The sequence below is a fragment of the Erythrolamprus reginae genome, chromosome 8, assembly GCF_031021105.1.
Source record: "Erythrolamprus reginae isolate rEryReg1 chromosome 8, rEryReg1.hap1, whole genome shotgun sequence".
NCBI lineage: Eukaryota > Metazoa > Chordata > Lepidosauria > Squamata > Dipsadidae > Erythrolamprus > Erythrolamprus reginae.
This window is the reverse complement of record NC_091957.1, coordinates 25273979-25836640: the sequence shown is the minus strand read 5'-3', so window position 1 is coordinate 25836640 and position 562662 is coordinate 25273979. Positions and strand designations below refer to the sequence as shown.

At 48.2% G+C, this 562662-nt stretch overlaps 19 protein-coding genes across 51 annotated transcripts; 14 read left to right on the top strand and 5 right to left on the bottom strand.

The window, feature by feature from the left end:
• Positions 1–581: 581 nt before the first annotated feature.
• On the top strand, positions 582–24112 carry RAP1GAP (RAP1 GTPase activating protein). The gene is made up of 22 exons (XM_070759386.1): positions 582–707; positions 1075–1110; positions 2247–2294; positions 3523–3561; positions 3777–3953; positions 8022–8125; positions 8229–8307; positions 8882–8935; positions 9044–9127; positions 10614–10714; positions 12859–12988; positions 13090–13245; positions 13377–13449; positions 14294–14380; positions 14970–15115; positions 19335–19444; positions 19834–19947; positions 20049–20169; positions 20578–20671; positions 20859–20962; positions 21094–21138; positions 22707–24112. Exons 1-21 carry the CDS (start codon positions 645–647, stop codon positions 21100–21102), a joined length of 1929 nt encoding a protein of 642 aa, XP_070615487.1. The 5' UTR covers positions 582–644; the 3' UTR covers positions 21103–21138; positions 22707–24112.
• Positions 24113–39425: 15313 nt separating this feature from the next.
• ALPL (alkaline phosphatase, biomineralization associated) lies at positions 39426–73037 on the bottom strand. Its single transcript, XM_070759385.1, has 12 exons — positions 72954–73037; positions 63791–63903; positions 63330–63449; positions 60649–60764; positions 57099–57273; positions 52439–52614; positions 47421–47564; positions 46727–46796; positions 46046–46180; positions 45753–45944; positions 43955–44074; positions 39426–41963 (listed from the first exon to the last, which is right to left on the bottom strand). Exons 2-12 carry the CDS (start codon positions 63852–63854, stop codon positions 41695–41697), a joined length of 1581 nt encoding a protein of 526 aa, XP_070615486.1. The 5' UTR covers positions 63855–63903; positions 72954–73037; the 3' UTR covers positions 39426–41694.
• A 9516-nt stretch (positions 73038–82553) lies between these two features.
• Positions 82554–115604, top strand: ECE1 (endothelin converting enzyme 1). Of its 4 annotated transcripts, none has more exons than XM_070759381.1 (18): positions 82554–82657; positions 94614–94697; positions 98527–98668; positions 98770–98973; positions 103934–104061; positions 104728–104874; positions 105411–105476; positions 105696–105887; positions 106770–106912; positions 107047–107161; positions 107597–107707; positions 108859–109035; positions 109139–109242; positions 110508–110618; positions 111489–111556; positions 111670–111860; positions 111947–112042; positions 112897–115604. In XM_070759381.1, exons 1-18 carry the CDS (start codon positions 82655–82657, stop codon positions 113071–113073), a joined length of 2259 nt encoding a protein of 752 aa, XP_070615482.1. In that variant the 5' UTR covers positions 82554–82654; the 3' UTR covers positions 113074–115604. The 4 variants fall into 4 exon arrangements, with proteins under 4 accessions (XP_070615482.1, XP_070615485.1, XP_070615483.1 ...); XM_070759382.1 differs by lacking the exon at positions 82554–82657 and adding an exon at positions 82840–82859; XM_070759383.1 differs by lacking the exon at positions 82554–82657 and adding an exon at positions 89907–90050.
• A 2721-nt stretch (positions 115605–118325) lies between these two features.
• Positions 118326–222401, top strand: EIF4G3 (eukaryotic translation initiation factor 4 gamma 3). 9 transcript variants are annotated; one of them, XM_070759375.1, is made up of 36 exons: positions 118326–118582; positions 142355–142430; positions 146543–146671; positions 149679–149783; positions 154018–154113; positions 158341–158373; positions 168325–168504; positions 168814–168928; positions 169626–169729; positions 174075–174197; positions 176784–176907; positions 178865–179719; positions 181111–181202; positions 181784–182012; positions 184950–185083; positions 185222–185341; positions 186262–186372; positions 197907–198077; positions 198829–199026; positions 200877–201023; positions 202443–202679; positions 203334–203438; positions 203706–203838; positions 211858–211952; positions 212909–213002; positions 213113–213224; positions 213857–214086; positions 214968–215083; positions 215428–215600; positions 215732–215857; positions 216355–216436; positions 216744–216842; positions 217410–217556; positions 219148–219229; positions 219854–220000; positions 221203–222401. In XM_070759375.1, exons 1-36 carry the CDS (start codon positions 118551–118553, stop codon positions 221382–221384), a joined length of 5334 nt encoding a protein of 1777 aa, XP_070615476.1. In that variant the 5' UTR covers positions 118326–118550; the 3' UTR covers positions 221385–222401. The 9 variants fall into 9 exon arrangements, with proteins under 9 accessions (XP_070615476.1, XP_070615477.1, XP_070615479.1 ...); XM_070759371.1 differs by having other exon boundaries at positions 118466–118582; positions 149682–149783; XM_070759372.1 differs by having other exon boundaries at positions 118466–118582; positions 176787–176907.
• Positions 222402–224195: 1794 nt separating this feature from the next.
• On the top strand, positions 224196–234545 carry HP1BP3 (heterochromatin protein 1 binding protein 3). Of its 4 annotated transcripts, XM_070759367.1 has the most exons (13): positions 224244–224373; positions 226903–227072; positions 227468–227567; positions 228482–228632; positions 229019–229178; positions 229268–229411; positions 229764–229844; positions 230075–230229; positions 230329–230419; positions 230550–230709; positions 231031–231142; positions 233141–233281; positions 233433–234545. In XM_070759367.1, exons 2-13 carry the CDS (start codon positions 226986–226988, stop codon positions 233770–233772), a joined length of 1722 nt encoding a protein of 573 aa, XP_070615468.1. In that variant the 5' UTR covers positions 224244–224373; positions 226903–226985; the 3' UTR covers positions 233773–234545. The 4 variants fall into 4 exon arrangements, with proteins under 4 accessions (XP_070615469.1, XP_070615471.1, XP_070615468.1 ...); XM_070759368.1 differs by lacking the exon at positions 226903–227072 and having other exon boundaries at positions 224196–224373; XM_070759370.1 differs by lacking the exon at positions 226903–227072 and having other exon boundaries at positions 224198–224373; positions 227472–227567.
• Positions 234546–234671: 126 nt separating this feature from the next.
• Positions 234672–240928, top strand: SH2D5 (SH2 domain containing 5). Its single transcript, XM_070758276.1, has 9 exons — positions 234672–234820; positions 234907–234987; positions 235085–235159; positions 235263–235409; positions 235756–236007; positions 236798–236978; positions 237854–237950; positions 239292–239451; positions 240083–240928. Exons 1-9 carry the CDS (start codon positions 234752–234754, stop codon positions 240326–240328), a joined length of 1308 nt encoding a protein of 435 aa, XP_070614377.1. The 5' UTR covers positions 234672–234751; the 3' UTR covers positions 240329–240928.
• A 173-nt stretch (positions 240929–241101) lies between these two features.
• Positions 241102–251769, top strand: DDOST (dolichyl-diphosphooligosaccharide--protein glycosyltransferase non-catalytic subunit). Its single transcript, XM_070759365.1, has 11 exons — positions 241102–241424; positions 241537–241647; positions 243105–243191; positions 243885–243988; positions 244601–244695; positions 245211–245304; positions 249095–249243; positions 249918–250065; positions 250158–250278; positions 251032–251138; positions 251350–251769. Exons 1-11 carry the CDS (start codon positions 241277–241279, stop codon positions 251497–251499), a joined length of 1314 nt encoding a protein of 437 aa, XP_070615466.1. The 5' UTR covers positions 241102–241276; the 3' UTR covers positions 251500–251769.
• Positions 251770–263096: 11327 nt separating this feature from the next.
• On the top strand, positions 263097–273270 carry DDI2 (DNA damage inducible 1 homolog 2). Of its 5 annotated transcripts, none has more exons than XM_070759440.1 (10): positions 263097–263300; positions 265553–265682; positions 266293–266577; positions 266721–266847; positions 266960–267087; positions 267293–267421; positions 267522–267625; positions 268301–268490; positions 270584–270646; positions 271520–273270. In XM_070759440.1, exons 1-9 carry the CDS (start codon positions 263163–263165, stop codon positions 270607–270609), a joined length of 1257 nt encoding a protein of 418 aa, XP_070615541.1. In that variant the 5' UTR covers positions 263097–263162; the 3' UTR covers positions 270610–270646; positions 271520–273270. The 5 variants fall into 5 exon arrangements, with proteins under 5 accessions (XP_070615541.1, XP_070615540.1, XP_070615543.1 ...); XM_070759442.1 differs by having other exon boundaries at positions 263102–263300; positions 271604–273270; XM_070759439.1 differs by lacking the exons at positions 270584–270646; positions 271520–273270 and adding an exon at positions 269300–269537 and having other exon boundaries at positions 263101–263300.
• Positions 273271–276509: 3239 nt separating this feature from the next.
• Positions 276510–312788, top strand: PLEKHM2 (pleckstrin homology and RUN domain containing M2). 7 transcript variants are annotated; one of them, XM_070759430.1, is made up of 20 exons: positions 276512–276816; positions 286063–286169; positions 286852–286961; positions 287748–287847; positions 288985–289072; positions 289861–290047; positions 293092–293151; positions 294801–295026; positions 296216–296914; positions 299642–299711; positions 299885–299975; positions 300554–300618; positions 300833–300921; positions 303763–303895; positions 304077–304267; positions 309120–309185; positions 309282–309441; positions 309562–309741; positions 310885–311001; positions 311642–312788. In XM_070759430.1, exons 1-20 carry the CDS (start codon positions 276754–276756, stop codon positions 311777–311779), a joined length of 2940 nt encoding a protein of 979 aa, XP_070615531.1. In that variant the 5' UTR covers positions 276512–276753; the 3' UTR covers positions 311780–312788. The 7 variants fall into 7 exon arrangements, with proteins under 7 accessions (XP_070615536.1, XP_070615535.1, XP_070615537.1 ...); XM_070759429.1 differs by having other exon boundaries at positions 276513–276816; positions 294798–295026; XM_070759435.1 differs by lacking the exon at positions 310885–311001 and having other exon boundaries at positions 276510–276816.
• Positions 312789–315094: 2306 nt separating this feature from the next.
• On the top strand, positions 315095–320228 carry SLC25A34 (solute carrier family 25 member 34). The gene is made up of 5 exons (XM_070759364.1): positions 315095–316060; positions 316895–316960; positions 318525–318677; positions 318873–319007; positions 319125–320228. The coding sequence occupies exons 1-5, from the start codon at positions 315656–315658 to the stop codon at positions 319299–319301; spliced, it is 936 nt and encodes a 311-aa protein (XP_070615465.1). The 5' UTR covers positions 315095–315655; the 3' UTR covers positions 319302–320228.
• A 3840-nt stretch (positions 320229–324068) lies between these two features.
• Positions 324069–333400, top strand: TMEM82 (transmembrane protein 82). 2 transcript variants are annotated; one of them, XM_070759446.1, is made up of 6 exons: positions 324069–324178; positions 324268–324340; positions 325584–325758; positions 327965–328373; positions 329335–329522; positions 331967–333400. In XM_070759446.1, exons 1-6 carry the CDS (start codon positions 324109–324111, stop codon positions 332021–332023), a joined length of 972 nt encoding a protein of 323 aa, XP_070615547.1. In that variant the 5' UTR covers positions 324069–324108; the 3' UTR covers positions 332024–333400. The 2 variants fall into 2 exon arrangements, with proteins under 2 accessions (XP_070615547.1, XP_070615548.1); XM_070759447.1 differs by lacking the exons at positions 324069–324178; positions 324268–324340 and adding an exon at positions 324360–324711.
• A 6954-nt stretch (positions 333401–340354) lies between these two features.
• FBLIM1 (filamin binding LIM protein 1) lies at positions 340355–353105 on the top strand. 2 transcript variants are annotated; one of them, XM_070759445.1, is made up of 8 exons: positions 340355–340681; positions 342379–342555; positions 342677–342801; positions 344970–345057; positions 348915–349084; positions 349885–350063; positions 350216–350333; positions 351494–353105. In XM_070759445.1, exons 2-8 carry the CDS (start codon positions 342387–342389, stop codon positions 351620–351622), a joined length of 978 nt encoding a protein of 325 aa, XP_070615546.1. In that variant the 5' UTR covers positions 340355–340681; positions 342379–342386; the 3' UTR covers positions 351623–353105. The 2 variants fall into 2 exon arrangements, with proteins under 2 accessions (XP_070615546.1, XP_070615545.1); XM_070759444.1 differs by having other exon boundaries at positions 340662–340704.
• A 3438-nt stretch (positions 353106–356543) lies between these two features.
• Positions 356544–418132, top strand: SPEN (spen family transcriptional repressor). Its single transcript, XM_070759361.1, is given in 16 exon segments — positions 356544–356709; positions 366808–367125; positions 370367–370843; positions 392529–392689; positions 393318–393518; positions 394588–394739; positions 400920–400944; positions 400947–401044; positions 402492–402605; positions 403417–403530; positions 404600–404700; positions 405967–413812; positions 414267–414659; positions 414821–415015; positions 416226–416384; positions 416872–418132. Coding segments are annotated over 16 exon segments (10569 nt in total). The 5' UTR covers positions 356544–356626; the 3' UTR covers positions 417004–418132.
• A 251-nt stretch (positions 418133–418383) lies between these two features.
• Positions 418384–439616, bottom strand: ZBTB17 (zinc finger and BTB domain containing 17). Of its 2 annotated transcripts, XM_070759363.1 has the most exons (15): positions 439458–439616; positions 438865–439071; positions 434454–434627; positions 432882–433031; positions 431614–431733; positions 426424–426698; positions 423433–423575; positions 422947–423247; positions 422748–422835; positions 422514–422630; positions 420832–420952; positions 420095–420225; positions 419757–419972; positions 419154–419243; positions 418384–418929 (listed from the first exon to the last, which is right to left on the bottom strand). In XM_070759363.1, the coding sequence occupies exons 1-15, from the start codon at positions 439462–439464 to the stop codon at positions 418667–418669; spliced, it is 2403 nt and encodes an 800-aa protein (XP_070615464.1). In that variant the 5' UTR covers positions 439465–439616; the 3' UTR covers positions 418384–418666. The 2 variants fall into 2 exon arrangements, with proteins under 2 accessions (XP_070615464.1, XP_070615463.1); XM_070759362.1 differs by lacking the exon at positions 431614–431733 and having other exon boundaries at positions 439458–439550.
• Positions 439617–441928: 2312 nt separating this feature from the next.
• On the bottom strand, positions 441929–444769 carry HSPB7 (heat shock protein family B (small) member 7). The gene is made up of 3 exons (XM_070758275.1): positions 444435–444769; positions 443538–443671; positions 441929–442787 (listed from the first exon to the last, which is right to left on the bottom strand). Exons 1-3 carry the CDS (start codon positions 444511–444513, stop codon positions 442602–442604), a joined length of 399 nt encoding a protein of 132 aa, XP_070614376.1. The 5' UTR covers positions 444514–444769; the 3' UTR covers positions 441929–442601.
• A 1739-nt stretch (positions 444770–446508) lies between these two features.
• On the top strand, positions 446509–463604 carry LOC139171280 (chloride channel protein ClC-Kb-like). 3 transcript variants are annotated; one of them, XM_070759353.1, is made up of 20 exons: positions 446509–446621; positions 447689–448007; positions 449224–449352; positions 449824–449952; positions 451051–451190; positions 452558–452635; positions 452807–452885; positions 452996–453121; positions 454515–454599; positions 454711–454812; positions 456470–456554; positions 456738–456911; positions 457946–458015; positions 458121–458231; positions 459325–459538; positions 459721–459854; positions 461349–461449; positions 461580–461663; positions 462765–462851; positions 463371–463604. In XM_070759353.1, the coding sequence occupies exons 2-20, from the start codon at positions 447857–447859 to the stop codon at positions 463416–463418; spliced, it is 2127 nt and encodes a 708-aa protein (XP_070615454.1). In that variant the 5' UTR covers positions 446509–446621; positions 447689–447856; the 3' UTR covers positions 463419–463604. The 3 variants fall into 3 exon arrangements, with proteins under 3 accessions (XP_070615454.1, XP_070615455.1, XP_070615456.1); XM_070759354.1 differs by having other exon boundaries at positions 446527–446621; positions 447705–448007; XM_070759355.1 differs by lacking the exons at positions 446509–446621; positions 447689–448007; positions 449224–449352; positions 449824–449952 and having other exon boundaries at positions 451153–451190; positions 452581–452635.
• Positions 463605–465159: 1555 nt separating this feature from the next.
• FAM131C (family with sequence similarity 131 member C) lies at positions 465160–475170 on the bottom strand. The gene is made up of 6 exons (XM_070759360.1): positions 474349–475170; positions 470919–471013; positions 469663–469738; positions 468134–468316; positions 466933–467043; positions 465160–465460 (listed from the first exon to the last, which is right to left on the bottom strand). The coding sequence occupies exons 1-6, from the start codon at positions 474368–474370 to the stop codon at positions 465186–465188; spliced, it is 762 nt and encodes a 253-aa protein (XP_070615461.1). The 5' UTR covers positions 474371–475170; the 3' UTR covers positions 465160–465185.
• Positions 475171–475319: 149 nt separating this feature from the next.
• LOC139171281 (tropomyosin-like) lies at positions 475320–478607 on the top strand. Of its 4 annotated transcripts, none has more exons than XR_011559730.1 (6): positions 475320–475382; positions 475719–475764; positions 476453–476512; positions 477166–477684; positions 477974–478187; positions 478315–478607. XR_011559730.1 is itself a non-coding variant. In XM_070759359.1 (6 exons), the coding sequence occupies exons 1-5, from the start codon at positions 475372–475374 to the stop codon at positions 477989–477991; spliced, it is 654 nt and encodes a 217-aa protein (XP_070615460.1). In that variant the 5' UTR covers positions 475320–475371; the 3' UTR covers positions 477992–478017; positions 478315–478607. The 4 variants fall into 4 exon arrangements, 3 of the variants coding, with proteins under 3 accessions (XP_070615460.1, XP_070615458.1, XP_070615457.1); XM_070759359.1 differs by having other exon boundaries at positions 477974–478017; XM_070759357.1 differs by having other exon boundaries at positions 477943–478017; positions 478315–478370.
• A 22308-nt stretch (positions 478608–500915) lies between these two features.
• EPHA2 (EPH receptor A2) lies at positions 500916–538768 on the bottom strand. Its single transcript, XM_070759448.1, is given in 21 exon segments — positions 500916–502155; positions 503374–503529; positions 504607–504800; positions 506343–506492; positions 507945–508154; positions 508356–508417; positions 508547–508729; positions 509253–509328; positions 509330–509379; positions 509673–509728; positions 510836–510931; positions 511348–511511; positions 511619–511743; positions 512651–512678; positions 512680–512964; positions 512966–512985; positions 514112–514267; positions 522726–523386; positions 524375–524442; positions 538527–538662; positions 538664–538768. Coding segments are annotated over 21 exon segments (3087 nt in total). The 3' UTR covers positions 500916–502049.
• Positions 538769–562662: the final 23894 nt, after the last annotated feature.

Below are 562662 nucleotides of genomic sequence, written 5' to 3'. Positions count from 1 at the left end.
AGGGTGCCATCCCAACCCCGGTAAATCCAGGCCTGTTGGAGTTGAGGAAGTTTTAGGAGACAGACCGGCAGGCAAGAAAAACCTCAGAGGAGCGATGGAGGGCCAAGTTAAAAGTTTTGTTTCTCTCTTAATTCAGCGGCCAAATGCCAGCGTTATAGGTGGGGGGCTCTCATGTTGATTTAACAACATTGAACCTTTCTCCTTGTATGGGGACAATGACGTGGTTGCTCCCCTTCCATCCATCTTCATCCTCGTCCTTCCCGTTTCCTGGATGGATTCAGTCCTGGCTGAGCCCCCTTCTTTGCCCCCTCCCTGCCAATCATTCATCTCCGTTCAGGGGCGGCCGGTTGCCATGGTGACCTTCTTCCCACCCCCCTATCCCAAAGCAGGACCTGCCTTCCCAGCCCAGCCACCTGGTTGGCGCCCAATGGCTGCAAACGGGCAGATGCCAGGCGTGTGTGTGAGCGGGGCGCTGCTGCCGGGCGCTTGGCCCCTCCTTCCCTCTTCCCTCCACTCGGAAGCAAGCCCGATCATCGACCGACCTGCGGGAGGTGCTGCGTTCCCCTCCTCCCTCCCCTCCTCCCGTAGCGCGTGGGGGAAGAAGGATGTGATCTTACCCACCTTGTGTCGGGAGAGGAGAGCCAATGGCGGATCCCCTTCCCAAGCCCCCCCAGCGGAGGGGGGCCGGTGAGGATCCGGGTTGGAGTGTGAGTAGCCGCCGGCTGCAAAGGTGGAGGGCTTGGAGCCCCTTTTTGGGGGGGATGGAGGGCGAGGGGAGAAAAGCAGGCGGGCAAGGGACCATCATCTATTCTGGGATGGAGACCCTGCGGGGGTCTCACCCTCCCGCCAATGCTCTTGCGCTCTGCCCGCCCCCCTTGGCTTGAGCTGACCTGCGAGACTCCTTTTTACCGTTGGGCCTTTTGTGCCTCTTTTTTGGGGGTGGGGGTGGGGGTGGAGAAGAAGGAAGACCTTTGCGCCAACTGGGATGAGGGGCAGCTTCCAGTTCAGGCCTCTGGACCCTCGGACCCTCCCCACTCCGCAGCCTGTACCTTCTCTCTCTTTCTCTCTCTGCAGAACACTGAATTGTTTGCGATGATCGAAAAGATGCAGGTAAGGGTCTCTGGCCAGCCTGAACCTTTATTGGAGGGGAGGGGGTGTTTTGGGGAGCTGGCTGGGCCAGGGATGGGGTGTCCGAGAGCGAGGGTGTCGACCCTTTCTGAGAGTGAGCATGGCTCTTTGCTTTGGGGGGCACTCCAAAGCAAAGGGGGATGAGCAGGGGATGGGAGGGGGTTCACCATGGGCATCAGGGAGGGGTGTGTGAGAAATGCACTTTTTGCATGCTCAGAGATGCCTTCTCCCCTTGAGCCCATAATCCACAGCCTCCCCTTTCTTTTCTTCTGGGACTCTTCCGGTGGGTGGGATTGCAGTGTGCCCGTAAAACTCAGAAAATACCGTTGCCCCTCAGGATGGGGAGCGGTGGGGGGAGGCTTTCTTTCTTTCTTTCTTTCCATCCTTCCTTACTTCCACCCTTCTTTCTTTTTCTTTCTTTTCTTCCTTCTTTTTTTCTTTCTTCCCTTCCTTCGTTCCTTCCTTCTTTCTTTTTCTTTCTTTCTTTCTTTCTTTCAGTTACTTTCCTTCCCTCCTTCCTTCCTTCCTTACTTCCATCCTTCTTTCTTTTTCTTTCTTTCCTTCCTTCTTTCTTTTTTCTTTTTTCTTTCTTCTCTTCCTTCAGTCCTTCCTTCCTTCCTTCTTTCTTTTTTCTTTCCTCCCTTCCTTCCTTTGTTCCTTCCTTTCTTTGTTCCTTCCCTCCCTCTTTCTTTCTTTCTTTCTTTCTTTCTTTCTTTCTTTCTTTCTTTCTTTCTTTCTTTCTTTGAATTTCCACACCGCCCTTCTCCAGAGCACCCAGGATAAAATCAATGCAAAACACAAATTATAAATTAAAAGAGAGCCGGGCTTTGCAGGGTGCCAACAACTCAGTCGGGGCCCGGGGCCACATCTGGGGGCCCTGCATGGCCCCAGAGGCTGTGCCTTAGCTCCGGAGCAGCAGCTGGATCCGTGCTCTTCCCTTTCCCACCCTCACCCCCCCAGTACCCAAGCACTGGTGCCAGTCCGACCTGTGCCAAGCAGGATCTCCGCTATCCCTACCCTCTGGCCAAGCTCAGGCGCGACGGCTGGCGGGCGGCCCAGGCGCGGCTGTTGACTCTGGGGCTGGTCTCTCTCTCTCTCTTCCTTCCCCCCCCCCACAGGCAAACCGGATGGACGAGCAGCGCTGTGCCTTCCCCCCGCCCCTCAAGGTAGGTAGCTCGGTCCCTGAAGGCAGAAACACCACCGGTTGAGCTCCGTCCAACAGTATCATCGCAAAGCCATCTTGGCAGAGTCTGGCCAGGCCGAAAGTAACATCTCTGCTTCCTCCCCTTTTACACTTCATGAAATAACTAGGGGGGAGAGGTGTCAGTGGATCTAGGTGGATCTCAGCCACCTACCTGGCCCTGCTCCAGGTGGCATTTCTTCCACCACCACCCCGTCATTCTTTCCCACCCACCATTAGTCTCCTCCTGTCCAGTCCGTGGGGTCGGTGGGAAGGCCACAGCCCCACGGATCTTCTCCCCAACTTTCCCCACCGTGGTAGGACCGATTGTGGGGAGGCGACCAGCTGGCTTAGCGTGTGTGTGCATGTACCCCGCTTGTGCGTTCATACACACACACACACAAACACACTTGTGTGTTTGTCAGGGTGTCTTGGAAAACAGGGAAATCAGGGAATTATCGGGGAAATCTGCAGTTCGGGAAATATCAGGGAATTTCTGAAAAAAACGGAATAAATCAGGGGGGAAAACCCAAACTGTTAAAATGTTTATTTTTAAAAAATAATTTTTATTAATTTTTTAAAAAGAAACAAAAACAACAGAACAAGAAAAAGAAAAGCAATGTGTGGCAAAAGCAGCAAATGTGAAAAAGATATTTACAATTACATTTCCGTATCTTCGGTTTCTCCATTTTTCTTTCAATTTACAGTCATTCCGTTTCCTTTTTCCCCCCATTAATCCATTTATAGAATTCACCCCACACAGTATAGTGTTCTTTATCCTATATTTATTCTGTAACTCTAAAGTAAGTTTACCCCGTTTTGCACATTCCAGTGTTTTCCTAATTATTAAATCCTCTGAGGGTACGTTTTCTTTCTTCCAGTTTTGAGCAAAAACCAGTCGAGCCACAGTTAATATATGTATTATTAAATAATAATTAACCTTTTCGTGTTGACCTGTTTAAAAGTCATGGGAAAATCATGTTAAGAACAAAACAAAACACGGATTGCGCTGCCTGGCAGAGTCAAGCAAAAATGAGCATAACTGTGCCAACAACTCGCTTCCTCGGCTACCGATATTTCTCCATGGCTTAGCCGTTTGGTGTGACATCAGCTACGACCGCGTCATCTAACTAGATCACAAGTTGCAGGGAAATGTCAGGGGATTTCAAAATGCCTTTCCCCCACCCCCGGACACCCTGGTTTGTGTTTTGCAGACGGAAGAGGATTACATCCCGTATCCCAGCGTCCACGAGGTAAGGAAGAGTAAGTCTTTATCAGATGAAGACTCCATGGTTAGGAGCAGTCTACCTCCCTTTTTTGGGGGGGTGTAGAGTGGGCTTGTTGGGTGGGCAGCCCACTCCCCCAAAAAGTAGGCAGGTAAGGTAGGACGTTTTTCCTACCTGCCTGCCCCAAGTTCAAATCCTTCTCCTTTTCTTCTAATCCAAATATCCCCCCCCCCCTTCGGCAGGTTTTGGGCCGAGAGGCTCCCTTCCCCCTCATTTTGCTCCCTCAATTTGGGGGCTACTGGATCGAGGGAACCAACCATGACCTGACGGAGATGCCCGAAGTCCAATCCCCCGGCGTTAAAGTCAAGTTGGAGTGCAATCACCTGGCCAGGGTTTATCGGAAGCACTTTCTAGGCAAGGTCAGTGTCTGGGGACGGAGGGAGGGGGCTTGGGAAAGGGGAACAACACCCCCCCTCCTAAACCCACTGGGACCCCCACCGTGAATCTGCCCCCTTCCTCCTCCTCTGGAGGGGATGTTTTGGAGCATCACAATAGGATCGTTTCCAGGTTTCCCACTCTTCTGGGGAAAGGGGGGGGGGCTGCCTTCCGAAGTCGGGGTGCAGAGAGGATGTCGGGGGTCTGTTCTACTCCAGGCCAGACTTGGGCCTCCCTCCCTCCCTCTCGCTCTGCCTGGGCCTGCCGACTTTGGGGGAGGAATGCAAAGAACGCAGGACAAGTCAGAGCCGACCTGGAGGATGAGTTGTTCCTGTCTGTCCTTCCTTTGGGCAGAGGGCTCCACGGGGGATCCCCCTCCCCACCCCCCAATTGCAGGGCTGACTCCCTTTTCCCTCCCTCCACCCCCACCACCCCAGGATTGGGGCCCTGCTCGGTGTTTGATGCTGTTAGATAGAATAAGAACAGGAACAGAACAGAATATTTTTTTAAAATAATATTTATTAAATTTCTACATATAAAACCAGTCAAAACAAACAAAACATACAAAGAGGGGGGGAAAGAAAAAAGAATGAAAAATGGACAGACAAATGGGCTTAAAACATATATGTTGTCAACCATATCGTTGACTATCACTGTCGAGCAACCTGATGTAAGTTATTTATGTCTAGGGTGTAGGATTGTGTATTTATTTTCTTTAGTTCTGAATAGTATAATTGTATTCATTTTAGATATTTCTGAGGAAGGTACGTGTTCGTTTTTAGGGGGTTTAGAATATTTATTTAACAGAATAGGGTGGAATGGAATGGAATGGAATAGACTAGAATAGAATAGAATGTAGAGTGGACTGGAATGGAATAGAATAGAATAGAATTTAGGATAGAATGTAAGATAGAATGGAATGGAATAGGAGAGGAGAGGAGAGGATGTAGGATAGAATATGGAATGGAATGGAATAGAATAGAATAGAATTCTGTATTGACCAAGTGTAAATTGGACACAAGGAATTTGTCTTTGGTGCAGATGCTCTCAGTGTACATAAAAGAAAAGATACATTCGAGTCGTAAGATACAACGCTTAATGATTGTCATAGGGTTCAAATAAGCAATCAGGAAACAATCAATATTAATATAAATCGTAAGCAAGCAACAAGTTACAGTCATGCAATCATAAATGGGAGGAAATGGGTGATAGGAACGATGAGAAAAACTAATAGTAATAGTAATGCAGCCTTAGAAACATAGAAACATAGAAACATAGAAGTCTGACGGCAGAAAAAGACCCCATGGTCCATCTAGTCTGCCCTTATACTATTTTCTGTATTTTATCTTAGGATGGATATATGTTTATCCCAGGCATGTTTAAATTCAGTTACTGTGGATTTATCTACCACGTCTGCTGGAAGTTTGTTCCAAGGATCTACAGTACTACTCTTTCAGTAAAATAATATTTTCTCATGTTGCTTTTGATCTTTCCCCCAACTAACCTCAGATTGTGTCCCTTTGTTCTTGTGTTCACTTTCCTATTAAAAACACTTCCCTCCTGGACCTTATTTAACCCTTTAATATATTTAAATGTTTCGATCATGTCCCCCCTTTTCCTTCTGTCCTCCAGACTATACAGATTGAGTTCATTAAGTCTTTCCTGATACGTTTTATACTTAAGACCTTCCACCATTCTTGTAGCCCGTCTTTGGACCCGTTCAATTTTGTCAATATCTTTTTGTAGGTGAGGTCTCCAGAACTGAACACAGTATTCCAAATGTGGTCTCACCAGCATTCTATATAGCGGGATCATAATCTCCCTCTTCCTGCTTGTTATACCTCTAGCTATGCAGCCAAGCATCCTACTTGCTTTCCCTACTGCCTGACTGCACTGTTCACCCATTTTGAGACTGTCAGAAATCACTACGCCTAAATCCTTTTCTTTTGAAGTATTTGCTAACACAGAACTGCCAATACAGTAGTCAGATTGAGGATTCCTTTTCCCCAAGTGCATTATTTTACATTTGGAAACATTAAACTACAGTTTCCATTGCTTTGACCATTTATCTAGTAAAGCTAAATCATTTACCATATTGCCGACGCCTCCAGGAATATCAACCCTATTGCACACTTTAGAGTCATCGGCAAATAGGCAAACCTTCCCTACCAGACCTTCCCCTATGTCACTCACAAACATATTAAAAAGAATAGGACCCAGAACAGACCCTTGTGGCACACCGCTTGTAACCTGACTCTGCTCAGAATACTCGCCATTCACAACAACCCTCTGGTGTCTATGCTTCAGCCAGCTGCAAATCCATTGAACTATCCAGGGATTAAGTCCAATCTTCACTAATTTATCTATCAGCTCTTTATGTGGAACCGTATCAAAGGCTTTGCTGAAGTCCAGGTAGGCAATATCCACGGCACCACCTTCATCCAACACCTTTGTGACATAGTCAAAGAAATCAATGAGATTAGTCTGACATGATTTGCCTTCAGTAAAGCCATGCTGATTTGGGTCCAATAATTTATTGTTTTTTAGGTGCTGATTTATCCTCTTTTTCAGTAGAGTCTCCATCATTTTAACGACAACTGATGTCAAGCTAACTGGCCTGTAGTTACCAGCTTCTTCTCTACTGCCCTTCTTGTGGATAGGCACAACACTTGCCATTCTCCAATCCTCAGGAACATCTCCTGTTAACAAGGATTGGTTAAACAAATCAGTCAGGGGGGTCAGCCTTAGTGAATAGTTTAACAGTGTTAAGAGAATTATTTGCTTAGCAGAGTGATGGCATTTGGGAAAAGACTGTTCTTGTGTCTAGTTGTCTTGATGTGCAGTGCTCTATAGTGTCGTTTTGAGGGTAGGAGTTGAAACAGTTGATGTCCAGGATGTGAGGGGTCAGTGAATATTTTCACCGCCCTCTTTTTGACTCGTGCAGTATACAGGCCCTCAATGGAAGGCAGGTTGGCAGCAATGGTTTTTTCTGCAGTTCTGATTCTCCTCTGAAGTCTGTGTTGGTCTTGTTCGGTTGCAGAACCAAACCAGACAGTTCTAGAGGTGCGGATGACAGACTCAATGGTTCCTTTGTAGAACTTTTTCAGCAGCTCCTTGGGCTGTTGGAGCTTCCTGAGTTGGCGCAGAAAGAACATTCTTTGTTGTGCTTTTTGGATGATGTTTTTGATGTTAGGTGACCATTTTAGGTCTCGAGATGTGGTGGCTCCGTTCCTCTGGAATCAACTCCCCCCAGAGATTTGCACTGCCCCCACCATCCTGGCCTTCCGAAAGGCCTTAAAAACATGGTTGTGCCAGCATGGCCTGGGGCCGTTGAGTGATAACATTCTGATCTGGTCAATAGTATGAATGATAAATGACTGTATGTTCTTAATATTGGGGTTTTAACTTTTGTATTTGATTTGACAGTTGTACGCCGCCATGAGTCTGTCAGGGGAGAGGCAGCTTATAAATCTAAACAAACAAACAGGAGTTGTGCTACAGTTTTCGGGTGACCCCCCCCCCCCAGTGGGAAATTATTCCAAGGCCGTGCACGGCTCAACTGCTTCTCTCCCAGCTCTGCCACCTGTGTGCCTTCTGGGTGGGGCAGCCCTGATGGTCAGGGAGGGACTGTACTTTGCCCCAGCTATTTGGCCTGCCGGGTGGGGCAGGGTAGCGTGACCCCCTTCTGCCCTGGCCTTCGAAGGAAGGCAGCACCTGGGGGAGGAGGGGCAGAGAGACCCCAACTCAAGCCCCTTCCTCAGAAAGGAAGCTGGAGGAGGCCTGTGCAGAGGGATGAAAGCAGGAAGGGTGAATTGTGGGGAGAAGTTGTGGAGGGTTGTCCCTTCGCTCTTTCCAGCAGGGGTGGATATGGCCCGGACTCGTGGGACTGAGGACAGGAGGTTTTCTGGGCAGAAGGTCTCATTCAAAGACATTGTAAAACTAGAATTTTTGTCAGATTCCTTGCTTTCTGCAACCCTCATGTCACCGAGCCTCCAAGATTAGGAGCAGTAAAGCTTGGTAACCTCCCCTTCTGGCTTGTCTTCCCGGTTAAGGAACATTTCAACTACTACTCGGTGGACGCGGCCCTGGGACATCTGGTTTTCTCACTCAAGTACGATGTGATCGGGGACCAGGAGCATCTGCGCCTACTCCTGCGGTAAGTTGGGGTGTACCTCCCGGATTGGGGCTGGGGCCCCTTTCTTTCCCCCTCCACTACTCCTAGCCGCTCAGCCCTGACTCTCCTCTTCCGCCCACCACAGCACCAAGAGCCGGTCCTATCACGATGTTATCCCCATTTCCTGCCTGACTGAGTTCCCCAACGTGGTCCAGATGGCCAAGGCAAGTTGGTGGGTCTGGGGTCTGGGCCTGGCCTGGTCTGGTTTGGGTTTGGGTTTGGGGCCTGGGGTCTGGTCTGGGTCTGGAGTTTGGGTTTAGGTCTGAGATCTGGTCTGAGGTCTGGGTCTGGCCTGGAGTCTGCGACTGAATCTGGAGTTAGGGGTCTGGGATCTGGTCTGGTCTGGTCTGGAGTTTGGTCTGGGTCTGGGGCCTGGGTCTGGTCTGAGGTCTTGGGTCAGGTCTGAGTCTGGAGTCTGGAGTCTAGGCTCTGGGGTCTCAGGTCTGATCTGGGGTCAGGTCTGGGTCTGGAGTCGAGGGCCTGGGGTCTAGAGCCTAAGGTCTAGGTCTGGTCTGAGGCCTGGGCTCTGCATCTGGGGGAGTTCACAACCAACTTAGCCACAGATTTGGTGATTCCCCTTGGCAGCTGACCCAACTACGTTTGCTGGAGATGATGCGAGAACACCGCAGGGAGGGCGCAAGGACAGAGGGACGCGTGCTAGTCTTCCCCCTGTGTAAAAGAGGGAGGGGGTGTTTCAGGTGTGTATTCATGTGGCTACTTCCCTCCTTGGCCCCGCAGCTGGTCTGTGAAGATGTGAACGTGGACCGTTTCTATCCCGTCCTGTATCCCAAGGTAAAAGCGTGAATTGAGTGGGAAGGAGGAGGGGGCGGGTGTCCTGATGGCACTACCCCACCCCCGTTCCCTAATGACACTCCCCTTCTTTACCCACCCACCCCCCAGGCCTCCCGTCTGATCGTCACCTTTGACGAACATGTTATCAGCAATAACTTCAAATTTGGAGTGATCTACCAAAAACTTGGCCAGGTGAGTTCTGCACCTCGCGTCCATAGGGGGCAAGTGAGGCTGCGGGAGGCCTTGGTTGTGGGGGGAAGGTGTTGGGGAGAGGAGCCTTGGGTCAGGGTGGGGGTGGGAATAGAGAAGGGTGTGGCCAGGCACAATGCAGAGACCCCATTCCTCTTTCAGGAAGAGATTGGACTGCCATTTTGTCAGAAATGATGTAGGGCTGTGATGGCGAACCTGTTTTTGTTCGCGTGCCAAAAGGGTGTGTGTGGGTGTGCTAGCATGCGTGCATGTGACCACACCCCTTCCCTCCCCCCCATGCATGTGCTTGAAGTCTGGTACATGAAAAAATGGGCGAACTGGAAGTTTGGAAAAATGGACTTCCGGTTTGCCCGCTGTGCTGTTTTTTGCACTCCGGGCTTTCAGGGAAGCTTCTCTGAACCCTCCGGAGTGCAAAAAACAGCACAATGGGGCAAACCAGTAGTGCGATTTCCAAACTTCCGGTTTGCCCATGGTGCTGTTTTATGCACCCTGGAGGGTTCAGAGAAGCTTCCCTGAGGCATCCAGAGGGCGAAACCGCCTTCCCCCAAAATCAGCAGGCCGAAAACCAGCTGCCCAGCACACGCATGCACACTGGAGCTGACAAAAGGCAACGTCTCGCGTGCCGTCCAACATGGCTCCGTGTGTCACCATCACAGGTGTAGGATCTCCTGCTTGAGCAGGGGGTTGGACTAGATGACCTCCAGGGTCCCTTCCAACTTTTTAAATTTTGAGGTCCCTATGGTTTTCTCTGCCCTTGCAGCTAGGCCAGTGATGGCGAACCTTTTTTCCCTAGGGTGTCAAAAGAGTGTGCACGTGTGCTATCTTGCATGCCCAAGTGCCCACACCCATAATTCAATGCCTGGAGAGGGCAAAAACAGCTTCCTCCCAGCCCCGGAGGCCCTCTGGAGGCTGGAAATAGGCCCAGTAGGCTGGTGTTTCGCACTACCTAAACTCCAAAGACTTCCCTGGAGCCCTCCCCCATCCCCCTGGAGGCTCTCTGGAGACCACAATCACCCTCCCAGAGCCTCTCTGCAAGCCAAACATCAGCTGGCTGGCACACACATGCATGTTGGAGCTGAGCTAGAGAAACGGCTCACGTGCCATCAGAAACGGCTCACGTGCCAAAGGTTCACCATCACTGAGCTAGGCCATTGCAGGGAAATGCTTGCCAAGAGATGCCCACATCCTCCTCCCTCCCCTTGTTTCACCCAAAAGGCTTCAGCTGCTTGTGCCAGGGAGGCAGTGCCACCTGCAGCCACAGCTGGGGAGGGTATCCTCCCCCCAGTCCTCCCCCCTGATTCAGTCAGCCTGGGCTAGACAGGGACGCCTTGTGTTGCCACTTGGGAGATCCGGCAGGATGCTTGCTGTGGCCAGTGGCAGCCTTTGCGCCTCTGCCAGACCTCCTCCTGTGTCCTCCCCCGCGGCTGCCTCGGCAACCCTCCCCCCCCACCGTCTCCTTTCCCTGCAGACGTCGGAAGAGGAGCTCTTCAGCACCACGGAGGAAAGTCCAGCTTTTCAGGAATTCCTGGAGTTCTTGGGCGAGAAGGTGCAGCTGCAGGACTTTAAGGGGTAAGTGTGGCAGAGGGGGTAATCTGTGTGTGTGTGTGTATAGCTGCCCCCTTCCCACCCAGCAAATCTCCCAAGGCAGCTGGTCTTGGCCTAAGGCAGAGGTCTACAAACGTAGCCACTTTAAGACTTGTGGACTTCAATGTCCGGATATACAGAGCTACGCAGTAGGACTTGACAAGATAACCAGAATTTATAGTGTGGCAATTTAGAAAAACAGTGCAGAGAAATAACAAAGACACTTTTGTAGAAAAACGGTAGTAAACAGTATTACTCTTCAGTGCAAGTAAAATATCTTCTGTCTTAGTCTTCTATTTACAGGAACAAACTTTATCTATATGAAGTAAAGCTTACTTACACCTAGATACTAAACCAATACAGGTTTCTCCTTATCAACACTACAGCCGTAACTCAATATGTAACTCACGCTCAAACTGCCCCTGCCAGCCAACTAACAATATCACCATCAACAACAGTTAATAATCATTGTAAAGTCGCTTTGCATTTTATAATGCTCTGGCCCAATCATATTGCAGTTTACATCCTATCACTCAGCATTCAACATGCTTTACAACCTTCTTTTACCTTATATGGTAACATAATGGAATATCACCTAGGATTGAACTAATCCTTGACATTCAACTCCCAAGAATCCCTTCGGCTACGAAAGCCACCTCTTGGAATTGCTGAAGCTCCTCCTCCTCCAGGTATCTTAAACCAGTAGGGGGTTGCTAGCGGTACGGTAGAGGATGGCGCACCGGTAGCGCATGGTGCACTGCGCGGGTAGCTTTGGTTCTCTTGCATGCACGCGTGCGCATCCCAGCGTATTTTTGCTTTGGGCACATGCACAGAAGCAAAACCTTGCAAAGGGATGCGCGTGAGAGAGATTTTGGCAATATTTTGCTTCTGCACATACGCAGAAGCAAAAAGAAATTGCCGAAATATCACACACATGCGCATCCCCTTGCAAGATTTCAGCGCAATTTTGCTTCCTTCACATGTGCAGAGGCGAAAACATGCTGGGAAACAGTTCACTCAAGAGAACAGTTCACTCAAGAGAACTGAATCTGCACTGGTAGCAGCAGTAATAGCAATCCACCTGGGTCTTAAACCCCTTTTTCTGGAGGGACAGAAATTTTTTTTGGGGGGGGGGCAGTGTAAATTTTTTTTTCCTCCATACAAACTTTTTCAATACATTTCAAAATACCTTCATATTACAATAAAAACAGTATTGAATTAGTAGAACAAATATAATTGCTCCCCAAAAGTTATTACAGTAGTCCCTCACCTATCGCTGGTGTTACGTTCCAGACCTGGCCGCGATAGGTGAAATCCGCGATGGGGAATTTATCGACTGATAGTACTTATTTAAGTATTTATATTGTAATTGTTTGGTAAGTTTTCATTGTTTTAAGTGTTTATAAACCCTTCCCACACAGTATTTATTTTAGATACAGTATTTAAATACAGTATTTACAATTTTAGATATATAATTTTTTTGGAAAAACCTGCCGATCGAGTTCGGCGGGCTGTTTAAATCTGCCGATCGACTTCCTCAGAAACCCGCGATGAAGTGAAGCCGCAGTAGGTGAAGCGTGGTATAGCGAGGGACTACTGTAGTTCTAAATTAATTACTTCTAGTATTCATCAATTCTCCCAACCTTGACCTCTGATTTTGTCATCTGGATATCTATTCTTCTTCTAATAGAATTCAACATTAATTTCCTTTTAACCTTATTAGATTAATATCATGATCCTCTTGCAAATTCAGGTATGCCATCAGGCCTACTCCTCCTTCTGAAACAATCTCCAAAACCCTTACATTATCAACTACAAAGAAAAGCAGATTATGAATGAAGAAAAAAGCCAGACTCTACTACTATTAAACCTAAAAGAAGTCAACACAACAAAGAACATACAAAAAAACCCCAGAGATATTATTAAATCCTCAATTCTTAGACATTTAACAGATGTCAGGGACAGAAAACGTTGATGGCTTTCTGGGTTGCATCCTTCCAAGCATCTAAACCAGGGGTCCCCAAACTCGGCAACTTTAAGACTTGTGGACTTCAACTCTCAGAATTCTCCAAAATTGCTGAGTTTGAAGACCTCCGGTATAAAGGCCTCTTTCTCTGGGGCCTGCGCAGGTTCCGGGGCGGCCTGGACGTGACCCATGGCCAGACAGGGACCGAGTCCGTCTACTACAACTTCCGAAACAAAGAGATCATGTTCCACATCTCCACCAAGCTTCCCTACACCGAAGGGGACGCGCAGCAGGTAGGAGGACCAGGAGACGGAGGGGGGCACACCTTTCCTCGCCTCCACACTCCAGATAACCGGTGAGGCTGACCTCCTCACCATGCCCTTCCCCTCACCAGCTCCAGCGGAAGCGCCACATTGGCAACGACATTGTGGCCATCGTCTTCCAGGACGAGAACACCCCCTTTGTGCCGGATATGATCGCTTCCAACTTTCTACACGCCTATGTGGTGGTACAGGCCGAGAACGCCTGCTCGGACAAGACTCTCTACAAGGTGACTGAGGAAGATTGCAGGGGGGCAGAGAGGGAGGGAGGAGGGAGCTACTCCAATGGGCTGCTGAGTCCAACTGTGAGGGGGTATCCCCCCTTAGTGCCAATGCCAGAGGCGCGTCCTATCCTTTGCAGGTCTCGGTCACTGCCCGGGACGACGTCCCTTTCTTCGGCCCCCCCGCTGCCCAACCCAGCCGTTTTCCAGAAGGTGAGCACATTTCCTCTCAAGGACATCCAAGGTGGGGGGGCTGCAGCACCCTACACGATCCCTCCCTCCCTCCCCACCCCCCACCCCCAGCAGGGAAAATGCTGCGTCTCCGCGCAACGAAAGAGTCTGGGTGGGCAGGCAATGCTCAGTTGGGTCTGGGGCAGGCAGAAGTTGCTGTTACCGATGCTACCGATGCGCCACGCGCACAGCTTCGAGTCTGGTCCATGTGTGTGTATGCGTCCCAGCAAAAAATTTGCTTCTGCACATGTTCAGGAAGCAAAATCTTGCGAGGGGATGCACATGAGAGAGATTTCGGCGATATTTTCGAATAGCGAATTCTCCACAATCTTGTCCGCGCTCTTCTCGTGAAATTTTGCTTCCTGCCCGTACGCAGAAGCAAAAACACGCTGGGATGCCTGTATGTGTGCACGCAAGAGAAGTGAAGCTGCACACGCAGCACAACTTTTACTACCGGTGCAGCATTCTCATCCGTACCGGTAGGAACCCGCTACTGGCAGTGATGAGCCCCACCCGGTACGAATGCAATCGGCCATCCGTTAGGACTTTTTAATGGGTTTCGGAGACCCAGCTGGCCGCCCGCATGCCTGACATGTGTGCACGCGCCTTCATGCGAGATTTCACTTCTGTGCCTGCACATGAAGCAAAATCCCACGTGAGGACACTTGCGCGGGCGAGATTTTGGCAATTTTTTGGCCTTTTTTTTGCTATGCGCAGCAAACCCGTTGCTAAAGGATCTGAAGTCTCCACCTCACCCAAGGTTATTCGCCCAGGCAAACCGACCCTTGCAAAATGCCCCCCAGACACCCCCCTGTTCTCCCTGCAGGGGCCGGACTTCCAGACGTTCCTCTTGACCAAGCTGATCAACGCCGAATACGCCTGCTACAAAGCGGAGAAGTTTGCCAAACTGGAAGTGAGTTTCCGGGAAATTGGGTTTAAGGAGGGGGGATAGAGGAGCTTCGCTAGCTGGCTCTTCTGCAAGTGGAGGGAGGGGTTTTTGTGGCCCAGTACCTCTTCTGTGGCCCCTACCCTGCTTCCCAGTTTGCTGACCCTCCCGCAGCCTCTGCAACCGGGGTTCTGCCAGGCCAAAGCTGTCATTTTGAGTTGGAGACTTCGGCCTTCCACAAGTAGATTAGTATTGTGGGAATTGGGGAGGGGGGTGTGCATGAGAGGGAAAAAGACTTGTTCAAGGTCATCTTTTGTTCAGCACCAGATGGAAGTATAGGGGAGGATCGTGGACGTTAGGAGAACCAGGATGGTCCACGTGATGAACTTGTGGGTGTGGGGATGACAGATGAACTTTAACCTGAGTGGAGAACTGTCGGATACGTAGTCAACCTGATACTAACTTTTCCTACAGTTAGTATTGGGTGGATTACAGTTCGTATCCAACGTGACTGTTAACAAATTGGAACTTGGAAGAAGGCCAAAGTTCAGACTTATTTCGATATATTTCTCGGATGTTACTTGGGATGCTGACAGGTTCCCCTTCTTGTGGACAGGAGCGCACGCGGGCCGCCCTGCTGGAGACCCTCTACGAGGGAGCTGCACCTCCAACAGCCAGTCCATGATGGGCCTGGGGGCCGAGGACGGACAAGATGGAGAACGGCGGGGGAGGCAGCAGCAGCTTCTTCGAATCGTTTTCAAGGTGAGGGTGTGTGGCGCACGGCCGGAGATGCCGAGGGGTCGTCTTGTGGGTTCGTGCCTCGATCTCCCCCCCCCCCCATTCTCGGCAGCCACTCCCCCGGCCTCCCTCCCCGCGGGTGAGTCCTGGGGCTGCAGCCCCTCCGTTTGTGGATGCAGGCTGGGAGCTTCCTGGCTATCCCCGCTCTGTCGAGCCAGACAGGTCCGCCACCTAAGTCCCCCACTTCAAGGGGCGGGGGGAAGCCCTGGGGAGGGGCCTAGGGTGACTCAGGGTGGGCCCGGCCTTCCCTTCCAGCGGGTGATTCGCAGCCGCAGCCAGTCGATGGACGCCATGGGTCTCAGCGGCAAGAGGCAGAACACCGTCACCACCAGCCACAGCGGACAGCTTTGGGCACCACAGCCCTGACATCGCCAAAGCCATGGGCCTAGTGAGTGCCCCCCCACTCCCTGCCTCCCCACCATCGCGTGCCCCTAAGAGCCCGCTTCCCCCAATCCCCTTCACAGCCCTCCCAATCCTTCAGCGCCTCTTGGGATGACCTTAGTTTTTGTTCGGGCCCCTCCCCGAACGGAGATGCGTTGGATATTGGCAGGGTGGGCAGGGGAGGATGTGCGTTCAGGGCAGGCGGTGATTGCTGCTCCCGCCGCTCCCGCCGCTCCCGGTCCGCTGTGTGCGCAGCTCCATATCTCTGGCCTGCACGAACGCGTCCCCTCATGGGATTTTGTTTCTGCGACATGCACAGAAGCAAACAATTGGCAAAATCTCTGTCACGCACACGCGTTCATGCACATCCCTTCACAAAATTTTGCTTTCTGCGCATGCACAAAAGCAAAATCTAGCTCGGACGCGCATGCGTGCACACTGGAGACATGGAACTTGATGCCACATCTCATTTTCACTGCAAGTACGATGGGCGTCGATCGTACCAGTGGGAACCTGGTTCAGGGGCAGACCCACATCTCCCCCTGCCCGTGGTACTCTCCTTGGGTTGCAGTGTCCCAGAGTGGCCACTGGGTGGCAGCCTTGGCCCCATCATAGGAGGTTTGACTGAAGGGCAGAGAGTTGAAGGGAAGGGGGGTGGTCTTGTGGGCTGTGGGGTGGTCCTGTGGGCTCTGCCCGCCCTCCCCTACCTCCTCCCTCCAGGCTGGAGATTTGCTGGGGTGGAGAGCAGCCAGTGGATGCCAGGGAACGACCTAGGGATGCTGTTAACAAGAGGGGGCAAGCGAGTGTTGGCAGAGTCCCTGAAATTCAGACACCCCCATCTTGGGCATCGCTTCCACTGCCTGACCTCAGGCAAACATCTCCCAGCTTCCCGCCCCCTCCTCCAAACCCCCCATCCCATCCCAGGCACAGCCCCAGCAGCTTTCTCTGCCTTCTCATGCCCCCTCCATGCCCACCGGCTTGGTCCTTTCAGGGGAGGCCGGGCCCTTGGTGGTTAATGACTGAGCGCCATTTTGTTCGCATGACTTCTTTTTCTTTCTCTCTCTCTCTCTCTCTCTCTCTTTGTCCGTCCCCTCTTCTTCCCCCCCCCCCCGTCCTCTTCACACCTCCCCCTTTTTCATGCTCTGCCCGCTTGCCAGTCATTGCTTGTGCCTGGAAAAACATCAAGTAGGTACGGACGTCGAGGCAGCGCGATAGGCATAGGAACCATTGAAGAGGTGGCTGGAATTTTCTTCATTCTTCTCTCTCTCTCCTTCCCCCCCCCCCTTTCTCATCTCTCTTTTCTCTCTCTTTTTCTGTCTATAATCTATCTATCTTTCATCTCTCTCTCTCTCTATTTATCTATATCTCATCTCTATCTATCATCTATCTAGTATCTATCTACTACCTATCTCAATCTCTTTCTATGTCTCTTCTCACTCCCTGTTTCTTTCTTTCTCTCCCTCTTTCCTTTCTCTCTTTTTCTCTCTCTCTTTTCTCTCCCCCTCTCCCACCATTTATCTACCTACCTACTCACCCACCCACCCATCTTTCTTTCTTTCTTTCTTTCTTCTCTTTACTGTTTTTCTTCCTTTCTTTCTTTTCTTTCTTCTTTCTCTCCCCTGTCTGTCTGTCTGTCTGTCTCTCTCTCTCTCTCTCTCTCTCTCTCTCTATCTATCTATCTATCTATCTATCTATCTATCCTATCTATCTATCTCAATCTCTTCTTTCTTTTTCTCTCTTTCTGTCTCCTCCTTTCTCTTTTCCCCTTTCTCTTTCTTTGTCTCCTGACTCTCTTTTCCTCTCTTCTTTCACTTTTTCTCCTCCCCCCCTTTCTTCCTTCCCTTCCCCCTACCCCATTGCATACCCCCCCTACCCCTCTCACCTTCCCCTGGGGAGGTGGGGGCATCTTTCCTAAGCTTGGGAAATTGCTGGGAAGGCCTTTCCTTCTGCCAGCTTGCTTTGCCTGGATGATTACAACCCTTTGCATTTGAAAGGACTTGTTTGTGCTTTTAGCCTTTCTTCCCCCCCCCGCCCTCCCCCAGCAGTCCTCCAGGGGTCTTGGACCCTCCTCCGCCTGGTGGGAAGGCTTCCTCCCTCCCCTGCCCTCAGCACCACCTTTAAGCTAGGAAAGAGGTGCAGACTCAGCCTTTGCTACTGACCCCTTTTAAGGCAGACCTCAGATGCATGCCATAACTGGGGGAGGGGTTTGTGGTCTGTTAGAAGGTGGGGGGGCGAATACTTGAAGTGCCCCCCTTCCCCGCCCAGCAAGCTGAGTCTCCCATCCTTTTCAGATCAGCGGTCTTTAAACTTGGCAACTTTAAGACTTGTGGACTTCAAACTCCCAGAATTCTCCAGCCAGCCACATAGGGTAACTTCATCATAGATGGTGGGTATGCGGTAAGCGTAATTTATCTTGACTTCAGCAAAAGTGAAACCAAGAGCTGGCTGGGGAATTCTGGGAGTTGAAGTCCGCAAGTCTTAAAAGTTGCCAAGTTTGAAGACCCTCTGTTTCAGATGGTTTCAAGGGCCCCCCTCTGCAATAGGCAGCTTTGCGCTCTCAGCGGGAAAATAAAGATTGAGGACAAACTCTCCCCGGGAGCTGCAGAACGTCTTGCAACACGCATGTTCAGAGTTCAAAGCACCCTTTTTTTTTTCTTTTCTTTTGCATGAAACCGGCAAGTCTTTGTAGTAAAAGTGGAGGAGTTTGCCGGCCAGGGGTAGATTCCCATTCCCACTGCTACCGGCGCACCATGCATTCAGCTTTGCTTCTCCTGCGCGCCTGCACACAAATCCCAGCATGCATTTGCTTCTGCGCACAGGCAGGAAGCAAAATCTCGCAAAGGGCTATGCCCAAGAGATTTCGGCGGGAGGGGGGGGGTTTGCTTCCACGCATAAAATCTCACTTATGTCCCCCTCGTGAGATTTTGATTCCTGCCCATGCGCAGAAGCAAATACATGCTGGGACACGCAGGAGAAGCAAAGCTGTGCGCACAGTATAATTTCTCCTAGCGGTGGGGCATCCTTCTCCGTACCGATAGCAACCCGCTACTGCTTGGGGACGGGAGACTCATCCCCATTAGAGAGGGGGTCTTCCTTGGCTCACACCTCCATTTTTCTAACCCCCCCCCCCCCCCCGCACCGCACCTTCCACCTGCTTCTCCTTCTACTCTCTGCCCATCCCAGAAAAAGCATTAAAACCTTGGCATGATGCAGAGGGATTATTGGAGGGGAGGGGAGGTACGGTTTACGCCATTTCTGTTGTCCCCGTTTTGCAGACGCTGTTCTAGGGCAGGGGTAGGCAAAGTTGGCTCTGCTATGACTTGTGGACTTCAACTCCCAGAATTCCTGAGCTAGCATGATTGTCTCAGGAACTCTGGGAGTTGAAGTCCACAAGTCATAGAAGAGTCCAACTTTGTCTACCCCTGTTCTAGGGCATTATAAAAGCACTTTTAGGTTGGCCTGAAAAAGATTTGATTGCCCCTTTGAGAGTCTGGCTAACCCCCATAGTTATTCAAGTGCAGTTCTCAAGGGAGAGGGGTGTCTACGAAAGATTATTTGGAATACTGGAATAAACATGGTTAAGCTGATGGGTGGTTAGCAGAGCTTCCTGTTGTCGAGAAGGGGGGAATGGTCTTTCTAATTAACCCCTCCCCGCCCTCAGCTTGCTCACTTGCTCTAGAGCAGGCTTTTCCCAAGGCGGAGACCCCCTCCTCCCCAAATTTCTCTGGAGTGCTTCCCTTGCAATCTTTCTGCTTAATGACAAAACCCTCTCGCTCCCTGCTTCTCCTCCTGTCTCTTGCAGTCCTTGATCGTACCTGGGAAGAGTCCGACGCGGAAAAAATCAGGGCCATTCGGTTCCCGCCGAAGCAGCGCCATCGGCATCGAAAACATCCAGGAAGTGCAGGAGAAAAGGTGAGGCGGGGGCTGCAGGCGGGTTGTCCCCCTCTCCCCCCCCCCCCCCGATTTCTTGAGCCATCGTCAGAGGCCACAATTGTGCATCATGCTGAGTGCACTAAATCACAATAGAGAGGTTCCTCAAAAGTCACGGAAGCCAGCGAAGGATTGCCATTTTGGGAGCTCCCTCCAAGGCCGTCGCAGCTGCTGGTGTGCCTGGTGGGCGCACAAGTCCCTGTCAGCGCAAGATTTGGATTTTACCTAAATCTACCATTCCAGTAGCGGCCCATCACTGGCGGAAGCCCAATCAAACCCATTGCCTTTGTGCCAAGTGACCTTGGGGAAGGGTCTGCTAGCCTTCCTCTTCCCCAGCCTTGATTGGGAAACCCTGGCTATGTGTCCCACAGGGAGAGCCCGACGGACAGTGCCAAGACGCCAGACGGCAGCCATGCCAGCCAGGAGCCCCGGTCCGACACTTCCTCCAACCAGAGCTCGCCAGAAATGCCCACTACCAAGAACAGGTGGGCGGTGGGAAAAGATTCCCTGGCATCTGCTGGCTGAATCCGGCTTTGGTTCCGATGCCCAGTGACCCCTTCAAACCGTTTCTCCCACCCCCTTGCAGAACGGATCCGGTGATGGCAAAGCCGGAAGCCGGGCACGAATCGTCCCGCTCCTCCTCCAGCGCCAGCAGCTTTGGCAGCATGGTGGAGGACGCCGAAGGCTGCCGGGATGACACAAGCAGGGTGAGGTGGCACCCAGGGGAGGGTGGGGGTTGAAGGGAGAGGGGCTGGGGGCACAGAAGCCAGGAGGGAATGTGGCTTTCAAAGATTCTCCTGTTGGCTTCTGGCGTCCTTGAAAGTAGACGAATAAAAGCGGTAATAAACCACAGTTTATGCCCCAGGGAATAGTGGCTTGTTGTTCAGCTGAGTGAAAACTTCCTTAAGCAATAGGGAAGGGAGGCCATCAACTCCAGCCCCCCCTTTTCGACTTGACTCTGATTCTCAGTTGCGACCCCCTCGAAGGGCTTCCCGATTCCAAGGCCGGCCCTGCCCTTAAACGTTGTGGACTAGGAACTTGGTGGAAGGATGTTGGAGGATTCTTGTCCGTTTTGCACGGGTGTCCTCCAAACCGGCCTCTGCTTTCTGTCCCAGGAGAGCCACGCACATTCCCACAAACGCGATTCCTTCATGTACAGCACATGGCTGGATGACAGCGCCAGCACCCTCAGTGGGGGCAGCTCTTCAGGTACCCACCCCCTGCCCACTCCTTGCTGCATCCCACAAGGCTGCTCTGGCCTTCCCTCTCTCTTCCCCCAACACACAGACCAATGGGATGGACCCTCACCCCCTGGTGTCTAACGTGGAGCCCCTTTGCTCCCAAGGCAGGGATGGCTGGTTTTGATCCCAAATTGCCTCGTTGCTTCCCCTTCCAGGCCCCTCACGCTCCCCCCAGCTGGACCCCAGGAAGCCCACGGACCCCTCTTGCCCAGAGATCCAGATCCAGCTCGAACATTCGGACCAGCAGTCCCCACACCTGGTGAGGGGTTGGGGGGGCTTCGCAAGGACTGGACAAGGGAGGGTCCTTTTCTTTGGAGGGATTCTGTATTGGTTCATGCGTCATCTCGATGGGAACCGGTTTTTAATCCTCCTTTTGTCTTTCTCCCGCAGAGCTGCTAACCTCCCTCTCGTCTCGTGGATGTGCCTCTTGAGCAGGTCAGACCTGGGGCCCCCCTGGTATTTTCCCTGCCCTCCCCATCCTCAGCATGCCAGTAGCAGCAAGAGTGGCAAGCTCTGCCTGACACACACACACACACACACACACACACACGTTCCTTCCTGTCTCTGCTGCTTCCCCACTGCTCTGTAGTCCCCTCTACCTTTCATTCCCCCTCCTCTGGCCAACCCTCCAAAGACCCAGTAGGGGGGCCATCTCTCTCACACACACACACCAGTAGCAGGTTCCTACCGGTACGGTTGACGTCATCATACTGGTAGCAAAAATGGAACTGCGCATGCAACTGTCTCTGGCCTGTGTGCCGTGCGCATCGAAGCAAGTTTTCACTTATGTGCATGTGCGACAAAGATTTTGGCAATTTTTTGCTTCTTTTTATTTTTATTTATTTTGTGCAATACACAATGAAGGTTATAGAGGATATACTCGTAGTAAAATATATCAGAGAGAAGAAATATAGGAATAAAATATAGGAATAAAGATATAGGATTTAGGAATAAGATGTAGGAATTAAATATATCAATGAAAGAATAGAGAAAGGATATAGGAATAGAAGAAAAGATATAGGAGATATAGGAGACAATAGGACAGAGGAGGGAAGGCACACTAGTGCACTTATGCACGCCTCTTACTGACCTCTTAGGAATCTAGAGAGGTCAACCGTGGACAGTCTAAGGGTAAAACGTTGCGGTTAGAGGATGACACTACGGAGTCAGGTAATGAGTTCCACTCTTCGACAACTCGATTACTAAAGTTGTGTTTTTTACAGTCAAGTTTGGAGCAGTTAATATTAAGTTTGAATCTGTTGTGTGCTCTTGTGTTGTTGTGGTTGAAGCTGAAGTAGCCGTTGACAGGTAGGACGTTGCAGCATATAATCTTGTCGGCAATACTTAGATCATGTTTAAGGCGTCGTAGTTCTAAGCTTTCTACACCCAGGATTGTAAGTCTAGTTTTGTAGGGTATTCTGTTTCAAGTGGAGGAGTGAAGGGCTCTTCTTGTGAAGTATCTTTGGACATTTTTGAGGATGTTAATGTCTGAGATGCAGTATGGATTCCAATCAGAAGAGCTGTATTCAAGGATGGGTCTGGTGAAAGTTTTATAAGCTCTGGTAAGTAGTGTGAGATTGCGATGTTGTTGCAGTGGGCTTTGGCACTTAGGTCATTGAATATTAGTATTCCAAGGTCTTTAACCGAGTCTGATAATTTGTTTATTCAGTTTGTATTTGTATTTCTGATTTTTTTTGCCGATGTGTAGGACAGAGCATTTGCTGGTTGAGATTTGGAGTTGCCATATGTTAGACCAATCAGAGACAAAGTCTAGGTCTTTTTGGAGAATAGTTGTGTTATCGGTGGTGTTGAAGAGTTTTACACTGTCAGCGAAGAGAACACAGTTGCCAGTGGGAGCGGCAACCCCGCCTGACACCCCCTCCCCCAATTCCTTCTGTCTCTGCTGGTTCCCTGCTCCATGGTACCCTCTAGCTTTCATCCCCCCTCCTCCATCCTGGGTCTGGAGGGGGACAGGTTGACACTTCTTTTGCCATCCCCAACAGCTCCCGGCAAAGAAGCACAAGCTGAGGAAACGGCGGAGACAGCCAATGTTCGTCTCGGCACAAGACGACACTCCGACCAGCAAACTTTCCATTTTAAGCAGCTGCTTCTTTTTCCTCTCTGGCCACATCCGGCGGCTTCCTTCCATCCATTGCGGTGCAAGGCAGGCCGGGAATGGCATTGCCCTGGGCCTTGATTTCTCTCATCGCCCCCTCCACTTCCATGAGCTGTGCTCAAAGCTGCCCCCTCCCCAGTTCCACCCCTAACCCAAACCCTCCAACCTGTGGAGTCAAACAGTGGACAATCACAGAGAGAGGCGGAGAAGGCCAGCATGTTTCCCACCGTCCCGGTCCGTCTGGGTAGGCCGTCTGGACTAGCTACAGTGGGGGGACAGGGGCTTTGGACTCTTCCCTGGCTTTCCTATTGCAGTGGCTGGCAGCCACACCATTTTCAGGAGCCACTTTGGAAAACGACAGCTAGACAAACTGGAGAAGGCAGACTCATGGATGGATATGTTTAAGCCTGCATCATCTCTCTCCATTTCCGTTTTTCCAACTGGCCTCGACCCCAGTGCTGCTTCTGCAACTCACTCCTGCCTGGCTGGCACACTCCTTCCTGCCCTGGGTTCTGGTTACGTTCCCTTTCCGGTTTGCTCTCCACGGTGGCCGCGTTCCCACTTATCCTAGGGCATGTTGGCAGTCTGGGTTTCCTGCCCAGATGTTCCCAGTCTCTCCCTTCCTTGATGTTCATCCCAAGAAACCTTGACAATCTCAGCACTGGTCAGCTAGGGTGTGGAGGAGGGGCTTGGCTGAATCCCAGGCAGCTGGGCGACCTTCACCCCATTTTAAGCAGCCAAAGGAACCAGGAGACCCCATTTGACGCTCTGGCTAGGCTCTAAGCTGCAGGGACCTCCCCTCTGTGCTGTAGTAGGGATGCCCCCATGCTGGGCAGGATTTAGGCATTGGGGGCACTTGTGGGCAATGCGCCCTACTGACTCCACAGGTGTCTGGATCAGGGAAAATGCCCCCCTCCCAATTCCCAGACACTCACGTTTGATTTTAAACATCCTTCTGATGGTGTGAAAAAGATTCCACAGTGTCTGGGTCTCTCTCTTATGTCTGTTGCATAAATCCATCCTTTCTTTCTTCCCTTTTGGGTTGTTTTGGTTGCTTAATTTTATTTTTATTTTATTCTTTTTTAAAAAAAAAGATGCACAAAATCCATGAACTTACAAAATTCAAACATTGTATTTAATTTAAACTCCAAGACTGTATTTGTGTTTCCAGTGACCTGTGTATAAAATATAATATAATATATATATTATCTATTTACTCGCTATTGTAAGAAGAATCTATTTGTAAAATGCTTTTTAAAGATATACAGGCTGGAAAATAAAACGAGAAACCTCCATGTAGATTTTTCCTTGTTTCGATCCAATTCTAATGTTCATCTGGGGAAGGGAGAAGAAGGGGAGTAAGAAGGCAAAAACCCAATAGCATTTTAGAGCAGTCTTCAAACGTGGCAACTTTTAAGACTTGTGGACTTCAACGACCAGAATTATCCAGCCATCATAGCTCTTTTAGAGGCTTGGAAGGATGCAATTCAAAAAAACACCAAGTCTTCCTGTCCCTCCAGAAAAGAGGTTTAAGATGCCTGAAGGAGGAGAAGATTTGGCAACTCTGTCTTTGAAGCCTAGGGGATTGTGGGAATCAAAGTCCACCTCTCTTATTTAATGGCGGTTTATTGACTAAGCTAGGGGTAGGCAAAGTTGGCTCTTCTGTGACACATGGACTTCAACTTCCAGAATTCCTGAGCTAGCATGATTGGCTCAGGAATTCTGGGAATTGAAGTCCACAAGTCATAGAAGAGCCAACTTTGCCTACCCCTGGACTAAGCCATTGTTAACAGGGCTGTTGGCTACTATGGTGAGTGACATCTGAAATGCTGAGCCATTTTTGGGGTACATGCTGGTGTGTGTGCATAGGGGGGGTGAGCCCCCATGGAATCAGAGCTTACTGCCTTTTGCAAACAAGCTACCTTTCCAGGTAGTTCTTGAGTTAAAATGGGTTCCCTTAGCGACTGTTCGAAGTCAGAATGGCACTGAATAAAAGTGACTTGGGACCACTTTTCAGACTTGGGACGTACATTGTCCCAGGGTCCTGCTATTTCCTCTTTGATTGATCTTCTAAAAAGGTAGGCAAAGTTGGCTCTTCTATGACATATGGACTTCAACTCCCAGAATTCCTGATCTACCATGATTGACTCAGGAATTCTGGGAGCTGAAGTCCACAAGTCATAGAAGAGCCAACTTTGCCTACCCTTGTTCTAACATAACAAAGTATGTGACTCATTTAACCAGAGTCTACAGGGAGGGACGGCATACAAATCTAATAAATAATAATAATAATAATAATAACGACAGGGATTCTCATAAACCTGGGCAAGAAAAGGGCGCAAAACGAAGCAAAACCCAAATGTGGTTTTCTGCTCTGTGTGTGTGTGTCCCCCCCCCCCCCCCCAATTTGCTGGTAGGGGGAATGTCCAAGATACATCACTATTGAATAGAAACTCAGATGACACCACAGGGGAAAAGGGAGAGGGAAATAAAAATGTTATTAGATAAAACATACGTTAATGATGAAATATGTGTGGCTATTAAAATGGAAAAAGAATTGGAGATGTATGTAAATAGAGAATCGTCAGTGCTCGAATGCCATTCTAAGACTAGGCTGAGTTGAAAATAAGTAGACACAACAATGAAAGGAGGGGATGGAGAGTGGAGCAGAAAGATATGAAGGGAGGGGAGAAGAGAGGATAGGAGAGAGAGGGGAAAGAAGGGAAAAGGAGAGGAAGAAAGGGAGGGGAAATAAGAGTGGGAAAGAGGGTTGGAAGGGAAGAAGAGGAGGAGTGGGGGAAGGGAAAGCAGAGGAGGGAAGGAAAGAAAGGGAAGAGGAGGAAAGGGAGGGGAAATAAGAGCGGGAGAGAGTTGGAAAAGAAGAAGAGGGAAAGGAGAGAAGGAAAGAAGAAAGCGGAAAAGGAGAGAAGGGAGAGAAAAAGGGGAAAGATTGTTGTGGAATAAAGAGGATATTGAATGGTTAAAGAGCAACACTGATTATAAGTTTAAATTTAAATTTAGGAAAGACAAGGTCTACAAAAAAAAAAAATTGTAATCATCGTAGTTGACCTTGTACTATTCCGAATCATTTTTTTGTTCTGATTTCAAAAATGTATGCAGTATAGTTTTTCCGTAGCAGGTAGTTTCCATGGGGCAGCATCATTATTATGAGGTATAAGAAATATACTGGTATATGTAATCTACATATCAGAAATAACCTAATAACAAAAATGCTTCTATACCAGACACTTTATGCGATAGAGCAAGAGTAAGCATATTTTTGGAATCAGCACATCAAACTCCATAAAACAGACATATTACATTTGCTGATTATTTTTTTGGTGTTGACCAGTGTTATTAATGGTTAAGAGACTATATGTTTGTATGCTTGTGTGAGAAATTAAAAAAAATAACATTTTTGGGGGGGGGGGGACATCATTCCCCTGAGCCAATGAGGGGAGAAACGAAGGAGAAAGTGGCCGACTGCGCCTCAAATCCTGGCACCCCCAAAGCAGAGAGAGACCTTCCAGAGGCTGGCTTGCTCTCCCCACATCAGCCCAGCGGGGATTAAATGGGGCTCTGTTTTCCTAGACCCCCAAAATCCACAGTGATTGGAAGAGACCTCGAGAGGTCTTCTAGCCCAACCCTCTGGTCAGGCAGGAACAGGGAGTCCACAAGTCACAACTGCAATTGAGGCCCCAACCTTGACGTTGTTAAGGGAGACATTCACTAAGTGAACTTTGTTTCTGTTTTACCACCTGTCCTGTCCCCCTCTTAAGTGAGTCACTGCACTAATTTTTTTCCTTAAAAGCATACATCACAACACATATACCTTCAATGAATAACAATGTTTATAAAATCTTATATTAAAAATAGTAAAGTATCCTAAATCGCATTTAAAATCAGATTATTCAGTCTGTCAAAAAAAGCTAAAATATGTCAATGGCTTATTTTAATTTAATAAATGACAGATTTTTCTTCACTTTTCAATTCTAACAATCCTGTTCTTAAACCTTTTCCAACCTATTCTAGTTTAATTTTATGTATATGTTACGTATTTATCTAATGCTGCCTCCTTTTCTCTTTTTGCTTACCGGCTTTTCTATATCATATTTCTCATTTCTTTCTCTCTCGCACATTAAACTTACATTAACTATTTTATTCTCAAATAGGTCGTAACTCGAGGACAACCTATATCGTGCCCGAGGCTAATTAGGGTAAATACAGTATGAGGAAAGGAAAAAAATAATAATGGAAGGCGGAGAAACCTCAAAATTTGTAGGCACGGGAGCCGTAAATCTCCCCGGCGGATCTTGCGGGATGTTTTGGGTTTATAGGGTTAGGCGGGTTCCTCCCTCAGGGCCCACATCAAAAAGCGGCCTTTGGGCTGAATAGCGAAGAAAAAAGGGCGCGAAAAAGGGGAGGCCGCGCGCAGGCGGATCCAAGCGCCGCGGGAAAAGCGCTTGGGAGCGTGGCGGGTCCCCCCCCCCCTGTTCTCGGCGCCGTTTTGGCTGCAGAATGGGCAGCCGGGCGCTTGCTTCTCGGCTTATATTCTGCCCCCGCCGGCTAATCCTGTCGCTCTTGTCCGAACGGCCGGTGCGCAACGCTTGAGAGAACGGAGAAGGGAGCCTCTGAGGTCGGCCGGGGAAAGCCCGGCGGGTCCTCGCGGTGTTTGGGTGATGGCGGGGAAGGCCGAGCCTCTTGCAAAATGTCCCCTCCCCCTCAAGGTGCGGGGGAATTGCGCCGGTCTCCCGGCGGCCCGCGTTTTCCCTCAGGCGCGCCAGGCGAGGCTGGTTTCCCTCATGGAGTCCCGGGATACGGCGAGGAGCAGTCCGGTATAGCGACGGCTTAATCCGGGCGTGTTGGCGAAAGGGGGGGGGGCTTTGTCGGCCTTTTTCCCCCCTCAGTGAAGCTTCCTTCGGGCGCTCCTCTCAGCGGGTGCAAGGTAGGTTGCGGCCTGAGGGCAGCGCCTGAGGCGGGAGGCCACGCTGCCTGAGGCATCCTCTCCTGGCCTAGCTGGGCCTCCTTGTGCCAGGCCAAAAAAAATATTTGACTTTAGGACTTTAATTCCTTACAGGTAGTCCTCGAGTTACAATGGTTCACTTATGACCATTCAAAGTCACAACGGCACTTGGGGGGGGGGCTTCATACTTATGACCATTGGGCCCATCCCTGCGGTCACGTGATCCAAATTTGTGAGGCTTGGCCGATGACTTGTATTTATCACGGTTGCAGGATTGCCCCTAAGATGGTCCAGAGTCTTTTCAAGAAGGGTGGCATAGAAATCTAATAAATAAATAATAAATAAATGGGGGGGGGGGGTGCTTATGTGATTCCCCTTTGGACGGCCATCTGCTGGGCAAAGTCAAGGTGGGGGAGTCATATTTGCTTAACGACTATCGCTCAGGGCTAGGCAAAGCTGGCTCTGCTCTGATTTGTGGACTTCAACTCCCAGAATTCCTGAGCCAATCATGCTAATTCAGGAATTCTGGGAGTTGAAGTCCACATGCCACAGAAGAGCCAACTTTGCCTACCCCTGGTCTTGCTGACTTTTAACAGCTGCAGTGACTCACTTAAGAGGGGGGCAGGACAGGTGGTAAAATGGAAACAAAGTTCACTTAGTGAATGTCTCGCTTAACAACGTCAAGGTTGGGGCCTCAATTGCAGTTGTGACTTGTGGACTCCCTGTTCCTGCCTGACCAGAGGATTGGGCTAGAAGACCTCTGGAGGTCTCTTCCAATCACTGTGGATTTTGGGGGGTCTAGGAAAACAGAGCCCCATTTAATCCCCGCTGGGCTGATGTGGGGAGAGCAAGCCAGCCTCTGGAAGGTCTCTCTCTGCTTTGGGGGTGCCAGGATTTGAGGCGCAGTCGGCCACTTTCTCCTTCATTTCTCCCCTCATTGGCTCAGGGGAATGATGTCTCTCCCCCCCCCCAAAATGTTATTTTTTTTAATTTCTCACACAAGCATACAAACATATAGTCTCTTAACCATTAATAACATTGGTCAACACCAAAAAAATAATCAGCAAATGTAATATGTCTGTTTTATGGAGTTTGATGTGCTGATTCCAAAAATATGCTTACTCTTGCTCTATCGCATAAAGTGTCTGGTATAGAAGCATTTTTGTTATTAGGTTATTTCTGATATGTAGATTACATATACCAGTATATTTCTTATACCTCATAATAATGATGCTGCCCCATGGAAACTACCTGCTACGAAAAAACTATATACATTTTTGAAATCAGAACAAAAAAATGATTCGGAATAGTACAAGGTCAACTACGATGATTACAATTTTTTTTTTGTAGACCTTGTCTTTCCTAAATTTAAATTTAAACTTATAATCAGTGTTGCTCTTTAACCATTCAATATCCTCTTTATTCCACAACAATCTTTCCCCTTTTTCTCTCCCTTCTCTCCTTTTCCGCTTTCTTCTTTCCTTCTCTCCTTTCCCTCTTCTTCTTTTCCAACTCTCTCCCGCTCTTATTTCCCCTCCCTTTCTTCCTCTTCCCTTTCTTTCCTTCCCTCCTCTGCTTTCCCTTCCCCCACTCCTCCTCTTCTTCCCTTCCAACCCTCTTTCCCACTCTTATTTCCCCTCCCTTTCTTCCTCTCCTTTTCCCTTCTTTCCCCTCTCTCTCCTATCCTCTCTTCTCCCCTCCCTTCATATCTTTCTGCTCCACTCTCCATCCCCTCCTTTCATTGTTGTGTCTACTTATTTTCAACTCAGCCTAGTCTTAGAATGGCATTCGAGCACTGGCGATTCTCTATTTACATACATCTCCAATTCTTTTTCCATTTTAATAGCCACACATATTTCATCATTAACGTATGTTTTGTCTAATAACATTTTTATTCCCCTCTCCCTTTTCCCCTGTGGTGTCATCTGAGTTTCTATTCAATAGTGATGTATCTTGGACATTCCCCCTACCAGCAAATTGGTGGGGGGACCAACACACAGAGCAGAAAACCACATTTGGGGTACGCAGGCTAGAGAGAATGCGAAGCTGTCTTTGCTGCTAGCCACAACTGTTTATATTCCAAAGGAAAAATTCCAATCTGGATGAAAAAAGAGTTTCTCTTGGAGAATTAACCACTGCGTAGCCGGTCACTATTATGGGTCTCTTCCAGGGCTTCAATAAGGTGGCCTTCTGCCCTTCTGCTAAAGGGGGGGGGGCTTCCCTAGGGACCCTGCAGCTGCGGCCCCCAGCCCCACCCCTGAAAGTGATTCCAATGGCTTTGATCCTGGCTTTATCTTTGATACTCAAATTCACACGTGTCCTTTTTGCTTGCCCATCTTTTCAGAACATAAAACTCAGTAAACATAAAACTCAGGAAGAACATAAAACTCAGTAAGGGGCGTGCATAAGTGCACCTTTGTGCTACCGTTCCTGTCCCAATGTCTTTTTATCTTTTCTATCTCTACTTTATACTTATATTATGTTAAACATACTACAATACAACACTATATTTATATGACTAAATAAATAAATATTATTCTCTTCCAATTCCACAACCTTTGGTTCCCAAGTTCTTAAGTTTCCTATAGTACTGCCCATGGTCTAATGCAAAATTACTGAATGTTGACTTAATGGCTTTTAAAAGGTTTTTTTTCCTGGCCTGAAGTTGAAAGAAAATGGAGACTTTTGGTTCTGGGATTAGGGATGCAGGAATGTACCGAGTTTTTTTCCCATATTCTTCATCTTCCTGCTCTTTGGTCTTCTTAATGGAATCTTTGGCTTCCGACCACATCAAATTTTTATCCATCAAATATAACTTTTTATCCTGTGATGATCCTTAAGTGCTAATGATACGCTCAAATTAATCCAGCTTGTCTCTACATTTCTTGTTTCATCGCAAGACATATTTGATTATTATTACTGGTAATCCTTGACTTGCAGCTGTTCGTTTAGTGACTGTTTGAAGTTACCACGGCACTGAAAAAAGGGACTTCTAGCCACTTTACACACTTATGACCTCTGCAGCATCCCCATGGCCATGTGATCAAAATTCAGATGCTTTGCAACTGACTTGTATTTCCAACGGTCATAGTGTTCCGGGGTTATGTAATCCGTTTTGCAACCTTCTAACAATAGAAAAATAATTAGGGATGCCAGATTCACTTAATGACTGTGTGGCTAATCTAACAACTGTAGTGATTCACTTAGCAGCTACGACAAGAAAAGTCGTAAAATGGGGCAAAGCTCACTTCACAATTGCTTGGGTTCAATTGTGGTTGTAAGTCGTAGGTTATATATATGTAACATTTTTGCTGATAATGAAAATAAAGGGAGACTAGTATAGATCTATTTCAAGCTATTTAGCTCTCATCAGCTAGCCATACTTTTACCAGGATTTGAATCTGGGCAGTCTAGACAGGTGTGTGTGTTTTCTGTCGAATCACCCTGGTATCCCCAAATATGGAAGGGAGCATACTGCTTCCTTTTTTCCACTCTGCCCCTCTGGAGCCATTCAAGGCACTTAATTTTTATAGCTGACAAGCTATATTCTATATGTGTAACATATTTTTGCTGATAATGAAAAGGAAGGAAGATCTATTTCAAGTTATTTTGCTCTCATCAGCTAGGTATATCCTTACCAGGATTTGAACCGAGCAAAATAGCTTGAAATAGATCTATGCTAGTCTCCCTTCACTTGGCACGTATGTTCCGCTTGATTTCTAGGTGCTCGCTAAGAAAGGATTTTTCAAAACGATCTGATTTTTCATCAGATTATTAGTATTTCTTATACAATATTATATTAACATGCTTTGATGCTAAGGAGTGAGACATTTTACTCCCCCTCCCCACCTGAAAAGAACTCTGTCCCAAATACAAGTTGCCTTATATTAATATGTTCTGATGCTAACCCTTCGCTAAACCATGCATGAGCATGACTCATCTGGCCTGCGGGCTGGGAGTTTAGACATTCTACTTCTCCTCCCCACCTGAAAAGAACTCTTCCAGCTGCCAGTTGTCTTATATTAACATGGAGAATTATACATTCTATTTAAATTTTCAAGCTTTAGGTGTCAATGTATGAAGCCCAGTTGTAACTACTCATTAATTTTCAAGTTTAACTCTTAATTTATCAAGCCCAATCACATAGTTTCATAGTGAAACACGGGTATCCAGCTGCTTATTATTGTTGTTGTTATCATCATCATCATCATCATTATTTCTTTTGGGTGGCTTTGACGCAGTTGTCCCCTGTATGAAGAAAGGGCTTCCCTGTTTCATCAACGCTTGCTGTGTTTGGACAATTCTTGCTATCTTCGGAAACGGAATCTCTCCAGTGAAGTCTTTTTATTGAAGGTCCCTATTGGGTAGTCAGCTCCGACTGAAAAGCCTTTTGATGGCTCTGTGGTCCTTCCCAGGGTGAAGAAGTCAGGAAACTTTTCCAGACTTGGTTTCTGCAAAAAGCGAGGGTTTACGTCTGTTCCAGACCCTTCCTTTTTCCATCTGGGGTGATATCACAGGTCATTCCAGGACGAGAGTTCACACCTGGCCAATTCCCACTGGAGAGATGCGGAGCCTTGCAAGCCGGCCAAAAAAAATCTTCCAGTGAACTTTGGCACAGTCATTCCACTTTGTGGCAGCAGAGCTGGGCCTGTCCTGCACATCCCTAATCACAGAACAAAAAGTCTCAATTTTCTTTCCAGAAAAAGACCTTTTAAAAGCGGCTAGTCAACCTCCAGTAATCTAGCATCAGACCATGGCAGCACTACAAGAAACTTAAGAACTTGGGACCCAGCAATGGATCTCTTGGCGATAGATCCACACTTGCTCCCTTCAGAACTTTCCTTGTTCCCCATCTTTAGTGGGAACTTCCACCATCAGATTCCCGGTCTTTATTTACCCATTTGATTTATTATTTCTGGCCAAATTCATTCCCACAGACCTCTTCTTGTCTGATTGGCCATAACACTACGTAGAAAGCGAGCCAACTTTGAGATGACATCACCTTTGGGGATAGGAGCAATCCAAGAGTAGGGACGTTAGAAGTGGGAGAGAGGAGGGAGATCCTTCGTATATTTGTTTGGGGGACAATCTAGCAGAGAGAGCATGGGGCCAACATCCTCGGAATATCTTAAAATGGGGTGCACAATTCTGTCTATCCCTACACCTTCCTCTTTGGGGCTTGAGGAAGGAAGCGAAGCCCCTCATAATATCCACTGATTAATTTAAAAAATTAAAGAAAGGATGGGGAAGCAAGTCGGGATAAGTGGAAGGCAGGGTGGGAATCGCTTCCTAATCTTGTTTAGACAGGAGGCCTTCATGGCTCGAATGCTGTCTTTCCGGGGGCCATTTTCAATAACAACAGGGGTGTTGTTATTTTCTGATAAAAGGGGATGTGAAGCACACGGGGTGGGGGGGGACAAAAGGCCATTGTGCTGAGCCTGCTCTCTCTCCCAGCAGATTGCCTCTGCACACTCTCCAGCCAAATTCCCTCATTACTACCCTCCGAACTTGATCCGCATAAAGTTTGTGGAAACAAAATCCCAAACGGAAAGGGCGAAGCGGGGAGGGGGCCTGCCAGAGTCTTCCAGGCCACCCTGGGAACCATCAGAGGGAAAATGGATCCAGCATCAAGAGTTCTCCGACTTGCCCACAGCTGGGATGGGGAGAACTTTTTCGTCATCTTAAAAAAGCTGTAAACAATTTGTTCGTAACATTATCTTTTTCCCCCCTCCCTTTTTGCCTTTCCTTTCTTTTTTTTGCCAAAGGGGTTTGCGGTGCGAGTGATGCAAGGAGACTTCCAACAAGCGACCACCCTGTGTGCCACCCCCTCCCCCCCCCCATTTAAGAAGTGTTTCGTGCTTTCTGCATTCAGCAATGAACTTCCGTCCGACAACATCCCCTTCCCCGCCTCGGTTGCCAGTTGGGATTAAGTGCTTTCCCCTTTAATCTACCTGCCGCTGAGCAAATTGCTGTTTACCTGGAGGTGAGGAGCCCACCCAGTTAGAAATGCCAAGGAACTAGCCAGTTCTCACTTTGTTCTGCCTTGGTGGGAAGCTCAGCATTTATGCTTTGGGAACAAGCAGCAGCGAAAATAGCACCAAGAAGAGATGAACGTCCTGCCTCAGCCCCATCCCTCCCCTGCAGGATCCAGTTCCCCCATCCCTCTTTTTCAAGGGGAGGGACCCCTGAGACACAGGGATGGTAATATAAGGTCTACCCTTAAGCTCTGGCCAGATTCAGGTATTCCATCTTGAAAGCTGTCTATAAATGTGTAACCATCACCATACTTGAGGCAGGAAATTCTCCAAGTTAATAATAATGTGCGCGGGGCGAAGAAATAAACTAATATTTCAAGGCACGCTCTGTCAGTCTCATGGATGGCAGCCCTTCCAGAGGGATCAGATCCAAATCAGTGGTTGCTTTGGTTTGTAAAAGGGCCTGATATTTAATTTTAAAGTGTAGCATTTTCTCATTCTGCGGTTTGAAGGAAGAAGAGAGACGGTGGATGTGAGATGATCCATTCTGGGCTTGAAAGTCAGGGAGATTCATCTGGTCCTATGGGGGAACCCCACCCACGCTTGACTGTAAACTGGTTTCCCTATGTCCCTTGCCAAGTGGTTTGGGGTTATTCTCTTTCTTTTTTAGAAACTTGGTTTTTCTGGGAAAGGCCTTGCAGTAACTGCAATATTGTGAATTGTTGCAGGAGCTGCCAGGAAAGAAGACTGCACAGTGACCTTGAGGGTCAGCAATCACAGAGAGAGAGAGAGAGAGAGAGAGAGAAGAACGGAAGGAGAAAGCTTACAGTAGCCATTCATTTCACCCAAGGGAAGTTGGATTCGGGTTCATCTCCTGCCCTCAGCCCTGCCCTTCCTTCAGCTCCCACTGTGATGGACAACCCACCGGCTTTTTTTTTATTCCTGGTCAACAAATCTGGTGAGCAGAAATGGATAGTTTAACTAAAGAAATAAAAAATATAGATGAGCAAGAGTACATTAGCTGTTGGAGTAGGTTTTATCATTGGATGGAAAAAAAGGGGGGGGGGAAGGAAAATCAGAGAGTTTAATAAATATTAGATAATATGGGAAGTAAATGTCAGAGAATCAGTCACAAAAGGAAAACCAAAAGACATACCAGAATAAGATCTTTGCCAAAACTCAATGTATATATGTAAATACAATTTATGTAATAGTAAATAAGCACCATTAGATTTGTACTACAAGCATGTCACAGTGTCCAACTTTTATTTTAATGTTTTTTTTCTTTTTTTGTGTGAGTTTAATTGTTCGCATTTTGTGTCTTTAAATAAAGTTTACTTTTATTTAAAAAAGGAAGAAAAAATCTGGTGAGCCCCAAAATGTTTTTCCCCAAGAGGCTTCTTGTTTATTTTTTCTTTTGAAAACGTTTCGCTTCTCATCCAAGAAGCTTCTTCAACTCTGACTGGATGGTGGGGAATGGAAAGATTGATACTCCTTGCAGACAGCTGGTCATTGGCATCCTTTTAGAGAGACCTCAAGGCCACCTGGAGGTTTATCTGTGTCCCCAGGGGCCTGAGTAGTGCAAATGGTTCCTGTAGTTGCAATTTTTCCTGATAGGATAATAGGTATTGAAAGAAAACCGCCTGTGTTTCCTTCCTTCCTTCCTTCCTTCCTTCCTTCCTTCCTTCCTTCCTTCCTTCCTTTCTTTCCTTCCACACTCTGAACCCAAATCTGCACCTCCTGATTAAACTTGTCAAGATGAAGGTAGACCCAAAACCCCAGGACCCAATGTGTGTGCTGCTGCTGGCATTGGAAGAGAGCTTGTGCTTGGCTCTGTGAAGAGAAGTGCTTTTCAGGGCACTTCCCCGTCACCTGTCCAGTTGCTATTCTTAGTGCCCAGGCAGCCTGACCTGGTGGCTCAGGGAGGACAGAAGCTTCCTGTGTCCAGGTTTGCCATCCCTCCAGGGTGACCTGTTTGATTGGTTTTGGAAGGGGCACCAGCCTCTCTCCAGGCAACAGGCTAGGTGCCAGCGTTGGCATGGTCCCTTGGCTGCCACCTGGGATAGCGCCTCTGTTTCCTTTCTTATCTGGCCATCAAATTCCTTCTCTCACCCGAAGCTTGCCCAGTTTTGACAGGAGCCTTTTGGCCCCTTCTCACCTTCTTGGGCACCTGCCCTCTGCAGATAAATATTTATCCAAACCCTCCTGCTGAACAAACCTTTCCCCACTCTGGCTGCCAACCCAGCTGGCCAGGCCTTCTGGTGGTCAGCCAGTGGTCCAGCTAGCCTCTCCCTCCAAGCCATGCATTGTTTCCTCAGGTGCCATCTGCCAGGAAAGGCTCAGTTTAACCCCAGTTCTAACAAAAGGAGGTTGACCCCCCCCCCCCCCCAAAAAAAAAGGGTTTCTGCAGAGGAATGAAGTTTCAAAAATATATCTCAGTAGGGGGTTGGTGGCCTGGCATTCAACTGGGCAGACGGTGAAACCGATCAACTCTGGCCTGTCCCTTTGTCCACAGGGCTAGTTGATTTGTCTGGGTCAGGAGACCTGGTAGAAACTGACTGATAACCACAAGGCGTTTGAGGCCGGAAAGGGAGAACCCATCGTCCCCGGTGGCCTGCTTGTGGGGCCTGGCAAGAATTGGAGCCAGCAGCAACCCAGTGCTTTCCTTATAGCCGCCGCTGCTTCAAAGGACATCTGCCCATCCGGAGTGGACCAAGAAGGGTGCCCTTTCTTCTTTGCCCTCCTGCCTTTTAGTGCCAACCAGGAGGCAGGAGGGGATGTGCAAGCAGTGGCTTCTATTGAGGCTTTCCACCCTCCCACAGCTGCCTGAATAGAGGGGCCCAAGTGGCATCAGAGGACACAGAAGTAGCTCTTGTGTGGCTTGAGGTTTGCTCCAGCATCCGTGTCCGGCTGCATGGCCTGGAATTAAGGCATGCGGAGACATGTGTTTCTCCCAGAATCTGACTTGCTGGGGGCATCTTGTGTGTGTGTGTGGGGGGGGGGAAACATCAACCAGCAATTTTATTTCAGGACCGTAATTGCAAAGGGGTCTGGAAGTGATCAAGAAGCGCCAAAGGATTTTTCCTGATCGTAGGTAACAATCGCAAACCGGATTCAAGCAGAAGATCGTCAAGGTATGACCCTTCCTAACCAATCTAGATATAGATTAATAATTTTGGAAAGGACCTTGTAGGTCATGTAGTCCAACCACCGTTCTAGCAAGAGACCCTACACCGTTTCTGACAGATGGCAATCCAGTCTCTTCTTGAAAACTTCCAGTGATGAAGCTCCTACAACTTCCAAAGGCAACTTCTGTTCCATTGGTTGATTGTCCTCACTGACAGAAAATGTCTCCTTATTTCCATTTGAATCTTTCCTTGATCAGTTTCCATCCATTATTCCTTGTCTGGCCTTCAGGCACTTTGGAAAATAGCTTGACCCCCTCCTCTCAGTGGCAGTCCATCAAATATTGGAAGATATTTGAGGGGCTGGTCCTTCTCTTCACTAGACTGGCCATGCCCAGTTCCTGCAACTGTTCTTCATATGTTTTAGCCTCCAGCCCCCTCATCATCTTTTTCGCTCTTCTCTCTTTCTAGAATCTCAACATCTGTTTTTATAGTGTGGTGACCAAATCTGGATTCATTACTCTAGATGTAATCTTGCTAAGGCTTTACAGAGTGGTATTAGTACCTCCCTTGATCTTGATTGTATCCCTCTGTTAATGCAATTTAGGATTGCGTTGGCTTTTTTAGCTGCTGCCATACACTGTATTTAATTGGTTGTCCACTAAGACTCCCCCCAAGGCTTCATGAGCTGCCCTTGTCAACATTTGTCTGGGGCTTCAGGAGAGATGGATGAGGCCACCTATTGCCAGAGCTGGGGAGGGTCAGCGGCATTCCCTTCTGCCCAGAAGTTTCCCCAGGGGCTCCCGTGCCAGGGCTGCTGAGGTTCTTCCTCCAACTCTTAATTTTCCACTGAGGCTCTTGGCCAGTAAGCGGTCGCGATGTTCCTCCTGGCCAGGAGCCTAAGCAAACTTTAGCAGGAGAAAATTGTGCTTGGTTGTGGCTAATTTAAACACAGAGCAAAAAGGAGGGGGCAGGGCGCTGCTCACGGGCGGTGGGGATGAGGGGGGGGCAGTATCTGGCATTTCCTCTCTGAGATCTGAGTCCCCCTCCTTTAACCACCAGCCCAAGGGAAGGAGAGCAGGCAGATGTTTTCAAGGCAATTCCATTAAGAAGCCTTGCTGTTCTTCTTCTCTTTTGAAATGTGACCCTAATGTGTGATTCTGAACCCCGACTGACCCAGGGAGCCCCTCTTGTCCGGGGGGGGGGGAGCTTTGCTGAGCTGAGGAGGCCCCCATGCAGATACCTGCATCTATTCCCTTGCCCTCTGTTGGCTGCTGCCCTCTGCCTTGCTCTGCCCCACCATCAGGTTTTTATTTGAGGAGCTCCTGTTCTGTTATTTGTCATTTTTCGGTTCCTGACACCTTTTGACTAGCATTCTGTGCCTGGTTGCGCTTGTGGGATGTGCAAGGCAAAACCACTGACCATAAATATAGGAATAAATGTATTTATTAAGGGGACAGATCAGGCACTCCTCTGTTTAGCCCAGCGTTGTTGACTCTGCTTGGAAACATCTCTGCAGCACCTCAGACGAGGGGAGGGGTTTTTTTTCCCCCTCCACCCCTTGTCCTCAGTAATAGAGGCTCTGGGGCCAGCAAGGCGATGTGCAAGGCAATGTGCCCCCTCCTTCCTTCCCTTCCTCCGTCTGTCAGCCCAAGTGTCAAACTGTCCCAGATCTGAGTGGACAGATATGACTTGCAAGCCACCAGCCTCTCATGGCAAATTTCTGTATCTCCCCTCTGCACACATTCCACAATTAAAGAAGCCCGAAGCCCGACCGTTTTTGTTTTTTAACCCTCTGCAAATGCGCAAAGTCTTCTGCACAAAAGGTGAAAAAACACACCTGCGATTGGAACCCCTTGGCAACCAATCAGCCCCCCCACCTCCAGGAGGATAGCACAGCAGCCATGGGGGGCCTTTCTGTTTCCCCTTCTCATTGGATAGGTTTGGGCTAATTATTCCCCTGCTCCTCCTTTGAACAGGGTGGCCAGCAAACCGGGAAATCAGGGAATTTGTGAAAAAAACCGGAATAAATCAGGGGGGGAAAACAAACTGTATTAAAATGTTTGAAAGTCAGGGAAAAATCATGTTAAAAAACCTCCGGATCGCGCTGCCTGGCAGAGTCAAGCAAAAATGAGTATAACTGGGGCAACAACATGCTTCTTCAGCTACCGATACTTCTCCACGGCTTAGCTGTTTGGTATGTCATCTATGATTACCCCTTAACTAGAAAGCAAGTTACAGAGAAATGTCAGGGAAATACAGAGAATTTCAAAATGCTTTCCGCCCTGGACACACCCTGTTTGATACATGTGAATGGGGCGGGAAGGAAGGGCCCCCGATTCAACATCTGGAACTAGATGGTCCAACCGAACCAAGAGAAAAGCCCACTCCAAAACTTTGGAAGAATCCTCCTTTGTGAAACATCTTCAGCAGATGGTTTTCCCATCACTTTCTTGACCAGCTGTTCCCCAAATCAGATCTGTGGTTCTGGAATACCCGCTGTGCCCTAGAAAGTGCCCACATCCTTCAAAAACAGCCAGTTCTTCAGCTGGTCCAAAATAATTTTATTTTAAATTCCTCCTTCCCCTGAATGTCATTTTTTAAAAAAATTATGCAAACAAAGGGGGAAAATCAATTTAGAGGAGTTTTTTTTTTTTTTAAGTGAGAGCAACTCCTACCGATCTCTCTCTCTCTCCCAAGATGTACAGTGCCCATGGTTCCTGCCAGTCAGTCTGGGTGCAGCCTTTGGCAGAGAAACCTTCCGTGTTCCCTCAAAGATGAAGACGCTGCTTGTCTTGACGCTTCCTCTGTCTGGAAGGGACAAATCTCCCTGTGGTCTTAAGACTTTGCCCTGCCAAAGTGGCAGGGAGAGGTCCTTGTTGAGGACAAAGAGGCTGCCCCCCAACTCCGTATCCTAAACTCCTTCCCTGCCCAACAGTCAGGAAGCTGGAGAAGAAGACTTGAAGAAGCCAAGCTGCACCCAACCAACAATGACAGAGAGCCCAGCCTGGTGCTCTGAGGCCACAACAACCCTCTGGAGAAGTTCAAAGTTGGTTACGGAGAACCAGCCTTTTACACGGACGGCTTCAAAAGGTGGATCCTTGCCCCCACCCATCATGGGTTCCAGCTGGAGAGAGGAAGAGAGAGATTTTTCCACGGGCGTCTTGCGGAGTTGACTTCCAGTGGTGTTTAAAGACCAGTTGAGGGATAATGGATACCCTTTGAGTGCCCCAAACCGACAGCTCATGAGAAGCAAAAGTAAAGACAAGGAGTTGCTCAAGGCATAAAGAGCCAGTCTGAACTCCAGGTGGACATTCACTGCCAAGCCGCATCTGACTTCAATCTCGCCCTCTACTTCTCCTTTCCTTCCCCCACTCAGCCTTCTGCACCTGGAGGGACATGATTTTTTAAATAGGCTATTTCCACCACCACCACGATTTACACCACAGCCCTTGTAAGCAGCCCCCATTCAAACATATACACCCCCAGTGACAGGCTACCAAAATTTTTACTACCACACTGTGGGCGGCTTATAAATTTCGTTTCAACATCTTTCAGTGCAAATTGGGTGCTGTAGGATGGAGCTCCAAATTTTGCTACCGGTACTGCGTTCCTGATCGTACCCGTAGGAGCCCATCACTGCTCACCCCCAGGATGGAGTCTGCAGTCGTTTCTGTACACCTCTCAAACAGAGGTCTTCAAATTTGGCAACTTTTAAGACTTGTGGATTTCAATTCCCAGAATTCTTTCTGAGAGAATTTGAAGTCTTAAAATTGCCAAGTTTAGGGATCCCTATCTCAAACTAAGCCAAATTTTTGCCCTTAACCAGGGTTTGCTGAATAAGCTACATACAAGTAACCAGATTTGTACATCGTGCTAATCTGCAAGCCAAGACATTTGCAAACCATAGTGTGTAATATGAGCCAGCGTTCACGTGGGGGTACTACCCACCCTGGCTTATTACCATGACACCCACTGCTGCCACCTCATTGCTTTTGATTCCTTCCCCTGTGGCAGAGTGTTCTTTTTATTCCTTTGCTTAAGTCACAATTCTTAGCGTGGGCCAGGGGGAGATTAAAAGGACGACATGTTTTAAAGCCTTCAGAATGGCTACAAAGGGCCATGCTGTCCCAGCTGTTGGCAGCAGAAAAACCTGACTTGATAGGGGTGAAGCACAGAATCTTCTTTTCGTGGGTTTTGGTGAATGTATGGACTTCGTGCTCTGGATCACCCCTGCCTGGGATGTCCTCTGACTTTCTTCCTTGGGAGGGAGGAGCGGTGAGAGAACACTTGGAAGCTGCTAGGAAATTCTTTGGGGCTCAAATTAAGACGCGGCCGATGTGGACAGATGTGATTGTCTCTTGAGTTCCACCACTTACACGAAAGTGGGTCAGGGCAGGAAACCAGGAGCCCATTTCCAGGCTCGTATTTCTGTGTTGAATTGACTTTGGAAGAGTTTTAGGGACACATGGAACCTTTCCAGGCCCGGAGATGCCTAAAGTCTGTCAAGGTCAGCCAGGCACGCATGCTCCTTCCTGCTCCAATGGGATAAACCCTTTTCTTCCTTTAAGAGGGGTGAAGGGTGGGAGGGGAATATCCCTGCTTCTCCAGATGCTCCGATTGGCATCGATCCTGATGCCACGGATCGTTCTGTTCCAGAGCAGAGCAGTTCCTTGGGGAGTAAGCCGAGTCGTCCAATGTGGTTTCCCCTCCGTGGAGCCAGAAACCCCTTGAGGGAAGTTTTGAGGCTGGAAATCTCCCCCCCCCCCCCCAAAACAGGCCTCAATCCGAAGAGTCTGAGGAGCTGAGCCTTTAGAACAAAACTTGGAGCAGGAGGACGGAGAAAATGGCTGAAATCAGAGAGACAGATCCAGCACGGCTGCCTGGCGTGCCTGAACGGCAGTGCTCCCGGTTCTCGCCAATGCAGGCTGCGTAGGCCATCGCGTGGGGGATGTAGTTCTGCTCATGGACCCCGTGGAGAAGGTGAGCCATGGGGCCCTTGGCGAAGACGGCCACGTCCTCTCCTCCGTGGGTTTCCATGCGCAGCGGGACAGCTGACTGAGCCTGGTAGTTGGCATCGGCTGCGGAGGGAGAGAGAGAGAAGGTGAATGCCCCACAGAGGGAGTTTGAGAGCAAGACGAGAAAAGGCAGGATACAGAGACGGTGCCCGTTGACATTTGGAGATCAATGAAGGAAGAAGAGATGCCCTGGTATCAGTAGCGGGTTGTACTTGGTACAGCTGGGATCGGGCTTCCGGTAGCGGAATTGAGATGCGCAGGTATCCCCATGCCCCTGGTACACACCTGTGTAAGATTTGGCTTTGTGCATGCCCAGCAAGTGCTGATTTTTGGCTTTGTTTTTTTGCTTCTGCGCATGAACAGAAGCAAAGAAATTGTGTGCGCGCCAGTGTCCTCGTATGAGGTTTCGCTTGCTGTGCATGTGCAGAAGCCAAATCTTGTGCCAATGGGTGCACGTGCGCCTGCAACCACAACAATCCTGGAGAGTGCACCAGTAGCAGCCAGTAAATGCAACCCCCCAACTGCCTGGTATACCCTCGGAGGGACGAGCACCATGGGTGATCCAGGGGTCCTAAAACAGGGAGATATCCAGCCTGGACTGGCCAAAGAGCCATTTCCTAGCAGGAATTCTGGGAGTTGAAATTCTCCACAGCTTAAAGTGGCCAAAGTTGGAGACTCCTGTGCTAGATCAGTGTTTCCCAACCTTTTTTGAGCCGCGGCACATTATTCACATTTACAAAATCCTGGGGAACATTGAGCGGGGGGGGGGGGGGGAAGTTTGGACAAAAAAAATCTCTCTCTTCCTCCCTTTCGTTCTATTTCTCTCTGTCTCCCTCTCTCTCTCTCTCTTCCTTCCTCTTTCTTTCCCTCTCTCTCTCCATCCCTCTTTGTTTCTCCCTTCCTCTCTTTTTTGCTCTCTTTTCTCTCCCTCCTTCCCTCCCTCTATGTCTTTCCCTCACCCTCCTTCCCCCCTCTTTCTCTCTCTCTTGCTTTCTCTCTCTCTTGCTGTCTTTCTCTCTTTCTACCCCCCCTCTCTCTTTCTTGCTTCCTCTTTCTCTCTTTTTTGCTTTCTCTTTCTCTCCCCCCTCTCTCTCCCTGTCTCTTTTTCTCTCTCCCTCTCTTGCTATCTCTTTCTCTCTTGCTATCTCTTCTCTTTCTCTCTTTTTCTTTCTCTCCCTCTCTCTTTCTTTCCCTCTCTTGCTATCTCTTTCTCTCTCTTTCTCTCTCTCTCTTTTTCTCTTTTTTGCTTTCTCTCTCCCCCCCTCTCTCCCTCTCTCTTTCTCTCTCCCTCTCTTGCTATCTCTTTCTCTCTTGCTATCTCTCTCTTTCTCTTTTTTGCTTTCTCTCTCTTTCTCTCTCTCCCTCTCTTGCTATCTCTTTCTCTCTCTTGCTATCTCTTTCTTTCTCTCTCTCTTTCTCGTACACCATGCCGCAGCAGCGGCATTGGGCAGTAGCCGTGGGGCGGCGGCAGGGTGCTCAGCTGTGAGGCGGAGCTCCGGAACGGAGGCACTGACGGCGGCGTCTGGACGTGTTGCTAGACGCTGTACATGCTGGCGTTGCACTGGGCATGGGCGTGGAGCCTCCATCCTGGCCCAGCCAGCAGGCAAGTGCCAGCCACGCAATGCTAGCATATACGGCATACAGCAACATGTCCAGCCACCGCCATTGGTGCCTCTGTCCTGGAATTCTGGCTCACAGCCGACCACCCTGCCGCTGCCCAGCGGCTACTGCCCAGTGCCACTGCTGCTGCCGCGCTGCCACTGCCCTCCCGCCGGGCCCCAAAGCTCACCTGCTGCCGCCGCCAGGGAACCTCCAGCCGGGTGGGGCGCTGCAGCTGCCGGAAAACTTGGAAGGCACAAAGAAGGAAGCTCAGCTTCCGGTCTCACAACTTTTTGCTCTTCGCACTCTCAGCAAAAAGTTGCGAGATCAGAAGCTGAGCTTCCTTCTTCGTGGCACACCTGACCACTGTGCTAGATGACCCTTTGGAAATTAACAGGTTTTTGCTGAATCCCATTTGCTGGAAGGAAGATGGGGAACCATTGATTGGTACTCACTGAAATTGACCGTAGAGATATTCTCTCTCCCTCCATCTACCATTTTGTACCCGGGTCCGTTTCCGTAGAGGATGGATGTGAATGGCTTCTTGTCGATGTCGCTCTGCATTGGGGCCAGCGCTAGAGAAAGAGCAATCCATCTTTACCAAGGCTTCTCCCATAACCTCTTTGGGGGTCTGTCTCTAGATCAGTGTTTCTCAACCTTAGCAGTGGATGTCCACACATCTTCAAACTGCCAAGGTTGAGAAACACTGCTCTAGATGGACAAGAAAGGCTCAATCCCAGTGTTAAATGGAACCAGAATTTATTTCACAGCCCCTTTCGCCTAGGGCGAGGGAGACCCAGTGTTAGGGGACCAGCTGGCACAAAGTGGATGTGACCCACAAGTTGGGCTGTCCTCCAGGGAACCATGCCCTCTGCTGTTGAAGGGGCATTTCAATGACTTGAGAATTCAAGCATTCACAGTGTTACGGGCATCAGTGGATGGAGACGCCCAGTGATTGGCTGCCAAAATTTTTACTGCCACACTGGAGGCATGGCTTATTTTGTGGGTGTGTCTTGATGGTCATGTGACCGGGTAGGAGTAGCTTGCCAGTTATGTGACCAGGTGGGAGTGGCTTGATAATCATGTGACTGGGGTGGCTTAAAGGTCATGTAACTGGATGGGAGTGGCTTACCATCCAAGATAAATTTTCAAATTGGAGCTTGGACTCTTTTTCAGTTGATTAAGTCACATTATTTGAATAGCCACAAAAAGGACAAATGATAGACAGCGTTTTTTGTTGAGGAGCACAGCCACTTTTTAAGGTTTTGTACTGAACCCACAAGGTTCAGTATGGTAACAGATTAGCCAAGTACAGTAATACCTCGTCTTACAAACCCCTCGTCATACAATCTTTTTGAGATACAAACCTGGGGTTTAAGATTTCTTTGCCTCTTCTTCCAAACTATTTTCACCTTACAAACCCAAGCCGCCGCCAATGGGATGCCCCGCCTCCGGACTTCTGTTGCCAGCGAAGCACCCATTTTTGCGCTGCTGGGATCCCCTGAGGCTCCCCTCCATGGGAAACACCACCTCTGGACTTCTGTGCTTTTGCGATGCTGCAGGGGAATCCCGGCAGGGGAATCCCAGCAGTGCAAAAACGGGCGCTTCGCTGGCAACGGAAGTCCGGAGGTGGGGTTTCAAGGACTTCCGTGTTTTTGCGATGCTGCAATTTCGCTGAGGCTCCCCTCACTAGGAAACCCCACCTCCGGACTTCCGTTGCCAGCAAAGCACCCGTTTTTGCGCTGCTGGGATTCCCCTGCAGCATCACAAAAACACGAAAATCCAGAGGTGGGGTTTCCCATGGAGGGGAGCCTCTGGGGAATCCCAGCAGTGCAAAAACGGGCGCTTCGGCTGGCAAAAGGGGTGAGTTTTCGGCTTGCACGCATTAATCACTTTTCCATTGATTCCTATGGGAAACATTGTTTTGTCATACAAACTTTTCACCTTACAAACCTCGTCCCGTAACCAATTAAGTTTGTAAGATGAGGTATCACTGTAACTCAATTTTCTTTAATTGCTATAAAAGTTCAGTTCTAGATCATGATTAAAATGATTAAAGCATTTGTGGATTAAAACATACTATTTAATTATTGCCTATTTTAAAAGTAATTAAGGATCATACTAAGGTACTAGAGAACGAAGGACAATAAAATAACTATTAAGTATTCAATAAATAGTGCATAAACTTACTACCCCCACTACGTCCCCCACCCACCATGGGGGCAGCAGCCCATTACTAGAGACATCACTTGCCAAAAATGGAGTTGCCACGGGGCGTGTAGCCCCCAAATGTGAACACGTGGGAGTGGTCCGCAGTCACCACCGTCAGGGTGTCTTCAGACGAGGTCAGGACACCAGCCTTGCCAATGGCCCGGTCCATCTCCACTGCCTCGTGCAGGGCCATCTTAGCCTTTCCCTCGTGATGCCCGTGGTCAATCCTGCCGCCTTCAGAGAAAGGGGAGGGTGAATTCCCAGATTGGTTCCCTCCCCCCAGCCCACTGTGTTCCCCCCCTCCCCCGCCCAGCAGCCCCCTTCCTGTGGCTCACCCTCAACCAGGAGGAAGAACCCACGTGGGTTCTTCTGGAGCATTTGGATCGCCACTGTCACCATTTCAGTCAAGGAAGGGTCAGTTTGGTGATTCCTGTTTAGTTCATACATCATGTCGATGGGCTCAAAGAGACCTGGAGAGAAGAGGGAGAGGACTTGGCATGAGCTGCCCTCAACATGCCACCCCGGCAGCTGAGGAGGGGGATTCCACCAGGGCTGCGATGGTGAACCTATGGCACGCGTGCCGAAAGTGACATGCAGAGATATCTCTCTGGGCATGCCAGTCATTGCCCATTGCTCTTCCAGATTCCAGTATGCGTGGGAGCACCAGGAACCAGAAAAGCAACTCCCTGGTGCATATGCGCATGCTGGGAAGGGGAAATTCCAGTTTCCGGCACATAGGCACTCCAGCCAGCTGGTCTGCGTGCGCATCAGAAACCAGAAGAGGTAACCGGCGTGCATGCCAGAAACTGGAAAATTGGGGAGAGAAAAAAGCCAAAAGCAAGATAGCACCCGCATTTTGACATCACCAGCAGGTCACTACTGGTTTGAGTGAACTGTCCGAACTGGGAAGAACCCACCTCTGCTCTGGAGGCCTCAAAGAATCTCGAGGGGCCTCTGATAAAGTGGGGGCAGAACCCAGGGAGCCGTCCGGAGCTCCCCGTATCTGCCAAACTCACCCAAAAGATAGTCGACTTTTGCAGGGTCCAGCTCCATGAGCCCCGTCCGGTTCCATAGATAGAGGGCATTCTGGGAGAAGAGGAGAGGAAGGGGGCACAGACTAAGGATTTTGGCAGCCGGATCCCTGCCCCCTCCCCTTCCAAGGACAGCCAGGTAGCTCAGAAAGGGGGCTATGGCTCAGAAGTGCCCGGCCGAAGAGAAGCTCCCCTGAGATTACTCTGGCCATCTGTTGTTGGGAGAGCCCAGGAGGAGGAATGTGGGCTCCTTGATGCTCTCGCAGACATTTCATTAACCAAACTAGGTAACATCATCAGTGGAAGGAGGAGGAGGTGAAGGAAAAGGACTAGGGTTCTTGGTGCTCTCTGAAACATTTCATGCAAATGTTTCATTACCCAAACTCGGAAACTCCATCGGTGCTAGAAGGGAATGGGGTGGTGGTGATGGTGATGGAGGAGGAGGAAAAGGACTGTGGGATCTTTGGTGCTCTCTGAACCTTCTCGCAGACGTTTCATTACCCAAACTAGGTAACATTATCAGTGGGAGGAGGAGGAGGACAGATAACCTCCCTGTCACGCGAATTTTCTCCCGGATGGATCTCTGTTGCCCAGGAGGGCAAGACGCCGCCTCTCTTCCCAGCCCTACATCCATCATGATCAACAACCGCTTTGCCGAGCTGGCCGGATGCGTTCTCACCTTGTCTTTGGGCTTGGCGTCCTTCCACTCCTGGACCAGATTCCTATTGTCCAGCCGGGTCCCTCTGTACTTCTCCTCATCAGGGTACTCCACATCGCTTGCGTTCTTGGGGAACATGTATTTCCGGCCTCCTCCCATGATGACCTGAGTGACAGAGAAGAGGATAGCTGGTGCCAAAGTGCCTGGGCCAGTTAAGGCAGCTGCCTCCTCACCAGTAGTCAGTTGCTACCAGTTTATTCCTGTTTGGGTGAACCTGTAACAGCAGCGGTGGAAGGCTCCGCCCAGACATCATCACATGCGCAGAAGTACCCCGCACACGTTCACAGTTCCGAAGTGGTAGTGAAGGTAAGTGAAACCCACTGCGGCTCCCCACATCAAGCCTGCAGGCCAGAGAGAGACTGGGAGGCAGACCATGGTGGAAGGGAGAGATGGCGGCCAGAAATACAGGCTCCGAGATGCAGAGACTTCCGCATGACGGCACAGCAAGGCCTCCATCACCTCTGACGCTGGGCCGTCCAGCTCTCTTACCCAGCCAGGGATTTGGCAGAAGCTGTGGGAAAGAGGCCAAGAGCATTTTGAGGCAACCTGAACGCTTCCCAAGGGCTGGGTTGGCGCCTTTAGGCTCCTTCCCCAAACGAAGAGGATTTTAATTCAACTGGGCAAGCATCTGAGACCGCCTTGATGGAAAACATATTTATTTGACCACAGTCCCTTTCTGCTGCCGTTCCAGCCTCCTCGTTGGATTTAGAGTCTTAGAAGGTGAATCACGAAACTGCAGCAGCAGCAGCGAAATAATCATAATAATTACACACCGAGAGATCTATATTAAATAGAATTGGCCGCCTAACGTATAATTATTTCCAGCCTAGGAACAAAGTTAAAATTATATATTTAAAAAATGCCCCTATTAAGCTACTTAAATGACAGATTTAGCTCTCCTTTTCTCCGGAGGATTTGTTTTCAAACGGAAAGACGCACCTATTTATTTACCCCAGAAAAATGCGGTGCCCGGTTCCAGGAGCTGACGTTGGCACTGAAGCAGGCGCGTTCATTGGCCGGCCGGCCTCAACCCACAGGGCAGCTGCACTGTGGACTCAAGGAGCACCTGGTGCCAAGGGCTCCGTGGAGGATGGTCGCATCTTCTGGAAGCAGCTGGGATGGCCAGATGTGCACCATGGTTGAGCCAGGCCTTGGGAAGGGAAAGTAACTGTTTCAGGGTCACCTTCCCATGCCAGCCAAGGGTTTCCTAACCAGTGCAAGAAGTGAGATTTCTGCATATGAGAAGCCAAGTAAGGCCACAGATTCTGGGAATGGCCCGCGACCAGGAATCAGCTCTGGAATAATCTATCTATATATACAGTGCTCAAAAAAATAAAGGGAACACTTAAACAACACAATGTAACTCCAAGCAAATCAAACTTCTGTGAAATGAAACTGTCCACACTGATTGACAATCAATTTCACATGTTGTCAGCACATTCAACTTTGTATAGAACAAAGTATTCAATGAGAATATTTCATTCATTCAGACCTAGGATGTGTTATTTGAGTGTTCTCTTTTATTTTTTTGAGCAGTGTATATATATATATATATATATTAAAGCCAAATGCCACTCACTCCTCATGAAATCTCCAGAACTGAAAAACCTACAAACTTAAAACTTGGCATGTATGCTCCTCTTGGCTTCTAGGTGCTTGCTAAGAAAGGATTTTTCAAAATGACCATTTCTTATACAGTATTATATTATCACACTCTGATGCTAACAAGTTAGACATTCTACTTCCCATCCCCACCTGAAACGAATTCTGTTCCAATTGCCAGTTTGCCTTATATTAACACACTCTGATACTAAGGAGTTACACATTCTACATAAATTTTCAAACTCTGAGAGTCAATCACATAATTTCGTAGTGAAGCACAGGTATCCAGCTATTAGTCCAGGATAATTCCTCCTGAGAATTTCTGCTCCGTGTCCAGTGAGCTTCTGTAACCTGAGTGCCTTTCACCCCATCTTCTTCCCTGTCCCCCTTTCTGTCCTCCTGAGGATTGACAGACCGACCAGCCCTCAATCTGTTTTCTACTCATATATTTAATTAAGTTAAGTCTTTTATCATTCTTTTATTTTAGTTTTATGGGGATTTTACTTTTTTTTTACTATTTAACATTTGACATTATTGTAATTGTATGGTATTTTTATTGTTATAAACCGCCCTGAGTCCCATTGGATTGGGCGGCATATAAGTCAAATAAATTAAAATTAAATTAAATTAAATTACTCCTGATAGTTGGTCGTTTTATGGAATCCAGATGCTGTTTGGGGCCTGCCAGCTGCAGGGATCAGCCATTTTCCTCTCCCGGGGGAGGGGAAGGCTGGACCTAAAGCAACCTTTCTTGAAATGAGGGAAGCCGTTTGGAAAGGAAAGGCCACACGGCTCCTATTGAGATCCACATATGGCACAAAGCACCACTCGGCTCCTTTTGCAACGTGCCGCCTGTTCTGGCAAAGCAAGGAAGAAGTGTTGTCAGCAGAGGGTGCTGCGTCAATTTTTGAACCGGGGTGGCACTCCTGGGAAAGTAGATCGGTTGAGTTCGGGCTGAGATGTCCCTGTCGTGTTCTGGCTTTTAATGGCCTGGATCAAAGATCAACCGGCCTCCCACACTGCTGTTCTGGCCCTGCGGTCCGCTTCAGCACCCATGCATACCCCTTGGCACAGCACCCCAGCCACCACCTGCATTTCAAACCAGGTGCAAAGAGACTCCTCTTTCCACTGAACCCAGCCCCGGTGCACTTCTTTGGGAGTCGGCGCCCACCCAGTTCTGAAGAATACTTCTGGAAGGTTATCGTCAGGCATCATAGAAAGAATTCCTTGCCAGCTTAGAGACTGGAAAAAACCGGAGGCTTCAAAATCCCTATTAAAAAAAGTCTTTTGAACTTCAAGATGATAGCCGGAGATCTCCGGAGTAGAATTAGCACACAAATGCACTCAAACAAGGAGATATTGTTCCGATTGTCTACTTTGGCTGAACTAATAGATTTTGTTTCAGGCACATTCGAAACTCATTAATGTTACAACGGCTGCCCAGTCACGAAAGTTTATTTTTATAATGGTTTTATGCAATCGTTCAGGTTCCAAAGGGTGTGTCCTATTATGAGCTGGAATTAATTTATGCAGTGGATTAAGGCTGCAGTCCTTAAGGTTTTTATACGGTTTCATTTGTTTAGACGCTAAACCAGAGGTCTTCAAACTTGACAACTTTCAGACTTGTAGACTTCAAACTCCCAAAATTCTTCAGCCAGCAAAGCTGCAATCCCCTTCTGTGGCTCCCATCCCCTATTCAGGGGTCCCCAAATTTGGCAACTTTAAGACTTGTGGACTTCAACTTCAGCATAGCTGGCTGGAGAATTCTGGGAGCTGAAGTCCACAAGTCTTAAAGTTGCCAAGTTTGGGGGACCCTGCTCTAAACTTTAGAGGATGCTGCCCTTCAAGGATGACCAAAGGTGATTTGATGATTTCTTGGTGAAGTTCATATTTCTCACACTTCCTTCTTCCCTTTTCTCTGAGCTGGGACCTGTGCTTGAGTCAAAATTATCTGGGCAAAGAGGTGCTCTTGAATCAAAAGGAAGCAAATCTGAGCTGCCATCACAGCCTCATGATTTAAACCAGTAGCAGGATCAAAGGCGAAGAATTACTCATGCCGAGAGATTCAGAAATGTCGTAAACCCAGAGGGGAAATTTTCCAGGAACACCCGTGTTATTACTTCATTGCCAGAAACAAGCCATTAATAAGCAATTTTGCAACTTGTAATTGAGAGTGTTTATCCTTAAAAAAAAAAAAAGAACACCAAACCACACAAAAGCCGAGCTTTTGTTAATGTGGGTGGTTTTCCTCGTGCTCATATATCAACTTTGGATTTATAATAGAGTTTGAGTGTTGAAAAGCACAGAGTCAGACTGGACGACGCAGAGCAAAGAAAGGAGAACAGACCAACAGGAAGACTGTGCTGTCCCCCAGTGAGGTGGGGGATTAGGCTTTTTGGCCGTGGGAACTATCCGTGGCCACCACAATGACTCAGCCCCCTTCATTCTGGCTCTGGGGCAGCCGTTTGCTTCTTTGCTTCACCCTTTTTCCTTCCTCAGCAGCCAGCCTTTAGTGGCCAATGGAAGGGCATTTAACTTCCAAGGAATTTAAAGAGTTCCACTTCAGTATCAGACACTGGGAAGGGGACCAACAGGTTTAGTTCTGAAGACACATTGGCTTGGGCTCAAGGAAGCGAGCCAAGCTTGTTGGATGGGAAGTGCCCTTCAGCCAACTCAAGTCCTCCTTGTGGGTCATCAAAAAGCAGGTGCCTCTCCCTGAAAGCCTCTTGTCCCACACTTTCTTCCCACCTACCAGGCCCGGCTTGCCTCATGGAGGAACTCGACAGGACCTCCTGCCATCTTGGTCCGAGCCTCACTGGAGACACCAGCAGGAAGTGAGCTCTGTCAAAATCCTGGCCCAGAAAGGCTCACTTGGCCATCCTCCAAGAGGCAATGATGCATATCCGCCCTTAGAAGACCAATGGGTACCTTCTTTGCGGAAACGGCTCGACTGGTGAAAGTAGACAGACGGAGACCAACCAAGACTGGGGTTCTGGAAAGAAGAGTGGTCCTCCCAGTGAGAGAGGCAGAGAAGAATGAAAATCCATCTTAGGAGATCACAGTCGTTGGGTGGAGGCAGCATTTCACTCAGTGGGTTCTTTTGTTTGACCAAGCAGATCAAACAAGTGAGAGAAGAAGCCTCCAATCCCATTCCCAGCTCCTGGGATCAAAATGCAGCAAAACAAACCCAGGCCCGGATCCTGAAGGGGCTTCTTGGCCTGTTCACCAATGTCTTCTTGCTGAAGAAGGAGGGTCTTCACCAAAGGAGCCCTCCCAAGGAAGAGAAAAGGCATTCTGGACCTACCCACAGTCTTCAGCTGCCCGATTGCAGTTCCCCTCCCTTAATCGGCTTCGCTAGCTTCTCCCACTGGACTCACCTCGATGTCTGGGATGTTTTCAAACAGCTGGTGGGCGATGTCTTTGCACCCCTGCTGAAGTGCTTCTGGGGGCATCTCGTTGTCCGAATACCAGTCCCGGTCGGCCGAGTGCGCATAAGCAGCACTCGGTGTGGCGTGGTTGACACGGGTGGTGGTGACAATGCCCACAGATTTGCCTGCAGTTGGAGGAAGAAAAGGCACATTAATCCATGCCCCCCACAGAGAGTATTGGGGTCTCCAGGGCTCAAAGGGACCCCTGGAAGGATGCCAGATATGGGCAGGGCTCCTGGGTAGCAGTACCAACCTTTTTCTTGGCTGCTCAGCTAAACCAACTCCTTCTCTGCCAGGGGTTTGGCCTTTCCCAAAGTTTTATCAGCTTGGCTGAACTATTTTGCTTTTTAAAAAATGTTTAGCTAAACTTTACATTGCTGGTGATCTCTCTCGGTACACTCCGCACCCACGGAAAGAACAATGGGGCTCTGTGCTCTATTTAACCTCCCCTACGCTCTCCCACCCACCCCCGCCTGTGAAAGCTAGATGAGGGGGATGAACCCAATATTTATTGTGGTTACTGATTTTGAGTCTCCATGAAATGAAACTCTTGAAGAGGACAGCTGTGCCCCATCTGTGCAGTGGGAAGTGTCAGGTTCTAACCTTTGAATGCCAGTTAGTTAATAAGTCCCCGTTGGGCATTTAACTAGAGATTTAATGTTTATCTCACCTCTGAAATGTGGCTGTTTAGAGTGCACAGAGTTTAAAAAGTTGGTTTTTTAAAAAAAAGGCATTGGGCGAAATATTTCTGACTGTGTTTTTACCAGCTTTTCTTTTCTGCTTTTTGTAGTCTTGAGGAATTTCCTTGGATTGGGCATTCAATATCTCTGGCTTATTCAGCAGGCACGGTTCTGAGCCTTTGCTGTTGTTTCATTCCAACATTTGGAGGTGCTAAACTTTCTCCAGGGCATAACTTCTATTTTCTGCAAAACTTCAATGCTTAGTTTGGGAAAACGCCGCTTTCCTGATTTCATTTTATCAAACATCTCCAGAGCATTCAACCGGTTTGCACCGGTTCGTGCGAATCGATAGCGGCGACCTGCGGGTGGGCCCACTGGGGTTCATGCCTTCTTATTTAGCCATGTTTTGGAGCCACGCACATTAATGCAAGTAACACGCATGAGCAAACCGCGTGCACGCAAGGCCGTGCACACCCACATTTATGAACTGATAGGGAAATTATTTGAATACCACTTATAATAATAATAACAACAGAGTTAGAAAGAACCTTGGAGGTCTTCTAGTCCAGCCCCCTGCTTAGATAGGAAACCGTACACTACTTCAGACAGATGGTTACCCAACATCTGCTTAAAATCTTCTAGTGTTGGAGCATTCACAACTTCTGGAGGCAAGCTGTTCTACTGGTTAATTGTTCCAACTGTCAGGAAATTTCTCCTTAGTTCTAAGTTGCTTTTCTCCTTGTTCTACCCTCAGGTGCTTTGGAGAATAGTTTGACTCCTTCTTCTTTGTGGCAACCCCTGAGATATTGGAAGACTGCTATCATGTCTCCCCTGGTCCTTCTTTTCATTAAACTAGCCATGCCCAGTTCTTGCAACCATTCTTCATAGGTTTCAGCCTCTAGTCCCCTACTCATCTTTGTCGCTCTTTTCTGCACTTTTTCTAGAGTCTCAACATCCTTTTTACATCATAGCAACCAAAACGGAATGCAGTATTCCAAGTGAGGCCTTAATTAATCTAATTTATTATTAATCTAATTTATACACCACCCAACTCCTCAAGGACTCTAGGCAGCTTACAACAAATAAAAGCAACATGTAAGAGAACAATTAAAAATAATAATTACAAAACCCTAGTAAAAGCCATACATATCTCTCAATATCTCTCATGGGCGGATTTAGATGGTATCTCATTCAGTCAGCGGCCCCAGGCCTGCTGGAAAAGTCAGGTCTTTACAGCTTTCAGAATTTGGGATAATTTGGGATTCACTTGGCCAGAAAAGGGACACCCTGAAAGGTCGCCACTACCACCATTTTTACAGCTTCTGCAATCACAATCGTCCTTTCCTGCCAGACACCTGCTTGGCTTCCTCTTGCAAAGCCGAGTCCTTTAATTTCAGAGTTAGAGGGTGGTTAACCACAGGAACAGGCTGAGAACAAAGAGCTGCAGGGCAGGAAGCTGTGTGGGGATGAGGCGAGCGTGCCGAAGCACCTGCTCCTCCCCCTCTCCCCTTGCGGGCAGGGATTTTCACCACCTTCCCCAACGTGGCTGTTGAGTTCAACCTCAGCCGTTCCTGTCCTGGGCCGCCAACCGGGGACAGATTCATCGTGCAGCTCAAACACCACCATGCAAGGATACAGGATCATGTCCCACACGTCGCTCCCTCCTCCCAGTTCCCAAGTTCAATGCCATCCTCCTCACCCCTCCGGAGGAAGGTCAAGTTGTCTAGCTTTCCTTCCGGTTTCTGGACCAATTCTAGTGTTGGTTTCTAAATGAGCCTTTACGAGAAACCCTGCAAAGTTAGGCACCGCTGGGGTAACTCCGAGGACAGACGAGGCTGCCCACAGACCGGGTGACTCTCTTCCACTGTCTACATGCTCCGCAGGCTTCCTTCGCCAACTTAGTGCCTTCCAACCGATTGGATTCTGGTTCGCCTATGCCAGTGACGGCGAATCTATGGCACGGGTGCCACAGATGGCACGTGGAGCCATATCTGCTGGCACGCAAACTGTTGCCCTAGCTCAACTCCAACATGCATGTGATGCTGACCAGCTGATTTTTGGCTCTCGCAGAGGCTCTGGGAGAGCGTTTTTGGCTTCCAGAGAGCCTCCTGAGGGATGGGGGAGGGCGTTTTTACCCTGCCTCGGCTCTAGGCAAACCTTTGGTGCCTGGGGAGGGTGAAACAAGAGCCTACTGGGCCCACGTTCCCAAGTTGGGAAACAGGCCAATTCCAGCCTTAGAAGGCCTCCAGGGGGTAGGGGAAGCTATTTTCTCCCTCCCTAGGCACCGAATTATAGGTGTAGGCACTCGCACATGCGCGATAGTGTGCCTCCACGCTCCTTCGGCACCCGAGGAAGAAAAGGTTCACCCTCACTGGCCTATGCCACACTTCACTACAAGAGAGCTGACAGAGGGAGGCAGATGTGGCACTGAAATTGTGGGTGCAGACTTGGCTGCAGGCCCCCCTGGGATATCTTGAAGCAGGCAGCTGCTTCTGAGCCCCCCCCCCCTTTTTCTAACAAGTTTGGGCCTTATAGTGCCAAAGGCATTGGGGCAGTTCAGGCACCCCCCCTTTTCCCCAAACCAACTTCCACTGTCTTTCTTGCAGCTCTTTGTCATCTCTGGATCTCTAGCTCCAAAGCACGGGATGTATACATGAGACCCTTTGCGCAATGCTCCTCCGTGCCTTAGCCTTATTTGCCACTTCTTGGTGATTTCAAAATTTGCATGGGCAAAAACAGCTGCTGAAGGTGGTTTACAGTAACCTTTAAGGAAGAGCTGAAACCACTAGGCTTTGTCAACAGCACGTTTTACAGGCCCGTGAGAAGCAACTTGGGTCAGGAATACAAACATGCCACTGCCTGATTTCCCCATCCTGTTTCCTGGTCAGCTGGCAGTGCCACCTCACCTTGAGACCAGCCATTTCAACAGCTAATTGTTTATCAGACACCTTTTTGGCTGCCAGCCAACTGGGAGCCATCCGAGCATACCTGCCTTCCAACTCTGAAGCTTTCGTAAGACCTTAAGTTCCACCCTTCCCAAGATCGCCATTCTCCCATCACAGATATTCCCTCAGGAGGGACCTCGTGTGGAATCCAGACCGCCCATTCCACCATGCATGTGCCTCCCGCTGGCCAACTGATTTTCGGGTCTCTGCTGTGCATGCATGGGGGTGGGACACATGACGGAGACACACGCATGTGCAGGGGGGGAGCGGTGTGTGTGACATGCATGCATTGCATTATGGGTTATAAATGCAGGGAGGCATACTAGGCCCAAAAGGGGGCATGGGGTTGGGTGACCCTCCCCCCACGGTCCATTTTTGTTCCCAGGAGGCTGCAGAGAGCCCTACTAGGCCCAAAATGGGGTGAGGGGGAGTGCAGGCGTGGTTAATGTGTATTAATGTGTACATGTGTGGGGGCAGTGGGAATGTGTGTGGGGTTTGCATACACATGCGCGGTGGCGATGGGAACATGGAGATGTAGCACACGCAGAGGCGTGTGTGCGTGAGTGTGTGTGTCACATGCACATTGTATTATGGGTTATAAGTGCAAGGATGCCTACTAGGCCCAAAACAGGCTGAGGGTGGGAGTGCGGCCCCCTTCAGACCATTTTTGCTTCCAGGAGGCTGCAGGGAGGCCTACTAGGCCCAAAACAAGACACCGCGGTATATATTGAGGTTGTGTCCCCAGCACGGGGCACACCAGAGGGAGGGTTACGCACAGGGGTGGGCTACTGCCCGGACGGGAGGGAACGCAGTGGGGTAGCGAAAATGGAGTTCCATCCCAGAGCACCCAATTTGCACTAAGCCATGCTCGCAGTGTGGTAGTAAACATTTTGGTAGCCTTTCAGTACTTTACGCACGCATTATAGGTGTGGGCTCGCACGTGACAACAAAAAGGTTAGCCCTCACTGACCGAGATTGCCTCACCTGCTGCTTTTGCCCACTTGAGTATGGAGGTCACTTCATTGCCAGCCGTCGTGTTGCATTGGGACCGCGTCACGGCCGCGCTGACCCCTAGGGTGCCTTCATTGGCCTTCACGCCGCATAAGTAAGCGGTGGCAGTGCCCGCGCTGTCCGGCACCTGTGCATTGGTGTTGTAGGTCTGCCAGAAAGAAAGAATTGTAAAATGGTGATGAGTGAGTCACTTGTAGGAACTGCTCCTTCCCACAACGGCGGTGGGGTATGGCTCCGGACGCCAGCTCTGTTGGATACCAACTGGGTCTTAAGGGGTCTGGGCCTGTCCCCTCCTCGGGCAAACAGTCGTCCACAATTTTAATTTCTTCGATTGGGTCCAGCTCTTTTTCTTTTTTAAGGTTTTTATTCACAAATAGAAAAACAATATAATTCAAAATGAGCAATAAACTGGATAAATTAACAAAAGAACTTAAAAATAAAGATGAATCATCTTACTATGACACTTGGAAACAATTCTACACATGGGTTGACAATAGGAGAAATAATAGCTGTAAATATTGAGCATTATGTTACTAGATTTTAGAATTCTTATAAAATTAAGATAGAGTTGATTATAACTTTAATTGTCATTATTATGCTTAGATATATAAATATAACCTAACCTCTGTTGTTATAGACCGTAAAAACATACAAAGAAAGAACTGATCCTGGATTACAGTTCGGGTGGGGGGAGGGTTAGGGTTATGTTTTGTCATTTTGTGTTGTTTTGTTGTTTAAGACATAACTATAAACAAAAGATGTAAACACATAAATTATGTAATGTCTTTTAAAAATATTTATATGTTCAATAAAAATTATATTTAAAAAAAACAAAATAAGATGAGCAATAAACAACGATTACAAACATATAATTAGAAGAAAGAAAAGAAAGGGGGGAGAAAAAAGGGAAAAACATGGCAAGAAAAAAGAAAGAGAAACAGGGAAAGAGACAGAAAGAGAAAAGATAGGGAAAAGAAAGAAAGGAAAACGGTTACATAGCACATCTACCTAGCACATCATTATCATTTTGTTTGCATTCCTGGTGAATCAAAAAGCAAACTCTATATATCTCCTTATTGCTTTGTGTAGTCCGTATATCAATTATTTACATTTTCATTATGTTATTTATAGTTATCAATTATATCCATATATTATTTAATTAATTATTGGTTATTTCTTCTGGTTTCAAGCCATTTATAAAGATTTTCCCAAATTGTGTAAAAGTCTTTCTCTTGTTTATTTTGTAGTTCAAATGTGAGCCTGGACATTTCAGCACAGACCGTAAGTTTATTTATAATCATATTGTCTATTGGGAGATTATTATCCTTCCATATGTGTGCATAGGCTAATCTCGCTGCAGTTATTATATGGATATCAGGTAGTATTTTGATTTTGCATATTGCCTCTAAGAAGCCCTGGCAGATAGGTCTCTGGTTTCAATTCTAAATCACATTGTGATATTTCTTTTATCCATCCTTTGATGGGATGGGTCCAGCTCTTTTCATTGCCCATTTAAGCTGGCTGCAAATGCTTGCAAGCAGATGGCCTAGCTATGAACATGCCTGAACTCTGCCTAGGACCCAGCGTTCCAGAATTTTAACGAACGATTGATATCCATATCCTCTGAAGTCCTTTTCGTGGGACTTTTTGTGAGGACTGAGAGGCCTGAAGTTGGCAAAGCAAGGCAGCGGTTGCAAAACGTTCCCCCTTTGAGCAATGAAGCATGGCTTGTCCATTGTGATAACCTCAGATTTTAACTTGTCTGCAAAGAAGGGGAGTTAGAAAGAAAGCCAAAAATGGGGGGGGGGGGGATATTTGACTGGGGGAAGGAGAATGTTTCTACCTCTGCTCTCTTGGGGCTCCCTCCTGGTAAGCTTTACCGTTCACATAATCCCATTCCCCAAAAAGTTGATTTTGACCCACCAAGGGAGCTTCCCAGAGATCAGCCGGAGGTGGCCTGGCTGTTGTCACTTAGGCAATAAAAAACCCAAAACTATGTATACAGACTGGTGAAATCAGGCTTCATAGCAGTAACTGTGAGAGGGATCTCGGAGTCTTAGTAGACAACTAGTTAAATATGAGCTAGCAGTGTGCGGCGGCAGCCAAAAAGTCAACGCAATCCTAAATTGCATTAACCGAGGGATAAAATCAAGGGAAGTACTAAAACCACCCTCTAAAGCCTTAATAAGACCACACCTAGAATACTGCATCCAGTTTTGGTCACCACACTATGAAAAAAGATGTTTAGACTCTAGAAAGTGTGCAGAGAAGAGCAACAAAGATGATTAGGAGACTGGGGGTTAAAATAGATGAATGGTGGTTCCCAGAACTGGGCATGGCTAATCTAATGAAGAGAAAGACCAGGAAGACAGGATAGCAGTCATCCAATGTTTGAGGGGCTGGCCCAGAGAGGAGGGGGTCAAGCTATTTTCCAAATCACCCAATGGCTGGACAAGGAATAATGGATGGAAACTGACCAAGGAGAAATTCAACCTGGAAGTAAGGAGAAATTTTCTGACAGTGAGAGCAATCAACCTACAGAACAGAAGTTGCCTTCAGAAATTGTGGGAGCTTCATCACTGGAGGCTTTCAAGAAGAAACGACTGCCATCTGTTCAGGAATGGTGATGGTTAACCTTCTTGGCACTAAGTGCCAAAACTGGAGCATGCCGGAGTGCCAGAACCCAGAAGAGAGCGGTTGGACATTGTGTATGTGTGCCAGACCAGCTGACAACGGCGCACGTGTCCACAAAGAGGGCTTTACGTGCCACTTCTGGCACACCTGCCATAGGTTCGCTATCACAGGTGTAGGGTCTCCTACTTGGGCGGGGAGTTGGACTAGATGACCTCCGAGGTCATTTCTACCTCTGTTAATCTGTTAAGCCTGCAGCCCCAGGACTGGCTTCCCAGCCCTTCTCTCTCATCGTCTGAGGACCCCCCCATCTGCCCATTTTAGGAGGGGCAAAAGTTTGGAGAAGGCTTGTAGAGGCAGGCTCTCATGGAACCAGGATGTAAGGTTTGGTCCTTTAATCTATACCAGCCAATCTTAAAGCATGTGATGGCAGAACAACAGGTTCCACAGTGGATTCCTGGGCGCTGACCTTGTATTCAGTCTGTGACAGATCGGCACCCGCCCTCTTTGTCTACCAAGGTAGCTTTTGTGTTTCGTGGGAGGCAGCCTTGCTTCCTTCAGGCTGCAGAGATTTGGCATCTTGTGTCGTGCGCTCCACGGGATATTTGCCTTTCTTCTGGTCCCCAAACCAATCACGTGTCTCTCTCTCTCTCTCTCTGTATGTGTAGTTGTTTTCCACTTAGGGAAGTTAACTGCCTACGTCGTGGCATGAGCTAACCTTGGGGTTCCCTCTGCCGTCTCAGCCTCTCCCTCTGGGATGGGGTCAGTATGCGTCACCTGGAGCCTTGCCAACTTTTGGGGAGGTTTTCCACGGGTGGGGCTTGCAACTCTTTTCCTCTTTCGGCTTCCCTTCCTCCTCCACCCAGCCTGAAGAAAGACGGGGCCTCCTTACCTTAGACAGCGCCACAAATGGGAAGCGGTCCATTTCCAAGATGGTTTCCTCCCCCGTTCTCTGCTCCAGCTGGCCCTTCAGGATACGAGCGGCCGTCACGGTGGAGATGCCCATCCCTGGTGCAGAAGAGCCTTGGTGAGTAGCTGACCCTTGACTGCAGGGCGGCGGGGGGAGCAGCTTTGCCCACCAGTGGAGAGATTCCCCACGATGCCCCTAGACCTGCCTCAGTTTCCCCATCCACCCACGCCAAACATGGCGGCCCAAAGGCCAGCTGAGAAACACAGCAGTGGACGTTCCTCGGGAACTTTTGTGCCTCCCAAAATGTCCTCCATGCCAGTCTGCGTGGAAGGGGGGTGGCATTCGCCTGAGGGGCATTTCCACCAGCTGTGTCCCTCAGCCCAGCCCACCTCAAAGGGTTTATCATTTATTATTTATTTATTTATTGGACTTCTATGCCACCCAATCCCGTGGGTTATCGTTGTGGGGGGGAGGGAAGAGGAGGAGGAACTACGCTCATTGCCTCAAGTTGTTTATATAAAAATAATAAAAAGAGAATTTTTTAAAAAAAATGTTGAGGAAAGTTTTTCTTGGGGGACCCTTCTCTCTTCATGGTGGGCTTCCCCCCTCCCCCGTATTTTTTTAAAAATAATCTTTATTATTTACATTTTTAAAAAACATAAAAAAACAAAGACAAGGCACACCTTACAAAACACACCAGCACATAAACATATATAATCTTTCATATTTACAGCTGTACAGTATATCAAATCTTAGACAGTCACCGATTTACACAAATGTCAACCATCCTGTTGACCTTATTTATTACGGCCTACTTGTATCAGCCTAGTAGTTGTTGTTATTATTATTATTATTATTATTATTATTATTATTATTATTAATTAGATTTGTATGCCGCCCCTCTCCGAAGACTTATTATATTAATATGCACATTAATGTGATGTACACTTTGTTTTCCATTTCTTTGTCTATACTATTTTATGTAATTATCGATTACATAAATCTACCGTATATACTTGAGTATAAGCCGAGTTTTTCAGCCCCCAAAATGGGCTGAAAAACCCGACCTCGGCTTATACTCGGGTCACCACAAGAGGGCGCCGAATCACCACAAGAGGGCGCCCCGCCAGCAAGCTAAAGGGGGGGGGGGGGACGGGGACGGCATGAACTCTCTCCAGGCTTTAGAAGCCTCCAGCCGGAGAGAGAAGCAGATTTGTTAGAGATCCACTTGGTACGGCAGCAGGGTTAGGAAGAGGAGGACAGCTCTTTCCTTTCCTCCTTCTCCCCCGCGGCTGTGGGCTATTCTGGCTCTCCTCCTCCTCATTTCCCTGCTGCCGTCCCAAGTGGATCTCTTTAGCAAATCTGCTTCCCTGCACAACACATGGGGCAATAAAGGGAGACGAGGAGGAGGGAGGATCAGGGGTGGGAGATCCAGCCAACGAGCCAGCCAGCAAGCTAAAGGGGGGGGGGGAGGGCATGAACTCTCCAGGCTTCTAAAAACTCAAGTTTAAAGACCCATGGGTTAGGGTTAAAAATGCAAGAGTCTTCAAACCTGGAAAGATTAAGGCTTGTGGACTTCAACTCCCACTCCTGAGGTAGCATGGCTGGTGCAGGAATTCTCGGAGTTGAAGTCCACTAGTCTTAAAACTGTCAAGTTTAAAGACCCCTGGGTTAGGTTTAGAAATAGGTTTTAGCTTGGTTGCTGATTGAGCTACTTTTTTTACTTTTTAATTTATTGTTATTACCAGATTGCTTTTGTTTACCCTCTTTTAAATTTACAGAGCTAATTTACTGGTTTTCTTTAAAATAAATATTCTAAAACATTTAATCTACTGATGTCTCAATTAATGTAATTTTATTGGTTTCCATTTTTATAAGTTACCAGTAGGCACTGCATTTTCTAACCTCGGCTTATACTCGGGTCAATACGTTTTCCCAGGGTTTTGTGGCAAAAACTTGTGCCTCGGCTTATACTCGGATCGGCTTATACTGGAGTATATACGGTATATATAATTAGATTTAAATATATATATATATATATGTATAAATATATAATAAATGTGTTCCTTCACACATCTTCCACTCCCCACACTCCAATGGGCGATCACCCTTCTCGGGCTGGCCTGTGACCAAGTAGAGGCAGAATCAAGGGTGGGATTCAGCCAGTTTGGACTGGCTCAGGTGAACCGGATGTTAATTTTACATCTGGTTCAAAGAACCGATCGTTGCAAGGACTGGCTGATGCTGCCCACCCCTCTCATCCCAGGAGTCTCCACGCGACCTGTTTTGAATGCCGGGTTAGTCCAGGGCCTGCAAGAAAAAACAGGCCTACTGGACACAGCCTACTGAAACTACTGGAAGTCCAGAAAGGAGCCTGGGGGAAGTCATTTTTGCCTTCCTGGAAGCTTCCAGAGCCTGGGAAGGTTAAAATGCCCCCCCTCCCCCACCATGGTGCAGGAGGCTGAGTAAGCCGCGTCCCCATAGCAACCGGGGAAAAGAACCAGTTGCTAATTTTTTCAATCCTGTCCCTAGGCAGAGTCTGCCATCTTGTAGCAGCGGAGACTGAGTAGACCATATCCCCATAGCAGCCGGGGAAGAGAACTGGTTGCTAAATTTTTTTCACTCCCACCCCTGGGCAGACTCCGCCATCTTGCAGCACCCACCGTCTCCAAGGAAGAGGATGACGTTCTTGGCCACGTTGGTGTTCAGCTTTTGAAGGGTCAGGGCTCTCTGCAGCGTCTCCTGGGCCTGGAGCCGCCAGAACTGAGGATCTTTCTCCTTTTCTGCAATGGGGAGGAGGAAGCGGGTAATAACCAGCATGTTTCAGTGAGGGTTTTTTGTTTCCGCGCATGCCGAAACACAGGCGCACCTGCGGCTCCATGCGTGATTTTGCTGCCTCCTCAGGTAGCAAAATCCCACTGGCCCCGCAAGAACTTACAAGCCGTGGTGGCAAGCGCAATTTAGCGTTCCAGCTCGTGGCCCACTGCTGGTAATAGCAGACCCATACCTGTGCCCCCACCCAACACACACTCTCACACACACCCTTGATGGACAGGGCTTCTGCTGGGCAGCCTCCATCCTTCCCCAGGCCCTGCCGAGCACCCCAGCCAGTCTCCTCCCTTACCTGGGACCATAAAGGAGAGGGCAGCCTGAGCCAAGAAGGGGAACAGCAGCAGAAGGGGCTTCATCGTGAGGTCAGGGAACCGGTTTCCCCAGCACAGAAAAATTCTCTGGGTCCTGCAAGGAAGTACAGGGACAACCCAGTCAGCCGCAGAGATTGGGACGATCCCTTAAGTGTGAGCCTGCCGTGTGCAGCGACAGCCAAAAAAGGCAGTGCAATCCTTGATTGTTTAAACAGTCATAGAATCAAAATCACGGCAAGTATTAGTCCCGTTTTAGAAATCCTTAGTAAATGCCTGGAGCAAATGACCTCCAAACAGATTCCGCTCAAATTGGAATTATTTCTTCTGGGCACATTTAAACAAAAATTAGCGAAAGCAGAGAGATACCTAATTCTGCACATATAAACAGCGGCCAGACTAACCTTTGCTCAAATTGGGAAATGGATACAACCCCATCAACATTAAATTTAATTAATATCAAAAATTGCAGAAATGAATAAGATGACCTTAGAGCTTCTAGAAAAAGACAGAATTTTACAAAACCCTGGGACAGGTGGTATGATTGGCTGAGCCCAAAAAAAATTATCAAAAATTGTAAAACAGTTTCAACACAAATTATAAATTAAAAATGATTGATAACGATAACAAATTGGTTAATTATTCTGCACTATTCAGAAGAAGAATGAGTGGATATAAACATAGGTAATCTTACAAATCCTATAGTCAACAATCTGAAATGAATAGTCATCATTGCCAAAACCAATCTTTGTTAGTGAAAAGATTTAATGATTTAACCAATGAATTTTAAAAGGAAAATATGTATCTTGGAAAGGTATACGAGGTTATAGGCTGTAGAAAATAATAGCCAACAGGGTGGTTGATGTTTGTGTTAATTGTTTTGTACTCAAGCTTTGATAGGTACATGTGGTATTTTCTGTGCGTGTAGGTATTGTATTGTATTTGTTTGTCTTTTTATGTAAATATTTTTTTTAAAAAAGAAATCCTTAGTAAAGGCCACGCCTGGAATATTGCTTTCAGTTTTGGTCACTGCATTACAAAATACATGTTGAGAGTTTAGAAAAAAGATATTGATAAAATTGAACGGATCCAAAGATGGGCTACAAAAATGGTAGAAGGTCTTAAGCATAAAATTTACCAGGAAAGACTTCGTGAACTCAATCTGTGTAGTCTGGAGGACAGAAGGGAAAGTGGGGACAAGATCGAAACATTTAAATATGTTCAAGGGTTAAATAAGATTCAGGAGGGAAGTGTTTCTAATAGGAAAGTGAACACAAGAACAAGGGGGCACAATCTTAGGTTAGTTTGGGGAAAGATCAGAAGCAACGTGAAAAAATATTGTGCTGAAAGAGTAGTAGATGCTTGGAACAAACTTCCAGCAGACGTGGTTAGTAAATCCACAGTAACTGAATTTAAACATGCCTGGGATAAACATATATCCATCCTAAGATAAAATACAGGAAACAATATAAGGGCAGACTATATGGATCATGAGGTCTGTTTCTATATTTCTAAAAAGTGCAAAGAAGAAAGAGCAACTAAGATGATTAAAGGCCCCGAGACTAAAACGTACAAAGAACACTTGCAGGATTTGGATATGGCCAGTCTAGAAAAAAAGAAGTAGCGGGGGACATGATAGTAGCATTAATATTTGAAAGGCTGCCAGAAAGAAGAGGACTTCAATCCGAATTGCAAGACAAGAAGCGATGGATGGAAACTAGTCCAGGAGAGAAGCAACCTGGAATTGAGGAGAACCATCCTAACAGGGAGCGCAATTAGCCAGTGGAACAGCTTGCCACTAGAAGTTTATTTATTTATTTATTATTTAGATTTGCATGCCGCCCCTCTCCGCAGTTTCAGAGGCTTCATCACTGGATGTTTTGAACAAAAGACTGGACAGGCACCTATCTGAAATGGGATAGAGCAATGATGGCGAACCTATGGCACGGCTGCCATAGGTGCCACTCAGAGCCATATCTGCTGGCACGCGAGCCGCTGCCCTAACTCAGCTCCAACGTGCATGTGTGTGCTGGCCAGCTGGTTTTTGGCTCACACAGAGGCTCTGGGAGGGTGTTTTTGGTTTCCAGACAGCCTCCAGGGGGATGGGGGAGGGTGTTTTTACCCTCCCCTGGCTCCAGGGAAGCCTTTGGAACCTGAGGAGGGCGAAGTACAAGCCTACTGGGCCCACTAGGCTATTTCCGGCCTCCAGCGGGGCTCTGGGGGGATGGGAGAAGGTGTTTTCGTCCTCCCCAGGCATGGAAGTATGGGTGTGGTCACGCATGTGCAATAGCACACGAGCATGCTCTTTTGGCACCCGAGGAAAAAAAGGTTCGCCATCACTGAGATAGAGTGTCCTGCTTGAGCAAAGGGTTTGATTAGGGGACCTCCAAGTCACTTCCAACTCTACTCTGATTGATAGCAATAGCCGTGGGATCGCAAGGGAAGCATAGAGAAGTCTGGTCTTCAGTGGACCACCCTCTTGTTAGAACATAAGAACCTAAGAAGAGCCAGGCTGAATCAGGCCAAAGCCCATCGAGTCCAGCATTCTGTGTCACACAGTGGCCCACCAATTGTCCATGGGGATCTTGAGCAGAAAGAGAAGGCAAGACCCTCCCTTTCCCCTGATCCCCAACAAATGGTATTCAAGGGAATCCTGTCTGCCTCAACCAACATAGAGGTGGCATTTGGGCACCCCTTTCAATAACCACCGATACACTTGGCATCCATGAATCTGTCTAATCCTGCCTTGAAGCTATCCAGGCTGACAGCTGTCACGACCTCTTCTGGAAGTGAATTCCATAAACCAACGACCCTCTGGGTGAAGAAATATTTCCCTTGATTTGTCCTCACTTTCTTACCTATGAGCTTTAGGGAGGGCCCCCTTGTCCTAGTATTGTGTGATAGAGAAAATAATTTTTCTCTATCCACCTTTTCTATCCCATGCATGATTTTATACACTTTGAACAAGTCACCCCTTAAATGCCGTCTTTCAAGGCTGAAGAGACCAAGCTGCAGGAGAAGAAAAGCACCATCTGCCTGCCTCTGCTGCTTCAACACCCCACCCCACCCAACACCCCACTCTAGATATAGCACTAGCATTCCTTTGCAGGAGAAGATTGCAGGCCTTAGTGGCCGGCTGCCCCTCTCCTGCCCTGGGCTATCCTGCGGTTTCAGCTCTGCTTCCTCTGGTGTTGCCTCACGGGGAGCACTTCCTTGAAGGGTGGGCTGGGCGTGTGTGTCAGGTGCTGCAACAGCCACCTCCAGGGGAGCAATCTTGCTTTGGCCTCCAGGAAGAGGACAGCCATCGTGCAAGCTTGCAAGCATGGAGCTGAATAAAGGGTGGAGGAGGAACGGAGAGTTGGGTGGCTTTAGATCAGGGGTGAAATTCAGCAGGCTCTGACGAACCCGTAGCGGAGATTTTGAGTCGTTTGGAAAACCGGCAAATACCACTTGTGGCTGGCTCCAGAGTGGAGTGGGAATGGTGATTTTGAAATATCCTTTCCCAGGAGTGGGGTGTGTGTGTGGAGATTTGGTAGTATCCTTCCCTCACATGTGGAGAGGGAATGGAGAGTTTGCAGTATCCTTCCCCCAAGATTGGGAAGGGAATGGAGATTTTGAAGTATCCTTCTCCCTAGTGTGGAGAGAGAATGGAGATTTTGCAGTATCCTTCCACCAGGAGTGGAGTGGGAATGGAGATTTTGAAGTAGCCTTCCCCTGGAGAAGGGAGGTTACAACGCCTTGGTCTCTTCAGCCTTGAAAAATGGTGTTTAAGGGGTGACTTGATCGAAGTGTATAAAATCATGCATGGGATAGAAAAGGTGGATAGATAAAAAGTCTTTTCTCTATCACACAATACTAGGACAAGGGGGCCCTCCCTAAAGCTCATAGGTAAGAAAGTGAGGACAAATCAAGGGAAATATTTCTTCACCCAGAGGGTCGTTGGTTTATGGAATTCACTTCCAGAAGAGGTCGTGACAGCTGTCAGCCTGGATAGCTTCAAGGCAGGATTAGACAGATTCATGGATGCCAAGCATATAGATGATTATTGAAACGGATGTCCAAGTGCCTTCTCTTTCTGCTCAAGATCCCCATGGACAATTGGTGGGCCACTCTGTGACACAGAATGCTGGACTCGATGGGCTTTGGCCTGATTCAGCATGGCTCTTCTTATGGAGGAATAGAGATTTTGAAGTATCCTTCCACAAGGAATGGAGTGGGAATGGAGATTTTGAAGTATCCTTCCCGTGCCACGCCCACAGAACTGATAGAGAAAACAAATTGAATTTCACCCTTGATTTAGAGCCTTCAGGCCTCCTCTCCTCCTCACCCCTAGAGGGGATGGGAGTTTTGAAGTTATCTTTGGAGCCCATCGAGGGACTGATCTGGACGAGCTGAGAAGCCCATCCAAGCAATTGCTGTTTATATTGGGGAAATGCCAGGAAGTTCAAAGTTGTAATCTGGAATGGAAATCTCAAAAAAAAAAAAAACCCCACCACAAAAAAACCACAGCTTGGTCAACTGCCTCCATATCTTCATTGCCAAGATGGCTGCATGCAGTGAAAGCTACCAAAATTTTGACTACCACACTGTGGGCATGGCTTATGCAGGACGCCCTGCATTTTCTTTCAACATTTTTCAGTGCAAATTGGGTGCTCTGGAGTGGAGCTCCATTTTCGCTACCCCACTGCGTTCCCCCAGTCCACCCCGGCTGCATGGTTTGTCCAGCTCAAAGGAGGCTTAAATTCCCTCTTAGTCCGAGATTCTGAGTCCTACGAGATTGGGTGGCATATCAGTCAAATAAATTACATTCAGAGAGGGGGGGGGGGGAAATGGACGCTCTTCCGGCAAAGCAAAGAAACCCAAGTTGGCATCTTGGCGTATATGTTTGGACTCTATAAAACTCACACAAGACTTGGCAGAACCAAAACAAGGCATTGCCGGTGATGAGTTTTTCCAGGTGACATCAGGCAAGGAAGGTGCCTCCAAACTGGACAAAGAGGCTAAGAGTGGTCTGGATGGCCTTGGTGGGAGGGACTGGCACGGTCTTTGTGATTTTGGCCATCAAGGCCCACCCACCTCATTTTGGCTGATGCACAGTTGAGGATACGAGGATGCTTCCTCCTTCACAACCCCTTTTTATCCCCCCAACTCCCATCTCCTTTTAATGCATCCCGGTGGCAGTGATGGGGTCCTACGGGAATGGTCAGGAACGCAGTTCCGGTAGTAAAATTTGGAGCTCCACCCCAAAGCACCCAATTTGCACTGAAAGATGTTGAAACAAAATGTATAAGCCACGCCCACAGTGTGGTAGTCAAAAGTTTTGGTAGCCCTTGACTGCCCGGTGGCCACACCAATTTTTCCCACCGAGTGAGAATCAGCCCCTTGCCTGTCTCAGCCCATTTCCCTGCAAAATCCTCTTCAGGGCGGCCCAGCTCCAACGCTGCCACCTCCATGTGGGGCAAAGCGGCTTTCTCTCCCCCCACACCTCCCAGTAAGCCTCTCTTTGCTGCCACTAATTCTCAGGGATTATTCCCCTGAGCGCCGTTGAATCCATCAAATGCGCTTAAGAGAAGCCTGGAGCCTTTGGCAGGGAGGCAGGCCTGAAGCCAATTCCCTTCCTCTCCCCCCGCTGCTCCGTTTTTCCCGCGCCCCAGCAAAGAAAGAGCCGGATGGAGGCATTTCCCAGACCGCTTGGCACCTGGGCTGGCCGGAGCAGCTGCTGCCTCTGCCCGTATACATCACCCTGCCCTGGGAAGCTTCCGAAAGCAGGGGAGGGGGGCGGTTGAGCCAGCCACCCTAAGCAGGGGAGGGGGCTTCGTCTGCAAGACAGATATGGAGATTTTGGAAAGCGAGACTGCCGCCGTCCTGCCTGGCAGGGTCTCTTTTGCCCTGGTTGCCCAGAGGACAGGAGCCAGTCTGGGCAACCCATTTCGGCCACACAATGACCTTCGGGCGTTCCCAATTCAGAAGTCTCCTGCCAGGGAAAAGCATCTAAGAAGTAGAAGGACATCCTACGCCAGTGATGGTGAATCTATGGCATGGGAGCCACAGGTGGCATGCAAAGCCATATCTGCTGGCACGTGAGCTGTTGCCCTAGCTCAGCTCCAACATGCATATGTATGCCGGCCAGCTGACTTTTGACTCACACAAAGGCTCTGGAGGGCATTTTTGGCTTCCAGAGAGCTTCCGGGAGGACAGGGGAGGGCGTTTTTACCCTCTCCCGGCTCCAGGGAAGCCTTTGGAGCCTGGGGAGGGTGAAGCAAGAGCCTACCGGGCCCTCCAGAAGTTGGGAAACGCCATTTCCAGCCTGCAGAGGGTCTCTGGAGGGGTGGGGGGAAGCTGTTTTTGCTCTCCCCAAGCATTGAATTATGGGTGTGGGCTCTTTTGGCACCGGAGGAAAAAAAGGTTTGCCATCGCTGTCTACACATTCCAGGGCCTTGCAACACAGCAGCCCGTCTGCAAAGCAGCCAGCCGAGGAAACCTCACGGCCCACATGCGGGCCCCCCCCATTGAAGAACCACCATTGGCCATGCTTTGGCACCTCTGCTGCCCTGTTGCCTTGCTTCCAGCTGTGCGAGAGGCACTCTGGGCAGGGCTGGTCCAGTAGGTGATGAGGAGCCGCTTTGAGAAAGTCCCTGCCATTGTTATAGGGACAGAGTGAACTTAGGCTGCGTGGCACCTGCCCTGAGGAGGGAGGTATTCTTTGAGTCGGGGAAGCAGGAATTGAAAGCCAAGTAGAAAGAGCAAAGGACGACAAAAAAGACTTCCGAACTGTAGAGGAAGTGCCAAGGAGGGCAACCAGGATGATAAGGGGACTGGAAACTAAAACATACGAAGAGCAGTTGCAGAAACCTGGCATGGCCAGTCTGGTGAAGGGAAGGACCAGGGAAGACATGATAGTAGCCTTCCAATATTAGAGGGGCTGCCACAGAGAGGAAGGGGTCAAGCTATTTTCCAAAGCACCTGAAGGCCAGACAAGGAATAATAATGGATGGACACTGATCAAGGAGCAATTCAACCTGGAAATGAGGAATTTTCTGTCAGCGAGGACAATCAACCGATGGAAGAGAAGTTGCCTTTGGAAGTTGTGGGAGCTTCATCCCTGGAGGCTTTCAAGAAGGGACCTGACTGCCACCTGTCAGAAATGATGTAGGGTCTCTAGCTTCAGTTGGGGTTGGACTAGATGACCTACAAGGTCCCTTCCAGCTCTGTTAATCCGAATCCACCTAAAACGATCAAAGGCCGGGAGGCTAAAACATACGAAGAACGGTTGCAGGAACTGGGCCTGGCTAGCCTAGGGAAGAGAAGGACCAGGGGAGACAGGATAGCAGTCTTCCGATACTTAAGGGGCTCCCACAGAGAAGAGGGGGGTCAGGCTGTTTTCCAAAGCACCCGAAGGCCAGGCAAGGAATCATGGATGGAAGCTGACCACCAAAGAGAGATTCAACCTGGAAATAAGGAGGAACTTTCTGACGGTAAGAGCAATCAACCAGTGGAAGAGTTTGCCTGTGGAGGTTGTGAGAGCTCCAACACATGAGATTTTCAAGGGGAGATTGGACTGCCATTTGTCCGAAATGGTGTAGGGACTCCCACTTGAGTGGGGGAGGGGCTTGACTAGACCTACAAAGTCCCTTCCAACTCTAATAAATAAAAGAAGAGGAAAAGTGGGGGGGGGGGAACAGCCAGACGAATGCGGGTTTCATGGGCCACTTTTTTTGAGCTCTCTCTGCTCCATCTCTCCTATAATCCCAGGGAGGGTCCTTTTCTCTAACTGGGAGGAGGGGGAAGGAACGGCGGTTCTTGCTGCTCTGGGGATGCGGCTGTGCCGGCAGAGCTCCCATCCCACAAATGAAGCACAACAGGTTGGCCTGCGGTTGTGTATTGGGGGGAAACCCCCCTTTCCCATATCCTGCTTTGCCGCAACAGGTGCGGTCCGGGGACTTGCCTGTCTTGTGAATGAGTGGCATTTTTGGCAAGGCTGCGTAATCATTTTGGGCAAACGCAGCTGAATGCCGCGGAACCACTGCGCCCCTTTTAACCTCTCCCTGAATGCCGTGGAACCACTGCGCCCCTTTTAACCTCTCCCTGCCTGCCTCCGTCACTGCCATCCTCCCCCCCCCCCCAGGTTAAAGCACTACATCTGCCCCACGCCTCCCTGTTCGCTATGTTCTCTCTGGCCCCCTGGCATGCAATTCAGGACTCCAGGCCCTCCTTCGCTGGGACACTCAATTTAATCCCCCCCTTGCCACCGTTGGCTTCTGGGGGGAGGTTGGCCTAGGCCATTTGTGGAGGACAAAGCGGTCGCTGCCGGGCAGCTTTGGCAAAATTGTCCACCGTTGCCTGGGAGCCTCACTCTGACTTGCCTGGCACTGATTCTGGAGGCCAGCCATGGGCAGCTCTGCCCCAAAGCAGCCCCCCATCAGCCCCACCCCCTGCCTTGGGGCTTCTCTGGAGATAGCTGGGAGGGGAAAAGGGGGTGTCCCCCCGGAGCCTCGTTTCTCTGAACCCAAAAACTGAGCCCACCGCCCTGCCAAGGGGAGCCCCCCCTCAAATCTGACTAGGAGGCTGTGGGATGGGATGAGGGTGGGGCGGCTAACCAGCCCCGTTGCTTTTCAGTCTCCTTTCCTTCTCCTGCACACCCCAAAAGTAGCAATCGTCTTCCTTGGTGAGAATGGTCACATGGGAGGTCGGACCTAGCCAGGCTATGGGCGCCTGGCATCTTTGGTACTGCTGAGCCCGTGTGGGTTTGTGTGTGTGTGTGCTTGTGTGTGTGTGAGAGAGAGAGAGAAAGAAAGAGGAGAGAGAGAGAGAAAGGAGAGAGAGATTAAGAGGAGAGTGTGAGAGAGAGAAAGGAGAGAGAGAGAGAAAGAGAGGAGAGAGAGTGAGAGAGAAAGGAGACAGAGAGAAAGAGAAGCGGCAAAATGCGCCCCCCCCCTCCTCTAGACGCGTGCGATCCTGTTCCCCGCGGGCGCCTTTCCTCGGAGCCCGCCAGACCGACCCGCTTCGCCCTTCTCTGCCCATCCTCGAAGGGGCACCCCCGTAATGCCAGTTCTCCCGGCCCCATCATTCGAGTCCTGCGATGCTCGTAGTGGGGGGTGGGAGAGAGGGAGGGAGGGCGACCGCGTGCCCCCCCCCCTTCTGCCTCACCTGCCTCTGCGCGTCTCCCGCCTGCACTCCGGCCCCGTCGGTCTCCCGGGCACGCCGCGGTACCCGGCGGGGCTTTTTAAGCGAGAGGGAGGCGGGGAAGGGGAGGGGAGGGCAGGCTCCCCCGGAGTCCCCCCCCCCCCCCCACTCCCCGCTTTGGCTCCCGGAGCCCGGAAAAAGCAAGACTGCCCCCCTGCCGGCAGTTGCACCACACCTCTTCCTCACCCCCGACGGCCACGAAAAGTCTACGATTCTGTTGCCCTAAAGCAGGCGGCGCGGTCGCGGCAGCGTTAGCGCGCCTGAGTCTCCTTCGAAGATCGCCTTCCCTGGTGGGCTCCTGGGGAGGGGGGCGCCCTGAGTAGGTGGGCGCAACCTCTGATGGAATCGTCCAGTTTTCCCGGAGATCCTTCCCCAAAATTCGGTTGGACCGAATTTTTTACCTGTTAAAGGAAGGAGGTTTTTTAAAAATTCCCGCAACAAACGCGAGGAATTCCTGTCCGAAAAAGTGGGTTGGGGGGGCAAAGCTGGGCATATCCCTCCCACCCTCATGGCTGCTTCTCGGACCAGGGATCCTTTTCCCGCCCCCTAAAAAAAAAATCCAGCAAGAGGGGGGGAAGGAAAAACTGGCCCCTCCCGCCCCCCCCCCCCTCAATGGCTTTCGATGACGCGCACGGCCCGTGGTGAAATAACGGGCAGCTTCCGCGGCGCAAAAGTGGCCGGTTGCAGCGCTGCGCTCCGGCCAGCAGGGGGCAGCCTTGGCCAATGAACAAACGGGTCGGACTCCGGAGGGACTGGGTTTTTTCTTTTCTTTTGAAAAAAAGATAGACTTTATTAAACAATTAAAATAAATAAAACTAACCAACATGTTTGACAGTTGAGGTTTTTAGGCTTACATTTCAGCAGTTTACCGTTCTTCCTTCTTTATATATTTTATATCAATTATGTATATTTTACTTAATATATTGGTATATACTTATACTATATTGGTTACATAGTTGTCTTATTACTTAAGCCTAGACTAAATTTATACATGATAAAAAGGAAAAAGGAAGAAAAAATGAAAAGAAAGGGAAGGGAAGAAGAAAAAAAGGGAGCAAGAGGAAAGAAAGAAAGAGGGAAGAGTGCTATTTCAGTTGACTCACACATTTGACTGAAGTGTTCCTAAGCACATTTATGCAATTAGTAAGTACTTGATTTGCAAATACAGTACAGTTATAAGGTACATTTATTTATAATTACATACATACATACATACATACATACATACATACATACATACATGTGTGTGTGTTTTTACCCTAGCATATATATACTGTTCTAGTCTCCTTTGTACATACATACAGACATACATACATACATACATACACACACACACACACACACACACACACACACCGAGAGGCAAAAAAGGAGCTGTGATGTTCCTTCAATATACCAGGGTGATTCGACACAAAATGTAACCCTTCCCTGGTACAGAGCTGAAGGGATTGGATACTGTAGCCTAGACCTAGAGGATAATTCTCTGCCTTACAAGGCAAAGGTTGCAGGTTCAAGTCCCAGTGGGTATGGCTAGCTGATGAGGCCAAAATAAGGCCGAAATAGATCTATCCTAGTCTCCCTTAATTTTCAAATTCAGCTTAAACATGTGACACATACAGATAGAATTGTCGGCTATCAATAAAATTAACTGCCTTGGAAATGGCCCTGGGTTGGGCCGAGAGGCAAAAAAGGAGCTGTGATGTTCCTTCAATATACCAGGGTGATTCGACACAAAATGTAACCCTTCCCTGGTACAGAGCTGAAGGGATTGGATACTGTAGCCTAGAGGATAATTCTCTGCCTTACAAGGCAAAGGTTGCAGGTTCAAGTCCCAGTGGGTATGGCTAGCTGATGAGGCCAAAATAAGGCCGAAATAGATCTATCCTAGTCTCCCTTAATTTTCAAATTCAGCTTAAACATGTGACATATATATATATATATATATGTAGATTGTTCTGAGTTCGGGTTTTGCCCTGTGTAATGTTTTGCATGTCTATGCGACGTTTCGGTAAAATCACATTTACCATCATCAGGCTGGAGTTCCAATCTCTGTGTTTTTGCAAATGAATATTAGCAACTGACATTCCTTCTTAGCATGTAGTGTGGGGGTGGAGATTTGCTTTGAATGTAGCAAATAGATTGGGTGACTATCAATCTAAAGAAAAACCAGGATATAATAATCCTTCCAGCTGATAAAGGAAACTCCACTATAGTAATGAACACAGCAGAATACAAAGAAAAAATGACAAATCTTCTAAAAAATCCGGCCTACAAACTCCTAAGCACAGATCCTACCACCTACCTAGAAAAAACCACCAAATCTAAAATCAAGGCCTCTCCCATCAGCGAAGAAATCCAGCAAAAAATCATCCCCAGAGAAAAATCTTCCATATGTCCAAAACTCTATGGCCTTCCAAAAATACACAAAGAAGGAATACCTCTCAGGCCAATAGTCAGTTCTATAGGCTCCCCTCTACAAAACCTTGCCAAATTTTTAGCCAAATACCTTCAACCATATACAGAAACTATTACCTCATATGTTCAAAATTCATCCCACTTTATACAAATAATTAAAAAACAAAACCTACAACCCGATGACCTACTTGTAAGTTTCGATGTCGTGTCCCTGTTCACACAAATACCTATTACAGAAGCCTTGACAGCTATCCAAGACAAACACAAACCCCCCAAATATATCCTAGACCTTACCAACCACTGCCTGACCAATACATACTTCATCTATAATGAACAAAGATATAAACAAATAGAGGGAGCCCCCATGGGATCACCTCTATCACCTGTCATAGCCAACCTCTATATGGAATATTTCGAAAATAATGCTTTAGAGCAAGCCAAATACAAACCCAAACTTTGGCTGAGATATGTTGATGATACCTTTGTAATTTGGCCACATGGTAAAGAAAAACTAGACAATTTCCTCACTCATCTCAACAGCCTACACCCCAAAATACAGTTTACTATGGAAACAGAAATCAATGATCAACTTCCCTTTCTAGATGTACTGGTCTATAAAAAACCCAATGGCAGCCTAGGACATACTATCTACCAAAAGAAAACCCATACCAACCGTTATCTAAATGCACACTCACACCACCACCCCGCACAAATCACCTCAGTGGCCAAAACTCTCATCACCAGAACCAAACGCTTAGCTGACCATGAGCACTTAAAAACTGAATTGAACAAACTCAAAGATGTACTAATTTCTAATGGATTCAAAGAGAAAACAATAACAAACCTAATCAATAAAGAGACACCCCCCCAAAAACAAGATCAAGAACAGGACAATGGCACCACCATCCTTCCTTACATCAAAGGCACCACGGATAAAATTAGTAAAATTCTACAAAAACATAACATCAAAACCTCATTTTGCACTAACCAAAAAATATCTAATATCCTAAGGAGCCCCAAAGATAAAATCCAATTAGAATACCAAGGTATCTATGAAATCCCTTGCAAAACATGTGCAGCCACATACATTGGACAAACTAACCGAAGAGTGAGCCAGCGCATGGCAGAACATATGAATGCAGTCAAGAAACAGGAGAAGACCTCCTCCCTTGTCCAGCACATTAAAAGAACAGGGCACGAAATTGACTTTGAAAAAACTAAATTACTCCACAAAACAGAGAATTTATATAAAAGAATCTCTCTAGAAGCTATTGAAATTGAAAAAAGATCTTTTTGTTTAAATAAACGGGATGATACCTCACGTCTGCCAGAGATTTGGAAACCAGCCTTAAACAAAATAAAAACTTCATTATAATCAATATGTCAATCCTTTAATTATTATGATTTTAGAATTTTATATTTGGAAATCAGACTTAAACAAAACACTTCATAATCTTCATACCATTCCTTCTATAACCATGATTACACCAACCAATCAGATCACGGTAGCATAGTCACCCAATCTATTTGCTACATTCAAAGCAAATCTCCACCCCCACACTACATGCTAAGAAGGAATGTCAGTTGCTAATATTCATTTGCAAAAACACAGAGATTGGAACTCCAGCCTGATGATGGTAAATGTGATTTTACCGAAACGTCGCATAGACATGCAAAACATTACACAGGGCAAAACCCGAACTCAGAACAATCTACATACATATACCCGTGAAAATTTACGAAAACAAATATATATATATATATATATATATATATATATATATATATATATATATATATATATACAGGTGTGTGTGTGTGTGTATGTGTATGTGTATATATATATATATGGCCAAAATAGATCTATACTATTTCCTGTATCTTAGGACGGATATAACTTGTTGCTTGTATCCTAAGATTTTTATTAATACAGTATTGATTGTTTCTTCATTGCTTATTTGACCCCTATGACAAACATTAAGTGTTGTACTTCATGATTCTTGACAAATGTATCTTTTTCTGTTATGTAAGCTGAGAGCATGTGCAGCAAGACAAATTCCTTGTGTGTCCAATCACACTTGGCCAATAAAATTCTTTTCTATTCTGTTCCATTCTATTCTATATATGTTTATCCCAGGCATGTTTAAATTCACTGACTGTGGATTTACCAATCACGTCTGCTGGAAGTTTGTTCCAAGCATCTACTATTCATATACTGTATATATATGAATGAATATATGCAGAGGTGGAATTCTTTGTCATGTGATCTGCTGGTTATCAATATGGCATTCGTTAGTTACTATGTATATCGTATTTTGAATAAGGTTTATTTCTATCGGCTGGTGGCATGGTCTGTTTATTTCGTATATGGGACTGGGGTTTTTTCATTGCGTCGTCCCGGAGCGGAGTGGCAAGCGGCCGCCGGGCGGTGCCCTTCGCTTGCCAAGGATCTCAGCCTTGGGGGGGGGAGCAAATGGCAAAGGAGGCGCTAATCCTCCAGGGCGGGAAGTGTGCCAGCTTTGGGCGTCTGCTTTTTGACCGTAGAAGCCTCCTCGGAACCGGTGGAGCGCCTTTTTTTTCTTTTGCCCTACATCCTTGGGAAGGTGCCAGGCGTTTCTGTGCCCAGGGCTGTAGGGCACAGCCTCCCTGGCCGCTGCCCCACACCCGGCAGACTTTGACCCTGGAGCTAAAGCCGCGCTCCAGGCATGCGCACGCTCCCCCCCCCCCGCCCCAATCCGGAAGGGAGAAAATGCCAGCCCGAGGCTGCACAGCTGTAAAAACAAAGAGCGAGCTAAACATTAGCCCGGTGAGAAAACAACAGCTGTGTCCTTTCAACACACACACACACAAAGCATACGCTGAACCAAGAAATGCTCCCTCCGCAACGGCAACGCCTGCTTTCTAAGGACAGATCGGAGGTGTGGGTCCCGTTAGTGGGGGAGACGGGGACTGCTTGCCTGCATCCCCCCTCCCCTCTATCCAGCCAGGGCGGGCAAAGGCACCGGGTTTAGCAGGCAAGCCGAAGGAAGGACGTTTTCCTGTCTGCCGGGCGTGGAGAAAGGTTTATGGGGCGCTTTGGATAATTATGATTTGATTTGATTTATTCGACTTCTATAGCGCCCAATCCCGGCGGTTTACAACAATAAAAAGAACAATACAATAAGAAGTCCTAAGCCTAAAACGTATCAGGAAAGACTAAATGAACTGGAGGACAGAAGGGAAAGGGGGGACTCGATCGAAGTATTTAAATAGGTTACAGGGTTAAATAAGGTTCAGGAGGGAAGTGTTTTTAATAGGAAAGTGAACCCAAGAACAAGGGGGCACAATCTCAGGTTAGTTGGGGGAAAGATCAGAAGCCACGTGAGGAAATATTATTTGACTGAAAGAGTCGTAGATGCTTGGAACAAACTTCCAGCAGACGTGGTTGGGAAATCCACAGTAACTGAATTTAAACATGCCTGGGATAAACATAGATCCATCCTAAAATGAAATACAGGAAATAGTATAAGGGCAGACTTAGAGGGACCAGGAGGTCTTTTTCTGTGTCAATCTTCTATCTTTCTAAGTCGAACCACGATAATAATTAAAACCTCATAACCTTAGCAACCCGTTAAAAAAAACCCAAATCAATCTAACAAGGCACATACCAAAGAAACATGAATTAGGGCCCGTCTGGTGTTAAGTTCACGGCCCCCAGGCCCGTCGACAAAGCCAGATTTTCACAGTTTGTGTGAACGAACCGCTGTAAGGTTCTTGGGCTTGAGGTTCCTGCGGGTTCGTCTTGGCCAGCCCCAGGGAGACCCAGGCTCGTCTCGGTACTCACCTTGCCAGCTCACCTTCCTTTCTCTGGGTTTGAACACCTGAATCCTGAAATTGGGGCAGATGTGCGGGGGCGTGGAAAGTGGGGCGCTTTGGATAGCCTTTATTATTGTGCCATTAGGTCAAAACTGGCTGGAGTTGGGCCAGTGTCCAGAAATGGGGTGGGTCCGAAAGGGCAGATCCATGGGAGGGCACTGTTTTTTTAAAAACAATAAATATTTTGATTGCTTTACATCATACATTTCTTTTCTATGTTGGACAGTGTGCTCTCTAGGTGTCCCCAGATGTTAACATACAAACATTGTCATATATAAACAAATGCAGTAACATATAAACAAATATGCGTTAACCTCCATCATATTATGACAATTATCTTCCATTATGGTATCGATTATATAACTCAAAGAAAAATTAACCCATCTGTTTTTCTTCCTCGTATACATCCTATTTCACCCAATTTTACTTGACAATCCATCTTTTTCCTTCTCTTCCCTGTTCACTTTACTGTTGGGGGGGGAGGGGGAGATGCTCTGCTTAATGCTCTGCTGAAATTTGACAGCCGGACTGCACCGCCCATCATCCTTGACTGCATCTGAAATGGGGGGAAAGGGGGGACTCTGATTCAGAAAGTGTTGTTTGGGTACACCAATGCCTTCTTGGCAGCCAAACAGCTCAGCCCATTTTGAGCACCCCAGAAAGAATAGAATAGAATTAGAATTCTTTATCGGCCAAGTGTGATAGGACACACAAGGAATTTGTCTTTGGTGCATAGGCTCTCAATGCACATAAAAGAAAAGATACATTTGTCAAGAATCATGCCGCACAACACTTCATGATTGCCATAGGGGTCAAATAAGCAATCAGGAAACAATCAATATTAATAAAAATCATAAGGATACAAGCAACAAGGTAGTTATAAGTGGGAGGAGATGGGTGACAGGAACGATGAGAAAAAACTAATAGTAATAGTAACGCAGCCTTAGTGAATAGTTTGACAGTGCTGAGAGAATTATTTGCTTAGCAGAGTGATGGCATTCAGGAAAACACTGTTCTTGTTGTCTTGGTGTGCAATGCTCTATAGCAGTGGTCCCCAAACTACGGCCCGCGGGCCACATGCGGCCCACTGAGGGCATTTATCCGGCCCGCCAGTGAGTGACAAGAGCACAGGGAAAAGAGAGAGAGAAAGAAAGAAAAGGGAAAGAGAGGGAGGGAAGGAGAAGTGGAGAGGAATGAAGGAGGGAAGGAAGGGAGGAAAGAAGGAGAAATGGAGGGAACAAGGAAGAAAGGAAGGAAGGAAGGAAGAATGAAATGAATGGAGGGACAGAGGAAGGAAGGACTGTTTTGGGGTGTGTGTGTAAATTTTTTTTAAATTTTTCTCTCAACATACATTCAAACAACACAGTGTACCATCTAATTTTCCATGAATAAAATGTGGTATTTTCTAAGTAACTAATACCAATCATCAAAAATGTTGCAAAAGTTTTTTTTTCTAATTTTGTCATCCAGTTACATTCATTTTCTTTTAATTAAATTTCCTCCTTAATGTTCCTTCAAAAGGTGCAACACCAATTATATTTCTAACTTATTAACCATTATGCCAAAGTGCTTCCTTCTTTCTTTATACATTTTTCATAAGCCAAGAAAACCTTGTATAGCCAATCAGATGTTAACAAAAGAAAATTAAAAACAAAACATAAACATATATGAATTTCAGACCTTCTCCCCCCTTTAAATAGTACGTTCCCATTTTGTTTTTTACTTTAAAACAAGGTATGTGCAGTGTGCATAGGGATTTGTTCATAGTTTTTTTTATAGTCCGGCCCTCCAACAGTCCGAGGGACAGTGAACTGGCCCCCTGTGTAAAAAGTTTGGGGACCCCTGCTCTATAGCGTCATTTTGAGGGTAGGAGTTGAAACAAATTATTAAAGGATCTCAGATGATGCCCCCCTCCCCAGAAGAGGAAGTGATCTGGGCTGAATGGAGGAGTTTAGCTGCATGCAAGGAGACAGGAGGGTCCCCACGCCAGGCTGCCAGGGAAGGCTTTAGGTCTGTTCCCAGAGTCCCCCTTAAGATCGGTGTGTGTGTGGGGGGAGGGGGAATCTCTTTCCCAAAGTGGCCGGACAGCCAAGGGTTTTCCCCGGGCCGCCGCCGTGCCCGTCACAGGATGGGAGGCGGCTTTGCACAACTTCCTTCCAGGAGAGGAAGGTAACAATGCCAAACGGTTTCAGGAAAAGGTTAGGAAATATCAGAAGTGAAAGGCAGAGCCGCTCAGTCTGGAAGGCATGAAAATGGTTCGGGTGGATTTCTGGGCGGCCCTGAGTGGCTCGCTTCCCTGCCGCTTTATCCTGGGATCCACCCAGACCTGCTGGGGGACGGGGTGCGGGGAGCTCCCCACCCCCACCCCTCGACAGGACTTGATTCAGCCTGTCGCCAAACCATTCATGTATCGAGTTGCAGTGTGAATACCACAACTTAAATAATTATTTATTGGCCAAGCTTGGTTGGACACACAAGGAATTTGTCTTTGTTGCATAGAAACATAGAAGATTGACGGCAGAAAAAGACCTCCTGGTCCATGTAGTCTGCCCTTCTACCTTCTACTGTGTTTTATCTTAGGATGGATCGATGTTTATCCCAGGCAAGTTTCAATTCAGTTCCTGAGGATTGACCAACTCCGTCTGCTGGAAATATGCACGTCTGAATATGCTCTGTGTACATAAAATGAAAGATCCATTTGTTAAGAATCATGGGACACAACGCTTAATGACAGTCCGGATACAAATAAATCTAATCGTATTAGAATTATGCGACCTGGGCGTTTGTGCCTCCCTTTTAACATAACTTTGCAAAGCACGGGATGAAAATAGAGCCCTTCTGTTTGATTGAACTGGATAGATCCAGTCTTACAGTCAAGCATTACGATTTGGTATACGCGCATACACGCACTCCAAACCAGCCCCACTCAAGGGTTGGATCGGGGCTGAGAAGCGCATCGCATTCCGGGCTGTTTCCACGGGGTTAAACAAACCCGGATAGCCGCTCCATCCTGCTGCCCCATATAGCCTCTTGGAGTGGGGTCCGGAGAGACTTCCGATTTCGGGGAAGGGGGTGTCCGGCGGTCCGTTCCCCCCCCCCCGCGCAGGACCAGGCAAGTGGGCGCGGCGTGACTATTTAAGCGCACCTGGGCAAGAGAAATCGTCTACTGTAAACTCCTCCTACCCCCCCCCCCCCCACCGGAGAAGTCCCGCCCCGCTGCCTGGGATTGGCCGGGCAAAACCAGGTGTGTCCAGTTGCCCGGCTGCGATTGGGCAGCGCCCGTGCCGCTCCGTTACTTCGGCGGCGTCCTCGCGAGGGGTGGCGAGCGCAGCTGCCGCCCCGCAGGCTGACCCGGGGCGGCGGAGGAAGGAGCCCTTTCTGCGGAGACGGCGGCCATGGTGAGCCGGAAAAAGGGCGAGGTCGCGGGGCCTGATTGCACGGGACGCTTCCCCCCCCCTCCCCAGCCCTCCTCCTGATCCCTCTTCACGCGGCTAGTCCTCAGCGAGTTTGGCGCGAGAATGCGAGTCCGTCTGCTTTTCTCCATCCGGCGGTGGCAGGATCCTACCCGGGGCTCCTTCCCGCCCTCCTTCGCCCAACATGGTGCGTTCTGAGGCGGCTGAGGGACCGCGTAGAGCCAGGGCGGAGCCGCACATGCCCGCCGTCCCTTCGGCTCTCGGGGCCCCTGAGGCGCTGGCCGGGCTTCTGGCCTCGCGGTTTGCCGGCGTGGGCGGGCGGGCTGAGGAGTTTCGGCGCATGGCCCCAGCTTCACTTCCAGGCCGGGGCAGCTGACGCGCTTATTTAGTCCGCTCGGGCTGGAGACGGTGCCCGCCGCTCGCTTCAGTCCCAACTTCTTGGCCGACGCTCTGCCGACCGATCCTTGACCCGGAGCCTGTCGCCGGTGGCTCAGAGAAGCCGGTCCTTCTCCGAGCGGGCAAGTGGAGCTCGTATTCGGAGCGCTGCTTCTCTTCTCAACAGAACTCGGGTCTTTCTTCCTACACGGAATCTTCGAGGCTGGATCCCCTTAGGGGAGCTCCCTCCTCTCGGCTCTTCACCTCAGCTCTGGTCAGAGGTATAGGCAAGGTTTCCCTCCAAAAACTCTCGCTGGCCCCTGGTTGGAGGCGCCGCCGGGCCCCCTCATTGGCCCTTCATCGGCAGCCCAATGTTTAACGGGGTTGTATCGGGGCGAAAGGAGGCGACGAACCCCGCCCCCTGCACAGCCGCCTCCATCTTCCAGTGTCATCTGAGGGAACGGAATAAAAGCCCCCCTTCCCTCTCTCTGGAGCACGGGTCTCCAACCTTGGCAACTTTATTTTTTTTAGGTTTATTTATTGGTTTTTACACAAATACAAAAGACTAAAACAAATACTGTATTGTTCACTTTTGTCATTTACAGATCATAAGCCATTCTATTACATTCCTTATTAACATATCTGTATATAATATATATTATTCAAAGATATAGAACAAGTGTGGTAAGCAAAATAGATTAGTAGTAGTTAATTACACTTATAAGTGTATAGATAGATCAGAGTAGCCTTGAAAAATAGATAAAGAAATTAATATGCCGAAAGCTATTACTGCTTATCCATTTGTGTTTACGTTCTCTTACTCGTTACCTGAATTATGTGTATGTACTTATTTAATCAATGCAACTACATTGTGTCATATTACCCTTTTTCTTTCCTCCATCCATTTATACCAATTTTTGCTGGCTGAGGAATTCTGGAAGTTGAAGTCCACAAGTCTTCAGGTTGCCAAGGTTGGAGACCTTTGTTCTGGGGGGTCACCAGCAACCTCGTCTGGCTTTGTGGGTGCAGAGAGAGGTGGAGGGGGGGACAGCTGAGGACAAAGTTTGAGGCGTCTGCGAGCTGGGGCAGCTCCTCCAGAGCCACCTGTGCCCCACCAACCGCTCTTTGTCTCGTCTCCAACCTCTTGCCAGAGCTCCCTTCCAAAGAGGCTGCTATGGTTTTCAGCTCCAAGGCCTTGCAAGCGAGACCCACCATCCTGGAGCGCCTGGCCAGAGCGGACTTCTTGAGAGAGCGGGGGTGACCGGAGGCACCCACTCCCTTGTTCCTCCCTCTTCTCTTAAGAGGCGGCAGGCAGCTTCTGTGACCTTTGTCCCCCCCCCCCGCCCCTGCTCTGTCCACAGGGAAGAATAGCAATAGCTCTTAAACTTATATACCGCTTCATAGTGCTTTTACAGCCCTCTCTAAGTTGTTTACAGAATCAGCACATTTGCCCCTGACAATCTGGGTCCTCATTTGACCCATCTCAGAAGGATGGAAGGCTGAGTCAACCTTGAGCCGGTGGTGAGATTTGAACTGCTGAACTCTTATCTAGCGGTTAGCAGAAGGAGCCTGCAGTGCTGCACTCTAAACACTGCGCCAGCGTGGCTCTAAGAAGGGGTGTCCTGGCCTCCCTTTCCCCTGAGGCCTTTAGATGAGTTGTGTGGGAAAAGCTAGAATTTTTTCCTCTCGATTGCTGATGCAGCCGTCTCTCCATCTCCTCCTCTTCCCCTGGTGCCAGGAAAGGTTGGGGGGTGGAGGGTGGGATGGAGACCGGGAAGGCAATAAAACAGCAGCTGCTCAGCAGCAGCTTTCCAGCCTCCCTTCTGCTGGGAGAGGCAGGCCCAGGGTGGCTTGGCCTCTTCCGGCCCCAAAAGCCTTTACTTTGAAGAACTTGACGGAGTAAGGCCGCCCAGTCTTAGAGCAGGCAGAGCTACTTAGAAAGAGGTGGGTAAAGCTTCTTTTTGGGCCTTTGAGCAATGGTGAATCGGGCCTTTTAAAATATATATATATATATTTATTAAGTTCCTACATATAAAAAACAATGTAAACAAACAAAACATACAAAGAAAAAAAGAAAGAAAAATGAAAGAAGGTAGACAGACAAATCAACTTACACTCACAGACAAATATATACTCATTTGTTATATAAAAGACATATTTTGTCAAACATATTGTTGACTATCACTATCAAGTGACCTAGTATTAACTATTTGTATCTAATGTGTGGAATTGTGTGTTTGTTTTCTTTAGTTCTGTATATTGTGTTCATTTTGGGTATATCTGAGGAAGGTATGAATTCGTTTTTAGGGGTTTTATGTTACATCGATTTATGGTGCAGTGTTTCTATATTATTTATTTATTTATTATTTATTTATTTATTTATTAGACTTGTATGCTTCTCTTTTCAAAGCAACTCCTTTTTTGCTGCTTCAGGGCAGGAAGTGCTCTCTACAATTTAAACTGCTGCCCTCAGCACTTCTGAACCTTGGACGGTCAGTGGTTAGAGTACTGCAAGCTACTTCTGCTGATCACTAGCTGCCAGCCATTTGGCAGATCGAATCTCAGCAGGCTCAAGGTTGACTCAGCCCTCCGTCCTTCCGAGGTCGGTAAAATGAAGACCCAGATTGTTGCGGGCAAGAGGCTGACTCTCTGTAAAAACACTTAGAAAGGGCTGTAAGGCACTGTGAAGCGGCATATAAGTCTAAATGCAATTGCTATTGCTAAAAGGGAGGGAGGGAAGGAGGGAGGGAGGGAGGGAAGGAAGGAGACAAATAGAGGGAGGGAAGGACAAAATGGAGGAAGGAAGGAATAAATTGAGAAAAATAGAGAGGGAAAGAGGGATAAAATGAAGGGATTGAAAGATAAATGGAGAGAGTAGAGAGGGAGGGGAGGACAAAATGGAGGAAGGAAGGAAGGAATAAATGGAGACAAGTAGAGAGGGAGGAAAGGATACCTGCAGCAGTTGGGCTGCCAGCAGTTGGGCAGATCGAATCTCAGCAGGCTCAAGGTTGACTCAGCCTTCCTTCCTTCCGAGGTGGGTAAAATGACCAAAATTGTTGGGGGCGGTGTGCTTACTCTGAAAACTGCTTAGAGAAGTCTGTAAAAGCACTATGAAGTGGTATATAAGTCTAAGTGCTACTGCTATTGCTACTCTGTCCGCCTGGCCCCTATGTCTCTTCTCCTTCTCCTTTTGCTGGGTTGTATTCGGGGCTTGTGAGGTTGTCCAGCTGGTGCTCTGGCCCTTTTCCAACCGGACATCTGCTGGTCCTTGCATTGCTGAGGCCATGGGTCACTCCTGGGAGGGCCAGCGATGATGCCTGCTGTGGCCGAGCGGCTTGTGCTGCTTTTTTTTGGCTTTGCCAGGTTGCCAAGAGCGTTTCCTTTGGCTCTGCCTCTCCCGCTCAGCCCCAGGAAGGGGAACCGGTCCAGATGGAAGGCAGCCCTGCTGGCGGCCGCAGTGGGAACTGCGCAGCCTGTTCTCTTCCAGGCCCCAGTGAGAAATCCAAACAGGAAGGGATTCAGGAACAGAAACCGCCTCTGGGCTCCTTCGTTGCCCAGTTTCCCTCGTGTCGCTTGTTCTCGGAGTATGACACTTGGGGCTGCTAAAAAGAGATCAGGTGGATTTCTGGCTCATCGTCCTAGACATGTGGAAGGATGCAAGCAACAGTCCCTTTAAGCAGGACCCCTACAAGCGACCTCCTCATCTAGGGGGAGCCAAGGCCCTAGCTTTGGCCAGGTAGGAAGCAGGATGGTCTTTTGGTCCATTTACCATTTTGCAGGGTGGAGGAGGGTTAAGGGTTAAAGAGAGGTGAGATGCTGAACAGATTCCTGTTGGTATCCCAAATGTGCTGGACTTTCTGGTTTTTCCTTTGAAGGCGTTTCACTTCTTGTCCAAGAAGTTTCTTCCGCTCTGAGTGGATGGTGGGGAAAAGGAAGGATTGACACCCCTTGCAGACAGCTGGTCATTTGCATCCTTTTATAGAGTCCTTGAGGCCACTTGGGAGGTTTGTCTGTGTCCCCACCTGAGTAGTGCAAAGGGTTCTTGTAGTTGCAATTTTTCCCAGTAGGGAACGGAAGGATGTATATCCCTTTGCAGACAGAATTTATATTCCTTGCTGACAGAAATCTGGTGAGCATTTTCTTGGGTATTGAAAGAAAGCCGCCTGTGGCTGCTTTCCATTTTGTGTGTGTGTGTGTGTGTATGTGCTCACACACATATGTGCTCTGAACCCAAGTCTGCACTTCTCAATTAGGTGCTTTTTCAGGAAGCAACTGGACTGTTCTTGTTTTTCTTTCCTTTGAAGATGTTTCTCTTCTCCTCCGAGCAGCTTCTTCAGCTCTTGACTGGATAGGTGGGGAATGGAGTTCTGGTGGACCAGACGAGAGGGGGCAGATTGCCCGGGAATGTCCCGGTTGGCATGGAATGTTTCTTGGCAAGAAATGGGGCCAGTCTCCTGTGAGCTGGGAAGATCTTCTAACTCAGGGGTAGGCAAAGTTGGCTCTTCTACGACTTGTGGACTTCAACTCCCGGAATTCCTGAGCCACTCATGCTACCTTAGGAATTGTGGGAATTGAAGTCCAAATGTCAACTTTGCCTACCCTTGTTCTAACTGAATTTCTGGATGGTGCTGAGGGATTGCGATAGAGAGGGAAAGGGTGGGAATTTGCAGGCAATGCTCGAGACATGTCTAAATCAAGTGGCTGAGGCTTCTGGACAGCGGAGTCCTAACTGGCTTGGCTTTTAGGCTCCCCGAGAACGGAGTCTTCCCCCAAACCCCACTCCCAAGCTTGGCACCAAAGCCGCTTTCTTTTAAAAGAGAAAGCGAATGGTTTGTCCTCCCTGGAGAAACTTTGGGCTGAGTTTTTGTAAGCATAATATCAACCTTTATGTCATTATCAGCAGGAGATCTTAGTTATGCTTGAAAATGTAAGTGGAAGGGCACTTATGGAAAAAGGAACCCCTGCAGGCTGACAGAGGAGATCCTCTGCCTTCTAGAAGGTGTGCGTTTCTGTGTGTTGTGTTTGTGTGTGTGTGTGTGTGTCTTGTGTGTGTGGTTGGCCCCAGTTTTTGTGAGGCTCCGTGGGAGGAGGAGTGAACCCTCTTTGAGGCTGCTGGTTGTGCACCAAAGTTTTTGGAGAGGTCCCAATTGGGCAAACCTGTTGCCAGTGTATCAGGGTTCCACGTAACATCCAAATTTATATCAGAATCCAAGTCAAGGTATTCCTCAAAATTCCAGTTTATTTCCAGAGCCATCCTGGCACCTCCACCGGGGAGCCCTGGATCTGGGCTTCCCACCTAGTTGAAAATTCACATGCTTTGCCCTCCACCCACAAACTTGTCACGTTGCCCACTCAGGTCGTGCCGGCGTGGCAACTCCTCCTTCTGCTTCCGCCCAGGTGGTGGACATATGATGGCCTTGAACTTCTCAAAAGAATGGTTTGCGGCTGCATCTGCTCCCTCATGAAAACCACCCCTCCCGAGTTCCCATAAACATCAGGCCTTCTGCGGAGAGTGTGGCAAGGCGTTGATTTATCACCGGCTTGACAGGGTGTTGGCTTTGTGCTACTTCTGAACTAGACTGGGGTGGGAGGGTGGGAAGAGTTGAAGTGTTTCGTTTCTCGCTGTGATTTTGTGTCTCGCTTGTGCATTGCTCATTTTCTAGAAGACAGGCAGGAATACTGAGGGCTGCTTCCTCTAGCTCAGTGTTTCCCAACCTTGGCAACTTGAAGATATTTGGACTTCAACTCCCAGAAGGCTGGGGAATTCTGGGAGTTTAAGTCCAGATATCTTCAAGTTGCCAAGGTTAGGAAACACTGCTCTAACTAGCCTCCCCTTGGCCCAGGCCTCCTTTGTGAGCAGCTGGTGGTTTTGGCGAGGGAGAACTATGTTATGGGGGGGGGGGGGAAGAGAGGCTGCCACCCACACATTGCTTGCTTGTGGCTTGGGGTCAGAAGCTTCCTTCCCCTTGGTTGGGGGTGGTGGTGGGGGGAATGTGTTTCTCTTTCATTTTAATCTCTTTTAACAATACTCTGCTCCAGCCAGTAGCTACCAATGATAGATGGATGAATGTTTGTTTTTAATACTGGGGTTTTAAATTTTGTATTTTGCTTTTATTCCTGTACGCCCTCCCTGAGTCCGGGGTGGGTGGGGGGCAAAGCCTATAAATTGAAGAAAATTAAATTAAACCGGAGAAATTTAGAAGGAGCAGTTGAGCCAGTTGTCTAGCAGTTGTGTGTGTGTGTGGGGGGGGGGGGAGAACATAGTGGGAAAACGTGGCCCAAATAGTCAGCTGAGCTGAAAGGGGGCTTTGGCCCCCCAGACAGTGCTGAGAAGCGAATGGTCCTTTTTGCCTTCTACGTCATTCTTTGTCAAGTAGACCAGTTGTCCACTTGACTGATTTTTGCAGCCTTATTTGAAAAGAAACCCTCACAAAAACAACATATATGATAGGAAAAAATGTGCTCTTTCTAATGAAATAAAAATGAAAATGATTGACAATAAGAAAACAGAGAGCTCTGTTTCATCACCTTCAATCATCTTCATTAGAAAGAGGAAGGTTTTTTTTCTACCGCTCTCTGTTTTCTCACCTTCAATCATCTTCCTTTTTATCTCATTAGAAAGAGGACTTTTTCCCCTAACATATTTTTACGATGGTTTCTTTTCAAATAAGGCTTCAATTTCACCTGGTCCACTTGACAAACAATGACCCTTCTCACTCCCCCACTTTTGCCTCATTTGCTCTGCTCCTCCAGGCTTGGCTGGCTGGCCCGGCCTTCCCTGCGTGGGACGGTCCTTAAGCTCCACCAGGCTGCCCTGTGACTCGCTCTCCCTTTAGAGGCTCCCGTTCTCAGATGGGGTGGGCGGTGCGGGTTACATAAATCCCAGCACGTGTGTCCCACCAGTTTTTAGCCAAAGGAGAAGAAGACGGCTTCGAAGGGGGGGGACACGTCTCAGCGGCTTGGCAGAGGGGGGGGGACATCCCAGCTTCGGCAGCTTTTTGCGGTGAGCCTCTCTGGGGTGGGCTGGGATAACTCTGCAGCTCCAGAAGCTGGAAGGAGAATTGGGGGTGGGGTGGGGGGAGAGAGAAGGAGGCACAGATTTTCCCTGGTGGCCCAATTGCCGTTTATTCCAAGGGAATTTATTTACATTTCTTTCTCTGTCTGTCTCTGTCTCTGTAGGGTATAATTGGTACAGGGGGTCCTGCTTGAGCTTGGGGTTGGACTAGATGACCTACAAGGTCCCTTCCAACTCTGTTATACTGTATTTTGTGTGTGTGTGTGTGTGATGGGAAGGCCAGTTGCTCCATGGTGGGGCCCTTCCTTGACACTGTTTGGACTGCGGGTCAGATGATCTTCTGGCTCGGACAACATTCTTTGCTTGTTTACCCTGTAAGAGGATCCAGGGGCTGGGCTGGCAGGGGAACGAGCAAAGAGTGTGTGCTTGTCTGTCTGAATAAGGTCAGGGGGCAAAGAGGCATCTCCTCCTCCTCCCCCCTCTTCCTCTCCTTCTCCCCTTCTCCTCCTCCTCCTCTTTCTCCTCCCCCTCCTCTTCCCCTTCTTCTCTTCCTCCCCTTCTCCTCCTCCTCTTCCTCCCCTTCTCCTCCTCTCCCACTTCCCCTTCCTCCTCTTCCTCTTCTCCTCCTCTTCCTCCTTCTCTTCCTCCTGTTCCTCTTCTTCTTCTCCTCCTGTTCCTCCTGTTCCTCATCTCCCTCTCCCTCCTCTTCTTCCCCTTCTCCTCTTCCTCCTGTTCCTCTTCTCCTCCCCTTCCTCCTTCTCTTCCTCCTGTTCCTCTTCTCCTCCTCCTCTCCCTCTCCCTCCTCTTCTTCTTCTCCTCCTCTTCCTCCCCTCCCCCTCCTCCTCCTGTTCTCTTTCTCCTCCTCCAGCACAAAGCACCCCCTCCCCTTGAATTGAAGGAATACTTGCTTGCCCCCCCCCACCCCTTGGAGGTTTGGCCTGGCATCCAGCCAGGAGGTGAGTATCTCCCTTGGGCAAAGCAAAAGTACCCTCCAGACCCTCTTCGCTTCCTTCCTCTTCCAAAAGAAGGTGGCATTCCATGGGGATGCCACTCTTTCCGCCTTGATTCTGTCAGAGCGAATTTGACAGTTGGCTACCCCCTCCCCCCAGCTTAGTTTTTTTCCACCACAGCAACTTCGCAGGTAGAGAAATTGTGGTGGGTGGGAGGGGAAAAAAGGCTTGAGCCCCCCTTGTCTTTTGCAAGAAGAATTAATTAATAAAATTAATTAACTAATAGACATTAATAGAATTCTTTATTGGCCAAGTGTTATTGGACACACATGGAATTTGTCCTTGGTGCATATGCTCTCGGTGTACATAAGAGAAAATAGATTTGTCAAGAATCATGAGGTACAACACTTAATGATTGTCATCGGGGTCCAATAAGCAATGAAGAAACAATATTAATGAAAATCTTAAGGATACAAGGAACAAATTACAATTATACATAAGTGGGAGAAAATGGGTGATAGGAGTGATGAGAAAAAACTAGTAGTAATAGTAGGGCAGACTTCGTAAATAGTTTGACAGTGTTGAGGAAATTATTTCTTTACCAGAATGAGGGCGTTTGGTGAAAAAACTGTTCTTGTGTCTAGTTGTCTTGGTGTGCAATGCTGTGTTCTGTAGCAACCTTTTGAGGCTAGGAGTTGAAACAGTTAATGTCCAGGATGCGAGGGTGCAATGGAAGGCAGGTTGGCAGCAATTGTTTTTTCTTCAGTTCTGATTCTCCTCTGAAGTCTGTGTAGGTCTTGTTGGGCTGCAGAACCGAACCAGGCAGTTATAGAGGTGCAGATGACAGACTCAATGGTTCCTCTATAGCAGTGTTTTTCAACCAGTGTGCCGTGACACACTAGTGTGCCGCGAGACATGGTCAGGTGTGCCGCGAAGCTGAGCAAGAGAGAGAAAGAGAGAGAGTGAAAGAAAGAAAGCAAGAGAGAGAGAGAAAGAAAACAAGAGAGAGAGAGGAGAAAGCAAGAGAGAGAGAAAGAAAGCAAGAGAGAGAGAAAGAAAGCAAGAGAGAGAGAAAGAGAGGGAGGGAAGGAGGGAGAGAGAAAGTGAGCAAAAAAGAGAGGAAGGAAGGAAGAGAGAAAGAAAGAGGGATGGAGAGAGGAAGGAAGGGAGAGAAAGAGGGAGAGAAATAGTGAAAGGGAGGAAGAGAGAGAGAGAGAATTTTTTTGTCCAAACTTTTTTTATCCCCCCCCATTGCCCCCCCGCTCAACGTGCCCCATGATTTTGTATATGTAAAAAATGTGCCGCAGCTCAAAAAAGGTTGAAAATCACTGCTCTATAGAACTGTATCAGCAGCTCCTTCGGCAGTTGGAGCTTCCTGAGTTGGGCGCAGAAAGAACATTCTTTGTGGTGTTTTTTTGATGACGTTTTTGAGGTTAGGTGACCATTTTAGAGATATGATAGAACCTAGAAATTTGATACTGTGTTGGCTAGTCTTGTGAGAAGAGCTGGGGCGGAGGAGGAGGAGGAGGCTGTGGGCTGTGGGTTGTGAAGCTGGCCAGCTCAGCCGAAAGTGGTAGATCAGGGACTGGGAAGCCTTGTCAGTAAACAAGCTTTTGTGGGCTCTTCCTGGGAAGAGCCGGCAGGCAGGGGGGCTGTTTTTGCAACCCGGCAGAGCTAAACTGGACCCCTGCTGATGCCGGGAAACTTCTGGCCAGCGTTGGGGCAAGGAGGCCCTGCTTTCCCAGCAACGGGGGGGGGGGGGGGGCGAGGAGAGCACCCTGAGGGCATGCAGCTGGTCTTACTCTGCAGGAAGCAGAAGGAAGCCTCAGCCTGAAGGTCTGCCTCTAGCCAGCCGGGAGGATTTCAGCCTGCGATTCACCCAAGACTGGTTTATGCTTCAGCTCTGAGCTGATTGGGATTTAGTGAATGAGCAGATCAGGGTCTTGGTGTGCCTGGTTTGGTCCCTTCCAAGACAGGCCAATAGCCTCTCTCTGGATCCCACTGGGAGGTACACTGCCCCTCAGCTAGGAGGCTCCACCAAACATCTCGTCTTGTCTGGGCTTCTTCAGAAACCCAAACATAGAAACATAGAAGATTGACAGCACAAAAAGACCTCCTGGTCCATCCCTTGTACTATTTCCTGTGTTTTATCTTAGGGTGGATCTATGTTTATCCCAAGATATTTAAATTCAGTTCCTGTGGATTGACCAACCACATCTGCTGGAAATTTGTTCCAAGCATCTACTACTCTTTCAGTCAAATTATATTTTCTCACGTTACTTCTGATCTTTCCCCCAACTCACTTCAGATTGTGCCCCCTGGTTCTTGTGTTCACTTTCCTATTAAAAACACTTCCCTCCTGAACCTTATTTAGCCCTTTCACATATTTAAATGTTTCGATCATATCCCCCCCTTCCCTTCTGTCCCCCAGACTATACAGATTGAGTTCATGAAGTCTTTCCTGATAAGTTTTATGCTTAAGACCTTCCACCATTCTTGTAGCCCGTCTTTGGACCCCTTCAATTTGATCAATCTCTTTTTGTAGGTGAGGTCTCCAGAACTGAACACAGTATCCCAAATGGGGTCTCACCAGCGAGATCACCATCTCCCTCTTCCTGCTTGTTATACCTCTAGCTATGCAGATAACCAGGGATTGTTGAATGGATACTGACGTTGCTGGCCCCCTTGGCATGGTACCTTCCCAGAACATGGGGAGGGTCTGGTTTGGCACTCGGGGCTGGGCTGAGAGTGTCACACACGCACCCCGCCCAAGCCCAAGCCCTGGTGTCTCCTGATTTCCAGCCTTGGAGCCTTTTACCAGCCCAGGCGCCATCAGCACTGGAACAGGAAGCCGAGCGGGAGAGATAAGCCCGCCAGACGCTATGCCAGGAGCCAGGGGAATGGAGGGTGCGGGCTTCCCTGGGGGTGCTCGGCCACTTCTCTTGGATCCCCAGGGAGTATATTGGGTCAGTGGGACAGCCTTCAGGCAAATCCTGAGTCTAACATGCACTGTGGGGCTGGGAAGGTGCGGTGGGGCAGGGCTGGCTCAAGGCTGGGCACGGCCGAGTCTCCTCCGGTTCTGCTCAAGCATTGGGCAGCAGCCACGTGCCCGCCAGGTTGGCGCCGAGAGGCAGGCAGGATTTCCAGACAACGGGCATCTCCGGTGGGTGGGGTGGGGGCTGCCGGGCAGGGGAGGAGGGGCAGTTTTTGTGGGGCTGGAACTTTCCAGGAAGTGCCTCTCCGCGAGGAATGCGACTTTGCAAATCTGCCTGCCTGGATGGGCTTCCTGTTTTTTGGGAGCGCTCTTCTTGCCAGGCCCCTTCTTGCCCAAGGGCCATCCCTCTCCAGCAGCAGGAGGAGGAGGGAGGGAGGTCTGAGCTCGCGTGTGCCGAAGGGAGCGAGAAGCGTGGGACAGACGGAGGACTCTGAGGTTAAGAGGGAATTGCACACGGGGACCCCTTCCCCTGCTGCCACCTTTATGGGAGGGCTGGCTGCTTTGTGGTCCAAGTATGTGTGCCGGGTGAGGGGGTAGGTGGGGCAGAAGAGGCAGGTGTGGGGCACAGGTGTGCTGAGAACCTCTGTCTTGCCCTTTGCTTTTCAGATGTCCACCTACAAGCGAGCTACCCTGGATGAAGAGGAGCTTGTGGACTCCCTGGAGGGAGAGATCTACCCCAATGGGGTGCAGGTGAGGAGAGGCAGAGTAGGAGGGAGGGTAGCACCCAACCCCCCACCTCGACCCAATTCCGTCCCACCTCCTTAAAGACCCCTGAAATCCCCCCAGCTTTGTCTAACCCACTGTAGGTCTGCTGAGAGACATGGGAAGACTGGCTCAACTCTGCCCTAGTTCCTCTGCTCAAGATAGCAATAGCATTTAGACTTATATACCGCTTCATACTGCATTTTGCAGCCCTCTCTAAACGGTTTGCCCCCAACAATCTGGGTCCTCATTTGACTCACCTCGGAAGGAGTCAGCCTTGAGCCGGTGGTGAGATCTGAACTGCTGAACTACACCTAGTGGATTAGCTGAAGTAGCCTGCAGTATTGCACTCTAACCACTGCGCCACCCTGGCCTTCCGCCATATCTCAGAATCCATGAGGGGAGGCTAGAATTCCCCTAGACCAAAGGTAGGCTAAGTTGGCTCTTCTATGACTTCTAGACTTCAACTACCAAGATTCCTCAGCCAATCATGCTAGCTCAGGCATTCTGGGAGTTGAAGTCCACATGTCCTAGAACAGTGATTTTCAACCTTTTTTGAGCTGCGGCACATTTTTTACATTTACAAAATCCTGGGGCACACCACCAACCAAAATGACACAACATGACACTCTAAGACACTCTCCTCTCTTTTTCCATCCCTGTCTCCTCCACCCCTTGTGTGTGTGTGTATATATATACACTCTTGAACCATTTCCAAAACCAAGTGAGGGCTGGGGTTTTTTTCCTCTCTTATTCTTTGGGTGCTTTTTATCATATGCTTTAAATCAAGAGTCACTTCTCTCTCTCTTTTGTTTCTCTCTCTTTCCTCTCATTTTCTGCCTCAATCATTTTCTCATTTCTCTTTTTTCCTCCCCTTTTTGCTCATTTCTCTCTCTCCCCCCCTTCTTCCCCTTTTCTCTCTTGCCTTCTTTCTCTTGCTCTCTTTTTCTTTCTCTCTCTCTCTCTCTCTCTCTTTCTCTCAGCAAAAATTTGCAAAACTGGAATCTGAGCTTCCTTCTTCACGGCACACCTGACCATGTCTCGCGGCACACTGGTTGAAAAACACTGTCCTAGAAGAGCAAACGTTGCCTATCCCTTCCCCCTACCAGAAAGCGGGAGGTGGGAAATGAGGCCCTCTTTCTCATGGGCTTGTTTCTCTTCATGCCTGAGGAGCAGACTGTTTACAGGACCATCTCCTGCCACATATCTCCCAGAGACCTATTAGATCACAGAGTTGGCCTCCTCCAGTACCGTAGGCTAAGCAATGCAGGTTGGTGGGCCCACGGGGGAGGGCCTTCTCTGTGGTTGCCCCAGCCCTATAGAACCAACTACCCCCCCCCCCCATGTCTGTATTGTTTCCCCCCTGCTGGCCTTCCAAAAGGCCTGGGGACCATGAATTGTACATCTAATCATAGCCGAACTGTGAGTGATTGGTATCTATGTGTGTCTGGATAGTTTGTCAAGGGTTTATTATTTATATTTGAGTTTTTGAAATTGTATACTGCTCAAGAAAATAAAGGGGACACTTAAACAACACAATATAATGCCAAGTAAATCAGACTTCTATAAAATCAAAGTGTCCATTTAGGAAGCAACACTGATTGACAATCGATTTCACGTGCTGTTGTGCACATTCGACTTTGTACAGAACAGAGTATTCAATGACAATATTTCATTCATTCAGATCTAGGATGGGTTCTTTGAGTTTTCCCTTCATTATTATAATTTTTTTGAGCAGTGTATTATTATTGTTGCAAGCTGCCCTGAATCCCATGGGATTGGGCAGCATACAAGTCAAAGAAATAAATAAAGTGATTGGCCTTGCTGGTCTCTGAAATCCCCACCCCCTGAATCTTTGCCTGCCTGGGCCCTGGGCTGACCCCTGCCTCTGGTGGGGGGGAGAAGTGGCACAACTAGAGAGAGGATCGGCTGAGGAGGTGTCCTCGTATGCCCAGGGCATTCCTCCCCTGTCCTTTCTCGCTCCTCGATCCTTTCCCACCCTGTCAAACATGGCACTGTTTTGGGGGGGCAGCAAAACACAAGGTAGGATTCCTCCCCTGAGCGCAGCCCAGAAGAAGCAGACGAGGTGGAGAGTCCTCACTTGCACTGTGAAGCGCTCATGTGTTTGTGTGTGTGTGTGTGTCCCCCTGAGCCCTCCCAGACCTTGTGTTTCCCTGCTGCCCGACCCCTGGCCTTCCCCTCCCAGCACCCTGGCCCTCCCCCTTCCCCATTGAGGAAAGGCGGTCAACTCCTCCTCCTCTACGGACAGAGGAGCTCTGGCCAAAGCAGAGCAGGAGTGGACGTGCAAGCCCCCCAACCACCCTCCTGCCCTCCCTCCTTGTGCCAGGAAATGGGGGCTGGCTCCAGGGAAACCGCCCTCTGGCTCCCCGGCCATGGAGGAGGAGGAGGGAGCCCACCATTACTGCTGGGGGAGTACCAGGGCCAGTAATGGGTTGCAACCGGTATGGCTGGGATCGGGGTTCTGGCAGCAGAATTTGAGATGCGTATGTATCTCTGCAACCCCAATGTGTGCACATGTGCACCCACGTGAGACTTGACCCTCTGATCCACAGGGATTGGACTTCCACTCCCATCATCCCCAGCCACACTAGTATCGACCTGCAAGCTATGCTGGCTGGAGAATTCTGGGAGTTGAAGCCCACAAGTCTTGAAGATGCAAATTTTGGGGGCGGACCCCCATTTTAGAGGCTTGGAAGGATGCAATCCAAAAAACCATCAAGAGTCTTTTTGTCCCTGGGGGGGGAGAGGTTTAAAATGTCTGGAGAAGAAGCTTCATCAACTGGAAGAGGTGGTAATCTCCAGGATCATCTCCTCAGCCTGTAGGGCAGAAGTGTTCAAACTTGGCAACTTTTAAGACTTGTGGACTGCAACTCCCAGAAATTTCCAGCCAGCTGTGCTGGAGAGTTTCTGGGAGTTTATTTATTTATTAGACTTTTATGCCACCCAATACCTGTTGGTACACAGGGGGGCTTACAACAAAATAAAATACAATAAAATAACAGTAAGAAGTCAATAAATACCAATTTATAAAACCCCTTATAAAACCATTAAAAAACCCCATTATAATACCCACCACATAATCCTATCCAACCCCAGGCATACTAATTAACATATTTCGGCCGTGACAGATGTAATATTCACGGTCCCCAGGCCTGCTGACAAAGCCAGGTCTTTGCAGCTTTCTGGAAGGCCGGTAGGATGGGAGCAGTACAGACATGGGGGGGGGGCAGAGTTGGTTCCATAAAACTGGGGCAGCCACAGAGAAGGCCCTCCCCCGATTGCTTAGTTGATGGGAGAAGACCAACCCGGTTGGATCTTACTGGTCTCTGAGAGGTACATAGCAGGAGACGGTCCCGTAAGTAGTCTGATCCTAAACCATGTAGGGCTTTCTAGGTAATAACTAACCCCTTGAATTGTGACCGGAAACTAATCAGTAGCCAGTGCAGCACGCAGAGTGTTGGTATTATATGGAGGTACTTCAGTACACCCATGACGGCTCACGCAGCTGCATTCTGGGCTATCTCCGAACACTCTTCAAGGGTAGCCCCATATAGAGCGTGCTGCAGTAACCAAGACAGCAGGTGATGAGGGCCTGAGTGACTGTCGCAAAGCCTCCTGGTCCCAATAGGAGTTGGTCGACAAGTCTTAAAACTGTCCATGTTTGGAGACACCTTCTCTGGAAGCTGCAGCCGGCAAGGAGACACGGAGGACTTCTTTTGCGCCCTGTGGCGGCGGCAGTGGCAGCTACTTGTCCGCCTCGTAGGGCCTGAGTCTCCCTTCCTTCCTTTTCTCCCAGGTGAACTTCCGCGGGCCGGGCCATCAAAAGGGCAGCTGGGAGCAGCGGACGCGGCCCGAGAAGCGCCTCCTGATCCTGGCGGTTTTCCTCTTCTTGGGCCTGTTGGCCTGTCTGGCGGTCCTGCTCTTCCAGTACCAGACGCGTGAGTTGGCTGGCCGTCCCGCCTGGCCTGTCCCCCTTTGGGTGGGTCTCCCCTACTTCCCAGCCCCCCACCTGTGGTGACGGCAGCCTCCTCCCCCCCAGGGCCCTGCCTGACCCAGGCCTGCATCGCGGTGACCAGCTCCATCCTGAGCTCCCTGGACCAAGCGGTGGATCCCTGTGAGGACTTCTTCAGCTACGCTTGCGGCGGCTGGATCAAGAGCAACCCCATTCCAGATGGTCACTCCCGCTGGGGGACCTTCAACAAGCTTTGGGAACACAACCAGGCAGCCCTCAAGAGACTCCTGGGTGGGTTGGAGGGGGCAGGCAGGGGGTGGCAGTTGGGGATGTGTGGGTCCCATTGGGAGGGGCTCGCAAAGGGACCGAGATGCTTTCTGGGGATTGAAAGAGGGGAGCCTCCGCCCCCAGTCTTGGGCTAAAGGGAGGGGCAAGAGATTGCCAGATTACTCCTCCTTGGAGGCTGGGCAGGGGGGGGGGGGTCTTTCTCCCTGTGGGGGTGGGTAGGTTCTTGCAGGGCAGATGCTTTGGACAGATGCTCCTGAAAAATTCTGTGTATGTATGTATGTATGTATGTGTTTCTCCCTCTCTTTCTCTTTCCCTCTTTCTCCTTTCTTTCCCTCTTTTTCTCCCAGTCTCTATCTCTCTTTCTCTCTCCCTCCCTTTCTCTCTCTCTTTCTCCCTCTCTCTTTCTCTCCCTTTCCCTCCCTCCCTTTCTCTTTCTTTCCCTCTTTCTCTCTCTCTTTCCTTCTCCCTCTCTATCCCTTTCTCTCTTTTTCTCTCTCTCTTTCTCTCCCTTTCTCTCTATCTCTCTCCGTTTCTCTCTCTCCCCCTCTCTCTTTCTCTCTTTGTCTCTCATCCTCTCTATCTCTCCCTCTCTCTTTCTCTCTCCTCCTCTCCTTCTCTTTCTCTCTCCCTTTCTCTCTCTCTCTGTTTCCCTTTTCTGCTGCTTTTTGGTGCCCAACAGGCTTCATTTTTTCCACGACTGGGCCTCTTGCAATTTCTCAGGAATGATCCCCCCCTCCCAAAAATGCATTCATGTCCTGAGTGGGGGGAAGGGAATTTCCCTGATTAAATATTCCTCTTTGGGCAGTGAAGAGGGGCACAGTCTGGAGAGGAGGGGGTTTCCATAGCTACAGACCCTTATCTCCCTTTAAACCTGTGGCTGCCCTGTCCGTCTGCCTTTTAAATCTGAAGAGCTCCCCTTTTCCCCAGACAGATGTTTCTCTTTGGCTGTGACTCCCAGGGAAATGCTTGGTCCCCTCTTCCCCCTTCAAGCTTCTTTGGAGGGGAGGTGTCTCTTCTGTGCCCCATAGGAGGGGGCGAGGTGGGAGGCCTCTCTGGAGAGGAGGGACTGTTCTCCCTAACTGAGCCCCAAACACATCTCAGATGTTGGAGCCATGGGGTGAAGAGAGGGGTCAGGAAGGAGCCCCATGCAAATTTTATGATGGGCTAGAAAATTAATATGTATAGAAAGTTAAGTTAGAATGATTAAAGGGAAGAACATGGAGAATTAAAGGTGGCAGACCCAGATGACAAAATTAGATGATAGGGAGGAGGCAGTATTAGAACAGCAACATATACCTAGAATAAAGAAGTTAGTATACCTAGAATAAAGATATATTTATTCTAGGCATATACCAGTATTTACCTAGAATAAAGAAGTTAGTACAGTAATACCTCGTCTTACGAACTTAATTGGTTCCAGGACGAGGTTCATAAGATGAAAAATTCATAAGATGAAACAATGTTTCCCATAGGAATCAATGGAAAAGCCAATAATGCGTGCAAGCCCATTAGGTAAACACAAAACATGAAGGCTTTAAAAAAAAAAGCGATGGGGGCAGACGAAGCTGAGGCGAACTGAGTGGGGGGAGGGACAGCGAGAGGTAGCAACAGGTGGCAGTCCCAACGAAGCAAAGCGAAAAGAGCCTCTCTTGAGCTCCATGGGTCTTTCCCTCCTGTTTTTGCCCACCCCATTTGCCCACCCTGTTCTGCTCATTTTCCCCACACCTTTCTCCTCTCTTGAGCTCCATGAGTCCCTCCCGTTTTTGCCTACCCTGTTCTGCTCATTTTCCCCACACCTTTCTCCTCTCTTGAGCTCCATGAGTCCCTCCCGTTTTTGCCCACCCTGTTCTGCTCATTTTCCCCACACCTTTCTCCTCTCTTGAGCTCCATGAGTCCCTCCCGTTTTTGCCCACCCTGTTCTGCTCATTTTCTCCACACCTTTCTCCTCTCTTGAGCTCCATGAGTCCCTCCCGTTTTTGCCTACCCTGTTCTGCTCATTTTCCCCACACCTTTCTCCTCTCTTGAGCTCCATGAGTCCCTCCCGTTTTTGCCCACCCTGTTCTGCTCATTTTCCCCACACCTTTCTCCTCTCTTGAGCTCCATGAGTCCCTCCCGTTTTTGCCCACCCTGTTCTGCTCATTTTCTCCACACCTTTCTCCTCTCTTGAGCTCCATGAGTCCCTCCCGTTTTTGCCTACCCTGTTCTGCTCATTTTCCCCACACCTTTCTCCTCTCTTGAGCTCCATGAGTCCCTCCCGTTTTTGCCCACCCTGTTCTGCTCATTTTCCCCACACCTTTCTCCTCTCTTGAGCTCCATGAGTCCCTCCCGTTTTTGCCCACCCTGTTCTGCTCATTTTCCCCACACCTTTCTCCTCTCTTGAGCTCCATGAGTCCCTCCCGTTTTTGCCCACCCTGTTCTGCTCATTTTCCCCACACCTTTCTCCTCTCTTGAGCTCCATGAGTCCCTCCCGTTTTTGCCCACCCTGTTCTGCTCATTTTCCTCACACCCTTCTCCTCTCTTGAGCTCCATGAGTCCCTCCCGTTTTTGCCCACCCTGTTCTGCTCATTTTCCCCACACCTTTCTCCTCTCTTGAGCTCCATGGGTCCCTCCCGTTTTTGCCCACCCTGTTCTGCTCATTTTCCCCACACCTTTCTCCTCTCTTGAGCTCCATGAGTCCCTCCTGTTTTTGCCCACCCCGTCCTGCTCATTTCCCCCACACCTTTCTCCTCTCTTGAGCTCCATGAGTCCCTCCTGTTTTTGCCCACCCCATCCTGCTCATTTTCCCCACACCTTTCTCCTCTCTTGAGCTCCATGAGTCCCTCCCGTTTTTGCCCACCCTGTTCTGCTCATTTTCCCCCACACCTTTCTCCTCTCTTGAGCTCCATGAGTCCCTCCTGTTTTTGCCCACCTCGTCCTGCTCATTTTCCCCACACCTTTCTCCTCTCTTGAGCTCCATGAGTCCCTCCTGTTTTTGCCCACCCCGTCCTGCTCATTTTCCCCACACCTTTCTCCTCTCTTGAGCTCCATGAGTCTTTTCCCCATGCAGATTGGGAGGGGGGAGTTTGTCACTGGGATTCAAAGCAGAATGGCAAAAATGAAGGGATTCGAGGAGCCTCAGGGAAATCCCAGCGGCTGCTCGGGTTCGTAAGGTGAAAATTGTTCAGAATAAGAGGCAAAAAAATCTTAAACACTGGGTTCGTATCATGAAAAGTTTGTATGAAGAGGGGTAAGATGAGGTATCACTGTATATGTAGAATAAAGGCATATTTATTCTAGGTCAGTGGTTCTCAACCTGGGGGTCGGGACCCATTTGGAGGTCGAATGACCGTTTCACAGGGGTCACCTAAGATCACAGGAAAAGAAAAATTTCCCACGGTTAGGAACTAAAGCTTCTCTGGCGCCTTGGAATATATTTTTACAATCTGACCAATCAGGCGTTTACATTGGGGGTGTCCCTCTGACCTTCCTGCCAATTCTCTATTGGGAGAATTGGTGCTAGGCTTATGGTTGGGGGTCACCATAACATGAGGAACTGCATTAAGGGTTCACGGCATTAGAAAAGTTGGGAACCACTACCAGTACAGTGGTAGTGGTACCTCTACCTAAGAATGCCTCTACTTATGAACTTTTCTAGATAAGAACTGGGTGTTCAAGATTTTTTTGCCTCTTCTCAAGAACCATTTTCTACTTACAAACCCAAGCCTCCGAAACTGTAACTGGAAAAGGCAGGGAGAAGCCTCCCTGGGGCCCCTCTAGGAATCTCCTGGGAGGAAACAGGGTCTCTATCCTCCCCGTGGTTTTCCCAGTCGCATGCATTATTCGTTTTTACATTGATTCCTATGGGAAAAACTGCTGCTGCTTACAAACTTTTCTACTTAAGAACCTGGTCACAGAACGAATTAAGTTTGTAAGTAGAGGTACCACTGTATATACCTGGAATAAAGAAGTTACTTGTATAGATATGACATAGAAAATATATAGACGTACGGGAATGTTATCAGTCTGCTAAATACAAGGTGAATTATGATTAGAATCAGTCAGGGAAAGGTTAAGAGGGAGAAAAAGGAAGGGAGGACAGAAGGAGTGGAGGGAAGTAGGAAGAGGGAGAGAAGGAGAAAAGGTAGGAGAAGGAGATTGTTGGAGGGAAGTGCAAAGAAATGAAAAACATACAAATGCTAGTATAAATATGTGCAAAAATAGGATATTGATTTATGATAGATTAGATAGAAATGTACAAGTTAGGTATGTTTTGATATGGCTTATGCAGTGAAGGGTTTCTGGCTTCCGCTGCTACTGATGTGCTACCTGTGCACCTATGCGCTCCCGAGCGAGATTTTGCTTCTCGTGCACACGAGAGTCGGGAATGTGGAGCTGCATAGGAGAGGGAATAAATCTCTGCCAGCGCTTAGAGAAAAGAAACCCTCCCTTCGCTCTGGGCATCGACTGTCCTCCTCCTCTTCTTCCTCCTCCTCTTCTTCTTCCTCCTCCTTTTCTTCCTCCTCCTTCTTCCTTCCTCCTTCTCTTCCCACCCAAATTCTGAGTTTTTATTTCTCTCCTAATGGGTTTGCACGCATCATTTGCTTTTACATTGATTCCTATGGGAAAAATTGCTTCTTCTTACAAACTTTTCTACTTAAGAACCTGGTCACGGAATGGATTAAGTTCTTAAGTAGATGTAAATCAAACTTCTGTGAAATCAAACTGTCCATTTAGGAAGCCACACTGATTGACAATCAATTTCACATGCTGTTGTGCAAATGGAATAGTTGTGCAAATGAAATATTCAATGAGAATATTTCATTCATTCAGATCTAGGATGTGTTATTTAAGTGTTCCCTTTATTTTTTGAGCCGTATATATTAAAAAAGAATAAAAGGAGCCCCGCGGGTCCCTTTTGATCTGGTGGGGGAAGGGCCATAGGGTGCAGGAGGCTGAAGTCTTCGCTGGCCTCTTCTCTCTGCAGAGAATACGACGGCCACCTCGTCACTGGGCGAAGCCGAACGCAAAGTGCAGCGTTATTACCAGTCCTGCATGAACGAGAGCCGGATAGAGGAGCTGCAGGCCAAGCCGCTGGTGGATCAGGTCCAGAAGGTAGCCGGATGGGTCTTGGGAGCAAAGGCCTTGCTTGGCAGAGGCATCCAACTTTTTCTCAAAGCGCTCCGGGGCCAACCCCTGGTGGGAATGAATAGAGGCTCCGGGGCCCTCCGCTCAGCATTTTGGATGCCTCGGACTGCAGCTCCCAGAACTCCCAACCGGAGTTGGGTCCAGTTCAGAGTGATGGGAAGTGTAGTCAGAAGTCAGTACTAAATCAAATGGTTATCTCCAGAGCACAAAATACCATATTTTTCGGACTGTAAGACACACCTAATTTTGGGGGGAGGAAATTTTTTAAAAAAAATCTGCCTACCAGCATGCACCTGGTTAGGGTCCTTAGCAAACAGGTTGGAACGGGTATATCAGCCTTGTGAAGCTCCATTTCGGAGGCTGCTTTTTCAGCCTTGCAAAGCTCCATTTGAGAGGCTGGTGGGGCTACATTCAGTGTATGAGACACACCCAGATTTTCACCCTCTTTCAGGAGGGAAAAAAGGTGCGTCTTATACTTCAAAAAAATGCGGTAACTTTGCAATTGATTCTGTTTTAAGATTTTCAGTCCGGGTGACAAGAAAGACAGGCTGGGAGGGGGGGGGCTTGGGCCCCTTTGGCTCTCCTGCTTGTGACCCCAAGGGGGGGTCTCTTTTTCTTGCCACCCACCCCCAGCTTGGAGGTTGGAATATCAGCGCCCCCCCAGGAGAGGACAGCTTCAACAAGATGCTGCTAGCTCTGATGGCTCAGTACCACCTGACCCCTTTCTTCTCCATCTCTGTCAGCGTTGACTCCAAGAATTCCAGCAGCAACATCATCCAGGTAAGGCAAGGGATGGCGAACCCCATTTTTGGATCGCGTGCCAAAAGGGTGTGTGGGTGTATACCCACACCCATTCCCTCTCTCTCACACACACACCCCCACACCCCCACACTACCCCTGTACCTGTGCACAACCAACCCCCCCCCCCCCCCCCGTCTCCAAGCATGCATACAGGCCTCACTGAAGCCTGGGATGTCAAAAAACAGCCCAACAGGCAAAATGAAAGTTTGGAAAAATGGACTTCCGGTTTGCTTGTTGTGCTGTTTTTTGCCTTCTGGGGCTTCCGGGAAGCTTCCCTGAAGCCTCCAGAGGGTGAAACAGCCTTCCCAAAGGCCAAAAATGAACTGGCTAGTGTACACAAGTGCGTTGGAGCAGACATAGAGCAACACTTTGCGTGCCCTCCGATATGGCTCCGCGTGCCACCTGTGGCACTTGTGCCATAGGTTCACCATCATGGAAGTAGGAGATTCCCTCCCCCTCCCTGAATTGACTGCCCACTCGGTCACCCCTTTTCTCGCTGCTATTTTCTCTTCCAGATTGACCAGTCCGGTCTAGGATTGCCCTCCAGGGAATACTACCTCAACAAAACCCAGAATGAAAAAGTGAGTGGTCCTCCTCCTACAGCCAAGGCCGTCTGAGCGGCACAGGCTCCCTCCTTCCAGACTCTGCCCATCACCTTGTCAGGGTGGCATGGCCTAGTTCTTTGGCCTTCCACACCCATGAAAGAACCCAAGGCATCGTCGGCACAGCTGTCCTGATCAAACGCAGGGCCTTTCCCGGTTGAGCTGAGGATGCCACATCCCTTTCCTTGGTCCCTGCAGGTGCTGACAGGATACCTGAACTTCATGGTCCAGCTTGGCATGCTGGTCAGCGGGGAGGAGGAGGCCACGATCCGGCCGCAGATGCAGGAAATCCTGGACTTTGAGACCACCTTGGCCAATGTCACCACCCCCCAGGAGAAGCTCCGAGATGAGGAAGCAATTTACTATAAAATTCCTGCTGGGGAGCTCAAGGTGAGGTAGACTGTGGCCAGATGGGAATTTTGGGGCTCTGCTGTCCACTCTGCATCTGATTGGTCCTGCATCCCAGCATCATTCCTTTGGGTGGAAAAATGTGCCAAGCAGCCCTTCAGATGAGGATTGCTGTGGAATGTCGGCCGCCAGCCCCTCCAGCAGCCAAATCAGAGGAGGAGGCGGTGTGGGAGGCAGGTCAGCATCAGGGCAACCTGAGACCTCAGAGGGGGAAGAGGGAAGGGAGCTGGCAAGAGAGAGACAGACGCAGAGCCTGGGCCATCCATTAAACCTCAGAGGGAGAGTCAACAGCCCCCAGGTCTGGAGGTGGCTGATGAAGAAGAAGAGGAACAGCTGGGTCCTGTGCCTGATTCACGGATGCACAGAAAACAGAGGAGAGCAGTGGAAATCTATGGGCCGGTCCTTGGGATGGAAGAGCCACTGCTGCCTAGCAAAGCCCCACCCTTAGCTCTGGAGATAAAAGGCAGAGGGGGTGGAGGTGAATAGATGTGGCAGACAACTATTCATCTCCCAGCCAGACAGACTTCTTAGCCTGTGGTGAGAGAGAAACTTTTTGCCAGGGTTGCTGGCGCATCTGATAAAGGAATCTTTGAGTTGACTTCAGAGAGTTTGTCGTATTTGGGGAGCTGGGTCAGATCAAGGATGCAGGTGGATCCCAGGCCTCCTGGGTACGTTTCCTCCCATCCAAGAGGAGGCTTAAAAAGAAACAGAAGCCTAATCCCTCAGCCCAGCTCTACTCTTGGGGGACCCAGTCTGCGTCAACAGGTCCTCTGGCAGCTGCATGTTCCCAAGTGGCGACTGGGTGAGGAAGGCAGGAAGGTAGAGAACTGACCCTCCACTCCTCCTTTCTTTCTGCCTTGGAAGGACTTCGCCCCAGCCATCGACTGGATGCCCTTGCTCAAGGAAGTTTTCAACCCGGTGGAGATCAACGAATCGGAGCCGGTAGTGGTCTATGCCAAGGAGTATCTCCAGCGCGTCTCCCTGCTCATTCAGAACACAGACAAGAGGTGAGGGAGGGGCAGAAACTCTGGTGTGGGGAGGGGCACTGAACCAGAGGACCTTGCATGGTCCTGGCCAGAGCAGAAGAAAGCCTTCCCTCCCCTCCCCCCCTTCCTGAGCTCTTCTCTTTTGCCTGTGCCAGGGTGTTGCGTAACTACATGATTTGGCACCTGGTGAGGAAAGGAGCGAGTTTCTTGGACCAGCGGTTCCAAGACGCGGAGGAGAAGTTCTTGGAAGTGATGTATGGATCGAAGAAGGTGCGTGCCGGGGAGAGGAGGACGCAGGACGGAGTGGTTGGGGTTGCGGGGAGGCAGTCCCGTTAGATGGGAGACCCATTAGATGGGAGAGAAAAGCTCTCCCTTGCCTCCTCCCCCTGCTTCTTGGGATTGGCTGCCCTGGAGCGCCCTCTGCTGCCAGCTCCCAACCCTGCAACGCCACACCTACCTGACTCTTGGCTACCCTGGATCGGAAGGCTTTTCCCACTATAGCTGATGCCTGCAGCCATGTGGGCATGTTTTGGGCCACCGGCCAGCCATCCTTTCCTCCACTACCTGAACCCAAAACAGCAACTCCGACCCAAGGAAGGACTTGGCACAGGGCCAATTGACAGGGCCATCTCTTAAGTGGGCATCCAGAAGCCGGGGCTGGTGCCAGTGACCTCTTCCCCCCACCACACACTTTTCCCCTTGCAGACCTGCGTGTTCCGTTGGAAACACTGCATCAGTGACACCGATAACAGCCTGGGGTTCGTCTTGGGCGCCATGTTTGTGAGGGCCACCTTTGCCGAAGACAGCCGGGCCGTCGTAAGCATGTATTTTCTTCTCCTCCCCCCAAGCATGACTTGAGCCATGGCAGCTGTCCCTCTATTGTGGGGTCCTTTGAAGGAGGGGTGGGTTCTCACCTAGGGGGAGAGAGGAGACTCCCTCCTTCCTAGAACATCCATACTCCTTCGGAAACTCTTCTGCCTTCTGCCCTTCCTGTGTAGGGTCAGCTAGCTTCACTCCCCCTACAGCAAATGTCCTCAAACTTGGCCACTTTAAGACTTTTTTAAAAAAATGAATATTTTTATTAATTTTTACAATATCAATAACAAAATAACATACACACAACACACAACATATAACAATGTACTCAGTATTCATACCCCTCCACCAAAATGGGGGTGTATTTTGTATATACCATTTTAACTTCAGAGCAATATTTATTTATTTAATTAATTGGACTTGCATGCCACCCCTCTCCGTGCACTCAGGGCGGCTCACAACAGTAAATATATCTATTTACATCTTATAAGTGATTCCAATTTATTCTTTATAGCTTGGTCTCGAATTCTACTGACCACATATCCTCTTACCTTGCCCATCGTCCCATCAGTTCCTGTAAATTGATTTCCTTAGCCGAATTCATCCTCTTATCCATAATCTCAATGTGATCCACCATGTACCAATACCAATTTTGTATTGTCCATTTTGTTGCATCCTTCCAGCCTAGGACTATAACCGCTTGAGTGCTTTCTATCACTGCTTCTTTTATTTCTCTAAATTCTCCCATCTAATACTGCCATTTCCTTTGGCCACTTTAAGACTTCTGGATTTCAATTCCCAGAATTGTCCAGCCAGCTTTTGGTTTCACTTTGATGAAGTCAAGATATATTACACTTACTGCATACCCACCATCTATGATGAAAGTAACTTTATATGGCTGACTGGAGAATTCTGGGAGTTGAAGTCCACAAGTCTTCAAGTTGCTAAGTTTGGGGATGGACCCCTGTTTTAGAGGCTTGGAAAGATGCAATCCAAAAAAACCATCAAGAGTGTTTCTGTTTCTCTGGGGGAAAAAGCAGTTTAAGATGCTAGCAGGGGTCTTCAAACCTGGCCACTTTAAGATTTATGGACTTCAACTCCCAGAATTCTCCAGCTACCATAGCCAATTTTGAAGATCTCTGCCCCTACAGGCTGAGGAAATGATCCTGGAGATTAAAAGGGCGCTGGAGGAAAGCTTGGCCACTCTTGGGTGGATGGATGAGGAGACCCGGCGGTCAGCCAGAGAGAAGGCCGACGCCATCTACGACATGATCGGCTACCCAAAGTTCATCCTGGACCCCAAAGAGCTGGACAAAGTCTTCCACAACGTGAGTGTGAATGCCTGCTGTGTCGGGGGCCGGGCCCTGTCTCCGTGAGAATCCTCTCGGGGGTGGGGGCCATCTGGATCTGATGAGGGTCTCCTCTTGGCAGTACGACCCCGTGCCTGACCTGTACTACGAGAACGTCATGCAGTTCTTCAACTTCTCCGCCCGGGTGGCTGCTGACCAGCTTCGCAAGCCTCCGAACCGTGACCAGTGAGTAGCAGTCGGACGAGAACTGTCCTCTTGGGTCGGATCAGTCGATCGGAATAGCAATAGCATTAACGAGCCGAGGTGGCGCAGTGGGTAGAGTGCAGTACTGCAGGCCACTAAAGCTGACTGCTAGATCTGCAGGTCAATGGTTCAAATCTCATCACCGGCTCAAGGTTGACTCAGCCTTCCATCCTTCCAAGGTGGATAAAATGAGGACCTGGATTGTGGGAGCAACAAGCTGGCTCTGTTAAAAAGTGCTATTGCTAACATGTTATAAGCTGCCCTGAGTCTAAGGAGAAGGGCGGCATGAATAAAAAAATCGAATAGATGGATAGATAGATAGATAGATAGATAGATAGCACTTAGACTTATATAACCCTTCACAGTGCTTTACAGCCCTCTCTAAGCGGTTTACAGAGAGTAAGTATTATTATTATTATTATTATTATTATTATTATTATTATTATTATTATTATTAATTTATTAGATTTGTATGCCGCCCCTCTCCGAAGACTCGTATATTGCCAAGATTTGATCTGCCAAAGTGCTGCCACTCTAACCACTGCACCCCTGAGGCTCTTGCATAGAGTTGGAAGGGACCTTGGAGGTCTTCTATTCCAATCCCCCCGCTCGCTCAAGCAGGAAGCCTTATCCCATCTGAGACAGGTGGCTGTCCAGCCTCTTCTTAAAAACCTCCAATGATGAAGTAGCCCCCACCAGTTCCATTGGCTAATTGTCCTCTGTGTGAGGGACTTTCTCCTTCATTCCCAGTGGCTTCTCTCCTTCCTTAGTTTCCATCCATCATTGCTTGTCCTGCCCTCTGGGGCCCTGGAGAATAATGTGTCCCCCTCTTCTGGATGGCAGCCCCTCAAATACTGAAATACTGCTATGGCGTCACCCCTAATTCTTCTTTTCTTGAGACTAGGCAGACCAGGGGTAGGCAAAATTGGCTCTTCTATGATATGTTGGCTTCAACTCCCAGATTTCCTGAGCTAGCATGTTTGGCTCAGGAATTCTGGGAGTTGTAGTCCATAAGTCATAGAAGAGCCAACTTTACTACCTCTGAGCCAGACCCAAAACCTGCAGCCGTTCTTGGTATGGTTTAGTCTCCAGGCTTTCAGTCATCTTATTTGCTCTTCTCTGCACTTTTTAAAAAAATACAAAGATCCAGGAATTGCGGAGGGAGGGAGGGGGCTTAAGGTGAGAGGTGAGCTGTGCAGTCTGGCCCTTGATTCTGATGACTTCTCTTGGTTTTTTGCTTTGCCCAGGTGGAGCATGACCCCCCCAACCGTGAATGCTTATTACTCCCCCACCAAGAACGAGGTCATCTTCCCTGCGGGAATTCTGCAGTCTCCGTTCTACACAAGGAATTACCCCAAGTACGAAGGCCTCTCCCTCCTGTCTCATGACATCCGGGGGTGGGGGGTGGGGGGTTGGAGGTTGGGGGAAGATGGTGCCATTTGGGCAATGATGTTCTGACATAGCTCCCCAAACACGAGAAAACCTCTGGAGTTAAATATTCCTTTGTTAGGAGCGCCAGCAGCCCGTCAAAAAGTCTCTCGCTCACAGCCAGCTAACGAATCCATCAGCCAGGAGATGAATAGCCTGCTATGGCTATTCATCTCCGCCCCATGCCTTTTATCTCCAGAGCTAAGGGTGGGGCATCACTAGCAGCAGTGGCTCTTCCATCCCAAGGACCGGCCCATAGATTTCCACTGCTCTCCACTCCTCTGCCTTCTGCGCATCTATGCGACAGGCATTGGACCCAGCTGTTCCTCTTCTTCCTCATCAGCCTGGGGGTTGTTGACTCTCCCTCTGAGGTTTGATGGATGACCCAGTCTCCGCCTCTGTCTCTCTCTCTTTCTGATAGCTCCATTCCCTCTTCCCCCTTGGAGCTCTCAGGTTGCCTTGAAGCTGACCCTGACTCCCACGCCGCCTCCTCCTCTGATTCGGCTGCTGGGGAGGCCGGCGCGCGACAGGCCAGAGCAGGTTATGAGAAATAGTATTAAACTGAATCTGAGGTTGCAAACAACACAAAAGAAAATTCCTTCTCTCTCCTTTACCCCCAAATCCCGGACATCCCCTGGTTATCCGCAAATATCCAGTTAGGTGCTTTCTCCCCCTCCTACACATGCCAATCTTTCCCTCCTGCTACCCCATGCTAATATCTCTCAGTCAGCTCCTGATAGGTGGGATGCAGCCAGGATACTGTCCCATCATCCCCTTCTGTCTTGTGACTTTTTTTACAGGGCTGTCAATTTTGGGGGGATTGGCGTGGTGGTGGGCCACGAACTGACACACGCCTTTGACGATCAAGGTGAGCTCTTTTGGTGGGAAGTGGCCACCGCTTTCCCTTTTAATGGATAAATAGGACCAGGGTAGCAAATCGGACTGGTCTTTCTTGGTGTTTCTCCTCCCCGGGCCTGGCAGGACGTGAATACGACAAGGACGGCAACCTCCGTCCCTGGTGGAGGAACTCCTCGGTTGAGGCCTTCAAGCAACACACTCAGTGCCTGGTGGAGCAATACGGCAACTACTCCATCAATGGAGAAGCCGTGAATGGCAAGCACACTCTTGGGGAGAATATTGCGGACAACGGGGGGCTGAAGGCTGCCTACCGGGTGAGTTGAGGGGTGCACCCTTTGCTGGGTGTTCTAGCCGGGCTCTGCAGGTAAGGCTCATTCTGCTCTTTTTTTCTCGCCCATAGGCCTATCGGAACTGGGTGAAGAAGAATGGGGAGGAGGCATCCCTGCCCTCCCTGGGCCTCACCAATGACCAGCTTTTCTTCATTGCCTTTGCCCAGGTGGGAGCTCTGGGCCCTTCTCTCCCCATCCTCCCCTTCCCCTTACAACTCCCTCAAAGGTCTCTCTCAGCCCCCCCCCCCTCGCTCTTTGCAAGGCTCTTGGAGCAAATCCACTGACTCAAAAATCCCTTATTTCATGGTAAAAATCACACTCTTTATCAATAAAAGCACACACATCAAAAAGCAGATTTAAATGGCAAGGAAAAGGGAGTTATTTCTCTGTCCGGAATGAAGGGCCAAGTTCAGCCTAAATGGTATTCCTTAGATAACAAAGTCTGTTTATCATTCAAGAATATACATCAGCTCACCAAAGTCCCAGGCAAAAATCATCCAGCAGAGAATGTCTTTTACTGAGGCAGAAATCATGGTTTTGAAGCCTTTTTCAAGCACCCCCCCCACTCTAAAACCTCTTCCATTGAACGGCATTGAAACCCCACACCCAATTACCCCAACATCCTTTGCTTTTTTACTGCCTGGAAGTGACATCACACCCCAAAAGCGGTAAGGCTGTAAGCTAATACCTTTTACTATGCAACTCCTCTTGCCTTCTCAGCAATCTTCCATATTGAGGATCTATCCACGGAGTATCCACTCTAATGCCTTCCTCATCCTCTGACTGGGACCACTCCCCCATTGTCATATCAGCCCCCTCTAGTGGTTCCTTGGGTTCCCTCAGGTCATTTCCCCCTTCACTCTCACTCTGCATCACCCTACTGACCCAGGATATCCAGAGGGGCCTGGCTCATCTCCCTCAGAATCTGACATGACCTGTGATGGACAAGGAGCACTGACAACACCCCCCACTCCTTAGTATGCACTGCTGAGCCCTCTCTCTTACCCCTCACGTCTCCTAGGTCTGGTGTTCCGTCCGTACGCCGGAGAGCTCCCACGAAGGACTCGTCACTGATCCGCACAGCCCTTCCCGCTTCCGAGTCATTGGCACGGTCTCCAATTCCAGGGCCTTTTCCAAGCACTTCCAGTGCAGGCCCGGTTCACCTATGAATCCCCTGCAGAAATGTGAAGTTTGGTGAGTTTTCTCCCACCCACAGGAAACCAAAACCCACGCAGGACTGTCCAGTTCTCTGCTCGCTCCATGTTAAGGACAAAAAAAGGAGGCTGCCCCTTTCAGGGGGCCCTGACCTCCCCCACCTCCACCGCGCTCTTAGCTGCAAAGGGACTCCGGAAATCCCCTTTGCACGGCACCCACTCGCCACGGAAAACCTTTCCGCCACCTCTCCCATGGACCGAGAGAGTTCATTGGTGCACTGATCCTTCGTTTCCGAACACCTGAGCCAGCTTTAAATGTCTTTTGCCACTTTTCCAAAGGGAAGAAACTCTACGTTGCGTTAAAATCACACTGGCCTCGCCACAGATACCCAGGACACACGTAGCCTTTTTTTTGTAAAATAAGGAAATTATTTTTACAACTTTGCAGAACACTGGAATTTGGGGGGGGGGGGGGAGGGAGGAGGGGAACGTATGGAATTTAAAAAATGTTACGATTATCTTTTGTCTGTCTCTCTCTCTCTCGCTTCCAAATGAGCAGATTTCAGGAAACACATTTTTGGGGGGCTAGGAGATGCGTATGTAAGTTGGCCTCCCCTTGAAGGGGGAAATGGGGCTGGATTTGCGAGATGCCCTCCTGGCTTTGGGTCCAGGATCTGCCAGGGTCCCTGCCAGACAAGTGGTTTCGGGCATGGGGTTGTTCTCGGAGGCCTAGACGGCTAATCTCTCCATTCATCTTTCACGAGCTGCTCCTTTCCAAATTAAAGAGAAGGGACAAAGGCAGAGCTCTGGAGTTGAGAAGCAGGACCCCCACACTGGCTTCCCCTCCCTCCATCCAAAACATGGGCCCTCAGCCCCAGGGTTGTCTGAGATGAATTGAGAGAGGGCAGTGAAGGGCTACCAAAATTTTTACCACCACACTGTGGGCGTGGCTTATGCATTTTCTTTCAACATCTTTCAGTGCAAATTGGGTGCTCTGGGGTGGAGCTCTATTTTCACTACCCCACTGTGTTTTCCCCCACCCCCCGGTCCGGGCAGTAGAGGGGAGAAGGGCTCTGGGGTTCTGGCAGTGAACGGCTGCCTGTTGCCATTGCTTCCAGTGCACTTCCGGAGGGCAGCGTGCGTGCAGGCGGTGGGTGGGCACACAGTGGGAAATTCGCCCTCTGTGCATGCCCAGGAAGCCAAATCTCACGCCAGGATGCTAGGCAATTTATGCCGATTTTGGCAATTTTTGGCAATTTCTTTGCTTTTGCACATGTGCGGAAGCAAAAAAAACGGTGAAAATCACCGAAATCTCATGCAGGGGAGTGTCCTCGCGCAAAATTTGGCTTCCTGGGCATGTGCAGGAGCCAAATCTCACACGGGGAGTTGCGCGTGCCTGCCAGTCACACACAGCTGCACACACATCCTCGGTTTTACTACCATTCTGTAGAGTGGACCACATCTGCAGCAGCCCATCACTGGGTCGTGGGCACAGGAAAACGTTGCTGAGCCATTTCTCTCCCCTCCTGGTCTGCTTGGAGTGGGGTTACCCTGAATGGATTTTCTGCTCCTGGCTTTGGAGGGAGTGGGGCTAATGAACCCTCTTCCTGCCTTAATGCCAGCAACGCTTTCCTGCACCAGCCCTCCTTTTGCCAAAGCTGACAAGCTTCGATCTATGCAGAACCTGGCAATGGGACTTTCCCAGGCTGCCTTTTGGGTGGGGTGGGGGTGGGAGTGATTTATTCAGCACCTCTGAAAGGGGGCACGGGGAGGACCCCAGAGATCATCTCTGATCAGCTTTCCCGAAGCAGTTGCCTTCCGGATAGGTTGGGTCCAGTGGTGAAATCCATTTTTTTTTTACTACCAGTTCTGTGGGTGTGGCTTGGGCATGTCAGGGGGAAAGATACTGCAAACTCCCCATTCCCTCCCCGCTCTGGGACCAGCCAGAGGTGGTATTTGCCGGTTCTGCAAACTATTCAAAATTTCAGCTACTGGTTTTCTAGAACCTGCCGAATTTCACCCTTGGGTAGCTCCGTCATGAAGTCCAACCACTTTGGAGAAGGTTGGTTTTGGATGGCTGTGAAATGAGTCTGTTTCCTACTCCACCTCCCGGGGGTTGCCGGAGTGGGAAAGCTGATGAGTTTAGGGTTCCTCCGGTACAAATGTGGGCTTTTCCACCGTGTTTCCCTCTGCACGAAGCCAAATTGTATCCGGATGTGGAATCTGCTTTTGGTAATCAGATCCCTGGGAAGACCGCCAATGGCTTCCAGATGTGCCCCTGTGGTTTTAAGGGATGGAATTTGTGATGGTGAGGGTGGGGGGTGTTTGCCAAACAGCTCTTCTGCCCCGTCGGCAGCAGGAGAGTAAAGGAATGCCCCCCTTCCCGCCCCCATAAATTCTCTGGGGTGCAGTGAATTGAGCCATCTTTGAGAAAAGGGGAAAAAACATTTGCAAAGAATCTCTGCTACCCAAACTCTCGATGGATCTGCTCAACCAATTATTTTTTATTTTGTTAAACTCTCACTGCCTTTCGAAAAGGACTGTCAAATTTGGAAATAAACGCCTTTTTATCCCACTTTTGTGCCTTTTCCTGACCTCTTCAGATGCTTCTCTTGGTCGCTTCTGATTTCTTGTCTCCTTCAGTCCAACGCAAGGGTCCAGAGGCCCCATTCAAAGACAGCTGGTTTCATTCAGGTCAGGACAGAAGATTTATTTATTATTTGTTTAATTTGATTTATATGCCGCCAAATCCTACAGGGCTCAGGGCGGCTCACAGCAATAAAACAGCACAGTAGAAAGCCAAATTCAAACATTATTAACAATTAAAAAAAACACTTAAACTAATCAATACAATCATACCCTCACACATACCAATCAGATGTCTTGGCCGGGATTAAGATGTTAATTCTCATGGGCCCTAAGCCTACTGGCAGAGCTAGGTCTTTAAAGCTTTTCGGAAGGCCAGTAGGGTGGGGGCAGTATGGACCTCCAGGGGTAGTTGGTGCCAAAGAGCCTGGGCCGCCACAGAGAAGGCCCTCCCTCTGCGGGCCCGCTGACTGGCACTGGTTTGTTGACGGGACCCGGAGAAGGCCAACCCTGTGGGATCTAATTGGTCTCTGTGAGGTATGTGGCAAGAGACAAGACCATAAATAGTCCGATCTTAAGCCAGGTAGGGCTTTATAGGTGATAACCTTCCCCCTAGGCCCTAGGATTGATGTGACTTACTCAACTGAAAAAGAGTCCAAGCACCTATTTGAAAACTTATCTTGGTTGGTAAGCCACTCCCACCCAGTCACATGACCTTTACGCCCCCCCAGGCACATGATTGTCAAGCCACTCCTACCTGGTCACATGACTGGCAAGACACACCTACAAAATAAGCCACACCCATAGCGTGGCAGTAAAAATTTTGGCAGCCCATCACTGCTGGAGACCAATTGGTAGCCAATGCAGCATGCAGAGTGTTGGTGTTATGTGGGTGTACCTTCAGGATTAAATCCTGAATTCCCCTTCAAGACAGCCTGCGCTTGGCAAGGGAAGTGAAGGAAGGGCTCTGTAGTTCTTTATTGAGAACTTCACTCTCCTTGGGGGTGGGGAGCGGCCGGCTGTGCCTTCAGGTCCAGAGGAGGAAGAGTTGCTGCCACCAGGAAGAGCTGCTGCCCTTCCTCTCTCTCCCCAGTGGACGATGACGTCTGCAAGACAACTTGAGATGAAGCTGAGTGGGCAGTGGTGGCCCTGGTAACACGCACGACTTCCAAGTCTGGCCCAACTGAAGCCTGCAGGTCGATACCAGCGTGGCTGGGGATTATGAAGTCCAATCCCTGTGGAGCGGAGGTTTTTCAAACTTGGCAACTTTTTAAGATTTGTGGACTTCAACTCCCAGAATTCTCCAGCCAGCATAAGCTCACTGGAGAATTCTGGGAGTTGAAGTCCACAAGTCTTAAAAGTGGTCAAGTTTGGGGACGCCTGGTGTGGAGGATTGAAAAGACAGGCGGGGGGGGGGAGGTGTCAGAAAACTACCAGGCTTTCTTTCTCTCTCTTTCCTTCCCTTCCTTTCTCTTCCTTCCTTCCCTTTTCTTTCTTTCCTTCCTTCCTCCCTGTCTGATCTGTCTGTATATTCTATTGCTCCAACACACTTTTATATAGCGAAACAGGTGGTTTGGGTGAATTTGAGCAGCTTTAAGCCTTGTTTTCTGTTCTGCAAAGGAGAAGGGGTGCAAGAAAGGGCATGCCTCCTATCCATGAGCAGAGCGAGGAGCCCCTCGCTTAGAAGTGACCCAAGGCTGCTTGGCACGTTCATGATGCAAATCCAGCCCAGAAACGGTCTCAGGGACCCCACGGAAATGACTTTTCTGTGTTCCTCTAAGGGAAATAAAATTATAAAAGAAACGGCGTGGAAGTGGGCTCCCCTGAGCCACACCAGTGCGTGCGTGCGTTCATTCATTCATTTATGCATTCATTCTCTCTCACACACACACGCAAAGAGAGAAACTTGAATCCTTGTGCTGGCGCTCCCATATGTCGAGGCGTGAGGGTTCCGCGTTTTACCGCTTCATATTCTCACGCTCTTCATTAAACCTTTTAGCGGAGCGTATAGGAATCCTGCCGAAAGGACGAGCGGTTTCCCCGAAGCCGCTCGGGTGGGGGGGGGGAGGCACAGCGGCCGAACGTTTCCGAGCTCGCCCGAACGCCCGCCTTCCGAGCCGAGCCGTTTAGCGCAGGCGCCCGGCCACCCTTCCGAAGCCCGGCGCCGAACGTCTCCGGAGCCGTCCGAACGCCCGAGCGTCCGACGTCGCCGCCGCCGCCGCCTGCCGCCGTCGTCGTCCTGCCGGACTGCTGGAGGCGGCCGCCAGCGCCATGTTGGATATTCCGCTCCGTCCGTGAGGAGAATCCGCCGGCATCGCTCACCCGACCGCCGCTAGACGCCGCGGAGCCCCTTCGCCCGGCCGCAAGGAGCCGAGAGCCGCCGGCGGAGGCGGCCCCATGAGCGGCGGCGAGGCCTGACCGGCCCCCGCTCGCCCCGGCCTGAGGAGGAGCAGGCGGGAGAGGAGGAGGAGGAGAGGAGGAGGAGGCCGGCCGCGTTGTCACGGAGACCGGCCGGGGGTGCTGGCCCGCCGGGCTGCCCCCGCCCCCGCCCCGCCGCTCCCCGCCCCCCGCCGCCGCCCCGCCGCCGCCCCCGGCCTGGTGGTGGCTCCGCTTGGCCATGAGTTTACCGCAGAAGGCGGCCCTCAAGCCCGGCGCGGCGGCGGCAGCGGGGGGAGCGGCGGCGGCGGCGGGAACGGCGCCCTCCCCAGGGAGCGGCGTGGGAGCCGGCCCGGGCGGTCCGCCGCCGGCCCCGCCGCCTCTCCCTCCGGCGGCAGTCACGGCTGGAGCAGCCCCTTCCCCGTCTCACCCGGCGGCGGCGGCCAGCGGGGCGCCTCCTGCCGCCTCTCCCGTTCCGCCTTCGGCAGCAGCAGCCGTGGCAGTAGCCGGGACCCCTCCTGCTGCCTCCCCTGCGGGGCCGCCGCCTCACCCCGCCGGCATGAGGGCTCTGCAGGCCCCGCCGCCCCAACAGTATCCTTGGCCACCCGGTCCGGAGGGTTGGGAGGAAGGAAGAAAGAAAGGAAGCAGGAATGAAAGTAGGAGATGGAAGGAAGGAAGATCAAAGGGAGGGAGGGAGGGAATGGAAGGAAGGAATAGGAGGGGGTGGAAGGAATGGAATGAAGGAAGGAATAGAAGCAGGGGGTAGAATGAAGGAATGGAAGGAAAAGGGTCCCCAGGGGAGCCAGCTGTTTCCTTCCCGGCGAAGCCGGCCGCGCAAAGGCTGCTTGGCTGCAGGAGGAGGGGCTGGACTAGAAGACCCCCCGAGGTCCCTTTCCAGCGGGAATCGGAACTTTGGCTCCTCTCCGGAATAGGGCGATGCAGCGACCCTGGCTGGCCCCAAAGGGTGTGACGACTTTTCTGCCCTTTCCCTTTTTCCTGGAACGGACCCGGTTTCCCCATACCGCCCTCCCGCTTTCTGTTTCGCTTTGCAGAGGTGGGAGGGGTGGGTGGAAAGCTCGGTGCCTGCAATTCTCCGAAGGGGAAGAGAGAATTGGGGGCGGGAGGCTTTTAGCCTCTTGATGTTTGAAGTGGCCGCTATTAACCCACCCTGGATTGGGTACCGGGGAGGATCTGCGGGAGAGGAGGTGGGGTGTTTCGTGCTGGGTTCACAACCGGAAGTGGTGCCGGTGATGGTGGGAAAGAAATTGCATCCGATTTTGTGTGGGAGGTTCTGTTCCAGCTAATCCTGAAGATGACCCTGCCTTGTTCTGACCGGTATTTTCTTTTGCAAAAAATCCTATATTGAGTTGAAGCTGACATCTGAGGACAAGATAGTCAACTTTTTGTTTACTCTGTAGGACCCTCTTGCTGGCAAATCCTCTATTTTCTGAATAGACAGGCGTGCTTTTGATACCTAGACCTATTTTTATATATTATCTTTTGGGGGGGGACTGGACATTATGTTTAATACTTGTTATAAAAGGGGAGCGGGAAATTGCCAAATCTCACATAGCTAAGGGAAAATAGATCTTCAGCGTTTCTTAAGGGGAGGGGTTATTTCTGGTGAGAAGGAGCGAGGGGGGAGTAATCTGGAAAAGTGTCAGCCAAAATGGTCACCCTTTGGGGGGGAATAACATTATTTGTGGATGGCGTGTTGACTGCTTGGCTAGGAGTGTATGAGGTTAGGATCTCTGAATGTTTGTCAGAAAGGAAGATATGGGATTGGGAGTAGCGTTGAAATGCAGTCAGTCCATCATGGTCTGTTGTATGTGGGGTGCAGTGAAGACGCGGAAGGGGAAGGATTGTGGTTTAGTTTTGGGAATGTTCTGTGAATTCAGGTTGGTGCCTGAGGATGATTGCCAGAAGTCCGTTTTGTTTTTGCTTTGTCAGCCAGGTTGCTGCACAATTCATAATAAAATAGTCTTTCTCTTGTTTGTATGTGGCCCACTGTAATAGGGGTGAGTTACTTGAATGCAACATTTCTTTTAAAGCCTTTTTTGTGGCTTTTCTACTTCTGAGTAAGGAAGGCATGACAAGATGTTTTCCTGCTTGGATGAAATATAAGAGGACTCCCTTGGTTTATATTCATGGAACAGCTCAGTCTTTGGTTTAGTACAGATTGAACTTGTATCTTTTAATTTCTCCAGAATTTTTTTCCTACAAAAGGACTGTGTAAGTTGGCACCCATTTTTTAAAGCATGGCTACCATAAATAAAATTAGTTTAGGATAGCTTGCAATGAATGACAGTGGACACATAAGGGCTGTGGATTTTTTTTATTTTCAAGCTGGATTTTTTCTGTTTCACTCTCTTGGATTTTATGAAAATGCATTCTAAAGCTAGAAAGAAATTTCTTTTATGCTCCAGAACTTAGTTGGCTTCTGGGATCTTTGGTCTGTGAGTAGAAAGTGACTTCACAGCATTGCGTATTTTTGTAATAAGGATTAAATGTATACTTTCCAGCATCAGTGAATGTGTGGTAAGTATGGCTTGGTAAGATAGCAAATATTCACACATGGGCATTGTAGGAAATGAGCAGTGTTAGCATGTGACGGTGAAAATCAGGAGTTCAATAGTAGCTTTTCTGACATGTATTTTACCAAAAGGCATAATCTTCTGTGAGCTTCAACAGGTGAAGATACTTGTAATTGATAAGGTCCTGTCTCATGAATAATCTGCATGGTCAATCTGTCTCCCACTCCATTTCTCTCTCTCCCCAATTTAAATTCTTCATCAGTCAAGCTACCCAAGGCTCCCCTCAAATGAACCATCCCTGACAAAGAACATTTCCCTTTGAATAACATGCATTTTATATTTGCTTGCTTGCTTGCTTGCTTGCTTGATTTTTATAGCTGCCCATCTCAGCAAATGACCCTAGGTGGCTCCCATGTTATATTTATTTATTTTAATTTCATTCATTCATTTATATATATGAGATGGGCAGCTGTGGAAACCATATATATCATCTCAGCAAGTGACTCTGGACAGCTTAAGAGTTTTTGGGAAAGGTTGCTTCCAGATGTCTTGATTTTTTTACCCTTGCTTAGCATAGATTTTGTAGTTCCATTGTGCTTTTCTTGCAGAGGGAGTAACTGGGTTTGTAGAAGTACAGCGATGTCTTTCTTGTTAAAAATCTTCATTTTTCCAGTTAAGAACAAGAAGCCTGGAATTGCTGCTAAAAACATTAACACAGTATTGTAACCTAGATTTTTTCTGCATTTGCCTTTTGGATACGAGGGGTGAATCTGATAAAGACGCCAACAAAGGAGAAAAAAGCAGAGTTTGAACTTTGCAGCACCAACCTGTATATTAAAGGCGCTGCTGCTTTGCGCTGCAGTGAATGCAATTGAGGTTTCCTCCCTGTCCGCTGTGAAGACTCTGGACTGGTCAAGTTGACTCTTTGGCCAAGGCAAGGACTAGCTAAAGGTGTAACCCCTCCATGTGAAGACCTGCGTTGTGACAGTTCATTGAATGTGCCCTACTTCCGAATTCCACTGAAATCAGTTTCCGTCAAACTTTCTGATTAATGAATTTGCGAAGGTTCTCTTTGTACGACAGGCTTCACTGAATCAGGCAGGTCCTACGTTTTGTGAAGAGGCTCAACCCAGTTAGCAGTGAGGGATATATTGGGAGAGGGCTGGGGGATGGGTGTCGCTGAGTTGATTCCCTGTGGCCATTGAGCGCAAGAAAGAGACTTGTATTCATTTGAGACAGGAGATTGATGTTCCCTCTTCCAACACTTCTGGAGTAGAGAGCACTTGAGTGACTCTACAAAAATTCCTTTCTCTAGTCCATTTTTCCTTTCCAGGTGCTTTCTATGGACAAGGGAAGACAGGAAGAAGTACAGGAAGTGGCGGGGTGGAGGTGGCAGGGAAATGGAGGGTGGGTAAGCTTTTCCCCCAGTGTGGTTCGCTGTGGCACACAATTCGGAGGCAAAAGGCGCTTTCCTTTTTTGGGGCAGCTGGAAGGCCAGCAAAGATGCCTGCTCCCCACTTGGCTGGTGCAGTAATGTGCTGCTGGCACCCAGTGGCCAGCGTTTAGCAGAGTGTCTCGGCCTACCCACCCTGCAGGTTTCGCTTCTGCGTTCTCAGGAGAGGCAGCTGCGTGAAGTTGGTTTGAAATTCAGAAAGCTTTTCGCTTTCTTGTGGTGTTATAATAATATTGGAAATGTGATAACGTTGCAGGCGCAGGGCACTCCTCCCCCCTTCTACGAACTGCAGCAGAGCCGTCCTTCAGGAGATTCTGAGGATGCATGTTTCTCTTTCCACTGCAATGATGGTGGGTACAGGTGATCCGGCTTTTTGGGGGGGGGGGGGTTGAATGAAAATGTACATACAGCAACGGGGAAGAAATGCAGGGGACAGACAACCAGGATGTGAAAGCAATGAAAACCGAAGTGAGCGACCGCAGCCAAGACCCCAGGCCTTTCCAGAAGGAGAGAACGCGAGCCACTGCGGGAGCGAACAGGCTGTGTGAGACAGGTGAAAGCTGCTTTGGGTGCATCCTTTCATGGAGGATGAAGGGCTAGTTATGATGCTGCCGGTAGCTGTCTTGTTGATTGCTGACATTAGCAGGATAAACACACAGTTTTGGAGAAAGGCCGATTCGGATCCTTTGGGGGATTTAGAGGTAGCCCAAGTCCAGAAGACCTCTGATTATGCAGGTGTGAATTGTGGGATGTGAATCCAGAAGACCTCTGATTATGCAGATGTGATTTGCGCAGTATCAAGTTGGGAGATGTTTCTGTATAAAGAAATAGCACACTAAGAGACTTGCACAGTTGCTTCCTTTAGGACAGTAGTGCATTTTTTTAGTGGCAAATGCAAACAGCGGGACTAGACTGCCTCCGTCCATCTTTATCGGGTTATGCAGGTTACGGGTTCATTTTCATGCCACCTTAATACAGGGGGGTCATGGCTTATAACCCTTTTATGATGAATGAGCTGGGAGCTGGAGCTGCTACCTTTTCACCTGGCCCTAGGAAGCAAGCTCGCTGGCTGCCTGCCTGGATGGATGACTTTCACCCGGGGATAAAAGGAGAAGGGAGGCTTCTCCGTACCCCGTCAACTATCCTCGAGATCCTTTTGGATAAAGTCCGTTCAGGATGCAGCAAGAAGGACAGTTGTGTGAAGAAAGAGACCAGCTCCCCTTGCAGAGACTGAGCCAGCCACATTATGCGATTGTTACAGAGGTGGGATTCAGACGGTTTGGGCGAACTGGTAGTGGCGAGTTGACGCAATCCCATTCTATATTGCTGTGTTTTTGATGACACACGCATGTACAGATGGCATGTGTGAGTGAATTGCCATGTTTGACATTGCACATGTGTGGATGGCATGAGCGCAGCAAGCATGCGCACCCACATTTCTGGTCCTGAGCGAATCAGTTGTTACAGTATGTGAAGCCCACCTCTGGATTGTTTCTGTTTCCAATAACAATATTAGTATTATTTATATAGTTGAAAACTGTTTTTCTCCGGATGAGATGCTGATGCCTTGCTTCAAGGCAGTTTGAGATTGTGGGCAGCCAGCACTAGGCCTTAGTGGTGGCATCTTTAATGGCTTTTTCCAGAAAATCCAGATTGAAAAACACTCTTTTACTCTTTACTGATGACCATTGGGATTTTGTTTAGATATTTTATTTCATTGTAATTCACTTGATAAAAGTTTCCTAATAAAGAAACCATCATATATTGTTAAAAAAACAATTCTTGCTTGAGGAATTTTTGAGAGTTTCCAGTTTGGATTAAAACCGAACAGTTTGACTTTTGATGTTTTCTCTCTCTTTTTATTTTTATTTTCATCAGTCATTAAGTATGCAGCCTGATCATTTGAGTGAATGAAAGTGCTTCAGTTTCTCAGGATTCAGACAAGGCCTTCTGGATTGTGGCGCCAGCTATTTGGAACTTTATGCTGGTTTACTTTTATTTGTGGGGTCATTTGCAATTAACGTGAGTTAACTTTGAACAGTCACTAAATAAACTGTCAAGGATTATCTTCTTTGCTGGTAATTTTGCTGGAAAGTTTGAGTTCATTGAGTTCAGACAAATGATAGCTAAAGTAAATATTGTGGTTTTTCTCCCAGAAGCAAAATGCCAGTTTCTTTCATGGATCTTTTTGGCCAGTGGTGAGGAAGCATATCATTAGAATTGAATTGAATTGAATTTTATTGGCTGTGTGATTGGACATACAAGGAATTCATCTTTGGTGCATATGTTCTCATTGTATATAAAAGAAAAAATACGTTTGTCAAGAGTCATAAGATACAACGCTTAATGATAGTCCGGGATAAGCAATCAAATCATATTAGGAACCAGTCAGTATAAATCGTAAGAATGCAAACAACAAGTTACAGTCATACATTCATTTGTGGGAGGAGATGGATGGTGGGAACAATGAGAAGATTAATAGTAGTGCAGACTTAGGAAATAGTTTGACAGTGGTGAGGGAATTATTTGCTTAGCAGAGTGATGGCATTTGGGGGGGAAATGTTTTTGTGTCCAGGTCTCTTGGTGTCCAGTGCTCTATAGCGTCGTTTTGAGGGCAGTAGTTGAAACAATTTATGTCTAGAATGCGAGGGGTCTAAATATTTTCACAGCCCTCTTTTTGACTCGTGCAGTATACAGGCCCTCAATGGAAGGCAGGTTGGCAGCAATTGTTTTTTTTTGTAGTTCTGATTATCCTCTGACATCTGTGTCGGTCTTGTTGGGTTGCAGAACCAAACCAGACAGTTATAGAGGTGCAGATGATAGACTCAGTTATCCCTCTGTAGAACTGTTTCAGCAGCTCCTTGGGAAGTTTGAACTTCCTGAGTTGGTGCAGAAAGAACATTCTTCGTTGTGCTTTTTTGATGATATTTTTGATGCTAGGTGTCCATTTTATATCTTATGATATGGTCGAACCTAGAAACCTGAAGGTCTCTACTGTTGATACTGTGTTGTCTAGAATTGTAAGAGGTGGTAGAATGGGAGAGTTTCTGCTAAAGTCTACCACCATATCTGCGGTTTTGTGTTCAGTTCATTAAGAAGTTCTTTGTGATAACTTTGTGCGGCTTAATGAGGTAAGAGGAACCTGGTTACTTGGCTGGTTTAGTTGCATGGATGGTTTAGGTTAGTAGACTTGAATTCTGGCTTCCTTTTCTGCGAAAGTGAAGTAGGTGGTGGTGCACCCATACCGCTTGATGGAAGAATCCTTTGATTGCACATCAGCCAGCGTATTGTTCAAGGGGACCTTTAGTGACAATCCAAATGCATTCTGGTTAGAGTCCTGCTGCATGCAATAACCACCTTCATTTTAACCTCAGCTGGAGGAGCCACTTCCAGGCTATTGCAGACTTAATGGAGCCATTCACTTCACCTTTTAAGAATGAACTTGATAGGTGAAATTTTGCAGGAGTTCTAAGCCTGTAGCCAGTGTTTTCATAGCAACATTTCCACAACAGAGACAGTTTTCCATTGATAGGTGTGGTATGTTTAATATCTTCTTCCTTCAGTTGTAAATGAGAAGCAACTTCTTTTAATTTGAAGCTGGTGTTTCCTGAGACAGTTCTTAACCCTATTTGTACTTTGACTTGATGCACTGTGTTGCTGACCTTTAGGGGGGAAAAGATTATTGCTCTTTTTAAATTCTCAGGTTATGCTCCTCTTCGACTAAATGTTCTTTGTTTTTTTAAATTTCTGACTTCATTTTGCAGAATTAGCTTTTGCTAACATTTATTTCTTGATGTCAAACCACCTTAAATGACCACCTGTGCTTCATTTTCAATGGTTTAAGAACTGGACCAGAAATGAAAACCTCTTGCGAAATTTCCTGCTGCTGCTGATCAAATTAGATTTTCAAGAATATAATCCAATACATATATATATTTGTTTATATTAGTGTTATTGGTGTTTTGTTTTGTTTTTTGGCCATTAGTGAAGGACATTCTCTGAAATAGCTTTTCACCTACTAGAGAATTTTAAGTGGATTAATCCGATTGCAGCAAACTAGTTTTAAAAGGCATAAATATTGATAGTATGAGAACGGGCTTGTGCGAGAGACCTTTTGCATTTTCCTTGAATAATTCCTTTATGCCACAAAGAATTGTTGCAAATGGACGGAAGGACATTTGCTGGCTGTTTAGTTTCCCGTGGTCTGTGTATGCAGGACAGTTGAGTGATGCTGACTGTTCATTCAAAGGGCACCACTTGTCCGATGACCCAGACTGAGTTTTAATTGACAGTCAAAAAAAAAAAAAAGCCAGAGTAAAACTGGTCCAAGGTGTAAAGCAAGATCCATTAGCCAGAGTGGGGTTGGGTTTCTAACCAGCCGCTTGCCATATCTGGCACTTTCTGGCTGTGAGATGCTGCCTTTCTCACATTTCCCGGTGGGACCTGAGCAGGGCACGTTCCTTTCAGCCGAGCTTACAGCTAGACAATGGCTGTGTTTCTGGTTCTGGGGTGGGCAGTGTGTGGCTCTTGCAGAGGTCTTTTCCTGCCTCGCTGCTTGGCAGCCAAGGAGACATCCCCTAAAGAGCCACCAGTTGGTCCTTTCCTCTCCCTCGGTTCCTTTTGGCTCTGCTCCGCCATTCAGAAGGCTGGCAGTGGCCGGACGAACAAAGGGCTCATTCAGGCCTGGCCTTTTGTTAATGCTCCCGGCTTCTCTTCCCGGTTCCTAGTCCAATTGTTCCTCCTCAAGCAGTTCCAGGGGCTCTTGGGAAGCAACGTTCCCTGGCCAGAGGGAAAGTTCTGTCCCGGTCGTAAGGGAGGGCCCTGGCTTCAAGTAACTGGTTGGTAAAGGTCTGCCGGTCTGTGTTCGCTGGCTACAGCGGCCTCCTTTATCTTGTGCAATTAAACTTGCGCCTTCCAGAGCTGTTTGCAGCCATGCCCAGGCAACATTGACCCCCCCCAATCCCAGTCCACGATTCCCATCAACTCTCACGTGTCATAGTTGCCAGTACATTTCGAAGATAGAAACATAGAAGACCTCATGGTCCATCTAGTCTGCCCTTATACTATTTTCTGTATTTTGTCTTAGGATGGATCTATGTTTATCCCAGGCATGTTTAAATTCAGTGACTGTGGATTGACCAACCACGTTGCTGGAAGTTTGTTCCAAGCATCTACTACTCTTTCAGTCAAATAATATTTTCTCATGTTACTTCTGATCTTTCTCCCAACTAACCTCAGATTGTGCCCCCTTGTTCTTGGGTTCACTTTCCTATTAAAAACACTTCCCTTCTGAACCTTATTTAACCCTTTAACATATTTAAATGTTTCAATCATGTCCCCCCTTTCCCTTCTGTTCTCCAGACTATACATACTGAGTTCATGAAGTCTTTCCTGATAAGTTTTATGCTTAAGACCTTCTGCCATTTTTGTAGCCTGTCTTTGGACCCGTTCAATTTTATCAATCTCTTTTTGTAGGTGAGGTCTCCAGAACTGAGCACAGTATTCCACATGTGCTCTCACCAGCGCTCTATTCAGCGGGTGATCACAATCTCCCTCTTCCTGCTTATTATACCTGATGATGCTGGATTCGACCAGGCTGGTGGTCCTGGAGCTCATGTTAGCGTTGAGGCCATTTTCTTCTGAGTTGAAGGAGGCAGGTCACTTTGTTGGGCAAAGCTGTCCTGGAATGGTGTTTATTTGGAAGTGGTCCACTGCTGGCCCTTTAGACAATCTCAGATTGGGCTGCAGCTAGGTTAATTTCCTATGGAGCATTTGCACTGTTATCAATCTGAGCAGCTTACCTTTTCAAATTCTCCCTTGTTTTCTGAGTGATGAGCTTCTGGTGTGCTCAGCAAGGGTGCGAGACAACTCAAGAGTAAATCTTGGTGGCCTCATCCTTCTGTTGAATTCCTGTCGTTACTGTTCTCGTTATTCTCCCACCCTTACTCTTGCAGGGGCCTAGAACATTGTACAAAAGAACGCTTCAAAACTCTCCAGTGAACGATTGACATATTTTTAGAGTATAAGACGCACCTTAGTTTTGGGGAAAGAAAACAGGGAAAAAATAATTAGCCTACCAGGTATTCATCTGGCTAGTCCTTATTCTGGTCAGCTTCAATGCATTAGTTTGCCGGTTTTGAGCATGCATACTTGTGTTTTATCCTCTGGTTGGGGATAAAAAAACAGTTTCTAAAAAAATTCTCTTTTCAGAGAGAGAAACAGTGGGAAAAGCAGGCAAAGGGAAAATTGGTTTGCTAGCAAAGCACAGAAGATTGCTTTGGGCTGAAATAGGACTTCTAAAGCCCAGAAAACCAGCTGATTGTCAGAGGGAGTAGCAGTGAAAAAAGCAAACAACGAAAAGATCGCTTAGCTAGCAAAGCAGGGAAGGTTGCTTCACTCGATAGCACCGTGTTAGGGCTGAACAAAAGCTTAGTAAAAGCTACATTTGGAGTATAAGACACATTCAAATTTTCAGCCTCTTTTAGGGAGGGGAAAGGTGTGTTTTACACTCTGAAAAATATGGTACCTGGAAAGTGAACTGTCCCAATCAATCAATGAAAGGATGGCTAATCAATAAGTACAATCTGAATGCAAGTCAGTCTGGCCTGATATTTTAGTGCCGTCCATAGGGGCAAAGCCCTGATCCTTGGCAGGCACTGCTGCCTTCAAACCCTGAAGCTGAGCAGGACGGAGGGATGGCGACTTTCCCACTAAGGTGGCAGATCTTGAGATCGTGGCCTTCTTCCTGGCACCTTCAAGGCTGCCTCTTCTGGACATCAGAAAATGGAGCTTTGAAGACCTTCCAAAGCAAAGCCGGAGGTGATGGGCTCCTCTGCCACGCGGGCTTCCAGCCTGCTGTGTCCACGGATGCTTGCCACTAAAGCACTCATGGCAAACCTTTTGGTTCGCATGCCAAATGGGTGTTAGTACGTTTGCACGTGCCCACAACCATTCCCTCCTCCCCCATGCATCATATCCCCCCATGCTACCACCGCACATGCACACAACCCCCGCATGTGCACAGGCCTCACCGAAACTTGGGACGGTGAACAAATGGCAAACCGGAATTTCAGAAAAACGGACTTCAGGTTTGCCCATTGTGCTGGTTTTATTTCTTTCTTTCTTTCTTTATTTATTAAATTTGTATGCCGCCCCTCTCCGTAGACTCGGGGCGGTTCACAGCAATAGTAAACACAATATAAAATACAAATCTAATATTTAAAAACTAAAAAACCCATAATTAAAAAACACACACAACATACCATACACAAATTATATAGGCCTGGGGAAGATGTCTCAATTCCCCCATGCCTGACGGCAGAGGTGGGTCTTAAGAAGTTTACGAAAGGCATGGAGGGTAGGAGCAAACCTAATCTCCGGGGGGAGTTGGTTCTAGAGTGTCGGGGCCATCACAGAGAAGGCTCTTCCCCTGGGTCCCACCAACTGACATTGTTTAGTCGACGGGACCCGGAGAAGGCCAACTCTGTGGGACCTAACTGGTCGCTGGGATTCGTGCGGCAGAAGGCGGTCCCGGAGATATTCTGGTTCGATGCCATGACCAACACTTTGAATTGTGACCAGAAACTGATCGGCAACCAATGCAGACTGTGGAGTGTTGGTGAAACATGGACATACCTAGGGAAGCCCATGATTGCTCTCGCAGCTGCATTCTGCACGATCTGAAGTTTCCAAACATTTTTCAAAGGTAGCCCCATGTAGAGAGCATTACAGTAGTCAAGCCTCGAGGTGATGAGGGCATGAGTGACTTTGAGCAGTGACTGCCGGTCCAGATAGGGCCGCAACTGGTGCACCAGGCGAACCTGGGCAAACGCCCCCCTCGCCACAGCTGAAAGATGGTTCTCTAATGTAAGCTGTGGATTGAGGAGGATGCCCAAGTTGCGGACCCTCTCTGAGAGGGTCAGTAGTCCCCCCCCCCCCCCCCGGGTAATGGATGGACAGATGGAATTATCCTTGGGAGGCAGAACCTACAGGCTGGGTCCAGGGAAGGCTTCTTGAGGAGGGGGCGCACAAGTGCCTCCTTGTAAGGAGCCAGAAAGGACCCCCTCCCCAGAGAAGTGTTGACAATCTCCTGGACCCAGCTCCGTGTCACCTCCCTGCTGGCCGAAACCAGCCAGGAGGGACACGGATCCAGTAAACAGGTGGCTGAACTCACAGCTCCAATAGCCTTGTCCACTTCATCAGGTGTCACCAGATCAAACTCTTCCCAGACAGGTGGACAAGTACGGGCCCCAGTCACCTCAACTGACTTTTTGTCAGCCAACTGTTATTCAATCGGAGTCGAGGTCCACCCAGATCTGAGTAACTTTATTAGTGAAAAATGTGTTAAAGTCCTCGGCACTACTCTGCAAGGGCTCCCCAACTCCCCCTGGTTAAAAAGGGAGCGGGTCACCCTAAAGAGTGGCCGGGTGAGATTCCGCTGATGCAATCAAGCCGGCATGATACGCGCATCTTGCCGCCTTGAGCGCCACTTTGTAAGTCTTAATATGAGCTCTTACAAGTGTTCGATCGGATTTGGACTTACTCTTCCTCCATCGCTTCTTTTGGCACTCCGAAGCCTTCAGGGAAGCTTCCCTGAAGTCTCAGGAGGGTGAAATGGCCTTTCCCAAAGCCGAAAACCAGCTGGCTAGCGTGTACAAGCATGCTGGAGCTGCCATAGGGTAAAGCCTCACGTGCTCTCTGATATGGCTCCATGTGCCACCTGTGGCACGTGCCATAGGTTCGCCGTCACAGCACTAAAGCATCAAAGTATGGACCAAGCGCTGAGCACAACTCCCAGCTTGTGGGGTAAACAGTTTTTCTATTAAAAAATAAAAAGGAGTTACTGGCAAACCTTGACTTATTGAAACACACACACCCTTCTTGTTACTAAGTGAAACATTTGTGAAGTGAATTTTGCCTGATTTGACAACTTCTCTCACCACAATTGTTAAGTGAATTGCTTACAGTTGTTAAGTTAGTCATGTAGGATGTTAAGTGAATCTGACTTCCCGCATTGAACTTTGCTGGTTAGTGTTAAGATATCCATGAACAGGGAGAGCCGTGTTAACAAGGTCAGCCAATGAGAGCTAACCACTTCTGAGTCTGTGCAGAGAATCGAAACTGGAATTTAAGCATAAGGCTGGGCGTGGCTCCAGTCTCCGCTCTGTACTCTGCCCTTAGTCTGAACTTTGCTGAAATGAAGTTAATGCTTGCTTGTATTTACTTGAAGAAATAATCTGCTAATGGTACTGGAGATTCGTTTGTTATAAAGAAGTTATTAAATCCAGCTGAATCAGTCATCTGTGTGTGCTTCTGCTTTTGATTTTTATACAATGAACTTTAATAGTTAGAAGTTGCCTGGCCCCGGGACACTGTGACCGTCAGGAGGCTTCAGTGGTCGTACGTGTGAAAAACAGTGCTAAGTCACATTTTTTCAGTGCCATTGTAACTTTTAACGGTCATTAAATGAACTGTTGTAAGTAAAGGACTACCTGTTCATTTGGTGGAACTAAATCATTATTAACTTAATCTGGTGTCTTCCTCCCTCCCTCTTTCCCTTCCCTTTCAAATTCTTCCCTTTTCTTCTTCCTTCCCTTCCCTTCTTCCTTCCCTTCCCTTTTTCCTTCCCTTTCCCTCTTCCTTTTCTTTCCCTTCTTTCCCTTCCTTTCTGTTCCCTTCTTCCTTTCCTTTCCATTGCTTTCCTTCCCTTCTTCCTTCCCTTCCCTTCCCTTTCCTTCCCTTCTTCTTTCCTTTCCATTACTTTCCTTCCTTCCCTTCCCTTCTTCCTTTCCGTTGCTTTCTTTCCCTTCCCTTCTTCCTTTCCTTTCATTCTTCCTTTGCTTTCCTTTAAAAAAAAACTTTAGACAGCTTCTTTATTTATTCCCTCACAGCTCTTTTATTAAATTCACTCGTGCAATGCAATTAGCTAAAAACAATTCAGCTCCTTCTGGCTTTTAGAAATGGATCCTAAGAGTTTAACTTCATTCATTATTATTTTTGTAAATCAGGCCAAGGGGCGAAGTTTGTCCCCTGGCATCAGAGATGACAGCACATGCTATCTTGACCCTTCTTTCCAATTTTGACGGTCCCCTTGGTGGAAGTCAATTAATTATCCCCAGGAAGGGCTTTGTCGGATAGATGTTGTGATGGATGAGGAAGCCGCACAACGAACGGCAGGATAGTTTCTCCAGGTGACATTCAGGGAACATAGGCAGTCCTCAACTTACAACAGTTTGCTTAGTGACTGTTTGAAGTGACAACAGCACTGGAAAAGGTGACCTTATTTTATTTCTCCGTACTGAAGGAGCGGGTCCAGCAGTCACATGGGTTGCTCATGTCCAATCCGGTGGAACTGAGCCTAGTATTAAAAAAGCTTGCCGGATCCGCCCCTTCCCCAGAATTCGCTCAGTTCGCATATCCTGCGGTTGTATTGTGAATGCTCGTTCAACATTCTAACACCTTCCCTTCGACCTTTCCTTCAAAAAAGTAGTAAGATTTATTGTCTTTATTCATTTACTTGCACTATTTGCGCCAGCCGTTTTTAAAAGGAAAAAAATAAAAAGCGGCTAGGCTTTTTTACTTGGGAGAAGTTGCGGTTTCGTTTTCCCCCGGCGGTTTTGCCGGTTACGATTCCTGCGGCCGCTTGTGGATTCTTCTAATCCCTTGGCCTGGAGGTCCTGGTGCAAGTATTTATTATTGGATTATTGCTTAATTATTGTATAAAACTATATTTAAGGGCTTATAAAATACCTCCTGCGGAGTGGGACGCCTTTAGTCTCCTGGACTTAGTCGATCGCTTTTCCCCTTAAGAAATTCTACGAAGCGATTTTTTGGCGCGAAGGCCTTCGCGCCCTTTCTTTAAATATCTAGGCCTCTCGTGTTGGCCTTCTGCCAGCCGCGTAGGCCTCAGTCCACCGCGTGGATCCGGGAGCGGGCCTTGGGGGTCCCAGGCTAAATTCTCCACCGGCCTAGCCTCCAACCAGAGTGCCTTGGTTTTACTTAATTGCAAAGTTTAGGGAGGCTGGCCCCGCTGGATTTGGGGGCACGAACTCTGGGTTTGCCCAGATTGTCCTCACGTTTCAGCAGCTTCGAGGCCTCGAAGCAGGATCCATTCCTCTTGGGAAGTCCTTGAAATCTTCTCCTTATAATTTAATTATTGGCTCAGCCTTGTCTTCTGTTAATTGTCAGACTATGGCTACCTTTCCCAAGAGAGGCACAACTAAAGGTCCCAGAGAGGCCAGGCCTACAGGCGATGAGATTACTAGTATCCCCCAGGCCTCTTCCTCCTCTTCTCCAGGGGCCCGCCCCTCGACCAAGGTCACCAGGGCCGAGAAGAGAAGGGACCTAGCCCTACAAAAGATTCATGATAAATCAGCAAAACGTTTGAAAGTGCAGGCCCAAGTAATCAGTAGTCAAGACCCACCAGAGGCCTCTAGCCTGCCTCCTTCTGGGGTCCCTGTGTTATCTCTGGATGAGCCAAACCTAGACAGACCCCAACCTAACCTATGGGGCATAGGTCCAGAGGAACCAGATATTATGGAAGATTCCCCCCAGCCAGGATCCTCCCAGGCCTTTAGGGATTCTTCTGCCATTTCTGCTGATATTTCCAGTTTACCTCCTGAGTTCCAATCTATTTTTGCTGTGTTGTCCAAAGCCATTGATGCCAAACTCTCCTCCATCAATGAGCTTCCTTTACCTCTTCCTCCTTCTCGTTCCTCCCGCCCCTTGGGTTCTTCCCCAGCGGTCAGAGCTCCTATTCAGGATGACTCAGAGTCCTCACAAGATGAATATGAGGATGTAGAGGAGGATGAAGACCCTTTCCAGGGCTTATCTGAAGACGAGGAATCCCAAATAAAGGTCCCTCCTCCCATTACTATTTTCCCTTCTCAACTATTCAAATCTCTTCTCCTCAAAGCTAGAATTTCTACGGGATTAGCGGCCCAGGAGAAACAAGCCTCCACTTCCACTGATCCCCCGGAGGAGAATTTACCTTACTTCACAGAGGAACAGGAGGATAACGAGGTAATCCCTATGCCTAAATTATTTAAAGATGCCTTACTTAAACAGTGGGATTTTCCAGCCTCTGGCCTTAATCCCTCTACCAAGGACAGAAAGTTGTATAAACTCTCCTCTTCCTATGAAGAGCTTCTATCTTTTCCCAAACCAGATGAACCTGTCAAAATTCTTCACTCGGCAGCGGCTGTGCCAGGCGAGGCGGAGGAAGTCCTCCGTCCAGAGGACAAGCGCATCGAGCAAATGCTCAAAAGAGGCTTCTCCGCTGATTCCTGGGCCATTAAAAGTTCTGCAGCAGCCTCCTTCTTCTCCAGAGCCATGCTGCTGTGGCTTCGCCAACTTCAACAGCACATTCCTCCAGATGACTTGAGAGGTCAACAAGACTTCAACAAGGTCTTTGCAGCTGCCCAGTACGTGGCTGATGCCACCTTACAATCTACTAGATTTTCTGCTAAGTCTATTGCAGCCTCTACAACGGCAAGAAGACTCCTATGGATTCGCCCTTGGCAAGCGGGAGTTCGCCAAAAGTGGCAGTTATCCCAGGGCCCCTTAAAGCGCGACCTTCTCTTCGGTGATCTTCTGGATCCTCTCCTCACGGAGACCACAGACAAGAAGAAGGTTTTGGGCCCAACCACAAAAAAGGTTACTAAAACGCAGTCCTTTCGTCGCCCAGGGCGCCAGCAAGATCAAGCGGCTTCCTATCAGAGATCTCCAGGTCAGTATTCCCCCCGCTTTCGTTCCCAAGGTAGGAACTCCAGGGGTAGGGGTTTTCGTTTCCAAAGGGGAGCTGCCTCTAACAGGGCTTCAAAAAAACCTAGATGGTAACCTTTCCTCCATTCCCATAGGGGGTCGCCTAGCTCATTTCGCTGCAAATTGGCGTCTCACCTCCAAGGACCCTTGGGTCATTGACACTGTTCAATCAGGCCTTCTTTTAGAATTTATTTCTCCTCCCCCTAAACGTTTTATTTCCTGCCCTTCGCCCAGGTCATCCTCAGATTGTAACCGTATGGAGGAGGCCATTTCTCATCTATTGTCCATTAGAGCCATTCAGCCGGTCCCTTCCGGTCAGAAGGGCCTAGGTTTTTACTCCATCCTATTTATGGTTCCAAAGTCCTCCGGAGGTTGGAGAGCCATTTTGGATTTAAAGAAACTAAACCTATTCATCAAATATAGGAAGTTTAAAATGCACTCCTTGTCTTCTATTTTGGCCGCCATTCACTCGGGAGATTTCATGGTCTCCTTAGACCTCACTGAGGCCTACCTTCACATTCCTATAGCCAAATGCCACAGAAAATTTTTACGTTTTTCCTTTCAAGGCAGGCATTTCCAGTATAGGGCGATGCCATTTGGCCTTTCCTCGGCCCCTCGGGTCTTCACAAAGCTCTTGGGGTCCTTGGCGGCCTATATCCGGGCGTCTCCCATCCACATTTTATGTTATCTTGATGATATTTTAATTCATGGGAACTCCCTAGAGAGAGTGAAATCAGACCTTTCTGTCACCATGTCAGTCCTTCAGGACCATGGGTTTTCCATCAACTTTGAAAAAAGTCACCTCCAACCTTCCACTTCCATTCCTCACCTGGGAGCCATTATTGATTCAAAATCTTCCCAGGTTTTTCTCTCTCCCGAGAGAAAACTCAGTATAGTGGAGTTAATTTCTAACATTTTATCTAATCCTTCAGTATCCATAGTTACTCTATCTTCTCTTTTGGGGAAGATGGTGTCATGCATAGGCATCATTCCCTGGGCTCGCCTTCATGCTAGGGAACTCCAGTGGCTTCTGTTGCCTTTTCAGAGATCGGGGCACAGCAACTCAAATCGACGCATTGTCATCCCACTGAGTGTTCGCAGATCCTTCAAGTGGTGGAAGTCTCCGGCCATGGACAGAGGATCCCCGTTCAGGTGCCCGGATCAATTTGTCATCACCACAGATGCCAGTCTATCGGGATGGGGCGCCCACGCCCAGGGGATGATAGCCCAGGGCACGTGGTCCCCGGAGGAAGCTTCCAGGCCAATAAATTGGCTAGAGTTAAGAGCCGTCTCCCTGGCTCTGAAGCATTTCTCTCCTCGCATCCCCAACCGGCACGTTCTCATTCTCACCGACAACATTGCCACAAAAAGCCATATCTGCAGGCAAGGGGGCACGAGATCCAAGGCTCTCATGAGGGAGGCCCTCAAGCTGGGCCTTTGGGCGGAAAAACATCTCCAGTCGCTCCTAGCCGATCACATCTCGGGCAGTCTCAACATCCAGGCGGATTGGCTATCCCGAGCAACGATAGACCCAGGAGAGTGGAACCTCCATCAAGACCTGTTCCATCAAATCACCCTCAGATTCGGCCTACCAGTCCTGGATCTCTTCGCGACCAATGCGAACGCCCAACTCCCTCGCTTCTATTCCAGATTTCCATCCCCGGGAGCGGAAGCGATCAATGCCCTCCGGAGTCCATGGCCTCCAGGCCTACTCTATGCATTTCCTCCGATTCCAATCCTCCCGGACGTGATTCACAAGGTCCTCACCGAGAGGGCCCGAGTAATCTTAATCGCCCCTCATTGGCCCCGCCGGCCCTGGTTCGCAGATCTCCAACAGCTGTCCGTCCAGGACCCTTGGCGACTCCCCGTTTCGGGGGATATGCTGCGGCAGGGGGCCTCTTTCCATCCAGACCCGGAGTGGTTCCACCTCACCGCCTGGCTGTTATCAGGAGAGATTTAGAGCTGCGTGGGCATGACCCTGAGTCAGTGGAGGTCATTCTAAAGGCCAGAAGGGGCTCGACCAACCGAATCTACGACCACACGTGGTCCAAGTTTCACCAGTGGTGTCTTCAGGAAGGTCTCTCCCCTCTGTGCATCCCCATACACAGAATTATTTCCTTCCTTATGCAAGGTTTCCATAAAGGACTCTCTACCAGCACCCTCCGGCGTCATCTGGCAGCCATTTCATCTGTCCTAGGGGGCCCCCGCAGACAGCCTCTCCGATCCTTCCCTGAAATTCAGGAATTCCTCAAGGGCATAGCCAACCTCAGACCTTCCAAGGTCCACAGGTATCCATCCTGGGATTTGCCACGGGTTCTCCACTCCCTCACGCAGGCACCATACGAACCCCTAAAATCGGCGTCCCTCAGGTACCTATCCTTTAAGGTAGCTTTTCTGGTGGCTATTACCTCTGCCCGACGCATTTCGGAGCTGGCTGCCCTTTCAATCAGGCAGGACCTTTGCCAATTCCATCAGGACAAGGTAGTCTTGCGACTGGACCCCACCTTCTTACCCAAGGTCAGTTCCATGTTCCACAGATCTCAGGATATTGTCCTACCTTCCTTCTGCCTCCAACGAGACCATCCCTTGGCAATTAGATGGCACACCCTGGATCTCACCAGAGCGCTGAGAATATATATCCAACGCACAGGACCCTTTCGGAGGTCAGAAGCACTTTTTGTAGCCTATCATCCCAGAGTCATGGGGGCCAAAGTGTCTTCAACAGTAATAGGCCGTTGGATCAGAGGGACTATATCTAAGGCCTATGAGTCGGCCTCCCTCTCAGTTCCAAGGAACATCACTGCGCATTCCACCAGGAGCGCAGCCACCTCGGCCGCTTGGGCGACTCAAGCCCCGTTGGAGGAGGTCTGCAAAGCAGCCACTTGGGCCTCGCCAAATTCCTTCATCAGGCACTACAAAATTGACTCTTACGCTTCAGCGGACGCTGCCTTCGGCAGAAGGGTACTCCAATCCGTTATCTCACACGATAGCAAGCTAATCCCACCCTAGGGACCTTCTATTGGGTATGTCCCATGTGACTGCTGGACCCGCTCCTTCAGTACGGAGAATAGGCGTTGATTGCTTACCTGAACGCCTCTTCTCGTACGGTGAGCGGGTACAGCAGTCACTTCCCGCCCTTGTATGTGTCTTCTTTACCTTTCTATCTCTTTCTTCCTCTAACAATGAGAGTTGAACACTACAGAGCTTCACAACTGAGCCTAGTCTATGGATTCGCGAATTCTGGGGAAGGGGCGGATCCGGCAAGCTTTTTTAATACTAGGCTCAGTTCCACCGGATTGGACATGAGCAACCCATGTGACTGCTGTACCCGCTCACCGTACGAGAAGAGGCGTTCAGGTAAGCAATCAACGCCTATTTTCAGGTCTGCCACTTCTGCAGCATCTGAATGGACATGCGGTTTACATTTGGACACTTGACAGTTGAGTCACATTTCTGACGGTTGGGGGGGGGGGGCGGTGGCCCCAGATCACACAATTCCCTTTTGCAACCTTCTTGAGAAGCCAAATCTGTGGAGGAAGCCAGATTTTCACCGTGCAGCCAGCTTATTCATTTTAACAGCTGCTGCAATTCGCTTAGCGAACACGGCAAGAAAAGCCGTTAACATGGGTCCAAATTCAACTGGGGAAAACATCTCTCTTAGCGACAGAAATTTTGGGGGGCTCCGTTGTCGTAAGCTGAGGACTGCCTATATAGGAAGAATATTAAAAAGAGAGAGAAAGAAAACGTCATTTTTGTTTACCTCGAGTTTTCTCACCCCTGAGCTCATGAAGCTTACGTATTCGTATCATATGTCTGCATTTCAAAATGCAGAACACACGTGTTTTGCTGTGTCACCGGCCTCTTTTCAGTGCTGTGACCTGTCACATGATGGACTTTTTATTTTTAAAACCCTATGCCTGTTTGTTAGCTCAGATTTCCATTCCGAAGTCGGAACTGCAGTTTAGTCCGAAGCTTGTGGCTGATAATGGGGTTTTCAAAATCAGCATTATTTGGGGGAAACAAACCTCACATTGATCGGGGGAAGCTAACGAGCTGAGGCTGAGGTTCCGGGTTCTACAGGAAGTGGGTCTTTCGACGCATACATCCAAATCCTCTGTGGGCAATGTGCGTTAGGTGAGTTTTCCAAAGCTGTTGCTCTCTCTCCTTCCCCCCCATCTGTGTTTACATTTTAAAAGTGGAACGCCTGTGTTTAGTGCCCATCGAAAACCTGCAGTTGGGTTTTTCTTTTCTTTTGTTTTTTGTTAGGGCTACAAATTGGAGTAAGAACAGAGTAATTCTCTGCTTTGCTTGTTGGGTGGTATTGTAACATTGCTCTCTGCTCTCTTCTTGAGTTGTGTCAGTAACAGCTGTCCCGGCGCTGAATCTTTTGGGGAAGGCTGTCGGCGAACAATGATAAAAAGGCCAAATCTGAGAAACTTGCGTTTTACTGAATAGAATAGAATTTTTTATTGGCCAAGTGTGATTGGACACACGAGGAATCTGTCTTTGGTGCAGATGCTGTCAGTGTACATAAAATAAAATATGCATTTGTCAAGAATCATGAGGTACAACACTTCATGATTGTCATAGGGGTCAAACAAGCAATCACGAAACAATATTAATAAAAATCTAAAGGATACAAGCAATAAGTTAGTTATAAGTGGGAGGAGATGGGTGATAGGAATGATGCGAAAAACTAATAGTAATAATAATACAGCCTTAGTGAATAGTTTGACAATGCTGAGGGAATTATTTGTTTAGCAGAGTGCTGGTGTTTGGGAAAAAACTGTTCTTGTGTCTAGTTGTCTTGGTGTGCAGTGCTCTGTAGCGACATTTTGAGGGTAGGAGTTGAAGCAGTTCATGTCCAGGATGCGAGGGGTCAGTAAATATTTTCATGGCCCTCTTTTTGACTCGTGCAGTATCCAGGTCCTCAATGGAAGGCAGGTTGGCAGCAATTGTTTATTCTGCAGTTCTGATTTCTGAACAAGGTGATGCTTGGATCCCTTCCTGGGTTGGCAATCGCCTTCTTGAGTCTTCCTCTCTGGATCTTGGAAACCTAGTTTATTAATCCAGGTTTGGCCTGTGGAGGTGCCGCCACAAGGGAGGTTTGTAGATGGACCTGATTCGCATGGCGCTTTAGAAAGCTTTTAGTGTACAGGTGATCCTCAATGACCACAAAAATTATATTGCTAAGTGAGAAATTCGTTAAGCGAGTTTGGTCTCTTCCATTTTATGGCTTTCCTTTGCGGTTAATTCTGGTGGTTCAGCAAAACTGGTTTCTTCGCTTGTCAGAAGGCCGCAAATGGAGATTGCATGACTCCCCGGGGACCTTGCGCTCGTCATAAATCCCGAGTCATTTGTCAAGCATCCGAATGTAAATCACATGACCCTGAGGTGGCTGCGACAGCCATAAGTGTGAAAAATGATTGCAAGTCACATTGTTTCAGTGCTGTGGTCCCTTCAGACGGTCACTTAGTGAACTGTTGCTGAGAATTTTAATCCCCATAACTCGAGGAGGTATGGGAAAGAGAATACCACAAACTTTGTTGTGGGTTAATTTTGTGGTGTCCCTGGCCATTTGTTCTTCTTCTGAGACAGAGCAGTCATCTGCAGCTGTGGGAAACATTTGTCTTCCGCTTGGTTTCTATTATGAACCTTGGTGACGCAACGGTTAGAGTGCAGTACTGCAGGCTACTTCTGTTGACTGCTGGATGCCTGCAATTTGGTAGTTTGAACCCTGCCCACTGTCAGCAGTTCGATCCTGATTGGCTCAAGATTGATTCAGCTTTCCATCCTTCCAAGGTGGGTCAAATGAGGACCCAGATTGTTGGGGGGCAAGAGGCTGACTCGGTAAGTCGCTTAGAGAGGGCTGTGAAGGACTGAAGCGGTATATAAGTCTAAGTCCCGGGGGGCACAGTCATTAAAATGCAGTATTGCAGGCTAATTCTGCCCACTGCCAACAATTTGATCCTAACTGGTTTAAGGTTGACTCCGCCTTCAGTCTTTCCAAGGTTGGTCAAATGAGGACCCAGATTGTTGGGGGGCAAGAGGATGGCTCTGTAAGCCACTTACGAGAGGGCTGTAAAGCATTGTGAAACGGTATATAAGTGTGTGCTACTGCCCTTCCTTCCTCTCCCTCCCTCCCTTTTTTGTGGTTAGAATGCAGTATTGCAGGCTAACCCTGCCCACTGTCAGCAGTTTGATCCTGATTGGCTCAAGATTCACTCACCCATCCTTCCAAGGTGGGTCAAATGGGGACCCAGATTGTTGAGGGCAAGAGACTGACTCTGTAAGCCGCTTAGAGAGGGCTGTAAAGGACTGTGAAGCTGTATATAAGTCTTAAGTGCTATTCGTATTAACAGCCATGGGGGCACAGTCGTTAGAATGCAGTATTGCAGGCTAATTCTGCCCACTGCCAGCAATTAGATCCTGACTGGTTCAGGGTTGACTCAGCCTTCCATCCTTCCGAGGTCGGTAAAATGAGGACCCAGATTGTTGGGTCAACTACTGTCAACTACTTAGAGAGGGTTGCAAAGCACTGTGAAGCGCTATACAAGTCTTAAGTGCTATTTCAATTTCTATTATGCTTTTAGCCAGGGATCCCCAAACTTGGCAACTTTACAATTTGTGGACTTCAACTCCCAGAATTCTCCAGCCAGCATAGCTACCCAAAGCAATTTAAAAATGCTGGCTGGAGAATTCTGGGAGTTGAAGTCCACAAGTCTTAAAGTTGCCAAGTCTGGAGACCTCTGCTTTTATCTTTGAGGCTTCTCCCAAGTCCATAAGCTGAAAGGACAACTTTTGATATTCGGATAGAAAACCTTGGTGCTTTTGAAAAAGATTGAATGTACCTTCCCTCATGTAGTGTTTTTTTCCTGGCTCACTGCTTACCTAGAGCCCGATCAAAGAACAGTGTGTTGCTGTATAGCCTCTTGTGTCATTCCCAAAAATGTGTAGCCTGCAGAATCTCCTCTGAAACCCTGGTTAGTGAATCCCAAGCATCTTTGAAAAAGGAGATTAGCATCTTACCAAGCAAGCAGAGAAAATTCCCTACAATTTGATAGTTGATTCTTTCCTGAAACCGCAATTTGGGGAGGGGGTATTTTTCTAAGACTTTGAAAAAAAAAATTCCTCCTGCACTTACCTGCATTTCAGAGGGCCTACTCTGGATTGTGACAGTACTTTTAATAGTTTATCTGGGGCAGAGGATTTAAATGGCATCTTATTAAATTAATTCTAGTTCCCAGAACTGTGAGGAGCCCAAAAGGACAGTTAGTGAAAAACACCAATGAGGAAATGCACGTTCCGTTTCCATGCCCTTGGCAGAACATGTTAGGCGAGTGGAATGGAAGTGACTGTGCAACCTCACAAATACATGCTAGTTTTCCTCTTCCCGTGGGTTGTGGTTTTCTTGTTATCCTGTTATACTCTGCTGCCTTGCAATAACCATTGTTCTGGCTCTTGTGTGAATGTCCCAGTTCAAGGCATTTTGATTTAAGAGGCCGACTTCATTAGAAGAAAAGGAGTTCGTTTGTGGAAAATATACTTTCCTTTCAATTTTGTGGGTTGTTATTCCCCCCCTTTTTTTTTCTTCCTTAACTTCTTGTTTTGCAGAATCCCCCGGGGTCCTGTACAGCAGCCCCTGGAGGATCGGATCTTCACTCCCACCGTCTCGGCTGTGTACAGCACGGTAAGGAGAACATGCAAGCAGCTTTTGCCATGAGCTTTTTTGGGTGTGTGGGTGGGATGCTCTTATGAGAGACAGGAGCCTCATCTTCCTTCTGCAGAGAATGGGCAGTAATAGTTTTAGTAATAGGACTCCTCCTGGACGATTCCCTTCATGTAAAACTGCGAATCAGAAAATACGCTTGTAAACATTTTGCAAAACCTAACCCTAACGACAACAGGAGAGTAATTCAAAATTGGGCTCCTGTCTGTAGATGAAGTGATTTGAAACATCCTCTTCACCCAGCTTTCTGACCTACAATCTTTAGAGAGCAATGCTTGGTTCAAACAACCTCTTTTCAGCTCCCTCTCGTGTTGGATGTGTTGCAGAATTGGATTCTTTGGGATCGAATAAGAATCATCTATGAAAAAGATACAGTCAGTTTGGGGGATCAGTCCAGGTTGGAAGAAGATCAGTGGGAGGCTACCTAGGAAAGGAAGAGCCAGAGGAGAAAGGATTCCCTAACTTCGTCTTTGAACCCAGAGTCCTCTTGGGACAGGCTTCCAAGCATGGGAAAAATCCTCCAGTTACGGCGAGTTCCTGCTTGCAGGAAGAGTCCGTTCCCACCTAGAAGACAAATAGGAAGGCTGTTCCAGCCACGATCCTTTTTCTGCGAGAGATGTGGGTCAGGAGACCAATCCATTTTGCTATGAGCCATTGCAGAGCCTGGGGAAACGCTGCATTTTAAAGAAGTATATCAGCATCAGGGTAAACAAGCTGGCTGGGTAGGAATAAGTGTGATTGGCATCATTTGTTTTTCAATTACAGTATTTTTCAGAGTATAAGATGCACCTTAGTTTTGGGGGAGGAAAACAAGGGGGGAAAATACTACTTCTGCCTCCCAGCAAACATGATATACACCAGTGATGGCAAACTTTTTTTTCCTCGGGTGCCGAAAGAGCATGGGTGTGGGCTATTGCTCATGCGCGAGTGCCCATACCCCTAATTCAATGCCCGGGGAGGGTGAAAACAGCTTCTCCCATTCCCCCTGGGAGGCTCTCTGGAGTCCAGGAACAGCCTGTTTCCCAACTTCTGGTGGACCCAATAGGCTTGTGTTTCGCCCTCCCTAGGTTCCAAAGGCTTCCTTGGAGCCGGGGGAGGGTAAAAATGCCCTCCCCCACCCCCCTGGAGGCTCTCTGGAAGTCAAAAACGCCCTCCCAAGGCATTTTGCGAGCCACAAATAACTGGCTGGCACACACATGCATGTTGGAGCTGAGCTAGAGCAACAGCTTGTGTGCCAGCAGATATGGCTCCGTGTACCACCTGTGGCACCCGTACCATAGGTTCGCCATCACTGATATACACTATTTGCTGTGTATTTCTGTGCGTGTCTGCCTGGCCCATAGAAATAACAAAGAATTGAAGAAATGTACATTATGGCAGTATATTAATGCCAGAAAGTTTTCTTAAATGTAGTCACACTAACTCTTCCCAATTATTTAAATAGACCTACTCCAAATATGTCTAAGTCAGGGTTTAACTCAGCTGTAATAGGATACTGTTATATTTCAGATTATTCTTGTGCAGATGCTGTTAAAATTGATGTGGCTTTCTTAAAATATACATCATTCTCTGCTATCTAAAAGAAGATACAATAGCACTGAGCCTCTTCAGATCAAGTATTTATTTTAAAAAGCTTCTTCATTTTGTTAAGTTATCTAGAACAATAATAAAGCAATCTTTAAAAAAATAAGTCTAATTATTTGAACATTCTACAGATATTTGTTATTGACTTACCTCCTTGCATCTACTTTCAACAGCTGATTATCACAAGAAAATAAAATTCTGCCTCTCCCTCCCAGCAATTTGCCTCCTTGCAGTTTTAGTTTCACTTTCATTTTAGCTGGTGGCCTGCCTGCAGCCTCAATCAGCTGCTGGTCAGGATGCCAATAATCATTTGCTTGTGCTAATCAGGCTCTGCACTGTTTGCTGTAAGGAGATCAATTACTGGGCGGCAGAGACCAAAGGATGGGGGTGGCTGGGTGGGGCTACATTCGGTGTAGACGCACCCAGGTTTTCACCCTCTTTGTCAGTAAAAAGGTGTGTCTTATACTCTGAAAAATACGGTAATACAGTGGTACCTCAAGATACGAACCCCTCGTCTTACGAACAACCCGAGATACGAACCCGGGGTTCAGAAAAATTTTGCCTCTTCTTACGAACTGTTTTCGTTTTACGAACGCCAAACCCGAACTTCCGGGAGGCTGCTGGGAAGCCCCCCGGCTGTTTTAAAAGGTGACAGCCGGGGGCGGGGCTTCCCAGCGGCCTCCCGAACGGCGAACCCGGAAGTTCGGCAAAAGTTCGGGTTCGGGAGGCCGCTGGGAAGTCGCTGTCACCTTTTAAAACAGCTGGGGGGCTTCCCAAAGCCGAACGCCAAACCCGAACTTCCGGGTTTGGCGTTGGGAGGTCCGCCGCCCGGCTGTCACCTTTTAAAACAGCCGGGAGGCTTCTCGGCGGCCTCCCGAACGCCGAACCCGGAAGTTTGGGTTTGGCATTCGGTGTTTGGGAGGCCGCTGAGAAGCCCCCGGGCTGTTTTAAAAGGTGACAGCCGGGCGGCAGCATTTTTTTGTGGGGGTTTTTTTGTTGTTGCACGGATTAATTGACTTTACATTGTTTCCTATGGGAAACAATGTTTCGTTTTACGAACCTTTCGTCTTACGAACCTCCCCGGGAACCAATTAGGTTCGTAAGACGAGGTATGACTGTACTTTCCCTAGAGTAGAATAGGTGAAACTGCTGATGGGAAAGTGTGTGGAATTTTTTTTAAAAAATCAGTAGAACTTTCCTCGTGTCTTTGTGTCCAGAAGGTTGTTTGAAAGTTCACCTTGAGACTCACCTTCCCATTTATTTGCAGGGAAGGGTGGAATTGTCTTGTAGGTAGTACTCATTGGTTTGCCGTTTTCACTATTAGCCAGTATTTCCCAAATGGAAGACTTACTTTATTAGAAAAGTGAATTAAACATAATAGCATTTAACCTTAAAATTAAACTAAATTAACTAAGCATTTAAATTAAACATTTAAAAGGCCCTTTGCTCTCTTCCTTGCAGAGACAAAGTAAATGATCAACGTTGATAATTTTGAGAACAGAATGCAGCCCGGAACTGCATCCTGTTAGGGGAAGGTGTTGCATAGAAATGAGAAGGGGCAGGGGAGAAATGACACACATAATGTGTATACTATTCCCTTCCTGTTCACATGTGGTACAAACCAATATCTCCAGAGACTGCCCTGCCTCCCACTGGGATAGCCTAAAAGGCGGAGCCAGACCAGGGCTGTTGGGGAAGATGGGCTGTGGTGGGGGCTCCCGATAATTGTGCGGCCTCTCCCAGGAAGGGCAGCTCCTTCGAGCTCAACACCCCCACCCCCCCCAGGCTGCCAAGGGAAGAAAGAGCCAGCTTTCTACCACCGAAGGATTGATCAAAGAAGATGGTAATCTGGCTCTTGCCACTTTTGAGCCCCGCTTTGCTTTGCTGCCTTTGAAGCCAAGATGTTCATTAGATGGCAGACAGGTTGAGGTCCCCCGTCTTTGGTATCTTAAGCCTTGGGTTTTGATCACGGATCAACTCCGTGTTAGCCAAGATTGGTGCCGGGAGTCCCTTTCTCTGGGTTTTTCTTTCGAGGGTTTGTCCATTTACTCACTTTTTTGCAGGCGTGGCCCACCCAGGCTTCCGAGAGGGGCTCGACCTTCCTCTCCCACTCACGTGGATTGGCCTCGTCCAAACCCACGTGGTCCAGGGGGTCCTGGGTGGCTTCTCTTCCTTTGTGAAGAAGAGACCAAGTGGCATCAAAAGGGACGGGGAGGATCCCTCCAAGCCTTTTCTGTCTACAGGAGAGATTCTTTAGTTTTCCTCTGTCGGGTGAAAGCAATCCATTAAGGATGTGGATCCTCTTTTCCTTCCTAGGATCAAAAACGGGACCCCGGGAATCTCTGGAGTCAGATCCACTAACATAAATCAGCGGGGTGGTTTTTCCAGCTCCGGTGAGCACAAGCGATGGGTGTGCCCATGGCCAGAGGTGCTTGCTCTGTGGAGACCAACTCCCGCTGTGGTTTTACTAACAGCTTATCTCCTCGCAGGTTACGCAGGTGGCAAGGCAGCCAGGCCCTCCTGCCCCCTCCCATTACTCTGCTCATGAAATAAACAAGGGGCATCCAGCCCTTGCCGCCACACCCCCAGGACATGCCTCCTCCCCTGGTCTCACTCAGGTAAGATCGGCGGCGGCTTCTCGTTCGGGGATCTGAGTTTGCCTCCTCAAAGTTGGAGGGAATGTCAGGCTGGGCGCAGGAGGAATCCAGGGCGATGCTCTTCTCGAATGGCCAGGGTCGGATGCAAGGAAAGACACCCCACCCACCCACCCACCCATGGACCATGTCTGGATGGCTCAGGGCTCACACTCATCGCCACCCACCCACCCAAAAAACCCATGATTCATTCGAGGTTTCCTTTGGGCTAACAGATGGTGGTTTGATCCCCTCTCTCTATGCCCCTCGTTTCCTTTTCTTGTCAGATGCCATTCTCCCCCCCGCAAAGAACAACATAGAGAGGAATGGTTGCAGCGGTAGCGCCTTGAAAAGCAGCCGCCGCAGCCATGACAGCAGCTTACAGTAAACCGAGGCCTGCTGGAAACCAGAGACTGAGCAGGCACGGCTGCTGGTTCAGGATGGCTCGTCTTGGAACACAGATCCCCCCTCGGATGGGTTTAGCAGCTCTGGTCTGTTGAGCTGGAGTTTGGGCCCCGAGGATTCAGCGGATGTCACGCAGGCACAAGATGGCCTTCATCTCCCACCGTGGCCATGGCTCACGGGGGATGCCTTTTTGGGGGGGGGGGGGGGCGCAGGAAGGATGCTTAACTTCTTAATCCAGCAGCGGTGGGCCACTAGGACAGATTAATAAATGGACATTTTTTAAAAAAGAAAGAAGGTAGTTTAGTCTTGTGCCACTTAAAGTGAGCAGTGGAAGCTCCTGAGACCGTCCCGGACTGGCCGCTGTGTCAAACTAGAGTCCCTCCTTGACTGTGTTTGCCACCACCCCCTCTCTTGGGGCAGCTCCTGATGTCCTTCAAGAAAGCCCCCCCCCCCTTCCCCACATGTAGCTCCTGGGAAAATTGCATGACCCTCTCTTGAGCTGCTTTCTTGAGGGGGGGCGTTCCCCATTAATTTCGTTTCTCCTGACATTCATCTGAACCAAGTGGCTGGTTGGAAAGAGGAGTCAATTTGCTTGGCTCCTGCCCTTCCACTGAATTTTAATCTGAGGTGGAGGGGCGCCCTCTCCCCCTATGCAGCCTGCCCCGTTCGTCTGTAAGGGGCGCTCCTTGTTCCTTGATCCAAATAATGGTTAATCTTGCCTTCCTCTCCTCTCCTCTACTCCTTCCCTTCATGTGTTAGGCCTCTGAAGTTCCTGCTCGCCCTACATTTGTGGGGGTCAGCTCAAGAGTGGGACATTGGGTCACATTGCTTTCATTCTAGGATACTTTCCTAAATGTGCCAGAGAAATTTACAGGTAGTCCTCGAGTTACAAACACAGTTGAGCCCCAAAATTACATTGCTACCATGTTTCCCTGAAAATAAGGCCCTGTCTTATATTTTTTTGAACCCTGAAACCAGCACTTGGCCATACTGCCATGCTCTCAAAACCCCGATTGGGCTTATCAGAGGATGTCTTACTTTGGGGGAAACGGGGTGAGTGAGACGTCTGTTAAGTGAATCGCTGCAGTTCACAAGTTCAATTAACCCGCTTGTTAAATGAGCCTGGCTTCCCTGTCGACTTGGCTTTGTCAGAAGGGGATCATGTGACCTGAGAGCAGGGTACGGCAACGGTCATAATCCATGAAGCGGTTTGCCCAGCCTCTGAACGTTGATCCCATGACCATGGGGGTGGGGGAGGCTGAAAAAAGTAGAAAATGTGAAAGAAAACGTTCCTCTTTGAGTCACATTTTGCAACACCGTTGTAACTTGGAATGGTTGCTAAATGAATGGTTGTAAGTCGAGGACTACCTGTACATGCTTTTATTGGCATTAAAAGTCAGTGCTGTGCCTGTTCGGTTGCAGATGCTTTGGCGAGCCGATTCCAGGAAGGTGTCTGAGCCCCTGGTCTCAGTCAACTGATGGGGGTCTCTTCCCCCTTTTGCCTTTTCTCTGGGGAGGGTGTTTGATATGCTCTGTCCAAAAGATGGCCTGTCTCAACGTGTTTAATTGCCCCTTTCCTACTACACCCACATGCAGCCACGGCTCGAGAACAAGCGGATGGCTTCTTGGAGAAAAGGGTTTGTGTGCTGCCAATAGGGGCTTTAGGAAATGGCCCTTGCCCCCAGCAGTTTAGAGTAGAAGAGGGTTATTGGGGATCCCAAGGAAAGCCGGTGGATAAATACCTGTGCCCCCTCCCCCCCGGCCGTGGTTTGATGTTTGTTAATGTATGCACAAAGTAACGGTTGAATAACAAGGACATGCACATGGAAACATTTATGAGAACAGTTATGAATAATTTTTCAGCCCCACGCACCAATTTGAGTTAAAGTTTACTTTAAGAAACAGCACAATCTGATGAACAGTCCAGGTCATACACGGAATAGCCAGAATAACAATCCAAAGAATTTCCAAATAGAAAGTCTTCTTTCCAGTTGTTTGTGTCAGTGAACAAAGATACCAAGGCATAAACACAGCTTAGATACAACAGAGAATAGAATGTCATAGAAAGCATATCAGAGAGAGAGCGCTATGATCTCTAGCTCCCTCTTATGGCAACCTGTAACATAACCAATCGGAAATAGCATAGAGTTAAAACTACATACATCAACACAGTTAAACTTACAGGCATCCGTTGTTGGTTTATATATTGCCACCAACCCAACTGATTGGACCAGAGTCCTAACAATGTTAACTAGAAAGTTGCCAGCTCTGTGCTGGGATCATTCCCAGGCTGAGGAGGAGAAGAAGGACCATCCTGGAAAGCTGAATTTGCTCTTTGTGCTTAATAGTTGGAGAGATGGAGAAGGAGAGCCCCTTTCTCAGGGCCTGCAGCACCCCCACCCCCGAGATCCTGCAAAGCAATTGGAGAGAGGAAGATGCACCTCCCCTGTTGCCCATTTTCCTTCTGCCCCTCTTGCTCTCTTTCCCTCTCTCTCTCTGTCTCTCTGCCCCCTGTCGCTTTCCTCCTCTCTCATTTACTCACTCACTCTCTCTCTCACTCTGTCACTCTCTTTCACTCTCGCTCCAGCAGCCAGGAGGGAGGAGGGACAGAAGCTTTCCACCCCACCCAAGAGCCAGCAGTCTTTTTGAAGATCCAAGGGAACTGGTGCAAAGGATTCTGGGATGTGGGATGGTGAGTCACAAGAGGAAAAAAGAAAAAAAAAGATCCAGTGATGCTCACTGGACCAAGCCTGGTCTCGGATTTTGTCGTGTCGACACGCACGGCCCCCTCCTGCAGATCCGTGTGTGGGCCAGGGGACTCTGCGCAGAGGTTCGTGCAGGCCGTGTAACTTTGGCTATGGAGGACAGGTCGGCCTTTGGGGCTGGGAGGTATCCGTGGAATTTTGGCTGTGTTACTGCTCAGCCTTGGGAAGCTTAAGATCCAAGGTGCTCCCATGAAATTCTGAGCAGGGTGGTGATGTTTCTTTCCTCCGCAGAAGGAAGCTGCTTGTTGCGTTTCCCTGGCCTTGGCAGTAACTGTCGAGGCGGGAACGGTTTGTTCTTTAGGCCCGGTGGGTTCTCCATTGCTCCTGCTGGCCTCGGTTCTGAGCTCCCCAAATGGGGAACTTAGAAGGTGAAGAATCGTTTAGCTGCACCTTTGGGGACTGGGCAGGGAAAGGAGTTGATGGTGCAAACCAGACCTCATTTGCTGCCCAGAAAGGAAGATAAGAAAATCAGCCACCTGGTCTAAGAAATGGCTTAGAAGAATTCAGTCGTACCGGTCTTCTACGCACACCCAAGGGCCCCGTTCTTTGCAGCCTTTTTTCCATTTTTGGGAGATCTCCGAGGAAGGGGAGAAGGAAAAATCTCCTCCTCGTTGTTCGTCCCATTTCCGCAGTTCCAGAAAATACAGCGGACTTCCTCCGTCCCTGTTTGGGCTTGTGGTCCAGTTGGTGGCATGAATGTGTTGGCAGACGGAAAGCTGCTTTTCTCGGTTGTCACGATCCGTGGGTTGGGGATGCCTGCTTGTTTTCAAGTCTGTTTCCAAATCTAGAAACCCTGGGAAGGGATGGTCCCATCTCGAGCCGTTTTGGGTTTCATCTGCCTTTTCAAAGCTGCCACGGGACTTTGCGTATAAAGTAACAGGAAAAACGCTTGCATCATTTGAGGAGGGAAGGTCTGGCGGCTAATCGGGAACTGGAAGGACCAGCAAAGGAGGTGCTTGGTAACTGGGGATTTCAAGCTTCTGGATAAATAAGCCCACCCTCCAAATCTTCTTTGGCCTGGCTTTCCACAGAAATCTGGCACCTTATTTGCATGCTTGTCAGGCTCTGTACTTTTGTCTGTGTTCCCTCATTAAAGAAAAAAAAGAGCCATTGAGATGTAAGCTTCACTAATTACTTTAAATCAGAGTTAGGGGGAAGTGCAGTCATGTCCCCCCCGCCCTCCCATCCATCCGTGCCCCCCTAATATAACTAGTGCTTCCATCATTTGCTTGCAATCATATTTTATCTAAAATGTTGTAGTCTCAGCAGGCTTCCATGGGTAAAAAGTGGGATCAAAGCCCAGAGTTAATTTGTCCTGCTAGGCTTAAGACAAGCCCAATTCAGATTCTTCTCCACTCCTTCCACCCTCAATTGGTGGAGATTTTTCAGGGAGTCCTGACCAAAGTTCAGGAACCTCTGTCTAAATGGGTTAATTTAACACAAGTAATCCTCTTCAGCCTCCTCAAAATATTTTGCTTGTAATTTAGAAATCCCCAGCTTGATTTCGTTCATAATGTGGTTGAAAAGGGTTAAATGTCTCCTCCAAAAGAGAGAAAGATTTCTCCAGGGGAGCCTGAGTCCCATCCTCCTGGGATTCCCAGCCCTTGGGAAGCATTCAGAGGGCTGTAGGTTCACCTTCCGGTATCTGCTGCAGTATTCTCATGTCCCCGGGATTCTCCAAAAAGTCACATTTGTCGAGATTTGGTTCGGCTTTTATCACTGAAGGATATAGAAAAAGGTTTTCCTTTCCATAAATAGCTATTGGAGCTCTTGATAGGGAGAAAGGAGAGGCTTCCAGGAACTTTAGTGCCATGGCATTGTCCCAGAGAGGGGGCGATGGCTGGTCTTTGAGCGAGCCGTTTTGGCAGCAGCTCGGCCCAACTGTGCGAAACCTTTGCAAATTGAGCCATTTCAGTGGCGAGGATCACTGAAAGATGCCAGGCACGGTTTGGGAACTTCCTGCATTCATGGACAGCGTAATTTAATCCCAAGAGAGGTGAATGGGGGCTTCAGGCCTGAACTCTTGAGGGGATGATTTGGTGGCCCTGCTTGTGAGTCAGTCAAGATATTGTGAGGAGGATGAGCCACAGTGCCGCAGTGGTTAGAATGAGGTACTGCAGGATAACTCTGCCCACTGTCAGGAGTTCGATCCTCAATGGCTCAAGGTTGACTCAGCCTTCAGTCCTTCCGAGGTTAGTAAAATGAGGATCTAGATTGTTGGGGGCCAGAGGCTCACTCTGTCAACTACTTAGAGAGGGCTGTGAAACACTATGAAAGCAGTATAGGTCTTACTGCTATTGTGGGGCCTAATTGGCAGGGCCTCCTGGCACCTAGAGTGTGGGCATTTCCATTACGTTGGTGCTGTTGAGATTTGGAAACGAAAGAGCTGCCTGTGACTCAGCATTTTGTAACACACACACACACACACAGACAGAGTGATGCAACAGAGTTATGTCTGTTGTTTATTTCCAGCCCAGCTAGGAGTGTGGAGATCTTGTTGCACAGTAGGCCTAGTGGGTATCAACCAGTTTGGCAAGCCGATAAAAATAGTTCTTGCTCTTTGGCTGACTTGAGCGGACAGACTAAGAGAGAGGGCCAGAGGAGGGCTCCGTGGCGAGAAAATTCCTGGGAAGCTGAAGCATGGGGGGGGGGGTTTCCTTTCGTGAGCTCCCAACACTCAGGTGCTACAAGTTTCTTTTTTTTGCAACCCTGACTTCCTGTCCTGTTGCTGTTTTTGATGAGCGCTTTGCAAACGAGGAGAGTCAAATTGAGGAACGTTTCAAAGAGCCTGCAACCTTCAGGGTTGCTGCTCCAGGGTATGAGCAAGCCAGGGTTAGCTGCTTCGGCCTGCTGCCTGCTTTTGAGACCTGACCAGAGAAGAGCAGACTAAGAGAGATTGAGGGTTTTCTTCCTGCCTTCTTCCCTTGAGTAGCACAGGGCTCTGCTTTAGTTGACCCCCTAGTTTAAACGGAGGATTTCCTGCCCACTCCTGATGGCACAGCTAAATTGGCTTCTGCTTTCAGGGGAAAGAGACGCCAACTCAGTCAAATTGGTCCCTGCCTCTAGATGTATCTTACCGCTTGTTGGTATAGTCAAGGCAAAGCAGGATCAGATGGGCATTTGGGTTTATTGAGTAGTCTACAAAGAATGGTATGATGGTTAATTGCTTCGTGGGTAGAATGCAGCGAAGGACTGCTGTCTTTGAGGTGACTGGTGTATCGTCCGAGGCCATTGCAGGTGCGCAGGCACCCAGTGGGTGCGCATATGTCAGGTGGTGTGAAATTTGGCTTCTGCGCATGCGTAGCAAGGAAAATCTTGTGTGATTTTGGCAATTTTTGCCAATATTTTTGCTTCTGCGCATGCACAGAAGCAAAAAAACCAGTGACAATCACTGAAATCTCGCGAGCCTCTTCACACAAGATTTCACTTGCTGTGCATGTGCAAAAGCCAAATCTCGCATGGGTGCGCACGTCGGGAAACCGCAGCTGCAAGCGCATCCCGAAAATCGCTATCGGAGCGTGGCAACTGATCGTTCCGGTAGCAGCCCATCACTAGCAGGATGACTCAGGATAAGAGACGCTGCCTCATCCTCAGGTGTGACAGAATTTGAGTCTCTGCAGATATGAAACATGTAGGCACATTTTACCCATCATCGGTTCTTGCTCTCGTTGACCTAGGTTCTCCTGGAAGAGTTGACTCTCGGTTCCGTTTGTCTGCTTGATGTGCTTGTGGGGTGGGGAAACGACTGTCCTCTTGCCCCACCTAAGATTCCTCTCCTCTTTATGTCGAATGTGGCGTCAGGACGTGTGGCTTTAAACGGGGAGGCAGGCCAGAAAGCCAACCCAGGGACGATAAGGCAAAAAGGGGCCAGCGAGTCATCTCCGTCTGCCTGGAAGACTCTGCGGGAAGAGCAGTTTTCAGGAAACTCAGCCCGCCCAGGGTGGGGTTGGAATTCAGGGATTGCAAGACCCCCTTCCTTTACTGCTTTCAGACGGAACCATCTCTGTCCTTTCGTTGCCCAGACTCTCTTGGAACCGGGGAGAGAGGCCTGGGCATTCGGGAAGCGGATAGGTGCCCGTCAAAGAGACCTCGTGGGGAGGGGTGGAAGGAAATATCGGCGCCATCCCTTTGCCAATGTTTCTTTTCTCTTTTCTGCGGCAGGCTCCATACCCCGCGGGACAGAACGCAGCGCCTACCACTCTGGTCTACCCCCAGGCCCCTCAGGCGATGAGCACGCAGCCTCAGACCCGCTCTCCGGTAAGAAGACAGCCCTTCTCGGCTCAGCATGGCGTGTCAGTCCAACGGAGGCCCGGCCTCTTCTCTCCCCCACTAGCAGCGGAGTCCCTGCTTCACGGTTCTTTGGGAGGAGGGGGAAGAGGACCCAAGACTGAGCTCCTCGGAGCAAGCTCCTCTTCTCCAGGCTCCGTGCACTTCTGCCCCCGTCTCTTGTGATAAGTGTTGTCACGCTGCAGTGTAAATGCAACACCCTCTTCCCCCCCCCCCACCTCCTACTCCCCGCTTCCCCCGGATGAATTCTTGCTCGGCACCTTTAGGATTTTTGCAAACTGGTGTGGTGCTTGGTGCCATCGCCCTGCCCCACGTCCTGGTGACCCTTGGCCATTTTGCACCTGTTCAAAAACGGCGGCTAGCTTGTTGTGATACAGATGGAAGCTTGTCCGTCCTCTGCCCTTCCCCGTCACCACCTCACCTACCTACCTACCCACCTGTGGGGCTGTGAGACGGAGGAGTGGAGAAGCTCTGTGCCCTTTTGCTTCCGGCTGCCTGCTCTGGCTTTGAGGGAGGGGAACCCTGCAGCTAGTGCTTCCTTAAGCCAGCCCCTCCTGCACTGACCCCCCCCCCCAAGTTTTGAGAACAATTTTGGAGGACTTGTTAGAAGCGAGTAAAGGAAGGTTCAGTGCCTAGAGGAAAGAAAGGGGTGAACCTGCCTCAGGAGCGCCTCTCTAAATTAGTTCTCTTGACAGCCCGGCAGAGCAGTGCCCATCCCTTCTCTTGGCCCCTGGAAGCGGAGGAAAGTTTTGGAACAGAGTCCGGTTTACAGGTCCTTGGCGGGAAGAGGCTGGATAAAATACTACCTTGTAAGCAATATGACAAACTGTACTCCTTCGTGCAGACAGTCGGTCCGTGCCCATGGCACTGCTTCCATTCTGTCGCCCTCCCCACTCCCTTTTTTGGTTTTTTTTTTTACTTTAAATATCCTCCCTCATTGTTGACTGATCTACAGAAAAGCCCTGATCTTTTTTTTTTTTGGGGGGGGGGGGTTTAAAAAAACATCAGCTCGGGTTGGCTGCCCTGACGCATGGCAGGCTCAGGCCCATTACTCTCAGGCAGGGAGACCTGGATGGAGACAGGACTGCCAACTCAAACTAGTTGCCCCGAAGGAAAAGCCCAAAAGCCTGACGGCGTTTTTTTTCCCTAACCCTGACTGGGTGGGGAGGGGGTCCTGGACTTTGGATCGCACCGATTGAGGCAAATTGGCAACCTACTCTCGGATCGACAGCCCCTCAAAACGCAGATCCCGGGAGAAGATAACAGGGTAGAAGCTGCCTCTGAAAAGTTGTCAGCCATTTTTCTGTGGTCGTGAACAATTCCCTCCCCCTTAAAATACTACCCTGTGTGCAATTATTCTCCCCATCTGTTGCCTCTCATTTGCCACCCCATGACTAAAACTGCTCACGTAACATTTCATTCTCCCCTTTCCCTGTGCAAGTCCAAAACAAATGCAATTTTGGCTGCTATCCGATCCCTCTTGCATTCTGTTCTGGGTTTGGTTGCATTGGTTTCTCACCCATCCCACCTGCCCAAAATCCCACCCCGTCCCTGGGTGGTGCTCGGGTGGGCGGCAGAGATAGGACTCTACCAGAAGGTCAGGTGCTACGCTCCGGTAGCGATTTTCGGGATTCACACACGGCTGCGTGTTCCTGACGTGCGCACGCTTGCAAGAGATTTGGCTTCTGTGCATGAGCAGCAAGCGAAATCTCGTGTGAAGATGCTTGCGTGAATGAGATTTTGGCAGGTTTAGCTGATTTTTTGCTTCTGGCGAAAATCAACAAAATCTCACTTACTCACATGCTGAGAAGCCAACTCTCGCGCCAATTGGCACGTCCGTGACGGCCTGGGGGTCGCACTGGTAGTGCCGAAGACAGCAGTCCTTCGCTGGCGTGCGGGGCCACAACAGGTGGCCTTGTGTCCATTGCCCTGCAGGGTTAAACGAAGGGCAGCAGCACGACTTCTTTCCAAGGGCTGCCCATGTACCCCCATTTCTTTCGGCCTTCGAGACGTGTGGGCAGCTGTGATGCCTCCCGACTACATTGTCTCGCCACATGTGCCAGCTCCCATGAGGCAGAAGGGGAGGACTGACCTGCCAGTTTGTATGAGCCACGGTGGAGCGAGTGATTAGAGTGACTTCTGCTGACTGCTGGCTGCCTGCAGTTCAGCAGTTCAAATCTACCAGGCTCCAGGTTGACTCAGCCTTCCATCCTTCTGAGGTGGGTCAAATGAGGACCCAGATGGTTGCAGGGCAAGAGGCTGACTCTGCAAACCGCTTCTTAGAGAGGGCTGTAAAAGCCCTGTGAAGCGGTAATATAAGTCTTAAGTGCTATTGCTATTTTATGGCAATTTGACCGGAGTTGCCAAACCACTCAGCTGGGGCAGTGAAAAGTAGTTCCCAATTGTGGGGCTTTCCTTAAGCTTTGGAATCCCCTTCCCAACCACACTCTATCCAGTAGGCGACACTGGGAGCCCAGTTGTTTCTCCCACCCCATCCCACCCCATGCCCAGGAAATGAACCTTTGAAATCTCTCTGAGCCACCCTTGACTACAGTTTGTTCTGTTGCTTACAGCTCCCTCTGGAGGAAGATGTGTGCAGTAGCTGACAGCAGCTGGCAGGACAATAGGCTAGGTTGTTTCTTTCCCCTAAAGTTGTTTTGAGCGCTCTTTGCGTAGCTTAACATCTTCAAGGTTTCCCAGAAGGCTTTGCAAAGGGGGCCGGGTGGCGGGATGGGGCACGTTTCTGCCCTGCGTTTCACTGGAAGAGCAGCTGAGGCCCTTCCTGGCGGATGTGGCCGGGTCTGAGGGCTGGAGAAGGCTTGTTTTGCATGGGGGGGGGGGGCAGGGGGGGGGCAAGAGTCCTGTTTGCTGAATGGAAGGCTGGCCCTCATCTCCTCCAGCCCTGGGGGCTTCAGAGCGCCCCCGCCAGGAAGAGACATTGGATCACAAAAGGGGCTTGTTGCCCTTGTTGCCTGTCTTGTCCTCTCTTTTTTTCAACACACTCACCTTCGGTCTCCTGGATAGGATTTTTTTTCCCCGGCAGGGGCAAATAAAATGATTGTTGCCGTTTTTGTTCGCATTTCCACAAGCCAGAGAGGGAATAGGAGGAGACCTCTTTTTCTCCTGAGATTGTCCTGTCTGCAGTTACTGTGAATTTATTTCAAATACAGTGGTACCTCTAACTACAAACGCCTCTACTTACGAACTTTTCTAGATAAGAACCAGGTGTTCAAGATTTTTTTGCCTCTTCTCAAGAACAATTTTTCACTTAGAAACCCCAGCCTCCCAAACTGTAACTGGAAAAGGAAGGGAGAAGCCCCCATGGGGCCTCTCTAGGAATCTCCTGGAAGGAAACAGGGCTGGAAAAGGCAGGGAGAAGCCCCTCTAGGAATCTCCTGGGAGGAAACAGGGCCTCCACCCTCCCTGTGGTTTCCCCAGTTGCACGCATTATTTGCTTTTACATTGATTCCTATGGGAAAAATTGCTTCTTCTTACAAACTTTTCTATTTAAGAACCTGGTCACGGAACAAATTAAGTTCGTAAATAAGTACCACTGTATTCCCTAGTCCGCAACAGGGCAGAACGGTGAAAAAGAGTGCAAAAAAAATAAAATAAAAACGGGGTGGGTGAGGACGGAGAAGGAAATCATGACCGTCAATCCCCACCCCCATCCCACGGCTCTCCCTGGTGCTTTCTGCTGAGATGGTGCTGGAGAGGATGCCTGTGGCTCCTGATGAAAGCTGGTCACTCTTTGGATGGACGGCCGCTGACCGAGAGTCCGGACTGTTAAATCTGAATCTCGGGGCAGGGCATGGCAGGCCTTTTCTTGCCTCCTTTCTCCTTCCTCCACGTTCAGCTCCCAGCTGCTGCTTAGCCTGACTGCCCCCATGCACTAGTGGGGTGGGCTTTCCCAGGGCTGCAACTCCCTGTCCTGGCCACAGGTTCACCCACCGGGTGCGTGTGTGGTGGGAGGGGGTGTCCGCTGGGGTCATCCGTGCCCCTCCCTCCTATGTGTGCTGCAGCTGTGCTTCTGTTGTAGTGCTCTTTTATTTCCTCATCTCATTTATCCATACCCCCACCCCACCCCCCACCCTTGGGTTTCATTTGCATACAGTGTGACGTTTTGGCCTTTTTGTGGTGTTTCTGACTCTGTGCCTTCCCTTTTTTTGTGTGTTTTTGTTTCTCCCGCTTCTTCAGTTTGCAGCCGGGCCTCGACCTACCCACCACCAGGTACGGTACCCTTCTTGACCCCCCCACCCTCCCTCCCTCTTTCTCCCTCTGCTGCAGATTGCTTGGGGGAGGGGGAGGGGGGTCATTTTGGCTGGCTGGCCCTCCTGCTAATTCTCAAGGGTGCTCTTTGAGAAGCGCCTTAACCTCAGTCTCTGCGCCTCCCCTTTCTAAAAGCTACTAATTCTGTTGTTTTCCTGGACAACCCCCTAATGGCCCTCTTCCACATGTCCTAAAGAGAGGGTGGTCTCAGTAATCTTTGGTGCTTACTAGAACCTTTGAGAGGATGGTGGAGGTCTCAGTCTGTGGAGTGGGAAGACTTGACCCCCTACCCCAACCTATGTTTCCTACCGTGTTTCCCCAAAATAATAAGCCCTCCCTGGAAATATTTCACCGCATGCACAGCCAGTCATAGAAACATAGAAGATTGACGGCAGAAAAAGACCTCCTGGTCCATCTAGTCTGCCCTTATACTATTTCCTGTATTTTATCTTAGGATGGATCTATGTTTATCCCAGACATGTTTACATTCAGTTGCTGTGGATTCCCGCCATTTCCTTCAGAAATCATGTAAGACGACAGGAGGAGCCTCATCTTGCTCCATGTGCCCCAAAATAATAAGACCTCCCCAAAAATAAGGCCAAGCGTTTATTTCGGGATTCAAAAAAATATAACACAGGGTCTTCTTTTTGGGGAATCGCAGTAGCAAGCTGCTCTTCTGTTCCTTCCCATTGTGTAAGTTCAGGATACAGATTGGGGTGGGTGGTGGGTAGGGTGGGTGGTGGGTGGGGAGATGATTGTGTCTAGTAGAGAAGAGCTCGGTGCTGCTGAATTGCAGTCAGGCAAGCAGGGCCCTAGTCTCACGGAACAGAGACCGGCAAACCTGATAGCTGAAATGTCACCTGAGGTTGGTGTCCTGGCCTGACCCGAGCATCTGTGAGACTCAATGCAAGTACTGGTGAAGATTGTGAGATCCGGCACAGTTTAACTTGGGTCACCAGTTTCCACTTAACCCTTAATATTGGGGTGCCACCCAGGATTGCTGCTTGGCTGGATTCCTTGTCTGGAAGAGAGAGAGAGTTCAGAGAAGTTTCTCCATTTTTATATCCTCTCTGTGACCCCCACTTCTGTGTCATGGAAGACTAGGAAAGTACCACTCGGGCTGTTGCACGTTGAGGCTATCTTGGTTGAGCCCCCCCATCCGCCATTCCTCAGCAGTGGGCGGAGAGTCACAGATCTGGATCAATAGGGCCTCCTGACCCTCTGAGGGCTCCATGACAGGACCATAAAGATGGGATGCGTCTTGCACATCTGCTTATGCGCTTGATGAATATTGTGTAGAGGTTACCATACAAAACAGTAGTTCAGCACCTTTTGATCTTCATGGACATGATGAAATAAAAACACAGAAGTAATTAAAGGCAGCCTGATCCCGGAACTGGATGTTAGTGGAAAATGGAACACAAGTTGAAGTTTAGAGCCCTGTTATGTCTTTCCCACTCTGTGTGAAAGAGGGGGGGGGACTGTGGGGGCTAGAGGCCTGCCAAGTGCTGATTAATGTGCTGGCCATAATAGAAGATGCCCGGTGCTGTTGTCAAGATCTCCAGACCGCAGCCAGTCCCTGTGAGTCCAAAAGTGGTGATGTCAGGGTTCCAAATAGCATCTCTAATTAAATCAGAGTGTGAGGCAAAGTATTCTGCAAAGTTCCAATTTATTAGCAGAGCTATGGTGGCACATCTGGGGGAAACCTGAATCTGAAGTCCCAAGGGTTTCTCCACCCAGTTGAAAGTTCAAGCCATTGGCTTCCCACCCCCAAATTCATCACATTGACCACATTGATCTGCCAACTTGGCAGCAACTCCCATCTCCTTCCATGAAAAGACAAAGGATGACTTCAGGCAACTACTCTCAAATTCCAACAGCTAAGGATACATTCTAAAATAGCATAAGGTGTGGCAGGCCAAAGACCTCAACTGAAATGGCTTGGGCCTGACAGCCGGCCTCCCCTCAGGAAAAGACCGTGTCTTACAAGAAAAGAAAGAGAATAACATAGGGAATTAACCCATCATTCTTAACCACCACTCCCTGTTAGGGGAAGGTTTGCCTATTTGCCAATGACTGTGCAATAGGGCTGATATTACTGGAGGCGTCTGTAATATGGCAAATTATTTAGCTTTACTAGAGAAGTGGTCAAAGCAATGGAAACTGCAGTTTAATGTTCCCAAATGTAAAATAATGCACTTGGGCAAAAGGAATCCTCAATCTGAGTATTGTGTTGGCAGTTCTGTGCTAGCAAAAACTTCAGAAGAGAAGGATTTAGGGGTAGTGATTTCTGACAGTCTCAAAATGGGTGAACAGTGCAGTCATGCGGTAGGGAAAGCAAGTAGAATGCTTGGCTGCATAGCTAGAGGTATAATAAGCAGGAAGAGGAAGATTGTGATCCCGCTATATAGAGCGCTGGTGAGACCACATTTGGAATACTGTGTTCAGTTCTGGAGACCTCACCTACAAAAAGATATTGACAAAATTGAACGGGTCCAAAGTTGGGCTACAAAAATGGTGGAAGGTCTTAACATAAAACTTTATCAGGAAAGACTTCATGAATTCAATCTGTATAGTCCGAAGGACAGAAGGGAAAGCGGGGACATGATCGAAATATTTAAATATGTTAAAGGGTTAAATAAGTTTCAGGAGAGAAGTGTTTTTAATAGGAAAGTGAACACCAGAACAAGGGCAGAGTCTGAGGTTAGTTGGGGGAAAGATTAGAAGTAATGTGAGAAAATATTATTCTACTGAAAGAGTAGTAGATGCTTGGAACAAACTTCCAGCAGACGTGGTTGGTAAATCCACAGTAACTGAATTTAAACATGCCTGGGATAAACATATATCCATCCTAAGATAAAATACAGGAAATAATATAAGGGCAGACTAGATCAGACCTGGGCAAGGGGCAGCCTGCGGGCCGCATCTGGCCAGCCTGCTGTCTGTGACCGGTCCGCGGAGATTGGGGTCCGCTCCAGTGCGAGGATGAAAGAGCTCACCGCGTCTGCCAGGACTCCTCCGGTTCCTGCTTTCCTCATGATTCATCAGGAAAGCAGAAACCGGAGGATTCCTGGCAGACATGGTGAGCTCTTTCATCCTCACACTGGAGCGGACCCCGACCTCCTACCGAGAGCGGCCAAGCACAAAAACCACGCAAACACTCAAGCGCAGTGACTGTGGTGCACCGTGTTGCCATAAAGCAAACAATTAGGGGTCTGTAGAGTGGGTCTGTGTGTTTAGGTCAGGCCAGGGTCTGGGTCCTTACAGTATTGGGTAGAACTGAGTTAATTATATTAGTCCGGCCCTCTAAAACCATCCCAATTTCTCATGCGGCCCCATGGCAAAATTAATTGCCCACCCCTGGACTAGATGGACCATGAGGTCTTTTTCTTCCATCAATCTTCTATGTTTCTATGTTTCTCCTGGGCGAGGGGAGGATGGACTCTAGTTTGTCTGGGTATTTCCCAAGAAATTATTTAACTAGCTTGTTCGCTTTTACATTCCAAACATTCCATCTTTTCTCCCAAGTACCCTTTCTAATGGATTAGATCAGCGGTCCCCAAACTACGGCCCGGGGAGGCAATTTATCCAGCCCGCGGCAGCACATGAGATTTTACATGGAGCTGGGTGTTGGAGTTGGGGGCGGGGAGCGACGAAAGTGTGAGGCCGGCTAAAGTTTTTCTTTTTTTGAATGGCGAAGGTTTTTCTTATTCTGAATGTTGTGCGTGCGTGCGCACTCCCCATCCCCTTGTTGGCTGGCAGGGTGATGGGGGCGTACAGGCCACAACCGAGAGGCTCGGCACCCGCCCATCCATGATGGGCGGGGGCGCCCGCGGCTCTCTTTCCTTCTCCCACCGGTGGCCGTCACTGCAGGTTCCTTGGGTGGAAGTTGCCTCTCCCTCTGGGCAGCCCAGCCAGGCAACCGTAGAAAGTGCAGAGATTATTGCACTTTCTACAGCCGCCTGGCTGGGCTGCCCGGAGGGAAGTGGCAGATCCCGCCCGAGGAACTCGCAGCGACTGCTGCCAGCTTGGCTGGAGGCGACAGCAGTGGGTCAAAGAAAGAGCCACGGCCGCCCCGCCTGCTGTGAATGTGCTGGTGCCGAGCCTCACCGCTCCACGCCAGGCGGGCTGGCTGGTGGATGGGGGTGGGGAGACCACAACCGAGATGCTCGGCACACGTCCATCTGCAGCGGGGGGGGGAGCGGCTGTGGCCGCGGCTCCCTTTCCTTCTCTGACTTATATCTACCGCCGGTGACTGTCACTGCAGGTTCCTCGGTGGGAGCTACCACTCCCCTCTGGGCAGCCCAGCCAGGCAACCGTAGAAAGTGCAGAGATTATTGCACTTTCTACGGCCACCTGGCTGGGCTGCCTGGTGGGAAGTGGCAGATCCCACCCAAGGAACTCGCGGCGACTGCTGCCGGCTTGGCTGGAGGCGACGGCGGTGGGTGAGAGAAAGAGCCACGGCCGCCCACCGCAAATGCTGGTGGCAAGATTCCCTGCTCCATGCAAGGCGGGCTGGCAGGGGAATGGGGGTGGAGAGGCCACAACCGAGATGCTCAACACCCGCCCATCCGCAGTGGGGTGGGAGCAGCCGTGGCTCCCTTTCCTTCTCCCACCTATATCTACCACCGGTGGCCGTCACTGCAGGTTCCTCGGGTGGGAGCTGCCACTCCCCTCTGGGCAGCCCATCCAGGCGGCCGTAGAAAGTGCAGAGATTATTGCACTTTCTACGGCCGCCTGGATGGGCTGCCCGGAGGCAAGTGGCAACTCCCGCCTGAGAAACCTGCAGCGCCGGCTGCCGACTTGGCGGGAGGCGCCGGCGGTAGACATAGGCAGTGGGAGAAGGGAGACGTGGCTGCCCCCGCCCCTGCCCGTTGCGGATGTGCCGGTGCCATGCCTTCCTGCCCCCCCGGCCAGAGAAAGAGAGTGTGAGAGAGAGAGATCAACAGACAGAGAGCGAAATAGAAAGAAAGGAGAGAGAAAGTGAGAAAAAGAGCAAGAGAGGGGGGAGAGAAATAGAGATAGCAAGAGAGAGAACAAGAGAGAGAAGGAAAGCAAGAGAGAAAGAGTGAGAGAGAAAAATCAAGTGAGAGGGAAAGAAAGAAAGAGTGAAAGAAAGAAAGAGAGAGAGGGACAGAGAGAGAGAGAAAGAAAGAAAGGGAGAGAGGGGGAGAGGGAGAAATAGTGAGTGAGAGAGATAAAAAATCAAGTGAGAGGGACAGAGAGAAAGAAAGAGAGAAAAAAGATAGTGAGAGAGAGAGAGAAAACAAGAGAAAGACAGAGAGAAAGCAAGCAAGAGAGAGAGAGACGGAGAGAGAGAGAAAGAAAGGGAAATATAGGGAGAGAGGGAGAGGGAGAGATAGAATGAGTGACAGAGAGGAAGAAATCAATAGAGAGAGAGAAAGAAAGAATGCAAGAGAGAGAAAGAGGGACAGAAAAAGAAAGAGAGAGAGAGAGAAAGAAAGAGGGAGAGATATAGAGAGAGAGAGAAAGGAAGAGAGAGAGAGAAAGAGAATGAGTGAGAGAAAGAAAGAAAGAGAAAGGGACAGAGAGAGAGAGAAAGAAAGGAATAGAGAGGGAGAGAGAAAGGAAGAGGGAGAGATACAAAGAGAGTGAGAGAGAGAGAAAGTGAGTGAGAGAGAGAAAGTGAGTGAGAGAGAGAGAGAGAAAGGAGAGGAAGGAAGAGAGAGAAAGAAAGAGAAAACTCGGCAAGGAGTTGGGGACTTGCTCCACTTCACCTCCTCCTCCTCCTCCCTCAAGGCGGCCGCATTAAGAAAACCGCAGGGTTTTTTTTATAGTCCGGCCCTCCAACAGTCTGAGGGACAGTGCACTGGCCCCCTGTGTAAAAAGTTTGGGGACCCCTGGATTAGATATTGTAATTGATCTCTAAAAATTCTGGAGTCTAAAAATTTCTTCACCTCATAGTGTGTCTCGCCTTGTATTATTGCTACAAGGGGAGGTGGTTGTTGGGTTTGTGGTCTTATATTTGACCCAGTCACTGGTTTTAATAAGCTACAATGAAATACTTGGTGAATTTTCCCCAATATTCTAATCAATGCAAGCTCACCATGACTGGGTTGATAATTTTAACTAGCAGGAATGGACCTCAAAATTTTGGCCCCAGCTTTTTGCTAGGTATTCTCAATCGGATGTATTTAGTGGACAAGAAAACTATCTCCCACTCGGAAAGGGGGCTGGAACAATAGGTGCTTGTCTTTTTGCTTTTTATAGGTTTCCACCACTTCAGCTAGTGCTTTCTTGGTGTTCTCTCATCCTTTTTTCAGCGTTTCAGGGACATTGAGGTGGGAGCCTCCGTAGATAGCTCAGGCATGGGAATAAACTCCCTACCGCTGGCAATCTGAAAAGGAATTAGTAAAGTGCTGCTATAAACAGCATTCTTGTATGCCACTTCTGCAAAAGGCAACAGCTCTGACCAATTGTCTTGCTGGTAATCTACATAACAACAGATGTTTTGTTCCACCATTGCGTTCGCACATTCTGCTGCTCCATTTGTACTCAGATAGAAAGCCCAACTGAGCCCTTGTGTGGATCCAACTGCTCGTAGGAACTCCCTCCAGAACTTGGCAGTGAATTCCATGCCTCGGTCATAGATTACTCTTTTTGGGATGCCATGTAGGCGGTAGATGTGCTTGAGGAACAGTTTTGCTAGTTTTCTGGCCGATGGTAGGCCTGAGCAAGCGATGAAGTAGGCTTGCATGGAAAATAAGTCCGTAACTGTCCAAATAACTGTGTTTCTGTTACTTTTCTGGGAGTTCCATGATGCAGTCCATGACAATCTCCCAGGGCTTGCTGTGGTTCACAACTTGCTGCAGCAGTCCAGGAGGTTTCTTTGGCCAATGCTTCCTGGTCATGCAGGGGGCACAGCTTATGTAGTCCTCCACCTTAGCTTTCATCTTTGGCCACCAAAACAGCCACCACACTCATTGGAGAGTTTTAAGGAATCCAAAATGCCCTTCCAGTTTGGAGGCATGGCTTTGTTGGAGCACTTCCAATCTGAGGCTGGCAGGCACGTATAGTTTGGACCCTTTCCAGGCCAATCCTTCCCTCATCGTCAAGACCTCCTTGTTGTCGTTGAACCAGGAATCGCTAGGCAGGGCTGCTTTCAGTGTTTCTGTCCATTTGTCCTGATTAAGAGCACTTGGTTGTCTGGCATGGCCCTGGGTGAGGACAGGGGCCGCTGTTTCCCCTGGTGAGGGGAATAGTGGAGTGGACTCCTTACTCCCTTTGGCTGTCATATTGTGGTTTTCTCGACAAGGTGTCGGCCAATAAATTCTTCCCCACTGGGATGTGCTTCAGTTCGAATTTGAATCTCCTGAAGTATTGCGCTTGGTGTATTAGTTTTGCAGTTCTGGGTAGGGGTGTTGCAGGATCGGCTCTTGGGCTTTAGCCTTTCAAATGCTTTTCAGCATTTCATAGCCCAGTGATGGCGAACCTATGGCACGGGTGCCACAGGTGGCGCCATATCTGCCGGCACACGAACCGTTGCCCTGGCTCAGCTCCAGCACGCATGTGCACACTGGCCAGCTCATTTTTGGCTCACACAGAGGCTCGTGGGGGGGGCATTTTTGGCTTCCAGGAGGTGGGCATTTTTGCCCTCCCCAGGCTTCAGGGAAGCCTCTGGAGCCTAGGGAGAGTAAAAAATGGGCCTACCAGGCCAACCAGAATTTGGGGAACAGGCTGTTTCTGGCCTCCAGAGAGCCTCCTCCCCAGGCTTTGAATTATGGGTGTGGGCACTCACGCAGGTGCGATAGTGTGTGCATAGACGCTTTTGACACCTGAGAGAAAAAAGGTTTGCCATCACTGCCATAGCCCATCCTAGGCTTTGGCTTGGTGGGCAATGGGCCAGTCTTTATCAGCTTGGTCAGTGGCAGTGTCACCTCGCCAAACGCTGGGATGAACTGCCCAAAATTTTTTGAAGTTGCTTGCAAATGCATGGGGGCTGCCAGTCTAGCACCACTTTCACTTTTACTGGATCTACCTCTTTCTCCTAGGTGGAGATGCGATATCCCAGATGGGAAGTTTTGTGAAATTCACATTTGCAAAGTTTTGCCTATAGCTTGGCAGACAGAAGTTTTTCTAAGATTTATCGCACTAGGTTCATGTGCTCCTCTAGTATCTCAGAATTTCATCCAAATAAACAAACACACCCTTGTATAGGTGAAGGTGAAGCACCTCGTTTATGAATTGCATGAAGACCATGGGGGACCCCTGCAGTCCAAAGGACATCACTCTGAATTGAGAACTTCTTAATGGGCAGTTAAAGGCAGTCTTCCATTCATACCCCCGAGGAGTCAGGTTAGCTGGTTGAGTTTTAAGAGAGATTTGGGTTAGTGTCAGAGTTCCAAATAGCATCTCTTTCCGTTCTGGGAGCTGAGCTAGGGCAACGGTTTGCATGCTGACAAATATGGCTCTGCGTGCTACCTGTGGCACACCTGCCATAGGTACGCCAACACTGCCGTAGAGGTTTTGCGCTTCCCCTTCAGGTGACCAATTCATGCCTCTCCTCTTCACCTCTCCTACAGAAAGGTCCTGGGCTTGACTTCTTTTGATTTTGAGTCCCCCTAAAGCTGGAAGTATCGGCGTTTCCCTCAGAGGCAGGGGAAAACCGTAATTCTTCGACATTTGGCTCCGCCTCTCTGTTGGTAGCTCTCCACTGTACAGGCTCTCCCGAGGCAGCTCGATTCTGGGAAAGCAGCTCGGTTCTGGGAAAGCAGCTCGGTTCTGCCAGTAGTCCCCTGAGTAGCACTTGATCCCCTCAAATATCTTGCGCTGCCACCCTGCAAGATGAAAGCCCAGGAGAAAGGGGCATGCTGCCTGGTTCCTCTAGGACAGTGGTTCTCAACCTGGGGGTCAGGACCCCTTTGGGAGATGTTGAACGACCATTTCACAGGGGTCGCCTAAGACTACAGGAAAAGACAAATTTCCCATGGTGTTAGGAACTAAACCTTTTTTTCTGGCGTCTTGGAACATATTTTTACAATCCCACCAATCATGCGTTGACAGTGGGAGTGTCCCTCTGACCTTCCTGCCAATCAGCTTCAAGCTCTGTTGGGATAATTGGCTCTAGACATGGTTGTGGGTCACCACAACATAAGGAACTGTATTAAGGGGTCGTGGCATTCGAAAGGTTGAGAACCACTGCTCTAGGTACTGATGATGTTGGCGTCTGGCGTGGAGGCAGCTCCATCTGGGCTGGTGTCCTGGATGCCTTGGAAGTTGGTCAGGCCGAGCTAGCCAGGGTCCTCTGTTGCATGCTGGCCCCTCCTTTCCCCTCCCAGAGTTGACCTTTCAGCTGTTCCACCAGCTTTCTTTTTATTTCCTGCTGCTTCGTTGTTGAAGGGAGGATTCAGACCGATCCAGGTAACTTTTTCCACTACTGGCTCTGCATGGCCCAGCTGTCTCTTTGCTCTCACCCCCCACCCCCCATTAACGGTTGGGTGTCTTAATGCTTGCACTTCGTGAGAGAGAGAGAAAGAGAAAGACTACACGTTAAAAATGCCGCCACCTTGCCATCTTAAACCAGAGCTCTTGGCCCTCCTGCCGATTGTCTTGGAAATGAGACACAAATTAATGCCAGGTTGCCCCCTTTTTTAAAAAAAAAACTTCATGAGGAGGACCGGCACTTCCTCAAGGTAATTTCGGAGAAAGTCCCAACTGCCTCCTGCCTTGGCTGGGTGTGCGGGGAATCTTGTGGGCCTGTTTGTGGCCTCCGTTCAGCTTTGGGAGCAGGGTTAGCACCAAGGGGGTTCAGTCTGGGTCCTGCCTCGGTCCCAGAAACATGGACCATCTTGAGCCAAGGGCTGCCTAGCTTTCAGTCGAGGGCCCGGAGAGCCTTTCTGGTGCCAGTACTTCACTAACCCACCGGGTTCCTTGCTTGCCTCCCCCCCCCAGTTTTTCCAGAGGCCTCAAATCCAGCCCCCTCGAGCTACGATCCAGAACAGCAGCCCCTCCCTCCGCCCAGGCGCACAAACCCCAACGGCTGTCTATCAGGCCAATCAGCACATCATGATGGTCAACCACCTCCCGATGCCCTATCCGATGCCTCAGGGGCCCCAGTACTGTATTCCACAGGTAAGGTTGCCCCCATCCTTGGTGTTTGCCAGTTTTTAAAGCTTTGGCTGGAAGAAGGCTTGGGAACGCCGCCCTTGGAAAAGCCATGCCAGGTGACTTCACCTGGTGGGCATCGCAAGCCCTTTGGGCACCTGCCATGGAATGAGCTGCGTTTTCATGGTTCGCTTCTGGAAGAGGAAGACGGAGGTGGGGGGGGAGGTCAGACGAAATCCTGCTTTGCATCCTCCCTAGAGAGAAGGGTGGAGGTTTCCTTTCTCACTGGTGTTTTTCTCTGTTATGTCCTCATGCCTGATGCTCTTCCTCCCACAGTATCGGCACAGCGGTCCTCCTTATGTGGGCCCCCCACAACAGTATCCTGTACAGCCCCCAGGGCCTGGCCCCTTTTATCCAGGACCGGGGCCTGGAGAATTCCCCAACGCCTATGGTAAGATGTCCCTTAGCAAAATCCTGGTCCCTTCCTGCTTCACACACACCGCATCTGTCCACCCTGGAGGCTTGTCCCAGAGCTCCTGCAGGGTATTTGAATGGTTCCTGGCTTGGGGAGGGCTGGCTGACGTGAAAAGTGGCTCCGTTCATCCTCAGTCAGATGGGTCTTGTTAATATATGCGCAGAGTAATCCTTGTTTACCGAGGATGTGCACACAGAAACGTTGTATTTGAGTAGAAATGAATAAGTATTCAGTCACACACAGATACACTTAACGGAAGTAGAAGAAATAGCACAGACCGATAAACAGTCCAAGTCATACATGTGATTGTCAGAATAACAATCCAAATAATATCTAATTACAAAGTCCTTCTTACCAGAGTTGTCTTTGTCATAAAAGTAAACTAAGATATCAAGCTTAAACACAGTTTAGCTACAACAAATAACTACAACACACAATGCAGAGGGATTACAGAGCAAAGCAAACTAACAGAGAATGCTAGAGAGAATAGCAGTAACAGAGAGAATGGCAGAGAGAACAGTGATCTCTAGCTCCCTCTTATGGCAGTCTGCAACACAACAGCCAATCAGACATAGCTCAGTTAAAACTATATACATTAATACACATTGTTGGTTTATATATTGCCAACCCAGAGTCCTAACTGGCCTTTTCTTTCTTTCTTCCCTCATTCCAGGAGCCCCTTTCTATCAGAGTCAGCCGGTGTATCCGTCGACGCCCATCATAGTGCCTACCCCTCAACAGCAGCCTCTCCCACCCACCAAGCGGGAGAAGAAGACGGTAAGTGCTCTCCGCAGGGGCTTCCCATGGTTGGAGCAGTTGACCGGCTAGGATGCCCCTGAGGGGTGGCATCAAGCAGGGCACTGCATTTCGGCAGTTCGATCCTCACCAGGCTCGAGGTTGATTCAGCCTTCCATCCTTCCGAGGTCAGTAAAACGAGAGGACCCAGATTGTCGAGGGCGATAGGCTGACTCCGCAAACTGCTTGGAGAGGGCTGCAAAACATTGCAAAAGCGGTCTATAAGTCTTAATAATAATAATTAATAATGATTTATTAGATTTATATGCCGCCCCTCTCTGTAGACTTGGGGCGGCTCACAACGACAATAATAACAGTGTTACAATGTAGATGTCTCAATTCTTCCATGCCTGGCGATACAGGTGGGTCTTAAGTAATTTGCAAAAGACAAGGAGGATGGGGGAAGTTCTAATCTCTGGGTGGAGTTGATTCCAGAGGGCCGGGGCCGCCACAGACAAGGCTCTTCCCCTGGGGTCCGCCAAACGACATTGTTTAGTCAACAGGACCCGGAGAAGGCCAACTCTGTGGGACCTTATTGGCCGCTGGGATTCGTGCAGCAGAAGGTGGTTCCAGAGGTATTCTGGTCCAATGCCATGAAGGGCTTTAAAGGTCATTACCAACACTTTGAATTGTGACCGGAAACTGATCGGCAGCCAGTGCAAGCCACAGAGTGTTGGAGAAACGTGGGCGAATCTGGGAAGCCCCACAATGGCTCTTGTGGCCGCATTCTGCACGATCTGAAGTTTCCGAACACTTTTCAAAGGTAGCCCCATGTAGAGAGCGTTGCAGTAGTCGAACCTCGAGGTGATGAGGGCATGAGTGACTGTGAGCAATGACTCCCTGTCCAAATAGGGCCGCAACTGGTGCACTAGACAAACCTGGGCAAACGCCCTCCTCACCACAGCCGAAAGATGATGTTCCAATGTGAGTTGTGGATCGAGGAGGACGCCCAAGTTGCGGACCCTCTCTGAGGGGGTCAATTCCGCCCCCCCAGGGTAATGGAGGGACAGATGGAATTGTCCTTGGGAGGCAAAACCCACAGCCACTCTGTCTTGTCGGGGTTGAGTTTGAGCTTGTTGACACCCATCCAGACCCCAACAACCTCCAGGCATCGGCACATCACTTCCACTGCTTTGCTGACTGGACATGGCGTGGAGATATATAACTGGGTATCATCAGCATACTGATGATACCTCACCCCATGCCCTTGGATGATCTCACCCAGCGGTTTCATGTAGATATTAAATAGCAGGGGGGAGAGGACCGACCCCTGAAGCACCCCACAAGGGAGAAACCTAGAGGTCGACCTCTGAGCCCCCACTAACACCGACTGCGACCGACCGGAGAGGTAGGAGGAAAACCACTGAAGAACAGTGCCTCCCACTCCCATTGCCTCCAGCCGGCGCAGAAGGATGCCATGGTCGATGGTATCAAAAGCCTCTGAGAGGTCAAGAAGTACCAGGACAGAGGACAAGCCCCTGTCCTGGGCCCGCCAGAGATCATCCATCAGCGCGACGAAAGCAGTTTCTGTGCTGTAGCCGGGCCTGAATCCTGACTGCTGAGGGCCTAGATAATTGGCTTCTTCCAAGGATCGCTGGAGTTGGAGTGCCACCACCTTCTCAACAACCTTCCCCATAAAGGGGAGTTTGGAGACTGGACAATAGTTATTAAGCACGACTGGGTCCAGGGAAGGCTTCTTGAGGGGGGGCGCACTAGTGCCTCCTTATAAGGAGCCGGGAAGGACCCCCTCCCCAAAGAAGCGTTGACAATCTTCTGGACCCAGCTCCATGTCACCTCCCTGCTGGCCGAGACCACCCAGGAGGGACATGGATCCAGTAAACAGGTGGCGGAACTCACAGCTCCAATGGCCTTGTCCACTTCAACAGGTGTCACCAAGTCAAACTCCTCCCAGACAGATGGACAAGGACAGGCCCCAGTCACCTCTACTGACTCGTTGTCAGCTGACACTGCTATCCAATTAGAGTCGAGGTCCGCCCGGATCTGAGCAACTTTATCAGCGAAAAATGAGTTCAACTCCTTGACACTGCTCTGCAAGGGCTCCCCAACTCCCCCCTGATTCAGAAGGGAGGGGATGGGATTCCTCTGATGCAATTAAGGTGGCATGATACGTGCATCTTGCCGCCATGAGCGTCACTTTGTAAGTCTTAATGTGAGCTCTTACAAGTGTTTGGTCGGATTCGGATTTACTCTTCCTCCATTGCTTCTCTAGACGTCTCTTCTGGCATTTCAACTCCCGGAGCTGCTCGGTAAACTAAGGAGCTCTCCGGGGTCTAGTGCTACAGAGAGGTCGCAACGGCGCAATTCGGTCAAGAGTCTCCGCTGCAGCCCTATTCCTGGCCACAGCAAGAGACTCTGCCGAGCTGTGGACGAGTGAATCTGGTAAAACCCCAAGCGCCCTCTGAAAGCCCTCTGGGTCCATCAGGCGTCTGGGGCGGAACCACCTAGTCAGTTCCGCCTCCCTGTGGGGGAGGGTTGGAGCCAAGAAATCAAGCTGCAGTAGAAAATGGTCTGACCATGACAAAGGCAACGCTTCTAAGCCCCTTAGTCTCAGACCATTGCTCAATTGCTCCGAGAGGAATACCATGTCGGGTGTGTTTCCCCCCCCCTTGTGACTCTGACCCTGAACTACTTGAGTCAGGCCCATGGCTGTCATGGTGGCCATGAATTCTTGTGCTAACCCGGAGGAACCGCCGAGTGACTGCAGATTGAAATCCCCCAGGACAATGAGTCCGGGGAACTCCACCGCCAACCCGGCCATCCCCTCGAGCAGCACAGGCAGGGCTCTTTACACGCAGCTGGGAGGCAGGTACGTGAGCAACAATCCCACCTGAAACCCTAAGTCCAACTTCACAAGGAGGGACTCACAACCCACAATCTCGGAAGCAGCGAGTCTATGTAGGCAGAGGCTCTCCTTGGCTATAATAGCCACTCCTCCCCCCCTTCCCTGGGGTCGAGGCTGATGCCATACCTGAAACCCGGCTGGGAAAATTTCCGAGAGACGAACTCCTCCCTCTGGGCCCAGCCAGGTTTCGGTCACACATGCCAGATCAGCCTTCTCATCCTGGATCAAATCCCGAATGAGGAGAGCTTTATTTACCACAGACCTGGCATTGAGTAGCAGCAGCTTAGGAGCCCAGGGCCCGGATTACACTTGTCACCAGTGCCCTGGGTTGAGCTCACGGGACCGGAACAAGGGATCGCTGTTAAGCAGTGATCTCTTCTTCCTCCAGAACGGTTAGCCCTGTGACTCCCACCATATCTACCTCTCCCCAGCAAGACCGGAATATTCTGGCCCTCTGCTACCCCAGAGATAGATGCCCCCTTCCCTCCTGCCTCTCTATCGCCAGGTGGGCTAAATTCTACATTCATACTATTCCCATTAATCATATACATATCATCCCATCCACCCTACTCATTGATTTCATACAAATCAACCCTCCCACCCCTATCATCCAACCTTAACCCTTCCCCCCATTCATTCATCTCATATATATCATTACCACCATTCCACCCTTCCCAGTCATCCATCATTAAAAAACCCTGCAATAAATTAGTTAAAAAAATTAATATAAAGCTAAAGTCCATACTAATTATTAAAAAAAATATAGGGAATAAAGAGGTAGTTCCGATTTCAACTAATCAGTTAATTAATCAGTTAAGCCAAGTCCATACAAATAACACCAGATCTAAAAGGTAAGTTTTGAGGGATGTATAATGTTTGTTTGTAAGACAAAGTCTGAGTCCTGGGTATATAAACTCTGTCCTCCCGAGCTCTTTGGAAACGGCTGCTATTGTTGGCTGTCTTTCTCTTTGCCTCTGTTGTTATTGTTAGCTCCCCCACCTCCATGGCACCCCCCGGCTCTCGTGGGTCGCCCTGGATGCCTGCCAGTGCCTCCGCTGGTATTGGGAGGCATCATCTTAAGTGCTATTGCTTCACATTTGCAGACTGCTAGCAGTTCAATCCTGACCAACTCAAGGTTGACTCAGCCTTCCGTCCTTCTGAGGTTGGTAAAATGAGAGGACCCAGCTTGTTTTTGGGGGGGGGTGCGATAGGCTGACTCTGTAAACTGCTTGGAGAGAGCTGCAAAGTTTTGTGAAAGCTGTCTATAAATCTTAAGTGCTATTCTTATTGTTCAGACGGACAGGAAACACTTTTTGATGACAGATGGAAGAGCAGGGAGGGCACCTGAGGGTGATCTCTGCAATCTGAGCATCTTCAGCAGTGCCAAACTTGGACTGGCTTGGCATTTCCGTGGGATGCTCCAGGTAGAGAGGACTCAGTGACTTCCTTGTTTTTTTGTGACAGATCCGCATCCGGGATCCAAATCAAGGGGGCAGAGACATAACGGAAGAAATTATGTCTGGCGGAGGGAGCAGGAACCCCACGCCTCCTGCTGCCCGGCCCACCTCTATCCCTACGCCTCCCCAGGTAACCAGCCCCTCCTTCCTCCCCCTCCTTCCTCCAGAGGAATCTGCATTGCGAACGTGCGTTTGGGAACCTCTCTGTAGTAGTAGTAGTAGCTCCTGCTTGTGCCTCTGCTGTCCTCTAGAGCAGTGGTTCTCAACCTTTGTAATGCCGCGACCCCTTAATACAGTTCCTCAGGTTGTGGTTATAGTTCCCTCTAAGGTGCACAGTGGGCTGGAGCGCACTAAAAAATGAAGCCTGGCACACGCTTTTCTATGGTTGCTCAGAGAGGAGGGTGGCGGAGAACCCGCCCTCACTGTCGCCCACCGCCGCCACCACCAGGTCTTTGCCAGGACCGGCAAAGAGGCATTTCATCTTCCTCCTCCGCCGCCTCCTCAGCGGCAGCTCTGCAGAGCTTTGAAATGACGTCAAGCCCTGCGCCCAGGAAAGTGGTATGCTTTTCAAACGCGCCACTTCCCCGGGAAGCTGGCTTTGCCTCCGCCGCCACGCTGGGGACTGCCCCCTGCCGCCGGGTCCTCTCCACTGCCCAGAGAGAGAAAGAGCCGCTGTGCTGGTGAGGGGCCGGTGGTGGTAGAGGCATTGCCGGTGACGTCACTTCAGTGTCGCTCTCAGAGACCATGGACGCCGGACAGGGCTGCGACGGCCGGTAAGGAGGCAGGCAGGGGGGGAGGGGGGAAGCCGGCTGTCCAGGCGCAAGGAATCCGGTGGGTGCGTGTGGCCGAGTTCCTCCCGCGTGGGCTTCCCAGGTGAAGCAAGCAAGAGAGAGAAAGAAAGCAAGAGAGAGAGAGAGAGAGAAAGCAAGCGAGAGAGAGAAAGAGAGAGAGAGAGAAAGCAAGCGAGAGAGAGAAAGAAAGAGAGAGAGAGAAAGAAAGCAAGAGAGAGAGAAAGAGAGAGAAAGAAAGAGAAAGAAAGAAAGAAAAACAAAAAAGAGAGAAGTCACTCTTGATTTAAAGCATATGGTAAAAAGCACCGAAATAATAACAGCCCACAGCCCTCATCTGTTTTTGGAAATGGTTTAAGAGTTTTCTCTCTCTCTCTCTCTCTCTCTCTCTCTCACACACACACACACACACACACAAGGGAGGGGGGAGATGGATGGAAAAAGAGAGGAGAAGTGAGGGGCAAAGAATGAGAGGAAGAGGGAGAAATGAGAAACAATTGAGAGAGAAAAGGGGGAGGGAGAGACAGGAGAGGTACCCAAAAATGAGACAATGGTAGAAATTTGAGTATGGATGATTGATTATTAAATATTGATTGACTATGGAATGATGGTAAAAGATATATTTAGGTGTTGTTTAATATTAAGATGTATTAATTCGTAAAATTGGATTAGAATTATGCAACTATATAGAATTACATAGGTAAAATTAATGGAAGATACATGATAAATAAGGGGATTATGATATGTACTGTATGATTTTATGACTTTGCATTATGAATTTAAAATATACTTGAAAATGTAGAAGATTGACGAGAGTTAATAATAGTAAATGCTAAGTGCCTGAAAATTATTTGAGCTTGGAAATATTGAATGAAATTATAGCAAAGTAAATATGGAAATATATTAATTGATGCATTGGTGTTCAGATAGATTTTCATAGTATTATTAGATTACTATAATACTATGATAAATATTTAAGAAATGAAGATTTTAAAGCATGGATTTATTAATAGTTGTGGTCTTTGCTGGTTGTCTTAGTTTTAATAGTAATAGATTTTGGTTTTGTTTTATTATTAATTTCTTTTAATAAAAAAGAAGGGATTTTTTTCTTATTTATTTATTTATATTTATTTATTTATAAATAAATGTCGCTCAGATACTATACTTTCCCGCCCACATCGAAAAGACATTAGAGGGAACATTGGTTGTGGTGACCTCCAATCATAAGCGTAGTGCCTATTCCCACAACATAGCTTTAAACTGATTGGCAAGAAGTTCAGAGGGACAGCCTCACTGTAAACACCTGTAAAATATTTTCCAAGGCGCCAGAATAGAAGCTTTAGAATAGAACAGAACAGTACAGAATGCAACATAGAATAGAGCAGAATAGAACAGAATAGAATTAGAGCAGAATGGAATAGAATAGATTTCTTTATTGGCCAAGTGTGATTGGATACATAAGGAATTTATCTTTGCTGCATTTGGTCTCAGTGTACATAAAAGAAAGGATTCATCAAGAATCATGAGGCACAACACTTAATGATAGTCTGGGTACAAATAAGCATATTAGGAAGCAGCCAATATAAATTGTAAAGATACAAGCCACAAAGTTACAGTCATACAGTCCTTCGTGGGAGGAGATGGACGATGAGAAGATTACTAGTAGTGCAGACAATATTCAATAAACTGTCCATAGTAACCACCTTTCTCCTGCTGCTTTCCTCTTTTCCCTCCCTCCCTCAATGTATATTGCGGTTTGGTTTTCTTCCTTTTTTGAATCCCCCCTCTTCCTTTTTTCTCCTCACCCGGCCCTTTTTCGCCCGCTTGCCCACCTGCTTGCATTCCCACTGTGCCGTTTTTTACGTTTGCACGCTCATCATCACTCTTTTTTTGTGTGTGTGTTTGTGTATGTGTACCTCAAATCTCAGCAGCAGCAGCAGCAGCTGCCCAGCCAGGTCCCTGAGCACAACCCTGTGGCCTGCGGGACTGTGGAGAGCCCTCCCCTTCCTGCCAGCAGCCCCATCGCAACGACGACGGGCAGCCTCAAGCAAGGTGGGTGGATGGACAGCTCGTCCTGGTTGGAGAGAGAGAGAGGTGGGTCTCGCCCCTCCCCCTCATTCCCCCCCCCTCCGAGAATCTTTGGGGGCCAAAGAGAGGCTGAGCCCCCACCCACCCCATTCTGCTTACTAGACGACAGGAAGGGATTGCTTGTCATCTGCAAAGACTCCAAAGGATGCAGGGAAGCCAAAATCCAATGACCTTAAAGCCCAGCCTTATTCCCCTTAATGCTCTGTCCTGGCCTCTTTTCAGCACCCAAGCTTGTAGGAGAAGCTGGGGTGCCCCCTCCACTCTTGGGAGAGGTGGTTTGAGGCATGCCCTCCCTCCTCCCATTCTTTCCCCACCCCCAATCAACCCCCGTCTGTCGCAGGCTGGCCCCCAGTCCTGCTAAGCTGCTCCCGGGCCTGTTTTGAGCATTGGGACTGGCAACCTGGCACTCTCTGGTGAGGAAAGGAGAGCTGCCAATCCTTCCTGGGCTGAGGGAGGGTCCCAGTCCCGCCTCGGCCATCTGGTGGGGGGGGAGTGCAGAGTGGGACTTTTGCATAGTGGCAGCTAGACTTCAGTTATCCTGAATTCGTGGTTTCAATTTTAATACAGTGGTACCTCTACTTAGGAATTTAATTCATTCCATGACCAGGTTCTTAAGCAGAAAAATTTGTAAGAAGAAGCAATTTTCCCCATAGGAATCAATGTAATGCGTGTGATTTGGGAAACCACAGGGAGGGTGGAGGCCCTTTTTTCTCCCAGGAGATTCCTAGAGAGGCCACATGGATGCTTCTCCCCGCCTTTTCTAGTCCTGTTTCCTCCCAGTAGATTCCTAGAGAGGCCCACGGAGGCTTTTCCCCACCTTTTCTGGTCCTGTTTCCTCCCAGGAGATTCTTAGAGGGGCCTCACAGAGGCTTCTCCCTGCCTTTTCCAGCCCTATTTCCTCCCAGGAGATTCCTAGAGAGGGCCCACAGAGGCTTCTCCCCGCCTTTTCCAGCGCTGTTTCCTCCCAGGAGATTCCTAGAGAGGCCCCACGGAGGCTTCTCCCCTGCCTTTTCTGATTACAGTTTCGGAGGCTCGGGTTTGTAAATGGAAAATGGTTCTTGAGAAGAGGCAAAAAAATCTTGAAAATCCATTTCTTATCTAGAAACGTTCGTAAGAGGTACCACTGTATTCGTTTCTGTCTGCCGCTAATACCATACTCTCCGCACACCCCCGGTCTGGTAGAGGACGGGCACTTTATATCTATTTTAAAACAAAGTAAGGAAATCAAAGTCGCAGAGACGCACACGCTTTGTGCTGCTATCCCCAGCCACCCACTAGGACCGTTTCCACACCACGTTTGGCCATCCTGTCCACCCCCTCCCCCTCCCTCTCCTCTCACACCTCCCCACTGTTGGATGGACCTTCCCTTCCATAGCGCTTCTCTTCCACTTTTGTCTTTCAAACCTGGGAGGCAAATATCCTGGTTCAGAACAATTGACTTTTGGGGGGTTGACTTTAAGTCTATAGAAGAAACGAGAGCTTAGCCACCTCCCCTCCCCTCATCCCTGGGGTGATCTTCAATCCCGCCTCACTAGGAAAGCTACCTTGGCCCCAGAGCAGCAAGCCCCCTCCTCCTCTTGCAGAGCTTTGCTTTTGCCCCCCAGGCCAAGCAGCTCTCGAGAAGGCCACCTTTGCCCCCTGGCAGCCAAAAGATTGCTAGCATTTGGTTTGTGGTCTGTCCTTTCTTCGGGTGTCTGGCCCTGCAGGTTTGCCTGCCTGTCCCGTCACTCTGAGGTCAAAATGAATGAGGGAAGGCGGAGGGCAGTTTCTGCAAGTTCCTCCATTGTGGGTTGGCAAAGAGGCTGTACCGAATAGAGCTTTCAGCTGCTGGGCCTTGGAGGGGAGCGAGGTGGGGAAGGCAGCGTCCGTTCGATTTGATGCGGCTCGGCGTTTGTAATTCTGCCTTTCTCCTTTTCCCCAGAAGAGAAGCCTAAAACAGATCCAGTATTAAAATCTCCTTCCCCTGCCCTCAGACCAGAGCCGAGTGGAGAGAGGAAAGAACAAGCGGGCCTGACTGCGGAGACCCCTCCCTGCCCAGAGACCTCCTTGGAGCCTCCTGGTCCCACTGGAGCCCCCTCCCTTGCAGTCGTGCCCCCCAGCAGGTCGCCACTTGCCTCGGGCTCGCAGGATGGGTGCGAACTGGCTTCCACGCCAGAGGAGGCTCCTCCTCCTCCTCCTTCTCCGCTTGCCAGGGCTGGGCCCTGCCTGGAATTGCCCAGCTGCCCCCTGGCGGAGGAGGCCGACCCAGAGAGATGTCGGGAGCCCTCTAGGATAGTGCCCAACGACTTGCACCAGACTCCCGGTGCTAACCTAACGAACGAACTCAATGGAGTTCCCGAAAGGGTAACGCTCAGCGAGAACATCCTGGAACTTGGCGGACCGAAGGAAGGTGTGCCGCCGGCCCTGGAACCGGCGAGCGAAGAACCGGAGGCCGAATGCATGCCGCCTGCAGCTTCCGTGGCTCTCCCCGCCTCTCCCTCGCCGCCTCCGAGGCCTCCCCACTCTCCCCTTGCCCTCCCTGTGGCTCTTGCCCCCCATTTATCCCCGTCTCCTCCCCGCTCACCTTCCCCGCCTCTCCTGCCGGGGGGTGCTCCTGCCGCCCTCCAGGGGGATTTGGACAGAGAGGAGCCACCTAAAACGACGCTGAGCGAAGACGCTCCCAACGCGAAAGACGAAGTGGAGGTGGACGGACGGACGGAAGAAGAAGAAGAAATAATAGAGGAGTTGGAAGAGGAGGATTTCCAGCGCTTGAGTGCCAAGACAGACCTGGACGAAGGTGGGTGAGCACGCGGGCCTTGGCCTTCCCCAGAATAGCTGCTGAGCTTGGCTCAGCTGCCCTCAGCATAGCTTTCTCTGGAGCTTGAGTCGGCTCAATACTCTTCGTGCTCAAAAATAATTAATGATGAGTAAAGATACTAATTGAGGAAAAGGCAAAAAATTAAAAGGCATGAGAGACTTCCCCCCCCCCCTTGGAATGTTAAACTGTAGTGGTTGATTTAAAAAAATGGAATGATGGTAGGTCCAGAAGACAAAATTAGATTTAGAAGAGGTAGCATTAAATTAGGAGCATATTTATTTATTATTTGTTTATTTATTGGATTTGTGTGCCGCCCCTCTCCGAGCACTCAAAGCGCCTCACAACATATCAAAACAATATACATATCTAAAAAATCCAATTAATCTAGCTAAAAAAATTTAAAAATAATATTTAAAATCATTCATTCCCATTCACACAGCAAGACATACTACACTTGTCAGCCAGGGGATTACGGTCTAATGGCCCCAAGCCTGGTGTTACAGATAGGTCTTTAAACTTTTACAGAAGGCGAGGAGGGTGGGGGCAGTGCGAATCTCTGGAGGGAGCGGATTCCAGAGGGCCGCCGTCCCCCCCACAGAGAACGCTCTTCCCGTCGGCCCCGCCAAACGACATTGTCTAGTTGAGGGGACCTGTAGAAGGCCGACTCTGTGAGACCTAACCGATCGCTGGGACTTATGCAGCAGAAGATGGTCCTTCAGCTAATCTGGTCCGATGCCATGTAGGGCTTTATAGGTCATAACCAACCCTTTAACACTACCTAAACTAAAGAGCTGTGTGTACAGAAATGATATAAAAATAATGATTATGGAAAAGATTTGGATAGTTTTTAAAGTATAGGGGGAATATATCATCAGTCTGTTCAGTGTGAGATGAATGCAGATAAAAAGCACTCGGAGAAAGATAAAGAGGGAGAAAGAGGAAGTAGAGAGTGAAGGAAGAGGAGAGGGAGTGGAGGGAAGTTGGAAAGGATAGAGAAAGGTAGAAGGAGAAAATAGAGGTAGAGGGAAGGGAATGTAACCAAATGAAGAAAAACAGACTGATGAACTGGTATAAAATAAGACACTGATATATAGGTGACTGGATAATGTATATAATTGTGTTAGTTATTGATGAATTTTAAGGGATAGATAGATAGATAGATAGATAGATAGATAGATAGATAGATAGATAGATAGATAGATAGATAGAAGAGATGGTTGGTAGGTAGGTAGATATATATATATAGATCTATTGATCTATTGATATGTATATGGAACTGTGAAAGAGAAAATAAAAATTAAAAAATGCGGGGGGGGGGGAGACTTCCTGCTCTGGGGGTGGGAAATGACACCTTTCAATCTGCTTTGCAGCCCCAACAGCTGCAGCTGCACCAAAGACGTGGAAGAAACCAAAAGAACAGAGCCAGGAAGCCGACGAAGGGCTGGAGGCAGTGGAGCCTGAGGTGAGTGGTGAGCCCTTCTGTGCCAGTAGGGGGCAGGATTTCCAAAGATGGGCACTGGATGAGTCTCCCCTGATGTCAGCCTGCTCAACTGAAATGGGCTTCCTCCAGTGGTGGAATCCTGCCGGCTTATTGACCAGTTTGGTGATTGCGCGGGCACACAACAGTTTTACGAAAACTTACCTTCCCACGTTAACTGCTGGGGAAAAACACAGCTGAGCCGCAGCAATCCACACTAATCAGCTGAGAAGATATAGGTCAGTAAAGTGCAGCAGGCCCAACATGATCGTCGGAAAATCCAGTCCGGTCAAACCTGTAGAATCTCCCACCCTCCGGCTCCCTCCAAAATGATGGATTTTGTGGATGGGTAGAGACGAGTGAGGAAGAGCTCGGATCAGTCTGGCCAAGGGGTTAGGTGGATTGTGGGACGTGGGGGTGGGGTCTCCCAGCAACCCCTAGTTGTCTGCAGTGGGGAGTGAGTTTTTGGTTTTCCCCTTTGCAAAGAGAGGCTGCTGTGCTGCTTGCTGGGACAAAGGGGGCATTAACTTGGGCCCGGCCTCTCTCTCTCTCTCTCTCTGCTTCAGCCTCAGGCAGAAGAGGCCCTCGGAGGGGAACAGATCCCTGAAAATGAGCAAGAGGCCGGGACTCTCAGCAGGGTCTCTCCGTCCGACCTGAAAGTAGCCAACGTGACGGAAGAAAACGGCGAGCAGGAAGGAGGAGAGTCTGTCCGCAATGGGGCCGAGGAGGCTCCCGAGACGGAAGGAGGCTGTACGGAGAGTGCGAGCGAAGCCCCTGCCTGCCAGCAGAAGCCAGGTAGCCTCCATCCTCAGCCTGGTCTCCGAGCTCAGAGAGGGGAACTCCCCAGGCAGCCCCTCCTTCCCCCAACCTCACGGGAACAGAGAGGGCGGTTCCAGGGGGAGAGGGAGCAAGGGGAGGTCTGAGCCATTGACAACCTGCATTCTGCAGAACCAAGATCTGGAATTGGGCTGAGCCCGATAGGCCAGGTGGTTCAGGTTTTTTGTCGTGATTTCCGAGGGTGAGGAAGAGGAGGGTTGCCTTCCTCTTTTAGAGACACCTGCCCCCACCAGATGATTTGGCTGCTGCTCCACCCCTTGCGTTCCAGCTCACTTGTCATGGTTCAGGTAACATCCAAATTTAAATCAGAGTCCAACTCAAAACATTCCTCAAAAGTTCCAATTTATTGCTGGAGCCCTCCTGGCATCTACACTGGGGAACCCGAATCTGAGCTTCCCACCCAGTTGAAAGTTTCACATCCCTCGTCCCCACACCCACAAACCTGTTAGGTTGTGTCAGTGTGGCAACTCCTCCTTCTACTTCCGCCCAGGTGGGTGGGCATAGGATTGCCTTGGACCACTCGAAAGAATGCATCTCCTCCCTCATGAAACTCGCAATTTCCCATCAACATCAGGCCTTCTTAAAATTAATTTCATATTGGATTTGTCTTGTATTGCTGTTGCTGTGAGCCGCCCCGAGTCTGCGGAGAGGGGCGGCATACAAATCTGATTAAACAAACAAACAAACCTTCTATAGGTAGTGTAGCAAGCCTTCTGCACCGGCTTCACACAAGATCTGGAATTGGGCTGTGCCTGATAGGGCAGGTGGTTCAGGGGTTATTTTTTTGGGGGGGACAGTCCTGCCGTGGTTTCAGAGGGTGAGGAAGAGGAGGGCTGCCTTCCTCTTTTAGAGACACCTGGCCTCCACCAGGCGGCTGCTCCACCTCTGGCGTTCCAACTCACTTCGGAACAAAATCAAGACTTTGGGTGGGCTGCTGTGTGTGTGTGTGTGTGTGTGTGTGTGTGTGTGTGTTCCTGCTCTCCCTTTCAAAGGGACCCAGGGGATTCCAAAACGGCCTCATTGGGAACTCAATGGTGCCTTAGGTGCACCGTCTCCGGCATCTTCCCAATGTATCATCATAACCGTCATCGGGAATAATATTTATTATTATTGATTAGACTTGTATGCCACCCCTCTCCAGGGACCCGGGGCGGCTCACAACATACAATGCAAAACAATACGTATACAAATCTAATAGTTAAAACTATAAACAAAAAAACCCATTAATTTAAAAAACAGTCAATTTACTCAATCACACACACACACATAACATTAATGGTCAGGAAAGGGGGGGGCAGTTACTAGTTGCCCCACGCCTGGCGACATAGATGGGTCTTAAGGTTTTTGCGGAAGGCGAGGAGAGTGGGGGCAGTATGAATCTCTGGAGGGAGCTGATTCCAGAGGGCTGGGACCGCCACAGAGAAGGCTCTTCCCCAAGGCCCTGCCAAATGACATTGTCTGGTTGACGGGACCTGGAGAAGGCCGATTCTGGGACCTAATCGGTCACTGGGATTCATGCGGCAGAAGGCGGTCCTGTAAGTAATCTGGTCCGATGCCATGTAGGGACTTGCCAAAAGTTAGCTGTTGTCAACCGGGCAAGGGAGAGAAAAAGACCTTTGGTGTTTTTGTAGCCGCTTTGAAAGGGGGACTCCAGGGCAGCCGGGATGGTTTCTGTTGTGACTCGTCTGTGGTCCCGCACAGCTGATCACATATTCCGAGGGCAAGAGACGGGTGTGGACTGGTACCCTGGGCCAGTGTACGTGGCACCTAAGTCTGATAGCACAGAGGTCGGAGAGGATGTGGTGTCAGAGGCTGAAAGCCAACCAGGACCTTTTGCACTTCTGCGTACTCTGAATGACTCAGAAGAAAAGGAGGAGCCTCTTCTTGATGCTAGAGTACGCAGAAAGTGTCAGAAGGCATGAGTGGCTGAGCAAGAGGTGGTCTCTAGAACAATTAGTCCTTTGGCTATTTAAGGGTGAGGTTCAGAGCAGAGGTCAACTTTTCAAACATTCCAGATGCCTGCTCTGATCTCTCTCTTGTATTATTTATTTTGAATTACAAATTGAGAAAGTGTAATCTTTGTCCCTGGGCTTCCTGCCGACTCAGAGTGAGTCATGTTAATGAGAGATGTGCGATCAAAGAGAAATATTTGGGAGTTTGGTTTTCTGTTTGAGAGTCTAATGAGCAGCTGACACCTAACGGACTTATTCCTTGCTTTTTTGATGCATTTTAAACATCCAAACATCTCTGCTACTAAGCTACATTGGTACCTCTGCTTACGAACTTAATTTGTTCCGTGACCAAGTTCTTAAGTAGAAACGTTTGTAAGAAGCAGCAATTTTTCCCATAGGAATCAATGTAAAAGCTAATAATACGTGCGATTGGGGAAACCACAGGGAGGGTGGAGGCCCTGTTTCCTCCCAGGAGATTCCTAGAGAGGCCCCACAGAGGCTTCTCCCAGCCTTTTCTGGCCCTGTTTCCTCCCAGGAGATTCCTAGAGGGGCCCCACAGAGGCTTCTCCCAGCCTTTTCTGGCCCTGTTTCCTCCCAGGAGATTCCTAGAGGGGCCCCACGGAGGCTTCTCCCAGCCCTTTCCGGTTAAAGTTTTGGAGGCTCGGATTCGTAAGTGAAAAATGGTTCTTAAGAAGAGGCAAAAAAATCTTGAACACCCGGTTCTTATCTGGAGGCGTTCTTAGGTAGAGGTACCACTGTATTTTAATTACATGCTTAAATCTTGTAAAATCCGTGTGTGTGTGGACCTATTTCTTGGGGGGCTCATCGCTGGGACAGAACAGTTTCATTACCCATTTTGGCCCAGACCTTGCAACTCCCAGCCCACCCCGCCCCACTCGTTCCGTGAGCTTGGCTGTGAAGAGCAACGTTTCTGCCCCTACAGAACAGTGGAAGCCTGTGGACACTGAAGGGAAGAAGCAGTACGACCGGGACTTCTTGCTGGACTTCCAGTTCATGCCCGCCTGCATCCAGAAGCCGGAGGGGCTGCCGCCAATCAGCGATGTCGTCCTCGATAAGGTCAGGAGCCTGTGAGTCAGCTGGGCACTAGAGGAATGGACCACCACCACTACGCCCTCCCACCCTGCTTTGTCACCTTTGAGCCTCCTGAATGGGAGGGATGGACGTAACTCTTTCCCCTCTTTCTGGCTGTTGCAGATCAATCAGCCCAAACTGCCTCTTCGAACGTTGGACTCTAGGATCTTGGCCCGGGGCCCAGACTTCACCCCAGCCTTTGCTGATTTTGGAAGACAAGTCCCTGGCGGGCGGGGCAGCGCTGTAAGTGGAGCCTCAGGTCACCATTTTGCCATCTGCGCATGGTCAGTCGGGTGCATTCGGGACACACGCTTTGGATGTTTGGGTTCTGCACTTTTTCCCCTTCCTTCCCTCCAGCTTTCCTTGCCTTTCTTGCTGTGGTTCCCCAGCGCTCTGCTCTGCTCTGCTGTGTCCTTCCTTCCTTCCTTCCTTCCTTCCTTCCTTCCTTCCTTCCTTCCTTCCTTCCTTCCTTCCTTCCTTCCTCTGTCTCCCTTCCTCCTTCCCTTCCTCCTTCCTTCCTTCCTCTGTCTCCCTTCCTTCCTTCCTTCCTCTGTCTCCCTTCCTTCTTCCTTCCTTCCTTCCTTCCTTCCTTCCTCTGTCTCCCTTCCTCCTTCCCTTCCTCCTTCCTTCCTTCCTTCCTTCCTCTGTCTCCCTTCCTTCTTCCTTCCTTCCTTCCTCTGTCTCCCTTCCTCCTTCCCTTCCTCCTTCCTTCCTTCCTCTGTCTCCCTTCCTCCTTCCTTCTCCCTTCCTTCTTCCCTTCCTTCTTTCTCCTTCCTTCCTCTGTCTCCATTCCTCCTTCCCTTCCTTCTTTCTCCTTCCTTCCTTCCTTCCTCTGTCTCCCTTCCTCCTTCCCTTCCTTCCTTCTCCTGCCTCCCTCCCTTCCTTCTTTCTCCTTCCTTCCCTCCCTCCCTCCCTCCCCCCGAACCTCAGACCTCCCTGGATGTTTCTCCAAGATGCTGCTCCTTCTGATGCCTCTGCTTTTCCTCCTTGGACTGAAGGCAGCCCGGAAAGTGAGCGGGGAGGGCAGTGGTCCATGCAGAGATCAGCTGTATGCTCAGGGGCCACAGACTTCCCCCCTCCCTCTTCCCCCCCCCCCAAAAAAAAACCTTCCCTGGTACGGCTGCCTGGGCTGAGTTGCTCCCCTCCTTCCTTCGTTCCTTCAGGCCTGCAAAGTGCAGCCCCCACCCGGACTCCCCTCTGGCACTCGGTGTGGCACCCCAGCATGCCCTTTGTTGGTCTCGTCTCACCCGCAGCTGAGGAACCTGCAGATAGGGGTAAGGCTTCTCGCTACCCCCACTTCCCCCGTCCCCAAACCTGGAGCTTTCGGCTTGCCTTTCCTCTCCCCACCCCTCCTTACCCTGCCAGAGGAGCCCCGACTCCACGCAATTAGTGGTTTACAACGTATCGGCCTTGCGCTACATCAGGGCTGGGGGCAGGACGTCCCCCGCAGATGGCATACTGGACTTGAGGGCCTCAGCTGGATCCACCGTAGGCCTCTCTCCACAGCCCTGGGTTAAATTGAGGAGTCCTCTTGAGCCCAGCTATCTAGTTGCAGTCCTGAGAGCCATACTGGGGGCGCTGTCCCTTGCCTGCTGCTCTGCCCCCATGCCCTGGCCTGAGAATCCAGGGGATGGGCAAGATGCTTTGCTTAGGGAAGGCCTGCTCCATCCCTAGGCAGCAGTCTGGGTCATCGCCCCCTGCCTTAGAGCAGCAGGGCCTTTACCCCTGGGGCAGGAGGAAGCTGCAGGCAGGCTGGGGCCACGACCTGATTCTCATCCACCTGACGGGCAGGGGGCATCGTCACTCATCTCTTTCTACTGAGGCTTTGCTGACAGGGAGCCGCAGTTTGAGTTCCAAGGAAAGAACAAACAGAAACCAGCATAAATATGGTTAGAAACTGGTTAGGACAATTAACCAGTGGTTAATTGCCTCCAGAAGTTGTGAATGCTCCTAGAAGCTTTTAAGAGGATGTTGGATAACCATCTGTCTGAAGTGGTGTAGGGTTTCCTGCCTGAGTAGGGGGCTAGACTAGGAGACCTCCTTGTTGTTCTTGTTGTTGTTAAATATAATTAATGAAGCTTTACCTATTCATCCAGAGAAGCCCTTTCCCAATCAGCATATGGTGGGAGGAGAGTTGAGCTGCAGTGAGCCCACCTGTCCAGTGGGCCCATTTTGCAGGCCTCCCTCACAGATGGCATGCGGAGCCATATTAGAGGGCACACGAGACTTTGCCATGTTTCAATTCCAGTGCACTTGCATGTGCTGGCCAGCAAATTTTCGACAGTTTTGCCCTCCGGACGCTTCAGGAAAACTTCTCCGAAGCCCCAGAGGCAAAAAATCCCCCAACAGACAAACCGGAAGTTTGGGAAAACACACTTCTGGTTTGCTGTTGTGCTGTTTTTTTGCACTCCGGAGGGTTCAAGGAAGCTTCCTGAAGCCCCAGAGTGCAAAAAAACAGCACAGTGGGCAAACCAGAAGTGTGTTTTCTCAAACTTCCGGTTTGCCCTTTTGGGCATTTTTTTCACTTAGAAAGGCCTAGGCACATGCGCAGAGTGCAACGCACAGGGGGGGAGCTCATGCGTGGGAGGGAGGGAGGGAAGAGGTGTGGGCATGTGCATGCACGCTAGCACACCCACCCACACCCGTTTTGGCACGCGAACCAAAAAAGGCTGTGTGCATAAGCAAAGCGCATGAATGGAAGGCTGTGAGCATGCACAGAAAGCATGTGCGCAGCCAAAGTGAGCTTGCGCGCAGTCACATTTTCCGTGCTGGCTGAACCGGTAGGGGAATCCCATCTCTGGTGTCCATGTGAATAATACTGCGCCTGATCCGTTCGTTGATCTCCCAAGTCTTGGTCAGCATTAACCGATGAACTCCTCAGCAATGTTCCAGGGAAATTCTTTTGTGGATCCGGTTATTTGGATTGGTGCATAGGCAGGTCGTACAGATGGCTGCTGCAGTGCTGGTCACGTGCATGTTGGAGAGCACAGCAGGCTTAGTAAGCTGGAGGGGGGGGGGGGGAAAGCAGAGGGAAGATTTCATCTCTGCTTCCCCAGCCTGAAGCGGTCCTCCTTAGGCCTCGCTGGGAGCTTGGTTTTGTGGCTGGTCTTGAAATGCACATTGCTCTTTTTTCTTTTTCCATGGCAGCCTATCCTGTGATGATGATTGCCGTGTTTTAGTGGCACTGCATTTAAAATGATATCTTCCTCCCACCTCCCCAGCATTCAGCCTAATAAAAGCAAAAAGCGAACCTCTTTCCAGAAAAGGTTGATAGAATTACAAAGCGTCTCTCTTCCTCTGTGGAATCCTTAAACGGGTTTGAGTCATTTCAGAAAGAAACCGAGAAAGGGGTGGGGTGTCCCGCAAACAGCAAAAAGCAGTTGGGACAATGTGGGCAATCAGACGTCGTGTCAGGGTTCCAAGTAAATGCACCCATAGCAAACAGAACTCCGAGGCAGGTACATTCTTCAAGAGAACAGTTTTATTGGACATACATGGACAGATTATTTACCGGACCATCTTCTTCCTCATGTGTCCCAGCGGCCAGTCAGGTCCCACAGAGTGAGCTTTCTCCAGGTCCCGTCAGCTCAACAATGTTGCCTGGTGGGGCATAGGGGAAGAGCCTTCTCTGTGGTGGCCCTGGCCCTTTGGAACCACAGAGATTCGCACTGCCCCTTCCCTCCCCACCTTCCGCAGGAGTCTAAAGACCCATCTTTGCCAACAGGCTTGGGGCCACTGAGACCAACATCTAACCCCAGCAGACGAATGAATTTATGTTTGATTGCCTGAATATGAGTGACTGGGGTTTTTTTTTTAAGAAATTGGGGGTTTAGTATGTTTTTCAATTTTAGATTTCTGCATGTTATTTATTATTTTGTCGCGAGCCACTCTGAGTCCGAGGAAAAAAGGCAATATAGAAATCAAATTAATAAATAAATAAGTAACTAAGTAAGTAAGTAAGTAAATATAATATTGGCACAGGTTGGTGAAAACTGACTGGATATTCCCACGGTTTTCACCAAGTAGAAGCTTTTTTCCCCTTTCCCAAACAATTAGTCAAATGATCCAATCAAGGTGTTGGTTCGGTTGCCTGGTAAAGTTGCTCCTCCTCCCTCTAGCCACCTGTGGGAATGTCCTTGGTTCCCAAGAGAAAGAAATTTGTTTTAACTACAAACCCCAGCTATCTCTATCCCCCCCACCCATGCAATCCCTCAGCTCCAGGCTTCAGCCAGGCCAGCTTCAAGGTCAACACGTGGATTGAATTCCCCATTTGTGGAATTTTTAAAAAATACACTGCTCAAAAAAATAAAGGGAACGCTCAAATAACACATCCTACATCTGAATGAATGAAATATTCTCATTAAATACTTTGTTCTGTACAAAGTTGAATGTGCACAACAGCATATGAAATTGATTGCCAATCAGTGTTGCTTCCTAAGTGGACAGTTTGATTTCACAGAAGTTTGTTTTACTTGGAGTTATATTGTGTTGTTTAAGTGTTCCCTTTATTTTTTTGAGCAGTGTATGTACACATTCCATCTTCCCTTAAAAACAGTGTGCCATCTGGGTACAAATATCTCAGTGGAATAACCCATCAAAATTTACAACAGTATTCCTTACATTAATATTAATGCTCTGATCTTACAGTTATAATATTGAACACAGTAAACCTATTCATTTCTCCCATTGGTGAAATCTACTTACCTTTCTTACTGATTTGGAAGTGCACACAGCCATTGAACATGCTTTTCCACCCTCTGCGCATGCGCAGAAGTCTTTGCGCATGTGCAGAGGGTTAAAAACAAAATGGCGATGTCCAGGTGGGTGAGCAGAGCCTCATGTTGCTGCCGCCTCTGGTTCTCTAAACCAGTGTTTCCCAACCTTTTTTGAGCCGCGGCACATTATTCATATTTTCAAAATCCTGGGGAACACTGAACTGGGGGATGGGGGGGGCGCGGGGGGGCTAAAGAAAAGTTTGGACAAAAAAAAAATCTCTTCCTCAATTTCACTCTATTTCTCCCTCCCTCTTTCTCTCTCTTCCTTCCTTCCCTTCTTTCTCTCTCTCCATCCCTCTTTCTTTCTTCCTCTCTTTTTTGCTCTCTTTCTCTCTTCCTCCTTCCTTCCCTCTATGTCTTTCTCTCTCCCTTGCTCTCTCTCTGCCTCTCTTGCTATCTCTTTCATTCTCTCTCTTTTGCTCTCTTTCTGTCTCTCTTGCTATGTCTCTTTCTCTCTCTCTCTCTCTGTCTCTCTTGCTATCTCTTTGTCTCTCTCTCTCTCTTGCTATCTCTTTCTCTCTCTCTTGCTATCTCTTTCTTTCTTTTTTTCTCTCTCTCTTGCTATGTCTCTCTCTCTCTCTGTCTCCCTCCCTCTTTCCTTTCTATCTCCCTCCCTCTTTCCTTTCTATCTCTCCCTCCCTCTTTCCTTTCTATCTCTCCCTCCCTCTTTCCTTTCTATGTTTCTCTCCGTCCCTCAGCGGGGGCAAAGAAGGAAGGCAGGCTGCAGAGGGCACCGAGGACAAGAGCGCTCGCTCGCTCCCTCGCCCTCTGACTTCCCTCCCTCGCTGCTGAAGGGATGAGCGCGGGCACGCTGCAAGAAGGGTTTTTTTGCTTTTTTTTCCCCTTCCCCCGCCTCACGGGAGAGAGTGAGAGAGAGAAAGAGCAGCGCCCTGTCGGTTCCGAGCGCAGCCAGGGAAAGCGGCCTCGAGCCGAGTGCGAACTGCGGGATGCGGCAAAGGACTCCTTGTCAACCAAAAAATGGTGGGGGTGGCAAAGGCAAAGCCTGGGAGGCGGGGAAGGGAAGAGCGGGAGACCCCCAGACAGAACGGCTGAGGGGAAGGAAAGATGGAAGGAGGGAGGGATTGAGAAGCGAAGCCAGGGAGGGCTGAGAGAAAAGGGGAGCGGTGCGCGCGAGAGAGGGGCGGGGCGTGCATTCCCGAAACAGATGGAGAAAGCCCTCTCTCGCAGCGAAAGCGCTCCCAGCCAGGGGGCTCCGAGAGAGGGCTGGGAGTGCTTTCGTCCCGAGGAGCTGAAGCTGCAGCCGCCGCGAGAGAAGTCGCGCCCCAAGGCAGGGGGCGGCGGCGGAGGAGAGGGGGCAGATTGGGCGGGGAGCTTGGTGGCACACCTGCCTGTGTCTCGCAGCACACTAGTGTGCCGCAGCACACCGGTTGGGAAACGCTGCTCTAAACCACCAGCAGCTACCGGTACACCCAAACCAGTAGGATTTCACCACTGATTTCCCCCCCTTAACATACCTTCTAATAAGAATGCAATAATAATATTAAACATAATAATCCTAATAGTCATAATAACAATCATATTGTTTACATCTATATTTTAACATATTTTCTCTCCTTCGCTGATCTTGTTTTATTTCAGACTTCCATTTTTATTCTCTAGCCGTTGATGAAATAAATAACCATATCTCATAATATTCCGTTTGTTCTCTCTCCTTAATTGCAAGTGTTATTCTCCAATGCACTTGCAAGGAGAGTCCAGGATGGGTAATTCTTCAGTCTAATTGGTAGGGACTGAGTTTAATTTAAATATTAGGCAGGTGCCGCCCCCTTAGCCCTCCAGTCTTAAAAACTCAGTCGCAGTAAAGGGACTTTGAGTTTTTGCTCTACCAATAGTATTGGTTTGAGAGGTTTAGGCTTTAAATGTTATTTGATGTTTTTTGATGTATTGATTATTATTAAATCTGTCTTTTTCTTTCCCCTTTTTCTCTTAGGTGCAGCTGGGGGTTTCTCCTCAGGCAGCTCTGGTTTCAGACCTCCAGTGGGTCTAATCCAGTTGACTGCAGCTCCTCCTTGTCTGTGAACCCACACAAGGGCCTGGCTTGTGGGTTCAGGAGTGAGCGCCCGGGGAAACTACCTCCGAGGTAGACTCCGGAGGAGAGGAGCCGGTTGACGCCGCGGGGGGGTCCGCCCTCCCCCGTGGCGAATAAACCAAGGGGAGGGGGCGCAGAACAGGCCTCGGAGGACATCCGCGCCCCCCCCCACACACCCCCGCCCCCCCCGATCGCCCCGCTCACAACGCTTATGAAATCGGGCTGATTTCGCTGCCCGTGGCACAGCAGGGAGCCTTCTGGCCGTTTGCCTGTCAGTTCCGACGGCCATGTTTGTTGGAGGCCGATGTCGGAGGTTTCGTGCCCAAAGTGTTTGCGGTTGCCAGGGCAACCGGCCGGCGGCCATTTTCTTCAAGGAAAGTTGAAAGCGAGGCGGGGCTTAGCCGGCCTGTTTGGGCGCGCTAATGTTACAACTGGAATCTGCCCTAGCTACACGCAGGCGCAGTGGAGCAGTTGCCTGTCATTCTGCCATTTTCTGGTCAGAGCAGTTGAGGAGTTTTGGCCTTGATTTCTTTCTGTCTCAGGCAATCTCCTTGTTTTCGTGGCAATATGGCAGATCAGGCGGGCCAGTTGGTGGAGGAGCCCTCTGCAGGGCCTAGCACTCCAAAGGAAAAGCCCCAGAAGGCCAAGGTATCTCAGGGGGCCTCGCTGAGGGAAGCAGAAAAGCGCATCCGGGCCCTGGAGAAGCAATTGGAGGCTTCTCAGAAGGTAATGGGCCCTGTTCCTTCTGCCAGTCAACCCGGTCCTTTGATGGCCTCCCCCACGTTCCTGCCAGGGGTTGTAGGCTCAGCCACGGAGAGAGATTGGTCTCCAGAGAGAGTGAGGCTGCCAGCACCCAGGGCTGAGAGACAATGTGCTGCAGGACTGTCTGCATATCCAGCCTTTCCAGCACCCCAGTCTGGCCAGGCAGCCACTTTTACACCTACAGCTGCAGGCCTGCGCAGCTCCAATGATGCCTGGCAGAGCATGCCTCAGTCCTTGCAAGACCTCATTGCCACAGCTTATACCCAGGGTGTGGCGGTGGGGACTCAACAACATCAGCAGTCTCCAGTGGGACTCCCTCCAATGAGGTCTAGAGACCCCTGGACTGCCCCTGTCACCCTCTCCATGGAAGGCTCAATGGATGAGGAGCGGTCATCTAGAGACGATTTCAGTGGGGCTGAGGATGAACTTTCTGGTGATGAGCAGCCCCCTGAACCACCCAGTTTTCCTGGACTCTTTAAGTCATCCCTTTTCAGGGTTCTTTTGAATAAAGCCAAGATGACCATCGAGCAAGCAGGTGAGGGGGACCAGGCAGCGGCTTCTGAGACGGCCCAACCGGCAGGGGGCCTATTTGTCTTCCCCAAGCAGGAGACGGTCCACATTCCGTCTTCCCACCTGTTCAGAGAAACTATCCAGCGCCCGTGGGAGAACCCAGCCGCCGCACAGGGGCCATCTAACCTGGATCGCAGATTCTATACATTTGACCAGGCGATGGAGGACCTGCTGGAGTTTCCAGTGGTGGATAAACCGGTGACGAGCCTGGTGTCCAATGCCCTGGTTCCCTCAGAATCTCAGGAGGGTCTCAGAGCAGAGGACAAGAGAGCGGAAAATGTGGTGCACAGGACTCACCAGATGGCGGCCTGGGCTCTGCGAGCCGCTTCGGCGGCATCGTTCTTCAATAGGGCCACAATGCTCTGGATCCAAGAACTGCAATCCAGGGTTAATCCGGAAGATACTAGACTCCGCCAGGACCTCAACAAACTCCTGGCGGCCACGGAGTTTTCGGCGGACGCTACGGTCAACGCCGCCAAATTTGCTTCCCGTGCAATGGCCTCCTCTGTGGCCTCCCGTCGGCTCATTTGGCTCCGGAGCTGGCAGGCGGACGTTAAGTCCAAATGGAGCCTGGCATCTGCCCCATTCAAAGGCAAGAAACTGTTTGGGGAGGTCCTGGACGACGTCCTCGTGGAGGATAAAGACAAGAAAAAGGTCATGCCTAGGGCAAACAGGAAGCAGGATAGGAGATTCACTCCCTATCAGAGAAGGCAGTCCTTTCGGTCTGAGCCCTCCTCGATGGGCACCCAGGCGTCGAGGCCGTATTTTCAGAGCTCATTTGGCCAGGGGTCCTTTCGGGCGGATAGGTCTTTCCAAGCGGACAGGAATAGATCTTATCAAGGCCGCCGCCCCTTTAGAGGAGGAAGCAGAGGCTTCAAGAAGTCGAAGTGACTCCGAGCTCAGAGGCTGTCTGGGCGGAAGACTGATGTCCTTCCATGCAGCATGGGCGGCGACGTCCTCAGACCCTTGGGCGGTATCTACAGTTGGCCAGGGCCTGAGAATAGAATTCTTCTGCCCTCCACCTCACAGGTTTCTCCCGTGTCGAGTTCCATCAGATGGGGAGAGAAGAAGACTCCTATTCAAAGAAGTCGAGCACTTACTGGACATTGGAGCTATAGAGGAGGTTCCCTTGACACAGCAAGGCAGGGGCTTCTACTCGGCGATCTTTCTCATTCCCAAGTCGTCGGGGGGAGTGCGGCTGATTCTGAACCTGAGGCGCTTGAACCTCTATGTAAAATACAGGAGGTTCAAGATGCACTCTCTCAGATCAATACTGGCAGCCATCCGCCACAGAGACCTCATGTCCTCCATAGACCTGAAGGAGGCATATCTCCATGTCCCAATATTTCCTCCTCACAGACAATTTCTCAGATTCTGCATTGCCGGAGCACATTTCCAGTACAGGGCGATGCCCTTTGGCCTATCATCAGCCCCGAGAGCATTTACAAAGTTGCTGGATGTCCTTATGGCGCACCTCAGATGTCAGTCGGTACGCCTCATGGCGTATTTGGACGACATCGTGATTTTGTCCAGAACACCGGATCGGGCACTAAAGGACCTACACTTAACCATACAGACCCTGGAAGACCATGGTTTTTCCATAAACTGGGACAAAAGCCACCTGACGCCCACGACTCGCCTGGCCCATTTGGGGACGACGATAGATTCCGAACTGGGCGAGGTCTTTCTGTCACGGGACAGGCAATCTACAATCAGGAGGTTGGTGAGAGAGCTGCGCCTCCAGCAGTACCCAAGTCTGCTATTCCTGTCCCAGCTCCTAGGGACGCTAGTGTCATGCATTGGCATACTGCCGTGGGCAAGGTTCCACCTTCGACCATTACAGTGGTTCCTTCTCCCCTTTCAGAAGCAGAAATCGAGCCATTCTCGCAGGAAGGTTTTCCTCAATGCCAGGGTTCGCAGATCTCTCCGGTGGTGGGTGTCTCCAGCCTTGAGCAGTGGTTCCTCCTTTCTGGACAAGGAATTCCTCACGGTGACGACCGATGCGAGTCTGCGGGGGTGGGGAGCACATCTTTCCTCACAAATAGCCCAGGGCCTGTGGTCGCAGCAGGACCTTTACAACGTCAACATAAACTTCTTGGAGCTGAAGGCAGTGTCACTGGCCCTCCACAGCTTTGCTCACCTGGTGAAGGATCAGCACGTATTAATTATGACCGACAACGTAGCCACGCGTTCCCACATCAACCGACAGGGGGGAACTCGGTCAGGGAGGCTGATGGCAGAGTCGGAGTCTCTTTTCAGGTGGGCAGAGACCAATCTGGCATCGCTTTCAGCGGAACACATCTCTGGGGTGGAGAACGTTTGTGCAGACTGGCTCAGCAGGGAGACACTAGATCCAGGGGAATGGCAACTGGAACCCGGGATCTTCCTAGAGATCACCAGGAGGTTTGGGGTGCCAGTTCTGGACTTGTTTGCAACGTGTCTCAACTCCCAGCTTCCCCGCTTCTTCTCCCGATTTCCATCCCAGGGAGCGGAAGGAGTGGATGCTCTGCGCCTCAGATGGCCTCCGGGTCTTTTATATGCGTTTCCACCGGTTTCCATCATTCCCAGAGTAATTCGGAAAATATTGCAGGAGCAGGCAGAGGTGCTGTTGTTGGCCCCCTTTTGGCCCCGTCAGATCTGGTTCGCAGACCTGATGCAACTCTCAATTGCTCCGTCATGGCGGATTCCGGACCACCGAATCTCCCTCTTCCAGGGGACCATGTCACACCCGGAGCCTCAGTGGTGGCAGCTAACCGTGTGGCGCTTGAGCGGGAACGTCTGAGGAGTCACGCTCTGCCAGACACGGTTATCGATACTATACAGGCTGCCCGTAGGCCTTCTACCAGGAGGATCTACCAGGCCACTTGGGAGGCCTTTTCTAAGTTCTGTGCACTACGACAGGTGGAGCCTCAGGTAGCTTCTCCTCCTATGGTACTGACATACCTGCAGGCAGGTCTGGACAAGGGCCTCGCCCCGAATACTCTTCGTCGGCATGTGGCTGCTTTATCCAGTATCATTACATTGGACAGTCATCGCCCCTTGAGCAAACATCCATGGATACGAGACTTCCTGAGAGGGGCGGCTAATCTTAAACCGCCAGTCATTCATCGCTTCCCGTCATGGGACCTGTCCTTGGTGCTTCACTCCATCACAGCACCTCCATTTGAGCCTCTACGGCAGGTTCCTATACGGCTGTTGACTCTTAAGACTGCCTTCCTGGTAGCCATTACGTCTGCCAGGAGGGTCTCAGAGATTTCGGCTTTGTCTACAAGACCGGACTTATGTCGCTTTCATCCGGACAGAGTGGTCCTTAGGCTGGACCCGGCTTTCTTACCTAAGGTGAATACCACTTTTCACAGGGCACAAGACATCGTGCTACCGGATTTTTGTACACATGGAACTCACCCTTTAGAGTTGAGGTGGCACAAGCTGGACGTGAGGAGAGCCCTTAAAATCTATATTCGCAGGACTCAGTCCTTCAGAGCTTCAGAGGCCTTGTTTGTATCCTTTTCAGCACGTTCTCTGGGGTCCAGAGTTTCCTCCCAGACCATCAGCCGGTGGCTCCGTGACTGTATATCGGAGGCGTACAGAGCTAGAGGTTCGCCGGTGCCACATGGCATCACTGGACACTCGACCCGCAGCGCCGCCACCTCGACGGCATGGAGGACACAGGCGTCTTTAGAGGACATTTGCCGGGCGGCCACTTGGGCTGCTCCCTCAAGCTTTATAAAGCACTATCGTATAGACTCTTATGCTTCATCAGAGGCAGCTTTTGGGAGGAGGGTCCTACAGGAGGTTTGTTCCTTTGCCGAGCCACTGGTCCAGCCTTCTCCCTCCCTCTAAGTTTTTCTTGGGCATATCCCATCCTGGACTCTCCTTGCAAGTGCATTGGAGAAGGACCGTTGAACTTACCTGAACGGTCTTCTCGATGCACTGCAAGGAGAGTCCAGACCCACCCAGTTCTGGACCAGGGGCCATGTTATGGTTTAAGGTTCCTTTCTTTGAAGTTGTTGTGTTTTTTCATATGGTTCAATAAATGTGTTGGACTTTACTGCTCCTTCGTTTTAATGAGACTGGAGGGCTAAGGGGGCGGCACCTGCCTAATATTTAAATTAAACTCAGTCCCTACCAATCAGACTGAAGAATTACCCATCCTGGACTCTCCTTGCAGTGCATCGAGAAGACCGTTCAGGTAAGTTCAACGGTCCATCTATTCATTTCTGCACGTTCTAATATTTTTCTAATCACATTCTCATCATTAGGGATCTCGTCACTTTTCCAGTTTTGTGCAAATACAATTCTAGCCGCAGTTAATATGAAGAATTTCCACAAATGCATAATTAAATATGCATTTGTGGAAATTCTGTATGCCGGACACCTTTGGTCTTGGGCTCCTGATCGCCCCAGTAGACCTTCTGGATGCTGGTTTGATCAGGAAGCTGCCAGCGATAGGATTTCATCTTCGTTTCCAATAACCTTCCGTCTTCCAAGTCCAAAATCCTTCTGGTGACAGTTCATAGGAACATCAAAAAAGAAAGAGGGCAAACCATCCACGAAGAGCATTTGTCTGTGACTGGAGTGCAGGTTGTTTCCCTCCCATTTTTAAAAAGCCAGATGTGATAGCCTGGACGACTCATTTGTTTTGTCTTAGCTGCTGAATGTCGGGCCGCGGAGGTCTCAGCCGAGCCAGAGGAGGGAGCCCAGGAAGATCATCACGGTTTGCGTCAAAGAGGACGTCCACCTGAAGAAAGCCGAGAACGCCTGGAAGCCGAGCCTGAAGAGAGAGACCCAAGTGGAGGACCCCGAGAACATCAAAACCCAGGTGGGGCGCATGGAAAGACGTTGAGGGAGTGGCCCTGCAATTGGCGCACACTTAAGAGACAAGGACACCAATGCAGGGGTGGGTTCTAACTTACCTCACGGGTGGTTCGCTTCCTCCCATGCTGCGTGGCTGCACCTCATGGCGCACATGCACAGTCAGTGCCGAAAAATCCGAAATAAAAAGCAAAAAACATGATGGTGGCCATGTGCACAGTGATGGAAACTCTGCTTCTGTACATGCTCAGAAGAAAAAATATTATTTTTTTAAAAAAAATTAACCCCCCACCCCCCAAAAAAGAAGCCAAAACAAAGATGGCAACTGCATGCACAGTGCTGGAAACTTGATGTCTGCACATGCTCAGAAGAAATAAAAATCCATTTTTTAAATTAAAAAAAAGCCAAAAGCAAGATGAGTGACCAAACGCACAGTACTGGAAACTCTGCTTCTGCTCAGAAGAAAAAATAAATAATTTTTTAAAAAGTTAAAATTTCCCCTAAAAATGGAGCCAAAAACAAGATGGCGACCGCATATAGTGCTTTCTTCTGCCTTGTTTGCCAGGGGAGGGGCTGCTGGTGCTGGATGGGCTCTGCAGACCTGGTTGTTGTTGCGTCCCGTCCCTTCATCACCTGCCCAGACCTCAGCAGGAATAGAGGGCTTGGAATGGGGGCGTGGGGATCCCCAGGAAATTTCTTTCTTGGCTGGCTGTCAGGAATTAGTGGCAGATGCGTCTTCCTCTCCTCCTCCCCTCCAGGAGCTCTTCCGCAAGGTCCGCAGCATCTTGAACAAGCTGACCCCGCAGATGTTCAACCAGCTCATGAAGCAAGTGACTGACCTGACGGTGGACACGGAAGAGAGGCTGAAAGGGGTCATTGACCTGGTGTTCGAGAAGGCCATTGATGAGCCCAGCTTCTCCGTGGCCTATGCCAACATGTGCAGGGGCCTGGTCATGGTAAGACCCGGCCAAAGGAGGTCAGGGTGGGGTCAGGGGAAACCCTCTGGGCTCAGATCCTACATCAGAATTCAGAAGTGAGCTGTCAGGACCCTATTGGAAGACTGCCATTCTGAAAGGGAAGGGTGGGTTCCACTTACCTTCGCCATTGGTTCTCATCGTGACATTTTTGCATGTGCGCTCACAGTCCGCTCACACACAGATGCGTTTCCTCATGCTATTTGGCTTCCGCACATGCTCAGTAGCTAGCACAGGCTTGAAGCACAGCTGAGGGGTTGATCATCTGTGCTTCGGGCGAAGAAATAAAGGTCAGTATTAACCCGAGGGGTGAGGGCCCTTTTATAAGCAGTAGGACAGGGAGAACCTTCAAAACAGTAAAAAAAATCACCAAAAATTCCCCAAAAAAGATGGGGACGCCCACAGGCCAGCACCAGCTGTTAGGTGATAAGGAGTTAGCAGATTTACCCTTGAGATACAAAAGATGTATAGAGGAAACGTGAAGGTAGCAGATACCCAGCTAATATTCCCGAGATATGAGCAGTACTCCAATAACCAGACCACATACATTAAATGTATAAATATTATTTACATTGGGCAAATATCATAATCAGTAACATTCCTATTCATTCACAAATACAGCAATCAATATTCTCAATACATATACAGTACAAACCTCAATCAATATACACTGCTCAAAAAAAATAAAGGGAAGACTTAAACAACAGAATATAACTCCAAGTAAATTAAACTTCTGTGAAATCAAACTGTCTATTTAAGAAGCAACACTGATTTACAATCACTTTCATTTTGTTGTCATCACATTCAACTTTGTACAGAACAAAGTATCCAATGAGAATATTTCATTCATTTAGATTCTAAGATGTGTTATTTGAGTGTTCCCTTTATTTTTGGAGGTGTATATACAGATTAACATTAGAACACAATAGTTCTTACTACACATAGCAGTCCTTACAATAGAATAGTCCCGAGTCTATGGAGAGGGGCGGCATACAAATCTAATAAATAAATAAATAAAATAAATAGACAAACCAGCATAAAATCAAAGAAATATCAGGGAGAGTCTCACAGCTCCAGGCTCCAAGAAAGAGAGACGCTGCTGACTCCCTCTTATAGCTGACTGCAACACCAGTTCTTAAAGCAGTATTGTGCTAATTCCTTTAACCATACATTGCTGGCTTAGGATATATATTGGAAAACCCAACTAGTTATACACACAGTACTAAGACTGACCAAACCGAATCCATGATGCCATCGTGACATCACCAGCGGCGTGCCAACAGTTCAGGCAATCTGGTCCTGTTGGGGTCACATAGTTTGCATGCTTTTGCTTGGGAGCTTAAAGGGAGTGTTGAGTTCCTATCATATGCAGCGGCGTCCCCTGGCCCAGTCCCAGCTGGGTATATCCAATGTTGCAGTGTTCTGAGGATCCAAGGAGTTGGGCGGCTTATAAATTTAATTAATTTAATTTAATAAATTAAAACTGTTCTCACCAGCCTACCTCAGGCAATTTTCAATACACCTTTCTGGCATATTTACAGATGGATATGGGGGTTCAGGGTGGAGGGGGAAGGGTTGAAAAGTGGAAAGTTAATCTAACAAAGCTTTGCGCCTGAATTTTCAGACCCCAGCGCCTGACTTCTCCCCAATCCCTCTCTCAGTAAAAGTGGAAGCCCCTTTTCAGAGCTCTTACTTTCTTGGGAAGTAGTTGGGGCAGGTCCTTAACCCGGGCGCTGTCGAACTGAGAGGGCAAGCGCCAATGGCGGCTGCAGGCAGGCCTCCTCCTTCATTCACACCTCGGCCTGCTCTTTTTCCCCCCCTTCCTTCCGAAGCTGAAAGTGCCCATGGCTGACAAGCCCGGCAGCACAGTCAACTTCCGCAAGTTGTTGCTGAACCGTTGCCAGAAAGAATTTGAAAAGGACAAGGCTGATGATGACGTCTTCGAGAAGAAGCAGAAGGAGCTGGAGGCCGCCACCACCGTGAGTGTAGCCGAGGCCTCCCCTACCCTTCCTGCATGCGGAGGTTGGCTGTTGCCTGGAAGAGCTGGGATGGTGCAGTGGTTAGAGTGCAACACTGCTGGCTCCTTCAGCTGACTGCTGGCTGTGGTTCAGCAGTTCAAATCTCACCACCAGCTCCAGGTTGACTCAGCCTGCCATCCTGTTGGGGGAGAGTTTTGCGCACCAACTAGCCACAGTTCACAACTAGTGGTACCTCTACCTACAAATGCCTCTACTTACGAACATTTCTAGATAAGAACCGGGTGTTCAAGACTTTTTTGCTTCTTCTCAAGAACCATTTTCCACTTACAAACCCGAGCCTCTGAAACTGTAACTGGAAAAGGCAGGGAGAAGCCTCTGTGGGGCCTCTCTAGGAATCTCCTGGGAGGAAGCAGGCCCAGAAAAGGCAGGGAGAAGCCTCTGTGGGGCCTCTCTAGGAATCTCCTGGGAGGAAGCAGGCCTGAAAAAGGCAGGGAGAAGCCTCTGTGGGGCCTCTCTAGGAATCTCCTGGGAGGAAACAGGCCCAGAAAAGGCAGGGAGAAGCCTCTGTGGGGCCTCTAGGAATCTCCTGGGAGGAAACAGGCCCGGAAAAGGCAGGGAGAAGCCCCTGTGGAGCCTCTCTAGGAATCTCCTGGGAGGAAACAGGGCCTCCACCCTCCCTTTGGGTGGAGTCGCAAGCATTATTTGCTTTTACATTGATTCCTATGGGGAAAATTACTTCTGCTTACAAACTTTTCTACTTAAAAACCTGGTCACAGAACGAATTAAGTTTGTAAGTACAGGTACCACTATACCTAATTGAAGTCTTCAATAAAAAACAGTGCAGCATGTTTTCTTGTAAAAATATATTTTACTTTTCTTCTTAGCAAAATGTTTCTCTAAATAAACTTATCACAATACTATCCACCACTGCAAACACTGCAAACCACTAAGCACTAAACCACCAACTCACAAAACCACTATAACAAACCACCCAGCACAAACTACACCCATGCAGGGGTGTTACTCCTTATATATAGGTTACAGCCAATCAGGTTGCAGCACAGTTAGCTAACGCATGATTACATACTGATTACGGCTTACATCAGCCTTTCCTATGGTTACAAACCATTTTCTTGCATTGTAATATTATCTCAGGAAATAAACTTATTTCCGAGGTGGGTAAAATGAGGATCCAGATTGTTGGGGGCAAGAAGCTGATTCTGTAAACGGCTTAGATACGACTGTAAAAGCACTACGAAGCAGTTTATAAGCCTAGGGAGGGAGGGAATCCTTCCCAGCAGCTGGTCTAGGGAAGGCAGTTGGGAACGGAGGAGAGAGTGGTAGGTAGCCGGTGGCTCCTTTGCTCAGGCCTCTCCTTGCGCCTTCCCCCCTCCCCCCCACTTCCCCATTCTCCCTCAGCCAGAGGAGAGGACTCGGCTTCACGACGAACTGGAGGAGGCCAAGGACAAGGCCCGAAGGCGCTCCATCGGCAACATCAAGTTCATTGGAGAGCTTTTCAAGCTGAAGATGTTGACGGAAGCGATCATGCACGACTGCGTGGTGAAGCTGCTGAAGAACCACGACGAGGAATCCTTAGAGTGCTTGTGTCGCCTGCTGACCACCATCGGCAAAGACCTGGACTTTGAGAAGGCCAAGGTAGGGGCTGGGCGGGGAAGATGGGTTTTGGGATTGCCAGAGGTCTCACGCCCCTGGAACCTTGAAGGCAGTGATGGGCTCCTACGGGTAAGGTCAGGTATGCAGAACCAGTAGGAAAAATGTGAATTTTTTTTCTTTTTTTTCCTTCTGGGCCCTGGGTATGTTTTTCCTATCGCAGTAAATTAATGTGCGTAATTTTAGAAGAGGGATGTGTGTGTGTGTATGTGTATACATGCAGTTTATATAGTAGATAATGTATATTTTTGTATGCCTGTGTGTAATAGGTATGCACACATATGGCATATATACAGGGAATTAAATAGTATATTTTGGAGTAATAGTAAATAGTATATTTTGGAGTAATAGTAAATAGAACAGGAAATTGTATCTCTTTGAGGTGAGGAGAGGCCAGGCACCCTAACTGTAACCCAAACCCTTGACGTGAGTGATGTCAAGTTGGCCACCTTTCAGCCAATCACATGACCTTTAAGCCACCCTGGTCACGTGATCATCAAACCACTCCTACATGGTCATATGATCAGCAAGCCACGCCCACAGTGTGGTAGTAAAAAAATTTGTAGCTCTTCACTGCTTGGAGGGTTGGGGGGAGAGGAGGTCGGCATGTAATGGGATTCCTTCCGTTCTCTCTCCCAGCCTCGAATGGACCAGTATTTCAATCAAATGGAGAAAATTGTCAAGGAGAGAAAAACCTCCTCCCGAATTCGGTTCATGCTGCAGGATGTAATTGACCTTCGGCAGGTATGTGTCTGCTGAGGTAAGAGGTCGCAGATGGCTCTGGATTCTTCCCCTCCTCCTCTTCCTCCGGGGAGCTGGGTGGGTGGCGTGGCTCCAAGCTGGAGGTCGGAGGAGGTTTCTGCCCTCCCCTCTCCGGCTCTCCTGGGTCTGTCTATCCCCAGGGATGATAAGCTTTCCAGGGCGTCCTCCCCCTTTCCCGTACCTTTGCCGGAGAGTGGAGAAGAGCCGCCTCTCAGTCGCTGCCGTTTCTTGCCTTCCTTCCTCCTCCAGTGCAACTGGGTGTCCCGGAGGGCAGATCAAGGCCCAAAGACCATCGAGCAGATTCACAAGGAAGCTAAAATAGAGGAGCAGGAAGAGCAGCGGAAAGTCCAACAGCTGATGACCAAAGACAAGAGGCGGACGGGTAAGGCGACAGGGCCCTTCCAGAAGGGTGCTTTCCCAGCTGGGTCAGAACCAGCAGCCCATGGGTCTGGCCACGCTGCCTCCCAGAAGCCCCAGGAGAGCAGCTTTCCAGCTTGTGGATGTGGTTGATCAGTGGAGGGCTGCAGCTACGAGGGTCGCCCAGAAAGTAATGCACCACATTTTTTTTCTCCAACAATTATTTATTGAACACAATGAAACTTACACACAAGCATACTTCCGGTTTGGCGGTGATCGCGGCGGGACATCCTTGGCAGGGCTCTGCCAAGCGATCCCTTCTACCCCCTTCGAAGGTCGCATTCGCGATCGGATCGGGCTCGGATGGCCCGATCCCAGAACAGGGGGCTCCCCTCTGCCCGAGGAGCCATCGCTGAGACTCCAGAGGCAGCGGTTCGCCCCGCAGCTTCGAAGACGGGAGAACCGATCCTCTTCGTCTGAGAGGACCGGCCAGCGCTTTCTCCCCTCACCCAGCGGGAAGCTGAGAAAAAGCTCTAAATTGAAAGTTCTACATTTATCTAACTGAAAAAGAATACATCCGATAAAGGACTCAAGGTAAAAAATTTCCTCTTTGTTTCAAGACCAAAATCTGAAGATTTGATCGTTCGCAAGCCTCAAGGGAAAGTTTTTTTTTTAACGAGGCGAAAGTGAAAGTTTTTTTTTTCTGAGTCTCATCCGCAAATAACAGCCGAGACTAAATTCTCTCATCTTCATTGTTTCCATCTTGTATTTGAATTTTGGAATCTATAAAATATTTTTTCTTACTCTATGCTTTAATAAAAGATTTTGAACTGGAAATGGCTATTTAGAAGATTTCAATGCTTAAAAGAAGTTAGTAAAGATGACTAAAATTTCTTTTTTATAGTCTGTTAAAACATTGTGTTCTGGGCTGACATCTTAACTGCGGAGGAATATAACTTTGTTGCCTTATTTTTTTTTCTCTCATCCTGTTGTCTTTGCAACATAATATCATTATATAACAACTTGAAAATAAATGGGAAATAGAAGGAACTGATACCTTTCCTTTGGAATATTTACCTTTGGATTAACCTACTTGGATTACTTGTTGACTGTCTTTGAACTACTTTGGATTACTTGCTGATTGCTTTTTTTCCTTGGGATTATTTTTTCTTCTGAGAACCTTTTCACATCTGCCTGCTCATATGAACTTCTGATTTCTAACCTGACTCCATCTTGGGATCTATTTTTTTTGCCTTTGTCTTGAATTTGGAAAAGAACATAGACTCCATTTTAACTACAAGAAAATTATTAATTTGACTTTTTTTTTTTTTTTCGTGAGACCTGCAATTGGGATTAAGTACAATTGTATTTTCTGACATTGGGATTCACACTCTTTATTCATCTAATATAATTTCCTGATTTATAAGAAGAACATAACTATACATATTGTGTTTCTTTTTGATTAATTAACTCTTTCTTTGTTCTCCTTCTGATTTTCCTTCTTTTTATTTCTATTTTTGAAAGAAGTTTGAATTGAAGACTATGCATTGTTAGCAAACCTTGGTTTCCTGCTCTATTTTAATTATTTGAATTGAAATACTCCCCATTTCTTTTTTTTTTCTCTCCCTTTTTCTCCCTCTTCTTGCTGCCTTATTAAATCTTTTTTCTCTTCTTTTTTTTTCTTTGTATTTTTTCAAACTTTCCCTTTTTAAAATAGTTATTACTCTTTCTTTGCTGTCATTTATTTTGTCTTTTTATTAGACCATTTATTTTTAACTTTTACTGGTTTTTTATTCCTAAAAGTTTTATATTAGTTTCCTGAGGTATTATATCTTTAAATTTTTAAAGACAATTTAAATTTTTAAAATAATTAATAACAATATATATTGGATTTTGAATTTTGAACTTTCTTGATAATTGAATAGTTATAATTTAAGCGTAACCGCTAATAAAACAGATTGAATAGATTTGGAATTTATAGAAATTTTCTCCTTTTCACTATATATAAATTTAGATTGATTTAAATTAACTCAAAATTTTAAACAGCGGATTCAAAATTGATAATGTCAACTTATTCAACCGTTGTTAAAACAGTCAAAAAACAACCTACTGCAACAATCTCTTCTCCACAAGTGTCCCCACGTCCTTCCCCGACACACCAGGCCTCAGCTATGTCTTCCAAGGATAAAGAAAAAGACAAAACAACGCAGCCCAACTTTGCAACATTACAAGAAACTTTAAACAATATGCAGGACTCTATCTTTAAATCTCTTGAGAATGCCACCCAACAAAGAGAGGTTATAAAAGAGGATGCAACACAACAAAGGGAAGCTATAAAAGCAGATTTGGCAGAATTTAAAAAGGAGATGGCCCAACTGAAAGCTGATATGGGCGAGGTGAAAGACCAGATAAAGGAGATCCAACAAACACTACAAGAAAGTGATGATCGAGTGAAAAAGGTTGAAGAGAAATCCGACAAAAACGCAAAAAGAATTGATTATCTCGAAGGGAGAGCTGATGCAAGACACAGAAGACATGATGAATCAATTATTCAGCTGGAGATGCAACGTGCTTCGTATGGACTACGATTTCAGAACATGAAAGAGGAAAAAGATGAAGATTTAAAAATGACTATGGCGGAAACGATTGGAGGTATACTCCAGGAGGATCCTGCTGCGCTAGTGAAAGAAATCGATGAAGTTTACAGGACTTCGAATAGTTACATCCGTCGCCACAATCTTCCAAGAGAGATTCATATCAAATTCACCAGGAAAACTTTGCGAGATGACATACTCCATTGGGCAAGAAACTCCAAACTCCAACATCAAGGAGTGGAAATAAAAATATTAAAACAAGTTCCAAGAAGTGTCAGAGAGAGCAGAAGAGATTACCAGTTTCTTACCAGAATTTTGATCAAAGAAAATATAACCTATCGTTGGTTAATCCCACAAGGTCTTTCTCTGACATGGCGTTCTACAAGATACAAGCTGGAAAATGTAGAACAAGCTAGGTATTTCTTTGAAAATAGTGGCATCAGCCACATGGACTTTTCAGATAAACAACAAGAGGCTCATCAACAACCAGCACAACAGCAATCAGGGGAGATACTAGCAATCCAACAAGAAGAACTATTGGGGGCCACAGCTCTAGCAATAGAGCAGGACCAAGGTGCTATAAGAAGAGTTCAGCCTCAGCGAGAAACCAAAAAACCCACTAAATGACAACAACTAAAGATCTAAAGATCTTTTCGGTAAACGTTAACGGACTTAATGAACCAAGGAAAAGGAAACAAATCTTCTCTAAAATCAGAAACCAAAATGCTCAAATTGCAATATTACAAGAAGTACATATCAAAAAAGATAACCAAAAATTATTGTTGAATCCCAAAATTGGAAAAATGTATGCTGCATTAGCAGATCAAAAAAAAAGAGGTGTGGTGATGTATGTAGAGAATTCTATAAATTCCAAACAGATATATAAGGATAATGATGGTAGAATATTGATTGTACAAGTTGATATTGAACCTAGACCTATAGTGGCTGTTTCTATTTATGCTCCCAATGAAGACCAAATGATATTTTATAAAAATTTACATCAAATAATAATAGACTTAGCTATTGAGAATGTATTAATAATAGGTGATTTTAATGCTATTGTGAATAGGCAATTAGACCATTCAGGGGGAGGGAGCCATAATAAAAGGAAAAAAACAAAAAGAAATCTACTACCTAGTACTTTCCAAAAAATGAAAACAGAATTATTGCTAAATGATATATGGAGGGAAAGACACCCCCATAAAAGACAATTTACGTTTTATTCTAATCCCCACAAAATCTGGACAAGAATAGACATGGTATGGACATCAAAAATGGTTGCAGAAGAAATAAGGGAAGTAGAGATAGATGTTAATACATGGGCTGACCACAACCCAATAGTGGTCTATATAAGAAGGAACAACAAACAGAATATTTGGCGGATGAATAGAATTATACTAAATGATAAGAAATATAAAGATTGGATCGAAAAGGAATTAAAAATATTTCTTGAGATTAACAAAACCCCAGACACCACTCCACAGAATATATGGGATACACTCAAAGCTTATATAAGAGGGTTAACAATATCTTACACAGCAAAATACAATAAGGAAAATAAATTAAAGTACGTACAACTAATAAATGAATTAAAACAACTGGAATCTGCATCGCAGCAACACACCAAGAACAGAGACTTTAAAACAGAAATAAATGTAATTAAACATAAAATTAGAATTATAGAACAAAATCAAATAACTGAAAAAATTAAAAGAGCAAAACAACATTATTTTGAACATGCAAATAAATCAGGCAGATGGTTAGCATATAAACTTAGAAAGCAGAGTCAATCCAAATTGATAAAAAAATTAGAAGACAAAGATGGTACAATAAAATATGATACAGAAGGAAAGGCGGACATCGTTTATAACTTTTATAAAGATCTTTATGCCAAAGACAATGTTAGTGAAGATGAGGTTTTTAATTACTTACAGGCTTCAAAATTACCACAAATAACAGAAGATCAACAGACTATGTTGGATGGTCCAATAACAATGGAAGAACTCCTAACTATAATTAAAAAACAGAAAAACAATAAGGCCACTGGTCCGGATGCTATACCGGCAGAATGGTATAAGATAGACAACGAAATACTAAGAAACTATATGTTAGAAATTTTTAATTCATGTAGACTTGAGGGTAAAATTCCGAAATCTTGGTCAGAATCGCTGACAACTTTAATACACAAATCCGGTACTGACCCACTAAAAATCAAAAATTATAGACCCATATCTTTATTAAATGTAGATTATAAAATATTTATTGCCATTTATGTAGATAGACTTAAAAGAATTATAAATGGAATAATACATCAAGACCAAAATGGATTTCTACCAGGGCGACAAATTAAAAATAACCTTAGAACAGTAATAAATACATTAGAATACTATGAACAACATCCAGATAAGACAGCATCCTTAATGTTCTTAGATGCTCAAAAGGCCTTTGACAACGTTAACTGGACATTTATAAAAATGCAATTAAACAAAATGAGATTTGGCTCAAAATTTGTTAATTTAATAGATACTATATACTCAAAACAAACGACTAAAATAATATTAAATAATAACCAATTACAAGCACTTGATATAAACAAGGGAGTTCGTCAAGGATGTCCTATATCACCATTGTTATTTATTATGACACTTGAAACTTTATTAATTAAAATAAGAGCGGATTCCGAAATAAAAGGTTTAACTATAGGAGACGAAACTTACAAACTCCAAGCTTTTGCAGATGACTTAACGTTTATAATTGAAGAACCGATAACAACTGTCCCTTCTTTATTGCAAACTATTGAACAATTCGGAAAGGTAGCAGGTTTAAAGATAAATAAAAGTAAAACTTCTTTCTTAACCAAAAATATGAATAAAATACAAGAAACTAAATTAGAAAATATTTCTGGAATAAAAACCGTAAAGAAAGTAAAATATTTAGGAATAAATTTAACAGCGAAAACAATAACTTTAAAAAATGATAATTATATAAAATTATTATCAGAAATTAAAAAAGATTTAGAAACATGGAACAACCTGAAAATATCATTTTTAGGAAGAATTGCCACAATCAAGATGAATATTTTGCCTAAGGTTTTATTTCTCTTTCAGGTAATTCCAATAAACCCAGGGGGAACTTTCTTTAAAACTTTGACAAACTTAGTTAAAAAATTTATATGGCAAGGGAAAAAAGCAAGGATAAAAATAAACTGTTTGGAAGACATTAAAGAAAGAGGAGGATTTGGTCTTCCAAACTGGAAATTATATTATCAGGCCGCCGCCTTAACATGGATTAAAGATTGGATAACCTTAGAGAATAAAAGAATACTAAATTTAGAAGGACATGATCTTATGCTGGGTTGGCATGCATTTATATGGTATGACAAGGAAAAAAATCACTCATATTTTAAAAGACACACATTAAGGAAGTATTTACTAGAGGTTTGGAAGGACATAAAGAAAAATCACTTCTTAAATGTTCCAGAATGGATAGCCCCCCTAGAAGCAATAACACATCCAAAATCTATAAAAGACACGAAAATATTTTATAGATATAAAGAATTATTAAATGATCAGATGAAGCTAAAGCTTAGGAATAAACTACAAGAAGAAGGGATAATAATAGATTGGTGGCATTATGCCCAGATTCGATCCAGATACCAGAAGGATATAACTCTTTATACTTTTAATAAAAGTAAGAATTTGCTAAGTCATTTAATTATTAATAATTCAGTAAAAATGATAGGGAAAATATATAAATTTCTTATCGCTCACAAAAATATAGAGTTGACTCTAAAAGATACCATGATAAGATGGTGCAGAAATATAGGCAAGGAAATAGATATAGATACTTGGGAAAAAGTCTGGATTAATAATTGGAAAATGACCAAGTCAGTTTCATTAAAAGAAAACCAAATTAAAATGTTTTATAGATGGCACCTTCCACCTAACAGGATAGCTAAAATGTTTCCTAAAACATCCCCACTCTGTTGGAAATGCAAGAAAGATATAGGAACTTATTACCATCAATGGTGGACATGTAGCAAAGCTAAAACTTATTGGAAGATGATTGAGAAGATATTAAAAGAAATATTAAAATATGACATAGATAACACCCCGGAATTTTACTTATTAGGAATTACTAATCAGACTTATAAGAAGGAAACTCTTTACTTAATTATACACATATTAACTGCGGCTAGAATAATATACGCGCAAAACTGGAAGGGGGAGGAAATCCCCAAGAAAGAAGAAGTTATAGCTAAAATATTAGATTGCGCTGAAATGGATATGATGACAAGACGATTAAACGATCAAGAAGATACAAAATTTTATGAAACATGGAACAACATATATAAATGGTTAGATAAGAAAAAATAAGAGATAGATCTGTTTTTATTTAGGTAATAACAATATTAGATGTATTTGTTGATGATTTTGACATAGTTGTTTACTCACAAGCGATATATTAAAAATTTTGTTTTATGTATGCTTAGTAATTGAGATTAGTTTGAATGTTTGATTAGATGAATATATTACACTTAAATAACATATTAAGCATTTTTACTTATACTGTACTAATATTGCATTTAAGATTTGAAAATTTTTTACTAGACTTTTTAACATTCAACAAATGTTTGATTATGTATTCTTTTCTCTATTTGAATGTATACTTTCAAAAGAAGCGGGGAAATACATCCCCATTTTATGTTTAATGTTTGTACGTCTGTATGTCTGTTTTATGAAAAATAATAAAAAAATTGATAAAAAAAAAAAAAAAAAAAAAGAAACTTACACACAAGAAAGAATGATGTTTCTTTTACACTCCCTGTTTTTCCACGTAATCTCCGTCCCGTTCTATGGCCTTCTTCCAGTGAGACACAAGGGCGTGTATGCCCTGTCGGTACCACTCCTTGTTCTGGTCACGAAGCCATTTCTGCACTGTGCGAATCACCTCTTCGTGATCCTCAAAATGTCTTCCATGAATGGCATCCTTTAATGGTCCAAACATCAGCTGCATCTTGTGGCTGACTACTGCAAGCGCTGCAAATCTTAGAGCTCTGCTGAACTGTCTTCTAATAGCCTCACCCTCTGTGCCCAGCAACTAACTGTACTTCTGTCGACTGCAGATTCTCCATAAACTGTACACAATCGTTTGTGAATGTTCCGAACAGTTTCTTTCTCCCCAGTGAGAAATTCACCGACGAAACGCTGCTTGTAACGTACATTCCTTACAGATGCCCTTTCGAAATGCTGCTGCAGCTACGCTATCTCTCTGAAGAAATTTACATACGCACTCCTGACAATTCAAATAATGTACACCTGAAGTTTCGCATCCGTACCATTACTGTAGGCTGAGGGGAAAAAATGTGGTGCATTAAATTTCTGGGTGACCCTTGTAGAACTGAACAGACGGGACAAATTTTTACACAAGATCATTTTCGACTCATGCAGGTGTCCAGAGGGTAGAAGAGGGAGGCTGGAACACCGTGCAGGGGGCAAAAAACAGTCGTGTGCTGGACCCCTCCAAGTTCCTTAAAATCACCAAGGTAGGTATGAGGGCTGAGGTCCTTTCTTGGGCTTGTAGCAGAATTATTGGGGGGGGGGGGGGGGGGGGTTGTCAGAAAGCTAACCTGCGGGCGGCACCAACAAAGCATTTCCACATTGTTGCAAGGACACCTTTGAGATGTGGGGGTGGAGCGGAGTTTGAATTGGACGGAGTCTCATCTTAAACCAGAGATCTTCAAACATGGCAACTTTTGAAAACTTGCCAGCTACAGCTTCCAGAGCAGGGGTCCCCAAACATGGCAACTTTTCAGACTTGTGGACTTCAACTCCCGGAATTCTCCAGCCAGCATAGTCTGCGGAGAGGGGCGGCATACAAATCTAATAAATTGAATTGAATTGCCTGGAGAATTCTGGGAGTTGAAGTCCACAAGTCTTAAAAGTTGCACGTTTGAAGATCTCTGTTCTAGTCCAAGGAAGGCTTGCAAGGTCCTGTGAGAGCCATTGCCTCTTCCTCTCTCACATGTCCTGGACTGAGAAAGGGTGAAAGCAGTGAAGGCCTGCTACCAGAACAGTAAGGTACTCCGTTCCAAAAACGATTTTTGGGATGCGTATGCAGCTGCGTGCCACCCAATGCTCGCACGCACACCCCCGCATGAGATTTCGCTTTTGCCCATGTGCAGCAAGCGGAATCTTGCATGAAGACGCTTGTGCGAATGAGATTTTGGTGATTTTCACCGATTTTTGCTTCTGCGCATATGCAAAAAAATATCAGTGAAAATCACGGAAATCTCACTCACGCGAGTGTCTCCACACAAGATTCTGCTTGCTGCACATGCACGCGCCTGCGGTGGCATCAGAAGGTGCCCCGGTAGTGCCGAAGACAGCAGGCTATCCCTGGCAAAAAGTTGGCACCACGGAAGCTGCCTGGGAGGGGGGAAGCAAGGGACCAGCCCATCCTCTGGGTGCTCGCTCATCTTGTCCCTCTGCCCCTTTGCAGCCCAGTATAGACGAGAAGATCCAGCTTGTGCCTAAAGCCCAGTTGGGCAGCTGGGGAAAGGGCAGCAGCGGTGGAGCCAAGGCCAGCGAGATCGGTAAGGGCTGCACACATGGCGTGTGTCAGAGCTGCCGCTTGTGGGGAAAACCTCCTATGGGTTGGTCTTTGCTCTGAAGACAGGCCCTCTTCTGCCCTCGTCCTCTGCAGATTGTTTACGACCAAGTGCCACTAGCCTGAACCGCTTCTCTGCACTCCAAGCGCCTGCGTCGACCGTTTCCGGCACCACCTTGGAGCTGGATCCTCGCAGGGCCTTGACCAGGTAAAGCCCCCCGCAGGCCCCCTACGGACATGGCAAGAGGGGCATGGTTGGAGAGCGGGATGACGGAGCAGAACAACAGCTGGGATGGGGTCATTCCGGGTCTGGCCTTTTGGTCAAGCTGGGTGCTGACCTCAGGATTATAGCACTAAGTCAGTGATGGCAAACCTTTTTTCCCTCAGGTGCCGAAAGAGTGTGCACTATCGCGCATGCGTGAGTGCTCATACCCATAATTCAATGTCTGGGAAGGGTGAAAACAGCTTCTCTCACCCCCCTGGAGGCCTGAAACGGCCTGTTTCCCAACTTCTGGTGGGCCCAGTAGGCTCGTGTTTTGCCCTCAGACTCCAAAGGCTTCCCTGGAGCCGGGGGAGGGTAAAAACGCCCTCCCCCATTCCTTCCGGAGGCTCTCTGGAAGCCACAAACGCCCTCCCAGAGCCTCTGTGTAAGCCAAAAATGAGCTGGCTGGCACACACATGCACATTGGAGCTGAGCTTGGGCAACGGCTTGCATGCCAGCAGATATGGCTCCGCATGCCACCTGTGGCACCTGTGCCCTGGGTTCACCATCACTGCACTAAGTCTCCTCTCGAGCTCTCTGGCCACGTTCGCTCACCCCTCGGCATTGCTTCCCTCCAGTCGGGGAAGCACCGGTCGAGAGAAGAACGACAACAAGCTGCCGCCCTCGTCCGCTTCCCGTCCCAACGCCTTCCTGAGGCTCAGTAGCAGCAGCAAAGAGCAGCTCTTGGACAACCAGGCGCAGGAAGAGCAGCGGAGGGAGATGCTGGAGACCGTGAAGCAGCTGACGGGAGGCCTGGAAAGCGACCGGAACAGCACGGAGGTGGAAAAGAGCAAAACCAGAGAAGCAGGTGAGACTTCCCATCATTCTTCCTGCAGGGGCCAGGCTGTGCCTGGGGCTGCCTGTCCTGGGTGGGAGGCCAAGAGGAGAACTTGCCCAACTGAGGGCCCTGATGTTTGCTGGGATTCTTCCAAATGAAGGCACCTTCCTTCTAGTGATGGGCTGCCAACAGTTTTACTGCCAAACTGTGGGTGTGGCTTATTTTGTGGGTGTGGCTTGGTGGTTATGTGACTGGGTAGGAGTGGCTTGACAATCATGTGACCGGGGCTGGTTTAAAAGTCATGTGACTGGGTGCGAGTGGCTTACCGACCAAGATAACTTTTGAAATAGGTGCTTGGACTCTTTTTCAGTTGATTAAGTCATATTATTTGAATAGCCACAAAAAGGCCAATGATCGACAGCATCATGTCATACATGTTTTGTATTGAACCTTGTGGTTCAGGTTAGGCAAGTAGCTGATAACAGATTAGGCAAGTAGCTCAGTTTTCTTTCTTTCTTTATTATTAGTTTATTAATTGGATTTACATGCTGCCCCCTCCGAAAATTCGGAGGACTTTAATTGCTATAAAAGTTTTCTAGATAATGATTAAAGTGTTTCTGGGTAAAAACTAAAAAAATATTTCCTATTTTAAAAGTAATTACGGATCATATTGAGGTACTAGAGAAGGAAGGACAATTAAAAAAAACTATTAAGTATTCAATAAATAGTGCAAATAATTACCCCCGTGTCCCCACTACCACAGCTTCCTTTGGTTTAAGGAGAAAAGCAAACAACCTATCTTGAAAAGAAGAGTTGCTTTGTGTTAAAAGGATGAGATGTTTCCCTGCTCATCACAGCTTTCTCACTTGCTGGGTCTCTTCTCTCCCCCTCCTCCTCTACCCCATTCTCAGTCAAGTCTGAAGCCCCCGTTCCTCAGCCCCAAGAAAAGTCGGGCTTGTCAGACGAAGAAATTGAAAGGAAGTGCAAATCGATCATTGATGAATTCCTGCATATTAATGATTACAAGGTAAAAACACTGCGCAGATGCCGGGCGTTGGACTTTCTTTAATGGGGTGCGTATGGCCAGCCAACTCGCAGGCAGGCAGCGAAGCCTTAAAAAACCACTCCAGGAAGAAAAATAAGAAGCATACACAGCCTGAGCTGAGGCCAGCTCACAATCTTCCGGTGCAGCTCATCGGCTCATAGCTAGGAAGGTCCCAGGTCCTCGAGGCCTCGCGCAAGGCCAGTAGGGATGTCAGATGGAGGGGGCCTGCAAAAAATGCCACCCCTCTTCCAAGAGTCTTCCTGGAGGGGCATCCAGGCTGTAGAGAAGCGTGTCCCTCAACCCACTCCTTCCCGGTGTCTCTGCAGGAAGCCGTGCAGTGCGTGGAGGAGCTGAATGTGCCTGGCATCCTGCCGGTGTTCGTGCAAGTTGGTGTAGAATCCACCCTGGAGAGGAGTCAGATCACCAGAGACCACATGGGCCAGCTGCTCTATCAGCTGGTGCAGTCGGAGAAGCTCAGCAAGCAGGACTTCTTCAAGGGGTGCGTGTATAGCGCGTGCCAGAGAGCTCCCGCTCGTTGGCAGGCCAGCTGGAGGGGCCTCAGGCAGAAAGCCCCCCCATTACCACCTCCTGCCAATAGGTGTTTTAAGAGCTTTTGCCTTTGCGGCACAGGTTTTCGGACACTTTGGAGACCGCCGACGACATGGCTATCGATATCCCCCACATCTGGTTATATCTGGCTGAATTGGTGACGCCAATGTTAAAAGAAGGAGGCATCTCTATGAGAGAACTTGTGATGTAAGCTGGGCTTCTTCGCCTTCCTCGATTCCCCTCGGCCAGCTGGCCAGCAGAGCAGTGGGCGGGGGGGGGGGAGGGGGAGTATTTCTGCCAGGCTGGTTCTGGGTCACCAGCCTTGGTGGCGGAGTGGTTAGAGTGCAGTACTGCCAGCTACTTATGTTGATCACTGGCTGCCAGCCGTTTGGCAGATCGAATCTCAGTAGGTTCAAGGTTGACTCAGCTTTCCATCCTTCTGGGGTGGGTAAAATGAGGACCCCGATTGTTGGGGGCAATATGCTTAACTCTCTGTAAACCACTTACAGAGGGCTGTAAAGCACTGTGAAGCGGTATATAAGTCTAAATGCTATTGCTATTGTTGCTGCATGCCAAGCCTGCCGAAGGGACAGATACTAGAAGAGTTCATTTGCAAGGCTCCCTTCTGGCACGCTAGGGCTTAGCCTTGGGGCAGCTCTCCTGAGAAGATTAAAAAAGACCTTTGGCATTCTTTTCCATTTCAGAGAATTTAGTAAACCTTTACTTCCTGTGAGAAGAGCTGGTGTTTTGCTTTCCAAAATATTGCACCTTCTATGCAAACAAATGGTAAGGATGCCGGGTTGCTAGTGGGCTTCTGCAACACCTCTCCCCCCCCCCCCCCACCCCGGCCCTCTGGTCTTACAGGAGAAGCCAAAGCACACCCCCCCCCAAGCCAAAGTCTATTTTGGTAACAGAGAGGAGGAATCCATCCATGCGAAGGCAGGATGGGGCTTCAGCTGTTCCTCCTCACAGGCGTTCCAGAAGGAGGGAGGCTTGAGGGGCTCCCAGGAGACAGGTGCAGGAGCGCACTTTCGAGTAGCCGTTGGCAGTGCTGGATTGAGCGCTGGCCCAATCCATAGCCTTGTGTTTGCAGAGCCATAAGAAAGTGGCAGCCTTATGGAGGGAGGCTGGCCTCAGCTGGAAGGACCTCCTACCTGAAGAGGACGATGTCCACGCCTTTCTCCTGGAGCAGGTGAGGGATTGGTTGGGTCTCCTGTTAAGGGGAAAGGCAGTGGGCCACCGATTATGGGAACGTTTGGGAAGAAGATCCCCTTGTTAACGCTCTGCCTTTAGGATGGGTTTCATTCTGCATAGATGAACTCAATCTGTTTAGTCTGGAGGACAGAAGAGAAAGGGGGGGACATGATCGAAACATTTAAATATGTTAAAGGGTTTAATAAGGTTCAGGAGGGAAGTGTTTTTAATAGGAAAGTGAACACAAGAACAAGGGGTCACAATCTGAGGTTAATTGGGGGAAAGATCAGAAGCAACATGAGAAAATATTTGACTGAAAGAGTAGTAGATGCTTGGAACAAACTTCCAGCAGACGTGGTTGGTCAATCCACAGTCACTGTATTTAAACGTGCCTGGGATAAACATAGATCCATCCTAAGATAAAATGCAGGAAAAAGTATTAAGGGCAGACTGGATGGACCGTGAGGTCTTTTTCTGCTGTCAATCTTCTATGTTTCTATGGGTCGGCCCCACTCTTTCGGTCTGGGCCTGAATGTCTCGCTAGCTGGCTTTTCTAACGTTGCAGAAGTTGGACTTCACAGAAACGGACAGTCCCAGTTCCTCAGAAGGACTTTCCCCAAGAGAACTCTCGGCCGAAGAGCTGAACAAGCAGCTGGAGAAACTCATTGTGGAGGAAGAAGCTGGTGATGAGCAGATCTTTGACTGGGTAGAGGTATAAGACTTGCTCTGCATATACACACATCCCCCGAGTGGGAACACAACAGGATAAGGCCCCTCTGCCCTGCCTCCATTGCCACCCCTCCCAGCTCCCAGGGATTGCTTTACTTAACCTGAACAACATTTGGCTAGTGCAGTGGTTCTCAACCTGGGTGTTGGGACCCCTTTGGGGGTTGAACGACTGTTTCACAGGGGTCGCCTAAGGTCATGGGAAAAGACAAATTTGCCATGGGTGTTAGGAACTAAAGGGGTCTATTCTGGCACCTCGGAACATATTTTTACAATCCGACCAATTCAGGCGTTTACAGTGGGGATGTCCTTCTGATCTTCCTGCCAATGAACTTAAAGCTCTGTTGGGAGAATTGACACTAGACATGGTTGGGGGTCACCACAACATGAGGAACTGTATTAAGGGGTTGCGGCATTAGAAAGGTTGAGAACCACTGGGCTAGTGGGAACGTATATAGGTAGCCCATCAAAAACTGAGCTGTAGGGACTAGAAATTCAAATGCTCGCCGGTACCCGCAGACGCAGTGCTATCAGCCCTGAAACAGCCAACGCTGCTAGCCTAACAGCCTGGCAATCCAAATTCCAGTCCCCTCCAAGAAGCCAGGAATGGGTGTGTGTTCCTAAAGGACATCCTATCTGATTGAAGACTGAGTGAATCCGGGAGCGTCCAGAGGCAGTAGGCAGGACCAGCGTTCAACTAATCAGGACTGAAGGCACATGCATGGCTTCTCTCCATCCCCCCTTCACTAAGGAGAAGTACAGGCCTAACCCAGTGAAGGGCTCCCCATTGGTGCTGCTAGTGCACAGTACAAGCCTTGAATCCGCCATGTGTGCGCGCACGCCGGCATGAGATGTAAATCATGCACGAGGACGCTCATGCGCAAGAGATTCCGCCAACTTTTGGCAATTTCTTTGCTTCCATGCATGTGTGGAAGCAAAAAACCATTGAAAATTGGCGAAATCTCGCATGCGAGCATCCTTGTGCAAGATTTCGCTTTCTCCACATGTGCAGAAGTCGAATCCCACGTGGACGCACGCGTGCACACATTGGGGATACAGAGATGTGTGCATATCTCCATTTTTCCAACTGGGACTCATACCGGACCATCTGCGGAGAAGGGCGGCATACAAATCTAATTAATAATAATAAGCCATGCATTAATCAATTCTTTTATTTAATTAGATTTGTTGTTGTGTTGGTTTTGTATCCTGTGAGCCGCCCTGAGTCTTCGGAGAAGGGCGTCATACAAATCTAAATAATAATAATAATAATAATAATAATAATAATAATCATCATCATCATCATCATCATCATCATCATCATCATCCATGCAGCAACCTGCTACTGGCCTAACCAACTGCAGTGTGTCCCATTCCCCATCTCAAAAAAAAAGGCCCTCTTAAAGGCTTTGTCGGGGCTTAATTCTGGCCAAATAAAGAAACCAAAAGGCAGATGGCGGTTTCGTTTCTTCCGCTGCTAGAGCTAAGAGTAGAGGCAGTCCCATTCTGCCCTCCCCCTCCCCCCGGAAACAAAGCAGCCCGGCTTCTTAATTCTGGCAAACTGCTTTCAATTTCAGGCTAATCTAGATGAAAGCCAGATGAGTTCACCTACATTCCTTAGAGCTTTAATGACGGCCGTTTGCAAAGCAGCTCTTCTAGGTGAGTAGTGGCCGCAACAGAATTCGAAGGTATGCCGTGTTTGGGCACTCACATGCCTGTTTTTTTAAGGGATTGAATCGTTGGCGCCTGTTCCTTATTAAGCCCAAATGGGTTTCCTGGGTTTGAATTGCTCCCACAAAAAGACAGTATTGTGGCCCAGGTAAGACTGGCTGCGATTCTCAATCAAGTCTCAAAATTTATTTTTTATTTTTTCCCCTTTCTTAACGTTAGAACTGTTTTCTCTTGTTCTATTTAAATAGCAAAGGGAAGTCTTTCTGTATATTAACGTTGAATCTGGTCCACTGAGGGTACAGAATTTAGATTGGGCAGTTGAGAAAGAAGGCGCAGCCGGGGGGTTCTCTCCTATGGCTGCCTCTGTTTATAGCGAAGGAGAGGAGGACAGAGCAAGTGGTCTCTCAGGGCAGTTTGGATTCCCAGCCAGCTTTGGGACAGGGGATTTGGAGCAGAGTGTGAGGGGAACTGGGCCAGGCTTCACGGCCACCCGTTTCCAAGAATATCTGTAGCTCAACCGATCGGCAAGGCTCAAATGGAAGTTTCTTGGGAAGTTGTGAGGAAAAGGGTTATGTGTGTGTGTGTATGACTTCTTACTTTCCTCCCACCCAGTGGATAGCTCTAGCTTGCGAGTGGATACTACCGTTATCAAGCGAAGAGTGCCCATCTTACTCAAGTACCTAGACTCGGACACAGAGAAGGAACTACAAGCACTTTATGCACTGCAGGCATCAATAGTTAAACTTGACCAACCTCCTAGTAAGTATCCGGCACGTATCCATTATTCAAATTGTAATGCACATTGTTAATGGCTCCATTGGGATGGATGATGTAAAGCGGTTACATAAAGGTACCCCAAGGCTCCATCGACAGCACCTGGAATAGTATGGACAGGAGTGGCGGGCAAACCTGGTGTAGCGTGGCTTTTGACCCAGGCAAAGGTCACGGAGACTTTGGCTTTCAGTAAGGCCTCTGCAGCCACCCGGAAGGCAAACTTTGTATGAGGGTCGCCCAGAAAGTAATGCACCATATTTTTTTTCTTTAACATTTATTGAACGCAGTGAAACTAACACACAAGAAAGAATTATGTTTCTTCTGCACTCCCTATTTTTCCACATAATCTCCGTCCCATTCTATGGCCTTCCTCCAGCGAGACACAAGGGCGTGTATGCCCTGTCGGTACTTCTCTTTGTTCTGGCCACAAAGCCATTTTTGTACTGTAATGGCCTCACCCTCTGTGCCCAGCGACTAACCGTACCTCTATCACCTGCATATTCTCCATAAACTGTACACAAACATTCGTGAATGTTCCCAACAGTTTCTTTCTCCACAGTGAGAAATTCAATGATGACACGCTGCTTGTAACGGACATTACTTACAGACGCCATTTCGAAACACTGCTGCAGCTACACTCTCTGTCTGAAAAACGCCAAATTTACACATGGACTCCTGACAATTCAAATAATGTATACCTAAAGTTTCGCATTCATACCATTACTGTAGGCCAGTGATGGCGAACCTATGGCATGAGTGCCGCAGGTGGCACGCAGAGCCATACGTGCTAGCACGTGAGCTGTTACCCTAGCTCAGCTCCAACATGCACGTGTGTTCCGTCCAGCTGATTTTTGGCTCGCACAGAGGCTCTGGGAGGGTATTTTTACCCTCCTCCGGCTCCAGGGAAGCCTTTAGAGCCTGGGGGGGGGGGGTGAAACACAAACCTACTGGACCCACCAGTGCATTACTTTCTGGGCGACCCTTGTATAATCTTTCTCCCTGTTTGAGACCTTTTTTTAACCGTTCTTGCTTGAAATCTGTTTGCCTGCTCTGCCCTTTCTGCTCTCAAACTGTGATAAACAGAACAGGCGGAGAGGCCGTCTTCCTGACTAACGGAGAAAGTTCCCGATTCCCTGGGTGACTTTAGCCCTCTAGCAAAATAACCTCTTCTTTACCACCCCCTGCAGATTTGTTACGGATGTTTTTTGATTGCCTGTACGACGAGGAGGTGATATCAGAGGATGCCTTCTACAAATGGGAAAGCAGCAAAGACCCAGCGGAGCAAAACGGGAAAGGCGTAGCGCTCAAATCCGTCACCGCGTTCTTCACGTGGCTACGAGAAGCCGAAGAAGAGTCTGAGGATAATTAAAACTGAATATACAAAAAAAACAAAACAAAAGAAAAACAAAAAAAACAAAAACAATTTAAGTATTTTTTTAAAAAAACCAGTTTCATGTCTTCGCCAATCACAGTGCAGCAAGGCCAATACTCGCGCAGAATCTTCCCTGTCCCCATGTGTGCACGAGTGCGTGGGGGGGGGGGATAGTCACACACGCAAAGGCGATCATGGAGGACAAAAAAAAAAGTACTTGAAAATTCAAGTCTACGCAAACCTGAGGGGCAGGAGCACTAAAACCAAAATACATCTTATTATTTATAGAAACTATTTTCTGTTTTGATTTTTTCCCCCTTTTTCATTTTTTTAAACAAGGACTCCTACTTCAAGAAGAACAAAACCTGTTCAGACAAGAAAAAAAAACCACCTGAGAATTATAATTTATTATTTTTTTTAAGAACTGCAAATGTCAGTGTAATTTTTAAATTTGCAGTTTCTGTAACAAATTGTATGATAGACCAAAAAAAAAGTGGAGAAATAAATTTCCCTCCCTTTTGAGATCCACCTCACTTTTTGTTTGGAAACACATGTTCCTGAGTAGTAACTTCTTAAAGGGGTCAGGAAAGAGAGGGTAGATGAGGGAGGGGAACTTTCAGGAAAAACAAAAACAAAATACCCAGATCTTTCTGTCCTGCCTCTCGGGTTGCTTCTGAAATTTAAGAGAAAAGAAGCCAAACAAAATTAATAAGGGGGTAACCTTGGACCTCTAAGGAATTGCATATGAAAAAACAGTTGTGGACCAGACTGCCTGGAGAATATAACTCGTTCAAAACAATCCCTACCCCCTGGATGCCGAAGAGGGGGGGGGGGGAGGCCTAGCGATAACCTTAACAGAAACTTTACAGCAACTTTTAAGGCTTGTAAATACATAGAACAAATATTTAAAAAAAAACCAACAAAAACAACAAAATTGACTCCATGCTATTCTTTTCACTTTCAAAAGTATACAGAACAAATAAAAAATAAAGAGCAACCTTGCAAGTTTAAAAAGCCCGGGAAGTAAGTAGCTTTCTCTTTGCGCTGCTGTGGAAAAGGACCCACGTTCCAAGGTGGAACCTGCGCAAAGGTCACTGTCCAGGTAGGGTGGGGGTTGAGGGGGGAAGAGTTAAGAGACTCCCAGGCCTGAAGGAAGGAGGAGGTAGGTGGTCGTTGACTGGCCAAGCTTTGCTTACAACCATTTATCTTGCCTTTTTTTTTGGGGGGGGGGGATCATTGGGCAATTGGAATGAATTACATGGTGCCATTCAGGGAAGGGTGGCTGGAGGAATATCTCGGGTGACCTTCACACCATTTGTGCATGAGGAAGATGTGTAGACCAGGGTTGAATTGGGGGTGTGTGTGTCTGGTGGGGCTGCTCACCCATCTACATCCTAGTCTGGTAACCCAGCTCAGAACATCCCATGGAACAATGTGGAGAAGCCCCACTGTCTTAGAATATAATAGAATTCTTTATTGGTCAAGTGTGATTGGACGCACAAGGAATTTGTCTTTGGTACATATGCTCTCAGTGTACATAAAAGATAAATTCATCAGGAATCATAAAGTTGAGCACTTAATGATTGTCATAGGGTACAAATAAGCAAACAAAGGAGTAGAATTATTTATTGGCCAAGTGTGATTGGACAGAAGGAATTGGGTCATGGTCAAATGGACCAGATGAAATTGAAGCCTTATTTTGAAAGAAACCATCACAAAAACAACATGTATGATAGAAAAAATGTGCTCTTTCTAATGAAATAAAAATGAAGGTGGTGATCTCTGTTTTCTCACCTTCAATCATCTTCATTTTTGTTTCATTAGAAAGAGCATGATTTTTTCTATCATGTTTTTTGTGATGGTTTCTTTTCAAATAAGGCTGCAAAAATCAGTCAAGTGGACACTTGGCCCATTTGACAAAGAATGACCCAATTTATCTGGTGCATGTGCTCTCAGTGTGTACATAAAAGATACATTTGTCAAGAATCATTAAGTACAGCGCTTAAATAAGCAATCGGGAAACAATATAAATTGTAAGGATGCAAGCAATAGGTTACAGTCGAAAGTGGGAGGAAATGGGTGATAGGAACGATGAGAATATAGTAATGTAGTCTTGGTGAATAGTTTTGACGGAATTATTGGTTTAGCAAATAATTTATTTTAGGAGAGCCGCCCTTTTCAAGGATCGAGGGCAACGGAGCGAAAATACACGCGTAGAATAGGATCCTTTTTTTAAAAAAATTTTTTTTGCATTTCGTAAGTTTTTTAAAAAGGTATTACAGTAATCGAAATGACCCGCCACGGCCACCAGGCTGGGGGTGGAACTTCCGCCCATAAGACGGCTGTAACCTCGGGGACGTTACGGGTGGGCGGAGTCAGTTCAGCGCCTATGCGTTCTCTCTTCTCCTGTCCACGGCCGCCTCAGGGCAAATGCGGGAGCCGGCCGGTTTCTTCTCGCCTCGCGGAATATATTTTTCCCGTGAGGGGCGTATGTCGAATAAAGGAGAGGGATGGGGGGAGGGAAGGAGGGAAGAAAAGAGATACATAGAGGCGTGCATAAGCGCAACCATTGTGTCCTAATTGTCTTAATTTACCTGAACCTACTTTGCTTATGTTTATGTATACAGTATACTGTACACCAATACAGTACCTGCTACCTTGTCCATGTTTGACAAAGCCCCCCACGCGTGCGCAGTTCACGCGCGGCCCGATGTGTTGAGAACCCTGCGCGCATGCGGGAAAAGGGAGGCCGCCATTGGCTTCCTTCGCGGTGTAGTTTTTTGTTTTTCCTCCTCCCGCTCTTCCCTCGCGGCGCCCATTGGTCTTTCTTCGCTACGGGCCCGCCTTTTCCTACCTGTCGCCGCCGGGACTTCCGCCGTTGTAGTTTTGTGTGTGTGAGAGGGGGAGGGGGGCTTTCCTTTCGCCGCCACCGCCGCTGCCCCCGCTTTGTTGCGCCTCAGCTTGCCCGAGGGGCCCCGAAGGCGCGGTGAGTGAGCGAGCGAGAGCGGGCGAACGAAGGAGAGGGGCGGCGGCCGAAGAGGGCGGGGCCGCGGCGGGCCGAGCGCTCCTCCCGAACGGCGCCGGCGGGGCCTCCCCGCTCTGAGGCGCGCTTCTGAGGGGAAAAGCCCCCTTGCCCCCATTTTCTTTCTTTCCCCACAAATGCCACCCCCCCGGGTTCCCGTCGCTCCCTTTGGCGGCAAAAAGAAAACGGGCCCTGCGAGACGAGGACCCGCCGAGGCCGATTCGGAGTCGAGGACGTCGCCGAGGCCGCACGGAGCTTCTTTGGCCTTTAGGGGACCTGGGCTTCCTCCCTCTCCCCCAGGGCACCTGAGGGAAACGGTCCTTGGGAGGGTGTTCAGGGGGCGACTTTCCCCTTCCCGCCATTAGGAAGCAATTGCTGGGCCGGTCCCCGCTGTCAGAATCGCCCCGCGGAGGGTCTTGACGGGACGTTCATAAAAGCCTAGAGGAAGCGACGGAGGTTTTGTTTGCAACCCCGGATCCGTCTGGATTCCTAGCTGTGTTAGAACAAGGAGGGGATGGAACAAGGAGGGGTTGGGGAGGCGGGGGACGGAACTGACAATCCAACTTTTGATTGATTGATTGATTGATTTGGATTTATATGTCGCCCAACTCCCATTGGCTTACAACCAAAATGCACATAAAACTTCACCTCACTAAACGAGCTAGTGCAACCCTTTGCCAAAAAAACAAAGCAAATCCAGAACAAAAAAACCCATTGCCTCCCACAGGCTTAGGTGTAAAAAAGACCCCAGCTTTCCCAGACAGATTGATTGATTATTTATTTATTTGATTTATTTATTTATTATCTGAATTTACAGGCCACCCTTCTCCAATGGACTCGGGGGGGGGGGCGTACAAAGATAAATAGTAGAAGAGGGAGTTGGCTCAATATTTTAATTTCGTTTCAATCTTCCATCCATCAGAAACTTGCAAGCTCACATTTTATACAACCAAATGTACATGCCACAGAGAGAGATAGAAAGAGGATTCAAATGCTCCTCGTTATCTTTTAGCTTAGAAAGCAAAAAACCCCAGCCCTTCTGATTTGAAAGCTCCAAATGATGTGATCACAGTATCCTTTTAGGAAAGGATATTTATATTGTGTGAAGTTAATTTATTGGGGGGGGGGGGAAGAGTTGTTACTTTATATTTGTTGAAGTTGGGCAAAGTATGGGGATTGGCCTTCTTGTTTTCTTTCCAGGCCTAAACATTCTTGCCTACATTATACAGAAGGTGGTAGCGGGTGAGTGGGTGGAGGTCTTTGGCTTCCAAGGCCGGCTGTGGGGGGCGGGGGGAGGAAATAATCACCCTTTGCAACTTGGCTTTGTGCTGTCAGACTAAATTGCATTTGCTGGGATCAGTGTGTCTTGTGCTGGTGCTTTAGAGGATTTTTTTTGGAAGGGCAGAAATGTTTGACTTGGTGAAGCAGGAACCTGCTCTGGTACCCGCAAAAATGCTAAGTGACAGGAATACTCTCTGTGTTAGAAACAGAGCTATTGCCAAGAGAAATCAGATAGAATTTTTAAGGTCACATTAGGTTTTTCACTCAGGGTTCCCTCCTTGAAAAGAGAGTGCAAAATATTATTAGTGGGGGTTTTTCAGTCTGTTTTTTTCTTTTAAGAAATCCAATCCTGGAAACTTCATTTATATATTTTTTAAAAACCATCTTGTTCACATCATTTCTTCCATTTATACTGAGGATGGGAAGAGGCTCTTATTAGAATTGTAATCCTTTAAAAAAAACATTTTTGCATTGTTCTTTCATCTCAGTTAGAATGGGAGGGGAATGTTTTCTTGCTGGTAGCCAGAATCATGGTGGGGGTTTTTTCTACCTTGGGATTCCTGACTTGTATTTCACCCAAGTCATATTACTTTGCCATCCTATTCTTCCCCTCTGCTGTTTATTAAAGGATCTCTTTGGAGTCTCATCTGGGCAGCAATAAGTGATGGCAACAGCCGGTGGGGCTGTTTGGGGTTCTTTATAGAACTTTCAGGGCACCCAGGTCTTTGTTCGTATACAAGAACATATGTGGGGTGGTGGGTTTTTTTTTTGTTTGTTTGCTGCTTCTGCTTTGCTCCCATTTGAGCTTTGGGTGATGGTTGATCCCTCTGGCATATGAGTGTTCCATGGTTGGAACTTGCCTGAATCTTAACTGCTTCATCTCTGCTGGTTCCCCCTCTGTAGGGAGCTGCACCTGTTCTTGGGGTATGTCCCCTCCCTCTTCTTGCTTGCCTGCCATGTGTAATGCATAATGTCCTACCTTGCTAGCAAAGGGGCGGTTCTCAGGTGATTTTAGCTTAGCTGCCTAAGTTTAAGTAACAGCCAAAAAGGGACCTGCTGTTTCTCTGGGACTGTTGTTGTTGTGTTAATTTTGTTGTAACTCTGCCAGGTGAAAGGGAGCTAAACTTGATTTAAGGGTTTCTTTTTTTTGTTTCTGTCTCCTTGTTCTTGATAACCTCCTTCACACCAAATCTTTTTTTGCACTTCTGTTAGGAAGTCCTCCTTCCCCTTGAGGGGGTTAAGCCCTGGGCCTCCAAAGTGTGTTACCCTCACGTTGAGGCTAGACATTAATTTAAATGGCGACTGAGCTGTCTGAAGCCGATCCCGCACACCGTAAGGCAGTTCCACTCTTAACAGGAGCTCCCCTGGACAAGTTGAGTGAGGTAGGGGCTGACCCCGCTCCACGCTTGCCCCCTGGATTGGCCCTCGCAAGGGTCCTTGTGCTCTTTCTTCCCTCTTGCTTCTAGGAATCTCAGCTGGGCTCCACCCACCCTTCCTTGCCAGGTGTTGACCCCTTCCTTCCCTCCTTCCCCAGTGCTTTCCTCCTCTCCCCACCCCCGCTCCTCCCCCACCCCCATATTGTTTTGAGCTGCAGCAAAAACGCTTGTGAAGTGGAAGCTGGACCCTCCAACCCGCTGACGATCCCGAGCACAGTCGCCTCTCTTTCTCAGATGGGCGAGCTGCTCACATAGGAGAGGTGGCAGTGGGGTTCTCCTCAGCCTGTCAGTGGGGGGGCCTCCTATCCTGGGCTTCTCCTGACGCTTTGCTCCCTTCCCAGACAGTCGAAGAAGGAGCCATGCCGATCCGCCGAGCGGTGAATACTTCTCGGGAAACTCCTCCCAAAAGCAAGCCTGCTGAAGTTGAGGAAACCAAGCCAGGTAAAGAAGGAGGGAGGGTTTCAGTCTCACCTTGATCATTGTGGGAGCCCCCCCATTCCCCCACCGGCGGTCTTAGCAGCTTTATGCGGAGATTATCATGCTGGGCCTCCTGAGTCCCTTCAAAAGAGGTGAGTATTTTTCAGGCTCTGCACTGAGATGTCTCTAGCACTTAAAAAAGAGGCTGAAAAGATACCTCCAATTTAATTAATTAACTTTTATACTGCCCATAAAGAGGATTCATTGCCTGTGTGCCTTTGGTTGTAGTTTATCGAGCAGGCTTTATTGACCTGAGCCAAAATTGTCAGATCCTCCACCAGCTTGAGTTTGGCACCTTGCCAGTGTTCTGCCATTGATCGAAGAAAGGATGGGTTGGTGGGCAAGACAAATGGGCAATAAAATAAGTTGTATACTTTTATTATGGGAATTAGAGGGGGGGGGGAGGGATTGACAGTGGAGGAAGAACAGAGCTATTTGGAATCCAGTTCATACTGGCACGCTGGCATCTTCAAGGTCGTTTGCCCTGAATGTGGAATTTCACTAGCCAAAACACCTCGGAGTTTCTCATAACATTGGAGCAGTGCTGGATTGGCTGTGCCTGACCAAACTCTGTGGGGTGGGGAGCAGTCTGGCATCTGAGGCTTAACAGAGTTGCAGCTGTAGGACTGAGCAAGGGGAGATGATGGGGAGGACTGCAGCTCTTCAGAAAGGGTGGGGTCTTTCATCCCCCCTACCTAACCTAGTTCATTGGAGTTGTCAAGGCCAGATCTTGCAGGATCTCTGCAGAGGATCCGTGTCCCCTTTGCTGTTCCCAAGCGGCTCCGCCTGGCCTTGCTGAAAAGCCCAAGGACAAGTCTTCAGTAGGGAGTTTCTGGTCCTTTGCCAACTGCTTGCCCTCTTTTCCCCCCTCCCTTCAGAACCGGATGTCAGCTCGGAAGAATCCGCCTCCACTGTGGAGGAACAAGAGAATCAGGCGCCCTCCGCTGCCCCTGCTGAGACAGAGCAGCCGAAGGAGGCCGGGGAGGAGGAGAAGGCAGATGTGAAGCCTGCAGAGGAAGCCAAGAAGGAGTAAGAAGGGGGGGAGTAGGAAGGCCTTGGTGGGAGGGAAGAGGGCTACAGTGGCCAAGAGATTAATGGCTCTTGCTAGAAAGGACACCGTGTGCTTACTGCCCCCACAATACAATCCATGTCCCTGTGATCCAAATGGCTGGCATAGGAGCTCAGTTGTTCAAAGCCTCCTTGGCCACAAGTTTTGCTACCTCAGTCCACTGGGTGACGCCTCATTTCTTCCTGTTGGGATTGGGGACTGACCGACATTTGGGGCAGTGGCACAGATTGTGGCCCTTAGATGGGAGAGGTGGGGGTCATACTGTGGTTTTCGAAAAAGGCAGCTTTCCGCTCATTTCTGCCTTGTCCTGCCACCAAACTGCTCACCTCTTTTCTCATCCTCAAAGGGAGAAAGATCCAGAGAAAGAGAAAGAGAAGAAAGTGAAGAAGACCATTCCCGCTTGGGCCACTCTCTCAGCCAGCCAGTTAGCCAGAGCTCAGAAGCAGACGCAGATGGCAGCTTCCTCTCGGCCCAAGATGGATGCCATTTTGATCGAAGCAATCAAAGTGAGGGGTGGGAGCGTGGTGGTGTGAGAGACGGGGGACAATTTGGCTGCCGGGAGAGAGCTGCCCACACACCCTTCTCGTCCTCCCAGGCATGCTATCAGAAAGGCGGGGCATCGGTGGTCGCCATCCGAAAGTACATCATCAGCAAGTACCCTTCGCTAGACCTGGAGCGGAGGGGGTACCTTCTGAAGCAGGCCCTGAAGAGGGAGCTCGAGCGGGGGATCATCCGCCAGGTAAGGACTCTTAGAGCTACACTGGCCCACCCTTGAAAGCCACTGCCGTTTATAGCTGGGGGTGGGGGGTTGCGATACAGAAAGTCCCTCCGGGCATTTGAGACAAGACTGCCTTGCCCTCTCTCCCAAGAGCAGATCCTGCTTGGCTTCTCCTGAAATGAGCGACACACACACACGCAGGCAGACCCAGCCATGTCAGATAAATGTCTGCACAAAGCCCATTTCCACCCGCGCTCTACTCCATCAACTTTGGGGGAGGGGGATGTTGGATGCCCTTTGCATTTGCAGGAGGCTTTGCTTTTCGCTTCCAGCTTGACTGACCGCCCTCTTTCTTTTCCCTCTCCTGGGACAGGTAAAAGGGAAAGGAGCATCTGGAAGCTTTGTGGTGGCCCCCAACTCAGGGAAAGCGAGCTCCAAGGCCAGAGACCGGAAGGTAAGCCCGGCAGGGTTGGCTGTATCCCAGAGCCTCCGGAGTCTGAGCCAGCAGGGCAGTTCTGTATCCCTTGGGGACCAAAGTGGGGTGGGTGTCTTCTTCCAAGAAACTTCCATAGATGTTCCACAGGTGCAGCCCCTCACCTGGAGGGAAAAGCCCCACGAAAGGACTTGCCAGGCCTCCCGGGGTGGGAGGAGTCTCATCCCTTCTGGCTCGTTTTCCTTTTTCAGCGGAGCTTGTCGGCCTCTGGTGCAGAGCAGCATGTGAAGCTGGAGGACGTTCTTCCGCTGGCCTTTACCCGCCTCTGTGAACCCAAGGAGGCCTCCTACAGCCTGATCAAAAAATACGTCTCCCAGTATTACCCCAAGCTGAAGGTGGACATCCGGTAAGGCCGCCCGGCAACGGGCGCATGACTGTGGCCAAAGGGGACACCTACCCTTTTTGAAGGACCAGCCAGCCAAGCTCTCTGTGGCTTCCCCTTTAGGCCCCAGCTGCTGAAGAACGCCCTGCAGCGGGCGGTGGAGAAGGGCCAGCTGGAGCAGATCACGGGCAAGGGGGCCTCTGGCACCTTCCAGGTGGGTAAGGGAGGCTTCCCTGGGAATCGGGGCTGGGCCCGGCCTAGCATGGATTGTTGGCGGGGGGGGCAGCTTTCTCTCCCTTTCCCTTTTGCCCGAGTCGCCCATTCCTCCTCTTCGTGTGCCCCAGCTGAAAAAGTCAGGGGAGAAGCCGTTGCTGGGTGGGAGCCTGATGGAGGACGCCATCCTCTCCGCCATCGCAGCCATGAATGAGCCTAAGACCTGTTCTACCACTGCTCTCAAGAAATACGTCCTGGAGAAACACCCAGGCACAAACTCCAGCCTCCAGGGTAGGACCAGTGCAGCAACACACACACACACACGGGGAAAGGCACTCCATCCACCACCCTCTGGCTCAAGCCTGTCTGAAAATGGCCGGCCGGCCTCCAGCCTTTTAAATCCCATTGGGGGGAGTCCTTGGCTTTCCTTCCTCTCCCAACAATGGCACGGCTCTCGATTCCATTGGGGCTGAGATGCTCCATTCCGGGGGGCGGGGAGGGGGCAGCTTGCCTGCCTCTGCTTTGCAATTGGAGATTTGGCACGAGGCCCTCTGGAGTGGGCTGCCTGATGTTCCCACTCCTCCAATACTGCGCTCTGTGCCCCCATTGCAGTCCACCTCCTGAAGCGGACTCTGCAGAAGTGTGAGAAGTTCGGCTGGATGGAGCAGATCTCTGGCAAGGGCTTCAGCGGCACCTTCCAGCTGTGTTTCCCCTACTATCCAAGGTGAGTCTGGGGCAGAGATGGACTAGGGCTGGGGTAGGAAAAGTTGGCTCTTCTATGACATATGGACTTCAACTCCCAGAATTCTTGAGCTAGCATGATTGGTTCAGTACTTCTGGGAGTTGAAGTCCAAATATCATAGAAAAGCCAACTCCCAATTGCAAAAGGGGTTCGTCAAAGTTGCCCCATTTCACCTCTTCTTTTTATTCTGTCACTGGAAATAACTATTAAATAAAATAAGGAACAATAAGGAAATAAAAAGAACCAAAATTAAGGTCGAAGAATACAAATTACTTGCCTACACAGACGACATAGTATTCTTTTTAGGGGACCCAATAAGCTCAGGTTCGGAATTGATTAAAGAAATTTGGGGAATTTTCAGGGTTAAAAATCGATAAACAAAAAACCAAACTCATGACAAAAAAAAACATGACCCCAAAACAGGAAGAGGAAATAGAAAAAGTACTGAATTTGTAAATAACTAAAAAGATCCAATAGCCTAACTATTACAAATAAGATCTCATCCATCAAAAAATATAACTATGATAAACTAGCACAAGAAACAAAGATAAACTTTGAAAAATGGGGAAACTTACAACTTTCTATTTTGGGTAGAATCGCCGTGATAAAAATTAGTATTCTTCCCAACATTATATATCTTTTTCAAATAGCTCCTATTAGTTTAGACCAAATTTTTTTTAGGGAACTCAACAAAAGTATTAAAAAATTCCACAACAAGAAACCCATAAATACATACATTCATTACATACATACATACATACATACATACATACATACATACATACATACTTTATTGTCATTGTATGTATATACATACAATGTAACGAAATTCGTATGACGCCAAAGACCAATCTCAATATGCATAACAATCCGAAAGAGCATGCTCAACCCACCACAATTTCCCACATGAACCATCGAACATCCACACAACAGACCAAGTAGTATTGTCCAGCAGTTCACTGATAGTACATTGTTGAAAGTGCAATTATAGCTCTGGGATAAAAACTGTTCAGAAAATGTGTGGTTTGAGTTCTGCCAGAAGGCAGCAGTCCAAAAAGATTGTAAGCAGGGTGAGAAGAGTCTCTGAGAATGTTTTGCACCTCTCTAAAACAGCGAGATGTGAAGATGATTCTCTGTAGAGCTTTTTTATCCACTACGGAGCTGCTCCCAGACCATACGAGAATGCCATATGTTAGGATGCTCCCAATGGTGCTGTGATAGTAGGACAGCATTAGATGCTAAGATAAATTTATCTTCCTGAGCATTCTTAGGAAGTACAGCCTCTTTTGTGCCTCTTTTTCAAGCATGTTATCATTCATAGTCCATGAGATGTCCTCTGTGATATGAATATCCAGAAATTTAAAACTACCAACCCAATTGCCAATTAAAGTATCCTATCTACAAGATAGTAAGGATAGAAGTGGCCTGGGTCTTCCGGAGTTAGAAACATAGAAGATTGACGGCAGAAAAAGACCTCCTGGTCCATTTAGTCTGCCCTTATCCTATTTCCTGTATTTTATATTAGGATGGATAGGTGTTTAGCCCAGACATGTTTAAATTCAGTTCCTGTGGGTTTCTCAACCATGTCTGCTGGAAGTTTGTTCCAAGCATCTCCTACCTCTTTCAGTAAAATAATATTTTCTCACGTTGCTTCTGATCTTTCCCCCAATTCACCTCAGATTGTGGCCCCTTGTTCTTATGTTCACTTTCCTATTAAAAACACTGCCCTCCTGAACCTTATTTAACCCTTTAACATATTTAAATGTTTCAATTGAGTCCTCCTTTTCCCTTCTGTCCTCCAGACAATACAGTTAAAATTTTACTACAATGCTGCCCCTCTAAGCTGGATAAAGGATTGGATAAATCTATCAAACAAAAAAATATTGACCTTAGAGGGGCATGTCCTGCAGATGGGCTGGCATGCCTATCTGTGGATGGCTGTTGGCACTTCTTTGGGATGACCTCCCTTCTCTTCCTTAGCCCGGGCATTCTGTTCCCGGAGAAACAGAAGGAGGACAAGGAGGAATCAGAGGAGGAATCGGAGGAGGAAGAGACCGATGACGACGAGGAATCAGAGGAGGAATCGGAGGAAGATGAGCCGCCTCCACCTCCAAAGAAGAAGTAGGTGCCCCAAAAATGCTGGGTCAGGGGTCAGTGGCCGTGGGCAGCCTGGGCGTTACAGGAGGGGTGGCGGTAGTGGTGGTGAGCCAGGCCGGCAGAAGGGACGCCCTTGTCCTTCGGTGGGCCTGAGATCTTGCGTTCCCCTGGGCAGGATGCCAAAGCGACCCCCACCCAAAGCCCGGAACAGAGCCCCTCCCATGGTGAAGCGACGGGAGACCAAGCCCGCCCCCGTCCGGAAGCCTCCCCTGGCGCCCCGTGGGAAACCGAAGCCGCCTCCTCCTCCACCTCCTCCACCCCCCAAGGCCAAGAAAGCCAAGGCCGTTCCCCCCCGGCCGGCCGTCAAGAGCCTCTCCAGCACCAGCCCGGCTGCCCCCAAGAAGAAGCCAGCTGCAGCTGTGGCGGCCTCAGCAAGCGCCAAGCGGGACCGGCAGCCCCCCTCCGTGAAGAAAAGCAAGACCACCATGCGGAAATCGCTGAGAGTAAAGAAGTAGCCGGGGGACGGGCGGGCAAGAGGCATCACTTAGGGGCCCCCCTCCTTTTATAAGTACAGCCCCCCCCCATTTGTAATTTGTTCCAGAGGCTTCACCATCTCTGTGTCACCCCCATTTCCTGCCTCCCCTCCCCAGCAGAGGAGAACCGCAACACTCCCACCTCCCACCCCCCCAGCCAGCCTCTGGGTCTAGCATCCACCTGTTTCCCCCCTTTTACACCCTCTTCCCCCCCACCCCAAAAAGTCTGGCTTTCTCTCCCCCCCCCCCCTGCCATCACCACAGGACTGTTCTTTTTTCTAAACAAAATAAAATATATAATCTGTACAGGGTGCATCTGGGCATTGGGGGGCTTTTGAAAACCGGTTGTGGAAAGATTTTTATATTTTTAGAAGTGGAAACAGACCCCCCCCATCCTCCTCCCTGCCAGCCCCTCCTTTCACCCCTCCCTCCCTTTCCCCAGAGTCCTCCAAGACAAAGCCCCCTCCCTTGCCAGCCAGCAGCCCTTCTGGGGGGGGCATGAGTCTCTACCCCCATTCAGCCCCAGTGTTACTCAGCTTAGTTGCCCCCTCCCATCCCCCGGCCTGTCTCAAAGGTTCCTTTTGGGGGGGGGGGGCTTGGAGCCGCTTCCCTTACAAGGGGGACGTTTCACCCCTTTGATCCCCCTCCTCTCCTCCCTTTCGTCCCGGACAACGACCCGATCGTCGATGTAGAGCCGCAGAGCGAAGGCCGCTCTTTCTCTTTGCAGAAAATAAAGCTTCAATTTTGACTCCTTCCTTGAGCCTTCTTTTTGCCTGCATTTCGTTTTTTTGAGGGGCTGGGGGAGGGGCATCGGGAGCGATGGGAGGGGCATCGGCCGCCTCCCCGGTTGATTGGCTGGCTAGGTTGCGGGGGGCGGGGTAGTTGGCCGGCCACGAGCGATCGAGGACCGGGGGGGGGGGGGTGTCCCTTTCCCTCGCGGGCAAGAGAGCCGAGCCGAGCCATGAAGAGGCAGCCGACCGGGCGCGGGCCGGAGCCCAGAGCCGGCCGAGTCCTGACCAAAGCGGCCGAGGTGAGGCGGAGGAGCCGACCGGGGCAGGGCGAGGGGCTTCCTCGGGAAACCAGGGCTGAGCTGACGCGTTGCTTCCTCTGCCGCAGTACGTGGGCTCTTTCCCCGTGGAAGACGCCGATCTGCCCCGGGCGGGCCAAGCGGTCCATCAGCGGCTGCAGCTCCTGAAGGTGCGCGGTGGGATTCGTTGTGCCGGGTTGGGGGAGATCAGGCGGGCGACCCCCGCTCCCTCCCTCTCGCCCTTCTTCTTCTTCTCCCCCCACGCAGGACTGTCCGCGGCGGCGCTCCGTCCTCCTGCGCTTCTGCCTGCAGGGCCTGAAGATGCTCGGGCGCGACGGGGAGGTAAGGGCGCGCCCCCACCTGGCAGGGAGATCGGACGGGCGGGCCGGGAGGCTGAGCCGCCGCCCCCGATGCTCTCCCTCCTCCCTCTCTCTGTCGCCCGCAGGCTCCGCTCATGGCCCACGCCCTCAAGCGCCTCGCCTACAGCACCTGCAGGCCCGCCGATCGGCAGTTCGCCTTCCTGGCTCGCAACCCGCGCAGCACTCGCGGCAGCCTCTTCTGCCACCTCTTCGTGGGCGGCCAGCCCGGCGAGGTTCGTGGGCGGCTGCGATCCGTTGGCTCGGCCAAGACTGTTGTCCCGCAAGATCCCCAGTGGAAGGATTCTGCCAGGGCCCAGGGGTAGGCAAAGTTGGCTCTTCTAGGACTTGTGGACTTCAACTCCCAGTATTCCCGAGCCAATCATGCTAGCTCAGGAATTTTGGGAGTTGAAGTCTACATGTCCTAGAAGAGCCAACTTTGCCTACTTGTGTGCCAGGCTCTCCCAAGTCACCTGGCGGTGGTTGGCAATGCCAGGAGGAAGACCTTCTCTAGAGGCCCCGGCCAAGCATCCTTCCCACACTCAGCCTCTTCTTCTTCTTCCGTTGCCACCCCACCCACAGGTCCAGGCGCTGCACTACCTCCTCTGCCGCTTCTTCCAGCTGGGCTACCTTCTCCTGCATCCCGAAGATCAGGACTGGCCCTCTTCTGGCGGCTCTGCCCAGCGTGACTCCGGGAAGCTCCTGGGTGCCTCACTGGACAACCCAGTGGTCTGGGAGTCCCTCAACCCTGAGGAGGTCTCCCAGAATGTCAATGCCCTGGTCTCCTTCCGGAGGCTGCCCTGCCCCACCGAATTCGGGACCTCTGTCAGCGTGGTGAGTAGGCCTCTGACTCTCCCAGCTCACCTCTTCCGCAGCAGCCTTAGCTCTCTTGGGAGACTGGGTTTCTGGGACCTCCTGAGATGTGTCCGACCTTCAGGTGCATCTGAAGGTCTTAACCTCCAGGTCAAACAAATGCCTGGTTCTGCCGGTCGAGAATTGAGGTCCGGTTCACAGCCCAGTTTAAATCAATGGTTCTTAACCTTCCTAAGCCCGCGACCCCTTAATACAGTTCCTGATGTTGTGGTGACTCCCAACCATAAAATAATAACATTAGTAGAAAACTCAGGGGTGGGTTCACGTCCTTCTGTGCGGAATGCCCGTGGTTGTGCATGTGCTTTGTGTGCCTACACATGCACAGTGCTGAATATTTTTTTAAAAATTGCAACCCCCCCCCCAAACCTGAAAACAAGATGGCGACGCATGCAAAGTGCTTGAAATTCAGCTTCTGCACATGCTCAGAAGTTCCCATGGTACATATGTGGCGGGGGGGTTTGCAGTAGTCTATTTGCACATGGGTGGATCCGCCTAGAGACTGATAGAGGAGCAGTGTCTCATTTCCTAAGATCATCGGAAATATATGTTTTCCGATGGTCTTTGGCGACCCCTGTGGAAGGGTTATTCAACCTCCAAAGGGGTCATGACCCACAGGTTGAAAACTGCCAGTTTAAAGTGTCTCACAGCTAATTTGTATCTACCAAATGCAAAATAGCTTCTGGTTGTTTTGAACTGGGCCCCAGGAACCTCTGCCGCCCCTGCTCAGCAGCTGGCTTGCTTGTGCCCCTAGAGAGAGAGGCTGGACCTGGAGGAAAGCAGCAGCAGCAACATGGGTGGCGCCCGTCCTGGAAACCCCTACTGTTCCCCAATTCTGGTGCGCAAGAAGGCCATTCGCAGCAAGATTCTCCGTTCTGGGGCCTACCGAGGTTGTACCTTTGAGGCAGCTTCTCAGCAGGGCGCCTGGGAAGGATGTGAGTATTTAGGGAGCCTGGTGGAGGGGGCAGAAAAAAGGAAAGATAAGGAAAGAGACACAGAGCTTCCTCGATAAACTTTGGAAGCTGTGCGTTGCAGATTTAAGTCTTGCCAGGGGAGAAAGAGAACGGCTTCGTTTTCATCCTGGTAATGGGGGGCGGGGGGGGGGGGCGGGGGGAGAGCTTCCGCACATTATGGAGAGGTTGAAATAACATGGCCACTGGGCTGTTGTTTAGCAAATACCAACCGAGCGTGAGTGGGTGCTGGAGCAGAGCCAGAATCCACCAGCACAAAACCCTCTTCTCCTCCATTACCACATTTTCTTTTTTTTTTTTATTTTTTTAAAAATATTTTTATTGAGAATATTAGAAAAACAGATTGGCATATACAAAAACGAAACCAATGCATGCAAAAAAAAAAACCAACCCCCCCCCCCCCAAAACAATAAAAAAGAAAAAAAACAAGAAGCGCCAACATATATTTTTAACTATAACATCTTACAACTCTACATGTTGAAACATCAATGAACATCGTATTTTTGTACATTCATCAATACTCATTGTCAGTATTATTATTATTATTATTATTATTATTATTATTATTATTTAGATTTCGGGGTGGCTCACAGAATAAATATAGAAAAGCGTACAAAACAAATCTAATACATTAAAAAACTACAGCTAAAAACCCTATACTGTATATTACTCAGACAATCCAATCACAATTATACGTATATATGCAGTTATACGTATCGTTTCCTTTTAGTACACCAAAACTTAGACATCTTACTCATCATGGTGATATTAATAATAGCAGTAATGTTTTCCAAAACAACATTGCCAGTTTGGCTGTTTTATTGTGTCCTTGGTTCCAGTTTCCACCAGCTGCGATGGCAAAGGGAGCCTGCTTCACCTGCCAGAAAACGAGAACGATCTGAGGGAGAGCGTATGGTCCTTTGCGGGCATCAACAGGTGAGGAGAGAGCTTCTGCCCCCACCCTCACCGGATGGCACTGGAACTCTCCTAGGCGGTTCCGCCCATCCCATCCACAGACCTAGGGTTTTTTGGAACACGGCGGTTGTGGATGGCTGTTGGATTTTGTGTGGAGCAATGTGCCCTCTAATTTTTTTCCGGTGTGGGCGGAAAAATATAGTGTCTGAGCACCAGTCCCTTTGGGACTGGGCGGCATAGAAGTATAAAAAATAAATAAATAAAAATAAGTAAATAAATAAGAAAAAAATTCCCTTCTTTTTTTATTAAAAGAAATTAATAATAAAACAAAACCAAAATCTATTACTATTATTATCTTCTCTTTTTCCATCCCTCTCTCCTCCCCCTTGTGTGTGTGTGTGAACTCTTGAACCATTTCCAATTAGAGGTGAGCTATTGGAAATGGTTCAAGAGTTCAAACACACACACACACACACACACAAACGGCTGGGGGTTTTTTTCTCTGTTATTATTTGGGATTTTTACCATATGCTTTAAATCAAGAGTCATTTCTCTCTCTTTCTTTCACCCCCTCTTGCTCTTTCTCTCTTTTTCTCACTTTCTCTCTCCCTCTCTTTCTATCTCTCTCTTGTTTTCTTTCTCTCTGTTGCTTTCTTTCTCTCTCTTTCTATCTCTCTTGCTTTCTTTCTCTTCTCTTTCTTGCTAACTCTCTCCCCCCCTTCTCTCTCTCTCTCTTTCTCACTTACTTTCTCTCTCCCTCTATCTCTGTCACCGAGGGGGCTGCGAGAGCGCTTTCTCTGAGCGCTTTGGGAACGCCTGCCCTGCCTCTACTGCAGCCCCCTTGCTGGAAGTCCGGGATGAAAGCGGTCCCAGTGAAGGGGCTGCAAGAGGGGCGGGGCGGGCATTCCCGAAGCCCACGGAGAAAGCCCTCTCTCACAGCCCCCTGGCTGGCAGCGCTTTCGTCCCGCAGCCGCCACCGCCGCGGGAGAAGTCGCGCCCCAAGGCAGGAGGCGGTGGAGGAGGAGAGGGGGCGGATCGTGCGGGCGGGGGGCAGGGCCGAAAAGCCAGGGGCGCGTTTGGCCGGAGGCATTGTGAGGAGGCAGGGGAGGCCGCGGCTCCCTTTCCTCCTACTGCTGCACCTCCCCGCTCCCCCCCCCCCCCGTGGGCTGGCAGGGGGATGGGGAGCGCGCGCCCATGGAAAAGGGTGCGCGGTGGAGGTATTTTGGGGCGTGCGCACGCGCGCAGCTTACAGGAAACGCTGGTGTGGAGGCATCAGGGCCTTGAGTTGTCTTGCTGGGTGAGGCTGCAGAGACACACACCCTCTTTCCACTCCTGCTTCCTTCATTTTGCTCTGCCTTCCAGAGATGCTGGCCTGGCCCTCCTAAGGAACGACATGCTGGGGGCTTTTCTTCTGTGGGCCGAGTCAGGATCCACCCATCAGTGGTGCCTGGCAGTGAGGACCCGCTGCGGCGTCGTTCCATATCAAATTTATCGCAGCCAGCTGGGAAAGTACTCGGTTGAGGTGAGAGGATTGGGGAGAGAAGGTGGCTATGTTCTCAAAATAATTGGTTTCTGTAAGAACGTTTGCTAATCTATGTCTGCTTGACCACCTTCTTCCTTGCAAGGGTGACTTTGCTGCTTTCAAGCACCCTCCTCTTTTTTCCCCTTCCTTTGACCAATAGCACACATTTCCAAAGCCTCGCCGAACTAGCTTCCCTTGTTCAGTCCTTAAGTACATGTTTCCATGATTGTTTTTAATTTATCTTTTAAATTGGCATTGTTTTGCCTGTCTCCATGACCTCCCCATGCTGATTTACTCAGCAATATCAATTTTTGTCATGGGCAGCTGTCATATTTTTATTTATTTTATTTATTTGTTGTATTTATATGCCGCTGACTCTGAAACAGACTCTCGGCGGCTAAGAACAGTTATACATATAATACTGATTAAAAGAGCAATAAAAACATCAATAAAATCTACAATACAAAAACTATTATATAAAAAACCATACATACTGACGTTCAATCCTAATTCCAGGCCTGTCGGAAAAGCCAGGTCTTAACGGCTTTCCGGAAGACCGGTAGGGAGGAGATAATGCGAAATTTTATTTTATTTTCTCTTTCTCTCTTTCCCCCTTCCCTCCTCCCTCAAGCATTTGAACGTAGAATTCCCCAGTATGGAAGCCTTGTTGGACAATTACTCCGGGGTTCGTGCAGGCCTTTTCTGCTCCTTAGGCGCAGGAAGAATCAACCATTGTTATGAGGAGCAAGACGATCCGGCCGAGGATCTCTGGGGAGAAGAGCGAACTCGGCGGAAATCCTCGTGGCTGTTTGGGTCCAGTCGGTCTCTGGCTGTGCCGCACGAGGTGGAGGGATGCTCAGCCGGTCCCTTCTCTTAGCGTTCCTGCCATCCGAAGGGGACAGATCTTGGTTGACCCTTCCTGCTCTCTCTGTGGCTTGCCTTTGTTGTGGTTCTTTTTGGGTTATGCACAGAGGGTGCCCTTCATTTCATCGTGTCATTACTTCAGGGTTTCCTCCTGCCATGTCGGAGTCAGAGGGCTGATGCACGAGTGTGGCTGGGCTACCAAGCCTGATCTAGGGAGTGCCATGGAGCACTCTTGGGCTGATGGCGCATTGATAATCGGTTTGGGGGTCACCTCGGCTGACTAGGGTGCCATAACTGGCTCCCTGCCTTTGCACTCCTGACCGATTCTTCACCTTTTTGTGCATTGGGAGGGGAACGAATGCCTTTGATCAGGAGCCTGGATTTCTGCGTGATCTGTCTAGTGATGCCCCCGTGCCCTTATTTATAGGAAGCTGAATGTGCCTGTATGTGAGTAATTTATTGCAAACTGTGTATTGCTTTCTCTGGGCTGCTGTGTTCAGTGGTGAAGATGCATTGCTTATATTTAAACAGATGCAAAACTTGTTGTACAGGGATGCCCTGCAATCATGTATATATAAATACATATATATTTATGAAATATTTGTATTTCAAATGCAAAGTCTGCGCGTCGTTTTCTTGCCGGAAGCGGATCGAGCCGGGCGCGCCTCCTGTTACTACGGCAACGATCGCTCCCCTCGGTGTTCTGTTGGCTGGTCTGTATGACGATTGGCTCCTGGCGATAGGGCGAGCGAACGCAAAGCGATCGATACATTGAGGGGCGGGGCGGAGGTACGGAGGTGTCTCCTTCTCATTAGCTCCCGTGGACGGACGGGACCCGCCTCTTTTGCTTTCCCCATTGGTTTGCCGCGGCTCGCTCCGCTTCTTCCGGCCAAGGTCTGTCAGCTCATTGGGGAAGAGTGAGGATTCGCTTCCGGGGCGCCCAGCGAGGGAAAGAGAGGAGATGGCGGCGGCGGTGCTGCTCATGGTGACAGGGCTGGTGGCGGCGGCTGTATCTGCAGTGCCCGGTGGGGGAGGCCCGCGAACGTTGGTGCTGCTGGAGAATATGAACCTGAAGGACACGCACTCGCTCTTCCTGCGCAGCCTGGCAGGTCCAGAAGCCGAAGGAGGAGGCGGTGGGGGGCGCGGTGGAGGGGCTCCCGGTGGCCTCCCACTCCTGAGGGGTCGTGGCGGCCTCCCTCTAACTCTCCTCTTCCCCCTCAGAGCGAGGTTTTGACCTGACCTTCCGGACGGCGGACGACCCCGGCCTCTCCTTGCTCAAGTACGGGGAGTTCCTTTACGACAACCTGGTGATTTTCTCCCCCTCGGTGGAAGGTGAGGCGACGGGTCCCCCCCCCCGAAAGTTCTTCCTTTGCTGTTGGTGTCTCTGACGTGGGAGGGAATTATGATTGGTCCCGTTGAGACAGAGATTACGAAATAAATGTTAATAATAGTATTATTATTATTATTGTTATTGTTATTATTATGTGTTATAATAATAGCATGTAACAACAAATGTTAAGGTTCCAGGTAACATCCGTCAGAGTCAAAGGACTCCTCAAAGTTGCAATTTATTGCCGGAGCCATCCTGGGAAACCTGAATCTGAGCTTCTGACCCAGTTGAAAGTTCACATCCCTTGTCCTCCCCCACCCACAAACTTGTCACATTGCCCACCCAGATTGTGCCAGGATGGCAAGTCCTTTTTCCGCTTCCACCCGGGTGGTGAACATATGATGGCCTTGAACTTGTGGAAAGAATGCTTTGTGGCTCCCTCATGAAATCACTCCTCCCAAGTTACCATAAACATCAGGCTTTCTACAGATGGTGTGGCAAGCTATTGATTTATCACCAATGTCTTCACCGGCTTGACAGATATTTATTGTCATTGGGACACTTGGTACCATGTCCAAGAATTTCACAAAACACATTAAGAAATTGCAGTTTCTTGCAATAATACCAGCGGAACTCCAAAATATTCTGCTACTCAACATATATTTTAAGAAGATACTTGCTTGATACCTAGGATGCTGGCAGCAACCAGTATCAACCATCAGCATGAATAAGTGGTATTTTTTCAGTTGACTGAGTTTCATGTTTAATAAATAAAAGAGAATAATAATAGAAGGAGGAGGAGGAGGAGAAGAAAGAGGATGATGATACTTGGTTGATACCTAAGATGCTGGCAGCAACTCGTATCAACTATTAGCACCAGTCAGTGGTATTTGTGACACATTTTTAAATGTTCAGTTGACTGAGTTTCATGTTTAATGAATAAATTATTTAATAATAATATCATGATTTGCAAATTGAAGCAATTGTGGGGGAAGAAATCAATAGCTATATCAATGGTAATAGGAGTCCTTGGAGCAATACCCCAAAGGCTGCCTAGATGCCTGAAAATTTTGAAGTTATAAGATCTGAATATTCTGACTTTTGGGGGGGGGGGGGGAAACCCCAAAACTCTGCCTATATGGGGTTGTAAGTTGAGGACTACCTGTCTAATCAGAGGCTACCTTAATAGCTCTTAATAGATTTGGAAGTTTTTATCAGTCCCAGGCTGTGAATCGAATTGAAGATTAAAAAAATAATAGTACTAATAATAATACCAGTAACAAGATAATGATAATATATGATGGGCAGAGCTTAGAACATCCAGTGAAGCCCAAGAGCTGCTCTTTCCTTTGTCAGGGCTTCATTCTTGTTTGCTTGCACATTTGCTAGTACTGGTATACTGTATTTACTGTTTGACCTCGTAACAATAAATTTAATTCTCCCGGACATTGTGTTTCAGATTTTGGAGGCAACATTAACGTGGAGACCATTGCTGCTTTCATTGATGGGGGTGGAAATATCCTCGTGGCTGCCAGTTCAGATATCGGTTAGTGAAAAAGCTCAGTGGGAGCAGATTTTCTTCAACTTAAAAAGAGAATTTTCCCCCCTTTATTCTTTTTATTAGTTCAATCTCAAGGCTGGCCAAAGCCAAACAATGAAAGTCCATCCTACTTAGGAACTGGGAGAACATCCAGGTTTTAAGCAGTTTGTGGAAAGTAAAAGCTTTATATTGCTGGAGAAAAGTAACCAATTGTTATTAGCACTAGTACTTAGATTTATATACCACAGTGCTTCACAGCCCCCTCTAAGCGGTTTACAGAGTCAGCCTCTTGTCCCAATCAATCTGGGTCCTCATTTTACCCACTTCAGAAGAATGGAAGGCTGAGTCAATTTTGAGTCTGGTGTGATTCAAACTGCCAAATTGCAGACAGACAGCAGTCAGCAGAAGTAGCCTGCAGTACTGCACCCTAACCAATGCAGCTCATCTGTTACTCATCCATTGTGTTGTGTAGCTATTGTCAGAGACAGGCCCCTTCCTTTTAGATCATATAATTCCAGAGGACTGTATCTTTTAACAAAATAAGAGATTCTTTTTTTAAAAGACAAAAATTCTTTTGGCGCCTACTGATGGTACAGATGAATTTATTGTAAATTAGAAGCCCTCTTAGGTGGCAGATAAGAGGAAAAGTTGCTCCCTTTTCAGTACAAAGGAACAAACGGGCTTTTCAATCGTCCTTAGGTGATCCCCTTCGAGAATTGGGAAGTGAATGCGGGATAGAATTTGATGAGGAAAAGACAGGTGTGATTGACCATCACAACTACGATATCTCTGACCCAGGACAGGTAAGCATAAGAACATAAGAAGAGCCATGCTGAATCAGGTCAAAGCCCATCGAGCCCATCATTCTGTGTCACACAGTGGCCCACCTATTGTCCCTGGGGATCTTGAGCGGAAAGAGAAGGCAAAACTCTCCCTTTCCCTCAGCCCCCAACAAATGGTATTCAACCAACATAGAGGCGGCACTTGGGCATCCGTTTCAATAACCACCTATATACTTGGCATCCATGAATTTGTCTAATCCTGCCTTGAAGCTATCAAGGCTGACAGCTGTCACGACCTATTCTGGAAGTGAATTCCATAAATCAAGGACCCTCTGGGTGAAGAAATATTTCCCTTTATTTGTCCTCACTTTCTTACCTATGAGCTTTAGGGAGTACCCCTTCGTCTTAGTATTGTGTGATAGAGAAAATATTTTTTCTCTATCCGCCTTTTCTATCCTATGCATGATTATATACACTTTGATCAAGTCATCCCTTAAACATGCAGGAGAGAGCATAGGGGTCCAGTTGGTGGCTGCTCCCCTTACCATTCCCCTACTCCCAGATAATGACTAACACTGACTCAGAAACCTGCTAAGGAAAGTTCAGCAGGTGTCTCTTTCTGTCCTCCTGCAGCATACCCTGATTGTCGCAGACCCTGAGAATCTCCTTAAGGCTCCAACGATTGTGGGGAAGAAGCCACATAATCCCATTCTTTTCAGGGGAGTCGGGTAAGTCCCGTGCCCACTGTCCTGAAATAAGTTCATTTCTGAAGGTAATATCACAATGCACGTAAATGGTTTGTAACCATGGGAGAGACTGATGTATGCCATAATCAGCATGTAATCACGGGGGTTGCTAGTTGTTTTGCAACCTGATTGGCTGTATCCTAAATAAAGAGGAACACCCTTGGATGGGTGTGGTTTGTTACAGAGTGGTTTGTTATAGAGTGGTTTGTAGTTTAGTGCTTAGTGGTTGCAGTGGTGGATATTATAAGAGTTACATGAAAGTATTGTATGATAGTTTATTTAGAAAAGCAGTTTGATAAAACAGAAGTAAATATATTTTTACAAGAAAGCCTACTGCTGTGTTTCATTGAAGACTTCAATTAGGAATAGTGGTTAAATGGCTACTTGGTGGGTTAACTTCCGTGTGCGCAAAACTCTCTCTGCCCATCACCCACCCAGAAAGAGACTCCTCCCCTCTACCTCTGCCTACTTCCACTGATGAACCCTTTTCTTCCCAGGATGGTGGCTGATCCTGACAATCCTTTGGTCCTTGATATTCTCACTGGCTCCTCAACTTCGTATTCCTTCTTTCCTGACAAAGCTATCACCCAGGTATGTGGGATTTGTGCTTCCCAATCCATTGCAAAGAGTTGGGGGTTGGGGTTCCACCACTCCCTCTCCTTTTCAGCCCCACTTGTGCTGTGCCTACTGAGCCTCCTTCAAGAACCGCTAGCTTTTGTAGCTCCTCTTATGCCGCCCACCCCCAGTTTCCACCTCTGATCTGCACTTTTGTTGTCAGTGGTTGGTTTTAGACAACCTCATGGTTTGAATCCATATGCCTGGATGTTCTGACCCAGCGCCCCACACACGACCAACCCTCTGTAGTTGAAGCAATGATTCCTTTATGAGGAGCGCCAGCAGCCCCAGCAAAAAGTTTCTCTTTCACCTCAGGATAACAAGTCCATCTGGCAGAAGAGAGGAATAGTTGTCTGCCACACCTATTCATCTCCCCCCCTGCCTTTTATCTCCAGAACTAGGGTAGGGCTTCACTAGCAGCAGTGACTCTTCCGTCCCAAGGACCAGCCCATAGATTTCCATTCCTTTCCTCTCCTCTGCCTTCTGTACATCAGGCACAGGACCCAGCTGTTCCTCCTCTTCCTCATCAGCCACCTCCAGACCTGGGGGCTGTGGACTTTCCATCTGAGGGCTGACGGATGGCCCAAGGTCTGCCTCTGTCTGTCTCTGACAGCGCCATTCCTCCCCCCCCCCTTGGAGCTCTCAGGTTGCCTCGATGTGGACTCTGACTCCCATGCCTCCTCCTCCTCTTCTGATTGGGCCGTGGGGGGTGAGCGGCCGACAGACCACAACACTGGGTTTCCTGAAAAGAGAAGGATGTTTGCATGTGTATCTGTACATAACTTAAATAGGTTTATTTTAAATAATAACAATAAATGATGCAATTAAGAATACAGTGGTACCTCATGATACGAACCCCTCGTCTTACGAAGAACCCGAGATACGAACCCGGGGTTCAGAAATTTTTTGCCTCTTCTTACGAACTTTTTCCTTCTTACGAAGCTGCCGTCGCTGCCTCCGCCGCCGAGAAGCCCCGCCGCCCGGCTGTCACTTTTTGAAACAGCCGGGGGGCTTCCCAGCGTCCTCCTGAACTCGAACACCAAACCCGAACTTCCGGGTTTGGCGTTCAGGAGGACGCTGAGAAGCCCCCCGGCTGTTTCAAAAGGTGACAGCCGGGGCTTCTTGGAGGCCTCCCGAACGCTGAACCTGGAAGTTCGGCAAAAGTTCGGATTCGGGAGGCCTCCGAGAAGCCCCGCCGCCCAGCTGTCACCTTTTGAAACAGCCGGGGGGCTTCTCAGCGTCCTCCTGAATGCCAAAGCCAAACCCGAACTTCCGGGTTCGGTGTTCGGGAGGCCGCCGAGAAGCCCCCCGGCTGTTTTAAAAGGTGACAGCCGGGCAGCGGGGCTTCTCAGCGAAAGTTCGGGTTCGGGAGGCCTCTTTGGGTTTTTGGCTGGGGGGGAGGCAGGACATCCGGCCTGACATCCCCCACCCCAGCGCTTCACCTTCCCCCCCAGCCACAAACCCAAAATTCCCCACCACAGCACCCGCTGCAGGAGACTTAGCCTCCCGATCCTCCCCGCCCCACACCCGTGGCCTCCTGAGCGCTTTTGCCCGATGGGAAACGAAGCGCTGGGGTGGGGGGTGTCCTGACAACTTCCACCCCAGTGCTTTGCCTCCCACCGGGCAAGAGCACTCTTCTGCATGCCACGGGCGTGGTCGAGGGGCGGGGGAGCCTCCTGCGGCGGAGACATTTGGGTTTTTGGCTGGGGGAAAGGCAGGAGGTCCGGCGCTTCACCTCCCCTCCCAGCCAAAAAGGCAAAGCCGGGCAGCTCCCCAGCCACCGAAGGAGGCTTAACCCCGCCCCTCTGTCCCACCCATCGCCCGTGGCCGGCAGAAGAGCGGGGGGTTCTGCCGGATACGGGCGATGGGTGGGACAGAGGGGCGGAGTTAAGCCTCCTTCGGCGGCTGGGCAGCTGCCCGGCTTTGCCTTTTGGCTGGGAGGGCAGGTGAAGCGCCGGACCTCCTGCCTTTCCCCTCCCCCAGCCAAAAACCCAAATGTCTCTGCTGTAGCAGCTGCTGCAAGAGGCTTCCCCGCCCCTCGCCTGTGGCCGACAGAAGAGCGCTCTTGCCCGGCAGGAGGCAAAGCACTGCCTCCCCCTGCTCTTCTGCCGGCCACGGGAGATGGGTGGGACAGAGGGGCGGGGTTAAGACTCCTTCGGCGGCTGGGGAGCTGCCCGGCTTTGCCTTTTTGGCTGGGAGGGGAGGTGAAGTGCCGGACCTCCTGCCTTTCCCCCAGCCAAAACCCCAAATGTCTCCGCTGCAGGAGGCTCCCCCGCCCCTCGCCCATGGCCAGCAGAAGAGCGCTCTTGCCCGACGGGAGGCAAAGCACTGGGGTGGGAGTTGTCAGGACACCCCCCACCCCAGCGCTTTGCTTCCCATCAGGCAAAAGCACTCGGGAGGCCACGGGTGAGGGGCGGGGAGGATCGGGAGGAGCTGGATGCTGGTGGTGGCGGAGGAAGGTGAATGCGGCCCAGAGGCTGCGAGGGAGGCGGAATACGGGAGGAGGAGGGAGGCAGCCTCCACGCTTTTTCTTTCGGCAGAGGGGCCAAAGCCAGGTGTGGGGAAGGGCGGAACTTCCGGCTTCGGGGCTGGACAGGAGGAGCTAATTGGCCAACGACGTTCCCAGCCCAGCGGCGCTTTTGCATTGATCCCTTTCTCTGGCCGCTTAGCTCCTCCGCCGAAAGAAAAGCGTGGAGGCTGCCTCCCTCCTCCCGTATTCCGCCTCCCTCCCAGCCTCCGGGCTGCATTCGCCTTCCTCCGCCACCACCAGCATCCAGCTCCTCCTCCTCTTCTCGCTTCTTTACAAAATGACAGCCGGGCAGCGGCGCAGAGGCTGGGGGCGGCGGGGGTGTGTGGAAGAGATCCGTGGGAGAACTGGGGGGAGCCACGGCCACCGCCCCGTGGAAGGGACCTGGCTGGGAAGCTCCCGAAGGTAATCTTTGCCGGGGGGGGAGGAGGAGAGCAAGCAGCAGGCGTGGGCTGGGGTCTTTCCTCTGGGGGCAAAGGTGGTGGTCGCGGGGTGCCTTTGCTGCAGGCAGGTGTCTAGGCACCGCAGCTCCCCCCAGTTCTCCTGCGGACCTCTTCCACACACACCCGCCGCCTCCGTGCCGCCGCCCAGCTGTCATCTTGTAAAGAAGAGAAGAGGAGGAGCTGGATGCCGCTGGCGGTGGAGGAAGGCGAATGTGGCTGGGAGGGAGGCGGAATACAGGAGGAGGAGGAGGGAGGAAGGAGAGAGAGAGAGAGGTTTCTGCTTGAAGTTGAAGGTGGCGGCACAGCGCAAATCCGGCAAGGGCTTCCCCAACCTTTCCCCAACCGCTGCCGGTCTCTCCCAAGACAATCCTAGAACCCCAATCGGGCCTCCCAGACACAAAAAATTGGAGAAGATGCACAAACGGCCCATGCGTTTCCCTCCCTTCCCTTCGAGTCATTGCAGCCGGACAGTAACTCTCCACCCAATCCACCCACGAGGCTCCCTCCGGGCAGCCTGCACTGTTTCTCTCCCCCCCCCCCCGTCTCCCCCCTCCTCTCCCCACCCCCGAACGATCTGAATGCCGGCGTTAATGAGGCAAAAGGGGTGAGTTTTCAGCTTGCACGCATTATTGGCTTTTCCATTGATTCCTATGGGAAACATTGTTTCATCTTACGAACTTTTCACTTTACGAACCTCGTCCCAGAACCAATTAAGTTCGTAAGACGAGACATCACTGTATTCAAATATTAGAAGAATATTTTTTAAACCCCCTCCCCCCTCTCTCCCTCTCTTCAGTACCCTCATGCTGTTGGAAAGAACACCCTCCTGATCGCTGGCCTTCAGGCCCGGAATAATGCCCGTGTGGTCTTCAGTGGCTCCCTGGATTTCTTCAGCGATGCCTTTTTCACGTCATCGGTGCAGAAGGCGGCGGCAGGCTCTCAAAGGCAAGCGGCTCCTGTTGTCGGCTTTGCTTCGAAACTGGGATGTGAGAAGGGGCAGGAAGGCTGGATGGGCCTCATCTGCCCCTGGCAACAGATTCTGGGATGGGGAGGGATGCCTCTCAGAGAATGCTATGGTGGGGCAGTGGTTAGAGTGCAGTCCTGCAGGCTACTTCTGCTGACTGCAATTTAGCAGTTCAAATCTCACTAGGCTCAAGTTTGACTCCACCTTCCATCCTTCCATGGTGGGTAAACTGAGGACCCAGATTGTTGGGAGGCAATAGGGTGACTCTGTCAACCACTTAGAGAAGGCTGTAAAAGCACGGTGAAGCTTTTACAGTCCTAAGTCTTAAGTGTTATTCCTATTAAGAGCCATGGGGGCATAGTAGTTAGAATGCAGTATTGCAAGTTAATTCTGCCCACTGCCAGCAGTTCGATCCTGACCGGCTCGAGGTTGACTCAGCCGTCCATCCTTCCGAGGTGGGTAAAATGAGGACCCAGATTGTTGGAGGGCAATAGGCTGACCTCTTAGGGATGTAAAGTATTGTGAAGCGGTATATGAGTGCTATTGGTATATAAATTTGGTGGTTTGGCAAAAATCTGAGGTGGTGTCCAAGAAGAGAAAACGTGCTCCCAACATTGGCTAAGCAGACTGAAGAACCTGACTTGTCTATGTTTAGGTACCCCCAAACGGGGAATTACGAGCTGGCCATGGCCTTGTCCCGCTGGGTCTTCAAGGAGGAAGGGGTGCTGCGTGTGGGAGAGGTCTCTCACCACCGGGTGGGCGAGAAGGCGCCTCCAAGCGCCTACACCGTCACTGACTTGGTGGTAAGAGCTTAGCATCTTCTCTCGATCGCAAAGCCTCAGTATTCCTGGCACCGGTTGTTGTGGTTTTCTCTTCACATGGCGCTGTGTTGCAGGAGTACAGCATCGTCATCGAAAAGCTGTCCGATGGGAAATGGGTTCCCTTTGATGGCGATGATATTCAGCTGGAGTTTGTCCGCATTGACCCCTTTGTGAGGACCTTCCTCAAGAAAAACGGTGAGGCGGCTTTCGCTTAACGATAGCTTGATCTTCGACATGCAGAGGCGCCGTGTTAAGGTTCCAAGTAGCATCCAAATTTAAATCAGAGTCCAAGTCAAAGTACTCCAATTTATTTCCGGAGCCATCCTGGCACCTACACTGGGAAGCCCAAATCTGAGTTTCCCACCCAGTTCAAAGTTCACATCTGTTGTCCAGCCCTCCCACAACTTGTCATGTTACCCACTCAGTTTGTGCTAGCATGGCAAGTCCTCCCAGGTGGTAGACATATGATGGCCTTGAACTTCTCAAAAGAATGTGGCAAGCCGTTGATTTATCACCAATTTCTGCACCAGCTTGACATGCTGGCTCTTTGGTCCGGGGTCCTCCACACACTGTCCATTAAAAATAAATAAATCAGTGTTTCTTTTTAAAAGACTTTAGCAGCTGGCTGCATGCAGATCCCTGATCAGGCGGCATTCAGAGGGATGAGGGAAGCTGGGAGCTGCTGCTAACCATGAGCAGCTTTTATAGTTGATGAGATTATTGTTTTATTTTATTGTTGTAAGTCACCCTGAGTCTCATGGGATTGGGCGGCATATAAATCAAATAAATTAAATGTCTGCCTCACAAACATAAAGCAGTCACCAGAAGAGCAAACTCATGATGCCCTGTCACAACTTGTAGACCTGCAGTAGGCTGGAGAAGGCTCCAAGAGGAGCTTTCCGGGTTCTGAATAGCTCTGATGCCAAAAAAAAATGCTTTGGCTTCCAGGCGGAAAGTACAGCGTCCAGTTCAAGCTGCCAGATGTCTATGGGGTGTTCCAGTTCAAGGTGGACTACAACCGTCTCGGCTACACACACCTCTACTCTTCCACTCAGGTAATTCTTTTGCTCTCCCTTTGAACAGACCCTTTAAGCGGCTTCGGAAATGAGCTGCCACTCAAATCATCGGCTGTGCAGAGTTGGCACACCTGAAGAAGCACCCAGATAGTTCAATTTGGCGGTGGGATTAGGTGGTTTGAACCAGTTCAGAGAATAGTCGGTTCCCGGCCTGCCTTGGTATTAATTCCTTGGTTCCCCGCCTGGCCAGGTATCCGTCCGTCCTCTGCAGCACACGCAGTACGAGCGCTTCATCCCTTCCGCTTATCCGTACTACGCCAGCGCCTTCTCGATGATGGTGGGCTTGTTCTTGTTCAGCATTGTCTTCCTGCACATGAAGGAGAAGGAGAAATCGGACTGAGACACTGAGCAGAGCAGCTCAGGATTCCCGTCGGAGGTCCTGGCACTCTCGGAGCGCCACCGAATCGCCGAGTCCAAATTGGCGGGACATGTTTTCTGGGACGAGAACAGGCCAGAAGTGGGGAGAAGAATGGCTCTTCCTTCCATTCGTGGACAGCCTGGAAGCCAAAACCCAAACCCAGAGGGGCTGACCTCCCTCCGCTTCCATGCCGTTGTTTTTCTTCCACCTTTGTTCCATTTTTCAAAATAAAGACGCCGTTCCATCCCCTTTTCCCGAGACTGTTTCTGGTTAATGTCAGAGAAGCATCACAGATTTGCCTTTTCGGTCACCGTGGCTGCTTCCTCATCTACAGCAGCGGGGCAGCATTTTAAAGAACGTTCTTTTAGGGACCCGATCACTACCATTGTTTTAACAACACGGATGACACACAGGTTTGTAAGAACAGGCCTTTAAACGGAGAAATGGAACAGAACCACAGTCCCCTCCGAAAAAAAATCTCTATTCTGAGTTGCTGAAGGGTAGAAACTACAAAATTTTGCAGACTGTAAGACACATTTTTCCCCCTCCTAAAAGAGTCTGAAAATCCAGTCTTATCCTCTGAATGTAGCCCCAGCCACTCACCAACCCCTGCCCTTCAGCCTCTGCATGTCCTCTTCCTGCTGCAGAGATTGCCACTCACCATGGCTTGTGTTCTTGGGCTCTATGCATTGCATTTTCAGCCTCCAAATGCTTGCGCGGTGCCAAAATGGCTACCCGGTACAGCTGCTGCCTTCTCTTACCCCTTCCGCGCTTTGCTTGCTTTAGTTATTGGAGCTCCCTCCGAGGACCAGCTATGCTTTTGAGGGTGTTTTTCAGCCCCAACATGAACAAATGCTTTAGAAGCATAGCTCCAACCATCCCCAGCCTCAAAACCAGCAAGCAAACGAATGTGCTGAAGCTGACCAGGCTAAGGACTAGCCAGATAAATACTGTACCTGGTAGGCAGAATTTCTGCTACCCACCCACCCCAATTTTCTTCCCCAGAAACTAACCTTCGTCTTATACTCTGAAAAGTACGGTAGGCTCTCCCTGAGGAACAAACCTCCACATGCTTCTCCGGTAAACACAAAAGAACCAGCATTTCCGCTGTTAAGTGATGCGGTCATAAACTGCCATGTCAGATGATTACATTGTTCCGTGGGGGCAATCCCATTAGTTCAAGGGGGAAGCCTGCAGGAAATCCAAGGGAGCTCGCAAGCAGGCTGTCAGTCGTATTGTAAGTGACTGCTGCTGGGTACCTGTTGAACAGGGTATGTTGGCTCACTCTAAAGTGTCCTAATTAAATATCCTCAATTTATGCCTGAATGAGGTCTGAAACATTCAAACCTGGATTCTTTATTCCAATACAGTATTAATGTAATTGAGAGGCCTTTACAAAGTTGCTTTTTTGGCTGCAATCCCAGATGCTACCACAGGAAGGCAGGGTTTCCTTTAATAAAATACAGTGGTACCTCTACTTACAAACTTTTCTAGATAAGAGCCGGGTGTTCAAGATTTTTTTCGCCTCTTCTCAAGAACCATTTTCCACTTACAAACCCGAGCCTCCGAAACTGTAACGGGAAAAGGCAGGGAGAATAATAATAATAATTTATTAGATTTGTATGCTGCCCCTCTCCGAGGACTCTGTGTGGCCTCTAGGAATCTCCTGGGAGGAAACAGCCGGAAAAGGTGAGGAGAATCTTCTGGGTGGCCTCTAGGAATCTCCTGGGAGGAAACAGGGCTGGGAAAAGTTGGAGAGAAGCCTCTGTGGGGCCTCTAGTAATCTGGGGAGAAACAGGGTTGAGAAAGGTGGGAAGAAGCCTCTGTGTGGCCTGTAGGAATCTCCTGGGAGGAAACAGCCGGAAAAGGTGAGGAGAATCTTCTGTGGGGCCTCTAGGAATCTCCTGGGAGGAAACGGGGCTGGGAAAAGTTGGGGAGAAGCCTCTGTGGGGCCTCTAGTAATCTGGGGAGAAACAGGGTTGAGAAAGGTGGGAAGAAGCCTCTGTGTGGCCTGTAGGAATCTCCTGGGAGGAAACAGCCGGAAAAGGTGAGGAGAATCTTCTGTGGGGCCTCTAGGAATCTCCTGGGAGGAAACGGGGCTGGGAAAAGTTGGGGAGAAGCCTCTGTGGGGCCTCTAGTAATCTGGGGAGAAACAGGGTTGAGAAAGGTGGGAAGAAGCCTCTGTGTGGCCTGTAGGAATCTCCTGGGAGGAAACAGCCGGAAAAGGTGAGGAGAATCTTCTGTGGGGCCTCTAGGAATCTCCTGGGAGGAAACAGGGCTGGGAAAAGTTGGGGAGAAGCCTCTGTGGGGCCTCTAGTAATCTGGGGAGAAACAGGGTTGAGAAAGGTGGGAAGAAGCCTCTGTGTGGCCTGTAGGAATCTCCTGGGAGGAAACAGACGGAAAAGGTGAGGAGAATCTTCTGTGGGGCCTCTAGGAATCTCCTGGGAGGAAACGGGGCTGGGAAAAGTTGGGGAGAAGCCTCTGTGGGGCCTCTAGGAATCTCCTGGGGAGAAACAGGGCTGAGAAAGGTGGGAAGAAGCCTCTGTGGGGCCTCTAGGAATCTCCTGGGGAGAAACAGGGCTGAGAAAGGTGGGAAGAAGCCTCTGTGGGGCCTCTAGGAATCTCCTGGGAGGAAACGGCTGGAAAAGGTGGGAAGAAGTCTCCATGGGGCCTCTAGGAATCTCCTGAGAGGAAGCAGGGACTCCACCCTCCCTGTGGTTTCCCCAATCGCACACATTATTTGCTTTTTCAGTGATTCCTATGGGAAAAATTGCTTCTTACAAACTTTTCTACTTAAGAACCTGGTCAGAGAACAAATTAAGTTCACTGTACTAATAAAACTTTCAACTGGGTTTAAAGGGTTTTTTTTAGCTGGCTTCCTTCTGTGTCTTTTTTGCAGCACCCAGGCCTCTTGTTGCCCTAGTGATATTATTGATAAATAAAGGAAAGGACATTGGAGGTTTTATTTATTTATTTTGTTAGATGTATATGCCACCTTTTTCCTCGCGGGCTCGGGGTGGCTTACAAGAGTAAAATAAAAAAGTAAAAATAAAATAGAATTAAAACTTTAGAAAAAATTGAGATAAACCCCACTATAAAAACAATCATCTCTCATTCATACAATAGCCGGAGCGAAACTATCACTCACGGTCCCCAGACCTGCCAGCATAAATGTGTTTTTAGTACCTTTCGAAAGGCGAGGAGAGTGGGGACAGTACAAATCTCTGGCGGGGGGAATTGGTTCCAGAGGACCGGGGCTGGAATAGAGAAGGCTCTCCCCCGCGGACCTGCCAGTTGGCATTGTTTGGCCGACGGGACCCGGAAGAGGCTGACTCTGCGATTTAAGTAAATAATCTGGCCCCATGCCATGTAGGGTATGCTTGAGTTGGTGGTTGTCTAGTGTAACCACCTGCTTAAGCAGAAGACCCTATATCAGTGATGCCTAACCTTATTCTCATGGTGTGGCGAGGAGTCCGCCCACCCTCTTCAGCATACGCAGTATGATTGCTTCATCCCTTCCGCTTATCCGTACTACACCAGCGCCTTCTTGATGATGGTGGGCCTGTTCTTGTTCAGCATTGTCTTCCTCCACATGAAGGAGAAGGAGAAATCTGACTGAGACACTGAGCAGAGCAGCCCAGGATTCCCGTCGGAGGTCCTGGCACCTTTGGAGTTCCACCGAATTGCGAAGTCCAAATTAGTGGGACATGTTTCTGGGCCAAGAATAGGCCAGAAGTGGGGGAGAAAGTACCCATAATGCATTGCACATGCAACATCACCCCCATAATCCCCCTCCAGAGAGCCTCTGGAGCCACGGGGAGACCCATTTCGCCCCCCTGGAGCTCAAGGAAGGCTTCCGGAACCTGGGGAGTTTGAAAAACAGGCCTACTGGAAGGCTGGAAACAGGCTGAAAATCAGCTGGCTGGGAGGAGGCACGCGCATGCATGGTGGAGGTGAGTGGGCCACTTTTGCGTGACCAGAGACAGCGCTCTTCATGCCACCTGTGGCACACGTGCCATAGGTTCACCATCACAGCCCTATATTATAAGTAACCTAGTGTTGGAACACTCACAACGTCTGAAGGCAAGCCATTCCACCAGTTTATTGTTCTCACTGTGACGAAATTTATCTTTAGTTCTAGGTTGCTTCTCCCCTTTATTCCATAGAAACAAATATACAAGACCTGATAATTGCCATAGCACCTAATCATCCACCCTGCAGCACCCCACCACCACCACCACCACCATACTCCCAGCCCAGACCACCAAAACCTCTTCCTCTAAACCCTACCACCGACATCTCCACCCTGGTGAACGATGCCATGGAAAGGGCACAAAAACGCCACAATGCCATCCTTTTTGGCCTTGAGGAAAATGGGGAAACCGACTTAACAAATATACGAAACATTATCCACAATCAACATCCTCAAACAATTACCCCTGATGAATTACCCCACACTAAAGTACAGCGACGGATCAACGGCTCCCCGACTGTGCAGAATAGTCTGCACAAACGAAACTTCTAAACAACAATTCATCAGGACCATGAACTCCATCGCCAGAAACTACACCAAATACAACAAACTCAGATGCAGACCAGACCTAACATTACTCCAACGCATCCGCTCCCATGAACTACGTGCTGAACTTAGCAGACGTCGTGAACTCGGTGAAAATAACCTTTTCATTGACTACCGTTCTGATTGCATCAGAACTAGAACCCACAACCCTCCCTTCATCCCCAAACCCACTACCCCTCCTCAACCTTCCCACACTTCTCTACCCACCATCCCTCATCAACAATCTGACCTCCCCAGCACCTCCAGCAATGAATAGGAAAACGCGCCCCTTACTACCTCGCCTCAATCCCACCCCAACTCAACCCAACTAAATCTCATCCCTGAACACAAATTCAATCTCAAATGCAAACTCATGAATGCAAGAAGTTTAATCAATAAGTTATCAGAATTCCTCCTTCTACTCGACACCAACTTATTTGACTTAATCTTTGTTTGCGAAACATGGTTGAATTGTTCCTTTCCTGACTCCATCATCACGCATAATAACTACCTGGTTCTCCGGTCTGACCGCGAATCCCGCAGAGGAGGTGGTGTAGCCATATTCTATAAAAGCTCACTCAATCTAAAAAACATTCAAGTAGCACACGATCTATCCCTTCCTGAAACCTTAATCTGCGATCTTTCCCTCATCACTACTCTCCGCTTTTTACTGTGCTACAGAGCTCCAAACTATGACACTACCCATGCATCAAAATTAACCTCCCTACTAACATGGGCATCCTCCTGCCCCTATCCCATCATCTTCCTAGGTGACCTTAACCTACCACACATCAACTGGACACTAAATGAATGCTCCACCGAACCCATACATACCACCATTTATAACACCGTCACCAGCCTGGGACTAGAACAACTAGTATCTAACAATACCAGACTCAACAACTGTCTCGACCTCATCTTCTGTAACAGCAAAAGTGCTATTTATGGACTGCATATCATAGAACCCTTCTCCAACAGCGACCATAGTATGATCAACTTCAACCTCAACCTACACCATCATAACACTCAACAGAACAACACGGCACCTAAGTACAATTTCAGGAAAGCCAACTACGAACTCATAGACGCCAATCTCTCACTAATCAATTGGCATTCCTTGTTCTCCAACTGCATCACCATTGATGAACTTTACAACACGTTCTTACACCAAATTAATAATCTCATAAATCTGCATGTCCCAATTACCTCTCCTAGAAGAAAACAAAAAAATAACATTCCTGTCTCAATAAGGAAACTTCAAACCAAAAAAAGATCCTTCTGGCGTAGAAACAAAAAAGGTCCAGTAACCAACTTTAAAAGCCGCTACAGAAGCATATGTCAACAAATAAAAGCAGAATGTCTCAACTACCACAGTGAACAAGAGGAAAACCTCCTACGCTCCAAATCTAACCGTGCCTTCTACAACTTCGTCAACAACAAACTTAACGACTCCAGACCTATTCCACCTCTCGTAGGACCACACAACATAGAATACCACGATGACCCATCCAATGCTAACCTGTTCAACTCCTTTTTTGGCTCCGTTTTTGTTAACAGTAATGGCTCATCCCCCCTCTTCGCAAACCGCACTTCTAACTCATTAAACAACCTAACCCAAATCATCTTCACTACAGACCACGTTGAAAAAGCAATCCGTGATCTCAAACCTTCCCTATCTGCTGGACCAGATGGTCTTTGTGCATACTTCTTAAGAAAACTTTCTTCTGCCATAGCTGAGCCCTTAAGCATTATCTTCCAAAAATCCTTCAGAACCAGTACTCTCCCCAAGCTGTGGTCTAAAGCAGTAGTCATCCCCATCTTCAAAAAAGGAGACCCATCACTAGTTGACAACTACAGACCAATATCTCTATGCTGCGTTCCTTGTAAAATCATGGAATCAATCATAAATCAATCAATTATCCTTTGCCTAGAATCTAATAACCTACTATCAAAAAAACAATTTGGATTCAGAAAGAAACTATCCTGCAACCTACAACTACTTCACTGCAAAAACATCTGGACTACCCACCTTGATCAAGGAAAATCCATCGATGCAATTTATATCGACTTCTGCAAAGCCTTTGACTCAGTGGTTCATGACAAACTTCTCCTAAAACTCAAATCCTATGGCATCTCAGGACTCCTCCACAACTGGATTACTGCATTCCTGTCAAACAGGCAACAAGTTGTCAAAATCGGAAGCGCCATTTCCTCCCCTGTCCCTGTCAAAAGCGGCGTTCCCCAAGGCAGCGTACTAGGTCCTACTCTTTTCATCCTATACATCAATGACCTCTGCGATAATATCGCAAGCAACTGTGTGCTCTTTGCCGATGATGTTAAACTTTTCAACACCACTGACAACACACTCACTCTCCAAAAAGACCTTGACTATGTTTCAGATTGGTCTAACATCTGGCAACTTTGAATCTCAACCAACAAATGCTCTACCCTCCACATCGGCAAAAAGAACCCAAACCTCATATATGAACTGAACAAACAAATTCTCACAGCAAACCAACACTCAGTAAAAGACCTCGGAATACTAATTTCAAATGACCTAAGTGCTAAAGCCCACTGCAACAATATCGCCAAAAAAGCTTCCAGAGTTGTAAACCTGATTCTACGTAGCTTCTGCTCTGGCAATCTCACACTACTGACCAGAGCCTACAAAACCTATGACAGGCCCATCCTCGAATATAGCTCATCTGTCTGGAACCCTCACCACATCTCAGACATCAACACTCTCGAAAACGTCCAAAGATATTTCACCAGAAGAGCCCTCCACTCCTCCACCCGAAACAGAATACCATACGAAAACAGATTAACTATCCTGGATCTTGAAAGCTTAGAACTGCAGCGCCCAAAACACGATTTAAGTATTGCCCACAAAATCATTCGCTGTAATGTCCTTCCGGTCAACGACTACTTCAGCTTCAACCGCAACAACACAAGAGCATGCAACAGCTTCAAACTCAATGTTAATCGCTCCAAACTTGACTGTAAAAAATATGACTTTAACAATCGAGTCATCGAAGCGTGGAACTCATTGCCGGACTCAATAGTGTCAACCCCCAACCCCCAACATTTCTCCCTCAGACTCTCCACGATTGACCTCTCCAGGTTCCTAAGAGGCCAGTAAGGGCCGTACATAAGTGCACTGATGTGCCTTTCGTCCCCTGTCCAATTGTCTTTCCTTTCCCTTTTATCATATATATTCTTTCCTTCCCACCTACTTCTCTTCCTCTTTACTTCCTATCTTTTATATATCACTTAATGTCTATTCTCTTTCATATGTACTGTATATTGGACAAAGAATAAATAAAATAAAAAATAAAATAAAATAAAATTTTCATCCATCATTTCTTCTCCTGCCTTCAGGTGTTTTGGAAAAAAATAGGTTGCCCTCCCTTCTTTGTGACCACCCCTCAAACAGAGCCTCGGTGGCGCAGTGGGTAGAGTGCACCAAATCGCTCCGAAAATCACCTCTCCAAAAGCTTCCTATGCCACCTCAAATTGCTCCGAAAATCACCTTTTCTTTCTTCACTTACTATGCCACCCCAAATCGAGGTCCTAACGAATGCAAATGGTGTGAAGAGAGGCAGCAAGGAGAAACGAGGCATTTTGAAAGGAGGGGTGATTTTGGAAGACTTTGGAAGCGATTTGGGGTGGCGTAGGAAGCTTTTGGGGAGGTGATTTTAGGAGCAATTTGGTGTGTAGGAAGCTTTTGGAGAGGTGATTTTAAGAGCGTCACGGAACAAATTCAGTTTGTAAGATGAGGTATCATTGTAATCTTAAAATGCCACTAAAGTGTTATACAGTACAGCAGTGTTTTTCAACCAGTGTGCCGCGGCACACTAGTGTGCCATGGGACATGGTCAGGTGTGCCGCGAAGCTCAGAGAGAGAAAGAAAGAGAGAGAAAGAAAGCAAGAGAGAAAGAGAACAAGAGAGAGAGAAAGAGAACAAGAGAAAGAAAGCAAGAGAGTGAGGGGGGAGGGAAGGAGAGAGAGAGAAAGACATAGAGGGAGGGAGGGAGAGAGAAAGAGCAAAAAGAGAGGAAGGAAGAGAAAGAAAAATGGATAGAGAGAGAGAAAGAAAGAGGAATGCAGGGAGAGAAAGAGGGAGAGAGAAATTGAGCGAAAGAGAGGAAGAGGGAGAATTTTTTGTCCAAACTTTTTTTAGCCCCCCCCTCCGCCCCACTCAATGTGCCCCAGGGTTTTGTAAATGTAAAAAATGTGCCGCGGCTCAAAAAAGGTTGAAAATCACTGCAGTACAGTACGTACTGTATTTCTTTTTGTGGGTGCTAAACCTGCTTTGACCACAGGAGGGCAGTGTTTTCTGTCCTTTACATCAGCGTTGAACCATCATAGGACTTTTTAACATGGTTTGAGGCATTTGAAACAAGTTTAAGTTTAAGTTTAATCAGATTTGTATGCCGCCCCTCTCCGCAGACTCGGGGCGGCTCACAGCAACAACAATACAAGACAAATCCAATATTAAAATTAATTTTAAGAACACCACAAGTTAAAAACCAATCATACACACTAGCATACCATACACAAATTTTATAAGCCTAGGGGGAAGGAACATGTCAATTCCCCCATGCCTGACGACAGAGGTGGGTTTTAAGGAGCTTACGAAAGGCTAGGAGGGTGGGGGCAACTCTGATATCTGGGGGGAGTTGATTCCAAAGGGTCGGGGCCGCCACAGAGAAGGCTCTTCCCCTGGGTCCCGCCAAACGACATTGTTTAGTTGACGGGACCCGGAGAAGGCCAACTCTGTGGGACCTAACTGGTCGCTGGGATTCGTGCGGCAGAAGGCGGTCCCGGAGATATTCTGGCCCGGTGCCATGAAGGGCTTTATAGGTCATAACCAACACTTTGAATTGTGACCGGAAACTGATTGGCAACCAATGCAGACTGCGGAGTGTTGGTGTGACATGGGCAAATTTAGGAAAGCCCATGATAGCTCTCGCAGCTGCATTCTGCACGATCTGAAGTTTCCGAACACTTTTCAAAGGTAGCCCCATGTAGAGAGCGTTACAGTAGTCGAGCCTCGAGGTGATGAGGGCATGAGTGACTGTGAGCAGTGACTCCCGGTCCAAATAGGGCCGCAACTGGTGCACCAGACGAACCTGGGCAAACGCCCCCCTCGCCACAGCTGAAAGATGTTTCTCTAATGTGAGCTGTGGATCGAGGAGGACGCCCAAGTTGCGGACCCTCTCTGAGGGGGTTAGTGACTCCCCCCCCAGGGTGATGGATGGACAGATGGAATTGTCCTTGGGAGGCAAAACCCACAGCCACTCCGTCTTATCCTAGTCTCCTCCTTCTGTGCCTGTTCAACAATATGTAGGACTCCAATTGCCCTTTAAATTTGAATTATGCTTTTAATGATAGTGGTACAGAATAGTATCCTTAAAATCCATTTATTTTTCAAAATAGGCTGCTGAACCTATTTTGACCACAGGAGGGCACTGCTTATTTCCCTTACATTTGCATTGAACCAATAAAAGACTCTTCAGCATATATTTTCTCCAACTATCTTAAGGCAACTAGCATTTAACAAGTTCAGGTTGGAGTGGGCTACTGCGGGGGGGGGGGGGGAGGGAGGGCGGGATGCAGTGGGGTAGTAAAAATGGACCTCCACCCCAGAGCACCCAATTTGCACTGAAATATGTTGAAAGAAAATGCAAGGCATCCTACGCCAGCCCCAGTGTGGTAGTAAAAATTTTGGTGGCCCTTTACTGGCTGCAAGGACTCTGCGGATCATCCAATCCAACCCCCTGTCCAAGCAGAATTAAATCTCCTAAATTTATATGCACTATTTTATTTTTGAATGTTCTTGCTTCTCTCTATGGGGGCATTCCCCCTTTTCCAATTAAAGAAATCACTTATTGCAAAGGAACATTAACATATGCAAGGTGGTTTTCCATTAGCAATTGTCTTAATTAAGCATTTCTCTTAATAAAGGGGCCATCAACGGGCTATAAACAACCCATCAAGTCTTCCATAAAGCATTCCTTTTCTAGTGTGAATTCCCCTTTTTAATTTGTGTCTGTCCCTTCCTCATTGCACTGAGGAAGAGAGGGGGGGGGGAAAGGTGGAGAGACTGGAAATAATTAGCATTTTTAAAGCATTTTTTAGGCTTGCCAGTATACAGTATACTACTTTACAGCCCCCTCTAAGCGGTTTACAAAGAGTCACCATACTGCTGCCAGAACAATCTGGGTCCTCATTTTATCCGCCTCAGAAGGATGGAAGGCTGAATCAACCTTGAGCAACTGAATTTTGCAACTAAAACTCTGAAAATTTGTAGCCAAGTCCACTGGATCAGGTAGAGCATTCCAGACTTTGACAACTCTGTTGCATAAATCATATTTTTACAGTCAAATTTAGAAGATTTACACTGGGTTTAAAAGTGGTTGTTAGTGTGTGCATTATAGTAACTTTAAAAAAGTCATTTGTAGGTAAAACATTACTATGCACTATACTATGCAGTTGGAGGCCTCTTGGAGCCAGTTTATTTTATTTTACTTTATTTTATTATTTATTTTTTACTTTACACTTTATTTATTTGTTTGTTTTCTTTTATTTGTTTATTTGTCAAGCATGTGCTAGAATAACCCACAGGCATAAACATGATTTGAATGCCTGAAATGGATACGAATAAACGGGAACATTAGGACAGGGACGGAAAGCACGCTGGTGCGCTTATGCAGGCCCCTTTAAAAGTTTCTTTCCAGTTTCCTTCTTCTGTGCCTGTTCAGCAGCTCCTGGACCACCAGTCCCCCTTTTAATTTTAATAACACGGCTTTCAATCATAAAGACGCCGAATAATAAACTGAAAAATATGCCGTTTTAAAAAGTTCAGTTCTGTGGGAATGGGTGTGAGAGAGTGTCATTTCCCGAAGTGATCTATAGAGGGCAGTGGTTTCCTCTGTCTCTCTCCTCGGATCGGCCCAGCAGCCGTCGAAGGGGCGAGGCCGCCTCCCTCCTGCGCCTGCGCCAAGCGCGCGACGTTTTTGCGACAGCCGTCGGGCGCCTTCGAAGGGGGATTTTCCGGCAGAGCAGCGAGGCTGCGGCGGCGGCAATGCAGCTGACGGTGTTCTGCCTGCGGCGGGACCGCTCCGAGCTGACCTTCTCGCTGCAGGTGGACGCCGATTTCGAGCTCCAGAACTTCCGCGCCCTCTGCGCGCTCGAGTCCGGTGTCCCCGCCTCCGAGAGCCAGGTCGGTGTGGCGCCCGGCGCCTCCCGCTCCGCGGGTCCCGCCTTGGGGATGAGTCCTGGAGGGAGCCCTGTGCGGGCCGTGGGCGGGGGGAGACCCGCGAGGCCCCGGCGGTTCTCTCCGCTCTTTCTCCGCGTTAGCTGCGGGCAGCGGGAGAGAGAAGCGCTGCGCTCCCTGCCAGCTGATCTCCCCCTTGGAGTTGGGCAGGGATCCCCATTCCCCTGGATACTGGGTGGGGCGCTTTGTGGGGCGCCTGGTCTCCCCCTTGCAGTGGGCCGGGGCTCCATGTCTTCGGATATTGGGAGAGGTGGCTGGTCTCCCCCTTGTAGTTGGGCAGGGGTCCCCATTCCTTCAGATACTGGGAGGGAGGCGGCTAGTCTCCTCCTTGCAGTTGGGTTGGGACCTCCGTGCCCTTAGATACTGGGGGGTGGCTTTGTGGGGTGGGTGAGCACTTTGTGGGGCGGGTGGTCTCCCCCTTGTAGTTGGGCAGGGGTCTCCATGCCCTCGGATTCTGGGAGGGATAGCTGATATCCTCATAGTTGGGCAGGGGTCTCTATGCCCTTGGATACTGGGGTGGTGGTCTCCCCCTTGTACTTTATTTATTTATTTGATTTTTTTTTAATGCCGCGGCTTAAAACATGTTAGCAATAGCACTTGTTAAGAGAGCCAGCCAATTGCCCCCACAATCCGGGTCCTCATTTTACCCACCTCGGAAGGATGGAAGGCTGAATCAACCTTAAACCGGTGACGAGATTTGAACCACTAACCTACAGTTGGGCAGGGGTCTCCATGCTCTTGGATACTGGGGGTGGCTGGTCTCCTCGTAGTTGGGCAGGGGTCTCCATACCATTGGATACTGGGAGGAGTAGTTGGTCTCCTCCTTGAAGTTGAGCAGGGATCTCCATGCCCACAGATTCTGGGAGGGATTGGTCTTCCCCCACAGCTGGGCAGGGGCTCTGTAGGTCCTCGGGTTGGGGGAAGGTGGGCATCAATTTTGGGGGAGGGGCTCCCTGGACCTTCTGCGGTGGGGGTAAGCGTGTCTGTGGTGAGAAGCTCTCTGGCTCCGGAGCCTGCTGGCCGGCTGCCAGAGTTGAAAGTCCGACTCTGTGGATGGCCCGGCTGTCTGTTCATTGCCTGGCCATCTATTTTGGGACTGTGGGCATCTGCCTGTGTCGGCCTTGCCCTCTTGACCCATCTCCTCTGAGGGCACCAAGAGGCTGCTTGGTCTGCAGGGTCCGATCACGCGAACCAGAGGTTGTTTGGGATTCGGATTCCTTGGATGGAATCCAGCACGATACTGGGAGAAGTGGTTGGTCTTCGAAAGCTCAGACGACGACACCTCTGGACCGGTTGACCAGCCCCGATTGGATCCCACAACACTGTCATGTAGATTTGCCTTCATCCATGGCTGCTTAGTCTGTACCCAGACCGGGTGCTGCCCGCCTAGTTTCCTGGGTAGCTGCTTGCAGAACGCAAGGTGGCTGATTTGAAGTAGGAGGCCCTTCGACACGTTCTAAGTTCTCTCCACAGCCTGAATCTTTCCGTCTGTAGATCCCTCCCAGTTGGGCAAAGATATGCGGTGCCACCTGAAGCCGCTTTTGGCCCAGGCCAGGTGGCCACAAATCCTCTCCTGGTATTCTGATTCCTCCCTCGGGAGCGGTGGATCCAGCTCGGCCAGCCTGCAATCCTTTGTACTGGTTGGTTGGCTTGTGGGGCACCTGCGGGCGGATCAGGATTGCATTCTTCTGTTCTCGTCTTGCAGTCCAATGGCACACCTGCCAAGCAGGTGGAGGCGTCTTTCCTGGCACTTTCAGGCAGTGCTTTCTGCCAGATCCTTCCAGTGTCTCTGGGGCCCCAGTGCCAGGAAGTGTCTCTGGGAATTGTTTTACCCAGGTTATATTACCTGGGCGAGCTTTGTGGAAGATGGCAGATGAAGGTTGGATTGGACTCTGTGATCATTAATAGTTGGGATCTTGGAGCTGCAGTTTTTTTTTCAGTTGTTCGAAGCCTTGGAAAATATCTCTCCAGGCAGGGGTCCCATCTGGGATGGGCTAGTTGAGAACAAACGTCTGTCGCTTCAGTCCAGTTTGGTTGGGCTGCTTTTGTTCTGTTGCTTGCAGAGGTGGGTGGCTTGGGTATTCCGGACCGGGCTGTATTTCTAGGCTCTGTAGTCCTGGGGTCCAAGGCTGGCCAGCAGGGCATCTCCTTGGAGTCCAATTACTTTTGAACGGCTTGACTGTGGCTCTCCCTCTCAGATCATCTTCGCAGAACAGCCGCTCACTGACAACCACCGGTCATTGGCCTCTTATGGCCTGAAGGATGGAGACGTGGTCATCCTGCAGCAAGTGGAGAATGGGCAGGCACAGTCCTCGGCCCCCTTTTCTGGTAAGAGACCCCTTCCTCCTCGTGGGTTCCCCAATTTTGGGGCTGGGCCACCTTGGGCAGAGCTCCTGTGCTTTCGGTCTGTTTAAACTGCCAGTTATAAATTCCCCCGCAATTTTGATAACTCCTCAGGTTACATTTTAGAAAGTGGGGCAGATCCCCACCCTCCCTTCCTGGAGCTTAAAGGAGCTCCCCAAATGGCTTACTCTCAAGGGGATGATGTTCTCTTGAATTCTGTGCAGAAAAAAGTGGATTTCACAGAAATAGCATTCAAGAATCCTGGAGTGGAATGCAAAGCACAAATCAACATTTTGTGGATTATCAGACCGTTTCCTCCCCACGTTTTCTCCTCAAGGGGCCCGGATGCCTTTATCCTGTCTCAGCTGCTTGGCTCAACCGGGCAGTCTCCGGGAGGCACAATGGGCATGGGTCATTTATTCCAAAATATGGAGAACTGACGCAGGACCAGAGAAGGGGAGGGTCCCCTTACCTAACTGGCCCATGTCAATCCCAGTGTGGACAGGTAGTTAGCCTTGCAAGACCTGCTTCCTTTTTATCCACCTGGGTGGAGGCTGATCAGATGTTGTCTTCTTCTCTCCCCCATTGCAAATAGGGATGCCCAGGATAGACTTCAGCAGCATTGCCGTGCCAGGGACGTCCGCCCAGTTCCCTCAGTCTCTACAGCCTCCTGCCCCAGCCCCAGCCCCGACCCCACCTGCTCCCTCACAGGCCCCAGCCCCGGCTCCAGCCCCGACCCCACCTGACCCGCCCTCCATCCCGCAGGGCCTGGACAACCCGGCCCTTTTACGTGCCATGCTGTTGGCCAACCCCCACGAGCTCTCCTTGCTGAAGGAACGCAACCCGCCTCTGGCCGAGGCACTACTCAGTGGAGACCTGGGTGAGTCCTGCCGGGTTTGGGTGGGAGGAAGCTCTACAGGTGGGTGGAGGAGGAGGAATGGGGCACAGGGGGAGGGGCCAATGCTGGCACTTGTGCCCTATGACCTTCACCACCACCCCACCTGCCTGCGTTTTGTGTCCCAGAGAAATTCACTCAAGTGCTGGTGGAACAGCAACAGGACCGAGCGCGCCGGGAACAGGAGAGGATCCGTCTCTTCTCCGCTGATCCTTTTGATCTGGAAGCTCAGGCCAAGATCGAGGAGGAGATTAGGTAGCAGGCTGGGGGCGGAGGGGAGGAGGGGAGGGGCGGAGGGGAGGGCCAGGTCTGGAGGGAGCCGGCCCAAAGGAGCCTTCTAACCGGCTCTGGTGGTCCGGTGTCTTAGGCAGCAGAACATCGAGGAAAACATGACGATCGCGATGGAAGAGGCTCCTGAGAGCTTTGGCCAGGTGGTCATGCTATACATCAACTGCAAGGTCAACGGCCACCCCGTGAAGGCCTTTGTGGATTCAGGTCCGTCTGCCTTTCCTCCCCATCCACTTTCCTGCCGGGCGTGGCTGGCCCACGCTTGCGGAGGGTGTTGTGGGGGAAGCCAGTTACGGGACAACGCCGGGCACCCTTGGTTGTGGAGGATGGCAGGGCTGAAATTTCCTTTGGGGAGAGTGCCCCCCACCGCCGGTGGTAGCAATCTTTTTGACCCCGCGTGCCCCCTTGGCAGGTGCCCAGATGACCATCATGAGCCAGGCGTGCGCAGAGCGGTGCAACATCATGCGATTGGTGGACCGGCGCTGGGCTGGCATCGCCCGGGGTGTGGGCACCCAGCGGATCATTGGCAGGGTGCACCTGGGTAGGTGTTTTGGGGAGGAGGCAGCTGGCGATGCCCTCCCTTCACGGAGGCCGGCTTCTGGGGTGGAAGGCACACCTACCCGCCATGTTTTCTGCTGCAGCTCAGGTGCAGATCGAGGGGGATTTCCTCCCATGCTCCTTCTCCATCCTGGAGGAGCAGCCCATGGACATGCTGCTGGGCCTGGACATGCTGAAGAGGCACCAGGTGAGCGGCAGGCGTTTGAGGCTGGCACTTGCAGGCAGCACTTTCCGAGGTTCTCTGGTCTGACCTAGCAGATTCCTTGTACCGACAAAAAGCCCTTTCCATTAAGTGACTGTGAATTACTCTTAGTCACATCCAACAAAGTCTTTCAAGGGTAAATTTACAGTCACCTACCTTATCTGGCTTGGAGAGCGGTCAGGCCGAGATCTTCAAAACTTGACAAGGTCATGAATCAATTAAGCAAACTAATTTTCTTCTGTAAACTCCCCTCCCCTTTCACTGCTCTTTTATCCCCTATGAGAGGGGCGATTCATCGTCCACCTGTGGCCTTACTCCCAAGTCGACCCTTGTTCCTCAGCTGTTCCCTTTCTTCTGGCAGCTCTGCACATGCACATACTGGGAACAGGCTCCAGCTGTTCCTCTGTCTCACTGATGTCTGACTCCAAAGGTAGCTGATAACTGTCAGACTGCCCTGGTTCCATCTCTGCCTCGGATGTAGAGTACTCATCAGAGCCTTCCCCAGACTCTGGGACAGGCCCATGTTCCTCCCCAACTTCCTCACTGTCCGAATCTTCTGCCACAACAGTCTCCTTCTCTTCCAGGTTTTGTGGGTAGTCCCCCCCAGCAGCCCCCGGGGAAGGGTGCCAGACTCAGGGGCTCCTTGCCTTTCTCCTCCAGTGCTCCATCGACCTGAAGAACAATGTGCTGGTGATTGGCACCACCGGCTCTCAGACGACCTTCCTGCCTGAAGGGGAGCTTCCTGAATGTGCCAAGCTGGCTTATGGGCCAGGTAGGGAGGACATGCGGCCAGATGAAATGGCAGATCAAGAGCTGGCCGAAGCACTTCAGAAGTCTGCTGAGGAAGCAGGTAGGTGGGCTAAGAGGAAACCGACTCATGCGGGAGGGCGCTTGCCGGAGAAGGGAACATCCCAGAAAAGGGGAGCTTATACTCGTTGCGTTTGAAGGAATAAGGCCAGCGTTATCTTCCGGTGCTGAGATTGGGGGCGGGGTAAGAGACACGTTGGGTTCGTTTTTAATTTGGAAGGCGCGCCCAGGAAAAGCTAGCTCTTGAGGGTCTTGGGGGAACAATCCAAGGGGGTTGGGCAGATTGGCAGGGCCGTGGCAGAGGAAACCATGCGCCCTTTTTGGGTGGGACCTCTAAGAATCTTGACCTTAGGTGAGTAATTTAATTCTCTTTTAACCGATATTTCATCTCCAGCGGTCATTCTCAGCCGTGCCTGGGAAGAAAAATGTGCTTGCCTCAGCACAGAGTTCTTTTCCCCATCGAATTCGTGGGCTTTATTTTCTCTACGGCCGCTGTGCTGTTTACCTATCCCACTTGCCGAGTCCCTGGGATGGCTCTCTGATCCTTCCTCTGGGTCTCAGTGTCCTATAGCAGGGATCTCCAACCTTGGCGACTTTAAGACTTGTTGACTTCACTTCCGAGAATTCCTCAGCCAGCTTTGCTTGAAGTCGCCAAGTTTGGAGACCGCTGCCCTATAGGATCTGCAGACTCAGAGACACTTGTAACAGGACACACACACACCCCCGGTGCCCCCAGAAGCGAGTGGGGCGTGGCAAACTAACAGACCTAGAAGCAGGCAGCGGAAGTAACTTGGTCTGTTTTGGTAGGGAGGGGCGGCTTCCTTCACCCTCCTCTCTCTTGGCCCCGTTAAGTTGCAGGTGGATGGATGTGGATGCCAGATGGCCGCCTCAGACATCAGCGGCAGAAGGCCAGGCGAAGAAAGCGCCGCCCAGTCTCCAGCCCCTCAGCTCATCCCCTTTGCACCATCTTATAGCAGCTCTGCTCCCCAGTGCCCCCCCCCACTGTCCCAGAGAAACATGCTTTGTGGTCAGTCAAGCACAGAGGCCTTGTATCCTTAGATCCTGGCATTAAAGCTCGTCCCTTAAGAGATCCAGCTTAGTCTTGAGTTTTACTTAGCCCGAGCAGTCCCCACCTCTTCTCTTCTCCCCTCCCCACCCGACCTGGGCAGAGGGGGTCACTCCTGCATCGGAAGGACCCTTTGCCCCGTGGTATCACCTCCTGCAGCTCCTTGCTCTCTACTGGCTGGTCTGGCCGCTTTGTGATAGGATGGGGGCGCTCTGATGGGACCCTTGGCGCCTCGTGCAGGTCAGCCTCCGCGAACGTAGCTGTGTCTTTTGCAATTGTTTGCAAAAGTGACCTTCTTTGCGTGACTGCAGAGCAAGAGATAAAGAGAGGGAGAGACAGAGCGGTCGGGTCCTTTGGGGCCGAAATTCCATTCTACATTGAATTTGGAGGGCATGTGACGGAGACGCAGAGCCCCTTCGGACGGGGGAATCATACGCCTCGCTGACTCCGTGCAGGTCTTGACAGCCAGATCAAGAGAACAGAAAGAGGAAGCTGCTTTCGAGAAAGTCCAGGGAGAGGACAGGACAGAGAAGAGCATTTCGTGCCGGAGACTTTTGGGGTGGGGTGGGGGGACGCAGCAGGGCCCAAGACCAAAGCAGGCCCAGTTGGCATTGGCCAGCAGCAGAGGAAGGTGGATGATCTGAGACAGGACACGCTGGACAAATGCGGAGAATTTTCCCCAGCAGGCCGAGTGTTGGAGCCCGTACCCCCCAGGGGATCTTGTGTCCCCCCATTCCGGCTGCCCCTTCTTAACGGCAGGAAGAGAAGAGGAAGAGCCGCAGGCGTCAGACAGGCAGCACCACTGCCGAGAGAGTCAGCGCTATAGTTGAGCCTAGAGCCAGGAAGGAAGGAAGGAAGGAAGGAAGGAAGGAAGGAAGGAAGGAAGGAAGGAAGGAAGGAAGGAAGGAGGCCCTTCGCCCAGCAGAGCCAGAGACCACTCAGAAAGGATGATTTCAGAAGACAGGCCAGGAGGGGGGGGGGCAGGAAGGGCCACCGGGCCACCCCGGAGCAGGGTGCATGTGGTGTGTGCTAACCCAGAGTTTGGTGTGTTTGTCTCCTAATCCAAACAGAATGCCAGAAGCCTAGATGCATGTAATGTGGTTTTGCTGCCGCTGGAGGGGGCCACACACCAGGTACTGCCGGCACTTCCTCCTTCTCGTGGCTTCTGCAGGTGGGTGGGTTGGTGGAGGGGACCAACCGACTTGGATCTGAGACGGGGGAGAGGCCCCAGTGGAGGACTCAAGCAGCAGCGGGCACGTCAGGACGCTCCTGGACAAAAGCTTGTCCGGCATGATGGCAGCTGAGGAAGGCTGGGCCGCTGCAGATCTTTGCCGCTTGGCTGCATGGAGGATCTTGGCCTGAGGCGGCCGGATCGCTTGGCTGAAACCTCTCAACGATTCCAAACAGCATTTTTGGCTTTCTTCTCAATCCGCCCCTTGGAAAGTGGTGTCTGCTTCTTGGCTGGGCGTTACTTCGGCTAATGCATTGCGGGGGGCGCGCTGGAGGGCGACCAGTGGGGCTTGGCTTGAGCTAACCCGATGGCCCCGCCCTCACCCGGAAACCCGACAGAGCAATTTTCTTCCGGCGTCTTGCAAGAGGGGACTCTCCGGCAAACCCATAGTAGTTGCTGAGCCTCCTTGAAAGTCGGGAAGTAGCCCTGGTGGCCAGTTAAGATCTTAACTCCAGTGAAATTGAACTGGGGGCGGGGGAGGTTGTTCCGCCCTGGATGGCTGCAGTGCTTGTTGCTTACAGCTGGTTTGGCTTGCTTGCCTGTCCACAGAAGGGTGACACAGGGGGGATGTGGCAACAGCGCATTTGGGGATAGATTAGGAGTCATTCCAACTTGCACCCTCCTTGTGAAAAGAGCAGGGTGGTGGTGGTGGGGCAGGAAGCTTTCCCCGATGCCACTCTGTCAGTCGCTCCTAGGGCCTCCCTGTTTCCTCTGCGATCTCTGGGGGGTTCTTAACCTGCCTTTTCTCCCTTCTTCTCTCCCCTTGTGTGCGCAGAGAATAGCGATACAGAAACTACCTCACTCGAAGCTCCATCACAACTGACTTCGGACAGCTTTAAACCTCCAGTTTGTTTTCCAGAACTTGGTCTGAAGATTACCGACAGCCCCGCAATCCGATCGCTCGACCGCACGGTCTCTGCTCCGACCGTTGGCTCCCCCGTCGGCGGCCAGACAGAGCCTGAAAGTCCCAGAACTGCGAAATCCCTGGATTCTCTCTTGGAGCCCTGGGGAGGGTTGGGGAGCAAAAAGCCCCTGGCCTCCCCACTGAATCTGGTGGGTGCCGGGGCCCGCTCCCCCCTGGGGAGCTCGGCAACCCCAAAAAACATACATGCTGCTTCCAGCTGCCTCTCGGAGAAGGCTGCTCCTGGCCGCGAGCCTCAAGAGACGGGGAGGGAGAGCAGCCCGTCCCAAGGCATGAGGGGTCCAGATGGCCCCCTGCTGCTAGAGCCTTCCGAGCTTTCGCCTGGTGAATGGAGGGAGCCATGGTGTCTGGGGGACATTTCCTCACCACTGGCCGCTGCTGCGGACGAAGGAGAGATGTCCCAAGAGGCTGAAGAGAGGCCAGAGGGGACCCCAGCCCAGCCACCAGGAGATGACCGCTCGCTTGTTGAAGGCCCCTCTGCCTTAGAGGCCCCGGACCCACACTTCGAGTCAGCTGACATGAGTGCCATGGCCCCTGGGATGAAGCCAGAGTTGCACAAATGCCACAGCCTTCCTCTGCCCCTTAGTCTCCCCCCAGCGAGTGGCTCGACTCAGCCCGGAAATGTCACCCTTAGCCGGCCCAAGGATCAACAGGAAGAGGCGGGCATCTCCCTCGCCTCGGCCCTGAAGGAGCTCCACCGGCTCCTGGTTGTGAGTTCTAAACACGACGTCCAGAGGCAGGGATCTCGGCAGGAAGAGAACTGCCCTTTGCGGGAGGTCTGTCCCGAAGAGTCCACTGTGGCCGAGGAGGGTTCTTCTTCCCAAGAGAGAGCGAGGCAGGACCCGGCCCTCTCCCACCCAGCCGCCTGCTTGGAGGCCGGGACAGATATAATGGAGGAGTCCCACTTAGCTGGGGGGCAGCAAGAGGCTGTCCAAGGGGCCTCTGGCTGCGGAGACTCTGTCCTGGCAAGCTCTTTGGTGTGGCCCCTGCCGCAGACCGAGGACTGCCTGAGAATGCCCGCCCAGCTCTTATCCTCTGGGCAGCCTCCTGGCTTCACTGCTGTGGGGCAGAGGTCTCTTGCCTCGTGTGGCCCTCCAGCGTCTTGGGCAGCCCAGAGCAGTTGCAGTCCTTCCCCAGAAGAAGGGGGAGATTCGAGCGGGCATCCAGAAGAACAGCTGGAGCACCCGACCTTCCCCGGGGCTTCTGAGCCCCACTCTCCTCCTGCCCTCGCGGCAAACCTCGATCAGATTGTGGGGGCCGGTTTTACACCCCAGGAAGCCGGAGAAGCTCTGGAGCACGCTGGGGGGAATGCCGATCTGGCCTTGCTCATCTTGTTAGCCAGGAACATCGTGGTGCCCAGGTAGCCAAGTCTGCCTTTCTGAAAGAGTCCTTCCTGCCCCACTCTTCCCCCCAAGGACTACGTTTGATTCCTCTTTTTTTAAGAAAGAAAAAAAAGTAGGGAAGAAAAATATCCCTTATTTCCAACCAGGTCATCTATTTCCCTGGTTGAATTCTGGCCCTTTAAAAGAATTTGTCCGGAATCTGCAAATTTTTAATTACTATCATTCTGGCTATGTTTACGGAATAAACTTGATTTAAATATATGGTTTTAGAATTATATGCAAATTTGGGGCTTAGAAAGTATTTAGACCCAGGTCCGAGGAGGTGCTTACCTTGGTGAAGTGCCAGTAAGCAAGAGTTTGTTTGGGAGCAGGGATGGTGCGTGGCACCTCCATTCTTGCCCCCATGGGCATCGCGTGTCAACCAGGGCTCCCTTTGACTTAGATTGCAGCCGTGGGCGAAAACTGGTTCCTGGACAGAGTGCTCCAAGGGGGCAGTGCTTTGGGGGATATGGTGGGGTAAAACTGCAGGTGCCAGGTCAGCCCCTCAGGTCTTGAGGCTGGTCCCCAGGGGCCTTGGGGGTGGGGGGGCTTGGTGCAGACTGGCCTTTTTTGGTGCAGACTGAAGCGCAGCTTTGGATGTGGTGGTGGGTGGGCTTGGTGAGGAGAAAGCAGAGCTATGTCAGAGAGAAGGCCGAATGGAGGAGCTGTGGCCCTTTCCAATTTTTCCTTGGGGGAAGGTTAGGGCAGGGGGAGAGACTGCTTGCTGGGAGCCTCCATTAACCCTGCTGTTCTGTTCGCATTTACTATACAATTGTTTTCTTCCGGGTCCTTTTAGACCCAGACTAAAAAAAGGTTGGTTTTAGCTATTAGAAGTGTTTTTTTGAATACTTTTTTGCTGGTATACTAATTTAAACATTCCTGATCATAAAGAAATGAAAAATGAAATGAAAAAAATAATGCTTATTTGTTTATTTTGCTCAGAAAAGCCACTCCCCCCCGGCTGTGTGCAATTTTTTCAATTTATATATAGGCTGCAAATTCCAAATTTTTTGAATACCTTTTGCAAAGTAAGTACATGATACCTACACAACTAATTTTATGAAAGAAATCATTGTACTAAAAACAAGGATGTAATTTGGAACTTGCAGCCTAATCTATATATAAAGTGAACATAATTGCACACAGCCAGGGCATCCCTTTTCTGAGCAAAACAAATAAATAAGCATTATTTTTTTCCTTTCATTTTTCATTTGTTTATGATCAGGAATGTTCACATTACTATACCAATGCCAAAGGTATACAAAAAATTTGGAATTTGCAGCCTAATGTGTATATACATTGAAAAAATTGCACACAGCTGGGTGTGTGTGGCCCTTTTCTGAGCAAAATAAATAAGCTTTAATTTTTTCATTTCAATTTTTATTTGTTTGTGATCAGGAATGTTCAAATTAGTATACCAACACAAAAAGTATTCAAAAAAACACTTCCAGTAGCTAAAATCAACCTTTTTTTAGTCCGAGTCTAAAAGGACCCAGAACAGAACAAGTATATAGTCATTTCGCCCAGCAAAAACTAAACCAAAAAACCCCCAACTCCTCCTTAGAAAGAACTCCTCAAATGAGACAGAAGTAATTTAATTTCAAGTTTCAGATATGCAGGGAAATTTTTTTACAGGGTCTCAAACTTCGTTTTGGGTCTAAAAGGACCTGAACAGAACAGGATTAACAGGATGGTTTTAAGCACTGGAAGTTTGAAAATGAAAGGTAGGGAATTTATTGCTGATAACATTTAGCCGTGTGAGGGCAGGACCCAGCCATTCCTTGGGAGACATTTTGACGCCCTGATTCCACAGCCTAGGACTGGCTGTTGAAGTTAAGAGAGGTGGGAGGGGGCTTCTTCCTCTTGTGTTTCTGAAGGGTTGTTTTTTGCTCTGCAGCTTGAGAGATCTGGAGGCAGAAATCTAATAAGAGTGACGGGAGAGTTTTGAAATTGGGGGTAGTGCACGAGCAGTGCTTTCTTTTGATTTGACAAAATACTATGGCTTTTTGGCTAGGATTGCTGATCTCCGATGGCAGCGGAGAGACCCAGACCCTTTTTACGGGAAGGTGGTAGGGGGCTCTGCACGGCAGGAGTTCCCTTCTCAGGTGCCCATGTCTCTGGACATGGGCGCTGCAGAGGGACTAAAACTCCAGTTGCAGCAGCTGCAACCAGACAGGAGAGTCCTGAAGGCCCAGCCAAGGAGGTGCCGCTTTCAAAATACACCTTTGAGGGAGGGTGGTGGTTGATGTATGAGAGTCTGCAAAAGCAACTTGCCTGTCGTGAAGGGTTTGCGTATAATTCACGGAGGAGCAGTCTGGATCTTGCTCCCTCCTCAGTACGCCAACTGAAGGCCTGGATCACCGGCGGCCGCTCCTTGAGTCAGGTGCCTTGATGCTCTGTACACCCAACGGTGGGCCAGGGCCTCTCAGGAATCTGCCTGCCACATTGCAGGGCTGCCCTTCTTCGCCCTTGTCTCGGCCCGCTTGGCTGCTGCTGCTGGGTGGCATCGGGAGACAGTTGGGTTCTTTCCCGATGCCCGGGTGACATCTTTGTTAGCTCGCACCTTCCGTTTTACCAAAAAAAAAATTTAAATGACGTATTTGGCAGGGGAGGCGGTTGCTTCTCAACTGGGAGAAACGTAAATGTTTTGGATTTTAAAAATAAAGATGTGTTTTCTCATAGCAGTTGTCGGGTGCATTTTTAAAAAAACAAGTGTTGCCAAATTGGAGGGTTGCAGGGTCGAAGAAGGGCCGGGCGTTTTGGCGGGCAATAGAGGGAGGAGAACTGAAGGCGGCATTTGTGTGCTGTCGGTGCCCATTTTCGGGGTGGTGGTGGTGGTAAATATCACGGGCACACTAACTTTGCTCAGCCAAAGCCGTCCTTGCCCAACTTCTTTCACCAGCCGGGTACCCATGCCACAACCAGGCTAGGCTTTCCATCCCAGCAGCCCGTGGCTCCATGGAATGCAGTTGGTGGGCCCCAGCGCTTGGCCTTCCTGCTCTGCTTCTGGGCCAGGTGGGCACGGGACCCAGCGAGAAAACCCAGCACGGTCCAGGCTGCAACCGGTGTTGGTAACGCCCACAACACTTCCCTTCTTTAAGGTGGCAAGTGTCAGGCCTGTAACTGGCAGTGCCTGGCAGATCTTGTCACAGCGAGTTGCCTCTTGCGGCTCCTTCACTCCTCAGGTCCAACCTGTCGAACAGGTGAGGTCTTGGCAGGCGTCAAAAGTAGGCTGGATGAGGAGGAGGCCTGGGCCGGCCTTCACCACAGGGGAGGCACTCCGGATGAGGGGCCTCGGTACTGCAGAGGACCCGGGGATGGGAGTGAGGTGGGCGGGTTTCCCTCGCAGGGCTGCGTGAGGAAAAGGTGGAGGAAAAGAAGAGGCGGGGCCCGGACTACAGCTCCCGGGATGCTTCGCTTCCACAGGGGCTGGCGGATAGTTGCGGTGCCTTGGCCGCCGCTGTTCCCCTCAACGCGGTGACGACTACAACTCCCGGCCTGCCTCGAGCGGTCACGAGGAGGCGGAGGGGAGAGGAGGAGGAGGAGGCGGCGGCCGCGGTGTTGAGGGCCGGCTCGTTCGCCCTCCTGAGGCGACCCTCGCCCGCCAGCCGCCGCCACCGCAGCGCCACCATCACGGAAGGCCCACGGCGGAGGAGGAGGCGGCGGAGGCGGCTCCGGAGCCCCGAAGAGGACGGGGCCGCCGCCATGGAGCCCCCCGCGCAGCTGAAGGACCGCATCCTGGAGAACATCTCGCTCTCCGTCAAGAAGGTCAGCGGAGACCTCCCTTTCCCCCTGGGGGGGGGGGCACCAGGCCGGTCAAGGGGGGCAGCGGTGGGGCTTAAACCCGTCAGCCTGGGAGGGGGGAGGGGCACGAGGAGGGTCCCCACAGACTGTGCAAACCGGCCTGACAAGGTAGGCCTTTCCAAAGGACCGGGTGGGGGGGAAGAAGCTCTCGTCCCCGCTTTTAAATGGGACTCCAGCCTGTCATTTAAGAACGAGTCCGCCAAATATCACAAGGAGGAGGCTTGTTATTATCACTGTCATCATAATCATGGAGGTGTTGTTATTATTATTATTATTATTATTATTATTAATATTATCATCATCATCATCATCACCACGGGGGTTTTATTATTGTCATCACCACAGGAAGGTGTTTTTTTAATTATTATCATCATAATCATAGGAAGGTTGGTATATTATTATTAGCATCAACACAAGCAGGCATTAGTATTATTAGTATTATTAGTATTATTAGTATTATCATCATCACCACCACAGAGGTTTTATTATTTTTATCACCACAGGAAGGTTTTTTTATTATTATGGTCATAATCATAGGAAGGTTGATAAATTATTAGTAGTATTTATTATCATCATCATCATAATCATAGGAAGGTTGGTATATTATTATTAGCATCAACACAAGCAGGTATTATTATTATTATTATTAGTAGTAGTAGTAGTAGTAGTATCATCACTACCACAGAGGTTTTATTTTTTTTAATCGCCACAGAAAAGTTTTTGTATTATTATCATCATAATCATAGGAAGGTTGGTATTATCAACAGAGGGAGGTATTATAATTATTGATGTTGGTATTATTATCATCATCATATCATAGAAAGGTTGTTATCATCACTGGGAGGTATTGTCATTATTGTTATTATTATTATTATCATCATCATCATCATAGGAAGGGTATTATCATCATGGGATGTATTATCATCATCTCTTTTATTCATTAAACCTGAAACTCAGTCAACTGAACATTTTAAAAAGTGTCACAAATACCGCTGACTGGTGTTAATTGTTGATACAGGTTGCTGCCAGTGTCATAGGTATCAACCAAGTATCTTCTTAAAATATATGATGTTCTGAGGAGGGCAGTTTTTTTGCAGTTCCGCTGTTATTTTAAAATTATTGTTGTTATTGTAATTATTATTAATAATGATAATAATAATTTATCATCAGCAGCAACTTTGTCTTTATCTTTATTTTTTATTTTTATCATCATCTTTATTTTTTATAATTAGTTTAAGGTGGCCAACCTATCTGACACATTTCTCTCACACATACCCCACAATCCTCTGTTCTCCACCACCACAAGAACCCTGTGAGTTGGGTTGGGCCTCTCAAGGAGAGGGAGAGAGGCACAAAGTCACTCAGGTGGCTTTCCTGGGGGACTCGAACTCGCAGCTCCTGACTTTCCAGCCTTGGGAGAGTCTTAATCATTAAGGCTCTCCTAATTGCTGTAGTTGCTTTACTTATAGCCGGATCCTTCTTTGCGGTGCACCGATTACATCCATCTTTCTCGGTTCCTTATTTTTCTGGCTTCCCTCTCTCTCTCTCTCCCTTGGCTTTTGCAGCTTCTGCCAGGCCAGCTGTGGCAGGGCCTGACTTGCCTTAAGTTCAGCCGTGACAACTTCCCTTCTCCTTGGTGGATGCCTCATCGATTACCTTCCGAGTTTTCCCCTTTCCCGCTCAGAAAAATGAAAGGGGTCCATAAATGCTATTTTTGGGATTTTTTAAACTCAGGCTATGTATAACGTCATTTTTTAAAATACAGAGCAAGTGAAACAAATTAAAAAGCTCGTGAAAGCATCACCCGCTAGACTGGTTTGACTTTTCCTTCACATTGAAATGCCTTATAGTTGCATGATAAGGTCCCAGGACTGGCCCGGCAAGAAGTGGCTTGGAGAGCTTTTGGTGTTGCATCATGCATAAATACTAACTGAAAAGTTCATGGAGTGGGTTGTTCTTTGCTGTGTCGCCTCTGAGATTATGGGACAGGTAGTCCTCGGGTTATGGCCACAATCAAGCCCAGAGTTTATGTTGCTAAAGTGAGAAATTCATGAAGGGAGTTTGGTCCCCCATTTTACAACTTCCCTTGCCACCTTCAGTGGTTCTCAACTTGGGGGTCAGGACTTCTTTGGGCAGGGTAGGCAAAGTTGGCTCTTCTATGATATGTGGACTTCAACTCCCAGAATCCCTGAGCTAGCATGATTCGTTCAGGAATTCTGGGAGTTGAAGTCCACAAGTCATAGAAAAGCCAACTTTGCCTACCCCTGCTTTTGGGGGGGGGGGTCGAAAGACCGTTTCACAGTGGTTGCCTAAGACCATCGGAAAAGACAACATTCCCATGGAGTTAGGAACTAAAGGTTCTATTCTGGCGCCTTGGAAAATATTTTTACAATCCAAACAATCAAGCGTTTACAGCGGGGGGTGTACCTCTGACCTTCCTGCCAATCAGCTTAAAACTCTGTTGGGAGAATTGGTGCTAGACTTATGGTTAGGGGACACCACCACACAAGGAACTGTATTAGGGTGTTGCGGACTCGTGGCATTAAAAAGGTTGAGAACCACTGTGTTTAAGTGAATCGCTATGGTTGTGTAATTAGTAAGGCAGTTGTTAAAGTGAATCCGGCTTTCCCTGTTGCTTGCTTTGCTTGCCGGGAGATTGCAAAACACGATCCCAGGAAAGTTGCAAGCATCAGAAATACGGACCGGTTGTCAAGCGTGAGCCCCAGTGGTGCAAGTGGTTAGAGTGCAGTACTGCAGGCTACTTCAGCTGCCGCCTGCCTGCAAGTTTGGCAGTTCGAATCCCATCAGGCTCAAGTTTACTCGGGATTGCATCCTTCCGAGATGGGTAAAATGAGGACCCACATTGTTGGGGGCAAGAAGCTGACTTTGTAAGCCGCTTAGAGAGGGCTGTAAAAAGCACTGTGGAGCAGTATATAAGTCTAAGTGCTATTGCTATTAACAGCCGTGGGGGCACAGTGGTTAGAATGCATTATTGCAGGCTAATTCTTCCCATTGCTACCAATTCGATCCTGTCCAGTTCTGCGAGGGATCAGTAAATATTTTCACCGCCCTCTTTTTGCAATATACAGGTCGTCCACGGAAGGCAGGTTGACAACAATTGTTTTTTGTGCAGTTCTGATCAACCTCCGATGTCTCTGTTGGTCTTGTTGGGTTGCAGAACCAAACCAGACAGTTATAGATGGATCTGAATCCACAGCTCCCGTTTCAAGTAGGGCCTTTGCCATTTTGGGAAAGGAAATGCTTACACAGGAAGGAATTCCAGAGGTCTTGCCTGCCAAAAAAAATTTCTCCAAAGTCCAACTTGGAAGGCCTCTGCATAGATCCAAGGGCTCTTCATCACTTCTTTCATCTCCTCAGGCGAGAGCCCCGAAGCAGCAACGGAGTGACCTTCCTGGAGTTTCCTCCATGAAGAGGTGTCAAGCCGGTGCAGAAGGTGGTGTTAAACCAGTGGCTTGCCACACTATCCATAGAAGGCCTGATGTTTATGGGAACTTGGGAGGGGTGATTTTCATGAGGGAACAGATACTGCCACAAAGCATTCTTTCAAGTGGTTCAAGGCCATCCTATGCCCACCCACCTGGGCGGAAGCGGAAGGAGGACTTGGCCACGCTGTCACAATCTGAATGGACAACATGACAAGTTGGGGGGGGGGGGACAAGGGATGTGAACTTTCAACTGGGTGGGAAACTCAGATCCAGGTTTCCCAGTGTAGGTGCCAGGATGGCTCCGGCAATGAATTGGAACCTTGAGGAGCGCTTGGACTCAGACTCTGATTTAGTTTGGAGGCTACCTAGAACCTTAACAAGGACGTTGGTTGGGTCGGCTCCACAACCGACTGGAATGCTTTCCATTGTGAGGACTGGCGGACATGTGTGCCACTGCTGGCTTCCAGGCTGTTGTCTCCGATGGCGCTGCCTCTCTTGCCCTGACCCTCTTGCAGCCCAGAGATGCCGTTGGGCAGACGGGAGCAGTGCTTCCACCCATCCCAGCAGCTAGACCGCACTGTGGGTGGCTGAGTCCCTTGTGCTGCTGGTTGAGATACGCCTCTTGGGGAGCCTGGCTTCTCTTCTGCCCCCGGGCACCCTGGTGGTTCTCTCCGGAGCTGAGGCACCATCAGGCGTGGCTGCCACTCCCAATCGGGCCTAGCCAAGACACATAAAGGTGTGGCTGGGAATCGTGGCCCTGGGAGCTTTTCTTGTTCCCTGGGCAAAGTGGAAGGAGGAGGAGCTATATGGAGGCAGCAGCAACTGAGCATCCTCAGGAGGGCTCTCAAGATAACCTTATTTATTTTATTTTATTTATTAATGAGATTTCAGAATTGTATTTTTTTATATGCTATGAGCCGCCCCGAGTCCTTGGAGAGGAGCAGGATACAAATCCAATAAATAATAATAATAATTTATCTGCTGCCCAATTCCAAGTTGGACTCTAGGTGGCTTTCAGTACTAACAATATATACCAACAATATAAAATAGGTAAGAACCAATAAGTACAATAAAACAGTATAAAATACAATATACTGTACCTCTAAAAACCATACGTGCACTCACTCATTCATGGTCCCAGGCCCACCGGAAAAGCCAGATCTTAGCAGCTTTCCAGAAGACCAGTGGGGATAACACAGATCTCCGGGGCAGTTAGTTCCAAAGCATCGGAGCCACCACAGAGAAGGCCCTTCCCCAAGGTCCCGCCAACTGACATTGATTGGCGGACAGGACTGGGAGTGAGGCCAACTCTGTGGGCTCTTATTAGTCATAGGGAAGTATGAGGTAGAAGATGGTTATCCTGGCTGGGCAATAGGAGACGTTTCCTTGCTCCGAAAGTGCTGTTGCGCAGGATCAGTGAGTGGCGCGGTGGCTAGAATGTAGTACTGCAGGCTACTTCCGCTGACTGCCAGTTGCCAGCAATTCGGCAGTTCGATCCTGAGCGGCTCCGGGTTGACTCAGCCTTCCGAGGTCAATAAAACAAAGACCCAGGTTGTTGGGGGCAACAGGATTTACTCTGTAAAACTGTTTTGAGAGGACTGGGAAGCCCTGTGAAGCGATATATATAGGACTCAATGCTACTGCTTCCACGGGGTTGACTGTGTCCCTGATGGTCAGGGCTTGAGAAAGTTGGCTTGATTTCTTCTTGTTATGGCCAGAGGAAATGCACTTAGTGCAGTAGATGACTCACCTGGGCAGGATTGGAGGCTCTGTTCCTTGGCGCCCGTTCTCGAAAAACGACTTCTCTTTCTCCTAAATCCATTTAGGAGACAACCCTTAAAGTGAAAAAGGGCGGCTGTTTTTTTTTTCCTTCCAGAAACACACACACACCCTGCTTTCTGAAACGCACTTGACCTCTTGCTGCCCCTTCCCCAAATGTCCAATGTGGTTTCGGCATGCCTCCCCAAGCCCACCTGCCAAGGGATTTTCTGGAAGTGGCAAGCAGTCTTTGCTTTCCATCCAGGAGCTGCTCCAAGATGCCTAAAGAAGACCAGGATCAAGATTTAGAGCAGGGTTCTGCAAACAAGGCAACTTTAAGACTTGTGGACTTCAACTCCCAGAATTCTCCTGCCAGCATAGCTGGCTGGAGAATTCTGGGAGTTGAAGTCCACAAGTTTTAAAGTTGTCATTTTTGTGGAACCCTGCTTTAGAGACAAATGCAGCCAGTCTCCAAAACCAGAGAAAGCTGAGCTCTGTCACTTCATTCAGCCCTTCTTGACTGTTTCATTGCTGCCCCCCCCCCCCCAAATAATCCTGACCCACGCAAATCCTACTGCTCGTATACCTCATGCGTGATTTTGAGAGAGAGAAAGAGGCTTAGGCGTGAAATATTCCTGTTTCGCTCCTGCCTGTCAGTCGTCGGAGAGCTGGTCGCGAAGGGAGCGCTACGCTTTACCCACCTGTCCAGACGCTGCCATTTGGGTTTACTTACTTATTTTCTTTTAATTTAATTTTATTATTCTATTTTATTTTTAGGCTGCCCTTCTCCTCGCAGACTCCTCGCAGACTCGGGGTGGCTCACAAGAGTAAAATTCAATCTGACTATAAAAGTAATTAATTATGAATAATTAGAAAAGTTAAAAAGATAAAAACCCTGTATAACACAATCGTCCATCATTCATGCTAATGGGCACAGCGAGAGCTATCGCTCACAGCCCCAGGCCTGCTGGCATAGATGGGTTTTCAATGCCTTTCGAGAGGCATTGCCTTTCGAGTGGGGGTGGGTGGGTTACAAATCTCTGGGGGGAGTTTATTTATTTGTTTGTTGTTTTTTTAATTATTATTGGATTTCTATGCCGCCCGTCTCCGAAGACTGGGGGATGGCTTACAACATATAAAAAACAGTAAATTACAATAAAATCAATCCAATTAAATTAAAATTACATAGCTATCTAAAATCCCTAATTGTATTAAAAATCAATTACACTCATTCATACAGTAATCATACATACATCATTACATCATACATCATTCATTGGCCAGGGGCTAAGATACATACATCATTACATCATACATCATTCATTGGCCAGGGGCTAAGATCTAATCGGACCAAGCCTGATGACATAAATGAGTCTTAAGACTCTTATAAAAGGTGAGGAGGGTGGGAGCAGTACATTGGTTCCAGAGGATTGGGGTCGCCACAGAGAAGGCCCTTCACTGCAGTCCCACCAGTCGACATTTGGCCAACGGGACCAGGAGAAAGCCGACTCTTTGTGACCTAACCAGTCGCTGACATGTGTGATGTAGGAGATTGTCTCATAAATAATCTGGTCCAATGCCATACAGTGATTCCTCTACTTAAGAACGCCTCTACTTAAGAACTTTTCTAGATAAAAACCGGGTGTTCAAGATTATTTTGTCTCTACTTAAGAACCATTTTCTACTTAAGAATCCAAGTCTGGAAAAGTTTCCCAGGAAATTTGAGAGCGGCACAAAGGCCAGACCAGTTTCCTGCCATTCCCCCTTTAATCCCGGCCATCTCGGACTTTTCTGGGCTGCCAGAGGAGCCTTTCGATGGTGCTTAAGGAGGCTTTGGCAGTCCAGAGCGAATGAAGCATTTTCCTTTCTCTGGACACTTGGAGAGGGAATAAACCTCAACCAGCGCCCAGAGAAAAGAAACGCTCCCTTTGCTCTGGGCAGCGACTGTCCTCCACCCTTCTTCCTCCTCCTCTTCCCATCCAAATTCTGAGCTTTTATTTCTTTCCTAATGGGTTTGCACGCAGTACAGGGGTTCCCCGACTTACGATGTCGATCTGTTCCTACGATGTGTTGTAAGCTGAATTTTGGTGTAAGTCGGAATCTTCCTCCATTTCACTCTAACGCTCTCTTGCCTGATTCCCCCCAAGCCTGAAGCATGGCCAGCTACACTAAAGCTCGATTTGAGATTTGAGTTCGCAAATTTGAAGGGCCTTGCTGTCCCTGGGTCGCCACATCATGACGTCACCAACACGGTGACTAAAAAAATTGCCTGCTTGCTAAATCGCCTCATTCGCACCTTCTTCCAACCCCTGCACTTCAGAAAGCACTGGAGCCAGCGAATGCCAGTGATTCTGGGGCCCGCTGCCAAAATTTGGGGCATAAGTAGCGCAGCAAGAGCAGGGAGTCGCTGCCCCCCCGGAAAGCTTGTCAGATGGCATGGCGGAACCATTGTGCGGTGCGGCGTGTGACTTTCGAATCCGGCTTTGAGGTTTGGGGGGGGTCCCAGCTCTTCCTCCTGCGGTGAGAGCGAACCAAGCGAGCGCGGCGTGGCAGGAGGAGGGGCTGGTGTAACCTGGGAACCCCCTGTATTTGCTTTTACATTGATTCCTACAGGAAAAATAGCTTCTACTTACAAACCTTTCTACTTAAGAACCTGGTCACAGAATGAATTAAGTTTGTAAGTAGAGATACCACTGTATAGGGCTTTACAGATGATAACCAACAGAATGCTTTGCACATGCACAGAGGGAAAAATGGCGGCATTCAGGCATGTGGGCGGAACCTCGCGCTCCCTTTGCAACTGGCTCTCTGACTACCAACTGACGTAAGCGAACCATGCGCATTTCATCTTTGGAGAGGCTGTTCTATGACATGCGCTGGCACAAAAGCAGAGGGAGTCCTCAAATTACAACCACAGTGGAGCCCAAAATGTCTTTTGCTAAATAAAGCATTCGATAAAGTGATTTTCCTCCCCTTTCTTGCCACAGCTATTCGGTTGTTAAATGAGTTGAACCATTGTTCAGGGAATCTTGGCTCCTCTCATCGACTTTGCTGGCCGAAGGTTGTAAAAAGGGGATCACGTGACACCCCCCCCTCCCCAGGACATGACAGCCCGTCGTATATATGAGTCGGTCTCCAAGCACCTGAATTTTAATTGCAGGACCATACGGACGCTACATCGGTAACTGGTCCCAAGTGAACTTATTTATTATTTTTTATTTCTTTATTTAATTTATATGCCGCTCAACTCCGTAAGGACTCTGGGCGGTGTACAGCAAAAAGAAACATTTAAAAAGAACAAATAATTTTAAAAATCCATTAAAGCCATGGATATCTCCTATGCCTCATTTGATCAATGGCCCCAGGCCTTCTTGAAAAGCCAGGTCTTTACAGCTTTCTGGAAGGCCAGTACGGATCTCTGGAGGTAGCTAGTTCCAGAGAGCCGGAGCCACCACAGAGAAAGCCCTCCCCTACGGCCCCGCCAGCCGACACTGTTTAGTGATGGGACCCAGAGTAGACCAACTCAGTGGGCCCTTATTGGTCACCAGGAGATATGCAGTAGAAGGCGATCCCAAACTTTTTCCAGTGCCGTCGATGTTAGTTACCTTTAAACCTGGAGGACTTCAATTCCCAGAATTCTAACCAAAGCTGGCTGGGAAATTCTGTGAGTTGAAATCCGCCAGGCTTAAAGTTGATGAGATTGGAGAGCCATGTCTTAAACCAGTGTTTTCCAACCTTAGCAACTTGAAGATATTTGGACTTCAACTCCCAGAATTCCCCAGCCAGCGAATGCTGGCTGGGGAATTCTGGGAGTTGAAGTCCAGATATCTTCAAGTTGCCAAGGTTGGGAAACACTGTCTTAAACAACCCTAGGTAGAGAGAGACAATGACTTTTTCAGCTTATCGCTCCTGAAAAATCCGGAGAGGGGGCACCTCTCAGGCCCACATGGATTACAACCAGCAGCGTGGTTGGTGGCTCCCTCACCCGATGTTCTCCTCTCTCCAGCTGCAGAGCTACTTTGCCGCCTGCGAGGACGAGACTCCCGCCATCAGAAACCATGACACGGTTCTGCAGCGTCTCTGTGAACACCTGGACCACGCTCTGCTTTATGGGTAAGGAGCCTCAGCCTGGCCCTCGCTTTCCCCCAGCGGAGGAAGCCATGGCAGGGGCTCAGGTTCGGGCCCTTCCTCCACCCTCCCTTTAGGCAGCGCTACCCTCAAACCAGAGGTAGGTTGCAAACCTATGGTGACGGCACAGAGCCGGTTCTGTTGGTGGTGGTCCATGGACGCTGCCATCTTTTTCTAAAAAAAATTATTTAATTGAGAGGGGATTTTTTGCTATTTTTCTTCTTCTGTGCATGTGTAAAAGCTGAGTTTTTGGCACTGCGCATATGCCGCCATCTTGTTTCTGTTTTTGTTTTTTAAATGTACTGCATATGCGCCCGCACAACCATGTGTGTGGGAGGAAGCAAACTGGGTGGCAAGGTAAGTTAGAACCCACCCCTGCCTCCACCCCACATCAGTAGGTCCCTCCAGTCTGTGTGGCATGCAGTGGGTACGGAAAATATTCTGAACCCCTTTAAATGTTTCACTGCAGCCATTTGGTAAGAGCAAAAAAGTTCATTTTGTTTCTCAATAATGTGCGCTCAGCAGCACCCCATCTTGACAGAACCCCCCCCCCCCCCACGGAATGTAGATAGTTGTGCAAATTTATTAAAAAAGAAAAACGGAAATATTGCATGGTCATTAGTATTCAAACCCTTTCAGGGAACTTACCGTGCTTTCTCTTCGGCAGGCTGCAAGACCTTCCTTCAGGCTACTGGGTCCTGGTGGTCCATTTTACCCGCCGAGAGGCCATCGAACAGATTGAACTGCTGGAGCACGTGACCACCAATTTGGGGCGCAGTAAGTCTCGGTCCACAGCTTTTTGGACAGCCTTGGACGGCCCATGTCACTGAATGCTTGGTTGGGGGGGCATTTCCAGGTGGACCCACGGGGCATTTTCCCTCCCTGGTGGATCCGCGGCTCGTTTGTTCGTGAGATTTCCGAGTTCTCAATCCCATTAGATTGCTCCCTGCTTTGGGCTGATATAGTGGTTCCTCTCTTTACAAACTTAATTCATTCTGTGACCAGGTTCTTAAGTAGAAAAGTTTATAAGAAGAATCAATTTTTCCCATAGGAATCAATGTAAAAGCAAATAATGAGTGCGATTGGGAAAACCACAGGGAGGGTGGAGGCCCTGTTTCCTCCCAGGAGATTCCTAGAGAAGCTCAATAGGGACTTCTCCCTGCCTTTTCTGGCCCTGTTTCCTCCCAGGAGATTCCCAGAAAGGCCCCACAGAGGCTTCTCCCTTTCTTTTCCGGTTACAGTTTCAGAGGCTTGGGTTGTAAGTGGAAAATGGCTCTTGAGAAGGGGCAAAAAAATCTTGAACACCCGGTTCTTATCTAGAAAAGTTCGTAAGTAGAGGTGTTCTTAGGTAGAGGTACTATGTAGCTGGACAAGCCCCCAGAGGAGACCGCCTGCCTCCCGAGGGGGTTCTGAGGCACCTGCTACCTATCCCTTGGGGCTTTAGGCATCAGAGATGTGACTCCCCTCCCCGGCTTTTCCTGTTGAGAAGATTCTGGCCAGAGCAGTTCAAGGTAGGTCCCTGACAGCCAGCAGGTCCTGCTATGCTGCGTCTCCCTCTTGCAGGCCGAGCGTGGCTGTACCTAGCCTTGAACGAGAACTCCCTGGAGAGCTACCTCCGCCTCTTTCAGGAGAACCTCCCCCTGCTGCACAAGCATTATGTCAAGTGAGTCTGCTGGGCAGGCACTGTGGGAGGGGGAGGGGAAAAGACACACACGCACATATGCACACACACAATCAGAGTTTGTGGCAGAAAATTAAATTCCAAATAACTGATTCAGCTGCATTCCTTAACTTCTTTATAACAGAGTGTCCAGCAAACCTGGAAAACATGGAAATCGGGGAATTATCAGGAAAATCAGCGGTTCGGGAAATATCAGGGAATTCATGAAGAAAAATGGAATAAATCAGGGGGAAAAAACAAACTGTATTAAAATGTTTAAAAGACAGGGAAAAATCATGTTAAAAACCCCCATGGATTGCACTGCCTGGCAGAGTCAAGCAAAAATGAGCGTAAGTGGGAACAACCTACGTCCTCAGTTACCGATATTTCTCCATGGCTTAGCCGTTTTGTATGATATTATCTGCGTGCCGTCACTAGATTGCAAGTTACAGGGAAATGTTAGGGAAAGATCAGGGAATTTGAAAATGCTTTCCCCCTGGACACCCTGTTATAAACATAATAATAGATGAGTTTTTACCATACCGGTAGCAGAGTTCTTCTTTAACGTAGTAGCAGTTACAAGCAAAACACAAGCAGCTTCTAGTTCAGAGTTCAGAGCAGACAATGTACCGAATGGGTGGAACCATGCCCAGCCTTCTAGCTTCAGTTTCAATTCTCTGCACAGAGTCAGACGTGTTTAAGCTCCCGTTGGCTGACTAAGTTTGCTAGGCATAATTCATTGGCTGACTTTGGCTCTCCCAGTTTGTGAATATCTTCACACACACACACACACACACACACACACACACACACTGCTTTTCACAGCCACGCTTTCTTTCTGGTTGCCTATGTTCAAATTACGCTGTTTGGGCTTTCCTCACACTGCAAGCACTTTAAAAGGCAGCCGTTCGTTCTGACTTGGTGCATCAGTTGAGACAAGGATTTAGCGTGGCGGAAGAGCTTCTGCCTCCAGGGTGCGAGTGGTGGTGGTGGTGGGGAGTCCCTCTGGACCGAGCACCTCTCGGATAGGAGGGCCTCTTCCCAGCCATTGGGGGGCCATCAGGAGGAGTGATTCTGGGTTGTTGCCATCGCCAGGATGATCCTGGATGAATCCTCAGTTCTCTTTTTTCCATTCCACAGAAATGCCCTGGTCTGCAGCCACGACCACCTGACCCTCTTCCTCACCTTGGTGGCAGGCCTGGAATTTATCCGATTTGACTTGGACCTGGTGAGCCAACTCCAGCCTCTTGGAGCAGCCAGTTTTCAATTTCCTACTCCCCATTGAGCTGGGGCAAATCCCACACTTACCTTCCAGTGGTGGAGTGCCCTGTTACGCCCAAAGGAGGCTACTTTTTCATAATAATAATAATAATAATAATAATAATAATAATAATAACAACAACAACAACAACAACAACAACAACAATAATAGGAAGAAGAAGAAGTATATACGTATCTATAAAGAGGTGATATAAGAAATGTAACAAATATAAGATATTGGGTTTAAATCTGTATTAAATCATTGAAATGTCTCTTTTTTAAACTTGAAAAAATTATTATTATTATGTTTATTATTATTATGTTGATTAATTTTTCCAAGTGTTAAAAAAAGACATTTCAATGATTTAATACAGGTTTAAACCTGATATCTTATATTTGTTACATTTCTTATATCATCTCTTTATAGATACATATATTGCATTACATGTTGCTATATTCCTTTTAATACATCGTTTCACATTTTATTCCTGTCTTTATTTTTGTTACCAATCCAATCATACCAATTATTCCAGATCTCATAATACTCTGAGTTATTGTTGTTGTTGTTGTTTTTATTATTATTATTATTATTATTATTATTATTATTATTACTACTACTACTACTACTACTACTACTATTACTATTATTATTCTCAACCAATGAGCAAACTTCCCGAAGCAAAGAATAGTAGGAAAGGGAATTTCTTGGGTAGGCGAGCAGCAGCAGGTCCACCTCAAGCTCCCCTGCTTTTCCAGGACGCCCCTTATCTGGATTTGGCCCCATACATGCCGGATTACTACAAGCCCCAGTACCTGCTGGACTTCGAGGACCGCCTGCCCAGCTCCGTCCATGGGTCAGACAGCCTCTCCCTCAACTCCTTCAACTCGGTGACGTCCACCAACCTAGAGTGGGATGATAGCGCCATCGCCCCCTCCAGCGAGGGTAAGTGGGCAGGCGGGCAGGAGCCAAAGGATGGCCTGGGAACGTCCTGACTCCATAGTGGGCTGCCTGAGGCTGGGGGTTCCAGCTGAGCCTGTCCAGGCTACCTTCCTGCCCATGGAATGGAGTGGCTGGAATGGGCTGGGGGGCAGTTCTCCTTTGGCCGGAGGAACGCGCTGTCAAACTGCAAACCCCACCTCCTGTCAGGGTTCCAAATAGCACCCCAAACTAAATCAAGAGTCAGAAGCAAAGTACGTATTCCTCAAAGGTCCAATTTATTAACAGAGCCACGTTGGCACGTCTGTGAGAAACCCGACTCTAAAGCTACCAGGGTTTCTCCACCCAGTTTAAATGTTAATCCCCTTGCTCCCACACCCACAAGTTCGCCACGTTGACCATTTGCCTTCTGACAACGTGTCCATTACTCCCATCTGCTTCCGGGCAGGTGCTGAACAAAGGATGACCTTGAGAATCTAGAAGGAATTTGTTATGGCTACAACCTTCATGAGAATTTCCCACGACGAGAATTCAATTCAATTCAATTCAATTTATTGGATTTATATGCCGCCCCTCTCCGAAAACTCGGGGCGGCTAACAACAGTCATGAACAATATACATGAATAATATACAGTAAAAAATCCAATACTAAAAACTAACTTAAGACCCCTTAATGTATAAAACCAGCATACGTACACACATACCATACATACAGTTGTATCAGCCTAGGGGGAGAAGAAGTCTTAATTCCCCCATGCCTGGCGGCAGAGGTGGGTTTTGAGTAGCTTACGAAAGGCAAGGAGGGTAGGGGCAGTTCTAATCTCTGGGGGGAGTTGGTTCCAGAGGGCCGGGGCTGCCACAGAGAAGGCTCTTCTCCTGGGTCCCGCCAAGTGGCATTGTTTTGTTGACGGGACCCGGAGAAGACCCACTCTGTGGGACCTAACTGGCCGCTGGGATTCGTGCGGCAGAAGGCGGTCTCGGAGAATACATTCTAAGCATAAATGTGGCAGGTCAAAGGCTTCAATAAAATATGACTTTGCCCTGACACCTCCAGCATCTCCAGTTCAAAGCCCCTCCAGCAATTGGGGGCAGGCCTGTGGGTGCTGAGCAACCCTCAGTCGTCTGTGTAGTGGGATGGTATTTTGGGGTCCTTCTGAGCTTCCTTCCTTGATCCAGATGGTCAGTGTGATTTTTGACTGTCCTTAAGGGCCGCTTGGCCTTAATTGTCCCTTCCTTCCTCCTTGCCCTTCCCAGCCACAATTCAACACTGCTCTGCACTCCAAGGAAAAGCAAGTACAGCCACAAAGCAAAAGGGCTCACCTGCACCTTCCCAATCATTACCGTATTTTTCGGAGTATAAGACACACCTTTTTATTACCAAAAAGAGAGTGAAAACTTGGGTGCGACTTATACATCAAATGTAGCCCCACCACCCTTTGGTCTCTGCCTTCCAGTAATTTACCTCCTTGCAGCAAACAGTGCAGAGCCTGATTAGCATAAGCAACTGATTATCGCCCCCTTGACCGACAGCTGATTGAGGCTGCAGGCAGGCCCACGGTGCTAACATGAAAGTGAAACTAAAACTGCAAGGAGATAAATTGCTGGGAGGGAGAGGCTGAGGCAGAATTTTATTTTCTTGGGCTAATCAGACAGCTGAAACTGCAATGCAAGGAGGTAAATCAATAACTATAAAGGTCTGTCGAATGTTCAAATTATTAGACTTATTTTTTAAAGACTGCTTTATTATTGTTCTGGACAACTTAGAAAAATAAAGAAGCTTTTTAAAATAAGTGTTTGATCTGAAGAGGTCCAGTGCTATTGTATCTTCTTTTAAATAGCAGAGAATAATGTGTACTTCCAGAAAGCCACATCAATTTTAACAGCATCTGTACAAGTATTTATTTATTTATTTATTGGATTTATAGGCCACCCCTCTCCGAGGACTTGGGGCAGCTTACAAACATATGAAAAAGACAATAAAAAACATCTTAAATCCAATTAGCTTAAAATTAACTAGTTTAAGTATAGTCTGAAATGCAAGATCTTCTTGTTTTAGTTTTAACATAGGAGTAAATCTATTTAAATTCTTTGGAGGAATTAAGAGTGACTACATTTAAGACAATTTTCTGGCATTAATATACTGCCATAATGTACATTTCTCCAATTTTTTGTTATTTCTATGGGCCAGGCACACATGTACAGAAATGCACAGCAAACAGTGTACAGTGTTCCCATGATTTTCGCGGGTCCGAACTTCGCGAATAGCCTATACTACGGTTTTTAAAAAAATATTAATTAAAAAATACTTCACGGTTTTTTTTCTCTACCACGGTTTTTCCTGCCCGATGACATCATACGTCATCACCAAACTTTCATCTGCCATTGCTGATTGGCCGAAATTTATCGCAAAAAAATAATTATTGTTAATAAATAATTATGTTTATAGATATCAGGATCACTAAGTGTCTTATTCAATTGTGAGTACCAGTAATAATGGTGAGTAAATGGTTGTTAAGGGAATGGGAAATGGTAATTTAGGGGTGGCTTGTGATACTGTTCATAGCCAAAAATGGTGTATTTACTTCCGCATCTCTACTTCGCCGAAATTAGACTTTCGCGGGCAGTCTCGGAACGCATCCCCCGCAAAAAATCGAGGGAACACTGTATATCATCAGTGCTGTTTGCTGGGAGGCAAATTGTTGGGAGGCAGATTTTTTCCCTTGTTTTCCTCTCCCAAAACTATGAAGTGTCTTATACTCTAAAAAATATGATACTTGTATGGGTTTTTTTTTCTTTAAACTTCCGAGATATCGTGATCCCTTAGCAGGATCTGCAACTGAGCCCAGCCCTGCAGACTGAGCTGAGAAAAGGTCCCCGCCACCTGCCTTTTATCCTGCTCCGTTTCCCCCACACACACACCTCCCCCCCCATCAATCATGATTAGCCAAGAGGGTATTCCACGTCTCTGTCCCAACTCTTCCCCCCCCCCCCGACCTTTTCCGCCAGATTCCTTTCATTTCTAACCCTCCTTTTTATCCCTCGTTTTATAGATTATGATTTTGGAGAAGTCTTCCCTGCAGCGCCGTCCATGCCTACCACAGCATGGGAAGGTGGGACCAGCTCGCCTGGTTTTCCAGTCCCCTTCCTCTCCTCCAACCCCCTCTCCTCCTCTCGCAGCCCCTACCCGCTCCAGCGCTTCCTTGCACACTGGGCCTGTTTTAACCCTGGCTGGCCCGAGGCTGCCAGGCATTTTGGTGGCCTGGCTTAAATTGGCTCCTCAAGCCCAGGGCATCTACTGCCCGGTTCCATGGCCTCAGCGGTTCTCCGGGCCCTTCTTGGACAGCTAACCCCCTCTCTTCTAGTTCTGTGACTTCCATCCCCCAGCATGAACCGTCAAGTCTCTTTCTGGTTTGCACATTAACAATAACAGGAGTGCTTCTGTGTCGGTTTGCCACTGGTCTCCTCCCTAACCTCTTTCTCTCGCCTGTCAAGTGCATGGGGCGGCTAGGGGGAAGAGGGATTGTGGGGAAATGGATTTAAGCCACCTGGTTTCGTGGCCGCCAGTGCTTCTGCCAGCAGCCTCTCTTTTTCCAACCAAGATCCTGCTAGCAATGGTGGCAGCTACTCCAGCCCTTTTTCTGTCCTTTCCTCCTTTGGCTCTTGGTCCCTTAAGACATAGGGCGGGTGGGGTCTGGGTTCCTAACTCAGCTGCCGCTCCTTCTTTCACTGTTGATTTAAATTTCTTGCTCCCTTGGCTCGACCACGAAGGGAATTTTGAAGGAGAGGACCAACCGAACGAAAGAGATGGCAAGTTAAAACTAGTTGTCATCCCTTCAAAGGTGGCCTTTATTTTTCCCCAAGAGGCCAGTAAACTTCCATGGGTTTATTTTTTTCTTTGAAGACATTTTACTACTCACCCAAGAAGCTTCTTCAGGCTCTTTGGGACAACCATGACTTGGATTACTGAGAAATCTCCATACAGACGCACCTTTTAACTGGCTGTGTCATCTCCTACAATTTGTGGTTGAAGGCGGGCTTCCCTGATGGAGAGAGAGAGGGGGAAATTTTGTAATGGAGTAAAATTGAAGAATTAGTAGAGACTGCCTCTTGACTTCCTCCACCTCACTCCCCCCCCCTGCCTCCCTGGAATTCTTCACCACTTGTAAACAGAATTGTAGGAGTTGGAATTCTGATGGACCGAAGGAACTGTTGTTCCTTCTCCAAGAGCCTTGGTGGCGCAGTGGTAAGAGTGCAGTACTGCAAGCTGCTTCTGCTTGACTGCTGGCTGTAGCTCACCAATTCAAATCCCACCAGGCTCAAGGCTGACTTAGCCTTCCATCCTTCCCAGGTGGGTAAAATGAGGACCCAGATTGTTGGGGGTGATATACTCTGTAAACTGCTTAGAGAGGGCTGTAAAGCACTGTGAAACAGTATATAAGTCTAAGTGCTATTGCTATTGCTGTTCTCCTTGGCTAGCTGTGAGAATCCTTGAATTTTTTTGAGCAAAGTGTGAAAAAAAGTTCCACAGGCAGCGTATTTTCTGAGTGGGGACACTGCTGCTCCTGGGAACAGGGAGAGATGGCTGACTTCCTTCCTTCCCTCCCCTCCCTTCCCTTCCTTTCCTTTTCTCTTCCTTTCTTTTCCTCCTTCCCTTTTTCCTTTCCTTCCTTCCCTTTCCTTCCTTTCCTTCTTGGTTTCCTCTTCCTTTCTTTTCCTCCTTCCCTCCTTCCTTCCTTCCTCCCTTCCTTCCTTCCAGAAGGAGACCTGACTGATACGCTCAGCTGCCCACGTTCCGTGGCCTCCGAGCTGAACAGCTGCCGGGCTTCAGCCAAGAGCCCCACCCAGCGCTACAACCCTTTCGACGGGAAGGCGGAAGGGCTGTCATCCGCTGAGAGCACCCCGGTGCACGCCGCATCACTGAAGGCCGATCTTGTGCCCGATGGCACCGATCAGTCCGAGGGCTGCATGGAGTTGGAAGTCATCAGGTTGGTACAGGGGGAGGAAACATTCCCCAGTTGCTTGGCCTCGTCTGGCTCTTTCCTCCGTCCGGGGGCCACTCCTCTCCAGCTGCAGGAGGTGTGCCAGGAATTCTATCCCTGGGTCTGGGCATCAGGGAGCTCACCTTCGCTTGTGGCATTGAAGCAGAGGGCCGAAGCAGCTTATCCGACTTTGGAGTTGCAAGAAGACGACTGGGATCAATGGCCTCCCGGGCCCCGTAACCACCTTGAGGCTCCTTAGCAAGGTGTCCAGCAAACCTGGAAAATAGGGAAATCAGGGAATTATCAGGGAAATCAGCAGTTTGGGAAATATCGGGGAATTCGTTAAAAAAATGGAATAAATCGGGGGGGGGGCGGACGACAAACTATTAAAATGTTTAAAAGTCAGGGAAAAATCATGTTTAAAAAACCCAATGGATCGCACTTGTTCTGTACAAAGTTGAATGTGCTGACAACAAAATGAAATTGGTTGTCAATCAGTGTATCAGTGTCCAATTCCTAAGTGGACAGTTTGATTTCACAGAGGTTTGATTTATTTGGAGTTATATTCTGTTGTTTAAGTGTTCCCCCCTTTTTTTTTTGAGCAGTATACAGTGGTACCTCTACCTAAGAACACCTCTACTTATGAAATTTTCTAGATAAGAACCGGGTGTTCAAGATTTTTTTTGCCTCTTCTCAAGAACCATTTTCCACTTATAAACCCAACCCTACGAAACTGTAACCGGAAAAGGCAGGGAAAAGCCTTTGTGGGGCCTTTTTGGGAATCTCCTGGGAGGAAACAGAGCAGGAAAGGCGGGGATAAACCTCCATGGGGCCTCTCTAGGAGTCTCCTGGGAGGAAACAGGCTCGGAAAAGGTGGAGAGAAGCCTCCGTGGGGCCTCTCTAGGAATCTTCTGGGAGGAAACAGGGCCTCCACCCTCCCTGTGGTTTCCCCAATCGCACGCATTATTTGCTTTTACATTGATTCCTATGGGGAAAATTGCTTCTTCTTATAAACTTTTCTACTTAAGAACCTGGTCACAGAATGAATTAAGTTCGTAGGTAGAGGTACCACTGTATTTCCTCTGAACTGCGTTCGGAAACCAATCGACAACCAATGCAGCTCGCGGAGTGCTGGCTGTTCCCTGGTGTGCCACAGCTAGAGAACTCGCTTGCCTCTCCCCTCCCCTCTTGACAGGCTGGCGAAAAAGAAGAAAACAGCCAAGAAGAAGAAAGTGAAATCGGAGGAGGCCACTGTCCCCTACTCGCCTGCTCCTTTTGGGGACCAGGCTGCGGGCAAGGAGGCCGCTCCAGAGTCCAACCTTCCGGCCACCACTGAGGCGCCCGCCCTCTGCCAACTAGATCTCTGGATCCCCGAAATGAAGGACACGGCCATGGAGCGGGTGGGCCAGGCCCTCAGCAAGGTGGTCGACTCCCTCGAGGCGGCTGAAGGTTGGAGCCGCCCCGTGGAGCCCCCGGACCAGTCCTTTCGGACAGACTTGCCAAGGGAGCCCCCTCCGGAAGGGCCATCCCTTGGCGGCTTTGGCCAGGGCCTGCCGTCCCCCATGGACTTCTACCGCTTTACCGTCGAGAGTCCAAACACTCCTGCAGCAGGTGGTGGCCACCATGACACTGCAGGGCATGGTCAACCGCCACATGTTCCTGGTGGCCCTGAAGCTCCTAGACAAGAGGAAGAAGAAGGAGGAGGAGGAGACGGGGAGGCTGCTGGACCAGCCATAGCTGGCTCACCGGGAGAAGCGGTGGAGACGGCAAGCGCGGCGGCACTTGGCCAGCTTAAGGCAGATCGGGCGAGCCCTTCCCCAAGCAGCGCCGAGGATTCCGGGGTGGAGGAGGGGCAAGGCAGTCCATCAGAGGCTGCCCATCCTTCAGAATTCAGGTAAGGGCTGGTTCCTTCCTTTGGCCAGGCCTCCACCTGAGAGATGCAGTGCTCGACCATCCCTCGTCCAAGGTGAGGGAAGGCAATCGCAGTTAGCAATAGCAATTCAAATTTTCTGCCTGGGGAAATTCATGCCTATGTCCAAAATAGCAGTAGCATTTATATACCGCTTCACAGTGCTTTTATAGCACCCTCTAAGCGGTTTTACAGAATCAGTATATTTGCCCCAACAATCTGGGTCCTCATTTGACCCGCCTTGGAGGGATGGAAGGTTGAGTCAACCTTGGATCGGTGGTGAGATTTGAACTACCAAATTTACAGCTAGCAGTTAGCTGAAGTAGCCCATTGTGCTGCATTCTAATCACTGCTTCACCCCCGGCTCTTGTCAGCAGAAATTGGGACTTGGCACTATTGCCTTGGCATCTCACCCATCGTGTGCCGAGAAACTGTTAGGGAGGCTTTTCAGGGCAATTCTATCTTAAACAGTCCCTGCCTCCTCTTCTTCCTCCTCCTCCTCATTTCCTTTTCAGAATCCTTCACTTGCCAGTCCTCATATTTTTTAAAAATATTTTTTTCTCCACAATTTTCACATACGTATCAATGCATATGCAATAGAATATATCAATAATATACACAATTATAAATTTTTATCAATCATTCTTATATCAATATCCTATTTTAAACCTATTTTATATTTCTGTTCAGTCTGTTGTCTGTTCTTTACCTTCCCCTGAGTGATTCTTATCCTAGTTCAGGGGTAGGCAAAGTTGGCTCTTCTATGACTTCTGGACTTCAACTCCCAGAATTCCTGAGCCAATCATGCTAGCTCAGGAATTCTGGGTGTTGAAGTGCACATGTGATAGAAGAGTCAACTTTTTACCTATCCCTGTCCTAGTTCATCTTGTGTTTTAACAGACTGAAAGCTTGTTCCCATACCAGTCCTTATATTGAGGTTCTCTCTAAGCTCAGAGAGAAGGATTTAAGGGTAGTGATTTCTGACAGTCTCAAAATGGGTGAGCAGTGTGGTCGGGCGGTAGGAAAAGCAAGTAGGATGCTTGGCTGCAGGGCTAGAGGTATAACAAGCAGGAAGAGGGAGATTGTGATCCCCTTATATAGAGCGCTGGTGAGACCACATTTGGAGTACTGTGTTCAGTTCTGGAGACCTCACCTACAAAAAGATATTGACAAAACTGAACGGGTCCAAAGACGGGCTACAAGAATGGTGGAAGGTCTTAAGTATAAAACGTATCATGAAAGACTTAATTAACTCAATCTGTATAGTCTGGAGGACAGAAGGAAAAGGGGGGACATGATCGAAACATTTAAATATGTTAAAGGGTTAAATAAGGTTCAGGAGGGAAGTGTTTTTAATAGGAAAGTGAACACAAGAACAAGGGGACACAATCTGAAGTTAGTCGGGGGAAAGATCAAAGGCAAAATGAGAAAATATTATTTTACTGAAAGAGTAGTAGATCCTTGGAACAAACTTCCAGCAGATGTGGTTGGTAAATCCACAGTAACTGAATTTAAACATGCCTGGGATAAACATATATCCATTGTAAGATAAAATACAGGAAATAGTATAAGGGCAGACTAGATGGACCATGAGGTCTTTTTCTGCCGTCAGTCTTCTATGTTTCTATGTTTCTTGCAGAGGATTCATTACCCAAACCAGGTAACATCACCTGCACTAGCATCATCAGTCTAATATCGATGATGTAGCCTATGAGCCTCAGTGGCACAGTGGTTAGAACGCAGTTATTGCAGGCTACTTCTGCCTAGCGGCTGCCTGCAATTTGGCAGTTCGAATGTCACCAGACTCCAGGTTGATTGAGCCTGCTGTCCTTCTGAGGTAGGTCAAATGAGGACCCAGATTGTTTGGGGGCGGGGGCAAGAAGCTGACTGTAAACTGTTTAGAAAGGTCTATGAAGCACTGTGAAGAGGTATATAAGTCTTTAAGTGCTAGTGCTGTAGTGGCGTGGTAGTTAGAATGCAGTGTTGCAGGCTAATTGTGCCAGCTGCCAACAGTTCAAATCTCACCAGGCTCAAAGTCAACTCAGCCTTCCATTCTTCCGAGGTGGATCAAATGAGGACCCAGATTGTTGGGGGAAAGATGCTAACTCTGTAAACCACTCAGAGAAGGTTGTAAAGCACTGCAAAATGGTATATAAGTCTTAAGTGATATTTCTATTGAGAGCCATGGGAGCAAAGTAGTTACAATGTGGTATTGCAGGCTAACTCTGCCCACTACCAACAATTTGATCCTGACCGGCTCGAGGTTGACTCAGCCTTCCATCCTTCTGAGGTGGGTAAAATGAGGACACACATTGTTGAGGAAAAGTTGCTAACTCTGTAAACCACTCAGAGAAGGTTGTAAAAGCACTGCGGAGCGGTCTATAAGTCTTAAGTGCTAGTTCTATTGCTACTTGAAGTAATGGAACGTCTGCCAGAAAACCACGAGCTTAGAGAGCACCAAAGACATCACCCTCACCACTGATTTCAACCCTGAGCTACCAATATTCTCCTTGATTACTCCTTGTGATTTGTGAACATAAAGGGAAGTCCCAAAATGGACCTTGTATTGATTTTTCCTTCCTGGTGATTCCAGCAGTTCCGTGTCTTCTTCCTTGGGAAAAGCCCACCTCAGTGATGGGGGTGAAGGCGGGGGGAGCGACCGGCCAGCTGTCCTTTCCTGACCCTCGGCTTGTCCTTCTCTTCCCCCTGCAGGGTGGACAACAATCACTTGCTTCTCTTGATGATCCACGTCTTTCGGGAGAACGAAGAGCAGCTCTTCCGGGTAGGTCTGATTGGCCAGAAGGGAGTCTCTTGTGAGCGGGCTTACCCCTCTCCCCTTTCCCCCCTCCCCACATTCCTTGGGTTCACAAGGGAGGCAGACCTCTTCAGGTCTAAGGAGAAGCTCTTCCCGCATCCCTCTCGCGGGTCAGTAACGGAGGCCGCTCTCCCCAACAGATGATCCGGATGAGCACAGGGCACATGGAAGGGAACCTCCAGCTCCTTTACCTGCTGCTGACCGACTGTTACATGTACCTCATCCGAAAAGGTAGCCCTCTTTATGTGGAAGTTGTTAATTCTATATGCATAACTAGTTGGGTGTTACAATAGGTAAAGCAAACCAGCAATGTGTGTTTAAGGATTTAGTACATTGTTGCTTTAAGAACTGGTGATGCAATAGGCCATAAGAGGGAGCCAGCAGCATCTCTCTTGGGGTTGAATTGTTATTAGAACAACTGTGTGTGGCATGAACTATGTGTTCTCATGTTGGTTTGTATATGTGCATGTATTGAGAAGATTGATTGATGTATTAGTGAATGACTAGGATTGTTACTGACTACGATATTTGATAAGGAAATAATATTTATATACTCAAGCTATCTGGTCTTGTTATATGTAATATTACTCATATCTTTGGGTTATAGCTGGATATCTGCTACCTCCACATTTTCCTCTGTATTACCTTTGTAACTTCAGAGTAGCACAGCTTACTCCTTATCATCTAACAGAAGTGCTATTGGTTGTCACCTGCTTCTGAGCCTCGCTCGGAGAGAAAACCCACTTGGGGCAAGCCGTTGGACCCCTGGCTGGGCGGCTGACTCCGTGTGCCGTTTCTCCCCTCTCCAGGAGCTGCCGAGAAGCCTTACATGGTGGAGGAGGCTGTGTCGTATAATGAGCTGGACTACATCTCTGTGAGTTGCGGAGGGCCGCTGGATGGGCCTCTGCGGGAACACGGGGCCATCCCACCCGAAGTCGTCTTTCCCAGACGAGACCAATGGCCTTAAATTCCCGGGCCCGGGGGGGGGGGGGTGCCCCTCGTCTCCATCTTGCAGGCGCTGAGCCTTCCCTCCACCCAGAGGCCAAGGGGTTAGGGTCCCTTCCAAATGGCCCTTGCTTTTCTGGCAGGTGGGCCTGGATCAGCAAACGGTGACTTTGGTCTGCACCAACCGCCGGAAGCAGTTCCTGTTGGACACGGCGGACGCTACCCTGGCTGAGTAAGGACTAGGCGGGCTCGTCTCCCCTCCAGTAATAATAGCTTCTAGGATGCCTCCCAGAGAATGCCCACTAGTATGCTGTGGTGGGGTAGTAGTTTAGAGTGCAGTCCTGCAGGCTATTTCTGTTGACTGCCGGCTGGCTGCAATTTAACAGTTCAAATCTCATCAGGCTCGAGTTTGACTTGGCTTTCCATACTTCCAAGGTGGGTAAAATGAGGCCCCAGATTGTTGGGGGCACAGTTTTGTGTAAAAACTGGGTAGAGAACACTGTAAAAGCATTGTGAAGCGGTATATAAGTCTTACGTGCTATTCCTATTAAGAGCACAGTAGTTAGAATGCAGTATTGCATGAAATCCAAAACTTTAAGGCTTAAAAAAAAATGGCAAGAAACTGGCCGGGCCTTCGTACTGCCCTCAAATTTTCTGGGAAATTTTTCCAGGCTAAGGTTCTTAAGTAGAAAATAGTTCTTAAGAAGAGGCAAAAAAATCTTGAACACCCGGTTCTTATCTAGAAAAGTTCTTAAGTAGAGGTACTACTGTATAAGTTTAAGTTGCTATTTATTTATCTAGAAAAATTTATTGCCACCTACTTGCACATGGCAACTCAAGGCAGCTTGCAAGGCTAGGAGAATGCCATATAAAAGAAATAAAAAGAATAAGAAGAACAATAATAAAATAACCCCCCACCCCAACCACAACTAGTGTTGTTCTTAGTATGGAAAATAATAATAATAATAACAACAAAAATAGTAATAATAATAAATAAATAAATAATGTATGAGCAGAGTAATCCTTGTTTACCAAGGTTATGAACACACACAAACATTTAGATTGAAATTAATTGTGAATAACTCAGCCACACACAAGTATACAAACTTGAATTAAAGTTTACTTTGAGAAACAACATATTCAGATAAACAGTCTGAAGCATACACATAAGTCAGAACAACAATCCAAATATTTCCAAGTACATAGTCTTTCTTACCAGTTGTCTTTGTCATAATCAGTACACAAAGAGATCAACCCTAAACAAAGTTTTGCTCTAATACAGTAATACCTCGTCTTACGAACCTAATTGGTTCCCGGGGGAGGTTCGTAAGGCGAAAAGTTCATAAGACGAAACATTGTTTCCCATAGGAAACAATGTAAAATGAATTAATCCGTGCAACAACAAAAAAACGCAAAAAAACACCACCGCCTGGCTGTCACCTTTTGAAACAGCCGGGCGCTTCTCAGCGTTCTCCCAAACCCGGAAGTTCGGGTTTGCGTTCGGGTTCAGGAGGACGCTGAGAAGCCCCCCGGCTGTTTCAAAAGGTGACAGCCGGGCGACGGGGCTTCTCAGCGGCCTCCCGAACCCGAACTTTTGCTGAACTTCCGGGTTCGGCATTCGGGAGGCCGCCGAGAAGCCCCGTCGCCCGGCTGTCATCTTTTGAAACAGCCGGGGAGCTTCTCAGCGGCCTCCCGAACGCCGAACCTGGAAGTTTGGGTTTGGCGTTTGGGTTCAGGAGGACTTTTTCGTCTTACGAACCTGCTGCCACCACTGAGAAGCCCCGCCGCCCGGCTGTCGTCTTTTGAAACAGCCGGGGGGCTTCTCAGCGGCCTCCCGAACGGCGAACCCGGAAGTTCGGGTTTGGCGTTTGGGTTCAGGAGGACGCCGAGAAGCCCCCCCGGCTGTTTCAAAAAGCGACAGCCGGGTGGCGGGGCTTCTTGGGGCGGCGGCGGGTTCGTAAGACAGAAAAAGTTCATAAGAAGAGGCAAAAAATTTCCAAACCCCGGGTTTGTATCTCGGGTTGTTCGTATGGTGAGGGGTTTGTATCATGAGGTACCACTGTACATAACTACAATACAGGGAGATTGCAAAGCTAACCTAATATTGAATAGCCATTAACAGTCAATAGCCAGACAAAGAGAAACAGGGTCACTCAGAGTAATAAGTTATAAACTCTAGCTCCCTCTTTTGGCAGTCTGCAACACTTGCAGCCGATATATTGCCAAGCCAACAGTAATGGACAGTAATAATAATAATTATTATTTTATTTACAAAAAATAGTAATATACAGCAAATGAGATTGATATGCTGGATTTTGTATCACAATATCACAACTTGAACACTTCCCAGGTCTATTAGTTGTTATTGTATTATCAATACAACACAGCAAATGAGATCACTATGCTGGATTTCTTATTTCATCACCAGTCGGGTGCTTCCCAAGCACCTAGGACAGTGTGATATAGTGGCGAATTATGTGTGCCAATCCCAGTAAAGTGGCCATTTGCAATTGACAGATGGAGATTTTGTCAGTGCTGATGCTTTTCAAATGTCCACTGAGATCCTTTGGCACTGTGTCCAGTGTGCCAAGGACCACTGGGACCACTTTCCCTGGCTTATGCCAGAGTCATTGCAGCTTGATTTTCAGATCTTCATATTTTGCAAATTTCTCTAGCTGCTGCATTATTATTATCATTATCATTATTATTATTATTATTGGGTATCTTCCCTCCCCCTCAGTTAATGCAGTGACTAACTGCATTAGGAGAACACTTCTCAAAGAAACCTCCCTTCAGGGCCGCTTTTTCTTTTCTGACAACAGTTTCTGTTGTTCCTTTCACCCTTTATTCTTCTGCTCTTCTGTCTTTTGTTTCTATCATGGTTGATCCAGCAGCACCTAAACCTGCTGGCAAAAAGTCCAAGAAGACCAATAGGCCCCAGCCTGATTCAAAGGGCTTTGATTCCAGTCACTCTCTTGATTCCAGTCACTATCTTTTAGTAAACTCTGTGCTAAGTCCAGCGCTCCTCCTTCAGTGGCAGGACAGAGGGCCCCTAATTCCCCTCTCCATGCAGGTTCTTCCTGACCTGTCTGAAGTCCGCCATGATCAAAGGCTGCCGTGAACCGCCATACCCCAGCATCCTGACCGACGCCACCATGGAGAAGCTGGCACTGGCCAAATTCGTGGCTCAGGAATCCAAGCAAGAGGTGCGCCTTTCTCTTGCCCGTCCTCCTTCCGAAGCGGAGAAGAAATCTACATGCCATAGCCTCCCCAGGAAGCCTACCCCCAGCTCTGTCTCCATTCGGGGCAAAGGCCAAGCCAGAGGTTTGGGGTGGGGGCTCCTTTAGGTGCTCAGAACCTGGCTAAGCATCTGACTGCCTTTGATAGATCTCGGAAGTGGTGGTCCACTTCTACGGCCTTGTTCACTGGGAAGACCCTACGGATGCGACCCCCGAACCACCTTCATCTCACTACGTGTCCGCTGAAAACTGCATCATCAAGGAAGGGGTGCTAAATTACAAGGCAGGAACCAATTACCTGGGCAAGGAAGTCTGGAAGCCCTGCTTTGTGGTACTCAGGTGAGGAGTCTTTGGAGCGGGGCGGCATACAAATCTCATAAATCTAAATTTAATAAATAATAATATATCTGGGGCCAGAAGGAAGGTTGGCTAGACTCAAGTTCCTTTTAAAAAATTGTTTATATCAATTGTTATTGACAGGGTGTCCAGCAAACCTGGAAAACAGGGAAATCAGGATTATCAGGGAAATCGGCGGTTCGGGAAATATCAGCGAATTATCAGGGAATTTGACGAAAAAACGGAATAAATGAGGGGGGGGAAACAAACTGTATTAAAATGTTTAAAAGCCAGGGAAAAGCCATTTTAAAAACAACAACAGATCGCACTACCTGGCAGAATCAAGCCAAAATGAGTATAGTTGTGGCAACAGCTTGCTTCCTCAGCTACCGATATTTCTCCATGGCTTAGCCGTTTGGTGTGACATCATCTACAACCGTGCCTTAACTAGATGGCAAGTTACAGGGAAATGTCAGGGAAATATCAGGGAATTTCAAAATGCTTTCCCCCTGTATTGAAGACATTATTAAGAAAGTAAAAACCGTAAGAGAAAAACGCAACAAATAAAAGTGGTAACTGGAGAAGACCTAGAAAAGATACGCATGCCTCAGAGTTTCATTTTGGGTGGATATGTTACTCGGAACTATGACAGCCATCATCAATACCATCATGGGCCTCATTCCAACTGTCTGGTTGTAAAGAGTTTGTAGAATTTGATCACTTCTTGGAAAGTTTGCAGAGGTTCGTCCTTGAAAAGTTTATAGAAAGAGACTAGCTAAAGCCTCTGATTCAGGTGCTTTCCTGGTTTTGACCTTTTTTTATAGCTTTGCCAACATATTCATTGAGATCTGTTCATTAAGCTTTTCAGTTTTTCCGTCATCTTTGGTAAATTTTGTTTCCTTACAGTAAGTGTTCATCAGCCCTTTTGCCAGGATGATTGTTATACAATTTCTCCTGCTTGAGCAGGGGGTTGGATTAGAAAACCTCCAAAGTCCCTTCTAGATTTCTATTCTGTTCTGTTCTATTCTATTTTTTCTATTTCTATTCTGTTCTATTCTCTCTTTTCTTTTGCTATTCTTGTCAGTTTTGAACTGTTCTATTCTATTCTATCTTTTCTCTTTCTATTCTATTCTATTCCTTATTCTATTCCATTCCATTCTATATTTTCTATTCTATTCCATTCCTTTTCCTATCCTATCCTATCCTATCCTATCCCTTATTCTATTCTCACCTGTGTGTTCTCTTGTATTTTTTTGAGTTTGCTGTTCTGCTATATGAAAAGTCTCCTTGTAAAAGTTATAGTTGCATCCCAAACCATCCTGTACCTTTTGTTGTGTAATATTTCTGGAGTGATACCTTTTTTTAGTCAGTTGCTCTAACGAACAACTTCCTTCGCCTTGGTTTGCCAGGTTTTCCAATGGCCATCATCTTTTAAACGTATAACCCCAGAGTTACCGTATTTTTCGCTCCATAAGACGCAGGTTTTTTCCTCCCAAAGTAGGATGAAAAATCAGCCCCGTCTTATGGAGCGAAGATGCAGGCAGGGAGGGGGGGGAGGCGCTGGAGCAGAGGGGGGGCGGCGATATACAGTAGAACCTCGACATACGAATTTAATTGGTGCCGGAAGGAGGCTCGTGAGTCGAAAAGCTCGTATGTCGAAACATTGTTTCCCATAGGAAACAATGGAAAAGCGATTAATGCGTGCAAGCTGGATACTACAGTACTGGCAGCGAACTGGAGCAGCAGCTCCGCCTGCGTCCCGGGAAAGCGGCCGCCCGGGCCGAGTGGATGGAAGGAGCCTGGCGGCGGGCGGGGCTTGGCGGCGGGCGGGACGCGCGAGGGAGCGATCGATCCGGCGTATCGGGCTGCCCGGGAAGGCGAGTGGTGCGCGGTAGGCGCGGGGACGGGGACAGGGGGGGAATCGTCTGAACGCGGTTCCGAGTTGGGGGTTCGGGGGGGTGCTGGAAAGCCCCCCAGGCCGGCTGCGATCTTTTAAAACAGCCGCGCCGCTTCCCAGCTGACTCCTGAAGCCAAAAGCGAACTTCCGCGCTTCAGGAGTCAGCTGAGAAGCGGCGCGGCTGTTTTAAAAGATCGCAGCCGGCCTGAGGGGCTTTCCAGCACCCCCCGAACCCCCAACCCGGGTTCGGGGGGGTGCTGGGAAGCCCCCCAGGCTGGCTGCAATCTTTTAAAACAGCCGCGCCGCTTCTCAGCTGACTCCTGAAGCCAAAAGCCAAAGGCGAACTTCCGCGCTTCAGGAGTCAGCTGAGAAGCGGCGCGGCTGTTTTAAAAGATCGCAGCCGGCCTGGGGGGCTTCCCAGCACCCCCTCGAACCCGCTTCCCAGCTGACTCCTGAAGCCGAACGCGGAAGTTCGCCTTTGGCGTTTGGCTTCAGGAGACAGCTGGGAAGCGGCGCGGCTGTTTTAAAAGATCGCAGCCGGCCTGGGGGGCTTCCCAGCACCCCCCCGAACCTCTAAAATCTAGGTGCGTCTTATCAGCAGGTGCGTCTTATAGAGCGAAAAATACGGTACTTTGGGCTGGACTCTGGTTTTTGGTGACAACATAAAAGCAGCCTGTTCCTCCCTCTAAGACAGTGTTTCCCAACCTTTTTTGAGCCGCGGCACATTATTCATATTTTCAAAATCCTGGGGAACACTGAACGGGGGGGTGGGGGGTGGCTAAAGAAAAGTTTTGACAAAAAAAAATCTTCCTCCATTTCGCTCTGTTTCTCCCTCACTCTTTCTCTCTCTTCCTTCCCTTCTTTCTCTCTCTCTCTCCATCCCTCTTTCTTTCTTCCTCTCTTTTTTGCTCTCTTTCTCTCCCTCCTTCCCTCCCTATATGTCTTTCTCTCTCCCTTGCTCTCTCTGCCTCTCTTGCTATCTCTCTTTCATTCTCTCTCTTTCTTTCTCTCTTTCTCTCTCTCTCTCTCTTTCTCTGTCTCTCTTTCTCTCTCTCTTGCTAGCTCTCTTTCTCTCTCTTTCTCTTTCTCTGTCTCTCTCTGCCTCTCTTGCTATGTCTCTCTTGCTCTCTCTCTCTCTCTGCCTCTCTTGCTATGTCTCTCTTGCTCTGTCTCTCTTTCTCTCTCTTCCTTTCTTCTCTGCGGAGGCCGGCGAAGGTTTTTCTTATTTTAAATATTCCGGGTGGCAGGGGGATGCGGAGCCCGCACGCACACACACCCGACATTCCAAATTCTGCCTCAGCTGTGAGAAGAACGCCTGCCCCGCCTGTCCTGCAGCCCTTTCGCTGACAGCCTGGGACGAAAGCGCTCCGTGAAGGGACTGCAAGAGGGGCCGGGCGGGCATTAGCAGCCGGATGAGGAGGACGAGAAGCCGCTGCAGCCACCCCCAATCCCCCCCCTTCCCTGGGTGCCTTCCAAAGGCCCCTGGAAAAAGGCAGGAGGTAGCAACAAGGCGCGAGGACAAGCAGGCAACTTGGCGGAGGGGAAGCGCTGAGGGGCTCTCCTCCTTCCCCACCCCCACGCTTCTCTCCCGCCCTGGCTTTTGCTTTGCCCGTAGATTTCCCCGCAGTTCAAAAGGAGGCAAGAGGTGGCCTGGATTAAATTGCGGGGAAATCATGGGGCGAAGCGAAAGCCAGGGCGGGAGAGAAGCGCGGGGGTGGGGAAGGAGGAGAGCCCCTCAGCGCTTCCCCTCCGCCAAGCTGCCTGCTTGTCCTCGCGCCTTGTTGCTACCTCATGCTGCTCCCACCATGGCTGCGCGCGGTTCCGGTGCCCCTGGCTGAAGGTCGTCCTGTGGCTGGTCTGGGGCTTTACGGTTGCTTCCTGGTTCCCTCTCCTCCCTCCGCCTGTGTCTACCGCCAGCGCCTCATTCCTCGGAGCTGCCGCTTCCTTCCAGGCAGCCCAGCCACGCTGCCGTAGAAAGTACAGAGGTTATTGCCGCCACCTCTGCCTCCACTCAGGGAGCCACCGTGGTTGAGCTGAGCGAGAGGAAAAGGCGCGGTGACCACGGTGGCTCCCTGAATGGAGGCAGAAGCGGTGGCAATAACCTCTGTGCTTTCTACGGCAGCGTGGCTGAGCTGGACGGAGGGAAGCGGCAGCTCCCACTCGAGGAACCCACGGCAACGGGCGACGGCTTGGTGGGAGGCGACGGCGGGAGACACAGGCGGTGGGAGGAGAGGGAACCAGGAAGCGACTGTGAAGCCCAAGACCACCCACAGGACGACACTCAGGCAGGGGCGCCGGCAGCGCCCCGCCCAGCTTGAGCTTCTCGCGGCACACCTGGCCATGTCTCGCGGCACACTACTGTGCCGCGGCACACCGGTTGGGAAACGCTGCTCTAAGAAGACAGAGGGAGAATAGAGTGGAATGGAATGGAATAGAATAGAATTCTTTATTGGCCAAGTGTGATTGGACACACAAGGAATTTGTCTTGGTGCATATGCTCTCAATGTTCGTAAAAGAAAATATAGATTTGTCAAGAATCATGTTGTACAGCACAATGATTGTCATAGGGGTCAAATAAGCAATGAGGTAACAATCAATATTAATAAAAATCTTAGGATACAAGTAACAAGTTACAGTCATACAGTCCTGAGTGGGAGGAAATAGGTGATAGGAATGATGATAAAAAACTAGTAGAAATAGAAGTGCAGACTTAGTAAAAAGTTTGACAGTGTCGAGGGAATTACTTGTTTTCATACTTGTATGCTAATTCAAAGTTCCTGTCCTTTGAACAGGGAGTGGCCCTTTCCCAGCATCTTTGATAAGATTAATTTTATAATTGGGCTTGGAACTGTTTTTGTATTGTTTTTTATATATGTTGTGAGCCGCCATGAGTCTTCGGAAAATGGCGGCATATAAGTCTAATCAATCAATCAATCTGTTTCTGCCTTCTCTCTGCAGCAACGGCATCTTATACCTGTACTCGGACCGGACAGATGTCACTCCGCTGCTGTCTGTGAATATGGGGTGAGTCCCAGATGTAGACAGGCTCCCAAGCCCTCCTCTCCTCCGCCCTACTCTGGCCCCTCTATCTCATTTGTCCCAAACTCTGTCCCACTGCAGGGGGGAGCAGTGCGGCGGTTGCCGGAGATCAAGCGCCACAGATCGGCCCCACTCCTTCCAGGTCATATTGAGCGAGCGCCCATCCCTGGAGCTGTGCGCCGAAAATGAAGAGGAGATGGCCGACTGGATCCAATACTTATGCCAGGCGGTCTCCCAAGGGGTGAGGCCATCCTTGGGATTGGGTAGTGCTGCCTTGTTGACCGGAAGGGAAGACTACTAGGAGCGGGGACCTCTGGCCCTCAGAAGCTCCAATGGTGGCTTGGCCCTCTTTCCGACCCAGGTCATTCCCCAGGGTGTGGCCCCTGCCCCATGCGTCCCCTGCTGCCTGGTATTGACGGAGCAGAAACTCTTCACCTGCCACGAGGACTGCCAGACCAGCTTCTTCCGCTCGCTGGCTACTGCGGAGCTGGCGGAGGTGGCTTCCGTCTCCACAGAGCCTGGGCGGGAATATTGTCTCCTGGTGAGTCTTCAAGGAAGGAAGAGGAAAAGGCAGCATAAAGCCCTGCATGGCATGGGACCAGATTACCTACAGGGCCGTGTTCTGCCTTACGTATGCCAACGACTGGTCAGGTCCCACAGAGTCGGCCTTCTCCAGGTCCCGTCCGCCAGGCAGTGCCATCTGGCGGGGCCTAGGGGAAGAGCCTTCTCTATGATGAATGCTAGAATGTTTGGCTACACCCCCACCCTCCCAGTTTTTCGCAAAGATCTGAAAACACATATCTATTGACAGGCCTAGGGGCACTAAGAACTTTTATTATATTGTTATTATTATTATTATTATTATTATTATTATTATTATTAGTAGTAGTAGTAGTAGTAGTAGTAGTAGTAGTAGTAGTAATATTTCTATGCCGTCCTTCTCCAGGGACTCAGGGCGGCTCACAACAAAAAATACAATATATGAAGAAATTTAATATTTAAATATACTGCTCAAAAAACTACAGGGAACACTTAAATAACACAATATAATTCCAAGTAAATCAAACCTCTATGAAATCAAACTGTCCACTTGGGAAGCAACACTGACAATCAATTTCACATGCTGTTAGCACACTCAACTTTGGACAGAACAAAGGATTCAAGGAGAATATTTCATTCATTCAGATCTAGGTTGTGTTATTTGAGTGTTCCTTTTATTTATTTTTTAGCAGTGTATTTAAATGTTGCTACTCAAAAACATAATCTGATTTAATGTTAATTCTTAAAATCCCTACACATTAAAAAAAATAATATAAAATAATATCCCCGGCCCATTAATGAAGAATAATTAGGGTGAATGTGGATGTCTGTTTCATAAACGTAGGGGTTTTTAGAATTAAATTAGATTTTTATGTTTTGAGTAGCGAGTTTTTTAGTACCTATATTTCAATATTAGATTTCTTTTTGTATTGTATTTTTTGCTGTGAGCCACCCTGAGTCCCAGGAGAAGGTTGGCATAGAAATTTGATCAAATAAATAAAATACATAAATATTCCTTGCGCTCTCGGAGCTCCCTGGGGACTTTGCCAGGCCTGTCTGGTGCAGCTTGCTAAGCGAGGCTCTGGCCCCTCCTGCGTCAAGAAGCCCAAGGTCTCAACGTAGCATTCCTCTCCTTCCCCTTTAGGAGTTCGCCCAGGACCAAAAGCAGTACGTGCCCCCGTGGGTCCTCTATTTCAGCTGCCCAGCCGAGCTGGAGCGGTTCCTGCTGGCGCTGGACGCTGTGTGGAAGAGCACCTACCAGGTTAGGCTGGACACACGGCGGGTGGCCTGGCTCTGCAGATGTCTCACATCTCTCCCCCCCCACAGCTCCTCCCCCCCCACTCCGTTTGTTGTGTTGTGAAGAATTCAAGGATAGACAAAGATCATTGCAGGGTGAAAAAAGCCAAAGGCCTTACTTTATTAGTGAAAAAAGCCAAGAAGCCAAAAGAGACAACTTATCCTAACTTATTTCACACAGCACCCTTTTATAATCTGTTCTCTATGACCTAATGCAGCTAGTACACCTGTGCAGTTTTACATGATGATGTAATTCATAAGCATGCCAATATCATAGATAAGGCAGCAGGTATATGATAGGAGTTTACAGGAAACCTGTGAGAAAGCTAGGCAAAGGAATTTGTCTAATGGTACCATCTAGTACTCCCATCCCTTCTCATGATCTCATACAACACTGTCTGTTCCTGAGAACATGAACTTCCCCTGAACTTTCCAGGCCTACCCAGAAATCTGTAATTGCAAAGCCTGAGCAAAACACATGCTAACTTATGCTAACAGCGTAATGTAAACCAAGCACTCATGTGAGGCTTCAGGTCACATCTGGGCTTGCCCATCAGTATGACCTTTGACCTACACAAGGAATACTATACCCGTTCTGTCTGCAGGTGGATCTTCTGCACAAGGCCCTCGAGGACAACTCCATCCGGAAGAAATGCGAGGATGCCCTGAGCCTGATCCACAGCACGTGGCAGCGGAGTGACAGTCTGTGTCGTGGCCGGGCTTCCCGGGACCCATGGTGTTAGCCTCCCGAGGAGGCGAAGAAAGGCCTGATCCCACCAGGCGGGCTCACGAGGGTGGGGGGGACCTGGGGCGGGAGGGCTGTGGGCCTCGCTTGCTTTGGACACTCCACGAGCCCCGCAGGGGGGTCTGTTTGCTACCGCTGCTACCGAACTCCCGCCTCGCACAGCGACGTGTTGGTACCAAGGCTGGACCGCCCATGGGCTGCATCTCAGTAGGGATTCTGGATACAAGGGGGAGGTAGGAGCTCTGGGCCGCTCCGGCACGGGACGGGTCTGGGAGACAGTGGAACAGCCACGAAGAAGAATGGAGACGTTAGGGTGCCAGTGGGGAGAGGCATCTGCACAAGGTGGATTCATGTGGCCAGCCGCTGGACATCTTTTAGGTGCTGGAGCCCAGCCTGCATCCCCACCCTCTCGCCGGACCCCCGCATGTGTTACTTTTGTCCAAGGCCGCCAACCTGTCTTGCGCGACGTCCTGGTCCCCGTTTGCCCATCTCGGCTTCTGTGCTACCTGTCACGGCCCCCTTCACGCCCCCAAATCCACCTCCACTGAGCTAGGAAGGAGCCGCCAGGGCTCCCCCTGGCCCATCGCCCTGCTCCCTGGCAGCAGAGCCTCTGGTCGGCAATTGGGCAGTAGGCCAGGAGGTAGAGGAGGTGGGAGAGTGGGTCCCACCGCTTGGAGTGGAGGGTCCTTCTGGGGGAAGCGGGGCAACGGCTCACAGAGTGTTCTGCGCACAGACTGACCACCCAACCTTTTGGGTGCAGTTTAATCTTTCAAACAGTCGGGCTAGGAGTAGTTGTAGTTATAGTTTGCCTGGGTTGTTCATTGTTTTTTTTTAAAGAAAAACAGCTTTTCTTATTTTTAGACTCTTTAATTTTAACAAACGAGACCTGCTAATGTACTATATGTGTTCCCGCGGGAGCCTTCTCCCAGGAGGGGCTTCCGTGGCACGGTGTGCCTGGAAAGACGTGGCCAGCCCTTCTAATAAAGGCAACTTGGCGATATACAGCACTACGCACCTGCCTGCTCACTCAGCCGCCATCCCAAGAATTTCCTCCGGTGCCTCAGGCCTCCTGCTTGGCTCAGCCTGGGCCTCGCTTGCTACCAGGCCCTAGAGATAGGTAGCTTCTCCCGGAGGGTGGCTGGAAACGACGTCCAAATACCGACATTTTTCAGCCTCTTCTCAGAACTCTCAGTTCCTCAGATCTGCTTCCTACAGCCAAGCCTGCAGAGGTGCCTGCTCAAGACCCTGGGCCAGAGCCGATGTCCAGTATCTTCGAGGTTGACTCTGTCGTTCCGCGGTCGGTAAAATGAGAACCCAGTTTGTAGGGGGCAAGAGGATTACTCTGTAAACCGCTTAGAAAAGGCTTTAAAAGCACCATGAAATGATATATAAATCCAAGTACTTTTGCCCTTCCATCCATCCATGATGCACAAAAGATTAGAATACAGCATTGCAGGCTGACTCTGCTCACTGCCAGGAGTTCGATCCTGACCAGCTCAAGGTTGACTCATCCTTCCGAGGTGGGTAAAATGAGGAGCCAGATAGTTGGGGGGCAATAGACTGTCTCTGATAACCGTTTAGGGAGGGCTGTGAAGCGGTACATAAGTTTAAGGGACATTCCTTCCTTCTTTCCTTCCCTCTGGTTAGGATGCAGTATTACAAGCTAACTCTGCCCATTGCCAATAGTTCGATACCAACCGGCTTAAGATTAGCTCATCCTTCCAAGGTGGGTCAAATTAGGACTCAGATTGTTGGTGGGCAAGAGACTAACTCTCAATTGCATAGAGAGGGCTATGAAGCAGTATATAAGTCTAAAGGCTATTCCCTCCCTCCAGTTAGAATGCAGTGTTGCAGGCTAACACTGCCCATTGCCAACAGTTCAATTCCAACCGGCTCCAGATTGACTCAGCCTTTCATCCTTCTGACATTGGTAAAATGAGGGCCTAGATTTTGGGGAGGGGGCAAGCAACTGACTCTCTAATACTGCTTAGAGAGGGCTGTAAAGCGGTATATAAGTCTAAGTGCTAGAACTATCATTTGTTAATGAGGCTGATGAGACACCGGCCAAATCTCTTGCTCAGCAGCGCTAGCTGCAGGGAAGCCAATTTTCACAAGGTCCCTCTAAGTTTATCTTGGGGCGAGACTCCGTGGGCCCAAAAAAGTAGGGAGTCTTCGTTACTTGGAATAGGAGGGCTCCCTCTCCAGCTTGGGGAAGGTCGGGGGACTGTCATGCGGCCTCCTTCCCCTACCCCACCCTTCATGAGACTAGGTGGTGCAGTGGTTAGAGTGCAGCACTGCAGGCTGCCTCAGCTAACTGATAGCTGTAGTTCAACAGTTCAAATCCCACCACCGGCTCAAGATCGACTTAGACTTCCATCCTGAAGTGGGTAAAATGAGGACCCAGATTGTTGAGGACAATAGGGTTGAGTCTGTAAACAGCTTAGAGAGGGCTGTAAAAGCACTATGAAGTGGTATATAAGTGTAAATGCTAAAACTATTTTTAAAATAGTCTCTATTAGTTTTGCAATGTTAAAAAACACAAATACAACATACACATACAAAACAAAAATTTTAAAACGAAAACTAAGAAAAATCAAATTGAACAAATACAGAATATGTACAAATATCAACCTCAAGAATACTATACAATATATTTTAGGGTACCTGCATCACCATTTAAGTTGGTACTTTTTTTTTAGTCATTGTAATTTAACCGAGTTTCCTATATGTACATGAATATTTTATCATTCAAGTTTTAGCTTTAACTGTTTTCTTAACTTTTGATTCCTAATTTCTAGCCAATTGTAAAATCTATTCCAAATTCTATAATAGTCCGATTCCTCCGAGAGTCTGAGACTAACCAACTGTGCTTTTTGAACCGTGGAGCAGCTGCTCAACCAGGGTTGGCTGCCCGTGTTCTCAGATCGGTGTGCCAACAGTGGAGGTGTGCCCCCCCCAGCAACTTTAACCCCCCCCCCCCCGGCTTTGCTTGTTTTCCCCTCCTGCCCGCCCCCCCATGGGATCAGTTGTTAGCAGCAGACTTGCCTGCACAGCAGGGAAATCTACTTGCCTTCCCTACTGGCTCAGATGTGCACACACACGCACCCATCAAGCACGCTTTTTCACCCTCTGCGCATGCACAGAAGACTTTGTTCACACACAGTGTGTAAAACAAAAACAAGGAAATGGTGACATATGAGAAAGTGGGCGGAGCCTCATGCTACTATCGTCACTGGTTCTCTGAACCACTGCCGGCTGCCGCTATCAATACTGCCACACTGGGGCATTCCGGTAGCATTTGACCACCGCTTCTGCCGGCGGAAGGTGTATTTTGAGGGCCCTGCCTCAAAGAATGGCTGCTCTTTGGGCAAGAGAACTATCCTGTCACTCATCAGAGCTGGGAACGGAGGGGGGGTGGCGGCGATGCGGCTGCTTCCAGAAACGGCCTCTTTCCCTGGGCCAGAAGCGGGTGGAGCTGGCAGGCTTTGGAGCCAGCTCTGGAGGGAGGAGGAGGCCGTGTGGAGGGGCTGGCCCTGGCCACAGTGGGTGGACTCAGCTACGGGTGACCTTTCTCCTACATGCAGCCACCTGCTTCCCTCCCCTACTCAGCCCACTGGTGGAGCAACAAATAAAGGCCCTGGCTGATCTGGTTTCACCCAGAGGGAGGCACAGCTCGGGCTGGAGCAGAGAGCCAGAGCTGCCAATGCTGGGCAGGCTCAAGACGGCTCGGGCTGGCCCTTGGGGTCATCAATGCCAGCCGTGGGAAGAAAGGGGGGCCCTCGCATCCTGTCGGGGCTACTACTGCAAGGCTGCTGCTTGGAGGGTGGAAGGCCTCGTGTCCCTTCTCACTGCCTGGTTCGGTGGCAGCTAATCCATGGAGCCTTCACCCCGCCGCCCGGCAGTGGCCTCTCTCTCTCCCCCGGTGGATTTTGTCCTGGGAGCCACAGCATGCTGCATGGCCTGTGTGTTCACCAATCCGCTGGAGGTGGTGAAGACACGCCTGCAGCTGCAGGGGGAGCTCCGTTCCCGGGGCACGTACCCTCGCCACTACCGAGGGGTGCTGCAGGCCATGGTGGCCGTCAGCCAGGCCGATGGACTCCGGGGTCTGCAGAAAGGACTGGCGGCCGGACTCTTGTACCAGGGGCTGATGAATGGTGTGCGATTCGGCTTCTACTCCCACACTGAAGATATCGGACTGACCCAGCATCCAGGAGGGACCTTGGCAGCCGGAGCTGTGGCTGGGGCGCTGGGAGCCTTTGTTGGCAGCCCGGCCTATTTGGTAAGCCTCTTGGAGGGTCTCCCGGGCAGAGCCCTTGCCTCTTTCGGTCATTGCAGAAGTGGGAGGGCCCAGCATCTCCTGTGTGGTTCCCTCCCTTGATGTGCCATCTGTGGCTGCACCCCCATTTCATAGCAAGGGCTTCAGTATCTCAGAGATCCTCTCCAGCAGGCCAGCTGGGGGGCGGAGGGAACGATCCCACTGCTGTGGCCTCTGAGGGGCTGGTGCGACTGGAGGCGCCTCTTTGTAGCGGTTTCAAGGGAGTCCCATTTCCCCAAGGGTGCTTCTGTGGGCACCAGAGTCCCCTCCTCTGCTGCCTGCGAAGGTACAGGCGTGGAGGCTGGCTAGAGTGGTGCGTCTTTCAGCTTCTCGCCAGGGAGGTGCAGAGAGCTTTTAAAAAGCATGCAGGGCTGTTGCCCGGGGAATTTACAGCCCAAGAGAACTGTCTAGAGAGAAACTTTATCCCCAAAAAACCAGCCCTGCGGTGGCCCAGTGCAATCTGGGCATGATGCCCTTCCCCTTGGTGCAGGCCCTGCTTTTGCAAAAAGCCGGCTTTTGCTCTAAGTGTTCCCTGCGAGAGAGGGGTGCTATTGATTAGGCAGCAGCCCTCCTGTGCAGCCCCATTGGGGAGGGAGCCCAAAAGAAGGCACCTGTGGGGCCCAGGTGGGGTGTCAGTGTTCCTTCCGCTTGGTATCCCCGAAGAGGGAAGCCGGTGCAATCTCTCTGTCCTCGGCAGGGTTAGCATGAGGCTTCCACAAAGACCATGTGCAGTCAGTGGGGGAGAGTTCATTTCCCCCATCCCGTCCCATCCTCGACATGTTTGCTTTCTCCTTGCAGGTGAAGACACATCTGCAAGCACAGACGGCGGCTGCTGTGGCTGTGGGACACCAGCACAACCACAAGGTCCGAGGCCATCTCGCTCGGCACAGGTTTTGGTTGGGAGGCCTTTCTTGGTCCATCTTGGCAGAAGCCTTGGCGCTTTGCAGGACCTTCCTGGGGTGGTGGGAGTGCCGGGGGTGCTGCTGCCAGGGGTCAGGTCTGATTAGCCCCAGTCCTTGGATAGGAGCCTCCCTTGCGCTGAGCTTCCTTCCAAGGGAGGCCTCGCGACCTGGAGTGTTGCCAAGCAGGACAGAGGGTGAGGGGAGGCCGATCGGTCACCAGGCAAAACACAGCAGCTGCGTCAGCTTCTGTCCCGACCTGAGGGGATGACTTTCTGTGGGAATCTCAACACGTTGGCTTGATAAAATCTCCGCTCTCAGCTGCAGTGGTCCAGCATGGCTAGTCGGCCCACCTGACCTGTCCCCGGAGCTGGCAACAGCTGACCTTGGGATGGAAGCGTCCTTCTGGTTGGCTGCTGGCGAGGTCCCCAAACAGCCTACCTCACAGCAGTCTCCCACACCCAACCAGCTAATCATCCTATGCCTGGGATGGCAAACCTATAGCACTGGTGCTACAGGTGGCCCGCAGAGCCATAGAAAGTGAGGACAAATAAAGGGAAATATTTCTTCAGCCAGAGTGTCGTTGGTTTATGGAATTCCCTTCCAGAAAAAGTCGACAGCTGTCAGCCTTGATAGCTTCAAGGCAGGATTAGACAGATTCATGGATGCCAAGTGTATCGGTGGTTATTGAAACAGATGTCCATGTGCCACCTCTGTGTTGGTTGAGGCAGGCAGGATTCCCTTGAGTACAATTTGTTGGGGGTCAAGGGAGGGTTTTGCCTTCTCCTTCTGTTCAAGATCCCCATGGACAATTGGTGGGCCACTGTGTGACACAGAATGCTGGACTCCATTCAGCAGGGCTCTTCTTAGGTTCTTATATCTGAGGCATGTGAGGCATTGCGCTATGTCAGCTCCAGTGTCCATGTGCACTCTAGTAAGCTGATTTTCAGCCTTCTTTTCGGCCGTTTTCCCTCGCCCCAGGCTTCAGCAAAGCCTCCAGAACCCTGGGGAGAGTGAAAAATGGCCCATCGGGCCTATCAGAAGTCTGGAGGCTTCAGTGAGGCTTGTGCACATGCATGGGATGGCAGTGTGGGGGATTGTGCGCATGCACAGGGACAGTGCAGGGGTTGTCACATGCGCAGAGGGAGGGCATTGTATTATGAGTTGGGCATGCACACGTATGCTATCGCGCACGCACAGCTTTTTGGCACCTAAAAAGGTTTGCCATCACTGTCCTAGGCAGAGTCTGGTCCTTCCGCCATTTTGTCTGTTAAGGACGCACTTCCTTGGTGAGGAATCTTTGAAGCTAGGACTTTTACGTGGGCCTTGCTGACAGGGCAGGGGTCAGCCTAATGCCGTCGGGTGCCATTTTCCTAGTCCTTTCTAGGATCAAGGCCAGCCCTGCAGTGAAAGGGTGGATCCTGCAGGCTAGAAAAGTCCCTCCTCTTTCAGCACCCCTGCCCCCCTTTGGCCTGGCCCGAGGAAGGGGCACTGGGCTGAGCTGCTTGTCTTCTCCTGCCGCTTTCCAGAGCATTTCCGGGGCCTTTGAGGCCATCTATAAGCGGGAAGGGCTGCTGGGCCTGTGGCGTGGTGTGAGCGGAGCAGTGCCTCGCGTCACAGTGGGCTCCTCGGTGCAGCTGGCCACCTTTGCCTCCGCCAGGGAGTGGGTGGCAAGGCAGCAGGTGAGCAGGCTGTGTGTGTGTGTCCCTTGAATGGGGTGGGCCTTTGCTCAGCATCTGGTTCACCTGTGGGCACTCCCCTTTGGCCTTTCCTGGCCACCCTGGTTTCCCTAGGCCCATTCTCGAGCGTCCATGGTGACCCACGGACAGTGGATTTGTCCTTGCCAAGACAGTTTCTCTGGTTTTTCGCTTCCCCAGTGGTTCAAAGAAGGCAGCTGGATGGTGGCCCTTACTGGGGGCATGATCAGCAGTGTGGCTGTCGCCGTGGCTATGACTCCCTTCGATGTGGTGAGCACACGGCTCTACAACCAGCCGGTGGATGAAACAGGCACGGTGAGGCTGTCGCCATGGAGGAAGTTGGCTTGTAGTGGGTGCTCAATGTGGAACTGGGAAGGGGGGAAAACGTTACCTCGTCAACTGGCCCTGTACTCTTCCCCCCCCCCTTTGCAGGGCAAGCATTACCGCGGCTTCTTCGACTGCATCGTGCGGGTTTCGGGGAAGGAAGGCGTCCTGGCCCTGTATAAGGGCTTTGGCCCCGCTTACCTCCGCCTGGGACCACACACCATTCTCAGCCTTCTCTTCTGGGATGAACTGAGGAGGTTCACCTACTGGCAGCAGGCCACCTAATGACTCCAGACTGCTCAGGAGCCTCCAGCCCCAGAGACAGCAGGACTGCGGAGGCATGGGGGGAACCAGGAGATTTGTCCGTTGCGGTTGTGTCCAGATACGGAGTAGTGACAGCAGTCGGAGAATGCAGGATGTCGCAGAGCCAGTTGTAACCTTCAAGCAAAGTTGGAGCTTTAACCACCGCTATTTTTTTGTGGTGGTGGGGGTGTCGGTCTGAAATTCACCACCTGAGAAAGGATTTCCAAGCAGACTGGATTTTACTCCTGTGCCCCCAGGAGACATCCCCCACCACAAACACACATTTGACTTACACTCCAGGGCAGCGGTAAAATCTACTTCCCTACTGGTTCAAAAGTGCACATTTTGTTTTATAGATGGCACCTAGCACCATCAGGATGGGCTAAAATGGAGCCAAATTCAAATTCAACCTGTTGGAAATGCAAAAAAAATGTAGGTACCTTCTTTCATATGTGATGGTTATGCCCCGATGCAAAAGGTTATTGGAAAAAGGTACATATTAGCTGCCACAGATTACAGAAAGGCAAATAGAATATACTGCAAAATTCTTTCTATTAGGGATAACAAGAAAACAACACCCCAAAAACATACAATATTTATTAATACATATAATTACGGCAGCAAGAATCTCCTACGCACAGCATTGGAAAGATGATAAAATTCCAACGGAAAATATGTTGATGGATAAAATATACAGGTGTGCGGAAATGGACATGTTGACAATAGAACTAAAAAGACAAAATAATTTGAATTATGAAGTGTGGATCAAATAGAACAACTGGATTTAAAAAACAACAACATCAACAACGGAACGATTGTGAGACAATGTGAAAGGAAGACCAAGATATGAGATAATGTAAATATTTGAAATACTGTAAATAGATGTATAATAATAATGTATGAAATTTGGGTGCTGATCTGTATCGAAATTATATGTTTAAAGACAGAAAACCATAAAGAAAACTTGGGGGGGGGGGGGGGAGAGAAGTGCAGAAAGCTTTGTGCATACACAGAGGGTTAAAAACAAGACAAAATGGCGGCATCCGGGTAGGTGGGTGGGTAGGTAGAGCCTCACGCTGCCACCACTACCTGTTCTCCAGTCACCACCACTACTGGAACTCCCAAACCAGGCCAAACTGTTAGCACGTCACCCTTGCTCCAGGGCCAGAATTAGAAAGGCAGGTGCCAGAGGGGCGGAGGGGCGAGCATCTCTCTGTTTTCAAGAGTCCTCAGCGGCTTCTCTCGGGTTGAAGCCTCCGGTTTTTCCCACAGAAGGTAAATCGGGTAAAGGAGGAAAGGAAAAGGCGGGAAAAAAGAGAGGGGGGGATTCTGAGAGATGAGGGGGGAAAGTAAAGTTTCCTGTAGAGGGGCCCTTCCTGTTTTGGAACTTTATTTATTTACATTTATAAGCCACCCTTCTCCAGTGGACTCGGGGCAGCGAACAAAATTAAAAGGATTGCAAATTTTAAAAACCCTGAACATTAAAAAACCAACCAGAATTCATCAGATACCACACAGCCGGAGCAGAATGTACACGTTCAATGGCCCCAGACCTGCCGGCAAATGTGTGTTTTTAATGCCTTTTGAAAGGCCAGGAGGGTGGGGGGCAGTGTTAATCTCTGGGTGGGGGGAGTTGATTCCAGAGGACTGGAGCCACCACAGAGAAGGCCCTTTCCCTCAGCCCTGCCAGTCAGCTTATGGGACCTGAAGAAATGCTGAAGTCTGTACTGGAGTGGCAGTGGGGGAGCCGTCCTAGGACGGAGGCAGGCCCAGAGCTTGAGAGCGGCCTCATTGCCACTTCCGACCTTGAGGAGCCATGAGAAGGCAGGAGGCTGGGAGCACAGGAGGGATTGGTTACAACCACTCCTGAGGTTGAGTAGTGTCCAAGTGCCAGTCCCAAAACAAGGCCATCTCCAGCAGGGGCAGGGAGGCCACTGTGGACAAAGGCTGGCTGTAGACGGCGCCTCCCACAGGAAGGAAAAGGGCATTGGGTTCCCCTCCACCCCAGATTTATGGGTCGCTCGTTGGAAGCATCTTTTGTTTTTTTCCCTTTGCCTTGCTGGTCGGGCAAAGTTTAGTTGGCAAAATTAGCCAGGTTTGGTTACGGCTCAGGCACTGGGTCCAAGGGCCCAAGTTCAGAGGCGGAAGAAGGTGGGGCTGATAAGAATGGCTGGTCTGAACCGGATAGCCCTGGCCTCGTGTGTGACACCCCCCCCCCCAGCACCACCCTACCCTCACATCACCTGGCCTGGCACTGCAGGACTACGGCTGAGAATCAGCTGAGGGCTCATCCCCCGTTTCTGTTGTAAATAATAATAAAGGCTCTTTGTTTCGGCAAACGAGTCAGCCTTTGTGTGGACTGCGCACTGCCAGCCCTTCTGGGTCCTTGCTCATAAAGGGGGTCAGCATCAGTGGCCGAGGGATGGATGGGTGAGTGGAAGGGTGGGAGACGGTCAGGCAGCAGTTGCCCTCCCACCACTCCCAACGCACTTGCTGCACAGCTGCCCATATCTGGCATGCATTCCAAAAGCAAAATCTCACAAGGGGATGCGTGCACATGTTAAATTTTGGCGTGGTTTTTTTTTTGCTTCCACCATGTGCAGAAGCAAAAAAATCACCGAAATCTCACACAGTCATGCCTCCTCACGAGACTTTGCTTTCTGCGCATGCGCAGAAGCAAAATCTCACTGGGATGCACAGCTGCGCATGCCAGAGACACAAAGCTGCGCGCACAACTCAACTACCGTCACAGCGTCCTGATCTGTACCAGTAGGAGCCCCCCACTGGAGATGGTGAGCCCATCAGAGCTTCCTGCGAGTGCTCGTGCTGGGACAGCCCCTCAGTGGGAAAGGGTCAGCCTCCATCCGGGACTGATCCTGGCCAGAGGGACAGCTCCTCTAAATGAAAGGTGGTGGGAGGAACGGAGGAAGGATGGGTTTGGGAGATTGCCCAGGGAAAGGAAGAGCCTGCAATCTGGCCGTGGCTTTGATGCCGCAGTGGAAAGAGGCTGGTCTCACATGTCTTCTCTCTGGCAGGAGGGCTCGGCCTGGCCTGAAGCTGATGACAGGCGGATCTCTGGTCCCCCAGGTGGAGGAAGGAAGCCAAACGGAGCATGCTTCAAGGTGTCCCTTTAAGGGGTGTTTCACCAATAGCGGAACAGATTTAACAGAGTGAGAAGGGACCTGAAGGTCATCTAGTGCAACCTTCTGGCAATGAGGCAAGGGCTTCACCTCTGAAACCGGACCAACCTTCGGACCAAGGCTGCTTTTAGCGCTTTGTGATCTGGCAGAGCATTGGAAATGTGCACACACGTGTATATATTTGATTGCCTGCTTAATATGTTTGATTCAGTGGATCTTCTCAGCCAGAGCTCTCCAACATTGGCATTTTTAAGCCTGGTGGACTTCAAGTCCCATTATATGCTGGCCAGGGAGATCTCCAATCTAAGCTGCAAAAGGGGGTCTGTTGTTTTGGGTCTTGCAGCTTGTCCTCTTAATCTGGGAATGCCTCTCTTTATTTTATTTTATTTTATTTTACTTTATTCTGTCTATCCTATCCTCTCTCTCTCTCTCTCTCTCTCTCTCTCTCTCTCTCTCTCTCTTATTTTACATCATCTTAAACACGATCTAAGCACAGCCATAAAATCATCTGCTACAACGTCCTTCCTATCAACAATTACTTCAGCTCCAACCACAACAACACAAGAGCACACAACTGATACATACTTAAAGTAAACCGCTCCAAACTCGACTGCAGGAAATATGACTTTAGTAATTGAGTAGTTGATGCATGGAACTCAGTACCTGACTCTGTACTATCGTCACCTAACCCCCAAAACTTTACCCTTAGACTGTCCACTGTTGATCTCTCCCAATTCCTAAGAGGTCAGTAAGGGGCGTGCATAAGTGCACCAGCGTGCCTTCCGTCCCCTGTCCTAATGTTTCTCTTTAACTAGTATCATGTATATAAATATTGTTATATCTTTGTACCAATATGTACTTGACAAAACAAACAAATAAATACATAAAATTATTTATTTGTTACATTTCTATGCCGCCCTTCTCAACAGGCTTGGTGGCTTACAACAGGAATAAATACAAAATACAAAGTGTGTAAGAAATTTAATATTTATAATCAAAAAATTCTAAAAGCCCCATTTTCTGAAAAAATCATCCACATTCATTCAATTGGATTAGCCACTCATGACATCGGATGAAGTTAGATCATAAACCCAGGAACCCCCACCCCCGTGACTGCTGGCATAGATGGATTTTCAGGGCCTTGCAAAAGGCCAGGAGGGTGGGGGCAGTATGAATCTCTGGAGGGAGTTGGTTCCAAAGGGTCGGTGCCACCACAGAGAAGGCTCTTCCCCTAGGCCCCGCCAGACAACATTGCTTGGCTGACAAGACCTGGAGAAGGCCGACTCTGTAGGACCTGCCTGGTCATTGGGATACATGAGGCAGAAGATGGTCCCATAGGTAATCTTCCTCCTCCCCACTAAACCCGACCCCCCTTGCTTGTGAGCAAATCCCCCCCCCCCAGGTCTGTGGCTCTGTCATCCCCAGCCCGATAAAGCAGAACCTTGCAACGAAGGAGGCAGCGTAAGTGCCTTCTGGGAGGGCCTCCCTCCCTTCCCACGGCAGAAAAAGCTGAGCCAACCTGCTCACTGTTTGTCCCCCCTCACCCCCTCCTCCTCCATCCCGGTTTATTTGTTCACTCTGGGCTCAAGGTCCTTGCTGTGCTGACACTTGGAAGGCGGCTGTTTAGAGCAACTGTAGAACGGGCCACAATGCTCTCCTGGGTGCAGGGCTTCCTCCCACTGGCCTGGACCGCCAGCCTTGTGGACTCCCTCCTAGAGGGTGAGCTTGCCCCCCTGCCCGCCTTGCCTTCCCTCCCTCCCCTCGCCCCCTGCTCCCCTCCCTCCTGGCTGACCTCTGTCTCCCTGCAGGGCTGGTTGGGGCCTGTGCCGTCTGCATCCTGGGTAGCCTAATGAGGATTTACCTCTACATCCGGTGCTTGAAGTAAGTGCCTGCTGGGACACTTGGGGATGGGGAATGGAAGTCCACATTCTCCCAACTCAGTTCAGCCTCTTTCCTGGGTGAAGCAGGAAGCTGTGCAGGGATGGAGGCCAGGGGTGAGATGCTACCAGTTCGGGCGAACTGGTAGCGGCGGCTGCTGGTGGTTTGGAGAACCGGTAGAGACGGCAACACGAGACTCCGCGTACCTGTTCAGAGGTCGCCATTGTTCCTTCTTTTTAACCCTCTGGGCATGTGCGAAGCATTCTGTGCATGGCCAGAAGGTGAAAAGGTGAAGCGCTGATGAAAGGGGCTCCCTTTTAAAGAACGTTCGGAGACTCCAGCTAGTCCAAATTGCAGCCACTTTATTTTATGAAGTAGGTGATATATTATGAATAGTTTCTTTTACTAAAGATATATTTTTATTAGCTATATGATACAACATTAAAATTTAAATAAAAGAGATTTTATTATTCTTTGCATTGACGTAATGTAACTTTTTATAGTAAGATGGAGAGGAAGAATTTAGAATTTTATTTAGATTTTTAAGAATTGACAATGTTATATAAAATCAATAGAAATGTTTAGATGAGAAGAGATAACAGCCTCCATTGAGTGAGTAATAAGAAAAGAAAAGTTTATATATGATTGATTTTAAGCATTGTTGTTGTGTTTATAACTATATATTATTTTATTTTATGGTGGAGGGAAAAAAAATATACCCAAAATGCATCCGCGCGAACCATTATGGGCCTACTGAGGAATTGCCATGTATTGCCACCACTCCGTGAGCTGCATTGGCTACCGATTAGTCTCCAAACGTGATTTAAAGTGTTGGTTGTTACCTACAAAGCCCTACATGGCTTAGGACCAGATTACTTACGGGACTGTCTCCTGCCTCACATATCCCGGTGGCCGGTCAGATGCTACAGAGTCGGCCTTCTCCAGGTCTCATCAGCCAAGCAATGTTGCCTGGCAGGGCCTAGGGGAAGGGCCTTATCTGTGGAAGCTCCAGTCCTTTGGAATCAACTCTCCTCAGAGATTCATACTGCTGTTGAGCATTGGCATTCTGCTCCGGCTGACAATAGGATATGTTATATTTATTTTATTAATTAGATTTATTTATTCATTCGATTTCCATGCCGCCCTTCTCGAGGCGACTCAGTATGATTGTGACTGGATGAAATTGGTTCTTCATCTGGCTGCCCTCCGTAAACCCATCTGGCTTTTCCCAATTCATCCTCTCCAGTGACCCCGAAAGGCAGAAGGAGAAGGAGGCTCTCCGGCAACAGCGGTCTTTCCTGGACCGGCTTCATCTCGTGGTGCTGATGGCAATCTTCACTATGGTGGGGCACCGAGTGGGCGCCTTGATCGTCCTGGAGTTCTCCCTCCGGGCGGTGTCCACCATCCTCTCCCTCAACAAGGTTGACTATCTCCTTTCTGTTTTCTGCGTTGGAGGCTGGGGTGGGGAGAAGTGGGCAGAACCACAGACACAGGTTAGAACAGACCTGGGCAAGATGCAGCCCGCGGGCCGGATGTGGCCCGCCCACTGTCTGTGACTGGCCCACGGAGGTCGGTCCAACCTGTTTCATAATTTGGAATTATAGGGAAGTGATAATGACCAAATTATTTCAGCTTTTTTCATTTAGCATCTGTTACCAGCATATGTACCAGGGGTGGGCAATTAATTTATAATTATAATATATAATATAATATATAACTTTTCTAGATAAGAACCGGGTGTTCAAGATATAATATATAATTATATATGTAATATGTAATATATAATATAATATATAATTATAATTTATAATTATAATATAATTAACTCAGTTCTACCCAATAATGTACAGTGAAAGTAGAAGTGAGTTAATTATATTAGTCCGGCCCACTAAAGCCATCCCAATATCTCATGCAGCCCTATGGCAAAATTAATTGCCCACCCCTGGGTTAGAAGGTAGTTGGAGAAAAAATTGTGCAATGCTGGCTTAAGGGCCACTTGAGAGGCACCGAATTCCTGCTCGGAGACTAATACCGCTTGCCAGGAGGCGGACAATGGCTTCCTTGCTTTCTTTCCCCCTCCCACCCATCATTTAAAGGGGGAGGGAGCCGGAGACAAACTGAGGTTTCACCAGCCCCACTCCCATGGTGCCCTTGTGTGTTTGTCCCCGTTGAGTGGGCCCCTTGCGGACAGAGGGGCCTGGAAGTGGATGGAGCTTGCGCAGGGTGGTGACTGAACAGATATGAGTTGTATCAGGGCCTCCCCACTGGCACTGCGCATTGTTTTAAGCAGCCTTTGAAACTTAGAAGATTGAGGGCAGAAAAAGACCTCACGGTCCATCTCGTTTGCCCTTGTACTATTTCCTGTATTTTATCTTAGGATAAAATAGGTCTCAGGTATGTTTAAATTCAGTTACTGTGGATTTACCAACCACGTCTCCTGGAAGTTTGTTCCAAGCATCTACTACTCTTTCAGTCAAATAATATTTTCTCACGTTACTTCTAATCTTTCTCCCAACTCACCTCAGATTGTTCCCCCTTGTTCTTGTGTTCACTTTCCAATTAAAAACACTTCCCGCCTGAAACTTATTTAACCCTTTAACGTATTTAAATGCTTCAATCATGTCCCCCCTTTCCCTTCTGTCCTCCAGACTATACAGATTGAGTTCATTAAGTCTTTCCTGATAAGTTTGATGCTTAAGACCTTCCACCATTTTTGTAGCCCGTCTTTGGACCCGTTCAATTTGATCAATATCGTTTTATAGGTGAGGTCTCCAGAACTGAACACAGGATCTTTATTAATTATTTACATTAAGAAAAATACACAAATACCACAAAACAAACAAAAACAAAACGCAACCTATATAGACATATAGATATTATCATTCATAGTTTCAATTATATATCAAGTCTTAAATACTCGACAATTTACACATTTGCCAACCTACCCGTTGACATTATTGCTACAGCTTTTTTATTTTATTTTATCAGCCTACTAGTTTGCTATATTATATATTGTTACCTAAATCTTAATCTTTATTAATTTCAGTAATATTACCTAAATCATAAATTATCCAAGATTAATTGCTAAACAGCAATTTTGTTTTGTATATCTAGTAAACGAAAGGAATAACAAGACTGCTTACATTTCCCTCCCCTTTTCCCTGTATATTTTCAAATTGTGAGAGATGTGACTATATTATAGATATTTAAGCTTTTAAATAAATATTTTTATTAACCCAATCATACCACCTGCTCCAAGTTTGGTAGAATTCAGTATTGTCTCTGTCTTGTATTTCCAATGTCATCTTGTTCATCTCAGCAATTTTGTAAATTTTGTTTATTAATTTTAGTTTATTAAATTTAGTGTTTAGTGTTGTTTAATTTCCAGGTCTGTGTATAAGCAAGTCTGACAGCTGTGATTATATGTATTATTAAATATCGATCTTCCTTAGATATTTTTTGTCTAATAATTCTGAGTAGGTATAGTTCTGGTTTCAAAGGGATTTGTTGACCACTTATTTTTTAAGTAGTCTCTTTATTGTGTGTGCTGCCCAGAGCTCTTGTCCGGCGGGTGGTTTAAATTGGCTTCCGTGTCACAAAGAGGCCGTCCGTATCTTTTTTCCCAAGGGGGCTCTGAACAGCCAGCTCTACCTGCTCTGCCAATACTCGCTTGGCTGCGGCGTCTCCTGCAGCCTCGGCTACCTGCAAGAAGGAGCACCCCATCGCACCTGGAACCTCCTCCTGGGCGTGGGGCTGGCCATGCTCCTGACCCACTACGTCTGGCGCCTGGCCTGGCATGTCTACACGATGTATGAGCTGCACTGCAAGGAGCGCTACTGCGGAGGGTGCCTCTTCCTCCTGGCAACGTGGCACGGCATCCCCCGGCTGCTCTGCAACGCCCTCCGGGTGACCTTTGGGGTGGCCGACTTGGCAGCCGTGGCTCTGATCAACCGGGACTTCCTCTCAACCTCCGAGGCCATCCGATTCTGGACGCCGCTGACAATCTGCTACACGCTTCTGGTCATCTACATGCAGGGTGAGTGGTTTCTGTTGTGGTTGGTGTTAGTATACTGTTGGGTGTTGCAATACAGAAGCTAACAATGTAAATTTACAACTCTACCTTTAAGAGTCATTTGCTGGTTGGCCATAAGAGGGAGCCCACAATGTTCCTCTTGGGGGAGTTTATACTAGATAGATTTATATTTGCTGTGTGTATATTTTGCTGTGTGCAATAACCTGGTTTGTAAACTATTATTAGGATTATATGTGTATGATATTGGACTGTGTAACTACTATTGTTTATTTGCCTATCCCTATATAATAATATTGTTCTATTTTGTACTAAGTCTGATTAATTGACTGACTAACCCACATTGCTACATTTACTCTGGTTAAAGTTTGTTGAAGGTTTATTATATTACCTAGACATTTTAACAGTTGGATTGCAGCCAGGTCCTCTGATAACAGACTTCAAGCCAGATGAACTGGGTCCGTCTGGGCATGGTTGGTCTGTGTGGCTGTCAGAGGAGTCAGACAATAAGGAGGAGGGAGAGATTGAGTGTGAGGGTCCTGCAGAGGCTATAGAACCCTCAACTAGAGCTTTGCCTGGGTCTGATGAGGAGGAGGAGATGAGGGATCCTATCCTGGATGCAGGAGTGAGAAGGATGCAGAGGAGGCAAGAGCAGTTACGCAGACTCAGAAGGAGGACTTGAGCACTGCTGTGCGCAGTTTGTAATCCCAGGGTGTGTATAAGGGGGAGGAGTTGGGAGGTTCCCTTTGCAGAAAATCAATGCTTGATCCTTAGAAGGAAAAGTTTCTGGTTTCCCAAACGCCGACTCTGGCCCCATGGAAAACAGGGCTGCCTGCAGACCCCCGTCCCACTTGCCCCTCCTGCTTGCATTGGGGGTCCTTCCTGAGCAGCAGCCAGCCTCCTTCTGTGAAAGGCGGTGTCCAGCCCCTTCAACTGACCTGCTTCCTTCCATCTGCTTGACCAAAAGAGGAGCAGCACCACAACCCCAACCAGCAGATGGCTTTCCAGACGGTCTTTGTCAGGATGGGCGGCCTTCTGGTCTTGCTGATGACGGTGGGCCAGTGGAGGGACATTGTGGACATTCTCATCTCGCTGGCGGGGGAGATCTGGTGCCTGATCTGGAGTGGATCCATGCTGGAGTTGTGCAGAAATCAGGTGAGGAGTAGGAGGGGGGGTAGTAAGAGGACCACAAGCAGAAACAGCCCAGCCTCTCAGCTGCATCTCTGCTGACCTCTGAGAAGCTGCCTTTAAATCAGGGGTCTCCAACAATTAAGCTATTTAACAAATATAATTAAATTTTATATATTTAAAGAATGAAACCTGTGTTGTATCATTAACTAATGCTACCTCCATTTCTTTTGGATGTTTTTTTTCTTGTTAATTGATAAGAATGTTACTTACAAAAAGAGATTGAACGGGTCCAAAGACGGGCTACAAAAATGGTGGAAGGTCTTAAAAATAAAACTTAACAGGAAAGACTTCATGAACTCAATCTGTATAGTCTGGAGCAGAGGTCCCCAACCGCCGGTCCGCGGACCGGGACCGGTCCGTTGGGGTTTTCCAGCCGGTCCGCGGCGCCGCTGCCCTCCTGGCAGAGGACATTACGCAGGACAGGGTGGGGCGTCGGGCAGGGCGGGGAGAATCAGGAGGCTCCTTTGGCGGCTGGGGGCTGCCTGGCTTTGTGATTTTGGCTGGGGGGGAGTTAGGAAGGTCCTACTTCTCCCCCCCCAGCCAAAAACTCAAAGCCTATCTGCTGGATACGGGCGATGAGCGGGACGAGCGGCGCCGAAGCTGGTGGCTGTGGCAGCTGCTGCAAGAGGCTTCCGCGCCGCTCTGTCCCACTCATCGCCCGTATCCAGCAGATAGGCTTTGAGTTTTTGGCTGGGGGGGGACTTAGGAAGGACCTACTTCTCCTCCCCCCCAGCCAAAAACTCAAAGCCTATCTGCTGGATACGGGCGATGAGCGGGACGAGCGGCGCTGAAGCCGGTGGCTGTGGCAGCTGCTGCAAGAGGCTTCTGCGCCGCTCTGTCCCACTCATCGCCCGTATCCAGCAGATAGGCTTTGAAATTTTGGCTGGGGGGGGAGAAGTAGGACCTTCCTAACTCCCCCTCCAGCCAAAATCACAAAGCCAGGCAGCCCCCAGCCGCCAAAGGAGCCTCCTGATTCTCCCCGCCCTGTGGAGAAGTGTGGAGGGCTGCGTCACTAAGCTCCACCCCTCCATAACCCCACCCCCATTTGACCAAAGCCCCCCCCCCCCACCGGGCCGTGGAAAACTGGTCTAGCTTAAAGCCGGTCCCTGGTGCAAAAAAGGTTGGGGACCTCTGGTCTGGAGGACAGAAGGGGAAGGGGGGACATGATCGAAACATTTAAACACGTTAAAGGGTTAAATAAGGTTCAGGAGGGAAGTGTTTTTAATAGGAAAGTGAACACAAGAACAAGGGGGCACAATCTGAGGTGAGTTGGGGGAAAGATCAGAAGCAACGTGAGAAAATATTATTTTACTGAAAGAATAGCAGATGCTTGGAACAAACTTCCAGCAAACGTGGTTGGTAAATCCACAGTAACTGAATTTAAACATGCCTGGGATAAACATAGATCCATCCTAAGATAAAATACAGGAAATAGTACAAGGGCAGACTAGATGGACCATGAGGTCTTTTTCTGCCATTAATCTTCTAATGTTTCTATGTTTGTAATGTTATTTAGACTTATGGTATTAGGCATTAAAGTGGTATTTGTTTATTTCTTACAGTTAAATATTTATCATGGCTAATTTGGATTGTTGGAGAGTTGGATTTATGAAAGTTTAATTGATGATGGATATATAACTCCATTATGGGTTGAATAGATAAAGAAAAATTTACATACGTATTCTGTTAAAACAATGATGTGTTTTAAACACTGCTCAAAAAAATAATGGGAACACTTAAACAACACAATATAACTCCAAGTAAATCAAACCTGTGAAATCAAACTGTCTACTTAGGAAGCAACACTGATTGACAATCAATTTCCCATGCTGTTGTGCACATTCAACTTTGTACAGAACGAAGTATTCAGTAAGAATATTTCAATCATTCAGAGCTAGGATGTGTTTTTTCAGTGTTCCCTTTATTTTTTTGAGCAGTGTATTTCTGTATGATTAGTTTTGAGGAGAAAAATTTAAAAAATTATACACCCTCCCCCCCCAATCAGGGGTTTTCAACCTTGACAACCTCAGAGAGGGGTGGCATACAAATCTAAATAATAATAATAATAATAATAATAATTATTATTATTATTATTATTATTATTAACGACTTGTGGACTTCAACTCCCATAATTCCTTGGCCACTGCTGAGGAATTCTGGGAATTGAAGTCCACAAGTCATAAAGTTGTCAAGGGTTGAGATTCCCTGATTTAAATGGAGCTCAGGCCACTGCTGTCTTCACCAGCTGACCAAGAGGGCTGGTGGTGGTTCTGCTTCCCCCTCCCTGCCCAAAGTCTGGAGGTCCTGACTGACAGCCGTGAGCAAGAGGCCTCCTCCGCTCTGAGTCCAGGCGCTGTTGGGAGGGAAGCTGGCCCTTCCATGTATTTTTCTACTGCTTTCCATTTCAGGATGAGAGCCTCTCGCTCCAAGCGTCGACATCCGGTCCATTTCCCCGTCAGCGCTGAGACCACCCCTCAAAATCTCCGGTGGCAGCAGCAGCGCCTGAGGCCACATCCTGAAAAGAAGAGAAGGGCCCAGCCTAGAGACTGTAGACGAGGCAGGCCTCACAGGCCCAGCTGCTTCTGGGCTCTCCAGTTTGGGTGTCAAAGGATTTGTGGGTTCCTTCTTGGATGCAGTGGCACTGCTGCCCCCTCCTTGAACAATTCCTTCTCCGCTCTATTTTCCTGGGATAGCAAAGAGGCCGAAGCAGGCCAGGCTGGACTGGGGGAGTCCATTTGGGCTAAGGGGAGCCGCCAGAGAGCTGCTGCTATTTCCCTGGGGAAGGCCGAGAGGGTAGGAGCAGTGATAGACTCCTACAGGTTCAGTCAGGTACGCAGAACCAGTAGAAAAATTATGAATTTTTTTCTTTTTTCCCCTTCTGGGCTCTGGGTATGTTTTTCCTATCGCAACAAATGAGGTTGAATGTGTATAATTTCAGAAGAGCTGGGCGTGTGTGTGTGTATGAATATACACATACAGTTTATATAGTAGATAATGTACACTGCTCAAAAAAATAAAGAGAATATTTAAACCACACAATATAACTCCAAGTAAATCAAACTTCTGTGGAATCAAATTGTCCACTTAAGAAGCAGCACTGATTGACAATCAATTTCACATGCTGTTGTGCACATTCAACTTTGTACAGAACAAAGGATTCAATGAGAATATTTCATTCATTCAGATCTAGGATGTGTTCTTTGAGTGTTCCCTTTATTTTTTTGAGCGGTATATATTTTTGTTTGCCTGTGTGTAATGTGTATGTACACATATGGCATATATACATAGAATTAAAGAGTATATTTTGGGTGTTCAGTAATAGTAAATAAATAGGGAAATTGTATATCTCTGAGGCGAGGAGGGGCCAGGCACCCTAACCTATTTACAGGACCGCCTCTTGCCACATACCTCCCAGAGATCAATAAGAGCACACAGAGTTGGCCTCCTCTGGGTCAATGAAGCAATGCAGGTTGGCGGGACCGCGGTGGAGGGCCTTCTCTCTGGCTGCCCCGCCTCTATGGAACCAACTACCCCCCCCCCCGATGTCTTTACTGCTCCCACCCTACTGGCCTTCCGTAAGGCCACAAAGACTTGGATTTGCCGACAGGCCTGGGGGGCCATGAACTAACAACTGACAGGGCTACACTGTATGAATGGTATGTACTGTATGTATGGGATTATGACTGTTTTATAATTATGGGTTTCCTTTTAATACAGGGTTTTGATTATATTCGACTTCTTTTTATTGTTCTGTATCTATTTCTATTTCTTTTTATATTATTATTGTAAGCTGCCCTGAGTCCTTCGGGATAGAACTTGAATAAATAAACCCTAACCCTTGACGCGAGTGAGGTCAAGTTGGCCACCTTTAAGACAGTAACATGACCTTTAAGCCCCCTTTCCAGTCACATGATTGTCAAGCCACTCCCACCTGGTCACATGACCGGCAAGCCATACCCACAAAATAAGCCACACCCACAGTATGGTAGTAAAAACAATTTTCAGCCCTTCAATGGTCGACTTCTGTACCTCCCAGAGAGATTTTGTGGGTCGGGTGGGCCCAGTGGCCTCCTGTGGGAGGGAGGGGAAGCCGCCACTTGCTTTGGGAAGCAGTCGTGCCTTGTGGGCTTGATTCCAGCATCACATCCTCCCCACGCCCGGAAGTGGCAGATTGACCTTTAATCCCTGCCTTTCAATGGCCTTGTGTTTCAGAAGGATGTAATCGTGGTTGATAATACAAATTATTATTGTTGTTGTTGTTATTATTATTATTATTAATTAGATTTGTTTGCCGCCCTTGTCCAAAGACTCGGGGCGGCTCACAGAATACAAAAAAAAAGCCACAACAACAAATCTAATTAATTAAAAATTACTACTAAAATCCCCCAAAACCTGTATTTTAAAATCAGACAAGTCATTCACAACAACACATTACACTCATTCAGGAAGTAAGTAAAAAAAGACAGCAAGAGAAATAGGAATTTGTTTATTTTTCCTCGTGTCAGTTTTCCACGACAATTTCCACTCCCGGGATACATCTGCCCCCTCTTCAGGCACGGTGAATTTTGTGGAGTCTCTTTCAAGGGGGGGGGAACCTTACAGAACCTCCACTCCCACACACAGACCTCCCTGTGGGCGGGCCTGGGGTCTCTTCCAGGGGTGGATTGCTGCTATCGCCACCACCAATGCACTGCATGCACAGCATCGGATGTCTTGTGTGTGCGCGCATGCGTCTCCAGTGTGTTTTGGCTTCTTCACATTTGCAGGAAGCACAAACATTGTCAGCGTTCCAAATAGCACCTGAGAAATAAATCAAGTCCCAGTCCAATTGTCTCAATCAGAGATCGATTTATTAACAGAACCATGTTGGCTACGCCATTGGCATTCCGATTCTGAATAGTTCCCAGAATCCCACCTAGGTTAAGGTTCACCTTACATCCCTCACACCCACAGGTTCATCACGAGAGCCAGTCCGTGTGCAGGGGCTTATCAACTTCCTCTTCTCTTCAGTTGAAGCAGAACAAACGGTGACCTTGGCTCCGAGAAAGGAATCTTTGGTTGTGTCTAGTAACTTTCCCCTCTGACTACTCACTGCCCCTCCCATCCCCCCTTGTGCTGTGACAGGCCGAACTCTCTAACTCCACATGAAGGCTTCGGCCTGACAAACACGCTGAAATGTTGCAAGGAAACGTAGGCGTGTGTGACATTTTGGCTATTTTTTGCTTCCGCACATGCGGAACGGATGGCCTGTGGTTGGGTCCATTGGAGCTCCCTCTCTTGAGGGGAGGAGGCTGCTTGAACCTCAAGGCAGCCCCTCCCCACCAAAGCCCCTAGCTTAGTGATGGTGAACCTTTTCTAGTGCGTGGCTATAAAATCCAACCAATGAGGGAGGCAGACAGGCCCAGAATTAACCATTCTCGCTTTATTGTGGAACAACAGCAACTCTTGATAACAGTGGTGTAATAACAACAAGATGTCCGTGCCTGGCAGCTATTTACATCTGCTGCTGCCCGGCTGAGCCAGCCAATCCAGGCTCTGTATTTTCCCACCCAAGGATAAGGGGCGGGCCACAGTTCTCAACTGTCCTCTGGACACAACAGTGGGTGGGTGGGCATGTGCTAGCATGCGTGCATTTCCCCACACCCATTCCCTCCCCCCACGGATGTGCACACATGCCCACACTGCCCCGCACATGCGCAAAATCCCCTGCTTCCTCACACATGCGCACAGGCCTCACTGAACCTTGGGACGGTGGAAAAATGGGCAAACCGGAAGTTCGGAAAAACGGACTTCCGGTTTGCCCATTGTGCTCTTTTTCCCACCCCGGGGCTTCAGGGAAGCTATCCTGAAGCCTCTGGAGGGTGAAATGGGCTCCCCCAAGGATGAAAAATCAGCTGGCTAGTGCGTGCTTGCCCGCTGGAGTCGACCTAGGGCTCTCCGATATGGGTCTGTGTGCACCTGTGGCATGCGTGCCATTTAATTGAATTTCATTTCATTTCATTTATTTGACTTCTATGCCGCCCAATCGCATGGGACTCAGGTTTGCCATCATGGCCCTCGCTTCTGGACACAGAAGGGGAAAAAAAGGCAGGGCAGCGGGCAATGCCGGCTCCAGATGGCATCCAGTAGCAACTGGCCAGCTTCTAGACCCAGGTGTAGAATGCTTGGCTGCATAGCTGGAGGTATAACAAGCAGGAAGAGGGAGATTGTGATCCCGCTGTATAGAGCGCTGGTGAGACCCCATTTGGAATCCTGTGTCCAGTTCTGGAAACCTCACCTACAAAAAGGTATTGATCAAATTGAAGGGGTCCAAAGACGGGCTACAAAAATGGTGGAAGGTCTTAAGCATAAAACTTATCAGGAAAGAGTTCATGAACTCAATCTGTATAGTCTGGAGGACAGAAGGGAAAGGGGGGACATGATCGAAACATTTAAATATGTGAAAGGCTTAAATAAGGTTCAGAAGGGAAGTGTTTTTAATAGGAAAGTGAACACAAGAACAAGGGAGCACCATCTGAGGTTAGTTTGGGGAAAGATCAGAAGCAATGCGAGAAAATATTATTTTACTGAAAGAGTACTAGATGCCTGGAACAAACTTCCAGCAGACGTGGTTGGTAAATCCACAGTAACTGAATTTAAACATGCCTAAGATAAAATACAGGAAATAGTATATAGGCAGACTAGATGGACCAGGAGGTCTTTTTCTGCCGTCAATCTTCTATGTTTCTAGGTGTTATAGGTGAAGGGGCCATTCCTTTCCTCAGTGGTAACCTCTGACCCCACCCATCCTAAACCACAGAGGTGATGGGTCTCCTTCTCTCCCTTTGAGTCCAGCAGGTGGCAGCCATGAGCCACAATTTTGGTGGCCCTTGCCAGTGAGCTGCTCTGAGTCTTCTGAGAGGGGTGGCATACAAGTCTAAATAATAATAATAATAATAATAATAATAATAATAATAATAATAATAATAATAATAAAAAAGAATCAGACCTGACTTAGAGACGACGGCTGGGCTAGGAAAGCCGTCTTCGTTTTGTGGGTGAAGAAGCCGGTGGGAGCGTTCTTGGTTCATTTCACCCAAAGCTGCTGCAGATTGGAAGAGCCAGGGAAGCTAAGCTGCGATTCCCCACCTTCTGCCTTCAGAACAGTCCTGGGAGGGCGGCCTCAGGCATTGGCCTCTGCCTGGCCCCTGCTATTCTGCCCCCCCCCCTCTTGAGATTAGCGTATTTTTCAGAGTTTAGTTTTTTGGGAGGAAAATAGGGAAAAGAATCTGCTTACCAAATATTCATCTGGCTAAGTGTCCTAAGTCTGGTCAGCTTCAGCACATTATTTTATCCCCTGGTTAAAAACACTTTATTCGGAGATGGCAACAATGAAAAAGCTTCCAAGCCAGTAAGAGCTGGGAACATCACTAGCACCTGGAAAGAAACTTAGAGCTTGGAAAACATTCTTCGCAGAGAGTAACTATGAAAGAGCTTGCGAGTTGGTAAGAGCTGGGAACATCGTTAGTACCTGTTTAGGGGCTGGAAAGAAACAAGTAAAGCAAGTAAAGCAATGACAAAAAATCCCCCTACAAAGACAGGGTTTGGAAAACATTCTTTGCAGAAAGTACCATGAAAGAGTTTAGAAGTGGGTAAGAGCGGGGAACATCGTTGGCACCTGGTTAGAGCTGGAAAGAAACATTCAGAGCAAGTTAGACCAATGGGGGAAAAAAATCTGCAAAAGCTTAGGGCTTGGAAAACATTCTTCACAGAGAGAAACAATGAAAGAGCCTGCAAGGTGTTGTGATTCTGTCTGAGGCTCCTCAGGGAACGGCTGAACCTCTGCCGGCTCCATGCTCAGAGGGGGAGGAGGAGGAACAGGAGGAGGAGGAGGAGGCCCAGGCAGACGGGGAGGAGGAATATCAGGCCGAGGGAGAGGGAGAACAGCCTGAGTCCCCCGGGGTGGAGCTCTCCCCAGCAAGCAGCCTGGAGTCCTTGGATGAAAATGCACAAGCCATCATCGATCTCAGGCAGAGAAGAGCAGCACAACGAAGGAGACAATTAGCCAGGTATTTCCAGCCCTAAATAGGCAACAGCTGGGTTTGGGTGTGGTTCTTCCCAGAAAGACTGAAAAGGCAGACCCACCCTTCCTGTATTGTGGAGTATTATCTTTGGGAGTCCTGGGACCTGGCTGTGGTCTTTGGCGTTTCTGACTCTGGCTTGTGGCCCTGAAGGCTGAAACCTTGGGGGGAAAGACGTGGGTCTTATTCTCTACAGTGGTGTGTGTGCCAGCAAGAAGTCTGCTGTATTGTCTGGCCGTCATGACTCTGCTGTGAAGCCTCATAGCCTGCCTGTTGGGAAGAACAGGTTTTTCTCTGTGTTTGTTTTTCCAACTATAAAGTGCCTTTGCTTTTACCAGCGTGTCTGGCTGCTTTTTTCAGTTGGTGTTGAAGTCTGGGGGCACCCAGACAGAACACAAGGTAAGAGCTGGGAAGATACTGTAGTTAGCAGCTAGTTAGGGCTGAAAGAAAAAGCTACATGCAGAGTATAAGACGCACCCAAATTATCAGCCTCTTTTAGGGAGGAAAAAGGTGCATCTTATACTCTGAAAAATACGGTATTTATTATTTATTTATTATTTTGTGATATTTATATGCCGCCCACTCCAGAAGGACTCTGGGTGGCTCACAACAGATAAAAACATAGTATAAAAGACAATAACAATAGCAAATAACATTAAAATACATAAATAACCCAAAGAGCCATGCATACACTCAATCATTCCTTGTCCCAGGCCTGCTGGAAAAGCCAAATGTTAATGTCTTTCCGGAAGACTGGTAGGGTGGGTATAGTACGGATCTATGAAGGCAGTTGATTCCACAGGGTCAGAGCCGCAACAGAGAAGGCCCTGCCCCGCAGCCCTGATAACTGACATTGGGACCAGGAGAAGGCCAGCCCCGTGGGCTCTTATTGACCATTGAGAGGTATGAAGCAGAAGGCAGTCCCGTAAGTATCTGGCCCTGAGCCATGTGGGGCTTTAATGAGATGCGCTTTGGAAAGCTTTGCTTGATGCTCATATCCACCAAGCCAGACATTCAGTCTTGTTGGTGTGCGAGACAACCTAGCCAGCTGTGTCCGCTTCAGGAAGGGCATCCTATGCCAGTAAACGAGGCTGGACAATCAGATTGGCTCCACGTGCTCTTGGTACAAGATAGCGATGTCCCGCATCTTCTGGCCCAGCTTTTAAAAGCAGTGCACGAGCGATACTTCTGGGCTTCGGCTTGTGGGACAGCAATCAACACCCCACCACCCCGAAGCTTCTTCCTAAGGGTTAAACCCCACAAAATGGGCCGAACTAAGAAACCAGGGGCTTTTGACTGCCAGAATAACTTGCTAGTCTCCCTCCCTCCCTTTAACATTCCCATAAATTTGGTGGTGAAATCCAAAGGATTTTTTTTAAAACTACCAGTTCACTGGGCGTGGCTTGGTGGGCATGGCAGGGGAAGGATCCTGCCAAATCTCCATTCCCTCCCCACTCCTGGAGGAAGGATACTGCCAAACCTCCATTTTTTATTTTATTTTTATTTAAAAAAATTAAGAAAATATAATCTTTATTGAGGATAAATAAGGGAGGGGATGCATAAAGCAAAAGGACTATGGAAATATTGGTACAAATATATATGGGTTTTGAGTATACAGTTATAAGTCAAAATACACACTAATATATATATATAAAAGGAAAGAAAGCTAGAGGGAAAGAGAGAGAAGGAAAGAAAAAGGAAGAGAAAAAAAGGAAAAGAAGGGAAAAATAAAAAAGAGAAGGAAAAAGGAAAAAAAAGAAGAGGTAAATTCGTATCTATAAAGTTATCAGATGTCGTAAATAGTGTCAACTTATCTGTTGACCTGATTACAGCTTTTAAGATCTTTATTATCAGTAAATCTCCATTTTTGCAAGACTGTCTTCTGCCTCATGCTTCCCAAAGGCCGCTTAGAGCCCACAGGGTCGGCCTTCTCTGGGTCCCGTCAGCCAAACAGCGCTGATGGCCCCCCATCCCTGGAGATCCGCACGGTCCCCACCTTCCTGGCTTTCCAGAAAGCCTTAAAAATATGGCTTTGCCGGCACGCTTGGAGCCGCTGAGCCGATTGTTTTTATGGATTGTTGCTATTGACTGTTTTATTGGGATTTTAATTGTTGTATACTTTTTAAATTATTGTACGCAGTCCAGAATCCATCAGGATTTGGTGGCCTATAAGACTCTGCTCCGAGTCTTCCGAGAGGGGCGGCAAACAAATCTAATAAATATTATTATTATTATTATTATTATTATTATTAATAATAATAATAATAATAATAATATATGCAATAAAACTTAAAGATCTCCATTTCCTCCCCATTCTGGGGAAGGATACTGCAAATCCCCATTCTCTTTCCCTCCCTATGTCCTTTTTCTAGTGGGGTGACCTAGGGCATTAAGGAGAAGGGTGGCATAAAAATCGAATAAATAAATAAATAAATAATAAATAAATAAATAAATATTAATAGTTAATTAATAGTTCTATATTAGTTCTATGGAATGTTTTCTAGTGGAAGAAAGATACGCCTCCGCTGAATGAAAATTTTAATGTATGTTTTATTTTATGCAGGGTTTCAGGGTTTGTACCATGTACTGTTTTTTATTTTATGTTGGAGAAAAATAAAATTTGTATTTTGGGAGGAAAACATGTTAGGCCAGTGTTTCCCAACCTTGGCAACTTGAAGATATCTGGACTTCAACTCCCAGGATTCCCCAGCCAGCGAATGCTGAGTTAGGCAATGTGGGTTTGGGATGCTGAGTCCAGCTTTTTTATTTGGGGGGTGGTGGTGGCTTTGCTGGGGATCCCCCAGTGCCCAACGGGAGCCTGCGCGAGCCTTGACCCCACCAGCAAGGGGAAGAAGGAAGGGGGGAGTGGAGGGAAAGAGGGCGGGGTCTATTCCAGGAGGGGGCGGGACGCGGGAGGGCCGGGCAGGTAACAGGAAAGCGCTCGGCTTTTGGCAGACGCCCCTCGCCTTTTACGGCCACGGCGGCGGCGGCAACGGGGCGTGGCTCTTCGACCCCCACCCCCGGCAGATAAGAAGGTGCTGAGCGAGCGACGGCGGCTTCCAGGTGAGATCGAGGGCGGTGGTCAGGTAGGAGGGATCCCTTTCCCCGTGGGGACGAGATGCTCCGGGCCGGGGGAGAAGCCCGCCGACCCCCGTTTCCAGCTCAGCCGCTTCCCTGGGAAAGTAGGCAGGAGGGGTGGGTGGGTGGGAAGCGCTGCTTTGCAAGGAGACCCCCCCTCCCGTTGCCAGCCGAGTCCCCCACTTCCACGCGTGGGATGCCCTCCCCGAAAGTCCCCCCTTGCCTTCCTCCAGCAAGCTCATTTGGAGCGTCCCGTTGGCTTCAAAGGGGAACCCACGCGCGGGACAACCCCCCCCCCCAATTGGGGGACCCCCAATCGGGAATCCCCGGTCGAAGAGGCATTTGGGGAGGGAGGGGCGGGTGGAGAGCTTCTACATCTCCCTTTGAGCCTCTTTTTTGGAGGATATAGCCCCCCCCCCCCCCCGCCAAAAAAAAGCGGCGGGGGTGGGGAGGCCAGGGAATACACTGTGGGAAGTGTGGGTTATTTTAATTTTTTTGCAACGTTTATGTTTCCATTGACCTCTTTCTCTGTTGGGATGGGAGGGGGGCGCTTGGAAGGAGAACCCCCCACCCCTTACAAACATAGAAGATTGACTGGCAGAAAAAGACCCCCTGGTCCATCTAGTCTGCCCTTATACTATTTTGTGTATTTTATCTTAGGATGGATATATATTTATCCCAGGCATATTTAAATTCAGTTCTTGTGGATTGACCAACCATGTCTGCTGGAAGTTCATTCCAAGGATCTACTACTCTTTCAGTAAAGACTCTTGAGTTTGCTTCTTGCCTGCCTTCCTTCTTCGAGGGCTGTGAAAATACACTGCTCCAAAAAAAATAATAAAGGGGACACTTAAATAACACAATGTAACTCCAAGTAAATCAAACTTCTGTGAAATCAAACTGTCCACTCAGGAAGCAACACTGATGGACAATCGATTTCGTGTGCTGTTTTGCACAATCAACTTGGTACAGAACAAAGTATTCAATGAGGATATTTCATTCATTCAGATCTAGGATGTGTTCTTGGAGGGTTACCTTTATTTTTTTTGAGCAGCATGTTTACTGACCACTTGCATCGTGGACATAAGTTGTTTCAATTTCTACCCTCAAAACATCGCTACAGAGCACTGCACTCCAAGACAACTAGACACAAAAACATTTTTTTTCCTGAATGCTATCACTCTGCTAAACAAATAATTCCCTCAATGCTGTCAAACTATTCATTAAGGCTGCATTACTGCTCATTTTTTCTCATTGTTCCTATCACCCATCTCCTCCCACTTATGACTGTAACTTGTTGCTTGTATCCTTACGATTTTTATTATTATTGTTTGTTTTTATTAATATTTACCCCTATGACAATCATTAAGTGATTCTTGACAAATGTATCTTTTCTTTTACGTACACTGAGAGCATCTGCACCAATGACAAATTCCTTGTGTGTCCAATCACACTTGGCCAATAAATAAGTCTACTCTATTCCATCCCATTCATTCTATTTTATTCTAACCTATTTTCCATATTCTCCTATTCTTCTATTTGATTTTTCTATATTCTTCTATTCTGTTCTATTCCATTCCATTCCATTCTTCTATCCTATCTTATATTCTATTCTATTCTGTCCTAACCTATCCTTACTCTATCCTATCCTTATTCTATTCTATTCTTCCCCCTTCCCTCAGGTGTGGGGATGCTGGCGGACAAGACAGAGAAGCGCATGGTCTCCTCCATCTTCATCATCCTCTCCCCGCCCCCCCGTAAGGGATGTAGTGGGCCCGCAAAGGCCTCGCTGTTCCTTCCCACCGAGAAGACGGTCCCCCATAAAGAGGAGAGGGGGCCTGGCAGCGCTCCTGGCACGGGTGAGGCCCCTCCTGTACTTTGGACCCGGGCCCACTGGAGCGGAAGTGGGACCCTGGGTTTCTCTGGCTGGGAGGCCCTGAGGGGGCCCGTTTAGACCTTTCTAAGCTTCTCCTCCTGCAGGATCCTCTGACCCACCGCTGCCTCCTCCTCAGCCTGGGGAGGCTGTCCTGGGCTCTCTGCAGCCTGCTGCTCTCCCGGTGGAGACCCTGGGCCCCGATCTGCAGAACGCAGCTGCCGCCTTGCAGGTAAATCCTCCTTTGCAGGTAAATCGTCTTTTGGGCTTTTTCCTTCCGGGAGAGCCAAGAGAAGCTGGGCTGTGTGAGAGCAGAATTAAAACACAGGCTTGACCGTAGACCTAAACTTTCAATGCAATGTGTATAATGGCCACCTGGCAATAATAGCCTGGATCCTTCATCGTAAACCTCCTCTTTAATCGACGCCATCCAGAGACACTTTGTCTGGCTGTTTAAAAAATGAAATAAGAGAGGGAGAAGAGGCATCCAGGCGATTTAGAGAGGCTCAAGGCCGCATTTTAGCCTCCACACTCCCCCTTTGCGGCTTCAAAAAAAACCTTGAAGGGGAAGGAATCTTTAATTAAAGACCTCCCCACCTTTGACACACAATAACTACATGGCCGTTTCTCTTACTCTTTGGCAGGCTCAAAAATTCACTGTGCTTTCCGAAGCGCTTGGCTTAACTCAGTGCTTCTTAATTATTTGCTGCTACGCCCCCCCCCCCAGAAAGAAGTAAACCTTTTGTGCCCCCCAACTCTCTGCCGGGATGATTGTTTGCAATGTTTGGCATGTTTTCGCTGAAAAAAACTCAAGATTTTTTCAGAAACGCAAGTGTAATGGGTTTAAGTGATGCCTTAATTTATTTGGCTTCATGCTGTCCTGTGCCAACATTTTTAGACACAATAAACATACCGATATTTCCTCACCTCCCACCGTAGTCACAGTGAAGCCAAACGCTACATATACTTTGTCCTATTTCCTCGTCTTAGGTTTGTCTCATTATCTCCATCTCATGATTTCCGTCTCTCTCCAGCTTTCTTTTCATCCCTGTTAAATATTTTTCCATGGTATATCTTAAGGGTTATCTGTACTTCATATATTTGGAATACTGTATTCAGTTCTGGAGACCTCACCTACAAAAAGATATTGACAAAATTGAACGGGTCCAAAGACGGGCTACAAGAATGAAGGAAGGTCTTAAGCATAAAACTTATCAGGAAAGACTTAATGAACTCAATCTGTATAGTCTGGAGGACAGAAAGAGAAAGGGGGGACACGATCAAAACATTTAAATATGTTAAAGGGTTAAATAAGGTTCAGGAGGGAAGTGTACTTAATAGGAAAGTGAATACAAGAACAAGGGGGCACAATTTGAGGTTAGTTGGGGGAAAGCTCAGAAGCAACATGAGAAAATATAATTTTACTGAAAGAGTAGTAGATCCTTGGAACAAATTTCCAGCAGATGTGGTTGGTAAATCCACAGTACCTGAATTTAAACATGCCTGGGATAAACATATATCCATCGTAAAATACAGGAAATAGTTAAGGGCAAACTAGATGGACCATGAGGTATTTTTCTGCCGTCAATTTTCTATGTTTCTATATTTATTTTATTTATTTATTTTATTGATTGATTTTGTCCATTGCAGAATGAGAGTTATATTGGGTATACATATAGTAAATGTATAATGAAGGTTATAGAGGATATATTCAGAGCAAAATATATCTAAGAAAGTATAGAAGAGAAGAAATAGGAATAAAATATATCAGTGAAAGAATAAATATAGGAAAGAAGAATGGTATAGGAGATATAGGACAGCAATAGGACAGGGGACGGAAGGCACTCTAGTGCACTTATGCACACCCTTTACTGACCTCTTAGGAATCTGGAGAGGTCAACCGTGGATAGTCTAAGGGTAAAGTGTTGGGGGTTTGGGGATGACACTACAGAGTCCGTCAATGAGTTCCACGCTTCGACAACTCAGTTACTGAAATCGTATTTTTTACACTCAAGTTTGGAGCGGTTAATATTAAGTTTAAATCTGTTGTGAGCTCTTGTGTTGTTGTGGTTGAAGCTGAAGTAATCCCCGATAGGCAGGACGTTGCAGCATATAATTTTGTGGGCAATACTTAGATCATGTTTAAGGCATCTTAGTTCTAAGCTTTCTAGACCCAGGGTTGAAAGTCTAGTCTCATAGGGTATTCTGTTCCGAGTGGAGGAGTGAAGGGCTCTTCTGGTGAAGTATATCTCCTGCTCTGTGCTGTGTGCTTTTGTTCAGTGCAAACCCCCCCTACTCCCTGCGGCAAAACCCCCCCCCCACATTCTCCGGGATCACACGTCCCCCCTGGCCTGCCCCACTATTTGAGAAGCACTGACTTAACTCTTTGCTCTTTTCCAGACTTCTGCATTGGAAGAGCCTCAGCCGGCCTCTCCTCTCGCCTGGGCAAATGGACACGCAGAAGGGGAAGAGGAGGCCGCAGTGCCAGGTGAGAAAAGCTATTCCCTATCCCCACTGACAGTGTCATTTGTGGCGGCTCTGTGGTGGCTCCGACCCTCTGGAACCAGCTCCCCCCTGAGATTAGGATTGCCCCCACCCTCCTTGCCTTTCGCAAACTCCTTAAAACCCACCTCTGCTGTCAGGCATGGGGGAACTGAAACATCTCCCCCTTGCCCATGTTGTTTTGGTGTTAGATTGATTGTATGCGTGTTTTAATATTCTGGGATTGTTTTTATGAATTTTTAGCTTAAAATTGTAATTGGATTGGTGGGTATTGGATTTGTTATTATGTATTGTTTTTATCTTGTTGTGAGCCGCCCCGAGTTTTCGGAGAGGGGCAGCATATAAATCCAATAAATCTAATCTAATCTAATCATTTGACACTGACTTTTTTTTTAATTTTTAATTTTATTTTTTCAACACATATCCATACAAATGTCAATGCATATACAGTGGTACCTCTACTTAAGAACTTATTTCATTCCGCGATCAGGTTCTTAAGTGGAAAAGTTTGTAAGTAGAAGTAGGAATCAATATAAAAACAAATAATGTGTGCAAACCCATTAGGAAAGAAATAAAAGCTCGGAATTTGGGTGGGAGGAGGAGGAGGAAGAAGAGAAGGAGGACAGTCGCTGCCGAAGAAGGCGAGGTGAGGGGAATAAAAAAAATCCAAAATTTAAGGCTTAAAAAAAAAAGAGGGAGGCGGCGAGGAAGAGCAGTTGCCTCTAATACACCTGGCACGAGGCTGCCTCCCATACACTGTGCCAGAGAGAGAAACCTAGGGGGAATGGCAGGAATGCCTGGCATCGGACCAGAATACCTTCGAGACCGCCTTCTGCCGCACGAATCCCAGCGACCGATTAGGTCCCACAGAGTTGGCCTTCTCCGGGTCCCGTTGACAAAACAATGTTGTTTGGCGGGACCCAGGGGAAGAGCCTTCTCTGTGGCGGCTCCGGCCCTCTGGAACCAATTCCAGAGATTAGGACCTCCCCCACCCTCCTTGCCGTCTGTTAACTACTGAAAACCCACCTAGGTCGCCAGGCAGGGGGAAATTGATTCCCCCTCGGCTGTCTCACTTTATGTATGGTATGTTGAGTTGTGTGATGGTTCTTAATAAGGGTTTCTTAATTGTTCTGTTTTTAACATTGGATTTGTAGACTGTATTGTATTGTTTGCTAGTAGCCGCTCCGAGTCCTTGGAGAGGGGCGGCATACAAATCTAATAAATAATAATAATAATAATAATAATAATAATAATAATAATAATAATAATAATAAACTGGCCGGGCCTTCGTGCCGCTCTCAAATTTCCTGGGAAATTTTTCTGGGCTCGGGTTCTTAAATAGAAAATGGTTCTTAAGAAGAGGCCAAAATATCTTGAACACCCGGTTCTTATCTAGAAAAGTTCTATGGTAGAGGCGTTCTTAGGTAGAGGTACCACTGTACCTTACATACATGTTACAAATAGTACATTAGTGGCTACTCTTGAAGACCGTTCAGAGACTTCAACTGGTGCGGAATGCAGCAGCGCATGCAATAACGGGGTGGGGGTGGGGTACCAAGGTATGCCTGTATTGCTCCAACTTTACCATGCGTTGCATTGGTTGCCAGTCAGTCTCCAAACGCAATTCAAGGTGTTGGTTATTACCTTTAAAATCCTAAATGGCTCAGGGCCAGACTATTTTTGGGACCGCCTCCTCCGTCATACCTCACTGTGGCAAGGAAGGGCCCACAGCTTTCCCCAGATCCTGCCCACCAAACAATGTCGGCTGGAGGGGCCTTGGGAAAGGACCTTCTCTGTGGCGACTCCGACCCTTGGAACCAACTGCCTCCAGAGATCCGCAGTATCTCCACCCTACCGGTCTTCTGGAAAGCCGTTAAGACCTGGCTTTTCCAGTAGGCCTGGAATTAAGACTGATCGTTAATACGCATCACCGTTCTCTGTAAGCTGCGTGCGTGAACACGCGCGTGCCCCAAAATACCCCTGCTGCGCACCCTTTTCCACGCGCACGCGCTCCCCATCCCCCTGACAGCCCGTGGGGGGGGGGGCGGGGAGGCCGGCAGTAGAAAGAAAAAAAGGGAGCCGTGGCCACCCCTGCCTCCCCACGGTGCCTCCGGCCCCCTCTCGGCCCTGCCCCCTGCCCGCCTGATCGGCCCCCTCTCCTCCTCCGCCCTCTCTCTCTCTTTGTCACTTACTTTCTTGCCTTGCCTCCTGCCTTGGGGCGCGACTTCTCTCGCGGCCGTGGCTGCGGATTCTCCTCTTCTCTCCACGCGCTTCGGGAATGCCCGCCCTGCCCCTCTCACAGCCCCTTTGCTGGGAGCGCTTTCATCCCAGACTTTCAGCAAGGGGGCTGCAGTAGAGGCAGGGCAAGCGTTCCTGAAGCGCTCGGAGAAAGCGCTCTCGCAGCCCCCTCGCTGACACAGAGAGAGAGAGGGGGGGGGGAGAGAGAAAGTAAGTGACAAAGAGAGAGAGAGAGAAAGGGGGGGGAGAGAGATAGCAAGAGAGAGAAGAGAAAGAAAGCAATAGAGAGAGAGAAAGAAAACTAGAGAGAAAGAGAGAGAGAGAGAAAGGGGGGGAGAGAGCTAGCAAGAGAGAGGAGAAAGAAAGCAAGAGATAGAAAGAAAGAGTGAGAGAGAAAGAAAGCAATAGAGAGAGAGAAAGAGAGAGAGAGAGAGAGAGCAAGACGGGGAGAGAGAAAGAGGGAGAAATGACTCTTGATTTAAAGCATATGGTAAAATGCACCCAAATAATAACAGAAACCCCCCCCCCAGCCGTTTGTATGTGTGTGTGAACTCTTGAACCATTTCCAATAGCTCACCTGTTATTGGAAATGGTTCAAGAGTTCACACACACACACACACAAGGGGGGAGGAGACAGGGATGGAAAAAGAGAAGATAGTAATAATAGTAATAGATTTTGGTTTGGTTTTATTATTAATTTCTTTTAATTAAAAAAGGGATTTTTTTCTTATTTATTTACTTACTTACTTACTTACTTACTTACTTATACTTCTATGCCGCCCAGTCCCAAAGGGACTGTTGCTCAGACACTATACTTTTCCGCACACACCGAAAAAAAATTAGAGGGAACATTGATACGCATGGGGTTGTTTTATGATATGTGTGATTTTGATTTTTTTTACTGATTTTTACTTGTATATGTTGTTAGCCACTCAGAGTCCGATTCGGAGTGAGCGGCATATAAATGCAATAAACAAACAAATAAATATTCCATATTTTCCATTTCTATATTCTCATTTTCACCTTTTAAAATCAATAGTCTGCATTCAAAATTCATTTCTTCACTCCCCTCTTGCACTCTCCTCTCCTCCTTTAACCTTCTCCAAAAAACCCTACTTCCTCCCTCTTCTTCTTAATCCTTTCTTGATTCCTCCTTCCAGGAAACCCCCCCCCCACCTTTTCATTTGGCAGACTATCAATATGATATTTTTAACCTATTACCTTATCATTCTTAAACACATTTGTTATTATTCTTTATTTTGGGGTATACTTTGATACTAGTATTAGGTAATTAAATACCTTATTAATCTAATTTATTTCTTTTCTCTTCTCTGTCTTGCTGTTTTTATCTTAATCCCGACCCTAACTAAACTCACTTTCTATCAATTTATAACACTTCATCCAAACATTGTAATACTCAAGTGTCCTTAAGTCTCATTGTCATTCTACTCATCTCAGCACAATCCAAATTTCTTTTGAGAACACTTTCTTCTGACGGAATCTTAGATCCTTCCAACTTTTATGCAAAGGCAATTCGTTATGTGTACTGTTAGGTATTTGATTTGATGCTGAATATCCTGTCGGCCTGCCCGATTCCTTCCCTAGATATCTGCGCTTTCTGTCATAAGGGCATTTTGCCTGAGGCCGTCACTCTGGAGGCCATGAGGAAGCAGTACCATGTCAAATGCTTCACCTGCCGGGCGTGTCACAGCAGCCTTGCAGGGCAGAGCTACTATCAGAAAGAGGGCCGGCCGCTGTGCGTGGCCTGCTATCAGGTAAGGTCTAGGCCAGTGATGGCGAACGTACGGAATGCCTGCCAGAGGTGGAGGGCATGCGAGGCATTGCCCTGTGTCAGCTTCAGGGCACATGCTGATTTTTGGCATTGAGGAAGACCGTTTCACCCAACGGGCAAACCGGAAGTTCAGAAAAATTGACTTCTGGTTTGCCCGTTGGGCTGTTTTAGGAAGCTTGAAAGCTCCGGAATGTGAAAAAAGATACAACGGGCAAAAGAGAAGTCCATTTTTCCAAACTTCCGGTTTGTCCTTTGGACTGTTCTTCGCACTCCGGGGCTTCAGGAAGCTTCCCTAAACCCTCGGGAGTGTGAAAAACCATATGACGGGGAAACCGGAATTCCGTTTTTCTGAACTTCTGGTTTGCCCGTCTGTTTTTTCACCGTCCCAGACTTCAGCGAGGCCTGGGCACATGCATTGTGGGGCGGGGTTGAGTGCATGCGCAAGGAGCAGTGCAAGGATATACATGAGTGGAGGGAAGGAATGGGTGTGAGTACATGCACATGCACTAGTATGCACATTCTTTTGGCACATGAACCAAAAAAGGTCGGCCATCACTGGTCTAGGTAATGGCTAGCGTGGCACGGGGGGTAGTGGGAGGAAGAGGAGAAAGAGATGCTTTAGATCTGTCGTCTCCAACCTCGGCAACTTTAAGGCTTGTGGACTTCCAACTTCCAAGAGTTGAATTCCACAAGCCTTAAAGTTGCCAAGGTTGGAGACCCCCTGCTTTAGATCATACCTGCATCTTGCCTTCCTGGGTTTAACGCCCCTCATGCCCACCCCAGACGACCCTGGAGAAATGCGATGCCTGCCAAGCCTTCATCCTCAGTGAGATTGTCTGGGCTGTGGGGAAAGGATACCACCCAGAATGCTTCACCTGCGTGGCCTGCAGCCAACAGATCGGCAGTGATGCTTTCGCCGTGGATGACGATCAGCGGGCACTTTGTCTTCCGGACTTTTACAGGTACGGCACCATGGCTCTCTACCATTGGGGATGGGGGGCTGTGCTTTGCACAGAAGAAGTGCAGGGACGAAAGGCAGATGAATCCCTGCCCTGGGCTAGAGTTAAAATGGGAGCTGCGGCATGACCGACCAACTGACCGTCCTGCCTTCCAGGAAATTTGCGCCCACCTGCGGGGTCTGTGAAGAGCGTATTATCCCGCAGGATGGGAGGGATGCATACAGGATCGAGTGCCTAGGCAGAAGCTTCCACGAGGACTGCTATCGGTGTGAGGTGGGTCTGGGCCACTGGGCTGAAGGGTGTGTGTGTGTCTTAAGAGACCTCCGTTCAAAGGATGCCCAAGCAAAGAAGCCAGCATCATTTTTCGTGAAGCATCTCTGACTTTGTGGCTTTCTTGATCCAGAAACTTCCCCTTTCCCGCTCCTAATTTTGGAGAACCTTCCAAGTTGGGTTTGGGGAACTGGGAAGGCTTGCTCCCAGAGGGTGGGCTGCTGCTGGAATTCATTCATTCATTCATTCATTCATTCATTCATTCATTCATTCATTCATTCATTCATTCATTCATTCATTCAACTTCTATGCCACCCAATCCCAAAGGACTCAGGGCGGCGTACAACATAATAACAATATTGCTATTGCTAACATGTTGTAAGCTGCCCTGAGAAGGGCGGCATAAAAATTGAATAAATAAATAAATAAATAAATAAACAATACAAAAAGATAATGCCTAATTGCGTGCAGCTCCGTGGCTCTGGAACATGAGTGCGGAATGTAGTGCAATTTTGCTTCCTGCACCTGTGTGGGATGCAAAATCTCGCACCGAGAAACACGTGCTGCCACGTTTCGGCAAGGTTTTGTCCTTCCCCGCATGTGTTCCACAGGGTGTCCAGCAAACCTGGAAAACGGGGAAATCAGGGAATTATCAGGGAAATCGGCAGTTCAGGAAATATCGGAATTGTCAGGGAATTCGTGAAAAAAATGGAATAAATCAGAAGAAAACCCAACTATTAAAATGTTTAAAAGTCAGGGGAAAATCATGTAAAAAAAAAGGACTGTGCCACTTTGCAGGGTCAAACAAAAATGAGCATAACTGTGGCAAAAACATGCTTCCTGAGCTACCAATATTTCTCCACAGCTTAGCCATTTGGTATGACATCATCTACGACTGCAATTTAACTAGATTGCAAGTTACAGAGAAATGTCAGAGAAATATCAGGGAATTTCAAAATGCTTTCCCCCAGACAGCCTGGTTCCAGAGCTGTGGAGCTGTGCGCAATTTGGCATTCTGACAGCAGCCACCTCTGCTTACTCCCCAGTCCCACCTCTACCCCCCAACTCCGCAATGTCCTTGGCAAAGAGGGTGAGGGTTTCAAAGCAAATGACCCCCCCCCCCTCCCTGCAGACTCCCGACTCTCGTTTCTTTTGCCCCGTAGAAGTGTCAGGTCTTGCTGTCCCTGGAGCCGACGGAGGACGGGTGTTACCCTCTTGGCAGCCGCCTCCTTTGCCAAGCCTGCCACGCCTGGCAGACCCAGGGCCCTCCTGCGGAGGAAATAGGATGCTGACCGCCCTCAGAATTGGGGCCAGTGTGCCATCTGCCCCTTCCCTTTTGTTCTGTATGTGAGCCTTTATCAATGTTTTCTTTCCCTCCTTGGGTGTTTGTGTGTGTGTGGCCCGGGGACCGAGAGCAACAGTCTCCTTGTCGAACGACTCTTCCACCAGACTAAAGACGCCATGCTCCTCACCCCTGCTTACGTCTGCCGGCTAGGGGCAGTGCTCGGCTCTCCTGCTGCTGGAGCAGTAGTGTGTTCCTGCTGGTACAGCTTATTGTGTGTAGCTCGCACCCGGGCTCGAGCTCAATTTCTCTTCCTGCTCTTATGGAGATAGCAAAATCTCACATGGTGACATAAGAACGTAAGAAGAGCCATGCTGAACCGGGCCAAAGCCCATCATGTCCAACATTCTGTCACACAGTGGCCCACCAATTGTCCCTGGGGATCTTGAGCAGAAAGAGAAGGCAAAACCCTCCCTTTCCCTTGACCTCCAACAAATGGTACCCAAGAGAATCCTGCCTGCCTCAACCAACACGAGGCGGCACTTGGACACCCGTTTCAGTAACCACTGATACACTTGGCATCCATGAATCTCTCTAACCCTGCCTTGAAGCTAGCCAGGCTGACAGCTGTTACGACCTATTCTGGAAGGGAATTCCATAAATCAGTGACCCTCTGGGTGAAGAAATATTTCCCTTTATTTGTCCTCACTTCCATACCTATGAGCTTTAGGGAGTGCCCCCCTCGTCTTAGTATTGTGTGATAGAGAAAAGCATTTTTCTCTATCCACCTTTTCTATCCCATGCATAATTTGGGGTGGGGTGATACTAACACTGATATTTAGTTTGGATAATCCTACAAATCCCAGTTAGGTCCCATAGAGTTGGCCTTCTCCAGGTCCCGTTGACAAAACAATGTCGTCTGGCAGGACCCAGGGGAAGAGCCTTCTCTGTGGCGGCCCCAACCCTCTGGAATCAACTCCCCCCGGAGATCAGGATTGCCCCCACCCTCCTTGCCTTTCGCAAACGCCTCAAAACCCACCTCTGCCACCAGGCATGGGGAAATTGATTCTCCCCAGCCGTCCCATTTTATGTATGGTTTGTATGAGTGTTTTTAAATTAAGGGTTTTAACTGTTCTGTTTTTAATCATTGGGTTTATATTGTGTATTGTTGTTGTGAGCCGCTCTGAGTCTTCGGAGAGGGGCGGCATACAAATCTAAATAATAATAATAATAATAATAATAATAATAATAATAATAATTTTATACTTCGATCAAGTCACCTCTTAAACACCATCTTTCAAGGCTGTAGAGACCAAGGCGTTACAACCTGGTTTCATAAGGAAGGGGCTCCATTTCCTTGATCATACCTGTTGCCCTTTTTTGTACCTCTTCCAGTTCAATTATATCCTTGAAGTGACCAGAACTGCACACAGTACTCCAAGTGTGGTCTCATCATCGATTTGTACAGAGACAATACAAGACTTGCCAACCTATTTTCGATTTCCTTCCTAATCATGCCAAGCATGGAATTTGCTTATTGTTTTTTTACTGCACATTCGGTTGACATCTTCATTGAGCTGTCCACCAAAAGCCTGGTCCCCCTCAGGAAGCATGGGACGCATGTGCATGTATGTTTCGGTGAGGGTTTTTTGTGTGGAAGTCGAAAGACGGATGCATGTGCTTCCCCATTCGAGATTTTGCTACTTGCACAGGTGTAGGAAGCAAAATTGAGCTCGAACCTGTGCTTGCATGCTAGAGCTACATGCAGTTAGCCGTACCAACAGGAACCCACTAATGTGCTGAAGGTGCCGCAGGAGCCTTGGTTGGGATTCAGCCTCCTACCCAGGCAAAAGGAGGGTGCTCAGTAATCCACATTTAGGAGGCGTCCAGCGAGGAAGCGGCTATACGAGTTCGGGAGGGAAGCCCTTGGCAGGCAAGTCCCTAGCTGGCTCTCCCAGCTTCTCCCAAGCTCTGCCTTGGGGGAGGGGGAAAGGTGGCATCCCGGGCTTCTAGGACCACCTGACTTAAGCCAACACAAGGGTTCTGGAGAGGGAGCGACCCCATGCCACAAATTGCCAGGCGGCATCTCCATACTTCATAGGCATCTTCATTCAACTGCTGCGTGGTTGGGAGGAAGCTGAGAGTGCTGCAATCCCGCAGCCTCTAGTCCTACTCTCTTTGACCCAGAGGGAACCCATCTTTTGAGTCAAGCTCAACAGCTAGGGCAGTGGTCCCCAAACTTGGCAACTTTAAGACTTGTGGACTTCAACTCCCAGAACTCTCCAGCCAGCTATGCTGGCTGGAGAATTCTGGGAGTTGAAGTCCACAAGTCTTAAAGTTGCCAAGTTTGAAGATCTCTGAGCTAGGGCATCGTAGAAAAGGGACAGAAGCAACCCACTGGGTTTCGGTGGATTTCTCCCGTTAGTACCCCTCTCCTCCACTAGGGGACAGCCCAGCTCTCAAACTGGGGTTCCCCCTCCCTGCTTGCCAGATAGATGTGGGCATCATTGTTGCAAGCCAAGCTGGACTTAAAACACTGGGCTAAGGGAGAGCTTTCCTCATTTCTAGCCAGCAAGATCAAGAGTGCCGATAAAAGGAGAGGGCCACCCAAACTGCCTCCCCATTTGTCTACGCAGTGTCCCTGCCCAAGTGCTGTCCAGGACCAGGGATGGAGGGGGAGAGATGCGCTCTTTTGCAGCTCCCTGGGATACTTAAATCCTAGAAGCCCCCCTTCTGTGCTACATTGGGTGCAAGGGTGCCTCTCTTCCCACCCCCACTTCCCCTGCCACGGCTGGGCTGCACCCCTCTCCAAGGAGAGCCTGATAACCTGCAGCCTTTGTCGCAAACTGATCAGGAGCCGTCCGTTTCAAACTTGGCAACTTTTAAGACTTGTGGACTTCAACTCCCAGAATTCTCCAGCCAGCTATGCAATGCTATACAAAATGTGTCCAATCGCACTTGGCCAATAAAGAATTCTATTCTATGCTACACTATGCCAGGGCTAGGCAAAATTGGCACTTCTATGACTTATGGATTTCAACTCCCAAAATACCTGATCCAATCACGCTAGCTCGGGAATTCTGGGAGTTGAAGTCCACAGGTCGTAGAAGAGCCAACTTTGCCTATCCCTATGCTATACTGGCTGGAGAATTCTGGGAGATGAAGTCCACATGTCTTAAAAGCTGCCAGGTTTTGAAGATCTCTGCCTGAAAGCCATTATTGGTCCCAAAGGTGCTTTTCCAAAGCCATTTTCCGCCATCCACGCCCACCTGGGCCCCCCGTAAGGAAGGCATCGCCTGACTCCGGTGTGTGCGTGTGTGTGTCGAATTCCTCGCTCTGCCAGCCTTGAGGCCCTTCGGAGCGGGGTGGGTGGCTTGGTGAGGGGAGATTTATCCCCCACGCATGTTTTCCGGACGCCCCGACGGTCTCCCTCGCAAGACCCTCTCGAGGACTAAAAGGCATCTCACTCGACTTGTCCGATGTTACGGAGCCGCCGGTGCTAAAATCCGGGAAGGTGTGCAATGCAAAAGAAATGCAAAATAAAAAAAAGCTTTGAAAAGACATCCGGGTACCGAAGCCTCTCTTCGACATCTACGGAACGGCCTTTTTGGGGGTGGGAGCTCTTGGCGAAGCAATCCCCTTGCTGGGAATGGGGGGGGGGGGTTGCATAGGATGGGGAGGTTCCTTTGATTCAATCCCCCCTTGGGGGGGCGCGGCGGCGATCGGGACGGGGGAAGTGTTGCGCAGCGCCCCTGCTGCACGCGCGAGGAAGGGCAGCCGCGGCGCCCCGGTGTCACAAAATGGCCGCCCAGCCAGGCACGAGCGACAAAATGGCGCCCGTCTCCCAAGCACGAGGGTGGGGCGCCCTTCCCGGGTCCGCGGAGCTCAGATCTTCCCGGGCCTTCGGCTTCCCGGTCGTTCCCCGTCCTCCCATTTCACTCCGGGATAGGGTCACTTGGGTCTTCCCCGGGCCCGTTAAGTGAGTCACAAAGGAAGGACAGCGGGGGGGAGGGGGGCTGCGGAGCATGGGGGTTGTAGTCAGTTCGGGTGTAGGCCGGGAGGGGCTCAAAGGGGGCTGGAGCTCAGTTCCCAAAAGGAACGTAATAACTGAAGACGCGGATGCCGCCCTGCGCGAGTTTTCACTACGGTATTTGTGAACGGCACTCACTTAAACCACCCCTTCTGCCGCTGAGGAGAGGCGGCGGCAATTGCCACACCAAGCGCGCACGCGCAGATATCAGCCCCCTCCCCCGCGAGAACGCGTGCCGCGCGTGCGCGCTGGCTGCCGAGAGCTGTATCGAGGACAGGATTCTCTCACGGCTCCCCCGCCTGCCGGAGCGGGTCTCGTCTCCTGTTTCCCCTGGAAGAAAAAGGAGCGTCCAAAGCGCTTGCGCGCGCTGTTCTCCTCGCCTCCCGCTCCCCGTCTTCCCGCGGCTTGCCGCGCGCTTCCCGCCGCCCAATAGGCGGCGCGCCCTGGGGCGCGAGGCGGGTGCTCGGCGGCGGATTGGCTACGGTGACGGCCGAGCGCGCAAGCGCCGTGCGGGCTCGGCCGAGCGGGCGAGAGAGCGACGCCGCGCGCGGCGCTTGCTGCGGCTGCTGAGGAGAAATTGGGCTGAAGCAGCGACAGCGCCGCCGCCGAGAAGGACGCGCGCACGACGAAGACGACTACGAACACGACGGTCAAGGCGGCGGCTCCGGCGGCGGCCCCCTCAAAATCACCGGCATCGCCGCCCGCAGCGCCAGCGGCATCCGGAGCGGTGAAAGGAGGCGGCGGCGGCGGCGAGGGGCCAAGTGGCGCGGGAGTGGCGGAGGAGGCGGCGACGGAGGCGGCGGCAGGGCCCGGTGGGATGGTGTCTCCCACCGGCGCCGCGGAGGGAGGCGGCGGCGGCGGTGGAGGAAGAGCGGGCCGGGCGCGACGGCGGCGGAGGCGCGGCGGCTCCCCCTCGCGGCGCTGAGCCGAGCCGAGGCGGCAGGCGGGCGGCGCCAGGACCCCCAGTCTCCCGGGGGCAGCATCATGGTCCGGGAGACCAGGCACCTCTGGGTGGGCAACCTGCCGGAGAACGTCCGCGAGGAGAAGATCATCGAGCACTTCAAGCGGTGAGCGGGTCCGCTGGGGGGGCGGAAGGGGAAGAGGGGAGAGATCGGGGCAAGTCCCGGGGAGGCCGTTTCCAAGCCACAGGCCTTTGCTCCGTGATAAGGGGTATGTGTGTGGATGGCCATAATCGGGAGCCCGTCGGTAGGCCGGGCCTGCGAAAAGAAATCCCGTGATTGACCGTCCGGGAGGGGAGCCCCTCCTCCACGCCAATGCCAGTCCCTCCATTCCAAGGGGCTTGTGTGTGTGTGTATATGTGCGTGGATGGTGCCTGGGAGCCCGATCGAGGCCCGGGATTTAAGCGGGGTCTCTCGGGAAGCCCCGGCCAAGAAGAATCAGCCTGGACCGCCAACCTGTCATCAGGGAGCAGCATCTGGCGGTTTCTGCAGCCCCTTTCAGACTGCACCTCTGGAGAAGATCTTGCACCTCTTGATGCTTTCTTCTTGGGAAAGGCTGCTGGACTCCTTTCTGCATTGGGTATTTTAGAAGTGTGGACCAAAAAATAATTTAAAAACCCTTACATGAGATGCAGCATTCAGCTTTGCAGAATGGAGCAAAAATGCACCAACTGGCCTTCATGTGGACTGGATTTTTTTCAAAGACAGTGTTATGATGGACAGCACTTTTTTTTACCCTAAGCTGTGCTTAAGAAAAAATAAATCCTTATTTTTGTTTTTCCTTTCCGCATTCTGATCCCGGATTACAGACTACTTGGATTTTCATTTTTATTTTTCCCCCCCATGAAAGGTGGCAATTGAGCTCAGCAGTTTTGAGGTTCTTTGTTTTCTTATTCTTAAGGAATTATGAAAGAAATAACTGGGACATGGATATTTAGGCACCGCTTTGAGTGACTAGAACATTGAAATCCTTTTTTGAATCCAACTTCCTTTTGTTCTGTTGCTGTGGAACATTTCCGGGATCGCTATGTAATACTGAACTATAGCTTAGTCTTCTTATTTGCATTCATGAGATTTTTTTTTTTCTGGCTGTAAAAATGTTGGCGATTTAAATTCACCTAGTGAGAAACCTTTTGGGCAAAATACATGTAGCCGAATAGCACTAGCATGGTGCTCCATGGAATGGCTTTTGTGTGGTGATGGGATATATTCTAGATAGCAGCTGCAGAAACATCTGCTTTAAATAATTATTTTTGGTCTTGCCTATTATGGCATTGTGAAGGAAAACTGACCTGCATCATTCTTGACCCTTATCTGGGTCAGCTGAAGTTATTTTCAGGGAAGGACTTAAGAGGATTGCAAGTTTTCTTGCAATTTTCTTCCTACTGTTTAGCAAGATTATCCAGAGTACCTAATGAGTCATCATGGGAAAAATAGAGTTGCATGGTTACCTCATGGGGGAACGAGCATGACTGGTGAATCTGGGGAAAGACATAGTGAAATTACCCTGTGTTCTTAAATGGAAGCTTGTTTGTTGATAGTCAGGATACATTTTAATTTTGTGCCAAAGATGTCCTTTAATGTTATGTTAGAATTGATGCTTCCTATTAGTCTTTCCCACCACCACCATCACACAGGCTAGAAAATCAGGTGTGGATTTTTATTCTGGTCTTATTATCTAGTAGATCGGAAAACGGTTTTCAAGTATTGGATTTTCTGTATGCAAAATAAGTCTTGCATGGTAGCTGAAGAGATCTTTTCCTAGCTATTTTCTTTTGTGGGGGTTATTTTTGGTTGTTTTTGTGTTTGAATTGGTATCTGAGGAAGGTATGTGTATAGACACACACACAGAGTTGTAGTTTTTGCTGTGATTAGCAACATAGAGCCTGATTCATCATTTGGCAGCCCAGCCTTTTTAAAAAAAAAGAAAACTGTTCCTTGATCCTCCCTTTGCTGGAGAGGAGGGAACAACATGTCTCTCCCAGGGTTTATTTAGCGCAGTGCTGGCTTGTATGAATGCCTTTCTAAAATGGCGGCCGGGTCCCAGTTTATGTCAGAAGGAATAGAGCCGATCTCAAGCTGCACATAGAGGGGGAGGGGGAGCTTTGTGAAGCAGCAGCAGCATGAGAAGAGCTGCGTAACAAGAGATTTCATCTGGCTCCCTGGTTGCTGCTGCCGCCCACCAACCTTGCTGCAGAGCTTTTCCTCAAAATGTGCAGAAGGGGAAGCTGCCTTGGGAAAGAGCAGCTGTAACCGAAGCCCACGTATGCACAAGGGACGTCCCGTTTCAAATGGGCCAAATACCCTCCCTTCTCTGTAAGAACAGCCTTGCACTAAACAATAGGAAACAGTGATGCAAAGGGGGCATACACAAATGTAAATATGGATGCAACAAAGATGTAATCTGCTCCAGTCAGGAAACTGTATCACACAGATTGTGCTTGTGCTATATATAAAACTGGAGGAGTTGCCTCAACTTTCCATGTTGGAGGAGAAAGGGCAACACTTGTAATTCCGGTGGTGATCCTCTGCACTTGAGAATCAGGAGAATTTGTTGTGTGGTTGGATTTGGGGCTGCTGGTTTGTTTTGGGATTCTAAGGGCTTTTTGTGCCCCATTTGTTGGAGGAAATTAAATGGAAATAAAAATTGGCATTCCAGCATGTTGTGTCCTGTCCTACCACCCTGTTTCCACAGAAGGTTTCTAATGCTGGATAAAGTTGCCATGGTGCTGTTGCTTAGAGATGAGTCAGAAAGACTGAAGGTTCTGGTTTTTATCCCCCCCTCCCCCCAAATATGCCAATTTTCACATAAACCCAAGCCTAGTTGGATTTTAAAAGCCAGTTTATTTGGCCAATGCTCAGTCCAATCTTTCAGTATATTTTTCATTGATCATTTGGGTTACCAGCCTTCTAATTATCCCTTGGAATTGTAGATTTGGTCCGCAAGAGATGCCTGTGAATGCTGCCTGTGTATAACAGGGCGGCCCTTTCTTTGTATGACCCTGGGTGGGGGAGGGGACAGGTTGCACAACAATTGCATTGCTGCAGGGCGTGTATACCAACAAAAGACTACTCCTGTAGTTGTCTATAATTGTGTGCTTTTTAAATGCTAGAAGAGAAACTGAAAAAGGGGAGAAAGTTCCCCTTTTTAGTTTTAACTGTTCCCTGGCAAACAAATTCCCACCCATGTTGTGGGAATAGAACAAAGAATTTGCAAAGAGCAAGCAGCCTGAACAGCCTTTTAGGAAAATCAACCTAAAAGGTACCAGTGGCTCTCTAATATATTAAAAATTATGAAGATAAATAGAGGCAACCTTTGTTCATCCTTTGTGTCAATTTCAGTCATTCTAGCTGATGCTGGTTAGAGGTCCTATTAGTTGGAATGACTATATTGTTTATATATGTTTAAATTCTAAATAAAATATGGCTTATATTGATATGTTAAAAATCAGTTGTTCCAAGCGGGTGCACTTAAGAGAATTAGTAAGAGTCATGAGAAATTACATAAACACTTGTATAGCTGTGGAATGATCAATGAAGGACACTTCTAAGATGACCTTTAACATATAAGTAACTGCTGTTTAGAATCCAATGTGATCATTTGGGTTATTCCTGTTTTGGAAACCTATTAGGAAAGACTGTAAATATATGATTTCTATTGTGCTTGTGCATATTAATTGACAGTGAGGTGTTTTGGGGTGGGGGAAATAGCCCTGCAGCCCCTAGAAACTTCCATTAACCAATGGCAAGGGGTCATGTTTGTGAAGGTGAAAAAGAAGTTGTCATGTAGTTCTTAAAATAAAAACCTCTCTTTTAAGCTCTTAAAATGATGCAGCGCATCAGATGCAATGTTTACTATTTCCCTCCCTCCATATTAATTCACTACATGTTTAAAAATAGAGGCCCCATTTAATCCATCCATATTGGTCTCTTCTGCTATTTGCTTTATTTATTTATTTTTTTGCTGAAAAACATTCCAGGAATCCAAACATTCCCCTTATGGTTCCCCCCCCCTTTGATAGAAATCTGAGGAAATGATTGGTTGTGACAACATTACACAATCTTAACTGTGCCTCAATTATTGTAAAAATTGAAACACTGAAAGTATGTGCTACTCTTGAAGGAGATGCGGAGCAGCTTGCAAGAAAGGGTGGCTAAATATAGCAAAGTTTGTCCTCTGCCTGAATGCCAAATGTCCAGCAGTTCTCTTTTGATTAATTAGAGAAAAACAGCACTCTCCTTTAAGCAGAATAAGGAAGTTGGTGTCGCTTTCTCTGTCCCCCCCTCCCCTTTTAAAAAAGAAATAAATAAAATAATAGGCCCGGCAAGAGTAGGATGAGCTTCCAAGGCAGTTTTCCTTGTCCTTTATCCTTGTTCTTATTTGGGAGCCTTAAAGTGATGGAGTTAAATATCAAATTGATAACCTCCCAAGTATACTTTTTATTTTATTTGCTTTATTTCCAGGCAATTCCTTTCATGGCTATACCGGTTCTTTCTTTTGCAGTGCAAACTGAACCTGGCAGAGCTTGATATGCTCCTGGCACACATTTCCCAGTCACTAGTGTGCAGAGCTCAAAAGCAATTTATCTCGTTGATAACCAGGCTGTCTTCTCATGGTCGTGCAAAGTTGTGGTGGGCCGGATGGGCCGGAGGTTTATGCATTGCTATCTTAACAAAAGTACTGTCTTCCTTTCCCACAACCCTTCTGTGTAAGGATGCAGGCCCTAATGCATAAATGAGAAGAGAAGGATTTAGTGCAGAAGGGAGAAGGTGGTTGTGGAGAAAGTAAGCTTTCCTTCCTAGCATGAACAAAAATCCCCAAGTGGCAGAATAATTGGGCTTCACATTAGAGTTTGCTTCGTCATGTTATGGCAGCCTTTTCTTTTAAACTTTACCCACTTCTTTGTTTCTCCTAGAAAGTGTGACAGCATGGCTGCAGAAACCCCAGCCTATGTTGTGAGTAGAATTGCTCTGCCCTTTTAACAGCTAGAAGGCCTCAGATCTCCCTCCTCCCAGGTTACTGAATGAAACCTATCAGGGTCCAGTTCAGTTTGTCAACTTGCTGCAAAGAAGCAAGTATCACTCCCCTTTGACTTCTTCAGCCATCGCTAGTGGCCAAATTCCGGTGGCTCCCTCTCTGGCTCATCCGTTGTGCTGTGTGAATCTGTGTCTTTGGTCTGCTCTTCCCCTCTGCTTGTAATTTTTGGCTTAAATGTTACATAATTATGGCCAGTGATTTTCCTGAGAAATTCTCACCGTGCTTCTCTGTCTGTGAATAGCCTTTTGGGTCATGGGGCACATAGAATGCATGGACTTTGGAGGTCTGTCCTGTAGTAGAATTTGCACCTGTTATGCAAAAGGTAGTTATGACCTACATTGTGGATTTCCTTGTGCATGAAATAACATTCACAGCACACAGGATTCTTGGTGCCCACCATAGCATTCTATAAATAACGCTGCAAAAAAAGATAAAAGCCACATCTCCCTCAAACCTAGAAAGTTTCTGATAATTGGTAAAATGGCATCTAAGGTATTTTCCTCCATCTTTGAATGACTTGGTGAGAAAGGCCATTCGGTAGTCCCTTTCTGAACAGTAGCCCCTACCAGATCTTTTTGATACTGCGTAATTGTATCTTGTTGGTTTCTTTATTTTCACTGCACCTATATTTGCTTTATTTCCCCCCTCATGGATCTCAAGATAATTAACTCACAATTCTCATAATAACTTTTAATTGGTGGGAAATAATCATAGATCTCGTTCTGATAGGTTTCACAGTCACCTGAGACTTTGCTCTGGGTATTCCTACAATGGAGCCAGCTTCATTATACGTTATTAGGCATTGCACAATATGCTTCTTTAACTGTTTTGCAAGTAGCTTGGCTACTTAAGAACAGTATTCATTGTAAAGCATAATCTTCCCAAAGTAAGTCATAGAGAGGAGTCCCACTGAGTTGAGTGGGGTTTATTTCTAACCATTGTCCTAAGTTTCTGGCTTTGGATAAGATGTCCCTCAAATGTTTTAATGTTTATTAGCTCCAGGAGTCTTAATTTGGCTCCTGTGAATCTGCACATATGCAGTAGGGAGTCCATTAAACTTGAAGCCCCCATGAAACAGTTCAGAACCAGAACTTCATCAGTTCTAATCAATAGGCCTGATGGTTAGGTGCTCATAGAACTTGTAGTCCTGTATAGGGGAGCAGGGGGTTTGTCACGCTGAAAGCTGGGCTGAGGAGTCCTTATCTTGATGCTTACAGTGCTATAGAGAGTCTGTCTCAAGATACAGCCAACTAAATTTTTCTAAGATATTTTGAAGTGAAGCTTGACAGTTGAGACGGTTCTTGTGTTTAAATCAGTCATTGCCTATGGCCCACATGCATTGATATTTTATTTTCCCCTTACAATCTCTGGTGCGTTAAAATCCCATCATTTGGTGCAATTGGCTTCTGGATGTTGAGTTCGGAAGCCCCTTGGCTCTGACATGCCTGAAACTTAAAAAAATGTGGTTCCCAGGGACTTTCATTGTGGTTTGTGGGCAATCAGGTTTGACCAGTCGGGGCCTTTAAGGTAGCAAGAGACTTTGGGTTTCATAATAGATCCCGAAGAAGCTGTTTTCGATGGAACTTGCCTATGGAATTCAATCCACAGTGTGGAGAAGTCAATGCTTGTCTTTGACCTATCAAGGTTGCAGAATTCTCCCGTTCTTGAGTGCAACATGCGAATCCACTTGGGATGCTGAGCAACCTCAATATGAGTGGAAGTTGCTTTTTGCAGCTGCCATCTTTGTTTTCCTGTAATACTGGTTTTCAATACCTGTATGGTTGGGAGGGGCTAGAGAGTTCAAAGAAATACCTGTTTTTACCTCATCCTCCTGTACAAGCAGTAAGCCTATTAAGCGTACATTTTGAATGAAGAACCAGACAGTCTCCGGGGACAACATACCACAAGGACCATCAAAGCATATTATTGGTGCTTCTTTCTAAAGCATTTCATGCTTTAGTGTTATCAGAGTAAAATCCTCACACTACTAGCATTTTTGGCACCTGGATCCCTTCCAGACAACAGCACCCAACTGTGCAACTGGCTGCTATATGTAGCTTTCCTTTTGAAACAGTTGGCTAGCTCTGGAAGAAAGCACTTTCTGTAATTGCCCAAAGATGGTGGAGCCTGATTAATAATCCATGGATGGAAGTGGAACTGAAAATTAATATTGAGGCCTCCTAAAGCCAGCTGTTTTAGGCCTGTCGGCAGCACATCTTAACTTTACTATCTCCTGGGGTGAACTTCCCATGCATTTGAATTTTCCCTAACTTGTAATGAGCTCCTTATCTGACACGGAGAGGAGTATTTCCCCTTCCCATAAACAAGGAGGAAAGTTGCAGGAATGTTTTTGGGTTACCAACATTAAAATACCTATCTGTGTCCAATTGGATGATGTTACAACAGCCCAGAATTATTTTCCTGCTTCCTTCATGTCACTGTGAATCTTCGGAGGGGGGCGGCATACAAATCTAATAAATTGAATTGTTTGTCTGGTGCACTTATAGGAGGGAAGATGGATGGATGGATAGATGGAAGAAGGGAAGGAAGGCTGGCTCACATTGGGGCCTTGACCCTCCGTCCCCCACAGTCTGCTCTAGAGGAATAAAAGTATCATGCTTAGTATAGCCTGAGGAATTTGACCACTGTGACTGAGACATTGAGAAGGAACAGATTGAAGTTCCTTGGAGTACTAAAGGTATGCATGGAAACTGGAGGTGTATGCATTTAATGCATAGACCAGGCAACACCAGGTTTTGTTCTGGGAGAAATGTCTTATTTTAATGCTGTGGGGAAGCAAAACTGACTTGTCCTCATGCTGCAAGTTGTTATGTATTGATTGGTATGGATTATGCAAGCAGCAAGCCCTTTACAAACCCTCCTAGCAAAGCCTCCTGTCTTTGTACATCAGGACCTTTAGAGCCCATGGGTTGCCTCCCTCCGCCTCCTGCCCTGTTTGCTCTCTGTGCTGGGGGTTGGGAAATAGCTGCATTCTTGGAAAGGCTGAGGCTGGGCAGAGATGGGGAGGGCACAGTTCACATGGGCGGCCCCCTGCCTTTCTCAGCCTTCCTCTTTCTGGATAGACATTAAAGCTCCCCTTGAAGCCACAAGTCTAGTTCCTTAACCAACCCCCCCCCCCCCCAGCTTTTCATGGGGATCCTTTTCTTGCTGGGCATTGATCCCGCACGCTGCAGCACTGCGGGTCTTCCCCCTCCCCTCCAGATCCGTTAGCATGAAGCAACACAGCTCCCACTCCCAGTGGCAACTGCCAACACTGGAGCGGATTGGAGAAGACTCAGCGGGTGGGGCTGGGGTCGGATTGCCAGGCAGATTAGCCTTCCTGCCTCTAGGGCAAAGGCCGAATGACTCTAGGGTAAAGCACACTTGCAATCTGGGAGTGCAGATCACAGAGATAACTCTTTCTGAATGCTGCCTTCTATAGCTTAGCATTTGGTGTGTGTGTGTGTGGGGGGGGGGTGTTAGCCAAAGATGTGTCCATCGCCTGCTTTGAAAGCAGCCTTTATCTTTATTCCAGTTGCTTGTCATAAGAATGAGTGATCTAAAGCAAATCCTCCCACACCTCCCCCAAGCATTCTGGTGTGGGTCAGTGAGCATCGAGCCATCTGCTTTTGGAAATGACACCTGGCAACCCCTTCACCAGCACTGTTGCGCTCTTGCATAGTTTGGAGAGATCCTGACTCCACATCTCTTCCCTTGGAATTTTGTCTCCCACCATTTCTGCTCCAGATTCCGTCTCGGAATCTGTTGGAATACAGATTCTGTCCTCCATAAACTGCCCTAGCTGTTGCCCCTTATCAGTTGTCATAACAGCGTCATGTTTTGAGCTGTGACTGGGGATCTTTTTTGCGATCTCTGGGTCACATGCTTTCCCTGTCACCACAGAGGCAGACGCCGCATGGGAAGTAGGTGTTGCCCCACTAAGCTATCTGGCGCTTTTAACATTCTAGGCTGGCCTAATGTAGAGATCTTGAACAAGTAATGGATTGATCCATTTTTAAAGAGTGAGGCTGTTTTTGGTGAAGAATTCCCCCCTCCCCCTTTTTTAAAATAGTGACCCTAATCCCTGTGTGGTAGAAACACTAAGCCCTCCTTGCTTTGCATATTCAGCGCAATCTTATTGTGGAGGATTGATGTGGCTAATGGTGCTGAATTTCACAGATTGGTGTTGGAGAATCTTACCCATGCTTTTGATGGTTTTGCTTGAGGGCAGAACAGCAATGAGAGCAACATAGATAAATTCAAACTTGAGTGAGCTCACATTATACTGGTGTACATTTCCATTTTCCATCCTGGCCAGACTTGAATGGTAGGTTAGTTGAATTGCTAAATCTGGGACTGAGGCTTGACTTCATTGCTGACTAAATTCACTATATTTGGTAAGTCAAATATATCTTGTTTATCTCTAGAAAGTGCCACCAGTTTAATTAAAAATGCAGAAAGGTTGTCGGATTAATGTGACGGTGTTGATTCTTTAATGAAAGAATTGATAGTTTATGTTTCATATCTTTTTAACTTGTAAATGCGAACCATTCATATATGTGTGTATTTTTAATAGAAAACCATTTTTTAAATTAAAATCACTGGAAGGCCAGTGACATTTGGTCAGACTGGATGGTTTGAAAACTTTCTGGAGAAACTTGCAAATGTTTTGCATATCAACCCGAAATCTGCTCGCATATACAGTGTGAGCTAAATAAATTGCATTGGTATTTTGTTGTTGCCGCTGATGTCTGCAGCCATAAAAAGCTTATCTCAGAAGTTGCCAAATATTTTCCAACTGTGCCTTAAACAGAGCTTCCAACATCATTTAGATTGTAAACTTGTAGAACTGGTTTTATCTTTAGAACTGTAATTAAACAGTGATTAGAACAATATGAACAGGCATTGTATTCTTTTGGACACTTGCATCTTGAACACTAAATAATGATTGTTCAACTGAGAACAAATGAATACATTTAATAAATACCATGGTATGAGTCCAGGAAACCAAGCCATATCTGAAATTCTGTTATACTTATTGAAATGAATGCTTAGATTAAAAAAAAATTAAAAAATCTGAATCCGGAAATTTCAAGGTACTAAATGTGGTTTCTTAACTGATTTTCTGTGAGCTTTAATGTATGTGATTTTCTCTGTCTTTCTCCTAGATATGGACGTGTTGAAAGTGTCAAAATTCTCCCCAAAAGGGGATCGGAAGGCGGCGTGGCGGCCTTTGTGGATTTTGTGGACATTAAGAGTGCGCAGAAGGCACACAATTCTGTCAACAAAATGGGAGACAGAGACCTTCGGACGGATTATAACGAACCAGGAACCATTCCTAGTGCCGCTCGGGGATTGGATGATACAGTTTCCATAGCATCTCGTAGTAGAGAGGTTTCTGGGTTCAGAGCTGGTGGTGGGCCCACGTATGGCCCCCCGGCATCACTTCATGCACGGGAAGGACGTTATGAACGGAGACTTGATGGGTAAGTTCCAAGGTTTCACTAGGCAGGTATTTGGTAATTGATTGTGGTGAGAAACACAAGCTCCTGATAGGGCCCCCAGATGGATTTAAAATTTGGGGAATTATCTGCATTTCCTATTTTGGGTTGGAAACTGAAGTGATTCCCATCTCAATGGCTGGGATCTTGTGGATCTGTAGAAGATGCTTCCTGCAGCTGGTTGGAGACTTGATCCTAAGACAGAAGACGCCTCGATTATGGAGCTATTCTTCTAGGGCTTGACCATCCCAATTCTTGGATAACCTTAAGGCTTTGTTTGGATGTATCCTTATGATCCAATGGAGTTTATTGGATACTGCAAGCCTCCAAACCCAGATATGGAGTATCTTCAGCATTATAGGACCTACACAACCCCTGGGCAAAGCTTCGCCTTTAGTTTGTTCAGGGTTGTGCTGGTTTATATAGTCTATGCATAAAATTGGATTGGTGTCAAAATTTTCTAGCAGGCTGATAAAAAGGCTGCCTCGTCTTGGATTCTACAGTCTTTGGCCCTGGGAATACATACAATGAAGACGGGAGAAGGCCGCTGCTGATGTTTCTTTCCCCTCTTGGATCTACCTCACTTTCCATGTATCTTGGGATTACTATCCTCATGGCAAACCGAACGAGATGGTCGCTGCTCAGTTTTGGAAATTACAGAACATCCGTTGAGGTGCTGGAATAATGGCTACTACCTCAGATCTTGTGGGATGGTTCGAACCAAGATCCCAGTGGGCCAGGGGAGTGGATTACTTACTTAGCTTGCTGTAAAAAAAGCACACATACAATGAAAGGCACTCTAGCTTTAAAGATGGGCTTTCGGTCAGCTTGTGGATACGTCACAGAAAATTGACACTGCTGGATGATTACAAAGCTGGACAGAGGATGTCTACTAGCCTGGGGCGAGGCCTTTGTTCATCCCCTGGAGCCTTTTTCCCCCCCACCAGCTGATTGGTTCAGACTTAGGGCGACAGTCCGTGGTGGATGTATTTAGAAGCGCCGGCTGTCAGAAGAATGAAGTTGGGCGCTACCACCCTTTGGCCAATCTGGGACTACTGGCTTCCATTGGAGTTTTTTCTTCTTGTCCCTAGGATATTTTTTTTTTGCTCGCTCGCTCATCTAAAATGCCACTTTTTTGACACCCTTGGTTGCCCATTAAGAAGGTGGATTACCCCTATAAGAGGGGCCAAATTGGGGAAGTTATGTTCACAATTCTCTCCCTAGATTTAATTGGGAATATAGGTCGTGTTTCCACACTTGGAAAAGGTTGGTATGTCCTGCCCTGTGTATATTAGCCCCTCTCCTAACCCAAGTCAGTTCCTTTCCCCCTCCCCCCCACTAACTCCAGTAGTAATTAGTACTAATAGATAACCAGCACTGCTGTAGTCATTAGATCCTCAGCTTTGCTAGTTCTTTTGTCTGTCTTCTGTGTCCTAACAAATAAATAAAAGGGCTCTTACACATTAACTTTTCTAGAAATCTTGCTCTTTTTTGTTGTTGTTACTTTTATTGTATCAGCTTTCACTGATATAATATTGGCAGGGGGCAGGGTTGTTGAGTGTTGTTTCAAAAGGCCAGGGCGAGAGAGCTCTTTAAATATTTATACACGCTGAGACAATATGTGGTCTTATTTGCATGGAACTGAAAACGTTTGTGACACCTACTAAAACACTTGCCTTATAGTCTTCGGAGAGGGGCAGCATACAAATCTAATAAATAATAATAATTTTTTATTATTATTATTATTATTATTATTATTATTACTATTATTATTATTATTATTATTATTATTATTATTATTATTATTATTATTATTAGGTTTTGGGTTTTGGGCTTTTTTTGGTGAGGCAGCTCAGACAAAAACCTTAAGGTGCACCCAGAGCCTCCTCCTACTCAAGTGACTTAAGGTCTGTACTACTCTTATAGCAGGAGCATAAAGTGGAAAGGGAGGAGAACCTGATTCACTATTTGGGGTGGGTGGGGGAGATGGCAGATCCATGCATTTTGACAGGAGGAGAAAGCTCTTCATATGTAGGATGGAGATAACCTAGAATCACAATCCCTGCTAATTATTTTTCAAGGAAGGTGGTTGGAAGTAAAAGGGGGGGGGAATGATTTGAATTCCTTGAATCCTTCCTTGGATGGTGTTAGGAAACTCTAGGTAACTAATATAAGCGCTGGCTTTTTTGCTTGATCTGCGCATGTTTGTTCTGAGTTATGTCATCTATTTTCCTAGCTGTGTCCTAGCACATGGGCCATTCAGTGACCCTTCTAGATTAGAATGGTAAATTATTGGAGGCCTTCTCTGGGCCTAAGCAGCTCACCCACCTTTTTAGTTGTCTTAGCAACATAACTTTTCTTTGTTAAGTTCTACACAGTTGATGACATAGTTTTACAGTACACATAATTCTGTATGTAAAATACAGAAATGGCCATAATTTGGTTTCTTGACTATTAAAATTTCCCATCCTGTTATTATCCAAAGTGATTTAAAAAAATACCACTACCGTTCTCTCACCAGCACACAGAAACATTTGTTTATCTTGTTTTTGGAGCTTAATGCCTGTGACTTTTAGTTGGCTGTATCGTGACTTCATTATTACCAAGATAAGCAGAGATCTGTCTTTAGCTAACATGATACGTTGTCCTAGCAAAGATTTCAAGTGAGCTTTTTAAAAATAGATAAACTGCTTCCCCCCCCTACAATTTTGTGGCTAATGCCAACACCTTAACGACAGGATTCTAGGGTGGTCATGGAATGAAATATATTAATAGTTCTGTTTCATCCCAGAAATAGGTAAATGAATAGAACTGCTGAAATTAAATTACTTTGCACAAGAACATTTGGGATTGTGGTACACAATTATATCCACAGAAGCTTAGTTCAGATTTCTCCAGCCTTTCAGATTTGTTAGCCTTTTTCTCCCATGATCCCTAGCCATTGTCCTACAAGTTGGGGATTATGGAGTAGAAATCTAGAACAGAAGGCATCAAGCTGGCTCGGTTTAAGCAGTGAAACTTAGTCAGTGCCAGACCTATGTTATGTGCAAACATGAGCGAGAAGTCGCGTAAAAAGACCAAGCTCATTCAGTCTGCTAAATAGATCATTGTTGGCCTTTTGATGGCTTACCATAACAGCCAACCCTGCATTAAATGCTTGCATGTTGTTGAGTCATGGTTCTCCTTCTCGGATTTGACGTGCCTGTTTTTCCCCTCCTTAATGCAGGGCTTCAGATAATAGGGAGCGTGCTTATGAGCCTAGTGCCTATGGACACCATGAACGGGGGACAGGAGGATTTGATCGCACGAGACATTACGATCAGGATTATTACCGAGATCCTCGGGAACGAACTTTACAACACGGACTCTATTACAGTTCTCGGAGTCGCAGCCCGAACCGCTTTGATGCTCATGAACCTCGTTACGAACCTCGGGCTCGGGAGCAGTTTACGTTGCCCAGTGTGGTGCACAGGGATATCTACCGGGATGACATCACCAGGGAGGTCCGAGGTAGAAGGCCAGAACGGAGTTACCAGCACAGCAGGAGCCGGTCCCCCCATTCCTCCCAGTCCAGGACCCAGTCCCCCCAAAGGCTGGCAAGCCAAGCGTCCAGACCTACTCGATCACCCAGCGGAAGCGGTTCTAGGAGCCGGTCTTCAAGCAGCGATTCAATCAGTAGCAGCAGCAGTACCAGCAGCGACAGGTATTGTCCTCCCTCTGTAGGCGTGGGGCATGCTTTGCTTTGGGTCCCGGTATTGATCCCGGAAACCACAGCACATGGCCTGCAAATAATGTGCTTTTCCCTGCTTGTCCTCTTGAAACAGACCAGCACCATCTCCTGATATGCTCCCTCCTCCCTCCCTCCCTCCCTCCCTCCCTCCCTCCCAGGGTGGACGCAGGAACATTGGGTGGGCAAAGGGCAGACCATTCAGAAGGCTGCCTCCAGGAGACAAAAGCCCCACCTGCGAAATGGATCCCTTTTGAGCCACTCTAGGGTGGAAGATTCCTTTGTTGCTTTGATTATGAAAGGGTGCCCTTGCAGACACTTTGTAGAAGCAGCCTTTGATTGATTGGGGATAGAGCGTTCTCAGTTTTCATTTATAATTCAGCACCGGCTAACTGCCTGGACTATCCCTCTTTCTTCTTTATTAGCGGCATCTTTTGTTTATTGCCTTGAGTTGAGTATCGGGATGAAATTTAATAGATAGGCGAATTATGAGTTTTCCACTGTTACTGTGGCTATTGCATAGCTTGCAGTCATGAAATTGCACTGGTGAAGCCAGTTAGCTGTTCTCTGTGTTGGTTCTAGTTCAAGGCAAAGAAGTGCGGCACTGTTTTTTTTTTTTTAAAGATAAAGATAAGCAGAAATAAATCATCCCATTTATATTTTCAAGGAAAGGGCCTTCCTAATCAGACCATAGATGTACACTCATAAATGATTGAAAATTGCCATGTTGAAACAAGTAGGCTGCTATTAAAGGAGGCAGATAGGAAGGTGCTGTGGTGTATTTGTATATCTCTCCATCTTTGTTTTGTCAGGGCAGCGCCCCATGTTGTTGGTGTACATTGGAAATTTATTCTGAGCATGAGGCCTTCCAGGAGCTAAGAATAGCCTTTTCCCCAATCCAGCCCCTGGTTTTGACTCGTCTTCCTTTTCCCTTCAATTAAAAGAGGCTTCACCCTTGGGGGGGGGGGGGGGGGGGGAATCTTCCCTTGCTTCAAAGGGAGATATTTGTAAAACTGCCATCAGCTTGGATTAATGTCAGCAAATAAATGCTCTTTAACACACTGAAATAAGCAGCTGGCCAGCAGTCCTTTTGGTGTGAAAGTGGGGGTGGAGGAATGCAGCCATTCTAGTTCTCACCTTCATTAGACTTTGGAATGTGGTTTAAGGCAAGGAGTAGTTCAGGCATTTTGTATTTTCATAGCATGTCAGTACTTGAGGAAATATGCTAGAAAGACACAGCGAGGGGGGAAAATGTTAAAAATTGGAAATGACCAGAGGAGAATTTTCCCAAGTTGAATCCTACCTAGCAATATCTTCTTCCTGCTTTCATGTTTTATTTTTAAACGTCAGCTGCTGGGCATGCTCTCTGGAGCTCATCCAGATTCACTTGGTCCTCCTTAAGTTTCCTCCTTCAGGTCTAAAAGCTGTTGAATTTGAAAAGATTTATGTAAATTTGATCCTGGAATCCTTTGCCGCTCTTTGGGCTGTTTTTCTGTACTGCCCACAAGCAAGGCTTTAGCATTCCCTGAAAGTAATATCATTGATTCTGCTTTTAAATCTTGTAAATCCAATTTGAGACAAAGATAAAAAGCACTATGATAGAAGATTGGGGGTGGGGTGGGGGGATGAGGGTAGAAATAGCAGGAGTCGACATTGAGGCTTTCAAAATCGGGGTGAGCTTGTGTTCATTTGATTTCTCTGTCTGTCTTGTCATCCTCAACTCCCAGAATGAAAGCAGAGAGTGGCAAACTTAATTTTGTTATGTAACTCTGGCCTTTTCCTCCTGCTTGCCCCTTCCTTTCTTTTCCACCTCAGGAATTTGCCAGCAAAGGATGAATCATTGGCAGAGAGCTGTATATTGATGAGAGAGAGGGAGAGAGTGTGTTTGTGTAGTTTTGTGGTTTGGACAAAAGCTTCACAATTCAGTCCCAGCAGATGCAGTTTCAGGTGATTTCGATCCAGGGAAGGTGACACCTCTGAAGCTGTAACAAGGATGTTATGGGGCAAGTCGAAATTCTTTATAAAATGAGGAGAGGATTGTTGACAGAGGGAAAAATCCTGCGTAAAATGGATGGTCAATGCTAGTTTCTTTCAGTCCGCTCAGCTACTACACTTTTCCTCAAATGGTGTCTTGTCACGTGGCCCACGGAGTCCCCAATTCACTGGCTGTTTATGCCATTTTCACACGTTGCACAAGCCTTTCTCCCATCTGATCCAAGCCATCCTCTCCCAAACCCGGGTCTTAAATATTTCCCCCAGGATCCTATGCCATCTCATGCCTCATTAATTGAACACAGATTGTTTCCCCTGCAGCCCTTTAGAGGAAGGCAGTTTTGTTTTGCTTTTATTTATTTATTTGTTCCCTTTCATACGGTTCTCTCAGGAGGAACCCCAGCTTCCTTAGGTCAGATGCCTAGAGATGAAATTGGAGTGGGGTTCGCATTGGATGCAGATTGAACTGATGTTTTGCTTCAGACTCTCTTTGTGCTTGGAAGGCTGTCCTTTGTCCTGCATTGCTTAATTCAGCTTGCGTTGAACACCTTTATTTTAGGTTGTCCCAACTGCTGTCCCGGAGTAACTGGAATGTGGTTGTTAGATGTATTTGTGAGGAAGAAAAAAACAGTATTTCCTTTTAAGGCTGCGCATTTATATATTTTCTTTCATTAAAGAGCAATTCAGTGTTGTACTTCTTATAGTAAATCTCACAGGGGAACAATACTCTAATAAAACAGTTGATAGAAGCTTGGTATGCAGAAATTGCCTTGCATAAAAGGCCCTCTTTTGGGGCTCTCTTTGGGCTGTGTGTGTATGAGAGAGAGAGAGAGAGAGAGAGAGAGAGAGAGAGAGAGAGAAATGTCAAGATGCACGAGGCACATTTATTGCAAAGCAGCATATATGAAATTTATTTTATTTTGTTCCTTCAAACCTATTTCTTGCATGTCTTTCAAAATGTAATCAATTAACATGGAGGCCGGTGCCCCCCCCCAATTAATCCACCCACTCCCAAATAAATCTGCGTGGACCTTAAGTTCTTCCTTTTGGAGATAACCCCTGGCAGTGCAAAAGAAGACAAAGGAGGCTTCCAAGCTTAAAGCAAAGTCCACAGCAGCACATTCTGCAGGGCTTGTTGTGTCTAAATTCTGCAGGCAACGCAAGGAAATTCCCCTTTTGCATCTCCCAGAGTAGTCTAAACTGGAATCCTCCAGCCAAATTTGGCTGCATTCCCTGTCCTGGTTAATAATGGAGAGTGGGGGAGAAGGTGGCACTGGCAAGGATTTGGGGGTAGTCCTTGCAGAGGAAAAGGGAGAGAGAGGGCTTGCACATTCCCCCTATTTGAAAGTTGAGTTTAGAGAAGAATGGAATTGGGTTCTGCTGTTTAGAAGATGATTCAATAAACTACAAGGAAACCCAGCCACTTTTTACACTGTCAAAATTCAGGGGGGGGGGGGGGGTTTCTATTTAAAGAAATTATATCCAAAGTAGGTATACTGTAATGGAAAAACGGTATCAAAGAAATGTTATGCAGATGGTGATATCAAGTACAGCATTAAGAGCAAGTGGTAAAGCTCTATAAGAAAAAGTTGTAAATTAAAATGGATATCTAGAGGGGTTTTTCTTTTTACTCCAACATCTAAATAGCCCAGCAGATTGGATGATGGTTCCACTACTGTGGGAATAAAGTGAATCAGATTTAGCTGAGCTGGCTCTAAGCATCCCTGCTGGGATTTTACTATCAGGTGATTTAACTTTATTTCTCTTTGTTCACCCTTCCCTGGAATTTTTTTTAAAAAAATGGTTAGTCCAAAGCAATTCATTTTAACAAAGTTAAATTTTTCCACTGTCTGCCAGCAGAACTAAAAAATGTAATTTGACTTGTTCGGACGAAGGTCTCTGACCACCTTATGTCATTCTCTTTCATCGCCTTCAACTCTTGCTAGTAGGCATATTTGCCGGCTCTTACATTAAAATATTCTCTAACCCTTGGTTGCAATAGCATCCAAACCAGTACAGTAGTGGGTTCTGAATTACTTTGCTACCAGTTCGCCCATGTGCAGAAGCGTCCTGGGTAGGTGGGCGGAGTGTCCCGCCGCCACCACCACCACCGGCTCATAAGAACTGGGAGCAACCCACACCGCTGATCCAAAAATATGTCTGCAGTGTTGATAATTCTGTTGGTGGCAGGACATGAGGAAGGTATGAGCCTTGTATAATATTTTGTACAAGCAGAAATATTCCTCCCTCTTTCTTTCTCCCTCCCTCCCTTAAAGGCAATTTTAACTTGAATGCTTGCCTGTCAGAAGCCTACAGTAGCTTTCAGTCAGCATTCAGGACTAATTCAGAATATTGTGATTAACTTTCAAGCAGAAACACCTGCAGCTTGAATGTGTGGCAGATGGTCTCTCTCAAATGTATCTACCTGATACTTAAAATGTCCTCTTTAATGAGATAGGAGAGCCAGTTTGGTGAAGTGGTTAAGGCATCAGGGTAGAAATCAGAAGACTATGTTCATGACCTGCCTTAGGTACCGAGCCAGCTTGGATGACCTTGGGCCAGTCGGACATGCTCTACCCTAGGAAACAGACAATGGCAAGCCAGTTCTGAGTCAACAGGGAGGGAGGAAGGAATTTTTTTTTAAAGAGCTTGGCTACCTATAACTTGCATCAAAAATAGGTATCAGGTGACCTGCTTCCCCCAAAAAAGGAAAAATACCTTTAAATACTGTTTGGTGTGTTTTAGAGTTAAAAAAATAATTGCTCCTCTTCACTCAGTGTTGTTTTATATTGATTTTATATTACAGTACTTCATATTGGCCTCTATGCTGATTCCTGCATTGGTTTTCCTTACTATATACATTGTTTTTACTTTATTTGGGTTTTGATGATGATCTTAAAGCTGTGGGTATCTCCCAGATGACTGGGTCAATTGTTGGTATTATTCTTTTTTTCAAAAGTTTTGAAGGTGGACATTTTTCAAGTGACAAATAAACTGCACTTATTAAAATTAAGAAATACATTCCACTTGTAAATAGTTTTAACAACATTAGTAGCCAGGATCTAAATTAAAAGATGATTTGGGTCACATCTTAGCGTTAGCAACAAGTTCTACCTTATGTTCACACTCATTTGCCTCCATTTGGAAAAAAAAAGATGAATTTATATGTAATCATTAATTTTACCATGTTTATGGGCCACCGAGCTGCTAAAGTTATATAAGGTGACTTTATAAGTTAAGCTTACATAACATAAAAGTAAAGGCTATCTCCTATTCAAGGAGCAATAATTATCAATAATTATCAATAATCAACAATAATAAAAATTATCACAATCTGGAAATGTTTAGGAACTTGAATTATAGATTTCTAGACAACCATGTAGCTTCGAATCTGAAAGAGTATTAACAATTAAATCGATAAAGAAAATGTTAGTTCTGTTTCTGACATAAAGCAAGGATCAATGTTTTTATGTTTTCTTTGTTTCGATATCGGTTGTCTTTTTCTTATATCTTTCATAGTTGTGATAATTCTGTTATGGAAAAGGAAGAAAATCCAACCAGCTATTACCATTTAGTGGAATGTGCTAAAAAAGATGTAGCATGAATAATTACACTTTCCTGGGTGCAATCACTTGACATCTCATTAGTAGCAGATTGCTGTAGTGTGTCACATTTTGCAAAATATGCAAAATGAAGAGTTTTTCCATGCCTTCCTTTCAGGAAGATGGCTCATCTTGGCTAGTTTGTCAGGCAGAAAAGGGGGATTGTGAAGAGCAATAGATTGGGGGGGGGGTTGTTGAGAGGGAGGGGTTGATATTGCAGTGTACTTAATGAAAGATTCCTCCTGCGTGAACTTGCTTATATGTCTGGACTCTTGCTGGAGACTTTCCCTGCATGTTCCAGGAGTCTTTGAAATCCAGCTGGTTGCAAGGATGTGAAAAAATGTTTTATTCAAAAGCTGGAACAAACTGTGGCGTTTCAGCAGTTCTGCCAAACTATTCAGATTGGCTGCAGATCAGCAGAAAGAAGAGTAGGAAGTTTTAGTTTTTCCAGATTTGGGCCTGAGAAGCAAAATCTGGAGGAATGCTTGAGCCACGACCACTCTGGCCTGCATTCCTGCTTCATCCGAAGTCCTTTCCAGCAACTCCTAGCTCCTCTCTCTAATTTTTCTAGCATCTTCCACCAGCTCCTTCTCTGCTTTCTCTTAGCTAATGCCGTTGTCCATGCCTTTATCCTGTTCTTAAATCCCCCATTTCATTTCATACATGGACTAAAATATACAGATGTTCTGAGACAGAGCAGCTGTTCTGTGCTTAGCAGAGTTAATGCACTCAACACTCTCCTACGTTCCTGCTCAGTTGTAAGCCTGGATAAGGGTCTTTGTGGGGGAGGGGGGGTGAGCCCCAGACTTGCTCTTCCACTCCAGAGGCCTTTCTGATGTGAAGCTTCTCCCAGAAGGCTGGCTTGGAAACAACTCTCAATGCTACAAGGGCTTCTGACAAGTTAATTTTTTTTGTGGAAAAGAAAACATTATTTGAAAAAAATGCCAGCAACTGCTGTGTACTGGCTGTCCTTGACTTACAACACTTAGTGATCGTTCAAAGTTACAAAGGCACTGAAAAAAAAGGAACTTATGACCCTTTGCGCACTTATGACCTTTGTAGCATTCCCATGATCATGTGATCAAAATTCTGAGGCTTGCCAACTGACTCGTGCTTACCCCTGTTGCTGTGTCCCATGGTCATGTGATCCCCTTTTGCAACCTACTGACAAAATCAATGGGGAAGCCAGGATTTATGCTCCTTGCAGACAGCTGGTCATTTGCATTGTTTTAGAGAGAGTCCTTGAGGCCACTTGGAGGTTCATCTGAGTATTGCAAATGGGTGTGGAGCCTTCTTGGTCACTTTTTTGAAGATAGCAAATCCACATTTTTTAAAATTTATTTATTTATTTGATTGATTGATATTTTTTTTAATGCCGCCCTTCTCCATAGACTCAGGGCACCTTACAACATGTTAGCAATAGCATTTTTTAAAAACAGAGCCAGCATATTGCCCCCAAAATCCGAGTCCTCATTTTACCCACCTCTGAAGGATGGAAGAGCTGAGTCAATCTTGAGCTGGTGATGAGGTTTGAACCATTGACCTGCAGATCTAGCAGTCAGCTTTAGTGGCCTGCAGTACAGCACTCTAGCCACTGCACCACCTCGGCTCATAATTTTGGTCAGAGAGGTCCACTCGGTTGAAAGAGGGGTCAAAGAGGCCATCTATGTCAAAATTGGACAGCAGAGGGGGAGGAATACAACACCACCAATCTCCAGTCTACTGCACAATCCTTTCAGCAGTTTCAAGAAGGCTCCATAACCATTTGCACCACTCAGCTGACCCTGAGGACACAGATAAACCTCAGAGTGGCCTCAACGGCTCTCTAAAAGGATGGAAATGACCAGTTGTCCGCAAGGAGTATAAAGCCTTCCATTTCTCAATCTCCAGTCAGAGCTGAAGAAGCTTCTTGGATGTGAAGTGAAATGTCTTCAAAGAAAAACCAGAAAGTCCAATTGCCCCTTGAAAAAGCACCTTTGGGACAACCACGGCCTGGATGACTGAGAGTCTCCATAGACAAAGTCCACCTCCTTACATCTCTTTCCGTGTGCTGCTATCAGCCATGATCTGCTTTATTTTGGGCTGCGGTGGTGCCGTTCCTGTTTCTCTTATTTTTAGAAATGACATCCTAGCATTTTTCTGTCATTCAGCTTTAATAAAGATCATAATTTGATACACCGGGATGAAAATATTTTCAAAATCCATTTCCCCCTAGAATTCTATTGTTTAAGTGGAGCACATGCTTAAAAATAAAAAGTCAGTTGAAAGCAGCAGCCGTGAAGAGGTCTAAGGGCAATACTAGGAAAAAGGAGGAGGGAATCTCGCTGGTCTAGAACAAAGAACACAAGGGAGAGGAAGCAGATCTTTGCTACTTTCTCACCCGATTAACCTGATCAGCAATGAATTTTATTGTAATGAGGGATGAGAGGAACAAAGCAAATCGACCTGGCTTGTAGGAACGGCCTTCTTTGGTTTCTTTATTTAACTATTTTTTTAAAAAAGTTTGCAGCTGCAGGATAAATTGGAGCAAAAATGGTGGACCATTTTAATTTGCGTTAGAGGCTGCTTTGCAGAATCTGTGCTGAGGCAAAGTATAACATCGGTTGTGGGTTTTTTTCCAAAGGGGAGAGTATTTGCGGCAGGGCTGCGATGAGGTAATCCATCCTGAAGTTGTCTTTGGAGGACAGTCTGTGAAATGCAGTCATCCGATGACTCCCTTTTCTCTTCATAGATGAAAGCAAAGGGCAGTGAAGCAGGAAGAGATGGTGCTTAAATGAAGACTAGCGCAGTCGGGGGCAATTATCTGTCTTAAATGGGATGACAGCACTTTGAAGGACCACCGTGCTTCTGGATTCTGCTGAAGCCCAGGACAGTTCTTCACAAGCTTAATTTTAGCTGGAGGGGGAGGGGACCCGGTAGTTTATCCACACAAACTTAGTCACATGCCAGCATTAACTAGTATGACACGACATGCTGGGGCCACCAGCTGATCGCTTGGCTTATATAGGTCAGAGTTGTAGGAAAAAAATGAGTTCACCTTGGCAGCCTGTGTTACATTTCATTTCTATTTCAGGTGGCTCTGCTACCATTTGTGGGCGTATCAGATTGGACATTAAAAAGCCAACCACATGCAAGAAATTGTTCTGCAGTCACTGGTGTTTCTCCACTCCCCTGCCTTAGGTCTTGTTTCAGACGCAGCAGGCGAAAGCTCTTTGTTTTCACAACAGGAACCTGGTTCTTGGTTCGAAGGAGCTTGGATTTGAGGAACTTTGGGGATTATTTGCGAGCTCTGCAGTTTATCCTTTGATCAGAGCTGCTGTTGAAAATGCGCATGAAGTTGCTTTCAGCCAGTTCAGCGTCTGTCATCTCTGCCGAAAAAGAAATCTTAAGTTGGGTTCAAGGGAATGTATAGATTAAAGCTTCAGAAAGGTTTTAAGATCTGCATTCATATTTGTGACCCTTTTATCCAGGGGTATCAAACTCAATGTGTTTGATCTGGTTGAAGTGCTCTACCCAGTGTGAAGGGGAAACATACCAGCAGTTTGGGGAATGGCGTCAAACTAGCCATGTCCACCCAGTTTGCCACCCCACCCCAACCCCACCTTGGTCAACCACAGTCCTGATATGGCCCTCAATGAAATTGAGTTTGACACCCCTGCTTTTATCAGTTCTTCAGTTGATTTACAGTTCATTATCCCTTCCCTTTGTCAATTGGTGTTTTTTTAAAAAAATCCTGTTTCCTGCATTTGCTACAAGATTGATAAGAGTATACAGAGAATATTTGTGATACCTCCCCAGATGTTCTCCGTACTGAGAGAGCGGGTCCAGCAGTCATGTGGGTTGCTCGCTGTCCAATCCGTCGAGGACCGAGCCTATTCTTTAAAAAGCCTGCTGGATCCGCCCCTTCCCCAGAATTCACTCGGTCCTGCGATCCAGCAGGACATGTGGTGGCTCGTTCCTCTCGCAAAACACCATTACTAATCTGCCTCCAGAGTTTCAATCTATGTTTTTTGCCTTGTCTAAAGCCATTGATGCCAAGCTCTCAGCTATCAATGTGGCTTCTCACTCTCTCCCCTTCCATGCGCCCCCCGGCCCGTGAGTTCCCTCTCATCCTACAGAGTTCCAATTAATGAGGATTCAGATTCTTCCCAGAATGAGAATGAGGACGTGGACGTAGAGGATAATGATGACCCATTTCAGCGCCTGTCAGAAGATGAGGAATCTCAAATTAAGATTCCAGCCCCGGCTGCGATCTTTCCATTCCAACTCTTCAAATCTCTTCTATTTAAAGCAAGAGTTTCTACAGGCTTAGCTGGGCAAGATAAACAGTCTGCTCCTTCCATAGATCCTCCTGAGGAAAATCTGCCATACTTCATGGAGGAACAGGAACACAAAGAGGTCATTCCAATGCCCAAATTTTTTAAAGATGCTCTGCTCAAGCAGTGGGACCATCCAGCCTTTGGCTTCAACCCCACAACCAAGGACAAGAAATTACATAAGCTTTCCCCTTCTTATGAAGATCTTTTTGTCTGCCCTAAACCTGATGAACCTGTTAAGACTCTACACTCTGCGGCTGCTATGCTGGGTGAAGCAAAGGAGGTTTTAAAACCCGAAGACAAATGCCTAGAGCAAATGCTCAAAAGATGTTTCTTCGCAGATACCTGGGCTATCAAGAGTGCAGCAGCAGCAGCATCTTTTTTTTCTAGAGCTATGCTTTTATGGCTTCAACAGCTCCAGCAGCACATCTCCCCGATGATCTACGAGGCCAACAGGATTTTAACAAAGTTTTTGCAGCGGCCCAGTATGTAGCTGATGCTACCCTGCAATCATCAAGATTTGCAGCCAGGTCAGTAGCGGCCTCAACAACGGCCAGAAGGCTTCTATGGCTGCGCCCTTGGCAGGCGGGAGTGAGGCAAAAATGGCAGTTGGCCATGGGTCCTTTGAAGCGCTATCACCTATTTGGCGACCTTCTGGACCTCCTTCTCACTGAAACCGCTGACAAAAAGAAAGTTTTGGGGACCACCATCAAGAAGGCAATCAAAACTCAACCTTTTCACCCTCCCAATCGTCAACAGGATCAAGGGTTCGCCTTCCAAAGAATCTCAGGTCAGTATTTCCCTTGTTTCGCTCCCAAGCTGGCAGAAACCCCAGGGTTAGAGGACCCTGTTACCAAAGAGGTTCCTCCTCGACCAGAGCTTCCAGAAAGCCCAGATGGTGAGCTTCATTCCACTCCCATAGGGGGGTGCCTGCCTTGGTTCTCCTCCAGATGGCGCCATTCCTGTAAGGACCCCTGGGTTATTGCTACTCTGGAATGGGGCCTTCAGTTGGAGTTTATTTCCATACCTCCTAAACGTTTTATTTCATGCCCATCCCCCAGGTCTTTCCCATCTCGTACCCGAATGGAGGAAGCTATTCAACATTTGTTGTCTATCAGGGCCATGTTTATGTTTATGTTTATTTAGATTTCCAACTTGTTCCATTTTCCCAAAGAGGTCTAGGTTTCTACTCCCTCCTCTTCATTGTCCCTAAGACTTCTGGAGGATGGAGAGCCATCTTGGACCTTAAAAATTTAAACCAGTTTATTAAATATAGGAAATTCAGGATGCATTCTTTGTCATCCATCTTAGCCGCTATCCATCCTGGGGACTTTATGGTCTCCGTGGATCTCACGGAAGCCTATCTTCATATTCCTATTGCCAAAGGTCACAGGAAATTTCTACGCTTTGCCTTCCAGGGCAAGCACTATCAATATAGGGCCATGCCCTTCGGGCTCTCCTTGGCTCCTCGAGTCTTTACTAAGCTCCTAGGAGCCCTGGCGGGTGACATTCGAGCCACGCCCATTCATATTTTATGCTATTTGGATGATATATTAATTCATGGGGTCTCTAAAGAGGGCACCTGCTCAGACCTCAACAATACCATGTCTATCCTACAGGATTATGGTTTCTCCATTAATCTCAAAAAAAGTCAGCTACATCCGTCTACTTCTATTCAACACCTGGGGGCCATCATAAATTTGGATCTGTCTCAGGTCTTTCTCTCTATTGAGAGAAAAGTCAGTATTAAGGAACTCATTTCCCAAATACGATCTCAGAGAAGGACTTCTATCGTTACCCTGTCTTCTCTACTGGGAAAGATGGTATCCTGCATTGGCATTATCCCCTGGGCCCGTCTTCACGCCAGGGATCTCCAATGGCTTCTGTTACCATTCCAGAGATCGGGGAACAGCAACTCGACACGCCTCATAGCCGTCCCATCCACAGTTTTAAGATCCCTTATGTGGTGGACTTCCCCCACTCTGGACAAAGGATCCCCTTTCAGGTGTCCAGATCAATTCACCATCACCACGGATGCCAGCTTATCGGGCTGGGGTGCCCATGCCCAGGGCCTGATAGCCCAAGGCACATGGTCAGCGGAGGAGGCTTCCAGACCTATCAACTGGCTGGAATTGAGACCAGTGTCTTTGGCCCTCAAACAATTCAATCAACATCATCAATCAACATGTTCTGATTCTCACGGACAATATAGCTACAAAGAGTCATATTTGCAGACAAGGGGGCACCAGGTCCAAGGCCCTGATGAGAGAAGCTCTGAAGTTGGGTCTCTGGGCAGAGAGGCATCTTCAGTCTTTAAAGGCCGACCACATATCAGGAATCCTAAATGTACAAGCGGATTGGCTCTCCTGGTCAACTCTAGACCCAGGAGAGTGGAGCCTTCATCTGGCTCTGTTTCAGCAGATCTGCCTCAGGTTCGGTCACCCATTGCTAGACCTATTTGCGACTGAGGCCAATGCTCAACTCTCCCGATTCTACTCCAGGTTCCCATCCCTGGGAGCGAAGGTGACAAATGCACTCAGAATCCCTTGGCCTCGAGGGGTGCTTTACGCCTTCCCTCCAATTCCAATTCTCCCAGATGTGATCCACAAGATTATCCTCGAGAAGGTCCAGGTGATTCTGATAGCCCCTCACTGGCCACGCCGGCCCTGGTTCGCGGACCTGCAATGTCTGTCCGTCCAGGACCCCTGGCGACTCTCCGTTTCGGAGGATATGTTGCAGCAGGGGGCCTCTTTCCATCTAGATCCGGAGTGGTTCCACCTCACCGCTTGGCTATTATCTGGCGCGACTTAGATCTGCAAGGATACGACCCAGACACTGTAGAAATAATCCTGAAAGCCAGAAGAGTGTCCACCAACAGGATTTATGACCATACCTGGTCCAAATTCCACCAGTGGTGCTCACAGGAAGATCTATTCCCCCGTGTATTCCCATCCACAGGATAGTAGCTTTCCTCATGAAAGGATTCCAGCACGGTCTTTCATCCAGCACCATCTGTCGCCATCTGGCAGCCCTATCTTCGATCTTAGCAGGGCCTCGCAGACAACCACTCTGCTCCTTTCCAGAAATTCAAGAATTTCTTAGAGGTATTTCGAACCTCAGACCTTCCAGAGTTCACAGATATCCGTCCTGGGACTTACCACAGGTTCTCCATTCCCTTACTCAGGCATCATACGAACCCCTAAGGTCAGCGTCCTTCAGGTACCTATCTTACAAGGTAGCATTCCTGGTGGCGATAACATCTGCCTGACGCATCTCAGAATTGGCAGCCCTTTCAATTAGGCAGGATCTATGCCAGTTCCATTCGGACAAAGTAGTCCTGCGCTTGGACCCCACCTTTCTACCCAAGGTCAGTTCCATGTTCCACAGATCGCTGGACATTGTGTTGCCTTCATTTTGTTCCAACCAGAACCATCATCTTGCGGTCAGATGGCACACCCTAGATCTCACCAGAGCGCTGAGAATCTACATCCAACGGACAAGACCCATTTGGAGGTCTGAAGCCCTATTCGTGGCCTACCATCCCAGATCCATGGGATCCAAGGTATCCTCAACCGTAATAGGCCGTTGGATCCGAGGGAGTATCTCAAAGGCTTATGAGTCAGCTTCCCTTACCATACCTAGAAGTATCACAGCACATTCCACAAGAAGTGCAGCCACATCTGCCGCATGGGAAACTCAAGCTCCATTGGAAGAAGTCTACAAAGCAGCCACTTGGGCCTCTCCAAACTCTTTCATAAGGCATTGACTCTTACGCTTCAGCGGATGCTGCCTTCGGCAGAAGAGTCCTCCAATCCGTTATCTCTCACGATAGAGAACTAATCCCTCCCTAGGGACTCATCTATTGGGTATGTCCCACATAACTGCTGGACCTGCTCTCTCAGTACGGAGAATAGGCATTGATTGCTTACCTGAACGCCTCTTCCTGTACGATGAGCGGGTACAGCAGTCACTTCCCTCCCTGTATTTCTTTCTAACTATGGTTATTCCTTTAACCTGTTTTCTTCCTATCATGAGAGTTGAACACTATTGAGCCACAACAATTGAGCCTAAGTCTACGGATTCATGAATTGTGGGGAAGGGGCGGATCCAGCAGGTTTTTTAAAGACTAGGCTCGGTCCTCGACGGATTGGACAGTGAGCAACCCACGTGACTGCTGTACCCGCTCATTGTACGAGAAGAGACGTTCAGGTAAGCAATCAACGCCTATTTTCTCTATCCAGATGTTAGTCCTTCTAGAACAGTGTTTCTCAACCTTGGCCGTTTGAAGATATGTGCACTTCAATTCCCAGAATTCCCCAGCCAGCAATGGGAGTTGAAGTCCATGCATCTTCAAACAGCCAAGGTTGAGAAACACTGTTCTAGAACCTTTGGCAGATTCAGATTGTTTTCTGACTTGTGGGTTAATAAAAAGCCAAGCCATCTGCTAGAGTGGAGGGCACATTGTGCCTGCCTTTGGGATATTTCTAACCTCTGTTTGTTTTTTTCAGAATCTTGGACAGTTTAGATTAGGTTGGATCAGTGGTTCCCAAAGTAGGCAACTTTAAGAGTTGTGGACTTCAACTCCCAGAATTCTCCAGCCAGCTATTCTATGCTATGTCTGCTGGCTGGAGAATTCTGGGAGTTGAAGTTCACAAGTCTTAAGGTTGCCAATTTTGGGAAGCACTGGGTTAGATTATTAAAGTTGGAAGGGACTTTGTAGGTCATCTAGTCCAACCTCCCACTCAAGCAGGGGAGAGAGAGAGAGAGAGAGAGAGAGAGAGAGAGAGAGAGAGAGAGAGAGAGAGAGAGAGAGAGAGAGAGATGTGTTTGCGTTTCTACTTCTTTATGCACTTAGTTGGCTTTCCAGCACAAACAGAAGATTGCTTGAGGCCGCTTCAAGTTACCTTCTACATTTAGCTTTTTCATGAGATTACGATAATGAGAAGTTATTGTTTAATCAGCCTCCAGTCTTAGGTGATACATTAATGTTGCAGCTGGAGCTGTGTTGGATCCAAGAGCTGAGTTGGCTTTCCTTGTTCGCATCCTGGTTTTTGCATCTTCTGGCCTGATGGCAGAATCTGAATGGATGTAAAGGTCTATCAGAGTAAAACCTAGAGAAGCAAAACCTTGCAAATAAAACTCCAGGGTTGGGTTTTTTTTAATCCACACCATTGTGGTATGTTGGGAGAGGACAAGAAGCAAATTTTGGTATTCTTTTTGCAAAGATCGGCATCCCCGAACGGTCACTGAAACATTCTTCAGTCAAATGAAAAGTGGTGGCATTTCGGTGCAGAGTAACGGGTTTATATCAGTTGGCTGGGAGAGAAAAGCCAATTTTATTTTTGACCTTCCCTATTGGTCATCAGTGGTTGCTGTTTCGGTCCGACTTCAAAAGGACTACACAACCTCACAGCCGTTGAAAGCCCCTCCCCCAGTGACGATTAAGACATCTGCAGATGGCAGGGGTCTTTTCTTGAGAGAGGCCTTCCCTGTCATTCTCACCCAGATGCTTGTCCTTCTGTGACACAAATACATTGTCTAAAAACAAAGGAAGTCTATTGTTTCCTTGCTCTGTTTAGGCATGTGCACAATTAAACTGCTGAACTCATTTCACTCCTGAAATTAAAATATAGATCTTCCTTGTCTGGAATGAATGATCTAGTATACTCTGCAACTGGATAGACGTTTATTTTCTCACAATCGTTTCACAGAATTGCTGGTCTAGTTAAAGGAAAACCCTCACAGAGAATCTCATGGGCTGAAAAAAACAAACAAACTCTGAATCTTGAATAAAATGAGACAGAAAGTTTGGTGTAGAGATTAAAGGTTTTGGATTGGCAATTGGGAGGTTGTGAGTCCTAGTTCTGCCTTGGAGCCAGTCGGGTGGCTTTGGGCAAATCCCCCTTGATCAGCCTTAGGGAGTTTCTTAAGGATGAAATCTCCTTGTTCCGGGGTAACTGGCAGTTGGTACAGATCAGTCAGGCACCTGTTTTATTGTATTGAGCTGTCAAGAATTGTCCCATCTTCCTGTACTGGGTTACCAGAGGAAAATGGCAAGTTGCTGCATTGTTTATCACCCCCCCTCCTTTAAATAATTTAGACACCCCATTGCTAGGAGAGAATGCCTAGTGAAACACTTGGGCAGATAAAGATTTAAAAAATAGGATAGAATGTACATAGCGTGGGAATGCCTTGGGTTGTCTTTTTTTAAAATAAATAAATAAATAAAGTTCTCTTTTAGAGGAAAGCACATGGCAATGAATTAGGCTAAAGGTCTTCAAGCCTCTTAGCTTATTTCTGTGTCAGTAGGAGCAACTGGCCAACCCACCTGTCCCCAAGGGACAGCCTTAGAGTTTACATGGTGGAGCAGTCCTGTTGCCCCAGTCCACCTTTCCCTTTCCTCTTGACAACCAGGAGCAGGCAAATATTCCAGGAAGGGGAGGGTAGTTTGGCTTGGATTTTCTGCAGGTTGCCGCACGAGAGATTTTCCGCTGTGGGAAAAGCTTTGCGGATCCCAACTCTGCACCCTTTGAACTGGGGATCTGTGCCAGGAGCTCCTTTTGGGAGAGTCAGATCGAACTGGGGATCCAGGCTCATTTGGCTAAGCGCTGATCACCTGGCACAAACTCTGTCTCACCTGACCTAGGACAGTGCCAAGGAGCATTCGGTAACCATGGTGTGTGTTGGTGTCTTAAGCCTCCTCTTAGCTACCGTAATGCTTTTCTATTGCTGACAGGCCATATTTCTCAGATTATAAGATGCACCTGACTATAACACGCACCTAAATTTAGAAGAGGAAAACAACAGCAAAACATTTTTGGCCTCTTTACACCCCATTTTCGGTCCTTTTCTTGATCCTATTTTCAGCCCTTTTTGATTGTTTATTCTGCTCATTTTCGAGGTTTTTTCCAGACCGTTTTCGAGGCTTTTTCCAGACAGTTTTGAGGCTTTTTCTAACCCGTTTTTGGGGCTTTTTTCAGCCTGTTTTTTTCCCCAGGAAAAAAAATGGTGCGAAATTCCCCAAAAGGGCCAGTGGGGTGGTGGCGACAATATTTGGTCCACAAGACGCAAAGACACCCCCCCCCCTCCTTTGGGAGACAGAAAAATACATTTATAATCTAAAAAATATGTGTCTTCCTTTTTCCACTTGCACTGTCACCTCTTCGTATGCACATCTCAATGCAGCTTCTGCTCATATTGTCCAGAGGTGCTAACGAGAGCCATTCCAGTTCTCTGGTGGCAGAAGCCCTTAGTCTTTGCACAGGCCCCTCAGGTGTGCTAGACCAGCGTTTCCCAACCGGTGTGACGCTGCACACTAGTGTGCCGCGAGACAACGTCAGGTGTGCCACGGCGAGAGGCGGCGGAGGAGAGTGGGCGGATCGGGCGGGCAATGGGGCAGGGCGGAGAAGCCAGGGGCGCGTTTGGCCGGAGGCACCTACTGCCGCACCTCCCTGCCCCTGCCTCCCCACGGTGCCTCCGGCCAGACGCGCCCCTGGCTTCTCCGCCCTGCCCCATTGCCCGCCCGATCCGCCCACTCTCCTCCGCTGCCGCCTCCTGCCTTGGGGCGAGCAATCCGGGAGTCCGGGACTATGTGGCTTTGCGCCATGAAGAGAAAACGGCCGACTTTTCCCTGCTGCCGTTTTCTCTTCATGGCGCAAAGCCACACAGTCCCGGACTCCCGGATCGCTCGCTTCTCCGGTCAGCGAAGCCATCTGCCCAGGAAAGCGCCGCGCTGGCCGGAGAAGCGAGCGATCCGGGAGTCCGGGACTGTGTGGCTTTGCGCCATGAAGAGAAAACGGCCGACTTTTCCCTGCTGCCGTTTTCTCTTCATGGCACAAAGCCACACAGTCCCGGACTCCCGGATCACTCGCTTCTCCGGTCAGCAAAGCCATCTGCCCAGGAAAGTGCCGCGCTGGCCGGAGAAGCGAGCGATCCGGGAGTCCGGGACTGTGTGGCTTTCGGCCGGGCTAACGGGAGGCGGCGCGAGGCCGGGCGCTGGGGACGTCTGGGAGGGCGAGGAGGCTGATGGCTGCTGCGCACTCCACTCTCTCTCCGGCTCTCTCTCGCTCTTTCTTTTTCTCTCTGTTGCTGGCGTGGTGAACGAGAGAGAAAGAGAGAGAGAGAGAAAGGAGGGGAGAGAGAATGAGAGAAAGAAAGCAAGAGAAAGAGAGGGAAAGAAAGCAAGAGAGAGAGAGAAAGAAAGGGGGGAAGGAGGGAGAGGGAAAGACATAGAGGGAGGGAAGGAGGGAGCGAGAAAGAGAGCAAAAAAGAGAGGAAGAAAGAAAGAAAGAGGGATGGAGAGAAAGAAGGGAAGGAAGGAAGAGAGAGAAAGAGGGAGGGAGAAATAGAGTGAAATGGAGGAAGAGATATTTTTTTTGTCCAAACTTTTCTTTAGCCCCCCCGCCCCCCCTTCAGTGTTCCCCAGAATTTTGAAAACATGAATAATGTGCCGCGGCTCAAAAAAGGTTGGGAAACACTGTGCTAGACGTCCTTCGTGCAGTTCCCCTGCTCTTTTTGCCCCCTGGCGTGCCTCTCCAAGCGGTCAGATGCTAACGAACGTTTTGCTTTAAAGTTACCTGTGGTGAGTTTGAGACAAGTTGTGAATGTACTTTTTTAAAAAATTTCAGCTAAATTCCTATTCCTATGCTTTTATTTTCCCACACACTATGTTCTTCCCTTCCTTTGTATAGGTAATCTTCGCCTTATAGCCATACTTGGGGCCAATGGTTCTGTCGCTAAGTGAAACGTTTGTTCTGGGAGTTTTGAACCCATTTTGTGACCTTTCCTGCCACCCTGTTACTTAAGGAAACCACTGCAGTTGTTAACTCCAACAAGATGGGAGTGCCTGTGGGTTTTGCCTCCCAAGGACAATTCCATCTGTCCGTCCATTAACCCCCTCAGAGACGGTCCGCAACTTGAGTGTCCTCCTTGATCTACAGCTGACATTAGAACACCATCTTTCAGCTGTGGCGAGGGGGGCATTTGCCCAGGTTCGCTTGGTGCACCAGTTGCGGCCCTATTTGGACAGGGAGTCTCTGCTCACAGTCACTCATGCCCTCATCACCTCGAGGTTCGACTACTGCAATGCTCTCTACATGGAGCTACCTCTGAAGAGTGTTTGGAAATCTCAAATTGTGCAGAATGCAGCCGCGTGAGCGGTCATGGGTCTTCCCAGATACACCAATATTTCTACAACATTCCGCAGACTGCATTGGTTGCCGATTGGTTTCCAGACACAATTCAAAGTATTGGTGATGATCTATAAAGCCCTACATGGCATCGGACCAGATTATTTATGGGACCGCCTTCTGCCGCATGAATCCCAGCGACTGGTTATGCCCAACAGAGTTGGCCTTCTCTGGGTCCCATCGGCCAGACAATGTTGTCTGGTGGTGTATAGGGGAAGAGCCTTCTCTATGGTGGCTCTGGCCCTCTGGAATCAGCTCCTGCTGGAGATTCGCACTGCCCCCACCCTCCTCGCCTTTCACAAGACTCATTTATGTCGACATGAGTGGGACAATTAGATCAAGCCCCCCTTCCCCTGTCTATGAAATGTAATGTCTGGTTGTGAATGAGTTGGTTGATTGATTTTAATATACAGTGGTACCTCGGTTAACAAACGCCTTGGTTAGCATACTTTTCGGGTAACAACCAAAAATTTCAGCAAAAATTCGGATACTGAACAGAGAATTTTGGTTATTATTCGAAATGTTACACCCATTGTCCCTCACTCCCCCCCCCCCCTCCTTACCTCTTGCCTCTCTGCCTTTGTCCCTTCGCCAGGGGAGCAACAAAGCATCGCTTCGGCTATGAGTCTGCTGGTCCCGGCAGCGGTTTCTTTTTGGGACAGCGGCGGCAGCAGGGGCCTGGGCATGGACGTGATGTCCCCGGCGCTGCTGTTCCTCGAAAGAAAGCTGCCAGAGCCACCAATTGGTGACCGCACCAAAAGAGGCCGCCGCCGCCGCAGGTGTCCTAAAAGAGAAGCCGCCACCGGGACCAGCAAACTCAGTGCCTGCCTCGTCATAGCTGAAGCGACGCTTTGCTGCTTCCCTGGCAAGGGGACGAAGGCAGAGAGGCAAGAGGTAAGGAGAGGGGGTGGGAGTGAGGGACAATGGGTGGGGGGAGGAGAGAAAAAAATCCACAATTTTCCCCATAGGAAATAAAGTCTGGGAACCAATTAAATCCATTTCCATTATTTGCTATGGGGAAATTGTTTCGGATAACGACCATTTTGGCTAACAACCAACCTTCCGGAACGGATTGTGGTTGTTAACTGAGGTACCAATGTACTGTATATGGGATTTTTAGTAGTAATTTTAATTATTAGATTTGTTGTGTTTTTTTGTATTCTGTGAGCCACCCCGAGTCTTTGGAGAAGGGCGGCATACAAATATTATAATAATAATAATAATAATAATAATAATAATAATAATAATAATAATAATAATAATAATAATATGTATGGCTGTGAAAGGAGTCTGACTCCCCCATTGACTTGTTGCTTATCAGAAGTTAGCGAAAGGGGATCACAGAGCACTTTCAGGTGTCATAAATGTGAGTCAGCTCCCAAGTGGCTGAATTTTGATCCCATGACTACAGGGATGCTGCAACGGTCATAAGTGTGAAAAATGTTCACAAGTCACTTTTTTTCAATCCCGTCGTAACTTGGAATGGTCACTAAACAAACCGTTGCGAACCGAGGACCTACCTGTAACCGCTTCTATAAATCAGTGCTCCACAACCAAGTTGCTATTTCGGATGTCGTGGGCTACAGCTCTCAAAACCCTGGTCAGAAACTCTGTGACTCTATTCCGGAATATCTGGAAGGGCCAAATTGGGAAAAGCCGATTAAGATTTGCGAGTAATAAGTTGCTTGCTGTGGATTTACAACCTGTACTTTTCTTAGTTTCTTGGTAGAAGGCAAGCGCGCGTTCCTTTTAATCATGCTGCTCTGTGAAGGGGAAAAAATAAACACTGTAATTTTTTCAGGGTTATTGAATTTTTACTACTGATAAGTTGAAACCAAAGATTTAATTAACTTCCCTGTTGTCAGTGTAAGGGCATTTACATTACACCAAACCGGAATGGCTTTTCGTTTGGTTCCTTTCTTTGGGGATTTTGCAAGCTTTGAGTGAGGCTAAGTTATTTGAGCGGGGTTGAGCTGTTTTTCCTTAATGGGGCCTTTTGTTGTGATTCAGGCCTCTGCTGCAGTGCTCTTTATTAGGTTGTTGCAGGCTGTTTCGGTTCATCAGAATTCCCGGCTTCTTATCTACATTCTTTAGATATTAGGTGCTTAAAATGTGAGCTGTGATGGCGCAGGGGTTAGAATGCAGTACTGCAAGCTACTATTGCTGGCTGCAGTTCAGCAGTTCGATCCTCAACCGGTTTGAGGTCGACTCAGCCTTCCTTCCTTCCAGGGTGGGTCAAATGAGGACTCAGATTGTTTGGGACTCTGTGAACTGCTTAGAGAGGGTGGGAAGCACTGGAAAGCAGTATATAAGTCTCTTGCGGTTGCTATTAAAATGGAAGATTTCTTCCCCTTCTCCAAAGAGTTAAAAAGATATTTTGGATTACGGTTTGCCCTAAATCCTTTCCCAATTGTACCGCACCCCTTCGCGCTTCCTTGAAGATGACTCATAGCAATATATGGGATGGGAGAAGAAGCCGAGCCTGATGTCTTGCTTGTCTCTTTGGAGCTTTGGCATAGCTGTTCCTAACTGCGTTTCTCACGGTCTTCTTTTGTGCCTGTAGCAGTGACTCTAGTAGCAGTTCGAGCGACGAATCTCCAGCCCGTTCGGTCCAGTCAACGGCTGTTCCAGCCCCCACCTCCCAATTGCTTCCACCTCTGGACAAAGATGAACCCCGTAAAAGTTTTGGGATTAAGGTCCAGAATCTTCCTGTACGTTCCACAGGTAAGTCCCACGCAGCTTCCCTGCGCCTCAGCGGCCACTCCACCCAGTCATGCCAAGAATGGCTTGACTCTGCCTGAACACGTAAAGCCAGTTGAATGAGACACCGCCTTTATAATTACGTGATTGGTCCCTCTGACCTACATTTTGAAAATAGGTGGTTTGGAATGGCTCTTGGATAGGCTGGCTCTCCCTGCACAATGTAATAGAGATTTTTATCCCCATAGGAAATCTAGGCCAAGTTCCTCTGCTTATCATAGAGAAGGGGGTAGAGCTACATGACAGTAAAGCCCTTCCTTTGACCAACCCAGATATTTTAGCTTCTCTTCTCACCACCCGGGATAGGGAGGGTTCTCTGGGCCTTCTTTTTCATTTCTATAGCTCCCAGCCAAAATGCAGGTGCTACCTACAGTAGGTATGCACAAGGATTGCTTCAAGAAAGGAAACGAGGGAGGGGGCAGTAGTGCTTTATGCGGCCCCGGCCAGCAGGCACGCAAGTCTTTTTGTGTTCTTCCTATATTAATGATGGATTATAAAAAGATACCACGCCAACGGAAGCTTCAAGCTATAAGAACCACTGTGGATTCCAAAGATGACCGTGCCTTCTTTTGATTTGCTCCTTGTGGTGCAGACACCAGCCTCAAGGACGGGCTGTTCCATGAATTCAAGAAGTACGGGAAGGTGACCTCCGTCCAGATTCACGGGGCCTCTGAAGAGCGATACGGACTGGTGTTCTTTCGGCAGCAGGAAGATCAGGAGAAGGCCCTGAACGCCTCCAAAGCGAAGCTGTTCTTTGGCATGCAGATTGAAGTGACTGCTTGGATAGGGCCAGGTGAGCCCCTCAGAAGGTCTTCTTGACTCCCGGGAACTACCCATTGGACCTTCTCTGGGCCAAAGGTGCCTGGCTGTAGCATATCGCCTTGGGTAGAACGGAGAAGATTCGAGGCCATTCCAAAGCCAGCTTAGGGCCCAGAACTGTCTAAAGGTTGCTTTTCTGTCAGATTGTCAGAATTGGTTCTTCTAGTGGATGCCAGAACCCTGGAGGGATCGCGCCTACCGTCTGTCTGCTTCTGCTGGCTCCGTCTTGCAAAAGCAGAAGCAGATGTTTGGCTAGTTACGTTTTAGGTTTGACCCAAGTCAGGTGCTTGTTTGGGGGGGGGGGGGGAGGTGAGCAGGCAAGGGACCGGCCCTTCCAGAGGTGGAAAAATGAACGAGACACAGCAGAGTGCTTTGCACGTTCAGGATTCCCACTTTCATTTTATTTAGCACAGTGCAGCCTTATCTGGTTTTATTTGAGTATTGACCTTCTATAATTAGAAAAATCAAAAATGGCACCCAAATCATTTTTGAAGTGTTTTTCGGCTATTTTTGCAGGTTGGTTTGCTGAGGTTTTTGAGGGGGTTTTTTGGCTATGAATTTTATTTCATAATTTCATTTGTCTCTCAGGGATTCTCAGGCTGCTCTAACCGTTTATCTTCTGGCATCCCCGAGTGCAAAAACCTTTGGAGTGGGAAGGGGAGGGGGGCTTACTGATCCAAATAACAGTTAGAACAGGGGTGTCAAACTGGATTTCTTCAAGGGCCAGATCAACATTGTTCTCCATGGGCTGATAGCGGACAACAACAACAGACGTCTCCTGCAGCACTCTGCCAGCTGAAAATGGGCCACTTGTCCCGTTTACTGTCCTGTCTTTGGCTGGCAGAGTGCTGCAGGAGGTCATGGAGGTGGAAATGGGGGGAGGGGCGCACATTGCCCGTTTTAGCCTCCAGAGGCACTGATTTCCAGGCATCTCGTAGGCCGGATCCAGCTTGCAGGCCTTGAGTTTGACACCCCTGAGCTAGAAGATTCATAGCAGCAAAAATGTCTTGGAAGATGCTATGTTTGTTTCTTTTTGCCCTCAGAAACCGAAAGCGAGAACGAATTCCGACCCCTGGATGAAAGGATTGATGAGTTTCACCCTAAAGCAACCAGAACTCTCTTCATTGGTAACCTTGAGAAAAACACCACATATCATGACCTTCGTAACGTTTTCCAGCGTTTTGGAGGAATAGTGGTATGTACAGGCAGGTTTAGTTCTCTTTCTGTGTCAGAACATGTTCGAAAACCCTAGCCCGGGGCTAGACTTTTTTGTCCTTTAATACAGAAAGCACAACCTTCCAACATTGAAAGAGGGCCCATGTCTTCGCCATCTTACAATCTTTTGAAGATAGAGACTTGAAGTGCTGCCATCCCTCTCCCACCTCCATGCCCAGAAAGGTGCCAGGTGACCTCAGGCAGGACTTCTTACCAGAAGCAGTGGTGACGGGGGCTTCGCCAGAAAGAATGCTTTTCTCGTGCCTTGTCCCCATCTTCCATGGTGAAGCAGCAGAGGGCGACCTTAGCAGAAGCTCGCCTGGATTTGGCCAGGGAGGTTTCATATATACACTGCTAAAAAAAAAAAAAAGGAACACTTAAACAACACAATATAACTCCAAGTAAATCAAACTTCTCTGAAATCAAACTGTCCACTTAGGAAGCAACACTGATTGACAATCAATTTCACATGCTATGTGTTCTTTGAGTGTTCCCTTTATTTATATTTATACATACATACATACATACATACATACATACATACATACATACGTGTGTGTTTATGTATGTATGTATGTATGTATGTATGTATATGCAGATTGTTCTGAGTTCAGGTTTTATCACATGTAATATTTTGAGTGTCTATGCGACATTTCGGTGAAATCACATTCACCATCATCAGGCTGAAATTGTTAGCTTCGTGCTGTTTTGAATATACTATGGAGATTCCTAGAGAGGCCCCATGGAGGCTTCTCCCCGCCTTTTCTGGCTCCGTTTCCTCCCAGGAGATTCCTAGAGAGGCCCCGCGGAGGCTTCTCTCCGCCTTTTCTGGCCCTGTTTCTTCCCAGGAGATTCCTAGAGAGGCCCCATGGTGGCTTCTCCCCCCCCTTTTCCAGCTGTTTCCTCCCAGGAGATTCCTAGAGAGGCCCCAAAGAGGCTTCTCCCTGCATTTTCCGGTTACAGTTTCAGAGGCTCGGATTTGTAAGTGGAAAATGGTTCTTGAGAAGAGGCAAAAAAATCTTGAACACCCGGTTCTTATCTGGAAAAGTTCTTAAGTAGAGGCATTCTTGGGTAGAGGTACCACTGTACTCTTCTCATTAACCTCTGTTCATTTCAGCTAATCAGGTTATCTAGTTTCAAGGCAAAATATTTGGGTTTTCTCCTGTACTGGATGCTGGTGGTTGTTCCATTAGATTTTTTGTGCTCTCTCTGTCTGTCCATATATAACCTATGTGGGCTATACTCAGTGCCCTTTTGGTTTCTGATAAAAAGCCATCAGGTTAGTGAAAGAAAACAAGGGGGCATTATTTTCAGTAATCACTTACTGTCTTTAGAGCTGTGAATTGCAAAGGAATGGAAGACTAGTGCACTGGACTTGACCAGCAATGGATAAAATTGAATCGGAATAGAGATCCTACACTGCAACCAAAGTATTAGATTTCAGAAAAACAAATTTTAATGCAATGGGGGAATATTTAAATAATGAATTAAAGGGGAGGGATAAAATGGCAGGAGCGAGCACCCAGTGGACTGTATTAAAAAAGGCCATCTTAAAAGCCACAAGACTTTATGTAAAGCAAATAACTAAAGGTAAAAGGAAGAAGAAACCGCTATGGTTTAGCAATGATGTAAGGGCTATAGTCAATGAAAAAAAGGCTGCCTATAGGAGGTATAAAGAGTCTGGAAGTATAGCTGATAGGGAGGTGTATAAAATGAGACAGAAGGAGGTGAAACAGATAATATATGCTGCTAAAGCCTCAAAAGAGGAAGAAATTGCAAAATCTGTAAAGAAGGGGGATAAAACCTTCTTCAGATATATTAGTGATAGGAAGAAGAAAAACTGCAGCATCACGAAGCTTAGTACCGGGAATAATACATGCATTGATGGGAATAAGGAGATCACTGACCATTTCAATAGCTACTTCTGTTCAGTTTTCTCAAAAGACACCTTACAAAATAATACTATAGGGGGATATAGCATTGCTTCCAGCTGTACTGATTCAGCTCCAGTGATCTTAGAAGCCGATGTCTTAGAAGAACTTGAACGATTAAAGATAAATAAGGCAATGGGTCCAGATGGCATCCACCCCAGAGTTCTTAAAGAACTCAGATCTGTCATTGCTACCCCCCTTACTGATTTGTTTAACCAATCCCTGTTAACAGGAGATGTTCCTGAGGATTGGAGAATGGCCAGTGTTGTGCCTATCCACAAGAAGGGCAGTAGAGAAGAAGCTGGTAACTACAGGCCAGTTAGCTTGACATCAGTGGTAGTTAAAATGATGGAGACTCTACTCAAAAAGAGGATAAATCAGCACCTAAAAAACAATAACTTATTGGACCCAAATCAGCATGGCTTTACTGAAGGCAAATCATGTCAGACTAATCTCATTGATTTCTTTGACTGTCACAAAGGTGTTGGATCAAGGTGGTGCCGTGGATATTGCCTATCTGGACTTCAGCAAAGCCTTTGATACGGTTCCACATAAAGAGCTGATGGATAAATTAGTGAAGATTGGACTTAATCCCTGGATAGTTCAGTGGATTTCAAGCTGGCTGAAGCATAGACATCAGAGAGTTATTGTTAATGGCGAGTATTCTGAGCAGAGACAGGTTACAAGCGGTGTGCCACAAGGGTCTGTTCTGGGTCCTATTCTTTTTAATATGTTTGTGAGTGACATAGGGGAAGGTCTGGTAGGGAAGGTTTGCCTATTTGCCGATGACTCTAAAGTGTGCAATAGGGTTGATATTCCTGGAGGGGTCTGTAATATGGTAAATGATTTAGCTTTACTAGATAAATGGTCAAAGCAATGGAAACTGCAGTTTAATGTTTACAAATGTAAAATAATGCACTTGGGGAAAAGGAATCCTCAATCTGAGTATTGCATTGGCAGTTCTGTGTTAGCAAAAACTTCAGAAGAGAAGGATTTAGGGGTAGTGATTTCTGACAGTCTCAAAATGGTGTGAGCAGTGTGGTCAGGCGGTAGGAAAGGCAAGTAGGATGCTTGGCTGCATAGCTAGAGGTATAACAAGCAGGAAGAGGGAGATTGTGATCCCCTTATACAGAGCGCTGGTGAGACCACATTTGGAGTACTGTGTTCAGTTCTGGAGACCTCACCTACAAAAAGATATTGACAAAATTGAACGGGTCCAAAGACGGGCTACAAGAATGGTGGAAGGTCTTAAGTATAAAACGTATCAGGCAAGACTTAATGAACTCAATCTGTATAGTCTGGAAGACAGAAGGAAAAGGGGGGACATGATCGAAACATTTAAATATGTCAAAGGGTTAAATAGGGTTCAGGAGGGAAGTGTTTTTAATAGGAAAGTGAATACAAGAACAAGGGGACACAATCTGAAGTTAGTTGGGGGAAAGATCAAGGGCAACATGAGAAAATATTATTTTACTGAAAGAGTAGTAGATCCTTGGAACAAACTTCCAGCAGACGTGGTCGGTAAATCCACAGTAACCGAATTTAAACATGCCTGGGATAAACATATATCCATTGTAAAATAAAATACAGGAAATAGTATAAGGGCAGACTAGATGGACCATGAGGTCTTTTTCTGCGTCAGTCTTCTATGTTTCTATGTTCTAGATGGAAGGGACCTTGGAAGTCTTCTAGTCTAGGGGTAGGCAAGTTGGCTCTTCTATGACTTGTGGACTTCAACTACCAAAATTCCTGAGCCAATCATGCTAGCTCAGGAATTCTGGGAGTTGAAGTCCACATGTCATAGAAGAGCCAACCTTGCCTACCCCTGTTCTAGTCCAACCCTCTGCTCAAGCAGGAGCCCCTGTGCCATTTCAGACACCCCAACCCCACCAGTGATGTGCACACAGTCAGCACAGAACAATCTTGCCCATTGTTCTGAAGTGGAAGGTTCAGAAGTTGCTTCTGGAATTTTGGTCACATCTTCTCCACTGTACTGGTCCTTTTCCTCTCTGCTTCCAGTTCAAGGAGGATTAAGTGCCTTTTCATTGTCAATAAGGAGAGCTGGCTGGGCTGTTGGACTAAGTAGCCAAGAGCTTCCAGTGGTTGGTGCAGGGTGCTAGGAGCCTCCAGCAGACCAGTGATAGAAAGACATTGGGTTGGTGGACTTGTCTCAAAGCTAAGGGTTTCTGGAAAATGATACAAAGATGAATACAGGAAATAATAGGAATGGAATTAGAATTTACTCCAGAAATGTATCAGGAAAGACTTCATGAACTCAATCTGTATAGTCTGGAGGACAGAAGGGAAAGGGGGGGACATGATCGAAACATTTAAATATGTTAAAGGGTTAAATAAGGTTCAGGCGGGAAGTATTTTTAATAGGAAAGTGAACACAAGAACAAGGAGGCACAATCTGAGGTTAGTTGGGGGAAAGATAAGAAGCAACGTGAGAAAATATTATTTTACTGAAAGAGTCATAGATGCTTGGAACAAACTTCCAGCAGATGTGGTTGGTAAATCCACAGTAACTGAATTTAAACATGCCTGGGATAAACATATATCCATCTTAAGATAAAATACTTCTATGTTTCTATGTTTGTAACAGTTTTTATTAGGAATTAATAAGAAACAATATAAAAAAAGAACTGAATATTTAATAATCCATATAATAACAACAGTTCGGATCACTTAAATACAGTTTTGGAAAAACAATATAGGTTCCACCAGAAAACACAATCATAGATAAAATATATAGATGTGTGGAAATGGATAGGCTGATGATGGAGATCAAAGGATTAAACAACTTAGAATATTAGGGTACAGTGGTACCTCGAGATACGAGTTTAATTCGTTCCGGACCTGGGCTCTTAAGTCGAGCAGCTCTTATCTCGAACGACTTTTCCCCATAGGAATTAATGTAAATAATTTTAATTGGTTCCAGCCCTCAAAAAACTCACAAAGTTAGTCTAAATTATGCAGAAAGACATGTTTTTAATGAAGAAATGTACATGTACATATAAATGAATAATGAAGTTTCTTTCACTTAACTTGTAAACTTTCTTAAACTTTTAAATTTACATATGTTCAACTTCTCTGCCACCCAATCCTGTAGGACAGAGGTCCCCAACCCTTTTTGCACCAGGGACCGGCTTTTAAGCGATCAAGAGAGGAATGGGTGAATGAATGGACGGAGGGTGGGAAGGAAGGAAGGAAAGAGGGAAGGGACAGGAACAGAGGAAGGAAGCAAGGAAACTTATGAAAGGGGAGAGTAAGAGAGGAATGAGTGAAGGGAGGGAGGGAGGAAGGTGGGAAGGAGAAAGAAAAGAAGAAATAGAGGAAGGGAAGGTAAAAGAGAGAAAGAAAAAGAGCAAGAAAGAAAGAAAGAAAGAAAGAAAGAAAGGGGGAAGGGACAGGAACAGAGGAAGGAAGCAAGGAAACTTATGAAAGGGGAGAGTAAGAGAGGAATGAGTGAAGGGGAGGGAGGGAGGGAGAAGGTGGGAAGGAGAAAGAAAAGAAGAAATAGAGGAAGGGAAGGTAAAAGAGAGAAAGAAAAAGAGCAAGAAAGAAAGCTGCAAGCACCCCCCCGAGCCCCCCAGGCCGGCTGCAACCTTTTAAAACACGCGCGCCGCTTCGCAGCTGTCTCCTGAAGCCGAACACGGAAGTTAGCGTTTGGCTTCAGGAGACAGCTCCTTGGCGCTTGTATCTCGAATTTGGGCTTGTAAGTAGAACAAAAAATATCTCTCCCCTCCCAGCTCTTATCTCGAGTTGCTCTTAAGTAGAGCAGCTCTTATGTCGGGGTTCCACTGTACTTGGAATAGATGGTAAAATTGGATGGAAAACAAATTAAAAAATATGTGATATAATTCGAAAGAACATACAAAAATTGGAACTATGTAAATATGAATAATATATGTAAATATATCACAAATATAAATAATAGTAGAACAATATAGAATGGATATAGAATAAGAGGTTGGTATTGATCTGTGTAAAATTATTATGATGTTTTTAAAAACAAAAAATTGAATAAATAAAGCTTTTTTTTAAAAAAAGAGACATTGGGAGGAAGCGGAAAGAGAGTGTTTATTGATAGAGCACCACAGCCAGGTGTGTGTCAGCTGCCCGAGGGGGGGGGGGCACTCATGAGGGAGTGCCCTGCCTCATCCAGCTGCCTCCCATGGTGCTGCCAGTCTAGACCCTCCCTTAATGATGCTCTCCTTCCCCACCAGGATATCGACATTAAGAAAGTGAACGGGGTCCCCAGTATGCCTTCCTGCAATTCTGCGATATTGCCAGCGTCTGCAAAGCCATCAAAAAGATGGATGGAGAATACCTTGGAAACAATCGCCTCAAGGTACGTGGAGACCCCTCTAGGGCTCGGCTCTGGACGGTGCCTGGAACGTATTGATACTGCCTCTTACTTAGACCTTGCTGCTCAGGTCAGATTATTCGACTCCCCATAGTCAGATTATTAACAGATTATTAAGCTAGAGTTGTCACCTCTGTTTATTGCGCATTCTTCAGGAATGGCTCCATGAACGCATACTGTCTTAATTGGTTTATAATATTAATTTTTATGTCAGTTTTTTTAAGATAGAGTTTTTATTGTTTTCTTCACAATACATCCATACATATACCTTAATTCTTAACAAAATACGCAGTTATAAACTGCTCAAAAAAGTAAAGGGAACACTTAAACCACACAATATAACTCCAATTAAATCAATCCTCTGTGAAATCAAACTGCCCACTTAGGAAGCAACACTGACTGACAATCAATTTCACATGCTGTTGTGCACATTCAACTTTGTACAGAACAAAGTATTCAATGAGAATATGTCATTCATTCAGATCTAGGATGTGTTATTTGAGTGTTCCCTTTATTTTTTTGAGCAGTATACATTGCTATTTAATAGTACATGGACCAGTATCTTAATTTGCACCTTTTAAACCTCAATTACCCCACCTGTTTTCCCCTTTATATCCTATCACTACCCTCCATCTATCTCCCGCTCTTCCCTCTACCTTCTTTCTCTTTGTCTCTCGCTTCCCTATTTCCCTCCTCTCCCTTTTTTCCTTCTCTACTTCCTTTTCTCCCTCTTAGCCTTTCCCTGAGTGTATCTATTCACAATACATCCTATAATTAACAGACAGGTAACTCATGTCCCTTATCTTTTAATTATGGGTGCTTACACTTATTTCCCCCCCAGTATCCACATCAATGCTCAATTCTTATATTTCCTAGATATATTAACTACTAACTTCATGCTGCCTCCTCAACTGCCTAATTTTGTCATCTGGATCTACCACCTTCAATTTTTAGTTTCCTCCAATTTAGTCTATATTACTTCTATACGTATTCTTTTTCTAACCAATCATAAAATTTCCCCCCTACTTTTATGTCAGTTTTTTTAGTTGTATTATGTACCTCTGTTGCTGTGACCATTGGCGTAGATTCTGCAGCATCCAGATGGAATGAATCAGGGAGCCCCACTCTTCTCGGTTCCTTTTTCTCTCCTCTCGATGGCATTTCTGGGCCACCTTGTTGGCAGGCTTGGCCTAGAGGTTAAACATTTCCCATCTTCCCCTTTAATTGCTTTGTTTCATGGCATCCCACAGGGGAAGCTTGCCCTAATCGACTTGCCTGGGAGTCAGCTTGCCCACATGGCATCTAAGAGAGTACAGTCGGACTTGTTGATGCTCGCCTCGGAAGCATGATTGTTTTCCATAATGGTTTTGTCGAAATGAGTTTTAATCGTGTGTTTCTTGTCTGACTGGCTCTTTCCCACTTGGGTGTCCAGCTGGGCTTTGGGAAGAGCATGCCTACCAACTGCGTGTGGCTGGACGGACTAGCGACAAGCCTCACGGATCAGTATTTGACGCGACATTTCTGCCGCTACGGCCCAGTGGTAAAGGTAGGTGGGCCGGTCTTCCGTTGCATGAGTTTGCCTCTCTCTCTCTCTCTCTCTCTTGCTCTCTTTCACTCTTTCTCTCTCCCTGCCTTCCCTCCCTGCCTTCCCCTCCCTCTAGGGCACAAGGGACCTGTTCCATGGAGAGAGGTTTTCTCCATGAACTGGAGGGGTGTGTGGTTTTGTGTGCTGCCTACATCCTGTGGATGGGGCCTCATTTGTTTGCATGGACCGGTTTCTGGTGGTCCACGGACTAGTGGTTGGGGACCCCTACCTCAAAGTGTTCCGTCATCCAGTCTGTTTGGGCATTGAGTCCTACCCCTGAGTTCTGTTTTCATGTTTTATTTGGATGCTGGTCTATGGTTCCGCCAGCAGGTTATTTTTAGAGGCTCCTTTCTAAGTACTATTCCAATTGATCTTGACTTCCACCCAGCGGCTCCTATAACATTGCAAGATAAATAAACAGTGTGCTTTTATTGGGCCCAGCTCAGGCTGGAACAGCCTGCTGAGCAAGCCTGTTGAATTGGAACGGAAGCAGAACATTCAGGAACATTGGTGGAATTGCCACGAAGGTTCCCTGCTTTCTGCTGGGTTTTTTGGGGTTTTTTTTGGATAAATGCTCCAAATGCTAAGTCCTGTTTATTAATCCACTAAAATGATTGTGGTGGATAAGGAATTAAAAACCAAAATGATGACACTCCAGAGAATGTTCAAAATTCTTGTCATCTTTGTCTCTGAAACAGTTGAAAATTCTTTTGACTTCAGCTACTGTGACACTTTCTTCCCTCTTACTTTGTTTTTCATTTTGTGTTTACAGTTGGTGTTTGATCGCTTAAAAGGCATGGCTCTGGTTCTCTACAATGAGACAGAATATGCACAGGCGGCTGTCAAAGAGACCAAGGGGAGGACAATCAGCGGGAATAAAATTAAGGTCTGCAAAATTAGCTTCAAGATCCATTTTAAATATATATATATATTTAACAAAGGGAATTTCTGTGTGGCACAGAATATTTTCTCCTAGCCATCCAGCATAAAATAATCTCAGCCAGAGTGATCATTATTTACAGCAGTCCTACAGCTAAATTTTAATCTGCTATTCCTTTCCTTCCTTTCCCTTCCCTCATCCATTCTCTCCTTCTTTCCTCTCCTCCCCTTCTCCCCTCTCTTCCCCTCCCCATCCCTCTTCTTTCCCCTCCCCTCTTATTTCCTTCCCTTTCCCCCATATGTACTGTGTTCATGGGGCAACCATCTTAAGGGAAGATTAATCTTGCACCTTGTTTTTTGCCTCATTTATGGAATTGGTGGTCGAATGACTGTATATTTCCATATGCTGCCTTATTTCTCTGCCGCCAGATTAATGGAAAGCATGCAGGGCCTTTTTGTGTCTCATCTCCAATCAGGAGCTGAACCTGCCGGTGAAGCAGGGATGGGCTTGTGAGCCTTCTCATACCTCTGCCAGTTTGAACCTGCCCTGTGGCTTTTTTATGACAGTAGTGGGAAAACTAGGAAGAGTTGTGGGATGATTGTCTTCAGTGTTTGCTTTCAGCCTTTTAGCAGTTTGCTCCTGAGTGCTGCTTCCCCTTGAATCGTAGGGTTCCTGGACTTCTTGGGCTTTGGCACAAAGAGATAATTTTCAGAAGTTGCACTGAGGGACATAGAGAGCTTGATAGCCAACAACCCCCACCCCAAAAGAACCCCCACACACCTTGGCCTGTTTCAGTGTGGTCACACTGAAACAGTCCAAGATGAAATTGGGAGGCTTCCATTAACTGACAAGCTTCTATGAAAGTTAGCATCTTCTCCAGAGCAAAATATGTTCTATTTTTTTGCTGAGGACACTTTGGGGTGGGGCCCGTCCTCCTGCATTTGGCTCCCCCTCCCCCCATTATTTTCGTGGTTGTGTTTGGGGAGTAAATCTATGCAGGAATATTTTTCACATTTCATACCTGGCAATTAGCCAAAATAGAGAACGGCCTGCCTGAGTAATTCTTATCTTTCAGGTGGATTTTGCGAACCGCGAGAGCCAGATGTCCTTCTACCAGTCTATGGAGGAAACGGGTCAGGACATTCGAGACTTCTACGAAATCCTTACAGAAAGAAGGTGAGTCTTTCTCTGCACATTGTTGCCTTTCTCCACATTTTGGAATTGGAAAGCAATTCTCAACTGAATGGGGATGTATTTTTCTTTTCTGTGGTAAAGTGTCTGCTTTGCAGAATTTTTAATTGGTGTCACGTAGCATTCCAGTTATTAAAGAGGAAACTAATACCTAAAATAAAACATTAGTCAGTTCAGAAGAGTGTCTATCAACTTTAAATCTAGCCTTTTCTTTCTATTTATATATACCAGTAACCTCCCATTCCCTCCATATTGTATTTAATTTGGGGGTTTGGGGCCAGAGACTAGCAATTTTATTCATCAAAGTCAGAATAGAGTTGGAAGGAACCTTGGAGGCTTTCTAGTACAACCCTTTGCTCGGGCAGGAGACACTACCTTTTCAGACAGGTGGCTGTATAGTCTTTTCTTAACAACCTCTAGGGTTGAAATAATTACAACTTCTGAAGGCAAGTTTGAAAGATCTTCTCTCTCACCCCAGATAACCAGGAGTTTAAATTGCAAGGAAATCAGTTTAGGTCAGGAGGAGTTTTCTGACCGGACAAGCTTCTGGACAAAGGAATAGGCTGCCCTGTTCAGCAGTGAGGTCTCTAACAGAGAGCGTAAAAACCAACATGAAGGATCCCTCTTTCAGAGATGCCATGATGGATCCAGCAGTGGTTAGGGGATTGGACTAGGTGACCTCTTCATACCTAGCTTCAATTCAAGAGTGGGATGAGCTGTAATTTAATTTATTTGACTTCTATGCCACCCAATCCTGTAGGACTCAGGGCGGCTTACAACAATCAAAACAATACAGTAATACAATAATAAAAAAGAAGTCAAATATTAATAGTAGTTTATAAAACCGCATTATAAACCTTATAAAGTAAAATAACCCTCTAAAAACCCGAAATCCAATCTAACAACAACATACATACTAGTTGAACATAATTAGGGCGTGTCAGATGTTAAGATTCACAGCTCCCAGGCCTGGTCAGCAAAGCCAGGTCTTAACAGCTTTTCGAAAAGCCAGTAGAGTGGGAGCAATGTGTACATTTTTTTTTGGGGGGGGGGGGGGGTTTCCATAGAGGCAGAGCAGCTACAGAAAAGGCCTTCCCCGCGGTCCCGGCAACCTACATTGTTTAGTCGACGGGACCCGGAGAAGGCCGATTCTGTGTGATCTAATAGGTCTTTGGGAGGTATGTAGTCAGTTTGCACATGACGTCCTGTATAGTTTCAGCTAACCCTCCCCCCCCCATCTGGCTTTGGCAGGGAAGAAAGGAGAGGCTCCTATGACTATGCTGCAGATCGTACCTATTACGAGGCTGTCCGGACACCGGGGACCTATACGGAAGAGCCTCGGAGGGAATACCCAGCTCGAGGCAGGGACTTTTACGCCGATTGGGATTCTTACCAGGGAGACTATTATGACCCACGCTATTACGATAACCCCCGGGAATACCGAGACTACAGGGGAGACACTTACGAGCAAGACATCAGAGACTACAGCTACCGACAGCGCGAGCGGGAGCGGTTTGAATCCGACCGAGAGCACGAAAGGAGACCCTTGGAAAGGAGCCAAAGCCCCGCCCACACCCGGCGGCCACAGAGCCCCAGCGCCTCCCCTTTGCCATCAGAGCGGCTGCAGAGCGACTCTGAGAGGCGGATCTACAGTCGCTCTTCTGAGCACAGTGGCAGCTGCAGCTCCCTTTCTCCACCCCGCTATGACAAACTGGACAAAAGCCGTCTCGAGCGATACGCCAAAAATGAAAAACCTGAAAAAGAGCGTGTTTTTGAACAAGAGCGGCCAGAGAAAGACAAGCGCCTATTGAGGAAAGAGAAGCCGGAGAAGGTTGAAAAAGAGAAGCCAGAGAAGCAGAGGCGCAAAGCCAAAGTGCATTCTCCCAGCTCGCGGTCTTCGGAAACCGAGCCGGAAAATGAAAGGGAGCCCAGCCCTGAGAAACCGAAAGGCAGCAGCAAGCAGAGCCGGGAAAGAGCCGAGAGGGAGGGGGCTGCTAAGAACCGCCTGGATCTCATGCCATGCGTGGTGCTGACCCGAGTGAGAGAAAAAGAAGGGAAGGTCCTCGACCAGCCTCAGTTGGAGAAAGTGAGAGGGAAGGTGGAGAGTGACCCCGTCAAGCTTCCCTTGCCTGATCCAAAAATGCAGGTTTCCCAGGTGGATCAGATCAAGTTGGAGCCGCTGAAGCTGGACTCTGTCAGAACCAAAGTGCCCAAAGAGAAGGTCCTGGCCAGCCACGTTGAGGTGGTGGACAAAGAGGGGAAGCAGAAGCCGAAGAAGCACCTGAAGGCAGATACCCCTAGTGAAGTGGCCTACTTGGCGGACCTAGAAAAGCTGGAGGCTCGCAAAAGACGTTTTGCCGAGGCAAACCTAAAATCTGACAAGCAGAAAACAGAAATCAAAAGAAGCAGTCAGGAGGAAGAGGAGAGCCGGGTCATTTTGAAAAGGCAGGTTGACGTGGCAGAAACTGAAAGGAAGTCCCTGAGAAAAGAGGCCGTTAAAAGAGAAACCAGGAAAATCAAGCTGGAAAGATTTACTAATGTGGCCAGTCCCAAAGACACTACAGAGCCCACGAGCCTTTTGGTAGGCCTTGCTTCACGGCAAGGGAGTTCTGGAGTTCTTGAGCTCCAGGTTAGGCTGGGGGAGGTGGCTGAGGAGCCCCTAGAGGCCTTTGAGAACCCCTCCAAAAGGGTCAATTCCATAAAACCGCAGCACAAACATGCGGTCCCGTTAGATGAGCAGGGAGCGGAGAGGGATGAGATTTGGAAAAACTACTGCGGCCTTCCCGAGGAAGCGTGTGACCGCAAAGGGGCCCAGGAAAAGCCGCCTTCCTCAGATGTTGAAGAGAAAATTCCCATTGACATAGATCACACCCAAAGCTACCGAAAACAAATGGAGCAAAGTCGGCGGCTAAAGCAGCAAATGGAAATGGAGTCCACCAAACACGAGAAATTTGGCAGTCCCAAAAAGGACCTGGATGATTTTGAGCGCCGCAGTCTGGTGCACGAAGTGGGGAAGCCCCCACAAGACGTGACGGATGACTCCCCCCCAAGTAAGCGGAAGAAATCCTGCGAGGCTTTTGAGTTTGAGATCAGCACCAAGAGGGAGAGAAACTACCGAAGCTCCCGCCAGGTGAGTGAAGACTCTGAGAGAACCGCCATCTCCCCTGGCCTGAGACCTTTCCCGTTCCATGAGGAGGAGGAAGTGGTGGATTCCCCAAAGCTGATAACTTTCAAAGAAGCTAAAGAATCCCCGAGAATGGAAGAAAAGGGGCCTCCATATTCAAACGTGCCCGTGACGGAAGATGCCTTGAAAATTAACCCTTATGACTCTAGTAGAAGAGAGCAGATGGTAGAGATCGCTAAGATAAAGATGTCGGCTGTGACTTCAGAGGAGGAATCAACCCGATGGGACTCTCACGTGAAGCAAGAACCCACTCGAGTGGACATCAGCTTCCCAAGTAGCATCGTCAAACGGGACGGTATCCGAAAGCGATCCGTCCGGGATCTGGAACCAGGAGAGGTGCCCTCTGACTCTGAAGAGGAGGGCGAGTCGAAGCCCCACTCTCCTAGGCCTTCTTCTTTCCCGGAGGGCTCCAGGCTGTCTTTTTTATTACGCGATAGAGAAGAGAAACTACGTGACAGAGAGGAGCGGTTGCCAACTTCCTTAGAAAGGAATAAATTTTACTCTTTCGCTTTGGACAAGACAATCACACCAGATACAAAAGCCTTGCTTGAGCGAGCCAAATCCCTCTCTTCGTCAAGAGAGGAAAATTGGTCTTTTCTTGACTGGGATTCAAGATTTGCTAGTTTTAGGAACAACAAGGATAAAGAGAAAGTGGACTCTGCGCCCAGGCCGATCCCCTCGTGGTATATGAAAAAGAAAAAAATCAGACCCGACTCAGAAGGGAAGTTGGATGACAAGAAGGAGGATCATAAAGAAGAAGAACAGGAAAGGCAGGAGCTCTTTGCTTCCCGTTTTTTGCACAGCTCCATTTTTGAACAGGACTCTAAGCGTCTGCAGCACTTAGAAAGGAAAGACGAAGAGCTCGACTTCTTTTCCAGCAGGTTGTACAGCAGACAAGCGTCTCTGGATGGGACCAACAGCATATCAGATTTCATGCCAGAACCTGTGGTTCTCTTCCACAGCAGGTTCATGGAGCTCACCAGAATGCAGCAAAAGGAGAAGGAAAAATCCCAAAAGCCCAAAGAAGCTGAAAAGCAGGAAGACAAGGAAAACAGGCCCAAGACTCCTGAAGTCAAGTCTGAGCAGCATGAGCCAGAGCATAAATCACCTGTCCTTGTGGGACCTTCACCAGCTGCCCACACGCCCTCCGAACCCCTGCCTCTTTTCCCAGAGAAAGCCGGGAGTGAGAAGCCCCCCGTGGAGGCGATTCCTCCTTTGAAAGAGGAAAAGCTACTGGAGCCTGGGAATGCGATGCTCGAAGGGATCAAGGCCCTTCCAGAGGACCTTCTGCCAGTTAAAGCCGAACCCCCTGAGTACCACGAAATTCCTCCCATGGCAGATCACAACAAAGACGTTGCCCTTTCCATGGCAGCTCCGGAGGAAGACTCCAGAGTCCTCGAAAACCATTCCTGTTTGGACACCAAACCACCCACCCCCGGCTCTTCCTTCTCCCAGACAGTTCTCGGGGCAGATCCGGAAGCTGAACTGGGCTCACTACAGCACAAATTGGCAGCTAAATCTGAGGTGCTGCCTGAACCTAAAGAAGACCTTTCCCCCCCAGCCATTAGCGTGGAGTCTGGAGCAGGCCAGAAAGCCGAAGCCTTGGCTGAGGTCCTGCCTACCGTTTCCGATACAGAGATGGAAGCCGAGCCCCCCATGGTAGCAAAAGACAAAAAGTCGTATAAAAACAGACGGTCGAAAACCCCCGTTCAGCCTATAGTGGCCAGCGTGGCAGAGAAACCAGCCACAAGGAAGAGTGAAAGGATCGATCGAGAGAAGCTGAAACGTTCCGGCTCCCCTCGGGGGGAAACTTTGAAACTCCTGGAATTGAAGATGGAAACAGAGAAGAGCTCAAGGAACGCAGCTAAGTCTCCAAGTGCCGCAGTGGTGGCAGAACCAGAAAACCCAGAACCCAGTTTGCCAGTGGGCCGAACCAGGCGCAGAAACGTGAGGTCTGTTTATGCAACCACGGGAGATCACGACCTGCCATCATCTATTAAAGAGGCCGTGGAAGTCACCAGGACAACCAGGAAAAGAATTGAACGAGAACCCCCAGATCCGGCAACTATTCCCACTCCTCCCAGAAGAGGCCGGCCTCCCAAAGCACGGCGCAAACCTGAGGAAGAAGTCTCTCCTGTCAAAGTTGAGCCAGCATTGTCACAGGAGGCAGAAGAAGCAGAAGGGAAAGAGACGGTGGACATCCCGAAGCTGGTGGAGGGGTGGCGCTCTCCCAGATCACAGAAATTGCCCCACAGTCAGACGCTGGTGGCTAAAAAGGGGAAGAGCGAGCCTAAGATAGAGGCGTCCCCGGAGCCCGAGGAGTCCCTCGATCCTCCCAGGCAAGGGCTGCACATCAGCGAGAACTGTGGCAAGCTCAAGGCAGAGAAGGAGATGATCCCACACGAGCCAAAGCGAGACCGGAAGGAAGTGGAGATGTCTAAAAATACCTCTGAAGGCTGCCCTGTTGAAATTGTGGAAAGGAAATGTATCCCAGATAAAGCTACCAAGGCCAAAAGGGGACGGTCCAGGAGCATCAAGGCTGTCGACAAAGTATCTCTGATTAAAACCCTAAAAAATGTTGAGATCCGTCTCAATGTAGACGAAGTGAAAGGGGCGCTGCGGCCCAGTGAGGAGGAAGGGGAGCTCTCGCCCTCCTTCCCAGCCAAAAGTAAAAGCCCACTGAAAGAAGACAAACTCTCCCCACAGCTCCCAAAGAGTGAGGCCGAAGATGCGCTTCAGGACACCAAGAAAGAATCCGCCTGCGAATCGGCCCAGCCTCCCGAGGCTGACCAGCTGGCCAAACAGATAGAACTAGAGCAGGCAGTGGAGAACATTGCAAAGCTGACGGAAAGCCCAGCAATTGCGGCCTACAAGGAACAACAATCGGCTGAGGTGTCCGATGTTCGCCAGGATGAAGAGGGGGATAAGCCTGCCCACCAAGCCAGCGAAACAGAGCTGGCGGCTGCCATAGGGTCCATCATCAATGACATTGCTGTCGAGGGAGAAGGCTTTGCAGCTCCACCCACATACCCTTCCGAGCCCGAATCTGACCTGCCCAGCGAACCATTGGTGTTGCCTTCTGCACGAGAAGACATGGAGCCCGAGACCGACCAGGCGGTCAGCAATATCTTAGAAGCTCCTTCAGGGGAGACGCCGGGCCCTGGCTCAGCTCCAGAGACAGAAAGTAAAGAAGCCGAAGTCAGCCTAAGTGAATCTTCCAATTCTGCCCAAGAGGCAGAAACCTCCCAGGAGGCAGAAGGCTCTCGGAAGGAGCGCAGACGCCAGAAGTCCGCACGGCTCAGGCGCAAGCGGAGCACCAGCAAGAAAGTGGACGTGGCAGAATTTAGGACACTTGAGCCTGAAAGAGGCCAGAGCAAATCCTCCAGTGTTCCAGAAGTAACAGGGACCCCCGAAGGGGCCATGTCAGATGAAAGCCAGGGAAAAGCCTTCCCTCCAGCAGCCCCCTCCCACCTGGTCATTTCCCAACCAAGCGTGGCTGGATCCCCAGAAGCAGCTGCGCAAGATTCCCTTACTGAGAGGGGGCCTAGTCTCTCAGATGGCTTGCTGCCCTCCGTTCCCATGGAGCAGGAAGGTCAGGGCAGAATCAGACTGAAGCCGGTGGCCGAAAACCTTCCTGTTCCCGCTCCAGATGGTCCTCCAAGTGCACCTTTGCCAACTGTTCCCACTGCATCTGCACTGAAGCTTCCCACCGCCGCAGTCCAGCCTAGTGTGGTCCCTCTGCATCCCAGCACTACCACCAAAGTGACCGATTGGATTGTGAAGCACGAAGAGGCTCGATCCCGCTCCACCCCACCGCCGGCTCTTCCCCCTGACACGAAAGCCTCAGACATCGACCCCAACTCCAGCACTTTGCGCAAGATCCTGATGGAGCCCAAGTACGTGCCCGCCACCAGTGTGGCCGCCTCCACACATGTCACCGCCGCTATTGTTGAACCCGTAAGCACGCCTCGTGTGGAGGGAACACCCCCGCGCCCTCCGGCAGAGATCTCCAGGCCGTGCCTAGAAGAGAAGTCATCTCCCGTTCCTACTGCAAACAACTTGGAACTGCCAGTGGCAGAGGCCCCTATTATGGCCGAGAAAGAGAAGGCGGTGGCTGTCCTGGCCCCCAAGGCAACTTCTGTGATCAGCAGGATGCCCCACAGCATTGACCTTGAGGAGACCCCCAGGATTACCCTGGTGAAGCAAGCCTCCCAGCCCCAGACATGCCTGGTCACCGCCGTTTCCCCCAAATACAAGCAGAGGCCCAGTCCCAATGACAACAGCAGGTTCCACCCAGGCTCCATGGCTGTGATTGAGGACCGGCCGGTGGAAACAGGCTCCAGCCCTGGCCTTCGTGTCAACACCTCCGAAGGGGTGGTGCTCCTGAGTTACTCGGGACAGAAGACGGAAGGCTCCCAGCGGATCATTGCAAAAATTAGCCAGATTCCCCCAGCCAGTGCAGTGGACATTGAATTTCAACAGTCTGTGTCCAAATCCCAGATTAAGCAAGAGTCCCTCGTTCCTTCTCAGTCGATGGCAAAGGGCTCCCCAGCATCTGGGGGCTACGGGAGCACCTCCACCCCAGCCTTGGTCCTTGGAGGCCAGCAGTACAGCCCTTCCCCTGTGCTCCCCTCCGTCAAGCCCGAGCGCAGCAGCTCGGAAAAATCTGACTCTGTCCAGGCATCTGCTGCCCAGTCGTGCCCAGTTAAAGTGCTTTCCTCCCAGTCCTCCAACACTCCCTCCATCCTGGTGCACAACCAGATGGTCCTCTCTCAAACCTCTTCCACCAAGAAGCTTCCGGACCCCACGTCTCTGAAAGGGGAGAGCAAACCCCTTCAGCCTTCCAACCTGAGCCCCGGGGTGGGCCCTCACCATCCTTCCTTGTCTGGCAAGTTGTATCCTGAAGCCAACCACGTGAGCAGCGGGCCCGGAGGTCCTGCCGACAGACCTGTGTCTCACTTGGGAGTGGCCAAGCAGGAACCGCTCTCCCCCCGCACCAGCGGCCACTCCCCATCTCCCTTCCAGAGAACTTGTCACCCCGGGGGTCCTGCTTCTCCTGCCTTGTCGGGGAACAACTCCATGCTGGGGCTTCAAGGCTCCCCTTGTCCAGGGATTCCCATGCCCCAGTACATCTCCAGCATGCACCCGGAGCAGTCCGTGATCATGCCCCCGCACAGCGTGACCCAGACGGTGTCCCTGGGCCACCTCTCCCAGGGGGAAGTGCGCATGAACACCCCTCCGCTGCCGGGCCTTCCCTACAGCCTCCGCCCCGAGGCCCTGCACTCGCCTAGGGCCCCTCTGCAGCCGCAGCGCTCCAGCACTCCCCAGCCAGCCCCCATCAGGGAGATGGTCATGCCGCCTTTGTCTTCCCAGCACGCCTCCGAGGAAGAGATGCACTACCACCATCCAGCATGCCGGGGTTCGGCCCCCGTGCAGTCCGACGTGTTGGTCATGCAGCCGGACTACCGTGTTCATCCGGCCGGCATCCGGCTGGACCAGTACAACGTTCCTCGGGATGTGAGAGTGATGATGCACTCGCACATGACTGGAGTGGGCAGCGAACATCACCCGGAGCCGCGGCAGTCCAGAACGCCGGAAGGGAGGTCTGTGAAAACGCCTCCGTCCACCAAGGCGGGCAAAGAGACGCCCAAGGCCTCTGAGGTCAAGATGGCCCACTCGCCCCATAGCGAATCCCGGATCCTCAGCAGCCAGCTCTCAGGACTGCCATTGACACAGCCAGTGGTTGTGCCTCACGGGGTTCAGATGATGCATCCCAGCGGGACCACCTTCCATGATTATCGGCCGGTCTATGGGGACATGCGAAGCTACCACCCAGCAGCTCAGCTTGGCCACCCTCCGTTTTCTGGGGGATCACCGATCGGGCTTCCTTCCCGGAGCATGACCCCCTCTCAGGTAAGCCCAGGGGCAGGGTTTCCAAGGCCTTTGTGAGTAGGAAGGGTTGCCCTTGGGAGCAAGATCCTGGATGTCCCAGGATAGCCACTCGTGGGCCCATCTGCTCTCTTTTTAGTCTTTGTTACGGAAGGGCTGAGCTCCTAGTTCAAGCGTATGACATGCGACTCCCGAGAGCAGTTAGTGTGGACAGCCCAACAGCCAGAGAAGGCGAGCAGGTGGGCATCCTGCTCAGTCCTTGTGCACAAGTTGCTCCAAGGATGGCTAGGGGTCGCCTTCCCCTTGCCTAGGGCGTCCTTGAGAGGCTATCCCCAGCTTACCTTGGGCTGAAGAGAGGAGTGGGCAGGGGACTGCATTGGGAACGGCGGTCAAGGGGGGAAGGGCCAAGAGCCGAAAGGGCCACTGTGTGCTTGGGTGACTTCTGCTTAAAGTGCCTCCTTTTGCTCCCGTCTCCCAGGGTCTGCCTGAAGGGGAACACTCACACCCCAGCCAGCCAGCTCACAGCAAAACCCCTCAGATCTCCCAAGAGCCTAAAGGAGCCCAGGCGACAGGGTCAGACCCTTCCCTCCACTCGGTGGTCAACAGACACGTCCAGCAGATGGAGCCCCACTTGCACCCGAGCCAGACTTCCTCCTACCCTTCTCCCGTCACCGCGTCAGTGAAGCAGGAGCTCCCACCTTCCCATCAGGCACAAGTTCCAAAGCCGGCCCTCTTTATTCCAACTACTGCGGGTCCTGGTGCAACTCCGGGACTGACCTTAGCCCGATCCGAATCGCAGTCAGCCTTGAAGCAAGACTCTGCCAATCATCCGGTTGCCCAAAGACCAGTGGACATGGTCCAGCTGCTGAAGGTGAGCCTGCCATCCATCTCTTGGAAGGGGAGAGGGGTGGGACTCCATGCCGAGAGTTTTGTGGGGAGAGTTGGGGGCGGTGGGAGGTGATGTGAGTGGCCCTTTTTTCCCAGCTCAACCGCTGGGGATTAACCTACCTGTGCTCTTCATTGTGTCGGCAGAAGTACCCCATTGTGTGGCAGGGGTTGCTGGCCTTGAAGAACGACACTGCAGCTGTCCAGCTGCATTTTGTTTCCGGGAACAACGTCCTGGCACACCGCTCCTTGCCAGCCCCGGAGGGAGGCCCTCCCTTGAGGATTGCCCAGCGGATGAGGCTGGAAGCTCCACAGCTGGAAGGGGTGACCCGTCGGATGATGGTAAGAATCAGGCCCTGGGCTGAGCCTGTCTTCCCTCTCTTGTTTCTCCTGCGGCTCCTATTTGGCCAGGTGCCTCTGCCAGTCGTTAGGAACCTTTCTAAGCCTGTGGGCCACTGGGTATGTTTGTGTGTGGGTGGAAAAAGAGCCTTGATGGTGCACTGGTTAAAGTGCTGCACTTCTCCTGATCACTGGCTGCCAGCAGTTTGGCAGATCGAATTTCAATAGTCTCAAGGTTGACTCAGCCTTCCATCCTTCCAAGGTTGGTAAAATGAGGACCCCGATAGTTTTGGGGGCAATAGGATGACTCTCTGTAAACCGCTTAGAGAGGGCTGTAAAGCACTGTGAAGTGGCACATAAGTCTAAATGCTATTGCTATATGCACCCAGCCTGTAATTTTAGAAAGATAATGGTGCAAAAATTGTCCCAGTAAGAAGCTCGTCGCTGTACCATCACCCTGTCAGCCTGAGTGATGTCAGAAGAGTTCGGAGCCTCCACCTGGAGACGTGAGACTCCTGAGCGATAGCTAGAAACCCTGGAGGTGTTTCAGCTTTCAGGCTCCTAGCCTTGGCCTTTGTTAACCCTTGAATAACAAGTATATTCACATGGAAACATTCACGAGAATAGTTATTAATAATTATTCAGCCACACACACCAACTTGAATTAAAGTCTACTTTAAGAAATAGCACAATCCAATAAACAGTCCAGGTCATTCACGTAATAGTCAGAATAACAGTCCAAAGAATATCCAATTACAAAGTCTTTTTACCAGCTTAGATACCACAAAGAAAAGAATGTCACAGAAAGCATGTAAGAGAGAGAATGCTATGATCTCTAGTTCCCTCTTATGGCCACCTGCAGCACAATCAACTAATTAGAAGTAACATACAGTTAAAGCTACATGCATTATTAACACAGTTAAACCTACAGACGTACATTGTTGGTTTATATATTGCCAATCTAATTTTGGGACAGAGTCCTAACAGCCTTGATTCCCCCTGTGTTTGCAAGGTCAGTGGGGTGTCCCTGTCAAGAGGGACAGTGATTAGGAAAACAAAATGCCTCTAGAGTGGCCCATCCTGAGGCTGCTCGTTTCCCATTGGGCCAGAATGGCTCTCAGGTTATGGGTCGTCTCGAGGGAGATTTCTGGGTGTGTGTGCCTGAGGGAACCTGATCCTCACAGGCCCCGGGGGCTGCGTGGTTTTCTTTTAGGTGGAGAGCGACTACTGTCTATTGCTGGCTCTGCCTTGTGGCCGAGACCAAGAGGATGTGGTGAGCCAGACGGAGTCGCTCAAGGCGGCCTTTATTAGCTACCTTCAGGCCAAGCAAGCTGCCGGCATCATCAATGTTCCCAACCCCGGCTCCAACCAGGTAAGGAGAGGAAGAAGAGTGGGTGGCGGGGGGTGACTTCCTTTCCTTTGACCTCTGCATCCAGGGGAGAAAGGGATGGTGGCAAAGCGGAAGACGGTTCTTTGAAACGTGGCCGAGTGGAGCCAGACGTGATTTGTCCAGGTCTTTTGGGAATTCTCCAGTTCTCAGGCTCTTCTATGAGCCAGCCACCGTTCCCAAGCAGGCGCCTTGTCAAAGATTGGGATTCTCCCAGCAGAAGGCAGTGGAGCCGCCCACAGGCCACTCCCAGCTCCCTTTTCGGGGGGGGGGGGGGGGGTGTGTTTGTCCAAGGAGTCGTGCAGTGGGGATTCCTTGGCCAGGGCAGTGCCCATGCTGTCCCCCAGTATCCTGCTAGGCCGGAGCCACAGTGCCTCTTGCGCTTGCTTCCTCTCGGGTCGTTCTTTCCAGTGCTCGTTCCAGGCTTCAAGATTCACGGTTTTGTCTCTGGTTCTCTCTCTCTCTCTTCCAGCCTGCGTATGTTCTCCAGATCTTCCCACCTTGCGACTTCTCCGAGAGCCATCTCTCCCGCCTGGCCCCGGACCTTCTGGCCAGTATCTCCAACATCTCTCCCCACCTGATGATTGTGATTGCAGCTGTTTGAGCGACTCAGCAGGAAACGGACGTTGCCCTCCCTTTGGCCCTGCGGCAGAAGGAAGAGAAACAAAGTGAAACAAAGGAAGGGTCCGGATCCTCCCGTCCCGCCGGGTCTCCGTCGCACCCTCATCGCGGGCAGGCAGGCGGCAGTAAGGGTGGTGGTACCCATGGCCTTGAATGTTTACATACGGGCTTTGGTGAAGATGGACCCCAGAGGCGCCCCAAGAGGCAGACTGAGCCCAGGTGGTGGTCTCCTCCCCGGGACTGCTTTTTATTTTATTTTTTTTTGAGAGAGAGAGAGATAACTGAGAAAATGAGGAAGAGGAGGAACCGGAACTGCCTTTGCACTAAAATTGCGACTTAGGACCTTTGCACAGTTGGAAGAGTTGTTGTGGTTATGCTAAGATGGATGTCTCAATACACACACAGCAGCTGGCGGCGTGGACTCTGAACTGCAGGACCTTCCGCTCCAGTCTGTGGGTCAAGGAGCATTTCAGCTCTCCAGGAAAAGCCTCTCCCTGCCCCCCGCTCCCCAACTTTCTGCCCCCCTCCCAAATTTTCCTCCTTCGTCCTGGATGTACAGTTTACACTGAAACAAAGCAGAGCATAACAAGGAGAGCTATTTTTCCTTCTTGGTGGTATTATGCAGGACTCCGTGGGTGTGTGTATATATAAATATATATATATATATATAATATTATATATATATATATAATATTATATATATATATATAATATTTATTTTATATATATATATATATATATATATATATATATATATATATATATATATATATATATAGTATAAATATAAAAAACTCTAAAGAAATCTGATCCCCACAACATACTTTTTTTTTAATCTGTGCCAAAAAAAGATGTGTTTTCAAAGAAAATCTTATTTTCATACTCGACTTTGTATTTGTCACTCATTTGTAAGTGCGCTTCATTTAGACCTGGGCCTACCCGCCTCCTCTCCACCCATGGAAGGTTTCACCCACTGTACAGACTTTTTAAATCTGCCTTCTCTCTGGTCCTTCTACTCCCTAAGACTTAATTTATGGAACTGTTTTCTCAGCGCAGTTTTGTTTTTTGTGTGTCCATTGGAATACAGAACTTTATTAAAAAAAGACAAAACACCCTGGTGGTTAACCGTTATCTGCAGGAAATTGGGGTGCCTAGGCCGCATTCCGCCGGCAAGGCATGGTTCCCCTCTTTCTCCCTTGAAGAAGCAGCCCCGATGTCTCCTCCGGAGGCTGCCGGGAGCCTCTGACTGGCTTTCGGTATCTGGTTGACGGAACAAAGGCCTCCCTCCATTAACTGCTGGGAGACCAACTGAAGGAAGAGCTAGGAAACCCTCGGCTGGAGAAAGGGAACTCAGCCGAGCACATTTTCATTTTAAAGATAGAAAATAACAGCCTTTTATTCCTTCTTCTCAGTATTAACACAGATGTAGTCTCTCCAATACAGAAATACTATTATTTTTTTATACATCAATTTCATGTAGCACTCGTGGCTTTAAATAGTGGTTTGTGAGCGATGCCTGAATGTTCAGCACGATGGGAGGCTGCAGCTGGTTGGAGCAGTCTCTCGGGGAACGAGGGGCACGCTCTCCCCACCCCTCCAAGCTGCTCCTTTGGGGGTCGAGTCTTGTGGGGGAGCAGCATCCGCCATCACTCTCCAGCCACTGGGGCCTCTGGCAAGGCTGGCGATGCTTCGCTGCCATCCCGCGCCCGGAAGAGCAACTCTCCCGACGGGATGACCTGCTCGCTGTGCCAAGCGGTGGTAGCATTGTACTGCTGGTAAAAGTCTGTGTCTGCTTGGAACATGACCAGGGCTTGGGCTGTGTGAATGCGCACGTGCTGAGCCAGGCTGTTGGCATCCAGGAACTTCTCTCCACAGGAATCGCAGGCGTACAGGATTTGGGTGTTGGGGTCTAGAATGACAGGCAAGATTTAGTTTTGAGCACCCCGCCTCTCCCAGTTCCCTTTCCTCCCATCCAGGAAGTCCACCCACGAAGGCAGCATCTGCTCCTCCTCTTGTTTCAGAAGCAGCGCTGGGGATTTTTGCCTGGTAGGGTGCTGCCCCCCTGTGGCAGCTTTATTTGCCTGAGAGAGGCTGCCTCTGGTCCCCAAAAGGAAGGGCGGCCGACCGACACACCTGCCTCTTGGACCTGTTTCACGGCCTTGGTGATCTCGGCCTTCAGTGCTTCCGTCTCGTCTGCGGTGACAGGAGCTGCGACAGGAACAACTAAGGGAAAGCATGTCCCAGTCAGCATCGTCCCCCAGGTAAGGAGGCACGCCTAGCCCCTCCGGCCGCTCAGCCTCAGGTCTTGGGAAGCGGTGGGCAGGGTGTCCAGGGGGAAAGCATTTGGAAATTCCCTGACATTTCCCTGTAATTTACGATCTAGTGAAGGTGCGGCCATAGATGACGTCAGATCAAACGGCTAAGCCGTGGAGAAATATCGGTAGCTGAGGAAGCGAGTTGTTGCCAGAGTTATGCTCATTTTTGCTTGACTCTGCCAGGCAGCACGATGATTTTTAAACATTTTAATACAGTTTGGGTTTTTCCCCCCTGATTTATTCAGTTTTTTTCACTAATTCCCTGATTTCCCTGTTTCCCTGCTGGACACCCTGGGTTGGGCAAAGCAGGATACAATCATACCCCACCTCCTGCCTCTCCACAATCTGAATAGGTTCGGGCATGAATGTTTCATTGGATGAGGCACAAAGGCCAAGGGGTGGTGGGGATGCCTTTACTCACCGGTGAGCTGGGTGACCGCTGTGGCGGCCAGGGCTTCCGTGGCCAGTGTCACCATCTCCTCCGAGGCCACAGTGACAATGTTGAGCTCGTCGTCTTCGCTGGGCTCCAGGACCTTCATCCCCGCTTTGCCTTGGTGGACCGTCTTGACGTGGGAGCGGAGGTTATCCACCCGGTTGAAGCCACGGCCGCACTTGTCGCACAGGAATGGCTTTTCCCCTGAAGGGGGGGGGGGGATGACAGAAAGGGGCGGCACCATGAGGGAGGGGCCAGGCCGGGCACACCTGCAACTTGCTCAAGTGACTGCTGGCTCCTTCTTACCCCAATTCCCAGCCCCTCACCTGTGTGGATGATGAAATGCTTGGACAGATCGCCCACGTTGACAAAAGCTTTGTTGCAGACGTTGCACTTGTGAGGGCGGATGTTGTCGTGGTGGCGGATGTGATTGGCCAGCTGGCTGGACTGGACAAATCTGGGAAGGGATTTGATAAAATTGAAAAGGGGCCAAAGACGGGCTACAAAAATGGTAGAAGATCTTAAGCATAAAAATTATCAGGAAAGACTTCATGAACTCAATCTGTATACTCTTGAGGACAGAAGGGAAAAGGACATGATTGAAACATTTAAATATGTTAAAGGGTTAAATAAGGTTCAGGAGGGAAGTGTTTTTAATAGGAAAGTCAACACAAGAACCAGAGGGCATAATCATGAGGTTAGATGGGGGAAAGATCAGAAGCAACGTGAGAAAATATTATTTGACTGAAAGAGTAGCAGATGCTTGGAACAAATTTCCACCAAATGTGGTTGGGAAATCCACAGGAACTGAATTTAAACACGCTTGGGATAAACATCCATCCATCCTAAGATAAAATACAGGAAATAGTATAAGGGCTGACTAGATGGACCAGGAGGTCTTTTTCTGCCATCAATCTTCTATGTTTCTAAGGAAAGGTCACCAGGTCGTCAAGCGAAGATCCACTTTGAAGTTAAGGGCTGACAGGGTAGATGTCCAAGAGATACAGGAGAGTGTGGCAGAATGGGAGGGAGATAGGCACAAAGCTTGAGAGATCTCGCTCACCTTTTGCCGCAGCGTTCGCAAACGTAGGGTTTTTCCCCGGTGTGCTGGCGCACGTGGGCTATTAGAGAGCTGGCCTGGGTGAAGGCTTTCCCACAAATTATGCACTGGCAAGGCTTCTCACCTGCAGGGGGAGTGGGGGAGAAGATGAGTTTGCAACCCATGTTCTTGGGCGCCCTCCTAACTCGCGAGTCGTGGGCCAGTGTGGCAGAACAGGTGCCCGTGGGGCTGCAGCCGATGCTCGCCACCTGGAAACATACACTTTTATCACCACACGGATTTATACCAGTTTTGGAGGTTAAAAGTGGCAGATTTCTGTGTTTTCAGAAAAGTTCAAAACCATGGAATAATGAGAGCTTTTGCTGAAAGGATTTTTGTTGAGCTTTGCAGGATTACAGCATCACAAAGCAACAAAGATCAAAATGACACAAACATATAGATACTATTTATACACACATACATACACATATTCAGAAGGACAGGAAATAAATTTGGTTTTGGGGTTTGACTGATTATATGTGCGTGTATATGTGTCTGTGCACGTGCGTGTATATAAAAATTCTAATAAATATATACACTGCTCAAAAAAATAAAGGGAACGCTCAAAGAACACATCCTAGATCTGAATGAAATATTCTCATTGAATACTTTGTTCTGCACAAAGTTGAATGTGCACAACAGCCTGTGAAATTGATTGTCAATCAGTGTTGCTTCCTAAAGTGGACAGTTTGATTTCAGAGAAGTTTGATTTACTTGGAGTTATATTATGTTGTTGAAATGTTCCCTTTATTTTTTTGAGAAGTATATATATTTTATCAGCCAAGTGTGATTGGACACACAAAGAATTTGTCTTTGGTGCATATGCTCTAAGTCTACATAAAAGATAAGATGTATTTGTGAAGAATCATGAGGTATAACGTTTAATGATTGTCATGGGGTACAAATAAGCAATCAGGAAACAATCAATATTCATATAAATCATAAAGATACAAGCAACAAGTTACTGTCATGCAGTCATAAGTGGGAGGAGATGGGTGATAGGAACAACGAGAAGACTAATATATGTCAGCCAAACAATGAGAAGACTAATAGTAATATATATAATAAATTCAAAATTTACACATACACACACAATATATGGTTACATATTTTTGCTGATAAGGAGGGAGGAAGGAAGGGAGCTTAGCATAGATCTATTTCAAACTTATGCTCTTGTCGGCTAGACATACCCTTACCAGGAGTTGAACCTGTAGCCTTCTCTGTGCAAGGCAGGCTATTAACCTCTAAACTATAGGCTCACCTCTGAATCATTTTCTGTCGAAATCACCCTGGTATTCCCAAATATGGAAGCAACTTTGCTTTCCTTTTTGCTATTTTCAGCAATGTTGTACCACAACAACAAAGTATTTGTTTAAAATCCTGGCTATAGATACATGCCCTTTGTGGATCCTGAAGAAAAACACCCTGACTTTATAAGTATTAGTCTTGGCTGCAAACTGGGCATCCATGTGCCAGCCTCTCCTGCCTTTTCCCGGCCCACCTCCCTCCAGAGGCAAGCAGACCCATTAGACAGCTCAAGGGTGCCGTTTCCAGGCTGGGGTGGGTGGGTGGCAGAGAGGGCTCTCCTGCAACTTCGGCTGTGGCTGCAACCGGAGTGCGCCCAGATTGCCAGGTCCCAGACTCACCTGTGTGAATGCGAACGTGCCGCTGGAGAGCCCCCGGGTCCGCAAACTGGCGCTGGCAGTGGACGCAGATGTACGGTTTCTCTCCGCTGTGTATGCGGAGATGCCGCTTTAAGTTACCTTCAGGGAAGGAAAGGCAAAGGTGCACTCGAGGTTGCCCCCATGGTGGGGAAGCTGCCACCACCGCCGTCCCCCACTTGTACTCAGGCCTGCACCTCGGCCGAGCTTCCCCGTTACCTGAGGTCGTGAACTGCTTCCCACATTCGCGGCACTTCAGCGGACCGTCGGCAATGTGGATTTTCAAGTGGGCTTTGAGGTTCCCCACCTGCCAGAAATTATGAAAAGCTGGTGGTGAGAGATAAGTGGTTGTATCCACTAGACACACCCATCCTTAGCTCTGCACCAGGCTGGGAAAGGTGGCGGCCCTTCTCCTCACCTGGTTGAACATCTTCTCGCAGTGAGGGCACTGGTGCTCTTTGTCGGTATCGTGCGTCTCGAGGTGCCGCATTTTGGAGGTGGGGTCCGAGAAGGAGCGCCCGCAGTAATCGCACTGGTAAGGCTTCTCCCCGCTGTGCACCAGCTGGTGGCGCTTCAGGTTGCCCGAGGTGGTGAACAGCTTCCCGCAGTCCTCGCAGCGGTACCGGGCCTCCCCCGTGTGGCGCTTCTTGTGCAGGTTCAGCAGGCTGAGGAGGCGGTAGCTCTTGCCGCATTCCTCACAGCTGTAGGGCTTGAGGGGGCTGCGGGGCGGGAGAGGCGCGGCCGTCAGACTACCCCAACGAGGGTGGCCGCTGCGATGCCCCCTACCCCCCCAAGACAGTGCCAGGTTTTCTGGGCCCAGAGTTGGAGCCTCTTGGGTAGTTGGGCTGCCCCTGATCTCCCATCCTAGAATGACCCCTCCCCCTTCTTCCGCCTGCCCTCCCACCTGTGGGTCTTCTCGTGCGCTTTGCAAGCCGCGGGGTCAGAAAAGGCCTTGCTGCATTCCCGGCAGGCGAAAGGCTTCTCTCCCGTGTGGATACGGATGTGGCGCTTGAAGTTGCCTGTGTGGGTGAATTCTTTTCCACAGTCCTTTGAAGGAAGCAAAAGCACCGCTAAGCCATTCTAGTGCCCGGCTGCCCGGCCCGCAAGCGCTCGCCCAGGGCCCCTGGTTTGAGACTTCCCTGCTGAAGCCCTTCCCTGCCTGCCCCTCTGCCAGCCCAGCCAAGCTCAGGGTCCCCACGTCTCTTTCCACCCTTGGCCGAGTTCTTGTTGCCTCTACTGCAGGAAGACGGAAGAGCAGAAATGCCAGCTGGACCCTCCCCCCAACTTTGAAAAAGGGAGAATGAAGGGGTACCCCTGCTGTCTGCTCTCGATTTTTGTTCTGTAGCTTCCACCCAAAGGGCTTTGTTCCCACCTATCCCCAGCAAGGATCCTACATGCCTTATTCTTTATAATAATAATAACAACAACAACGAAGTTGGGAAGAACGTTGGAGGTCTTCTAGCCCAGTGTTTCCCAACCGGTGTGCCGCAGCACACTGGTGTGCCGCGAGACATGGTCAGGTGTGCCGCGAAGAAACAGCTCAGCTTCTGGTCTCGAAACTTTTTGCGAAGAGCAAAAAGTTGTGAGAACGGAAGCTGAGCTTCCTTCTTAGCGCCTTCCAAGTTTTCCGGCAACTGCAGTGCCCCGCCCGGCTGGAGCTTCCCTGGCGGCTGCAGCAGGTGAGCTTTGGGGCCTGGTGGGAGGGTAGCGGCAGCGGAAGGGCGGCGCACAGGAGGGTGATGGCGATGGCAGCCGCAGCGGGTAGTAGCCGTGGGGCAGCGGCAGAGTGGTCGGCTGTGAGGCGGAGCTCCGGAACAGAGGCACCGACGGCGGCGGCTGGACATGCTAGAATTGCGTGGCTGGCACTTGCCTGCTGTCTGGGCCGGGACGGAGGCTCCAGCCCCACGTCCATGCCCAGCGCAACGCCAGCATGTACAGCGTCTAGCAACACATCTAGCCGCCGCCGTCGGTGCCTCCATTCCGGAGCTCCGCCTCACAGCTGACGACCTTGCCGCCGCCCCACGGCTACTGCCCAATGAGAAAGAGAGAGGGGAGAGAGAGAGAGGGAGAAAGAGAGAGGGAGAGAGGGGGGAGAGAAAGAGATAGCAAGAGGGATAGAAAGAGATAGCGAGGGAGAGAGAAAGAGAGAGGGAGAGGGGGGAGAGAAAGATAGCAAGAGAGGGAAAGGGGGGAGAGAAAGAGATAGCAAGAGAGAGGGAGGAGAGAAAGAGAAAGATAGCAAGAGAGGGAGAGAGAAAGAGGGAGAGAGGGGGAAGAGAAAGAGAGAAAGAGATAGCAAGAGAGGGAGAGGAGGGGAGAGAAAGAGAGGGAGAGGGGGGAGAGAAAGAGAGGGAGAGAGAGAAAGAGATAGCTAGAGGGAGAGGGGGGAGAGAAAGAGAAAAAGGGAGAGGGGGGGAGAGAAAAAGAGGGAGAGAAAGAGAGAGGGAGAAAGAGGGGGAAGGAGGGTGAGGGAAAGACATAGAGGGAGGGAAGGAGGGAGAGAGAAGGAGGGCAAAAAAGAGAGGAAGGAAGGGAGAAACAAAGATGGAGAGAGAGGGGGAAAGAAAGAGGAAGGAAGGGAGAGAGAGAAAGAGGGAGAGAGAAATAGAGCGAAAGGGAGGAAGAGAGAGGGTTTTTTTGTCCAAACTTTTTTTAGCCCCCGCTCCTCCCTCAATGTTCCCCAGGATTTTCTAAATGTGAATAATGTGCCGCGGCTCAAAAAAGGTTGGGAAACACTGTTCTAGTCCAACCCTATACTACTTCAGACAAAGTGTTATCCAAAATTATCTTAAAAACTTCCAGTGTTAAAGGCTTCACAACTTCTGGAGGCAAGATGTTCCACTGATCAACCGTTCTGACTGTCAGGAAATTTCTCCTTAGTTCTAAGGTGCTTCTCTCCTTATTTAGTTTCCACCTGTTGCTTCTTGTTCTATCTTCAGGTGCTTTGGAGAATAGGTGGACTCCCTCTTCTTTGTGGCAACCCCTGAGATATTGGAAGACTGCTATCATGTCTCCCCTGGGCCTTCTTTTCATTATGCCCACTTCCTGCAACCGTTCTTCATGTTTTAGCTGCCAGTCCCCTAATCATCTTGGTCTCTTTTCTCTGGACTTTTTCTAGAGTCTCAACATCCTTTTTGCATCATGGCGACCAAAACTGAATGCAGTATTCCAAGACCTTATAAAGTGATATCTATCTATCTATCTATCTATCTATCTATCTATCTATCTATCTATCTATCTATCTATCTATCTATCTATCTATCTATCTATCTATCTAATCTATCCATCCACCCACCCACCCATCCATCAGATTTATATGCTGTTCCTCTCAAGGACTCGGAACGTCTTACAACATATAAAAACAATAGAATGCAATAGCTAAATCCAATTAATTAAACTAAACAATCTAAAATCTCCAGATGAATCATACACATTCAGACCACATCCATACAGACATTCGTCGGGCAGGGGGTAAGATCTAATCACAATCAACCAACTCATTCACAACCACACATTATATTTTATAGACAGGGGAGGGAGGGGCTTGATCTAATTGTCCCATGCTTGGCGACATAAATTAGTCTTGAGACTCTTGCGGAAGGCGCGGAGGGTGGGGGGGAGTACGAATCTCCAGGGGGAGCTGATTCCAGATGGCCGGGCCCACTACAAAGAAAGCTCTTCCCCAGGCCCCGCCAAACAATTGTCTAGTTGACGGGACCCGGAGAAGGCCAACTCTGTGGGACCGAACCGGCCGCTGGAACTCATGCAGTAGGAGGTGGTCACGCAAGTAATCTGGTCCAATGCCCTGTAGGGCTTTATAATCCTCATGCTTTGGGAACGGCTCTTTCAGCAGGGTTGCTCTATTCCTAGGGTAGCTCACAGGCCCGTGGCTCACCTCGCACTTGTGGGTCACGGAACCATACGCTTTGGACTCTGTCCTGTCACTGTACGTCCCCGAACGCAACAGTCTGGCCTCTCCCGCATTCTCCAGCCCAGAGTCGCTGCCTCCGGATTCAAAGTCCTCAGGGACGCTACCGTTCGTCAGGAGGGTCGGTTCGGGCTCCTCGGCGGTCTTGCCGTTGCCCTCCGCCTCGGAGGGCGGGTCGTCGTCTTCTTCACGGCCTTCCAACTCCACCTCCATCTCCGCAGGGACTTTCGGAGTCGGAGCGTCTAGAGGAGCAAGGATGCAAGACGGAGCTCAATATATATATTGATATATATATATATATATATATATATATATATATATATATATATATATATATATATATATGTGTTAAAATGTTTTCAGCTGGAATTTTAAAATTAAGGGAGACTAGGATGGTCCCATTTCGGCCTTATTAGGCCTCATCAGCTAGCCACACCCCTTTCTTTTACTGGGATTCGATCTGGTGAACTCTGCATTGTAAAGCAGAGAACTAGCAGTTAGAGCTATTCGATCTGAATCCTTCCAGCTCTGTACCAGGGAGGGGCTATATGTTTTTCTTAAGTCGGATCACCCTGGTATATTTAAGGAACGTCACAGCTCCTTTTTGCCTCTAGGCCCAACCCAGGACCACTACAAGGCAGTTAATATATTTATAGCCGACAACTATATTCTGTATGTGTTAAAATGTTTTCAGCTGGAATTTTAAAATTAAGGGAGACTAGGATGGTCCCATTTCGGCCTTATTAGGCCTCATCAGCTAGCCACACCCCTTTCTTTTACTGGGATTCGATCTGGTGAACTCTGCATTGTAAAGCAGAGAACTAGCAGTTAGAGCTATTCGATCTGAATCCTTCCAGCTCTGTACCAGGGAGGGGCTATATGTTTTTCTTAAGTCGGATCACCCTGGTATATTTAAGGAACGTCACAGCTCCTTTTTGCCTCTAGGCCCAACCCAGGACCACTACAAGGCAGTTAATATATTTATAGCCGACAACTATATTCTGTATGTGTTAAAATGTTTTCAGCTGGAATTTTAAAATTAAGGGAGACTAGGATGGTCCCATTTCGGCCTTATTAGGCCTCATCAGCTAGCCACACCCCTTTCTTTTACTGGGATTCGATCTGGTGAACTCTGCATTGTAAAGCAGAGAACTAGCAGTTAGAGCTATTCGATCTGAATCCTTCCAGCTCTGTACCAGGGAGGGGCTATATGTTTTTCTTAAGTCGGATCACCCTGGTATATTTAAGGAACGTCACAGCTCCTTTTTGCCTCTAGGCCCAACCCAGGACCACTACAAGGCAGTTAATATATTTATAGCCGACAACTATATTCTGTATGTGTTAAAATGTTTTCAGCTGGAATTTTAAAATTAAGGGAGACTAGGATGGTCCCATTTCGGCCTTATTAGGCCTCATCAGCTAGCCACACCCCTTTCTTTTACTGGGATTCGATCTGGTGAACTCTGCATTGTAAAGCAGAGAACTAGCAGTTAGAGCTATTCGATCTGAATCCTTCCAGCTCTGTACCAGGGAGGGGCTATATGTTTTTCTTAAGTCGGATCACCCTGGTATATTTAAGGAACGTCACAGCTCCTTTTTGCCTCTAGGCCCAACCCAGGACCACTACAAGGCAGTTAATATATTTATAGCCGACAACTATATTCTGTATGTGTTAAAATGTTTTCAGCTGGAATTTTAAAATTAAGGGAGACTAGGATGGTCCCATTTCGGCCTTATTAGGCCTCATCAGCTAGCCACACCCCTTTCTTTTACTGGGATTCGATCTGGTGAACTCTGCATTGTAAAGCAGAGAACTAGCAGTTAGAGCTATTCGATCTGAATCCTTCCAGCTCTGTACCAGGGAGGGGCTATATGTTTTTCTTTAATTTTAAAATTCCAGCTGAAAACATTTTAACACATACAGAATATAGTTGTCGGCTATAAATATATTAACTGCCTTGTAGTGGTCCTGGGTTGGGCCTAGAGGCAAAAAGGAGCTGTGACGTTCCTTAAATATACCAGGGTGATCCGACTTAAGAAAAACATATAGCCCCTCCCTGGTACAGAGCTGGAAGGATTCAGATCGAATAGCTCTAACTGCTAGTTCTCTGCTTTACAATGCAGAGTTCACCAGATCGAATCCCAGTAAAAGAAAGGGGTGTGGCTAGCTGATGAGGCCTAATAAGGCCGAAATGGGACCATCCTAGTCTCCCTTAATTTTAAAATTCCAGCTGAAAACATTTTAACACATACAGAATATAGTTGTCGGCTATAAATATATTAACTGCCTTGTAGTGGTCCTGGGTTGGGCCTAGAGGCAAAAAGGAGCTGTGACGTTCCTTAAATATACCAGGGTGATCCGACTTAAGAAAAACATATAGCCCCTCCCTGGTACAGAGCTGGAAGGATTCAGATCGAATAGCTCTAACTGCTAGTTCTCTGCTTTACAATGCAGAGTTCACCAGATCGAATCCCAGTAAAAGAAAGGGGTGTGGCTAGCTGATGAGGCCTAATAAGGCCGAAATGGGACCATCCTAGTCTCCCTTAATTTTAAAATTCCAGCTGAAAACATTTTAACACATACAGAATATAGTTGTCGGCTATAAATATATTAACTGCCTTGTAGTGGTCCTGGGTTGGGCCTAGAGGCAAAAAGGAGCTGTGACGTTCCTTAAATATACCAGGGTGATCCGACTTAAGAAAAACATATAGCCCCTCCCTGGTACAGAGCTGGAAGGATTCAGATCGAATAGCTCTAACTGCTAGTTCTCTGCTTTACAATGCAGAGTTCACCAGATCGAATCCCAGTAAAAGAAAGGGGTGTGGCTAGCTGATGAGGCCTAATAAGGCCGAAATGGGACCATCCTAGTCTCCCTTAATTTTAAAATTCCAGCTGAAAACATTTTAACACATACAGAATATAGTTGTCGGCTATAAATATATTAACTGCCTTGTAGTGGTCCTGGGTTGGGCCTAGAGGCAAAAAGGAGCTGTGACGTTCCTTAAATATACCAGGGTGATCCGACTTAAGAAAAACATATAGCCCCTCCCTGGTACAGAGCTGGAAGGATTCAGATCGAATAGCTCTAACTGCTAGTTCTCTGCTTTACAATGCAGAGTTCACCAGATCGAATCCCAGTAAAAGAAAGGGGTGTGGCTAGCTGATGAGGCCTAATAAGGCCGAAATGGGACCATCCTAGTCTCCCTTAATTTTAAAATTCCAGCTGAAAACATTTTAACACATACAGAATATAGTTGTCGGCTATAAATATATTAACTGCCTTGTAGTGGTCCTGGGTTGGGCCTAGAGGCAAAAAGGAGCTGTGACGTTCCTTAAATATACCAGGGTGATCCGACTTAAGAAAAACATATATATATATATATATATATATATATATATATATTTCAGAGACGTGGAGAGGGGAGATCTGCTGCTTGGGTGACAGTCTATCCTCCATATTAACCTACCCAGGCTTACCATGGTCCTTTGAGACTGGAGGATGCCAATGCATATATATACAGTGGTACCTCTACTTGCAAACTTCTTTCGTTCCGTAACCAGGTCCTTAAGTAGAAATGTTTGTAAGAAGAAGCAATTTTTACCATAGGAATCAATGTACAAGCAAATAATGCGTGCAAACCCATTAGGAAAGAAATAAAAGCTCGGAATTTGGGTGGGAGGAGGAGGAGGAAGAAGAGGAGGACAGTCGCTGCCCAGAGCAAAGGGAACATTCCTTTTCTCTGGCCGCTGACAGAGGTTTATTCTCTCTCTCCAAGCGCCCAGAGAAAAGAAAATGCTTCGTTTGCTCTGGACTGCCAAAGCCTCCTTAAGCACCATTGGCAGCCCAGAAAAGCCCAAGATTGCCGGGAATGGCAGGAAACTGTCCAGGCCTTTGTGTCGCTCTCAAATTTCCTGGGAAATTTTTCCAGGCTCGGATTCTTAAGTAGAAAACGGTTCTTAAGAAGAGGCAAAAAAATCTTGAACACTCAGTTCTTATCTAGAAAAGTTCTTAAGGAGAGGTGTTCTTAGGTAGAGGTACCACTGTATATATATATTCTCTGTCTTGCAAGGCAAAGGCTGCAAGTTCAAATCCCAGTGAGGGTATGGCTAGCTGATGAGGCCAGAACAAGGCCATAATACGTAGATCTATCCTAGACTCCCTTTCAAATTCAGCAAAAACATGGGACAATTTATATGGGACAATGACGAGTGAGACCTCGTCAAAACGTCGCCAGAAATTTCAAAATCCTACACGGGAAGAAACCCGAATATACCAAGACCGTCATACCTGTACCCGTGAAAATCTACGAAAACAAATTATATATATATATATAGCTGAAGGGATTGGATACTGTAGCCTAGAGGATAATTCTCTGCCTTACAAGGCAAAGGTTGCAGGTTCAAGTCCCAGTGGGTATGGCTAGCTGATGAGGCCAAAATAAGGCCGAAATAGATCTATCCTAGTCTCCCTTAATTTTCAAATTCAGCAAAAAAACATGTGACATATATATATATATGTCTAAAAACATTTAACATATATATATATATATACACATACACACACACTGTATATAAATAAATAAATATAAATAAATAAATATAAATTGTGTGTGTGTGTGTGTGTGTGTGTGTGTGTGTATATATATATATATATATATAAAAAACACCACTCAGGAGCCGACAGCCTCTCGTCTGCTAAGAAGGTTTCAAAGATCAGCCCTCAAAATTATAGTCAATAGAGGAATTGCCATGACAACCTAGTCAGCAGCTCTGCTTTCAGATCATGGGTCAAATAATTTATTATTAACTACCAGTTCGGCTCAGTCTGTGCGTACCAGTAGTGGCGGTCGCCAGTGGTTTCGTGAACAGGTAGCGGCGGCAGCATGAGGCTCCACCTACCTACCCACCTGGACGTCGCCGTTTTTACCGTATGTTTTTAAACATTAATGTGCAAAGTTTGTGCAGAAGCATGTGTGATGGGGGCATGGGCGCTTCCGAGCCGGTAGGGAAGGTAAGTAAGATTTCACCGCTTGACACAAGAATGCCCTGTGCTTCCGCCGTTATTGCATCTCCTAATGCCAACACACTCTGGCCAACTTAAGCGTGAAGAATTTTTCTCTCTCCGTAACCTTACATCCCTGCCTTGAGGGGCTCACCAGCTTCCCTGGCCTGAGAAGGAAGAGTGGCGACGGGGCTGCTTTCTTCGTGGGTGGAGAGGCCGATCTGCAGCTCTTCCGACGGTCCCTCTGTCTCCCCGGGACCTTCTGTGCCTGTGTCTGGAAAGAAGGACGAAGCTAGCAGCCACCTTTGAGGAATCTCGAGCAAGGAAGAAAGGTGGGGGGGGGGGCCTTCCAGGAGGGAAGGGGCCAGAAGAGGATGTCACTCTTGGAGCAGAGCAGGAAACAACTACGCTGAACGTTCCAGAGTTTGGCATGATTCATAATTTTATTAAAAATAGCCCATAAAATCTGCTACAACGTCCTTTCTCTCAATGACTATTTCAGCTTCAACCACAACAACACACGAGCATGCAACAGATACAAACTCAAACTAACATTAATGTTTCTCTGAACCACATTTGGAAGACTGTTCAGTTCTGGAGACCTCACCTACAAAAAGATATGGATAAAATTGAACGGGTCCAAAGACGGGCTACAAAAATGGTGGAAGGTCTGAAGCATAAAACATATCAGGAAAGACTTCATGAACTCAATCTGTATAGTCTGGAGGACAGAAGGAAAAGGGGGGACATGATCGAAACATTTAAATATGTGAAAGGGTTAAATAAGGTTCAGGAGGGAAGTGTTTTTAATAGGAAAGTGAACAAAGGGACACAATCTGATGTTAATTGGGGGAAAGATCAGGAACAACATGAGAAAATACTGAAAGAGTACTAGATCCTTGGAACAAAATTCCAGCAGACATGATTGGTAAATCCAGAGTCAGTGAATTTAAACATGCCTGGGATAAACATAGGTCCATCCTAAGATAAAACACAGGAAATAGTATAAGGGACTAGATGGACCAGGAGGTCTTTTTCTGCCATCAATCTTCAATGTTTCTAATTGGTCCAGCTTTCCTGTAAGCGTTGGAGAGGTTTAGCTTGGAAGGAAATGGGAAATATAAAGTTATATTTCCACAACAGGCTGAAGGCAGCTCTTTATGGCAACAGAACTGCCCTCTCAAGCTGGACAGTGGGCTACTAGGGTGGGGCAGAGTTACTAGTTTGGAATGAGGGTGGGGCAGAGTTACTACAGAATTTTCAAACTTGCCATGGGTAAAGGAAGAAGCAAGACGTATTTGAAAATTGTAAGTTCTCTTGAGATTGGCGAGAAACTGGGGAGAAAGAAAATGTTTTTCTCCAGCGCCTTTTCCCATTAACTCCGCCAGCTACGCTTCTGAGTAAGAGATTCCTGCACCCTACCTGGCCTTTGACCAGCCTCACTCCCTTCTGCTGCTATCGCTTCGTCCTTCGGGTCCTCATCAGGACGGGCCTCTTCGGCTGTCTGGATTGGCTCCTCCTGCTCCTTGGGGGCTTCTGACTCTTTGTGCCTGTTGTTGGTTTTCTCCTGCCCTGGGATGGGGGGGGGGAGAGAAAGAGAGGGAGGAAGCAAAAGCAACTGACCATTCAGACCTCTCCAGCCACAAAAAAACCCAGTAAACGGGACAACCTCCCCTCACCTTGGGGAGCATTTCAAAGGTCTAGCCTGCCATGCTTTTAGCATTAGCATTTGGAGTTATCTACCGCTTCATAGTGCTTTACAGCCCCCTCTAAGCGGTTTACAGAATCAGCATAATCTGGGTCCTCATTTGACCCACCCTGGAAGGATGGAAGGCTGAGTCGACCTTGAGCTGGTGATGATATTTGAACTGCTGAACTACAGCTAGCAGTTACCTGAAGTAGCCTGCAGTGCTGCAACTCTAACCACTGCACCAGCACGGCTCATCATTGCCCATCAAGCTCAGCAGGGGCCCAATCTTCCTGTTTCCACTATTATCTACAGAAACTGGGCATCAGCAGTTGGCTCAAGATGATCAGTCCTGTTCATCATAATACAATGTTCCCTCTTTTATCACGGGTGTTACATTCCAGGACCACCCGCGATAAACGGAAATCCGCGAAGTAGGATTTTCTGCGACATTCTGGGCAGGAGGTTGCCCACTTCTTCCAAAGTCCCTGGCGGGCCGGACTTCAGCTCCTACCATTCCAAGCCCCAAGGTAGGGACCCATGGGAGTTGGAGTCTGGCACATCTGAGGCGATGCGGGGGAGACTGGGCTTACGAGTCCGCCTAAGCACACTGCGTGTTCCCCCCCAAAGCAGTCAGGTAAGAGAGACGGTGCCTCTCTGCCGCTAACCGCCTGATGACCTTGGCCGCCACAGCCGCCTCCTTGAAAGCACTCAAGGATCCAGAGGGGAAGAAAGGAGGGAACACTATATTTCTAGTATTTCTAAAATTTCTAATATTTCTAAAATTTCTAATATTTTTGGCTCAACGGATCTATGGCTATCGTACTCATCTTAATGATAGACCACAAATTTCCAGCACATTTAAGGAACCCCCACACTAAAAAGGAAACCAGGGTGGCCAAGCACATATCGGGCACACCGCCTCCCCTCCATGCGTCCGACAGAACAAATATCAGTGGTGCTTTGAGACCAGGAGAGCAAAATCAATCCTGCTTGCCTGTGTACCCTTCCCACAAAGGTCCAGCCTCAAGGTAGGAAGTCCAGGGCTGCACGTTGACAAGCCCTCACCTTGCTGGTTGCTTCCCTATGTCTTCGAAATGGCTTTATCACTTCCATCCATTTCCGCTGCGACAGGCAGTTGGGCATTAGTATAACAAAATGCCCTCTTTGCAGAACACAAACACCCTGCCGAGCCACTTCCTGGGTCTGGCTGGAGACAATGGCTTCTTCTCCGACAGGCCCAGGGGTTGAGGTGGCCCCCGGAGGCAAGAAAGGGAACCGAACCCAAGGCCAGGAAAGTGCCCTACCAGCCACTGCGGGGATTTCCAAGTCAGCTGGTGCCGAGAGAGCCCTCAGTGTGTTGCAGGCTTGGATGACCTCCTGCATCTGAAGGAAGCTGCCCACGGCAAAGACGTCGTCCACATTCTCCGGGCTGAGGGTCAGCTTGGCCGTGTACATGAATTCCAGCACGTGCTCCAGACCTGCGTGAGAGGCACCCACAGCCAGCAGGATGAGAGCTGGCAGCAGCTGCCACAAACACTGCCCCTGTTCTCCCCCAGTATGCTCCCAAAGCATAGGCCACCACCTCTTAAGGCTTGCTTTAAATCAAGGCTGCTGTAAGGTAGACTGCATGAGAGCCTAGAGCAGTGATAATGAACCTTTTTTCCCATGGGTGCCAAAAGTGTGCGCGCGTGGAGGCCAGAAATGGCCCATTTCCCAACTTCTGGTGGGCCCGGGAAGTCCATTTTTCACCCTCCAGAGGCTTCCAGGAAGCCTGAAAAGGGCAAAAATGCCCTTCGCCATTCCCTCAGAGGCCCTGCATAAGCGGAAAACGCCCTTCCATGGCCTCCATGTGAGCAGAAAATCAACTGGCCGGCACCCCCATGAGCTGAGCTAGGGCGATGGCTCGCGTGCCAGCAAATATGGCTCTGCGTGCCACCTGTGGCACCCATGCCATAGGTTCACCATCACTGGCCTAGAGCATGGTTCTCTATAGTTCTTCATGTTGTGGTGACCCCCAACCATAAGTCTAGCACTAATTCTCCCAACAGAGATTTAAACTGATTGGCAGGAAGGTCAGAGGGACATCTGTAAACGCCTAATTGGTCGGATTGTAAAAATATCTACCAAGGTACAGTGGTACCTCAAGATACGAACCCCTCGTCTTACGAACAACTCAAGATACGAACCTGGGGTTCAGAAAAAATTTGCCTCTTCTTACGAACTTTTTTCGTGTTACGAACGCCAAACCCGAACTTCCAGGTTCGGCGTTCGGGAGGCTGCTGGGAAGCCCCCCGGCTGTTTTAAAAGGTGACAGCCAGGCGGCGGGGCTTCCCAGGAGCCTCCGAACGCCGAACACGGAAGTTTGGGTTTGGCGTTCGGCTTCGGGAGGCTGCTGGAAAGCCGCCCGGCTGTTTTAAAAGGTGACAGCCGGGCTGGGGGGCTTCCCAGCAACCTCCCGAACCCCGAACTTTTGCCAAACTTCTGGGTTCGGGGGGTTGCTGGGAAGCCCCCCAGCCCGGCGGTCACCTTTTAAAACAGCCGGGCAGCTTCCCAGGAGCCTCCAAACGCCGAACGCAGAAGTTCGGGTTTGGCGTTCGGCTTCAGGAGGCTCCTGGGAAGCCGCCCGGCTGTTTTAAAAGGTGACCGCCTGGCTGGGGGGCTTCCCAGCAACCCCCCAAACCCGGAAATTCGGCAAACGTTCGGAGTTCGGGAGGTTGCTGGGAAGCCCCCCAGCCCGGCAGTCACCTTTTAAATCAGCCGGGCGGCTTTCCAGCAGCCTCCCGAAGCCGAACGCCATGTGGGCTCCGCTCTCTTCCCCACCCATCGCCCGTATCCCCCTCCGCCGCCGCCCGCTGGCTGCGAGCGCTTTGCCAGGCGGCCAGGAGACATTCAGCGTGTGGAGGAATGGGAAGCTCAAACGCCGGTGGCTTCAGCTTCCCATTCCTCCATGCACTTCGCCCTCAATGCTTCTTGGCCGCCTGGCAGAGCGCTCGCAGCCAGCGGCGGCGGGGGGGGGAATACGGGCGATGGGTGGGACAGAGGGGCGGGGTTAAGTCTCCTTCGGCAGCTGGGGAACTGCCCGGCTTTGTTGTTTTGGCTGCAGCGGGTGCTGTGGTGGGGACCTTTGGGTTTTTGGCTGGGGGGGGAAGGTGAAGCACTGGGGTGGGGTGGCCGGCCCTCCTGCCTCCTCCCCCAGCCAAAAACACAAAGTCAGGCAGCCTCCAGCCGCCAAAGGAGCCTCCTGATTCTCCCCGCTTCTCTGTCCCGCTCATTGCCCGTGTCTGGCAGAAGCTGCTGCCCGATTGCTCTTAGCCGGCGGGATGCAAAGTGCTGGGGTGGGGGTGTGGGTCCTGACAGCCCCCCCACCCCAATGCGAGCGGCGGGGAGTCGCCCATGGCCGGCAGAAGATCGCTTTTGCTGACCTGATGCCTCGCGGGGAAGCCGGGCAAGAGCGATCTTCTGCCGGCCATGGGCGACTCCCCGCCGCTCGCCCATGGCCGGCAGAAGATCGCTTCCCCGCGAGGCATCAGGTCAGCATTCTGGGCGGGCTGGGCTGGGCGTTTTCCTGGAAGGAGTGCCATCCACCACCGAGCTTTTCGTAATCTGTTTCAATTTTCTTCACACACCCCCAAACATTCCCCGCCAAGCCCCACCTTGCTTCGCTTGAATGGTCGGAGGACACGACATTCACCGCCTCCATTGCTTCCTTCGGCTTTGCGATTGGGCAGAGCGGCGGGAGGCGCGTCCATAGGCTTGGCCGGGTCGGCGCAGCACTCTCCCTTCGCCAACCCTTTGGCGGTCACCGGTGGGTTTAGGCTGCCTCATCACCAACTCCCCCTCCCCAGAATCATTACCCCTCCCCCGTTCGGATCTCCCCCCCTCCCCGCCCGGGGGGCTGGGCTGGGAGGGGGGGGAAAAAGAGAAAGAAGGCGGCGCTCCCCGCCCAGCCACGATGGTCCCTTCCTTACCGCTCATGTTGGCTGACGGGGAAGGTTAACCTAAGTGGTGGCGGAGGGGTGGGCGGGGCGGGGGCAGCGAAGTCGGTGACGAGGCAGCCTAACCCCACCGGTGACCGCCAAAGGGTTGGCGAAGGGAGGGTGTTGCGCCGACCCGGCCAAGCCTATGGACGCGCCTCCCGCCGCTCTGCCCAATCGCAAAGCTGAAGGAAGCACGGGAGGCGGTGAATGTCGTGTCCTCCGACCAGTCAAGCGAAGCAAGGCGAGGCTTGGCGGGGAATGTTGGTGGGGGGGAGTGAAGAAAATTGAAACAGATTACGAAAAGCTCGGTGGTGGTGATGGCACTCCTTCCAGGAAAACGCCTCCGGGGGGCTGGGCTGGGCGTTTTGCACCGGCTGCTACAGCCGCCGGCTTCCTTACCCTTCACCCATGGCTGGCAGAAGATCGCCCCGCTCGGTCGGCGGCTCCGGAGAGGCAGGAGCCGGGTGCTGGCCTTTCTTTTGTCCCCCGCCGCCGCCGCCGCCCGCTGGCTGCGAGCGCTCTGCCAGGCGGCCAGGAGGCATTCAGGGCGAAGTGCATGGAGGAATGGGAAGCTGAAGCCACCGGCGTTTGAGCTTCCCATTCCTCCACACGCTGAATGCCTCCTGGCTCAAGCGGCGGCAGCAGACCGCCTTTGGGTTTTCGGCTCGGGGAGGAGGGAGTTAGGAAGGTCCTTCTGCTCCCCCCCCAGCTCAAAACCCAAAGGCGGTCTGCCGCGAATCCCGAAATTTTGCCAAACTTCCGGGTTCGGGAGGCTGCTGGGAAGCTCCCCCCCCCCCCCCCCCCCGGGGCTGTTTTAAAAGGTGACAGCCGGGCGGCAGCGGTTTTTTGCGGGAGGGTTTTTGTTGTTGCACGGATTAATTGACTTTACATTGTTTCCTATGGGAAACAATGTTTCGTCTTACGAACCTTTTGTCTTACGAACCTCCCCCTGGAACCAATTAGGTTCGTATCTTGAGGTACCACTGTACCAGAATCGAAGCTTTAGTTCCTAACACGTTGGGAAGTTTGTCTTTTCCCAAGGTCTTAGGCGATCCCTGTGAAACAGTCATTTGACCCCCCCCCCCAAAGGGGTCCCAACCCCAGGTTGAGAACCACTGGCCTAGAGGCTCTGTAGCTTTTATTTATTTATTGGATTTATATCCTGCCCCACTCTGAGGACTTTTGCAGCTATTGTATATGAGAAGGGATCATCGGGGAGAACTCGAGGCTGCCATCTTGTTCCTCCTCACGAAGGCCAACTCCTCTAGCTGGGCCCTCTATCTAATCTCCCCTCCCAGCATTGGGATGCTCCCAAATCTCATCTCTAGGGGAAGGCTGGGGGATTTTTGCGCCCAGTGAAAGGTGCAAAAAATAAGTTTAATGAAGGGGGGGGGGGCTTTAAAGCAGGGCTCTTCAAACTTGGCAACTTTAAGACTTGTGACAGCTCCCAGAATTTAAGACATGTGAACTTTGAGTCTTGTGGATTTCACGTCCCAGAACTGGTGGGACTTTAAGTCTTATGGACTTCAACTCCCAGAATTCTTTAAGCCTAAGACCTTGGGAATTCAACTCCCAGAATTTAAGACATGTGGACTTTAAGCCTTGTGGACTTCAGCTCCCAGAATTCTCTGGCTGGAGAATTCTGGGAGTTGAAGTCCACAAGGCTTAAAGTTGCCAAATTTTGAGGACCTTTGCTTTTAAAATTCCAGTTCTGTCTCTCCTGCCAGGGAGGATCTACCTGCCGCGTTGCTGATGTCCAGGTGCACCACGTCCTTCTGGTCCACGAAGAGCATCCTGAAGTATTCGCTGCAGGCCGCCAGCACCGCCTTATGGGCCTTGAAGTCGATACCGTCCACCACAAAGGTGCAGTCGCACAACAGGCCCAGCTGCCGCTGCTGGTTCAGCTGCTCCAGGACTTGCTGGCTGTGCTGTGGAAAGTCCATGGCTGCAGAAAGAGAGGCGACATCAGGGCGTGCGGCGATGCTGCGGTGCTGCCGCCCGTCCCCGCCGAGCGATCGGGGGACCCGGGACGGCTTCTTAGCCTGGCCTACCCCGGAAGGCTGTTGTGTCGCGGGAAAGGAAGCCGGTCTTGTCCCGCATTTCCGGTGAGGTTTCCGGCGCCGCCTGACAATCGCCGCCCCGCTTTCCCAGCGATGGTCGGAGAGGAGACCGCGGTCGCGCCCCAGCCCTTCCCGCACCCCGGGGACCTGTCCGCGCCGCGATTCCTTTGCCCGATCTCGCCTGCGGGGGACGGACGGCCCCACTTTCAAAACCCGGCCCCGAGCGGGTGGACGGAGCCCGGTGCAACTCCCCGCAATCTCGGCCCCGCACCTGCCATCCCCACGAGCGTCACATCATCCCGGCGGCGGCGGCGATCATGGTGACACGGAACAGACAAAGGGCGCCGCCATTTTGCACCCGGGCGGAAGCAGCGCTCGGAGCGGAAGGGTGCCCGTTTTGTACGGCGCAGACGCCGCGGGCTTAGACTTCTTCCTGCCAGCCGCGCAGGCACGTCAGCCTCTGAACCAGCCACAGCGCGGGTCCTGTTACCATGACGACAAAAGCGTTCAGGAGGCTTCGACAAGGCCTCAAGCCTGTGTGGCGGCAGGGAGGGGTGTCTGTTTTCTCTTTTTTAATATATAAAAATATTTTTATTAATTTTATGGGAGATCTGTTTTTTCTACTCCCCAGGAGACCTTGTCCGTGCGGGGGTTGAGGTAACCCCGGCCTCCTCCTCCGCCCTCTATCCCTCCCATCACCCAAAGGAAAACCGCCTCGGCAGCTGCCGGAAGGCACGGACGCTTTTGCGCTGCTCCCGTGTTTTGCCAACAGAGCCGTGTGGATCCTGTCAACCGCCGCGCCCGGCGTGTGGTGGTGGTGGGGAGCGCCAGAGATGGTTCCCCTCCCTTCCCGGCCGTCCCTTTTCAACGGCTTGGCATTTTTCATCCCTCGGGATGGCGCCCCTCCCTCTCCCCACAGCAGCAGCAAGAGCCCTGCGAGGTGGGCCGAGAGCCCCTTCCCACCGAGCAAGCAGCCTGAGGGGGAAGGTGTGGGTGAGGCGGGACTCGTTTCCCCTCAAACACTGGAGTTTTGGGGGTCCGCAGTAGAGGGGGGTGGGGAGGAAGTGGATGGTTGGTCTCTGTTCACGCTGCCTCGTAAAGTTGAATTATAGAATAATTATTTAAAAAAGGAAAAATTGAGAATGAATGATGGGAAACACAGATGACAAAAGTAGGTTCTGAGGAGGCAGCATTAGAGGAGCAGCATGTATCTAAAACAAAGAACTATATATAGAAATGATTAAATACGAGGGTTGTCCTGAAAGTAAGGTTATAAGGCAAGTAGCTCTTGCGGGGGAAGTTGGTATTATACTGCTCAAAAAAGAAATATTCTAATTGAATATTTCATTTTCACAACTATTCCATTTGCACAACAGCATGTGAAATTGATTGTCAATCAGTGTTGCTTCCTAAGTGGACAGTTTGATTTCACAGAAGTTTGATTTACTTGGAGTTATATTCTGTTAAGTGTTCCCTTTATTTTTTTGAGCAGTGTACTATCGTGTAGCAGGAAGTCCGTGGAAGAGAATGAGCAGTACCAGTGGTCAGTAGATCATCGACTGGTGAAGGTTAGAGATGAGCGTCCTCATTCCGTTTCCCTCCAAGTGTGAAGTGTGTGCTGTAATACGCTACCTGAATGCTAAGGGCGTGAACACTGCTGTGATGGGTGCCCAAGATGCTTACTGATGTGCACAAAATCAACAGTCAGTGCCGCCCGTGAATTTCTGGACTGTTTCAAGATTGAAGGCGAAGCTTTTCTCAATTGTATGGTGATAGGAGATGAAACTTGGGCTTATCACCCTACTCCAGAGAGCAAACGTCAATCAATGCAGTGGCACCATACCCATTCTCCTTCAGCCAAAATATTCAAAATATCCAGCAATTGGCGAGAAAAATCTTGGGCACCCATCGCATACAACTTTTGGGCACCAGTTGCAGCAGCGTTCATGCCTTTAGCATTCAGGTAGCATATTACAGCATGCACTTCACACACGGAATGAGGACGCTCATCTCTAAGCTTCACCACAATGCCAGTCAATGATCTACTGCTTGTTCTCTTCTGCTGGCTTCCCACTACACAATAGTAATACCAACTTCCCCCTGCAAGAACTACATGCTTTGTAACCTTACTTTCCAGATAACCCTTGTTATAATAAACTTAGAAGAAATATTGGTAATGTGTGTGTGTGTGGGAGTTAAAGTTTCAGTCTTTAAATGAGAGAGAGATTGAATCAAGAATCACTCAGGGAAAGAAAGAGGAGTGGAGGGGAGTAGGAAGGGGGAGAGAAGGAGAAAGAAAGTAGAGGGGAGAGATGGAGTAAGGGGAGAGTGTGAAAAAATGAATAACAGACTGATGGTTAGAAGTAATAAGCACACAATATGATGTTGACTTTAGAATGATGGATGGAGAAAAGGGTATAATTATGTATATTATTGACATATTTTAAGATATGTATTATGGTGGAGAAAAGATAAAAATATTTTCCAAAAAAAAAAGCAGGGAGGCTGGGCTGGGCCTGGAATGGCCCCAGGCGAGGAGCCTGCTTGGAGGGCCTTTGTCAGGCGGCTCTATTTCCAGACCATGACTCACTTCTTCCCTCTTTGCCCAGCCCTTTGGCCTTCAGAAACTCTGTGTGTGTGTGTGTGTGTGTGTGTTGGATGCAACACAAGGACAAAAGCTCGCTCCTTCCTTGCTCTTGCTTCTCCCCACACCCCAAATCATACACGTTCACACAGCCAAAGTCAGCATGCAGACTTGCAAGAAAGTATTTTTTTCTATAATTAAAAGTTTACATTCCTTTTTACATCGTTTTCATTCTCCTCAACAGGTTTTTTTCTTTCTTTCTTCACCTTGGGTGGTAGCTGGATTTGGAGGTGGGGTGCAAAGACAGGGTGGGGGGGGAGGGGAAGGGGGGGGGAAGACCCCCTGAATCTAGCATATGAACGTGTTAACGTTTTAACTTGAATGCTTCAAGACGCACACAGTAATCCTAAACAATTCACCGGAGGTAAACTCCATTGTGCGATTGACTTCCTATCATATAAATTTCATATCTCATCCTCTTTCTACTTTACTTTTTCTTTTCTTTTTTAGCAGCATGTCCCTTCAACACTTCAAAACATTAAAAATTACTGGCTGTAGAACTGGAAACTTCAGCTCCAGCTGCCTTCCAGCTTTGCTGTTCCTTTACTGGCAAAAAGCAGTGGTGTGTTTTCCCCTTTCAAAGGGAAAGGGGAGGGGGGAAGGGCAGCTTTGGCCCGCTCCGGCTCTTTTCCGGCATCCCTTTAACCTTCAGTCATGGATGACAAACCAAAGCATCTCTTATTGACAGGGAACACAAGGACAGATCTGCTTTCCACCCCGCACCCAGCCCAGCCTGGCTCTCTGCCCTCTCTCCCGAACTGCTCCCGGAGCTCAGATTTTAATCTCAGTCCTGAAGGTTTGTTGCACTTGCTCAGACGGCTTGGCTGGGCTTCTCCTTGCCTTGATGGTCAGGCAGCCATCTGCCCCCAGGGTGGAGGTGACTGATGTGGGGTCCACATCTTCGGGGAGCTGGCATTTGTGGGTGAAGGTGTTGACAATGGTCCCATCAGCTGCTAGCTGCCCGTGGGAGGAGGAGGAGGACAAAGAGACAATGGTTAGGGCCACGAGAGAGTCTTCAATCCTGAACATTTGATGATGTGAATTGCTCTTCCGAAGCTCCAATTGCCTGCTTGCTAAAATAAAGGGCAGCCCATCCCGAATCGCTCTGAAATGGGGAAATTCTGGTGATGTGAAATGAAGTTGGGACAACTTCTCTTCTTTTGCCAGAGGGCCCCCAGAGAGGCAGCTGGCACCAGGAGGAAGGCTTCCCGGACAGCATTTCGGTCAACGGGACCGGCCAGTCGGGGAATGTTCCCATCACCATGTGCATCCCTAGCATAGTCAGAAGGGCACTTGGGTGGGGGCAGGGCTGCCATTCTTAAAGGCATCCATACCACTGCTGTGCCTAGCCTGCAGGCTTTGCTCCATGACATAGCGGGGGGGGGGGGGGCAGGGACAGGGAGCTCTACCACATTCATCTTTTTCCCAAGCATGCAAGAAAAAAAGTACAACTCTTATAGCTCCCTTTTCTTATTTATCTCCACACTGGAATGATAATTGGGATGCTCGTGGGTGAGGCAGAGAACCTGAAGATCGGAAGAAGCCATTCCCCACTGCTGTGGATCTAAAGAGCTTTTCTCAGTCAAGCATCTCGGGGCTACCCCACCCCTCAAGCCCCAGCCGGACCGCTCAGCTCAGCTTTAAAAAAAAATGGCTCCAGTTGTCTCCCAAAATGGGGGTGGGGGCAGCTCGGCAGTCGCCACTCACCTTCTCAGCCCTCACTTCAATCTGGTTTTTGGACGTGGTAATGATAATGTCTTCGGGGGAGAAATCGCTGACATCCACGGCAAACTGGTACGTATCCCCCAAGGTTTTGATGTTTCCCATCCCGCCGGCCCGGCCTGTAGGGAGAAGAGAAGCTCTCTTGAGTCTTGATTCCAGCACTAGGACACGTTTGCTGGGCGAAAGGAAAATTCTGGGGCGGGATCCCGGGGCAAGCAGGATGCGCCCGTTGGTCCTCCCAAGTTGAGATGCTGCATGGCCAGGCAGAATTGCCTGGCTACTGAACTAGGCCTTGAAAATCCCACCTGGGTCAAGGGGGTACTCCCAAGAGACCGCAGTTTAAGAAGTACCCCAACAGGCTTCCTAAGGCAATGGTTGGACACATCACATTTCCCATGGGATTGGGCGGCATAGAAGCCTAATAAATTTAATTTCAAGCCATCTCTCTACCCTGTCAAGTGCCCATTTCCCCCTCCTCCCTGAGATCTCTGGAATATTTGCTAGGTTCTATTCTGGACAAGGCCCTGTGGCTGACAGAACTAAGAGCGGAAAAGACCAAGCTTTCCTTTGTGGCTTGGGAAGCACCGAGTTCAGATGCTGGAGAGCTTGGAGGTGAAAACTCCCCTTTCTGTGCTCCTCTTCCGCCTTTCACAAGCGCAGCCAAGCCACCTGCAGGGTGGATATCCTGGAGCAGAATGGCGGAGCCCATGTGCCCATCATTCCAAGGATGGTTGGTATAAACAAAAAAGGAGTTTATACCTAAACAGTCACAAAGCTTAAAAGTTGGGAGCCTTGACTGTGGGACCAGCTAGACAAGAGCCAGGGGAGAGACCCAGGTAGTCGGGAGTCAGGGGCCACCTATTCAGCCCTCTCCCCACTTGCCTGAGAAACTTCGGGCATCCGGGTGGGGCCTTAGGAAGCCCCCCAGTGTATTGTCGAATAGTCCGTGGGCCTTCTCCATGGGACAGCCGGCCTGCCTGGTTGCGTTCTTCCAAGAAGACGGTCGAGGGTGCCGTTAGCAGTGAGCCCAGAGAAGGTGGCTATCCAAGTGGATCGATGCTGGAGGAGCTGCCACCCCTGGAAGTCTCGCCCGACAGAGCCGCCCGGGGGCAGCTGCAGGAGCCTTTAAAAGCCTCGGAACCCGCCCGGCTGCCTTCCAGAGGGTCTTGTCAAAGAGTCTAAATTTAGAGTGTTCTCCAGGACACAGCCAAGGCCTCTGGAAAGCATCCCACAGGCACGGGCTCTACACAAACAAGAGAGAGGCGGGAGGGGAGGCTGGCCATCGGCATTCCCTCCAGGACTGGATCATTCCCCCTGATTGGCAGCAGGATTGGCCTTCCCACAAGGAAGAGCCTGGCATGGAAAAAGCCCTAGGCCGCAAGCCTCCTGTAAGAGGAGGGCAAGAGCCCAGGACCCCCACTCCCTCTACTGCCTGGCACAGGCCTCTGTGTTAGAAGATGGAGCTGGGAACAGGCCCTGCTGGCAAGCATCGCACAGCCCGCCTGTGGACACCGTCTGGGGGCAGCTTGTAGCTAAACGCAGCTGCTTAGTCACCCTCCTCTCTCAGGGCAGTCTGAGTCATTGGACCTGGGGCCTCTTCCCATGCCCTCTTCCCCCCCCCCCCTCCAGAACAAGCCCCAGAGGGCAAGGTGTCCTCTCTAGCTCAAGCTTCATCCGTAGGCCCATCGCATGTTCAGCTCTTCTGGCCCTTGGCTCCACTCCTGGACGGCTGGCAGGAGGAGAGGGGCCCAGGGACTCCCCAGAGAGAGACCCACAGACCATAAACCATCCCATTTAGAACTTTTGGGACTGTTTGGGAAGTACCTGCAGATGCTTTTTTAAAATTTTACCGTGTTTCCCTGAAAATAACCCTGAAATAAGCGCTTGGCTTTATTGCCATGTACTCAAAAGGGCTTATTATCAGGAGAGGTCTTATTTTAGGGAAAACACGGTAGCTATCTATCATATCTATCTATCTATCTATCTATCTATCTATCTATCTATCTATCTATCTATCTATCTATCTATCTATCTACTTTTCTAGCTAGCTAGCTAGCTAGCTAGCTATCTCATCTCTCTCTCTACCCTGCTTTCCCCCAAATAAGACCCTGTCTTATATTTTTTTGAGCCCTGAAATAATTGCTTGGCCTTATTGCCATGCACTAAAAAGCCCAGTTGGACATTATCAGGGGATGCCTTGTTTTTGGGGAAACAGGGTACATGCCTTTTGTTTCCCTTGCTGCTGGAATGGCCCTCTGAGCTCACCATAGAGCAGGTGGGCTCTCCTGGCCTGCAGCCTCTCTTGACCCGTGGAAAGCAGCACCCCCCCCCACACCACTCACATTGCCTGTCCCCTCCCCAGAGACTGTGTGAGTAGCCTGCCCTTCCCCTTTTAGCATTAGCATTTAGATTGATACACCGCTTCACAGTGCTTTACAGCCCTCTCTAAGTGGTTTACAGAGGGTAAGCATATTGTCCCCCAACAATCTTGGTCCTCGTTTTAGTGGCTAGCCTGGTGGGATCATGAGAGGCTGCCACCGATCCTGGCTGGGCTGTTTTTGGAGGAAAAATATTGGAGCCCCTTCCAAGCAATTGGCCCTCCTGTTGGTTCTACGCCCACTACGGGTGAACCTGGACCTTGGGAGTTGAGCATAAAACTGGGACGATGAGTGAGCTCTTGTGACCAGAACAAATGACCCTCAGAGGCGTGGGTGGCAAGGTGTGGGGCAGCCAGCCAAATGGGGCTGGTTGCCAGCTACCTGCCTGCCTGCCTGCTCGTGCTGCTTGGCGAGAAGTCTGGCTTGAGCTGGAATAGGCTGGCCGGAGGGCCTTTCCTTTGGGTCCCAGAGAGCCTTCCCGGAGAGTTAGAGGTCAGGGGTGGAGGGAGGGAGGTGTGGGGGAGAGAACAGGGAGGGCCCAGGAGACAGGTGTGTGCCTGTGCACCAGATCTGGCCAAGGCAGAGGCAGAGGAAACTGGCTTCAGAGAAGTCGCCTCGACCCAGGAGCAGAAAGTAGTGTGTCTTTGCGAGAGAGAGAGACACACAGGCACCCTGAGCCGGCTGAGGCGGAGTGAGTCTCCTTCGCACAGGTTCCAGTCAGGGCCATTGAGGGGACCCTGGTTGTGTTTGAGAGGGTGGGGGAGGAGGGAGGAAGAGCGTGCGTTGTTGTCTGCCTGTTTGTCTGGATTTCCTTCAGTGTCTGAGCGATAGAAACGCCACCTTCCTAGAGAGGCCCTTGGCCTGGAAACAGGGTAGGTGGGTCCTGTTGGAGGTTTGGCCCCTTGGCGTCTGACCAGGACCGTCTTGGGGGGTGGGGGATCCAGGTGCGCGTTCCTTTTCAAGAGCCAGGGTGGTGCAGTGGTTAGAGTGCAGCATTGCAGGCTACTTCATCTGACTGCTAGCTGTAGTTCAGCAGTTCAAATCTCACCACCGGCTCAAGGTTGACTCAACTTCCATCCTTCCGAGGTGGGTAAAAATGAGGACCCAGATTATTGGGCTGATTCTGTAAACCGCTTCGAGAGGGCTGTAAAAGCACTATGAAGTGGTATATATACAGTGATGGGCTCCTATGGTTATGGTCAGGTACGCAGAACCGGTAGAAAAATATTGATTTTTTTTTTCTTGTTTTTCCCTTCTGGGCTCTGGATATGTTTTTCCTATCATAGTAAATGAGGTTGAATGTGTATAATTTTAGAAGAGCTGTGTGTGTGCGTGTGTGTGTGTGTACAGATACAGCTTATATAGTAGATAATGTATATTTTTGTGTGCCTGTGTGTAATATGTATGTACATATATGGCATATATACATAGAATTACACAGCATATTTTGGATGTTCAGTAATAGTAAATAGAGAGGGAAATGGTATCTCTTTGAGGCGAGGAGAGGCCAGGCACCCTAAACCTAACCCAAACCCTTGACGTAAGTGGCGCCAAATTGGTCACATTTAAGCAGTCACATGACCATTAAGCCACCCCCAATCACATGATTGTCAAGCCATTCCCACTGGTCACATGGCTGGCAAGCCACACCCACAAAATAAGCCACGCCCAGAGTATGGTAGTAAAACAAATTGCAGCCTTTCACTTGGTATATAGGTCTAAATGCTATTGCTGTTGCTATTCCTTTCACCTTTTCAGAATTGTTGCGTTTCAGGAAAAGGCACCACCTCAGTTCCGCTGTGGCCAAGATCCCTACAAGCTGCAGCCTGAGGCCTCCAGGGGACCCCCGTCCATCTTGCTGCGTGCAAACCAGACGGCTCGGATCCTCCTCTGTGTCTCCACCGTTTCCACTCCCGGCCTCAGGCCATGGCTGCTGAGAGGCCAGAGAGAGAGAGAGAGGAGAAAGTGAGAGTCCAGAAGAAAGAGGAGGAGAGGGAGAAGGAAGAGGAGACGGATGGGTTCCTGCCCTGGAAAGACAACTGGAGACCCTGGCCAAAAGCCCGGCGCAAGGTGCACGGTAGGAATCAGGGAGGTCCCACCCAGCCACAAAACTGGCTTCCACATGGGTGGCACTGAGGTAGGAGGCGTTCCAGATGTTGCTGTTCCCCAGAGGTGGTGACCCTTTGGCCCAGATCAGTGATGGCGAACATTTTTTTCCTCGAGTGCTGAAAGAGTGTGGGTGCGTGTTATCACGCATGCACGAGTGCTTGCATCCACAATTCAATGCCCGGGGAGGGCGAAAATAGCTTCCCCACCCCCTGGAGGTCCTCTGAAGGCCGGAAATGGCCTGTTTCTAAACTTCTGGTGGGCCCAGTAGGCTCATGTCTCACCCTCCCCCAGGCTTCAAAGTCTTCCCTGGAGCTGGGAAAGGTAAAAAGCCCTCCCCCATCCCCCAAAAGGCTCTCTGGAAGCCAAAAATATCCTCCCAGAGCCTCTGTGAGAGCCAAAAGTCAGCTGGCCTGCACACACATGCCCATTGGAGCTGAGCCAGGGCGAAGGCTTGCATGCCAGCAGATATGGCTCCATGTGCCACCTGCGATACCCATGCCATAGGTTCGCCATCATTGGCCTAGGTACACCCACACTAGATACACCCACACTTTTACCTACACTACACCAATCCTCCGTGGACTACATTGGCTCCCGATTGGTCTTCAGGCGCAATTCAAGGTGTTGGTCATTACCTTTAAAGCCCTACATGTCTTAGGGCCAGACTGTCTTTGAGACTGCCTCCTACCGGTTTGCTCCCAGTGATCAATAATAGCCCACAGAGTTGGTATTTTCCAGGTCCTGTCAACTAAACTGTCAGTTGGTGGGTCTGCAGGGGATGGCCTTCTCCGTGGCTGCTCCAACTCTCTGGAACCAGCTATCTCCCGAGATCTGGACTACCCCAACCCTACTGGCCTTCTGGAAAGCCATAAAGACTTTCTAGCAGGCCTGGGGTCGTTGATCAGATGGCAGGCCAGTGGGATCTGGCAATTAAAGATATGCATGGTTTTTTTTAAAAATTGTTTTAATTGTTGGTTTAAAAATGTTTTGAACTGTTTTAAGGGGTTTTATATTACATTTTATGTATTCTTGGTTGTGAGCAACTCAGTGTCCTTTGGGAGCTGGGCGGGATAAGTCCAAATAGATAGATAAATAAATCCACCCTTGAAGGAGGCTGACTTTACAATGGCAGAGCCCCCCTCTCCCTCTCATCTGTAACTCCCAGCCTCTGCTGCCCTCTGCAGGTTGCCTGGAGTGCTTCAAGCGGCAGCTCTTCCGAGTTGGGGACGATTGGTATTACCTCTTCGCCCTGGGCATCGTCATGGCACTGGTCAGCTTCGCCATGGACTTCACCGTCTCCAGGGTTGCCAGCGGTGAGCTTTCATCCCACCAAATCCCTCCCCAAGCTGGTCTTGGAGGGACGAGCAGAAGGAAAGAGCATCTCTTGTGCTGCTTGGGGGAGACCCCATGCCACAAGGGATGCCCGATTCAAGAGTGGGGGTTAGGCTCTCCCATGCCTTCAGGGCAGCCACAGCAGCAGCAAAGGATTCTGGGGCAGCTCAGTTCCTAGCCGACTTCCCAACTTCAATAAATAATAATAATAATAATAATAATAATAATAATAATAATAATAGTTGGAAGGGACCTTGGAGGTCTTCTAGTTCAACCCCCTGCTTGGGCAGGAAACCCTACACTACTTCAGACAGATGGCTATCCAACATCTTCTTAAAAACTTCCACTGTTGGAGCATTCACAACTTCTGGTGGCAGGCTGTTCCATGGATTCATTCATTGTTCTAGCTGTTGGGAATTCTTAACTTCTTAACTTCCCTTTGGATTCTCCAGCGCACCTGTGGCTTTACCAAGAGGTTGGAGACTACCCAGTGCTGAAGTTCCTCTCCTGGACCATGTACCCGGTCGCGCTCTCGGCTTTTTCCACGGGCTTTTCCCAAAGCATTACCCAGCACGCTGGAGGTGAGGCTGGGGTCAGTGGTCGTTGCGCCCTGTTCCAGGCCTTGGACTGGGAAGCAGCTTTCTTCTCTTCTCCCGAGACTGGGTGAGAGGAGCCAGGGGAAAGATGGGCCCCATTGGGAAATGTGAAAGGTTTCCTTCTTCCATCTGCGGCCTGGCTCTTCTCCCTGAAAGGAAGACGGCTGAAGGAAAGGCAACCCGGGCCTCATTCACACACACACGCCGTGTCTAGCCAGGTTCATGAGTTAGGGTTCTAGAGACAGGAAGAAGGAATTGGGTGTCTGGAGGGGAAGGCTTTGGATGGGCACTAGAGAACTCCTGCCAGGTGGGCGGAAGGGGTGGAGCAGTCGTGGGTTGCTACCGGTATGGTAGAGCACATCGGTAGCACATCGCTTTGTTATGGCACATTGGTAGCAAACTGTGCACCGTGCGCGCAGATTCAATTCTCGTGCAGGCATGCGTGCGCGTCCCAGTGTATTTTTGCTTCATGCGCATTTACAGAAGCAAAATCTCAGGAGGGGGCACGTGTGTGTGTGTGTGTGTGTGTGTGAAATTTCAACGATTTTTTTTGCTTCTGCACATGCACAGAATAAAGTTAATTTAATAATTTAATAATAACAATATAAAGTTCCAATTTATTGCCGGAGCCATCCTGTCACCTATACTGGGAAAGCTGAATCTTGAGTTTCCCACCCAGTTGAAAGTTCCACATCCCTTGTGTCCCTCCCCCTCCCCCGCCAACTTGTCACATTGCCCACATTGTGCCAGCGTGGCCAGTCCTCCTTCTGCTTCCACCCAGGTGGGTGTGCACAGGATGGCCTTGAACCCCTTGAAAGAATGCTTTGTGGCTGCATCTGTGCCCTCCTGAAAATCGCCTCTCCCAAGCTCCCATAAACATCAGGCCTTTTATAGATAGTGTGGCAAGCTGTAGATTTATCACCAACTTCGGCACCAGCGTGACACACATGCGCAGAAGCAAAAACACACTGGGAGGTGTGCACAGGTAAGTGAACCAAAGTGGCGTGCAAAGCACACCGGTAGCAGCGGTAATGGCAACCCACCGGTGGGATGGAGAGATCATTCTGCCCTCTCTCTACCAAGGCTCTGGCATCCCCGAACTGAAGACCATCCTGACTGGCGTCATCCTGGAGGAGTACTTGGCCATTGAGAATTTTGGGGCCAAAGTCGTGGGGCTGACCTGCACGCTGGCCTGCGGGAGCACCCTCTTCCTCGGCAAAGTGGTACGTCTCCAGCAGGTGGAGGGAGGGAGGTGGGTGGGGGTTTCTCTCTCTCTCTCTCTGGCCCCCACGCAGCACCTTTGTGGCCTGAAGGAGTTGGGGGTGGGTGGGGTTGTTTCAGCCTTTGGACACAGAAAGGAAGCCGTGAGGGAAAAGGGTCCCCAGGGGGCAGTTCTAGAGATGGTGGAGAGGAAGGCTTTGGATGTTGCTTCTGCCCCAGATCTAGTTTTAATTTTAATTTTATTGATTTATATGCCACCCAATCCTGTAGGACTCAGGGTGGTTTACGACAATAAAATAATGCAATAATACAGTAAAAGTCAAATATTAAATAATAAAACCCGGTTAAAATAATCAATCAGTTATAATAACAATTTAAAAAAAACTAGACTAAACTATACAACCATACATTCCTACATATTAAATAAGCCATAATTCAGCCGGGACTAAAATGTTAACTCTCACGGCCCCCAGGTCTGCTGGCAGAGCCGGTCTTCAAGGCTTTTTGGAAGGCCAATGGGGTGCGAGCAGTGTGGACATCGGGGGGGGAGGGGGGGAGTTGATTCCAAAGGGCCGGGGCCACCACAGAGGAGGCCCTCCCACCTGTATTACTGTATTTTACTTATTTATTTGTTCATTTGCTGAACATATACAAGATAGCAGGTATAGGTATAAGCCAAAGTAAGTACAGATAAATGAGGACGATAGGACAGTAAGATAGGGACGGTAGGCACGATGGTGCGCTGATGGCCTTGCCCACCTCAAGACGGCCTCCTTTTACAAAGAGCTTGCGCTGAAGGTGCCCCAACTCAATGGGAAAGAGGACCTGGGTCCTTCAGCCGAGGAAGGAGCAGAAACAGGGAAGCTGAGGGGTTGAATATCCTGTCAGGATCTGCCCAGCAACCAGGGTGAAAGTTTGGGCTGGGGATGAGGGTAAAAATCTCCTTCCTGGAGACATTCAAGGTCTGGCTGAGGTCAGGAGACGAGACTCTTGTCTTGGGGGTAGGGGGGATTGCTGCTGGGAGAGACCACCGTTGGATGGAGGGGGGGACTTTGTTGTCCAGCTCTCCCTCTATTGAGCCTTCTGAGTCCTTCTTCAGCTGGGATGGTGCAGTGATTAGAGTGCAGCACTGCAGGCTACTTCAGCTAACTGCTAGCTGTAGTTCAGTGGTTCAAAGGTCACCCCCGCTCAAGTTGACTCAGCCTTCCATCCTTCTGAGGTGGGTCAAATGAGGACCCAGATTGTTGGGGGCAATAGGGCTGACTCTGTAAACCGCTTAGAGAAGTCTGTAAAAGCACTAGAAAGCGGTATATAAGTCTAAATGCTATTGCTACTCATCTTCCTCCTCTTTCTGCCCGGCCACTACCAGGGACCCTTTGTTCACCTCTCCAGCATGATCGCCGCCTACCTGGGCAAGATCCGGGCCAGAGTTTCTGGGGAGTACGAGGTACGGCTGAGGAGGCAAGGTTGCACCACCAGGGATGGTCTGGGGGCAGCTGAGGACTGGGTGGCTCGCTGGAGGGGCCCGAAGGCAGCCCAGCTTTTGGGGTTCTTGGGAACTGATGCCTGGAAGGCGACTTTGCGGCAGCCTCAGAGAGCATCTTTTTCCTTCGCCTAGAATAAAAGCAAGCAGAATGAGATGCTGGTGGCAGGAGCGGCCGTGGGCGTGGCCACTGTCTTTGGGGCTCCCATCAGTGGTAAGACGTAGCCTCTTTGCAAAGGGAGGCCAGGGAGTGGGCCAGGCTGATGGATGTGGGGCTGACTGTCTGGACTGCCCTCTCCCCCTCCCCCATTGCCCTTTCTCCAGGGGTCCTCTTCAGCATCGAGGTCGTATCTTCCCACTTTGCCGTCCGGGATTACTGGAGGGGCTTCTTCTCGGCAACCTGTGGCGCCTTCATGTTCCGTCTGTTGGCTGTTTTCAATAGTGAACAAGGTGGGCAGCAAGTGGACAAAGGGTCAAGAATTTAAGATGGATTCAGGTTAATTGTCAAGGTTCCAGGTAGGATCCAAATTAAATCAGAGTCTAAGTCAAAGTGTTCCTCAATTTATTGTCAGATCCATCTTGGCACCTACACTAGGAAACCTGGATCTGTGTTTCCCACCCAGTTGAAAGTTCACATCCCTTGTCCCCCCACCCACAAACTTGTCAGGTTGCCCACTCAGATTGTGCCAGCGTGGCCAGTCCTCCTCTTGCTTCCAGCCAGGTGGGTGGGCACAGGATGGCCTTGAACTATTAAAAAAAAAAAGCTTTGTGGCTGCATCTGTTCCCTCCTGAAAATCCCCTCTCCCAAGTTCTCATCAACATCAGGCCTTCTACAGATAGTGTGGCAAGCCATTAATTCATCACCAACTTCTGCACCGGCTTGACACAAAGGAGGGATCCCCCCGGACTCTCTGTCTGGGGATGTGGGGCGGAGGAGAATGAGTGCTCAGAGGAGTTTGCCCTACTGATGCTATGGCTGCAGGTGCGGTGACTGGCTAGGGAGGCTAGGAGCTGTTCTGGATTCTGGTAGAACTTTGATTACATTGAAAATAACGCTTACTGAATGCAGGATTTTATAAACAAAAAACCCTCCATTTTTATTCTCCTCTCCTCCGTATTAAAAATGCAATACAGTCACATTCCTCTCTCTTTATCTTTAGCAATTAGAGCACACAAACTTTCCTCCATGCCTCCTCCCTTATCTTAAGATTTATGTCTATATAACATAGTTCAAAAGCACCAGGAATAGCTGCGAAATAATAATGAATAAGCTAACTTATTCCGGAGCCAAAATGACACACGTCCATGATTGATCGCAACATTGAAAAACTCCACCCTTCTTCCCTGCTGGCACCCTGACGTGACAAATACATCACTCCAGTAATTAACCCGTTCCTCCCCTTAATATCTTTTCCCTAACACTTGCTCCCTGCGCCTTTGAACTCTTCTGAAGTGAGGATTTAACCAGCGATTGTCTGTCTCTTCCTCACTGGAGTCTGGACTCATAACAACATCCTGTGGCTGGCCTCCCACCTGTTCTGATACCTGTAACCCAGGGCCTGCCACTAATTCATAAACTATCTGTATCAGAGTCATCAACCTCTTCAGTATCCTCCAACTGACCAGGAGTATGTACAATAGGAGCCACACTGAGAAGGAGAAAGCCACACCACTACTTCTATGTGTTTGGATTGTACCTTGGGAGCTCCTTAGGACAGGAAGGAGTCAACCCTCTCCTGTGGACTGCTTGGCTGAGGGCCAAGGGAGGGGGGGCAGGAGCTGGGAAGGGGCTCCGGGAGGTCAGAACCAAGAGCCCCTCCGCTTTTGCACCCCTGCTTTCCAGAAACCATCACAGCCCTCTTCAAGACGAGCTTTAAAATTGATTTCCCCTTTGACCTGCCGGAGACCATTTTCTTCACATTCCTTGGGTGAGGAATGGGTCTCCTTGTGATGGGGGGGGTGGGGGAGTGGAGAGAGGGAAGGGGGGTGCAGCAGCCACAACATGTACTAACCGGGAGACCTCCTCCCTTCTCTTCCAGCGTGATCTGCGGCGTGCTGAGCTGTGCATACCTCTTCTGCCAGCGCTGGTTCCTGGGCTACGTCCGGAGAAACCCCTTCACAGCTAGGCTTCTGGCCAACGAGTAAGTAGCCGCCAGTGGGGCAGCTCTCCACAGAGTCCCTGGGATGGCTCCTCTGGTTCTGAGATCAGAGAGGTGGTGCAGGCGGTGTCCCATGTAGGAAGTGGATTCACAGAAAAGGGGGCTCCCTGGGGAAACCACCAATGTTTGCCAGCAGGTTAGATCAGGCCCCCCGCCAGCTTCTCGCTAGAAGAAAATGGCAGAGCTGTGCTTCCAAGCTGTTAGCCTGCAGCCCATACCCCTTCGTAACTGCAACAGCACATGAGCATGTAATAATCAAACTAAATTTAAACCGCTCCAAACTAGACTGCAGAAAATACGACTTCAGCAATAGAGTGATCAACGCTTGGAATTCACTACCTCACTCTGTGGCTTCTTCCCCCAACCCCAAAATCTTCAACCTTAGATTGTCTACAGTTGACCTCTCCCCTTTTCTAAGAGGTCTGTAAGGGGGGTGCATAAGCGCACCATTGTGCCCACAGTCCCTCTCCTATTTATTTATTTATTTATTTATTTATTTATTTATTTATTTATTTATTTATTTATTTATTTATTTATTTATTTATTTATTTGATTTTCTTTTTTTAATGCTGCCCTTCTCCTTAGACTCAGGGCAGCCTACAACATGTTAGCAATAGCACTTTTCAACAGAGTCAGCCTATTGCTGACCTCGAGGTTCGACTACTGTAACGCTCTCTACATGGGGCTACCTTTGAAGAGTGTTCGGAAACTTCAGATCGTGCAGGATGCAGCTGCGACAGCAAACATGGGCTTCCCTAGGTATGCCCATGTTTCACCAACACTCCGCAGTCTGCATTGGTTGCCGATCAGTTTCCAGTCACAATTCAAAGTGTTGGTTATGACCTATAAAGCCCTACATGGCATCGGACGAGAATATCTCTGGGACCGCCTTCTGCCGCATGAATCCCAGCGACCAGTTAGGTCCCACAGAGTTGGCCTTCTCCAGGTCCTGTTGACTAAACAATGTCGTCTGGCGGGACCCAGGGGAAGAGCTTTCTCTGTGGTGGCCCCGACCCTCTGGAACCAGCTCCCCCCAGAGATTAGGATTGCCCCCACCCTCCTTGCCTTTTGTAAACTCCTTAAGACCCACCTCTGTCGTCAGGCATGGGGGAACTGAGACATCTTCCCCAGGCCTATATAGTTTATGTATGGTATGTTGTGTGTATGTTTTTTAAATTATGGGTTTTTAGTTTTTAAATATTAGATTTATATTTTACATTGTTTTCTACTATTGCTGTGACCGCCCCGAGTCTACGGAGAGGGGCAGCATACAAATTTAATAAATAAATAAATAAATTGCCCTCACAATCCGGGTCCTCCTTTTACCCACCTCAAAAGGGTGGAAGGCTGAGTCAACCTTGAGCCGGTGATGAGATTTGAACCGCTGAACTGCAGATCTAGCAGTCAGCTTTAGTGGCCTGCAGTACTGCACTCTATCCGCTGTGTCACCTCGGCTCATTGTCTTTTTTTATCACTACTTTCTGTGTTATGTTTATATAACTACTCCCCTATACTTGATTGACAAATGTAAATAAATAAAATAAATAACCTGCGGCTTCTGAATTCAACTGGGTTTCCCAGAGACATCTCCTCTCCCTTCCCCTGCCCGGTCCCTGACCCCTGGGTTCTTCTTTTGCAGGAAGCCCCTCTACTCAGTGCTGGTGGCCTTCCTCTTGTCCTCCATCACCTTCCCCCATAGCCTGGGGCAATTCATGGCCTCCAGGGTAACTATCAGCCATTGCTGCCAAGGGCAGAGCCTAGCGGAGAACGTACGGGGGAGAGGGGTGGGTGTGTGTGCACGTGGCAAGGCAGAGGAGCTGAGGCAAGGCTGGGGTGGGAGGCTACCAGCCCTCTCTGCCATGGGACAGAAGGCGGAGACTGTTTCCCTTTCTTTTTCTCTTTTGCAGCTGAGCATGAAGGAGCTGCTCACCTCCTTGCTCGACAACCGCACCTGGAGCGTCCTTTCCCAGAATGTGTCACTTGACGTGCCTCCCCAGATGGACCCCCTCAACCTGTGGCAGGAGTGGTGGCACCCCAGTCTCTCCATCTTTGGCACCCTGTCCGTCTTCCTGGTGATGAAGGTGCATGTCACATGCTGTACTGAAACTTACTAGAGCAGGGGTAGGCCACGTTGGCTCTTCTATGACATGTGGACTTCAACTCCCAGAATTCCTGAGCTAGCATGATTGGCTCAGGAATTCTGGAAGTTGAAGTCCATAAGTCATAGAAGAGCCAACTTTGCCTTCCCTGTATTAGCCGGGGTGGCGCAGCAGGTAGAGTGCTGTACTGCAGGCCACTGAAGCTGACTTGTAGATCTTAAGATCAGCGGTTCAAATCTCATCACCAGCTCAAGGTTGACTCAGCCTTCCATCCTTACGAGGTGGGTAAAATGAGGACCCGGACTGTGGGGGCAATAGGCTGGCTCTGTTAAAAAAGTGCTATTGCTAACATGTTGTAAGCCGCCCTGAGTCTAAGGAGAAGGGTGGCATAAAAATTAAATAAATAAATAAATAAATAAATAAATAAATAAATAAATAAATAAATAAATAAATAAATAAATAAATAAATTAGAGCAAATTCTTTATACTTTAAAACCGACAGCAAATGTCACTTGTTTGTTTGTTTGTGAAGCATGTATAGGATAGTAGTAGTTTGTATAAATATAAGTAAAAGGCAACAATAAAAGAGGACAATTAGGATAGTAGGATAGGGATGGTAGGTACAATGGTGCACTTATGCAGGCCCCTTACAGACTTCTTAGAAATGGGGAGAAGTTGACAGTAGACAGTCTACGGTTAAAGGTTTTGGGGTTTGGGGAAGAAACCACAGAGTCAGGTAGTACATTCCAGGCATTGATCGCTCTGTTGCTGAAGTCGTATTTTCTGCAGTCGAGTTTGGAGCGGTTGACATTGAGTTTGGGAACTCCCTCTCTGCCTGACACGTGTCAGAACTCCTACTCGAGGCCTGGTCTCCTCTGGCCTCTTCTGGGCCTTTGGGAGCTCCTTCTGGGGGCTCTCAGCTCCATCAACCTGCTTTGCTGGTCAGCCAGCCATTGTGGGTCTCTCTCTCAAAAAAAGGCTGGGCTGACAACATTGATCCTTTTGTGCCCTTGCAGTTCTGGATGCTGGTCTTGGCCACCACCATGCCGATGCCCGCTGGGTACTTCATGCCCATCTTCATTTATGGTGAGCGCTTCCACTTTCTCTGGCTTGTCTGCTTTCAGCCTCCGGAGAGGTTGGTCTGTCAGGCTCAGGAGGGGAAGATGATCCTTCTCTTGTCTCTTTCCCCAGGAGCTGCCATCGGGCGCTTGGTGGGTGAAGCCATAGCCCTTCTCTTTCCCAGGGGCATGACTGCTGAGGGCCCTCCCAGCCTTATCATCCCTGGGGCATATGCACTGGCAGGTATGTTGGTAGGCTTCCTTGGCACTCAGGGAGGCTCAGATGGTGTGGAAACAACACCTCCCCCCCCCCTTTGCTCTTTCTGAGATCGGCTGTTGCGGCCCACCAGCCGCCTGTGCAGCTGATAGTGGATTCTGTTCAAGGAGATTGACTTGGTGATGCGTCAGTGGCCGGTGCAGCTGGCATCCGCGTCGGACAGTGAGGAGGATGGTGAGGACTCGGTGCCAGAGGCAGAGGTTCAGATAGGGCAGTGATAGCAAACCTAGAGCATGGGTGCCACAAGTGGCACACGGAGCCATATCTGCTGGCACATGACCCGTTGCCCTATCTCAGCTCCAATGTGCATGTGTGTGCCAGCCAGCTGATTTTTGGCCCACACAGAGGGTTTGGGAGGGTGTTTTTGGCTTCCAGAAAGTCTCTGGGAGGATGGGGGAGGGCATTTTTACTTTTGGAGCCTGGGGAGGGAATGTTTTCGCCCTCCCCAGGCATTGAATTATGGGTGTGGGCAGTCATGCATGCGCACTAGTGCACACACATACTCTTTCGGCCCCGAGGAAAAAAAGGTTCGCCATCACTGAGCTAGGGCCTTCGGAACCTCCAGCATCTCACAGCAGTGATGAGGAAGAAGAGGATTCTCCTCAATGCAAGAGTCCGCAATCCTGCCAAGAGACAGGAGTGGTTACTCCAGAGTAGGTCTCCTCGGGAGTAAGACTGAGGGGCTAATTGGCCATTCTCCTAGTCTACTTAAAGAACAGCAGAGGCAGCTGAAAGGCTGCAGGAAACAACAGCTTAGACTCTTCAGATTTCTTATTGGGGAAGACTCCTGGGCATTTTGCCAAGCCTTTGTAAACTACATGAGATAGAAAGCACTAATTGCATTGATTTGAGTTTGAACATACACCAGTTGTTAATGAAGGTTAATTAGCGGCTGACTTTTTGCGAGAAAAGATTGCTTTTGAATTTGTGTGTCTCCACTGCTAATCCAGTTATTAGCCCTGGTTCATTGATTAGGTTTGTTCAAACTGTGTGGTTTATTACATTTGTCACTGGTGGCAGAACATTGGCCACCTCTCTGCTCTCTCCCCTCCCTTTCCAGGGGCCGCTGCTTTCTCTGGCTCGGTCACCCACACCCTCTCCACCGCCTTGCTGGCCTTTGAGATGACCGGGCAGATCGCCCACATCCTGCCTGTTCTGTTGGCTGTCCTGGTGGCCAACGCCATTGCCCAGAAGTTCCAGCCTTCCTTCTATGATGGCACCATCATCGTCAAAAAGCTACCCTACCTTCCCCGAATCCGGAGCAGGCATATCGAGTGAGCTGCCCCACTTGGCTTTGCTGGGACCCAGGGATTGGGATGCCGGCCTTCCCAAAGAATGGGCACTCTGTGTGTGCCCAGAGCGCCTCTGGCCTGACCTTGCTTGGCAGGCCACAGCAGCTCCTCTCCCCCCCTCCCCAAGTCACGGCCCTGTCCCAATAAAGCCATCGGTTTTGTAGGTCCTACCTGGTCACTACCCAGAAGTTCATGAATACCGATTTCACCATCCTGTCCCAGGAAGCCTCCTTTCACGACATCCTCCAGGTGGTCACCATGACAGAAGACCAGGAGTATCCTGTGGTAGACAATACTGGTAATGCGGGATTCTGAAAGCAGCAACCGTCTATGTGTGTCTTGTAATGGATCTGTCTGGTGGGGATTTGCAGCCACGCAAGCAGTTATGGGCCTTCTAAGGCATACCCATATTTCTCCAGCACTCCGTGGACTGCATTGGCTGCCGGTTGGTTTCTGGATGCAATTCAAAGTGTTGGTTATGACCTATAAAGCCCTACATGGCATGGGACTGGATTACCTCCAGGACCGCCTTCTGCCGCAGGAATCCCAGCGACCGGTGAGGTCCCACAGAGTCGGCCTTCTCCAGGTCCCGTCAACTAGACAATATAGTTTGGCGGGACCTAGGGGAAGAGCCTTTTCTGTGGTGGTCCCAACCCTCTGAAATCAGCTCCCCCCAGAGATTTGCACTGCCCCCACCCTCCTCGCCTTCTGTAAAAGTTTAAAGACCTATCTGTACCACCAGCCTTGGGGCCATTAGACACTAGCCGAAGAGTTATGTCTTGCTGTGTGGATGGGAATGAATGTTTTAAATGTTTTTAGCTATATTAATTGGATTTTTTAGATATGTATATTGTATATTGTTTTGATATGTTGTGAGCCACCCCGAGTCCTTGGAGAGGGGCAGCATACAAATCCAATAAATAAATAAATAAATTTGTAACATAAAATATGCACGTCCCCACAAACACACACACATATCCGCATTCCTAGAAACTACACTTTGGATAATGGAGTTGGAAGGGACCTTGGAGATCATCTACTCCAACCCCACCCACCCACCCAAGCAGGAGACAACCATTTCTGACAGATGGTGGTCCAGTCTCTTCTTGAAAGCCTCCCACAACTTCCGAAGTCAACTTCTGTTTCATTAGTGGATTGTCCTGTCAGAAAATTTCTCTGTATTTCCAAGTTGAATCTCTCCTTGTTCGGTTCCCCTCCATTATTATTTTGGCCTTCAGGTGCCTTGGAAAATAGCTTGACCCCCTCCTCTCCTTGGCAGCCTGTCAATTATTGGAAGACTGCTATCCTGTCTCCCCTGGTCCTTCTCTTCACTAGATCAACCACGCCCGGTTCCTGCAATCTGTTCATTGTATGTTTCAGCCCCTGATCCCCTAATCATCTTGGTTGCTCTTCTCTGCACTTTTTCTAGAGTCTCAACATCTTTTTTATAGTGTGGTTCTTAATTTTAGGTTGGCTAACTCCTTGATTGGTTTCCATCTGTTGTTTCTTGTCCTGCCTTTGGGTGCTTTGGAGAATAGGTTGACTCCCTCCTCTTTGGAGAATAGGTTGACCCCCTCAAATATTGGCACTCTACTATCCTGTCTCCCCTCATCCTTCTTTTCATCAAACTAGCCGTGACCAGTTCCTGCCACAGTTCATCGTATATGTTTTAGCTTCCAGTCCCCGAATCTTCTTTGTTGCACTTCTCTGCACTTTTTCTAGAGTCGCAACATCTTTTTTATACTGTAGTGACCAAAAGTGGACACTTCCCTCTGCTTCTTTCTCCCTGAAGAGTCTCAGATGCTGCTGGGGGCGATCCAGCGGTCCAGCCTCATCCAGTTCCTCCAGAGCCACGAAGACTCCAGTCTGCCCCAGGAGGAGACGGGGAAAGAGGTGGGTCTGAGTTGGTGACTAAGACAAGACCCAACCACGTGCTTTCTTGGGGGGTGGGAGGGGGTAAAGCAGGGCTTCTTCCCCCCCTGCTGCGCCACCCATCCATGGCTGCACTTCTCCTCCCTTCCAGCTTCTCTCGGGCCAGACTTTGAAAGAAGGCTGCACCATCAGTCCTGTGACCCTACAGCTCTCCCCATGGACATCCCTGCACCAGGTACCTCTAGGCCTATGATGGTGAACCTGTGGCAGAGGTGGCACGCGGAGACATATCGGAGGGCACGAGAGACTTTGCCATGTTTCAGCTTCAGCACAAGCTGATTTTCGGCCTTGGGAAAGGCCACTTCATCCTCCCGATGCTTCAAGGAAGCTTCCTTGAAGCCCCGGGGGCAAAAAAATCCCCCAATGGACAAATCGGAAGTTCAGGAAAACATACTTCCAATTTGCTGCTGTGCTGGTTTATGCACTCCAGAAGGTTCACAGAAGCCCCAGAGTGCAAAAAACAACACAATGGGCAAACCGGAAGTGCATTTTTCAAAATTCCAGTTTCCCCGTTGTGCTGTTTTTTGCACTTCAGAGCTTCAAGAAGCTTCCCTGAACCCTCTGGAGTGCAAATAACAGCACAACGGCAAACCGGAAGTCTCTTTTCCTGAACTTCCAGTTTGCTCCGTTTGGGCATTTTTTCCATCTACCAGCAGTGGTTGGTTGCTACTGGTGAGGTCCAGAGCGTTGCACTGGTATGAACCCACTGATGATACAATTTCCAGCGATTTTTTTTGTGGCGTCTCTGTGTCGGAGGAAGCCCTGTCGCCCGCCCTTGTCTTAATGCTGACTTAATTCTTCATCCGAAGCACAGCTGAGAAGCTCCTTCTCAGGAGACACCGGGGGGGGGGGGGGGCTGAAAATTGCATCATCAGTGGGTTCCTACCAATGTGGCACTCTGGACCGCACTGGTAGGAACCCACCACTGGTTACTAGGCTTCAGAAAGGCCTCTGTGCATGCGCAGGGGGCAGTTTGGGGTGATGGTGGTGCGCATGCATGGGGGATGGGGGAGAGGGGAGAGCTGTGGGCACTTGCACGCATGCTAGCACACCCAGAACTGCAGAGGCGCAAGGGCAGCAGCAGCAGCAGCAGAAGGAAAGAGGCAGGGGAGCTGCCACTTTCTTGAGCAATGCAGGGAGGGATTGACTGGGGAACAGGGCCAGGCAGGGTTTTCAAAGGGAGGCGTCCATTGGAGAGAAGGGGCTTCCCAGAGGGCTTTCTTCCCTTCCGAGCGAAGGAGCGTTGAGCCTCTTTTCTTTTTCTCTCCTTCTGCAGGCCCACAACCTCTTTGAGATGCTGAACCTGCAGCAGGCTTTTGTCACACAGCTGGGGAAAGTGGTGGGGATCGTGACTAGGAGGGAGGTGAGTGGCTGGGCTCCCCCCCCCCCGAGGGCGCAGCTAAGTGCAGTTCCTTCTTCCTATTGGGGAGGGACAAGCGACCACTGGAAGCTTGGCTTCTGTTGCTATGCCAACACAGGGCATCGTTGGTGTGAGAAAAGGGGGCCTGCAGCCTCCCTCTTGAGCTGGCGAGGGCAAGGTGGGTTTGGCAGCTCTCCTGAGACCCTCCCGATGGAGATCAAGGCCCTTCCAGACGCTTGCAACATCGACTCAACTCTATTTGCCTCCATTATCAGCTTTGCTCTTTTCTTTCAAGTGTATTGGTGGTTATTGAGACGGATGCCACCTCTATGTTGTTTGAGGCAGGCAGGGTTCCCTTGAGTACCATTTGTTGGGGGTCAAGGGAAAGGGAGGGTTTTGCCTTCTCCTTCTGCTTCAGATCCCCATGGACAATTGGTGGGCTACTTTGTGACACAGAAGGCTGGACTCGATGGGCTTTGGCCAGCATGGCTCTTCTTATGTCCTTCTCTCTTCTTTTTTCAGCTCAGGAAAGCCATCGAAGAGCTGGCCAACCCCAAAGCTGGGCGATAGCAGAAGTCCCTAGCGAGGGGAGCGTGCTGGAGACATGAAGCCATAGGTTAATAGTTTCCTTGTGTGTGTGTGTGTTTGTAATCTGGTATTTGTTTGCTTGCGAAATTCTACAGCTTGCCTAAAAAGAAGGATTCACAACAAAGTTTTTTTTAAAGAAATAAATGGAATGAATGGCAAGTAGAAAAATGTAGGCATTTTTTTTTAGATATTTCGGCTTTCTAGAAAGAGTTGCAACATAATGTATAGATGTCTCAAGATTTTCACCCATTTGGCAATAGCAATAACATTTAGATTTATGTACCGCTTCACAGTACTTTACAGCCCTCTCTAAGTGGTTTACAGAAACTAAGCATATTGCCCCCAACAATATGGGTCCTCATTTTACCCACCATGGAAGGATGGAAGGCTGAGTCAACCTGGAGCCTACTGAGATTCATAGAAACATAGAAACATAGAAGATTGATGGCAGAAAAAAACCTTATGTTCCATCTAGTCTGCCCTTATACTATTTCCTGTATTTTATCTTAGGTTGGATCGATGTTTATCCCAGGCATGTTTAAATTCAGTTCCTGTGGATTTACCAACCACGTCTGCTGGAAGTTTGTTCCAAGCATCTACTACTTTCAGTCAAATAATATTTTACTGCTGAGAGCCAATGATCAGTAGAAGTAGCTTGCAGTACTGCACTGTAAACACTGCACCACTGAGGCAACTCTGTTTAAATTGTTTTAGATTGTTTTTAAGAGGGTTTAATGTTACATCGTAATGTTTTATTCTTTGGTTGTGAGTTCATTGGGAGTTGGGCAGCATCCAAATCCAAATCAATCAATTCATCAACAAACTCTTGAGAAGAGCAAAGATTCCCAACCTGTTTTTTGGCCATGCCCCACCTCAGCATCTCTAAAATCCTGATTCCCCCCCCCACCTCCTCCCATTACATATAATTCTTACTATTCAAAAAGTGAACTCCTACTCACGCGGAGGAAGCCTAAAAGGCCATTAACTTGGTTTAGACAAGGTTCCAACTGCCCCTATTAAAAATCAAATTGCCCCATGTTGGAACCACTGCTCTAGCATGACAGGAGGCAGGGGTTGGAGGTGGATGGAGGCTTCACTTGGCAGTGTCCAGCTAAAGAAGTCCCCTGGAACTTGCTGGCTTGTCCTCCTTTGCACACACAACACACACACAGACCAGACATTTCCTTCAGTCAGGCTGGATCAGAGCAAGCCTGCTTTGTTCCTTCCTTCCCCAGCTGGAGAAGGCCCCCAAGTGCCTCCGAGGCCAGCGCCTTGGAAGGGGGGTGTCTGGTGGGCATCCAGCAGGTTCCTTTCAGGCAAAAAAAGGTGGACGTTTTTCTGCGGCACCTGCTTTTATTTACACCTTCGGTCCAAGATTACTGGGCCAGGTGGCCTTTAGTCCACAAGGAAGGATTTGACGTTGGCTCTGTGAACATTAGCAAGCACATGAAGGGATAGGAGGCTATATGGAATCACATATGCAGGAAACCCCGGAGGGAGCCTCGGACTGAATTTCCACCTGGATACTGAGCCCTGTCCATCCTCCATGGGCCTCCCCCTCCACTGGCCCGCTCTGCAGGGTCCGTCTCATCCTCCTGCAACTGAAATGGCTCTGGGACCATACTGCACTTCCTGAGCCCAACTCCTCAGCGAAGGGTGGGCTGGGTCTGCAAAGAGGCCTCTCAGTCTCTGGAGCAAGACCCCCCCACCCCAATCCCGCCCCTCCTGGAGCTACTAACCCCCCCCAGCCTAGTCATAGAAGACCTCGTCCTCAGAGGGAGAGCTGCTGTCCACGTAGCGCAGGGATGTGGCACTCTGCTGCCATCTACTGGCATCGGGCGGGCCCACCAGCTTCCCTTCTGCCCTTCCCAAGCCACTTCTGGCCCTGCTCCACTCCTTCGCTTTCAAGGCTCTGCATGGGATGATGGGGGATTCCTGGTTGGAGAGCGTGAAGGTCCGGAGGCCGCCAGCTGGAGCTGATGGGCCGAAGAGAAGACCATCCTGCAGATAGATGCCTTCCAGATCTGTCCAGAGAAGGAGGAAGAAAAAGAGGAAAGTCAGCCAGGGGACTGAGAGAGTTAGCAAAAGGAATGGAGATCACTTATAGATGTCCAGTGGTACCTCTACCTACAATCACCTCTACTTATGAACTTTTCTATATAAGAACCAGGTGGAAATTTTTTTTGCCTCTTCTCAAGAACCATTTTCCACTTACAAACCCAAGCCTCCAAAACTGTAACCGGAAAAGGCAGGGAGGAGCCTCCATGGGACCCCTCTAGGAATCTCCTGGGAGGAAACAGGGCCGGAAAAGGCGGGGAGAAGCCTTCGCGGGGCCTCTCTAGAAATCTCCTGGGAGGAAACAGGGCCTCCCCCATCCCTGTGGTTTCCCCAATCTCACACGTTATTTGCTTTTACATTGATTCCTATGGGAAAAATTGCTTCTTAGAAACGTTTCTACTTAAGAACCTGGTCACGGAACAAATTAAATTCATAAGCAGAAGTACCACTGTATCTGGAAAATACACTGCTCAAAAAAATAAAGGGAACTCTTAAACAACACAATATAACTCCAAGTAAATCAAACTGTGAAATCAAACTGTCCACTTAGGAAGCAACACTGGTTGACAATCAATTTCACATGCTGTTGTGCACATTCAACTTTATATAGAATAAAGTATTCAATGAGAATATTTCATTCATTCAGCTCTAGGATGTGTTATTTGAGTGTTCCCTTTATTTTTTTGAGCAGTATATACTGTATTCAATGATTAGGAATAAGGTTGATGAAATAATGAAGACTGATATCAGAAGTACAATAGTCATTTAAGAAAATTGTAGAATTTTTTTTATGGGGCATTCGATTATGATAAAATGGGGGGGAAAGAATGAATTAAAAATTAACAAAAGTTGAATAAGCAAATTTGGCTTAAAATTAAAAGGCACGAGAAAGAGTAATTATTTTGATAAATTAAGCTAATAGCTGTTAATTTGGGAAATTAATCGCTTGAAATTAATTGATGGACATCCCAGAAGACAAAATTAAATTTTGGAACATTCAACACATCTTATATCTGAATGAATAAAATATTCTCATTGAATACTTTGTTCCGTACAAAGTTGAATGTGCTGACAACAAAATGAAATTGATTGTCAATTAGTGTTGCTTCCTAAGTGGACAATTTGATTTCACAGAAGTTTGATTTACTTGGAGTTACATTCTGTTTTTTAAGTGTTCCCTTTATTTTTTTTGAGCAGTGTATTTTCTTTTTTAAAAGCACAAGAGTTACATGAAAATATACCTGAAATTAATGGTTTTATACGTTAAGAATATATGAATGATTTATTTAAAAAATGTATAAGCAAGTGTTTACACTACTGTAACATTTAAAGATATATGGATTAATGTATGGAATGTTGGGGGAAAAAATTAAAAATTGCCGGGGGGGAAAAAAAGGACTGGACGTGCCCGTCCTGGGACGAAAGCCAGGATTCATACCTGGGAGCTGGATCACATCTGGCGATCCTCCCCTGTAATTCAGTTCCTCTTCGTTCAGGGAGGACCAACCACTCAGAGTGGCTTCCGTGATGGCAAACTGTTCAGCCACACCTGGAGAGGGACCAGAAAGCCAGCAGGTGAGGCACACAGATGGCTTGGGTCAAGGCTGAGACCCTGCCACCCCCCCCAAATGCAAGCTTTGAAGAGCTGATAATAGCAATAGCATTTAGACTTACATTCCGCTTCATAGTGCTTTTACAGCCCTCACTAAGCGGTTTACAGAATCAGCCTCTTGCCCCCAACAATCTGGGTCCTCATTTGATCCACCTCGGAAGGATGGAAGGCTGAGTCGACCTTGAGCCGGTGGTGAGATTTGAAGTGCTGAGCTACAGCTAGGAGTTAGCTGAAGTAGCCTGCAGTCCTGCGCTCTAACCACTGCACCACCCCAGCTCTGTATACTCCTGTGCATATTTATTTGTCTCTGTCTATATCTATTTATCTATCTATCTATCTATCTATCTATCTATCTATCTATCTATCTATCTATCTATCTATCTATCTATCTATCTATCTATCTAACTATCTATCTATCTGATTTGTATGCTCCCCCTCTCTGTGGACTCGGAGCAGCTCACAACATGTCAACAATAAAACAGTGTACAAAATACAGTTGGTTCCAATTAATATAAATATTTAGTTTAAAACATTATAAAAGCTAAATATCAAAAATCATTCATTCAAATACAAACCAAGCATATTAGGCTTCCAGTGGCCAGAGGCTGGGATCTAATGACCCCAACACTGGCAGCATAAATAAGTTTTCAAATTCTTACGAAAGGCGAGGTGGGTGGGGGCAGTATGAATCTCCAGGGGGAGCTGATTCCAGAGGGGCCTCCACAGAGAAGGCTCTTCCCCTAGCGACATTTGACAGGACCTGGAGAAGGCAGACTCTGTGGGACCTAACCGGACGCAGGGATTCGTGTGGCAGAAGGCAGTCCCACAAGTAATTTGGTCCCATGCCATGTAGGGCTTTATAGTTCATAAACAACACTTTGAATTGTGTTCGGAAACCAATTGGCATCCAATGCAGTTTGCAGAGTATCTTCCGGGAGAAGCCAGCGATGATGCCCAGTTGCTGCAAATGGAGAGAATGCTGGCCAGGCGCCCCCCCCCATATCCCTCCCACCTTCCTCCCCCTCACCTGCCGCAAACCGAGCCTCCTTCAACTCGTCCGTCAGCTCCTCGTAGAGTACCTCTTCAGTCGGGGGCGGCTCCCAGCCCACGGGAGGAGCGCTCCAGCCCTTCCACTCAATGAAGTGGGCCACGCGTCCTTGGGCCATGGCCGTGGGCTTGGTGATGTGGTCCTTCATGCTCTGGATGAGGCCTGGAGGACAGAAGAGAAGCAGGACTGAGCCCAGGCGCGAGCACAGGGGGGGACTTGGGGGAGCCATGGAGGACCGACGACACCGCCGTGCCGGCTCTGCTGCCTTTCCCCGGCTGGGGGAAAAGGAAAAAAAACAACCCAACTACGGAGGGTTTCCATGGAAACCAAGAGCGCAAGACGCATTCATCTCCCTGCTGTTGAAAAGCTCAAGCTGCAGTGGAGCGGTGGAAGACCCCCTTCCCATGTCCGGCCCCTCTGTCAAAGGAGGCTCATGTTTTTTGATGGTATGTTTATCAAGCTGACCACATCTGCACCATTGCCAGAGTTCCCCCGCCCAGTGAAAGAGGAGGATCATCACGGCAGGTAGTGGGGGATCTTGAGAACATGTAGTCCAACCTCTCCTCAGGAATCCAGATGAAAATCTTATCCAGCTGCTCCGATGCCTTGGCAGCTGTTCCCTTTAGATCAGTGATGGCGAACCTTTCTTTTTCTCCGGTGCCGATAGCATGCGTTATCATGCATGAGAGCCCACACCCACAATTCAATGCCCGGGGAGGGCAAAAACAGCTCTTCCCGCCCCGCCCCCTCCACAGGTGGCCCTCTGGAGTCCAGAAATAGCATGCTTCCCTACTTCTGGTGGGCCCAGTAGGCTTGTGTTTCGCCCTTCCCAGGCTCAAAAGGCTTCCCTGGAGCTGGGAGAGGGTTAAAAATGCCTCCCCCCCCCCGGAGGGTCTCTGGAAGCCAGAAACACCCTCCCAGAGCCTCTGTGTGAGCCAAAAAGCAGCTGGCCGGCACACACATGTACATTGAAGATGAGCTAGGGGAGCGGCTCACATGCCAGCAGATATGGCTTTGCATGCCACCTGTGGTACCCATGCCATAGGTTCGCTATCACTGCTTTAGATCATCTGTGTTTCGGGCAATAGCAATAGCATTTAGATTTATATACTGCTTCACAGTGCTTTACAGCCCTCTCTAAGCGGTTTATAGAGTATAAGCCTATTGCCTCCCACAATCTGGTCCTCATTTTACCGACCTTGGAAGGATGGAAGGCTGAACCAACCTTGAGCCTACTGATTTTTGATTTGCCAAACTGCTGGCAGCCAGTGATCAGCAGAAGTAGCTTGCAATACCGCACTCTGCCAACGAGGCTCTATGGCACTGTGGCCACCCTCACCACCACTCCAACGCAACAGCAGGGACCCTCCCGACATCAAGCTACATGACGCGGACATTCAGTAGCCCGGCCTTAGGCGTGAGGCTGCCCTGATGGTGAAGCACCTCTTTTTGAGTTTCTATCAGCTGAGGAGTTGCTAGAAAGCTATTGATCCAGAGGGCAAACCTACCCAGCAAGGAGGAGGTAGCAAGGGCTGTCACGTCGTAGGCCGCCAAGGTAGCACCGCCAGAGCCTCGCAAGGATTTCTGCAGGAAAAGAAGAGAGAGGTGATGACCTAGGATGGGCCGCTCTGTTCCAGTCTGGGTGGTTGGGGATCTAAAGGAAGCCCCAGCCCTGCCCCAGTCTCTTGCACAGATACGGTGCAGGAAGAGCCTTCTAGGCAGTTGGTATCTCCCAATTTGAAATGTCCTTTTCTTCCCCCTAGACCAGGGGTAGGCAAAGTTGGCTCCTCTATGACATGTGGACTCCAACTCCCAGAATTCCTGAGCTAGTGTGATTGGCCCAGGAATTCTGGGAGTTGAAGTCCACAAGTTATAGAAGAGCCAACTTTGCCCACCCCTACCTTAGACCCATGATGGCGAACCTATGGCATGCATGCCACCTGTGGCACATAGAGCCATATCAGAGGGCATGCAAGACTTTGCCCTGTGACAAGCTCCAGCGTGCATGTACACGCTGGCCATCTGATTTTCGGCCTTGTGAAAGGCTGTTTCACCCTCTAGATGCTTCAGAGAAGCTTCCCTAAAGTCCCAGAAGCAAAAAAATTGCCCAACAGACAAACCAGAAGTTCAGAAAAGCGCACTTCCAGTTTGCCGCCGTGCTGTTTTTTGCACTCCAGACCTTCAGGAAGCTTCCCTGAATCCTCCCGAGTGCAAAAAACATCACAACAGATAAACCGCAAGTGCATTTTCCCGAACACCTGGTTTGCCTGTTTGAACAATTTTTTAACCTACCAGGTTTCAGTAAGGCCAGTGCGTATGCGCGGGGGGAGGAGCACAATGAGGTGCGCATGTTTTGGGGGGGGAGGGAAGGGGTGTGGGTACGTGCACGCATGCTAGCACACCCACACACCCTCTTTTGGCACGCGGACCCCCCCAAAATTCCGCCATCACTGCCGTAGGCCGTGTACCCAAGACCATCCTGGCTATACTTCTCGCCCTGTTGTTAACATTCGTCATGTTCTCATTGCCGGGGTGTGTGTGTTTGGCTTTCTGTCTTCACGCTTAAGCTACCCACCCGATTGTACATCACTTTCACGGTGCCCAGTCTCTCTGTATCGTTTGTTCGTTGCCCTCACGTTTGCAACAGTGTACTTTTTTCATTGTCACACACACAAAAAAGTTGGCGCTAGCTTTTGTGGGGGAAGAGGGGATAGAAAAAATTTCCTCAGGCAGCCATCTTGAGGGGAAGAGTGCTAGCCTTTACCTCAGGGGTGTTTTCGTTTGGAACAGGTGGATTGCCGCCTTCCTGGTCCGGCAGAGGGACAGCGCCTCCCTCTTTGTGGGGCCTCGTGAGCAATTCTGCAGAAAGAAAGAAAGACGTTCAGCCAGCGGAGCAGACAAGACGGGTTATGGAATTGGGGAGAAGACCGTTGTAGCTAAGACACCCTTCAAGCTATTTCCCCAAAACAGAATAGAATTATTTTATTGGCCAAGTGTGATTGTACACATAGAGACCTTTGTCTTAGGTGCATAAGCTCTCAGCGAACATAAAAAATACATGCATCAAGAATCCTAAGATGCAACACTTAGTGACGGTCATAGGATACTAAATGAGCAGTCAAATCATGTACTAGGAAACTATTAATACAATATAAATCATAAAGATACAAGCAACAAGGTTATAGTGGAGACAGGAAGGATGAGAAGAATAATGGTAATACAGTCTCAGTAAATAGTTTGACGGTGTTGTGGGAATTAGTGGTTTAGCAGAGTGATGATAAGCAATAACGCTTTACAGCCCTCGCCAAGCGGTTTACAGAGTCAGCCTCATGTCCCCAACAATCTGAGTCATAATTTTACCTACCTCAGAAAAATGGAAGACTAAGTCAACTTTGAGCCGGTGGTGAGATTTGAACTGGCAAACTACAGCCAGCAGTCAAGCAGAAGCAGCTTGCAGTACTGCACTCTAGCCACTGGGGAGATTGTCCCTCATTCCACTATGAGTTTGGCCCTCGTAGTGGCCATCTTTTCAGTAGCTGGCCAGTCCACCTTGGTCCTCTCCATTGACCTCTAGATTGGCCCGGGGCCTTTGATTGCTCGGTGCACCAACAGGTTGCAGGCTCAAGCGGCTCTCAAAAGACCAGGATGGCATGGAAGGGAGCTGGGATTTCTTATAACTTTCAGGCAAGGAAAAGGAGTGAGATGCCCTTGCTGGCCGGTGACACTTGCTTACTGCTTCCTTTGCTTTGATCTTTCCCGCAGAAGGCAGCTAGGAGGGTGGGGTGGGGGTGTCTTCTTTTAGGACCCACAATACCTGGGAGTGTCAAAGGCAACTGAATTTGGGAAAAAGCACCTTGGGAAAAATCCTGACTTGGATGACAGGAGTCTTGGAAAAGGGGTTGCAAACAACCTCCCTCCCTCCACTCCCTTTGCTAGGTGCAATGAGACACTTGTCTGATCAAGCAAGCTCTCTAGCATCCTCTTAATAGGAAACGTGGGCTATCGCTTGAGCATGCACAGAGTGCAGAAAGACCTCTCGCAGCATCTCTGAATGGCTGAACAATTTGTTCCTTCAGATGCTGCGGCCCAGAGGTGGAGCTCTCGCTTCATCATCAGGAGCTGCTTGTGTGTTCGACCCTACATAGAGGCCGCTTGGGCAGGGGGTTGGACTACATCAGGGGTAGGCAAAGTTGGCTCTTCTATGGCATGTGGACTTCAGCTCCCAGAATTCCTGAGCTAGCATTGATTGGCTCAGGAATTCTGGGAGTTGAAGTCCACAATTCATAGATAAATCAACTTTGCCTACTCCTGGACTAAATGACCTGCAAGGTCCCCCTTCCAACTCCGGTTTCCAATCTTTACCCACCGGCAAGTGGGATCAAACGGAGGAGGGGGAGGTGATCCAATCTCGCCTCCATTTATCTATCTACTCTATCCATCTATCTACTGTATCTACTCTGTCTATTGTTCTACCAGCTTCTCGGCACGAGCCCTCAATTAAGTTCAAAGGTAGTACAGTGATCCCTCGAGTATCGCGAGGGTTACGTTCCAAGACCCCTCGCGATACTCGATTTTTCGCAATATAGTGGTGCGGAAGTAAAAACACCATCTGCGCAAGAGGGGGAGAGATAGAGAAAGAGAGAGAAGGAAAGAAAGAAAGAGATGAGAAAGGAAGGAAGAGAGTGAGAGAGAGGAAGAAAGAGAGAGAGAGAAGAGTGGAGTATTTTTTAATTAATATTTTCTGAAAAATCGCGATATAGCGTTTCGCAAAGATCGAGATCGCGAAACTCGAGGGATCACTGTAATTCAGACACACACAGTTGTAAGTCAATAACAATGTTTTTTATCGAAAGGAAAAGAGGAGCCACACACACTTGTAGTCAGGCAAAATGCTCACCTTCAGAGCAACTGCCTTAAGTGCTGTGAAGAACAACAAACAAACACAAAGCAGATAACAAGCAGCTGTGAAGACATCACAGCCACTCTTCTTTGCAAAGTTACAAACTTGACTATGATTTAGTTCAAAAGTCCTGGAAAAAATTCAAAGAGAGTCCTTGTAGAATCCTGATACCAATCACATGTCCCGAAGGGATAAACTTCCACACCCAGAGGCCAAAACGCTGGCTATTTAACAGCAGCCCCAATTAGTCTAATGACACCCAGCCACAGGTGATCTCCCTTATTTCCTGTAGTATTTATGCAGCTGCTCTTTCCTAGCAATTGCCCTGCGGCTGTGTACATCAATGTATGTTTCTCCTTCCAAATCCATTGATAACGATGATGAATCACTCAGGGGGCGACTACTTAATGGGCTGTCTGCCATTACCCGCTCTGAGGATTCCACTTCACTTCTACTATCTGCTTCAGATTCTTCGCTGTCAGAAGCAGTGGGCAATAAAACTGGCCTCTGACCCTGGGAGGATTCATGCACCTCCACCTCCACAGTCCTTGGGGCAGGAGCTGGCCCAGAGCCAACCACGTCTGTCTGTCTGTCTGTCTGTCTGTCTGTCTGTCTGTCTGTCTGTCTGTCTGTCTGTCTGTCTGTCTGTCTGTCTGTCTGTCTGTCTATCTATCTATCTATCTATCTATCTATCTATCTATCTATCTATCTATCTATCGTATTTATCTGCCACTCACTCCAGGGCTCTGAGCGGCTAACAGTAGAAATAAATACAACAATAAAAACAGTTAAAATCTAATAATAAAAACAAACAATACAATAAAACAGTAGTAACATAAAAAACCATACACACTTGCAATCAACCTGATTCCAGGCCTTCTGGAAAAACTAGGTCTTAACAGCAGTTCAAATCTCACCACCAGCTCAAGGTCAACTCAGCCTTCCATCCTTCCCAGGTGGGTCAAATGAGGACCCAGATTGTTGGGTGGTAATAGGACTGATTCTGTCAACCGCTTTGAGAGGGCTGTCAAAGCACTACGAAAAAGCGGTCTATGTCTTAAATGCTTGTGAGTTCGATCCTAGGTAGAGGCCGATGTCAGGCTCTCCCGCTTGGGCAGGGGGTTGGACTAGATGACCTGCAAGGTCCACCTTCCAACTCTGGTTTTTAATGCTCAGAAATATCATCTCCCCTCAAGGTCGTCCCCTGCCCGAAGCCCTCCCGCTGCCCATTGCAAGGAGCCAGCTCCGGCCTCGGTCTCAATCTGCGCGCCGGGAGAACGGGGGACAAGCTGACCTTTGGTGGCGCACGAGCCCATGGCGGGGCGGGGAGCGTGCCAGAACCGCCGGGCGCATCGAGGAAAAGGGGACCGGAGCTTGCCGTCGTTCCGCCCCAGTTCTCCGGGCCTTCAAACCTGGGGATCCGGTGCCGGAGGAATCGAACCACTTACGCCGCCTCTCCTTCCCTGCGCAAAACTGGATTCGCGAGGGATCCACTCCGGATTCGAGGCGGGGGTCACTCACTCAGCCCCCGATGTCCGAGAAGCTGTGAGGGAAAGACGCTCCGCGCCGAAGCAGTCCCGCCTCCACGGAGGTCGCTCCTTCCAGCGCGGCTCTCGGCGGATGGAGTGGATCCCGGGCTTGGAAAGGGCGGGGGGTCCATCGCTCCCTCCCTCCCAGGACCGACAGCTGCGGGAGGGCGGGGGGGACTCTTGGCGGGTCCTTCTTTCCTCGGCGATCGCAGCCTCGGGAGAGCCACGCAGCCCCCGCAGAACCGGGGGAGGACAAACCGGGTAGCCAAAGCCCTCGGCTCCGGCCCCACTCCCGGGGAGGGAGACCGAGATTGGGAGAGAGGCGTGGCAGAAGCAGCCTCCCACGGAGCTCTTGGCAACAGTTGGGATCGGCTTCAGAAAATTGGGGGGAAGCCCACGGGAGACCCGGAAAATCCGTGGGAGTGGGGGCAAGGAACGAAGCAGCAGCCTCCCCCACTTTTGTACCTGCATGGGATCGGGTGGCTCTGGGAGCCTGCTTGCATGAAATCACGCGTGGGGGGGGAGAAGAGGGATCTGGAGAGGCGGCCAATCAGAAGACACAGATAGCCACCCAGCGCTCCCTTCCTCCTCCGCTTAGGATGCCCTACAGCTGTTCGTCTTTAAGCTCCGCCCACCTTTGGCGCGTCACCATTCGATTCCTACCAATCGGGGAAAGGAAAGCAAGGGCGGGGTCCCCGAGCGAGGCGGGGCCGCCAAATGGGAGGGAAGCTTCAAATAGCGGTCCGGGAGGCGAGGGCGAGGCGGGTTGGGTTGCCTAGAGCGTCGCCATGGAGGAAAAGTGAGTGAGTCGCCGACAGCCTTTCTAGAAACCCGCTGGGTGGGTGGGTGGGTGGGTAGGGACCAACGGCGGGGAGAGAAGGAGCAGCAGCCAGCGTTGGCGATGGTCACCTGACCCCTGGGAGTCAATGGGGTTGCTCTGTTCTGGCGGGAAAAAGGCTCATGGCCGGGCCCTGAGGCACGCGGTGCTGAGACCTAGCGAAGCCTGCGTGGCGGCGTCGAAGAAGGCCCGACTTTGTCCCGCCCGCCGCCTGGGGGTCAGCCGGGGAGGACCTCCTCCGCCTCCTACTGCTCCAGACGCTGGTTTTGCAGTTCTTTTTTTTTTTTTTTTTTGCAGGTGCGGCGATGGCATCCACTCCGTAGAGTGCCTGGAGAAGAATTTCGTGAGTGGCCGGGCCCGGGAGCGTTTCTTGAGGGGAGGGAGCAGCCGGCCGAAGGTTCCCCTCAGCGCAGGCCGCACTCCCTGCCCGACCTCGGGCCCTGTTTCCAGCGCCCTCGGCAGCTCTGGGAAGGGCCCGAGTGGCCAGAGCAGGCATAGCCTCTTTTTCTCCGAGGGGGCGGGCGTTTGCCTGTGTGTCGGGTGGGGGGGAGCAATAAAGCCGCTCTGAGTACTCGGTGAAGGGCGGCATATAAGCCTCATAAATAAATGTATGTATAAGGGGACGCTCCAGCGCTAAGCTTCTTGTCTGCCTTTTTGCAGGCAATAAAGTCAGGTGGAGTTCTCTGGTTTATTTATTATGTATGCAAGCACAAATTATGCCGCCCTCTTCCTCAAACTCAGGGCGGCTCACAACAGGAATAAATACAAAGCATATAGAAATCTAAAACATTCCAAAACCCCAATTTCTTTTTAAAAAAACAGCAGTTGCTGTAGAGGAGCTGGATTTGGGGGGACGGGACACACACAGTCCCAAAGGTGCTTCCCCCTTGCCCTTCAGGCATTTCCCCCCCACAAAAAGGCATATCTTCTCCCCCCCCCCCCAAAAGAAACCCCCCAAAACAAAACAGGCCCTTTGCTTCAGGAAGGCCCAAAAGGAGAACCCTGGCACCTCAATTCTGTTTCTTCCTCAGATGGCTTTGCAAAAGAAAATGGAAGAGGATTTCTCCCAAGTGGAGAGCATTCAGACCAAGGTGGGTGCTGCAGAGCCAGCCCCCTCCTCTGGGTCAGCCAGACTGGCTCTGTCCTCTTGGAGGCGAGAGGAAGGGATGGGGTTTTTTAGGAGGACTCTTCTTTCTTTGCTGGAGAAGATGGGTTGATAATGGTGTTGAAAGTTTGGTTAAAATTTTCTACACCCTCCACATATTTTTTTTTTTGTGTGTGTGTGTGTGTTTTGGGGGTGTGTGTCTCCCTGCATTTTTTGCAGGCAAAAATGTCTTTAAACTTATCAAAAATTGCATTTTTCATTGGCTGTTAGCCCAGCAGTGACACTCTTCTAGGTCCACAGAAAACATGCCTCTATAACTTAGTTTCTTTGCTCTGTCAGTTTTTACTTCCTCGGAATCCTCCACCAGCATTCAAGTGGTCTTTCTAACAATTGCTTTTGCTTTCTGCCTTCTGCCCGGGTCAGCTTCTGCCATAATGTCTTGAGGGGGCTGAGTTTTGCAGTCATCCATCACTTGGAGGGGCTGTGAAACTGCCGCAGTTGCTTGCTATTCTTGCCAAAGTACAAGTTGGGAGGCAGAACAGGGGGAAGTGGTCACAGGTAGAATTATATCGTTCCACTGAACCTGAGCCAGGTTTTGAAGAGCGCCCCCCCCCCCCCCCCCCCCTATTTTTGGCCCAGGTAAAAGCTTTGAGTGCCGACTGGGAGGAACGACACGAGCAGTTGAAGATAGAGCAGGAAAAGGTGACAGAACTGGAAGCCCAGATAAAGCTGCTGAATACCAAGCAAGAAGAAGTCATGGCTTCCCTTCAAGCTGATATGATCCGTGCTGCCAACCAGATCCAGGAAAAGGAAGGACTGGCAGAACGGCTCAAGGCAGAGATTTCCTTCCTGGAGAAGAGGGTTAGGGCGGCCTGCCGGGAGGCTGCCGGGAGTGCTGCTGAACTGGAAAAAGGAGCTCACGATGCCCGGCTGGCTTTGGAGGCCACTCTGTCCTCTCTCTGTCCGCAGCTGGACAGAGAGGATGTAGTGAGTGAAACCTTGCAGTCTGAGCAGGAGAACACGCAGCTGCAGGATCTTGAGCAAGTCCAGGATGGCCAGAAGTCCGAGTGCCCAGGAGAGGCCAAAGGAGCGGAAGCCACAGCAGAAGAGGCTCTGCAAGGGCAGCCACAGGGGGCAGTGGGTGACCTGCAAGAAGAGGTGAGCTCTGCAGGGAAAGATTAAACTCCGCTTAAGGTGCTGGAGAAGAATTCAGGGGCTGGAGGTGGGGACCTCTGCTGAGGACTTGCTCTCTGGATATGAGAAGGGGGGGGGGGGGACTCCTTTGGGCGTAATTGCTCTAGCTTCTCAGCTGCAGCATTAGATTAAAGCCAAACTGCCAAAGAGGGGGAGGGGGGTGTCTTTATGATCTCAGGCTTCCCCTTCGGCCAGTGCTGGAGGAGGCCAAGGTTTTCTCAGCTGTCTGAGGCCAGGTCTTTTGCTTCTACAGGTCTCTAAGTTCCCTTGATCCCGACATCTTCCCCAGGCAGGCCTGTATGTAGCCTGTTCCTCTTTCTGACTCACTCAGGTGGCCTCTTTTCTTGGCACACAGGTGTGGTGGGAGAGGAGGCTTTGACAGGCTCTTGACACTTTGGCACTGTGAATTTCTGGGAAGAGAATCGGTATCTCTGGGTGTGGTGAAGGACCACCCTTTGGAACTTGGTGTGAGGAGTACACAAAAGCTTAGTGGAATCCCCTGGGTGTCACCCCTTTCGAAGGAACCCCCCACGGGCACCCTCAAGCAAAATGACCAGGAGATTTTGCAATGCTGTTCTTTTTTTCTCCCCACAGGCCAAGCCCAGAGGCGGTGTGGGTGTTACTTCGTCCACCGATCTTCTTTGGGCTCTTGAAAGGCAGGCACTGGGTCCCTGGAGCCACCGGTCAGGCGAACAAGCTGTGTCCAGAAGCCTGCTTGGCTTTCAAAAATGCAGAGAGGCCATTGAGAGGCCTTCCTGGGAAAGGCTCCTGCAACTGGAGAGGGGTGAAAATTGTACTTCTGTCTGCCACCACGGTCTTTCTGAGATGCACCTTGCTGAAGCTGATCGTCACTTGAGTATTGAATAAAAATGTGCACACCTGCAAAACCGAAGCGCCCTTCTTTCAGCAAGCTCAAAGAGGTGCTGTTTCATTGCCCACCTTCGAGGCTGGCTGCTTCTGCAGGCATCTCTTAGCCATATCTGGGGATTGCCACTAGAGGGTGCTCTTGTACTGACCCAATATCTCCTCCAACAGCAGCCCTTCTGGATAGTTAATAACAACACAGTTCAAAGGGACTTTGGAGGTCTTCTAGCCAGCCCTCTACTCAGGCAGGAATCCATACACTACTTCAGACAAATGCTTATCCAACATCTGCTTTAAAACTTCCAGTATTGCAGCATTCACAACTTCTAGAGGCAAGCTGTTCCACTGATCAATTGTTCTAACTCATGAAATTTCTTCTTAGTTCTAGGTTGCTTCTCTCCTTGTTTCGTTTCCACCCGTTGCTTCTTGTTCTACCCTCAGGTGCTTTGGAGAATAGGTTGACTCCCTCTTCTTTGTGGCAACCCCTGAGATATTGGAACAATGCTATCACTGCTAATTGGGGAGGCAATTGCAGAATTGCTTTGGTGGGGCTCCCTTCACGTCCATTTTTGAATAGGTAGTGAAGTCCTGCTTTTGGCACTTGGGCTGAACATCCTTGGATGAGGCATTGAGGCCCTTGCATGATGACCCTGGAAAGGTGGAGAGAAAGCAAATCCCCCTGTAAACGGGTGCAGCTGTCTGAAGGGAGCAGCAGCTCATGGGATTGTCAGGCCTTTTGCTCCCCACTCAATGCTTTTCCCCCCCTTTGATCCTCAAAACCTGGGCAGGAAATCCAGAATGTGACTGTGGGGCAATGCCTGCAGTGGGCTTTCCTTCTTCCCATTCCTCCCCTGGGTCTTGGCTCCGGTGAGGTCTTGCCTGGCAGTGAAGAGGTCCCTTCTTCCTTCGCATGGATTCTTCCTGAACCACCAGATTGTGGACAATTAAGGCTTCTTTTAATTCCTCTTATTGCTGGTCTTCCTCACGGTTGCTGATTATGGCGTTTAGATTTTATTGGTCGATTTCATTGCACAGCATAATTTTCTTGTTTTGAGTGTTTTATGGTAACATAATGAAAAACTGGTACAAATTCCTGAAGAAGTGGAACATTTCTCCTCCATAAATTTATCTCCCTCCTGACACACTGATGCAATTAAAGCCAGAGCCAACCACCACATCTCTGGGGCAGCAAATTCCACCCAGATCTTCCCCAACCCCATTGGTTCCAACGGGTGACCGCAGAACTCCGCCAGGGAGAGATGCAGAAAAATATATCTGTAGCCGCTTCCTCCTCACAGCCGTTCCTAATTTACAAACCCCTATCGTGGCTCCTTTTAGCAGACATTTACTCCCCTCGACTGGAAAAATAAAATCCATCACATGCTTGCCAAGGATTGTGGAGCTAACCCACACTTGGAATTCCACACTGCCATTGCCTTTTCCCCCCCAAACTGACCCAAACTTGTTTTCTGTGTGACTGTCCCCCACAGGGGCTCTCGGGAGCTGCTTGCTATGCAACTTCTGGACCGTCCACTTTAACGGGAGCCTTTCGGAGAGGTTTAGAAAGGTTTTAACAAGGCATCCAAGTCAGGAAATGCCACTCTCCTTTCAATCCATGCTCGGTCAAGAGTCAATCTCTTTCCCATTAAAGAAAGGAATGTGCTAGGAAGGGACTGTCCTGGTCGCAGACCAACCCTGTAATTACATGGGGAGGAGAAAGGGCAACAGATTTTTCCATTCTGATGCTTTTGAGTCAGAAACGACTTTGCAATCAAAGTGCAGCCTTCTTGGTGAGAAGGGGTCACACTCCTCACTAGGCCCCCTAAGCAAGGGTGAAATGCTACTGGTTCGGGTGGTCACCAATGGTTTGGAGGACCGGTGGTGGCAGCATGAGGCTCCACTCACTCATCTGGCCATTGCCATTTTCAGGGTGTCCAGCAAACCCGGAGAACAGGGAAATCAGCGGTTCGGGAAATATCGGAATTCGTGAAAAAAATGGAATAAATAAGGGAGGGGGGGAAACAAACTATTAGAATGTTTAAAAGTCAGAGACAAATCATGATTTTTCAAAAAAACTGATCACGCTGCCTGGCAGAGTCAAGCATAACTCTGGCAACAAGTTGCTTCCTCTGCTACTGATATTTCTCCATGGCTTAGCCGTTGGTATGACGTTATCTATGACTGCTCCTTAACTGGATCACAAGTTACAGGGAAATGTCAAGGAATTGCAAAATGCTGTCTCCCTGGACACCCTGCATTTTTTAAACCCTCTGCACGTGTGCAGAGGGCAAAAAAATGATGGTGCGCATGCAAAGCACGCGCTTCTGAATTGGTAGGGAAGGTAAGTAGATTTTTAACCACTGCCCCTAAGTCTTTTTTTGCTAAGTCTAAGCAGTCCTGCAAAGACACACATCTATCTTTAACAGGATCCTTCTTTTTTAAAAAAAATAATGCCCCACTTACTTAGCAGCCCCAGGCAGCAAAACTAAATTTTCTAAAAATGGAAAGAATGCAGGGTAAGATTTATGGTCCAGTCAGTGTAGGTAAAATGCTTCAGGAGGATGCCTCCTTGATGAGGGGAGCTGCAGAGAGGAATGGAAATGTGGATTCTGTTTCCTCTTCCTCCTCTGCTGCTTGTGGGATGCAAACACGGATCCCTGCTGGGTTCCTTACATCTCGAAGTAACAAAAGGGACTAAGATCTCATGGCTTGGTGCTTTGGGTCTGTCAGCTTGGCAAAGCAGTGGTTTTTAAACCCAACGCAACCGCCCAAAGTGCTTATGTTTTTTAAAAAAGGATTACAATTGCAATTGGTATGGGTGGATTTGAACAGGCAAGAGACGGGACGTTGGCTCCCTGCTGTTTATAGGGTGTGTGGTAAAGACAATTTATCCTCCTGAATCCCCCACCATCTCCCCTTATTCTCGTTACCTGGACCCCACTCGTGGCTCTATAGAAATAGCAGTGAGTGGTTTGCATTGCATTGCGAATCTCGGTGCCACGCACACGCACACACCTGTGTTGGCTTTTTTTTTTTAACCCGGGGGTTCCTCTTCGGGCGGGGCTGCTTCCCTTGACTGCCGCCTCCCTCCCTCCCACTTCCTCGGGTACGGAGACCGCATAGATTTAGAGTTGGAAGGGACCTTGTAGGTCATCTAGATCAGTGATTTTCAACCTTTTTTGAGCTGCGGCACATTTTTTACATATACAAAATCATGGGGCACATTGAGCGTGGGGGGAGTTAGTGGGGGGGCTAAAAAAAGTTTGGACAAAAAAAATTATATCTCTCTCTTCCTCCCTTTCACTCTATTTCTCTCCCTCTTTCTCTTCCTTTCTTCCCCTATCTGTCCATCCCTCTTTCTTTCTCCCTTCCTTCCTCTCTTTTTTGCTCTCTATCTCTCCCTCCTTCCCTGCCTCTCTTTCTCTTGCTTTCTTTCTCTCTCTCTCTCTCTTGCTTTCTTTCTCTCTCTCTCTCTTTCTTTCTTTCTCTCTCTCTTTCTCTCTTGCTTTCTTTCTCTCTCTCTTTCTCTCTTGCTTTCTTTCTCTCTCTCTTGCTTTCCTTCTCTCTCTTTCTTTCTCTTGCTGAGCTTCGCGGCACACCTGACCATGACTCGCGGCACACTAGTGTGCCACGGCACACTGGTTGAAAAACACTGATCTAGATTCTAGTCCAACCCCGCGCTCAAGCAAGAGTCCCTACTACATCATTTTAGACCAGAGGTAGGCAAAGTTGGCTTGTGGACTTCAATTCCCAGAATTCCTGAGCCAATCATACCTGCTCGGGAATTCTGGGAGTTGAAGTCCACATGTCATAGAAGAGCCAACTTTGCCTACTCCTGTTTTACACAAATGGCCGTCTAGTCTCCCTTCGAAAGTTTCAAGTGTTGGAAGCTCTCACAACCTCCGCAGGCAAATCGTTGGAAAGGGACGCAGGAGGGATGGTGGAAATGGGTCCGCCGCCTTTCTACCGTGGACAAGTCAAAGCCACGCGTGGAGGAAGCCAGCTTCATTTCTCCCCCGCCCAACCAGCGCCCCGAAGACATGCTTTCCGTTCCTCTCCTCCAGGGGCGTCGCGGTGCTCAGGGACGTCACCCGCCTCGTGCGGGATTGGAAAAAGCGGGAAACGGAGCAGCGCGGAGGAGGGGGCCCCGTGGCCGCTGCTGGTGGGTCTCCGGTCTGAGGGGAAACATAGAAACAAAGAAGTCTGACGGCAGAAAAAGACCTCATGGTCTATCTAGTCTGCCCTTATACTATTTTCTGTATTTTATCTTAGGATGGATATATGTTTATCCCAGGCATGTTTAAATTCAGTTACTGTGGATTTATCTACCACATCTGCTGGAAGTTTGTTCCAAGGATCTACTACTCTTTCAGTAAAATAATATTTTCTCATGTTGCTTTTGATCTTTCCCCTAACTAACTTCAGATTGTGTCCCCTTGTTCTTGTGTTCACTTTCCTATTAAAAACACTTCCCTCCTGGACCTTATTTAACCCTTTAATATATTTAAATGTTTCGAGCATGTCCCCCCTTTTCCTTCTGTCCTCCAGACTATACAGATTGAGTTCATTAAGTCTTTCCTGATACGTTTTATGCTTAAGACCTTCCACCATTCTTGTAGCCCGTCTTTGGACCCGTTCAATTTTGTCAATATCTTTTTGTAGGTGAGGTCTCCAGAACTGAACACAGTATTCCAAATGTGGTCTCACCAGCATTCTATATAGTGGGATCATAATCTCCCTCTTCCTGCTTGTTATACCTCTAGCTATGCAGCCAAGCATCCTACTTGCTTTCCCTACCGCCTGACTGCACTGTTCACCCATTTTGAGACTGTCAGAAATCACTACCCCTAAATCCTTTTCTTTTGAAGTATTTGCCAACACTGAACTGCCAATACGATACTCAGATTGAGGATTCCTTTTCCCCAAGTGCATTATTTTACATTTGGAAACATTAAACTGCAGTTTCCATTGCTTAGACCATTTATCTAGTAAAGCTAAATCATTTACCATATTACAGACGCCTCCAGGAATATCAACCCTATTGCACACTTTAGAGTCATCGGCAAATAGGCAAACCTTCCCTACCAAACCTTCCCCTATGTCACTCACAAATATATTAAAAAGAATAGGACCCAGAACAGATTATGTATTTTTCAAAAGGGCCTTAAGAACAAAGACAGAGTAAGGTGGCAAGGGATCCCTTCTTCCTGCTTGCTGCTGAAAGGTGTTGGTAGGGAACAGCAGCTCCATGCCTTGTTTCCTTCCCCCCTCCCTCTCCGCCCGCAAGTCCCCCAGTCCTGCTCTAAAGAAGGCAGCAACCTCAGGATTGGGGGCTTTCCCTAACCCCCCACTTTCCGGGCTTCCCAGGTTGGTGGTCCACCCAGAGTATAGGCTCAAGTTCAGCTGCAGAAATTGCCTCTTTTGTTCTACAATTCTTTGCCCCTTTTCCTATTTTAGGGCTCCCTCTTTGAGGTGCAATGCTCAAGTTCATAAGTTGGCCCTTTGAGGATTTTTTCCACCTTTGCTTTTAACCTCTACAAATGTTTTGAATACAGCGATAGTTGTTTCACTGTGTCAGTGGAAAAGGGAGGGTTTGTAGCCTCCTTCCAGCTAGGATTGGAATACTTGAATTAAAAATAGACATTCTTCATTGTGGCTTAAATGCTTTCCTAGGGGAAAAAAGGAAAGACCGAATTGTTGTCAAGACAGGAACATAAATCAGAGATAATTGCATGTTATTGTTTATAGAGAAAGCAACTGAGAAAAAGAAATGGGAGGCCGAAGTCTGCAGCTGATTAAAGGGCGGCCTGAAAACCCTGTTATATAAATCCCGTGTCACCTCTTATGGGAACACCGTGTCTCACTAAGGGATTATTCTAAAATCTCCCAAACAAGCTTTAGAGATAAGTATTGTCTGATTGTAACAGATTTGTAGCAAGTATTTTTATAGCACTTAACCGCAGACTCCCATTATAGATAGATTAAGGTGCTCTGTTAGCGTAGAAGGAATGTTTTAGTTGAAGTGAATGATATTCCGGTATTTGGAGAGGTGGTTTGCAACAGCTGGGCTTCTGGCCTGTTTTAAGGGAAAGGTGAAAGAATCAAGGCAAGGGAAAAGGTTTGTCTTTTAGGAAATAGTACCGAATTGTGAATTCACCACTTGGCATTAGTCTTCCTTAAGTTTCCATAAGGCATCATACATATTCTGTTAAAGAAAGAAAAGGCTCAAAAGTTTGTTTTCTCTCACTGAATGAAAATTTCACTCTCCTTTACATCATATACTTTAATTTTAGAGGCAGAGTGTCTTCACACTGTTAATTGCAGATAATTTGCCAAAAGCTCAGTATCCCAAACCTGTTTCTTTAAAAACAAACTTCCCGTCAATTGATGAGCCTCTTGTTATTTAATCTGGATAAAGATTTTTAGCTTCAAAACTTTGATCCCTATAGAAATAAATTGAAAAAGTGGACACATCCAATAATAGCGAAAACTGCTCCAGTTCTTCAAGAAAAATATTTCATGAATTCTGGTCTTACAGTTAATTAGGTAGCTTTCATATTTAAGAAGGCCCTGATTAAGCCTAACATGATCAGTTTTATAAAATGGACCAGCCATTTTATGTTTTAAATTCCTAGTACAGATAGCTACTTTTTAAAAAATGTGAATAGAAAATGCCACTGAGATATGTACCAGAAAAAAACTGAAAAATATATAGATGGTAACTAGCCCATATCACTCACAGTAAAGTGCATATACTAATGTAAATGGATCTTTGCCTAATGCAATCTCTTTGGACAGGACTACTTTTCTACACTAAAATGAACAGACACACACAATTTGTATGTCCACTCATTGCAGTTGACCATACACACACACGCTTGTGTGTGAATGTACACATAGCAACTAATACATGGTGTGTTGTACCAGTAACTTCAGTTATGCTTAAGCTATGTATAAATTAGTAATAGCTAATCTTAGATTCAGCTGGGTTTTATTAACTACAGTATATAAAGTAGGAGTTCCAGTAGTTCAGAAATTGCTGTGTAAATAGTGAAGCCAGCAATGCAGAAGCTGGAAACGAGACGTTCTTCATTCGGATACTTGATTTGGGTTACGGTGATAGTTCTGTAAATTGACTGCCTTCTCTAACACCTTTCTAGAAGTACCTGTGATTACAGCAGACTTCTTAGAGGGAGGATCCAAAAATGACCACAGCAGGATGACAACGTGGTTACAAGTAAGATAGACCTTTATTTTGTTTGTTTATTTATATCCCACCTTTATTAGTTTAAAAAATAAGGTGGTGAGCACACACAATATTTCCTTCGCCTATTTTCCCCCACAACCTCCACTCTGTGAAGTGAGTTGGACTGAGAGAGAGTAACTGGCCTAAAGTCACCTAATCAGCTTTCATGCCTAAGGCAAGATTAGAACTGTCCACTGGCTTCTAGCCTCCTGCTTTAATTATTAAACCAAATTGGCTCTTAGTTTCAGGCTAATTATCAGAAAGGGGGGGGGGAACCATACAAATTCCCTACTTGAGATTATAATGCAGGAATCCATATTGAAGGATTTAAATACAAATTCAGCCTGTTCTAACAAGGTTAAATAATTTCTTCCCTAAATGTTAAAGCATTAGCATCGCTTGGCTGTGTCTGATCTCTGTTTGTTTCCCTAAATTATGTATGTATTCCAGTGACTTCCAGTGAGTCATAATGATTTTACTATGTATTTAGGAAGAAGGAAGTAAAAATGCAGATGTAGCGCCATAATGTACAATATCTTCTTTAAATATTCTATGGTATATACACAAACATAAGGAAATTCATGCTTTGTGTGGCCTCTTAGATATTGAAAACACATACTGTTTGCATAGAATAAATTAATATATGCTAATTCTCTACAAAGATTGGTCCGTCTTCTGCCCTCTGTCAGAAATAAGTGTGATTTATAACATTTTTCCTACCTTTGTGGAATACAAGGATCCGTTTCTTTTCTTCCTTTTCTTTTTTTGGCGAGTAACAGATTTATTATTTTTGTTTGTGGGACCTATGTCCCCACTTCCTGTACACTAAAAAGATCCTACTTTAAGTATGAGGAATGCACACTGCTCAAAAAAATAAAGGGACTTCTGTAAAAACAAACAGTCCACTTAGGAAGCAACACAGATTGACAATCAATTTCATTTTGTTGTCAGCACATTCAACTTTGGACAAAACAAAGTATTCAATGAGAATATTTCATTCTTTCAGATCTAGGATGTGTTCTTTGAGGGTTCCCTTTATTTTTTTCCAGCAGTATGTTTTCAGAGTCAGGTGACACAGTGCAGGCATTTCAGCCCCAAAGTCTGCCAGCATTTGAACCCTAACATCTCCACTTGCATATTAAATGCCAATGCTTGGAGAAAGGGGATTTCTAGAAGGAGTGTTCTGTGAGTAGATGCCATCTCATAACCATATCATTGTTGAAGACGTTCTGTGAATTGGGATATCAAATGGGGTTTTTTTTGTTTTTTTGAATAAAGAGGGTTACATAGATATGAAGACAGCAAATGAACCAGAGAAGTGATTAAGGAATACGTTTTTACTCAGCCATCTCAGTGGAGTTTATTTTTAAAAGCTGTAGGCTTGCCTAAAGAAGTTAGCTTAAAGCTAGTTTCTGTGTGTCCATTGAATATGCTTGTCACTGGAATGTTAGTTCCCAGGTGAATGAAAATGTTTGCTTCATCATTTCTCTGAGAGGACAGATGTGTCCAAGGAGTCTTGCTGGCTGAGATCAGAGCAGAGCTGTGGGGAGCTGTCAAAGGGAAGCAGGGCTTGGTCAGAGCCAAAGAATGAGAAACTGGTGTTCCACCTTCCAAGGAATAACATGTGTTGCCATTTCACTAGAGCAGGGGTCAGCAACCTGTGGCTCTGGAGCTGCATGTGGCTCTTTCATCCCTCTGCTGCGGCTCCCTGCGGTCGGCTCCACAATTGATAGGGCTTTCGGTTAGGACAGGTAGAGGAAAAAGAGTGATGCGCTAGGAAGAGTCTCTATGGTGGGGGAACTGGACTTCCAGCCGGCAGAGGAAAAAAGGATGTGATACTAGGAGGAGACTCTATGGTAAGGGAACTAGAATTCTGGTCGGCTCCTGAATTGAAAAGGAGGCTTCCGGTTAAGACCTTTGTGGCTCTTTGAGTGTTTAAGGTTACCAACCCCTGCACTAGGGGCATATTTATAGATGCCTTAAGTACTTACCTGGGTGAGTTGTGCTTGGACATTGATACATCCCTTTGTCTGAGTAACAGTTTAAAGGCATTTAGCTGTTTTCTTCTTTGGGCTGTATGGGGTTGGGGTTGTTTATTTTTTGTTTTGTTTGGCAAACTTTCATTATCCATTTTAACTCAATGGTGGCTGGTGTTTTGAAAGAAAACTCAAGAATCCAGTCTTAAGAAATGAGGTTTCTGTCTACAGATCTGTCTGCAATAGGAATATTAGCAGTGTGGCGACTGCTGGGGTTGGCTATGGTTAAATCACCTAAAGTGGACTCCTGCCTACTTCTAATTTTATGTGTTAGTTTTTCATGACAGGGATTATGCTTTGTAGTAAAGCAACCTGGAAAGCTGCTCCATATATTAGTGTAACAAATAGAACGCTTCAGTTGCCTTGGAAAAACCACAATTACTCATTTCCTTCCTCACACCTTAGTAGACTTTTTAAAAAAGAACTGTATTACACCTTGCTTAGTAAACAAAACGCTTAATTTGTATTTTAGGTAAACTAGAGAACTCTTAGTTGTTGTTTTTTAACCAGACACACCACCTGCAGGGGAAAGATGGCGTGCCAAGAGCTCATCTTTCAAAAAGAGTTTGATGTACAGTATCTCAATTTATTTTCTCCTTCTCCCCCTTCTCTTTCTATTACTCTTCTCATGCATTGTTGACTCTGATTTTCCTAAAACTGACTCTCTCTAAATCTCCAGCAGGGAGAAGCCCTTAGAACAGACTTGGGCAAAGAGAGGCCCATGGGCCACATCCGGCCTGCCCACTATCTGTGACCGGCCCATACACTATTTGTGAAAAATGTCCCACTTTTTAAAAAGTTCTCCTCCCCCTGGGCTGTGGTGGGAGCCTGGAAACGGTGGTTGGGAGGCAGCTGCGCAGCTCCTCTGCCCGAGGAAAGCTCAGGACATTGACGATAAGGTGAGTGCTAGGCAATGAGGTCACTGTGGGTGATGTCAGGAGCCCCCCGAGAGAGATGCTTGGGCAGAGCCGAACGAGCGGCCAAAAGAGAGAGAAGCAGCAGTGGTGGTGATTGAGGTGCGGGTGGGTGGAGGAAGCAGCAGCAGCGGAGGAAGGAGAGGAAGAAGAAGAAACAGCGGCAGCAGCGCAGCGGGGGGGCAGCATTAACTGCGGGCCAGGAAGAGTTGGCTCCCGGAGGGAGGGGCCGCCAGGGAGGCCTCCTCTGCGCAGGCGCACCTCGGGCCCCCTTCCTGACGAAGTGTTAGTCTGGCCCTCTAAAACCATCCCAATTTCTCATGCGGCCCCATGACAAAATTAATTGTCCACCCCTGCCTTAGAACATCATGAGCAGAGGTGGGCTGCTACGGGGTACGGAGAACCCATAGCTAACCTTATGGCTGGTTCAGAGAATCCCACCTCTGGTTGCCCCCATCCCACCCCCTGCTGACCCACCCTACCCCACACACCCCAGGAGTCTCCATATGGCCCATTTTGGATGGGAGGTAAGTGCAGGGCCCACACAGAGGATCGGGGAGGGGGAAAAAGGGGCCTCCCGGAAGTTCCAGAGGGCTAGAAATGGAGCCATTTCTGGCCTCTGGAGGACCTCTGGAGCCCAGTGGAGACAGTTTTCATGCTCACAGAGGCTGGAGGAAGCCAAAAGCAGGAGGCTGACTAGGCCATACCCACCATGGCCACACCCAACCAGCCACCTGGCAGATAACCTTATACTTTTAAAACCCTATAAATAAAATTGCTTTGATTTGACTCTATAGATATGATTAATTCCTTTTCCTGTCTAATACAAGATAGGATAAATAAATTCCCCGGGCAACGCCGGGTAATCAACCAGTACAATAAATAAAAAGTAATAAAAAGTAGATCACCAAGGCGCCTGCCTGCAAAGGAGTGCAAGCCAAGGAGGTGAATCACAGACGTGTGGATCAGGGCCAAGCTGGGGAAGGTGAACAACGAAAAGGAGCCGGGAGAGCGCACAGAGAGCATATTTCAAGATCTGAAAGATTCTTCAGGTGCTGAATCCTGACTTAGTAGTTTTCCAAGAAATTATTGTTCTTCCTTTTGTTTCCTGGGACAGCAGGATTTCTCTTAGCGATTAGATTTCAAGTGGTCTCTCTCTCTCTCTCTCTCTCTCTCTCTCTCTCTCTCTCTCTCTCTCTCTCTCTTTGCTTTAGAAAATGTCAGATGAAGCCATTTCCTTTTGCACAGATCCCTGCTCATTTCAGATTGGCTCATTCCCAGGGGAATGGCTACTGGACTTCCTTTCTCAGCCTCCTTATGGAAAAGGACGTTTGTTTTCATGCTTCAGCCTTACAGAGGCTTCGGGAAGAAACTAAATCAGCCTTCTTCTGTCTGGAGTCGGGCTTTTAAAAATACTCTTGAGAATTACTGCAAAAAGCTGTTTTTTTATTTTGAAATACAGAACTGAGTGTTTGAGAAGAAGGGTTCCATTATTGGCCTGGTCCCCAATAATACACAACAGACATGTCAAATAAATATGATCTTTGAACCAAAACTGTCAGCATTCCCACCAAGCAAAACTCCAAAGCAGGTGGATTCTTCAAAGAACAATTTTATTAGACACATCATATTGGCACAACTGGGTGAAAACCAACTCTGAAAGTTCCCACGGTTTTCACCTAATTAAACAAGAAAGTTTTCCCCCTTCCCCAAGTCATCAATCACACGGTCCCATCAAGGTGCTGGCCAGTTGCTTGATTACTTCGCTCCTCCTCTCCCAGCCACCTGTTGGAATGACCTTGGTCCCCACAGGAAAATTGATTATTTTGGCTACAACACCCCAGCTGACTATTTCCCTTCTCCTCCCATCTAGTGGCGGCCTTGAAGCCTCAAGGATAGCTCCAGCAGGGTTCGCTTTTCAGGATTGACACAAGCAAGCAGGGAGAGCAAACTGGAGTTTGTTGGGGAAATTCGAGAGGGACCATTCCCCCCCATTTCCTCTAAAGAATTGGAGGTAAAACTTTGTAGCAAATGTGCCATATTTGCTTTTCTCTCAGGATGAAAAGTGAAGGCTGATCAACTTCCTGGAAGAGAATATAAAGGAGCTAAGCTTTCCATGTTTCATCTTATTGGGATTTCTTGGGTGCAACTGGTAATAACTCTGGTAATATTGTAGCTTTAACTAAAGCATTTGCTAGACCAGTTCTTGAATATAGACCACCTGTCTGAAACCCACACTGCATATTGGACATTAATACAATCGAGAGAGTCCAGAAATATTTCACCAGAAGAATCCTCTACTCCTCTGCTCTCAACAGAATGCCAGACTTGAAATTTTGGGATTAGACAGTTTAGAACTACGCCGCCTTTGGTCTGACCTAAGTATGGCAGATAAAATTATCTGCTACAATGTCCTACCCATCAGCTTCAACCTCAACAATACACAAGCATACAGTAGATACAAACTTAATGCAAACTGCTCCAACTCGATTGCAGAAAATACAACTTCAGCAACAGAGTGGTCAGTGCCTGGAATGCACTACCTAACTCTGTGGTTTCTTCCCCAAACCCCCAAAACTAATCCTAACCCTAATCTTAGACCAGTGTTTCTCAACCTTCGCGGTTTGAAGATGGGTGGACTTCAACTCCCAGAATTCCCCAGCCAGCAACGGGGAATTGTGGGAGTTGAAGTCCACCCATCTTCAAACTGCCAAGGTTGAGAAACACTGTCTTAGACTGTCTACTGTGGACCTCACCCCATTCTTAAGAGGTCTGTAAGGGACATGCATAAGTGTACCAACAGGCCTTCCGCCCCTGTCCTAATGTTCCCATGTACTCAACACCATCTCATGTATACATGTATTTACTTTTACTGTAATCTTATATATATACTTGACAAAAATAAATAAAAAATAAATAAAACACAAGAAGCCCTGTGATGGAACTGCAGGATTAAAAAGATTGCCATTCAAAGATTGGGTTGAAAGCCATGCCCAGCAAGGGCATGTTGTTGGGCCTGTGTCTTTCCATATTTAAAGGGATATTGAGTGTTACATAGCAGAAGTTGGTTCTAGATCCTTTAGTGTTCAGCATAATTCTAACCAATGGGGGGGGGGGAATGTAAAGTACATTTGCAGATTGACACCAAGGATTAGACGGACAGCCCTAGCAAATACCAAAAAAAAAGATTTAGGAGAAACTTGCAAACATAAAGAAGAGCTAGTAAGATAAACTTCAGTGGGGATAAGTGAAGAATTCTGTATTTATGTAAGGAAAATCATTATGAGATGCAGGACAGCAGTACCTGATAAAGATTTGAGTGTCTTAGGTGTCAAACTGAATTGTTAGCCTTGAGTGCAGTGTAGATGCTCTAGGGGGGAGGAAGCGGGGATTTAAATCTTGGGTGCACAACAGGTGCGTAAAGTGAAGTCCAAGATGTTCCCCTCAGTTAAGAACACACACAGCATATTATGAGTGAGAAATCAGAACCTATCCAGAGGAGAGGAAGCAAGATGACAAGGAGCCTGCAAGGAAAATCTTAGGGAGAATCCTAAGAAGCCTAAAAATGGAAGGCCACTTGAAGACAGGATAGCTTCTTTCAAATATCGGAAGGACTTTCGTGTAGAGAAGGAGAGTAGCACAAGGTTGTTCCAGGTTTAAGTTACAAACTCTTTGATAATGGCGAACCTTTTTTCCCGTGGGTGCCAAAAGTGTGTGTGTGCATGCTATCATGCATGCATGAGTGCCTACACCCATAATTCAATGCCTAGGCAGGGTGAAAACGGCCTCCCCCTCCCCCTGGAGGTCAGAAATGGCCCATTTCCCAATTTCTGGTGGGCTCTGGTAGGCCGGTCTCCCAACTTCTGGTAGGTCTGGGAGGCCCATTTTTCACCCTCCCCAGGCTCTAGAGGCTTCCAGGAAGCCTGGAAAGGGCAAAAACGCCCTTCCCCATTCCCTTGGAGGCCCTCTATAAGCTGAAAACACCCTCCCATGGCCTCCACGTGAGCAAAAAATCAAGTGGCCGGCACGCACATGAGCTGAGCTAGGACAAAGGCTCACATGCCAGTAGATATGGCTCCACGTGTCACCTTTGGTACCTGTGCCATAGGTTCACCATCATTGTCCTAGGGGGTCCATCCAGTGAAGGGCTACCAAAATTTTTACTACCACACTGTGGGCGTGGCTTATGCAGAACGCTCTGCATTTTCTTTCAACATCTTTCAGTGCAAATTAGGTGCTCTAGGGTGGAGCTCCATTTTTGCTACCCCACTGCATCCCCCCCCCCCCCCGGTCTGGGCAATAGCTCACCCCTGGGTCCATCTTTTCAACAGTAGAACAGAACATCTTGAAGAGTGCTGTGTTTTCCTTTGCTGGAGCTGTGTCCGCCAGCAATATAGCCAACCTTCAGGGATGTCACAGCAGTGAACTTCTATACTGGCAGGGTTGGACTAGATGATCTTTGAGGTCTCTCCCAGCCCTTACGTTTTATGGTTCTTTGAATGAGTAACCCTCTTGTTTCACGGGTTAGCTCACTCTTACCTCTTGGGCTGTCCTGTTTATTTTTTGGATTAAGATTACCTACCCTAATTATACGGATATTAATGCATATGCTTGCTTAAAAGTCTTTATGTCTGGTTGCTGGAAGCTCTTTACAAACAAGTAATGAGAGATCACAAAAGGGGATGGTGTGATGGGATTAAACATTCTTTGCCTGGGAGTAGGCATGATTCAGCCAAAAGTTTTGTTTGCAATGAGGTCACCAATAAGGGCTGTTAAAATGAAAAGAAAGAAAGAAGGAATGGAATCCAGGAAGTCTTGTAGGGTATAAGGCAATTCATAGAACTTGCTGTTCTTTTAAGAGGAGTCACATTACAGCTCTACCTTTTAGCTGTAGGCCATTTGTGTGTGTGTGTGTGTGTGTGTGTGTGTGTGTGTGTGTGTGTAAGCTATAGTAAAGTTGAAATAAGTAAGGTAGCTAGTCCCAGATCTATAAAGATGTCAGCCATTCCAGGTGGATAAGCCTAGGAAGCCAATGTCCCAAAGAAGTCACTTTCATTGTGCAGCTATAATGGCAGAATCTCACAAGTCTGAATGAGTTTTCCTCTTCCCTCTCTTTATCTTCGGGGCCACATTCTGTCACATAACTCCCAGTAGCCGATAAGGGCCCACAGGGTTAGACTTCTCTGGGTCCCATGGCTAGTTCAGGGGTAAGCAAACTTGGCTCTTCTATGGCATATGGACTTCAACTCCCAGAATTCCTGAGCTAGCATGATTGGCTCAGGAATTCTGAGAGCTGAAGTCCACGAGTCATAGAAGAACCAACTTGGCCTACCCTTGGACTAGATAGTGTTGGCTGGTGGGGCCATGGGGAGGGTCCTCTCTGTGGTGACTCCAGTTCTCTGGAACCAGCTGCCCCTGGAGGTCCATACTGCTTCCAACTTGCTGGCCTTCCGGAAGGCTGTGAAGACCTGGCTTTGCTGGCAGGCCCGGGGCTGTTGATGTCATCTCGATCTGGCCCACAAATTATATGAATGGTTTTAATGGGTTTTAGACTGTTTTTATTCTGTTTTTATATGTTGTACACCACCCAGAGTCCAGAAGGAGTTGGGCGGCTTATAAGTGTGATCAATAAATACATAAATAAATAAATCTTGGCATTAGGATGAGATAGGTCCTGTCTGGGACTTTACCCAGGTTATGTTCCTACCCTGAGTCAATTCCCTTTTCCCTGATTTCTAATATCTGACTGTCTCAAAATGGGTGAACAGTGCGGTCAGGCGGTAGGGAAAGCAAGCAGAATGCTGCATAGCTAGAGGTTTAACAAGCAGGAAGAGGGAGATTGTGATCCCGCTGTGTAGAGCGCTGGTGAGACCACATTTGGAATACTGTGCTCAGTTCTGGAGACCTCACCTAAAAAAAGATATTGATTCAATTGAACGGGTCCAAAGATGGGCTACAAGAATGATGGAAGGTCTTAAGCATAAAACCTATCAGGAAAGACTTCATGAACTCAATCTGTATAGTATGAAGGAGAGAAAGGAAAGGGGACACGATCGAAACATTTAAGTATGTTAAAGGGTTAAATAAGGTTCAGGAGGGAAGCGTTTTTAATAGGAAAATGAACACAAGAACAAGGGGCCACAATCTGAGGTTAGTTGGGGGAAAGATCAGAAATAACGTGAGGAAATATTATTTGACTGAAAGAGTAGTCGATGCTTGGAACAAACTTCCAGCAGACGTGGTTGGAACTGAATTTAAACATGCCTGGGATAAACATATATCCATCCTAGGATAAAATACAGGAAACAGTATAAGTGCAGACTAGATCAGTGGTCCCCAACGTTTTTTCCACCAGGGACCAGTTTCAGCAAGACAATTTTTCTATGGCCCAGAGGGGGCGGAAAGGGGCGTGGTTGGGGGCGGGATTAAGCATGGGGGTGCTGGTCCTCCCCGCCCCTCTTTCCCGCCATCGTCCTGTGGCCGGCAGAACCTGCCTCCCAAGCCCTCTTGCCCAGCGGGAGCTAAGCGCTGGAGAGAGGGGGTCAGGCTGGCCCTCCTGCCTCCCCCCAGCCAAAAACGCAAAAGCGCCCCGCAGCAGAAGCCAAAAGAGGCTTGAGCCTCTCGGTCCTTCCCGCCCCTCTGTCCCATCCATCGTCCTGTGGCCGGCAGAACCTGCCTCCCGAGGCCTCTTGCCCGGCGGGAGGTGAAGCGCTGGAGGGAGGGGGTGGCGGCATGAGGGCCGACAGCTGCTGACTCCACGGACCGGTGCAACATGCCCCGCGGCCCGGCACTGGTCCGCGGACCGGTGGTTGGGGACCCCTGGACTAGATGGACCATGAAGTCTTTTTCTGCCGTCAATCTTCTATGTTTCTATGACTCTTTGTTTTCTTCCCCCACTCCCTCAAGGCCATTCCCTCCGCCCCCCCCCCCCCCACTTCAGGCAGCAGAATTGGAGGAAGGCAGGCAGGTGTTTGATGGCCCTTAGAAACGACCAGGCTGTTTGGGATGTGAATGCCGACTGCCAGGCTAGTGGAGGTGTCTGATACAAGGGAGCTTCTACTGCCTCTTCTTTCTTTAATGAGGATCAAAGTTCTTCAGTTAAAATTTAACAGCGGAGGTTGCTTAACTTCTTTGACTTTATCTTACAATGGACCTTATGCTCTTTAGTTATTGCTCCAGAATCTTTCAAGTCTAGACTTCTGACTGACCCACCCTGTTTTTGGCCAGTCTTAATCAGGGGTGGGTTTCTCTTACCTTCCCGACTGGTTCAGAAGTGCGTGCATGCGTCACAGCTGGGTACTGACCCTCTGAGCATGAGCAGAAGCCTTTTGTGCATGTGCAGAGGGTTATTTGCCAGCCGCTTTTAAGCAGTGAGCACCAGGGAACTGGTTTGGGGGGGGTAGCAAGGCGGCCTTCACTACCGGCTTGGTGACCGTGGCCAAATTTCCACCACTGGTTTGCACAAACCGTCCCAAATTGGTAGCAACCCACCACTAGCTCCTAATTGAATGCCTATTCGGTTATTGTTTTCTCTCTTCAGAAGCAAGAATTTGATAGCCAGATGTTACTGGGCTCCTCATTAGAGTTGCCGTTCAAGAGACGTGGGTCCAGTAGTAACCTAGTTAGTGGGGAAGAACAGTCCTGAAGACCAGTCAGTGGCACGAGGCTCACTTCGCCTCCTGAGACATAATATCCAAGTTAGTCTTTTCTCCCTACAGACCACTGGCTGAACTGAGCTATTTTTGGCTAGATAACCAGATCAGACTGAAATGTACCCAAACTCACCAAGTAAATAAATCACTGCCGTTCCCTCTGGAGGCTCCCTGCTTCATTCTGCCAATTCTCTTCTTGGTTGTTATCCCAGCAGGCCCAGCAAAGCTGGAGCGTCTTATTTTTAGATGGGGTTCTAGCCCCCAAGGAAGACTTCTGCAGTCCTGTACATTTTCATCCCAATGTTTGTCTTGGTTTTGACAGTGGAAGATGCTGACAGTGCAGATAGGAATGTGTGCAGATTAGGAAAGAGCAAGGTCCTCCTTCTGCTGGTGAAATGCCCCGAGTGAAACCATCCCAGCTAGCTGCAGAGCTTTGCTATGTTTTTATTCCATTGAAAAGAATCACAATTGTTGTGTACTCCTTCAAAAAAGAAAATGGCACTAGGGTAGCCACCAGAGCAGAATGCATACATTTCCAATAGTACATGTTTAATTAATTAATTTCATTTAATTAACAAAAAAGAGCTAAGCAAGTACATGTCAGTATTTGTTCTTCGGGAAGATCCCTCACAGAAATACCTACATCTTGGGAGCAGATAATGAGTTTTCACCAGCTTGAGGCTATGATTGTCTTGCCAACTCATTGGGTCAACCAGAGTTCAGCTCAGGGTATTTCTTAAAAGTTGCCTATCTCCTGCTCTCCCCTGCACACAATCTGCTTCTTTACATTTTCCTTTTTATTGATTTTTTCACCCTTACCTGTCTAAGAAATGGCATTAAACACTAGCAGTATTTTTTTGTCAATGTATTCTTGATTTGTAGGGGATTGGTGTTGTCACTGCAGATGGGAACTACACCCAAGAAATTTAAAGGTGTTTGCTCTCGGGGAGGAAAACCATGGCAAAGCTAGACCGCATACTAAAAAGTAGAGACATCACCCTGCCAGCAAAAGTGTGCATAGTCAAGGCTAGGGTTTTCCCAATTGCAATGTAGGGTTGTGAAAGTTGGACCATAAGGAAGGCTGAGCTCCAAAGAATGGAGACCTTTGAACTCTGGTGCTGGAGAAGACTCCTGCAAGTCCCTTGGACTGCAAGGAGATCCAACTGGTCAGTCCTAGAGGAGATCAACCCTGACTGCTCTTTAAAAGGCCAGATCCTGAAGATGAAACTCAGATACTTTGGCCACCTAATGAGAAGGAAGGACTCACTGGAGAAGAGCCTAAAGCTGGGAACGATGGAGGGCAAAAGAAGGGACAACAGAAAATGAGGTGGCTGGGTGGAGTCACTGAAGCAGTCAGCATGAGCTTAAATGGACTCCAGAGGATGGTAGAGGACAGGAAGGCCTGAAGGAACGTTCTTCATGGGGTGGCAATGGGTCGGACACCGCTTCGCAACTAACAACAACAATATCAGAACCAAGGGAGCTCAGACGCCCATCTGGATCTGCTCTGTGAGCCACCATATATTCACAATGCGTTTAGCTTGGGTTGATCAAAATGAGAAACAAAACAGTTCTAGAAATCTTTTCATTAAGATTTATGTGCCCACATTGCCTTACTTACCTGTGCCTACTTTGTTAATGTTTATGTTTTTACCAATACCTACTATCTTGTACATGCTTGACAAAATAAATAAATAAAATAAATAAAGACCCTTTTGTATCTATTTTAAAGAACAAAAGCCAGCCGAGAATACCCTTTAAGCAAAGTCTGGTTAAGGCTAGAGTGTTTCTATTACTCAAAATATCTCTCTTTCTCTTTCCCTTTCTCTCTCTCTCTCTTTGTGTGTGTATGTGATATTGCTGACTTCCCATTGTTTTTCATATGGAAATGACTTCCCACTTCTCTTGTTTGTTATCTGAATGGCCCTCTGCTGTGATATGCAGAGAAATCTAGGGGAGCTCTGAGGGGGTCCCTCCCCACCATTTATTTCTTGGGCATGCTGTGGGGGGGGGGATACTGCATTTCTGCAGACTTGTGGCAAATAGCATTTCTGACGGCCTCTTGGAATACTTTTGGGGGGATTCAGAAGAAGGAGTCAGTCTGTCCCTGAGTCCTTGTTCTAGCTCTTATTGAGCCCAACATGTTGTACAGCTTCCTGCTTATTTGCATAAAGTGATGGGAGGCGATCAGTGTGCTGATAAATTAAACAGATGGCTCTACAACTTCAGTTAGGATTAAAAAGTGGAATGTTGGTGAAACAAAATTGAAATTAGGGTGGGGGGAAAGAATGCTGAATATCAAACTGAATAAAATGAGGGCTTGTAGCCATCTGTAAAGGTTTAAAAGTGTATTTTTCAAGATGGCAGTTGGATAATTTTTCATTCAGAATCTTCTCTCAGTTTCCTTCCTCTGCCTTGATAATCTTCCCTGCTCTTCCAAAAGAGGGATAGATTTTCCATTAAGACATTAATCCCCATATTAACTCCCAAGAAGTTGCTTGGGCAGTAATTGGGGTTTTAATCAATGCTTTTCTCTCCTGGAGTCTGTGTGTTGTGAGAATGTGGGTGTCTAAATCATTTGAATAACTGTGAGACAGCAAATTCACCTTGAGCTTTTAGAATCATTGGTAAAATGACAAGGCAATGAGCTGTTGTAAACTTCCTACAGAATATTCACAGTTTGACTTTCCTGTAGGCAACATGTGTGAATCTGAAGTCCATCTAGCCAATTGGCTTTCTTCTGCCTGCTGTTTTCCTCCCTTTAGTTAACAACAGCAGTTGACTTGCCCACATTCGGTCCTCCTGCAGCTTGTGGGCTGTGTTTTTGCCTGCCAACATATACTGTATATATTTTTAGAATCCGCTCATGTCAAATTTGTTGAGCCAAACAATAGCAATAGCATTTGGACTTATATACCTGCTTCATAGTGCTTTACAGCCCTCTCTAAGCGGTTTACAGAATCAGCATATTGCCCTCAACAATTTGGGTCCTCATTTTACCCACTTCAGAAAGATGGAAGGCTGAGTCAACCTTGAACCAGAGGTGAGATTTGAACTGCTATACTACAGCTAGCACTTAGCTGTAGTTCTTGCCCAAGAGCTCTAGTTTTGTTTCTCAACTCCAGGGTTACACAATCCCCATAAAGCAGAGCTCTTCTAACTTGGCAACTTTTAAGACTGGTAGACAGGATCCCCCCCCCCAACTCTAAATGAGTGTTATGTAGACTAATTTGTAGCCTGGCTTTCCCAGATAGAGCTGCTTATCAGACTTGCCATCTTTTCCCCTCTAGGTTGGCACTTACTGTGGGATAAAAAACATCAAAGTTATTTTGCAGCTGTTTGCAAACAGGTATCGTCATGCACTGAACAAATGTTCGCACCGTCATGTGATATATCAGTTGCTGTGTGACAGAAATCCACTGGGCAGGGCCCGGAGCAGGCACTGTAGACAAGCAGGTTGAAGGAAGGAGAGTCTGCAGCACTAAACCTACCTGCATTGTTCTGATGATGGGGCTGTGCCTCCATGGCACCATGATCATTTCAGGCTCCGAGTTAAAACACGGAGCTTGCTCGTTGCATACAAATGCATTGGGTTGTTCAGAGAGATTAATCCCGAGCCATTTTTGTAGTGCTCTCTAGGAGGATCTTTTCAATCCCTTTGCACCAAGAATGGGCACGCTCTCCTTCCTGGGTCGCCCCCTGCCTCAGTCTGGGTAGCTAGGCGAACGGGTGCCAATCAGCTGTTGAGAAAAGATGGGGGAGGAAATGGGCCCCCTGCAACTCCTGCCGGTGCTGGTCTCCCTGCCGCTTTCCAAGGAGGAGGAGGATGGGAGGGTGGGATAGTCAGATGGAGTTGGGCACACAGCTTCATTTATGTTGTGAGCCGCCCCGAGTCCTGAGAGACAGGCGGCATACAAATCCAATAAATAAATAAATAAATTTCCACTGGTGGAATTGTGTTCCACCCCATCCTGCCTGCTGCCCATCCCTGCTTTGCACCAGGGAATGTCTGTTGTACATAAGACAACAGAAATCTAAAGTTGAAATGTCAGAAATGTGAACCGAAACGAGTGAATGCTGCTGGGAAGTTGATGAAGAAATATGCCTGCCTGGTGAGCTCCTTTCATTTCCACGCTCAGCTTTCTGATGTAGACCTGTCAGTTTCCATGGCAATATTAAAAAAACCCCAACCAATACTTTAAATCATCCTTCGGAGATCAAATTTCTAATTCCTTTGGAAATCAGAAGAGGAGGAAACCATGGCCCCATTAGCAAAGACTGCTCTTCTTTATTATGTGGTGCACATACCACACCTTGTCTTGCTTTGGTCGGTCCCGAACTTCCTTTTCTTTGCTAGCTGTCTGAATTCTACTATTGGTATTTTCCCATTCCACACTCCTCATTTCCTCCAACTCACAGTAACACATCGGAAAAAGAATAAAAAAACATTTTATTTATGCTAGAGAATTATTTATGCCCAAACAAAAGTAAAATTCTTTATTTTAAAAAATACGCATTACGTTTAACATTGAAACGGTTCTCTTTTTTAAAAAAAAAAGTAATAAATATAAAAATAAATTAACATTATTAATGAAATATTGATATGAGGGAAGAATAACTGTCCGGAAGTCGAGAGTGCATTTACGAAGCAGCTTGGAAGGAAGGGTGAATAAATAACAAATAAGCTGGCTTGCAAAGAGTGGTTTCTGGATTACTCTTGGCAAACCACAGTTAAGGTGAGGCTTGAGCAAAGTCCGTGTACAGCCTCTTGGAAGTGCCAGATTAGATTCATTAAAGAGTTTAAAAGAAAATAGAAGGAAAATTCTTCTATATGCCCAAAGAACAGCAAAAATCAAGAACAGAACATCCAGTAGTTCTTACGTGTCCTGCTGTGGCCTTCTAAATGTGCGTGGTGCTAATCAAATTAAAGCTAAAGCCTAGCTTCTTATATATGCTATAATTATGGACTCCTCCACTTTTAATGCCAGAGAAAAAGACCCTAAGATATTTGAATGTGAGGAGGAGGAGCTGGCTTTTGTTTCAGAAAAAAGAAACTCGGGAGAAGAACATGTGGCACGCCAGCAGTGGACCGATGATCTCAAGTTGCAGTAGAGTCAAAGGTTTCGGAGGCAAAATGGAGAAAGGAGATGAAAGAAGGGATATGTGGGAGGGGATTTATAAACATTCAGTAGCCTGAGGGTCTTTCCAGGCAAGACTTGTCAGGCTGGCAGGATGCCACGTGGCCACTCTGTTTGAGGAAATAAGGCACCGTCCTGGACGCTTCATCAAATGGCACAATGGCAGTTTCCAACGGATTCATCACAAAGACAGGCAATAAATACAGGGTGTGAAGCAAGGGGGGAAGAGAGGCACTAAACTGCCAGCATCTTTGGTGAGGAGAGGTCACTGTTGATGCTCCACTTCAAGTATATACCAGGAAGTCTGTTTTGCGAGTGGTTCTAGACCAAGGGTCCCCCAAACTTGGCAACTTTAAGACTTGTAGAATTCTGGGAGTTGAAGTCCACAAGTCTTAAAGTTGCCAAGTTTGAAGACCTCTGTTCTAACGGTAGCCAGAGAGGGCAACTGAGCCACCGACATCAGATGCAATTTCTCCGGCTCAAATTGGAATGCCAATGGTCGTCACTTGTTCTTTCAGTCCTAGGAGGCTGTAGGCAATTCGCTTCTGGTGTCCTGGTAGACGCACACCAATCCTCTTGATATCCCTGCCAAAGTGAAGGAGAAAGAGACGAAAATAATTAGCGGGGTATCTTACTTTTTCCCCCCCAGAGTCATTGGGCAGCTTAGGCTTCTTTCCTTTAAAATAGCCAACCACAATATGTAATAATTCAGAGGGTTGGGTTTTTTTAAAAAAAAAATATTATAGCCTCTGTGCAGTGGGATTGTAAACTCCCCTTACATAGATCCCAAAAGGCCAGATATCCCGCTGCATTTAATAAGCCACTCTTGCTTGTCTGGCGGCATAAAATGGCTTAATTATAGGGTAGGTCTTTGGAGCCTTCGCTCCTTAGACGACAGTGGGCAGAGCAAATGGAATTTGCTGTAATGCATATTTTTGGTGGGAGGGGGAAAGCCATAGTTTCATTATTGTGAACGCATGACATTCTCCTACATAGCATCCCCTAAGTCAGTGTTTCCCAATCTTGGCAACTTGAAAATATCTGGACTTCAACTCCCAGAATTCCCCAGCCAGCATTTGCTGGCTGGGGAATTCTGGGAGTTGAAGTCCAAATATCTTCAAGTTGCCAAGGTTGGGAAACACTGCCCTAAGTGACTTTTATAAAGGAAAATGAAATATAAAGTCATAAGTGAAGGGAACACAAATGGAAAAACGAAGCGTGCAAATACATAATTTTCCAAGCTATATTCATGTGGATATCTATGAGGGTTCCCAAGTCATCCAGGTCACAGATGTCTTATGGTTGAAAAAGCACTTTTGCATGGGACTTTCATGCAAACAAGAAAGGAAAATGGCATTGTGTCCCCGGAATGGGTTTCTTAAGAAAGGTGTCTTATTCCATTTACACATAGCTTTTGCACAATGTTCATTTCCTACTTCCTGCTAAAGGCTAATGTTAATTGCGAGAGGAAGTCTAGTTTTCTGCTTGAAAAGTAGGGCAAAGGGATGTCCTTAGGACAGGGGTCCTCAAACTTGGCAACTTTTAAGACGTGTGGACTTCAACTCCCAGAATTCCACAAGTCTTAAAGTTGCCAAGTTTGAAGACCTCTGCCTTAGGAGGAGTGCAGTGGATGCTAAGAAATATCTTTCAGAAGATTGATGTAAATTCTTCCTACGGAGCAGAGCAAAGACTTCCAAACAAGCAGTGGAATGTGTTAGCCGGTGGGCCTCAGGATGGGGACGTCTAGAACTCAGTGACCAAAGGCCCATTTCCCAGGGCATACACCTGCAAAGCCGCACTCACTCGTTGGTCATCTGTGCCACCTTCTCAATAACGTTATACCCAGCCTCTAGGAAGTGCTCTGTGTACTGGTGCATTTTGATGGACTCCAGCCACTCTGCCACAGTTCGGAAAGGAACCCCCTCTGAGCCACTAGTGCTGGGTAAACGGATGGAAATCCTTCAAAGACAAAGAAAAAAAGGCCCGCAACTCTTTAGAACCAAATAATTTCTAAAATAGGACTGGGGATTTGGGGAGGTAAACATGACATTATTATTTCTGGGTCTATTCTTACATACCACATTGTTTGGAGTATAAGATGCACCTTAATTTTGGGGGAGAAAAACAAGGAAAAAAATTCTGCCTCTGCCTTCCAGCAAATAGCACAGATGATATACACTGTTTGTTGTGTATTTCTGTGCATGTGTGCCTGACCCATAGAAATAGCAAAGAATTGTAGAAATGTACATTATGGCAGTATATTAATGCCAGAAAGTTTTCCTAAATGTAGTCATACTAACTCCTCCCAATTAATTAAATAGGTCTACTCCAAACATGACTAAGTCATGGTCCAACTCAGCTCCTTATTTTAATATTGAACAGGACACTGTTACATTTCAGATTATACTTTTACGGATCTTTAATAATTGATGTGGCTTTCTGGAAGTATAGTTATTCTCTGCTATTTAAAAGAAGATATAATACCACTGGCCCTCTTCATATCAAGCATTTATTTTTAAAAGCTTCTTCATTTTGTTGTCTAGCTGCCGAGTCCCATAGGATTGGGTGGCATATAAGTCAAATAAATTAAATAATAAAACAGTCTTTTAAAAAATAAGTCTAATAATCTGAACTTTCTACAGACATTTATAGTTGTTGACTTACATCCTTCCCAGCAATTTACCTCCTTGCAGCTAGTTTCACTTTCAGTTTAGCACGCGGCTGGCCTGCCTGCCTCAAATCAGCTGATGGTCGGGAAGCTGATAATGACTTGCTTGGCTTAACAGGCTCTGTTCTGTTTGTTGCAAGGTGGTAAATTGCTGGGAGGCAGAAGCCAAAGGACGGGGATGGCTGGGTGGGACTACATTCACGGTCTAAGACGCACCCAAGTTTTCATTCTCTTTTGGGGAGTAAAAAGCTGTGTCTTATACTCCGACAAATACAGTACATATTTCTAGTCAAGAGCAAGGGTTGAAAAGCATAGACAAAGGTTCAAAAACTGCAAGAAATCTACAAGGATACAAGAGCAAGACTTACCGAGGGTCAAACTCTGCCAGAGTCTTGAGCGACTCAGGAGCACGGATGAGCTTGTCCAGGATGCTAACAATGTCCGTGAATTTTGGGCGCTGACTTCGCTCTTGTTGCCAGCATCGCATCATCAGCTGGTAGATGGCAGAAGGACACTCCAGGGGGGCAGGGAGTCGAAAGCCCTCGTTGATGGCTTTCATTACCTATTCAGGAAGGAAAATAAGCAGTTGGGAGCCACCCATCCAAGGAGACCATCCACACACGAAAAGCTCTGACGGGGAACGGTCAGCAACCTGCAGCCTTTCCAAAGACAAGCGCTCAGGTAACCACCCAGCAGAACGGATGGCCAAGGAGCCCTCACATCAACATCCTCATGGGAATTTCAGAACCCTTTCACTAAGCTGGACTAACAAGATCCATCCCCACTGATCTTTTTTGTTCTTTTGTATAGATAGAATTGATCTGCGTAATGCTCGTCTGCCTTTTCAAACGAAGGCCGTGTCCTCTGGAAATAGCTATTTTCTGGACTTAGGAGTGTTATCTTGATTTTCGCGTTAATTTTGTATCCTGTCTTTGAAGACTTAAGATGGATATTTTGAAAAGATAGATAAAACGCCGACTTAAAACTCAATGTTAACATAACTATCATGAATATAAAAAACTTTTTAAAGTGGTAGAAAAGTATTTAAAAACTTGAGAGGCTCTTCGTGCCCCGTCCAAAGTGGAAGTTTGTTCCAGAGCTCCAGAGGGGACGACAACGGTGGAAAATGGAGCTCTGAGGGCACAGCCTCCTGCCTGGAGTTGGGAGGGAAATCCATCACTTGAGGGATTCAAGAAAAAGATTGCACCACCATTTGCCAGGAATGGACTAGAGCAGTGTTGGCGAACCTTTCTGGCACCGAGCGCCGAACCGGGAACATGCATGTGTGCTCCAGAAACCAGAAGAGCAACCGCACGTGCGCTTGTCAGGAAATGGTCTTCTGGTTTCTGGCATGCATGCATGTGCAAAAATCAGCTGGCCAGTGCGCTTGTGTGCGCCAGAAACCATAAGAACAGAAACTGAATACATGCTCTGGGAAGATGATCTTCCGGTTTCCAGCGGGCGTATGCACTCCAGCCACCTAGACTTCCAGTTTATGGCACACATGCAAATGCGAAGACCAGCTGTCTGGTGCGCATGCGGACACTGGAAACTGGAAGATCATCTTCCTGATGCGCGTACTCCGGTTTCTGCTCTTCTGGTTTCTGGCACTCTCGTGCATGTGAAGACCAGCTGGCCAGTGCGCTGGAACCCAGAACAGCAATGGAGGACACCTCGCATACCATAGGTTCGCGTACCATAGGTTCATTATGTTGTGAGCCGCCCCGAGTCTACAGAGAGGGGCAGCATACAAATCTAATATATTATTATTATTATTATTATTATTATTATTATTATTATTATTATTATTATTATCATCATCATCATCATCACAAGACTAGAAGATCTCCAAGGTCCCTTGCAGCCCTAGGATTCTAAAATAAATGCTTGGTAAAGATCAACTACAAGATCAACCCAAGGAAAAGCCTTTTCTTCAGCTGAAAAATAAATTGGGAATACTCTTTCCTTTGTTCCTGACAGGTCCACCAGTGGGAAGGTCTTTAGGCTACTTTATAAGCAAGACTGTTAGAAGGAGACGAGGGGCGATGGCAGGCATTGCCAGGGCTAAATCCCGCATCTGCTACCGGGGTCTCTGAGGGCCTACCTCATGATTGGAGAGCTCCCAGTAAGGCCGATCGCCGTAGGACATCACTTCCCACATGACGATTCCGTAGCTCCAGACGTCGCTGGCAGAAGTGAATTTGCGATGAGAGATGGCCTCGGGCGCCGTCCATCGGATGGGGATTTTCCCACCCTGAGTGGGAGGAAAAGCAAACTTGTAAATCAAAAGCACTAATGGTGGAAGGGCGCAAATCACATAGTGTGTCACCTTTATACATAGATTATAAATATTTTATTTTATTTCCTCCTCTGACTTCAAAGACCTTTAATACTTGTGGTTTCTTAAACGTATCCCTACCCGCTTAGAGTTTCTGCGGGGAATTCACGTATTTGTACTGTGGCCCCCTTGCTTTAATCATGATCTGCTAAACTAGGGGTAGGGGCCTGGTTTGCATACAACGGCAAGCCACGAATCTTGCTTACAAACCAGAGTGACTGAATTCAATTATCATGCTAGGCCAGAACCATCCATACATTAGAAGTGAAAAGTGAGATAGAGGAGCAGTTCCAGCAAGCGTTAGAGCTCTTTGGCAGAGGTTAATGAACAGAAATCAGTTTTGGGCTGGAGACTTGGCAAACTTCCCAGCTGGTTTATAAACCTGGGAAGAGAGAGGTTTCTTCATTCCCTACCGTCCCTCCCTTTCCTACCACACTGAGCTCCCACTGGAGTCTGTGGAATAAGACAAATTCATGTGTTGACATCTTCCTTTTTAAAGGGACACGGTGGCTCAGCGGCTAAGACACTGAGCTTGTCGATTGAAAGGTTGGCAGTTCAGCGGTTTGAATCCCTAGTGCTGTGTAACGGAGTGAGCTCCTGTTACTTGTCCCAGTTTCTGCCAACCTAGCAGTTCGAAAGCATGTAAAAATGCAAATAAAAAAATAGGGACCACCTTTGGTGGGAAGGTAACAGTGTTCCATGGGCCTTTGGCATATAGTCATGCTGGCCGTATGACCATCTTCCAACAGTACTAGCTCTTAGGCTTTGAAACAGAGATGGGCACCGCCCCCTAGAGTTGGGAACAACTAGCACATATGTGCAAGGGAACCTTTACCTCAGGGGTCCTCAAACTTGGCAACTTTAAGACTGGAGAATTCTGGGAGTTGAAGTCCATAAGTCTTAAAGTTGCCAAGTTCAGCGGTTCGAATCCTTAGCACTGTGTAACAGGGTGAGCTCCCATTACTTGTCCCAGCTTCTGCCAACCTAGCAGTTCGAAAGCACATAAAAACTGCAAGTAGGAAACTAGGGACCACCTTTGATGGGAAGGTAACAGCATTCCCTGTGCCTTTGGCATTTATTAATGTCCAGCAACATGACCACAGAGATGCCTTCGGACGGACAGTGCTGGCTCTTCGGCTTTGAAGCGGAGATGAGCACCACCCCCTAGAGCTGGAAATGACTACCGCGTGTGTGCGGGGGAACCTTTACATTTATCCCCTTCCTCCGTTTCCAGATTCTCATTCAACCTAGCAATAATTCCCTTATGTCATCCATAGCTCTAGGCACTTTGCTTCAGTCGTAGTAACCTCCCTGTTCTTCAGAATTATCTTGGCAATTCATGACTTAAGAGGGAAGACAGTCACTTACGCTGGTGGTATAAGTAGCATCGGGATCATCCTCCAGGACACGGGATAGACCAAAATCAGAGACTTTGCAGACCAGCTGGCTGTCCACAAGGATATTGCGAGCAGCCAGATCCCGATGGACGTAGTTCATGCTGGCCAAATATTTCATTCCGGAAGCGATTCCTCTCAACATGCCTACCAACTGGATGACACAAAACTCCCCGTCTTTTTCCTGTTGGATAAAAAAGATGGAAGGATTCAGAGCCACCATATTTTCTACCAAGCCGACTTGAGAGGAGGATTTTTAAACAGGTGTTCGGAGTCCAAACACACCTCCATCCCTCTTCGCCTTTGAGGATTTGAAAGAGTTGATTCACAAGGGAGAGTCGCTCCCTTGCTCTACATGTGAGAAGAGGAAAGGGTGTAGACCTACCCGTAGGAATTTATCCAGGGCACCGTTCTCCATGTATTCGGTGATGATCATGAAAGGCTTATCTAGACAGGAAAGGAAAGGGCGACAGGTGAAACCCTTTCAAGATCTCACCTGCTATCACTGCCCAGGGGAATGTGATGTCTTGGGACCAGAAACCCAAGACCCAAGCTAGGCTTCTACCCAGCACTTACATTTGGAGACAACTCCTTCCAAATGAATGATGTTGTGGTGACAGAATTGCCCCATGATGCTCGCCTCGCTCAAAAAGTCGATGCGTTGTTTTTCAGTGTAACCAGATTTCAGTGTCTTTATGGCCACGGGACTCTCCTTCTTGCCACTTTTCAGGATTCCTTTATAAACCTCACCAAATTCTCCTAACAGAGGGGGAAAAAACGGAGGTGTTGAAAGAATCTCTTTGAATAATTTGTGATGGAGTGGGAGCACGGCTGAAATCCTATCAGTTCAGCCTGGTTTGGGCGTATCACTGGCAGTGGCCACCAGTGGTTCAGAGAACCAGTAGCAGTGAAGCGCGAGGCTCTGCCCACCCACCTGGATGCCGCCATTTTCTTTTTTTAACCCTTTGAGCATGCACAAAGCCTTCTGTGCATGCACAGAGGGTGAAAAAAGCACTTGTGCGAGGGGAGTAAGGGTGAAAAAGCATGCATGCAAGCGGAGCAAGGGTGAAAAAGTATGCAAGAGGAGTGAAGGTAAAAAAGCATGCACATGAATGCAGCGAACCCATGCATGCGAAGCGTGCACTTCCGAACCAGTAAGGAAGGTAAATAGATTTCACTGCTGAGTGGGTGATTAAATAAATTCAACCATCATGAACGAACCAACCCAACAGAGGAGCCACGTTGTCTTCCTGGCCCTGTTTGAGGGGGTCGGAATCCCTACCTGCTCCGATCACTTTATGTCGGGAAATGCTGGAAGGGTGGATCTCAGTGGTGAATTTCAGGACTGCCTGATTGGGGGTCTTCATAGGTGTGGGGATCCACATACGTCTTCAGAGGTTTGAGCTGATCTGCAGAGTCAAAGGAGAGAAAACGGGAATAGCACGCCAAGCGAGGCTTCTCTGGTTTGAAATGAAGAGAAACTTGTGTTGCCCAGTCCGATCCAAACCCAGCCTCTCTCTGCGGTCTGCATCTTAGCGATTGGATGGAAATGGCACTTTTTTTTTCTTTACAAAAAAAATATGAAGAACAAATGTTCCTACTCAGGGCCCAAATGGATTATTGTATTTTGGATCCTTTCCAAGGTCCCTGTTTTGTTCAATTTTCCTAGCACAGCCATAGAATCAAGTGACTTAATACTCACCAGATTTGGAAAAGTAAACATCTTCTGAAGTCTGCCGGGCCCGCAAATTCTTTTTCCTAAGTGAAATTGGAAGGGTTAACTGATAATTCCCAGAAAGACAGCAGAGTCTTCAACTCCCCCCCACAGGCATCTCCCAAAAGCTGGATTAAAGAACCCTGATTTGTAGTCTTTCTCTCCTCCTCCTCCCATTGTTATTGAAACTTTGAAATAAGGAGGCCCAGTTTTCATAGGAGGCCCTGGAGACGGCTTATCAGTTTCAGCTCCTGCATTGTTTCCTCTTCAGGTTTTCTCTCCTGCAGAAATGGTGCACTGGGCCTACTATTAACGTTCATTTTCTTGCAGGTTTAAAAAACTGGATAATACGCCTATCTTTTAACTTAGCATGCTTTCCTCTGCTGTAATTTTTTTTTAATATGACTAACCCAAGAGAGATTAAATTGAGGTCCATCTAGATCAGGGGTGTCATACTCAAGGCTGGCAGGCTGGATTCAGACCGAAAAATGCTTATGTCTGGCCTGAGGACTGGACCGTGGTGCTTCTGCCAGCGAAAATGGGTAGGCCGCGGCCCTCCCAAGCTGTTTTTGCTGGCAGAGAGTTGCAGGAAGCCGTCGCAGCTGAAAACAGAGCTAGGGAGCCTGCTTTCACTGGCAGAACACTTGGGCGGCCACAGACACGAGTGATAGAGCTGGCCATGCCCAGCCCAGCCCTCCCCCAGGTGAAACACAACCCTGATGCGGCCCTCAATGAAATTGAGGCTGACACCCCTGAGCTAGATTCTTGGTCGTTTGGATGGAATTCTACATTTCCTTGTACTAACTCCCGCCTCTACTTGTTCTTCCTCCTCCCTCCCCTGCTTCACCCCACCCCCCTTCATCTTTGAAGGAACTCCAGCAAAAAATAAAAATAAAACAGCAAGAGAGAGAAAATAGTAACCCAGTAAGTGCAGTTGTTGGATAAAATGGGAGTGAAGAAACTGAGACAGTTCGCCCAACGCCTGTTCTCTTCTTTGGGCATAAAATTTGTATTGTTTCAATAACCACAGAGCCTGAGTGTTAAAGTGGAGGCACGTAGAGGACAAAATATGGGGGGAAATTGGGCATTTTCAGACCATCTGAAAGGCCTGGTGTTCGAAAGAAACAGAATTTTAAGACAAATGGACAAACCTCTGTCGAAGGAAGATAAAAAGTATCACAATGACAGCAAGCATGAAGATGAAACCAGCAATGGAGCCTCCAAGGACCGCAGCGGTATTCACACCCCTCTGAACCTACGGAGACAAGAGTACTACAGGTAGAGGAAGCCTTTCAAAAGACAAGTATTACCAGGATAGGTGGTTCTGAAATGGTTAACTCTGCCTCAATACTGCATTTGTTTTCCCTGCCACCTCATTAATCCTAAGAGGTTCCTCTGGGAAGGAAGGAAAGAAGGAAGGAAATAAGGGGAGGGAGGAAGAAAAAGAAAGAAAGAGAAATAAATAAATAAAGAGAGAAAGGAAAAGAAAGGAAAGAAAAAGAAAAAAGGAAAGAAAGGGAAAGAAAAGAAAGAAAGAGAAAGAAAATGAAGGAAAGAGAACAGAAAGGAAACAGAAAGAGAGTGAGAAAGAAAAAGTGGAAAAGAAAAAGAAAGAAGGAAGGAAAAAGAGAGAAAGAAAGAGAAAGAAAGATCCAAAGCTAACTCACTTTCAGGGAGCGTCTCAAACTCGTGCTCCATGCTGTGCGCTCCATGACCCTCCTGAGTCAACGCCTGGACGCTCACCAGATACTTGGTCTTAGGAGTCAGCTTATGGAGGGTGACCGAGTTTCCTTCAGAGCGCAGGACTGAATAGCTGTTTTCATCCTTCTGTAACAACAACAACAAAAAACCAACGTGAGTCTCATGGCTCACTTTTCCTATTTCAAAATACCAGCCGTCCCAAAGGTACTTGCAATGATGGCAGAGAGTTATACCTTCTTCTTGTAAGTAACCTGGTATTTCCAAACATGGCTCTGCTGGCGAGGAGGAACAGTCCAAGATAATGTTAAACTAGTAGTGGTGCGACTGTCCATTGTCACTGAAGTTACTCTGGGTGGTTCTGAACAAGGGGAGGAAGAGAAAGAAAAAGAAGAAAGGTTGACAAATCGCACCTGTAGCCAGTTATTGCCTTTGCCAGATACAATGACATGAATTATATATCAACCCAGGCTGGATTTATAGAATCAAAAGCTGCTCCCTTTCAGTAGGGGACAACTTAGTCACTTGAGTGCTTCCTAATGCTAAAGAGGCTGCCCCAAAATGAGAAACCTTTCTCCATTCTTGTAGCCATGATTAGAATTTGGAGAGGAGCCACAAAAACTTAAGTGGTTTGGCCGATTTTGTTTTCGGAAGGCCACAGTCTGTTAAAACGGAAGGATTTGATAACCGTATCACAAAATTATCTATTTTGATGTAGAACCAAATGACCCACAGAGTCTCACCAAAATATGAAGACTATGTACGGGTCCGTCTCCTGCCGCATACTTCCCAAAGACCAATTAGATCCCACAGGGTTGGCCTTTTCTGGGTCCCCACCCTACTGACCTTCCGAAAGGCCTCAAGATCTGGCTTTGCTGTCAGGCCTGGGGTCTGTGAGAGTTAACATCTAGTCATAGCCGAATTTATGATTTGTTTGGTATGTGTGTGTGTATGATTGTACAGTTTGGTTAGGGGTTTTATTGACTAGTTTAATGGGGTTTACTGTTTTTACTGTTTTATATTTGACTTCCATTGTATCATTTTATTGTTGTAAGCCGCCCTGAGTCTCATGGGGATGGGCGGGCATATAAATCAAATTAAATTAAATTAAAATAAAATAAATTAAATACCAAAAGTATCAAAGAACTGTAGCATTTCTTAATTCCCACCCAGGGGCCATGAACTGTCAGCCCTGGGAAATTGTCATCTAGCCGTATCACTAAATCCCGTCTCTTTTTAATCTGGTTACGCTACCCAAGACCCTTTACCTGTCTGATTGACGCTGATGCTGGTGACCTCCATAGCTGCGCTGGGTACTGAAGGAAGACACTCCATTATGAGCTTCTACGGTGAAAGTGTAGTTCACGTGTGGCTCCAGATCACTAACCGTCAAAGACGTGCCAGTGAGTTTGTGTGGATTGTCCGAATATCGGACAGTGGCGTCACAAGACCGGCAGTCCCCCGAATCTGGCCAGCACTGTTCGCATGACACTCTGTAAGTGACATCTTGGCGGCCACCTGTGTTTTGGGGTGGAGACCAACGCAGCTGGACTTTAGCGCCTAGACCAATTGCTGTCACCCCCCTGAGGAGCAGAGGGGGGCTCTGTCAGATAGGAGACAAAAAGAATAATTGGGAAAAAAATAAAAGAAGATGCCAAGGTCTTTTGGATGCAATGCCAAAGATGGTTACTTAAACCAGAAATTTAACTGATTACCGTATTATTTGGACTATAAGACACACATGAGTATAAGACACATCAAGATTTCAAAGATGTATACATGAAAAAAAAACAGTTGTTGCTCTTCCTGGTCCCCAGGAGCACTCTGCAGGCCTCCTAAACCCTCTGTGTGTCCCTTTTAAAAAAATTTATTTTTTGCAAAACTGGGAGTTTGGAAGGTGAAAACGGGTCTGTTTTTCACAAAAATGAGGCATGCAGAGGATTTGCTCCTGGGGCCCTGGGGAGGTCAAAAACATGACAGTTGGGAAGTAAAAAACGGGCCTGTTTTTCATGAGAAAGGGACACAGAGACTTTGGGAGGTTTGCAGGGTGCTCCTGGGGGCTGGGGATGACAAAAATGCCCCCATTTTCACAAAAGACTGGCCTGTTTTTCGCCTCCCAAACTCCCCACACATCATGTTTTTGCCTTCCCCAGCCCCCAGGAGCACTCTGCAGGCCTCCCAAACCCTCAGTGGACTCAATTTTTGCAAAAAACCCCGGGCCTGTTCTTGGCAAAAACCTGACATGCAGGGCGGGGTTTCGGGAGAGCAAAAATGGCCGTATTTGGTGTATAAGATGCAGCAACATTTCCATCCTCTTTTAAGGGGGGAGAAAATGCATCTTATACTTCAAAAAGTACAGTAACAGCACATATTTCTCTCAGTTTCCATTGTGTATCTCTCTGCCCTTTATCTCCTGATGCCTTTCCTTCCTCTTCTGTTCTGCACTTCCTTAGAGGATACGGACAAAGCAAAATTGTAGAAGCCAATCTTAAGGTTTTTGTTTGTTTTTTTAATTCCAGAATTGTTTCATTAAACAGAGGTCGGGAAAAGTCATTAAAGTGTAGGTCCCGCCATGTGCATTTACTCCCCTTTCCAAGATCTGATACACACAGAACGTTTGTATTGTCCAGTGCTTATCTCAGCCCGCCTAGCCTGGGCGAGAGGGGGGCAAAGCAAATCGTCCTTCCTAGCAAGGTCCCTCCTCGGCACCGATTCTGTTTCTCACTTACTTGTGCACAACATGGACACCGGATCACTTGGAGCCCGGAAGTAGCCTTCCTCGCAAGGACACAGAGTGGAGCCTTCCAACGAAGGCAGTGTGTGCGCTGGACACTTCAAGCAGGCGCCGTTGGAGACGTCTTGTTTAAAGAATCCGGGGGAGCAAGCTGGAAGGAAAACATAATATATTTTTTTGGTAACTACCATTTCAACTAGCATTATTATTATTATTATTATTATTATTAATAATAATAATTAGATTTGTATGCCGCCCCTCTCCGTAGACTCGGGGCGGCTCACAGCAATAATAAAAAACAATGTACAATAACAAATCTAATATTTAAAAATATCTAAAAACCCCTTATTTAAAAACAAGACATACACACAAACATACCATACATAAATTATATATGTTATATATGCATATAGTTAGACAGAATTGACACCAATCAAATGTAGAGAGAAAGATTGATAATGGATTGGGAACAAATCATTTTCTTGGTCTTGAGTCTCCACCTCTAAAATGGGAATGAATCAGTAGCGGCTTCTAAAACCCATTGCTACTGGTTTGCGCAGAAGCATCCTGTGTGTGTGGGTGGAGCCTCCCGCCGCCGTTGCTACCAGTTTGGAGAATCAGGCTGAACTGGGAGCAACCCATCGCTGGAATGAATGTATTATTCCAAGCACCCAAATAAAAACAAGTCAAACAGAGCGTGCCTGGTTGCTTTAAAAAAGAATAGAATAGAATACAATATTGGAATGAGTAGAGTTTAGAGTAGAATAGAATAGAATAGAATGTTGGATGGGATGGGATAGAATTAGAATAGAATAGGAATAGAATAGAATAGCAGAGTTGGAAGGGACCTTGGAGGTCTTCTAGTCCAACCTCCTGCTTAAGCAGGAGCTCCTACACCAGATAATTGGTTATCCAGTCTCTTCTTAGAAACTGGTTATCTAACATCATCTTAGATGCTTCCAGTGTTGGGGCATTCACAACCTCTGGAGACAAGCTGCTCCATGGATTAATTGTTAACTGTCAGGAAATTTCTCCTTAGTTCTAAGTTGCTTCTCTCCTTGTTCAGCTTCCCCCCATTGCTTCTTGTCCTGCCCTCAGGTGCTTTGGAAAATAGTTTGACTCCCTGTTCTTTGTGGCAACCCCTGAGATCTTGGAAGACTGCTATCATGTCTCCCCTGGTCCTTCTTTTCATTAAACTAGCCATGCCCAGTTCCTACAACCATTCTTCATATGTTTTAGCCTCCAGTCCCCTAGTCATCTTTGTTGCTCTGCTCTGCACTCTTTCTGGAGTCTCAATGTCCTTTTTACATCGTGCGACCAAAACTGAATGCAGTATTCCAAATGTGGCCTTATCACATTATTTGTTTGTTTGTTTGTGTATTTAATTCAATTTTTATGCTGCCCTTCTCCTTAGACTCAGGGTGGCTTATAACATGTTAGCAATAGCACTTTTTAAAACAGAGCCAGCATATTGCCCCCACAATCCGGGTCCTCATTATAAAGTGGTATTAACCCTTCACGTGCTCTTGATTTTATCCCTCTGTTAATGCAGCCTAGAACTGGGCTGGCTTTTTTGTAGCACTGGCCAGCCCTGAAGTTTTGAAAAAATCACATCATCTCAAAACAAGGCGGGAAGGGCACCACCCAACTCGAAAAGGGTGAGATCAGAGCAACTGCCGTCTGCTGCCATTTTGGCTTTTTTATAGCATCTCTTGCTGATATCGGCAGATTTTGAAAGTAGAATATTGTCATTATGTTGGCTAGGACAGGGCTGCCGAGAAAATACCATTCCGCTTAAATGTATTAACTTCCTGGCCACCTACATAATTCATATTTTCTTCCTGGACAAGTACAGTCTCCCGTCGGAAACAGCTTTGCTTTCTGGTATCCTGGGAATTGTGTCACCTCCGGTAGGAATCGGTTAGAGGACGAGGCTTTGGAAGCTCTGGTTTGAGACTCTCTCTCGCTGCCCCCCACCTCTTGCCCTCAGTCGCCTCAGAAGGGCCTTCTGAGAGCCAGCGATGAAGGCCATTCTGAAGACCACGGGGACGGACAGACAGATAATGTTCTTCTGCTTCAGCAGGCTGGACTAGAAGATATCCAAGGTCCCTTCCAGCTTTGTTCTATTCTAAGATTCTAAGCTGCTCAGAAAATGGCCAGAGGGTATTTCCATCATTGTGTAAATTTCAGTATAATGCATTGTCATCTCTGGGGTACAAAGTCATCTTAGTCAATACTGACAGAGCTTTTTCATGCCAGGGATAGAATTTAGGCGCATCTTCAGGCAAATTATCTGTTATCAAACTAAATCTCAACACTTGTTATGATTGGCCCATCTTAGTGGGTGAAGAGCTGGTAGATTTCAGCTTCATGATTTTTTAAAAAGAATATCCAATTGCAGCTATTTATTTTATCAGAAATGGTTCTGTAAAGCAAGAAGGAAAACAGGTGCTGCGGAGAATGACCATTTACTAGGTGTCTATGGGAAAAGGCGCCTTTGGGACATTTTACTAGTATTTATGGCAAGTGCAACGTGTAGATACATAGGATTTGTTGATGTTCCTAGAATAAGATGACCAGATTGTAACTTCGGTAAAGCGGGACACCATTAACCGGGGTGGGTGGGAGTGAAAGATTTCTACAGAATTTTACCTTAGCGTTTGTTTTCCCACTTAATAGTGTTAGGGTGGGGTTTCACCTCAAAGAAAGCAGTTTCCCTACACTTTTATGCCCAACACCGGAGAGGTGCGCGCTCGGTCTCTTTTCCAACTCGCTGATCTCTCTCGCTCGCTTGCTGTTGGGCATGTGCAAAGCAATCTGTAGCCGATAGCGCCAAAGTTTTGGACCATTGCTTTATTTTTTTCTTCCCCCCCTCCCCACTTTGCATCGGCCGATTTCAGGCAGTGTGGAAGCTGAGCTGCTTGCCGGGTGATCCCTTCAAGCCACGTTATCGCCCGGCATCAAAGGGTGAAGAGATGGTCCTTCCGGTTCCAACACAATCTCCCAAAAATCGGGACTTTTAAAAAACGCCGCGGGACGAATTGCTCAAAAGCAGGACTGTCCCACCAAAAGCGGGACATCTGGTCACCTTATCCTAGCAGCGTCTGTGGCAGTGGTGGATTGTTACCGGTTGGCTCCGGTTTGCATGAACCGGTAGTGGCGGCGGCAGAAGCAGGAGGCTCCGCCCACCCGCCCGGATGTCATCACAGACGATTTGTGCATGCGCAAAAGTACTGCACGCGACCAGAGCAAACAGTTCTGAACCAGTAGTGAAGATAAGTGAAACCCACTACTGGTCTACGGCATATCCTCTAACCAAGAACCCAAAGGGCAAATGTGTGTGTCTTTTTAACGGTGACGGTGGCCAAGTATTGACCAGAGGACCCAGCATGTCTAGACATGTGCAGCAGCAAAGAGGAGTCTGGCACAGGGTGAAGCATTCCGGGTGCGTCTTAGAACTGGAACAGGGCCAGCCTCTCCCCCACCCCCCACCTTAGCAATGCCTCGGGGCCAATGGGGGCCATGTGCAATTAGCAGGCATGTTGAGGCCTTGCTTTGGGCTTCGCAGGCAGGTGTGCCAGCAGCTGCTTCCTTGGTATTAACTGGGAGTGGTGGTTATAATGGATAGTCAGGATGCTGCTGGAGTGACTGCCGACTGTACGCATCGTCTGAGGAGTCTTACGGCAGTACAGATGATCTAAAACTCTTAACTCAATGCAAACTCTTCCAGCAACTCCACCCTTGGATTTGATTGGTCAGCTTTACGTATGGTTTGTATGAGAGGTATGATTGTTTTTTTATATTAAGGGTTTTAAATTGTTTTTAACCATTGGATTTGTATTGTTCTGTTGTTGTGAGCCGCCCCAAGTCTTCGGAGAGGGGCGGCATGCAAATCTAATTAAATAAATAAATAAATAAATTCTAAATTGTATTTTAAAACATTCGATAGGGGAAATTCCTGTGACGACAATCATAGGTTTAATGCTTTGCTTATTATATTGATTACTCCCCTAATGTTGCTATATGACATCATATCTAAACTGAAATCCGGTTAGACAATTCTAATACCTGCATTAAATTAGCAGAAAGGTAGAGCTACCAAAGGAGGCTACCACAATCTGGATGGATCTTGTAGACGTAGTGGAGGTAAACTCAGTGGTTTTGAAATCAGTATATCACAACAACTTTTAAACTGATGCTTACTTGTTGCCTATTTAAAATAAGTATTACATTAATATTGCTAAAACTAACCTGCCTAATTAATTGGAAGGTGAGACCATTTGCATCGGCAACACGTTGCCAGAAATATAAAAATGCTGGTATATCCAAAGAATTGGAGATTTAGATGCTGAATGCAGGCTGGCAAATCCAATGCATTTAATCCCTGACCTTCTGCATATTGTACCACCTTCTCCTAAGCCAGCACAGGTTGCCCTCGGGCTTGGCAAAGAGGGAGGTGTGCCAGCCTGGTAGAGAGGGAGGTGGGCGATGGGAGAGGAAAGAAGCTTAACACAGGAAGTCTTCTGGGCTGCTGAGGAGGACCCTCAACACCACTGCCCACATTTTTTCTGACGGGTCCAAGCAGAGAGCAGTGTGGCATGCTGGTGGCAGTGAAGATTTGGTGGCAGGCCAGGTGCTTTAAGCAGGAAACCCAGCATATCTTTGTGACTTCCCACCCATGGCTGCCTTTTCTGGAGGCCCTTGGGGGTCTTTACCCCAAAGAAGTTCCTTTTCCTCAATTCTTCTCCTAGAACAGGAGTCGGCAACCTTAAAGAGGCCATAAAGAGCCACAAAGGTCCTACCTGAAAGGCCCCCCCTCTGGGTTCAATTCTGAAGCCATCCGGAAGTCCATTTTCCCCACCATAGTGTCTCCTCCTAGCACAGCATCCTTTTTCCCTGTCCTAGCCAAAAGCCCTATCAATTGTGGAGCTGACTGGCGATAGGGAGCCACAGCAGAGAGATGAAAGAGCCACAGAGCTGCAGGTTGCTGACTGCTGTGCTAAAAGCAGCTGTTGCTGCCACTCTTTTCTGGCTAGAGGGGGAGAACAAAATTGACCCAACATAGCATGGCTGTTCAGCGGCTGAATATCCAGCAAATATCCCCCCCCCCCCTCCAGGATCCTTCAATGGCTCTGTCAGACTTAAATGCTGTTGCTGGCAGTTCTGAACAGCATCAGATGAGCTGGGGCTGGGCTGTTACGATGAAAGGCAGGGAGAAGACGAAGGAGCTGTGGGTGAAGTATCTGCTTTATGCCTCCATTCAGAACAGGCTCCTGAATAGGGTAGAGGCCTAAACAGGACATTGAGTGGAGGAGGAGTGGCTGTTGAAGGAGCTAGTTGGGCTTCAAGAAAGTAGCCTTTTGCAATAGGTAGCTTTGACCTAGCCCAGTGATGGCGAACCTCTGGCACAGGTGCCACAGATGCCATGCAGAGCCATATCTGCTGGCACGCGAGCCATTGCCCTAGCTCAGCTCCAACATGCATGCTTGTGCTAGCCAGCTGATTTTTGGCTCGCACAGAGGCTCTGGGAGGGCGTTTTTGGCTTGCAGAGAGCCTCCGGGGAGGATGAGAGAGGGCGTTTTTATCCTCCTCTGGCTCCAGGAAAGGCTTTGGGGCCTGGGGAAAGCAAAACATGAGCCTACTGGGCTCACCATAAGTTGGGAAACGGGCTGTTCCCAGCTTCCAGAGGGCCTCCAGGGGGCAGGGGAAGCTATTTTCGCCTTCCCCAGGAATTGAATTATGGATGTGGGCATTTGCACATGTGTGACAGCACACGCACACGCTCTTTCGGCACCCAAGGGAAAAAAAAGGTTCACCATCACTGGCCTAGCCACACCAGAGGGCATCGAGTTGCAATGGGACTGAGCTAAAAAAACCGAGACCGCCTCTATATTTGGGCCCTGGCGACAAGGGTTATCAGGGGCCAAGTGGGACTGGTGTCAGACAGGAGGGAAATCTGATAATGGCCTATCAGATAAGCCCCGAAGAGGAAAATTTGGGGGGGGAGGCTGTTGGGAAGTCTGTGTGTGCTCAAGAGGGCTCCGTAACCTTGAGAGTGCCGTATCTCTCTCTTTCTCCAAACTCCAGGCACATTCCTGAAGCACAATCTGCTTGCCCCGGCCTCCTTATGCGCCTACGCACCTCCTCCCTGCTTACAGACTGGGCTTGCTTTATACACAACATGCTGGCTGGAACATTCTGCTTATCCAAGGAATGCCCAGGTCACCTGTTTGGGGCATCAACTGGCTTTTGTCAGGCCCCCTGATCAGGTGTGGGCAGCAGGCAGCAGGAAATGAAGCTGTGTGCTCAGCTCCAGCTGACTATCCCCCCTCCCATCCTCTTCCTCCTCCTTGGAAAGCAGCAGGGAGACCAACACTGGCAGGAGTTGCAGGGGGCCCATTTCCTCCCCCCCTCTTTTCTCAACAGCTGATCAGAACCCATTCGTCTAGCTACCCAGCCTGAGGCAGGGGGCAACCTGAGAAGGAGAGCGCGGGAAACGCAAAGCAAATTGTCACCCCAGAGAGCGACCCTGGTGAGGTTGTAACTTGAGGACTTAAGAGTTCACTTGAATGATGATGATCATTCAAGCCACTCCCACCTGGTCACATGGCCGGCAAGCCACTCCTACCCAGTCACATGACCATCAAGCCACACCCACAAAATAAGCCACACCCACAGTGTGGCTGTAAAAAAATTTGGCTGCCCTTGATTGAATCTTGACCTAAGAGCAGGGGTGAAATGCTACTGGTAGTGGCAGCCGCCAGTGGTTCAGAGAACTGGTAGTGGCTGTGCAAGACTCCGCCCACCTGCCAGACATCACCATTTTCTTTTTTTTTTAACCCCAAAGCTGCCTGCACATACGCAGAGGGTGAAAAAGCGTATATTACGGTGTGCGCAAAACGCAAAATGTGTGCTTTTGAATTGATAGGAAAGGTGAGTAGATTTCACCGCTGCCTAAAAGAGATTGGGTCTGCCTGCCAATGTGAAATGCAAAGGGGAGGCAGTACGGAGCGGAGCTGTGCGGCTTCTGTGCGGCACCTGCCATATATTCCAAAGCAGGGGGAAAACCCGTCCTGTCAGAAGGCCTCACCGGCTCTGCCAGGTGCCTGCAAGATCTGAGATCTCCCTGCCACCCGGCTGTTCTTGTCGAGCAGGAACTGAGCCAGAGACGGCACACCCCAGCCAGGAGACAGAGGGTGTCTCTCTCTCTAGGGAGGGAGCTCGGAGGGAAGGGATCGGCTGGTTCTTTTCCAGCGGTTCCTGGAGGGCCAAAGTACACCTGCTCGGCGCCCCGCACCACACCTGGGGAGTGGCCGCAAGGGAGCCCCACGCTTCCTCTCCCGCCAGGCATTCAGTTGCAAACGCTTCCCAATGGTCAGTTCCAAAGCCAGACTCTGTCCTGGAGCCCCTTATTTCACCACGGGAAAGGCAAAATGCCCCCTTCTCTGCTTGGATATTAGATGCCCTCCTTCTCATGTGCCTGCAAAGCCCCTTGATGCACCCCAGAATAAGAGCCTAGGTTAAGGACCTGCAGAGAAAGAAGGGTGTGCAGTCCTTCACATCTGTGTACATTCCAGAGATGGGTTTCAGCAGGTTCTGACCAGTTCTGGAGAACTGGTAGTGGAAATTTTGAGTAGTTCGGAAAACCGGTAAACACCACCTCTGGCTGGCCTCGCCCCCATCTATTCGCTGCCTCCCGAGTCCGAGCTTATCGGGAGGAAATGGAGATTTTACAGTACCCTTCCCCTGCCACACCCACCAAGCAACAACACGCCCATCAGGCCACACCCACAGAACCGCTAGTAAAAAAAATGTGAATCCCACCCCTGATACATTCTTACTCTTTCTACTCAGCCTCACCTAGGCAATATTCCAGCTTCCCCTACGCACTCTTTCCCCAATCAAATTAAAATGGGATAAGAGATCTTGCTTCCTTTGGGCTGTCATCCCAGAACATTGATGGCGAACCTTTTTTCCTTCAGGTGCCGAAAGAGCGTGGGTGGGTGCCCACATCCATAATTCAATGCCTGGGAAGGGCAAAAACAGCTTTCCCCGCCTCCCAGAGGCCCTCTGGAGGCCGGAAATGGCCTGTTTCCCAACTTTTGGTGGGCCCAGTTGACTTATGATTCACCCTACCCAGGCTCCAAAGGCTTCCTTGGAGCCAAGGGAGGGAAAAAATGCCCCCCCCTGGAGGCTCTCTGGAAGCCAAAAACACTCTCCCAGTACTTCTGTGCAAGCCAAAAAATTAGCTGGCTGGCACACACATGCACGTTGGAGCTGAGCTAGGGCAATGGCTTACATAATAATAATAATAATAATAATAATAATAATAATAATAATAATAATAATAATAATAATAATTTATTAGATTTGTATGCCGCCCCTCTCCGAAGACTTACATGCCAGCAGATAAGGCTTCGCGTGCCGCCTGTGGCACCCATGCCATAGGTTCGCCATCACTGTCCTAGAATCTGCCCATTGCTTCCCTTTCATAGAAGCCGGAACTGACATTTCCCCTCCTCACTTTTAAAATGGTTGTTTATTGAGTGCTGGGCAGGCTAGAAATTCAGCAAACGAAGCTAGAGGGAGAGTCATGATGGCTTACTTACCTCTGCAGCTGTCTCCGTCTTTTTCGTATCCTTCTCGGCAAAGGCACTCGCCAATAGGCACCAGCCACTCTCCATCCGAGTTGCAGTGCATGAAAGGTTCCTCGGTGGCCACGGCTTCTGCCACACAAGTGCCAGGCACCTTGGCCAGGACTTGCGAATCGGACCTGGCAATGGTTTCCGGGAAGCTGGCCATATTGCGGAAGACGCCGGGACACTTCTTGTAGTAGATCCGGACGGAGAGGAGTGCCACGCAGGCCCCGATGTCCTGGAAGGCCACGTAGAACCCCTTCCGGGTGAGGGGCCCGACCGACCGCACCTCCACGTTGATCTTCACGTTACGGGTGCTGAAGTCTTCCAGCAGAGTGATTTCGTCGGGGGCGATCGTGTCGATCTTTTGGAACTGACGCTTCTGGAAGTTGGTGCCGTAGTCGACGTCCGACTCTGCGTAGAAGAGGTTGAAAGTCTCCTTACAGGTGCCTGTCCCAGGGGAGAAGGTGTTGCAGTCTCGGACGGTGAACTGGATTTCAATGAAGATACGCTGGGCTTCCCCTCGGTAGATCCAGTTGGTCCTCAGCCAGTTATCCTGATCGCCTTCCTGCACGTTGCAGACTGAGTAAATGTAGATGAGGGATTCGTTCATGACGTTCTGCAGAAGATCCCACTGGTGGAGGGAAGAGAAGACATCACAGTGTTGCTTTTAACGGAGTTGCACAACCACAAAACACCTCACTCTGGGCCATCGGTGGCCAATTCTAATAGACTCCTAATCTACATCCATCTAACTGCACGTTGTCAACAGTAGCTAGGGTAGTTGCTTACAAAAACGACCTAGATCAGTGATGGCGAACCTATGGCACTGGTGTCACAGGTAGCACGTGGAGCCATATCTGCTGGCACGCAAGCTGTTGCCTTAGCTCAGCTCCAATGTGCATGTGTGTGCCAGCCAGCTGATTTTTGGCTTGCACCAAGACTCTGGGATGGTGTTTTTGGCTTCCAGAGAGCCTCCGGGGAGATGGAGGAGGGCGTTTTACCCTCCCTCAACTCCAGGGAAGCCTTTGAAGCCTGGGGAGTGCGAAATACGAGCCTAATGGGCCCATGCCCCCCCAAAAAGGTTCGCCATCACTGACCTAGATGGATTCCCCTGGCTTTTCTAAACTTTAAAGCTGTGTTTCCCAGAACTACTTACTTCCTAATGGTCATTTGGGCCTCTTTTCCCCATTTGCCCATCCTTTCAAAAAACCAATCAGTTTAGCAGTATTCCTATAATTGTACTGTTTTAATCTGAAGGAGGAATTGTTTTTGTTTCAACCTCTTTCACCCTGGCTAATGTTTCTTCTGCATTCTGGTGTGGAAAGTATCATTTCTCTGTTGGTTCCCAGAAGAGTAATTGTTTCCCCTTTTAAAAAAGTATAATCTACAAGTCTACGGAGAGAGGAGGCATACAAATCTAATAAAATAAATAAATAAATAAATAAATGAATGAATGAATGAAAAAAACGGATATTTTAAGCAAAGCTGGCTATGCTTTCCACTAGAGGGAATTTCCGCCCTTAAAAAAAATAGTCAACATTAAAAGCTGGTTTCAAGCTTTTTTTTTCTAGACCAGGAGCAGTTTTGCAAGAACACCCCCCCACCCCCCCGGAACTTACCCCTTTTCCATACGGATGATTGAGCCATCCAAGATCCCCCTGGGCTTTGGCAAAATCGAGCAGGACCACTGGAAGAAAAAAGAGTAGTGTGCCAAACAGTGCCTTTTTAGACAGTATCACCCGAGCCCCATAAGCCCCTCAAACTGTGGGGAAAATAATAGGAAATCTTTTAAAGCTCTAGAAATGAGGATCCAGATTGTTGGCAGCAATATGCTTACTCTCGGTAAACTGCTTAGATAGGGCTGTAAAGCACTGTGAAGCGGTATATAAATCTAAATGTCTCCGGTGAAATGAGATACGATTGGATTGGATGAATGTATGCGAGTGTTCATGGGGTCCTTTAAATGTTTTTAGTAATCTAATTTATTATTAAAAATCTAATAATAATAATAATTAATAATAATTAATAATAATAATAATAATAATAATAATAATAATAATAATAATAATAAATGCTATTGCTAAATGCACCAAGAATTCAGGATGGGGAGAGACGATTTCACAGCTGCAGCTTCCCTCTGGCACAGCAGGCAGCTCAGAAAAAAGTCATGTCAGACAGCCTTTAAACCTGTCCCCTTGGGAGAGAAGTGAGGCTCCATTCCCCAAGGAGGAGCTCCGAGGATGGCTTGGGCAGGAGCAGGGAGAAGCCAAGATTTAAAACCTCCGTATACTGTAAGTCTTAAGTCAAGAGAATTGAATGCCATTTGCTCTTCCGAACATTTGCCCCTTAACTACTAAGAGAGGCTGGTGTTGTATGGGCGCCTAATCCCTGGGAATATAGAGTGCTCAATAAGAAAAAGCTAATTTTCTCTCCAAGTCACCTATTTCTTTTTTTTAAATAAATACTTTTATTAATTTTTGCACTTTACATATCATAATGTTTTAAGCCAGATCTACAGCCATGTATATATATTGTTGTTGTATTTATGCAATTTACATTGTTTTTCCATATTGTCTAATTCTATGTCTTTTCCCACATTATCTCTTCAATTTCCTGTTCTTAGTCCAATTATACCATTTTCCCCCATACGTCATAATATTCTGAGTCATTTGTCCTTTGAGTTCAATGGTTTAATTTATCAATTTTAGCACATATATCTTCTTAATTATCATGTTTTCCATAGGTACGATGGGGTCTTTCCACTATTGCACTTATACAATCCTATAATATTGTTGTAATATGTAATATTAGGCATTTTAATATGTTAAGTATTTAGGTATTTTAAGTCACCTATTTTTATGCATGTGCTTGCCACGTGAAGGCAGTGGCTATGCCTAAAGGATTTACCATATTTTTTGGACCATAAGGCGGACCTAGGTTTAGGGAAGGAAAACAAGTGGTGATGGGGAGGCTTTGGGCGATTAATGCTAACCACTCAACAGAGAAGACAGAGCTAAGTTAGAAGAGAGCCAGCAAAAGGAATCCTGTAAGAATAAAATATTCTAAAAATATTCCTATGTAAAATGAGCAATAACATCCGGTTAGAATATTCTGGAAATCTGGGTTATATAAGTAAGGCACCCTGGGAAAATCCTAGAAGCAGCTGGTGTTGCCCAGAAAATCCCATCCCATCCTCTGTTGGGACAAAGAGGGAGGGAGCATGCTTCCCCCCTCTGGGGATGCAAATAATAATAACAACAGCAACAACAACAACTGGGTTTACAGAGGAGAGAACAATTTGGTCTCATTTTCAGTTACGGTCAAAATTTTCAGAATGTCCTACATCTATTTCAGCTTAAAACAAATTTTAGTCTGAAATCCAATGTATGTGTCACTCACACCTGTATGCACAACAATAGTAGCATTCTCCACCTCATTGTGCGGTGCAAAATGTAATTGTTTAAACAACCCTGGTGCGGCTTTAAATGTTTAGATTATGTGCGTGTTTTCCTCCAAGAATGTCCGTGGGGAGGGCAGGGAGGGCAGTCAGTTTAAAGTTTAAATTTTTACGAGCTTAGTCTCGATCCCTCTGTTGTGCAACCTTTTGAGCAATCCCTACCTACTTTTAAGATCAACAAAAGTGGCTCCCAGTAAGATGAGCCTTCTTTGAGATTGATATCGCTGCAGCCTCATGGGTGTGAAATCAGAAATCAGAACCAAAAGATCAGAGCAAGTTTCCTATGAGCCAAATGGGCCAGAAGAGTTTCTTTCCCTCCCTCCCTCCCTCTCCCTCCCTTTCTCTTCCACCCTCCCTTTCTCTCTCTCTTTTCTCTGTCCCCCATCCTCTGTCCCCCTCCCCCTCCCTCTTTCTCTCCCTCTCACCCCCTCCTTCCTCTCTCTCTCCCTCTGTCCCTCTCCCTCCCTCTCTCCCCCTCCCTCTTTTTCTCCCTCTCTCTCTCTTCCTTTCTCCCTCTCTCCCTCCTTCTCTCCCTCTCCCTCCCTCTCCCTCCTCTCTTTCTCTCTTCCTTCCTCTCTCTCCCTTCCTCACTTTCTCCCTCCCTCCCTCCCTTTCTCTTTCTTCCACCCTCCCTTTCTCTCTCACCCTCCCTCCCTCTTCTCTCTGTCCCTCATCCTCTGTCTCTCTCTCCCCCTCTCTTTCTCCCTCTCCCTCCCTCACTTTCTACCTCTCTCTCCCTCTCCCACCTTCCCTTTCTCTCCCTCCCTCTTCTCTCTGTCCCCCTTCCTCTCTCTCTCCCTCCCTTTCTCTCTCTCTCTCCCTCTCCCTCACTTTCTCCCTCTCTTCCTCCCTCTTTCTTTCTCTCCCCGTCTCTTTCTCTCTCCCCCTCCCTCTCTTTCTCTCTCCCTCTCCCTCTCTCTCTATCCCTCCCTCCCTCCCTCCCTAACCCTCTCCCACTCCCTCCCTTCCTAACCCTAACCCTCTGGAATAGGGCTCTTGTTTCCTTTCCCATGAGATTCCCCATGTTGGAACAGCCAATCATAAGACGTCAGCTAGAGAAAGGGAGCTGTGGAGTTTTTAGTGTCTGCAGGGGTCCTTTGGGAGGGTATTTGAGGAGGGGGTGTCAGACTGAATGCCAGTTCGGTCCAGCACCACATTTACCCGGCAGCTATGCAAACGTCCCACTATCTCTTCCAGGATAACGCAGCAAGACTTACCTTGCCAAATTGCTGAAGGTGTCATTTAAGTCACACCTGAGCACAATATAACAAAATGTGGCCCATCTCAGATAGAGGGCAGAAGCTCAATATTGACAGGTGGGTGGATGACGGTATTTGCTCCTTCAGAGCTTGAACATTATTATTATTATTATTATTATTATTATTATTATTATTATTATTATTATTATTATTTTGGGTGGTAGACAGTTTTTTGTCCTGGGCTGCCTTTATTCCTTTCTTTCTATTATGAGTCTGAAGTTGCCCCGTTCACTTATAAATGAAGAGAAACGTGGCTTCTTTCCTAGGAGAAAACCCCAAATTTATTCAGGACTATTGTCTGCAGACCTAGCACTGACATACAGAGTGTGCTCTTGTGGTGCCTTAAGGCAGGGGTCTCCAATCTCGGCAACTTTAAGCCCAGAGAACTTCAACTCCCAGAACTCCCCAGCTGTTGAAGTCCACCAGCCTTAAAGGTTGGAGACTACCCCTGGTTTAAGGTATTTGGGAAGTCCTACAGAAGGTATTTGTAGGACTTCCCACATAGTTAGGTAGAAGTGGATATGAAATACAGTTTTGCAGTAGCTACTCTGCACCCGTGGAAGCATTTCCTCACTTCCCTCTGGTCCCACATCCCAGCCATGAAAGACCCAGTGCCTTGTGATTTTTTCCTCTCTATGGGCCCTTGGAAGAACCAAAGGCTGTTTTAATTCTGGCTTGCCGCCATGTTACCTGGATTAGGTGTCACCTTCGAATCCTTTTGCCTTTTGACCCGTGAGAGTCTTGGAGAGACAGAAGGTGACTAAGCCAATCGTCAGGGGTATAGAAGGTGGGGCTTTTTGCCTATCTTCTGTATCACAGACTGCCCAAAGGACACTTCCTCGTCTTGGAGCAAGGCTGCTGCACGTCTCAAAAAAAGGGGCACGGTGTCCTGCAGCAGGCGGAGATCTGACTGCTTATAAGGCCGGGATCCCCCCCCCCTTTTTTACAGCAGTCGCTCCCCCAAAGCTAAGCCAGCCGGAGCTTCAGAGCGCTTCCCCATTGCCTCGCAGTCTGCGCGGCCTGTGTTATTTCCATTATTGGCTTTGTCAAGACTCTGGAAATTCCTGACACCCCCCCCCACACGATCTGCCTTGTGGGGTTACACTTCCCCAGGGCTGGCAACCTGCAGCTCCCCAGGCAATCTGCAGGAGATGTAAAGGGGTGGGGTAGGGGTTCATGAAGGGAGGCTGTGTAGACTGGGAGTGGATATTGAACATGAAATTAATCCTAAATTCTAATGCCTAGAATGGAACGCTGTCAATCTCTCTAATGTGAGAACTGCCTTGATGGGTCAGATCCAAAGCTCCCGTTGTCTGTCCAGAACAGAGGCAAGGCCCCAAAAGGCAAGAGGCATCTTTAGGAATTAATATTCAGGCTCAACTGCCCTGACAGAGCCATCCTCCAAAGGTCAGCTGGTTTATTAGGCACATTGATAATCTCTCTTCCCTCGGATGCAGGTTACAGCTCTCTGGCTTTCTCTAAATAATAACAACAACAACAAGAGTTGGAAGGGACCTTGGAGGTCTTCTAGTCCAACCCCCTGCTTAGGCACGAGACCCTACACTACTTCAGACAGATGGTTATCCAACATCTTCTTAAAAACTTCCAGTGTTGGAACATTCACAACTTCTGGAGGCAAGCTGTTCCACTAGTTAATTGTTCTGTCAGCAAATTTCTCCTTAGTTCTAAGTTGCTTCTCTTGAAACTACCGTGTCTCCCCCTAGTCCTTCTTTTTATTAAACTAGACATACCCAATTCATGCAACCGTTTTTCATAGGTTTTATCCTCCAGTCCCCTAATCATCTTTGTCGCTCTTCTCTGCACTCTTTTTCTCTCTCTCTCCCTCCATCGAGACCATGTGAACTTTTGGGTCATTCAAGCCTGGGCTTCAATCCAAGCACCATCCCCCCCCCAGCCCCAATCTAACTCTGCCTGTTTGTTTTAGTTTCTGACCCTCGTAAATCAGGGAAAAGAGATTAAGGAATCACATCTCCTCCCTTGTTGCTTGTAAGCAACATCTGGAACAGTTTTTCTTTCCCACCAACTTCCAGAGTTAATTTTAAACTTCGCCCTCTTCGTACAAGCGTGCAGAAGTTGTTGGGTTTAAAAAAAAAAAAACCAAATATGTAAACTGCCTGTTTTTCAATCTCATGCCAAGCTGGGTCGGGGGGGGGGGGAAGGAGAAGGGGGGGAGAACCCACAATTCCACGCCTGGCTAACAATTCATAGCAAAGCGGTTGAGGAGGAATTTGCCCATCAGTGACACTGGGATGAATTGCAAAGGGAGCCTGACGACAGCCGAAACCTCAAATCAAAAGTTCTGGCTTTCAAGAACCTTTCTTAGAAGATGTTTGCATGATTTGAACACACCCGGCCAAGCCAAACACATTGATAGCCTAAGAGAGAGAGAGTTCTTCTGAGCATATGCAGAAGCTGCTCCTCCTGAGAAAACCCCCCCCCCACGCAGCCCCCACCCTGAGATTATAGGTAGACCAAGGAAGCTCCTGCTCTGGTAGCAGCATCTTAGCAAATGCAAGAGAGATGGATGCTAGTTTAAACAATTTGCCCCAACTACAGAATTGGCTTGGCGGGATTCGAATTCAAACCACAAGGGATTAGAAAGACTTGGCGGGAGCGGTTGGTGGTGCAGGGGGAGAAAACCCCTCTGGAGTTCCTGGGTTTAAAGCATGCCAAACATCTGATAATCGCAACTCTAAAGGAAGCCAGCAAGTCCCAAGGCGAGAAAGCAGCAGCCTTGCATATAGGTACCACCACCACCACTACCCGTCTGCCTTTCTGAGCAAGTTTAAACCCTGGGTTTGCCATTCTGGATGAGCGGGGAAGAGGAGGTAACATTTATATACTTAAGAAATTTATCTGACTGTCTGAAACCAATTGCTTTAGATTCTAGAACAGTGGTGGTGAACCTATGGCACATATACCAGCTGTGGCACTCACAGCCCTCTCTGTGGACACATGCGCCATTGCTCCAGTCCAACTCCATTGTGTTTCTCCCCCAGGGGGAGAGAGGGACAGAAGGAGGGAAAGAGAGAGGGAGGAACAGATAGGGTGAAAGAGAGAGAAAAAAGGGGGAAGAGAGGGAGGGACAGAGAGGTGGTGAAAGAGAAAGAGGGAGAAAGGGAGGGAAGGAGAGAATGGGAAAGAGAGAAAGAGGAGGAGGAAGGGAGGGAAAGGGAAAGAGAGGTGAGGAGAGAGGAAGGGAGGCAAAGAGAGAAACATTACAAAAGCAGAGAGAAAAAAATGAAGGGGCCTAAAAGTGCATTTATCACATTTCCCCCCCGAACAATTAACTGAACTCATGCCTTGTTTATCATTATTTTAAGGTAGTAAAACCTCATTATTCAGGTTAAATTGCCATGTTGGCACCTTGCGATAAATAAGTGGATTTTGGGTTGCAGTTTGGTCACTCGGTCTCTAATAGGTTCGCCATCACTGGTCTAGGAGGCTTAGATAATTGGAAAGGAAGCTACAAAGACAAAAAAATATGATTGAACATATTTTTTTTGTCTTTGTAGCTTCCTTTCCAATTATTATTCCAATTGAACATAACTACTCAAAGCAAGGGGTTAAAATTAGAAGTTTCTTTTTTTAAAAAAGGCATTGGCCTGTTACAATTCATCCTCAAAGGCTTTCTGGAAGTACCACAATTTTGAGTGCCCCCCCCCCCCAAAAAAAAAAGGTGGCATAGCTTTTTTCTTGTCCAGCATTAGCTGGCTGGAAGAATTCTGGGAACTGAAGTCCATAAGTCTTAAAGCTGCCACGTTTGGTCTAAGTGGATGCAAGGAGAAAGTTGCAGGCAGGAATTCTTTCTATAAATTGCCCTTGTATGAAGCTGCACAACCATGGCACTCCAAACAGGACAGTTCCTCCTGATTAAAGCACAGACACTCGCCTAGCCCATTTTTTAAAAGAGATCTGAAATAAATTCAATTTAGGCAAATTGGAGGAAGACAAACCCACCGCAATGCTATTACCATTATTGCAGATCAGCACAGAGAGCGGTTTGGCAGAGAAAAAGGAGGAGGAGGAGGAGGGAGACGGTTTAGGACGAGGGAAATGTGAAGAGTGATTTTTTTGTGTGCGCCGGCTGCCTCCGATCTGGATTGGGAGATGCGGTTTTGGGCCACACCAGAGAGTTTGAGAAGAGCCAGGCTGGAAAGCAGCAGTTGGAGGGGGAACTGCTTACTGGACAGATCTCTCTCCCCCACCCACCCACCTAACCCGCCACCATAATTAGAGGCCAGACAGCCCTCCTGCCTCTTCATTAACTTCATTCCTGCCTTTTCTTGCAAGCCCAGCACGGCCCTTCAGAGTTGAGGTTTGGAAGAGGTTTCCCCTGCCTTGTGGGTCTGCATGGGAGGAGGGGGGAGAGATAGAAACATAGAAGATTGACAGCAGAAAAAGACCTCATGGTCCATCTAGTCTGCCCTTGTACTAGTTCCTGTATTTTATCTTAGGATGGATCTATGTTTATCCAAGGCATGTTTAAATTCAGTTACTGTGGATTTACCAACCACGTCTGCTGGAAGTTTGTTCCAAGCATCTACTACTCTTTCAGTACAATAATATTTTCTCAAGTTGCTTCTGATCTTTCCCCCAACTAACCTAAGATTGTGCCCCCTTGTTCTTGTGTTCACTTTCCTATTAAAAACACTTCCCTCCTGGACCTTATTTAACCCTTTAACGTATTTAAATGTTTCGATCATGCCCCCCCCCTTTCCCTTCTGTCCTCCACACTCTACAGGTTGAGTTCATGAAGTCTTTCCTGATAGGTTTTATGCTTAAAACTTTCCACCATTTTTGTCGCCCGTCTCTGGACCCGTTCAATTTGATCAATATCTTTTTGTAGGTGAGGTCTCCAGAACTGGACACAGGATTCCAAATGGGGTCTCACCAGCACTCTATACAGCGGGATCACAATCTCCCTCTTCCTGCTTGTTATACCTCTAGCTATGCAGCCAAGCATTCTACTTGCTTTCCCTACCCCCTGACTGCACCGTTCACCCATTTTGACACTGTCAGAAATCACCCCCCCTAAATCCTTCTCTTCTGAAGATGTCTTTTTGGGGGCAAGCTCAGCTCTACTCTCTCAAAGCAACAGCAACAGCAGCACTAGCCACCACCACCCTCCTCTCTGCCAGGCTGCCAGCTCAAAGGAAGCTGGTCAAGAAGGCCCGGCTCTTGCTGTGTTTTGAGGGTGGGGCGGGGGTCTCTCTGTCCCCCACTCCCCAGGGCAGCCTTTCTTCTCCCTTGGCCAAGGATGGAGTTGAAGGGAAGGGAGGGAGGGGACTTCCCTGCTGTGGCTGGAAGAGGAGGGCAAGCTGGTGAAAGGGACCCTTCTCATGGACAGTCCCAGTTTAGATTTGATTATTACTAGAGTTGGAAGGGACCTTGTAGGTCATCTATTCCAACCCCCCACCCCACTCAAGCAGGAGTCCCTACACCATTTCAGACAAATAGCCATCCAATCTCCTCTTGGAAGTCTCAAGTGTTGGTGCCCCCACAACCAACTTCTCTTCCACTGGCTGATCGCTCTCACTGTCAGAAAGATTCTCCTTGTTTCCAGGTTGAATCTCTCTTTGGTCAGTTTCCATCCATTATCCTTTGTCTGGCCTTCAAAGGCTTTGTAAAATAACTTGACCCCTTCCTCTCTGTGGCTCAAATATTGAAAAGTTGCATTAGGTCTTTCTATTCCCTAGATTAACTATGCCCAATTCCTGCAACCGCTCTTCGTTTGTTTTAGTCTCCAGTCCCCTAATCATCTTTGTCGCTCTCCTCTGCACTTTCTCTATAGAGTTTCAATGTCTTTTTTGTAGTGTGGGTGAACAAAACTGGATGCAGTACTCCAGGTGTGGTCTAACTAAGGCCTTATAAAGTGGTATTAGTATTTATTGGTAATAAAGCCCTACATGGCATCAGACCAGAATACCTACGGGACCACCTTCTGCCGCACAAATCCTAGGAGCCGATTAGATCCCACAGAGTTGGCCTTCTCCGGGTCCCCGTTAACTAAACAATGTCATCTGGCGGGACCCAGGGGAAGAGCCTTCTCTGTGACGGCCCCAATCCTCTGGAATCAACTCCCTCCGAAGATTCAAACTGCCCCCACTCTCCTCGCCTTCTGCAAGACTCTGAAGACCTATCTATGTCGCCAGGCATGGGGAAATTGATTTACCGCCTCTTGGCTAGTAGTAGTAGTAGTAGTAGTAGTAGTAGTAGTAGTAGTAATAATAATAATAATAATAATAATAATAAAGCAAGCAAAACTACTGTGGGACTTCTGACTTCAGACTGACCGAATTCTGAAGCATAACACACCAGACTTCCCGATTGTGGAGGAAAAGAAAGTATGGATCATCGACATCGCAATCCCAAGGCACAGCAGAATTGAGAAGCAGCTAGAGAAATTAGTGAAATACGAAGATCTAAAAATCGAGCTGCAACGACTCTGGCATAAGCAAGTGATAGTGATCCCAGTGGTACTTGGCACGCTGGGTGCAGTGCCAAAGGATCTCAGCGGACATTTGAAAACCATCGAAATTGACAAAATCTCCATCCCTCAATTGCAAAAGGCCACTTTACTGGGATCGGCAAACATAATTCGCCGCTACATCACACAGCCCTAGGTGCTTGGGAAGTGCTCGACTGGTGATGAAATATGAAATCCAGCATAGTGATCTCGTTTGCTGTGTTGCATTGACATAATAATAATAATAATAATAATAATAATAATAATAATAATAATAATAATAATAATAATAATAATAAAAAAATTAGATTTGTATGCTGCCCTTCTCCGCAGACAAAGTAAGATTTAAGATTTATGATTGGGTAGTGTTGGCTGTTTTTAAATGATAATGGGTTTTTAGCTTTAGTTTTAATTATTGGATTTGTACTGCATTGCTATTGTTGTGAGCCGCCCCGAGTCTTCAGAGAGGGGTGGCATACAAATCTAATAAATAATAATAATAATAATAATAATAATTATTATTATTATTATTATTATTATTATTATTATTATTATTATTCCTAGTCCTAGATTGTATCCTGCTATTTTGTTGAAATTGCTGGTATCAAGTTGCTGGCTTGATTTAGCCAGTTCTTATTAGAGAGAGAGGGAGAGGGGGAGAGGGAGATTGATTGATTGACATACAGACAGACAGACAGATGGAGAGAGCGAGAGTGTGCAAGGCGATAGGAAGGGCTGATCTTTTATCTTTGCAGGTGTGAGGGTTCCCTTTCCTTGTTCCGCTCCCTTCTCCTGATTTGACTTCCCATGACCAAGAATACTATACTTTTAATTGTACTGTTAGGGTAATCTCACCAGTCTTCGAGATGAGAAGCTACAAGGTTAGAGTTTGGCTTTCGGGACATGGCATCACCCTTTCCAGGGATAGGCCCAGACTTGTTCGCTCCCTCGGCGGAAGGGCTGCCCTGGAAGGCTTCAAGGGTTGCCTCCGCCCTCCTCTGAGACTAGGAAGCCTGGCCAGGTGGAAAGTGACTAAGCCAGGAAGCGACATTTGCCTGAGTTTCTTCCTTTCTGGATCATTGAACCTTCCGGCCTGAATCCTCAGCCCTGAACTCAGAAGCATTTCAGCCCAGGGGCCTTCTCCAGCATTGCCAAGCAGGGAATTCTGGGGGTTGAAGTCCCCCAGGCTTAAAGTTGCCAAGATTGGAGAGCCGTGGTCTAAACCATCTTTTTTCTCTTTCCATTCTAAGAAGCCGCTTCCTTTCCCATATGCTGATCCCATTGATCAACTTGGCTCTCCTGGTGTTGATTCAAGGCTCCTTCCCTGGGCAGCCTCCTCCTTAGATGGCAGCCAGACTGTTGGTCTTCCTTGCTTAATCTGGGCCCCATAGTTATGTAACCAGGTGGCAGAATTTAGACGATCCCCCCCTCACCATGGTTTCCGGATCCAGTTGCTTTCTCACCTGAGTCCAAATCTCTCTTCTACAATTCAGGCGGTCGGCCCAAAAAGCAGTGATGCAGCAAGTCCTGCTTCCTTGCTGGGGTTAATTCAGTGGTTCCCAACCTTATTTTGGCCATGTCCCACCTAACTAAGCACCCCTGATGCCCCCTTCCCCATGACATATAATCCTTACTGTTCAAAAAGTAAACTGCTAGTCACATAGAGGAAGCCTAAAAGGCCATTAACTTGGTTTAAACAAGGTTCCAATTGCTTCCATTAAAAATCAAACAACCCACTTTGGGGCACTATGTTAGTTGGATCCCAAGCATATCATTTCACAGAAATCTTCAGACACAGTCCATTCAGTATTACATTTATTTCTATGGGTTTGAATACAATTCCCCCCTCTCCCCAGAGGAGGAAAATTCTCCCTCCAGCCCAGGGGTGTCAATATCATTGAGGACCACAACAGGGCTGTGTTTGACCTCAGGGTGGGGGTGACTAGGGTGAGCATGGCCACCTTGTTGTCTCTCATGCCAGGGGCGCCTGGCACCTGAGCGCTCTGCCAATGAAAACAGACACCCCCCCATCTCCATTTTTGCCGGCAGGCACTGTGGGCTGGACCCCTCACTGTTTCCAATGGCCCAGATCTAAGCACCCCGCAGGCTGGATGCAGCCCATAGGCCTTTTCACCCCTGCTCTAGCCCATTCTCTGTGTTCCATCATCCTGAAACAAGTCGTCTCTCAAAGACACCAGTCCTCAAGCCCTGGAATCTCACACTTTATATATCCTTTCTTTCAATTGTACAGAGATCTTTCATTTCTTTTTAATACAGATAATTCTACTTGAAAGCTAAAATCAACCTATAGGATTCCACAAAGCGCCGCAGAGCTGATTAATTCATAACCTTTTCAGGACCCTCAAATCCTAAATATAAGAGCAGGCACCCTTTGGAAAATGGCCTGCCTCCAATTCAAGCCCCCCCCCAAAACACAGGATGATGCGAGATACTTTCCAGAAGCCTAGATTGCTCCTCTTTCTCCCCCACATAATCTGAGGGGGTCCATGTACGTAGGGCCTGTCAGTATCCATGTCTCCCTTTCCTTTCTTCCACACCTGTCGACTATTTTCCTTGAAAGTGTTCTGCAGTTTATTATTATTTTATTTGACTTCTATGCCACCCAAACCTGAAGTTTCATTGGGTCCATGGGCATGCCTGAATATTAATTAATTAATTAATTAAAAATTATTTATTAATTTAATTTATAGGCCGCCCAATTCCCTAAGATTCTTGGGCGGGGGGGCTCACAACACCTATCTATCTATCTATCTATCTATCTATCTATCTATCTATCTATCTATCTATCTATCTATCTATCTATCTATCTACCTATCTATATTTGTCAAACAATTATAGGATGGCAATTTGTATAAACACAACATTAGAAAAGGTAATGATAAAAAGTAATGCTAAAAGACAATAGGACGGTAGGACAGGGACGGTAGGCACAATGGTGCGCTTATGCACGCCCCTTATTTAAAAAAAAAAACGATACAAAAAGAGTTTAAAACCCATAAAAAACCCCATTCGTATCTTTTTGTGGCCGGGATCTAGGTCGCACCGCTTTGATTGATGGAGTACACATACGAAGCCCCAGCTTTTCTCCTACGTTGCTTCGATGTTGAACTATAGCTACGCCACGGGGGTGCGTGTGTGTCTTCCACATTTCGGGGTAGGGGCAACCGGCAATGTGAAGTCAAACACTGTCTGGGTAAGAGGTGCGTTTGTGTGTGTGTGTGTGTGTGTGACTGCATCCTGGGCGTCCGCCTCCCTCTCTCTCCCTCCCCCTCCACTCCCGACACACCTTGGAACTAAAACAAGGCAGTCATTTCAAGGTGTGTCTGGCGCCTGTCCCACCTTGTCCAGCCGCCGGAACTGAGCTGCACCCTCTTTCGGTGGCAAAGTGGCACCGCCAGCCGCCAAAAGGCAGCGTGGCCGCTTGCGTTTCCTCGGCCATGCTTTTTTTTTCTTCCTTCCCCCCTCTGTTCTGGCTGTTTCCAGTCACCCTCCTCCAGTCCCGTCCCATTTTCCCCACGGGAGATCAGGCATGCCAGTCCTCCCCCCCCGCCCGCCCTCCTCCTTCCCCCTTCCCCTTCCTCTCTCTCCTCCAGGCATCCCAACTTCGCTCTAAAACCACAAGTCCACAAGTCTTAAAGTTGCCAAGTTTGAGGACCCCTGCTCTAAAGGGAGAAGAGATTTAATCTTTGCCGAGCCGAGTTGGGAGAAAGCAACTTTGTGCGCAGCGGGAATCGTGAGAAGGCTGGGACTCAGGCTAGGACCGGTGTATGTGTGTGAGAGAGAGAGGGAGGAAGAGACCCCGAGCCCCCCAGATTCCGTAAGAAGTTGGGCGGCCTACAAATCGCATAAATAAATAAAGTTTCAGTTTAATTGGGTTTGTAGGACTCACAGCATATAAAAGAGACAGTAGTGAACAATCCAATTAATATACATAAAAACAATTCTTTAAAAATCCTGTATATACTACTATTAATTTAATTTTCTTTGATTCTCTTCTGTACTTATTACTGCGTTTCTTTTTTAAAAGTGGAAAATTAATACAAAATATTTAAAAATAAAAGAATAAATAAACGTCCGTCTCAGTTCCAAAGGCCGGGTGGATTGGGGTGGGTGGGTCTAGGTCTCCCTTCCTGCCCCAACGCCCAAGTGAAGTTTAGCCAGAATGGGAGGTGTGTGTGTGTGTGTGTGTATCGGAGGGGGAGAAGCGAAGGGACAGCCACCCCTGCCTCAGATTCGAAGCAGCTCCGCGCAGCTTAATAATGATAGCAACAACAGAGTTGGAAAGGACCTTGGAGGTCTTCTAGTCCAACCCCCTGCTTGGGCAGGAGACCCTACACCACTTCAGACAAATCCAACATCTTAAAAACCTCCAGTAATGGAGCACTCGCAACTTCTGAACGCAAACCGTCCCGCTTATAAATCATTCGCGCCATCGGGAATTTTCTCCTGAATTCTAAGTTGCTTTTCTCCTCGACCGGTTCCCACCGGTTGCTTCTCGTCCTGCCCTCGGGTTCTTTGGAGAACAGCCGACTCCCCTTTCTTACCTTCGTGGCTCTGGGAGCTCCGCAGTATCTGGAGCAGGAGGAAGAGGGTCCCGCTGAGCCCCGGCAGGCCGCCCATGCTTGTCGGCGGTGAGTTCCCCTCCGCGCAGCTGCCTTCGCGGGTTCCTTTGGCGTGAGTCGCCTTCCCGGAGTGACTCACCGCCGCTTCAACGCAGCCCGAGCCCAGCTGCCACGGGACGGGAAAGCTCAATGGGACCTGGTGGGAAAGTTCTCGCCCGCTTCATTCATGCCTCTGGCTGACGTCAGCGGGGCCACGCCTCCGGAGGCCGTCCTGTCCGCCCTGCTCCTCCCCGAGGGAGCTCTTCCCCCCCTCGGGGTCTTCGCTTTGGGGACGGGGGGGGGGAGGGCGGGGAATCTCCCCGAGGCGTTTTTAGGAGAACGGGAGGATCGGGCGCAAGGTGGCACGCAGGGGAGGCAGAGCAGAGCGTAAGAGAAAGGGGCGATTGGCATCCTTTGCTAGCCAGGGTTGGGGAGAGGGTGAGGGGCGCTCCTTAGGTCCAGCGCAGCCAGATGTAAAAGCGCCGCCGGCGAGACCCCAGAGAGCCCCAGGGCGGAAAACGGGGTTTTATATCGAATTTATTCTGTGTTCCCTTTAGTCGGCAACAACTAGAGGATTAAAATTCGCGGGGACCCCTTTCTCTTTCTCCTTTCCCCTTTTATTCCACCACTCTCCTTCTCGTTTCTTCTCCCTTTCCTTTCCTTTCCTTTCTTCTCCTCTCCTCTCATCCCCTTTTTATTCCACCCTTTCCTTCTCATTTCTTTCCCCCTCCCCTCCCCCTTCTTTCCTTCCCCCCCCCCCTTTCCCTCTCCTCTCTCCTCTCCCTTCCTTCTCTCCTTTCCTTTCCCTTCACCTTTCCCCACCCTTTTCTTTCTTATCCCTTTCCCTTCCCCCTCTCCTTTCCTTTCCCACTCAAAAAGGGAGTATAAATGAAACACCCACCATTAGCTTCCTCTCTCATACTGGAAGTGCCTGCTCAAGAACAGGGTTCTTCCCTTCCCATCTTTTGACACCTTATCCTTTGAGTGCAAAAATCGGTTTACAAGGGCCCTGCTGTTTGGCATGGGAGTGCGGATTGAAAGTGTAATATAAAGCCTAAAAGGGGCTGAGAGCAATCAAAAAAGCCCTTCCCAGAAAAAAATTCTCAAAGCCAAGGATCCCTTTCCTCACCAAATACACTTTCTCCCCAGTCCCAATATTTTGCTGGTCAGATCTATAGGAAATTTCTTACCTTTAATAACTAGAGTTGGAAGGGGCTTTGGAGGTGAATTCTTTGCTTTTAAGACTTTGATTGTAGAGCAGTCCAGAGTAGAAGTCGAGGATTATCTGTCTGACCAGTGCACTCTTTTAGAAGCAGATCAGGAGTCCATTTTGAAGCTCCACAGAAAACATCTAGGGGGGAAGGCAGGTTGTCCTTGACTTACAACGGTTCATTTACTGACCGTTCAAAGTCGCAACAGCCCTGAAAAAAGTGACTTTTGCACCCTTTTCAGCCCGATGATCACAGGATCAAAACTTTGCTGCTGTTTCATATTTATGACCGTTGCTGTGTGTCCTGAGGTCATGTGACCCCCTTTTGTTTCTAAGCGATCCATGCCCAGGTATGAAAATGTGCCGCTCAGACATTATACTTTTCCGCCCACACCGAAAAAAAAATTAGAGGGTAGAGGTAGAGGTAGAGGTGGGGTTTCAAGGACTTCCGTGTTTTTGCGATGCTGCAATTTTGCTGAGGCTCCCCTCGCTGGGAAACCTCACCTCCGGACTTCCGTTTCCAGCAAAGCACCCGTTTTTGCACTGCTGAGATTCCGCTGCTGGGATTCCCCTGCAGCATCACAAAAACACGGAAGTTCAGAGGTGGGATTTCCCATGGAGGGGAGCCTCAGGGGAATCCCAGCAGTGCAAAAACAGGTGCTTCGGCTGGCAAAAGGGGTAAGTTTTGGGCTTGCACGCATTAATCACTTTTCCATTGATTCCTATGGGAAACATTGTTTCATTCATATATATATATATATATATATATATATATATATATATATATATATATATAATATATATATAATCTGATTATTTGTTTACACAGAATGGCACAATAAGAAACTGCTGTTAGAAAAAAATAAAGTGGAGAAAAAATAATAGCTTGAAAAACTGAGAAACTTTGTTTAAAACACATAATTCCTTTTGCTATGTATACCAGAAGATGACAAAAGAAAATAGAACGTGTGTGTGACTTAAGGAAATACAGTGTATTTCATTCATCTGTAGAGGAGTTTCTCATTGCACATTTATATTCACAAGTTTACAAATGACACCAGTAATCTCTTACTATTCACTTCCTAAAAAATTATGTTCCTCTTTTTTTTGTTTCAAGTTTTTTATTTTGTGTGTGTTTGTATGTACATTATGTATATATGTATGTGTATGTGTGTGTATATATGTGTGTTTTTGTGTGTGTATGTGTATGTTTGTGAGTGTGTGTGTATATAATGCACACACACATATGCATGAACAGTAAGGCACCTGTGGGTTTAATACATTCTAATTACAAATAAAACTAGTAGAATTAATCATAGTTATTACATTCAACCAACTTATATATTTTTAATAATAATACACATTTATATTGTAGCCTGTCATTATTCAATTATTCCATGTTTTCTCTTGTTACTGCTTTTATTTTATTATATAAATGTGTATTCCCCCTTTCTCTTATTTCTATCTCTTATTCTAACTTTCAATCATGTCTCCCATTATATTAAAAAACATTTTCTTTCTATCTTACCTAGCTTCTAATTGTGTCACCTACCTAAAAAAGAAAGAAAAAGAGAGAAAAAGAAAGGCAAATCAGAGCAACAACAAAAAGGAGAAACCATTTATCCATCATCATCTCTTGTCCACTTCAGTACTATATTGCTATGCATTTTTTTGAGTTGCCTCCTATATTCCTCTCTTGGATCGTTATCTCTGTCTGTGTCTACTTCTTGACAATTCACTCTAGGTATTTCTCTCACCTTTACCCTCTTCTGCTGCTTAATTTCTAAAATTTCTGCCCAAGCCCCTACCTCCCTTTCAAAAGTATCTTCCTGTATCTCTTTTCAACCCTCTTAAAATATTTACAATCATGTTCTTCCTATATGATGTAATGCAGAACCTTACAGTGTGGATTTCGCTGGAGGATTGGTATGGAAAGAATTTTCAAGGCTTTTGTGACATTCCAGCAACTGACTTCTGCGACTTAAAAAAAAAGTGTGTGTGTGTGTGTGTGTGTGTGTGTGTGTGTGTGTGTGAAAAAGATGTGGGAACAAAATCAGTCTTCTCACCTCAGTTCAGGTCTGCCCAAGAGATATTTTTCTTTTCTGAGTTCTTGGCCTGGAAATTTTCCATTTTGAAAAAGCTAAAGGTTTTTCCCAGTTTGGCTCCAGAGAGGCCAACGGTGGCCTCCCTGGAGCCAAACTTAGAAAAACTTTAATTTTAAGAAATCAAGAGTGCTGGAAGCTGAGACTCATCAAGGTGGATTCATTTAAAAGCTTGTCAATAAGTTTCCTACAACAGCCACAAAACTCCCCTGCCAACAGCAAACGGTCTCCTCTTGCTCCCCATTATTTGGTCTCAGTCCGGAGTATTCAGGGCAGTAGTGGGTTCTGAAACCCTTTACGAGTGCATTTGTGAGTGTGCGCGATGCTTCTCCGCCCACCATCGCTACCGGTTCTTAGAACTGGGCCGAACCGGGAGCAACCCACCACGGATTCAGTGGTAAATTTCCTATGAAGATGGAAGTTCTGAATGTATTTACAATAGTCTAAATCAGATCCAGCCATCTCTTCCTCCCAGGATTTCAAATGTTTTGGATAGTTGTTAAAGACGGAGATAGAAAGTATTGGAGACACACATTTTTGCTTATCTAGAACAGTGTTGCAATAAAATGCTTAATAACAGTGGAAATCTTAGGGGCCGGTAGCCCTGGCCTCTTGTCACGCCAGTAAATTCCACCGTTCCATCTCTGATGTGAAGCATCTTTTTTTGGTTGCTTCCCTTCCTGATCCGTCTCTATGTTTTTGGAGTGTGGTGTTTATTGTCAGAAAAGGAGAGAAGGTGATTTTTATTTATTGCCAATGTTAATTTGCATTATCTCTATTCTCATTGTTTCTCTCTTAGCAGAAAGCTATCACAATACGATACACTTAACATTACACAATGCCATTTTAAAGAGCCAGCAGGCTGCATTTGCAATTACCTATATAAATAATTTGATGTATTTAAGAGATGTAGAATTACACCTGTCCTGCCTCAGCAATTGGAATCATACTCCTAGTTGAAAAGCCCCTTCTCTATCCCAGCCCGATTTCTTTCAGTTGCTATCTTCTTTCATTTAAAAACCTGTCTGAATATACAATCCCCCACCCCACATTTATTTCATATTTGGAATCTTTAAAAATTAGATTTAAATGTCAGTTCCCAACTCAGCAATTTCAGTTTGTGTTTTAAAAATTGTCCTTGTGTTAAATGTACATGGACTCCTCTTTTAATTTTTTTAATTGATTTTCATATTAACAATATAATCATTAAACATTCACACAACACATAACTGTGCTCAGTGTCCACCACCAAAGAACATCCATACCCCTCCGCCAAATTGGGGGCATAATTTCTGTATATCATTTTAACTCAAGAGCAATATAGCTATTTACATATTATAAAGTAATTTTAATTTATTCTTTTATACCTTGGTCTCGAATTCTACTGACCATATATCCTTTTACCTTGTCCCACTAGTTCCTGCAGATTAGTTTCATTGGCCGAATTCATCCTTTTATCCATAATCTCAAATTGAATATGATCCACCATGTACCAATACCAATTTTGTATCGTCCATTTGTCACATCCTTCCAGCCTAAGACATGTAAATGGACTCTTCATAAATGAGCCGAGCTGGCGCACGTGGTTAGACTGTGGTACTGCAGACTATTTCTGCTACCTGCCAGCTGCCTCCCTTTTGGCAGTTCGAATCTCACCAAGCTCAAGTTTGACTCAGCCTTCCATCCTTCCAAGGTGGGTGAAATGAGGAGCCAGTTTATTGGAGGGCAATAGGCTGACTCTGCAAACTGCTTAGAGAGGGCTGTGAAGTACTGTGAAGTGGGATATAAGTGCTATTGCTATTGTGGTGTTCTGCCCCTCCCCCCCCCCGCCCTGAAGAAATGATAGCATTCTTTGTTTGAGTACTTCTCAGTTTCAACTTTCTCACTGAACTGAGAAGTATGCAAGGCTCACAAGTTTGGGTGAGCCTTGTAAAAATATTCAGTGTGATCTGTGCTGCCATAAACATGGAGAAAGGAAGAGGGAGGCTGTGGTGTCCACTGTCCAGGAGAGGCAGGCCCCTGGTAAAGTTGAGCCCTGAAGGTTTGGGTCAAGGAGTCCAGGAGAGGCACGAAGGGGCAGGGGAGGAGCAAGGCTAGGGAGAGGTAATAATTCATGAAGGGGGAATCATGGCATCCAGCCCTCTCAATTCCTGGCAAGAATGGAGGTAGTGACAGATTTTGTTTTCCTGGGCTCCAAGATCACCGCAGATGGGGACTGCAGCCAAGAAATTAAAAGACGCTTGCTCCTGGGGTGGAAAGCTATGACAAATCTAGACAGCATGCTAGAAAGCAGAGGCATCACCCTGCCAACAAAAGTGTGGTATAGGAAACGATTGGGGGCAAAAGAAGAAGGGGACGACAGAGAATGAGTTGGCTGGATGGAGTCACTGAAGCAGTTGGCGTGAGCTTAAATGGACTCCAGAGGATGGTAGAGAATAAGAAGGAGGCACGTTGTCCATGGGGTTGCAATGGGTCGGACACGACTTCGCGACTAACAATAACAACAAAGGGAGAGGTAAATGTAGAGACAGATAAAATACTTATATCAAATATGAATGATGCATGGAGATTCAAAATCCCAAGATGGGAGACATGCCAAAAAATCAACATGAATTCAAATACTAAAACTGACAAGAGATGATGAATCAAAATAGTATACTTCTTAAGAGTCTTTGGAGTGGGGTGGCATACAAATCTAATAAATTATTATTATTAATTATTAATAGAAGATTTGTTCTATTAAGAATTAGAATAGAGATAGAAACTAGAAATATTATTATACATATTCCTATACAATATTTTAAAACTAATATGTAGATGTAAAGATTAGCAGTTAAAAGATGATTTTACTACGTATATTTAAATAACATCACTATTGTTATTAGTATTGTGTACTAAAATATTGGATAATTAAATGATGAAGTATTACATACATGGTGGAACAAACACTAACATGTTAATAACTTTAATTTTAATATTTATAATATAATGTGGGTATTAGTAATGTTGCTTATATCAATATTGCCACTATTATTATATATCAAAACTAAAGATAAGCAGATGCCACATTGTTCATGTATTTAATATTTATGAAAATTTAAAAATAATATACGGTAGATAGGTACAGTGTTTGTGTGTGTGTGTGTGTGTGTGTGTGTGTGTGTGTGTGTGTGTGTGTATGTATATATATATATATATATATATATATATATATATATATATATATATATATATACAGTATATATATATATATATGTATATTGTTCTGAGTTCGGGTTTTGCCCTGTGTAATATTTTGCATGTTTATGCGACGTTTCGGTGAAATCACATTCACCATCATCAGGCTGAAGTTTCCAAGCTTCGTGCTGTTGTAAAATGGAATGTTTGCAACTGTCCTTTCTTCCTAGTATATAGTGTGGGGGTGGAGATTTGGTTTGAATGTAGCAAATAGATTGGGTGATTATGTTTCAGTGATCTGATTGGTTGGTGTAATCATAATTATTAGAAGGATTGACATGGTGATTTTTATGAAGTGTTTTTTGTTTAAGGTTGGTTTCCAAATTTCAAAATTCCAAATTCATAATTATTAGAAGGATTGACATGGTGATTTTTATGAAGTGTTTTTTTTGTTTAAGGCTGGTTTCCAAATTTCAAAATTCCAAAATCATAATTATTAGAAGTATTGACATGGTGATTTTTATGAAGTGTTTTTTTTTTGTTTATTTTGTTTAAGGCTGGTTTCCAAAATCAAGGCCTCTCCCATCAGCGAAGAAATCCAGCAAAAAATCATCCCCAGAGAAAAATCTTCCATATGTCCAAAACTCTATGGCCTTCCAAAAATACACAAGGAAGGAATACCTCTCAGACCAATAGTCAGTTCTATAGGCTCCCCTCTACAAAACCTTGCCAAATTTTTAGCCAAATACCTTCAACCATATACAGAAACTATTACCTCATATGTTCAAAATTCATTCCACTTTATACAAATAATCAAAAAACAAAACCTACAACCCGATGACCTACTTGTAAGTTTTGATGTCGTGTCCCTTTTCACACAAATACCTATTAAAGAAGCCTTGACAGCTATCCAGGACAAACACAAACCCCCCAAATATATCCTAGACCTTACCAACCACTGCCTGACCAATACATACTTCATCTATAATGAACAAAGATATAAACAGATAGAGGGAGCCCCCATGGGATCACCTCTCTCACCGGTCATCGCCAACCTCTATATGGAATATTTCGAAAATAATGCATTAGAGCAATCCAAATACAAACCTAAACTTTGGCTGAGATATGTTGATGATACCTTTGTAATTTGGCCACATGGTAAGGAAAAACTAGACAATTTCCTCACACATCTTAACAGCCTACACCCCAAAATACAGTTTACTATGGAAACAGAAATCAATGATCAACTTCCCTTTCTAGATGTACTGGTCTATAAAAAACCCAATGGCAGCCTAGGACACACTATCTACCAAAAGAAAACCCATACCAACCGTTATCTAAATGCACACTCACACCACCACCCCGCACAAATCACCTCAGTGGCCAAAACTCTCATCACCAGACCCAAACGCTTAGCTGACCATGAGCACTTAAAAACTGAATTGAACAAACTCAAAGATGTATTAATTTCTAATGGATTCGAAGAGAAAACAATCACAAACCTAATCAAAAAAGAGACACCCCCCAAAAAACAAGATCAAGAACAGGACAATGGTACCACCATCCTCCCTTACATCAAGGGCACCACAGACAAAATTAGTAAAATTCTGCACAAACATAACATCAAAACTTCATTTTGCACCAACCAAAAAATATCTAATATCCTAAGGAGCCCCAAAGATAAAATCCAATTGGAATACCAAGGAATCTATGAAATCCCTTGCAAAACATGTGCAGCCACATACATTGGACAAACCAACCGAAGAGTGAGCCAACGCATTGCAGAACATGTGAATGCAGTTAAAAAAGAAGAAAAGATTTCCTCCCTTGTCCAGCACATTAAAAAAACAGGGCACGAAATTGACTTTGAAAAAACTAAATTACTTCACAAAACAGAGAATTTATATAGAAGAATTGCTCTAGAAGCCATAGAAATTGAGAGGAGCCCCCTTTGCATAAATAAAAGAGATGACACGTCCCGCCTACCAGAAATTTGGAAACCAGCCTTAAACAAAAAAAACACTTCATAAAAATGACCATGTCAATCCTTCTAATAATTATGAATTTGGAATTTGGAAATTTGGAAACCAGCCTTAAACAAAAAACACTTCATAAAAATCACCATGTCAATCCTTCCAATAATTATGAATTTGGAATTTTGAAATTTGGAAACCAGCCTTAAACAAAAAACACTTCATAAAAATCACCATGTCAATCCTTCTAATAATTATGATTACACCCACCAATCAGATCACTGAAACATAATCACCCAATCTATTTGCTACATTCAAACCAAATCTCCACCCCCACACTATATACTAGGAAGAAATGACAGTTGCAAACATTCCATTTTACAACAGCACGAAGCTTGGAAACTTCAGCCTGATGATGGTGAATGTGATTTCACCGAAATGTCGCATAAACATGCAAAATATTACACAGGGCAAAACCCGAACTCAGAACAATCTACATACATATACCCGTGAAAATTTACGAAAACATATATATATATATATATATATATATATATATATATATAGATATATATATATATAGATATAGATATAGATATAGATATAGATATAGATAGATATAGATATATATATAGCTATATATATATATATATATATATATGTTAAATGTTTATAGCTGGAATTTTTAAAATTAAGGGAGACCAGGATAGATCTATTTCGGCCTTATTAGGCCTCATCAGCTGGCCACACCCACTCTTTTACTGGGATTCGGAAAAAAAAAAAAAACATATATATATATATATATATATATATATGAGAGAGAGAGAGAGAGAGAGAGAGAGAGAGAGAGAGAGAGAGAGAGAGAAAGATAGATGTTTTTAAAAAAAGCAAGGCTAGGAAGGGACCCCCAGGCTCCACCTCCCGGCTTTTTGCCCTCCCCCCCCACTCCCCATCTACAGAACTGCCAGCCACAGCAGGGCCTTCTCAGGATGGGTCATGCTGGGCCGCACCTGTTGGGGTGAAAGTGAAGGGAGCTACCAAACCGAGGCATTGACAGCGGTTGTTCTGGCATACCATCACTGAATCATTGCAGGACCTTTTACTGTGTCGTCCTCACCCCCTTTTCATTGTCCAGAATGGACTGTACCACACAGCTCAGGTCTGTCTGTAAGACATCTGGGATGGGAACTATCCAGTGACAAATGGGACATGCATTCCAGTGCTGGATTGCTGCCAGTTTGGACCGGTTCAGCCAAACTGGTGGTGGAAATTTGCCCCCGCTCACTGAACCGGTGGCGATGGTTGGCTGGCCATGCCCCTGAACCGGTCCTTCGGTCACCACTCCTCAAAAGCGGCTGGCAAAGAACCCTCTGTGCATGAAAAAAGGCTTCTAAGCATGCGCAGAGGGTCATTTCCCCGTTGTGACGTAGCACTTCTGACGTGATGCGATGAAGAAGAGGTCTGATGGCTCCGATTTTTCTACCGCATGGATGGCTTGTGGGAGAATTTCAACCCCAGCAGGCCGCGTCGATTATATCTGGGGTGGTGGTGATGCACCCGTTGGACAAGCTGGTGATATTACAAAACCTTTCTCCCTAGAAGGAACCAGAACATGTTTTTGCTTGAATGAGCCTCATCAGGGATGGCAGAATGCTGAATCACAGGCACCAAAGACTCTACTCTCCCTCTCTTCTCTTCCCAGCCTCAGTTCTACCAGGATGAGGCAGGCAAAGGGTTGGAGCCAGGGTGCCAATCAGATGACTGGGCTGCCCAAAAGAGTGGGCGTCAGGGAGTTTGAAACCGGCAAAACGCAGCAAGAAAAATGTCTCTGCCCCGAAGGGACTTCGGTCTCGGTGGCATCGGAAGGAGGTGATCTGAAGAGCGCGCAGCCTTCTCACCTACATATACCTCTCCCCCCCCCCCCGCGACTTCTTCCTTAGGATCTTCCCTTTCGGAGACAAAGGATCTCCCGATGATTCACATCCAGGCATGCCAATCACAGGTTTCTTTACGGTAATTGGGGGCATGGCTGAAAAAGAGGAGCATAGCAGGACTACCAGGTTCTGTAAAGGTTTTGTTCCGTCGACCGGCCATCTGGTAAACTCGCAAGGTTCGTTTCTCTCGCCATGTCCATGCATACGTCCAAACTAGACTGTGTTGTTTCTCTGCGCCATATAACATATTTGGGCATAGACATTATTTTGTATATATTTACTTACTTATTTTGTCATGTTTATGTAGTGTATATTGGAGGTGGTGACCGTTCGAGAGCTATAGGCATTGAAATTGCACTTTAATTAATGCCAATTAGTGTACATTCAAAGTGACAATAAACGTATTATTCTATTCCAGTGATGGCGAACCATCTTTTGCTCGCATGCCCACAACCATAATGCAATGCTCTCCCCCCGTGCATGTGCTCACAACACACACACATGCCGCTCATGTGCACAGGACTCACTGAATCCTCTAAACCTCCGGTAGGCTCATTACGCCATTTTTTTTGCCATCCACAGGCTCCGGAGGCTTTCCTGAAGCCTGGGGAGGGTGAAAATGGCCTTTCCTGCCCTCCGGAAGGCTGAAAATCACCTAGCTGATGCCCACATGAATGCTGGAACTGACATAGGGCAGTTCCCTCAGATATGCCATAGGTTTGCCATCACTGAATAAAATAGAATATTGGAATGAAATAGAATAGAATAGAATAGAATAGAATAGAATTCTTTATTGGCCAAGTGTGATTGGACACACAAGAAATTTGTCATTGGTGCAGATGCTCTCAGTGTACGTAAAAGAAAGATTTGTCAAGAATCATGAGATACAACAATTAATGATTGTCATAGGGGTCAAATAAGTCCCTTGGGATTGGGCGGCATAGAAGTTGAATGAATGGATGGATGGATGGATGGATGGATGGATGGATGGATGGATGGATGGATGGATGAATGAGGAAGCAAGCAAGCAAGCAGGAAATAATATTAATATAAATAGTAAGGATACAAGCAACAAGTTACAGTCATAAGTGGGAGGAGATGGATGATGGGAATGATGAGAAGACTAATAGTAATAGTAATGCAGCCTTAGTGAATAGTTGGACAGTAAAGAGGGAATTATTTGTTTAGTGGAGTGATGGTGTTCGGGGAAAAACTGTGTCTAGTTGTCGTGGTATGCAGTGCTCTATAGTAATGTTTTGAGGGTAGGAGTTGAAACAATTTGTGTCCAGGATGTTCCATTCTGGCTCTTCAGACAACGGGGCTGGGTGTGGTGGACCCACACGGATCAGAAACAGCATCTTATGGTTTGGCATCCTTATGCACCTGGGTTGGCCTGTGAGGTGATGGGCAGCCTCTCAGAAGCATTCCCTGGAGTAGATCCTGCTTGGGGAGTGGTGGGGGGGGAGAGAGAGGAACAGCTCTGGGTAAGTTATGCTGACAAGCCAGAAGATTTTGAGTTCTTTTTCTGTGTAGCTGCGTGTTGCACAAAGGTTGAGTTTCTCTTCTCACCCAAATGAATTTTGAGCAACTTGTCATTACTATTAATTTTTTCTTTCTTTTTGCTTGCGGGATGGATTTGAACTACTCTGGCCTGGTATGCAAAACAGCTTCCTCATTCGAAGGCCAAAAAAATAACAGGTTAGTCCTAACAAGCTACGACATGCAGAGTGTGAATCCGAGTTCAGGGACTTTGGTCGACCGCGATCTGCGGTGCCCCTGGCTTCAGCACAGGCATCCCCGTCAGCACAAAGCTTCCCCCTCACAATGCAGCCCCGTTTATTTTATCCATTTATTTTTGTCTAGTACGTATTGGTAGTGTACAAAGATATAACAATGTTTATATACATGATACTAATAAGAAGGAAACATTAGGACAGGGGATGGTAAGCACGCTGGTGCACTTATGCACGCCCCTTACTGACCTCTTAGGAATCGGGAGAGGTCAACAGTGGACAGTCTTAAGGGTAAAGTTTTGGTGGTTAGGTGATGACACAACAGAATCAGATAGTGAGTTCCATGCATTAACTAGTCGGTTGCTAAATTCATATTTCCTACAGTCGAGTTTGGAGTGGTTTACTTTGAGTTTGTATCTGTTGTGTGCTTGTGTGATGTTGTGGTTGAAGCCGAAGTAGTCGTTGACAGGGAAGACGTTATAGCAGATGATTTTATGGGCTATGATTAGCTTGTGTTTAAGGTGACGTAGTTCTAAGCTTTCTAGGCCTAGGATTTCAAGTCTGGTTACGTAGGGTATTCTGTTGCGAGTGGAGGAGTGGAGGGCTCTTCTCATAATGTATCTCTGGACGTTTTTTAATGTATTGGGCTTAGGGGACAAGGCCTCCCTCGGGCACTAAGCTGTGGCACTCAACCTGCCAGTGGTCCCCTTCTTACTTTACCTCTCCCCTGCCTTCCTCTTCTACCTGCAACTTCCACCCAAATGATCTGCCTGGGATCTCTGGGTTGGCATCAGTTATTGGTGGCTGGCCTCCCACAACAGCATTCTCCAATAGATTTGCACAGCTCTCTCCATAGATGATGTGGAGGGAGCTATAAGGCTTGGTAGTTTATGGGTATTTTGAGTCTCCACAAAAGCCCAATTCTTCTCTCCAATACCTTCATTTCTAGCACAGTCTTCTGACTCTACTGCAAAATATCTTTGCCAAAAGGGAAGGAATCCTTCGAAAGGTACAGCGGTCACCCCCCCGCCCCCCAAGCTTCTTCCTATTCATCGCCAGGCCTCCCTATTCTTTGATGCACCTGAAGCAGCCACTCCAAGACCTGCTGCGGTCACACCGTGCCACACTGCATCGGCCCCTCACACAACTGGCAGCCACTTACCTGCCTGCCTGCCAGCCTGCCTGCTTATTTGCCAGCCACCTGGGACTTGCAGCTTCCTGCCGGCTTCCCCATCATCTTTGTTGTTGGAAGCCATCAGGAAATTGCAATGCAGCAGGGGGGAGGCCGGAATTCCTGTGGCTGAGTGATGAGATTGTGCGAGGTCACACTTTACAACTGACAAGAAACCCTGATTTCCCCATGACCATCGTTAAGCTGTTTATGAATAGTTCTACCAGATCTCCCCTTCTCCACTGCATTCGCTGTTTTTTGAGGAGCGGTCATTTTGTTTTTGCATTTTTTATGCCAACTTCTCAACTTTAATCCTGCAGGGAGAAGGGAGTGAATGGCTTTGTCAGGACTGGCCATCTCATCCGCTTTGCCTTCCAGGCCAGCATGTTTCTTCTCACCCACATATACACACCAAGGAGCCTCTCGCACATTCTTTGCAGCCTTGGCTATCCTGCAAACCAAATGTGGGGCCGCTGCTGTTTTTGCCATGTTGTCTCTAAGCTGCAGCAAACTGCCTCCTTTGCTTTATCTCCTTCCCAAATCGCAAGAGCTCCTCCAGATTTTTCCACTTCAAATTCAAAGCCCTTTGCACTCACTCACTTACTTACCTCACTTTCCCCCTGCACTTCCTTTCCATCATGCCTACATCCCCAGGAAGTTTGGCAGGCAGCTCAAAAGGGAGGCCCTCTGGAATCCGAGGAACACAGAGATAGGAAACGCTGCTGGCTTGCAGGGAAGGGGCTGTGTTTTTTTTTGCTGAAGAGGGCAGGATTTACAGAGGCTTCAAGTGCAGGCCGATTGCCCTCTTGGAATAGAATTATTCTCCAAAGCAACCGAAGGACAGACAAGGAATAATAATGGATGGAAACTGACCAAGGAGAGATTTAACCTAGAAATAAGGAGGAATTTCCTGACAGTGAGAACAATCAACCCATGGAACAGAAGTTGCCTTTGGAAGTTGTAGGAGCTTCATCCCTGAGGCTTTCAAGAAGAAACTGGACTGCCATCTGTCAGAAATGGTGTAGGGTCTCCTGCTTGAGTTGAGGTCAGACTAGATGACCTACAAGGTCTCTTCCATCTCTGTTAATCTGAATCTAAAATGATCAAAGGCCTGAAGGCTAAAACATACAAAGATCAGTTGCAGGAATTGGGCATGGCTAGTCTAGTGAAAAGAAGGACTGAGGGAGACATGATAGAGCAATCTTCCAATATTTTAGGGGCTGCCACAGAGCGGAGGGGGTCAGGCTATTTTCCAAGACCAGACAAGGAATAATGGATGGAGACTGATTAAGGAGAGATTCAAACTGGAAATTTCCTGACAGGGAGAACAATCAACCCATGGAACAGAGGTTGCCTTCAGAAGTTGTGGGAACTCCATCACCATTGGCTTTCAAGAAGAGACTGGACTGCCACCTGTCAGAAATGATGTAGTGTCTCCTACTTGGGCAGGGGGGTTAGACTAGATGACCTATAAGATCCCTTCCAACTCTGTTCCACTAAGAAGACGAAAGAGCTACAGACAGACCTCTCGACCTTCAGGCGTCTAAGTATTGAAGAAGAAACCAGAGAGAGGACTGGCCTTCCTAGCTCTGATCCTAAGGAGTGGAGGAGAGCATTTTGCAAAGAAGGGCCCTCTGCAAGGAATTAAGCGAGTTGAGTTCAGCCCCCAATTGCTTGAGGAACTCCATATACCCCTGTGATCCCCCCTAGAATCCCTGCTAGATTACTGAACCATGTGTTTCCTTCTTTTTCTACTCCTCCAACCCCCCCCTTCCCTCTTGTTTCCCACCCTGGGACTTGTCAGGGACTGATTGCTCTTCTCAAACATCTGTCTTTAAAGCCTCATCTTTAATCTTTTTTTCTGAATGGCTTTTCTTCTCTTTTGGAAACGGGCCAGGAGAGTCGGTTTCTGCCGGGGCAAAGGATCGCTCATCAAGGGTGAGAGGAAGGGGAAAGGAGGAAAAGTGGGGGGGGGGGAAGCGATGGGGAGGAAAGGAGATCTGACGAGACAAAGCCGTAACAGCCCTCCAAATTACAAACTACATTTCCTCTAAGTTAAGTCCTTTAATTAGTACGTTGTGCTGTTCTGTTTTTCTTTTTCTTCTTTTTCCAACCCTTCCTCAGTTTTCAGAGGAGGGAGAGGAAGCTGTAGCTTAAATGGTGCTGGGCAGATTCCAGAAATAGGTCTGCTGCTCAGTGGGAATCATGATCATCGCAGACACAAAAGGGTTTTTATCCAGGCAGCGGAGCGTATAATCCCCGCACACTTCCTGCAAGGAGCCACTGCCTGTGTTGACATTTTTTCTCTCTCTGTCACAACTCCTCTTTTGTACTCTTCCCATGTCTGATGTTCGTCCATCGTGTTCGAAGTTGACATCTAACAGATTGTGGGCTGTCCACGATGTGTCCGCAGGTGGCTGGTAAGGCCTATACCAGTGATGGCGAACCTATGGCATGGGTGCCACAGGTGGCACGTGGAGCCATATCTGCTGGCACGTGAGCCGTTGCCCTAGCTCAGTTCCAGCATGCATGTGTGTGCCGGCCAGCTGAGTTTTGCCTCACACAGAGGCTCTGGGAGGACATTTTTGCCTCCGGAGGGGACGGGGGAGGGCGTTTTTATCCTCCCCTGACTCCAGAGAGGCCTTTGGAGCCTGTGGAGGGTGAAACATGAGCCTATTGGGCCCACCAGAAGTTGGGAAACAGGCTGTTTCCGGCCTCCAGATGGCCTCCAGGGGGCAGGGGAAGGTGTTTTCACCCTCCCCAAGCATTGAATTATGGGTGTGGTCGATCTTGTGCTAGGGTTTCCCAGGAGGTGCTGTCGATATCGAGGGACTTGAAGGAGGCTTTCAATGTGTCTCTGTATCACTTCCTTTGTCCCCCGTGCAATTGCTTTCCTTTAGTCCAGTGGTTCTCTACCTGGGGGTCAGGACCCCGACCGTTTCATAGGGCTCACCTAAGACCACGGGAAAAGACAAATTTCCCACAGTGTTAGGAACTAGAGCTTCCATTCTGGTGCCTTGAAACATATTTTTACAGTCCAACCAATCAGGTATTTACAGTGGGGGGGTTCCCTCTGACCTTCCTGCCAATCAGCTTAAAGCTCTGTTGGGAGAATTGGTGCTCGACTTATGGTTGGGGGTCACCACAACACGAGGAACTGTATTAAGGGGTGACGGCATTAGAAAGGTTAAGAACCACTGCTGTAGACAGTTCACCATACAGGAGCTGTTTAGGGATGCGATGGTCTGCATTCTTGCAACATGGCCTGCGGAACCGATTAGGAGGTTCTGCCCCAGACGCCTGATGGATCCAAAAGGTTTTCAAAGGGCGCTTGGGGTTTTGCTGGATTCAATTGTCCACAGTTTGGCAGAGTCACTTGCTGCAGCCTGGAATACGGCTGCGACGGAGGTTCTAGACTGAATTGCGCCTTTGCGACTTCTCTCTGACAACAGACCCTGGAGGTCTCCTTGGTTTACCGAGCAGCTCCGGGGAATGAAATGCCAGAAGAGAACTCTAGGGAAGCACTGGAGGATGACCAGATCCTAATCTGACCGAACACTTGTAAAAGCTCATATTGAGATTTACAAAGTGGCGATCAGGTCAACCTGATTGCGTCTGCGGAATCTCACCCGGCCGCCCTGTTTAGGGTGACCCGCTCCCTTCTTAATCAGGGTGGAGTTGGGGAACACTTTCAGGGTAGTGCCGAGGCTTTTAATAAATTTTTCGGAGACAAAATCGCTCAGATCCGGACTGACCTTGACTCCAATTGGAGTGCAGAGTCGACTGACAATGAATCAGTCGAGGTGACAGGGGCCCGTCTTAGTCCATCTGTTTGGAGCGAGTTTGACCTGGTGACACCTGATGAAGTGGACAAGGCCATTGGAGCTGTGAGTTCTGCCACCTGCTTGTTGGACCCGTGTCCCTCCTGGCTGGTCTCGGCCAGTAGGGAGGTGACATGGAGCTGGGTCCAGGAGATTACCAATGCTTCTTTGAGGGAGGGGTCCTTTCCGGCTCCGTACAAGGAGGCACTTGTGCGCCCCCTCCTCAAGAAGCCTTCTCTGGACCAAGCCATATTTAATAACTATCGTCCTGTCTCCAACATTCCCTTTATGGGGAAGGTTGTTGAGAAGGTGGTGTCGCTCCAGCTCCAGCGGTCCTTGGAAGAAGCTGATTATCTATGCCCTCGGAAGTCAGGATTCAGACCCAGCTACAGCACGGAAACTGCTTTGGTCGCCCTGATTAATGATCTCTGGCGGGCCCGGAGCAGGGGTTTATCCTTTGTCCTGGTGCTTCTTGACGTCTCAGCAGCTTACGATACCATCGATCATGGTATCCTTCTGCGCCGGCTAAAGAGGTTGGGAGTGGGAGGCACCGTTTTACGGTGGTTGTCCTCCTACCTCTCTGGTCGGTCGCAGTCGGTGTTAATGGGGGGGGCAGAGGTTGTCTCCAAGGTCCCTGCCTTGTGGAGTTCCTCAGGGATCGGTTCTCTCCCCTCTGCTGTTTAATATCTACATGAAACCGCTGGGTGAGATCATCCAAGGGCATGGGGTGAGTTACCATCAGTATGCTGACGACACCCAGCTGTACATCTCCACCCCATGTCCACTCAGCGAAGCAGTGGAAGTGATGTGCCGGTGTCTGGAGGCTGTCAGGGTCTGGATGGGTGCCAACAGGCTCAGACTCAATCCAGACAAGACGGAGTGGCTGTGGGTACTGCCTCCCAAGGACACGTCCATCTGTCCGTCCATCACCCTGGGGGGGAAAATTATTGACCCCCTCAGAGAGGGTTCGTAACTTGGGCGTGCTCCTCGATCCACAGCTAACTTTAGAATACCATCTTTCAGCTGTGGCAAGGGGGGCGTTTGCCCGGGTTCGCCTGGTGCACCAGTTGCGGCCCTATTTGGACAGGGAGTCTTTGCTCACGGTCACTCATGCCCTTATCACCTCGAGGTTCGACTACTGCAATGCTCTCTACATGGGGCTACCTCTGAAGAGTGTTCGGAAACTTCAACTTGTCCAAAATCTGGACCGGGACTCATTGCTCACAGTCACTCATGCCCTCATCACCTCGAGGTTCGACTACTGTAATGCTCTCTACATGGGGCTACCTTTGAAAAGTGTTCGGAAACTTCAGATCGTGCAGAATGCAGCTGCGAGAGCAGTCATGGGCTTACCTAGGTATGCCCATGTTTCACCATCACTCCGCAGTCTGCATTGGCTGCCGATCAGTTTCCGGTCACAATTCAAAGTGTTGGTTATGACCTTTAAAGCCCTTCATGGCACTGGACCAGAATATCTCCGAGACCGCCTCCTGCCGCACGAATCCCAGTGACCGATTAGGTCCCACAGAGTGGGCCTTCTCCGGGTCCCGTCAACTAAACAATGTCGGTTGGCGGGCCCCAGGGGAAGAGCCTTCTCTGTGGCGGCACCGGCCCTCTGGAACCAACTCCCCCCGGAGATTAGAACTGCCCCTACTCTTCCTGCCTTCCGTAAACTCCTTAAAACCCACCTTTGCCGTCAGGCATGGGGGAACTGAAACATCTCCCCCTGGGCATGTTTAATTTATATATGGTATGCTTGTGTGTATGTCTGTTAGTATATGGGGTCTGTTTTAAATCTTTAAATATTTTTAAATTTGTCAAATTATTTATGATTTGTTTCCACGTGTTGTGAGCCGCCCCGAGTCTTCGGAGAGGGGCGGCATACAAATCTAAGTAATAAATAAATAAATAAAATAAATAAATAAAATGCAGCTGCACAGACTGCATTGGCTACCGATCAGTTTCCGGGCACAATTCAAAGTGTTGGTTATGACCTATAAAGCCCTACATGGCACAGGACCAGATTATCTCCGAGACTGCCTTCTGCCGCACGAATCCCAGTGACCGGTGAGGTCCCACAGAGTTGGCCTCCTTAGGGTCCCATCGACTAAACAATGTCGGTTGGCGGTACCTAGGGGAAGAGCCTTCTCTGTGGGAGCCCCAGCCCTCTGGAATCAACTCCCCCCAGAGATTCGCACTGCCCCCTCCCTCCTTGCCGAAAGAGCTTAAAGACTCTTAGATCTTCCCCTGACCATTGAATGCCTTAAGTATGATTGCTGAATGTTTGGTTAATAAGTTAATTTTTTAGGTTAATCTTCTCTTTTTAATTGTTTTTAATATTGTAGTACTAATTGGATTATATTATTGTTCTGTTTTTATATATGCTGTGAGCCGCCCCGAGTCCTCGGAGAGGGGCGGCATAAAAATCCAATTAAATAAATTAAATAATACAGTCATAAGTAGCAAGAGATGATGAAGAGGTGATAGGAACGATAAAAAGACTAATAGTAATAGTAATGCAGACTTGGTAAATAGTTTGACAGTGTTGAGGGAATTATTTGTTTAGCAAAGTGATGGGGTTTGGGGGGGAAAAACTATTCTTGTGTCTAGTTGTCTTGGTGTGCAGTGCTCTATAGCATCGTTTTGAGGATGGGAGTTGAAACAATTTACGTCCAGGATGCGAGAGGTCAGTAAATATTTTCACAGCCCTCTTTTTGACTTGTGCAGTATACAGGTCCTCAATGGAAGGCAGGTTGCAGGGATTGTTTTTGCTGCCGTTCTGATTCTCCTCTGAAGTCTGTGTCGGTCCTGTTGGGTTGCAGAATCCAACCAGACAGTGATAGAGGTGCAGAGTCCCTTTGGGAGTTGGGCAGCATACAAATCCAAATAATAGATAGATAGATAGATAGATAGATAGATAGATAGATAGATAGATAGATAGATAGATAGATAGATAGATGGGTAGATGGGTAGATGGGTAGATGGGTAGATGGGTAGATGGGTAGATGGGTAGATGGGTAGATGGGTAGATGGGTAGATGGGTAGATGGGTAGATGGGTAGATAGGTAGATAGGTAGATAGGTAGATAGGTAGATAGGTAGATAGGTAGATAGGTAGATGGAAGATTTAAGTTAGGCCAAGACAATCAGCTCCACTTTCTCTCTCCTCCTGCTTTGTCCTGTGTGCTGCTTTGCTGCTTCATGGATTCTGCCTTCTGGAAGCCACCAAAGCTGGTTTTTGCTTTGGCCAAGTGTGGAAAGGGAAGGTCCCAAAACAAAACTGACCCAACAGCTCTGCTCTCAAAGTGCGCTGAATCGTTTGAGAGATGCCAGAGTTTGGGGGTTGGGGTGGGTGTGAAGGGTGCAAAATGGCAGACCGATCCTTGGGGTCCCCTCATCTTCTCTGGCCCTCCCAGTTCCTGCTTCCCAATGTTTATTGGCTTCCTTAGCAAGCTGAAATTTCTGACTTTAACAATAAGAAGCCACCACACTTTGAAATGCTGCTGGGAGGGGAATATTTTACAAGCCGGGTTTTCTTCAAAGGAAGAAGAAAGCGACCACACATATGCCCCCCACCCCTACCTCCTTCTAAAGCAATTAAGGGGCCCTCCGTGGCAAGTGGGAGGCCAGGAAGGGACCTCCTGAACAGCTGGGGGAGAAAACAGCCCCAGACTCTCCATGGGGGGGTTGGAAACTGCTGCAGAGTCCCGGCCGGGGCCCTTTCTTTGCTCGTGAAACATCCAAAAAGGAGCGCACAAACACCACCTTGCAGGAGTGCTGAAGGTGTCACATAGATGGTGTGCTGCTGGCAGCTACTTTGCATTCCTCCTCAGATGCAGATGGCCTCCCACCCCTCACCCCAGCCTCTTCCCTCTGACACAGGGGTGTTGCTTAGAATGTGTGTCACACATTCTAAGCAACACACACACAGAGAGAAAGAGGGGGGGGGCTAAATACAGCCTTTAATGTTAATTGCAGTGCAAATGTCCCTATCTTTATCCTTACTAAATTCAGGATTGAAGCATATTGCTTACTTCCTCCTTATTTGTGGCTTTGAGGATTCAAGGATCGGGGTGTGGTGGGAGCCTTTCTTCTCACAAGATGCTTAGAGAAAGGGATATTTCTTCCCAATGACTGCTAGATGGGGGGTTTCCCTTGAAAAAATATTCAATATTTTAATATAGCCGCCCAGAGTCCCTAGAGAGTGGGCGGCATAAAAATCAAAAATAATATAAATATATATTTAAAGTCTTCTCCCCCACCCAAAAAAATAGATCCTTCCACCAATCCTGAATCAAGCTGGTTTGCTTGAGTGCAATGCGTTTTAATAGCGGTTGCTCTCTCATTGTTTTGAAAAGCTGCACTACAGAAAGGAGAAACCCCTATATTTGCACGCTAAGACTGAGAACAAGGCCAAAGAGGTTCACGGGATAGCTGGGAGGAGACTGGATTGGCTCTCATTTGAATGAAACTTGCTCTGGACTGGCTTTTCTTTTACTCTTGGGTCATGATTTATTCACCCCGCCAACAAAAATGCGGATAATCAAAGGTGACGGTTTTCCCAGTTGCAACATTGTGGCTGTGAAAGTTGGACCATAAGGAAGGCTGAGCTCCAAAGAATGGAGGCCTTTGAACTCTGGTGCTGGAGAAGACTCCTGCGAGTCCCTTGGACTGCAAGGAGATCCAACCGGTCAGGCTTAGAGGAGATCAATCCCGACTGCTCTTTAGAAGGCCAGATCCTGAAGACGAAACTCAAATCTTTTGGCCACCTAATGAGAAGGAAGGACTCACTGGAGAAGAGCCTAAAGCTGGGAACGATGGAGGGCAAAAGAAGAAGGGGACAGCAGAGAACGAGGTGGCTGGATGGAGGCACTGAAGCAGTCAGCGTGAGCTTAAATGGACTTCAGAGGATGGAAGAGGACAGGAAGACCTGGAAGAACATTGGGCCGGACCTGACTTACGACTAACAACAACAACAAATGGTTTAACCATCATGAGCAGCTTGGGCGCTTGAGTTGGGCTGCAAAAAATAAAAACAGAGTACCGTATCCCCTATAAATCCCCGCGATGGCATGGAGATGTTGCCTGCGAAGATTTACACTATTGTGACTGGAATGTTTAGTCTCCCTTGTTCCCGCCAGAGTTTCCTTCTCTGGCCAAGGCAGAACCGGGAATTTCCTTCCCTCTTCCTGCGCTGGGCCAAGAAAGGGGCAGCGTCAACTCCGGTTGGCTCAGACTGCCATTGTGCTCCACTCTGGACACTCCTTCACCAAGGAGAGAAGCCAGCAGCTCCTTCTCTCTCCCCCATCTGCAATCTTGATCCATTCGCCCAGCCCCAGGACCCCTCCTGGTGCCAAGTCCCCAAGGCCCGGACCACCAGCTTTTCCTGCCTCTCTCTCCAGCCAGTGGTTCCCCCTCGGCTGCCGGCAAGAATCCCTTCATGGGTGGATTCTCATGCACGGGTGGGTGGTCTACAGGCGCTTTATCCAGAATTTCTCATCAAGGTTGTCTTCATGCTACAGATGGAATGGATTCAGGAGACCAGTGTTGGCCGCCATGCCATGGCCCAGTCTGTCCAGGTTTACACAACGCTGAGTGCGCACTTGTGTCTGAATGATCTACTGCAGTCAAAGCACAGAGCCGGCAATCCGAGGGAGGAACACCCCCCCCCCCCCCATTTTCTTCTCCTTCTGATCATTGGGAGCAAACAGAGGGTGAGGGGACAACACGAAGTTGACCTTATGCTTTGGCGTTTTGCAAAACTAAGGCTTCTTCGAGACAGTTTTAGTTCATTTAATTTGCTGCCTCTTTGGCAACTGGCAGCATTAAATATTTTTTGCAAATAATCAAACCCCTAATTAACAATCTCGATAGTCTGTACGATAAGAGAAAACATTTAGGCCAAAGTACAAGCAGAGACCTTTGCAGTTGTTACACGGGGTTTCTGCGGCTTGGTTTTCTGTGCAGCTTGATTCATATCTAAGCCAAAACTCTTTTCAAAGTCACCAGTAAGTCACTCAAAAATTACCTGAAAGGGAGAAGAATGCAAATTTAGTGGGGTGAGGAAGGGTGAGGTCAGCTGAGTAGAAGAGGAAGCTCCTGGATTTTCTCATCTTTGTCAACCATCAGAAGGATTCCTGAGAGATGAGTGGAGTGTGAGAAGCAACTGGAGGCTATCCTGGGTTTAAAAAAGAAAAAAAAAGTCACTGGCCATACTCTAGCCAAAGACAGAGGACCCTCCTTGCCTTTTGTAAAGTTCTTAAGACCCATCTCTGTTGTCAGGCATGGGGGAACTGAGACAACTCCCCCGGGCCTATACAGTTTATACATGGTTTGTTTGTGTGTATGCTTGCTTTTAATAATGGATTTTTTGGTGTTTTTTAAATTATTAGATTTGTTCTTACATTGTCTTTGTTATTGTTGTGAGCCGCCCCAAGTCTATGGAGAGGGGCGGCATACAAATCTAATAAATAAATAAATAAATAACATGCATTAGCTGAGGTGTGGAGCTCTTGCCTCACAATCATCAGGAGGTAGTGAGTTTGAACCTAAGTAGAGGCAGATGTAGGGTCTCTTGCTTGGGCAGGGGGTTTATTTACTTGCTTCAGTCTTTGGAGAAGGGCGGCATACAAATATAATAATAATAATAATAATAATAATAATAATATTTATTTATTTATTCATTCATTTTTTCATTTATTTATTTATTTATTTAATCATTTATTCATTAATTATTAATAAAATTTGTTGGACTAGATGACCTGCAAGGTCCCTTCCAACTTTGGTTATCTGTTATCTCAGTGGTTCTCAACCTGGGGGTTGGGACCCCTTTGGTGGTTGAATGACCATTTTACAGGGATCATCTAAGACCACGGGAAAAGAGAAATTTCCCCTAGTGTTAGGAGCTAAAGCTTCTAGTCTGGCACCTTGGAACATATATTTACAATCCAACCAATCAG

Bases quoted from the DNA above. Each gene is read 5' to 3' on its own strand.
- LOC139171280 (XM_070759353.1), top strand. From the start codon at position 447,857: ATGGCTGCTGAGAGGCCAGAGAGAGAGAGAGAGGAGAAAGTGAGAGTC. The intron at 461,450-461,579 runs GTGGGTCTGAGT...CCTCCCTTCCAG, and splicing joins AGGAGGAGACGGGGAAAGAG to CTTCTCTCGGGCCAGACTTT. The intron at 462,852-463,370 runs GTGAGTGGCTGG...TTCTTTTTTCAG, and splicing joins GGATCGTGACTAGGAGGGAG to CTCAGGAAAGCCATCGAAGA.
- SLC25A34 (XM_070759364.1), top strand. From the start codon at position 315,656: ATGGAGCCTTCACCCCGCCGCCCGGCAGTGGCCTCTCTCTCTCCCCCG. The intron at 316,061-316,894 runs GTAAGCCTCTTG...TTCTCCTTGCAG, and splicing joins TTGGCAGCCCGGCCTATTTG to GTGAAGACACATCTGCAAGC. The intron at 319,008-319,124 runs GTGAGGCTGTCG...CCCCCTTTGCAG, and splicing joins CGGTGGATGAAACAGGCACG to GGCAAGCATTACCGCGGCTT.
- ALPL (XM_070759385.1), bottom strand. From the start codon at position 63,854: ATGAAGCCCCTTCTGCTGCTGTTCCCCTTCTTGGCTCAGGCTGCCCTC. The intron at 57,274-60,648 runs GTAAGGAGGCCC...TCTTTCTGGCAG, and splicing joins CATTTGTGGCGCTGTCTAAG to ACCTACAACACCAATGCACA. The intron at 47,565-52,438 runs GTGAGTCCAGTG...TCTGTCACTCAG, and splicing joins AAAACATCCCAGACATCGAG to GTCATCATGGGAGGAGGCCG.
- DDI2 (XM_070759437.1), top strand. From the start codon at position 263,163: ATGCAGCTGACGGTGTTCTGCCTGCGGCGGGACCGCTCCGAGCTGACC. The intron at 266,578-266,720 runs GTGAGTCCTGCC...TTTGTGTCCCAG, and splicing joins ACTACTCAGTGGAGACCTGG to AGAAATTCACTCAAGTGCTG. The intron at 267,422-267,521 runs GTAGGTGTTTTG...TTTCTGCTGCAG, and splicing joins CATTGGCAGGGTGCACCTGG to CTCAGGTGCAGATCGAGGGG.
- RAP1GAP (XM_070759386.1), top strand. From the start codon at position 645: ATGGCGGATCCCCTTCCCAAGCCCCCCCAGCGGAGGGGGGCCGGTGAG. The intron at 1,111-2,246 runs GTAAGGGTCTCT...CCCCCCCCACAG, and splicing joins CGATGATCGAAAAGATGCAG to GCAAACCGGATGGACGAGCA. The intron at 19,445-19,833 runs GTGAGGCGGGGG...TGTGTCCCACAG, and splicing joins CAGGAAGTGCAGGAGAAAAG to GGAGAGCCCGACGGACAGTG.
- FBLIM1 (XM_070759445.1), top strand. From the start codon at position 342,387: ATGCTGGCGGACAAGACAGAGAAGCGCATGGTCTCCTCCATCTTCATC. The intron at 350,064-350,215 runs GTACGGCACCAT...CCTGCCTTCCAG, and splicing joins TGTCTTCCGGACTTTTACAG to GAAATTTGCGCCCACCTGCG. The intron at 350,334-351,493 runs GTGGGTCTGGGC...TTTGCCCCGTAG, and splicing joins AGGACTGCTATCGGTGTGAG to AAGTGTCAGGTCTTGCTGTC.
- FAM131C (XM_070759360.1), bottom strand. From the start codon at position 474,370: ATGGGCTCGTGCGCCACCAAAG. The intron at 471,014-474,348 runs GTCAGCTTGTCC...TTCTTTCTGCAG, and splicing joins GGGCTCGTGCGCCACCAAAG to AATTGCTCACGAGGCCCCAC. The intron at 469,739-470,918 runs GTAAAGGCTAGC...CTTTTCCTGCAG, and splicing joins CAAACGAAAACACCCCTGAG to AAATCCTTGCGAGGCTCTGG.
- ECE1 (XM_070759381.1), top strand. The intron at 105,888-106,769 runs GTGAGGTAGACT...CTGCCTTGGAAG, and splicing joins TTCCTGCTGGGGAGCTCAAG to GACTTCGCCCCAGCCATCGA. The intron at 106,913-107,046 runs GTGAGGGAGGGG...TGCCTGTGCCAG, and splicing joins ATTCAGAACACAGACAAGAG to GGTGTTGCGTAACTACATGA.
- LOC139171281 (XM_070759356.1), top strand. The intron at 475,765-476,452 runs GTGAGTGGCCGG...TTTCTTCCTCAG, and splicing joins AGTGCCTGGAGAAGAATTTC to ATGGCTTTGCAAAAGAAAAT. The intron at 477,685-478,314 runs GTGAGCTCTGCA...TTCTCCCCACAG, and splicing joins TGGGTGACCTGCAAGAAGAG to GCCAAGCCCAGAGGCGGTGT.
- PLEKHM2 (XM_070759429.1), top strand. From the start codon at position 276,754: ATGGAGCCCCCCGCGCAGCTGAAGGACCGCATCCTGGAGAACATCTCG. The intron at 289,073-289,860 runs GTGAGCCAACTC...CTGCTTTTCCAG, and splicing joins TCCGATTTGACTTGGACCTG to GACGCCCCTTATCTGGATTT. The intron at 299,976-300,553 runs GTAGCCCTCTTT...TCCCCTCTCCAG, and splicing joins CATGTACCTCATCCGAAAAG to GAGCTGCCGAGAAGCCTTAC.
- DDOST (XM_070759365.1), top strand. From the start codon at position 241,277: ATGGCGGCGGCGGTGCTGCTCATGGTGACAGGGCTGGTGGCGGCGGCT. The intron at 244,696-245,210 runs GTAAGTCCCGTG...TTTTCTTCCCAG, and splicing joins ATTCTTTTCAGGGGAGTCGG to GATGGTGGCTGATCCTGACA. The intron at 249,244-249,917 runs GCAAGCGGCTCC...GTCTATGTTTAG, and splicing joins GCGGCGGCAGGCTCTCAAAG to GTACCCCCAAACGGGGAATT.
- HP1BP3 (XM_070759367.1), top strand. From the start codon at position 226,986: ATGGCGACTGAGCTGTCTGAAGCCGATCCCGCACACCGTAAGGCAGTT. The intron at 229,845-230,074 runs GTAAGCCCGGCA...TTCCTTTTTCAG, and splicing joins CCAAGGCCAGAGACCGGAAG to CGGAGCTTGTCGGCCTCTGG. The intron at 230,420-230,549 runs GTGGGTAAGGGA...CGTGTGCCCCAG, and splicing joins GGGCCTCTGGCACCTTCCAG to CTGAAAAAGTCAGGGGAGAA.
- ZBTB17 (XM_070759363.1), bottom strand. The intron at 423,248-423,432 runs GTGGGAGGGCAG...CCCGCCCCGCAG, and splicing joins GCGCACGAGAAGACCCACAG to CCCCCTCAAGCCCTACAGCT. The intron at 422,836-422,946 runs GTGAGGAGAAGG...AATTTCTGGCAG, and splicing joins GCGAGAAGATGTTCAACCAG to GTGGGGAACCTCAAAGCCCA.
- HSPB7 (XM_070758275.1), bottom strand. From the start codon at position 444,513: ATGGAGAAGGCCCACGGACTATTCGACAATACACTGGGGGGCTTCCTA. The intron at 443,672-444,434 runs GCAAGTGGGGAG...TTCTCCCTACAG, and splicing joins GGATGCCCGAAGTTTCTCAG to GCCGGGCCGGCGGGATGGGA. The intron at 442,788-443,537 runs GTGAGTGGCGAC...TCCCACGGGCAG, and splicing joins TTGAAGTGAGGGCTGAGAAG to CTAGCAGCTGATGGGACCAT.
- TMEM82 (XM_070759446.1), top strand. From the start codon at position 324,109: ATGCTCTCCTGGGTGCAGGGCTTCCTCCCACTGGCCTGGACCGCCAGC. The intron at 324,179-324,267 runs GTGAGCTTGCCC...GTCTCCCTGCAG, and splicing joins TGTGGACTCCCTCCTAGAGG to GGCTGGTTGGGGCCTGTGCC. The intron at 325,759-327,964 runs GTTGACTATCTC...TTTTTTCCCAAG, and splicing joins CCATCCTCTCCCTCAACAAG to GGGGCTCTGAACAGCCAGCT.
- SH2D5 (XM_070758276.1), top strand. From the start codon at position 234,752: ATGAAGAGGCAGCCGACCGGGCGCGGGCCGGAGCCCAGAGCCGGCCGA. The intron at 235,410-235,755 runs GTTCGTGGGCGG...CCCCACCCACAG, and splicing joins TGGGCGGCCAGCCCGGCGAG to GTCCAGGCGCTGCACTACCT. The intron at 236,008-236,797 runs GTGAGTAGGCCT...TTGTGCCCCTAG, and splicing joins TCGGGACCTCTGTCAGCGTG to AGAGAGAGGCTGGACCTGGA.
- EIF4G3 (XM_070759375.1), top strand. From the start codon at position 118,551: ATGAGGGCTCTGCAGGCCCCGCCGCCCCAACA. The intron at 169,730-174,074 runs GTAAGTGCTCTC...TTTTTGTGACAG, and splicing joins CCAAGCGGGAGAAGAAGACG to ATCCGCATCCGGGATCCAAA. The intron at 217,557-219,147 runs GTATAAGACTTG...TTTCAATTTCAG, and splicing joins AGATCTTTGACTGGGTAGAG to GCTAATCTAGATGAAAGCCA.